Consider the following 576,716-nt stretch of genomic DNA (forward strand, 5'->3'; position numbering starts at 1 on the left):
TCGTGTTGTACAGTATATAGAGACGGCGGCGCCAGAACTGTATTTGACATAATGTGCGCGGTAGCGCGATACTACGATATTTCTTCAAAAGCAGATCGTGGAGACATTTTTATCGTCCACGATCAAAAATCGTCATATCGCACACCCCTACATTATAGTCCTTCACGTCCGCTGCATTCTCAAAACTGGCTGTTTGATAATACCTAGAATATTAAAATCGATTGCGGGCGGCAGATCCTTTTTCTATTTAGCACCCAAACTCTGGAACCCTGTTTATCATTATTTACAGGCCTCCAAAATATTCTCCAGCCTTTGTTGATGAGTTCACTGAACTGTTATCAATGATTTCCTTAGAGTTTGACTGTTTTGCTATTGCAGGGGATTTTAATATTCACATAGATAATGCAGAAATCAAAACTACAAAAGAAATTATAACCATTTTAAACACTTTTGACCTGAGTCAGCATGTGCACGGACCCACACACAATCGTGGACACACTCTAGATTTACTCATCAGTAGAGGTCTAAACATCTCATCCATTGTAATTAAGGATGTAGCACTATCTGATCACTTCTGTATTTTCTTTGATGTATTGATCTCAGTCACCACTGAATCTAGATCTCTATCAGTAAGAGATGCATTAACGAGAACACTAGTGCTCTATTTATGAAGGCAATATCATTAACACCAAGCATTTCTGCAGACCCTGTTGATCTTCTACTGGAGTCATTTAACTCAAAAGTTAAGAATGTTATTGATGATATTGCCCCGATAAAGGTCAGCAAGAAGATGGGCAAACAAAAATCAATTTGGAGAAAATCAACAGCAGTTCAGAGCATGAAAAGACAGAGCGGATGTGGCGGAAGACGAAACTCGAAATTCACTATAGCATCTATAAAGACAGCCTTCATGCTTTCAATGTGGAATTAGCCACAGCTAGACCGACTTTCTTTTCAAACCTTATAAACAGTAACCTAAACAACACTCGCACTCTTTTTGTGACTGTTGAGAGACTGACAAACCCCCCCAAGTCAGATTCCCAGTGACATGCTCTCCGACAGCAAATGCAATGAGTTTGCTTCCTCCTTTTCTGAGAAGATCAATAATATCAGAAAGGAGATTGGCACATCCTCAAGTTATGCAGAGGTCACACAGATTCAACCGCAATTTCAAAAAGAAGTGACTGTGTTTTAAAAAAAATTGATAACAAAATTTTGGAAGAAATAGTACAGCACCTTAAATCTTCAACCTGCTGTCTTGACACACTTCCCACATCCTTTTTCAAAAATGTGCTTAACTGTTTAGAAGCTGATCTCTTAGAAGTGGTGAACGCCTCACTTCTTTCTGGGACTTTTCCAAACTCCCTTAAAACTGCAGTTGTTAAGCCCTTTCTGAAAAAGCGCAATCTTGATAACACCATGTTGAGCAACTATAGACCCATATCAAATCTTCCTTTCATAGGTAAGATTATTGAAAAGGTAGTTTTTAATCAGCTGAACAACTACTTAAACTAAAATGGATACCTGGACAATTTTCAATCTGGTTTCCGAGCACATCACAGAGACAGCACTCATTAAGATCAGTGCTGGTACTACTAGATCTTAGTGCTGCGTTTGACACTGTCGATCATAACATACTTCTAGAGAGACTGGAAAACTGGGTCGGGCTTTCTGGGATGGCACTCAACTGGTTCAGATCATACTATGAAGAGAGAGGTTATTATGCGAGTATAGGAGAGCATAAGTCTAAGTGGACGGCCATGACATGTGGAGTCCCACAAGGCTCAATTCTTGCACCGCTCTTGTTTAGCCTGTTAATGCTCCCACTAAGTCAGATAATGAGGAAGAACCAAATTGCCTATGACAGCTATGCTGATGATACCCAGATTTACCTAGCCTTATCTCCAAATGACTACAGCCCCATTGACTCCCTCTGCCAATGCATTGATGAAATTAACAGTTGGATGTGCCAGAACTTTCTTCAGTTAAACAAGGAGAAAACTGAAGTCATTGCATTTGGAAACAAAGATGAAGTCCTCAAGGTGAATGCATACCTTGACTCTAGGGGTCAAACAACTAAAAATCAAGTCAGAAATCTTGGGGTGATTCTGGAGACAGATCTTAGTTTCAGTAGTCATGTCAAAGCAGTAACTAAATCCGCATACTATCACCTCAAAAACATTGCAAGAATTAGATGTTTTGTTTCCAGTCAAGACTTGGCGAAACTTGTTCATGCCTTTATCACCAGCAGGGTGGATTACTGTAATGGTCTCCTCACCGACCTTCCCAATAAGACCATTAGACAACTGCAGCTCATCCAGAATGCTGCTGCCAGGATTCTGACTAGAACCAGAAAATCTAAGCATATCACACCAGTCCTCAGGTCCTTACACTGGCTTCCAGTTACATTTAGGATTGACTTTAAAGTACGTTTACTTGTTTATAAGTCACTCAATGGCCCAGGACCTAAATATATTGCTGATATGCTCACTGAATATAAACCGAACAGACCACTCAGATCATTAGGATCGAGTCAGTTAGAAATACCAAGGGTTCACACAAAACAAGGGGAGTCTGCTTTTAGCTATTATGCGGCCCGCAGTTGGAACCAGCTTCCAGAAGAGATCAGATGTGCTAAAACATTAGCCACATTTAAATCAAGACTCAAAACTCATCTGTTTAACTGTGCATTTGTTGAATGAGCACTGTGCTATATGTCCGAACTGACTGCAATGAATTTTATGTATAATCGTTTTCTTTAAATTTATTTGAAATCAATTTCTATATCATTTTAATATTCCTTGTTTTTATTATTTTTATTCCCATGTTTTTGATTTTTAATGTCCATTTCATTTTTTTTTTATGTAAAGCACTTTGAATTACCACTGTGTATGAAACGTGCTAAATAAATAAACTTTGCCTTGCCTTGCCTTGCCTTGGAACAATCTACCTAACACTGTTTGGGAGGCAGACACACTCTGTCAGTTTAAATCTAGATTAAAGACACATTTATTTAACCTGGTTTACACAAAACACACTAATGTTTTGTGTAAACGGGGAAAAATCGGGGAAAGCCGATTTGTCACCAGAAGAGACGGACAAATCGGGGAAAGCCGATTTGTCACCAGAAGAGACGGACTACAGCTGCGTAAGTGTTTTGAATAACTTGGTTGCAGTTCTGTTGTTTAAATAGTTTACTTGCTACTAGGAAGGAATAGTTCGTTTCCTACCTATTTCTACTCTGCCTTTTCGCTGTTTTTTTCTGTTAATTGCACTTACTGGAAATTAGAATAATTTGCGCCTCAGGTGAGAACGAGCCTTTGTGTTTGTGCAAAGTGTTAGTTTCGTCTTGAGCTATTTAGCAGTCCTTTAACCTCATTGGCTGGGCTGATCAGAAGCCGGCAACAGCTGTTTTCACTCTAGTTTCTTAGACTGTATTTAGTTGATGTCAGAGCGCTGACGCGGAAGCATTCAGCCTCCTCGTGTGAAGACCAACGAGTGTAAAGACAGACGACTTTTTCCTGCGCGACTTTGACCGAGCAACGACACCGAGCACACACTTAAGTATCCTTTATATCTTCCCTCACGCTTTCCTATCCTCTATCATGTGTTTCCAAACCATTCCGGTTCTTTCTCTACCTCGCTCTAAAAATACATGCAGAAGGTCACGTAACCCTGCTAACCTGCGCACTATCTCTACATCTTCCACTGCACCTCTTTCTTTCTCTGTAGGTCTTTGGAATTGCCAGTCAGCTGTCAACAAAGCCGACTTCATTTCTGCATTTTCCTTACATTCCACACTCAGCATCCTGGGCTTGACTGAGACCTGGATCCGTCCAGAAGACACGGCAACCCCAGCTGCTCTCTCTCACAATTTCTCTTTCTCTCACACCCCTAGGCAAGTTGGCCGGGGTGGGGGCACTGGCTTGCTCATTTCTAACAATTGGAAATACTCTACCCACTCTCCCCTAGGCAATCTCAACTCATTTGAATCGCATGCTGTTACTGTGACAGCTCCTATAAGACTCCAGATTGTGGTAATCTATCGTCCGCCGGGCCAAATACCACCAACCTTCCTAGACGAGCTGGACGGACTGCTGTCGTCTTTCATGGAGGATGGCACTCCACTCTTAGTCTTCGGCGATTTCAACATTCACCTAGACAGGCCTTATGCTACAGACTTCCAGTCACTCCTAGCTTCATTTGATCTCAAACGCCTCACCACTACTAGCACGCACAAATCTGGTAACCAACTCGACTTAATTTATACACGCAATTGTTCTACAGATAACATTCTGGTACAACCACTCCATATATCTGACAATTTCTTCATTACATTTACGTTACATTTAGCAACTCAGGTGCCACCATCTCCCTTACCGGTTACTTTCAGACGCAACCTACGCTCCCTTTCCCCCTCCCTTCTTTCCTCTGTAGTATCCTCCTCTCTTCCCTCGCCTACCCATTTCTCTTCTCTGGATGTAAATGCAGCCACTGACACTTTATGCTCTACCTTAACCTCTTGTCTAGACGACATCTGTCCTCTCTCCTCTAGGCCAGCACGGGCTGCTCCTTCTAACCCCTGGTTATCCGATGTTCTTCGTGAGAATCGGACCAAACTCAGAGCGGCAGAGAGAAAATGACGCAAATCAAACAATCCGTCGGACCTGAGTAGGTATCAGTCTTTGCTTTCATCTTTCTCTACTGAAGTCCACACTGCCAAATCCTCACATTTCCACAACAAGATCACCAGCGCTCCAGACATGCGTAATCTCTTCAGAACATTTAATTCTCTTCTCTGTCCCCCTCCTCCACCTCCCACCACTTTGATAACCGCTGATGACTTTGCCTCTTTTTTCACAGACAAAACTAGAACAATCAGCAACCAGTTCTCAACTCCGCAGGACCTCCGATCAACCACGTCCACCGCTCCAGCTCCCATCTTCTCCTTCTGTCCCCTCACCGAGGCAGAAGTATCCAAACTTCTCCTCTCCAGCCATCCTACAACATGTCCTCTCGACCCGATCCCCTCACATCTTCTCCAAACAATCTCTCCCACACTCTTACCGGCACTCACACACATTATCAACACATCTCTCCTCACAGGCATCTTCCCCACAGCATTCAAGCAGGCTCGGGTAACCCCACTGATCAAAAAACCTACATTAAATGCTTCTCTTTTAGATAACTACAGACCTGTCTCTCTCCTTCCATTCATAGGGAAAACACTCGAACGAGCTGTCTTCAACCAGCTCTCGCGGTTTCCTTCACAGTACAACAAGCTGGATGCTAAACAGTCAGGTTTCAGGAGTGGCCATTCAACAGAGACTGCGCTACTCTCAGTCACTGAAGCCCTGCGAACTGCAAAGGCTGATTCCAAATCGTCAGTCCTCATTCTGCTGGATCTCTCTGCTGCTTTTGACACTGTCAATCATCAGATTCTCCTGTCTACACTCTCTTCACTGGGCATCACTGGAATTCCACTTCGCTGGTTTGAATCCTATCTCACCGGTAGATCCTTCAGGGTGACCTGGGGAGGGGAGGTATCCAAACCACATCATCTGATCACTGGAGTTCCTCAGGGATCGGTTCTTGGACCCCTCCTCTTCTCCACGTACACTACATCGCTGGGTCCCATCATACATGCACATGGCTTCTCCTATCACTGCTATGCCGATGACACGCAGCTCTATCTCTCTTTTCAACCAGATGACCCAACGGTAGCTGCACGGATCTCAGGCTGCCTGGCGGACATCTCGGCATGGATGAAAGAACATCACCTACAGCTCAACCTGGCAAAGACGGAACTTCTGGTCTTCCCTGCCACTCCGACTCTACGGCATGACTTCACGATTCAGTTCGGCTCATCAATGATTACCCCATCAACTTCGGTCAGAAATCTTGGTGTAATCTTTGATGACCAGCTGACCTTCAAAGAGCACATTGCAAAGACTGCTCGTTCCTGCAGGTTTGCACTACACAACATCAGAAAGATCAGACCCTTTCTGACAGAGCATGCTGCGCAACTTCTTGTCCAGGCCCTGGTTGTTTCTAGACTGGACTACTGCAATGCTCTTCTGGCTGGTCTGCCATCAAACGCAATCAAACCTCTACAAATGATTCAGAATGCAGCGGCACGACTGATCTTCAACGAGCCCAAAAGAGCGCATGTTACACCTTTCTTCATCTCTTTGCACTGGCTACCAGTGGCAGCTCGCATCCAGTTCAAGTCACTGATTCTTGCGTACAGATCTACCACAGGCTCTGCACCCTCCTACTTCCACTCACTATTACGAACCTACATCCCCTCCAGAAGTTTGAGATTTGCTAGTGAGCGACGCCTTGTGGTACCATCACAGAGAGGCTCAAAATCACTCTCCAGAACATTCTCGTTCACCATTCCTGGCTGGTGGAATAATCTTCCCACTCCTATCCGGAACGCCGGATCTCTGGCAACCTTCAAGCAACAACTGAAAACTCATCTCTTTCGGCAGTACTTGACTTCATCCTAAACTCAAAAAAAAAAAAAAACAACTTTCCCTCTATCTTTCTCTCCACCTACTAGTTTGTACTTATTTGAACAATGACTGAGACTTGGTGTTACGAGCACTTCCTCTGTCTGACTGCCTCTTCAAGATGAATCGCTTTTTGTATTCCCCAATTGTAAGTCGCTTTGGATAAAAGCGTCTGCCAAATGACTAAATGTAAATGTAAATATGCTTCTATTATTCAAATCCATTAAAGGATTGTTAGGCTGCATTAATTAGATCAACCGGAACCGGGAACACTCCCCACTCCCACACAATGTACCCGTTACATCGTAAGATGAATGGTGGTTTCTTTCTTATTCTGTTTCTCAGTCCATGTCCGGATCAGATGGAGGACTGGCACCGGGAGATGATGTCTCCCTGATCGTCAGTGGAGGCTGGGACATCTGGATGAGCCCCGGGGACATATCCCCAGTGAGAAGACCTCGACCTAAATACAATAAAAAGAAAAGAAAATAATTAAAAATATAATAAAATGCCTAACTACATAATATTATTGTTAGAAATTGCAACAATATAAAATAGAAATACATTTAAAATTTTAATTAAAACAATAAATAAACAATCTCCTGGCGAGAGGAAAACTGGCCCCCCATCTGAGCCTGGTTTCTCCCAAGGTTTTTTTTTTTTTATCCATTCTGTCACAGAGGGAGTTTTGGTTCCTTGCTGCTGTCGCCTCTGGCTTGCTCAGTTGGGAACACTTAATTTCTAGTGATTATCGTCAATTTGATTTCGCAGATACTATTTAAACTGAGATAGACAATGACATCTCTGAATTCAATAATGAAATGGCTTTAACTGAAAATTGAGTGTTTAATCTTATTTTTGTACATTACTAACACTCTATCCTCCAATTTGATACTGTTAAGTGCTTTGACACAATCTGTATTGTTAAAAGCCCTATTTAAAATAAAGGTGACTTGACTTGACCTGACTCAAATCAGCCATATATTAAATTTTAAAACAATTGTTAAGTTAAATAACAACCCACACTGTAAAAAATATTTTTGCAATTTAGTTATTTCAACTTAATTTTGTGTGTAGAGATAACTAGATTGTCCAGACAACAAGAAGTTTTAAGTTTTCTTGTCCTCAACTAGACTGAAAGTTGAATGAACAAGTAAAATTGTTATTTTAACTCAAAAATTTATTTTTAAACAACTGCACTAGATTTTCAGTTGAATTAACAAGTATAATTGTTATTTGAACTTATAAATGTAAGTTGAAACAACTGCACTCAATTTGCAGGGTTTACTTCAATTATAATCTAATGCTTTAATAGCACTAAACTAAACTTAATTTATCTATCTATCTTGCTGTCTGGTAGACTGCATGGTCTTAAACCCTAAACCGCTTTAAACAAAATCTTCAAACTTCAAGACATTACATCTATTTCAAACTTTCTGCTCAGGTTTTCTCAAGCCAACGTCAATGGTTGTCTTGTAGTTATCACTACTGTGGTATATATAAATTAATTACAGTGTATTTTATTTTAGTGTGTACATTAAAAACATCACTGTTATTTTCAATTATGAGCACAGGTTAATTAAATTACACCACAAATTTGTCTAGCTGTTTTATTCATGGTCAGATTTCAATCCATCATGGGCGGATTTGAGCGATTCATGAAAATGATTCGCTCTAGATGATTCGCTGAATCATTTTTTTTCTCTGAGAATTTTCGAGAGAAGCCTGCAGAAACTGGATGATTGTTGCTGGACCTTACACGTGTCTTCACTTCACCGAAGAGTGAGTAAGTGTGACAATTTATATTGTGAAAGTGGATTGTTGCTACTTTTTAGTTCGTAATAAGCGTTTTATAGTAGCCTATTGTGTTATCTAAAAATATATTAAAGACTTGTAAAGCACACAATTCAATTTTTGTTATAGTCACAGTCTAAATATTGTTAACAAATCCGTCATTTCTGACAATAAATCATACATTAAATGCATAAGTGCAAATGACCATTAGTAAAAGCAGTTTTCATAATTATATTATCCATTTCGAGTCAGGGTGTTTTGCACATAGATGATTCGCTGATTGTACTTCCTTCTGTTCACTTCAGTCAAGCTGATTGAAAGCGGCTCGTGCACCAACCGGACCAAACCGGATTTTTTTACTTCAGTCACTTCTCATTTGCAGAGCGCCAGATATAGGTGAGTTTTCACCACAATCTATGAATTAAAAAAGTAACTTAACTGTCAAATTGAATCGATATGGGTGATAGAAATAACAATTAATACGTCTGTGGTTTGAAATGTCACGGTTTTCATTACTATTCGGAGTTTGGATCTTGCCGTCCTCGCGCCATTTCATCGCGCTTTTGTTCATGTTAGTTTTAAGAAATCTTGATAATAAGGCGAATTACACATGATGTTGTCACGAATGTAAGATTATTGAGTGTATTTCTGCACAAAGAAGATTCACTCATTGTACTTTCTCGTGCTGACTCACAGGTTCCGTCAAGTTTTTTACCTCAGTCCGGATTTTTTACCTCAGTCACTAACGTTAACTGTTAGGTTAGCAGAGGACCAGATACAGGTGAGTTTCCGCAGCAATCTCTGGAAATTCTTAAATGACTATCAATTTGAATTGATGTGGGTAAAAGTAGCTTAAATATATCTGTAATTTTAAATGTTACTGTTTTTAGTAATACTAGAAATGATTGTGATTGACACACTGCTTGTTTTAGTGATGTATGTTTGAGTCATTTGTAATTTGAGAACACATTTAAACAATCTTTCTAAATTCATCAAGTGAATCGTTTAAAAAGGAAAGATATTTAGAAGAATATCAGTAACCAGACAGTTTCTGGTCCCATTGACTTCCATAGTATATATTTTTTTCCTACTATGGAAGTCAATGAGACCAGAAACTGTCTGGTTACTGATATTCTTCTAAATATCTTCCTTTCTACTCAGCAGAAGAAAGAAATTCATAAAGGATTGAAACAACATCCCTAATGGAGACTCTAATGTTTATTATTACAGGCATCAACAAATCAGTTATAATGTTTACATACTGTAGCTGAGACATACCACAAGTTCACGGATGGTCGATCCTGAGTGCTGCTGTCATGCAGAGTTTAGCTCCGACCCAACTCACTTTCCTTTGCGTAGCTGTAGTTATTCTTAAGACATTCAGGTGTGTTTGACTAGGGGTGGAGCTAAACCGTGCAGGACAGCTGTACTCCAATACCGATGTCATCTATCCCTGCACTGCTCCAGTGACAATAACAATGGCAGACTGCTAATTGGGCAGAGATTTTCACCAGTGGGCAGGGCTTTTCCTTAAGATGATGTTAACATAGGGAGAAATCTGGAATCGCTTGTTTTGAGAGACTGTTATGATTTATGGGGATTCTAAAAAAAAGGGGTGGGTGGATTTTTATCATTATAGTCTGGTTGTTTACACACTGTGGACACATCTGTGTTTAAATGCCTTATAAAAAGTGAATTTTGCATAATAGGTCCCTTTTAATGTTTAGTTTAAGTAAGTGGGATTTTTTATAAAGTATTTTTCTTTTTTTTGCTTGCAGGTTGCTCTTGAATTCTGTAGGCTTGTCTCCATTGATTTAAAAAGAGCATTCTTCGAAGGGCTTGACAAGCACCTACCCAGGCTCCTGCAATTATACACCAAGCGAAGCAATGAAGTTCCAGAACTTCTGAATATGTTGAAGTGTCTGGATGAACAGGCAAGTCCAATTTAATTTATACAGCAAAACTAATTTGTTATTAGCTTTCAAAGAAATTTGCATCAGAAAAATTATATTATTTGCTAGTGTTGCAAAAAATCCCGCTGGTAAAAACAATATGATTTCTCATTTTGTTAGTTGGGCCCTATGATTTCTGTTATGCGCAAAACACAGATGGAATCACAAAATATATTAATAAAAACAAAATTTACTGTATTGCATGGAATGTCACAGAATTTGTCAATATTTAGATGAATAAATCAAAAGTAGACCAGTCACTTAAATCAAAACCGCAAAAATACTCTTTAAATATACATCCTGCATGTTCTGTGTGAATAAATGTCGCAGACATGCAGTTGTGTTTACTGCACATACTGAAGTACGTGTGACACTTGCAGTGTTTTTTCAGCCTCTGCCGTCTCACATTAGGGGCTTTCGCACAGGAGGAACCTTTTCATAGTTCCTAGTAGAGCTGCACGATTAATCGTTAAAAGATCGCAATCTCGATTCAACACCTCACGTGATCTTAATCCTGCATTTTTACATTTCTGCCAATGATATTCAGGGGTGGAACAGATCGCATTAGATTCGGTTCGGCACGCATGTGATTCGCGGATTAACTGCTAAATTTAACCATCAGTGATTGAAAGTTTATCATTTGGATGTGTATTTTCTTGCCATATTGTCTTGCCAATTTACACATTCAAAAAATTTTATCGCGGAAGACGATCTGTAAAACGGGACTTGCGTGTTATCTGTGCGCACAGCCACACACGCTCGAAGCGCAGAGAGAGGCGCTGTCTGTGTCAGACAGCTCTCGAATACAGAATTGATTCCTCTTTCACGTTTCCTTGCCCTTGAACGGACACATAAACACAAAATTGTCAAAATACCTGTCTAAATGGCCATCTCGACAATTATTCTCTTGTTTATGTCATATGTGAACAGTTGAGAAAGAGACGGATGTTTGTCAGTTTTTTTCGGACCGTGCAGTCAGTCTTTAAGTGACAGCACACACTTAATATTTTATTTATATATATATATATATATATATATATATATATATATATATATATATATATATATATATATATATATATATATATATATATTAGGGGTGTAACGATATTCATATTGAACCGTTCGGTACGAGGCTTTCGGTTCGGTTTTCGGTGGTTATAACGTCGTTATTTCAAATGTAGGCGCGTTGCGCGTGGTAAGCGTGCTCATAATGTAAGAGACGCCGCGGCGTGACCACAACATTGCCCAACATCAAATGGCAAACGTAATGCAGCCGGAGCGAAACTGCTCGTTATTGTGTGGTTGAAGGACCGTTTATCAGTTTGGACCAGTGCAGCGCGAGCCGATCGTGATCATGCGACACTGTTACTACACAGTGCTAATAAGAGATCCAGTAAAGAAAGCATTTGAATTCGCCACAGAAGTAATAACATCGCTGCGAGATCTAGTGAGAAACATTCACATTTCTCCGTTATTAACGGATCAAACAGCGCGCGGAAACCAGGAAGAAACACTGTGCCATGAATGAACTATCCAGTGTCCACAGATCAGCAACATTCACCATGGATTTACTGTAGAAACACTAACTGCAACCATGGAAGTTTGGCAGGAATAGTAGGCATAATGCCTTCAAGTAACATTACGTCGGTTTTATTTTGACATTATGAATACAATTGCTGCCCTCAAATGTAAATCTGAACTAAAATAAACCTTTGTTTATAACTACTACAATATTACATTTCATTTTTTCCAAGGAGCTTTTTTGTTTTATATGCTCCTAAGAAGAGTCAATTATAGCTCTAGAATTGCTCAAAGTAAAAATATATCATACTTTACGATGTTAGTTTTAATAAAAAAAAATTTTTTTAAAAATTAAATCAAGGAAATTTATCTGGCATTTCTTTCTTTTTGCTGTATCAAAAACGTACCGGACCGTGACACAAGTGTATCGTACCGAACCGTGAATTTTGTGAACCGTTACACTCCATATATATATATATATATATATATATATATATATATATATATATATTATATATATATATAGTTTTTTGTCATTGATATTAATAAAACAACAAAATACAGCTTTAATATAGATGAAACTATATAAAAAATACTTAATTATTATTAATAACGTTTAAATTAATAAAAAAAAAATTAAATTCATTTAACAGCATTTTAAAAGGGTTTGTTTAATTTTCATTTGGTTTAAAAATAAATGTTTTATGCCTCCATTTGATTACCAGAAAAATTAAAATACACAGGAGTTTCAACAAAAAATAAAATAAAATCATAAGATCTTCTACATTTAAGCTGTTTTTATGAATTCAATTAATTAGACATAATTTTGATCATACAACTAAAATGGAATTTGAGCTGCTCAATCAACCCTACTTTGTCTAACTGTGTAAACACTAAATAATGCTGCATGTTTCAAGGTACTTCTGTGGCACTTTTAATTGTTTATTTAAATAACTTAGTTGTTCACAGTAAGTCACAGTTCTCATGCAATATGATAAAGAATGATTTTTCCGAAGATGAGTAGGGATGGGTATCCTTAAGGTTTTAACGTTATTACTATAATTATCGATCCAGTACTTTTAACAGTAGACTTCAGTTCTTTTTGTTCTATTAAAAAGAAGAAAAAAAACACTTATTTTGCAGAGTTCTAACCAGAAGAAGAGGGGAGCAGTTATTTTGGGCCTTCCATACTACATGAGGGAGAATCCAGAAAACTTCTTCAGAGTTTGTGAGGTAAAAACTTGAGTACTTTTTTCCTATTAACACTGGAATAAGGATGCACCAATATCACTTTAGTATGATAGTGATGCTTTTATTTAGTACTTTTTATATTTTGGTGATACCGATTATACAGTGTGTGCAGAATTATTAGGCACGTTGATTTTCTGATCATATTTTATTCCCAGGCACATTTTGCCAATTCCAAACCATATTAATCTTAATAACTACTATTAACTTTGTATTTAATCATTTATAAGTGATATGTAATTGTTCATGAATGCTGGAAATGAAAAAAGCCTTTAATTCAGGTGTGCAGAATTATTAGGCACGTTTTCTTTTACAGATAATAAAATAAGCCAAAAAAGAGATTTAACGAAGACTGAAAAGTCAAAAAATTATTAAATGCCCAGGAGAAGGATACAATACTAATGATATACTAGAGATTGCAGTTAAGGCATAACCATTGGACAGTGAAATGCTCATCAGGTCAGCAGGGTCAGGCAAAAACAGGTGGAGAAGAAAAGACTCATGTTAGAAGACACAAGGCTTTTTTCATTTCCAGCCTTCATGAACAATTATATATCACTTATAAATGATTAAATACAAAATTAATAGTAGTTATTAAGATTAATATGGTTTGGAACTGGCAAAATGTGCCTGGGAATAAAATATGATCAGAAAATCAATGTGCCTAATAATTCTGCACGTACTGTAGATGCCTGTATTTTCATTGAAGCCATAAGAATATGAATCATTATTTGGCTTATTTTTAGTTGTTTCCTTCAGTTATTTTATGCTTAATTATGCCTTTTAAAATGTATTGTATTGCTGCATCATATTTTCTTTCAACTTAGGGGTAGGCGATATAGCAAAAATATCACAGCACGATTATTTTCAGGACTATAACGATTCACGATTTTATCACAATTATTTTTCATGTTGGTTTTACTATTTTTCATGTGACTGATCAGTAGTGTTGCTTTCGTCAACGAAAATTATGACGAAATATAGTCGTCAATGAACCTTTATCACCTGACGAAAACGAGACGAGACGCAACGTAAATGCTGGTCATGTGACAATGACTAAAATAAATGTATAATGCAATATTGTTGACGAATAAAAACGAGACTAAATGTGGTTTACAACGTAAAAACTATGTTAAAATGTCTCTACATTTTTGTTGACCAAAACGAGACGAGACGAAATGTTATAACGTCACGACGAATGAGAGAGTTGTGCTTGAACCCAGCTTTATCGGCTTTAAATTCTGGTTTGCGATCTAGTCACCCGATTATCAGTGAATTTAACAATATTATTCCATTAGTTATTCCATTAAAATGTCTCATTGATATATTTGACATATTCATAATCATTACTTTTGCCGGTTTTATGTGACAGCTGTTATGTGCGTTATTGGCAGCGTCACCCTCTGGTTACATGAATGCGTCACCACCGCATCAACACTAGAACATGCAGATTTTATTTTAGAGAATAATCGCACAACTATTCCATATTCTATAATTAAATAAACTAATCGAATATTCAAAAATCGTGACTCATCCCTGCATGGAATCTCTTGTTTCTTTTCCCAAATCTTCACTCACATCTCACTCATTTTCTAAGGGGATTATAAACGTTTCTTCATGGGTTCACTTTTAATTGGGCCTATTATATTCATATTCTTTACTGTGGTAAAGTAGAAAAACGCTGTACAGATAGCCTACATTTGTACTTGCATGTCAAATTCTTTTTAACACAGTTTGTGCTTGTTATTAGACATGGTAAGGCGCGTCAAGTTTATTTGTAAAGCACGCTTCACACGTGCGGGTGATTTTTAGTTCCACTTTCTCTGGCAGCGCAATCTCAAACATAACATAGCCTAAATATCTTGCCCTTGTGGAAGATAAAATTCGCTCTTCAGACCAATTGACATCAAGTAGAAAATATGAAGATATCAGAAAAGAGATGTGTCCCACATCCCTCTCAAAGCGCTGAGTGGTAGGCTATATCACGCGTCTTTGTGTGGAAATATAAAAGATTTTTTATTTTTTTAAACAACCCCCCCAACCACCGCCGGTAGTTGGTCCATTACCACCGCGGTGGTAAAAAAAAAACTGCCACAGTCACAGCCCTAAATATAATAAAGTAACCTTGTTTGAAATACTGGGTTAAATAGAATTGCATTACTAAAAAGAGACTAAAATACAATTTTCATTGACTAAAACTAGACTAAAATGTCATCAGTTTTCGTCGACTAAAACTTGACTAGACTAAAAAGAGTATGAACGTGACAAACTAATAAAAACTAAAATGACAGCTTGACACAAAGACTAGACTAAAACTAAAATTAAAACAGGCCGCCAAAAACAACACTACTTATCAGTACATCTAAACTAATTTCCCTATATTAAAAATGCAGAATCGAATCATTAATTGTGAATCATCAATTTTAATTGTGAATTGTTGAATTGTTCTGAATTATTTCGCTGTTAAACAAGACCAAAAAAAAGTACCAAGCAAACTGTATCTCATTCGATAAGTATATGTACAAATTAATTTGTGTATGAAATCTGCATACCAACATTTTCACAAACAAATAATCATTTATCAATAACTTCTATTCTAAAACTTAAGGGCTGTTTACACAAAAACTGAAGTGAACAATGCTCACGTGTGCATATTTTTTCACAAGGTGTTTTTTGATGAAGTGACATCGCCAACTACTGTCGTTTTCGCAGATCCATGTGAACGGGGAACATTTTGACAACGTTGTTGTCTGTTTTTAGTACATCATTGTCATGTAAACATACCCTTATTTTGAATTTAAAAACACAGCTGATTGTGCATAGTGCACACCTCCTTTTGACATTTTTCTGTGATTTTTGTTTTATAAAAAGTACAAGACTTTTCATCAGATTACTTGAATAGCTCTATTTGGAAAATCATTCTAGAAAAATTAGATTGGCATAGACGAACATTTTATTGGCATAGACTGTAAAAAATACAACATTTACATTTTGGTAATGTATGTTTAATGTGGTAATGAAAGTTCTAGTCCACCGCTGAATCTTTAATCTCTCTCTCTCTCTCTCTTTTTTTTCAGCCGACTGACAATGATATTGATGTTGTACAGAGTGTTAAGGTGGGCATCTTGCCAGTGAGCGAGGACACCAGACAAGATTGTGCCTTCTCAGACGACGTTGTGAATATGGCTGTGATACTGGAGGGGGAGATTGTCATTGTGGATCTCCAAGACATTCCAAATGCCTTCATCACATTGTTTGGACTGCTTTACGCTTTAAATATCAACTATCCAAAAGAGCTGCGATACACCTTTGAGGTGATCCAGCGGATCTTCATGAAGATTGATGCGGAAAACTGCTCCGCAAAAGTTCATGGACTGAAAAACAAACTAATGCGGTGAAGTGCTTTCAACTTTTGGCTTTTTTTTTTTTTTTTTTTTTACAAGTAATGTTCAATTTAATTGATGAATTTGTTAAAGCATCTTCTTAGTTGAGATTAAAGTGTTATGAAACCAATTCATAGTTTTTTTAATGTGTTAATGCTTTTCAGAGTTTCTTTTTGAAAGAAATGTTGTGAACAGGATGTTTATATATTGTATGTTGCGGGAGAGTGACATTTTAGAGTGTTGAGGTCAATTGATGAATTTGTTGAAGCTTGAGAGCATGGATAATTGATAACTAAGGCATTCATTGCAATACATTTTGTATTGAAAATTGTATCAGTGATCATTAATTTGCCATCAATTTTTTGTTTAAATCAAATGTATTATACAAATAAATGTTCGAGTAGTAATTTATTATTTGGTACTGCTGCAGGTTTTAAAGTTTCAAAACACCACTTTAGTTGGCTGAACTTATTGGATGTAGTTTAGAAAACTTAACTTTAGTTGGCTGAACTTATTGGATGTAGTTTAGAAAACTTAACTTTAGTTGGCTGAACTTAAATTCGAAGTTTACTTAACTAAATAAAATCAGTTAATTGTACTTTATAACTTGTCAGGTAAACCTTTCCATATTTGTCAGGTATACTTTATCAAATAAGTTAGTTTAACTTAAAAAAACCCATGCAAAAAGATAACAAAAAATGAGTTAAGTCAACAAAAGATTTTTTTACAGTGCAGGGTCAAAACAAGTTTTGATCGATTTTATTGTTACTTACACCAATAATGAGTGCTGTATGGGTGGGAAATAGATGAATAAATAAATATTTTAATTGCACATGCTTAAAGATATAGCTCTGTATTACCACCTAATATGTATATCACATTATCCCTGGGAGACAGTTTAAAAACAGATCCATTGCAGAGATTCTGATGTGTGTTAACAAAGACTTGTGCATTGTGTTTAATGAGAACAATATTGAAATTAATTAAATGTAAATTGAAAGTTAAGAATCAAGTAGGGTTGAATTCAGATTTTTTTAATATCATGCTCTCTATATTCAAACTATTTCTGTTGTAGGGTACAACGGGGCTAAAGGTGCCCCGGGGTAAAAGGCGCCTTTGATATTATTTTCATCTAAACCACTAGATGGCACAAAAACATGGCTTAGCACAATGGTTCTCTAACTTTTTATGTCAAGTACCACCTCAGAAAATATTTGGCTTTCCAAGTACCATCATTATGACCAACATTAAAATGCAGTAGCACTATGCACAGTTTTTTTTTTTTTTAAGTTAGTTTTATTCCTAATAAGAATATTTATTATTGTCAGCCTCTTAAAACATTGTAAATACACAGTTTGAACATTAACACTGCACTGTGCTTACTTCCAGGTAAATAAAAAAACTTAATTATTAAATTAAAATATATTGTACCTAAAAGTGAAATAAAAACTGTACTGTACTTAAATGTTAAAAAACTGTACTTAAAAATTTAATTAAAATGTATCGTACTTAACATTTAAGTACAGTCACTTAGTTTTTATTTCACTTTTAAGTAGCTACAATACATTTTCATTTAATCATTATTTAAGTAAAGTACAGTTATTTCAGTTTTAAATAAAAAAGTGCTTGATTAAAAATAAATAAATAAAATGTGTATGTGTAGCTGCAAGTAACAACAATCAAGCCACGTGTCCACCAAAGCCAGCTGAAAACGCCCAGCCTCAGTAGAGATTAGTTTGGAGCCCGAGTCTGCGCAGCAGAGATTCGTTTGGAGCCCGAGACTGCGCAGTAGAGATTCGTTTGGAGCCTGAGTCTGCGCAACAGAGTTTCGTTTGGAGCCCAAGTCTGCACAGTAGAGATTCGTTTGGAGCCCGAGTCTGCGCAGCAGAGATTCGTTTGGAGCCCGAGTCTGCGCAGTAGAGATTCGTTTGGAGCCCGAGTCTGCGCAGTAGAGATTCGTTTGGAGCCTGAGTCTGCGCAGTAGAGATTCGTTTGGAGCCCGAGTCTGCGCAACAGAGATTAATTTGGAGCCCAAGTCTGCGCAGCAGAGATTCATTTGGAGCCTGAGTCTGCGCAGCAGAGATTCGTTTGGAGCCTGAGTCTGCGCAGTAGAGATTTGTTTGGAGCCCGAGTCTGCGCAGTAGAGATTTGTTTGGAGCCCAAGTCTGCGCAGTAGTGATTCGTTTGGAGCCCGAGTCTGCACAACAGAGATTCGTTTGGAGCCCGAGACTGCGCAGTAGAGATTCGTTTGGAGCCTGAGTCTGCGCAACAGAGATTCGTTTGGAGCCTGAGTCTGCGCAACAGAGATTCGTTTGGAGCCCGAGTCTGCGCAGTAGAGATTCGTTTGGAGCCCGAGTCTGCGCAGCAGAGATTAGTTTGGAGCCCGAGTCTGCGCAGTAGAGATTCGTTTGGAGCCCGAGTCTGCGCAGTAGAGATTCGTTTGGAGCCCGAGTCTGCGCAACAGAGATTCATTTGGAGCCCGAGTCTGCGCAGTAGAGATTCATTTGGAGCCTGTGTCTGCGCAGCAGAGATTCGTTTGGAGCCTGAGTCTGCGCAGTAGAGATTTGTTTGGAGCCCGAGTCTGCGCAGTAGAGATTAGTTTGGAGCCCGAGTCTGCGCAGCAGAGATTTGTTTGGAGCCCAAGTCTGCGCAGTAGAGATTCATTTGGAGCCCGAGTCTGCGCAGCAGAGATTCGTTTGGAGCCCGAGTCTGCGCAGTAGAGATTCGTTTGGAGCCCGAGTCTGCGCAAGCAGAGATTCATTTGGAGCCCGAGTCTTCCCAGTAGAGTCGTGAGGTGGAGCCGTGGAACCAAACTAAAATCAAACTTACCACAAAACGAACAATTGAACTTATATCAGCGTGATAACAACTACCTTAAATGACCAAAATCATATTTTGGAAAATTGTATTGGAAGTGTAATTAATTTTTTTGTTATGACTCAAGTCCCATTCATTTACATGGAGAGGGTGGGGTTTATGACCTGTACTGCAGCCAGCCACCAGGGAGCGATCAAAGAGCCTGCAGCTCTTTGAGGGAGACACACCCGGTTTGGACTAGATGTCTGCTTTCATTAGCCAAGGCCCGCCCATGAGGCCATTTGACCGACATGTCAAACAACCAATCATAGTTTGTTTCGTTTAGTGTCACGTTTCGGGGCGTGGAAATGTCGCCACAAAACCAGTGTGAAACTCTCGGATGTATTTTAAAGATTATATGCTGCGAACTTTAAATATTTCATATACTTTTGAAAATCCAGCGTTTAGTTGACCCTGATAAGCGTTTGTCTTCACATTTGTAAACACGACGGCTTTCTTCTTTCGTGAGGGGTTTGGCGCCACGGCATCTTTGTTTCCTGGCAGACCGGAAATAAACGCGACACTCGCGTGTCCCGGAAATCAACCAGTCAGACGACGACTTCGACATTCCTGAAGTGTTTCCAGAAAAGTGTGCCATATGCATCAGACATTTGGCCAATGGTCCGTGGGCGTGACGTCTGAGGCTGAGACTAACTAAAAAGTGACAGTGATGAGCGCTTAAGGTTTACCCAAAGTTGAACAGTCTTCAACTCTCGGCGCCTAGAGAAAAAAACACCGGAGTGCTCAGCATTAGGGGTGGGAATATTCAGGCACTTCCCAATCCGATTCCGATTCTGGGAGTAACCATCCGTTTCCAAAATGATACTTGATCTACATTTTTTCCCCAATTAATTCTTCTGCTGTGAAAATACATCTTTACAACTTTACATTTTAAGCAAAAGTGCTTTTTGTTTATAGTTGGAATCTCTGGTAGGCTACTGCCATCTTAAAAATAGGAGTGTGAATCTTCACTGGTTTCACGATTCAATTAAATTACGATTATCATTATCAACTCAATATCTAAATTAAATTTTGATAAAAATGAAATTACTAAAGTAGTCAAACATGTTCATTAGAAGGATGTGACCCAATACTTTTGGCAATATAATATAATATAATATAATAAAATATAAATGACTAATCAATTAATGAATCAATGAAATGAGTATATACGTAAATAGTTCAAATTATTATTATAAATGATTATATAATTAAATGGATTAAAATGATTAAATGATTAAAAATTAATGAATGAAGAAAAAAATAACATAAAAGAAAGTAAAATACAACAAATGTATGGTTGCTCTCTTGAAGCAAAACACACACAGTGTTCATTTGAGGATCCTTAGACCCTTCAGGATTGAAGTCTGAATTTATTAAAGCATGATCTCCATATTAAACCTTTTTCAGTATACAATGCTACTCCATACTGGTTAATTTACATGGAATATTAGTAGTATACCCAGCAAATTAAAGTAGTTTACTTCTGTTTTCCGCATTCTGAATATTTTTATTTTTTTTTTTTTTTCTGCAAAGAAGGACTTTATTAAAATAGAAAGTGGAACAGGTGTTGTCAACCAGATGGTTGAAAAAGGAAACTTAAACACATTGCAGGAAACTTGAACAGATTGCTCAGATACAAATGTGGTCAGAATTTGCAAATGTAATTCATGCAGTTTTCTGAGTCTTCTCTGAGTGAGAGTCTCCGCTCTTGTTTAACCCTCTGGTGTCGGAGGGGGTTTTGGGGCCCTGGAGAAGTTTGGACACGGCCTGACATTTTTTTTTCTTTTCAGTATCTTAAAAACATTAAAGTCTAAAGTCTGATAACACTGTATTCAGCACAAACTGGGCTACAATAATATGTGAGCAGCATGCATGTACATGTTTGTGTTTTTGAGAAAATGTTTATGCGTGGTTAGTGAAAAACTAAAAATTTTAAGTCACTGAAATAAGGCCATAAAAACATTCAGAAAATTTGTTCACAAGACTTTTGAGAACTGGATGTGGTAGATTAGAGTTTTTGCTACAAAATGTACTTTTTTTATTATATAAGCAGTCTACTTTTTAAAAAATTACTCATTAAAATAAGTGTTCTTCAAATATCCGAAAGTTTACAGAAAATAGTTATGGATTTTTCTTTTTTCCTCAGCATTATTGCTGTTTATTAGCCTACTGATGAGATCATAGACAGTGGCAGATTTAATAGGCTGCATTCAGACTAATGCACAGATCTATTTTGATATATCAGATGTTTTGTCCTGCTCTGAAAAAATAACTGACTATGTGTAGCAAACATCAAATTCCTATAAACGTATTCGAAAATGCAAGTGCATTTAACCGCAACCGCAATCGAGCTTCAGGACAAACAAGCACAAAGAGCATAGCGTGTGGAAGCACACACTGTCAAGCAATGCGCACGTGTCTCACAGCGCATTTAATTCAGAGATTCTTCTGTGTACCACTAGAGGTAGCTCGCGTACTTTGAGAACCACTGGCTTAGCACTTTGTAAAACATTCGCATTCAGTTTTGTTTAAGATAATTAAAGCAACAGTTTTTAAATAACGAAATAATATGTAAAAGTATGGTTTTGGGGGTAAAAAGCGCCCCTACTGTTGGGCTAAAGGCGCACAGTAATTATATGATAATTAATAGATCGCTGACTTTTCCTTTTGTTGACATGGCATAGATTCAGATGGTAAATATCATATATGTTGTTATAAATATCATATATATATTATGTATGTGTCCATATTAGAGATAATCACCATGAAACCATCATATTTAAAAACATGATATTATTATGGAAATACAATTTTAAATACATGAATTATGTTTCCATCTTTGTTGCCACAGTTTTGTTAGTGCCTTTTTCTGTTCTAAAGAAGGGGGTGTCCCAACACTTTTGTCCTTATAGTGTCTATACAAGTCGTTGGTGTTTGGTGATGAGTTTTTGGCTCAAGGTCTGCATTTAAAGTCACACCAGAGGTGTTCAGCTGGGACCAGGACTTGGCTTTCTGTAGACCAGTCAAGTTCTTCCACACTGACTCAATCAATCATGTCTTTTTGAACCGTGCCTTATACACAGAGGCACTGTCATGTTAGAATAGAAAAGGGTTCTGTCCAAACTGTTGCTATAAAATTAGAAGCACACAATTCCGTAGAATATCATTAGCCTATATGCTTTAACATTAAGATTTGTACTCATAAAAATTACTAAAGTAGTCAAACATGTTCATTAGAAGGGGGTGACCCAATACTTTTGGCAATATAATATAATAAAATATAATAAAATAAAATAAAATAAAATATAAATGACTAATCAATTAATTAATCAATTAAATGAGTATATAAAAAGTTTTTATTATTATTATTATATGATTAAATGGAATAAAATGATTAAAAATGAATGAATGAAGAAAAAAATAACATAAAAGAAAGTAAAATACAACAAATGTATGGTTGCTCTCTTGAAGCAAAACACACACAGTGTTCATTTGAGGATCCTTAGATCCTTCAGGATTGAAGTCTGAATTTATTAAAGCATGATCTCCATATTAAACCTTTTTCAGTATACAATGCTACTCCATACTGGTTAATTTACATGGAATATTAGTAGTATACCCAGCAAATTAAAGTAGTTTACTTCTGTTTTCCGCATTCTGCATAAAAAAAAATTGTCTTTTTCTGCAAAGAAGGGCTTTATTAAAATAGAACGTGGAACAGGTGTTGTCAACCAGATGGTTGAAAAAGGAAACTTAAACACGGAACAGATTGCTCAGATACAAATGTGGTCAGAATTTGCAAATGTAATTCATGCAGTTTTCTGAGTCTTCTCTGAGTGAGAGTCTCCGCTCTTGTTTAACCCTCTGGTGTCGGAGGGGGTTTTGGGGCCCTGGAGAAGTTTGGACACGGCCTGACATTTGTTTGTTTTTTTCAGTATCTTAAAAACATATTAAAGTCTAAAGTCTGATTACACTGTATTCAGCACAAACTGGGCTACAATAATATGTGAGCAGCATGCATGTACATGTTTGTGTTTTTGAGAAAACGTTTATGCATGGTTAGTGAAAAACTAAAATTTTTAAATCACTGAAATAAGGCCATAAAAAACATTCAGAAAATTTGTTCACAAGACTTTTGAGAACTGGATGTGGTAGATTAGAGTTTTTGCTACAAAATCATCCTGCTCACTCATTCGCAGAAAACAACTGATCTAACTTTATACTGATCTAACGTTTGTAAGACATGTTTGTGTTAGAAAGGCTGTATGCAAGGGAGTCACAGTAACCATGAATATTTAGGGAGTTATACCTGATAGACAAAGGGCCCTCCCCTAATTGGCCATCAGTGTGACTGTGACTGTGAGGTATGCAAGAAAGAATGTGAGAAGAGTAAAATAATGGGGTTTTTGATTATGTATTTTATTTACAACACAGTAGGCCTATAATCAAAATATACACAGTGACGGTCAAAGATGCATTTTTGAACATACTGATCTAAACACTATAGACTTGAACAGTCACACACCTTTGTGCCAAACATTCTTAGACTCTTAACATTTATAGTTTTACAGTGTAAACACTCATCTTACTTTTTATGTTGTATTGTTTTATATTTTATAGATACAATGAAATGACATATATTTCAAAATGTTTCATTTGATTTCGAAAATGTAATCAGGAATTATAGTTTGGAAAAAGTCTAACTAGAAAAATTTATACAAGTTACATCACAATAACAACAAATGCAAGTAAAAAAATTGCCAAATCGATCGAGCGCTTGGTCTTGTATTTAAAAGAGCCGCAAAGGAAACGGGCAGGTTGATCTTGTGTAGACTGACCACAAGTAGGGTTTAAGTTAACCTCATGAAATATTTTAATTGTGAAAGCATGAAATTGATGCATAGAAAGAACTTAATTATAGTTACATGTTTGCTAACGAAATAAACCAATCAAAGCCATTTGTGTGGTGTGTTTTTGTGTTCATGGTTAAGTGCTAAGTTAGTCTAATTTCAACATGCATTTTATAGGAGACGTTTACTAGCCTAGGTTTTTAATTAATATTAACATTAATTTGTGCTCAGCCTACATTCCAAACTGTCCTGGTAGAACTGTAGCCTAAATGCAATCGGTCAAATCGGTGTTGTTTTGAGGAAATAAATTGCATTTCCACTGAAAAACAAGCATTCTAGCTTGAAAATGCTTGGGAACTAATGTGGTCGGAACCAAAGTTTACAGGACTGCGTTCTCTGGAACCCCTCTCAAGCGGAGGATTTCTACATTCCGATTGGTTGCCGCTCAACCGCGTCATAGCTCATTACCATAAAGTTGACCTGACTTCAACTCTCCTCGACGCCTCACCATCCAAGACGCTCCGCGCCTCTCTCGCCGGAGCTTGCTGCTGGCTCACATTGAAAAGGAATGACTTCCGGCCACTTTGACGCTCTGGCCGGTGGCGGTGTGAACACACAGTTAGACCTTCAGAATTATATATAGTTTGTCAAGATTAACTTTGTTCTGTTTCATTTAATCTATTTGTAAACTATGACATGTGCAAACATAGAGCGTTCAGTGCACCAGCGTCCTGGTACTAGTTAACAGGCAGAACATAAGAAATTCCCGCACTACAGTCTGCACAGAATATATCTTATTGCATTTTGTTATGGACTTTTACCTGACAGTTATTTACAGTTTTTCGACTTGTAGGTGCTACGGAAGGAGACTCACACAGAGGATTAGAATGACACAGATGACTTTTATTGAAGGCAACACAGGCAATGGGAGAAATGACAGGCGAATAGGAAGTTCAATGGAGAAGTTCACAGTACTGATGAGGAATATAATGAAAGTTTTGTTCTTTGTTGTTTTGTGGACAGTCCAGCAGAGTGGTGGTGGAAGCATTGGAGGAGGTAGCTGGATTGGAGGTCCACTGGATGGGACTTGCGATGAGTTCTTTGGAGATGATGGGTTCCGGTTCCTCACTGATCTCCTCTGGGGTATGGAGTTGAGAAAGCGCATCAGCTTTCACTTTCTTGGGGCTTGGAGGATAGGAGATGGTAAAGTTGAAGCATGTGAAAAATAGTTCCCAACGTGCCTGGCGGGGGTTGAGTCTCTCGACATCTCTCAGGTATTGTAAATTCTTGTGATCAGTGAGGATGATGAAATGATGTTGTGCACCCTCCAACCAATGTCTCCATTCCTCAAGGGCCAGCTTGATAACGAGGGATTCCCTGTTGTTGTCATAATTTCTCTCTGCTGGGCTGAGTTTGTGGAAAAAGAACGCGTATGGGTGGCGTTTTGCTGGAGTCCCCTGCAGCTGACACAACACCGCTCCTACCCCGGTGGGAGAGGTGTCCACTTCCACGATGAAGGGTTTGTTGGGGTCTGGGTGGATGAGGAGCGGTGCACTGGTGAATGCCTCTTTGAGTAGTTGGAATGCTTCTGTGGCAACTGGTGACCAGGACAGAGACTTGGGCTTGTTCCTCAACAGACTGGTGAGTGGACAGGTGATGGAGCTGTAGTTGTGGATGAATCATCTATAGAAGTTTGAGAATCCCAAGAAGTGCTGAAGTTTCTTGATGGTGGTAGGAATGGACCAGTTCTTAATGGCTTCCACCTTCCCCTCATCCATCTGGATGGCACCACTGCTGATGTTGTATCCAAGGAACTGCACTGAGGACTGATGGAAGGAGCATTTCTCGGCTTTGAGGAAAAGATGGGATTCTCACAGGCATTTCAGGAACTCCGTGACGTGGTGGCGATGTTTGGCCATGCTCCGGGAGTAGATGAGAATATCATCAATATAGACGAGGACAAACCGATGGAGATACTCCCAGAGCACCAAGTGCATTAAGTCCTGGAATACAGAGGGTGTGTTGACTAGGCCATACGGCATCACCAGATATTCATAGTGGCCAGTAGGGGTCACGAAAGCTGTCTCCCATTTGTCCCCCTCACGTATCCGGATGAGGTTGTAGGCGCTGCGGAGGTCCAACTTGGTGAAAACGGTGGCTCCACGGAGATGTTCAAGTGCTGCTGGAATGAGGGGAAGTGGATAACGGAAATTCAACGTTATCTTGTTGAGCCTCCGTCCTTCTTGGCCACAAAGAAGAAACTTGAAGCAGCAGGGGACATTGAAGGGCAGATGTTGCCTTGTTGTAAATCCTCTTCAATATACTCCTCCATGGCCTTCTGCTCAGGGAGGGAGAGTGGATAAATTTTTCCATGGGGCGCTGGCTCACCCGGAATCAGATCAATGGCACAGTCCCATGGCTGATGTGGAGGCAGCTGTGAAGCTTTCTTCGGGCAAAAGATGTCGCTACAGGGGGCGTAACAGGATGGAATCTCAACTGACTGTTTCTCTACTGGACTTTCAATGGACGTGGAGTTGATGATGAGGCTCTCGGAATGGCATGTACTGGAATGGAAACATCGGAGGCAGTAAGCATAACTTTTTTTACAGTCTATGGTACTGTCCCGAACACGATACTTACAGAGTGTGGTTTTAGCCGATAGGAGGCTGCTCAGGTAGCAGTGGCAGTAGAATTTGTCTGGTTAAGAGTTGTCCTACCACTGCAATAATTTTAGAGACCTTATTTTAAGGACAAAAAAATACATAGTGTTGCTTTAAAATAAATTATAAGTGGTAACATGCATGCCAATCCTGAAAACACACTTCATGCTGAAGGCCAGGCACGTGCACACATAGACATAAAAGGGGGCTGGAGCACCTGCCCTTTTTCTTCCTCGAGAAAGTGCCCTTTTTTCTGGGGAGTTTTTTTATTTTTTATTATTTTTTAAATAAATGAATATAGGCCTATGTATATGTATGCGTGTGTGTTTCTGTTTGCGCACAGCTTTCCCTGTCAAACAAATAAAAAAATCAAAATATCAGGTCGGGTCGGAAAATGTTGAGACTGTCGAGTTTCGATGTCTTTCTCCCCTCCGCGTCTCGGCGCAGGCACATGCAGCACAGCAGTGTAGCACACATTGATCGGCACATGCACAGACAGGCAGAGAACCGCAGAAGTGAAGCCCTCCCTCCCTCTCCAGTTGTGTTTATCTTGGTGTGGCGGTGAGTGGTGATAAACAAAAGACTAGCTACCTGTGCCTCGAATTTACAGCTAATTATCCAAAAGACAAAAGGCAAATATAGTTAATTTGTCTTGCTAACATCAGCTACCATAGACCAGTGCGCGTTCTTTCACTGCATGATTCAGTTTATTAAAATGGATTTAGATTAAGAATGATCACAAAATTCAAGATATGGGGCATAAATGTATATATTTATATCATTTCATATAGTTAATCAGTATTACGTGACGACTGACGTTTTTTTTTTTTTTTTTTTTTTCACCAAAAAGAAACATGATTACAAATGGAGATATTGATTTTATAAAGCAGTTACATAAGAATTTAATATTAACACACTTATGTTTTAGACACAATATTGGCAGTTTTTGCTCTATTTCACCAACAAATATAATTTCAAGTTGCGTCTCTGAGCAGCTGTTTTGTTCCTGAATGAATCAACCGTTTAAATGATTCGGTTCAGTTGCAATGACTCACTTATTAACAGTGACTTGCTGCCACCTACTGGCAGTTTTTATTTCACATTTAAAGTATCTATTCATTTATTTTTTATCAGTATTCAATGTTTTATGTTTAAAATATCAAAACAGTATTAATGCATTTGTAACTGCAGGTTAAATGCATTCATGTCCTGCATTAAACAGTGTGTAAATGCATCTAAATGCCACTTCTAATGCAGCTTCTGTGTTTTCTCTGCATTGCAAAGAATAATTGATTTCATTTGCTTGGTAACAGCTTAAATGACTTATTCTAATTGACTGATTCAATTTAAGAATTTGACTAAAAATATGATGCACACTCATGCAGGGTAAAAAATCTATTTAAATTTATTGGAAAAGATTCATTTCTACCACCGCTGTGAACTGATCACCACAGAATATGCAGAATATGAAAAACTTTAGGAGTCAGCTTTCCACTGTAGTCCTTAAGATATCAGCACAATGACACACTCAGCAAAATATTGTCTAATTATCGTTATCGATAAAATCCCAGAAAATATTGCTATATTTTGTCAATATCGCACACCCTTAATATATTTAACGTTTTGTTTAGAAAATAATTAAATTAATATGACAAGTGGCCTTTTTTCCACTTAAGCCCCAGCCACTCAAAATGTCTGTGCACGTCCCTGCTGAAGGCATATATTATATATACACAATATATGTGTGTTTCTGCAAAGATGGGCACTTTTAAGTCCCAGCAGTGTAATTTTAGATTTATGTTAAAATTTGTCATATGATGCTTTTTAAATACATTCACAGTGCCATTACACACCTTGACAAAAAAAAATATAATGAATGATCAATGTAATTTAATATAAAAATGTGAAGCATTTATAGGTCCAAGCACCATTTTTGTTCATGTCCCACAACTCTGGTCACAATGTTGAGATACGTAAAATAAGCTAATTGAATTACAATTTGACATTATTTCAAATGGAATTGTTTAATATACATATTAATTTACAGCATCCTAAATTGTTTTGTATTACTTACAGATAATGTTTATGATTTCTTCAACGAAATGTGCCTGTCCCACACTTTTGAGTCCTTACTGCAACAATGAAAAAAGACTTTTATTATGACATTTTATCGAAGACAAACAAGTGTAGTTTCTATGGAAACAGAAATTAGCATGTGAGCACATTGCTGACAGACTGGGTCACCTCACTACTTCACTCATAAGATCCCAAACATATAAGGTCAATAAATATAATATTTTCTGTGTCAGTATTTATGGTGTGTGTCACGAACGGGACTAGAGACACGGAGGAGTTGGATCAGTACAAGGTTTATTGGAATTATAACAGGGTGAGATACTGTGTCAAGGAGCGGGGTTGGATCCAGGAGGGAAGGACGGTGGTGCAGGTAGGTGGGTCCTTGGAGCGGTGGAGAACAGGAGCGGCGGAGAACAGGAGCGGTGGAGATCGTCAGTGTAACTGCAGGTGAGTAAACACAAGGTTAGGGGTCTGGTTAAGGTTCGGTTGTGAACGGTAGACCGGACGAGGATGGAGTGCTGGCAGCGAGTAGATATAGTGCTGGTGATTAGGCGGTGACAGGTGCAGGGAATCAGAACTCAGGTGACTGTGATCTGGGTAATGAGGGTGCAGGTGCCTGTGATTCTCTGACATTACCCCCCCCCCCCCCCTCCAGGGGCGGCTCCTGACGCCCTACTGCGGCGACGAGGGCGGCCTCGGCCTCTGGGTGCGGGACGATTGGGATGGCTCTGATGGAATTCCTCCAGGAGTAAGGGGTCGAGGATATCGTCCCTGGCCACCCAGGATCTTTCCTCTGGGCTGTACCCCTCCCAGTCCACCAGGTACTCGAGCCGGGCGCCCCGTCGCCGTGAGTCCAGGATGTTGTGGACTCGGTAGACCTCTGCTCCGTCGATCATCTCTGGAGGAGGGGGTGCGTCCGGTCTCGTGGGTCCTGTGGCAGAGGGGGAAAAGGGTTTGAGAAGGGAGACATGGAATGTAGGGTGGACGCGGTACCTGGGGGGGAGCTGGAGCTCATAGGTGACGTCGTTCACCTGCCTCCAGACCGGGAAAGGACCAATGAAGCAGGGACTCAGCTTCTTGCAAGGCAGACGGAGGCGGAGGTCTCGGGTCGACAGCCAGACTCGATCCCCAGGTTGGTATTGGGGGGGATCAGACCTCCGGGCATCGGCGAAGCGTTTGTGCCTCCGAACTGCCCGCTGAAGATGGATATGAGCTGAGTCCCAGACCCTCTCCCTTTCTCTGAACCAGTAGTCCACAGCTGGAACCTCAGCTGGTTCTTCCGTCCATGGGAACAGAGGGGGTTGGAAGCCGAGCATGCACTGGAACGGAGTGAGGCCGGTGGTGGACTGACGGAGAGAGTTCTGTGCATACTCGGCCCACGGGAGGAAACGGCTCCAGCTGTGCTGGTCTGGGGAGCAGTATGACCGGAGGTAGCGTCCGAGTTCCTGGATCTTACGCTCAGTCTGGCCGTTGGTTTGGGGATGGTAACCCGAAGACAAACTGACGGTGACCCCAAGGAGGCGGAAGAAGGATCTCCAGACCCGGGACACGAACTGAGGGCCTCGGTCTGACACTATATCCTCTGGCAGGCCGTAGTTGCGAAACACATGGTGGAAGAGGCATTCGGCGGCCTCCAAAGCCGTGGGTAGGCCCTTGAGGGGGATGAGCTTGCTCGGTGAGGGTGGCGTCGCGGATGTGGTCAGTGAGTTCCCACTGGATGGGGCTTATGATAAGGGCTGGAGGGAGAATGGGGTCGGGGTCCATGGGTGATTCTGGGGCATGCAGGCGGGAAAGGGCATCCGCTTTGATGTTGCAGGCTCCTGATGACAAAGGAAAACCGGGTGAAGAATAGGGCCCAGTGTGCCTGACGGGGGTTTAAACGTTTGGCATCTCTGAGGTATTGCAGGTTCTTGTGGTCTGTGATGACGGTAAAGGGTAAGGCGGCTCCCTCCAGCCAGTGACGCCACTCCTCCAAGGCCAACTTAATGGCCAGCAGTTCCCGGTTGCCCACATCGTAGTTCACCTCCGCAGGGGACAGCTTACGAGAGAAGTAGGCGCAAGAGTGGAGGCGGGGAGGCTCACCTTGGTACTGGGACAGCACGGCCCCGACCCCTGTGGTGGAGGCGTCCACCTCCACGACGAAAGGGGTCTGGGGATCAGGGTGGCGGAGGATGGGGGCCGTGCTGAAAGCTTCCTTTAGCTGCTGGAATGCTTCGTGGGCGTCGGGGTTCCAGGACAGAGACTTGGGCTTACCACGGAGCATGGGCGTGAGGGATGATGACAGCCGGCTGTATAGATGGATAAACCGTCTGTAAAAGTTGGCGAACCCCAGAAAGCGTTGGAGCTCCTTAACCGTCTGGGGTAGGGCCCAGTCCCGGATCACCTTGACCTTCCCCTGGTCCATCTGGATTCCTTGGGCTCTGATGATGTATCCGAAGAACTGCACCGAGGGGCGATGGAACTCGCACTTCTCCAGTTTCAGGTAGAGCTGGTGTTTTCGTAGCCGCTGGAGGACCTGCGTAACGTGGTGGCGATGTTCGGCCAGGTTCCGGGAGTAAATCAGGATATCGTCGATATATACTATAACACACTGGTGGAGGAACTCCCGGAACACCTCGTTCATGAAGCCTTGAAAGACGGACGGTGAGTTGGAGAGGCCATACGGCATAACCCGGTATTCATAGTGGCCTGATGGTGTGATGAAGGCCGTCTTCCACTCATCGCCCGCCTTGATCCTCACCAGGTTGTACGCGCTACGCAGGTCCAACTTGCAGAAGATGCGGGCCCCACGCAGTTCCTCTAGAGCGGCCAGGACCAGGGGAAGCGGGTAAGGGAGCTTGACCGTCTGGTCATTCAGAGCGCGGTAATCTATGCAGGGCCGCAAGCCTCCGTCCTTCTTGCCCACGAAGAAGAAGCTTGAGGCCGCAGAGGATGTCGACTGTCGGATGAACCCCTGTTGGAGAGCCTCCTTGATGCATTCCTCCATTGCCTTGCGCTCCGGGATGGACAGGGGGTAAACCTTACCCTTCGGGGGTTTGGCTCCAGGCAGCAGCTCGATGGCGCGGTCCCATGGCCGGTGCGGTGGAAGGCGGGTGGCTGCCTGTTTACTGAACACATCCTGGAACGCCTGGTAGTCAGGTGGGATCGTGCTCTTCACCTCGGGCTCAGGACTTTCTATTCGGGTGGAGCAGACTGGAAGGAGTGTGGGGTTCCGTGGAATCCTTTGCACTGACCGCAGGCAGGAGTGGGAACAGGCTTCGCTAAAGCGAATGATCTCACAGGGATCCCATCTGACTACTGGAGAGTGTTGATGGAGCCAGGGACGTCCCAGGATGATATCCACCGTGGGCCCCTCCAGTACCAGAAAGCTGATGGACTCCTCATGCAAGCAACCAATCCTGAGTGTCAGTGGGGGAGCTCGGTACTTCACCTTGCCGCCTCCCAGCGGCTTTCCCTGGATGGTCTCGACTCGGAGCTCTCGGGGTTGCCGCTTCCGAGGGAGATTGAGGTGGTTTAGAAGGGCTTGGGAGATTAAATTCCCCGAGGAGCCCGAGTCGACCAGGGCGGAGACTGTAAAAGAGGAGTCTGGGGTGAGCAGTTGTACTGACATCAGCGATAATGAAGCAATATCGGGTTCTACTTGGAGGGTACTCACCGCTGGGCGTGGTGGTCTCACTGGGCATTCCCGGATGTAATGACCTGGCGAGGCGCAGTAGAGACACAAATTCGCCGCCAGGCGGCGCGCACGTTCCGTGCGGGATTGGCGGGCGGTGTCGACAAGCATGGGATCTGGTACTGGAGAGCCGGAGGCAGGTGAGACGGGCTGGGGGGGCTGTTTCCTTCTCGAGGCAGGTGGTAAGGCGCTGAGATATGCGGGATGCGCATTGCATGAAGTTCTCGAGGCCGACGCTGTCATCATAGATGGCCATCTGGGCGCGCAGGTGGGAATTCAGGCCAAGACGGTATGCATTCAACAGGGCCGCTTCATTCCAACCACTTGTGGCCGCTAGAGTGCGGAACTCTATGGTGTAGTCAGCCACGGAAGCCTCTCCTTGGCACAGCCGAAGCAGCTGATCTTGCATGGAGATGCGTCCCGCGGCAGTTCCGAACACTTCCTTGAAGTGGTTGGTAAATGCCTCATAGGAGTTAGCAATGACACTCTGCGCGTCCCAGATGGCTTTCGCCCAGAGCAGCGCCTTACCGGACAGGAGAGAGGTTAAGAAGGCCACCTTCGAGCTCTCCGTGGGAAAACCTTTGAGGTTGCATCTCAATGTGGAGAGAGACTTGCAGCAGGAATCCGCCACACCCAGCCGCCTCACCCGCGTACTTCGCTGGCATGGCCATGGGACTCTCGGAGGCAGGTGGTGGGGTTGGTGCCGGAAGAAGGGAGGCCCGGAGGGTGCTGACCAACTCCTCCAGCATGTCGATGGCCGAGGGCGGCCGGGTCTCCATGACACGCGGTGTTTGGGGTGGTCCGGTCTTCTGTCACGAACGGGACTAGAGACACGGAGGAGTTGGATCAGTACAAGGTTTATTGGAATTATAACAGGGTGAGATACTGTGTCAAGGAGCGGGGCTGGATCCAGGAGGGAAGGACGGTGGTGCAGGTAGGTGGGTCCTTGGAGCGGTGGAGAACAGGAGCGGCGGAGAACAGGAGCGGCGGAGATCGTCAGTGTAACTGCAGGTGAGTAAACACAAGGTTGGGGGTCTGGTTAAGGTTCGGTTGTGAACAGTAGACCGGACGAGGATGGAGTGCTGGCAGTGAGTAGATATAGTGCTGGTGATTAGGCGGTGACAGGTGCAGGGAATCAGAACTCAGGTGACTGTGATCTGGGTAATGAGGGTGCAGGTGCCTGTGATTCTCTGACAGTGTGTCCTTACCATACAGCTTAGTAATTCTGTACTTTGAACTACATTTTAAAAATGAATGTATATTACTGTTTAATTCATCAGAATCAGAATCAGAATCAGAATGAGCTTTATTGGCCAAGTATGTTTACACATACAAGGAATTTGTTATAGTGACAGAAGCTCCACAGTGCAACAGAAGGACAGTAACAGGACAGGACACAGGTAATGAAACAAAATAACAGGAAATAGCTAATAACCAATGTACAAAGCAGCAAAAAAAAAAAAAATACACAATATATAATATAGGCGACTATGTATGTACAGGTCAAGTATGTGCAAATTAGAAATGAGAAAAATAAAATAAAATAAGTGAGTGTGGTGAATGGATAATGTATTAGTTGTGTGTTCTACGTTTATTTATTGAGTGTTCATGAGATGGATTGACTGAGGGAAGAAACTGTTCCTGTGTCTGGTCGTTCTGGTGCTCAGAGCTCTGTAGCGTCGACCAGATGGTAAAAGTTCAAAGAGGTTGTGTGCTGGATGTGAGGCGTCCAGAGTGATTTTACCAGCCTTTTTGCTCACTCTGGATAAGTACAGTTCTTGGAGAGTGGGGAGGGTTGTACCAATGATTCGCTCAGCAGTCCGGACTACCCTCCGTAGTCTTCTGAGGTCAGATTTGGTAGCTGAGCTGAACCAGACAGTTATTGAGGTGCAGAGGATGGATTCAATGATGGCAGAGTAGAACTGTTTCAGTAAGTCCTGTGGCAGGTTGAACTTCCTCAGCTGGCGAAGAAAGTACAACCTCTGCTGGGCCTTCCTGACAATGGAGTCAATGTGAATATCCCACTTCAGGTCCTGAGAGATGGTGGTGCCCAGGAATCTGAATGACTCCACTGCAGTCACGGTGCTGTTCATGATGGTGAGTGGGGGGAGAGCAGGGGGGTTTCTCCTGAAGTCCACGATCATCTCCACAGTTTTGAGCGTGTTAAGCTCCAGGTTGTTGAGACTGCACCAGACAGCCAGCTCCTTAACCTCCTGTCTGTAAGCAGACTCGTCACCGTCCTGGATGAGGCCGATCAGTGTGGTGTCGTCTGCGAACTTCAGGAGCTTGACAGAGGGGTCTTTAGATGTGCAGTCGTTGGTGTAGAGGGAGAAGAGCAGTGGGGAGAGTACGCAGCCCTGAGGAGCTCCAGTGCTGATGGTTCGAGTGCTGGATGTGAATTTGCCAAGCTTTACTAACTATTGCCTGTCTGTCAGGAAGCTGTTGATCCACTGGCAGACGGAGGTGGGGACGGAGAGCTGAGTTAGTTTATTTTGAAGGGTTTCCGGGATAATGGTGTTAAAAGCAGAGCTGAAGTCCACAAACAGGATCCTCACATAAGTCCCTGGTCTGTCCAGATGCTGCAGGATGAAGTGCAGTCCCATGTTGACTGCATCATCCACAGACCTGTTTGCTCTGTAGGCAAACTGCAGGGGGTCCAGTAAGGGTCCAGTGATGTCCTTCAGATGAGCCAGAACCAGTCTTTCGAATGATTTCATGGCTACAGACGTTAGTGCCACAGGTCTGTAGTCATTAAGTCCAGTAATTTTGTGTTTCTTTGGGACGGGGATGATGGTGGAGCATTTGAAGCATGAGGGGACTTCACACAGCTCCAGTGATCTATTGAAGATCTGTGTGAAGATGGGGGCCAGCTGCTCAGCACAGATTTTTAGGCAGGCTGGTGACACACCATCTGGACCAGGTGCTTTCCTTCTTTTGTTCTTCCTGAAGACCTGGCACACATCGTCTTCGCTGATTTGAATTGTAGGTATGGGGGAGAGAGGGGTTGCTGGAGGTGTGAATGGTTGTGTGGAGGGGTGTTCTGGGCGGGTGTGGGGTGATCGTTCAAAACGACAAAAGAACTCGTTTAAGTCGTCTGCCAGGTGTTGATTCTCCAGAGTGCTGGGGGGTGGTGTTTTGTAGCTGGTGATGTCCTTTAATCCTAGCCACACTGAAGCCGGATCGCTGGAAGAGAATTTGTTCCTGAGCTTGTCAGAATAATTCCTCTTTGCCACTCTGATCTCCTTTTCCAGTGTGTATTTGGCCTGTTTGTACAAGACTTTATCCCCCTTTCTGTGAGCATCTTCTTTGGCCTGACGGAGCTGTCTGAGTTTGGCATTCATGTATATGAAGATGCTAAGAGTCGTATAAAAGTAGACCTTGCTAGCTACCAAATACCTGCAATATTAGCAAAAATGTCATTTCCGCAACGTCTTTACCGTAGCAAATTTAGGTGTTGCGGAAAAGACCTTGTGTTGCTTTAGAGACAAGTTCAAGGTTTACTGTATTAAATTACAAACATTCAGTCTATTGTAAATTATATTTAAACATGACATTTTGTACCTCTAGATGAGACCAAATTCATCAACAATAAGATCAAAGAAATGCATAGAGGGAATGAGAAAAGACCCAGAGAGGTATGCAGAGTATCTACATAAGAAAAACAAATGTTACAAAAAGAGAAAGTAAAATGTATGTTAAATAAAAGAAACCAGAGGGCAAAAAAGTACTACATGCCTCAAATCAGTTTGTTGCAACAGACATACCACCACTATCCCCATCTGATGATGACTAATGTAAAGACCTTGTGTTGCGGTAGAGAAGTTCAAGGTTTACTGTATATTAAATTACAAACATTCAGTCTATTGTATACATAACAAACATAAAATTCTGTCAGACCTTTGACCAGTAGTGTATTTGCTGCTTGATACTAACCAGTTGAAAACTGACAATTTTAACACTTCTAAAACCACATCTAATACGGAAATAATGCACCACATCCGTTATTGGTACAACACACGAGATCCATAAGTTAAAACATGAGTATTTATTGATTCTTACCTCATTTTACAATTTTTAATGAACAGCAGTATAAAGACAGTACAGTCAACCTTTTTGGTACTTTAAGAAGTATATAACAATAAGTTGCTCTTATGCTTAACATATACTTATATTTGTGTATGTGCAGCTTTCACAAAACAATTTTATTGAGGAAGTGGCTTGCACAAATGTCTCTTCAGGGCTTTTCTCACCAGCTCTGGGTGAATCTGCAACCTGGTTAAACAAAATGGTTCTTGGTTCCAGGGCTTGACATTAACTTTTTGCTCAGTAGCCACTGTGGCTAGTGTTTTTTCAAGCTACTAGCAACGCAGTATTTTCACAGGCCACAATTTTGTTGTTGCAAACGTTTTATATGAATAAAGCTGACAATGACGTGCTAATATTTACTTGAGCTACATTTACAAGATCACATGAAATGCTCCTTTTTATGAAAATATGCAGTCTATTAAGATGTAAAAAGAGTACAACATGATATGAATGCAGCTAGACACCTACCAGATCAAAGGCAGATATCACATGATTCACACTTATGTACTTTGTTGCTAATAAATTGAATGCAACTCAAATTCTGTTGCTTTTATGTGAAAAAGTAAAACAAACAGTATTGAAAGAGGCTACTTTAGAACACAGAGAACAAATGGCGCTGGATGAAGTGGATTCAATGCTAAATGCAGTAAAAAACACTTTGTAAATAGAAACATTTACTCTTTCTAGAGAGCAAACACGAATACACGCTGAATAGTTTGCCATATCTGTTTTGCCAATATGGTAGTATTACAGGTTCAACTGAGGGTGCTCTTGCTTTCTTTTGAGGGTGCTTAGCGCCTTTTAACTCCCCCTTAAACCAGGCCTGAAGGGGTTTATTATCTTTGCAGAATCTTTGGCATCACTGAAAAACCACTGATCAGTGTCTGTGAACAGCATGTTCTGTTTTTCTCTCACACAAGACATTAACTTGCAAGCAACTTTATCAATAAAATAGTTTCAGGAAGCCCTAATAAGTAATTCACATTTACACTCTCTCTCACTATATCTCTTCAATAACTCCATAGCAACGCCTACAAAATAATTTAAAGAAAAGGCTACATAATCAGAGGTAACTTTGAGAAAATTAAGCTGCGTAGAAAATAAGTGGCCATTCGCACTGACAGTATTTTAAGTTGTTGCTGTTGTTTCAGTTGAGAACATCCACTATATCAGCACTTTTTTGTTCACTGTAGCTGTTTTCTTCTGTGAGCATGACCCTAATTGGATGTATATTGAATTGAACTTTTAAGCATTGTTTTTGCAAAAAGAATATATATATATATATATATTTTTATGCAGCGCAATCTTTGCGAAAATCTGAATTGTGAATCATGTAATTTTACGGTTTAATATGTGATAGGCATTGTCCTACCCTGCTCATATGGAATTTATGGAAGCAAAGAAAAAGAAAAGACAGTTCAACGAAAAGTGGAAGTCAGGTTGAAAATGGCTGGTATATGATTCAGCAAAGAGAATCATGTACTGTGTCGACATACGGTGGTGAAAAGGTGAAAGACAAAATTAATTTGTTCTTCTCTGGTCTTTGTTTAGTTAGATATTTTTTTCTGCTCTGCTTTACAGTATTTACTGCTGTTGTTAATAAATATTTAAACAGTTTAAACCCCTGCACCACATTTATTATATTCAATAGGCTACTCTTTTTGTCTTAACAGACTGCTTGTTTTCATATCTTTGATAAAGTTCAGTGAAATGATCTGTAGTGTTATACATTTCATGTGGTCTTGATTTGGGTGTGTGGATTTTATGGTTTATATGAAATACCCGCAGTTCAAATGTGTTTTCTCTAGAGGTCATTTGTAAACCTGAATATCTCCCACCTCCTGCATATAGGACTGCATAAATACCAGATAGGGGTGGGGTTTTGGGAACTTCCTCTTCCTCATCTAAGAGGGTTTGAATGTTATCATATAAAGTGGCTGCATCCAATGTACCATTCTGAGTTTCTGCTAGGCAGATAGCAAAAGAAGATGGAGAAGAGTGATATTGTGAGCTCCTGAGCAAGAAGATAGTCAACAGCTGTTAAATATCCCAGAACTGTTCGAATATTACTCAAGGTAATTTATTTCCTTAATCATTTAGATCAAATTTTCCAAATCAGAGGTTTGCAGACCTCCAGGGGGGTTGTCAAAAAATGCCACCAACAAATGAAATTAAATAACAATGTATAATTATTGTTATCAAAATGTAAAAAAAAAAAAAAAAAAAAACGAATTAAGATAAAATACATACAAGTAAAACTTACTTTGTTCTTGTACTTTAAATTTGCATATAAATGAAAAGGCATCTTAAAATTACCTTGAAAAAAGATTGCAGAAACAGTTTTGTGAGAATCATCCTCAAACGTTATCCTGAACTTGGTGAAGGACTTATCTTTATTTAAGAAATGTTTCAAGCCTTTAAAATCTTAATATTTTTCCTTCTGTTAACTTTTTCTTAAACTTTTTCTTTTTCTTTAAAAAACCTTTTCTTTTTCAGCATGTGAAAAAGTTTTGTGTAATCATTATTAATGATTGTCTTGTAAATAATTTGGACACTAGATGTCAGCATTACTCTCGCTTTCTTAGTAATGAAGAGCCTTGTCTTAATTCTTCTGAAAAAACTGCATTGAAATAAAGTTCTGGTAAACACACACTCTTAAAAATAAAGGTGCTTCAAAAGGTTCTTCACAGCGATGCCAAAGAAGAATAATTTTTGCTTCCACAAAGAACCATTCAGTCAAAGGTTATTTAAAGAACCATATCTTTCTTTCCTTTTTATAAGCTGATGAACCTTTTTTTCACCACAAATAACGTTTTGTGAAACAGAAAGGTTCTTCAGATGTTAAAGGTTCTTTATGGAACCATTTAGAAAGCTATGAAGAAACTATGGCATCGTGAAGCACCTTTTATTTTTTAGAGTGGAAGTGGAAGCGATACATAGTTAAGTCAACATAAGTGATTTTCATCATAGATCTTAGTCATCTCATTTTGTGAGAACAAACATTTTCAATGAGAAGAAAAAATCATAGAAGATATGATTCATTTGTGTTGTCCCAGTCTGAATGTGAAATTTTGCTTTATAAATCAGCTTGATTTCTGAACTTGCTTGTTTTGTTTTCTTTGTATGAATGGGTTACTTGGGTTGTTACCGGCATCTGGTGAAAATTTCAAGTCAACAGCATCTTTAGAAATATATTTACTGAGAAAAATCGTGACGTGTTCAATACTTATTTTAGGGAAAAGGGGAAGTGGTGTGTGGCCAAATATGGTGACCCATACTCGGAATTTGTGCTCTGCATTTAACCCATCCAAGTGTACACACAGTAGTGAACATACACCTGGAGCAGTGGGCAGCCAATGCTGCGGCGTCCGGGGAGCAGTTGGGGGTTTGGTGCCTTGCTCAAGGTTCTCACCTCAGTCATGGTATTGAGCGGAGAGAGTGTTGGTTATTCACTCCCCCACCTACATCCCTGCCATGCCTGAGACTCGAACCCACGACCTTCAGTCCAACTCTCTATCCATTAGGCCACGACTGTCCATAAATAACGTTTTACCCACTGTGTGTGTGTGTGTGTGTGTGTGTGTGTGTGTGTGCATGTTTATGTGGTTTATGAGTATAATGACATGGGTATGACAGAGGTATTACAATATGAAGGTGGTTTATGAGAACACTGCCTATGTCCCCGTAATTCAAAAGGCTTAAAAAACATACTAAATGGTGTTTTTTTTGAAAATCTAAAAATGCACAAAGTTTCCTGTGAGGGCTAAGTTTAGGTGTAGGGCAATCGCACACACAGTTTATTCAGTATAAAAACCATTACGCCTATGGAGAGTCCCCATAAACCACAAAAACCAACATGCGTGTGTGTGTGTACCTACTTAACAAATTTGTACCCAAAAGTGAGGTAAACCTGACAAAATCTCCAAAAACCTCCCTTTGGGGACGTCCTCATTTGTAAAATGGGTTTAAAAATAAACTAAACAAAGTTATTTTGAAATTGTAAAAATGCAGTCTCCTGTGAGGGCTAAGTTTAGGTGTAGGGTTGGTGTAGGGCAATAGGACATACAGTTTGTTCAGTATAAAAACCATTACGCCTATGGAATGTCCCCATTTAGATAGCTAAGTAAACGTGTGTGTGTGACACACTACAGTAAAAGAGAAATAACTGACTTGAAAGCATTTTTTAGCTACTAGTTGTTATGAGGTTTATAGGTACCCCATAACCTCTATAGGAGGCTCAACACAAGGATCACACAGCACGTCCATTGAACCCACGGCTTTATATATCCCCCCTTAAACAAACAACAGCAAAGGGTTCCTACCTCAGTAGTTAACCTGATACTACATCCCCCTTTCTAGACAAAGGATAATCTTTGTGCAGATGCAGGAATAAACATTAAGAGCATTTCTGAACTGTAACAGGGGCTCTTCCGATTACTTCTTATACTGCAAAATATAACCCATTCCATCATTAAGATGCGATCAAGATCAGTAACAGTAACAACACACAATTATGGTTCTCAACTTTTGCTATACTGTTCAGCTATGAAGCTCTTTGAACATGTGCGTCTGTAAACACTTAATCAACAACATAAATTGGCATTCCTAAGAACAAACAAAGTCTTTCAAGTAAGATGGAGGATTCCTTACTCGGGCTGGGAAACGACTCTCACACGCAGGAGTCTGCTGACTGGCTACACACTGTGCTCCTGGTGTGACAGGAGTGTGTATGGCGTCAGGAACCGTGCTCTCTGGTGCTGGCTCAGTTGAGCTGGCAGGTTTTCCAGGAGCCACAGGGGTTGGCGAAAGATGGTATCTGTTTCTTCGCAGAGTGCCCCCGGGCGTCTCAATGATGTATGACCTTGGCGTGCCGGCAGCAGACACCACAGTGCCTCTTTCCACTGTATCTTTAACCCACACATGATCACCGGGGTGAAGGTATGGCATGTCGCGTGCTCTGTGTCTTCGGTCATAGTTCTGTCGCAGTTTTTGTTTGTACCTTTGTTCTGTCCTTCTCAGGTTGTCCATGTCTGCGCACCCTGGGTTGAGCTTGGATGGAATGACAGGAACTGGCGTTCTTATTTTCCTTCCCATCAGAAGCTCAGTGGAACTGTATCCATTCGCCAGGGGAGCAGCCCGGTAGGCCATCAGGGCGAGATAAGGGTCGCTGGATTTCTTGAGGAGACTTTTGATTGTCCTCACAGCACGCTCCGCCTCCCCATTGCTCTGAGGGAAATGGGGACTGGATGTCACATGACTAAAGCCCCAATCCTGTGCGAACTGTCTGAAGATCTCGGATGCAAACTGTGGGCCGTTGTCTGAGCGGACCACTTCAGGTATACCATGACGTGCAAAAATAGACTTGAAGTGATCAATCACAGCTCCAGATGTTGTGGATGTCAGTTTGGCTACTTCAAAATACCTGGAGAAATAGTCCACAATGACTAGGTATTGTTTGTTGTCTATCTGGAACACATCTGCTCCTACAGTGGACCATGGTCTTGGCGGGAACTCAGTAGGCATCATCGTTTCTTTGAGATTTACTCTCTCTCGGCTACACACATCACATTTCTCTATCATGTTTGTCAGCTCTCTGCTGAGCCCAGGCCACCCCACTGAATGCTTAGCTCGCTCTCTGCATTTTGTTATTCCCAGATGGCCCTCGTGCAGCTTGGACAGGATGTCTGCCCTGAGTGACGCTGGGATGACTATCCTGCTGCCATACAATAGTAGACCATCTTGGATAGTGAGCTCACCTGAAAATGGCAGATATGGCTGGAACACTCTGTTAATGGAAAATTTATCTGGCCATCCTTCGACACAGAATTTCTTCAAGTGCTGGAGTGTGGGGTCGTCGTCCTGGTGTCTCTGAATTTCCCTTAACCTCTTTTCTGTAGCTGGGAGATGCGCTACAACAGAGTCAACTTAGAGGTTGATTTCCTCCTCCTGCAATCCTTCTGCAGTGTGACTGACAGGAGCTCGGGACAGCACGTCCGCAGTTGCGATGTCTTTGCCAGCCACATGTGATATGGTGTAGGCAAACTGCATTAGTCTCATGCGCAGACGCTGTATGCGTGGAGGAAGTTCATCTAAGCTCTTTGAGCCTAGTAGAGGAATCAGGGGCGTGTGGTTGGTTTCGATGTGAAAACTCTTTCCAATGAGGAACTCTGCGAACCTCTCGCAGGCCCATGTTGATGCTAGCGCCTCCTTCTCGATCTGGGCGTATCGCTGCTCAGTGCTGCTGAGGGCTCTCGAGGCATATGCCACAGGTTTCCACTCTGTGTCTGTTTGCCGCTGGAGAAGAACGGCGCCCATCCCATAAGAGGAAGAGTCAGCGGAGACAAGTGTTTCAGCGTTAGGGTCATACAATGCAAGCCCTGGGGGCGTCGTCAGTTCTTCTTTGATGTTATCAAAGGCCTGCTGTTGTTGCGGCCCCCAGGCCCACATACTGGACTTTCTCAGCAGGTCTCTGAGTGGTCGCGTTCTCTCAGCCAAGTGAGGCAGGAACTTCCCCAGGTGGTTTGTCATCCACAGGAAGCGTCTCACCTCGCTGACGTTACCGGGTGCTGGCATGGCTTTTACAGCGCTCACTTTATCAGGATCAGCGCTGACGCCTGATGCCTCAATAACCTGCCCCAGGAACTTTATCCTGTTCTTAGAAAACTCACACTTGTCATTGAGCGTCACTCCCTCCTCTTGCAGTCGTGACAGTACTCTCCACAGTCTCTCATCGTGCTCCGTCTGTGTGGCTCCCCAAATGAGCACATCATCCATCTGACACAGAACACCCACCAGGCCCTCCAGGATGCGTGACATGCGTTTCTGGAAGTGTTCTGGTGCTGACGAGATCCCAAAGCACAGGCGATTGTAACAATACCGCCCGAACGGAGTTATGAAAGTGGTTAGCAGAGTTGACTCCTTGGACAGTGGAATCTGCCAAAAGCCTGCGTTGGCGTCTAGCTTTGAAAACACTTTTGCCCCAGCAAGCTGTCCTAAAGTGTGTTCAACTGAGGGGAGGGGGTGCTTCTCTCTCATATCTGATTTGTTCAGCTCTGTGAGATCGGTGCATATTCTCACCTTGCCCATGCGTTTCGGCACCACCACCATAGGCGCACACCATTCAGTGGGCCCCTCCACCTTTGAGATAACTCCCTGCTGCTCCATACGGTCCAGTTCCTCTCTAACCTTTGGCAGGAGTGGGAGGGAGATGCGCCTGGGAGTTGAGAGGGAGAAAGGCTGAGCGCCTGGTTTCAGTACTCGTACTGTTGTACTCGCCCTCCATTTTTCCTAATCCACAGAAAAGCTTTGGGAACTCCCTTTTTACTGTCTCTTTGGAGTCCAGGCTAATGTTATTTATTCTAGCGACCAACTGCAGTGCCACTGCAGCGAGCCCGCCTAGCAGTGGTGTGCACAGCCCCTCCACAACGTATATTTCCTCTTTAGTACTTTTACTGTTCTTACTGAGAGTGGCTGTGAACTTGCCCTTCACATTCAGACGAGTCCCTCCTGGCCCCAGCAGAACCCTCATTGGCCTCTCCAGCCTGCTGAACTGGCCCTGGTTATACAGCATTTCAGGTATAGCGGTGACGTCTGCGCCAGTGTCAATTTTAAAGCGTGCATTGAGATTCTCCACATGTATGTCTGTCATCCATGGGCTGCCATTTGCGTCCGTTGACAGTGAACCCAGAAATGCAACTTCTTCACCCGTGTCCTCAACCACTGTAGCTACATGCATTTTGCACACTCTGGCGTAATGTTCCTTTTTTTCTGCAGTTATTGTATATTACCTCCCTAGCTGGACATTGTTGTAGACTATGCCAACTTGAATCACCACATCTTCCACAATGTGCCTGTCTTTCCTTCTTTGTTTTATCTATTTGTTTGTTTTGCGGCTTGGGTTGCTTTGAACGTGCGCTATTGCGCTGCCGCGCGTGCATGCTGTCAAGTTCATTTTTAGCATTTCTTGTTGCTTCTTTATCTGCTCGCTTTGTCAAGCTCTGTTAATTGCTTTCTCTAGAGTCAGTTCAGGATCGAGTTGTAGCTGTTCTGACAAGTGTTTATCTCTCAGACCCACAACAAGTCTATCTCTCACCATTTCGTCATGCAGAGCCCCGTATCCGCAGTGCTCCGCTAGGCAGTGTAGCGCTGTGTGAAAGCTGTCAGCCGACTCGCCCGTTTCTTGCTGCCTCTGGTTAAACTTTGCCCTCTCGAAGATCACATTTCTGCGTGTTACAAAGTGAGCATCCAGCTTCCTCTTAACTGTGTCGTACTCACTCGCTTCCTCTGGGCTGAGGTGCAGGGAAACTAGTATATCCTCCGCCTCCTCCCCCATTATGTAAATCAGTGCATTCACTTGATTTTCGTCCGCCTGTGTCTCCAATCCCGATGCGATGCGGAATCTGTCGAAGCGTTTAATCCGTCCTGTGATATCTCCTATTTGTAGACGTCCGTTAAGATGACATTTTTGCTTCTGACACCATGTTATGAGGTTTATAGGTACCCCATAACCTCTATAGGAGGCTCAACACAAGGATCACACGTCCATTGAACCCACGGCTTTATATAACCCCCCTCAAACAAACAACAGCAAAGGGTTCCTACCTCAGTATTTAACCTGATACTACACTAGTGTTCTATTAATTTTGGCCACCTATATATATATATATGTCTGTGTGTGTGTGTGTGTGTGTGTGTGTGTGTGTGTGTTTGTGTATGTGTGTTTATATAGAGAGAAAATGACGTCATTTTTGTTGCTCCGATAAATAAATTAAATCCGATAACTAGATCCGATAAAGTATGCTTGCTGGTAAATCAATCAATCAGGGGTGCGTTTCCCAAAAGCAACTATGGTCGCAAGTTATGTCGTTACCAATAGAGTTCAATGGGAATTAACTCTTAGATTAATCTTGAGATTAATCTTCTTTCCGAGTGCAAGTGATTACAGCTTTAAACTGCAGTGTCTCTCAGCATGTGTTGTGCTCATTACGTCATCATTACGAACATGTCTTCGCCGGTCTGGAAGTTTTTCTCGGTGGCAGAGGAGGACAATGCCATTGCTATTTCCAGCGCGTGTTCAACAAGGATTCCGAAAGGAGGAAAAAAGGCAAAGTAGGGTTGTGACAGTGAGGAAATTTTCCCACTGGTTAATCGACGTGTGTCAACACCTTACCGGTATCACCTCGGTGGATGGGGGGGTGGACGTCGTTTGAGTCTTCTCTCTTTTCCTCGCTTTTCTTCGGTTTTAAATAGCTTGTAAAAGCACCGTGCGTATTTTATTTTCACTTTTAAATTAACGGCAATTCGGCATCAATTACAACATACAACATAGAACATAGCTAACGTTTATTAACAAAATAAAAATGCACCATGCTATATGCCTAATATAAAATAACAGATAACTTACAAATTTTAAATATGCATGGTAGGCCTATACAAAACTGAAAATCAGTAAAGACTAGGAACAAATAATTATAAAACGTACAACGTTTAACGAGATGGAAAGTTTTGAGGCACGGACTGCATACACCTTGATGTAAAATAATGGGAAAAATATCACAGTTTAAATAAAATAAAAATCAGCAACTACTGTGGAACGAAATAGGCTAAATGAGAAACGAATGTTTAAAAAATAAATAAATAAATAAATAGACCTTCCAATATCACCTTAGATAAATGGCAGGTCAACAGGTTTTTCAAAATCCAAAAATATTTTTAAAACAGGCGCTTTTACATTTCGTTTTGAAACTCTTCTGCCATCGTCTTGTCTTTTTCACCTCACTCTTGTCAGTCAGCTGGACTCACTCTCCTCAGGTGATAAATTAAATCTGATCTGTGATGCGCGACTGTCGATCGTTTGGTCTGCTGCATTGAGCAGCCGCATTCAGTTTTAATTGTAGTGTCTGTTCTCTAACTCAACTAAATGATTTTTATTACTATTAAAAAAATAAAAATGACAATGAGGGACGGTGATGCGGTGGGCGAGTGATAACCGGTGTTGCGACTTAACAGCCTTGGTATGAGGATGCACTTTATTTTTGTTGAGCATGCACTTTTGTTTTTAATTTTTTTCGAGGCTGACAAATGCCAATGCATTTTTTGTATAATGTATTTGTTTCATAGAAAGTTCCAGGGCGTTCCACTTATTAAGCAAAAAGGTATGATTAAAAATAAAACCTGTCAATTAGACAAGGGTTAACTGAAAAAAAAAAAAAACAACAAAAAAACAGGTATAACATTAGACATTCCGTCCCCCCCACTTTTGAAATGATGGCTACGCCCCTGAATGACAGGCATGACTCATGATTTCTCTCGAGTGTAATTATGAACCAATTACTCGATTATTCCTAAATCTACACACCTATAACAATCTCAAACAAGTAAGGAATAGTATAGAACTCACTTTTCTCCAATGGACGCACACAGTTCTTGATAATCACCACCCTCAGTGTATTGCGACCTCTGAAACTGTCCACTTGTGGAGCGACTACATATCACATGCGCATTCCACGTGCATGATCATTTTCGGTGCGTCCGTCAATGGCCACTAGAGGGAGCCTTTGCGCTACCTTTGTAATAGCCGCCCCCACATTTGCAAAGTAAAATGAGGAATTTAATCCTCATTAGGCAGGTCAGGCAGCTTGATTAACTTTACTACAGGTCTGGTGAATCTTTTCTCATGGACTTTAACCTCAGCTGCTCTCACATGTCCATCAGCACTTGGAAACACCCTTTCCACTTTGCCGACTAACCATCAAGCCCTTGGTAACTGGGCATCAACCATCATCACCACAGAACCCTCAGTATGGTCTGCAGTAGTCCCTTGCCATTTTTGCCTCAGCTGAAGACCAGGTAAGTAGTAACGTATGAACTTAGCCCAGAAATGATCCACTAAGATTTGACTCCGTCTCCACCGCCTGCGACTCAAGCTTTCCGAATCATGGTAGACAACTTGAGGCAATGAACAGGCCGCCCCATCAAAAGGTGATTGGGGGTTATGGGGTCTACATCTGAGATATTAGCTGACACATACCCCAATGGTTTGGAGTTCAAGATAGCCTCCACCTCAATCAGAACTGTTCGTAGTACCTCCTCCGGAACACTCTATGCCCCAATGGTAGTGCTGAGTGCTGCCTTCACAGAGCGAATCTCCCGTTCCCACACTCCTCCAAAATGTGGAGCTGCTGGAGGATTGAAATGGAAGTTGATCTGATGCTTTGCCAGCGACTCTTGCATCTCAGGACTCATTGTAGAGAAAGCTTCTCTCAACTCGTTTTCCCCCCCTCTGAAATTTGTCCCTTGATCAGAGTAAAGCTCAGCAGGGGTACCACGGCGTGCTGTGAACCTCCGTACAGCCAACAGGAAGGCATCTGAGTCAATAGAGGTTACCACTACGTTTCTGTACGCCTGCCGATTTTCACCTGAAAAGGCCCAAAGCAGTCTGGATCTGGATCTCATCCTCTGGCACTCTAGACAAGTACGCTGATGCCTCCGAACAGCTTCACGCCCTCTTTATATCCAGTATGACCGTTGGAGTCGAAGACACACTCTGGTGCAGGGTGGCATAACCTCTGATCAAAATCCTGGATTAACAGTTTGGTGATTCCATGGCTCGGATCCAGTGCAATCGGGTGTTTAAAGTTTGGATCTAAATCTTCTGCTCTGCGGAGACGCCCGCCTACCCGTATTACTTCATCCTTAGAGTCGAACTCAGGACACAGAACAAGAAGGCGACTACTGGAAGGGATCGGTTTGTTAGCTTTAAGGAGGTGGTATTCCTCTGGGAAACTTTTGAGTTGGGACTGTTTAATGAGAAGAGAGACTGCCTGCTGATAAGATCTTGCAGTAGGTTGATCAGCTTTATCTGCTTCTTCACGATGGAGTGTGCGTGTGGTGGCCTCTACTAATTCACTCCATGTAGCATAGTGGCTTACCTCAGGGACAGAGCTATCAGAAGAGGTTGAGATCAATTGACACAACAAAGAACGTCGTAGCTCTGAAGGGTCTTCTTCACCTGGACCTGCTTGAGCTTCCAGCCACTCATGCGGTGGTCGTAACAGAAAGGATGGGCCTTGACACCACCTATTTGGCCGTGCTAATTCTGCCAGATTTTTGCCCCTGGTCAGATCATCTGCTGGATTGAGGGTCGAGCTCACACACCTCCATGACTGCTGATCTGTGAGCTCTTGGATTTCAGCAACCCTAGTTCCCATAAAGACCTTAAAACGACACGAGTCTGACTTAAGCCAGGTCAGGACCGTGGTCGAGTCGGACCACAAGACCGTATTCCTGATGGGTAAGGTGAGCTCACTGACTACCAGCTTCACAATTTGAGCTCCAGTGACTGCCGCACAAAGCTCCAGCCTTGGGACGGACTGTTGTCTTTTTGGTGCGACTCGAGATCTGGCCAGCAGGAAAGCCAAGTGGACACTACCTTCAGCATCCTCAGAGCGTAGGTAGGCCACTGATCCATATGCTCTCTCGGATGCATCACAGAACACATGGACATCCCTCGTCACATCTGGCTGGTCCATAGTCGTGGGAACATAGCAGCGAGGTAAGGTAACGTGGGATAATTCCGGCAGTTCTGCTACCCATTCCTTCCAGGCGTGCAGCAGCTCCTCAGGTAATAATGGGTCATCCCACTCTCTGTGTTTATCCCAGAGTCACTGTACAATCACCTTAGCACGAGTTGTATATGGCAATATTAGCCCCAAAGGGTCATACTGTCTGGCGAATGTTCGGTACACTGTACGCATTGTTGTTGGGCCATAGTCTTCCAGTTGATGTTTATAGCCAATGGTATCTGTAGTGCCATTTTAGTCCTAAGGTAGACTCTTGTACATCCACAGAGCTCTGGGTGAGCCACAGTTCAGCATTGTCTGAGCACGCATCTTGAGGCAGATGGCTGAGGATGTCAGGGGCATTGCTGGCCCACTGGCGGATTTCAAAGCCACCTGATGCCAACAGCGACCGTAATTTGTCAAGTAAGTATTTGGCTTCATCTTTCGATGGTAAACTTTGTAGACAATTGTCTACGTAGAAGCACCTGTCGACTGACATCCTCACATCATCTCCTTCTCTGCTGTGATCATGGACGTGTTGCTGGAGTGCATATGTAGCGCAACATGGGGAACATGTGGTACCAAATGGCAGAACCTGCCATTCATAAACCACAGGAGGCACATCACGGCAGAGATTCCGGTGGCATCAGCTGGCAGCAAATTTTCCAATGACATCTTCAGCCTGGCGAATTCTGCAGGGTCTCGATGAATCAACATGGGGATCCGTGGTTTAGGGCCTAGATAGACTTTCTCCTGGACTGGCATCGGTGTAGGAAATGTCTCGTAAGAAGATGGTTGCGGCTGACTGTATGGCATCTCAGGGTATGTAAGCCACGGTTCAGTCCGTTGCGCTGATCGAGGAGCATACATGGATTGATGCTGTTGTTGTGGAAGAACAGCCAGCCAGTGTGCCGAGTGAGGTAAAGAATACGGAGCTTGGATTGGAGGGCGGGGGTGGTAAGGATGTAGTGGACTGAACTGACCCTGTCTATCTTGTAGCACGGGATTAGGCCTGATATCCCATCTGAGAGGCATGGATTCTGGACTGAATTCACAAGCGCCGGAGCTTCTTGTCCATAATAGGGCTGTGCTACAGATTTCTTTGCAGCTAGTTGCACTGGATTCGAACGACTGATGGAGGTAACATAGCTGATTGGGAATTTACGCTCTACCCTAGCTCTGTAAGGAATATCATGACATACAGGAGGTGGGATTACCTGCACTGTAGTTCGAATTCTCTGGGGTGTTAAGGGTGTAACTGAATGGGACTCGTCTGAGGACACATCTAAGACTTGGGATCGAAGTGGCGAGACCTGGGATGACGCAGAGGTGGAGGCCGGTGAGGATAGATGAGTAGGGTTGGAAAGTGGCTGCCTTGTTGCAGGTGAAGAGAATTGCAGGAATGGGCAAGTGTCGGCCTCCTCCAAAGCCCCACAGCATTTAGATAGGACATGCTGGCGCACTCTGTCACGTAAACTCCTTATGAGTTGCGTGTCTTGGCCAAGCTGAGCTTGAATGTCTTCTAATTCAGTATAAAAGGCTCCCCACTCATCTCTTGCAGCATACCGACTTTCAGACCTGACAGATGCTAAATCCACTGAAGGCCTCCTCGTAGCAGTTCCATCATTCTCGGTATTGCCCTCCCCTTTGGATCTAACTGTATTCTGTGCTGCCATATTTCCTACATGAGAGGAAGTCAGTTCTCTGTGGCCAGCTACATTCACTTGGTAGTCTGACAAATAGGTTGGCATTCGGATTTGCCATTTTGGCCGCACAGATTCTGAAAGGTCTTCACTCTTGTCTTTAGAAGTAGCCATCCTTAACCAGGGTAAGCCCTGAGTATCTGGCTCGAAGGACCAAATGTTTCATAGAAAGGACCGCAGGCTCTTAGTAGGCTGTAGTTCTCGCCCTGGAACGTCGGTCAGAACGTATGACAGGAGGCAGGAATCAATTTGAACCGTTTACTGAGTTTTCTTCAGGAGCACAGACATACATTAGACAGTATAGTAGTTGCAGCAGAGGGGGTTACACTCTTGGTATGTGATGTGTGGCTGCAAATATACAAACAATACCCAGCACCATTACTGATACAGTTTCATCAGTTGAACGATCTCTAGCACGATACAAAGCTTAAACAAGCTGATTATAAATTATAAATCACTAGGCTTTACATATGAATTAGTACAGAACAAATAACGAATTATCAGTCTCAATGATAAAGGAACAACACTCAAATCAACTACAAACGTTTGCTATAATGACAGGCATGACTCATGATTTCTCTTGAGTGTAATTATGAACCAATTACTCGATTATTCCTAAATCGACACACCTATAACAATCTCAAATAAGTAAGGAATAGTATAGAACTCACTTTTCTCCAATGGACGCACACAGTTCTTGATAATCACCACCCTCAGTGTATTGCGACCTCTGAAACTGTCCACTTGTGGAGCGCGACTACATATCACATGCGCATTCCACGTGCATGATAATTTTCGGTGCGTCCGTCAATGGCCACTAGAGGGAGCCTTTGCACTACCTTTGTAACAGTATTTGAAAACACGTGACTTAAAGACAGTGTTGTGCAAGTTACTTCCTAACTGTAGGCTAATACTGTCAGGGTGGTAAAGGAAGAGGAATCAGTTGCAGGGATAACAGATTTATTGAGAGTCAAACCCAAAACAGGAACTCAGGAACTAGCCACTGTACGAGAGGGCAACCAGGAGAGATTCCAGCCAGGTCCGTGGCAGAGATGAACAACTCAGCAGTAAGCGTCTAGGAAAGGGATTTCTGAGTGAAAGGCAGAGGGCAACAGTCCAAGAGCTACGGGGTAGACCAACTCCGTAATGAACTCCAGGACGCAGGGAATGGCAACAGTGAGAGAGAGAGGGAGACTGGTTCCAAGAAGATGAAGGCAGAAGCCAGGCTGACTTGACTGGGGTCTCCTGAGGCTGGTGAACGAGGCTGACAATGGCGGAGCAGTTAGATGGACAGAACCAGAGGGGCAAGGAAGCAGGCGGTGATGGGCAGCCAGGGATGGGAGGGAGGAGGGAGGCAGTAGGGCAGCTAGAGCCGATGGGGGAACTGGGGAGCAAAAGGAAAAAACAAAACCAAAAGGCAGGAGCTCAAAACAAGGAACTAGATAGCACTGAACTAAATCAAAAGAAAAACCCTAATCTCAAAAGGTATAAAATAAAGTCGAGGGAAACTGTGCTAGACTTAGGCTTGACAACAACAGGCGCAAGATAACCATCAGAGACAAGAGCCAGGTTAACTCAGCAAAGCAGAGATTCGATCTGGCACAGGACAGAAAACAAGAGGAGAATATAAAGGGTGACTAATTTTCTCAAACAGGTGTCAACCCTAACAAGATAATAAGGTAACAAGAGGGTAACAATAGACAATAGACCACATGTCAAACACAATTACCAACTGACAGCCATGTGTTCCAGACAGACCAGGACACAACATAAACAAACCCAGATCAGACCGGCGCCTTAACAAATACATTACAGATTACTTGTTACTGTTATTTAAAAGTAATTCCTTACCTTACAATATTACTGTCTCAGAATTGTAATGCGTTACATGACTTTTTTGTATTACTTTTGAGTTACTTTCACCAAAATATCTACAGAAGTAGAACTTAACATTCTAAAATGACAAAATGTACTAGAGCCCTGCTCTAATGGCAAAGTGTTTATATTCCGTTCCGGCTTTTTACTAAGTTCATTTAGAAAAAACATTTGGAGCATTTTTTGTTCATTAAATACATTTTTCTTTCTTAAAGTAACGACCAAGCGGCAGACCGGCAGGCTGATGTTTGATCAATTTAGCCTTCTCAAATCATCATGACTTGCCTAAAATAAAATCTATAGATATACTAAAACAGTTGAAGCATATAACAATGTTTAAACGTTAAACCTAGATAATCAGTAGTTTGTGCGGAGAGTGGAAGCTAAAGCGCAGGACATGGAGGCACCAGTGCAATCAATTAAAAAAAAATTTCAATGGAAACAACTTACGCCATAATTTTTGCTCATAAAGGTAAGAGTAATGCATCATTCGGAACTGTAAAGGGTCTACTTTTATTTGTGTGCACTCGCAATATCAACAAAACGTCCTTTTATCTTGAACAGGAGCACTTCACAAAAATGAACTGAAATACATGCCTCACAGACATGATAAATATACCTAAAGAAAGCTTTAAATTGCTACTTAACGAAATAAATAAAAACGAAAACAAAAACTATTTAATACAATCGTTATCCATGAAGATTCACTTCTCTCTAAAGGCGCGTCTAAGGAGGAGATGGCCAATCCTTACTATTTCCCCCGGACACATTCATGGTAATTACTTTTGCTGGGGCTTTTGCTTTATTGTGTGTATTTAAAGGCAGAACTCTTCAGCTGTGCTGACGGCTCGCTGCTGCTGTTGGACACTAAACACCGTCGAGTCCCTCTTGACTCATGTTGTTCTGCACGGACTCATGTTGTTTCCACAAGCGCGGCAATTTTTTTCATCAATAATTGATGGATGTCTAAAATATAAAGATAAGGAGAAGCCTAAAACAGGCCAGAGGCCCGGCCCGCGTCTGAACTATGACGTTAATATTGGCACGAAGCCCGAAGCCCGGCCCTAGGGACATAAAAAAGTAGGAGCCCCACTTTAAATTAAATTTTTAAAAATAATAATAATATTTGGGGGCTAAAAGTGTGTTGTAATGCAAGCGTTACTGAACATGTACCGAGTAAAATATTACTGAAAATTGATTAGTAATGCCTTACACTACTGTGTTACAGCAAAACGTAATACGTTACTGTAATGCATTACTTTTGTAACGCCTTACTCCCAACACTGCTTAAAGACTATATAACTTTCTCATCCTCGTGCACTAAAGAAGTTGAATAGATGCATTTCTTTATGCATGAAATATTTGAATATAAATTTGTTGTTAATGAGTTGTTAATTGCAGATAAACCATCCCACATGGAAAGAACCTATATGAGGATATATGCGCATATATGAAACCTATATGCAGTATATATGCACATATATGATAACATATATGCTGCATATTGGATTGGATTGGATTGGATTCAATTTATTGTCATTGCACATGTAGGTACAAGGCAACGAAATGCAATAGAGAAGAAGAAATACAGCATAACATGAGGAAAGAGAGGAGAAAAAAAAGTGTCCTCGCACTGCGTTCTTGGAAGAGAACGCAGCGCGAGAACAGACAAAAAACCTCAGCATAAAGCACAGTCAACACAGGAACATAACTTGCATAGTAATCCTAGTTCAGACGAAACAGCCATCCGGCCAGCCGCCATTACAGCGCAAACCCACGGACCCGTTAACGCCTGACAGGATGAAGCGACGAAGGCGTGGGATGGGGTTAGGGAGGTGTATGAGTGTGTGTATGTGTAAGTTCGTGTGAGTTCGTATGCCTTGAAATCCGTTTCGCCAGCACTCCAAACCAGTCGACTCAGTTCGCAGGTTGTGATGCGACATAGCAATTGCCATGGAAACGTCCTTGGACAGAGCACAAGCGCCCGACAATAACAAGGTGTTTTTGGGAGGAGGGAATGGAAGAAAGAGCGTCTCCCTGCAGTATTCACCGGAGAGTTGATACCAGAGCGGCCTTGCCAAGCCGTTCTGTTGTGGGAAGCCGGAAAGAGATAAGATTGTTTTGTCTTAGTGCGAACAGCTGTCTTCCAGTTTCACAGCTAATTCTCATTGTCCATTCTGATCTCCATGTCCGTCGATTTTTCTATCCAAAGCCGAGAGCTTAGCCGTGATTGAATCCATATTGCGGTTAATCGCCTCAGTCTCCGAGGCGACCGCTCTGCCTACAGCCTCAATCATGACGGGCAGCCGTGAGAGGTTTTGGACAGCCAGTCCCGTCTCCTTAATTTTCTGATAATTTAGGGCAACGCCTAATCCAAATAGCAGAAACCCAGTTATCATTGTTCCGAATAAGAAGATGTCTTCAATGTCCTCCACGGAGAGAGCCGCCAGACACACGATCCGCCATCTCTCCCATGCGTCCATCGTGTAGCCAGGCCCTATATGTACATGTAAATGTAAATTTAATAAAAATGTGGAGAAAAAAGGGAACTGCAAGTGATCCCAAGCATACAGCCTCATCTGTAAAGCATGGTGGAAGTGGTGTCATGGGATGGGCATGCATGGCTGTCTCTGGAACAGGCCCTCTCAATTTTGAGACCCTCCCAATGCCACCAGATTCATTGGCAAGTGCTTCATATTGCATCAGGACAATGACCCAAAACACCCTGCCATTTCAGTCAAGGAATTTGGCAAAGGCAAAGAAATGGAAAGTCTTAGATTGGCCAAGTCAATCTCCAGATTTAAATCTGATTGAACATTTCACCAGCTGAAGAGGAGAGTAAAGGCAGAAACTCCCCAAAACAAGCACCAATTGGAATTGACTGCATTATAGGCTGGGAAAAGCATTTCAAAGGAAGAGACCAAGAGTCTGGTGATGTCTATGGGTCACAGACTTACTGCTGTGATTGTGTGCAAGGGATCTGCAACTAAATAATAGCTTTTGATCTTTTATATCTGCCTTATGTTCAACTGTCCCAATACTTATGCTCACATCAATGAGTGGGATGAACTCTAAAACTGCTGTTCTTTTTATTTCGTAAATGTGACATTCTGTAGTTTTGCCATATTCATCTTTTAATCATTTGCAAATGTCTTCACTCCACAGCCAACAGAGCAATTTTGTCTTTACTGTTCCAATACTTATGGAGGGAACTGTTTGTAACTGTAAAATTTGTAACGGTTTTCTATCATTTATAGCATCCTTTCAGCTCTATATTTTGTCAGAGAAAAAAAAAAAGCTACAAAAGCTGTGTCAGTGACAGCTTTTATACCTTTTTGTCTGAGAGTGTATCAAACAAGCTACTATAAATTACTTTCCAACTGTCTTATCAGCGATGTGTCAGTGCTGAGAGAGACCCTGAATCACCTCAACAGGTTTTGATCCTCTTGCACAATGAGGCTCCATTGTTTCTGTCAACCTGCCTGAGCTTGCAAAACCTGTTTATAGATTGAAAACTGAATACACTTCCCACATGTTTCTGCCCAGTTCAAAAGTGCTCAGAAACCTCATGCATGCAGTCTCCACTGTCAATAATAACAAAAGCAGACTTGTTTTTGCTACAAGCTTCTCTACTAGCTGTACAATGTCATGGTGCACACACGAGGGAGGAACAGGAACACGCAGACGAGGACGTAAACTCAAATAATACTCTTTACTGACCATATCAAGGCAGGGCAAGACAAGGTTTACAGACAGGAAACACCGGGGGTAACGAGTAGACCAGACGAAGTCAAACTGAACAGACAGGACTATAAATACACAGGTAAATCATAGATAATGAGACGAACACAGCTGGATAAGAATTAACTAATGATTACATTTAACAAGGACAGGAAACAAACCAAATATGGACACAAGAGGCAGGAACACATGACACACACGACAGAGGACTGACATACAAACAGTACTTTTATAAAGTCATAATAGAAGTGAGCTACATGGGTAAATCCTCCTATGCAGAACTAAAACAATATTTATTCAGGAATGTTTTTCCCATTTCCTGGTAATATAGTGGGTGTAAATATATATAAGCCAGACCACAAATTAATATTTAGTTTTTTCCTTGGTTTTGTGTTACTACATCAAGTTTACATAAAAAATGACCCATCTATGCAAGCAAGAAAAAAACAAAAGGATTGTCCACTGATAAAGACATTTTATACACCTATATACTGATTATATATCGTCACTGTCAGACATAAACCTTGTATGTCCAAAACCATTACTTTTCAGGAACACTGACAGACATAAAGGGTGACCAATAGCACTGATTTATGACAAAAAATAAAAATGATAAATATGGATGAAATATGGAGATACAAGGTTTCTGCCTGACAGCACTGACATATACTTGTTATATGTTATTTTGGCTATTTTGTTGACCTAGCTAACATTAATTAGCTAAAATAGAATATGTTAACAATAAGCTAGTTAATAGTATTGGACATTTCAAGGTCAAGGCATACCAAGCTTAACAGTGAAACTAATAAATAAACAATGTGGAACAGAGGAGTCAATAGGGCATGTAATTTGTTTCTGCCAAAGGTATTTAAGAGGGATCTCAGAAAAATGGAAGTGAAAGAATTAAATCTTAAGAATTTAATATTTAACGCTTTAACATACTTGTTGTTGAAATGATTGAAGTACATTGGTAAGAATTTTAATATAATTGTTTTGTTATGAATAGGGCCTGAGTTTAAACTTACAGAAAAATATACTTCATGTTTAAATTGATCGTTTTTGTGTTTTTGCTATTTGTGGCGCACTTCTATGATACATCAATTTGCTCAGGGTACCATGGCTTGGCGTTTAAAGAAGTACATATTAGAACCTGGTGTAAGATTTAGCAAGTAACTTAAGATATAACTAATAACTTAACAGATAACTAATAATCATAGATTTGTTGCAGTTTGGCATTACTAGAGTTTCTGTGCTTCATAACATTCATTTAGAATTTGACCAATCAAATTACTTTACAAAAGTACATTTTTATAAAATTATTGTTTTTTTTCACTTGTTTCAAACAAAATGAGTTGTCAAATCGATGGGTAGATGTTTTATTGCAAGTTAATTTTAGACTCAACAGGGTAGTACATCTCTGCCTATCACCTGCCCCCAACATCACAAAGCAACAATAAGAGAACAAAGATCAGCCTCCTGCCGTCAACTGGCTATTTAGTGAGATTTCTTAAGATGCGTGTCTTTAATTTATACTTAAAAGGTTAGATCACCCAAAAATTTAAATTACTCACCCTCATGTCATTCCAAACCTGTAAGACTTGCTTTCATCTTCAGAGCACAGATATTTTTAATACAAAATGGGAGCTTCCTGTCCCTTCATTGACATTCCCTAACCTTGACTCATCTACCTTTCAAGCCCAAGAAAGGTAGCCTATAAAGACATCATTCAAGTAATCAATGTGACTCCAGTGGTTTAGCATCCGTGTTATTTAGCTACGCATGTTCTGTGTTTGCAAAAAATGATAATTTTATTTGCAAAATATTGATCATGCTAATGACCAATGTGTGATCAGAGAACATCACAATGCATGCATGTTGTGTTAATGCGAGAGCAGATGTTGTGTGAACATGCATTGAAAATTAGAATTTAGTAAATAAAGTCTTAAAAAAAATAATGTTTTTTCCGCAAATAAAGCACTCGTGTTGCTTCCTAGAATTGAGATTAAACCACTAGAGTCACATGGATTACTTTTATGATTTCATTTGTTCCTTTGATTCCTTTTTACTTCAAAATCAATCACTTCAAAAGTCTGAATCTAACCAAAATAGTTTATTGTTTGAGTCACAAAAGTCCATGTTGATTGAACCTTTTCCATCATAAACTTGCTGTATTTATAGAGCAGAAATAGCATTCACTTTCATTGCTCTGGTTTTGTGTTGTCTGTAGGAACCAGCATTTCAGTATTTTTGGAGGAAGTTGAATCTGCACAGCCTTTCCTACTCTATGAATAACTATGCACTGAACTTTACTGGTTGCAACTGTAACACAGCTGATCCACATATCTTTTCATCAGCTGAATGTTGTTGACTCAAGCACTACTGTGCTGTGTTGCAAAGTCATAAGTATTGACTCACAGTACTTACAGTCACTGACATGTACAGGAGTGTTATAGACCATCTGAGCAGCTTTCATATTATTTCTGATGACAGAAATGTGCATTCATCGTTTATTTTAAAAGTGAACCTTCCATGATGTAAAGCGGCTTCGACATTAATAAAGAACTATGTATGTTAAAACCTTTTGCCTTTTTTAACTTTGTATAATGAACAGAATTCTACTGTGATCCCAGAATAAAGTTGAATTAAACTTTATGGATTGTTTTGAATGATGTACTCTCAATATTGTTATTAATGTAACTCTGCAAGTTGTCACAATTTTTTCCCTCACTGTTACTGTTACACTGTTTACAGTGTAAATGTAACTCTGTCTTAGTGTTACGTAAATCAGTGACACTCTTAAAAATGTTACTTTGATTTTGAAACTTTTGAGACAATATGTTCACTCAGAGCTGATTTTAACTCTAAAAGAGTTGAATTAACACCATTCAATTTGCTGTGCAGAACAGGAATGACCCTGCTGGATCATTCATTTGCATTGTTCATGTTGGCCAGGCCATTAACTTAAGTTGACACAGCAAACCCACACTGTGTGTAACAAATGGAGAGATTTGGGGTGTGGTGGGATCACTCAGATAAACCTCAGTCTCTACCTTCAAGGAGCGGGTCCTCCCACCCTAATGACTGCTGCCTGTCTGAGCAGTAATGTGTCACCTATTTTATATCCCGCGGGACAAAGAAATTGGCAAGATGGTCTGTTTACTATGCTCTAGATAAATATGCTGTGTCACTTGGATGACAGTAAAAGTAACTACATTGCCCTACTGTATTTTAGTTCCTTTAATTTGTATTGTTTCTATTTTCATAAGTGTGATTAGAGCCACTGTTTTTCTATATGTCTTTAGAACTATATTTCTTTAACACACAGTCGTAATCAATTAATTAAAAAATAAATATATAAAATGTTGCTGTTATAAGTAATATGGGAGATTCAGCATTCTTGACGAAAATTAAGAAATAAATTTAATGATAAATAAAAGTTTCTCTTTTTTTAAAATCTTACATAAGCCAATCTTTTAGATGGTACTGTATTGTAGTTTCTACTAAAATATAATGCTGCAAAGACCATTTTTAACATTGACAATAATAAGAAATAATTATGTAAAGAATAAATTATGTCTGGAGTAATGGCTCTTGAAAATTCAGTTTGCCATCACATGAATAAATTACATTTTAAAATACAACCAAACAGAAAACAATGATTTTAAATTGTAATAATATTTTACAATAGTGTGTTTTTACTGTATTTTTAATCAAAGATATGTAGCCTTGATGAGTATATAAGGAAATACAAGAAAAATCTTAATTTAAGTAGTGTAGTGTATTGGCCATTGTGCAGTCTGGGTCATTTTACTACATTTATACAGATGTGTACGTGACAAACTTAAAACTACATACCGCAACAATATTATAAAAGGTGTTGCTGTGATCTTGAAACAGAAACTAATGACTTATCTAAATATCTTGATGTCATAAAGTCCCTCCCTGAGAACCGATAGCCAGCCCTATATCTTTGGTTTCTGCCTTGTGACATCACAACCATTTCCAGTAAGATTTAGTCAAGACCTGAACTCAAAGCTGAACGTCAGCTATACTTCCTTATTTGTTAATAGCACTGTCAGACCGTCTATGATTTTTCCGCTCCTGAGCAGACGAGTATTGACTCAGGGGGAGGGTGTTTAATCTGCTGAGGCATTAAGTCACAAGACAGCTACATGCCTCTGGCTATAAGGCTCAGTAGGAGATGGGAGGTCCTCTTATGCATTACTAAGTAACAAAAGGCCCGGCGCAACACAAAACCAGTCTTGTCCTATGGCTGCGAAACCAAGGTGCTATCAGACGCTTCGGCAATGCAGCTGCTTTCTCTTCCAAATCTGGGAAGATAAGTCATGATGCGCTATGAACACGACACCGCAAGCAAACATGATACCGAAAGTTGTACAAGCATAAACATTTCATGGAGCCTAAAAGCCCTTGTTAGATAATGATGGGCTTTTAAGGCTGATGGACATGAGAGGTCAATTATTGTGAAGGGGGAAGAGAACATTGGAGCTGGAGTATATGTTGACAAAGTTTATTAGAGTACTTACCCATAAGCAACATCTTGTACATTGTGCTGGTTAAAAGCTCTCATAATAGCATACAGTTGCATTCGTAATTATTCGCACAGGAAATAGTGATTTGAGTGAAAGTGTCATAGTATTGAAGCAGAGCACTTTGAAGTGGATGAGTGGCTTTGATAGTGTAATGCGGAACTGGTTTCTCCATAGCGAGATCTGCTACCATACCCAACAGTTTTTTTTTTACAGCGCCTCGCCTAGCTTTAAAAACTCACCAAACATCTCCAAACTTGTTTGTTAAAAGCACATAACACAACTCAGAGGACATTCAAAGGTTCCTCTTTAGACAGTTTTTCCGGACAATCCTACAAAACAGAGCTAAGAACAGTTGAAGTGATTGTACTTGCAAATGCCATTGATGTGTTTTAAAATATGAATTCTCTTTACACAGAAAGGCAGTGTTTTATTCCTAACAGAGCACAGCTGTAAATGATATGAAAGCAAAGAGCATTTCCACTGGCGGCTGGCAGACAGAGCACAGTGTCTTTTTGAACAAAAACAGTACTACGTAATCATAAACTTAGACCTCCACTGCTGACCTTGTAACCAGTGTAAATGATTTCACACTGAACGCTGTTAATGGACGTACATGAAACTAGTGGCATAGGCACGCAGTCAAAATAACTCTTCTTCAATCGCAACGATTCAGCTTAAAATACTATGTTCATGCACTTGTAAGAGTGCTTTTATTTTACATTGTTATGATTTGATACACTTTTTATTGAAATTCTATGATGTGCTATTATTCTATTATGTATAATTCTATTATTTCTTAATATCTTCATCTTGTGCTTGAAAGTACTCAAGGAAAGCTGACTTTTTGAAAGAATTACAAAGTCCACACTTGTGATGTATGTAATCTGATATTTCATTTTTAGAATACATTTATTATTATTTTTTTTTTTTCATGTTTAAATAGGATTTTAAGACTTTATAGGCAAGTGCACTGATTAGTAGCAACAAACATTTTTGTTAGTACAAAAAATCTGAACACAGTCAAAACCTAATGTCATGGCCTAAAATCTGAAATCAAGTTGGCAATGAGACACACATTTAAATCCAAGGCTACTCTTGCAGCAGCATTCATGATATATTAACCAAACTTAAATCCAATTAAAAACAGAAAGTGTGAAGACAAGGTAGAGATGTATTTTCAAGCAAAACAAAACAAAAAGGTTCCCATGCCGAAAACTATTTATCTCTCTTTCTAAAAGATACACTGCTCAGAACAGCCTTTGGCTCAGTCTGGGAACGGTATGCAGGCATTGGTCACATTCTACTCTGAGCATATCGTGTTTTCTCCTGCAATATTTGTCCTCTGGGGCTTATCTACAGCGAGAGATAAGCGGACTCCAAACAAATGATTAACAAAATATTCATTGTCGTCTTTCTTAGGTGCTCTGATAAATTTCAAGCCTTTCTCCAAATTCACATATGGTGCTCTGAGGAAATACACTGAAACTGTAGACTTTTTGTTTTAACAAACTTTAATTAGCAGTGCTGAATTTGCACTCGCTACCTAACTAAAATCTGTTATACTCTTAAAAATAAATGATGCCATAGAGGAACCATTTTTGGTTCCACAAAGAACCATCTTACTTTTTATAATCTGAAGAACCTTTTTCACCACAAAGAACCTTTTGTGAAACAGAAAGGTTCTTCAGATGTTAAAGGTTCTTTATGGAACCATTTAGACAAAAAGGTTCTTCTATGGCATCGTGAAGCACCTTTATTTTTAAGAGTGTATGTATGTGTGTATTCATATCTAAAACCCTCACTACTACAAATACTGCTTTTACTATTAGTTTAGGGTTGTCATCATGCTACAAAGTCAATGGGTCTCTACTACAAAGTACTACAAAGACAGATATTAGAGAAACACATTAAAGCCGACATTAATGCCAAGCAAGAATTGAGAGCAATTAGTATAACAGCTCTCAGTTACTTCAAGGATGAAGAATACAATGTGTTCCTTTGTAAGGATTTTTTTAAGGTCAGCTAAACTACATTCATATTTTTTATTTTTGTGAGAAGAACCAAACTCTCACATTTACAGTTCAGTTTAGTGACCTAGTATTGTAAAGAAAACCAGGCCATGAACATTCATTCTGCAAAACTTAATTTCTAAAATTAAAAATAAAATTAGGAGGCTGGTTTTGTGTTTAGCTAATGACCTCACCCTGACAAAAACAGGGTCTATATATATATATCTCCTGACAGATAATGATAATGGAGGAGCCATTAAATCTTGTTGTTTACAAAAAGAGAAAAAAGCACTAAGAAAAGTCAGAGTGGCTTAAGAAACTTTCTCCTGAAACTAGACCATTTTTTACCAAGATCTGTTGAAAGCAAAATGCTTATATTAAAGGTATTGTGATCACATTGGAAACTCATGATCAAACTCGGTTTATGAAACCCAGGCTATCTTGGGGGCCTGAGGCATCCCAAGCTGAACAGAAAGTAAGCAAGGGGCACTGACAGACATGCTCTGTTCTCTCACTCGCAATTAGTTATGGATATCCGAGTAATCCGTTAAATTAATTAATATATTAAGGTCAATAATAAAACAAAGCAAGCATTATAGGCCTTTTTAGGGAGGTTATTGTGACATTGTTGGGAGAAGAGGCATGATGACTCCCATGAAAGTCATGATCATTGCATCAACCTTGAAGTAAATCATCAGGGTCACAAGAAATCAGATCAAATGAGTAAACTACTATGGAAGATGTGCTATATGATTTACTGGAAGCTAAGCTAAAATTGTTCTTACATGAGTTCACATGACTATACGTGAATGGATCCATTGGGAACAGACACTATTTGTATAGCAGACTACACTGAGCCAATCACAAACACAAGGTAGCCTATTTATTTACTACATATTAACATCTTACTCCATTATGTGCATTTTTCATATTGTAGTCCTATCTTTAATTTGTAGTCTATAACAAAAAATCCCTTACCAAGCATACAATTTCATATTAACAGGAACAACATTTGATCTATTTGTTTTAGAAAACTAGTTTAAAATATAAAAATCCACCAGCAGATTAATAATTCCTAATCTATTTCAACATCAAAACAGCAGCCTGTGTCAGGGGGATTTTTCAGTGCTGAATTCATGAATGGAGTTTTTCACTTCAGCGACTTGAGTGAACAGCAATTCCACAAATAGTCTTTTAAAGCGTTTAGTGGGGTGTTATCTGGGTGTTTGAGAAGCGACTGGTCTCGTATACTTCAGCAGTTTCCATATTTCACATGTAGTTCACTAATCCGGGGATTTTCCAAGATTTAAATCTTACTTTTTTACCTGTGTTATAGGAGTGGCTAAAAGTCATACATACCCATATTTGGACATGGTTATTACCGGATGGGTGAGGTCACCTGGCTCCGTCATATCCGAAGCTACCTGCTGAAGACCATTTCCTCAATCTGCGGCTGTTGAGACGCTGGAAGGGACAGCTGTGTTATACTTTAAAGACTTCGAAGGATTACGACGCTGAAGGATTTTAGGAGGGTTTTAACGTGTCGAATGGCGTGTGAAGGGATTGTGCGATTGTTAGCTATCGGTTTTCTTTGTCAGGTAAGATTTATTTGTGATCGTCGAGTAACTTAACTTAAGTTAATGTTAATATACCGACAATGGACGCGCAGTTTCGGACATTGAAGTCTTTGGTGTGTTATACTTGTTTTATTTATTTATTGTCAGACATTGTGCGGATATGCGGAGGAGTCGACATGTACACCTGGATTTGAGTCGGAGTTATTGGTTTTTAATGTGCACAGAGATCACCTTCACAGGGGGAAAAGACTAGGAAGAGGTAAGTTAGGCTGTTTTCACAAAACTCATTAAAATGCTAAAGCAACCGGACGTTGTTTAAAAAAACTAAAAACGCTGTAGGCTATGTTTATGCTAACTCTTACGTTAAATATTGTATCACCTTAAGTTTAAGTTTTACTCGTTCTTCTATCTTGTCGAATGCAGGACATTATTGGACCTGTTAAAATTCATATTTCCTTTCGTAGAAAACGCTGTACGTTAACCCTTTGATAGCTACAGGTTCTTTAAGTTAGTATAGTTATCGAGTTATCAATTTATTCCCTGGTTTTTGTTGCAGGTAAATAAAATTTCGTCTTTTGTGGTGTTGCGTAGCACAGCAGTGATCGAGGTAATGTTACTGTTAAACAGTTGTTGTGTTTCGTCTTAACCGGTAAATTTTGAATTAAACCTCATTTTAGATCTCTCATGTCCGGATGTGAGGTCAGGAGTTTAATCAAAGTCTCTGAAAAATCATGTTTAAGTGTTTACTGAAGCAGGATCCAGACTTTGCAGGTGTTGTAAAATGACTAATTCGGATTATCTCAGCCAGTGAGTTTCTGTGGGTGTGGACCAGGAGATTAGGGTCAACGAATTTAGCATTTTCACTTTTTTTTCTGTTCAATCTTTGAAATATTATCTTAGTTATTTTAATCTTTGTAATGCCCTGTATTTTAGATTTCTAACACTATTTTATCATTGGTTTTGCATGTGGTGTCATGTCTGTTTTTTCCCCTCAGTCAGGTACTTTCCATAAAAAGTGATGCCAGTTAAAGGTTTTAGTTTAGATTTGTATCCTCTCGTTTCACAACATGGCTACATTTAGTCATTTAAAACATGTTAATGATTGGGAGGGTGGACTATCTGGATGTTAAAGGATGTTTTTCTTCCTCATCCACTATCTAAAATTATCTAACTATGTTGTATGGAATAGCTGCATGCTGCCATATACTGATTTATCCTTTCATACTAACTTTTTGATTTTTAAAAACCTTTAAAATCTTTTTTTTTTTAAACTAGTATTTTGTTTCTTATTGCAATTGATCAATAGTTTATCTCTGTACATCTTAGAGGGAGCATCCTTTGAGTGTCCCGCTAATGGTGGCTTATTCTTAAGGGCTGATTGGTTTCACCACTTCCTCTGACCACTAATGGATGGCAGCACTGCCATTACAAAACCTGTGTAGCAGGATCGGGTTTGTTTAAATGAATTATGCTGTGTAGTTTTGGTAAAAGGACTGACACAGTATGCATTATTCTGAAGCTGAGAAATGGTGGACATAAAGCATGCCTGTGAGCTATGCCACATGCGAAACATAGGACTTTATATTACAAATTGAAATTCTTTATGGCGGGATGCAGTGCTTTGTTGTCTTGGGTACCCTCAAAACCCCATCACTAGCTCTATTTCCATCCACTTTTTTTTAAAATGCAGGTTTTGGGATATTGCCTCAAAACTCAATGGAAATGCTTACACAAAATATTAAAACAAATCATATACGTTAAATTGGTAGTTGTAGTTTTTTTTTTTTTTTTATCTAATAAGATGTGCTAATAAACGACGTTGGAAACCCATTTACCGAATAAGTTTCTTGATATGCAAACTCACTGACTTTGCCTCAGCAGATCATATAATTGGATAACTGCACTAACCAGCTCACCAATCGCATTGCCCACCTTCTCAAATGATATTTTAATCATTTTGGAATGTCTGAGCCAAAGTCTGTCATCAAAATGATTTGGTATAATCACCTCCCGTAATTGCATTCACAAACATCAGAATGGATGAAAACATAGCTAGTGAGACTCAAAACCCCTTTCATCAGCTCTGAGGTTTTTTTTTTCAAACAAATACAGGGTGGAAACTTTATTATAAATTGCCTATTATTACAATGAGTCACTTAAACAATTATTATTGTGGGTGGAAAAACAAACTTGACAAGTAACTTCACCTTATGTTTAAAGCAACATCTGTTAGCTTATTGGTTTGAAACTTTTGATGGATTGACAGTGTTGTGAAGAAGTGAAGCTGTACCACTGTAAGCGTCATAAACTGACTATTTTCTTTAACTTTCAGTAACTTTCAATAACTGTGATGGAAGAACAAGAACGCTCTTTCAGTCCGTTGACAAGCGGTTTGATGTGAACACTGATGGGACTGTAACGCTGAAGAGACAAGTGACTCTTCATGAAGGCCACAAAGTGTTTTCTGTGCACGCTTGGGACTCCAATGGCCAGAAGCACACAGTATCTGTCAAAGTTGAGCATGTCCACCATCATAAGGGTCATCACATGGATCCAGTCATGAACATCTCCTCTCCAGAGGTACAAACATATTTCATGGATGCATTTCGCTATTCACTTGTGTACATGTTTGCAATTAATTATTGAAGACGTGTTAAATATTAATTGCATTTTCAATCCATACTGATAAATGTGATTTGTCACACCCTGTTGGTCTCATAAACAGATGTTTCATATGCAGTGCCGAATGCCTAAGATTTCCTAAACTTTAACACTGTTCTGTATTCTGCTCCATTTATTATACATTGTGGAATAATGTACATCCAGCTAGGAAACAGTTCTCAAATGACCCTAAATTGGTTAATTAAATGGCTGTCCAAAAATTTGAATCCCCATATATTTATACAGTTTTTACCAGAACAGTTTTAGTAGTCAGTGGCTGTAGTAAACATTTTGATATTCAAAAGTTTCAAGTTGACTTGGTCACGCAAGGATATCAGCAAATGCCAAAATGTTGTTTAAGTACTACAAAATGTGTGCTGTCTTTAATTGTAAATAAATATTGTTTGTTCAGTGTCTTTTACTAACCTGTTCAACTAATATTTTTAGATGGAATTGCCGTGTGATCAGGTTCTGACTTTTCCGAAGTCTTCAACGGGTCTAAAGAGAGCGAAGAGAGGTTGGGTTATCCCTCCGTTCCATGTACCTGAGAACAGCAGAGGTCCTTTCCCAATGAAGCTGGTCCAGGTGAGTGAAAGTCATGAATGGACTATTCAAAATGAGATGGATGAGAGAGAGATTTGTCTGTCATTGACTTTGTTCTCTTATTGCTTTCTGTATTTAGATAAAGTCAGACTTTGCCCTGGAAACTCAATTGGTATACAGTATCACAGGTGAAGGAGCAGATGTGGACCCAAAGGGGATTTTCACTGTTGAAAGATTATCAGGGACTCTCTTTGTAACTCAGCCACTCGACAGAGAAAAAAAAGCTGCGTACAGAGTAAGTTGATTTTTAGTATCTTTTAAAATCAACTATTAGCTCTTAGTGCATTTTAGCTTTGAACTTGTCTGATCATTATAATTAAATTTAATCGGATAAAAAAGACCTCATGAAGTGTCTTGAGACACTTGTGTTTGCGTAAGACCTTACATAAAGTTTGTGAACCTACAAAAGATTAAGTAATTTTTCTTTAGGTCTACTCGTGTATCGGTGACAAATCTAATGGACATGGACTTTAAAGAAGCTCATTCAGTGTTTAACATGTCCACACTTTTTTCTTGTTTCTTTAGCTTATAGCTCATGCTAAAGGGCTTGAAGTGCCATCTATAGCAGAAAAACCAATGGAAATTGTTATCAATGTGATCGACCAAAATGATAATAAGCCTGTCTTTACTCAAAATCCTTTTAATGGACAAGTTCCTGAAGCTGCTGTAAAAGGTAGGTGTATGTTGCAGTTGCTCAAGTAAAATAGCTGTCAGCCATTTTTTTTTTTTTTTTTTTCAAATGCCTCTGCAGCTTTTACCACCTAACCTGTCTTTATTCTCTCACCAAAGATTATGAGTTCATGGCAGTCACAGCCACTGATGCAGATGACCCGAATACGGATAATGGTATAATCAGATACTCAATTGTCAGCCAAGAGCCACAACTTCCAAAACCAAACATGTTTGATATCAACTCATCAACTGGAACCATTCGTGTGCGAGAACCGGGCCTGGACATAGAGGTGAGAAGTGGCATCTGATGAATCTCAAAGTGGCGATAAAATTACTTCATGTAACTCATCGTTTATCTTCCTTTTCAGCAATGGTCCAAATATACTTTGTTAATTGTGGCTGCTGACATGGAAGGACATGGTTTGTCAACCACTGGCACAGCTGTTATTACCATTACTGACAGCAATGATAACCCACCTCAGTTTGAGCAGACTTCGGTAATGTAATTTTATGTATTTACAATTGTATAACTATACCACTTATAGGTGTTTGAACTCGTTAATACTTATACACACAACATGCATATCTTTGTTTTAGTACATCACATCTGTCCCAGAGAATAAAGTAGGGCATGTAGTGGCCAAACTAACAGTTACTGATGAAGATGAAGTTGGGTCACCGGCCTGGTCAACCAAGTATCGGATTATTAGCGGTGACAAGGGTGGGTTTTTCAATGTCAGTACTGCACCCACCCAGCTAGAGGGCATCATCACCACTGTAAAGGTACTGTGTGTTGCTCATATTTTTGCCCAGACAATTGGTTGTGATGACACACTTCAGTAAAAGACACTTTCTTTTCCATTTAGCCCCTGGACTTTGAGAAGACCAAGCAGTACATTCTGTCTGTAATTGTTGAGAACGATGATCCATTTGTTGGTTCTTTGCCCACTTCCACTGCCACGGTCACAGTGAATGTAGAAGATGTGAATGAACCTCCTGAGTTTAATCCAAAGGAGAGGGCTATTTCCAAACCAGAAGATACACCAGTTGATACTGAATTGGTTACTTATACAGCCACTGATCCAGATATTGGAAAATCGCAGAAGATAATGTAAGATATGTAATATTTTAATTCCTTTTCTGACTACTTTTTCTAGAGGTTTCCATGTCTTATAGTGAACAAAAATAGTTAACAAAACTTAAAACTTACTCTTCATAAAGGACCCGATATACTTCAAACGAAGTTCGTTCTTCGTTTGTGGGCAAAAATAAGTTTGAAAAGACTGTTTTCGAACATTCCAACACCCCCGCGCTGCTGGAGGCGGGCTGTAGATTAATGTAAACATGTCGCGACGCTCGTGCATATGCCCTAACACAACAATGCAATGATGGTGTATCTAGGTTTTTTTATTAAACTGGATAAATTATTACACGTTTTTATAGTTTGTTGTCATAATTTGATAAAAACAGGTTTATTATTGTATGTTCTTTTGGCTTTTCATAATGTATACCTTTTTAAAGTCTCCCTGTGAGCAATTGTACAGGTGCGGATATATTTGTGGCATTTCAGTTGTTCGACACTGTGTATTTGTTGCTAGTGACTTGGAGATGTTGTTGTTCTCCTGCCTGACCTTTGTTGAATGAGAAACAAACCGGGGAGAAAACTCATGCGTCAAAGGCGGCAGAGTTCCCGAACCAACCCACCCACCAATTGCGTAATCGCCACAGACCAATGGTAGCTCAAAGGTGTTTAGAAGCCAAAACAAACTCCCCCAGAAAGTTTCGGCCTGATTTTGTTCGAAATGATGTCACATCAGTTCGTTCTTCGATTTCGTTTGACATATATCGGGGCCTTAAGTTCAGACTGTTTTGACACGCTCTAATTTTCAAACAGTTGTGAATGCATAGAAGACTGACCAACCTCACTTCACTTATATAACTGTTGAGAACCACCTTCCCACTGTCAAAACTCTTCTACCCAGCCGTCAAACCACAGCATATACTTTAAACTTCACATTTTTAAACCTCTATGCTAGACTAGTCAAACCAACATCATTAAAATTTAGTTCACTCAGAAATGAAAATTCTGTAGTTACTTAACCATGTCATTCCAAACCCCATAGGACCTTTAGTTCATCTTCAGAACACGAAGACATTTTTGAATTCCTAGAGCTTTTTGACCCTGCATCAGCGGCAATGGACCTCCCACGTTCAATGCCCAGAAACATTGTAAGGACATCGTTAAAATAGTCCATGTGACATCAGTGGTTCAACCATAATTTTATGAGGCTATTTCTGTGCACAAACAAAGAACTTCAAGCAGTTTCTTCTCTTCCGCATCAGACTTCGACGCATGCTCATGACAGTACCACAGCGCATACGTGTGCATTCCTCTGCTTGCAAACAAGCTGCAGCACATCCATATTCTATGCCAGAATGACGGTATCCGCGTCAGCAGCTCCACACGCACAAGTTGTGGTCCTCTTGTAAATGTGTGGCAGAGACTGACACGGAAGAGAAGAATTGTTGAATAAAGTTATTTGTTTTCTTTACGCAAGTGTTATCGTAGCTTCATAACATTGCGGTTGAACCACTGATGTCACATGGACTTTAATGATGTCCTTACTACATTTTTGAATCTTGAATGTAGTAGTTCTGTTGGTGTTGTATATGCTGGGTCAGAAAGCTCTCAGATTATCCAAAATATCCCAAATATTTGTACAAGTAATTAATGACAACTTTATTTTTTGGGTGAACGATCCCCTTAAGTTGTACTTAAAGAATATTTCTAGTTTTAACCCGTGTTTTTGTTCCTTCCAGGTATAAAATGGGCAATGATCCTGCTGGCTGGCTAAGTGTGTCTCCAGAGACTGGAGTGATTAAAGTCAGAACCCTTATGGATAGAGAATCTGCTTATGTCAAAAATGGAAAATACAAAGCTATCATTTTGGCTGTGGATGATGATGGTAATTTGTGCTTCTAGGTTTAAGGAATTATTGCAGCATAGCCTTTTTCTAATGTGTTTGTGCTTGTGTGCAGCAACATCTCCAGCAACTGGCACAGGAACCCTGGTAATTGAGTTGGATAATGTAAATGACAACGCTCCTGTTATTACTGAAAGTAAAATACAAATTTGCAGTAGTGGATCATCCCCAGTACTTCTCTCTATAACGGACAAAGATGGACCTCCTTTTGCTGGACCGTTTAGTGTTGAGCCCCAAGGAGAAACCAGAAAAAACTGGTCCACCTCGATGAATGAAACATGTGAGCAATTACTAATGTTTTAAGAAATTCAACTCATTCTTTCACATTAAACTGGCTGGCTGGTTGGTAGTGGCTACACATGTCTAACTATTATAATGTGCCCATTTCAGCAACTGGAGTTTTTCTGATACTCAAGACCGCATTGGAGCAGGGGGATTACAATGTTGTCCTGAGAGTGTCTGATCATCTTAATATGTATCAGGACAGCTACATTCAAGCATCTGTGTGTGACTGCACAGGAGATGAATTTCACTGTGCTGGCAAAGCTGCAGGGATGCCACTATCTGGAGTGCTTGGGATCCTGGGAGGAATCTTGGCTCTGTTGTGTATGTAGTTTCTCTTATGCATTTCTAGGTGTCCTAACTGCAGGCAGTCAAATCAAATGAGGCTAAATAAATTAATTGGAATTGTATTACTGCTGAGTTTTCTTGAGGATTGCTATTGTAAGTTGTGTTCTTTGTACCACAGTGCTCCTTCTTCTTCTGCTTTTGTTCCTGAGGAGGAAAAGCGGTACTAAAAAAGAACCCCTCCTCCCTGAAGATGATGTAAGAGACAACATCTACTATTATGATGAGGAAGGCGGTGGAGAAGATGATCAGGTTGGTATTAACTTTAAAAATTAAATTTAAGGGTTTTATCAGTTTTTGATAGCTGAATTCATAGTGTTTGGTTAAATTTGAAACAAAATATTGACATTCAAGGCATCGTGTTATTTGATGATCATTGATCCTTTTAATGCAATCAAATCTTGTCTGCAGTGCTCAAGCATCAACTGCTTATATATTTGCAGTAGCTTGCAATGACTTGTTGATTAGCTTGATGTTTGGGGAATAAAAAGTGGCTTGTGACTATATATTAACCTTCTGCATGCTGTGTAGTAGTTGGTTTCATCTTTGCAGTTTTTTCATATCAAACACCCTGTCTGCACAGGATTATGATTTGAGTGTGTTGCATCGTGGCTTGGACAACAGACCTGAAGTGTTCCGAAATGATGAGGCACCCACTTTCCTGTCAGCACCTCAGTATAGACCACGACCAGCTAACCCTGAGGACATTGGGGCATTCATTGATGATGTAAGTGATGTTACTGTCTTAAATTATGATGGACCGTTTTATAGCAAGGTGTATGTATGGAAATAACAATTCTTTGTACCACAGAATCTGAAGGCTGCGGATAACGACCCCACAGCACCCCCCTATGACTCCCTCCTGGTGTTTGACTATGAAGGAGGAGGCTCAGATGCAGGTTCAATCAGCTCCATCAACTCTTCCAGCTCAGGACATGACCAAGATTATGACTTCCTCAATGAGTGGGGCCCACGCTTTAAGAAGCTGGCAGATATGTTTGGAGGAGGAGAGGATTGAGGTTTTTTTGTTTGTTTGTTTTTTCTCCTCTTGCGCAAGAGGCACATTGGTTTATAAGTGCAAAAATTTGAGAATTTTATACTTCACTTCATGGTCTGATGATACTATGTTTAAAGTTGGAACTGGAAATAATAGCACTGTTCGTGCATCAGCATAAACAAAAAGATTCTTTGACTTGAAGTGTCTTCCTTTCATGGGAACATTCCCCACCGTCTGTTTTCTGTTGTTTTTCTTGTGCCTTCAAATGAAGCTCCTAATTGAAAAGACTTTCAATATTTGCTCTGATTGCTCAGTAGGTAAGAATCTATGATATGGCTTGAGATTCTTGTCCAAAGCTGTTTAACTGTATATTTTATGTAATGCTTTTTGTTACATTTTGTTAACTTTGGCATTAAAGATTAATCTATAGCATGAATGATACTGTAAACTTAGCATTTTTGAAAAGCACTGATTTTTCAAATACTGTTGTATGATATTTGTGTCTTATTTCTATTTTTTTCCCTTATCAGCTGCAAGGATGTTATTGACTTTTTAAACGTTTTTCTTTTATATAGTTATGATTTAGGCAATGTTTTACACTGCATATTTTATTAAACAAATTACTTTTACTTTGTTTCCAAGTGTTCAATCTACAGCACATCTCACTCTATACTGAAACATTGGATAATCTTAGTTTCAACCAATTTTATTTTGTCTAATTTCTTTGTCAAACTGTGGTAACACTTATGCAGAAGATAGCAACTAATCCTAGTAGTGGGTGTATGCTGTAAAATTACAATTACCCAGTAATTATTCTGCAAAAAGATAACAGATAAAGTAACTAAAATTCTTATCTACAAGAAAAACCGCAGTATTCCAATTTTGGTGGTTCTTGATTAGAAGCATTTTTGCATACTGGAATGGAGGCATCTGAATTAATTTTTTGCACCATAGCTTTGTAGAGCTAGTTATGACATTATTTTCAAAGATTATGAAGCGGTGTCACTTCAGTCTCATACCTGTATGCAGTTGTCAGAATCATTGCCAATTGCAAATATATGCAAAGAAGGCAGCGAACATTAATCTGCATTCAAAAATCCACCCTTTCATGGAAGTAAAACAACTGAAAGTGATGGAGAAATTAAATATTTTTAGCACACCAGTGACTAGGAACATCAAATTGTCAAATCTTCACAGGAGTACAAATATGAGGTAACAAAACAGGCCAAATTCCCTTAAACATCCATAAAAAATCATCAAAACCAAAGAATATAGTTTTGATGTGCAGCAAAATATTGTTGAGCTTTATAGAAAATAGCCAAAGAAACGTACCATGTCAACCATCAGGGCAATAATTAAAAAGTCCCTATCAACTAGAGATGTTACGAATCTTCCTGGAAGAAAACATGTCTATATTTTCTTAAAGCGAGGCAAGGAGAATAGTTGACCAAAGACTCTCCAAGGCTCAGCTGGAGAATTGTTTGGGAGAAAAAAATAAATCCTCTGCTTTCATCCAAAAACAAACTCAAGCAGTATTCACACTAAATGACCAGGTTCTACAGTCAGACGAACTTTTATGTATGGTGGCATGGATGGACATTGATACAAAACAAACATGAAAATCAGTCACTGAGCACAAAATGAAGGCTCTGCCATGGTCTTTCCAGGCCTCTGATCTAAACTCTATACAAACTCCAACCTCATCAGGCATTATAACCTCAAAGCAGGTATCTTAGCAAATGGAGTTTGCAAAAAGCATTGTAGCAAAATATTAAAATCATATTGGGGGGGGGGGGGGGGGGGGGGTTCAAGTGTAAAGGAACGCACAGAACTACTCGCCTACACTCTAGCCCTCTAGTACCCTCAGTTGAGTAGTGCAATATATAAACTGCTAATGTGTCATAAAAAGGGCAAACTTTATTTTGTGTGAAACTATGATGCCTTGTCCACCAGCTTGGTCAAAACTATAAACATGAAAATGCGGTGCTACATTTTGATGTACACAGGAAAATATATATATAGTTTCCTTTGAAACAATTTTCACTTTAAGGAATTTATTTTATAAAATAAATAAATACATTTTACAAATAATTGACTGGTATCAAATTGAATTAAATATGACAACTGTAGAACAACTGAAATATATATTGCAAATTTCTAATAAGCTTTTATTTAGCTTTTATTTTTTGTTTAGTTTTTTCAGTGTATTAAGATTGTTCTTCTAAGCTGTGGGGGTGGAAAGGACACATCAGGTTTGCGCTAGGGCCTATCTTTTTCTTCCAAGGACCTTTCATTGAAGAAAATCGTTTTGGTTCAGAACAACATGAGGATGTTGTTGCAGACAAAATGATGACAGTATTTTTATATTTGGGAAATAATTATCCGTTTAACAAGATTTAAAAAAAGCACTGTAATACCTAAAAAAAAGGAAGCATTTATCAATATAAAAAAATAGAAATGTATTTTTAAAAAATAGAGCGATCACACTTAATGCACATCCACTAACCACACACTAGATGGCGATGTCTAATACAGCTGTAGACTTTCCTGTTTAATCAAATTTCTATAATCTCTTCAGAGCATTCATTTGTAAAAGCATTTAATTTTGCTTTCAAAGGAACCCGTAGGCTATATTGGCAAACTAGCAAACGATTTTTGGTTCCTAAATAGTTTATGGTTCTTTCAAAAAAATAGAGCAACTATTAATCTAGTAGTGCAGTAGGCTATTTCAGTGTATTTCTGTCATGGTATCTAAGCATGTGTAAACTTCACTCCTCAGTCATAACATCATCAGTATTTGAGAACACAGATTCGACACGTGCAAGGCCCTTGATGTACTAAACTCTGGGACAGTGGTGTGGCTCTGCATTAACACGCCACTGGCCTCAACAATCCATTATTATATACATATTACAATAAGTCCTTTTCTACATTTCTGTCGAATTGAGATGTTGCAAAAGTCATGATGGCTATTCCAGTAGGCTAAGTGAATATATGTGCAGCTGATGTGGGAATTTTGAGAGAATAACCATGTCAGCACTGACTAATGAACAGAGAGCTGATTGAGAAATACAACACAAGTTAACAATTAGAAATGAGCCACAGCGTGAAATCACTATCACACATGAGCACCACCCTCCTTAAGTTGTGTCTTTTTAAAAATATAGAATAGGCCTAAGAGTAGGCCTATATAAAACAAAATATAGCCTAATGAATGGATGGACAGATAGATAACCCACTCAAAACTGTATATTTGTTTCCAGTTTTATTTGCAATTTTGAACTGAATTAAACTATTTGCTATACATTGTGTTAGCATTTCAAATTAAAATTAATTGGGATTAATTGTAGGATTTGGTGATAGAAAAGGGCATAGTAATAATTTTGAACAAATAAAAATTAAATAAATAAACCAATCATACACAAAATTCAAAACGCTCTTGTTTGCATAACCCCTTCAGAAGTTGAGTAGGTTGAACAATACTTTGTGCTGGACATGAACAGTTTCAGGGATGTTGCATTGGTTCATTTGTACAAATATGGGAAGGTTCTAAAAGTTTGAGACACAGCACAGAAAAAATAGAATTATAGATATTAATATAAATGTGTTAAAAGAACGTGGTTTCATCAAAAGTAATTTCTCTGTTTGCTGCGGTATGTCGGCACAAACATGGCTCCGCCCCCTTGCACTTGTTCTTGAATTCTGATTGGCTGAGTAAGATGTCTATTATAATTTCCGTCTAGCCTGCACCTGACTCTCTCTTCTCGACTCGAGAATGTGGCGCAAAGACAACCTCCAAGCATCAGCTATTTATTCAACACACCATCTCTCACTTAAAACTCTTGCTCGTGCAGACCTACCAGCGCTAGTCAGGTAGCAAAAGTAATTTCCTTTCAAACACCCAAGATACGATGCCAAGGTCTTTCTTGGTGAAGAAACACCTCACTAACAAGAAGCCTGACTATGGTGTGTTGGATTCCCAAAAACACGGTAAGTTCTTTTCAGACCTTCGACTCAAACTAAATATTACGTTTCTCGTTTAGTTTGTTAATGGTAGTGAAAGCTAATGGAACTACATGCCACAGATCTCTATTTGTTTCAATAGTTTGATTGGGCTATTTTATTTTATTATATCATATTGTATTTTGTTCCGATATTGGCATCGTAGTAATATTAAGACCATAGTTTGGAAAATTTAAATGCTGTTTTATTAGGCTATGAACACATTTAATAGGCTAATAATTTAATAAATGCTGTTTATATATTGCCTAGGCTGTATAACTTGTGAATGACTGAAGGGGAAAATTAAATGATTTGCATGTTTTGCATTATCAATTAACAACGTTCTGACTTAACAAATTAGTAGTAGCCTACATATCCGGAAATCGTACAGTTTGTACAAAATAGTTAACATGGGCATGACTTATAAAATGCTTATAAATGGTGCAGAATCCTTAAGATTATATTAATATTTCCCTAATTGAGACTTTTTAAAAAGTACAAATTTTACATGTTGTCTTTCCGTTACTAGGAGGTTTTCATGATCAATATACACAAATAAAAAATAGCCTGTCACTGCTTCAAATGCTTCTTCATTATATGCCTGTATGATTAGCCACAGGTGTTCTATAAAGTCATGATGAGTAGATAATGAGAAACGTATGAAGACTGAGAATAGATATCTCAAACATGCCTGGAGTTTAGCAGGTGCACAATCTCTCACAAAAGAGGGACTCTTTTGTGTTAGCCCTCACTTTGGGGTTTGAAGAGTCCTATTAGAAAAACTGAAGAGGGATATAGTGTTCCTTAAGGATGCTTTTACCCTGCAGTGCCTTAAAATCTATGATTATGTTCTCCACTATTGGCCCACTCATAATATCTTTACCAAAAGTATATCTTGGAGGAAAATCAAAAATAAGAATCTGTAATTAAGTAATTATGAGAGAGAGTTCTTGTTTTTCTCTTTCTCCCTCTCTCTCTTTCTCTTTGCTAATATTTATTGGTCAGTAAAATGTGCCCATAGGAATATATTTATTACCAATTCATAAACTTTCTCCTTCATATGTAGTAAATCATTTATGATTTGATTTTCCTTGAAAAGTAAACATGGTGCTATGAGAACATAGTTTGTAAGACAAGCCCAATACATTACACAATCTAATGATGTTCTTAATTACAGTAAGTTGATTTTATGTGTATTTATTAAATTAAATGCAGGGTTATCCAGCTGATTCTCAACAGTCAGCATGAAATAATCTTTGGGAATTATTAATAATAATTAGCTTTGTATTTAAATGTTGATATCCATTAATGCACTTTATAAGAATGTCACACCGTTTGACGTGATCATGTGCATTACATATCTCCACAGAGGTGATTCATATTGAATCTTCAAGCTCCAAACTCAAAATACTTCATCCCCATGAGACTCTGTTTCCTGCACCATTTCTTGGGAACTCAGCATTGAGCCCCACTCTGCGGATGAACCCCATCAGTTCAGGGATCAGTGCGCCTCCACCCAAGCCTGACCACCCAAGCCTGCCCATGGACAGCACATTTCTGGGTATCACTTACCCCCTACCTGTAACGTCCAGTCCCCTTCGAGACATGCAGCCTGCGCTCCCAATGCTGGAGTGTACTAAACCACGGTCATTTCAGCTTTCCCAGAGAGAACTACAAGACAATGTCCCAGTGTCGCCTTTAGGACTGAGCACCTCTGGCAACAGTCAGGAGCGCAGTGATGGATGCTTTGACTGCCAGAAAGCTTTCTTGACCTTATCTAGTCTGGCCAACCAGAGGCAAATTCACTGTCAGTGGCAATGCCAAAAGTATTTTAGCTGCAAGTATTGTGACAAGGAGTATGTGAGTCTAGGGGCACTGAAGATGCACATTCGGACACACACGCTGCCATGTGTCTGTAAACTGTGTGGAAAAGCCTTTTCTAGGCCCTGGCTACTTCAGGGACACATTCGCACACACACAGGTACGTTCACAGTCTATGTACACTTGTAGGGACAATTTTGTATTTATTGCATTGGAAAGCTGTAAAATGTATTCTTAAAGGAATGTCACTTAAAAAAAATGTAATTGTTTATTTTCCCTCATGTCATTTAATCATATTTTATACTTCTGTGTAACACAAAATAAGAACTTAGGCAGGATGTCAGTACTACTTTCCATATGAAAAAAATAGATAAAATATATATATATGAGTCTATACAACATGTGATATTACACGTCTTATGAAGTTATATGATGGCTTTATGCAATGAACCGACAAAAACTTAAAGGGATAGTCCACCCAAAAATGAAGATTGTCATCATTTACTCACCCTCATGTCATTCCAAATCTGTATGCATGTCTGTCTTCTGCTGAACACAAAATTAGATATTTTAAATAATGTTGATAACCAAACAGTTTTGGTTCCCATTAACTTTCTTGTCTTTTCTTTCTGTCTTTTTTTTTTCTCACAATACAATAAAAAAAGTCATTGGAATCCAAAAATATTTGGTTGCCAACTTTCTTCAAAGTAGTTTATTTTGTGTTCTGCATAAGAAAGGTTGTCAAGGTTTGGAATGACACGAGGGTGAGTAAATGATGACAGGATTTTCATTTTTGAAAATCAAATTTCCACCTCTGTTGAATTATAAAAGGCGCCTTTAAACATGTCGTGCTTTTTTGACATCACTGACATTAAAACGCCATCATGTGATGGCAAATTTCAAATATCTGACCGCAAATGAGATGGAGATTAACAGTTAAGGGGAATGTTATAAAGTTTAGTCTCTTCCTCACACAAAGCTGTTGTATGGCTTCACAAGACTTGGAATATAGCGCACAAGTTGTATGGACCATTTTATACTTTTATAGTGTTTTCTGTCCTTTTTGCAGCTTAAAGTAGTTTAAATCACCATACATGTTCCTTGTATGGAAAACAGAAGCAAGGATATTCTGTCTAAGATCACCTTTTGTGTTTCCTTCAATAAAGAATATAATACAGGGCTGGAATGACATGAGGGTCAGCGCACTGAAAAAAAGGTTGTAGGATTGTAGTTTCAAAGAAATGATTGGATTGCAAAGAAACTGCAAGTAATACACTGAATTGAGTATATATATATATATATATATATATATATATATATATACATAATAAATATACACAGTACACACACATACATTATGTAAATAAAAAACTTTTGTTTTGGATGCGATTAATCGCGATTAATCGTTTGACAGCTTTAATATACTCCAGGTATACTCCCAACTCAGAAAAATCATTTAAAAAGTAAATAACAATTTCATTTTGGGTGAACTACTGCTGAAAGAAGTTTGATAATGACACATTGTATTTTGAAAATGGATGTAAAATGTTAATAAGACCTAACTCGGATCATTTAATAATTTTAGGTGAAAAGCCATTCTCCTGCTCCCACTGCAGTCGTGCATTCGCTGACCGCTCAAACCTTCGGGCTCATTTACAAACCCACTCTGAGATCAAGAAATACCAGTGCAGATGCTGCTTTAAAACCTTCTCCAGAATATCACTCCTGACAAAGCATGAAGAGGCCGGGTGCTGCCCCATGTCCTAACATGTACATGGTTGTGGGTAATCAGGGTAAGTTATAGTGCCAAAGTTTGTCAAATCAAAGTGCCTCACAAACTCAAGAGTCTGGTATATTGACTGATATACTGTATGCTCTTTGAATTAAATGAACAAACTGTAATCACAATATGCTGTACATTGTGTGTGTCCTTGTTCTTGTGATGGTTTTTCAAGTTATGGTTTTGTAATGAAGAAATTTCAAAGCAAACAATAAAATATTTTTCTAATAACGTGTCCTGTATAGTATAATATGAACAGATGAAATAAGTTTGAAACGACTGCTGTGGGCTTCCATGCATGCTCATTATCGGTCATTGTTGAACTTTTGACTTCACATACCATTAAGTCCAATCCTACATCCCAGCTCACACATTATTAATTAATATGTCTATATTCAGGGCAGCTGTGGAGAGGAAAATTCTTTGAGGCTAAATAAATCCTACATTTGTAATTGTGCATGGAAAAAATCCTTAGGCCAGCTGCATGCCATAATGGTACCATGCCTAAACTCCATCAGTAAGGTTCTTAGTCTCCGTTTTCTTTCGTTTGAGAGAAATATTAAATAGGACGACTGCATTTGTCTAATCACTGATGACAAAATAGGACTACACCATTTAGAACGCAGAATATTTTACATATTTAAAAAAAAATCACACAAATTATTGTCAGTTGAGTCAGTTGCTAGTTATTACAAGAAACAAGCTGAATTATGATTGCTCAACCTATATGAACATCACACACAAACATGTTAACATACCATACATTATGTGTTGATAAGGGGGTGTCATATATTTACAGATAAATACAGCTGCAAGCAATAATGGAGCCACGCACCCCAGAAACAACATCTACACTTCTTAGCAATGAATCAAAAGAACCAAATTATAGCAGGGTCGAGTGTGCAAATGCACATGGAATCTCTGAGCATTAGATACAACCTCACTTCCTGTTTGGTGTCTGCAGTCATCTCACATTATGCAACATATTGTCATTCCCAAGGTATCCAATACTGATGCATGGTGTGAGAAGATTCACAATATAGTTAAAATTGAAAGGGAATACAGGGGACCTTAAAAATGGGGAGCAGTGTATTTCATATGGTGTAACTAATAGTGAAGCAAATGTATAATTTTATGCCAAGTTATTCTAAAGTTATATTATATAATCATTCTCTTTCCTGCTAGTTTGTTTTCCATGAAGTAACACTGTTTGGTTTAATTGTGTCAGTAATTCTCACTTTATTGTGCCATAGTAAACATTGAATTGAAAGTTGAACAGTTTAAAATGAACTGTTGCTTTCACATTTTTTTGATTGAATATTGTTTCACTCTGAAATGCATCATATTGCAGAACAAATGTGTTGGAAATGCCAACATTGCCCTTATTTTGCAGTGCTTTACAGAAGAACTATTTTGAAAAAAAAACTTTTTATTGATTACTGAGGACCTTGTGAACCAAGTTATGTGAAGATTAACTTCATGGGTTGTTCCTAGGACCTTTCAGACTATACCCATTTTCTTTTCGTGGTCCTGGGGTTTCCATAGAGCAAAAAATACACATGTCAAGGGCCTAATAATTCAGCACCAACAGGTTCTTGTCCCATATTAAGCTCTAAGACAGCTCTAGAGGGCAGAGGTTTGGCTCCATCTGCAAGTCTCTGTGGTATTTTACCATAGTCATGACACAGCAGACACAGACTGGAATTTGTTTGTTAATCCTGACTGGAGCCGGCATGACCAAACCTTCACCTCCAACACTAAATTTATATTTGTCTCATTCCTTAGCCAGTCCATCAATCCCACTGTCTGCTAAAGCAAGTCTTCTTCATATTAACCATGCAGGTGTTCCTGTCTGGTTGTAGCTGTTGACTAAATCTATTGTAGCTGCTGACTGAGAAAGAGCTGGATAAACTAAAGGCCTCAATGGCAGACGTGATCTTGACCCCCTGTCACTATGCTCCATGACGTTTTCGTCAGCTGACGCCGATGGTCCTAACTATAACCACTGTGACTCCACAAAAGAGGTGTCCCAACTCTAAAAATATGTTGTAGCCATGGTGAGGCAGGCATTGGCCCACCCAATACTACTTCAGATGGGTCAAAAATAGATCTTGAGGGACTATTTCTGACCAAGTAAAGAATAGGCCAAGCAGGAGGGCTTCCATTCCCACTTGCCTCTGGCAAGAAGGAGTGGAATTCAGAGAGTTTCCAATTGCTCTAATGAGTCAGCTCTCCCCATTTCCACAGAGAACACCTGTGTCTCCAAACTCTAGCAGCCAATGTACCCCCACAGCCCATATCTTCCACACTCCTTGTTCTGTCAATCACAGCTTGTCTCACAGAGAATCAACGTTTAATGGTGTCCTTACTACCTTTCTGGGCCTTGAACATGGTAGTTCTGTTGTTGTTTATGCAGTGTCAGAAAGCGCTCAGATTTAATAAAAAATATCTTAATTTGTGTTCCGAACATGAACAAAGGTCTTATAAGTTTGGAACGACATGAGGGTGAGTAATTAATGACATAATTTTCATTTCTGGGTGAACTATCCCTTTAAGTAGTGTCACCTCAGCCCACATGTTCCAGGCTTTTTAAAATAAGTTTATGCTAATTATTTTGGATGAGTATGCTATTTTATGCTAATTCTGCATTTATTCTATGAAAAATATGGTAAAATAGTAATATTATGAAATAATATTAAAAATAAATATATTTTATTTATTTAGTCATTTAGCAGACGTTTTTATCCAAAGCGACTTACAAATGAGGACATAAGAAGCAATCAAAACCAACAAAAGAGAGACAACGTGCAAGTGCTATTACAAGTCTCAATTAGCCTAACGCAGTACAGATAAATATTATTATTATTAATTTTTATTTATTTTTAATAAAAAGACTAATAAAATTAGAATAGAGAGTGCTAGAGTTAGAGGGTCAAGTAAAGATGGAACAGATGAGTTTTTAGCCGTTTCTTGAAGATGGGTAAGGATTTGGCTACTCGGATTGAATTGGGCAGGTTATTCCACCAGATGGGAACAGTTAATGAAAAAGTCTGTGAAAGTGTTTTTGTGTGTCTTTGGGATGGTACAATAATGCGTCGTTCACTCGAAGAACGCAAGCTTCTAGAGGGCATATAAGTCTGAATTAATGATTTTAGGTAAAGGGGTGCAGAGCCAGTGGTGGTTCTGTAGGCAAATATTAATGCCTTGAATTTAATGCGAGCAGCTATTGGTAGCCAGTGCAAATTGATGAACAGAGGCGTGACATGCATTCTTTTCGGCTCATTAAAGATTAATCTTGCAGCGGCATTTTGGATTAATTGTAGAGGTTTAATAGAATTGGCTGGAAGACCTGCCAAGAGAGCATTGCAATAGTCAAGTCTGGACAGAACAAGAGCCTGAACAAGGAGTTGTGTTGCATGTTCCGAGAGAAAAGGCCTGAAATGGTTTGAAATGTAATTTATTTCTGTGATGGCAAAGCAGAATTTTCAGCAACTAGTGTCACATGATCCCTTGGAAATCATTCTAATATGCTGATTTGGTGCTCATTTCTTAAGAATTTTTTTTTCTTATTATAAATGTTGAAAATGGGGAAGTCGTGGCCTAATGGTTAGAGAGTCAGACTCGTAATCCAAAGGTTGCTGGTTCGAGTCTCGGGCCGGCAGGGATTGTAGGTGGGGGGAGTGAATGTCCAGCGCTCTCTCCACCCTCAATACCACGACTGAGGTGCCCTTGAGCAAGGCACCGAACCCCCAACTGCTCCAACGGCGCCGCAGCATAAATGGCTGCCCACTGCTCCGGGTGTGTGTTCACTGCTGTGTGTGTGTGTGTTCACTGCTGTGTGTGTGCACGTTGGATGGGTTAAATGCAGAGCACGAATTCCGAGTATGGGTCACCATACTTGGCAGTATGTCACTTCACTAAACAGTTTGTGCTGCTTCATATTTCATATTTCTGATGACTGGGATATACCATTCAAAAGCTGAAATTAAAAAAGAAAATAAATGTGTGTGTGTGTGTGTGTGTACCTACTTAACCATATTTTGGGGACAAATTTGTACCCAAAAGTGAGGTAAACCTGACAAAATCTCCAAAAACCTCCCTTTGGGGACGTCCTCATTTGCAAAATGGGTTTAAAAATAAACTAAACAAAGTTATTTTAAAATTGCAAAAATGCAGAAAGTTTCAGAAAGTTTCCTGTGAGGGCTAAGTTTAGGTGTAGGGCAATAGCACATACAGTTTGTACAGTATAAAAACCATTACGCCTATGGAATGTCCCCATTTAGATAGCTAAGTAAACGTGTGTGTGTGTGTAGCTTTTACGTCTGTTTCCATCTAGTAGATAAATTTAGCTGTTTTCCATGCAAGCCAAATCTCTCAAAATGAATCTGTGAGAGTGGGGCATTTGTTAAGTGTGAATATATGAGCTTAATATAGGCTGCAAATGATAAAAAAAGTTTCTGAGATATCAAAGACAACTTCTGTGGTGTAAAAATAGGGGATTCTGTTTATAAAGTAAGCATGGAACTGCATTACATAGTGGCACACTATTATAATTCCAGCTGCTACTTTTAGCCACCTTTAAGACAAAGTTGGCCTATATTTAGCCTATTAAGCGGATGCTGTCCAGCTCGAGGCAGATATTTTTACAGGGGTTCTCGGAGCAGCCTTACAGCTGCTGAGATTTACAGAATATTTTCCACACTGAGTGCTGGGAGTATATAAATATCACACAGTGCATGACAGTAATGTATTGCACTTGTTACCCCAGCACCAGCACTGCGCTCTTCTGCTCCAGCAAGGAGGGGCCAAGAGCTGGTTATATCTGTCCACTTGTTGTGGAAAATAAGTTCCCCGGAACAGGTGCAGCACGGTAACATTTAGAGGCCTGTTCCTGTCAGCCAGCAACCCCACCCTATTTTCCACCCTCAATCTAGGCTTGTTTTCCGCCACAGGTTGATCACTGCATTTGCCCTTTAACCTCTGAGGTCAAGTTGTGGCACCGCTCCAAAGCACTGCATCTCTTTTGTGTTGGTGCTACGCTTCAAACACTTTCTCCTGACGCTTCAGCTAGACCATAAGTCTCACACATGCCCAAACTTCAATGACATGTTCCTGGTCATCTAACAGAAAGCTAATATTCTTACTTATTTAGTGTAAGCCATCCAACATCACTTGTATACTCACAGATGTTTATTCTTTATATATATAATTATGAATTAAACAAGAGTGTGGATTATCTAAGCCTATTAGCTTGTATTTTAAATGTATCATGTCTTTAAAGAAATATGAAAATTAAAATAAAAATTCTGTTATTTTTTCACACTCATGTTGGAAGAATCCACAAAGTTCCAAAATACAAGTCTTCCCTTGTGAAACATTAAATCTTAAACGTTTCTTTAAAAAAACTGTACTTGCAGAATATATAATATGAATGAAATTAAATGCAATTTAAGCATACTTAAAGAGAACACGTAATAATGTCAAATTAAATGTTTTACTTTAAAGTACATTTTAAATCATTGTTTTAATAATGTTTTGTTGTGCTTCACATATTATTTGATTTAATATGTTTAATGAACATCCCAAAGCCCATGTGAGTACTTTATTATAATTTTGCTTGTAACTGCACCTTCATCATTACAAATGCATAATTACAAAAACAGTGCCCTCCACTAATATTGGATAATAATATTGGTAAATATGAGCAAAGGCGGCTGTGAAAATAAATCTGCATCGTTTATCCTTTTGATCTTTCACTCAAAAAATTCACAAAATTCTAACCTATCATTGATGTAAAACAATTGAAAGTGGGGAGAAAATCTCATGATGAAATAAATGTTTTTCTCCAATGAATGTTGACCACAATTATTGGCACCCCTAGAAATTCTAGTATATACCCATTCATATTTACATTTTTTAGTACACCAGGGTGACTAGGAGCATGGAAATTGTCCAGCCATGACTTCCTGTTCCACTGGATTATAAATATGAGGAACACAAAGGCCAAGTTCCCTTAATCATCCATCACACGGAGTAAAATCTAAGAATATAGTTCTGATGTGCAGAACAAGATTGTTGAGCATCACAAAATATAAAGTGGCTCTAAGAAAAGAGTTAAAGCTTTGAAAATCCCCATTTCCACCATCAGGGTAATAATTAAGAGGTTCCAATCAACTAAAGATGTTATATATATATATATATATATATATATATATATATATATCAAACATCCACGATCAAACGATCACCACATGTTGTTCGGGAGGGTTTCAAGGAAAATTCTCCTCACTCATCCAAAAACAAACTCCAGCATATTCAGTTGTCAGACATAACTGGAACTTCAAATGGCACTGGCTTCTATGGTCAGATGAAACTGACAAAATAGCTTTTTGGCAGCAAACCCACCCAGATGAGTTTAGTACAAACAGGGATAAAAAGTACCCCATGTGCACGGTAAAATATACTGCTTGATCTTTAATGTTATGGGCCTGTTTTTCTGCCAGAGGTCCTGAACATCTTGTTCAGATGCATGGCATCATGGATTCTATCAAATACCAACAGATAAAAAATCTAAACCTGACTGCCTCTGTTAGAAATCGTATAATGGGCCGTGTTTGGATCTTCCACCAGAACAACAATCCTAAACAAACATCAAAATAAACACAAAAATGGGTCACTGAGCACAAAATTAATATTTTACCATGGCTGTCCCTGTCCTCTGACCTGAACCCTACAGAAAATGAGTGGGGTGAACTGAAGAGAAGAAGTACTAACATGGAGCTGTGGATCTGGAGAGATTCTGTATGAAGAAAATGGTCTCTGATCTCTTAGCATGTGTTCTCCAAACTCTTCAGGCATTATAGGAGAAAAGTCAGAACTGTTACCTTGGGAAAAGGACGTTGCAATAATTGGGTGCCAATAATTGTGGCCAACATGAACTAGAGAAAGCATTTATTTCACAATAAGGTTTTCCCCCCACTTTCAATTGTTTTACTTCAATGATAGGTTGGAATTTTGTGAATTTTTTGAATGAAAGATAAAAAGGATAAACAATGCAGATTTATTTTCACAGCTGCCTTTGCTCATATTTACCAAGGGTGCCAATATTAGTGGAGGGCACTGTATATTTAAATGCAAGACAAACATGTTTAATTACTTTAGAGTATATTTTAATCCACCCTTTGGCAGTACGCATAACCATATTTTAAAGACAATAGAATTATGAAATTACAATTAAAGATGTAAAAGATCTCTCAAGTTCAGATAATTGAATTTAATGTAAATTTTAACAATCATACATTTTCATTTAATTGTAAATAGCATGCAGTTAAGTGTTAAAAACTTTACATTCAGTAGCACTTAAGTGTTAGCATGCTAAGTACGCTAAAATGTATTCTAAAGCGTGCTTTTTCACAACAGTAAATAAAAAATTTAACAAATGAATAATTTATGTAGCTTTGAAATAATGTTATCATTGCCGTTTCTAACATAGAATCTGATATTTTTAAAAACTCAAGATGGAAATTTAAGACATAAACAGGTCATCATGGACACGAAGGAGACATTTGAGCACAAAGACCCAAATGCAGTTTGAGTAGAAAACTCCAATGAACAACCATATTGTGCCAACATGACCTGCTCTTGTTGGGGCACACAGCGTCAAAGCAGGTCACTCTCACACTTTACAACAAAAAGGTTAATAGAGACACTTAAGGGTCCGGGCTCACAAGGAAGCCAGAAGATCTGTGTCGTTAATGAGCTACCGAACATTACAACACCTGCTGCTAAACCCTACAGCTATATACGCATACACAAATTCTAACTGTTTCAACAACAGCTCTAGAAAAGCAATAAAAATCAGCTCTATAAACAATGTGCAGATACATGAAGTCATAGGTGCAAGTGACTCGTCTAGCAAGAATGCTACTAAAGATGTCAGCGACAATGATTTATAATAACGAAGAACCGCCTTCCACCTGCAGCTGTCAGACTGCCGAGGTCTGGCAAGCTTTCGGCAGGTGCTGATCTTGACTGCAGGCAGGTTGAGTGAGTCAGCATGCTTCCTAAGAGCCTACCATCACCCTGGATTCTCAGTGTTGTTGCAGACAGTCCTGCTGCCTTCCAAACTCTAGCACCTCTAAAGCCAGGCATTGCCCTGGCAACCAGCAATTGAATACAGGATTCTTGGGTCTACAGTGAAAAGAAGTGAGGGGTTAGCTGAATTAAATTAGTTATGATGAGTGATCCCATGTTGACTGCACTGGTGGTAGGACAATGTATGCCAACCATTGTGAAAATTGTTAAACATAAGTCCAAGTCACAAAATACCGAATTGATTCATGTGCATACATTAAAGCTATGCAAATAAATAAATAAATAAAAATAGTGTCAGTATGTCAAAATAACGGCCACACAGGGAGCTTTTGCTTGTTTACTCAAGAAAACTTGGCCAAAAAGTAAAACTACACCCTATTCAGAGAGCCATGGCGCCCTCTGTCTGAAGCAGTTTGTAACACAATGCTTCTTGCAGTAAGGACTTTTAAAAGACTGTTAAGTCAGTCTCTATAAATACACTTACATAGCATTTTATTTACTTTATATTATATTATCTGCCTGTTATGTTTGGAATGAGTATTTTATTTCTTCCCTTTTCCTTCTAATGTGTGTTTGAGACTGTATCTGTCTGTTTCTGGACATTAGAGTAACCGATGAATAAAAAATAAAAATAAAAATAAATAAATAAAAAGCTTTTAAGATTTACTTCACTAAAAGTGCAAAATCAATGCAATTAGGCCTACACATCTTTCTTTTTTTCAATGAACGTCATATGGGGTCTAATATTTGGAGCCCAGTGCTCTTCAAAATATTCTTTATTTGTGTGTGTGTGTGTGTGTGTGTGTGTGTGTGTGTGTGTGTGTGTGTGTAAATTAAAACCGAATGGAAAATTGGACATCAAAACAGCCGGATTTGAGGTACTCTGATTGGCTTGATTTAAATGATCTTTGCCAGCATATAGGACTGCAGCTCTCTTGGTAAGGACCCGACGGAGCGTAGCGGTTCTTAATAAGAATATAATAACAGACTCGCATATCTCTACTCTAGCGGTACTCAATACAGAAGTTGACACCTTGCTATCGACCAATAATGTAAGAGTTTCACTTCTTCATCTCAGAAAAAAACTAAATGCTCAGCACTGGATGGGCTTGAAACTACAGGGAAAATTAGCACTTCTCCGATCAGCTGACCATTCAGTATCCCACTCTGTTTTGACAATCTCAGAGGATATTCTAATTTTTATGATTAAAGCATGACTACAATGTCTTCTAACAATGTATAATCTGTCAATATGGTACCCCTCAAAATACAACTCCTGTCTGTTACATCAAAATCAACAGGAAAATGAAACTTGCTGACATATTAAAGAGATGCTGTTGTTACAAACGACTGTATGTGTCCAGACACGATCGCCTGGTTGATTTGATTGTAAAGGACTTGAAAACAATGCATAAAGACAGTAAGAATTACCAGAATATTGTTGAACTGAACTGGTTCTATCACAACACATTTGGCAGAGACTATTTTAAACACATTCCAAACACTCCTGACATTGTGATTGTAAACGAGGCTTTGAACTCTGGATTTGTTAATGAGGTTGGCTGTTGTTTTGACTTGTATTTGGATACCTGTTATCTTTCCAAATTGCTGAAATATCAGCCATTGGTTGAAGCCATCCATCAACTTGACTATCAGTGTATTACCCTAGTATTTGGAAGTTTTGTTCATGTGCACAAGAATCTGATTAGAGGGTTGCAGTTGGGTGGATTGCAAAAAAAGAAAGTGAAAAAAACTTGCTAAATTTTGTTCAGTTTCAGCCATTATAGGGAGTATGCAAATATGGAAATGAAGATGTTTGGTCTATCCTTGAGTGTTAAATATTATAAATATAAGGACTTGTGAATGTATGTTAGCCATGTGTACCTGTCATCTTGCAAACTGACTTCCCAAGGTATTTGGATTCCGTTTTTGTTGCTTGTCTTATGGATCCAAATAAAAGAAGAAAATGTTTCAAGTCAAGTCAGTATTATTTGTGTAGCGCTTTTAACGATGCAAATTGTGTCAAAGCAGCTTTACATCAGCTTGATATAAAGCTGGGTGGCTTTACATCAGCTTTACAGTATTTAGACGGGGAAATAGTGTGTCGAAATTGTGTCATTCTCCTCTGGCCAGACAAAATCAGCTGTTTAAATCTAGGCTGCAGCAGAGTCAGATTGTGCAAAGGACTCATCTGCTTCCTGTGGTCTTGTCCCGATGACCATCTTGGAGACAGGGTCTTCACTGGGGATCTGTCTTTGGGGCTCATCTAGTTATCCTGGTCTCCACTGACGTTCAGGGCTGTAGAGGTCATCTAGGTTCTGATCCACCATCTGATCTGGATACGGACTGGATCTGGGTGGCTGCGGTGACCTCGGAATAAGAAAGAAACAGACTAATATTAGCGTAGATGCCATTCTTCTAACGATGTAACAAGTACATCGGGTGTTATGGGAAGTGTTCCCTGTTCCGGTTGACCTAATTAATGCAGCCTAACAATCCTTTAACAGATTTGAATTATAGAAATGCAATAGTGTATTATGTGTAGGCCATGTTAAAGAGATGGGTCTTTAATCTAGATTTAAACTGACAGAGTGTGTCTGCCTCCCGGACAGCGTTAGGTTTAGGTTAGGTTTGTTCCAGTGTTTGGGCGCAAAATAGGAAAACGATCTCCCGCCCGCAGTTGATTTTGATATTATTATCAAATGACCCTAACCTTAATCCCTACCTCAGCTAAAAAATGCTAACAAGAATATACAGAAACATTATACTGAAACATTAAACCAGTCACCAATCAAAACACCTTACTGACCTTTAATGCTTAATGCATGTTGGGTGCTAGGATTGCACAGCTATATAATTTCGCACAGAATTATCAACTTGAAAAACTGCAAATAAGTAATGTTTAAGTACAGTATGTGTCTTGTGCAGCTAGGCCAGCTGAAGACTCACACACATCCCTCTTCTAACAAGGAAAATGTCAAGATTTGTAGTCATGAGGCCATTCATGAAACACAAGCAGATTGAATTTCTGTGTAAACTGCTTTTAGATCGATTCTTATGTAACTTGATGAACATTTGTTCTGCCTGTGTGCCCAGTGTCAGTAGTAAATGTCACAGACATGTTTTATTTTAGGAAAAATCACACCAGGTTTAAATCATGAGAGAAGGTAGTAATCAATCAATCAATCAATCAATCAAATAAATAGTGGAGAAAATCATAATTTGAAGAGATGCTCTTAACATGCCTACAGTACTTTCTATGGTGATGGTTTAATGGTTTTATTTAAAATCTGTTTAACCTGTATAACAATACAATGAATAATGCTCTACAGATCATTTGAATTATTAGTCAACTAGTGCTGAACAGGTTTTTATGTAAACTGTGGTATGCTGATATATTCTACCTCAGACTTTGAACTTGGGTAATCTTCTGTTCATTTGCATACATTGCGACTCCTTGACACAACAAAATGTTACTCCAGCAAGTATTGTGAGTCATCTTAAGGAGATGTGTACATGAATAGGGGACAGGTAGAAAATTAGTGATGGAGGCCGTAGAGAAAGAAATGATCTACTAAATTAAAAGTGATTATGTGTATAATGTTCAGTCAAAATAAGATGAAGAGAGGTCAAATACTAATCAAATTAAAACAATGTTCATTAAAGAAAACAAAAGAGCACAAACAATACTGGACAAAGAACAACAGGGACAAAAGTGCTTAAATATGCAAACTAATAAGAAAACTAAATGACATGTGTTAAGAATAAGCAATTAAACAGACAGAAACCAAGCTAAATAGCTTTCCCCCAGGAAGGTGCAGACTTGCACCGTAAAATGGCTATGGGAGAGGAACAAATGAGGAACAAAAACAAACAGTCCATGGAGGAGTGAAGGTTGGGAGGAGCTACGGAGGGACGTATAATGGAAGGAGCCATGGTGGAGGAAGTAGGGAGACGAGATCTCATAGCGAAGCAGGAGACAGCCAGGAGTGAGTAGTCAGTCATTTATTGACTTATTCCACAAGAAATAGTTTCACTGAATGTTACCAATAGTAGTGTTCAAATGGTCATGTGATCTGAACCTATATGACACAACTATTTACACACTTGGCAAAGAATGTTTTCACTGCTATATAGATATAAACTTTATTGTCAGACAAAGTCTGAAATTTTTCTTGCACACTTCATTACAAAATAATGAAGAAGGGTAAATTATCAAATGCTCAGATAATTTACCCTTAATACAAAGAGCATATTACTTTTATTCACACCTTGACATACAGGTCCTTTTCAAAAAATTAGCATATTGTGATAAAGTTCATTATTTTCTGTAATGTACTGATAAACATTAGACTTTCATACATTTTAGATTCATTACAACACAACTGAAGTAGTTCAAGCCTTTTATTGTTTTAATATTGATGATTTTGGCATACAGCTCATGAAAACCCAAAATTCCTATCTCAAAAAATTAGCATATCATGAAAAGGTTCTCTAAACGAGCTATTAACCTAATCATCTGAATCAACTAATTAACTCTAAACACCTGCAAAAGATTCCTGAGGCTTTTAAAAACTCCCAGCCTGGTTCATTACTTCTTACCGCAATCATGGGTAAGACTGCCGACCTGACTGCTGTCCAGAAGGCCATCATTGACACTCTCAAGCAAGAGGGTAAGACACAGAAAGAAATTTCTGAACGAATAGGCTGTTCCCAGAGTGCTGTATCAAGGCACCTCAGTGGGAAGTCTGTGGGAAGGAAAAAGTGTGGCAGAAAACGCAGCACAACGAGAAGAGGTGACCGGACCCTGAGGAAGATTGTGGAGAAGGACCGATTCCAGACCTTGGGGGACCTGCGGAAGCAGTGGACTGAGTCTGGAGTAGAAACATCCAGAGCCACCGTGTACAGGCGTGTGCAGGAAATGGGCTACAGGTGCCGCATTCCCCAGGTCAAGCCACTTTTGAACCAGAAACAGCGGCAGAAGCGCCTGACCTGGTGTAACGAGGGAGTCCACTGAAGGCGAGTGTAGTATGAACCCAAGTGCAGTTTATTTACAAAGTGGTTTCCATAGTCCAAACAGATACAGACTTGACTTGACAACAGGCTTGACGTGGCATGAGACAGACGTAGCATGAACAAACTAAACTCACCGACAGCAGGTTACAACGACAATACACGACCAGGCACAATTGCACTAACTAGCAAACTTATACAAAACTATGAGGGTCACATGACAAGAACAACCAATCAGAACATGACACATAGAACAAAGGAACCAATAGCAATGAAACATGAGGGCAAGGGAAGCATGACAAAACAGGAACCATGACCAAACTTCAAAATAAAAGACATGAAAACATGAACAAGAAACAAAACCCAAAACAGACCTTACATTTTCCCCCCTCTAAGGGCGGCTCCCGACGCCCAAACAAAAACAACCCCAAAATAGTCCAGGGGGGGGTGGTGAAGCAGAGGCAGAATAGGGGGAGGGATGGAGGGCCAGGCCCGTGAAGGGGAACAGGACTAGGAGCATGGGGCAATGGCGGGCCTGGGAGAGCAGGGAGCCATGGCGGAGCAGGCGAGGCCTGAGCAGGCAAGGCAGGGAGCCATGGCGGAGCAGGCAGGGCAGGGAGCCGTGGCGGAGACGATGGGGCTGGAGCCCACCAGGGCGGAGCAGACGGGACCGGAGCCCACCAGGGCGGAGCAGCCGAGACTAGAGACTCGGGATCTGAGGGGCGCTCTGGAGGAGCGGGTACTTGAGGGCGCTCTTGAAGCGCGGACACTATAGCCGTGACTGGGCAGGACAAGGATTCACATACGGCCTCCATAGCCATGACTGGGCAGGACAAGGATTCACACACGGCCTCCATAGCCGTGACAGAGCAGGACGAGGATTCAGGAGCACAGTGTGCAGCCCACACACACCCAATGGCAACCGCCATCACAGACAGTGCGGTATTTAATGGGAGGTCAGATACGCCAACCATGCATCCATTAGCTCCAGACCTAAGCTCCGCATTAGCAGGAGCTTCGGTACTATAGCCCCCCCCAAAAGACATTTTGGTGGCGGCCATCTTGGCCAGGGACTCAGGCGTGGCGTGAGCAGGCCCCGCAGACTCGGGCTGGGCAGGCATGACGTGAGCAGACTCGGGCTGGGCAGGCATGACGTGAGCAGACTCGGGCTGGGCAGGCATGACGTGAGCAGACTCGGGCTGGGCAGGCATGACGTGAGCAGACTCTGGCTGGGCAGACATGACGTGAGCAGACTTTAGAACTGCGTCCATTTTCCCAAGAGACTCCTGCGTGGCAGCTATCTTACGGTGGAGCTCTTGAATAGCAGCCATGTTATGGAGAATCTCCTGAGTAACCAGCATGACATGAGCGGGCCCTGGGGTAACAGACATGACATTAGCGAGCTGTGGCGTGGCAGGCATGACGTGAGCAGGCCTCGGTGTAGCAGACGTGATGTTGGCAGGTTCCGGGTTAGCAGGCTTTGGTGGAGGTACAGCACAATTGCGGGGCTCCTCATCCGCAATTCCCACAGTCAGAGGTGACCCAGCCAAAAGCAGAACAAAGTCAATATATCGTTCCAATGACCAACAAATTGTTCCCCCTGGCAGACTGGAACGAAGTGGTTCGTCGACACCCGAACGAAAAATGTCCTTTAGGGTCACGTCATTAAAATTCACCAAGTGAGAAAGTTCACAAAAATCGGCCACATACTCTTCTATAGCCCGGCCCTCCTGACGCAGGCAGAGGAGACGTCCAACTGCTGGGTTCATTGTAGGGGTCGTGTATTCTGTAACGAGGGAGTCCACTGAAGGCGAGTGTAGTATGAACCCAAGTGCAGTTTATTTACAAAGTGGTTTCCATAGTCCAAACATGATCCAAACAGATACAGACTTGACTTGACAACAGGCTTGACGTGGCATGAGACAGACGTAGCATGAACAAACTAAACTCACCGACAGCAGGTTACAACGACAATACACGACCAGGCACAATTGCACTAACTAGCAAACTTATACAAAACTATGAGGGTCACATGACAAGAACAACCAATCAGAACATGACACATAGAACAAAGGAACCAATAGCAATGAAACATGAGGGCAAGGGAAGCATGACAAAACAGGAACCATGACCAAACTTCAAAATAAAAGACATGAAAACATGAACAAGAAACAAAACCCAAAACAGACCTTACACCTGGGCTACAGAGAAGCAGCACTGGACTGTTGCTCAGTGGTCCAAAGTACTTTTTTCGGATGAAAGCAAATTTTGCATGTCATTCGGAAATCAAGGTGCCAGAGTCTGGAGGAAGACTGGGGAGAGGGAAATGCCAAAATGCCTGAAGTCCAGTGTCAAGTACCCACAGTCAGTGATGCTGGTGTTGGTCCACTGTGTTTTATCAAGGGCAGGGTCAATGCAGCTAGCTATCAGGAGATTTTGGAGCACTTCATGCTTCCATCTGCTGAAAAGCTTTATGGAGATGAAGATTTCATTTTTCAGCACGACCTGGCACCTGCTCACAGTGCCAAAACCACTGGTAAATGGTTTACTGACCATGGTATTACTGTGCTCAATTGGCCTGCCAACTCTCCTGACCTGAACCCCATAGAGAATCTGTGGGATATTGTGAAGAGAAAGTTGAGAGACGCAAGACCCAACACTCTGGATGAGCTTAAGGCCGCTATCGAAGCATCCTGGACCTCCATAACACCTCAGCAGTGCCACAGGCTGATTGCCTCCATGCCACGCCGCATTGAAGCAGTCATTTCTGCAAAAGGATTCCCGACCAAGTATTGAGTGCATAACTGAACATAATTATTTGAAGGTTGACTTTTTTTGTATTAAAAACACTTTTCTTTTATTGGTCGGATGAAATATGCTAATTTTTTGAGATAGGAATTTTGGGTTTTCATGAGCTGTATGTCAAAATCATCAATATTAAAACAATAAAAGGCTTGAACTACTTCAGTTGTGTTGTAATGAATCTAAAATATATGAAAGTCTAATGTTTATCAGTACATTACAGAAAATAATGAACTTTATCACAATATGCTAATTTTTTGAAAAGGACCTGTATATCACTATTTACACTTAGTGGAAATGTTATTTGGATATATTTTCACTCTGTGAAAACAATATCCACCACTATTTACACCAGAGGTTCTCAGCTCTGGCCATCAAGGTCCATTTCCCTGCAGTTTTGCTCCAGCTTTGAACAAACCTGTAACTTTCTAGTATCCTGAAGACCTTGATTAGCTTCTTCAGGTGTGTTTGATAAGGGTTGGAGCTAAACTCAAGGGCAAGAGGTCGCTCTGTTCTCCATATTTGTTCACTGCATGGTGGCCATCTTCGGCAATCAGTGCAGATGCTTGATGGTTTCAGAAGGAAGGTCTAAATTTCCAGATGTTGTAACCCATGGATCATGTGGGTATTAAAGCTCAGTCAGTTACGTTTCTTTCAACCAATTCGACTGATGGGCTGCCAGATATTCAAGTTTTTTTTATTCACTTTGGTACTATTTTCACAATTAAATGGTGATCAAAAATGCTGATAATTTAAATATATTTTCAACTACACAAAATTACTATTTCGCTACAACTATTTAATCATCTAGATCAGGGTTTTTAATTTCCTTCTGAAGGGCCAGTGTTTTTATAATGATGATCTAATACAAGCACACTAGTACGAATGCTTTTATTATTGTAGCTGGTGCAGTGATACACAATTTGATATTCTTTTAGACATTAAATCGGTACAATGCAAATCACTATTTCAATATTTTGTGCAAGCAGGCAGTTGCTGAGATAGCATATAGGAGTTCACTTCGTAGAAACAAGACCGGACATTTGAGTGCAGTGAGGTGTGTGGCTTTATGGTGCGAGGGGTGATGAGTTTCAGATTGTGTGCAGGTGTGCTTCGTTAGAATTCTGGAGATGGTGTTCGCTGTGATTGGCTAGTTTGGGAGCCTGGTCGATCTGTGACAATCACCTTGTTATTATGTAATTGAACACAAACAACAGACAACACATGTGGGTAACACTTTATTTTAATAGTCCCCTTCAGATATTCTGTTGATTATAAGGCAACTTTGCAACTACGTCAATTATCTCATATCAAAGTAATACTGCCTGTTTAAAATCTGCTGACATTTTAATTAGATGGCTCCCCAACAGACATTCTGCTGACTAGTAACTTTGCAAATATGTGACCCTGGAGCACAAAAGCAGTCTTAAGTTGCTGGGGTATATTTGTAACCAGTAGCCAACAATACATTGTCTGGGTAAAAATTATCGATTTTTCTTTTATGCCACAAATCATTAGGATATTAAGTAAAGATCATGTTCCATGAAGATATTTTGTAAATTTCCTACCGTAAATATATCAAAACTTAATTTTTGATTAGTAATATTCATTGCTAAGGACTTCATTTGGACAACTTTAAAGGCAATTTTCTCAATGTTTAGATTTTTTGCACCCTCAGATTCCAGATTTTCAAATAGTTGTATCTCAGCCAAATATTGTCCTATCATAACAAACCATACATCAATTGAAAGCTTATTTACTCAGCTTTCAGATAAAAAAGTCAAAAAATTGACCTTTATGACTGGTTTTGTGGTCTAGGATCACATATGTCAACTTATTCTACTAACCCTAACCTAACGGTCTACTAATACTGTACTTTACTAATAATCTAATGAGCGTTAGTTAACATGTAGTTGAAAAAAATAAAAATAAAAAATGTCACTAACAATCATTTGAGGTCAGATCTTTAATACACTCTGTTACTGTCATCTCTCTACAAGCCTAAGGGTTTCTGGCTGGGAAATGCCACACTAACATTTGGGACAGGAATCTGTTCACTTGCTAATGTAGCTAATCACAAAATCAACATATGTTGATATCAGCTCCTGATATATTCTAAAATATCCGCCATTCTGTATTTAAAAACATAATAATGTTGGGAGAGGGCATCCTTACTCCTTTTGTAGACTGCACTAGTTTTTTTGTTTAACTAGTTTTTACAGTGGTGTATGCTACTATAAAAATGACTAAACTGAATTCCAGAGCTTAGAGAAAGGAAATACTTAAACTGTTAACAGTTCAAGAAAGCAAAGTGTTTCTAAGACTGTAACATCCATGCTCTTGGTGTAAATGGAGGCTACTCTGAAAATGTATTGTAGCATATGTCCCATGTCCACATAATGCATCAAATTGAAAAGTGTATCTTCTCTTTAATATATATATATATATATATATGTACTTATTAAATCATATTATACAATCTCCATGTATAATTCGGCACTAGAACAGCAGCTATAAAACGGCTGAATCCAAATGGGCTGACAAGAATAACACCCTGGAACCGACCATGAAAGAGAGAGCTGTTTCCTTTCATTAAAAGCACCTGAAAATTCATTTAAAAACTTTAAAGCTGAATGCACCCGCCTCAAGACACAGAGCCAAAAGCTTGCATTTGATATTTTCTAATCAATAGTTACAAGATCAGTTCTTATAAAATGTTATAAAAGTGCATATGAACTATTACAGTAGCATATATTGAACAGAAAACTTAGACTTTCTCAAGTGCAGGCATGTTAACGTTTTCCAGTGAATACTCATATTTATGATAACGTTTTCTAGTGAATTTTGTTTTTTCACGCTACCACCATGAGACATGAGAAAGTGACAGTTGAACAAGCAGCAACACGAACAACAGCCAGCCTTAGGAAACATTTGCATCGAACTTCACCTTGTTTTGAGGAAATAGATTGTACAGAACAGAATCTATCTGCTGACTGAGATTGACGTTTGATTGTAAGAACAGCTGCATTTAGTTTAAAATAATAGCCTAGACAGTGGAATAATAGTCACATCATATTTTTCCCGCAGACATTTTGCACGTGTAATGGAGGTTGTAGGGGTTGTGTCGTGTTGCATTATTACTTTCCTTTGTCAGGTAAGATTTGATCTCCTTGCTCATAGGTTTCTTACAAACTAATTTTCTCTGTTGTTTATTATATTATTATTTTATTATAACAAAGACATAAAATGTCGTAAATGTGCAGCAATTATATCGAGGGAATGTTTTTTCGCAGGTGTTTTCGTGTACATTTGCAGAGGATCTTGCCCCTAAAGCGGACAGAAGAGCAGGTAGGCATTAGACATTGGATCTGTGTCTGTAATTATTTAAAACTAAATGTGGCTCAGTTTTACCTCATATGACAAGTCTGTCTGTAATAATGGGCCCCATTGCATTTATTAAAACAAGTACTAATGCTACTGCAATAAATATTACATATATAGCATTCAAAACATCCTTTTTTCGGCTCCAGAAAGATACCTTTGGATTCAATTTCTAGCACAGCTTCACTTTAATCTATCATTCTTTCATTTCAAATGAATTAAAAATAGCACTGACGTGTAGCAAGACTTCATGATGTTACGAAAGACTATTCTGAGGGGCAATATCAAGCAAATTCCAAAATATAAACCAAATCTTAAAAGAAATCTGCACACAAAATGTGAACTGTAACTAGAAAGATTTTCAGACTTTTTCTTTAGTTTGTTGTGCCTTTTTGTAGGGCTGCACAATTTGGCCAAAAATGTTTTTTTATATATATATCAATATGACTACTAATAATTCTCATTATTATTATTATTTAAAAACATTAAACAAAATAATTAAATAAGTATTGATTAGCAATATATTTTACAGAAAACTGCAAAACTGCAGTGTGACCTGTTAACATGGAGGTCTATAATGTTTAGAAAGGTATAAGGATTTATTATATAATAAATTATGATTAAAAATCCTTGAAAGTGATTTCTATATTTTTTTTGTCATAAATCTTATGCATGCACTGAGAGAGAAAAAAAACTTAGAGAGAAGTTATGAGAGAATTACTTTTCCTATTTTTACCCAAAAATAAGGTGTTGTGAGCAGGTCACGTTACAGCAGCAGAATATGTTTGTCAGTCCTGTATTTGAGTCCTTAATACGGTTACGTTCACTAGGGTGACCATACGTGCCATTTTTCCCGGACGCTTCCTGGCCAGGATTTCTATATTGCTTTGATTCAAAGTACCTCAAGAGCGTTTCGAAAACATAAAGAACCGATGTCATACACCGATCGGTCTGCACACGCAAACAAAGCCAAATCCTAGATATTTTAGCCAATATAGAAATCCTGGCCAGGATGCGTCCGGGAAAAATGGCACGTATGGTCACCCTACGTTCACACACAGTACGGTTATTTACGGGCGTGACAATCGCATTCTGTAACCGAACTCACACCTGTAGGCCACATTCACACAGCAGCAGAATACAGTTGTCAATCCTGTATTTGAGTCCTTAATACACTAGCGTAGCCAGAAATGTTTAAGTGGGTGGTCCTACATAAAACTTGGTGGGCCAGGTGTGTAGCATATGATAACTGCATGTCAAATTGCCAACAAAAGCACCAAGGTTTATTACACAGTACTTCTAAAGCATGCAAATATATTGCTAATGTTAGTTAATGCATTAACTAATGTTAACTGAAGGAAGTTTATTAAAAAGCATTACCTCAGTGTGAAACAATGGGGCTTCGCTGATGATTTCATAATAAACATCTGTCAGTTCACTCACATCGAGGACTGCAGAAATGTGCGTTGCTACAAATTATGCAGTTCGTTGTGGTGACCAGGATCTAGCACAATGAAATGTGTTTCTTTCCACAAACGACGCATCTGTTTAGAGGATCAAACACTGTACCTATGCTAATATCAGAAGTTTCCGATCGATAAATCCAGCACCCTCAGGTGGTCTGTCGGGTTTCATTTGTAGACAGTCCAGATTTATTGCTAAGACTTTTACTTTTTAAAGAATTGATCTGATTTATGTTTGCTTCACTGGGCTATTTTCACATTTAACTTCACAAATGTGTGCATTTTACTATTATATCCCTGCTGGTTTGAGTCTCGGGCCGGCAGGGATTGTAGGTGGGGGGAGTGAATGTCCAGCGCTCTCTCCACCCTCAATACCACGACTGATACTCTCCAGGACTCACAACTGCATTCTCGGAAAACACGTGCTGTGCGAACATAACAGGACTGTGAACAAGTTGTCTGTCACGTACAGCTTGAGAGAGCCGCTCTGCTGCACAAACGCACATTTTGAAAGACAAGACAGTTAACTTGTATTTTGAATGTCTGGTAGTCCTCAAATAACCACCCTCTCTCCACCCTCAATACCACGACTGAGGTGCCCTTGAGCAAGGCACCGAACCCCAAACTGCTCCCTGGGCGCCCCAGCATAAATGGCTGCCCACTGCTCCGGGTGTGTGTTCACGGTGTGTGTGTGTTCACTGCTGTGTGTGTGCACGTTGGATGGGTTAAATGCAGAGCACGAATTCCGAGTATGGGTCACCATACTTGGCAGTATGTCACTTCACTTCACTTCACTTATATCCTTATGTTGTAACCATAGGTCATAAAAATAACATTGTGGGTGGGACTAACAGAAATGGACGAATCATCATTTTGACAAGCGTATGATGATATGCACCTATAGGAAGAGGGAAAACTAAGAAACGACCTGTAATTGACCATGAAAACAAGCATTTAATATTTGTAATAAATAAAGTTACAGTGAAATAAGATTATTTCGTTTATTAATAAGATTATTAGTATCGTTTAATAAATTACATCCATCCATTACAAACTTCTCATTGGGTGGGCTACAGATGAAAGTAGGTGGGCCCAGGCCCACCCATGCCCACCCGTAGCTACGCGACTGCCTTAATATGGTTATGTTCACACACAGTTTGGTTATTTACGGGGGTGACATCTGCATTTTGTAACCGAAATCACACCTGTAAATTCTCAGGACTCACAACTGCATTCTTGGAAAACACGCGCTGTGTGAACATAACAGGACTGTGGACAAGTTGTCCGTCACGTACAGCTCGAGAGATCCGCTCTGCTGCACAAACGCACATTTTGAAAGACAAGACAGTTAACTTGTATTTTGAATGTCTGGTAGTCCTCAAATAACATTTTAGTCCCATCTCGTCTTGTTAACAAAGACGCACGGCATAAATATCCTCATAGTTTTTATCATCAAATATTAGTTTTAGCTCCTCAATGTCTCATCTTAGTCTCAGAAAAAAAGGTTCGTTGACGAATATTTTTCGTCGTTGTCTTCGTCGACGAAATTAACACTGCTTTGATTTTACTTTGGTCACTGTCGCTATGGTTTCTGGTAAGGAATACGGCTTAACTCCCGTTGCATATTCATACAGGCCACGTACACACTACAAGTTTCAGGAGTGACAACCGCATTTAAATGAGGGAGTGAGTCCCGTAAATTATCGTTCCATATGTGTATGGAACAGCAGTCACTCCCGCATTTGTAACCATACTGTAGCAATATTTTGTAGTCCGCTAGTCCTGTGTGCTAAGTTAAGACTTCTTTCACTGTTATTTTCTTGCATCTCACATACAGACGAAGACACATTTCTGATGCACATTAAAATACATAATTAACAACTAGTCGTTCAGTTCAGTTCAGTACACACTGCATAGAATTTCTGTAAATGCGGTTGTCACTACCTGTATTTTTTGGGAGTTTATGCGGTTGTAGAATGCGGTTGCCGTATTTCAGTGAATTATGTGTGTACAGAACGCGATTAAGGAGTAAAAGCTGAACTGACAGCCGAATTTAACTGCAGTGTATGCCACAGACAGTATTCCAAATGCAACTGTAAACTGCTGTGTGAACGGGTAATTTCGAGACTCACACCTGTAAAGAAAATGTGGTTGTCAATCCCAAAACCTGACAGTGTGAAGGATTTTGCAATTCTGCGATCGCTGAATTTATCGCAAAATCAAGCAAACTCCGCAATTTTTGCAAGAGCTCACAAATTTTTTAAATTGCCGCAATTTTACCGCAGATTTTGGGCTTAGACGCCTCCCTTGACGTCATCGCAATGCACATTTAGTCAAAGAAAGGTTGTTTCTCAGTTTGAAAAATTTTATTTTTGCTTGCGTTCTCATCATGCTTGATTTACAAGAGCTACAATGGACAAACGAACCGAAAGCGGAACGAATCCGCGCTACTCGTTTGGGCTACGCGGCGCAGACCGTTTATCTGCTCGGCCGGGCTGCTCTTGATCACGCGACACCATTATACACAGTGCTGGGAGATACAGTGAAGAAAGTAGTCGAATTTGCCGCAGAGTCAATAACATCTCTCTCAAATCTTGTGAGAAGCATTCAAATTCGGCGCAGAATTCTGTTAAAGATACAGATATCAGAACAAATGCCACTGATGTGTTAACCAGGAAAAACATTGTTCAATAAACACAAATCTCCACCATTCACAAAGGATTTAATGTAACTACAGGAACAACTTGTGGCAGAAATGGTCTAATGTTTTCGAGTGTTTTTAAATGCTTCACACAACTTTTCCCAGCACTTCAACGCTTTAAGTATTTTGAAAGGTATTTTTAATGTGATGACATTATTTGTTCATCCTTCATAGGTTGCCTCATTTATAAAACTAAAAGTTTCATAATGTAGGAAATCAAACACTTATTTAAAAATAAAAAGGACATTAAATTACCACTACATGGCTGCAGAGACTTATAGGCTTATTAGCTTGTAGGCTTATTAGCCATTTCCACTCGCTATATGTAACGCGTATATTATTTTGAAAGGAGCTTATTATGGAATACTTTTATTTTGGCGAGTGATCCGCTTTTTGCGAGTGCAGGGAGTGCAGCAGAGAGAGACGGAGAAGAGCGCGATGTATGAGTGTGTCACACACAGAAGTGAGTGCAGTGTCGTGATCGAAGTTCGTTCGATAAATTTGCTTCAACGGAAGATTATCGGGGCTTGAGTCGAATAAAGGGTGACAGCACTAAGTGAGAGTGTGGAAGGTGACCCATGTTTCATAATGAAGTTTTTTCCAGTTTTGCTCTCGTGGTATGGGTTGGCTGCTAGAATGACGCGTTAACCAAATCGTGAAGGCCACGGAAGCTGCGAATACGTTTAAAGTGCAAATCCCCTGATTTTTGTCATCAAGAGACTTGTCACATATCTTTTTGCTGTATTTTGCACTTCTCGTGTTTTGATTGAAGAGTATCGCCAAGAGTTAACAGTTCAGCGGGACTGTTCACGTGTAATTGAGTTTACTGCACGTGTCAGAGCATGTGAGACTGAGGTCGCTGTATAATGCAGTTCATGCAGAGACGTAACTTTTCCACCGATTTAAGTTGGAAGATTGTGTTACTTCCCTGCCATCCAAGTGACATCTCAGTTTTGATTCATCTTCAGTTTGTTTTTTTTTTGACGGTTTGTCTTCAGGACAATTTTTGCAAGGTTGAGTGAGTTTTTGAACTTGCACACTTAAACTACGTGATCTCCAGTTTATTTCAACACCCTACGTCCAGACAATGCACTCTAAATCATCGTTCTGCAAACTGTTTTTTTTCTAAAAAAAATTTTGTGACTGAACTAATGGACGTGGTAATCCAAGTGGACTAAAGAACTTGAGTAACTGTGAGTAAACATTTGAAGGGACGTTTCATATAAGTGCTCACTCTGAGGTGAGATTTAATTGTGTATGTTTTCGTTTTTTGTTTGTTGTTTTCAAATGTGATTGTTTGAAAATGATAATTTGAAAAGGTGAAAATTTGTGGGTTTACAAATTGACAAAAGTGCAAGTGATCTCATTGTGAAGTCTCTTAAGGGATTTGTTATACCACAAGTGAAAGAGTTTTTTTCAACTGTTGTGTTGAAAGTGTTGATGTGAATTCAAAAGACAACACAAAGACTAAATTCTTTTATTTTCTTTCATTTAATCCTTTACTCAAACAGAAGAAATAATCATAATAAAATAATAAACTCTGTTTAATTCCATTTTGCGCTTATTTGCAGTATACCTTTTTGTTGAGAGCTGCTAGGGAGTGGGGGAGTCTCACTTACTTTATTAGATCTGGGGAGGGAGGAGCATATTACACTGTGTTCTTGCATATGCAATTTCACTTCAGGACGACACCGTGAAAAATTACCATACCTGAAGCCTACCCTTGTCAATCAGTAGTGTTATAACACAATAAAGTAAGAAACCACATACACACATTAGTGTGTAACGAGACTAAAACGTTTGGGGAGCGGGGACCAAGATCCTTTCGTTGTCCAAACTTCCAGGGCAGCCGTAATCTATTTCCCCTACACGACGGGCTAAATACTCCCGTTACAAAAGTGGCGTCACGAACAGGATCGAATTAGGCATATTTAAGTAGTCACACGTCTCCAGGCCCACAGGTAGTTTATGTCAAGCAAGAAGATGTCTGAGCTCGAGGAATTAAAAAGAGAGATGGCAGAGATGCAGATGAGGTTTGCTGAGCAGGCAGGGGTACTTGATCAAGCTAGGGCAGAGCAGAGAGAGGCCCTATCCTTAGCAAAGGTGGTAATTGAGAGTCAGGCCTCTGCACACACGACCCCAGCTGCCATTTATATCCCTCGAGACAGGAAGCTCCCTGATTTCACTGGTTGCATGGCAAAACCAGGAGAGCTGAGTGTCGAAGAATGGGTAGCATCGATGAAGTCTGCATTTCAAGTCATGAGGGTGCCCACTGAGGATAGGGTAGAGCTGGTGAAACAGCACCTAAAAGATGAGGCCAAAGCCACAGTGAAGTTCATGATGGACGGAAAAGAGGAGTCTGTTGACAACATATTCACTGTTCTCCTTGACACCTATGGAGATAAAGTGCCCATTGGAACAAGGCTGAAAGACTTTTATGACCGTGCCCAGAATGCAGGAGAAACAATACGCTCCTATGCATATGACCTTCGGGAAAGACTTAATCGTGTTCAGCGCCGAGAGCCAGCTAGAGTGGCAGATGCTGAAAAGGTTCTGAAAGAGCAACTGGTGCTAGGCCTAAAAGATGACTTCTTGCGTCGGGAGATGAAGCGCAGAATTAAGGCTGAGCCAGAATTGAGTTTCGTGGAGTTGATGCAAGCGGCAATTACCTGGTCAGAAGAGGAGGAAGCACAGCCTTCTAGTAATGTCAGGCCCAGTACCCGTTTCAAAGGGGTGGTGAATGCTGCTGCAGTACAGGATGCTCCCTCCACTCTGTCTTTAGATAAATTGCATGAGGCGATCCAGAAAATAGCCGCCCATCAAGAGGAATTATATCAAGTTGTTCATGCAAAAGAGAGAAATAGATCACCGCAGAGCCATCCAAAGAGACAACCATTAAAAGACAGTGAAGGCCGTTATATTTGTTATTCGTGTGGTGAACCTGGACACACCAGTCGTTATTGTCCACAAGGTGGCAAGTCTGGGAGGGGACCAGCTTCCCCACAATGTACAGTGGAGTCAACTGAAGTTGTAGAGAAAGACTCAGGAGGTGCAGTGCAGAAAAGCCCAGGGCCCTCGTTGATTAGATGTCACACGGCAGAATGGCTGGCTGATGAGACTGCTGAAAAACTGAAGGATAGTGCTTTTGGGGATTGTCTCACTGTTGAGGTGAAGATAGCAGGTGTCAAGACCAAGTGCCTCTTAGATACAGGGTCAGAGGTGTCCACCATCTCTGAGTCACACTTCAGACAGCACTTTGGGGAACAAAAGCTGAAGTTGTCCTCTGCATGCTGGGTCAAACTGACAGCGGCCAATGGACTAGACATTCCTGTCTTAGGTTGCTTACAGGCCGATGTAGAATGTCTGGGAAAAGTGCTTTCTGGGAAGTGTATATTCGTTCTGACGGACACAAGCCCTGACGTCAAGGAAATGAAAGTAGTGTCTGGGATCATCGGTATGAATATACTCAATGAAGTTCAGTCTCTGTTCATCTCAGCGGAGGGGATGGAAAAGGTAGACAAGTATAGTCAGCGAGATGAAGCTCAAGTCCGGAGGGTACTTGCTAGAGTTGAGAAGGAAACAGGACATCTAGGGCCTGACGGAAGGATTGGGTATGTTAAGATTTCCGGAAGACAAGCTGTCACTATTCCTCCCCGCTGTGAGAAGGTACTTGAAGGCCACTGTGGAGTGTCACCTAGGGTGAAACGTAATGTGCTAGTTGAACCTGCAGCCAGAGCGAGTCTGCCGAAAGGACTTTTAGTGGCTCACGTTCTTGCTAAAACAGACTGTGGAAAGGTCCCTGTGCGTATGGTGAACTTGAGTGAAAAGGCCGTTAGAATTGCACCCCGATCTAGAGTGGCTTCTGTTTTTAGGCCAAAAGAGGTGGTCGCAAAGGATGTTCTTGAATTTGAGGAAGATGGCGGTGTGCTTCACGTCAAGGAATTAATGGCAGACAAGATTCAGGAAGACAATAACTTACACATACAGCCACCAGTTCTAGCTGAGTTAAACTGTGAAGGCCTCACGCCAGCACAATGTGAAAGGATCGTCAAGTTGTTATCAGAACACAGGGATGTCTTCTCCAGAGATGATCAGGATTATGGTTACACCACGGCAGTGGTGCATGATATCCCTACTGGCGAAGTACCGCCGATAAAGCAGCGTCATCGTAGAGTGCCACCGCAGATATTTCAGGAGGTCAAAAAGCATGTCCAAAACCTGGTATCACAGGGAATCCTCAAAGAGAGCAGTAGCCCCTGGGCATCACCCGCAGTTATCGTTATGAAGAAGGATAGCAGCGTGCGTTTCTGCTGCGATTATCGAAAGCTGAACCAAGTGACGTATAAAGATGCCTATCCACTTCCACGGATGGATGAGTCCTTGGACGCGTTGGGCAATGCCAAACTGTTCTCTACACTGAATTTGACTGCTGGGTATTTCCAGGTGGCTGTGAGTGAGAAGGACCGGGAGAAGACAGCCGTCACCACTCCATTTGGACTGTTTGAGTGGACCAGGATGCCGTTCAGGCTGTGCAATGCTCCGGCCACTTTTCAGCGCCTTATGGGCATGGTGCTTGGTGACTTGGTTTTTGACGTTCTTCTTTTCTATCTGGATGATGTCATTATCTTCTCCAAAGATTTTGAAAGCCACTGTGAGAGATTAGAACTTGTCTTTAACCGCTAAGCCAACATGGTCTGAAGTTAAAGCCAAGCAAGTGCTTTCTTCTAAGGCCTGAAGTAAACTTTTTAGGGCACCAGATCGCCGCAGAAGGTATAAAAGTGAGTGATGAGAAAGTTAAAGCCCTGGACACGTGGCCAGTTCCCAGAAATGTGAGAGAGGTCAGACAAGTGCTTGGTTTTATGAGCTATTACCAAATATTTGTCCCAAGGTTTGCTCAAATTGCCAGACCACTGCATGTACTGGTAAGTGGAGGAAAGAAAAGCAGGACCCCAGTAACGTTCACTTGGAGTCAAGAATGTCAGACCGCATTGGATGAGTTGAAAGGGTGTTTGATGTCACCACCAATTCTGGCATACCCCGACTTCAGTGAGCCCTTTATACTCACCACAGATGGAAGTCTTCATGGACTGGGAGCAGTCCTCAGCCAGAAGCAGGAGGGGATTGAACGTGTTGTGGTGCTCTCAATGTGAAAGATTTAATCGTACCATGCATGACTTGTTAAGAACCTTGCCTCCGGAGAAGAAGAGAGATTGGAAGACTTATCTTCCAGAGCTGGTAATGGCTTACAACAGTCATGTCCATTCGTCTACTGATACATGGGAAGACACGCCATACATAGTGTTAAAGCAAAACCACGCAGACATACCTGTGTTTACGATCAAACCAGAAAAGGGGGGTCCTACAAAGGTGGTACACCGAGATCAGCTTCGGCACTGTTCATTCCCCTCACCCACAACACCGCGCACATGCCGGCACAGTGTGAGAAACAAAACAGAAACAGACACAGACATGTCAGACTTTGTCTGCTTTCCCGAAACTCCGCCACACTCCAATTACCTTACACAAACAAGGGTGGGTCAAGGGGAGTCACAGGATGTGGAACAAGGTGATATTGGTGAGAATCAGAATGTAATAGCTGAATCAGAGTTGAGGGTACAAGATGACTCAGATGATGCTGATATCTCAGACGCTGAAAGAGAAAGTATTCCTGAGCTTAGACGCTCTCAGAGGCAAAACAAAGGTATCTTACCTGTGAAGTATAGAAGTGACTATGTTGTAAAATAAGAGTTCAGAGTCTTCTGTAACTTTAGGTAATAACATATGAAGTTATTAAATTTTAATGTCATGTTTTTCTCACATGTTGTTTTGTGTTTCAGAGATGAGTCTGCCAGAGATGTCAATGGAATGGCAGGGTTTAGCGGGGGGGAATGTAACGGGTATATTATTTTGAAAGGAGCTTATTATGGAATACTTTTATTTTGGCGAGTGATCCGCTTTTTGCGAGTGCAGGGAGTGCAGCAGAGAGAGACGGAGAAGAGCGCGATGTATGAGTGTGTCACACACAGAAGTGAGTGCAGTGTCGTGATCGAAGTTCGTTCGATAAATTTGCTTCAACGGAAGATTATCGGGGCTTGAGTCGAATAAAGGGCGACAGCACTAAGTGAGAGTGTGGAAGGTGACCCATGTTTCATAATGAAGAAGAGTTTTTTCCAGTTTTGCTCTCGTGGTATGGGTTGGCTGCTAGAATGACGCGTTAACCAAATCGTGAAGGCCACGGAAGCTGCGAATACGTTTAAAGTGCAAATCCCCTGATTTTTGTCATCAAGAGACTTGTCACATATCTTTTTGCTGTATTTTGCACTTCTCGTGTTTTGATTGAAAAGTATCGTCAAGAGTTAACAGTTCAGCGGGACTGTTCACGTGTAATTGAGTTTACTGCACGTGTCAGAGCATGTGAGACTGAGGTCGCTGTATAATGCAGTTCATGCAGAGACGTAAGTTTTCCGCCGATTTAAGTTGGAAGATTGTGTTACTTCCCTGCCATCCAAGTGACATCTCAGTTTTGATTCATCTTCAGTTTGGGTTTTTTTTTGACGGTTTGTCTTCAGGACAATTTTTGCAAGGTTGAGTGAGTTTTTGAACTTGCACACTTAAACTACGTGATCTCCAGTTTATTTCAACACCCTACGTCCAGACAATGCACTCTAAATCATCGTTCTACAAACTGTTTTTTTTTCTAATTTTTTTTTTGTGACTGAAGTAATGGACGTGGTAATCCAAGTGGACTAAAGAACTTGAGTAACTGTGAGTAAACATTTGAAGGGACGTTTCATATAAGTGCTCACTCTGAGGTGAGATTTAATTGTGTATGTTTTTGTTTGTTGTTTTCAAATGTGATTGTTTGAAAATGATAATTTGAAAAGATGAAAATTTGTGGGTTTACAAATTGACAAAAGTGCAAGTGATCTCATTGTGAAGTCTCTTAAGGGATTTGTTATACCACAAGTGAAAGAGTTTTTTTCAACTGTTGTGTTGAAAGTGTTGATGTGAATTCAAAAGACAACACAAAGACTAAATTCTTTTATTTTCTTTCATTTAATCCTTTACTCAAACAGAAGAAATAATCATAATAAAATAATAAACTCTGTGCCCCTATGACATGCAGTAATGTTTCAGCTCCATTAGAGGTCCTAGCCATGGATTATACGCAGCTTGAGCAGTCATCTGGAGGGTATGAAAATGTGCTCGTTCTTACCGATATGTTTACCAGATTCACAGTCGCTGTTCCTACCAGGAAGACAGCAAACACAACGGCCAAAGCCCTGCTCAAGCACTGGTTTGTTTACTACGGCTGTCCGGCACGCCTGCATTCGGACCAGGGCAGGTGTTTTGAGGCCAACGTGATCAAAGAGCTTTGTAAAATCTACGGTATAGGAAAAAGTCGTACAAGCCCCTACCATCCTCAGGGAAACTCTCAATGTGAGAGATTTAATCGTACCATGCATGACTTGTTAAGAACCTTGCCTCCGGAGAAGAAGAGAGATTGGAAGACTTATCTTCCAGAGCTGGTAATGGCTTAAAACAGTCATGTCCATTCGTCTACTGGTTATTCTCCGTTCTATTTAATGTTCGGAAGGGATGCACGTTTACCAATGGATGTTCTTGGGGAAAAGGATCTAGAAGAGGATGAGGCTGATAACCTGGACGACTGGGTGAAGGGTCATCATACAAGACTGAAGACGGCTGTGGAGGTTGCCAATGCAGCATCTCAAGAGGCTTCCAGAAAGAGAAAGAGGATTTATGACCGCAAGTCATTTGGAGCTCTTGTGAGGCCTGGAGATCGGGTGCTACTACGCAATCACAAAAACAGGGGTAGAAATAAAATTCAGGATACATGGGAAGACACGCCATACATAGTGTTAAAGCAAAACCACGCCGACATACCTGTGTTTACGATCAAACCAGAAAAGGGGGGTCCTACAAAGGTGGTACACCGAGATCAGCTTCGGCACTGTTCATTCCCCTCACCCACAACACCGCGCGCATGCCGGCACAGTGTGAGAAACAAAACAGAAACAGACACAGACATGTCAGACTTTGTCTGCTTTCCCGAAACTCCGCCACACTCCAATTACCTTGCACAAACAAGGGTGGGTCAAGGGGAGTCACAGGATGTGGAACAAGGTGATATTGGTGAGAATCAGAATGTAATAGCTGAATCAGAGTTGAGGGTACAAGATGACTCAGATGATGCTGATATCTCAGACGCTGAAAGAGAAAGTATTCCTGAGCTTAGACGCTCTCAGAGGCAAAACAAAGGTATCTTACCTGTGAAGTATAGAAGTGACTATGTTGTATAATAAGAGTTCAGAGTCTTCTGTAACTTTGGGTAATAACATATGAAGTTATTAAATTTTAATGTCATGTTTTTCTCACATGTTGTTTTGTGTTTCAGAGATGAGTCTGCCAGAGATGTCAATGGAATGGCAGGGTTTAGCGGGGGGGAATGTAACGGGTATATTATTTTGAAAGGAGCTTATTATGGAATACTTTTATTTTGGCGAGTGATCCGCTTTTTGCGAGTGCAGGGAGTGCAGCAGAGAGAGACGGAGAAGAGCGCGATGTATGAGTGTGTCACACACAGAAGTGAGTGCAGTGTTGTGATCGAAGTTCGTTCGATAAATTTGCTTCAACGGAAGATTATCGGGGCTTGAGTCGAATAAAGGGCGACAGCACTAAGTGAGAGTGTGGAAGGTGACCCATGTTTCATAATGAAGAAGAGTTTTTTCCAGTTTTGCTCTCGTGGTATGGGTTGGCTGCTAGAATGACGCGTTAACCAAATCGTGAAGGCCACGGAAGCTGCGAATACGTTTAAAGTGCAAATCCCCTGATTTTTGTCATCAAGAGACTTGTCACATATCTTTTTGCTGTATTTTGCACTTCTCGTGTTTTGATTGAAAAGTATCGCCAAGAGTTAACAGTTCAGCGGGACTGTTCACGTGTAATTGAGTTTACTGCACGTGTCAGAGCATGTGAGACTGAGGTCGCTGTATTATGCAGTTCATGCAGAGACGCAACTTTTCCGCCGATTTAAATTGGAAGATTGTGTTACTTCCCTGCCATCCAAGTGACATCTCAGTTTTGATTCATCTTCAGTTTGGTTTTTTTTTGACGGTTTGTCTTCAGGACAATTTTTGCAAGGTTGAGTGAGTTTTTGAACTTGCACACTTAAACTACGTGATCTCCAGTTTATTTCAACACCCTATGTCCAGACAATGCACTCTAAATCATCGTTCTGCAAACTGTTTTTTTTCTAAAAAAAATTTTGTGACTGAACTAATGGACGTGGTAATCCAAGTGGACTAAAGAACTTGAGTAACTGTGAGTAAACATTTGAAGGGACGTTTCATATAAGTGCTCACTCTGAGGTGAGATTTAATTGTGTATGTTTTCGTTTTTTGTTTGTTGTTTTCAAATGTGATTGTTTGAAAATGATAATTTGAAAAGGTGAAAATTTGTGGGTTTACAAATTGACAAAAGTGCAAGTGATCTCATTGTGAAGTCTCTTAAGGGATTTGTTATACCACAAGTGAAAGAGTTTTTTTCAACTGTTGTGTTGAAAGTGTTGATGTGAATTCAAAAGACAACACAAAGACTAAATTCTTTTATTTTCTTTCATTTAATCCTTTACTCAAACAGAAGAAATAATCATAATAAAATAATAAACTCTGTTTAATTCCATTTTGCGCTTATTTGCAGTATACCTTTTTGTTGAGAGCTGCTAGGGAGTGGGGGAGTCTCACTTACTTTATTAGATCTGGGGAGGGAGGAGCATATTACACTGTGTTCTCGCATATGCAATTTCACTTCAGGACGACACCGTGAAAAATTACCATACCTGAAGCCTACCCTTGTCAATCAGTAGTGTTATAACACAATAAAGTAAGAAACCACATACACACATTAGTGTGTAACGAGACTAAAACGTTTGGGGAGCGGGGACCAAGATCCTTTCGTTGTCCAAACTTCCAGGGCAGCCGTAATCTATTTCCCCTACACGACGGGCTAAATACTCCCGTTACATATATATATATTTTTTCTATTTATCAAATTATATTTAGACATTATGAATGACAGTAATAAAAGTAAATTTTATCTGCATCTCAACTACCCAGACAGCACAAGTAAATCTGTAAAATGTCTGCTAAAGATCTGGGAAATATCTGCCTTGTAATCTGATGAATGTATCAGAAGCATCAGTTTTACATGCATTCTAATAAATGTCTATTTGACATCTGACAGGAAACGTCTTTGAGACGTATTGCAGATGAGCAAACAAAAATATGTCTTGCGTATGTAAATACAGACATCAAATAGACATCTCTGAGATGTACATGTGCGATTAGGGTGAGTGCTTTAATGTCAGGTGCTGGTGCCACCTTCTGTAGAACTTAATGGCACTGGTGTCCTCAAATGTTAGTCTGGAGCCCTATGATGGTTCTCGAAGTCAGAAAAGATATAACAATGTTGTCCATGGTATGTTTTCATTGCAAAACAATAAGAAATTCCGCAAATATCACTGCAAATTTTGAGAAAAGCCGCAGCAAAATCAGTAATTTTAGGCCGCAAAAATCTGAAAAAAGTCCCACGAAATCCCAGAGGGACTGCTTAATACTTCTTATTAAATTGATTTCATTAAATTGATTTCAAATGGTGCAAAATACATGTTTGTTGATTCAATTGTGTGTTGGCCTTTGTAAAATACAGGACAAATCACGTCCCGTATTGATTTGATCTGGGACACATCATTTTCACTTTAAATACGGGACAATTCCATATTTTAAGGGATGGGTGGCAACCCTACAACTGATAGGCTAGCTATATTGCTTCAAGTCAGATGCTTATTGATTTGCTCAAATCGAACACAACTTTATGTGCTCTGCAGATGGTGTGCCCATGCTCCTCCAATTAATTATCCATTAACGGTTTAAATAAATAAGTTCATTAAGAAAACTGAAGGGGTACAAATTCTTTCTGAGGGGGCAATACCCCCTTTTGCCCCTCCCTTAGCACTGGGCCTGGTCCTAGGCGACCACCTGTCGGACGGGCCAGCACTGATCACATGCATCATTTTCTCAAAACATTGTGCACATTGAAACTCATGATAGTTCATACTCTAAAGGCCAAAGTATACTTTGGTTTTTAGGCTTACGCAACGGTCTGCATACAGTGCGCTTGACACAAATTTGTTTTGTAATTATCAGTTCCACAAGGTGGCAACATTTGCCTGGGCCATTGTTTCACCGTAGAAAACAAAACTAAAGAGATGGAACTACAACAGCAACAAATACTGGAGATAAATAGAAATGACACTAGACAAAGATGAAATTTTCTAGAGCACATGTTCCGACTGCTTGCGTTTGCGCACTCTATCAAATGGAGTATACTTTGAAAGGCTATGCGTTCAACCATATGCATACGTTAGCATGCACATACAAAAACATATACTTAATGGTTTCAGGAATAGCTACAGTAGATATTTTAATAATCCAGGCAAAATAACCAAAGAAAATACACAATCAACTTTGATGTAACTTTAACGAGACCAGACAATGGAGTAAAGTAAAACTCAGAGCATAAGTACATGAGGAATGTAATCAAGGAGAAATAGGTAACAGAAACAGGTGTGGGACTAATTAGTAGCCATAGAAACTACCTAGAGAACTCAGGCAGTCACAACAGGAACAGAGCACAGAGGAAACTAAACCAAAACAAATTATAACAGAACATTTGTGACATTTCGTCCCCTCCTGGAAAGCAGTGTCCTTGCACCAAAAATAATATAAGGTCCAAATGAGAAAAGAGGGCAAGGGCTCAGGAGGAGTGTGTGTATCAGGAGAAGGGCTGGAACAGAAGGTGATGTAGGAGAAACAATGGCAGTGAAGACTGTGATAGGAATCAGGAGCAGGAGGAGCCAGATTGTAACCCAGAACCCAGCCAGGATGGAGGTCCGTGGTGGAGTCGCAGGAGGGAGAAGCCATGGTGGAGGCCTGGTAGACGAGCTGATGGATATGGAGACCCAGACGGAGCCAAGGAGACACAGAGCCAGGGTGACAATGCAAGCCTAGAGGCCTTTGGTGGAACTGAAGGCTCATTGGACTGAGGTGGAGGTGTGGACCCAGAAGACCGTGGTGGAGCCGGAGTGACTGAGGACAATGGTTGAGCCTGAGGGAGGAGCCCGACGTAGTCAGAGGGATGGAGGGACAAGACAAAGCTGGAGGGACAAGTCAGTGGGATGATAGTCCATGGTGGAGATGAGGGAGCATACCAAGACGGAGCTGACTGAGGGTGAGCTGAGGGACTGACAGGAACCAGCAGAGGCAGAGCTGAGGAACTGAGTGATTTTAAGAGAGGAGTTGGGAGAGGGAGACTGGCAGGGATCTCTAGAGAACATATGAGATTTTGTACTGGACAGGTTTATCCCTTTCTCAAACCCTCTAGCTCTATTTTTTAATGCTTGATCATGCAGCCCACTTGGTGGCCTCTTCTATTCTGGAAGAAAGAGAGATCTCCTCAGATTGAAGAGATTCTTGCAAGCTATCACTCTTCTGACTTGGCATCCTCTTAAGGCTATTGCCTTCATTCTAAGCTTTTCCAAATATGTGCAAGTGAATCAAGACGATCATTTGAAGTACCTCAATCAAGGCAAGAGGGTGCCTTCAGTCCTGGAGCTCTGCTGCACCACAGACCTTACCATCCGTGCCGTTGTTCGATCTCTTGCTGCCATCGTTGCTAAAGAACAGCACTTGTAGTTGAAACTTTTGAGGATCAAGGAGAGGGAAAAATCTGTCCTCCTTGAAGCCCCTGTCTTGCTTTTCAGGCTTTTTGCTACTGTCTATTGAGATGCTGTTCAAGATATTTAGGGAGGCAAAGGCTCAAATTGTGGCATTTGAAAAGTACATCTGCTGCAGTCAGAGTCCTTCAGCCTCGTAATCTGACCCTGTAGCTGACCCCATCTGGAGACAGGGTCAGAAGGCTAGCGTGGCCACCCATGCATGCAGATGGCTTTTCAGCATGCCTGTAACATCATCAGACTGCCATAGCCAATCAGAAATTGGAATGTATGCATACGTGTTTCAGTCAATTCTTTGGCCAGAGAATTTAATTTACATCACAAAATATGCTTCATGGAAAAAAATTGTCTTGACTGTTAAATCCATCCTTACTCTCTCATCGCCCAATGACAGCAACTGTGGCATAATGACCAGTCACATCCTGCATTCCTCTCTCTTGTCCTTTTTTTTTTTTTTTTTTTTTTTTGAGACTGAAATCAGCTTCATCAACATACAGGTACTCATAATGAGCTGCCCAAGTGCAAAATCTTCAAGAGTAAAAAGAACAGAAGGTACAAGTTGTACTTTTTTCTTGTGTTTTTATGTTTGGATGAACTCTCTGGTCAGCTTCTCTCAAGAAGAGCCAACTTCTCATTACACCCACTCCACCACCTTTAATTCTTACAAATCTTCCTGTTCCCTTTTCATTCTTCTACTTATTCTTTGCTTTTTTCTTCCTCTTTTATATTTTGTATAACACTTTAGATTAGGGAACACCATTCACTATTAACTAGCTCTCTATTAGCAGTGATTGGTAGATTACTTACCAATTTTAGTCCGTTGCTGATTCCAAATTACATGAGAGAAATTATAGTTGGTAATATAATTGTATACATTACACAATTTAGGCAATTAGACAATTTACACAATTACAAAAACATTACACAATTTAGGCAATTAAATACATAAATACAAAAATATATATATTATTAGCAACATGAAGTACATTAAACAATATATTATGTCAAGGTTTCCCAAGCTGGGGTTGAATAACCCACTGAATAAAAATTAATGTGTTCAGTAAATGATGCAATGCTAAACTATTGAGAAAACGTCTGAAAGCTGAAATGTTTTTGTAAATACAGTGTTCTTATTATGTGTGGCCTCTCAATTTGTTGGTGTGAAATTATAGCCACCTGAACAGTCACCTTAAGGTGGGGGAAACTCATCCTGGGAGATCAGGAGGTCAACTAGAATATTTTAAACTCACATGTGAAAAAAATTAATAATAGATAATAGAATAATAGACCTAAAACACTATTTGTTTATGTAGTTTCTATGATTTTTAAACACCACACTGGAACTAAAATGCATAATTGTAAAATGTGAAAAAGGTCTGGGCATTCCCTCTATTCATAACACCATTTTATATACAGTATATGTACGTGGGAAATGTTGCACCACATCCTGTATGGGTACAACACAGTGATAGATAAGAGCCATCAGTTAAACATGAGTATTTTTTATTCTTATCTCATTTTCCAATTTTGAGTTTTACAGCAGCATAAAGACAGTGCAGTCAAACATTTTTGGTACTTTAAGCAACACAACTGATACTGCTGAAAATATCAGAAGAGTTGCTTATCTTATACTTAGGTTATACTTTACTTTATGTGTGTAACGTGGGGCTTTGGGGTTCTGTGTCTTGTTCTTGTTTTCATGTCTTTTATTTTGAAGTTTAGTTATGGTTACTGCTTGTGTCATGCTTCCCTTGCCCTCATGTCTCTGCTATTGGCTGTGTCCAAATTCAGGGTCTGCATCCTCCTTAGGATCCTTCCTACCCGGTTGAAGGAGGAAGGATCCTCCGACGTCCGCAAAACCCGGAAGTCGGTGTTTGTGAATTTGGACAGCCTACCCTTCTTTCAGTTCCCTCCCTTACCCGTTGCTCATATCCTGTCGCCTAGCAACCGTGACAGCGCCAAGCAAGAAGCGGGAAAATGGACAAACAAAGAGTTATTCTCCTCATTTTAATTCTTTTGGAAGAAATAAAGCAATTAAATAAATTAAATACTTTCTTTGCTCGTTGTCGGAGAGTTTTTTATATCAGACTACAAGACAGTCACATCCAGGTAAGCCATTATAGCCTATTTTTATTTGTTTTTAAGTATTCTACTAATTTCTCCTACAAATTCATTGAGCCGAAGCATAAGCTTGTTTTGTCAGAGAAACTCCTCTCCCACTCCGCTACCGCTCGCTTCGTCCGCCATTACGCTCTGCCGAAAAGAATTATGGGATAGGTAGGACGGGAAAGGATCCACCACACCCATCCTTCCAATTCGGGGAAAAGGAGGACGTATTTGTGGGCCGCATTTGAAGGATCCTACGAATTTGGACAGCCTTCGTCGCGGCGCTGTGACGTAACATCCTTCAAATGAGTACTCCGAAGGATGCAGACCCTGAATTTGGACACAGCCATTGGGTCCCTTGTTCAATGTGTCATGTTCTGATTGGTTGTACTAGTCATGTGTTTTGTTTCCCACTGGTTTGTTCAAACTGCACTTGGGTTCATCACTATGCTCGCCTTCAGTGGACTTGTTACAGTATACATGACCTGCACCATGAACCCAGCAGTTAGCCTCCTCTGCCTTCGTCAAGGCAACAGGGCCATAGAGGACTATGTGGCCAACTTCTGTGGACTGTGCCATTTGGTGGATTTTAATGATGTGGCTTTAAAGGGAATTTTTTGTAATGGACTTAAAGCCTGTTTATATGATCTGATGCCAGACAACACATATTCTGCCACACTAGAAGAATATATCGACCATGCTCTTTTTCTGGCTGGTTTACCTCTTACTGTGGGAATTGCAGATGAGGAGCCCTGCAACTGTTATGTACCCGGTACTCCCAAGCTCGCTCACGTCGTGTCTGCCATGCCAAGGCCTGCTAACATCATGTCTGCCACACCAGAGCCTGCTAATGTCATGTCTGCTTCTCCAAGGCCTACTCACGTCATGCCTGCTACTCCAGGACCTGCTCACATCGCAGTTAAGTCAAAGTTTACTCATGTCATATCTACCAATTCACAGCTTGATCACATCATGTCTGCCAATCCAGAGTCTGCTAACGTCATGCTGGCCACTCAAGAGATTCTTCACAACATGGCTGCCATTCAAGAGCTTCATTGCAAGATGGCCACCACTCAAGAGACTCTTTGGAAAATGGCAGCCGTTCTAGAGTCTCATCACATCCCAGCTGATCTTCCAGAGTCTCATCATAACATGACCACCATTCCAGAGTCTGCTCCTGTCTTGCCTGCCAAGCCAGAGTCTACGGGGCCTGCTCACATCACGCCTGAGTCCCCATCCAAGATGGCCGCCACACCTGAGCCTCATCGTAAGATGGCCACCACACCTGTTTCCCCGGCCAAGATGGCTGCCACGTCAGAGCCTTGTCACGCCACAGCTATCACCAAAATTTCCCCAAAGGATTTTTAGGGGGGGGCTATAATACCCCTGCGGATGTGGAGCTTGGGCCAAGATGGAAAAGACTGATAGCTAGCGTGATGGACTTACCACTGATGTCGGTGCGAGCGGCTGACATCCCAGTGGTCCCTAAGCTCTCAAGCCTGCCAGGCATCCCACTGTTTACCGCACTGCCCGTGATAGCGGTCGCCATATTGAGTGTTTGGGCTGCACACCACACTCCAGAGGCCTCTCCTGTCCACGAGTCTGCTCCTGAGGCCTCTTCTGTCCACGAGTCTGCTCCAGTGCCTCCAGAGGTGGCGGCTTCCGCTGCAGAACCACCAGAGATCACTAGTTTTTTTTTTTTTCAGGCTCATCAAGGCTGCATCTATTTGATAAAAAATACTGAATATTATTTCACAAAATAATATTGTGAAATATTATTGCAATTTAAAATTAAAATTTTCTATCTTAATATACTTTAAAATATAATTTATTCCTGTGAAGCAAAGCTGAATTTTCAGTGTTACATGATCCTTCAGAAATCATTGTAATATGCTAATTTATAATCAATGTTGGAAAAAGTTGTGCTGCTTAATATCTTTTGGGACCAGTGATATTTTTCAGGATTCTTTGAGAATTTTTTTTAAAAAAGAACAGTGTTTATTTAAAATAGAAATTCTGTGTTACAATATACACTACTATTCAAAAGACTGGGGTCAGTACATTTTTCTTTCTTATTTTTATTTATTTTTTTATTAATACTTTTATTTAGCAAGGATGTCTTAAATGGATAAAAAGTGATAGTAAAGACTTATATTGTTAGAAAATATTTAGATTTTAACAACTGCTGTTCTTTTTAATAAAAGAAATTAAGAAAAAAGGTTCCAAAAATAAGCAGCACAACAGTTTCAACACTGATAATAAATCAGCATATTAGAATGATTTCTGAAGGATCATGTGACACTGAAGACTGGAGTAATGATGCTGAAAATTCAGCTTTGCTTTACATGAATACACTATATTTTAAAATATATTGAAATAGAAAACCAATATTAGAAATTGCAATAGCCTAAGAGTTAACAATATTACAGTTTTTTTTTTCTTCTGTATTTTGATCAAATAAATACAGCTGTGATGAGCATAAGTGACTCATTTAAAAAAAAAAAATTATTAGGTTTATAATATAGGCCTAACATAGTATAATATAAAATAATATCAAAACATCTGTAGTATTTAAACTGAGATCTGTAAATTAAATATATAAAAAAATGTGAATGTGAATTCTTATAGCTATCTAAACATCCCTATGAAGTAGTTTGCACAATACACTTGTGTGTGACTAAATGTGTCAAGAGTTTTGTTACCGTTCTGTGCCCATCCTCCACTATTTCCAGCACTTAATCAAGCCACTCTTCTTTAATACATAAGGACGTTTTATTTCACATGTCATTGCGTTTGCGTTGGCTCTCGTGTTGAGCTATTTCGTCCGCAACCATTGAAGTATTCGGTTCCTTCAGCGACTCATTTGGTGCACATCATTCTCTTTCTATGAAACCTGTAAACCGGTGAGTCTAGTTTGTTTCATGCCACGTCTAGTCTGTTCATGCCATGTCTGTTTCATGTCATGTAACTTGTATTTTGGAAATCACCATTGTAAATAAACTGCACTTGGGTTCATCACTACGCTCGCCTTCATTGGATTTACAATGTGCAGCTTTCACAAAACAATTTTATTGATAAAGTGTCTTATGCTTAAATGTCTTGTTAGGGCTTTTCATAAAACTGTGTCATTCTGAATCTGAACTTTGGGTAAACAAAATGGCTCTTGTTTCCAGGGCTTGATGTGAACCTTTTTTTTCCTCACCAGCCACTGTGGCTAGTGGTTTTTCAAAGTTACTATCCACACAGTATTTTCACTGGAAATTATGTTTTATATGATTAAAGTTGACTATATTGTGCTAAACTTTACTGGGTTTTAAAATTTACAACCCTTTTAAATGTAAATAACCGCTGTACTCACCCAAATCAAGACCACATTAAATGCTACTTTTTATGAAAATATGCAGGCTATTTAAGTTTTCTTAATTGCTTAAACACATTTCTTGAAATTATGCCTGTTTTTCTCAAATATCTAAACTCAAATCCAAAACATGTCACCCAATTCCCCAAACTTCCTATTTTCAGGTCAAAATTACACTCTCCACTCCATTCAATCTTGCTAAAAAAACAAACTTTGCCCTCACACATCACATACAAGCCCTCAAACACACACACACACACACACACACACAATAACATAGTTTTACACACTGGTAAGAAATTCAAAATAATACTACTAATATCAGTAATTATTTGCTTGTGATTCTGCCCTCAAAAACCTTTTCACGTGATAACTTAATGTACTGCACAAAACAATACACCAAACAACAACAACAAAATTATTCTGCCCCAGCATCCCATCTTTGGTCTGGGACAGGCTGACTCTGTGTCATACAAAAACAGAAGGACTGATTAATGTAACTGTAACACATCTTTTTATGGAAAATGGAAAGTATACAGAAATAATATCTGTATGTTATTCAATTTTATGCATTTCTTTTTATAGTGTAACAGCTACAGTACATGTACAATGTGCTGTAACAGCACAGAATACAGCACTCCAAAAGTTGCATAAGAGAGCAGTCTGATGTACACCTACATGTTGTCTTACCTGAAGGTTCTTATTGAAGCTACCATGAAGCGACTCTTTGCCTAGCCTCCCTCATATCCATACATTCGACAAGGACATGGTCAACTGATGTGGCACACCTTTCATCCAAGACTGCTTGTCCCTTTGCCCTTCTTCTTCCTCCTCCTCGTCCTCCTCTGCCACTGTTTAAACCGTTAACTGTTGAAATATTTTAAACAAAGAACAATAGACAAATTAATTTTGTCTTTCACCTTTTCACTGCCGTCAGTGGATGCAGTACATGATTCTCTTTGCTGGATCATATTCCAGTCATTCTCAACCTGACTTCCACTTTTCATTGAACTGACTATTTTTTTTGTTTCCATTAGCAATAGATTACACCAACTTCAGTATAAGGCTTGTCACGAATCCTGTCCGTGGACTTCTGTCCGCTTGCCACCAGAGGTCACCCTCCCATTATATTGATTCTCACATTACACAGGCTGTTACATGTCATTCCGGACTACATTTCCCATGTTCCATTTCATTGATTATGTTTACACCTGCAGGCAATAACACACACTATAAAAATCAGTATCAAACAACCATTCAAAGCTGAGTATTGTCTGCGTTTATCACTCTCTGATTGCACTTTAGGCAGCCAGTTTCCTGTCTGAGTTTTGTCTAGTTCCTAGTTCTAGTCCAGTTTAGTAAAGTCTAGTTTTGCCTTGTTGTCTGTTTCCTGATTACCTGCCTGTCTTGGATTTCTCTCTCGTCTTGTCGTTTGGACTCCGTTTGTACCTCGCCTGGATTATTATCTGTCTGTGCATTAGTCGCTTGCCTCATCCTTTGGATTATGGTTGTCGTCGATTGACCTACGCCTGTTTATCGGAGTACTCTTCTGTCTTGCTCTCTGAATACTTGTTCGCCATTGTCCAACCCTTGCCTGTTTTGACCATGTTTGAGAATAAAGCTTGGCATATGGATCCTCATGCTTCCTTTGTTGACTTTGTTGACTAAAAGTCTATTAACTCGTAAACCTGTCTAAGCAAGTAGCAGATATGGGTGCCGTGTCATAAAATATTTTTAATATGACTTTGAATTTGTATTTAACGTGATCACAATTTAATAAAAACATTGTTACTACATTTTTTCAACAACTTTCGTGTTTATTGTGAATTTTTTATTGCCAATTAGTTATTTTCAACTGCCTACACACATTTTCAAAACTTTACAAACAAATCCAAGAATTGCACACACAAAATGTAAAATGCCTCACATCTCTTGCTAAATTAAGCACTGCATTCAAAATATCACAAACACATCTCAAAAGCAAAAATGTGTCTTATGTTGCAAACACCTTTGCCATAATAATATATTTTTGGATATATCATATACACACAGTTATTCAAAACCTAAAGCTCTTCTTTCATGAGCTCCTATGTACATTTCTGTACAAGAATGAAAGTGCAGTTGTTGTTTTTTCAACCGCTTACACACAAAATCTTTACTAGTCACACAATTTCTGTAACCTGACACTCAAACACTAATTCTCGGCCTTTGAGATCAGGGCCCGTATTCATGAAAAATCTTAGTGCTGAGAGTTGCTCCTAGTAACAAAATTCTAAGAAAATTCTTAGAAATGTGGGTGTTTCCTCTTAAAATTAAAGAAAAGATTATAATAAAGAAAAAAGTAATTCAGAAAACATCTTAACCCTTAAAAGAGGTCTTAAGGTCCAAAATTGTTAGGAGCACGGACGAGGACTTTTAAGGGGCTTAAGAGTTTCTTTAGCAGTGGAGAAAATGGACGAAACATGAAGAGGGAGAAGAAATGTGTTGCACACAATGCATGACAGTGAGTTAATAAGACACTACACATTAGATCGTGCAGGGATCATGTTTGTGACCGATCTTATTAGAGACATGCCAATATCTTTAGACACTGCGCTGAAATGCCATAGCTCCAGAAATGGATGTAATCATTACATTAACATATTTAGCAACTATGCAGCAGTGATGATTTGGGTCTGTACCTGACAGCACTTTCAGAACCTTCTTGTGTCGCTGTTCATTTCCTATAAAATTTGTTAAGTATGACAGCATGGTAAATAAAAAATAAAGAATATATATACATATAATATGTGTGTGTGTGTGTGTCTGTGTGAGAGAGAGCGAGTGTATTGGAAAACAGGAAAAATTACGCCTGTAATTTCAAAGTGAAGGCTTAAAATAAACCCTACTCTTAAAAGCGCTCTTATTTCCTTCATGGACAACCAACCAATCACAGTCTTCAAAAGAATGTGTCATAGCTAGCAACGGGGTCAGCCCCGCCTCCTCAGTAAGATAAAAGTTTTTGCCTTTTCCTGAGTTGCTCTCAGATTGGTCCTGAATCACTTTTAAGCTAAGACTCCTAGTTGGAAATTTTTAAGCTAAATTAGGAGCTCTCTAAAAGGATTCTTAGAATCTTTAGGAATACGGGCCCTGATTTCCTTTTTCAAACACAACCAGTCGAAATGCCACACTAATTCATCAGTGCCTCACACTAACTCCTCATATGTGCAAACACTCATTGCTTTACTTAACTCCAACCAATCATGGCTTTAGAATAGGCCTATAAACAGGCCAAAGTTCAAGTTATACAGTTTTTCTCAGTGGTTTTGATGCATTTCTCAGATCAGAAATGAAATTCTCAAAACAACTTGTTCAACCTCCACATCATCTAGTCACTTGTGCATCATAATAGCAGTTTCTCATTCTTTTGAACAATTTGTGATTGTTTTGGTACATTCATGCAACTGATTATGTACATTTGTCTGCATTATCAGTTGCTAATGTCATGTTGGTCAAAATGTATTATATAGTTCTCTGTGCAATGGTCTTATCCCTCAAAACATCTAGTCATTAGTTCATCATTAGTTCAAGTCATTAAATGCAAAATGGTTGATCTAGTTGTCATAAATTCTCATTTGATATATGGCATACAAATAACAATTAACTTTAACTCAAATCCGCCTGTGTAACTGAGACAGTCAATTTTAGTCCAGGTAACGTTTTGGTGTTTTCACAACTCTTCCACTGGAAGTCAGAACTGGTGGTTTAGTGTCCAGTAAAGGTGCAGCTGGGGGAACTGCATGAGTATTTAAATATTCAGTTCCAGTCTCAGGAAGAACTGGTTCTTTTCCTCCCTGAGGTGCAGCACAGGTTGTAGCATCGGGTTGCAAAGGTATTGCTTGCAAATGTTTCCTGTTTCTGCGCAGAACAGCTCCATTTTGAGTTTGCACCATGTACGATCTTGGTTCTGAAATTTTGTTCAGCACAACGGCTGGCGTTTTCCAGTGTCTCTCGTTGTCCAGCTTAAGAAGGACCTTCTCTCCAGGATGTAATTCAGGCAGTACACGAGCAGAGTGTCTCCGGTCATAGAAAAACTTGTAAGACCCCTTTGCGGTTTTATCCTTCCTCTCCACTGCTTTACAATCATGGGGTTGAGGTCGCTATTTTCCCTCAAGCATTGGTAGGTTGGTTCTAATCTATACAGGTGTTGCGCGATAGCACATCAACGCCAGATGAGGATCAAGTTGCCGTAGAATCCATTTAGCAGTTTGAACTGCTCTCTCCGCAGCTCCATTGGCTTGGGGAAAATAAGGACTTGAGGTTGTGTGGTGGAAATCATAGTCTGTACAGAACTGCCGGAATTCGACTGAGGCAAACTGTGGGCCACTGTCTGATACAAGCTCCCTGGGAATACCCCATCTCACAAACATGCACTTCAGTCTACTGATAACATGGAAGCTGGAGGGTGTCTGTAGGTGAGCTATTTCGATGTCACGCGAGTAGTAGTCTACAACTATTAAGTAGGTTTTACCATCCAACTCACATAAATCTGCTGCAATCTTACACCAGGGACCAGTAGGCAAGGGAGTAGTAATTAAGGGTTCTCTTCTTTGTGTGGGTTTATGGGCCCTACAAAACATGCACATTGAAACCCTCCTGTTAATGTCATTGCCTATTCCTGGCCACCAAACTGACATCTTTGCCCTCTGACGACACTTGGTGAGCCCCAGATGCCCTTCATGAATTCGGCTTAACACCTCCTCCCTCATTGACTCAGGAATGACTATTCTGTCCTCATACAAAAGCAGCCCATTGGCAAACGACAAGGAAGCCCTGGCGGTATGATAGCGGCTCAGCAGGAAGGGTATATGCTTTGGCCAACCCAAACTGAGAAAGCTTATCACTGCCTGGAGATCTGCATCTCCCTCTGTGGCCACCCTAATGGCATCTAGCTTGGATTGTGACACCTCTTTAGATGTGACCACTGCTTCAACATATGCCTTCACCTCATCTTCCACCTCTGGCTGGCAGTGCCCACTTTGGCAGTGCCCATTGAAGCGCATCAGGCACATTAGTAAACACTGACACCTTAACGGAGCACGATCAATATCATAGGAGTTAATGAGTGGCACTAATGGTTTATGATCTGTCTGCAGGCAAAATTCATCCAACCCTTGCAGGTAACGGGCAAACCGCTCGCAGGCCCACACTCCTGCCAGGCACTCCTTCTCAATTTGGGAGTATCTGCTCTCTGCTTCAGTCAAAGTTCTGGAACAGAATGCAACTGCACGAGTTACATCACCATGGACTTGAAGCAAGGCATCTCCTAACCCAAAACTGCTTGCATCAGCGCAAACCATTGTGGGTTTCTCAGAATCATAATAGGCAAGAGCTGTGGCCAACATGCCTTTTACTTTGTTCAGTTCCTGCTCATGGACCTCTGTCCAAAACCAGACTGCATCCTTTTTCAGCAGAGCTGTAACTGGTTGAAGCTCTGTTGAAAGCCCTGGCACAAATTTGTGAAACAAATTCACCACAAACAATATCACCACAAATAATTGATCATTCCTAGAATTTGCCTGAGCTCGGTCACATGAGTGGGAATAGGCATATCAGTTATTGCCATTACCTTTGTTGCATCAGGCTTGATGCCGTCCTGACTGATGGTGTGCCCAAAATACTGCAGCTCAGATTTGTTGAAGTGACATTTATCACGGTTCAATTTAAGACCTGACTCTCTGATGGTTTTCAGAACAGCCTCAAGATTTTCGTCATGCTCGTTTTGGTCCTTGCCATAGACAAGTATGTCATCCATGACAACTTCAGTGGCTTTGTGCCCAATTAGAAGTTTACTCATTTTCCTTTGAAAAATGTCAGGTGCTGAGGTAACCCCAAATGGTAATCTGTTAAAACAGAACCATCCTACAGGGGTTATGAATGTAGTCAACTTCACACAACTTGGGTACAAAGGGATTTGCCAAAACCCTGAGGATGCGTCTAGTGTAGAAAAGACACAGGCACCTGAAAGTTTGGGAGCAATGTCCTCTAATGTTGGGAGAATGTAGCGCTCGCGCTTTACAGCCTTATTCAGCCGCATCAGGTCTACACAAATCCTGACCGAACCATTCTTTTTCACAACAGGCACCATTGGGGCACACCATTCAGTCGGATCTGTGACTTCTGAAATTATCCCTAAGGACTGCATGCGTTTGAGCTCCTGTTCAACCTTAGGCAACAAAGGAAAGGAAATTCTACGAGGGGTGGACAATTAAGCAAGCCAATGTCTCCATAGACATCATCTTGGTCTGTAATTTCATCCACCCTCTGTACTAGGCCCAGCTTACAAGCAGTGCTACGGCTGAGCAAATTGTTGGAAAATGGCCCATCAACGACGAAAATCCAAAATTCAAAGCTTTCCCCTATTCTTTCAGTGTTTGCCAGAAATTTTCCCAGGCAACTTACTTTCCCCCCAGGACTCCGCACATTTATACTTGTTTTATACGAGGAGGGCGCTCTTGTAAGCTCTCAAACACTGAGCGTGACATGATGGGGATGTCGGCCCCAGTATCAATTTTGAATTTGACCGACCTGCCCTGAATAGGCAGAGTAACATTCATTACAGACCCTAGGAAAAATGCATCACTACTTTCACTATCACACACTACAAGCTCTTTGACATTCTTCGTTTTACATGCAATTGCAAAATGTCCCAGTTTATTGCATCTCCTACACCTTTTGTTTCGTGCAGGGCAATTATTCTCATTGTGTGTATGATTACAACGTGTGCAGTCCACGATTTGTTTTCTTCCACCACCCTTTTCCTTTGTTGCTGGACCCATAAAGCGCTTTGAGCTTCTGTAACGTCCGTGCTGTACAGCGCTCACTTCAGCGGCCGCTCCACCGCTCGCATTTTGCGTCTTGATGAGCTCCGACTGCCGGGCGATCTGGACTGCTTTGCCCAATGTTAACTCGGGTTCCATTTGTAACTTCTGGGAAACTTCACGATCTGCAATCCCAATAACAACTCTGTCCCGTATTTGTTCCTCTTTGCTTGCACCAAACTCGCAGTATTCGGCCAGTTCATAGAGGCATCTCACGAAAGCCTCGACAGTCTCTCCCGGTCTCTGTGTACACTGGTGAAAACAGGCTCTCTCGTGAATAACATTCCTTCTGGGCACGAAATGGTCATTAAATTTGACCACAGTCTCGTAATTATTTGCATGTGAAGCTTCAGCAAACGTAAACAATCCGAATATCGCTTCGGAATCCTTGCCCATTGCATACAACAAAGAATTTACTTGTACTTCCCCGCTTTCCTTATTCAGCTTCGTCGCAATGCGGAACCGGGAGAACCGCTGGATCCATGCAGGCCAGGTTGCAGGCAAAATCAAAGGCCTCTGGTGTGTTGAACTTGGACATTTTCACTTCCAAAACAGGGTGAACTTGGTCGTGGGTGTCGCGTACGATTCTGACACCATGTCATGAGAGGAAACCGTATAATAGTTCAACAGGTTGCATTTATTTAACAGATTGCATGAACTGCACTCTTGCGTGAACTGCATAAATCACTTCTGCTTTTCCCATCTCCGTAGGGGATGGAGTTCCCCGCCCATCGGGTACAATTTGATTGGCCAACATAATAAGCTGGTTCCCACACTCCTCAGCAATGTATTGTTTCTTAACACTCTAATTACTTAATCACTGAAAGTTAAATATTCAAAGGTGATATTTTAAGCTGATTACTCAAATAAATAAATAAACTGATTAACCGTTGTAGTCCTGAAACCAGTAACTCAAAAGTTTTCAGTTACTCACTTACACTTATACAAGTGACTGATTCTAGTTTAAAATCCATTGTATTAAGACCTGTTTCTTGTCCTGTTTTATTATGACTTCTGACAGCAATGTTCAGTACATATGATGAAAGCACAAGAGTTGAGCATGTCTACAGTCATGACGAGGACCGTTACCGGCATACTGCAGTGAATGCAGCTTCACAGGTATGTGCAACTTCATGCTGTGTAATACAGTACAAGCCTGACATCTGCTGGGTCTTTAACGTTTTTTACCTTTATTAATGCACACAAAATGAGGCAGCAAACTCATTTTTATTAAGTAGGGATGGTTAATTTCAAAAAGTAATCTTGATCCATCCAAAATAAGATAGAATTTCATAATATGAAAGACTGATACAATGCTCTGTGTAGTTTTACAAGCAGTATGTGTCTTTTTTTAAACATTTTCATTTTACAGTTGCAAATACCCCCTGGTCTTCTGGTTGTGGAGTTTCCAAGCTCTTCATCAGGTCAAAGGAGAAGAAAGAGAGAATGGGTTATTCCTCCTTATAGCATATCTGAGAACGAGAGGGGTATTTTCCCCAGAAAACTGTTCCAGGTGTGTAAAAATAATGAAATGACAGTTGTAAATTACATCAATATGTGAAGGTTTATTTGATCAATACAGGTCTATATATATTTTATTTCTACATTTAGTTAAAGGCAAAAATAGAAGGTGTACCTGATGCAGAGATACTCTACAGTATCACAGGTGAAGGCGCAAATCAACCACCTGTGGATATTTTTATTATTAACAAAAATACTGGGTATCTTTTGGTGACTCAGCCACTGGATAGAGAAAAAAAGGCATCATACGAGGTACGTGGATTTAATTGTCAAAACTGTTGTGCGTTGTCTGCTTGTTAGGTGACAACTTTTGTAAGTGTGCTGGAATACTGAGTTGATTTGTGATATGTAGGTAGTTTTAGTGCATTTTGAATGTGAAATTTACTGTTGGTAAGAGGTTTACTGTTGCACAACCAGCAACATGCTAAAAGAAGATGAAATTGTAAAAAATATAATAATCTGATAAGGTTCACACACCTTCTCCAACAAAGATATTTACTCCTGAAATATTTTTCTCAATACATCAGTGACACAATTTTGAACAATTTAATTTATGCATAAATACTGAAAATTAAGAACTTTTCTAGTGCCGCTGTAAATCAATAAAACGGTAAATTCCAAGTCAATAATTTTTTTTTTTCATTTAACATTTTGTATTTCAATATGTAAACTTTATTTATTACATGATTTAAAAAAAGTAAACAAAGTATTTCACTTGGGAAATTACTAGAATTTTGCATTTAATATTTATGTTGCATCCCATGTCTTCAGCTCAATGCTCGTGCCATTTCAGAAGATGGGAAAAAATTTGCATCACCCACAAACCTTACTATCATTGTAACTGACCAGAATGATAACAAGCCTGCATTTACTGAGAATCCTTTTAATGGACAAGTTTCTGAAGCTGAGTCAAAAGGTAGGCAAAATGGCCAGTCAGCCTTTAGAATAAATGTATTTTAATCATTAATTTGAATGAATCCTGGAAACAGTACATTTTGTATTTTTTTTAAGTGTCATCAATAGTACCTAATCAGTCTTTATTCCTCTGTCACTGAAGGTTATGAGTTCATGACAGTCACAGCCACTGATGCAGATGAGCCAGGTAATTTCAATTCCGAAATCAGATACAAAATTGTCAGCCTACTTCCACCATCACCAAATCCAAACATGTTTGAAGTCAACACTCTTACTGGAAGAATTTATGTTAATTCTTCAGGCTTGGACAAAGAGGTGAGAAATCCATTGAATGGATATCACAGTGGTGAAGAATGATTTCATGTAAACAATATCACCTGAAAACATCTTTTCTTTCAGCAATGGCCCAGATATACTTTGTTAATTGTGGCTGCTGACATGGAAGGAGATGGTTTATCAACCACTGGAACAGCTGTTATTACCATTACTGACAGCAATGATAACCCACCTCAGTTTGAGCAGACTTCGGTAATGTATATAAACACCTGATTGGTTTTGTTGAGTGTTCAGTGCTATACTACAGTATTACTGTTTATACTTTATACATACTTTATTTATACATACTTTATTCATTATACATTTCAGTACAGCATAAAATCATTCATTTTATGTTTTAGCACACCGTATCCGTCCCAGAGAATAAAGTAGGGCATGTAGTGGCCAAACTAACAGTTACTGATGGAGATGAAGTTGGGTCACCGGCCTGGTCAACCAAGTATCGGATTATTAGCGGTGACAAGGGTGGGTTTTTCAATGTCAGTACTGCACCCACCCAGCTGGAGGGCATCATCACCACTGTAAAGGTACTGTGTGTTGCTCATATTTTTGCCCAGACAATTGGTTGTGATGACACACTTCAGTAAAAGACACTCTTTTCCATTTAGCCCCTGGACTTTGAGAAGACCAAGCAGTACATTCTGTCTGTAATTGTTGAGAACGATGATCCATTTGTTGGTTCTTTGCCCACTTCCACTGCCACGGTCACAGTGAATGTAGAAGATGTGAATGAACCTCCTGAGTTTAATCCAAAGGAGAGGGCTATTTCCAGACATGAAAATTTAGCAGTCAATAGCGATTTGGTTGCTTATATAGCCACTGACCCAGACATTGGAAAATCACAGAAGATAACGTAAGAACTGTTGCACCACTTTATACTGTACATAAATAAAGATATATATACTACTGTTCAAAAGTTTGATATCAGTAAGATTGAAAGTTAAATTTCTGGCATTATGCTTTTATTATGAGAAGACAGTAGAACTGGTGAAGGGAAGGGATAAGACAGAGAGGAGAACAGGACTGGGGAAAAGATCACAAAACAGGACTCAAACTTGTGTCGCTGTTGCACTATATGCCAATGCATTGACCACAAGGCCATGGTGGTGATTTACTGTATATATATATATATATATATATATATATATATATATATATATATATATATATATACACACACATATATATATATATATATATATATAGAGAGAGAGAGAGAGAGAGAGAAGATTCTTCACAGAGGCAATCACAAAGAAATCATTCTAATGTACAGATTTGGTACTCAAGAAACCTTTATTATCACATTTGAAAATTGTTGTGTTGCTTAATGCTGAAGTGCATGGTAACTGCATTGACAGTGTCTTTTTACAGGATTTTGTCATGAACAGAAACTTTGGAAACCAGCATTTAACTGAAATACAAATCTTTTGTTATTAACATTATAAATGAAGGCTTTGCTGAATACAAATATCAGTTTCTTTCTTAAACATTTGAACAGTAGTGTATATGGTAATACTCTGTTGTGTTTATGTACAATAGTTACACGGTATATCATGTACTTACTGTAGTATATCTATCTATCTATCTATCTATCTATCTATCTATCTATCTATCTATCTATCTATCTATCTATCTATCTATCTATCTATCTATCTATCTATCTATCTATCTATCTATCACCTGTTATAAATATACACATTCTGGTATTACACATTTTGGTTCCTCCCAGGTATAAAATTGGCAAAGATCCTGCTGGCTGGTTAAATGTAAATCAAGACACTGGGATGATTAAGGTCAAGAGTATTATGGATAGAGAATCTGCCCTAGTCAAAGATGACAAATACAGAGCTATCATTTTGGCCCTGGATGATGATGGTAATTTGTGTTTTTTTTTTTTTTTTTTTAAATGAAAATTCTTGCTAGCATAGCCTTTTTCAATAAGTTTGTGCTTAAATACAGATGAAAATCCAGCAACGGGTACAGGAACCTTGGTAATTCAATTGGAGGATGTAAATGACAACCACCCAATTATTAACGAAGAAAGTATAGAGATTTGCAATCGTGAGGCCACAATGCTTCTCTCTATAACTGACAAAGATGGACCTCCTTATGCTGCTCCCTTTAGCGTTGAGTCCCAAGGACACACAAAGAAAAACTGGACTGCAAGGATGAACGAAACAAGTAAGGATAATGTATATTGGAAAAATGTGAACTATCTAATTCAAGTCTAGGTGTTTATACTAACCTATTTATATGCCTATTATAGAAACTGGGATTCTGTTGACGCCTAATTCTGTGTTGGAGCAGGGTAATTACAATGTTGTCCTAAGGGTTTATGATAACAATGGCATGTATCAAGACAACTCCATTCAAGCAACTGTGTGTGACTGCAAAGGAGATGAATTTCTATGCAAAACAATTATTGCCGGGACCCCACTATCACTATCTCTTGGAATCCTGGCAGCCATCTTGGCTCTGCTGCGTATGTAATTTAATTACTTCATTCATGCATTTAAAGTGAATAAAGGGGTAATTTCCTACACATTTGTAATATTAAAACTATTCAAGGTTTCTTCAAAACAGGTGTGACCTCTGACCTTTAGTATTAAACAATATGTTTTTAGGAGCCTTTAATGGAAAAAAACCAAAAACAAAACAGAAAAACATTATGGGTTGCTGCCATGCCCAATGTAGTTGACAGTTCCTCATGATCTTTGTTATTTAAAGTGAAGACACTCTTTACAACACAGTTCGATACTAAATATGTACAGGGAATGTTAGGTGACTTGGATACTTGTAAAGACACTCCAGCTGTAACTAACACTACCTAATTAGTGCACTATAAAGCATGAATTCTCACATAGATTTCCTGCTTCAAATTGATCAGAACATGTCTCGTATGCAGCGTTCCATTTACCTCAGAGTTCGATGTCGGAGCTGGAAATGACGTCTCAGCCAGTGGACCGTGTACCAGTAGAGAAATCAGAAAACCAAGATGGACACGTCCATTGTTAGCAATACCAGTTGATAAAAACACACAAAAAGCGGTATTTTGCACAAATAATGCCATATCCACAAAATAGAGGTGGTTGGATAATAATGTGCACCCCTGAATTTGAGACACAGACAAACATAAGTGCTAATAAACAATATATTACCACTGTTTCTCTTCTGTTGATGCGCTGAACAGCCATATTGGATCCTGAAGTTGGAGTTGCTGCGATTCCTACAAGATTCTGACTTGGAAGGGCATTCCAGTTAAAGGTTCCTACTGTTATTTCCAACACAGCATTATTGGCCTCGGTGTGGAGAGAGTCTTTTTAACAAGTGAACAAAAGTAAAATTATAAGCAAATGTTCTCTGTCGTATAACCATCATAGTTGGTTCAGGCTAAGCTCAGGAGACAGGCTTCAGAAACACAGATGGATTGTTTTAAGGTTTAAATGTATCCTAACCCTGTTGATCATTCCCTGTACATATGGAAAAATAGGAGTTGCACTTTCTTCTTTTTAAACATTGCAGATGATGTCAGGTGGCATCCATTAATGTCTGGGCTGGGGAAAAGTTTTGCATCCTTGATATGACCCCTTTAAACACATTCCGTGTATTCATTAACCATTATCACTATTTCATAATTTCTTTAATCCTATAATTTTGTGTCATTCTTTGTAAGCAAGTTAGTATGTGCTCTTTTTACCACAGTACTTCTTCTTGTACTTCTGCTGCTCATGAGGAGGAAACCAAGTAGTATAAAAAAGCCACTCCTTCCTGAAGATGATGACATAAGAGACAATGTCTGCTGTTATGATGAGGAAGGTGGTGGAGAAGATGATCAGGTTAGGTTTAGTATTTAAATTTAAATTAATTTTTAAATGACTTTAGGATGTTCTTCATTTTTTAAGGTCTGGCTTCTGTTTTATATCATGCACACTTTCTACACAGAACTATGATCTGAGTGTGTTACATCGAGGCCTGGACAACAGACCTGAAGTGTTAAGAAACGATGTGGCTCCTATTTTCTTGCCTGCACCTCAGTATAGACCTCGACCAGCCAACCCTGAGGAGATTGCCACATTCATTGGTTATGTAAGTCATATATAAGTTTTACAATGAACATCAGTTCCTTCAAATGTGGCAAGATGCTCAGAGCAGAACAAAACATTTTGTAGACAAAAAAGGCAGACTAGGCCAACCTGGCAATTTTACCCAGGGGATTATTTAACACAAAACTAGAAAATCATCAAGGTCACACAAGCTGATCTACAAAACCTAGAGGATCAGAAACAAATAAACAACAAATACAATGCATTTTATTTACATTTAATGCACACAAGCATTGCACCAAAAAAAAGAAAAAAAAATCACAATGGCAAAAGCAACCAACCACCTGGCCAAAATCATCTAAATATTATTTCCTTCTTAGAAAAGGTTCTATGCATGCCAGTAACACAATTCTTTGTACCAGAATCTGAAGACTGCAGATGAAGATCCTACAGCACCCCCATATGACTCCCTCCTGGTGTTTGACTATGAAGGAGGAGGCTCATGTGCAGGTTCACTCAGCTCCCTCAACTCTTCTAGCTCAGGACAGGATCAAGACTATGAATTCCTCAATGAGTGGGGCCCACGCTTTAAGAAGCTGTCTGACATGTATGGAGGAGGAGAGGATTAAAAGTTTTTCTGTGTTAAATACAATTTAATGCATTGACAATGTAAGTTGTTTTAAATTGTAGAGTGTGAGATAACAATTGTTCATAGCACTCTTTACTCATGCCCGACTTCAAAGTTTCATTATGTAATTCATGGTCTTCGTGCTTCTGCTTCTGCTACTAACGTCTGTCAGCCTAGGGCTTGCATAGAATATTTGGATAGATACTCCAGCATGCATTTACTATAGGACATGTAATCAATACCAGTTCCCTCTAGGCCTGGATCTACATGGGTGCTAAAACATGCTAAAATGAAATCAAGCACGCCCTCAGGTGAAGCTAAAATTTCCCAGTGGGCACCTTGATGTCAATTTAACACATAATATCAGTCAAGATTTAATCAAGATGCTGTAACATAATTTTAAATTCAGTTTGGATGGCAATTTCTTCCAGTGGTAGATGTGTGATAAGAAATTAATCCTACACTGAAATTTGTTTAATGTATATATGTAGGCCAATATGACATTTAGTTTATATCATATCAAAATCAGTTTGATTTGCATATTTGACCTGTCTTTTGACATCCATTTTTCAACATTAATTGGCCACCGGGTTAGAATATTGGCAAAAAAAATTCTGGCAAAAAATCCAGTGCGCATTTGTAAATAATACATTTTTTTTGTGTGTGTGTAGTGTAGAGAGCGTTGTCAATCTTTTTGAGATCACAATGAATTCAAAAGGCTTTTTAGCAATTATAAAGGGAGCATTCTGTGTGTACTTTTTAGGCTGATTCTTTCAGAATTTGGCCAAATCATATCTTGCTATCCTTACCACCAATATAAAGAGTGACGTATTTCTTTTCTTGGCTGCAACACTATCACAAGGCAATTAACATGACTGCCTGCCTCCTTGTTTTGCTGAAACCATGACCGCGAGTCCACAACCAAAGGCAGTATGTGTCAGGAGGATGATGGCAGTAAACAGACTGTGAATTTTGTGTTATTCTATTATAAAGTATTTCGAATCGGTTTAGTGAAGATCTAAGTGATGTGAGATCTGTTATTCAGGGGTGGGTTTACTATTTTGGGGGCACTAAGCAAAGTTAAGACCTGAGGCCCCACATGCCCTACCCTAACATTACCTTTGTAACTATTTTCTTCGAATTGCACATATTAAACACAATTAAGTGAAATTTAAAATCTGTATTTACTTCACTATGAAACATAAAAAGTAAAAAAAAGAAAAGAAGCTACAATGCGCTGTTTTTTTCCCTCACTCTTTTAAGTTCAGAGATATATTAAATAATTAAAAGCGAAATGCTTTTTTTTTTATCTTATGAATACGCAGCTGTGGACATTGAATGACTTTGAAGTAAATGCAATGTTGTGTGTTTACCAGCTGTTTAATTGTCTTTCCGTGGTCAATTGAACATTCACAAGGCATGATACATTTCAATTATTTGTACTGTCTTCCAATATAACTTCTGATTCACATTTATTTCATGCTATAACTAGTAATAAAGTGGAAAGCGCTACTGCTTAAGCTCAGGTGACTGAAAAGTATTAAGCTTTGGCAAACTTTTAGTATTGCATTTCTTTCTTATGTTTTCTTTCTTTTTTGAGCTCCGCATGGATATGTGCTCTTCATCGTTGTTCCTTTCTACTTTATCCGGACTGGTAATAAATGAGGTCAAAATTAGTTAATCATTTGTGGCAAGCAGGCCTGCAGGGTCCAATGCATTTGCATGGTGGTTAACACTACTGTTAGATGTTATTGCATGCTCATATATTTTCACTGTCAAAAACATTTATGTTAAAGTTACAATGTTATGTGTCAGTCTATAACATGCTACTTTGTGTGTGATAATACAAAATGAAATTATTTTAAGTCAACATGTGATATGCTTCAAATGTGTGTGTGCAAAGGTGTGCATTTGTTTTTGCTACTTTATTACTATCAATTTAATAAAAACTCAAAAAAATAAATAGTCTGTTAAACTGTAACATAAACCTGGAGTACTTGAGAAATTTCAGTACTGTTTTGACAAGTAACTAGCAGAAATTAGGAATCATCCAAACCCTACTGTCAGCCCATAAAAACATTTGGAGAAAAATTTGAAGATTTGGCCCAAAGATAGAGGACAAAGTAAACTGATACTATAACAAATTTGGTGTTTCTATGTCTCTAAAAGTCTCCCACTACGTAAGCTCACTTTTTGCAGTTGTTAATGCTAATAGATTTTGAACCATAAGGTCCAGAAATGAACTATTTTTGAGACAAAAATTTATACATTTTCTTAATACAGTAGGCAATATTTAGCAGCCAGCAGTTTCAACTGAGAATGCTCAATCATGATGCAGTTATGAACTTCAGTATATGTTCAGGGTGCTGTGGACACTATGAAATACTATCAAAGACTCTGATAGCACCACTGGACAACAATTCAAGAATATATTCATAGTTTTTTACCAACTGGCCTAAGGATGCTTTTGAATGAGTGTGGTTTTTTCGAATGATGTTTGGCTACTATTTAAACACTTAATGGCATCAAAAACTAATCAAAGCATGGATGGTGTAGTATTTTTTCTGTATGTTTTTCTTTTAATTATTATTATTATTTATATGCCGTGGAGTTTTATAACATTACAGTTTTATACTTACTACATTTTGATTTGTGCAGTTTGCTTTCAAAAATTGGAGTTACTGGCATAAAGGTTTAACTGTAAATTGAAACCTAAAGGAAATCTAACTTAAAAGGAAATCTATTTGATCTATTTAGGGAAGATTTAACCTCAGTGTTCAGACAATACTTTTGGATTACCATAAGAGAAAACCAATATAATTACAAAATTACGTAAATGTATTCTGAATATGTCATGCTACGGTGAATATTAAATGCACAAAGAAGAAGATCAAGTCAAATAATCTTTAATTAATCCTCAAGAGGGTAAATCCACAGTCAGTCAGGCAGGAGACACACATATGGATGTAGTAGACCGGACACAGACAAACTGAACAGACTAGAATTTAAGGAAAATAACGAGGGACATACAGGTGAGGATAAAACATTTACATTTACATTTATTCATTTAGCAGAAGCTTTTATCCAAAGCGACTTACAAATGAGGACATAAGAAGCAATCAAAACCAACAAAAGAGCAACAACATGCAAATGCTATGACGAGTCTTGGTTAGCCTAACGCAATACACGTAAGAAAGGTTTTTTTTTTCACAGAAAATGATTAGAATATAGAAAAAAGAAACCTAGTGGGTTTTTAAAAAAAAATAAGAAACAAGTAGGTAGAATAGAAAAACTAAAGCTAGTGTTAGTTTTACAAGAAAAGCTAGCAGTTACAGAATAAATATGCAATTGATAGAGGGTTAAATGTGTGTGATTTTTTTAAATAAAAGGAAGACAGATAGATAAAATAAAATTAGAATAAAGAGTGCTAGAATAAAGATGGAAGAGATGTGTTTTATCCGTTTCTTGAAGATGGGTAAGGATTCAGCTGCTCGGATTGAGTTGGGCAGGTCATTCCACCAGATGGGAACAGTTAATGAAAAAGTTTGTGAAAGTGATTTTGTGCCTCTTTGGGATGGCACAATAATGAGTCATTCGTTCACTTTCAGAACGCAAGCTTCTTGTCACGGTGCACACACGAGGACGATACAAGAACACGGAGACGAGGAGTAAACTCAAATGAACAGTCTTTAATGTAGACATCAGGGCAAGACAGGGCAGGGCAGGGCAATGCAAGGCTGACAGACAGACAGGAACACCAGGGAGTAACGAATAGACCAGACAACACAAAACTGAACAAGAAGGACTATAAATAAACAGGTTAATCGCACAAACACAGCTGAACAGAATAAACTAATAATCACATTAAACAAGGACAGGAAACAAACCAAATAAGGAAACATGAGGCAGGAACACATGACACACGACAGAGGACTGACACTTCTAGAGGGCACATAAGTCCGAAGTAATGAATTTAGGTAAAGGGGTGCAGAGCCAGTGGTGGTTCTGTAGGCAAACATTGAGAGTTCAGAGAGTTCAGAGTTTCTTTACTTCATCCCGTAGGCAAATTAGGTTTCAATTAATAAGTTCAGGCACTTTCTCACAGATATAATAAATAATACAATATAGAAACCCACACTATAAGACATCGTTACACAATAAAAACATAAATACCACCCCCTAGATCATCTTATTACTGTTTATATGATTAATCACTGCTGGAACAAAGCTATTCTTGTATCGTTTGCGGTACTCTCAGCCGTCGATTAGACGGAAGATACTGGAACTCATAATACAAAGGATGGTGCCTATCTCTTAAGATTGAAGCTCCCACTCGCTGTACCTGCCTGATATACAGTGAAGCAGGGTTAAGTAACGGCTCCCCAATCAACCTACTGGCCCATTTTGCAATTTGATCAATAGTGTTTCCGGCTTTTTAATGATAAATTCCCATACCAGGACACCAGGCAAAATTATAACACTGATTCAATGTACATGTGATAAAACATAATCAATAATGTTTTATCAAAGTGAAATTTACACAATTTCTTTAAAAGAACAATCGCTGATGCCCTTTTCTACACACAGCTTCACAGTTAGCTTCAAAACTAAACTTTGAATCAATTATTGTCCCCAGGTATTTATATGACTGCACTCTCTACAGTTTGACCCTTAATGTATGTGACTTTATGCATGGGAACGTTCTTTCTAAAATCAATTATCGTGTCTTTAGTCTTCAATACATTCAAGTGAAGGTGGGACTCCTCACACCACTCTACAAACAATTAATATCTTGAATTTTATGCAAGCAGCTATTGGTAGCCAGTGCAAATTGATGAACAGAGGTGTGACGCGTCCTTTTCGGGTCATTAAAGATTAATCTTGCAGTGGCATTTTGGATTAATTGTAGAGGTTTGATGGAATTGGCTGGAAGACCTGCCAAGAGAGTATTGCAATAGTCAAGTCTGGACAGAACAAGAGCCTGAACAAGGAATTGTGTTGCATGTTCCGAGAGAAAGGGCCTGATCTTCTTAATATTGTATAATGCAAATCTGCAACGAAATTCAGCTTATCATCAATCACATCTCCAAGGTTTCTAGCTGTTTTTGAAGGAGTTATGGTTGATGAGCCTAACTGGAAGGTGAAATTGTGATGAAGTGATGGGTTTGCTGAAACTACAAGCAGTTCTGTCTTAGCTAGGTTGAGTTGAAGATGATGGTCCTTCATCCAGCAAGAAATGTCTGTTAGACATGCTAAGATGCGAGCAGCTATCGTCGGATCATCAGGATGGAATGAGAGGTAGAGTTGAGTGTCATCAGCATAGCAGTGATATGAAAAGCCATGTTTCTGAATGACAGAACCTAGTGATGCCATGTAGACAGAAAAGAGAAGTGGTCCAAGAACTGAGCTGTGAGGCACCCCAGTAGCTAGATGTTGTGACTTGGAGGGCATTTCCATGATGGTGAATTCCAGGGTTGAGTGAAGATGAACTCCAGTGCTGGGGAGACTGCACACAGCTCTATATTGGGGCCTCAGGCGCTCCATGAGTCCAACCATACGGGCAGCAATCTGAAGATTTAGCAGGAGAGAGAGGACGGACCTGTGCGTGAGCCCTTTAAAGTCAGGGAAGAGTCACACCTCTCAGGATGGGCTTGACCAATGAGAAAGGCTGAATTTCCAAGCAGGAGACTGGAAATATAGGGGTGGAAGGGGGGTGGGGGGTTATGACCCTTTGTCTGAGAGCATAGTTCGAAAGGCTCTAGAAGTCTAAACTTTGATTAAATTACAAACACACATGACGTTCTACGAGGAGGTACCAAAGTGTGCGTCATCAAATAAGCATTAATTTGGTATGAGACACGATATAGGTGGGGTTACATTAACTAGTACTTCACTCATGAAGCATGCATAAAACAAAATACAATGCAAGAGACACTATACAAGATAGTTAAAATCGTACACACAATGTCCTGGAATGCATGTTTTTCCGTAGAAAGGTTTGTTTATGAGTGACAAGGAGGAAAGTTTGTTTGTATGGGCATTGTGTGGGTTTCAGAAGGGTCCGTTCTTACGGCACGTCACATCTCACATACTTTCGAGCAATAAGCAGTCTTATCAGATGGTTGCCCTGGTAACTGAGCCCTTTAGGTTGCTCTTTCGGGGGGAATGGTCCATAGACCCTCACAGATTGTTTGTTGAATGAGAGGGTTTGCTGGATTATTCATTAAATATAATGAATAAATGTGTGTCTGATTGGTCCAAACGCTATAGTCACCTCTCCAAGATACCTTGAAGGACCTATCTGAGAGGTAAGACTCAAACCACTGGAGTGCGGTTCCTGAGATGCCCTTTCTCAATAGAGCTGACAGGAGGATCTGGTAGTTGACCGTATCAAAAGCAGCGGACAGATCCAGTAAAATAAGTAATGAAGACTTGGAAGCCGCTCTTGCAAGTCTTAGGGCTTCAACAGCTGAGAGCAAGGCAGTTTCGTTCGAATGTCCACTTCTGAAGCCAGATTGGTTACTGTCCAGGAGGTTGTTCTGTGTGAGAAAGGCAGAGACTTGGTTGAACACAACCCATTCAAGTGTTTTTGCAATGAAAGGTAGAAGGGAAACTGGTCTATAGTTCCCCAAAATTGTTGGATTAAGAGTGGGTTTCTTCAGTAATGGTGTTATTCGAACCTGTTTAAATGCTGAGGGAAAAATTCCAGTGTGAAGGGATGTGTTAACGATGCGAGTCAGTGCAGGTACAACTGCAGGAGAAATGGCTTGAAGGAGATGAGATGAAATAGGATCAAGCGGACAAGTAGTAGGATGACTGGAAAGGATGAGTTTAGAGACTTCTGCCTCAGAGAGTGGAGAGACGGATGTGAACAAGTGTATGTTTGCTGGTAAGATGTGTTTGACAGATTGTGGTGTGGAAAATTCTGCAGTGAGGTTTGTAATTTTATTAATGAAGAATGTGGCAAAGTCGTCAGCTGTTAGAGTTGATGAAGGAGGGGGAGGAGGTGGATAAAGGAGGGAGGAAAATGTTTTAAAGAGCATGCGAGAGTTTGGCGAATTGTTAATTTTGTCATGATAGTATGTCCTTTTAGCAGTGGAGGCATTAGCAGAGAAGTTAGAGAGAAGTGATCAATATAAATTAAGGTCAGTAGGATTTTTTGATTTGCACCATACCCTTTCTGCAGCCCTGAGCTTAGAACGATGTTCGTGGAGAACGTCAGATAGCCAAGGGGCAGAAGGGGTGGTACGGGCTGGCCTGGAAGATAAGGGGCAGAAAGTATCTAAACAAGACGTCAGAGTGGAACAGAAAGTATCAGTAGCACTGTTAGCATCAAGAGATGATAACTGTTTAGGGGGAAGAGGCAAAGATGAAACCATAGCAGATAGCCGGGAGGGTGAGAATGAGCGTAAGTTACATCGAAAAGTGACATGTGGAGGGGTATGTGATGTGAATCATTTTGAGGTTAACAGTGAGGAGGAAGTGGTCCAAGGTGTGCAGTGGAGTAACCAGCACATGATCAGTGGAGCAGTGTTGTGTGTAAGACACAGGTGAACTAACTAAAATAATCAAAGCGAGACAGAAAATGGGTCAATGAACACATGCGATAAATGAAAACAAACTCAAAAGTGCATGAAAACTCAGGAACAGAACATAAGGCAGAAGGTGCAACCTTGCGCCGCAGGTACGGGATGGAGGGGGACTTAGAAGGAGGCCAAAGGAGTGGAAGTGGGATGGTGACAGGGGATGGCAAAGGGCTGGCAGGAATACTGGTGGAGGTTCAGGCGGAGGACGGATACCCGGGAGGAGGACAACGAACAGAGTCCAGGGTAGAGATGACGGAGGGAGAAGCCAGGATGGAGCCAAGGCGGTTGAAGTAGACCCACGGTGGAGCCGATGGAGGGAGGAGCCATGGTGGCGGAATGGCTGACGACTCCAGGGGGCCAACCGACGGTGGCGGAGCAGGTGGTGGTGGAGCCTGAGGCAGAGACGGAGAGCCGATAAGCCAGAGGAACGCAGATGATCCGGAGGGCCTAGGTGGAGCAGATGGCTCCGGCGACTGAGGCGGGGATCCAGAAGGCCGAGGTGGAGCCGGAATGACTGAAGACCAAGGTGATGCCAGAGGGAAGGAGGAGCAAAATTATCAATTTTTTAAGTTTTGACCCATTGTCACATACATTAAAGGTGCACTAAGCAATTTTTGAAAAACACTTTTGGCCACAGTGTCGGACCGAATCCCAAAACAAAGTAAGGGGCTTGTCTTGTAATGATAGAGAGAAGAGAGCACTCAATTTGAGTGCACAGGACGGATATTTGCAAATCAGCAGTAAGGAGCATGTCTTGTAATGATAGAGAAGAGGGTGCTCAATTTGAGTGCACAGGACGGATATTAGCAGATCGACTATAAATAGAGAGAAATGGAAGATAAAAAAGAGGAAAATATCGGAGGAACAAAACAGGTAGCACTTTATTTTACAGTATGTGTACTTCCCTGGTACATACATGGTAACTATCTTGTACCTACAGGCAAATGAGTGGTAACACAAGGGACTTACCTTGAGGTGTATGTATATGGTAACAAATAAGAAACACGGCTGTACTTAACATTCGTACATGCATGGTAATTAGTTTGTACATACAGACAAGTGTGGGTAAGAACAGTCACTTACACGTAGTGCCTGTACATGGTAACTAATTAGACACTTTACTGTACTTACTAATGTATATACATGGTAAATATGTAGTACTTACGGACAAGTGGGTACAAACAGGCACGTCCTTAGAGTATCAGTATATGGTAACTAATAAGACACATTACTGTACTTACTAATGTATGTACATGGTAAATATGTAGCACCTACGGAAAAATGTGGTAACAAACAAGACACATACTGTACTTGGTATACACATGGTAAATATATAGTACTTACAGACAAGTGATCCTTTTCCTATTTAGCACCCAAACTCTGGAACAATCTACCTAACACTGTTTGGGAGGCAGATACACTCTGTCAGTTTAAATCTAGATTAAAGTCACATTTCTTTAACCTGGTTTACACATAACACACTACTACATTTCTATTATTTGAATCCGTTAAAGGATTGTTAGGCTGCATTAATTAGATCAACCGGAACCGGGAACACTCCTCATAACAAACAATGTACTTATTACATCATAAGAAGAATGGCATCTACGGTAATATTTGTCTGTTTCTCTGTCCGTGTCCGGATGAGATGGTGGATCGGCGCCGGGAGATGATGTCTGCGGCCTTGATCGTCGGCGGAGGCCAGACACCTGGATGAGCCCCGGGGACATATCCCCAGTGAAGACCTCGACTAAAAATACAATAAAATACCTAACTACATAATACTATTATTGTTAGAAATTCCAACAATATAAAAATAGAAATATAATACATTTATATATTTAAAATTTTAATTAAATCAATAACTAAACAATAATATCCTGGCCAGAGGAGAACTGGCCCCCCGACGGAGCCTGGTTTCTCCCAAGGTTTTTTCTCCATTCTGTCACAGAGGGAGTTTTGGTTCCTTGCCACTGTCACCTCTGGCTTGCTCAGTTGGGGACACTTGATTTCTAGCGATTATCGTCAATTTGATTTCACAGATACTATTTAAACTAAACTGAGCTAGACAATGACATCACTGAATTCAATAATGAAATGCCTGAAAATTGAGTGTTTAATCTTATTATTATACATTACTGACACTCTATCCTCCAATTTGATACTGTTAAGTGCTTTGACACAATCTGCATTGTTAAAAGCGCTATATAAATAAAGGTGACTTGACTTGACAAGTGTGTGTTAATGTTAAATTGCTCTCCACAACGGTGGTTACAAAGTTTGAAGAATTGGTAATAATTGTGTAATGTTTATGCAATGGTGCACTTTATTTTACAGTCCTATTTCCATATACTTACTATGTAAGTACTGGTGTATGTACCTATTAGCTAATGTACAGAATAAGTTGGGGGTATAAACATGTACCAAGGTACTTATTGAGTAATTGATGCTAGATGAACATTGTAAGTGTATGGAAATAGGACTGTAAAGTAAAGTGCACCATTTTACATAAACATTACACAGAAATTCCCAGTTCTTCAAACTTTGTAAGCACTGTTGTGGAGAGCAATTTAACATTAACACACACTTGTTTGTAAGTACTACATATTTACCACGTGTTTGCCAATTACAGTATGTGCCTTGTTTGTTACCATATTTTTCCGTAGGTGCTACACATTTACCATGTACATATCATTAGTAAGTAGTAATGTGTCTTATTAGTTACCATATACGGATACTGTAAGGACCTGCCTGTTTGTACCCACTTGCCCGTAAGTACTACATATTTACCATGTATACACATTAGTAAGTACAGTAAATTATCTAATTAGTTACCATGTACAGGCACTACCTATAAGTGACTGTTATTTCCCACACTTGTCTGTATGTACAAACTAATTACCATGCATGGTAAATATCGGAGCAGCTTTCCAGCGGTGGAGAAAACTCAAGGAGCGGAAAGGCCTGGAATCGGACAACTGAGGTTGCCTTGCTTCTTCTTGATAGGTGAGTAACGTTGATTTTGCTTTGTTTCACACAGCTTATCTGTGTTTTGATTGAATATGCTTGTTTCCACGATCGTCGTTATGCTAGGGTTGTGCACGTTCGTATGGGGCGGAGATATCAAAATAGGGGCAAGGTCCTGTTGGGGTATGGCCGAGTTTGTTTTGGTGCTTTCAAATATCAACATTGTTTGGCAAAAATCACTTAGTGCACCTTTAATGTTCTATTTGATTGATCTTTGTTACGTTATAGTTTATTTCAGCATTGCTACAACACTATACAAACTTTTCTGGCATAAACATGGGGAAATCTTTTTTTTTATAATAAGCTCACAACAACTAATCTGCATAGTGGCACGCTATTACATTTCCAGGAGCTAATTTTACTCACGGTTAAGGCAGAGCTCACCTATATTTAGCTTATCAAACAGATTCCAGGGAGATATTTTTACAGGGGATCTCAGTGCAGCCTTACAGTCATTGAGATTTACAGAATGTTTTCCACACTGAGTGCTGGGAGTATATAAATATCAAGCTCCTACAACCCGTTGACACACAATGCATGACAGTAATGTGTTGCACTTGTTACCCCAGCACCAGCACTGCGTTCTTCTGCTCCGGCAAGGAGGGGCCAAGAGTTGATTATATCTGTCCACTTGTTGTGGAAAATAAATTCCCCAGAGCAGGTGCAGCACGGTAACATTTAGAGGCCTGTTCCAGTCTTTCAGCCATCTGGATTTGTTGCTGCTACACAGGTTGATTACTGTATTTGTGTTTCACTATGTGCCCTATAACCTCTGAGGTTAAGTAGTAGCACTGCTCCAAAGCACTCATTTATCTTATGCTGGTGCTGAAAATCAAGCACTTTCTCCTGACACTTTAGCTAGGCAATAAATCACACATATGCTCCAATCTGACTCAGAAAGCTTTTTTTCTTTCATAAGTTACTCATTATTTATTTTTTTACTATTATAAAATTAACCAGTAAAATTTTACACTAGGGTCCCACTCCTTCTTATAGTGACTAACATGAACTATCAAGAAGTAATCTCTTTGCTAATGTTAGATAATAAAAAATACAGTTGTTTATCATTCTCGTTCATAGTGTTGTTAACATTAAAATTAATTAATACTCTTCATTGTTATTTTAGTATGACTGAGATACTTCTAGAGTTTTGATTAATAGTTTGAATTAGTTTTTATTTGTTTTGTGATTTTTTTTTTTTTATACAATTTTAGTTCAGTTTTATTTTTTATTATTTTAGTATATCAAGTTTAACCAAATGAATGAGAAATGTTTCCTTGGGAACTAGCTGAAATAAAATAAGTTTGACATTTTTTAATAACTAATTTTTAGTATCATTGGGATACTATTATAATTTTTGTTAATAGTTTGAATTAGTTTTTACTTATGTTTTAATGTTTTCATTTCTGTTTTTATACATTTTTTTATTTCAGTTTTATTTTTTTGTTATTTTAATACATTAAGTTAAATTATCTGAAAATAATAATTTAAAAAAATTAAGATTTTTTAAAATCAATTAAGTTGATATGATTCTTTAGGGTCTTAATGAAAAGTCTATAACATACTTTGGTTAAAATTTCTCAATGGTAGTGTAAAACACCCTTTTTACCGTCAAAACCCGCTCTGCACACAGCAAGGCATTTTAGCGCATGTTTCTTTAAATGCTAATGAGCTCTACTCATCCCGCCCCTCTCTGTGAGGTGAGAGCAGTTCTCATGAGACTGTTTACTTTAGCTTTAGCCGCATTTAGCCAAAGAACTTGCTAACTAGCATGTTATTAGGAAAGGTGATTTGCAATGATTTATAAAAAGAACCTTATACTCACTTCTTCTATAGGTGAGGCAAAGGCTGTTTTCCAAAAAAAGCATGAGAATAATTCCCTGTAAGTAATATATTTGCTGGTTTAGACTGCTATTTGCCATTTTGTATTGAATAAGGCAGATGGGAAAAAGTGATCCTACCATCACCTAAAAAGTGAGTTTACTATAAAGTCAGTTCAAAGTATAAACACATTAATTTTAAACTTACAGTGAAAAGTTTGCCATAATACATATTAAATAACTATTAGCACTTTACAAGGCTGTAACTGCTGAAACTGGTTCTTTTGACTATTAATAGGGTGATAAAAGCTGTTTTGGAACATTGGGAAATGTGGCACAGCTTATAAACATATAATTCCATATTCAAGCTGGGTCCAAATATTTAAACTTTTTAAAAACTAAGGATCCCTTTCATTCCTGTTTGTGGAAAAACTGTGTTTAGACCAAAGGTTAATGCCATTAAAGATGGGTGCATCTGTGTTTTTATTAAGGAGAAAACTGCTACAAATACACTGTGTAAGTATCTTATTAAACCTCAGTCAGTATTACAGCTTCAAAAATGCACACCATCATTAACATCAGCAATGTTATTACTATTATCTCATTATTATGAATGCATAATCACACCGAGCAAACACACAAATGCTGGTCCTGCAGCCACCGGACCACTGGAGGCACCTGAGAGGCTGTGGCGCCCTCTGCCTATGGCAGAATAAAACACAGCTTCTCAGTAAAGTTTCCTGGACAGAAAGTTTCCGCTATGTGGGTGCATTCAATAACATCATTCTCGAGTACTGAGTCCATCACATGTCCATGAGTTCGCCACGTTTCATCCTCAAGCATCCAGTGTTTACTGGTCCAGTAATAAAAAGATGTTACTACAGTTCTGAGCCACTGTTCTCCAATGAGTCCTTGGCCATTCATTAAGTTTCATATACAGACAGACCGTGAGCCATCCATTGTTTGTATATGTTGTTCTGGTGGATAGCCGTCAACCAACATAAGAAATGCAGAAGTTCTCTATGCTTATCTGTGACAGTATGCATTGATGTTACAATACAAAAAGAGTGAAAAATATACATTTTAAGGTCATTCTCAAAGGTATCAGAACTGGAGAGCTGTGTTGTACAATATCAAAAGTTTCACTTTAAAAAAAAAAAACATACTATGCTACAGCTGTGCACATGAATATTGTTTGAGCACTATATTTAGACACTTAAAAAAACTACAACATTGAGTAAAAACATTAGGATACTGGGAAACTCGGTTGTGTTTTTCTACTTTCTCTACTCTTCAATTTCATCTTAAACTTTCAAAACAAGACCAAAAATACTGACATCATGTAAAACCCCAAAAGAAGCCAATGAAAAACACATTGCCATCAATTACAATGAACACATTTTCAGTAGGCAATTCTTGTTTGGAAACTATTGAAAAATTCTTTCTGCTTCGTTTTTACTACTGCGAGGACTTTTTTTGTCATCATTCTTTTGAAAATAATAATAAAATATTACCTATTTCTGAAAATGTTTGATGATTTTTTTTTTACCTGACTTACCCTTTTCATATAACAATGACATGACAAATTATCTGCCTCTTGTAAAATACATTTGGCAGTTAAATAACTGGAACAAAATTCCTACTCAATCATCAAAAGATATTTGAGTTAATTAAAGTGCAATGTTTTTAACATGCATCTTAGCAGAAAAGGTGATTGCACCTTAATCCAAATGTCAACATAAGCCACAAAAAAATGTGGCGGTCTTGCCATTTTATGTACAAACTAACCAAAAAATGAAAAAAGTGATCACTTATACTATGAATGTATAAGCCTCTTAACAGGCCTCTTAATAAATACCAACAAGGACATTCCAACCTTCCCCAGAGCGCCTTACACAATTATAAATGGCCCTGTATTCAGTACAAATGTACATCAAAAGACAAATGACATCCAACACGGTGTCCCAATGAGAGATGACATATTTCCAGAGATGGACTCTAATTTGTCTGTCCGTACTGAAAGTGAAAATGCAAAAACACAAAGCAAATCAGAACAAATTAGATGATTATTCACACTCTAACAGAATTACTAATGAGGCAAAATCTTGAAAATTCTTGTAACTTCAAATAAATCCAAGCTGCAAGGACAAAAACTCTGATTTGCATGGAAGATTTGGTCATGCCATTATGATACAGTGTTATTCTTAAATAAATCAATACAAACTCTACTATGGCTTTTAAGAAAACCATACAGGAAAGATCACTCTAAGTGATTACACATTAAACTTTCTAAATGATTAGAAACTGACAGCAAGATATTTATGGAAGCAAATGACTGTTCGCATCACACAAGTTCATAAAAGTTCCTATCTTCCAAGTCATGGAGAGTCACTCTCATGCTGCAGACCTTTACAGAAATCAAACCGATTTCATTCCTGGCCATTGAGTTTCAGATTAGACAATGAATGATTGTGACACGCTTAACCTTGCTAAAATAACAATAATTCACAAAATGGAGATCAACACAATAGGTCTATTGCGACAGATTAAACAAACACTCATATCAACACAGAAATGAATCAAGTTGAAACATCATCTTATTCTAAAAAACCGTTGGTATCTTTAAAAACAAATGTTTCAAAACAGCCCTAACGGTCTTCCACTCTTTTGCCAAGATCGGCTCTAAATATATCAAACCCACTACACCTGGCAAAGTTATCAAATCTATATCAAATGCGTAATAATGCACCAGCAACAAACAAATCTGCCAAACTAAGCGCAGCACAGAAACGCAGAAGCTTGGAGCACATCATTGTAGATCTGCAACATACACTATGCAGGTACATAAACGCAAATGATTCTCCAAAATGTGTCATAACATACATATCTATTCACAGCAATCCTGTAATGGCAATATAGCAGACATTAGCATAAACTGTTAGAGGCAGTTTTCTTTTGTGTCAGTTTGACAAGAATCTTGTCTGATAATAGTCAATCTGTTTATAGCTAGCTACTTAAAAACGCATCCAGTTTAATAGCACAGAAATTTGAAGGTGACTATCGCATTCTGAGTACTGTGGTTTGTTAACGCCACAGTTATTACACTGTAATAACACCAACATTCCTGAATACTTCCTAGGAAACATGTTTGGTTTTACATATCTTAATACATTGTTTGGTTGTAAATACTGTAAGAGAAATGAAAACAAAAAACATTGACTTTGCGCTATGCTTTGCCATTCACATTTGTGTACCTGTGTAGAGTATGTTTCTCTCATAACGGTCAACTCAAGGTGTATCTCAAAGACATGGTTAGGTTTGACTACAAAGCCTAGATTCCGATCCCTAATGCCCACCCTATCACACCAGTCTCCCCTAAACATCAGTGCTCCTTAACACTGTACATTGCCTTGGATTCAACACTTACAAAGCACAGAAAACCTACCAGTAGTAGTAAAAGACAAAAATTCGAAACGGCGCTCTGAATGACTTTGTGACCAAAGTGTACAACTACACACTCTTCCACTTCCTGTTAGGATGTTCTCAAGTTTCTCCATATTAATGCTGCTTTCAAGTCACATTGGAATAATTGTATTTAGTGGACATGCCTGTCAATACAAGAATCGTGGCGGAAGCTGGTATTGATTATAATACAATGCAGTTGTGAAAATGAATTCACATCGTAATTTTGAATGGAAAAGAGTGCTTTTAAAAAGCAGAGGATGTTAATTCAACTAGCGGGCTAACTAGACCACGCTATTAAACCAATCCTGGGCCAACCGGTGATATTTAAGTGTTCAAAAATTTCACATCATTTTCTGTGGCAGCATAAGAATGATAAAATGTGTGTTAAAAAGCTTCCAATCTTTTATCAGGAAATGATCGAGAGAGAAAGAAACTTTCCCAACGAATCCATTTTATTCCGACCAAATCGCATGAATTCACGTCACATCATAATTAAGATGACAGAACTCGTAAATAAAAATCTCCCAAAGGACTTGAAGTCAGCACTAGTGAGTGATACAGATGAACAGTACCAATGGATACATTAAAAGATAAAACGTTTCAGCACACCTCTAGAAGCTTGCCGTCTTATTATTAGTGCACCATTTAAAACTGAAACTTTTTCCAAAAATATAAATTTTTATCTTATCTGACGCTTCTTAGAAAATATTAGTGTAGCAAGTTAAGAGCAGAGTATGCAGTCCTGTCGGTCGATATTCTGTTATTGAACTATAAAAGAACAACGATACTAGAATTCAGACATGTAGAAAACTGTGACGAGTGCAAATATTCACATCAACTCTTGATTGAAAAGGGCAGATGGTTTTCTGCATTCCATAAATGATGAAATGAGTGATAATGAGGATCAATCTCTCATTCTCTATTCTCTATAGGTATTGCCTAAAGATGAGAGTTCATCACGAGGACAGCCAACCCCAACGTAGTTCACAGCTTCGCTTTAACATGACGCACTGTTCCCTCTGTACTGATTTACACTTCACTGCTGGGGTCTATGTCACATTTAAATAGAAAACAATAGGAAGAACAACAAGAACAAGCATGGGGATATTTATCTATTCCTTTGTCTGACTTTTTGCATACATCAATGTTTTGTTGGTTGATGTTTTGATGGTTACGATAATGATGATGATCGTGATGATAAGCAACCAGAAGTTCCTCCCCTTCAAATTCAGGAAGTGACAACCTTGCTCAAAAGTTATGCAAACTGACAAACAAGCTGTAGAGCTACTTTAAGATCTAGCTTGAGTGTAGCTCAGAAATACAGACCAGAAGAGAGGTAGAGTGAGAGGAAAACAGAGGAACAATGAAAATATTTAGCCTAAAACAAGACAGGTGAGAAGATCCTTCACATGGCTGTGTTTGTGGAACAGAATATATGTCAGACTCTCAGCTCTCAGACAGTGAGAGGGTCAGTGCTGCCTGCAGTGCTGCCTCCTCATCAATACTGTAGTCCTGCATAAGTAGACATAAATACAGAAAAAGAAACAATTAAAAGAAATGCAATTTAAAGAAAATTAAGAACATTTAAAACCATTACAAATATATATATATCTTATAGAAGATGGAGGGATTTGATGGAATGTATGGGTTTCAATCAAGACTTGCAGATATTCTTGTAGACAGGTAAGCTAAACTCAAGTGTTTGCCACATATGCCAGCTCTTGACTGTCAAGTTACAGATACTGTGATGTGCGAAAGGGTGAGAAGAGTGTAAGGGGCATTTGCAAAGTTGGATTGAAAATATGCTTCATTTTTTGTAATTCCACCAGGTGAAACTAGTAGCACGGAAACAGCAAATTTCACCTTGATACAGGTTCATCTATTGCATAAAGAAAACAAATCTCGTTTAGAACAATTACAAAGTTTTGCGCTGTAACATTAATTTAGTTATTAAGTCCATTTTCCTCCCAGATTCTTAATCCCGTAACACATCTGGATGTTTTTAATATGAGGTTCCATTACTGTTTGGATACTGCTTTAGAAGATGGCTGCTTATGTAGTTAGAAAAAAAGCAAGGCAGCTCACATGGTATCAGGAACAGAGCGTTAGAAAACAAAATGAAGAATATCTTTATCTAAAGCTTTTTGCCTTCTTACCACAAATGTATCATAGGAGAATTTGTGCCGGTGTAGAAGATGCTGCAGGAAGTTTGAGCTCTTATAGCTGGGGTCACCCCAAGGCATAGCTGAACATACTGGACATACCTACAAAGAAGAAAAAAACATAACAAAACAGTGTTTACCAGTAAGGACCATGATCAAATCTTGACTTGGTGCTTGATTTAAAACACTGAAATGGCATTTTTCTAAATATCTCCTTTCATGTTCCACAGAGGAACAAATATAACATGCGTTTCAGACTACTTTAGGGTGAATAAATGCTAGAATTTTCTTTTCAGATTATTGTTCCAATTAAGTGGTACTTGGCAACCCTGGAAACTTGAAACTGTAAGGTAACTCACACTCACCACTTTGCTGGGGTCATTGCGATGGTTCTCCATGCAGTGCTTCACTAGTTCCTGTTGGTCCAAGTTGCGAGCGCCACAGTACGGGCACACAAACGTGGAACGGTTTGGAATATTGCTGTTAAAAACAGAATTGTACTGTCTTAACCGTGTGGTCTGATAAACCAATATCAGATCTACACAATTACATAATAAGCAGTAGCTCTGGAGCAAAAGAGTACATAGGCAAATGAACAGAGTTGTGTAATAAACTGATTATCAGTGTTCACATGAATAATGCAAATGTGCAGCCAGAGGGTGTATAACATTGTGTGAATTACTTTCAAATCTATAAGAAATGAGCCAAGAACCTTCTGTTCACATTAGCCATTTGAGGCATTTCTGACCGCCCAGTTTTAACAGCTCCTTCCTTTTCTCTATACAGGGATTTCAAAAAGTTTGGCGATGTTATTTCTATTTAAGTCCAATAAACATTAATACGCCAATGAAATATTATTATTGGGTAACTTGCGTTTGAGGCAAAGTGTGTTCCATTATCCAGCAAACATGAATGCAGCCCACTAAAATTTGTGATTACAATTATTTTCTGCTGTTCTTATTTCAATAAACTAAAAGACCATTCACTTCCAAGAGAAAAGTCAGCAGAGATATTCACAAGACTTAACCAATCAAAATCAAGTTGTTTCAAGAGTGTGACACACTTTGAGTCATTTCCAGGGTTTTATGGGAGCCAGCACTGTTGACTTGTTGCTGTAATTCTTTATTGATGAATAGGTGAATTAGTTTTTTAGATTATGGGTATTGTAACACTTCACTGGGATTTCAGTTTAAATTCTATTTAATTCACTATTTACTTCCAGAAACCGCATTGTCATGCTTTATATTACCAAGAATTACACCTATTACATTAGAATTACATCAATCACATAAAAAATACAAATTAAAACTAATATTATATATTTATAAATAATGTGAAAGTGTCTGACCAGAGACAATTTCTTTCAGGGGAGCTAGATATCTGCCTTTTTAAGAATTCTGCCATGCAGCTCCAATACCCTGATGGTCTGGCAAAGATGTTGGCTTGCTCAGTGGGAGCCTTTTCATATTTGTCTTGCAAAGCCCTATCAGCAAACAGCATGGAAAAGACTTCAACAGACTGAGACATAACTGGATTAATAGATGAGGCTTGGGCAGACAGGCACAGAGGATCTTGAGGTCTCTACCGCTGTCATCATGCCCAGATACTGTTCTATATCTCCAGGTACCAAATAAGTATCACAGAAGACAAAGACTGTATAAATCTGTGCCCACAATCCAAATGCGACTTTATCAAACAGTATCCAGAGGGCAAGTCTGAATCGAACACTCATTCTGTCTACTGAGATGCCTCCAACTGGTCAATTTTTGAAGGAAGTGTATGATATCCCACAACCCTGCTGGTGAAAAAATAAAAATGGTGTCTGAGTATCTGACACAAGATGAAAGAAGTAAATATAATGGTGTAACTACTTTCAATTTAGGACTACAGAGATAAGGATGGTTTTCATTAAAGTTAACATGAAACTTTGAATTGACCTCATATATTTACTTCACAAAATTTGATCAAAAAATAATAACTTGCTCCACCTTAGAAACAACTTTCCTTTTCTGCTGTCAACAAGTCTTTTTTTTTTTTTTTATTCTTCCTTCCAACCCACCCGTGATAAACACTTTTCTCAATAAAAATTAATTTCCAAAACAAAATCTAGTCATGACAAGTCTAGGGGGTGTCTGATAATGACCAAAAAAACAACAACAACTCAATATTTCCTGGGTTTTTGTGTAATGAGAATCGATGATAATTGTGTTTTTGTGTTAGTACACTGTTACTGTCATGGAGAGCTGACTCCTAAAAGCTTTTAATTTTCTGCATGTTTCATAGCAGTGACAGAAGGTTTTCCACTAGGAGGCAATATTACCCCCCTTCAAATTATTTCCAGAGGATTTTTAATGGCAGAAATCTTACTTTTAATCTGTAAATTTAATAAGAGGACACTACAGGGCTGTTATCAATCAGATGATCCACAAAATCCATCTTTGCACTGAAGAAATGTCACAGAAGCTGCATCTGAAGTGGCATTTAGATCTATTTAAACAGACTGTTTAATGCAGCTCAGATATGGCTTGAATGCATTTACTATTGCACAAATAATGTGATGAGATGTGTTGCTCAAAACAGCACTCTTGCTTGTGTGATACTACTTAACTATATCATTTTTATGTAAACAAAGACAAAACCCTGTATATCTTGAATTTTGGTGGCATTCTTCTGGCATTAAAATAGGCTACACGCCACAGTAAAAGCGCACATTCTCGAGGCATGTTTGTGCTTGTGACATAATCGATCATGTCAGGTCGCACATTGCTAAAACAATAATTACGATGTTATCTTACACAGTATACCCACATTTTTTCTTTCTTGATTTGTTCATAAATTCATCGGATTGTGGAAGCAAAATGGGTCGGGAGTGTTGTTTAATACTGAATCTAAAGCCCTCTAAAGCTCACTTGAGTTTGTTCTAGATCATCAGACGTGACATTATGGTGTCTTGGAAAGAATCAAGCTGAACCAGTTTCCTCACCTCCATACAAAACTGCTGTCTGTTAAACCACCAACTCACTGGGCACTGAGACAGAAATGTGTCATAGTGTCACGGACACGCTATTGAACAAGGACTGTTTACAAAAGTAACGATGGTAGGGTGGCATAAAGGTCTGCATTTGTAACGTGGTTCTACAATATTTGTGTGATGCTACCACAAAAAGTACGATAAACAGCCGTGATGCAAGACTTTAGCAGACAGAGACACAGTGGGAATACATCAACATGCTCTGCTTTGAAGAGCGAATTAATTCTTATCCTCCTCTCGCTCTTCCTGTGCTTCAAAGGAAGAGTGAAGCACGACAGAAACGCACACACATAACTCATCCGAATGGACTTTTATCGGATTCCTGTCTGCAAAACTTTCTGTCTGTCTTTAACTGTCAGACATCAGTTTGACACCTCTAGATCTAAGTATACCTACACCGTTAGTGTGTGGGTCTAAAGAGTATCTGTAAAGAATGAAACATGTCCTGGATCCATATTTTAAAGCTTTTTGCTGCATTTTAACTGTTGTCCCAAAGAGCATTGAGTGCTTCAGAGAAGCATGAGTCATAAGGCAGCATTTGCCTAAGAGAGACTTGTGGGATCCTCTGTGTATAAGGCACGATTCAAAAAGACATGATTGATTGAGTCAGTGTGGAAGAACTTGACTGGTCTGCAGAAAGCCAAGTCCTGATCCCAGCTGAACACCTCTGGTGTGACTTTAAATGCAGACCTTGAGCCAAAAACTCGTCTCCAAACACCAATGACTTGTACATAAGGGTACTGTCATTTTAGACACGTCCAAAACTGTTGCAAACGATGGAAATACAATTTTTAAATACATGAATTATGTTTCCATCTTTGTTGCCACAGATTTGTTAGTGTCTTTTTCTGTTCTAAAAAAGGGGGTCCCAACACTTTTGTCCTTATAGTGTCTATACAAGTCGTTGGTGTTTGGTGATGAGTTTTTGGCTCAAGGTCTGCATTTAAAGTCACACCAGAGGAGTTCAGCTGGGATCAGGACTTGGCTTTCTGCAGACCAGTCAAGTTCTTCCACACTGACTCAATCAATCATGTCTTTTTGAACCGTGCCTTATACACAGAGACACTGTCATGTTAGAATAGAAAAGGGTCCTGTCCAAACTGTTGCTATGAGTGAATAATAAAAAATAAAAAAAATACTGTTTTTTTTAATCCAAAACAAATCAAAATAAAAAAGCACTAAAGAATAGAAACAAAATATGTTTGTATTGTGAAGCCTTATAGGACAAGATAATACAAAATTAAAGTAGTAGTATTTTAAGAATAGAAGTCTTTGGCTTCTGAATGGAAGTGACAGTCTTACAAAGTTAACACTAGCACAAATACATACAAAAATATGACGCCTCTTAAATACCATCCTCCTTACATAAAAGGTGTGAAAATTCCACAAAAAACTGCAAAACGTCTGTGGCGTTCAACCTTTCATTCATCACACGTATTTAGCATAACAATAATAAGAACTGTTCTAATAGTTAAAGTAGGCTCCTACTCTATTATCTGACTCATTTATAAGAACAATAAAGTAAATGTTGGTAAAGTGATAGCACCGTTTATTTTGTGTGTATCTAACTTTTACATTCATTCCAGCTTCCCCACTCCCACCTATAAAGAAGAGAGGCACCAAAGCCTAGTGGCCTACACAGCTAATAAGGCCAAAGGAGATGAACACCCTTAATCATTTTATTTTATTTTAGAACCCAAGGTGTCTAGATTTTTGTGAAACTCACATAGAAAAGGAACATTTCTTTTCAAACTTGCACATAGAAATCCCTCTTAAGAGTTAAGAGAAAAGCCATGGAGAAACGCCACCCGTGTTGCTGCATTCCACTGTGTCTGCATGGACTGCTTTTCTTTTGCGTATTTTATAGAAACTGTTCACAGGAGATGAGGCAAATGATAGCATTGCAAGTCAAGACTAAAGCAGATTCATCATTCATTACCTTTCTTTTCATATTGAATCCTGAATTTAGAAAAAAAACCTTGGGTGAATTGTGCAGGCAATAATTTAAAGTAATGATAAATAGCCTAAGTAAATAAATAAATGAAAATGAGCAGGGAAGTAGGCCAAATTAATCACCATGGCCAATACGGGTCTGCACAATTTAGTTGGCAATACCACTAAATATAATCCAAATATTATCATTTTAGTCTCATATTGCTATTATTCTCCTAATGCTATCTCTTTATTGACTTTATTCTAAAAATATTATCACTTTAATCATAACTTTATTGCCATGACCGTAGTTTTTGAACACTACAACTACATCATACTTTTTCATTTAATTTCATTCACTTAACTGATTTACAGACATTAACAGACAAACGCATTTGAAAACCTATGTCTTTCCAAAGTGTGGTCACACTGAGAAAATTGAGGCAATTGATGAAGAGAAAAACAAATTTCCATGATTATGTCAACATGACCTTAAATGATCTGTGGAGCGATGCTTACCTGGGAATGGGTTGTGAGGTGGGGACCACCGGCATGAACTTTGGGCAATTGGCCATCTGTTCCTGAACCTTTGTGCAAGATGAAATATGCGACCGCATTTTGACCAGGGTGACCTGGGATATTCAAAGGGACATAATAATGCAAAGTGAGTAACTTGCACTGTGATTAGAGTGCCCCTATTATGCTTTTTCGGATATTACCTTTCATGTAGTGAGTAATATAATTGTTTGTAAATGTAAAAGGTCTGCAATGATCAAAGTGTATGACAAATGGAGTTATTATTTCTCAAAAGAAAGAACCGATCCTGAACTGCCTGAAACGAGTAATCAGCAATTGAAGACTTCCTTCCATTGCCAACCTATGTAGTTTTGTAACAAATTCGCATAACGCCCAGCATGTGTACTTTGACCTGCCCCCAAACACTGTGGTTGTAGCTAAGGCCTGGAAGATTGTTGAGTTTGTGTTGTTGCAATATCTAGAAGACACTGTGTTCTGCACTGCCAAAGTAAAACCTAGATGCATGTTTTCCCAAAGAATGAGGATATAAAGAGACAGTGGTTGAAATTCATTTTAAAACACAGACACCACAGCAGTATAACTCCAAGCTTTTGCTGTGTTCTCATCATTTACTGATGATATTTAAACAATCTTGCACCTCTGGATCACAACCTATAAGTATGGTTAATAATGTATATATACCGTGTGTTCAAAATGTGTAGTTTTGCATTGTACACAGTTCCACACAGTGCACAGCTTTAGCCCTCTGCTAACCGACAAACTCACATTACTGTATTGAAATATTTCTGCTAATCTTCCCACTATTACCTAAATTTGTGTCAATGAATGCAGACCGTCTGTCATTCTTACTACCTTGAGTAAAAGCGTGGAGCAAGATTTTGGTTTACAAAATCACTAATTCACAACGTAGCGCTTGGCTGACGTATGTACCATTATTGTCTGGGTAAGTTTTTACTATTCAGCAGTCGTTATTGGAGGTGATGCTGCAATGTATATTATTCGATTTTTATTTTTTTTTACCCTGGATGCATGTAACCTATTTTAAAAGATCTCCAAAACATAACTAGAAAGCTTTAAAAAACCATAATAGGGATACTTTAGTACAAATGACACCTTGATTAGGGCATTTAACATTTAACTAAGCAATTATGTACTGTACTGTAAAGAGTGTAAATGTGACCCTTGCTGGTCATGTTCTTAAGTACAGCAGTCATGTTTTGCTGACTTGATAAAACTAAAATATCAAAAAAAAAAAAAAAAAATGCTGTGTCAAATCATGCAAACACAAAACAGTAAGCACAAACACAATAAAAGTGTCCAGTGGTCTTTCTAAACTCGCAATGGCAATCAGGGCATCTCAGTGTGTCAGATTGTATTTACCATTAAACTTTTCCTTTTATTTACCATTAAACTGTCATTGCAGTTTTGAAAGGCTCCTGCGGGAGAGACAGGATGTCGTGCTATAGTGTCCCTGAAGCAAGTTTTAGTGTAAATGCCTTACATAATGACAGCTGCACTGTTCAGAGGAACATGCCTTCTGGTACTATGCCCAGGTTTTTTTTTTTTTTTTTTAATTCATATTTGTTTGCGCAAGCACAAGGACTAACCTTTTTGCTGCACCCTCTACATGGTGCCTTATATGAAGAGAGCTGCTTCTCCACGCTGGAGGATTTGTCCACTTTCTTTGGGTCGAATGGCATGCGGCAGAGTGGACAGAGAGGCGATGTCACCTGCAGACACGGCTGTAGACAGTCCCCACAGAAACTGTGAACACACACAGACAAAAACATATTACAGATCTATTTTAAAGTTGATTTTTTTTCTTATAATTATCTGTTTACAATATTCATCACTATTATGTATTCGTTCTGAAAAGGGACCGATAATTTGCACCAAACAGGTATTTTTGTCAAAACAATTCAAAATATTTAATCCTATACACAGCATCTAAACGAGGAGAAAAAAAATGGCTCAGGTTCCTCATTTAATATAAGTAGGGTTCTTAAAGTGACAGCAGCCTACTGCTATCTGTGTGCGTTTGTCGACCCCAGAGGGTTAATATTCATCAAACAACAAAATAAAAAAAGGAAATAACTTACTGCGCTTGACAAATTAACTATTGTACCTTTAATAAGAATGCATTTATATTTAATTCATACAGTGAAGACTGTGCAGCTTTTTATGTTTACATTTGATGATTATTCAATTTCTGCAGTATTTCTTGCCACAAAAAAACTTATTATATTTAAGCTGTATCTTTTTGTATTGTATTTGTCCTATTGTTTGCTTCTTTGTTTTTATTTTTAATGAAAAAAATAACTATATTGTTTCTCATATTGTGAAATATCGCCCACCGCTATTTAGAATGATTTCTGAAAGATCATGTGACACTGAAGACTAAATGAATAGCTGCCAAAAATTCAGCTTTGCTAACATAGAAATAAATAACATTTTAAAATATATTAAAATAGAACACAGTTCCTTTAAATTGTAATAATATCACAATATTAATGTTTTTACTGTATTTTTCATCAATTAAATGCATCCTTGATGAGAATAAGTCTTCTTTTAAAAAAATATAAAAAAAAATGATTCCAAACTTTTGATATGCCTTTGCACGTAATGCAAAAACTCTCAATTTTCAACCTCTTTCCTTTATTCAGCTCATATAGTGAAAACATTGACCACTTTTCATGATCTAGTCAACTCTAAATGCATAATATCAAGTTATGCAGCCTGCCGTTTTCTTCATCAAATACCGTTTCATATAGAAATACATCCCATTACAGAAGTTAAAAAAATATTTTGCAAATGCTATTTCATGTTAACCGTAGAATTTCTATTAAAACATACAAATCCTCTAATGATTAGTTGTAATCCTTTATGCTATTTTTACGATCATGACAATAATCGTATAACATATGGATACCAGCCTTCTGCTAAAAGTAAGATAGCTGCTTTGATCACAACAAAAAGCAAATCATGAATTATCACCATTGTCCCTTTGAGTAAGGCACTTACTTTCATGTTTCTCCAGAAGGACTTGCTCCTGTAATACGTATACTATAAGTGGCACTTGATAAAAGCGTCCACTAAATGTTTAGTAACTGCACAAGCCTCTGAGGAGCACAACAATTTTGAACCACTGAACTCTGGCTGGCAGGCAACATGCCTGTGAATAGCTGAACAAATGCTGATGTATTAGACTATAAGGCATTTAGCCATCACCTTTCAAGCTGGCGTGACTCAGCACGGGGTCCAAATACATGGCAGCATCAGCAAAAAATGGCTGGTGAACTTGCGGTGGCAGCCTTGTCACTTTCTGACGGATGAGACAAGAGTTTATGGGACTGTAAAAGCAATGAATCATTTGGAGTTTTTTCCGCCAGGCTTATGGTACTGTTGAATCCAGGGCCAGGGCCAAACAAGAGCCACTCCATCACTGTCTACACTGAAATGCGGCACTGACTGACTCACGAGGGAACTGGAAGTGAAGGTCAGTTACTAAGTGTAGCGTTGCATCTGCAAATTTCTGAAAAATTCTAAGAGCCGTGTCGTGCTTTAATTAAATAACTGCTTTCTACCCTGTCGAGTTTTGGTCAAATAAACACTGGATGTGTTTTCATTTTTCTGGATTCTTTATGATTTAAATTACATTTATAATCAAAAATGGTGCTAATCAAATAAATGCATACAGATTTAACCATTTCATTAATCTTTTAAAATGTAATTAAATGAAATTTGAACAGTTTCTTGCAGTTTATGTCAAAGTACTCTACAACAGGTTTACAGCTTACATGGAAGAAAAATTGTGATATCCCTTAAAAATAATGTTTTAATAAACTGTTATTATTATTATTTTTAAAAGTATATTCCACTGTACAATACTAAAATATTGTCACAATTTCTTCAAGTTAAACCAAACTTAATTTTTTTCTCAGATCAGCCCTGAAGTTCATAATGAGATGGCAGTTGCTAAAAACACAACAAGCATCACACAAGCTACAGCATGTGTAGTGGGAGTAGACAAAACAGCACTGCTTATTCACACAGAGACACGCAAAACATGCAGATTTCTTTTAGTCTTTTTTGAGATTTAATATTCAAAGACAGCCCATATCATGATTGATTTCAGTGTATAGTCCTACTTGAGTTATTTATCCAAATGTTGCCAAATTCCATGTAATACAGCATTTTTTTATGACTGGATTGCAAAATTCCATCTGTTTTTTCCACATCGTAAATCATAGGCCCTTACACTTTTAATACAGCTTAATACAGTGGTGCCCAATCCTAGTTCCAGAGATCTACCAACCTGCAGAGTTCAGTTCCAAACCTGATCAAACACACCTTGCCTTTATTTAGATAGGACAGTGTAACGACAAGAAGTGAAGTCAGAGAAAGAGGGGGAGGGATCAGGAAAAGCCCACAAGCCAGGATTTGAACTCAGTAAATAAATAAATAAATATAAACAAATCTCAATAATTGGTATTATATTGAACACTGGCACGTCTGCTCTCGAGCTATTACTATTAGCATAGGACACTGAAAAATTCAAGTATTTATGATTTTTTTGTAATCCCATCAAATGTCATTCCCTTTGTGGGAGTTTCACTGAGAGACAGAATTGACCTTGTTTCTAGTTTGAGTGCTGCTGACTCGCTCCTGCTCCATTGTGCTGCTGTTGAGCATTGCAGACATAATGAGAGCAAATGAAAGCAGGTGCTGGTGGTGAGTTGGGCTTGAGGCTGCTTAGGCCTCTACCCATCTGCCGCCTCTTTCCCTACAATCCCTGTTTTTCACTGCTTAAAGCAGTGAAATGGCTGCCCTTCCTCCCTTAGGAGAACTGAGCTTTTTTCATAGCTTTGTAAACAAAGACCAGGAAATCTGATGGTCTGAAATAACAGACAGCTTTCTTTCACAAATGCCATCCTCAAGCTGGAAGAACAAAAGAGACTTCACACAGAGATGTAACCTTCCAATTTCTGTGCATAAAATGACCACATCAACTATGAATTTTCTCACTGACATAACCTACACACACACACACACACACACATATATATATATATATATATATTTATTTATTTATTTATTATTTTTTTTTTAAATCTGCAGCATGTACATACTGTGCAGTATGCAGCATAGATTTACATTTACATGTAGTAATTTGGCAGACGCTTTTATCCAAAGCGACTTACAAAAGCGATTCATCTTGAAGAGGCAATCAGACAGAGGAAGTGCTCGTAACCCAAAGTCTCAGTCATTGTTCAAATAAGTACAAGCTAGTAAGGGAGGGAGAGAAAGATAGAGGGAAAGAGTGAGGTTTTTTTTTTTTTTTTGAGTTTAGGATGAAGTCAAGTACTGCTGAAAGAGATGAGTTTTCAGTTGTTGCTTGAAGATTGACAGGGATCCAGCATTCCGGATAGGGGTGGGAAGATTATTCCACCAGCCAGGAATGGTGAACGAGAATGTTCTGGAGAGTGATTTTGAGCCTCTCTGTGATGGTACCAAAAGGCGTCGCTCACTAGCAGATCTCAGACTTCTGGAGGGGATGTAGGTTCGTAATAGTGAGTGGAAGTAGGAGGGTGCTGAGCCTGTGGTAGTTCTGTATGCAAGCATCAGTGTCTTGAACTTGATGCGAGCTGCCACTGGTAGCCAGTGCAAGGAGATGAAGAGAGGTGTAACATGCGCTCTTTTGGGCTCGTTGAAGATCAGTCATGCTGCTGCATTCTGAATCATTTGTAGAGGTTTGATTGTGTTTGATGGCAGACCAGCCAGAAGAGCATTGCAGTAGTCCAGTCTAAAAACGACAAGGGCCTGGACAAGAAGTTTTGCAGCATGCTTTGTCAGAAAGGGCCTGATCTTTCTGATGTTGTGTAGTGCAAACCTGCAGGATCGAGCAGTCTTTGCAATGTGCTCTTTGAAGGTCAGCTGGTCATCAAAGATTACACCAAGATTTCTGACCGAAGTTGATGGGGTAATCATTGATGAGCCTAACTGAATCGTGAAGTCATGCTGTAGAGTCAGAGTGGCAGGGAAGACAAGAAGTTCCGTCTTTGCCAGGTTGAGCTGTAGGTGATGTTCTTTCATCCATGCCGAGATGTCCGCCAGGCAGCCTGAGATCCGTGCAGCTACCGTTGGGTCATCTGGTTGAAAAGAGAGATAGAGCTGTGTGTCATCGGCGTAGCAGTGATAGGAGAAACCATGTGCATGTATGATGGGACCCAGTGATGTAGTGTATGTGGAGAAGAGGAGGGGTCCAAGAACCGATCCCTGAGGAACTCCAGTGACCAGTTGATGTGGTTTGGATACCTCCCCTCCCCAGGCCACCCTGAAAGATCTACCGGTGAGATAGGATTCAAACCAGCGAAGTGGAATCCCAGTGATGCCCAGTGACGAGAGGGTAGACAGGAGAATCTGATGATTGACAGTGTCAAAAGCAGCAGAAAGATCCAGCAGAATGAGGACTGATGATTTGGAATCGGCCTTTGCAATTCGCAGGGCTTCAGTGACTGAGAGTAGCGCAGTCTCTGTTGAATGGCCACTCCTGAAACCTGACTGTTTAGCATCCAGTTTGTTGTACTGTGAAAGAAACCGTGAGAGCTAGTTGAAGACAACTCGTTCGAGTGTTTTCCCTACGAATGGAAGGAGAGAGACAGGTCTGTAGTTTTCTAAAAGAGAAGTGTTTAATGTAGGTTTTGTGATCAGTGGGGTTACCCGAGCCTGCTTGAATGCTGTGGGGAAGATGCCTGTGAGGAGAGATGTGTTGATAATGTGTGTGAGTGCCGGTAAGAGTGTGGGAGAGATTGTTTGGAGAAGGTGTGAGTGGATTGGGTCCAGAGGACATGTTGTAGGATGGCTGGAGAGGAGAAGTTTTGATACTTCTGCCTCGGTGAGGGGACAGAAGAAGAAGATGGGAGTTAGAGCAGTGGCTGTGGTTGATTGGAGGTCCTGTGGAGTTGAGAACTGGTTACTGATTGATACTGCATTCGCTGCCAATGTGTCTGCTATCTTGGAATGGTCAACAGGACAATGTTCATCACTAACACTTTTTTTTTTTTTAAATGCCACAGCATTGTGCACCTTTGATTGTTATAACCACTGCTTCAAAACAAGTTATACATTGGGATAACCTCTCATAAATGAGAATGTGTTGGCTTGTGGTTTTTATGTAGCTATAACTCAATATGCAATATCAATATGCAGAATTATCTAACATCTTGTGTAACTCATCTGCTAAAGTGTCTTGCAGATATATATATATATATATATATATATATATATATATTTGTGAATAATTATGGTTGCAGACACACTGTCAACATGATATTGAGTGTTTACGATCCAGATTTGGCCATTCTAACATGACGGACGGCTTACATACAGCGGCCCACAGAAACAGCTGCTAATGAGGGATCTATTGTATACTATGCATATGTGTGTGTGTGTGTGTGTATACGCTATATGTAGTCCTCAAGTAATCCATTATGAACAAAGATGATTACTCTATAAGTCAACTATTACCCTCATGTAAGACATCAAAAGATCCATACATTAGATCAGACATTAAATTACTGTAATACTTACTATAAAACCTACTATAAAAATATATTTTAAGGGGTTATTGATGGGTTCTGACAGTTGAAGTGTGTAATTTCTGTCACAAAACAGAATTGGCAAAATAAAGCACGTTTCGGGAGAATCAACCTCGGCACAGTTGTCTCTGTAAGTAGAGGAGGATTGGAGATATTGTCATGTGATGTTGCAATCATGATACGCTGTCATGAAAGTTTACATTCTGCATTTAAATTTTATGTACACTATAATTGCTCACACATATGCAGCCTAACTTTAGGAAGAAATCTAGTGTCCTTGCATACTGTGCATAGTTTTTGTGCTCAAATGTTGATTTAGAATGTTACGAGATGTGGAGGAATTCGGGAGAAGAAAAGAAAGTCATGTTGATTCTCAGAACAAACAAAAAACCAACACAACAGAAAGACTGACAGGCTACATTCCCATTATAAAGTCCAAAAAAGGATTTACAGTACAATATACCACACATCCTCCTCCTGTTTAAGTAGAACAGATATGTTCACAATTTGATTTACAAGTTGTTGAACTACTGCAGAATACAGTGCCCTCCATAAGTATTGGAAAAGAAAAGACAAAAATGTTCTGTTGGCTGTGGAGTCAATACATTTGCAAATATGATTAAATGATGAATATGAGACAAAACTACAGAATGTCACATTTTATTATTAGCTGTTTCAACACATACATGATTTACCAAATAAAAAGAGCAGCACTTTTAGAGTTCATCCCACTCATTGATGTGAGCAGTATTGGGACAGTTGAACATAAGGCAGATATAAAAGATTAAAAGCTATTATTTAGTTGCAGATCCCTTGCACACAATCACAGCAGTGAGTCTGTGACCCATAGACATCACCAGACTCTTGGTCTCATCCTTTGAAATACTTTTTCCAGCCTTTAATGCAGCCAATTCCCATTGTTGCTTGTTTCGGGTAGTTTCTGCCTTTACTCTCTTCTTCAGCTGGTGAAATTCATGATCATTTGGATTTAAATCTGGAGATTGACATGGGCAATCTAAGACTTATAAATTCCTTGACTGAACTGGCAGCTTGTTTTGGGTCATTGTCCTGATGCAATATGAAGCACTTCCCAATGAATCTGGTGGCATTTTCTTGAATATTGGTAGGCAAGATGGTTTTGTACCCTTCCAAATTCATTCAGCTACTGTCATCATACATTAAGTCATCAGTAAAGTTGAGAGAGTCTGTTCCAGAGACAGCCATACATGCCCATGCCATGACACCACCTCCACCATGCTTTACAGATGAGGCTGTATGCTTGGGATCATTTGCAGTTCCCTTTTTTCTCCACATTTTTGCTTTCCCATCACTTAGATAAAGGTTCATCTTTGTCTTATCGGTGCTTTTTTGCAAACTCTAATCTTGCCTTTCTATTTTTGGTGCTGGTCAGAGGTTTGCATCTTGCTGTGTAGCATCTGTAATTCTGTGTCAAAGTCTCCTGAGGACAGTAGATTGTCAGAGCATCACCTCAGCTTTCTGGAAGTTGTTGGTGATTTTACAGACAACTTTTAGGGTTCATTTTCACAGCTTTTATGATTTATCTGTCATCAACTACTGTTGTTTTCTCAGCCGATCAGGTCGTTGTTGGTTGCTGGTGGTTTCCAAACTCTTGATTTCTCCATGCCCTTTGTTTTTGCTATAGCTCTGATTGACTTACTCTTTTCTTTTCGCATCCAAATTGCTTGCTTTTCTCTCAAAGTCAGCTCCCTCGTCTTCATCCTGGTTTGTGTGTGTCATCATCGAATGCAAGATTCAGAATACAAAAGTAATGGATATAACTGATACGACACATTCCCTGCTTTTAATATCTGAAGAATTAATGCAACAGGACACAGCTGATCACTTAGAAAGACCTGTGAGGCAACTGTTCCAATACTTATGCTCACATCAGATAGAGGGATGAAACTCTTAAAGTGCTGTTCTATTTGGCAAAACATCTGTGTTGAATCACCCAATAATAAAATGTGACATTCTGTAGTTTTGTCTCATATTAATATTTATTCATATTTGTATATGTCTTGACTCCACAGCCAACAGAGCAATTTTGTCTTTACTGTTCCAATACTTTTGGAGGGCACTGTATATAATTGTTTTGTTGTATTGATTGGTCCAGATAAGGTCATGTAAATATAAGTGGTGCAGACTCATTTCTGCTCCTATGACTCTCAATTACATTTTTCACCACATATTTACATGGGAAAAAATGAGACGAGCCTCTATCTCCCTAAGCATGATCATTACCACCTGCCAAAGCCTTGTGGTAAATCTGAATATATTCAACTCACTTTAGGACCTAAAAAAATCCAGAATCTTTGAAAAAAAATTTTTTGCAGAATGTTGAACACATTATGAACAATGTTTTCAAGTAGATGCACATTTTGGTGTTGCACTACATCTACTGCTCCTACAGACAAACCATGGCTTTATAAATGTAATACGGCAATCAAATAGGATACACTAAAAATACTGTTATTTCTCTAGATGAATAAAATAAGAACATCATTCACCTCAGGTAAAAATATAGTAGCAAATGTAATGACAATGACAATGACAATAAGTGGAGTGGTATTAGTTCTGGAAGCAGCTTCACAGTCTACCTCCTGCTGTTGTTGCCCTTGAAGACTACACTGGCCCATTGTTCTCTGTAATAACATACATTTCAATATTGTCAGCAGTGTTAATTTTTCTTTTGAAGAAAGCAGGGAACTATTGCTCCTGTTTTGCAGTCAAAAGATGTAATTTGGTGTACTATGTTATGGTCATTCACCTCTCTAAACTTAAGAATATGGAATAAATAATACACATAATACTGAGCACAGGCAACCAATTCTGCCGTGCCATATCATAGTAGCTATTAATTTAACATTTAAAGTGTTCCAAGATTCTTATTATTGTTTTGATATACTGTATTAGTGATACTGTGATAAAGACATTTTTGTTTTGGCGATTATATGCTAAATAAGTATTAATTAAATTGTTTTTGCTCATGTTTCTCACAGTGTGAGCTTAAAGGGGACATCGGATGCAACATTCACTTTTACATGGTGTTTGAACTTAAATGTGTCTTGGGAATGTGTGTACAACACAACCACCCTATAATGATAAAAAAAACACAAATCATAAGCACTTTCTCAGAAGAAGCCGTTCACAGATTCTGGGTAAAGTGACGTCACTTTGCATAGGCCCCTCCCATGGCTGTTGACAGACACTGTTGTTTTACCTTAGGCCTGCCCTGATTAAGCTGTAAACAGTCAATTGTTTCGACGCCAAAGCAGGTGTAGACAAGAATGACTCCTAAACGATTGAGTTGTTTTGATGTTAGAGGTAATAATGAACATAGCAGTCCTCATTTACTCCGGACATCTGAGCTGCTGAAGATGCAGTGGATTCATTTTGTTTTTGAATGCACCCCCGATCTACCTAAATGCGTTTATGTTTGCGCAAATCATTTTACACAAGACTGCTTTGTAAATGAGGGTTAGTACAAAGAAGGTTTCGCTAAAAAGTTGTTCCTGAAGGATGGAACGGCACTAACTCTTTGTGATCCAGCTTCACCTCCAGTACAAGTACAAGTAGATTTTTTTTTAATCTTTGCAAATCACCTTTCCTAATAATGTGCTAGTTACCAAGTTCCATGATGAATGGAACTAAAGTTAACAGAGAACATTATGTTGTCATTTCTATTTAGAGCCTTCTCAATATAATTCATAACCACACATTAATAATGAACAATGCATTAAGGTAACTGCCTTATTACATTAACTATACAGTACACTTCAACATTTGAAGAAGATCAAAACCAATAGAATACGTGTTCTTGTCTTAGGACAACATTGATGAAATTTTTTGATCTACTTCAAATGTTGAACACTGTACATTAAACTTGCCTGTGTCGAAGTTTTATAAAGGTGTTTGTTAATGTCTAATAAGTCATTTACAAATAGCTCATTATCATTTAAAACGACATGTACTGAAACGGGTCGCTGTGAACGGAGCTGGTTTTGACAAGATAAAATGGGTGCTGTTTTACACTACCGCTGAAAGTATTTTATAGACTTTTCTTTAAGACCCCAAAGAATCATACCAACTTGTGGAAAATGGGCATCCGATATCCCCTTTAAAGGGGATGTCTAATGTTATTTCATGCATTTTATTCACACTGTTAAAGAGTTGGTTCCTAATGTTAAATATGGCCAAAGTCTCAAAAAACAAGTTGGACATATGACAAAGTATTTCTGTGCCACAGTCCTTCAGGCGTCGTAAGTTTCTTTAGAGTATGACTCTGTATGACATCATAAAGTGTGGAATTCCTTGTATGGGCACTTCTATTGGGAAGAGCGTGTGCACACATCAACAAGGGGTGCTTTCCCAAAAGCAACAATGGTCGCAAGTTCTGTCGTTACCAACAGTGTTCAATGGAACTAACGACCATAGTTAGCCAGCAATGCTTTTGAGAAACACACCCAGAGCGAGAGCAACAGTACGCCCATCAATGTGCTTCATTCGGGTAACTGAACTTGGAAGTCATCATCAGCGCTGCACAGGACTTGCTCAAGAAGGATTTTACATTTTGTTTTGGACCACAAAAAAGAAGTGTGTTTTTGGTTAGGAGGTGAAGATAACCTTGTTTCCTTGCCAAGATTCCAGCTTCCTATAATGCCTGGTGAGGTTGGAGAACACCTGACAAGACATCATAGACCATTTGTCTTTACAGAATCTCCCCAGATCTTTCAAATTCTGAGGTCCATGTTCATTTTTTCTCATCTTAAGTTCACCCTACTAATTTTCTATATACGGTTCGGATCAGGGCACTGGGATGGCCATGACAGAACCTTAATTTTGTGCTCAGTGACCCATTTTGTGTTTTGGATTGTTGTCCTGATAAGAAGATCCAACCACTGCCCTTCATAAAATTCTAGCAGGGACAGTCAGGTTTAGATTTTTTTATCTGTCCCTATTTGATAGAATCTATGATGCCATCTATCTGGACCTCCGGTAGAAAGATAAGCTCACAACATTTAATATACAGCAGTACATTTCATTTTACACATGGGGTACTTTTTATCACTGTGTACACCAAAACCATCTTGAGTGTTTGCTGTCAAAAAAGCTCCATTTTAAATTTAATTTGACCATAGAGCCCAGTCCTGTTTGAAGTGTTTTTGCATGAGAGCATTTTCATCTCAATTTTTTTTCTTGAAACCCTCCCAAACAACATGAGATGATGTAGGTGCTGTTTGATTTTTTTTTTTATTTTGAGGCTTTTTGACCCTGAGACTCCACTATTTTCTGCAATTCTCCACCTGTGATCCTTGGAGAGCCTTTGGCCACTCAAACCATCCTCCTCGCCTTTAAGACAATATAGACACGTATCCTCTTCCGAGCATATTTGTAACATTTTGTTTTAATTGGAAATTTTTAATTATTGCCCTGATGGTGGAAATTGGAATTTTCAATGCTTTAGATATTTTATTACAGCCACTTTCTATTTTGTGAAGCTCAACAACCTTTTGCTGCACATCAGAACTATATTCTTTGGTTTTACTCATTGTGATGGATGATTAAGGGAATTTTGCCTTTGTTTTCCCTCATGTTTATATTCCTGCGAAACAGGAAATTTGCATGTTCATAGTGACCCTGGTGTGCAAAATAAATTTTACTCATAATTTCTTGGAGTGCCAATAATTGTGGCCAACAAGTATTTGAGAAAAAACATTTATTTCATAATGAGATTGTCCCTCACTCATTTTCTACCATTTTACTTCAACGAAAGGTTAGATTTTTGTGTTTTTTTTAATAAAAGATCATAAGGCAGATTTATTTTCACAGGCTTCTTTGTTCATATTTACCAAGGGTGTCAAAAATTCTGGCCACAACTGTATATAACATGTATATGAGCCTACACTCTTAAAACAAATGTGTTGAAAACAACACAACATGAGTTAAAAAACAACACGTTGAGTTAAATTCAACACACAAAACGTGTCATAGAATGTAACACATAAATGTGCAGCTTAAGTATTGATGTGCTTTTTTTTGTATGTATCTAACACAACTGTGTGTTACTAAGAAATTGTTTAATATATGTTAATATAAAATGTATTAAAAATGTTTTTATGTTTTAAAAAACAATTTGTGTACATTTATTATGAAATCTCACAGGAAACATTAGACACTGCTCACATACTGTTTATTTGTTTTCCTTTTTAACATGGAATTAATGCATTCAAATGTTTTTAATACAGTATACTGACTATAAACTTGTGAAATAAGCATTTCAACACATTATACATTATAAAAACCATTCATCAAATATTATAAAACTCATATCTGTTAAGCAGTCAAATAAAACAGCATAAAGTTTCCAGCATAAAGTACCACATTTTCTGAACTTATTCTCAAGTGTACCAACATGTTCTTTTTCATACAGAAAAAAAATACTTTTAATGTACCTGAAAACAATTACATTCAGAGAACTGCAGAATATATATACAGTTTTAAGCAGTCAAAAAGGAAATGTCCAACATAGGACAAAACAGTTATTTTCATCTCATTAGGTAAGATGATAGTCATTTCATTTTTTTCCAAACTTTGCTGGATTGCTGGTGGCCATGTGGAACTGCAATGGCAAAGTATTTTGAAAGAAGTCTCTTTGATGCTCAAAAAACATTTCTTATTATCAATGTCTGTACTCCTCCATCTTTTCCACAGCATGAGTAAACGTCATTATCAAAATAGCCTTTTAAAAGCCAACACAATGTTTTTGTCCACCTTTGGGAATAAATGAACTTCTCTGAAGACTGGATCCTGCTCAGAACTTTGCCAACATCAGAGTGTTCCCTGGTCTGTACGCGTGTCCACAAACACAAATGTACTCAGTCCTTCAGTGGAGATCCTGGGTTCCAACACTATATTAAGACAGAGAGAGAATTCATTTTTAACCTGCATTTTTAAACCTTTTTTACTCTAACATATATTTGAAAGTAACAGCTTGTCAATAACATATACAAACATGTCAGCTGAACTGTAAACTAAATTATGTCAGATTTAATTTTAATACTTACATATCCTAAATTCTGTCCAAAAATGCTGAGATCCATAGAGAGAAAGACTCCAATTGAGGATTTAGCCTTCAGCTTGTCTGCAGTGAAAGGAGTAGCTGTTTGAGACTAAAACACACTAAGACACATGCAAGCAATCACTATGTGAAGATCTTTCTCCTTCCTAAAGTAGTTAACCCACCTGTGCTCTGATATTAGGTGCCTTCCTGGTCATGTGGGACTGCAATGGCAGAGAGTCTTCTGCCTAACGAAAGATCAAAATATAAACTAAAGTTTATAAACTAAAGAATGCCTAATTTGGTATGAATGAATGATTTAATGTGAGTTTTACTGCAGTGCTTACCTGAATTGTGAACATAGAAAATGGTCCATCTTCTGATTGGCTCATTTGCTGTATAATAAACATAATGTTAGACATCACATATTTAATATAATGTTAGCACATTTAGATTGTAAGCTACTTGGTCTGCACCAGTGACTCCAAAGCACTTATAACATATTGCTAATCATTTCAGCAAACTTTTAAATACTTTAGACATAATAAATAAAGAGCATTGCCAGCACCATTTCTTTATTGACAAAAAAAAGAAAAGAAAGAAAAAGGGCGGTCATATTTACCACTTTTTTTTTACCACATAGCTACCACTCTTTACTCTTGGGAATTTCGAGTTAAAGTGGGAAAAGATTGTCCATCTGAAATCAGTTTTCACCACACTGACAAGCTGCTTGATGTAACTTTATGTTACAGTAAAGTTAAGATTGCATATGTGCTTCAGCTAACTAACGTTATTGACAATTACCGGGTTTTTGCCCACAACATTTCGCTGTGACCGCACGTTTAAAACAGTATTAAAACAATAAGCAGCAGGAAACATTGTTTTTGTTAATAAATGTAAGCAAAATATGATTTCAAGTACATCTTACCTCAGAAATCTTGCTAGCAGTCTCCGTCTCCTCCGCAGTAAAAAAGTGGTTTTGACGAGCAGTTTTGACGCGAGGGTTAGTCGATTAATGTAGTAAAGTGATTATGGTATAAATACGATACTTTACTTACAACAATACAGAAGTAAAACGAAATGGCATGTAGCATTACAGACTAAAATGACTATGGGCTGACTGGCTTCTGTTCAAAGACCCTAACATTAGTCCCTATTGGTTCACACACTAGCTCATTTAAATAACGGACGTCTTTAAAAACTACACAAAGTGTTAGCACATGGGTCCACACATATTGTGTTAAATGCTGTGTGTAAATACACAAGTTAATTTTTAAACTACACAAATGTGTAAAAGAGGTTATTCTTTTCTACACATTTTTATTTAATATTGACACAAAATGTGTAAATTAGAGTGTTACACAAAGTGTGTAATTTTTTTTACACATCTTTTCTAAGAGTGTAGTATTCAATTGCAATATTCTTGCATTTCTGTGTCTCCTTGGTGGTTATAGAGATATTTCATCTAGTGCAGAAAGCCAAGTCCTGATCCCAGCTGAACACCTCTGGTGTGACTTTAAATGCATCACCAAACACCAATAACTTGTACATAAGGGCACTGTCATTTTAGACACGTCCAAAACTGTTGCAAACGATGGAAATACAATTTTTAAATACATGAATTATGTTTCCATCTTTGTTGCCACAGATTTGTTAGTGTCTTTTTCTGTTCTAAAAAAGGGGGTCCCAACACTTTTGTCCTTATAGTGTCTATACAAGTCATTGGTGTTTGGTGATGAGTTTTTGGCTCAAGGTCTGCATTTAAAGTCACACCAGAGGTGTTCAGCTGGGATCAGGACTTGGCTTTCTGCAGACCAGTCAAGTTCTTCCACACTGACTGAATCAATCATGTCTTTTTGAACCGTGCCTTATACACAGAGACACTGTCATGTTAGAATAGAAAAGGGTTCTGTCCAAACTGTTGCTATAAAATTAGAAGCACACAATTCCGTACAATATCATTATATGCTTAAACATTAAGATTTGTACTCATAGAAATGACTAAAGTAGTCAAACATGTTCATTAGAAGGGGGTGACCCAATACTTTTGGCTATATAGTGTATATATATATATAGAGAGAGAGAGAGAGAGAGAGAGAGAGAGAGAGAGCGAGAGAGAGAGAGACAGAGACAGAGACATGATATGTTAGTTAGAGAGAATATGTTTTATCACAACCCTCTGAGCCACAGCAGGTGTGAATGAGTGAGTACGTTTGAGAGGGAATGTTTGTGAATCACCAATGAATATCTGAAAGATCACAGGGAAACTAACAAATCTTTTCAGATTTAAATGAAAGAAAGCAACATTAAAGGCAAAACAAGAAGGGCTTAAATCTTTAGGCATATGCCTCCTACTCTTGAGATGAGCCACAGCATTGCACATCCCATGAAAGTGTTATATGAGTGTGGGCAGTTCTGTACAAAACAAAAAACACCATCAGAACACAGCCCCCGTTATTTATGAGGGCGGTCAACTACAGTTTAATCAACGTGCTACAATCTCACCTGTATCTCTGGCAGGAACATATGGTGATGCTGGCATAGAGAGGATTAGGACCGTTTTTTTTACCTACTTTAAAACTATTTCATCTATATTCAGCAGGTAGAGCAGGGGATGCATTAGAAAATAAACATGTAGACAAGTGAAGCCTGTGTGCCTTTTATTGTTGTCAGGCTAGTGCAGGTGCTTCAGTGGCAACTTCCCTATTTAAATGCACAAAATTCATAAGAAGTCAAATTTCATAACACTAAAACCAGTAATGTTTGCTAAGGTGAACAAAACTATATTTCTAGGTTCCCATTTGTTAAATTCTTCAAACATAAATATTAAACTTTGTCACTTTTTGACTTTGATTTTGTTTTTGTTGAGCCATTCTGCATATTGTCATCATCATCATCATCATTTGTTTTGGTACACCTTGAATTTGTATTACACCTTCCTCAACATTAAAATCAAATAAATTGCACTTTTTATAGGTTCAAGAAAATGTTCCATTTCTGATTTTTCTGACTATTATTTCATATGTCAGGCTTTTCAGGGTTAAGCATCAATTATCATGAAAAAATATCCCTCAGGTTTACAGCAGCCATGTGAAGGTTACAGTGATTCCCTCATCAAAAATTCTTTTTTTTTCTTTTACTGAAAGGGCAGTAAAAGGGCAAGGGCGGTCCCTGGGTGTTTCGGCATGAAACAGGCAGTGATAACCAGTCTCCTCCCAGTAATAAAGCTACTCAGACCTCCAGGTGAAAAGCAATCTAAGCAACCAAGCTTCACTCTTCACAAAATACAGCACAGCAAAGCACCAAAACATATCAGTTATCAAAGACACAAACTGCAGTTTTTGACTTGTTCATTAACATCTACATAAAAATAAAATCCAAAAATGAGCTGCCTTTATTTGATTGGCTGTGAAGATTAAAAGTAAAGACTTTCGAAAAGTGCATAAATTAGCATATATTGACGATTGCAGTAGCTGAAATACCGACAGTTCAAATGTGTCTCTATTGTTATGGCGCACAATACTGCTCCATGGATCAAAGAGCGACCAATTCAGCCATCCAAAGCAAATGGGGGTTATTTTAGATACTGTATTATATCAATTCAGAACGCTTTTCTGAATTGTTTCCCTCTACGAAAATTTCTTCAATTCTTCCTTAATTATGTGTAGCAATCCTGCCAATGTCTCATTCTACAGTGTCATTTTCAGTCTTTTTTATAATGCATGTTCATAATACCTGTACTATAGCATTATAAAAAAGTAAAAATTACTTACAAAAGAATAAATAAAATTGTAAACATTACAAAGAATTTGCATAAAATCTAAATGATATGAAGAGATAATACATTAAGAAAAAATTAATTGTTATATTACAGAGCACTATTTTCATGCTGTAAGAGACTTTCAGAATTAAAGTAATAATAATATTGTGTACACTGATGTTTGACCTGTTTCAAAACTTAAAGTGAGTGACAGTATCTGCCAAGGCCACAGCTGAATTTCTGGGTATTAAGACCGTAAAGTTTACGCTTTTGAGTGAATCGGTTCTTTGGAACGTTGGTTTCACTGATTTGACTCAGGAACCGAATCAGCGATTCATTTCAGAATTCGGGTGATTGGTTTACTGTCGATCTTATTTCTGGTTCTTAAAAACATGAACGCTTTGTTTGAGGTATTCATGTTACCAACAAGTTTTGCATCAAAAGTGTCTCACTATAAATTGATTTTACAAACACAATAACAAAATATCAGTTACTACCATTTTAATCACAGTAAACCTAACTGTGCTCACAATCAACGGCGCAAATGAAAACGAACATAAAGCTTAGTCGATCACCAAAACTCGGTTCAGATTCGCGATTCGGTTCGAATGATTCTTTCCAAAGAACCGAAACAGACATCACCATGAAATATTGCTCGCAGCCTTCTCGCTTTGTTCTCTCCTGCACAGATGGGAAGTGAAACTCAACTGATGGATATAATGTTTCTATTTACATCGAAATGTTTTAGAAGTTCATAAAATAAACAGATTAAAAGATGCAGATGTCGAGCATCCTTTTTATGTCCCAAGGCTGACAAAGAAACATGATGTTGGAGTCGTGCAAACACAAAGGGATGCAAACAGCTTTTCCATCTTCAAAGACTGACATTACACAATGTATCTTCAATGTAATAATCACACTCATATTGAAAGCGTATGTGGCCAGGCAGGATTTAACTTAATCTACTATTCTAGTATAAAACTGATTTTTTTCCACATCATTAAATATTTTTGCAATTAACGCACATACTGTAGAAGTGTACGTTACATGCATGAACGCCAATGCCACAGTGGCCACTCGAAATTGATGTTTTGCCTCTACAACAAAGACACTAAATGGAAATTGAAGAAAAGCCACAGTCTATACTCACGTATGGGCGCAGCTTGCGATGCTGACAGGTTTGTGGTACACCTCCAGACAGATGGGACAGGAGAACTGGCTCTCCAGGCTTTCCCCAGGTGCGGCTGCTGCGGCTCCATTTTGCTGCTGATGCTGCCTGAGCTGAGCAGCAGACACAAAACTGCGGAACATCGCCATCATGAACACAGACCGCAGGATGAACCACTAATACTGCCGATGCAAATAGGATTCCGTTTTAAAGAATGTCTCGCAAGGAAAATGTGATTTACACGACATTAGACACCGCATCTGCGATCTCCAACAGTGTTAACCGAGGAGGACACGCCGTTGTTCCAAAGAAGTAAACATTACATGGTAGCTTTAACGGAACGGTCTCGATCCGATTAGACCAACAAAATGATGGGAGTTGTAGTTTTTACTGCGATTATTTACAGCGAGTGACTGTTCTATACAACTACATTTCCCAGATTCATAACAATTCCATGGAGCATAGATAGATGGCGTCAACATGAATGTAGCGAACGTGACAAACAGGTCTACGTTGTCAATAATAAAAAAAAGGAATGAATAGTATTTTATATGATAAAAAAGTAATATTAGAATATTTTGAACATTTCTGTTTGGCTGAAAACGCTAACTCTTTAATATACACATTAAAGTCAGACGATGCATACACTAACTTACGGCTAAAACATCATTAAACATACAAATAAATAATAACAGCAACACGTTTTTTAATATTTTATAGGAATTTCGTATAGGAATGATATAACAGTTTTGGTGTCAATAAACAAAATAAATCAATCATTGGTATTTACCAATAATTACACAGGAAAAAAAACATAACATATTAAGAAAACAGATAACATTAAAATATTAATGTCAGGTGATGTGAAAATGAAACGTAAAAATAGCGTTAATAACGCTGAAGTGATCAAACGACGCAAACATATGGGCGTGGTCACGGTACGTCATCAACAGGGGCCAGGAAAATACAGTACTGTACACACACGTGAAAACAAGCCTACGCCGATATGTGCCAGTTAAACGATCCCCTTGAATAAGTATTGAGAGAACTGCACACTTCTAAACGGGCGGAAGAAAAGCATCGTATGGTTGGACCCGTTTTGTCTCATAGTTTGAAGCGGTCATGTGTCAAGTTGAAGAAGACTATAATGGTCTGGAGTGTAACCAGGAGAAGATACCTGTGCCGACGTAAGTTGAATTGAAATAATTAAGAAACTAATTAAGAATGGTTTTACAATGTTTTGGACATCTATGGTAATGACTGGACCACTATGACTCCATAATTGTTCCAACTCCACAGTATTTTGTTGTAAACATAATGTGCATAGTGTACCATGGTGATGATACTGAATCGCAGTCATGTTCTTGCACATTAATGTGGTACTAAAAGAATACTATAGCACTACAGTGATTCATATTTTTTGTTGTTCTTATTGACAAATTGCTCAAACTCCTTTATATGTGACACATGTTTAGGCTTAACAGGAAGTGTGTGAAATGTAAGGAGGGAACTGCTGTGCTCATCATTCGGGTCAATGATGCTTTTTGCCGGTATGACATTCATTAATCTTCTCAATGTGTCACTTACACTTTATATATGATGCAGTCTTATCAAAAACTGTATCTATCTGTTTACTAGGTCCTGCTTTAAGGAGTATTTCATACACAAGTTTCGGGCCATGCTGGGAAAGAATCGTGTCATCTTTCCCCAGGAGAAGGTATATATATGATGATGATGATGAATGATGATGCATTTATATAGCGCATTTATTGTGTATTGCCATACACCCAAAGCGCTTTACAATCATGTGGGGGTCTCTCCTCAACCACCACCAGTGTGCAGCATCCACTTGGATGATGCGACGGCAGCCACAGTACAATGGCGCCAGTGCGCTCACCACACACCAGTTACAGGTGGAGAGGAGAGAGTGATAGAGCCAATCAAGTGGATGGGGATTACTAGGAGGCCATGATTGATAAGGGCCAGTGGAGGGAATTTGGCCAGGACACCGGGGTTACACCCCTACTCTTTTCGAGAAGCGCCATGGGATTTTTAGTGACCACAGAGAGTCAGGACCTCGGTTTAGCGTCTCATCTGAATATATATTTCTATATATAGAAAGACATCTATATATATATATATATATAAGAATAATATAAAGGCAATAGTCTCTTGACCTCCTTTGTTTGCAAACCAGTCAAATCAAGATGATTTTTAAAAATCCTAGTCCAGTAATGACTGAAAAGGACATGGACAAATCAGTGAGAATTCATTGGTCAAAGTGCGAGAAACCTGTAAATTCAATTATTTTTATTGACATTGTTATATTGTACCGAAAGTTTTAGATTGAGTCTCCATGCCAGGAATTTTTTTTTTTTTTTTCCCAAAACTGTAATTACTAAAAGTTTCTAATAAGCCTGGGAGGAGACAAAGTGATGATCATTAAGAATTAGCAAGGCTTATGGAATAATATTCGTCTGAAATCCATCTTTGCTTTATCTAGACTTTGTCCAAACTTTGTCTGAACTGGACTTCATCCTGTAATTTGTCTATCCTGCACAAATTTAAAAAGTGTTATTTTAACATAATAATAATAATAATTAAATTGATCAACCGTAGCAAACATTGCAAGAGCATGGAAATATGAAGTAATCTAAAATAATAAAATATGAGAAAAATGACATTAATGCTTAAATAATAAATGATATAAATGCTTGAATTAATAAAAAAAAGCATAAAGAACATAAAACACAACACACGTGCTTTCTCTCGATGCTTAGATCCTTCAACATCTACACTGACTGCTCATCTCCTCCGTTTCAGCTGAACTTAAATGATTGTTTGTTCACTGACCTTCACACTAATTGCTCTTCTTAGGTTCTTCTTGCTGTTTCTGGTGGTGCAGCTTCTTGCTCGATGCTCTCACAAGTTCAAGAGGTAAATACACCATGTCTAGGCATTTTTATCAAACAAAATGGGCCATAGTGTGTAAGGAACATGTTTGCTGATTATTCAAAGTGGTCTACCAGCTCTAACCAGCAATGTAAAACAAGTTAACATTTGAGGCTTCGTTCCACCAGTCTTTATTTTTCTACTTTATTTTAGTTAATTTGTAGATAATTTAAGCCAAAGGAGAACTGGACCCTTGACTCAGCTTTGTTTCTCCCAAGATTATTATTATTATTATTATTATTTTACACTACTATCATCACGATCATACACTAGTAGATGCACTACTATCATATTTTATCAATTCATATGCATTTGAAACACAGTTCAAATTTAATCTAGACAATTACACTAACTCTGTAAGGTCAGCATTGTTATTGAAATGAATTTAGCTAAATAATGACACTTTCCTTATAGCTTATAGTTGAATTTATTTCATAATTGATGAACAGTGCAACATTGACAACATTGATTATTGAACTGAACTGAATTAACACTGAATTTATTTGAGCTGAATAATGACCCTGTCGTCTTCTGTAGAGCTGCTTTGCAGCTGAAATTTAATTTGTTTCATAATTGATGAAATGAACACTGTTATTTTCCTGTTAATTACTGTGAAGCTGCTTTGATACAATCGGTGTGGTTTAAAGCACGGTATGAATAAATGTGACTTTCTGATTTCTTTTTTCAGGGGCTGAGTCGGGAGGCTTCCAAAAAGTTAAGATTTGTGCCTGGAATCATATATATTGACGGTAAATCTCTTTGAACTGGACAAATTGGACATTATTCCTGTTTCTGAAATTTATGCTGTAGCATTGATCGTTTGGTGACATTTGAAGTTGTGCATGGCATTTTTTAGACGGCGGAGCTTGTGGCCGGAGTGCAGAGGAGCGGCAGAGGTCTAATGCTCAGCTGAAGAGCATCTTCACAGAGACTGGCTTCTCTTACTTTATAGTTCCTCTAGAGCAGGTAAACTGACATGAATCACTTGAAACACAGCTGCAGTACTTTCAGGGCATCACTTCGACTGTTTGATGGGTTTGTTTGCAACTCCAGAGAGACTCTGACTGGTAGAATGCTTTGCTTTTGACTGTGTTTTAGGTTTTCAGTCTGCCTACCTCTGTACTGGTGCCTGGCACGTCTGATCCAGATCCATCCAATCCCAGCTATAAACAAGTTGTGGATCAGTATATCAAAGAGAAACAGACACTCACAGAAAAGAATGTAGCCAGTTCTGTGGCTCAGCTCAGTATAGAGGACTCTGTATATTCTCCCGAACACAAGCTGGCATTACAGAGGCTGTTCTCATCACTGAAGACACTCACAGCCAAAGAGGATATGTTACAGACCTTAAGGTGAGTTTCCAGGAAACATGTCTTTTTTCTTTTCTTTTCTTTCTTTTTTGAGCGAGGCAGTTATCTATCAAACTCTTTGTTAATCTGATTTATTTTAGCAAATTGTTTGTTCAGAAAGCTAATCTCACTGAATCTTTTCTCAAAACGTGAGCCCCTGTACAATTTTTGACTTCTTTATGTAGAAATAACTATTTTTATACAAAGTTACTTCACTTTGCATTTGGTTAATGGCCTTTACTAGTTGTATTAAGTGTAAGTAAATGTATTTGTTCAACTTGCTTTTACACTAATACAGATCCTTCTTGATTTTGAGCCATATAAATACAACTCTGAAGCTACGTTAAATTACGAGTAGCCTTGCCGTTTCAAAGTTGCGAGCCCAATGCTGCATCAGAAATGAAAATGCATTACAAAATGATGATGCACAGTTGCAATGCGATTAAAGTTCTAGCGATAAACAGTTTTCCACACCAGACACGTCACAGAGCCAATCAGAGACTGTGTTGGCAGGCAGTGTTATACTTGTTTATTTTCAAGATCTAAGAATAATTATCCATTGTCACTCTCATTATGGCTATTAATGTCATGCACAATGATGTTCCAACTCCCCATGCAACAATTTTTTTCTCTTACATGTCTGTTGTTTTACCCTGCACTCTTTTTCTTCTCATACTGGTAATATAAGAATTGAGTATAGGGACCAATTCTCACTATTAACTAGTTATAGCTTATTAGCATGCATGTTATTAATATTGGCTGTTTATTATTAGTACTTATAAAGCACATATTCTGCATGACCATATTCTACATCCCTTATCCTACCCAATACCTAAACTTAACAACCACCTTACTAACTATAAATACGCTGCAAATTAGTTTGAGCTAAAAGTCGAAGTTAAAGGTTTCATCATCATCATCATCAATAGTGAGAACTGGAGTTTAAAATAAAGTGTGACCAATAATTTCAAGTTGCGTCAATATTTTTCTGTCCATTGAGTTATTAATTTGGCAGGGAATCATTTACAGCCAGCTAGTCATTTTCACAAAATAAAACCAATTTGTGTTTTACATTTACATTTTGTGATAATGACTGGCTGACTGTACATTATCCCTTACTTAAGTGTAGCTAACTTCTCAATTTTTACTTGATTATAAATTAAATTATAAGTAAATTGACAGGCAACAACTTCTTTAAAAGTGTGTTTGAAGTGCCAAGCACAAGATGATTTATTGGCACTTTGTGTTTTACTTCTTTATTTTTTATATAATGACAATGGCTCAGCTGAGTCATTCCCTAAGCTTTTTGTGGTACTTTCCTGCTTTCATAGTCTTTCTTTGCGTCATTCACCCCTTCACCCCTCCTGTCTCTGATGACTTTTGTGTGACATTAGACTGAATCATCACTGAAGAACTGGATCTTTGAAGTCTGTTTGAGTGTTGAGTCAGTCTCTCTTTGAGCTTAAAGCTTCCCTGGATAGACCCTTGAGTGATGGAGTGATTAGAGACGTTTGCCTTCACAATGAATATCACTCAGTACATTCTCTGAAGCTTCTTATCGCCTATAACTAACAGTTAAGAACACAGTGGAGGGCATTGCTGTAATGCAGTAATGTGTCCTTTTAATATTACGCTCTTCAACTGAAGTGATCTAGAAGATATGTGTCTGGCTTATCCACTGTGTATTGGGTATTCATTCCCAATTATTTTAGTGGAAGTTAAGCAGCTTTTTAATAGTAATGATGTCTTTAGCCACTTTTTATTTAGGCAATTTAGTCTATTTGGGCCATGTCAGTTGGTTAGTTTCCCTATCCCTTTTTTTCTCTCTTTTTCTGTATGACAAGAGATTTTAGAGAGTTGTCTGGTTTAACCTTGTTAGAAAAACACAAAATCAATGTGTTTGCATCCTTAAATGTGTTAACAGAAGTCGCTATGTGGGATTTTACATTGTAGAACAAGGCTTTGCAAACTTCAGCCCAATCTTTGATCTAAAATATATATTTAAAATTACCCCCTGAGATTTTTTTGAATACTTTAGCAACACATTTTCACAAATCTGTAACGCTGGTTGTCGGTTAAGTTGAAGACATAAAGTGTTTAATCTTTAAGCTTTATTTTGATTGAATAAATTATTTTAAAATAAATACATTTTAATTTTAAATGTTGTTTTCATTCATTTTTACCCTTCTTATCAACTCACAAACCCCCTGTACTGTATTTCTTTCACAAAACCCCAGTCTGGGACACCTTGTCTCATAAAATACGGAAGAAAATGGTCAATTATATGGTTTGGAGCTCATCAGCGTTATTTTAGTATCTTTAATATACTGTTAATTATAATTTTATTAATATTATTTGTACATTTGTCTGTTTTAATTTTAATTTTAGTCAAAAGCTTTAGTCATTTTGATGTACTTGTCTTTTATATTAGTTTATTATTTAAACAATATCTATATTGATTCAATTTTTAGTTATACAGTTTTTTTATGATTTTGTCACTATGCTTTTAATCCAGTTAGCACTTTAATTTATTCTAAACAAAATGAGAAAATGTGCCTTGGCAACTAGCTAAAATGAGTTTGTTTTTTGATATCTTATATTTCAGTTAATGTTTATTAAGTAATAAAAATAGTTTTAGTTTAGATACTTTAACACATTGTTTTAGCTTTGGTTAACTATAATAACACTAAAGAAAATTGATGACTGCAGAATGCCATTATTGACCTCAAACGCATCTCTGAACCAATCATAATCAAGAATTAATTTCGTAAATATTGATTGGTACAGGCAGCACCTGATTCTGCACGTTGCCCGTGAGAACGGCTACTCGAAGGTCATGATGGGGGATAGCTGCTCACGATTGGCCGTCAAACTGCTCAGCAATATCGCTCTGGGTCGCGGAGCAGCACTGGCTTCAGATACAGTGAGTAAAGTTTGTTCTGTGCTGTCAAGCCCAAATGTTTCTTATATCAACATGAAGCTGTTTTGTAGGGTTTCTCCGATCCTCGTTATGGGGATGTGGTGATAGTGCGGCCCATGAGGGACTATTCATCCAAAGAGATCGCCTTCTACAGCAGGATGTTTAATGTGCCCTCAGTTTTTATCTCAGGACTGGATACCAAGGTGAGAGTCTGTCATCAGGAAAATAATAATGTCTCAGTTGTTCCTGCATCCTGCTGCTAACATCATTACCCCTGCAGTCATGTATATCTCTTATGCCATTTCAAATGCTGAAGCTTAGTTGAGGATACATGTGATGATTCATCATAGCCTGTGTTTCCTGTTGTTTTGGTTACCATGTCAAGTTGAGCTCAAAAACAGCTCATTCTCATGACAGTTATACAGTAATGAAAAACATCTTGACACAGTGAGAGTTTGAATAAGTGTTAAATAGTATTAGAGTAGTGATCAACTAAGCATTAAGTGAGTGACTAGTGAATAGTCTCTTTTTCTATTTATAAAATATATTTTCTTTTTCTTTTTTTTTCTTTTATTTCTGGTAATGGAAGGATTGGTTCACCTTCTGCTTCCTCAGAAAACATATTTGTGTATATGTAGGTTTATTTGTATTTTTTTTTTCTTTATTTATTTTTTGCCTATGGTACCACAGACCTCCTCCTCATTTCCCATGTGGCCCGTCCTACTTAACGTTCAAGCAAGTGTGCTAGAACGCTTTAGATGGGTTCACCCAGTTGGCTTTTAATGTCTTTTAAGTTGTGTCCTGTACTGACGTGAGCATAAACTGGAGTCAAATCTGAGTCACTGTGCAATTAGTTTTACAATTGCACATCAGTGTTTTTCAGTGATGGGTTGTCCAGAAAATTCTTGAAATGTCTTTCTGATCACAAATGAATCTGATAGCCATTTCAAGAAAGTGCTTGCAGCTTTTGTGCCATTCATATATCAGATGATATGCATCCAAGACCGAGACTAACTAAAAACCCACATAATTGATTAAATAATTCCAGTGACTGAATGCTCTCTGCACAAACTGCTGTATTTAGTTAGTGTGATAGCTGTCTTAGAATAACTGAATTTGCGATTGCTGTTATAATACCTAAGTAGACTTGAAACTTTGGTTACCTGAACCAACAGATCTGATTTGGGACTTGACTTTATCGGCGGTTTAACTGTAAACTCCCCTTTAATTTCAGACCCACGATAAAGCCAGCATCCAGCGACTGACAGAGAGTTTCGTCACCAACCTACAGGCTGACTTCCCCTCCACTGTTAGCACTATCTACAGGTAATTGACCTCTGAAAATTGCATTTAAATTGATGGCTAGACCGGCTTGTCTGACTTGTCTTAATGATTTTTCTCCAGAACTAGTGAGAAACTTCATACAGTAATGCCCTCTCAAAGTCAAACCGCTGAACCTGCCTCCAAGTGCCTTCTGTGTCTCTGTACTCTCGACACTAAAGTAGGTAGGTTATACACCTAAGGTCATGTTTATTTCACACGTCGACATGGTCCTCAATGATTTGCAGTTGAGACTGACCGATAATCCTTTTTACCATATTATTTTTTTCCCAATGTTTAAGCATGTTTCCGTAATCAGATATTGGTTTTGTTACATAGCATCCAAGGATAAATGGATTGCACAAACTTACAGAGCCACATAGTGGAAATCAAATCTGTCAAAGAAACCGCAATGAACCCATGGAGTCACATAGTGGCAGTCAATTCCATCAAAATCTCAAACACTTAACATTAATGAAATAAAAGTGCCTTGGATGAGTGCATGTTGGAAATAATTGAATTCTCTCTCTCTCTTGCCTATGCTCATTTGTCTCATAAAGCTCCAGTTTTACATCATTTTCTTACATGCAAGCTCTGTGGAAATAAATGCATCTAGTGCAGATTGCACTACAGAGTATGAGTTTTACGTAAGTGCATAAAAATTAATGAGGTAAAATACTCATTAATACACAATAGATGCATTTTAAAAACTTGTCAGGCAAAAGTAAGAGCATTGATGAGATGTGTCATTTGCTGCAGGCATGCTACCTACTGTAAAAGACTAAAAATAGTGCTGTCAGCAGTTATTTCATAATTTAAACCAACACAAGCATAACAATTCTACTAGCATTCCATTCAGAATGCACTTACTGTATTGTTACTTTACTGTCATTGTGTAATTATTCCAGTGAACCAGTTGTCTTTACCATTTTAAAGTCTAGTCTAAAACATTAATGCATTACATTAATGCAAAAAGCTACCATGTTCCAAAAATACCATGTTTTTTGCAGATAAAGCTTCTGCCTTCCATGCTACTTTGGTATCTGAGCAGCTGTCCCAGATCAAACTTCAGGACCCGTGTCTAGATGCACCAGCACAGTCTGCAGAGCAGTGCTGCACAGAGGGTCAGGGTTGTGGGCCTGGAGGCTGCTGTTCCTCAAACAGGTGAGGTTTGGCCTCCATTTGTGTTCTTAAACTTAAGCTGAGTCAGTAGTTGGGATGTATTTGACACTATAAGATTTGATTGATTTTCTGAATTGTATTTCAGGTTGCCTTCACATCAGGACTTGAAGACACTCTTGTGTTATAGCTGTAGACTCACTATCAAGGACATGGTGAGTTTGAGAAAAGCAGTCTTGGAATGTTTGTACTTCGCATAATAGGACTATTTACATGAACATTCTGAATCAACTTTATTTTAGGGAAATAATCGTCAACCGTCCTCTTATAAATATATGCATCAGTAATGTCAATAATACATGAGCTTACTCTCTCCTACAGGTAGCAACAGACGCTCTTCCACCTTACATCATAACCGAGGCAGAAAAACGACAGAAAAGGTGGGAAATGCTGCTCCATAACCTAAATAATTTATAAACAAATAAATGCCATTATTTACTCACCCTTTCCAAACCGGAATGATTTTCCTCCTCCAATGAAACAAAAGAGATGTTTAGCAGAATATCTGGATGCTCTTTTCCATACACCAAATGCAAATGAGTTTCAAATTTCAAAAAGAAGAAATAAAGCACCATAAAAGTGACTTTCGAAGCCGTATAACAATGTGAAAATCTTTCATATTGCGATCAGAGATTTTAGAGCTGCCTGCATTAGAGAAATAACACTATTGGATGAGAATATAAACACAAACTGAATTTAGCTAAATAATGATGGTCTTCTGTAGAGCTGCGAATTGAACTTTTCATAATTGATGAACTTTGCAACATTGACACTGTTGTTGAATTAAACTCAATGTTGAACTTAAGTGACACTTTTCTTCTTTAGAGTTGCTTTACAGCTGAAATTTAAGCTGTTTCATAATTGATTAACTGCGCATCATTGACACTACCAGTTGTTGTCCTGTTTATCACTGTGAAGCTATTTTGAAGCAGCCTGTATGAATTGCTATTTAAATAAATTTGACTCGAAAAAAGACTTCCTATAACTTCTAAATATCACTGGTGTTGTAGCTTTTGGTTAAGCTTGTACCTGTTCCGTATATATGAGACTTACCTGTTTCTTTCCACAGATCACGGATGAAGATGGAAATCAGCGAGTACCTTCTGGAGGATGATGAGGAAGATGGAGACTAGCAGATATTTGGTTTAGACGAAGTGATTAACCGCTTTCTCTATAGGACTGTTTCTAGGGTTAGCCTTGCTAATGCATGGTTTCACCCTATTCAAAACCAAATCATAAAAGTATTCCATAGTAATTATTTAATTTGCAAGTCAATAAAATGTCATTTGTGAATACACCTGCTGAAATTTTAATCAATATAACCTTGTCTACATTTAGTAATAATTCAGACATGACATACAATCATTAATACAGTCATTTATTTGTGCAGAAGGGCAACAATCTTGATTTCTTAATTTAGCAAGCTGCTACACAGCAAGGAATTTTTACAGGCTCACATTTGATTTCTGAAGAATAAAATAAAATGCCATGCACAACTTCCGTGCCCTTTGCACAACCATACAGTGGAAATGATTATTCCAGCCTTTACAGAGGAAATTTGGCACACTCATTACACAATGTGTGCACTTAAGATATATACAATTACACAATGTCCTAACAACCCTAATTGCTAAGCTCAGCATTCCAGCACTAAGCGAATGGTAGTGTGGCGCTTTCCATTCAAAACAACAATGTAGCTGTCAGATTCAAATTACTTGATTGTCTTTTTTTATGAGGAAAAATGACTTCAAGTGTTTGATCAGAAATTGTAAAACCAGAAACAAAATACTAAATGGCTCTCATCCTAAGATACTTTGGCTTGTAAACACTTTTGCTGTAGTAACAGAACAAATACAAAGTTAAAATGAGTGAAACTCTCAAAATAATGTCTGGGTTATATTTCACCCCGAAGTCACAAGAACTTACAAGCACTAGAAAGAAAATTTAAGTGATAGATACAATTATTTTTTGCCTGACATAATTTCCATGCCAATTAAGTACTCAATGTTTCAGTTGTGTAATATTTTACATTATATTACGATGAGTATTAGTTGGGCTCGACTTTTATCATTTCAGTATATTACTGTATTATAGTAATAAGAATCATTGAAAAAAATTATCCAGATATATTATGGAAATCAGTTAATTGTCTTAAACTCTGCAAAATTGCAATAGTGCCAAGACTTCCTATACAAACAATTAAAAAATAAAAATTGTCATGATTTACTCAGCCTTATGTTGTTCCAAACCTTGTTTTTTTCATCTACTGAACACAAAATGTTTTTGACGAATGCTGGTAACCAAACGGTTTCTGGTACCCATTGACAACTGAGTGTATTTTTTTTTTCCTCTCCATACCATGGAAGTCAGTGAGGGCCAGCAACCGTTTTGGAACGTCTTGAAGGTGAGTAAATGATGACAGAATTTCATTTTTGAGTGAATAGTCCTAAAATATAATTTCCTGTTAATTTGGGATGAAGTATAACCTAGACATGGTTTTGTGAGATTCACACTAATAGTGTTTGGATTTGCACTTTGAAGGTCCTATCATTCTGCACCCACTGGTCGCTAGGACACTGGGTTAGTGTCTTCAGGTCCTTACGGCTAGCGTCTGAATCGCTCATATTGACTCGCTCTGAGAGCGGCTGCTTTTCAAGCTTGCTGACAAAACTAAACACAGTTCAGGCAGAATAATGCAGAGGCTTAACCTGACCCCCGTTATCCAACCTCTGAGTACAAAGAAGCCAACAACGTCTGTAGCATTGGAGAAATGGCTATAGACTCATTGTTCATAAGACATTGTATCAACCAACTTATACAATGTCACAAGCTCACAAGAGCAGTAAAGCTCCACTGGTTCCAGCTGGCCTCGAGGCCGAAGTGGACATCATGATGCAGAACGTCCAACCATGTGATGCTGCACCAGCTACAAAGCAGTTTCAGTCTTCATTCTTTTCTCTAGTCCACTTGATCATGGTCTCTGGAGAGCGATAGAGGAAGATGAGTTTGGAGTAAAGCTCTTCCTCCAGCTCCAGTTCTCCGGTTTCCCGCACCAGGAAAATGTCCATGCATAGTTTAAGGATGCGGTCCACACATGGCAGTTCTTCAAACATGATGGAGTGAGAGATCTCGCTGAAAAAGCCTCGCACAAACTTGCCAATGACCAGGACCACCGACACGTAAAGACCCATGATCCTGGAGGAGGAGGAGAGACGTATTTAGAGGAATATTCTGGAACATATAACACTGACACAATCAAGAAATCAAACGTTTTCCAATCGAGTTGACTGCGAATGCGGTAAAAGCCTACATCTCATGAAAGGAATGAATGCTGTGTACCCATATCCTGCTAGAAAGCCCAAACTTGGAGGGCTAACTTTGTCGTTAAAGATGACCATAGGCAGGACGCCACAGGACCCACTGCAGTCTGCAATGCTGATGTCCCACCATTCTTGAGCTCCAGTGGTATTCACAGAGGCTTCTCTCATCAGTGACAAAGTCACATCTTGATATCCCTCCTCGTCACCTGCCAGGACAAAATAAGTTATATATATATATATACAGTATATAGCGAGATTACTGTAAATACTACAAAAAATATATTTTTAAAGAGATTTTCCATGTTGATTACACGCTGTTTTGCCACATTCTGCCATTAATCAATCTATCTATCCATCCACCATAAAATTTGAAAACATTTGAAGTTGGATGTAAATATGACGTTACACAACAGTATAAATTAATGTTCAGTATGTCTCAAACGGTGGAAATCCCTCACAAATCATTAGGGAAATTCACTGAGAACATATTGTGCCTGATTAAAACACTAAAAAGATGTTTGAATGCTTTTTACCTTCATACAGCTGGCTAACTGGTTTTGCTTCAGCTCCAGTAGGTGCTCTGATGTAGTTAGGAAACATGTGCGGCACACGTCTACAAGAGAATTACAGAAATGGCCACAATCATAGGGAGTCCAAAAACAAGGCTGTAAGCATGTCTTGAACACTGGGGGATTAAGAAATAGAATGGTGAACTATGCACTTTTATTTGTATGCCCAATATGTTGAAGATACAAAATGTCACTTGTCTTCTGACATTTGGTTAGAAATCACATCGATTTATCATAATTTCAATTTAAAATGTCCATAAAGTTAAGTAGTTTGCATCACTGCTGGTACTGCTGGTCATTTAACATTTCTATCATAAAACCGTTGTCAAATATTTTAGTTCATCCCAAAATTAAAATAGTCATTAATTACTCACCCTCATGACTTGCAGAATTTTTATAAGATTACAAGATTTGCTGAATAAATTATATTATTGTTTTCTTTGCTTACAAAAATGATTCTTGTAGCTTTGTAAAATTACGGTTGAACCCCTGATGTCACGTGGATTATTTTACCGTTGTTCTTGCTATGTTTCTGTGCATTGATCGTGGTAATATCGTTGCTGTCTATGGAGGGTCAGAGAGCTCTCAGATTCCATCAAAAATATCTTAATTTGTGTTCCGAAGATGAACGAAGGTCCCCCCCCCCCCCCCCCCCCTCGTGTCTATGGTGTTTATGGCACTGTGTAAAATAGACAATTGCTAAATAAGTGTAAGGGCCCATTCACACCAAAGACAATGACTTTAAAGTTTTAATAATCAATCTAATTGTATGAGATTCGGAAAGTAACTTCTTTACTATTAATAAGTAGCAAATTAAGAGTTTATTGAGGCAAAAGTTGTCATTAATTGTTAGTTAATAGTGAGAATTGGTCCCCAAACTAAAATGTAACCAGTTATTCTTATAGTTATCTTTTTATTTTTGGTGTGAATGGGCCTTAACAATTGGGTTTGGTGTTAGTGCCTATAATTGTATAATGAACTACAACCAAGAAAATGTAACAGAGTGAGAATGATCTATCGTCACTTGTGCACCTCACAATTTTTTTTCTGTAAGATCTATATCATATCTAGGATGACTGAGATTTTTTTTCCCCTATGTAGTCACAAAACTTACACAGGATCCTTCCGGTTGCCCAAAAGCAGCGAGGCCAGGTCCGCTCTGACAGGGTTCTTCGGTGATAAACTGATGGAGTGCTTGTCAAAAGTATGTTCCACTGTCCCACCTTTACCCAGGTCCCTTTCAGACACAAACGCATTATGAGCATGAGGTCCTGTACTCCCAACAGAAGCAAGTTTAATTCAAAACCACTGTCCTTCTCCATTAAACTGACCTTTGGAAGTTCCAATCCAGACGGAGAGTCATGTCACCTGTGCTGCCAAGCAGTTCCTTTATTAGCTTCTGTCTGCTCGGTGGGCTGATCCGCCACACTGACCCTGAGCTGCCCTCAATGTTGGCTGTGACTATGTCTTCATAGCCGTACATGGTAATAAACTGCATGGCCACCTGTGGACACATTTCAGTATTGGACACTAATGGAAAAGCCGACTGTTCTTTCTAGCAGAGGTTGGTACGGATGTTGTGGTCTCTGTGACCAGCAAAACTTAGTGATTCTTATGTTTTGCTCATCATGAAATTTTGTTGATGAATTCTGAAGCCTAAATAAAATCGTCAGAAGTAAAACACTTACTAGACTATAAACCAGTTGCATGACTTCAATGTAACCACCATTAAGCTTCTGACATCTCTTTCAGTCTGAAAGAGTTTCACTGAAAATTTTGGCTTACAAAAATACAATCACTGTAGCTCTATTTTTTAGTGAAATGAGTAAATCAGTGTAAAATAAAGTGTTTCATTTCAGCAAATAATTTGCTGTCACTATTAAATTGTATTGTGTACATAAACCGCATTATATCAGTTATCTTGTCATTAACAGTATCAACTGTTATTGAGTTATTGAATATCAATGTGAGAATGAGAGATATTATTGTTGATGTCCACTTACAGCATTTTTTCCAAACAGATTGGCACGATGATTGTAGTCTTGTTCAGTGAAAGGCTGGATGGACTGCTGCTGCACACTCATTGTGAATAAAGGCTGCAGGAGGACACACGAGTCAAATCTCTCCAATGATCAATGTGTTAAACACTCATTGAAATGTTACAATGGTATTTCATTTTACCTCATAACCACCCAGCCTGACTGTGACAGTAACATCAACGGGATGGTTAACCACACCCACTACGGATTTAATTAGTGAAATGAAGAGCAGTGGGAACCAAATGATGCAAATCAGGAACAGAATAATAATGCCGCCCATTCCATACTTGACAATCTTCTTTTTCTTTTGCCCTTTTGGTTGGGGATATTTCTACAGAGAAAAAGTTTAAGCCAAAAAGTAAGATTATGTACACATTAGAATCAAATGATGAAGATATAATTTCCATGAATAAAGTACAAAAGTCAAAAATAGTGATCAACCTCATGTAATCAAATAAAATGTATAAGCCATGAGATTTGCCATTTTTGAAACCCTGTTACCATGTCAGAATATGGTTTCAAACCCTGAACTGTGCAATTCTTAAAAAAAAAAAAGCATTTGCAAATTTCAATTAAAGGATCAGATATTTAATGCTAGGTTAGTTTTTTGTATTACTATAATTTATTAAACATATCAGTCAATAGTAATGTGACAGATTTATATTCTATGTCTAGAAAGTGCTACAAATATTCACTGTATATTTTGATCATATAATCATATATACACCTGAATGACAAACCAAAAACCAATCCAAAATTAAAGGTATAATCAAAAATGTTTTTGCACGCCAAAGAGGACTTGCTACCTTTTCTGTCTCTCGGCTGCACTTAATGATGAAGATATTAGCATAGATGTCCTCCACACACATCCAGTTAGAGAGAGACAGTGTCGTATCTGTCCAAACCCAGTCCATCACTGCTCGAAGCTCAACTAAAAACGGAACCAGGCGGAACCTGAGGAAACAAATGAACTACATTTAAGAATAATCAAAAAAATTGTGCCTATTATATCAACCTATTAGTAAATAATCTTTTGAAGAACAATTAAGAAAAGTGCCTACCCTTGGAAAAGGAAGAGGTTGAGGTGATTGAATTTCTTTGTCAGGAAGTTTCCAAGGATTCGTGTAGGGTAGCCACAACGGATCTGATACGCTGACAAGGTGAAGTAGATGCACTTGAAAAAATACCAGAGCTGGGCCACTGAGTTATGATTGAACACCCTGTGAAAATAAACAAAATGATATATCTCATTTGTCTTTGATCATCAAAGATCACCTGTGAACCTTCTCTGATACTCAAACAGCATCTGAACACAGCCTCCCTTACCTCTCAGTGACAGCAGGAAGGATGAAGAACATCCACAGGTGGATACCGAAAACCAGTATAACCTGGAAGATGAGCTTTCCCAAGATGCTCTTCCGCAAGTAAAGTGCACGGTCAATGATCATGGTGCTGAACTGAATGAGGAGCATAACTAGAAACGCCTCAGGGACCTGGTCCTCAGACAGAGAGGAGGCTATATCTGCTGCCGCCGAGTGTTTCTGAAACAGAGCAAACATTTCACATTGGTTCTGAACTGGTTTCAAGTCTATTTAATTTGATTTCCTAAATGTAGTACTATTATACATTTATCTTATTGGTATCTTATTATTTGCATTCAGAGTTGATGTTTTAACAGACTCAAACCAGCGGTTGAGAATTTTTAATTTAGGATTGCTTCCAAATCATCCCAAATTATGCTATTCCAATTATGGCATTCCTTTACAATTTTTATGACTGAGACTGTAAGGTTTCTTATACTCACTCCAAAAGCCCAGAAACCGAACACGATGATGATAAAATCCACCACATCAGTAAGAAACATAAGAGCGTAGACATCAGTAGCTGCCCGATATTCTGCATGAAGGATGTTCTGGAAGAATCCACAGGTTGGCTTATAGACATCATTCACTCTGCACAGATGAAAACACACCACAAGATAAAACGAACGGCAGTCAAACCCAAAATATCACATTAATTCACCTCAAAAATTCCACTACAAGATGAGCAGGAACCTGTGAATCAGCTGGTCATATGAATTTGTATAAATTTGTGGATTAAGATATGCTATATCAATATTATTAGTTATTCATTTATAGTATACATTTACTCATGTTTTTCTTCATCTGCACTGGACCTTGCACGATTATTTTCTTATCTTGTGTACAGTTTAGGTTTTGGTGGAATTAATAATGGTTACAATAAGATTCTATTAGTTACCTACATTAGCTAACATGAATTAACAATGCAAAATACTTCTAAAGCATTTAATAATCTGAGTTCATTTAACATTTACAAATATATTCAGCTCAGAAGATGTCTTTTTTGTTCATATTTAATTGACTCGAGCTAACATGAACAGTTAAATAACAAAGATAAATGCGATAACAAATGTATTGTTCATTATTAAAAGTAATGAGACCTTACTGTAAAGCATTGCCAAAATAACTGACTAATATACTTTTTTATATTAATGTGGGGAAAAACAAATAAAATATTGCAACTTTGCAAAACACAACAACAAAATTAGTTTAATTCCTTGCTAGCTGGTCCAATCTGATCATTTACGATCATTAGATCTAGACGATTTATCAGTGCTGGCACACCATCTACAAACCAACTGGACTTTGATCAGATGCAATGATCTAGTCATTCCTGCTGGCTTGAGACAAAAGCAACAAGAATCTTACATGGATAAGAAAAGTCCTTTGAGTTTTCCTCCAATAGCATTCAATAGTTTTTTACTGGTGTCCTTGCTGCATTTCTTTGACTTCTTCTTCTTGGGTTCCTTCTGTCCAGTGTCTGTGAGAGGAATCGTTTATACATATATCAAAACAACACTACACATTACAGGGTTCAGGTTACTCAGTACAATCTTACAGACATTATTTAGGTGTATTAAATATATAGTTATATACAGTAAATAATATTTTTTTTTTCCCATCAGACCTTTTTCTGATTGTTTTTTCTTGCGGAAGCGAAGGAAACGACTTTTCTTCTTTCCATCCTCTTTCACTGTATCAAGGGTTTCTGTGGTATTTGTTTCTGCGTTGGGCTCTGGGTCAGTCTCTATTTCAGCATCGGTCGGTGTTTCTGTCGATGGTGTCATTGACAGCACCTCCGTGTCGGGCTCTGGCTGTGGTCGGCTGTTCTCTTCATCTGAGAGTTGAAAGACTTTCTCGTCTCTTTCATTCTTGTTCTTCTCCACAGATGAAAGATTGCTCTTCTCTTCCAGAGGGCCCTCTTGGTCCCAGAGACCATAACGCTGAGAGAGGCAAAGCGAAAAAAGTATATCACGAACAAACCAGATGCCAAGTCATAATATAAGAAAATGGTGTTTGTAGATTGTAAGTCTTCACAGAAACGACGCCGTTATGGTAGCACAAGATTGATTATGAATTCCCTGATATGTCAACATTAGATTTTATTTTAAAATTAGGCATGCAAAGGTAACTTTCATACCAATGCAATTCTTTCGAATTGAAAGATTTTTGAACAGAAACAGTGAATGCTTTTAACTCTACCATTTTAAGATGGTAAGCATCTGAAACAGTTTAACTAGTCTAGGCTTGTTTTTGGAGCTAAATACCTGGAGAAGTGACCGGTGAAAGAAGAGGACCAACAGCTGGAGCAAATCATAACGGATATAGTTGTCAGTTTTCTCCAGCCCCAAGATGCGTGGAGGGAAGAACGGCTTGTCATGGTTTAGCTTCAGCACATACTCGCTATTCCACGGGAAAAAGCCAAACTGAAACAGGTATTTGACCACCACCATGACCTGTGGGACACACACCAGGCCAGAGACACACAATAAGTTATTTATAAATTTATAAAAGCCTTTTCTGCTGGAAAACAACAGGCCATACCAGCTTAACCCTATAAAGCCTACTGTACCATATTTGATACCTCTAAATTAAATTATCAACATGCTAAAAAAAAATTGTTGCACACATCTTCAGCATGTCTTCCGTCATCTGATTGATATTTTATACATTCTTCAGCAAGTAAAAACCATTTTAGTTGAATTCTAAAAACCTTCAACCCCTTTAGGTTGTGATGCACATCTTTTGGCAGTGAAATCATTTAGATTTTTATATAAGAATAACTTTCATATTATTAGTTCAAGATGAACACTCAAACACCTTAAATTTACTTGACTATCCATGCATTAAAAAAAGCTTCTTCTTTTTTTATATGTATTTTGTCTAAAGTTTCAATAAACCATTCCTTTTCTGGCTATTATTTCATATGTCAAGCTTCACATGGTTAATGCAGTCAAGCTGTTTTTGAAACATAGCAGTTGGTTTATTTATGGCCCAAGGTGGTCTACCAGAGTTAATCAACTTGACCAAAATAGTCCAACTAGTTTAACCTTGGTTCCACTAGCTGGTGGTCAGAATGGTCAACCACCTACACCAGCGTCAACCAGCTAGTTATTAAACCTAACACCCCCCACCACAAACATTAATAATTATTTTTATTATTATTATTATTTGAAACATATCTGAATCAAATAACAAAGTCAGTTGTAACAAAGGCATTGTCTATTCGTCCCCACCTCTGTATAGATGATGGCTGTCATCCAGAACCTCTTGGAAGGTCGTGGCACAGACAGCATTGCCCAGAGAAAGACGAGAATTGGCAGCACCAGTGAGATGACAGAAGCTGTCACCAGGTTATTGAGCACGATAATGAAATAACAGACCAGCTCAGAATGGGCTGCCAGAACATTATATAGTGCAAAGAGCAGCTTCAGCAGTCGGTTCTGAGACGAGTAGAACTCACGACTCTGTATCAACTCCTCAACACTGAATGGCCTAAAACAGAGAATACAGAGAAAATAACTGAACTGCACAAACTGCAAAACAAAACTATTCACTTTATGTCAATTAGATAAAAACACATTTCTAAAGCACTTAAAAAAAAAAAAAAAAAACCTTCAAAAGTGCTGCACTCTTTAATAATGGAAGAAGATCATACAGTCATGTCATATAAAGCAGCACCTTTCTGAAAGCAGTTCACTTGCAGTTCTGGAGCGTCGAGGGCGGTGGGTGTGTTGGTTGTAAAAAGGCTCTGTATCAAGCTCTAATGTGAGCTCAGAGGACAGAGTTGTGCTGCTGAAGTCCCGGGACTTTGGAAAACCACCCAGTGTCTCCAACTCAACCACACTGCAAAACAAATAGGACATTTGGTTGTGATACATAAAAAGACCCTCTGTTGGCCTCCTTCTGGATATCCCACACTATTAAACATCAAGTACTGTACTATACATTCTAATTAACCGTGATTGTCGTGTCGTGTTTTACTTTCATTACGGACATGTCAACACAGCATCAATCATAAACACTAAAAACATATCTAATCAAATATCTAAAAGACCATGTAAAGTCCTTGAACAAAAGGTCATTTGTTTGACATCTTTGACACGGTCGACAGATTCTTGGCTATGTATGTAGATACTGATGCAGGAAACTGGCTGCTGGGAAGGTCACACTCACTTGACATTACTGTTGAAACGAACATTGTCCGTGTCAGTTTCATCGAGACATGTCTCAACAGTGAGATTCTCACTGTCCTGTGATATCTGATCATCCATGGGTTCTCTGGAAGGTCTCTGTGAATGGAACAAAATTCATTAGAACAATGCCAACAACACATTGGATAAGGTTTTTTTTTTTTTGAGCGAGTTGCCCACCTGGCTGATGTGAATGAAGAGGTAGCGCTCCTCAGAGAGGACCATGGAGGTGTCTACATACTGCTTGGTGAGCAAATTAAGCCACATAGTGAATCCGTCCACCATTGCCAGGAAAAGCACCCACAGGAACTTCAGTATGTCCAGAATCCTCTGCACTATATCACTGCCAGTGGCTTGAGATGCTGTAAAATCAGAATGATGCACTGGGATGTCTTTTGAAATACACCTTCGAGCTCTTCTGTTTTTAGATGCGTACAATTAGGTGGTAATAAATCTCCATATTTAAAAGGGGATATAGTTATTTTCAAATGGCTGTGCCATTAGATATGTTATTATTAAGGTAGCTATACACAATATATGTTCATAACTAACTACAATTATTTTTACTACAATAATTTAGCTCAGCAAAACTCTCCTCAAACTGTTGCTCTGCTATCAGATCTAAAAGAGAAAACTGACAATAGAAAGACAGTTTATGCTAATGGTCACTACAGCAGCAACGTTGATTTTTTTTTTTTTTTTTCACGTTTATTCCTCAGCCATGACTTACTTACCCACATCATCTCCTTCCTCTTGAATCTCCCCCACTTCTTTCCCATCAAAAACTTCTTCACCCTCCCCAGTGTCATCTGATAGCCACAGAGAGAAATAGACAACTCTATATTCCACTGCAGTATGATAAAGTGTGCAGCTGAAAGCTTTGCTTCTTTTTGTATGTATTACTGTATATTTCATATGCTTATATTTCAATGTTTAACCTGTAGCCTGAGAGGTTTGTTGCTTCTTTGCTTCCACTCTCTGCTCTCTCTGCCTCTGCTGACGGTCTTTCAGAGCTTCTTTTGCACTGGTGACCCAAGCCTGGTATGCCAGCTGTGGAAAACAGTTAAGACACACAAATTTTACACATTTATCCCTATAAAAACCGCCTCACCAAACATAGAACAAAGTCAATACAAAGCATGTCACCTGAAAGGCAGTCTGTCGACGAGGTTTCTGTTCCTCCTGAAAGGATTCATCTTCCTCTCCGCTGTCAGACTCAAACATGTAGTATTCCCCAGAATGCAACACTGAAACAACAACATTAATCATACATACATTCTGAATCCTTTGCTCTCTTTCAAGAAAATAGGTTCAAACGCTGTACAGTGGATCATTATAATGAACTAAACATTATATGGATACCAGTTGCATGGTCCATCCAAGGATACTGCCACTGTTTGGACTTCGATAACTGTCTCTTCTTCTTCTGTTCCTTGGAGTCTGTGAAATGAAATACATATGTAAGTAATGTTATGACTGATGCACTCTCACTAGTAGCTCTGCACAGAATTTGAAAGCGATGTTTGAATTTTGGATCCCACTTTATATTAGGTGGCCTTAACTACTATGTACTTACATTAAAAAATAAGTACAATGTACTTATTGTGTTCATATTGTATTGCAAAACACTTTTGCTGTTATTGAGGTGGGATACGGGTAAGGTTAGGGACAGGTTAAGTGGTATGGGTAGGTTTAAGGGTTGGTTAAGGTGTAAGGGATTGGTCAACAGTGTAATTATAAATGTAATTACAGAAATGAATTACAGATGTAATTACATTTAAGTATGTTTAAATATAGAAGTACAATGTAAGAACATGCATGTACACAATAAGTGCATTGTATAAAATTATTAATTTAAAAGTAACTGGCAGCTTTCAGCTACCTACAAGAGTATAATCCTCTGTTTAATGCGCTTTACCGTATTAAAATCCATCAAACCACAGCTGATCAGTTATATTCGTTGAAATGGTAATGCATTTGTACCAGATGGCTGCTCCTCTGTTTCTGAAGTTTTGCGTCCTTCTTTATACTTCTGCTGTTTGTCACGTATGCGGTTCATCCTGAGGAAAAAATAAAGATATAGAGTGACTAGAGCTCAGGAAGGACATAATGAGTGTTTTTTTAATTGATTGTTTGATTTATTATGGTAAAAAAAGGACAATGTTAACGCACGATTCCTTTAGCTGCTGAAGTGACTTCTTCTCTGCCTGCTGATAGAAATGCATGTTCTTTGTCATGCTGGCTCGGAACAGCTCGAAACCCCTTAATGCAAACACACACATGAAAAACCAGGTCAGAAAATAAACTTCATATGTTAGAAATACCCTAACTTGTACATTAAATCACTGCTTTTGTTGTATTGCACTCAACTTTGAAAGTTGAAATCCACCCTGGCCTAGATACATTTATGATGCCAAAAAAAATGGCAGCCTCCAGGGAGAAGTATACAGTTAGTGCTAAACATTCAAGCTAAAAAATAATTGCATAACAACAATTAATAAATTATTTGCACAGATGGTAAAATTAACTTATGTTAACAATCATTCACTTAAAAATGCTAGCATAGCCATTTTGTTTCTTTATACATCATATTTAGAGAATAAGACAAGAGCAGTCTAGAGTCGTAAGTCAATTTCTCACACCTGACTGAATGGAAAGAATGAAATAACTGCCCCTTCTGAAGTGTCCCGCAGGGGGCGCACTTACCGAGAAGCCTGTCGCGCTGATGCTTGAAGATCTGCAGATACGTGCAAAAAGTAAAAACTGAAGAAGACTCTCCTCTGTAGCAGGAGGAAGAAGAAACAGATGCTGTCCCAGATAATGCCAGCCTCTTCCACAGGCAGAGAGCATTCTTTATCACACACTGAATTAGCTGAGGAAGAAACACATGCACATAAATAAGATTACATCTGACTTGCTGTGGTCTGTGATGTGGCATATTTTAAGATATTTAAAATGTTGTGCACATACCCTAGAAAACTATTTCAAATGGTGGGAAAAAAATGGATCTCATCTCATTCTTGTGCATTTTTAAAGACAAATTGTACAAGCATTGGCCTGCTGATTCTGTTCATTTAAGAACCAAGTTCATCTCATTACTATACACACTTGTCATCGACTATATTTGAGTATATTTTCACAATTAAAATGAGCTGAAATTTAATTTGCATACATTAGCTGACTGAACCTTAATCAGATTGATTTAAAAGTATTAAAATGTTTTTGAAAAAAAATGAGATGGAAGGGTGTGCAAGGAACAAAGTTCATGAACTACTGCTTACTGCTTAATAAAAAAAAAAAGTTACACTTTATTTTAAGGTGTCCTTGTTACAGTGTAATTATACATTTAAGTACTGAGCAATGTTAATTAACTAAATATGGTTAGAATTACGATTAGGGTTTGGCTTGGGGTTACTTATTATGCATAATTTATTGTTAATAGTAAGTAGTATAATAGTAAGTACACGTAACATGTATAACAAGGACACCATAAAAAAAAAGTGTGTACCAAAAAAACATTTTACAATGTGTTAAAAAAAAAAAAATTCATAATATAAATCTGAATATCTTGCACACTTTACTGTAGTAAATTTAACTCGTATTAAGGATATTACATGGCTTTTTGATTCTGAGTGGTCAATTATCACACTAAACAGGCAAACATCCACGTAATACTTGATATTTCAGTTTTGGCCATGGGAACAAAACAGCACCTACATGTCTTTCTAAATTCTCTACTCTGTGGCAATTAGCTATTCTACATTGTTTATATACAAAGAGAGCACAATGTTGTGAGTGCTTATTTAGATATTTTTACTCTAGACAAAAACAGTTTTTAAGTGAAATATTACAGTGTGTTTAACAATGATACAAAAGAAGTGCACCGTGGGAAAACTTTGGGAACTGCCACTCTAGTGCAACGCAGCAGAAGTGCAAAACTTACGGTCATAGTAGCCTTTGACTGTGCACACCAGACTGAAGAGCTGAATTACCCAGCAGAAGTTCTTCTGCATCTCCAACACAAACACACAGGCTAGGATCTAACACAAGAACAGGGCTGTTGTAAGAAAATTGTTCTCTTTGTTGCTGTTTGCAAGTTATATGGCTTAGTGAGTCAGCATAGTAGGACTGTTTACTCACAGACAGGATGTTCTTGGAAATGATCACAGCCACATTGTATATGATCAGACAATCCCACAGGACCAGACGTGTACGTGATGGCTTGACCAACAGACGTGTGCCGAAGAGCAGGAAGAAGAAGCAGGCCATAAGATACCCCAACCCGAAAACACTGATCCGAGTGGCACCGGTCACAAACACCACCGACAGCACAAACCAGAACATGTACCGGAACACCAGGACCTTTGCCATGTCCAGATAGGACCTTCAATGCATAGAGAGACACAGATATTATTTTTCAATACAAGACATTCATGAAGCAAATAGTTCCTAAAAATGATCAAATACAACAATTTAGTTTCTGTAGAGTAATTGTTACATTTAATTATGTAGAGAGCCATTTCTTATCATATTACTCTCATTATCGTTTATAAAAGCAATAAATCATATGAAAATGAAAATTGTCTAAATTTACACACCCTCAGGCCATCCAAGATATAGATGAACTGTTTCTTCATTGAAAAAGGTTTGGAGAAATTTAGCATTACATCACTTGCTCAACAATGGATCCTCTGCAGTGAATGGGTGCCGTCAGAATGAGAGTCCAAACAGCTTATAAAAACATCACAATTCGACTCCAGTACATCAATGAACATCTTGTGAAGTGAAAAGCTGTGTGTTTGTAATAAATCCATTAACATGTTTTTAACTTCAAAAAATAGCCTCTGGCTAAAATACATACTATCTATAACATTGCTTTTCTTAGTGAAAAAAAGTTGCCTTGTCTGAATCAGGAAAGAAATATGCACAGATCAAGCCCCCTTTACGAACAAAAACAGTAGTTGTGAGAGAAACAGGAGATGGAATTTGTCATTGAAGGAAGTGTTATTACGGATTTTAGCTAGAAGCAAAAGTTTTAAAGTTCAAACACCTTAATGATGGATTTCTTTCTTAAAAACACTCAGCTTTTCACTTCACAAGATGTTAATTGATGGACTGATGTTATGCTTTTATCAGCTTTTTGGACGTTCTTTCTGACGGCACCCATTCACTGCAGAGGATCCAATAGTGAGTAAGTGCTATACTGTACTGCTATATTTCTCCAGTCTGTTCTGATGATGAAACAAACCCAACTACATTTTGGATGGCCTGAGGGTGAGTACATTTTCCAAATTTGAGCTCCTTTTGCATTAGATCGGTACCAAGTAAAGCTGTTTTTATTTCTCATTCTTTACTAAAGTACACACAATGTGTTACCTGCAATTGATGAAGTTTGGGGCAGGGTTGAAGGGCATATCCTCCATGGGGTCAGGGTTGTCTTTGTTCTCGCCTCCCATGACCATCCACTCTTCCTTTTTCTCATTTTCAAACACAGTCCACTGCTGGGAGGCACACATCAGCAGAAAGAAGTCCGCTGCAACAGAACATTTTGTAAACATTAAGGTGGCTAGTGGCCCCTAGAAATACATTTACACTTACGCCTCACCTAAAATTTGAATTTAAGTCACTGTATTAGATAAGACTAATAGCCTAGATAGTTGACTCAAAAGTATTATTCTTAAAAAAAAATAAAAAAATTGTTTGCAAATGCTAGTCTGCTAGCCTAATGTAACGACAGTCTTTACGAGGCTTAATTGTCCATATATGTTTTGAGTCCACTATAGGTAGGATAACCAGTGAGTAATTATATTGCTGTTCAGTTGAAGGTGTAACTTACATATGAGGTTCCTAGAGTTGGGGATGGTGTAGAAGTCAGGTAAGTAGGTCCATTTAACCAGAGCTGAATTGATAGTTACAGAGGTTCTCCATCTCCAAGGGTAATCTATAGCCATGTGAGACAGGTCCCGTTACTAGAATCAGGTCACTTACCAAGAAAACTTGTACTAATACTGAGCAGCATAGACACACAGGATGTGTCCTTGTAATTAATCTGTGGCAACTGGCAGCCGAGCTGACTTATAATTTATTTATTTATTAATTTACTGGTAAAGCGCTTTTCACAACACATTGTTTCAAAGCTTTACAGAAATAAATCATGTTAATGTTTATAATATCTTTATGCCTTATTGTCACATTTAGCAGTGTGAAAATAGCCTTGTGGGCAGTGCGCCAACATATAGCGTTTTTGCATTTTGGGAGTCCCGAGTATGAGTCCTGGCTCGTTGACCTTTTACAGTCCAGTCATAATCTCTCTCTCCCACTTTGCCTCCTGACTACATACATACTGTCCTAACATAATAAAGGCAAAAACACCAAAAATAAATCTAAAAAAAAAAAAAGAATATATTATCCACGTCAGTATAACGTATGGTACATGCTTTGGGGGAAAAAATAATACATTTTATATTTTGCTACGATATAATAATCAAGCAGTTGAGATTTGCTATATAGTACATCACTTAACATGAATGTACTGTATGTATCAGAGTAAGGCTGAATAAACGTATAGTAGTTATGTAATTCGTTAGTAATTATTAATTATAAGAGGGGATTTGGACACTTGTTAAACAGCACAGGTTGAAAGACCAGCAGCCCAACAGCAACAGCTTGGCTTTTAAAAATGTGTCTCAAGAGTCTTGTGTTCTATTCCATTTCATTGCCAGATGTGTGAATGTCCAAAACAAAACAAGGCTGTGCAACCTCTATATTCCTTTAATTTTAGACAAAAACGATTGCTGTTAAAGTGATATATTAAGTGACTGTTGATTTGAATAGAGTGGTAGACTCACCTATACAGAGGGCAGGAGGGATGCCCACACACAGAACATACTGGTATATCATGAAGACAACCAGAAACAGGCAGTACTTTGACCAGATCTTGGCAATGGCTGCTCTGCGCCGCTGCACCATGATGGCCACCAACCAACAGCCGTGGAAAATAACCAGGAAGTTCATACGCTGGCCAATAACATTCACAGTCATGAGGAAGCAGATCTAGAGGTGAAAGTGATGCACAAGTTAACATTAGATTTAATATGTGTGCTTTGATAGCAACTAATATTGAGAAATGGTTTGCGATATCTATTCTGAAATATTCATAAAAATATCCAATAGCATGCGTTTATGATGTTTTTAGTTTGTTGGCCGTCATACTTCAAGGCCAAACTTGTAGAAGCTGTAGTTGAGCAGGTATTTGATGCAGTGGAGGAGACCCTTGTCCAGCGTGTCACGGGTGGCCTGGGGAAAGATTACTGGAATTGGGGGAGGTGAGCGCTGCTGTTGTCTGTAGTGATGAATTTGGTGCCGGTACACTGTTGCCTCAAACACCAGCAGCATCAGAACCAGCAGATGATCCTAATGGAACAGAACACAGACCTGGTGTGCAACTTGCTAAAACTGTAACCATATATGATTTAAAACAAATGACGATGTGTCATATTAACAAAGATGCAAAATAACCTATACTTCTTGTGAGCTTGTATAATATAATGCATCTCCAAGCTCACAGGATTTATTTAGTATGAAATACTACAAAGTACACAAAGTACTACAATCCAAATTCTGGAAATGTTGGGACATTTTTTATATTTGAATAAAATGAAACCTAAAAGACTTTTAAATCACATGAGCCAATATTTTATTCCCAATAGAACATAGAGAACATAACAAATGTTTAAACTAATAAATTGTAAATTTTTATCCACTAAATGAACATCTAGCAACATCTACTTTAAAAACAACATTCCTCAACATCAAATTGCAAAGGCTTTGCAAATCTCATCATCTACAGTGCATAACCTCATCAAAAGATTCAGAGAAACTGGAGCAATCTCTGTGCATAAGGGACATGGCCAAAGACCTTTGTTGGATGCCCGTGGCCTTCGGGCCCTCGGACGACACTACATCACTCATCGGCATGATTCTGTCATTGACATTACTAAATGGGCTCAGGAATACTTCCAGAAACCACTGTCGGTTAACACAATCCACCGTGCCATCTGCAAATGCCAAATAAAGCTCTATCATGCAAAAAGGAAGCCAATTGTGAACACGGTCCAGAAGCGCCGTGGTGTCCTGTGGGCCAAGGCTCATTTAAAATGAACTGTTTCAAAGTGTAAAAGTGCATATGGTATGGGCAGCTTGCATGTTTTGGAAGGCACTTTGAATGCTGAAAGGTATATAAAGGTTTTAGAGCAACATATGTTCCCCTCCAGACGACGTCTATTTCAGGGAAGGCCTTGTGTATTTCAGCAGGACAATGCAAAACCAGATACTGCAGCTATTACAACAGCATGGCTTCGTAGTAGAAGAGTCCGGGTGCTGAATTGGCCTGCCTGCAGTCCAGATCTTTTACCTATAGAGAACACTTGGCGCATCATTAAACGGAAAATACATCAAAGACGACCACGAACTCTTCAGCAGCTGGAAACCTACATCAGGCAAGAATGGGACCAAATTCCAACACCAAAACTCCAGAAACTCATAACCTTGATGCCCAGACAGCTTCAAACTGTTTTGAAAAGAAGAGGAGATGCTACACCATGTAAACATGTCCCCGTCCCAACTATTTTGAGACCTTTAGCAGGTATCAAATTGGAAATGAGCTCATTTTGTGCACAAAATTGTAAATTTCTCAGTTTAAACATTTGATATGTTATCTACGTTCCATTGGGAATAAAATATTGGCTCATGTGATTTTAATTTTTTTTAGTTTACATTTTATTCAAATTTAAAAAATGTCCCAACATTTCCGGAATTCGGGTTGTTAAATGACCTTGCATGTTAAATTTAGCGGTGTCCAGTTATCTTGAAAATTTAACAATTTTCCCCAAAAATTTGTGAAGAAAAAGTTTTTTTTTAAATAAAATAATCAACTTTTAAAAGTTAAGATCAACTTTTGACCAATTAATTTCCTTGACTTTTTCATTTTATTCTCAGTCATTTAGAGATAGACTTGAGCATAATTATAAAAATGTTTAGTGATTTAAAAAATAACACAAAAAATATGCCATATGTGGAGATATTTCCAGGTCAAATAGAGTAAGTATTTTTGCTTTTGTTTGTGTGAAAGGTAAAACAGAATCTCACCTTGGTGTAACCAAGGATCGTAGCATCTTTCCTAACACCAAACCAGTTGGCTGGGTCCACAGGTGCTTTATACAGGGTGGAATTCATCTTTTCATCCTGTTCTAGACTGGTTTCATTCACCATTGGCTACAATACAGAGAGAAAAGGAGTAAACAATGTGGCCTAAACCAGCAAGTTTCCAGTATTAAGTTATTTTTCTGTCCTCACTGAAAGTGAAAAGTACCAACATAATATCTTTTTGCTATGTCATGTTGAGGACACCTCACAATTACTGAATGGAAAGAAACAAACTGGCAAGAAACACAAGGAACATTTCAAGTCTGCTAGACATCTTTTAGGCTGTAAGGCAAAATCCTGACAGCAGAATAGAATAATTACTAAGAAGAGGAAGGTTTGGCCATTTATATGGCGATAAACACAAGCCTTTTCAACAGCAAGCCTGAGGAATAGCCGTAGCGTTTGTAAAACACATGAGAATAACAATTCACTTTTTTTCCCAAACACCAATAAAATGCAAGACTAAACACATCAACTTCATCCACGCTTGAGGGCATTTGTTTAATTAGTGCTAAGTTTATGAGACCAGCAGGGTGCCGAGACCCAAGTATCACACAAATCATGAGCGAGACGGTGTTGTTGTGATTAATCTTGGTACACGTATGGGAGGAAGTGTGTACTTGCTGCATGAATGTGTTTAAAAGTACTAAACTAGATTGAAACTATAAACTAGGTTTTTATATTTTATGAAGTAAATGGGAGTGCAAAATCATAATAATATGCTGTTCTAGGTAGTCCCATATATAGTCCTAAAATGTAGTCCTGCATGGCAATCAGTATGTCGAGGAGTGAGAACCAGAAGGGCGTAAGTGACTTTTTTGGTGAAATGGAGATATATATATCAAATGAAAGCTCTTAATGAGCTCTTTCTACTGGCAAAAGTACTGTCATCCATGAGCGTACAAATTTGTATTATAAACAATTGAAATCAGTACACAAAGTCAGTTTGTAAGCATGTGTGTTTAGGTGTCCTGTCTTACCGAAGTGCAGATGTTGGAGTACTCTGTGGGGTTGACGATACTGAGCTGGTACAGCATCTTGCAGACGATGATGACACAAACCCAGATGGTGGAGAGACAGGAGGCCATTGCCCTGAAACGGCCGTAAGGCATGGCAAAACTCCACAGTACCACCAGCACCAAGTTCATTGCAGATGGCTATGAATGAAGGGGGAACACAAGAAAGTAAATACAAGGCAAGTGAAGTGTGAAACACTGACATATTATCACCTCATAACCAGATAGGTGGAAGCAGATGGCTGTTTCTCTGGTGTGCCGAGAAACTACATAAATAACTGCAGGTTATGAAACCGACACAATGAAATGGCCTAAATATGAGTGTGCAGACCTCCAATAGTGCCACCCAGACGACAAAATAAGCCACAATTTTGACGATGTGCAGCTCCAATACTCTCCAAATGAAACTCTGGACATGGGTCAAGGTGTCAGAGAACTTCCTAGACAGAACCATTAGTCTGTCCATCACCAGTCCCCACTTGCTGGGTATCGCCTCTGAAAACGGAGTAAGAATGTACACTAAAATTAGGGGTGTATGTTGGCAACCATATCAGGGCCAATATTAAGTTTAAAATTCCTTTCATTGAGTTACACCAGCACAGAAGCATCATTTATTGCTCTCACCGTCAACCTCTGATGGATCATCACCCTGCTCCGTAATGAAATCTTCCTCCTCAAATCTTACTTCCTCTGTGGATTGAACCATATCTGGATTCTCTATACCTCTCTTCCTGTGGGGAGATCAACAACAGCACTGTCAGTGATAGTAATACAAAAAATACAAAATATAGCGCTTCTCTGGGCACTCAAAGCGCTTTACATAGAAGGGGGGAATCTCCTCAACCACCACCAGTGTGCAGCATCCACCTGGATGATGTGACGGCAGCCATATTGCGCCAGAACGCCCACCACGCACCAGCTTATTGGTGGAGAGGAGACAGAGCGATGAAGCCAATCAGTGCATGGGGATGATTAGGAGGACATGATGGTCAGAGGCCAATGGGCAAATTTGACCAGGAAACCGGGTTTACACGCCTACTCTTTTTCAAAGGACATGCTGGGATTTTTAATGACCACAGAGAGTCAGGAACTCGGTTTAACGTCTCATCCGAAGGACGGTGCTTTTTACAGTATAGTGTCCCCTTCACGATACTGGGGCATTAGGACCTACACAGACCACAGGGTGAGCACTGCTGGCCTCAGTAAAACCTCTTCCAGCAGCAACCTAGTTTGCCCAGGAGGTCTCCCATCCAGGTACTGAGCAGGCTCAACCCTGCTTAGCTTCAGTGAGCGACCAGTCTTGGGCTACAGGGTGATATGGCTGCTAATGTATAAAACGTGTGCAATAATGTGTTTTTTTTGTTATGTTGCTGTAGTTGAAAAACAGGTACATTTGCAGATAATAGTGGATATCCTTTTTTTTAAATCAGGTAATAATAGAGTTAATTAATATTACTCCGTGCTTAAATGTTTAATTACATTGTAACAAGGACACCTTGAAATAATGTGCAATCTAGGGATGTCAGTCTCAATATTAACACATTCAGTTTCTGTTTAAGGCAAGTGAATTTAATAATATGTGTAATTAACACAGTCAGAAAATGAGGACAACGCTCCAATAAATGTGTGTGTCTATATGAAAAAAGCACTGGACAAAAGTAGATTTATTTAAACATCTGACTTATAATACTGCAAATGTGTGCTCCATTACAGTACTGCATCTTTGATCTGCTTGTATTAGCTCTGAATGTTCAGTTTCTGATTTTTTTAGACATCTCCCAAAAGATAATGAAACGGTTATGATGAAAATGTATTAGAACAAATTATTCTAAATATTATTCAGAATGTATAGTGTTAAAAACTTAATTAACTTCATATGCTAACTTTTACAGTTCAAAATAATTCATGTCTTTTAAATTATTCTAAAATGCATTTTATTTTAGTAAATAAAAATTAGTTTAGAATATATTAATGCATTTGTTCAGAGGTAGTGCTCATGCCTGTGGATGTGTGTGACATTCTCCAGATCTGTGATCTTCATGAAGGGCTTATGGAAGTAGTGAAGCTGTAGAATACAGGCCAACAGGAAGAAGCCTGGGATCACAATACTGGTGAAGAGCTCAGATAGTTTAAACGTCTCCAGTCCCATGTCAGCCAACCTAAAGATGGAGAACCACATGCAATTATCACAAGAAATGTACCTAAAAATTAAAATTCCAACATCACATACCCATATAACTTTCCAAACCCATAAGACTTTCCATAGAACACAAAACAAGAGACTATGCAGAATTTGTATGTGTGATTACAGTCTTTTGAAGCTTTTTTCCAGCTCTTCTGAAGCTCAAAGGTCCCACACTCATTTACTTGAATTGTGTTGAAAAGAGCAGCAGGAACATTCAAATAAACTTCTCCTTTTGTGTTCCACAAAGACATAAATGAACATGGGTTTGGAATGACATTAAGGTCCTTCTTTTCATATATCCTCTGAAACACTAACAAATAGTAAACACTAAACCAGGGGACATACTGTTGTTCTGTGAATCCAGTGAAGTTTCCCCAATAGCCTGGAAAGTCCTCAAACTGAAAGGTGTATATAGCAATGAGCACCACCATGGTGTAGGCCACCACCATCCACCAGAAGGCCTTCAGCAACCTCCTCCATAGAGAATAGTACACCTAAGGACAGAGTTTTTATTTTATGACTAAATTTAGAGAAGAACATTATATCTCATACTGTATGTGGGCTGGTAAAAGTGTACCTGATACAGGCACAGGCAGAGCAGAAATAGCAGCATGTAGACGATCTTGTAGGCTACAAGCTTTCCTGCAAAGCTGACCATGATGAACATGCCTCCACACACATAGATCCAGTACTTAGCGTACAGACTCATCACCAGCCCACCAAACACCGTCAAAATCGACTCATTTCGACCTGTGCTCTCTGAAAGAGAAAGGGAGGCAAAAACACTCTCAAATTTCACTATCTGTGGTGAAATGAGAAACCCAGAAAATAAAATAAGACAAAATAAGAAGAGTTTAACCACTCATAGTTAAAGTTTTCATGACTTTGTATATAAACCCATAATTTTATAGTGCTTAAGTGGTGCTTTTTTGTTGTCATAACTGCTTAACTGTCTCAGTCTCTCTTTTTTTGGAAAAGAGCAGTGTAAACTATCTACAAATGTTCTCTTTTTGATTTCTATAGATTTTGATTTTCATACAGGTTTAGATTGACATAAGCATGAATACATGAGGACAGAATTTACATTTGTGTAAACTTGTCCTTTAAGCAACTGCCTTTGAAATTAACTTCAATTCACTGAAAAAAACAAACAAAAAACTATTTAAAAAAAAAAAAGTTGGATTTTAATTTTTTCACAATGAATTAAAATTTTGAATTAGAAAGACTAAAAAGTATTTTTTTCATGTACACTACCGCATGCTGTATTACATATCTACTAATGAATTACAGAAAGTTTAGCAAACAATTATCAGGTAAATATCAGGTAAACAGCTAAAGTCAACAGGCTTTTCAAAGTGAAAACAAAAAGAAAATTAAAACTAAATTGGTTGTTGGTAGCAGTGTGTGTGTTTGCCAAGAAAACCAAGAAACGGGAAGAATAGATGAATTACGAATGTTTTAATAATGATGACTAATAGACAGTGATTAATGACTTAATTTCCTGAACTTCCTGAATGAATCATAAATATTTTAATTTTCTTATACGTCCTGGCTTTGTGGTTAGCACTCTTGTTCCAGAAAAATGGCAGGGTGTTCATGTAGTAGATGATGTGAGTTTGACTTTGGTCCCTGAGCCCAACATTACTTCCTGTTGTCTCAACATTTGTTCTATCAATGGCACAAAAGCAAACAAAATTGTCTCTCCTGATGCTCTCGCTCACCTCCAGTGGTGACCTCCTTCAATGGTACAGTTATTCTCTTCTTCCTGCTGAACATGTCCTTTACAGACTGTCTCAGCAAAAGCCAAAATGTCAACGTGAACAGCAGCTGAGAATAAAGAAAAAGAGTGAAGCAATATTTACACTTTGCTCACAGTGTATTAAGAAACATCATGAGAATAATGACTGATCATGTGCTTTATGTGTGGTTGGATTGTGTAAAGATGTAGCAAGTGAGAACAAGTTTTCCCATCTACAACCCGAATTCCAGAAATGTTGGGATGTTTTTTAAATTTGTATAAAATGAAAACTAAAAGACTTTCAAATCACATGAGCTAATATTTTATTCACAATAGAACATAGAGAACATAAATGTTTAAATGAAGAAAATTTACACTTTTATCCACTAAATGAGCTTATTTAAAATTTGATGCCTGCTACAGGTCTCAAAAAAGTTGGCACGGGGGTCAACAAAGGGCTGAAAAAGCAAGAAATTCTGAAAAGATTCAGCTGGGAGAACATCTAGCAACTAATTAAGTTAATTGACATCAGGTTTGCAACATGATTAGCTATAAAAGGAATGTCTTCGAGAGGCAGAGTCTCTCAGAAGTAAAGCTGGGCAGAGGCTCTCCAATCTGTGAAAGAGTGCGCAAAAAGATTATGGAATACTTTAAAAACAACGCTCCTCAACATCAAATTGCAAAGGCTTTGCAAATCTCATCATCTACAGTACATGACATTATCAAAAGCTTCAGAGAAACTGGAGAAATCTCTGTGCTTAAGGGACAAGGCCGAAGACCTTTGTTGGATGCCCGTGGTCTTCGGGCCCTCAGACGACGCTGGCGATCATCAGCATGATTCTGTCATTGACATTACTAAATGGGCCCAGGAATACTTCCAGAAACCACTGTTGGTTAACACAATCCTCCGTGCAATCGGAAGATGCCAACTAAAGCTCTATCATGCCAAAAGGAAGCCATACTGTATGTGAACATGGTCCAGAAGCGCTGTGGTGTCCTGTGGGCCAAGGCTCATTTAAAATGCACTGTTTCAAAGTGGAAAAGTGTCAAAAGTGTCTGACGAGTCCAAATTTGACATTCTTGTTGGAAATGTCCTCCGGGCTAAAGAGGAGGGAGACCTTCTAGAGTGTTATCAGTGTTCAGTTCAAAAGGGGGGAGCATAAGTGCATACGGTGTGGGCAGCTTGCATGTTTTGGAAGGCACAATGAATGCTGAAAAGTATATATAAAGGTTTTAGAGCAACATATGCTCCCCTCCAGATGATGTCTATTTCAGGGAAGGCCTTGTGTTTTGCAACAGGACAATGCAGAACCACATACTGCAGCTATTGCAACAGCATGGCTTCGTAGTAGAAGAGTCCGGGTGCCTGCAGTCCAGATCTTTCACCTATAGAGAACATTTGGCGCATCATTAAACTAAAAATATGTCAAAGATGACCACGAACTCTTCAGCAGCTGGAAACCTATATCAGGCAAGAATGGGACCAAATTCCAACACCAAAACTCCAGAAACTCATAACCTCGATGCCCAGACATTTTCAAACTGTTTTGAAAAGAAGAGGAGATGCTACACCATGGTAAACATGCCCCCGACCCAACTATTTTGAGACCTGTAGCAGGCATCAAATTTGAAATAAGCTCATTATGTGGATACATTTTTTTAATTTCTCAGTTTAAACATTTGTTATGTTATGTATATTCTGTTGTGAATAAAATATTGGCTCATGTGACTTGAAATTCTTTTAGTTTTCATTTTATTAAAATTTTAAAAACGTCCCAATATTTCCGGAATTCGGGTTGTACATTTCTAACTAACTTCAAGGTTTATTACAGCCATATGTATCCCAATACATAAAGCCATTTAGAATTTGAATTTTATACAGAAACTTTGCACATTCTTAACTAAAAGCAGTGCTTCCCAACTCGTGTAGACATACCAACAATACATATTCTACCTTTTCTAACATATTCATTTCAGGACTTGAGAAGTCTCCACAAGCTAATGAGCTGAATCAGATGCGTTTGTGTAGGAAGATTTTTGAAAATGTGTACTGTTGGTGTGCCTCCAGGAACAGTGTTGGGAAACACTGAATTAAAGAACATTTTAGGTTTAATACAAGCCAACCTTGACAGCATTTGTGGCGTAATGTTGATTACCCATGCCAAAAAAAAAAATCCTACTTCTCCCTTGTTTTCTTAAATGAAAAGCATACCAAAATGTGTGAGGCACTTACAATGGAAAGGAACAGGGCCAGTTAATGGAGGATTTAAAATTTAAATGCAGAAATGTGAAGATTATGATTTTATAATATCACAACAATTCATCTGTTAAAAGTTGCATATAATTTGAGCTATAATGTTGTTCTCATCAGTTTTACAGTCATTTTAGGGTTTTAGGTATCATGTTGCCATGAAAACTGTAAAATTGTATACAACTTTACACATAAAAACTGAGCAATTTTTAAAACTCATCATGCTAAACACATTTGTTTATGTCTTGTGGCTATCCTACTGAACAGTGAGAATTTTATAGAATTTACATATTAGGCCTATTCACTTCCACTGTAAGTGTCTCACTGTAACCCTTCTTTAAAAATGATGATTAATAAACAGTAATGATTTAATTTCTTGAACTTTGAATGAATCTGAAGTGAACAGAATATGCTTAAATGCCATGGCTTTATGGCTGGTGCATGTGCCAGAGCATTAATGTGGTAGATGTGAGTTTGAGTTTCAGATATACTGTAATGTTGCCATTGACATGATTGTATACAACTTGTATTGTTCATGTCTTGTGGCTTTGCTACTGAAGCAGTGAGAATTTTGTTCACGTACAAGCCCCATTCACTTCCACTGTAAGTTCCTCCTTTTTTTCTATTTATTCAACGAAAAGGCCAAGTTAAAATAAATTTTCCTGGTAATCAACATTATACTGTAAATGCTTGATTAAGCTAACTTCTGTTGAACCCAGAATGTTTTCTTTTTAAATATCAACTTGATTATTGTCCAGTATCAACTAGTATTACACGATAATGGCAGTCATACAAAAAAATACATTTGCCAGAGCTTCACTGTCCTCACCATGGCTCCTAAACGCAAACATGGGTACTGAGCTCGGTCCAAACCCAGCTGGTGCAGGCTCATGGTGCCAATGCGCTGGGGTAGTTCCGTTTCTAGGTCCATGGCCCACACATACTGCAGGCAGCAAAGAGCTAAACCATACAATAAAATGAAAGGAGAGCAAAGAGTGGCAAAGCGCTGACGTGCCCGCAGCATCCAGATCAAACACGACCACAGCAGCAGCACAAACGTCAGCCAACTATGGTATGTTATACTCCACACCTGCAGGGGGCAAGAATATAAATACATTATTCAGGTGTAAATTATTCTTCAGACAATGAATCAGCACAAAGCTTTATATCTATAGACAGAAGAGAATATTTGTTTTACCATCATGGCAATGAGGGCACAAATGTAACTTTGTTGCAAGATCATTCGTCCCACCAGACGAAGAGGATTATCGGCTGCGGCCTCTCCACTGTGCCCTGCAAAAACAAACATCACAGGTTCAGAAACATACATACAGACTTCAAGGTGAACTGGCATCTTCTGTAAGTGTAAATGCACAATGTACATTGCCCTACCTATGTCATGTTGGCTTGAACCATTGATCACAGGTTCTTCAGACATTTGTGATTCAGACAGAGGTGACTCTCCCGTGGTGAGAAGTGTTTGCTAAACAAGACAAACCAAAGTACACAATGGTTTCACAAAAGGGCTGCATCTGACACTTATTTTCATAAGTACTTAATCTGATTTTTATTCCTTTAATTCATCAAATATTCATTCCACATAAATGTGCTATCAGGTAAAGGGTGGTTAGGTGAGAATATTCAGCAGGAACACACACATTCCCTTCTCCTAAAGGGATAGTCCAGCCAAGGCATAGTTCCAAACTTGTATGACTTTTTTCCTCTGTGAAACATAACAGAAGATATTTTGAATAATGCTGGCAACCAAAAAGTTTTGGTTCCCATTGTTTTCCACTGTATAGATAAACAATACATTAAATGGAACCAAAACTGTTTGGTTGCCAACATTGTTCAAAATATCTTCTATTATATTCCACAGAAGTAAGAATTCATTTTCATTTTCATTTTAACAGTCACACTCTGAAATCAATAGATTACTTTTCTGTAATGAAGCTATCTGTATGCGGTATAATTTTATTATAGCTACTGTTCATATAAAAATATAATTATCTGTATTCCAAATGTGCTTCATTTTAAATAACATGTAGATTGGTGTTAGGACATGTTTTGTATAATAAAAATATAAACTTTTTTACATTCATACAAATACATATTTTCTACTTCAAAAGATGATTTGATGATCATTAATACTGTTTTTTATGATTGACTTTTTGTCATTGCAGTGCTATTTCACACATTACATAAAAGCGGTGAAATTAGTTTGACATTAGTTGGACACAACTGAACCAATCTGCAAGCTTATGTTACATCTATGAAAGAGCACTGGAAAGCATTTTCCATTTTAAGCATTCCTGTACAAACATCTGCTAACATTTGACAGAGATTTACATGCATTCTGAACACTAAAAGTTGCCAAAGACATGGATGTACATGCTATTTTAGGATTTTATTATTGTTATATTTTTGTACTCAGAACTGTTGATTAACATACTCCCATTTGATTTAGAATAAAAATCTGAGTAAATATACTTGTTTTTAAAGGAACACTACACTTTTCTTGGAAATAGGCTCATTTTACATCTCTCCAAGAGTTAAATAGTTGAGTTTTACTGTTTTTGAATCAATTCAGCCGATCTCTGGGTCTAGCGGTAGCACTTTTAGCTTATCTTAGCATAGATCATTGAATCGGATTAGACCATTAGCATCTCGCTCAAAAATGGCTATAGAGTTTCGATAATTTTCCTATTTCGACTCTGCTGTAGTTACATCGTGTACTAAGAACGACGGAAAATAAAAAGTTGTGATTTTCTAGGCTGATATGGCTAGGAACTATACTCTCGTTCCGGCGTAATAATCAAGGAACTCAGCTATATCATAACTAGTTACCTAGCTGGGGACTACTTTCAGGTGCTGCGTCATATCATTGCGCCTGCTGCACCCATGGCACGGCAGCAAATTTCCTTGATTATTACGCCGGAACGAGAGTATAGCTCCTAGCCATATAGGCCTAGAAAATCGCAACTTTTAATTTTCCATCGGTCTTAGTGTACGATGTAACTACAGAAGAGTTGAGTTATAAATAGGAAAATTATCGAAACTCTTTAGTCATTTTTGATGACCAAATGCTAATGGTCTAATCCGATTCAATGATTTATGCTAAGATAAGGTTGAAAAGGTCTTCACAGACATTTTCAACCTGTCCCTCACCCAAGCAACTGTGCCAACATGCCTTAAGGCCACATCCATTGTGCCAGTGCCGAAACACTCCTCCCCGACGTGCCTGAATGACTACCGCCCCGTAGCACTCACACCCATTGTAATGAAGTGCTTTGAGCGACTGGTCCTGGCACACCTCAAGAACTGCCTCCCACCCACACTGGACCCACACCAATTTGCCTACCGTAGCAATAGGAGCACTGAGGATGCAGTATGCACAGTACTGCACTCGGTACTCACACACCTGGACAATAACAACACTTATGCACGGATGTTGTTTGTTGATTTCAGCTCAGCATTCAACACCGTCATTCCCTCCAAGCTGATCACTAAACTTGGAGACTTGGGTGTTAACACCTCTCTCTGTAGCTGGATTATGGACTTTCTGACCAACAGACCTCAGCATGTTAGGTCAGGCCACACCTGCTCCACCACCATCACACTCAACACCGGCGTACCACAGGGCTGTGTGCTGAGCCCATTCCTCTAATCCCTCTACACCCATGACTGCAGGCCTGTGCATGGATCCAACTCCATCATCAAGTTTGCTGACGACACCACAGTGATTGGCCTCATCAGAGACAACGATGAGACTGCCTACAGGGAGGAGGTACAGCACCTGGCTGCATGGTGCGCTGACAATAACCTGCTCCTCAACACCAGCAAGACAAAGGAACTTATTGTGGACTTCAGGAAGAAGAAAAGTGGAACGCATGACCCCATCCACATTAACGGGATGGTTGTTGAACGTGTCTCCAGCTTCAAGTTCCTGGGAACCCACATCTCGGAGGACCTGACCTGGACCACCAACACATCGAGCCTAGTCAAGAAGGCTCACCAACGCCTCTTCTTCCTTAGGACACTGAAGAAGAACCACCTGTCTCCAATCATCCAGCGGAACTTCTACCGGTGTGCAATTGAAAGCATCCTGACCAACTGCATCACAGTCTGGTATGGGAACTGCACAGTTGCTGACCGCAAGGCACTGCAGAGGGTGGTGAAAACCGCCCAACGCATCACAGGGACACCACTTCCTGCCATTGAGGAAGTCCAGAGAAAACGCTGTTTACGTCGAGCTCGCGGCATTCTTAAGGACTCCTCTCACCCTGACCATAGACTGTTTAAATTACTGCCTTCTGGGAGGCGCTTCAGGAGCCTCCGATCAAGGACAAGCAGACTCAGGAACAGCTTTTTCCCTACAGCTGTTTCCCTACTAAACTCTGCCCAATGATACCCCCCTCACACACCACCACAAACTCTTCACCCCTCCCCATCATTAAAATCGGTTAAAAAACAAAAACAAAAAAACATCCACACACTGAGTACTATGCACTGGAAATTTTTATTTCTATGCACTTTCAATGTTCATTGCACTAGTATTTATATATCTTAATGTATAGCTTATTCATATCCATTTGTAATTATATTCATAGTTTTTGCTCATAGTGTACATACATTTACTGTACAATCCATCTGTATAGTATGTTCATATCACCCATCTGTATATCATACTGATAGTATTTAAAAATTTGTAAATTATGTCCATAGTACTACTGCCTTATCTGTATATTTCTGTACATATGTAACTATTGTAGACACTGTATATCCTGTACCTCTGCTTATTGCACTTCTGGTTAGATGCTAACTGCATTTCATTGCCTTGTACCTTACATGTGCAATGACAATAAAGTTGAATCTAATCTAATCTAATCTAATAAACTAAAAGTGCTACCGCCAGAGACGGAGATCGGCTGAATGGATTCAAAAACGGTAAAACTCAACTGTTTATCTCTAGGGGAGTTGTAAAATTAGCCTTAAAAATGTGGAATGTTCCTTTAATACAATTGGGGGCTCGTCCAAGATAATTTGTAGGTAGAATAGGTAGGAAGAATCATAGGCAGAGTTTGTGAAGAACCATAGTGATTCAAGTCTTACCTTAGTGTCATCTTCATTACTATGTCTCCTTGCCTCCCTTGGCCTGAGCTCCACTTCCTCTCCAGCCTCACCCTGAACTGCTTTAACTGCTCCACCCTCATTGGTCTCCACAAACAGAAAGACATTACATCAGTTAATATATGAATCACAAACTAACCCAAAATCCATTACTGTACAAAAACAATGAGTCAAATGTTATTCAGTGGCTTACAAGGGCACAAATGTACTGTGTGGATAACTGAGATTATTGTACGTGACATCTTCTTCAAGGAGCTTTTAAAAGGATAGTTCAGCCAAAAAAAGTTATAAAATTTAGTCAACAGCTTTATATATATATATTGAAATTTAATGTCCTTAACAGGTAACAATGACAATTCTCATTTTTGGGTGAATTATCCCTTTAATTGAAAAAAGGAGTGTGTGAAAGCACCTTGTCTGTGTGGTCAAGACTGTAACTGTTGATTTTCAACACAATAGTCACAGAGATGTACAAGAGCAAAAGAATGCCAGGATTGACGTACACCGGCCAGTCATGTTGCGTGTTGAGGTTGATGTCAAAAGAAGAACAGTTTCCAGGCTTTATTATATCCTTCAGGCCAAACAGTCTGAAGCAAAAAAGAATTAAAAAAGCATGAGTGAAAAACATGCACACTTTGACTTTCTGTGATATTCTGGTCACTACACTTGGCACAATTCCCCTTCAAGGAAAGTTAGTTCACTCGATGGACACATTTACAATGCCTACTAACAACTATTTCAGGCATGCACAACCAATTCCTGTCTACTTGAATGGGGACATACCAGAATCTCGCATACTCCTTGTCAAACTCACATTTAAATAACATTTTAAATTAGGAACAAAATCTAAATTTAACTTTGCATAAATTTATTTATTATTTCTTAGTGTTAAAAAAAGCATACATTTCAAGTTGGTCCACCACCAATTGCTTACTAGCTCTTTTATTTAGAAGGTAGGACTTCATCCGTTATATTGTGTGTTACGCTTTCTCCCATTCTGAGTAATATAAGTGAATTGCCTTCGTATATAAACTATAGGTCACTATAGGCTTGGAATAATATTTTTTTTAAATGTTTTTGAAAGTCTTATGCTCACCAAAGCTGCATTAATTTGATCAAAAATGTGGTCAAAACTGTAATATTGTGAAATATGATAATTTAAATGAACTGTTTTCTATTTTAAAATATAATTTATTCCAGTAATGGGAAAGCTGAATTTTCTGCAGCCATTACTACAGTTGCTGTGTCACATGGTCCTTCTGAAATCATTCTGATATGCTGATTCGTTGCGAGAGACATTTCCTGTTATTATCCATGCTGAAATGAAAACCACGATACACTAGAATTCAAAAGTCTGGGGTGAAATCTAAAATAAATAAATAAAATTATTCAAAATGTAACGATGATAAAATGTAAAATAGTATGCTGCGGAGCAAGTAGACTTGCTTCAGCTAAATGCTCAGATCATAAAATGAAAGGAACATAGCAGGTGATGCTGGGGAGGTGGTGGGCTAATAGGAGGATATGCATTGCGCGCGGACATGGCATACAAAGCATACTGTATATGGCACATGGTAATGAGTATGTGAACCCAATTGGCTGAGGACATTCAGCAAATAGAGTTTCATAGCTGATCTAATCATTAAATTTATCAAATGTGACATCCATTTATAATGTTACATAATATTTCTATTTCAAAAATTAAAAAGGAAAACCTGTTTTCAACATTGATTATGATTAGAACCATTGAGCACCAATAATAATTGATAATAACCATGCAGCACACATGCTTATGTTTGTTCAAATTTATGTACAGTACAATAGTAACAGTGATGCTTGCCTTTGCACACAATAATAATCTTAATCTGACAGCAGTGTGCATGAGACATTTTGTATGTGACGTGTTTAGGACAATAATGTATAGCAGAATTTAGTTTTATCTCACTGTGACAGCTGTAACAGTTATCTGCAACAGCACAGAGGTCAGCAGTGATTTGTGTGTCAGGAAAAAAGCACAGAGCTGGCAACCTCACCAAGCCAGGTTTAACGGCCAGTTAGTGTGGGTGTCACTCTCCAGATATCTAAGGATTAAGTCTCAGTGTTGCTTTTCAGCGGGTTATGCAAGGCTGGCAGGATACACCACCTTCACCTCCCCAGCCTGAGGCTCTATTTTAGTCCAGCAATAACTCTCGCATTTACATCACACCCTGCCTTAACACAAGCCTCATGTAATGAACATACATCAACACAGAACCTAAACAGGCCAGTCTGCTCATTTAAAAATATGGACAAACCATAGTAGAGTAAGATGGGGTAAGAAACTCGAAATCCTATTTGGAATGCAAGTAATGATATTTTTATATGAACAGTAACTTTAATAAGATCACTGAGAAATAAAGATAAACATTAACTGAAATAAAACATTTCAAAACACTGATATTACAGTAACTATAATAGTAGCTCAATGATATGAAAATAACATTGGACAGATGTGCCTGCCCTTGGTGGCATGATGTCATTAGTGTTATTATTTTTAAAATGTAATAATTAACAATTCATGGGGTTATTATTCAATTCCAATTCCTTTTTTTAAAAAGAAAGTGTTTGTTTGAATAAACACTGTTATTTTAAACTTTTTATTCATCAAAGAATCCTGAAAAAATTGAAGGTTCTTTGAAAGAAATTAATACATTTATTTTTTATTTTTACAAAAGATTTATATTTTGAATAAATGCTGCTTGTTTAACATTTTTTCCTTGTTGACTAAAAGTATAAAAAACTTTTGAATTGTAGTGTATTTAATTGTCAACTGACTTCAACATTATAGTAAGAAATAAGATTGATAGAAATCATTCAATTTTCATTTATACTGTTATTATATTATGACGTGTTCAATTAAAATATGGTAAATTTCATATGTACATATTCATATGCCTGTTTAAAAGTCATAGAATAAGTTTACCTTTCAGATGAATCTCTTTTACTGGTATTATACTTTCTATCTTATTGGTTGTTCAACAAAATTGTCAAAGCACAGTTTTAATATATTTGATTTAACGTTGATGACACTTTAAGAAATGATATAAATCTAAGAATTAGATATATAATAATCCTTTATGTTATGTAAAAGTTTACCCAGAGGCGCTTTTTGCCAAAGATAAATTTTGCATTTTGTGCTATGATAACTAAATTAGAAAGATGTGTTTATTTATTTTCCGTCAATAGCATATTGGCTGATGCATCATAATTCTGTACATGCTAAACATGTATCTAAAAATGTTGAAAATTTTCAAGTAAATTTTCTTAAGGGGGAATCTTCTCTCATCTTTACAAATAGTTTGAAGCACATTGGAGATCAATGTAATTCCAATGCCATATGAATGTGGCCATTTTAGAGTATCATGGTACAAAATCAAAGTATTAATATATTAATAGTGAATGCCATCACTGTACCATAATACCGCCACAGTACTACCAATAATGGCCACTGTGATTTTTCCAAGCAGAACATGTTCCTGGATCAACATTCTTTTGTTGGTCCTGGAACAAGATCCCTGTCAAGAAAACAATGTCCTAACCTCAACCCTACCCATTAACTTGATGGTTCTAAACCCAGCCTTATGCTTAATCCTAACTCAAACCATACTGTTTGATAGCAATGTTGCCCTAGAATCAACAAAAGATGTTGATCCAGGTAATGGTGCCAATGTTGTCCTATTTCTAAAAATCAAGGTAACCAGCCTCATTGGTTTACAGGAATGTTGTTCCAGGACAAATAATGATGTTGAACTAGGTACACATACTACTTCAACAAATCAGAACAATTTTCCAATAACAGGACAGTGAAAATGATGCCACAGTGTTACAGACGTATTGAACATACAGTACAGTGAATATAAAGGTGGTTGAATAAAAATGGACAACAATACCTGGCCCACAGGCCCGCTGGGGAGAACATGTCTTGTGCAAATGAGCTCTGATACAGGTAAAGACACATCAGGTGTCCCCCAGTGAAGAAAGCCACCATCACGCACAATGTATTAAATCCCAGATGGCTGATGGGAAAGTGACAAGCCCACCATGTGCACACTCCAATAAAGAGAAGGAAGTAGAAGGCAGAGAACGCAGAGGGTAAAGTGATTCCTGGAAAGAGAAAGACATGAATTCAAATCTAATTCACATACACTTTAAAATTAGATCTGAAACATTCGCTACACAAGTGCTTCTATCTTCAAAAGCTTCACCTAACAAGGTGCTAAGAACATATTTCAGAATATCAAACTAGTTATTTTGCCAAAAGAGCTGCATTAGCACAATTTTATAAACATAACTTGTGTCCCAAATGACATGTTATAAAGAAAGCCACAATAGTTGAGTGCATAAAGTGTTGAAAGGGATCACATGATGCTTTTGTAAAGATCATTATTTTGTGTATTTGGTGTAACAGAATATGTTGACATGTTTTAATGTTCAAAAAACACATTATTTTTCAAATACTGTACATACTGTAGGGGGGAAGTCGTGGCCTAATGGTTAGAGAGTCGGACTCGTAATCGAAAGGTTGCGAGTTCGAGCCCCCGGCCGGCAGGAATTGTAGGTGGGGGGAGGGAATGTCCAGCGCTCTCTCCACCCTCAATACCACGACTGAGGTGCCCTTGAGCAAGGCACCGAACCCCCAACTGCTCCCCGGGCGCCGCAGCATGGCTGCCCACTGCTCCGGGTGTGTGTTCACGGTGTGTGTGTGTGTGTGTGCATTTGTTCACTACTCACTGCTGTGTGTGTGCACTTGGATGGGTTAAACGCAGAGCACCAATTTCGAGTATGGGTCACCATACTTGACAATACGTCACGACTTTACTTTACTTTACTTTATTATTGTAAGTCCTCTATGCCCCGCCTCTCTCAAACGCTTCCAACAAAGTCCCTCATTCAGACAAGTGCAGTCTGCTCTGATTGGCCAAATGGCACAGTGCATTGTGATTGGCCGAACACCACAAACTGACTAGGAAATATAACGCCCCTTTCCATAATCGCCAGCTTCAGCTTTCAAAATTAAAGACAGTAAATAATGTCCTTAGTTTTACCATCAATTCAAGGCCGAGAGGGGAATAGAGTCGCATGACAGACAGTGATGAAGCTCCTATGCAGGGAGGTTTCGCAAAATTTCTAAATCCCTGGTAGCCCTTCAGGCAGGTACTCTTCAGATTTTGGTAGCCCGAAAATTTATTTAAATAGCCCAAATAATATAAATATAAACATATATAAAATGATTTCTTTTACCATTTAACGTATTTAAAACTGTCTAAGGCCTTAAAACTCTTCAGTTTAGTTGTATCAAATTTAACGACCCGTGGGAGCAATGTTCCCTCTAATGTTTTTTCTTGCTGAGCAAAACTTTCGGTCACCTGAGCAAAAGCATTCTTTATACCAGACAAGTGTGTGACTTTTAACTTTAATGTGCTATTTATTTTTGATTTGACCCTTGATGTAACTAAATGATGTTCATTTAGTTTGTATCAAAGTTTTTTAAAAGAAGTTTCTTATGCTCATCAAGGCTGTATCTATTTGATAAAAAGTACTGAATATTATTTCACAAAATAATATTGTGAATTATTATTGCAATTTAAAATAAATGCTTTCTATTTTAATATACTTTAAAATTTAATAAATTCTTGTGAAGCAAAGCAGTATTTTCAGAGTCACATGATCCTTCAGAAATCATTCTAATATGCTGATTTTTAATCAATGTCGGAAACAGTTGTACTTTTTTTTATATATACTGTATTGTTTGGGACCTGTGATATTTTTAAAAAATAAAACGTTAAAAAGAACAGTGTTTAGTCAAAATAGAGATTTTGTTGCAATATAAACTATTCAAAATTTTGGGGTCAGAAATGTTTTTTTTTTTTTCTTTTTTAAAGATACTTTAAAAAAAGTTTAAAGAAAGTTAAACTTTATTCAGCAAGGATGTGTTAAATGGATCAAATTGATAGTAAAGACTTCTATTGTTAGAAAATATTTCTATTTTGAATAAATGCTGTTCTTTTAAACTTTTTATTAATCAAAGAATCAAAGAAAAAAATAACACAGGTTCCAAAAAAATATGAAGCAGCAGAACAGTTTCAACACTGATAATAAATCAGCATATTAGGATGATTTCTGAAGGATCATGTGACACTGAAGACTGGAGTAATGATGCTGAAAATACAGCTTTGATCACAGAAATAAATGCTATTTTAAAGTATAGGTATTAAAATAGGAAACCAATATTAGAAATTGCAATAATATTTCACTATCCCTGTTTTTTCTGTATTTTTTTAAATGAATACAGCCTTGATGAGCAAGAGACTCAGTCAAAAATCCTGTTAAATAATTGACCTTGTTTTTGAGTCTATAATATAGGCCTAACATAATATATTATCAATACAAACTATTTAAACTGATAGAATAGAATACACACTGAAGCCAAACTTAAGCTGAGACCTGTAAGTTAAATATATAAAAGTGAACATATGAATTCTTCTATAGCTGTCTAAACATCATTATGAAGTACAGTTTGTACAATACACTTGTGTGTGACTGTACATGTTTCAGAGTTTTGTTACCATTCTTTGCCCATCCTCCGCTATTTCCAGCACTTAATCAAGCCACTCTTCTTTAATACATGAGGACGTTTTATTTCACATGTCATTGTGTTTGCGTTGGCTCCCGTGTTGAGCGCACCACAACCATTGAAGTATTCAGTTTCTACAGCGACTCATTTGGTGCACATTGTTCTCTTTCTATGAAACCGGTTCTAACTCTGTCGTGACATCAGCTCTATAGCGGCTTGCCCAAGCATTGCTATTCTTTCCCTTTTACTGGTGGCATTCAATCAAATGGCTTCCCAACTCATTTTTGTGTGCGTGAGGCACATTATTTCTTCTGCGCGGCCGCGGTGGAAGAGCAGCACGGTCGCACACTCTCTCAGCTTAGAGGGAACAATGCGTGGGAGCCCTGTATTTAAGGTAGCCCGTCGGGCAGGACAGTGATTATGGTAACGTTAGCCCGACTGGAAAACGCAATAGCCCCGGGACGTCGGGCTAGCGATTTTTCGAGCCCTGCTATGTGTTTGCACACAAGCCTCGATTGTGTAACCGTGTCTCCCTCTCTCTCTCTCTCTTAAAGAGACTTTGATTATGCAAATATTTGCACATCTTGACATCAAGATGTGGGGGTGTGTTTGAACTAGCCGTTTTAGGGGGGCGTGGCAGAGTCTTAACTTTAAAAAAAGAATATCTCTTTGGTTTTGAGATTTTAGTCTTTGAAACTTCAGGGATCTTCTCTATGCACAATCAGCTTGTAACACTCCAAAGAGAAAGGAAAACTTGAAATCGCATCATATGACCCCTTTGAACAGTTCGCAATTCCTTCTGAAGTACACTTTTTGTTGAAATGTTTTGTGTAAACGCTGCTCAGACTATGAAATGGCATAGAATGATGAGTAAGCGGCTATGGGTAGTTTCCTCTTTTAGGTCAACTTGTGTAATGGTGAAGCAACAGTTGAGCATGTTAATCTGTCAGCGTGTTTATAGATAGGTAACTGAATAATAACACATCAAGTTTACTGGCACACACATTTGAACAGTGCAATGAGACTGCACTTGCAAAATGCTTTTGTTTACTTGCATATAGTGTTTCTGGCATAGAGTTTCAGGCCATCCCTCAAAAACAAAGTCTATGAGGAATCAGTTGCAGTCTGGAACCAGTTCCATGTTTGTGTCAACTGAGATAATAATGACTGCATCCCAAATCATTACTTCTACTACCCAATTAAATATTTGTTGTTGACATAAAAGTATGGAAAAAAGCTTATGCCAACATTGGGACATTTAAACACATAATCAAATTGCATCTAGAAACTTCGGAAACCTTGTGTCACATGCTATTTTCTATTTGCATGTAAGCATACTATGCATAGCTATATTTACTGTCTTACAATACATAATCATCTTTTTTAATAATTATTTAGAATGATTACTACTGTGGGAGCCTCGACCTTACATTCAACTCTATGCGAGATAACAAGGAACATATCCACTATTACTATTCAGCATGCTATTTTCAAGATATTTTGGGAAGTTCTGATGCATATCATTTATAAATCACACATACTATTTATAATAGATTGTATACAAAACGTCTCGGTTACTGATGTAACCCTCGTTCCCTGAAGGAGGGAACGGGAGACGTAACGTCGACGTGACGACGTAATTGGGATCACTTCAGAGAGCCCTATCAACTTCGAGTATCTACAGAACAAGCCAATGAACGTTGGCGTGCGTGAACGCGTCACGCGCCCCCGCCCCGCCGCGCGGGTATAAACAGGAAGCGGGCGCACGCACACATTGTTTTTCGCTGAGGAGCCGAGATTGTGACGGCCATGCAGCGATGGTCAGCAACAGTGGCGACGGGACGTTACGTCTCCCGTTCCCTCCTTCAGGGAACGAGGGTTACATCAGTAACCGAGACGTTCCCTTTCAGTCGCTCACGTTCGACGTAACGTCGACGTGACGACGTAATTGGGATCCCATGGAAAACGCCACGGTTGCTGCCACATCCAGCGCCCTACGCAGGACTCTCAGCCCCCCAACTGCTGGGGCGGAAGACCTGCGTAGAGGGAGTTCAACTGCTGTTCCATTACACCCCACACAGTGAACTCTTAATAACACTGGGAAAGCGTCCCTTCCCAGGGGAAAGGATGCTGCAGAGCCACATCCTGCCCGAAGGGAGGTAACATGTGGAGAATACACATATGGACTGGCCGAGGGGGCAGTGCAACATATGGAATGTCACTGGGGTGGCTCCATCCGAAGGGGGAGACACACCGGACAGTGACGGCAGAGCAGACTCTGCCAAGGGAAGACACAGGCTCACCGCAGGGAGCTGGTCGTGGAAGAATACACATATGGGATCGCCGCAGGGAACGCACATATGGAACCCAGCCTAGCACAAGTTACACAAGCATACGAGCACTAGGCCTGGCGTCGGACGCTCCGCAACGTCCGACTGCCGAGGGGGTGCGGAGGAACTCACAGGGTTCGCCAAGTGGGGAACTCGACTGGAGTAAAAAGCGCACGTATCCGTTCCTAGGAAGGGAGTGGCGCAGCAAGCCGACACTAAGCGGGAGCTTCGGTGTTACCGGCTAGAAGAAGCGAGCACACAGGAAGACCCGCTCAACACGTAAGCTATAAAACCTAGCGAACGTGTTAGGTGTCACCCAGCCCGCAGCTCTACAGATGTCTGTCAGCGAGGCGCCGTGTGCCAGCGCCCAGGAAGAAGCGACACCCCTAGTGGAGTGGGCTTTCAACCCAGGCGGGCAGGGCACGCCTTGGACTTCGTAAGCCAAGGCGATGGCATCCACTATCCAGTGGGCCATCCTCTGCTTGGAGACAGCCTTCCCCTTCTGCTGGCCTCCGCAACAGATGAAGAGCTGATCTGAGGTCCTGAGGCTTTGCGTTCTTTCCACGTACAGACGCAGAGAGCGAACGGGAAAGAGAAAAGCCAGGGCTGGGTCTGCCTCCTCCGAAGGCAGCGCTTGCAGGTTCACTACCTGGTCCCGGAAGGGAGTGGTGGGAACCTTGGGCACGTATCCGGGCCGGGGTCTCAGGATGACGTCAGAGTTATCCGGGCCGAATTCTAGGCACGATTCGTCGACCGAAAATGCATGCAGGTCCCCTACCCTCTTGATAGAGACCAATGCAACCAGGAGTACTGTCTTACAGGACAGAATTTTTAACTCAGCTGACTGCAGGGGCTCAAAGGGTGGTCTCTGAAGTGCCGAAAGGACCAGAGACAAATCCCAAGAGGGTATAGAGAGTGGGCGAGGAGGATTCAGTCTCCTCGCTCCCCTCAGGAACCTGACGATCAGGTCGTGCTTCCCAAAAGACTTACCATCAACCGCATCGTGACGTGCAGCAATAGCGGCAACATACACTTTAAGGGTGGAAGGAGACAGCCTTCGCTCCAGCCCATCTTGCAGGAAGGAAAGCACGGCTCTGATCGAGCAAGATCGGGGGTTCTCCTCGTGAGAGGAGCACCAGTCAACGAACAGGTTCCACTTCAACGCATGGAGGCGCCCCGTAGAGGGGGCTCTAGCGGAAGTGATGGTGTCAACTACCGCAGGGGGTAGGTCACCTAGAACCTCCGCGTCCCGTTCAGGGGCCAGACATGGAGTTTCCAGAGGTCTGGGCGCCGGTGCAGGGTGCCCCGTCTCTGAGAGAGCATCTCAGAGGAATGGGCCAGGGAGGGGCTGTCGCGAGGAGCACTAGTTCCGGGAACCAGGTCCGGTTGGGCCAATACGGCGCAACTAGCAAGACCTGCTCCTCGTCCTCCCTGACTTTGCACAAGGCCTGTGCAAGAAGGCTCACTGGGGGGAACGCATACTTGCGTAGGCCCCGGGGCCAGCTGTGTGCCAGAGCATCCGTGCCGAGGGTCCCCTCGGTCAGAGAATAGAACAACTGGCAATGAGACGTGTCCGGGGTGGCAAACAGATCTACCTGTGCGGTCCCGAAGCGCCTGAACATCAGCTGGACCACCTGGGGATGGAGTCGCCATTCTCCCGGTAGCACCTGCTGCCGTGAGAGCTCGTCGGCTGCACGTTTGAGCAGGCCCGGAATAAAAACGGCACGAAGCGACCTCAGATGCTTCTGACTCCAGAGGAGGAGATGGCGGGCGAGTTGTGACATGCGGCGGGAGCGTAGACCACCTTGGCGGTTGATGTACGCAACGGTCGCAGTGCTGTCCAAACGGACTAGTACGTGCTTGCCTAGTAGCAGCGGGTTGAAGCGGCTCAGCGCAAGACGTACTGCTAACAACTCGAGGCAGTTGATGTGCCAATGCAGTTGAGGTCCCGTCCACAGACCTGAAGCTGCATGCCCGTCGAACGTGGCCCCCCAGCCGGTGGCAGAGGCATCCGTGGAGACCACAGAGTGCCTGGACACTTGTTCCAGGGGAACCTACCCGCAGGAACGAAGGCTCTGACCACAAGCTGAGAGTTTGGCGACAGTGCGGAGTCACTTGAACCCGGCACGAGCCGCTCTGCCACGCCCACCACGGGACTCGATCGTGGAGCTAGTGTTGGAGCGGCCTCATATGAAGCAATCCGAGCAGCGTAACCGCGGCTACAGATGCCATATGCCCCAGGAGCCTCTGAAAGAGTTTCAGTGGTGCCGCTGTTCTGCGTCTGAGCGTGCTCACACAGCTCAACACTGACTGGACACGGGCCTCTGTGAGGCGCGCTGTCATGTTGACCGAGTCCAACTCCATACCGAGAAAAGAGATCCTCTGCCCGGGGGTGAGTTTGCTCTTTTCCCAGTTGACCCGAAGCCCTAGGTGGCTGAGGTGGCTGAGCACCATGTCCCTGTGTTCGCACAACTGCTCTCTCGACTGGGCTAGAATAAGCCAGTCGTCGAGGTAGTTGAGAATGCAAAACACCCCGCTCGCACATGGGAGCAATGGCCGCCTCCGCGACTTTCGTGAAGACGCGGGGCGACAGGGCCAGCCCGAAGGGGGTCGATCGCTGCAAACCAATCCTGGGGACGGATGCATTTGAAAATGCGTTTCTGCGTAAGCATCTTGAACGGTAGCCTGTGAAGGAACCGGTTCAGGACGCGCAGGTCCAAGATTGGCCGTAACCCACCACCTTTCTTGTGTACAATGAAGTACGGGCTGTAGAAGCCGGTCTTCATATCGGCTGGAGGGACCGGCTCGATCGCGTCCTTCGCCAGTAGGACTGCGATCTCTGCCCTGAGCACAGGGGCACTGTCTGCCAGAACACGGGTGAACAGAATGCCCCTGAAAGCAGGGGGGTGCCGGGCGAACTGAATCGCATAGCTGAGTCTGATGGTACGGATGAGCCAGCGAGACGGGCTGGGAAGCGCTAACCACGCTCCCAGAGACCGAGCAAGCGGGACCAAGGGCACCACAGACGTACCCGGGGTGGGGCAGCGCGGCGGAATGCAGGGACCCGACTCGGACGGCACAGCGGCCCGAAGTGGGGTCTGAGTGTGTGGTGCAGCACATACCTGTTTCCGTCGAAGGGCAGAGAGAGTGTGCGGAGGCGTCAGTGCATCCAGGACACAGCCACTGCTGCCCGCTGGCGATGGAAGAGGGGCTCGGGAGTGACAAGGCATGGTGGCGTCGTTGACTGCCAAGCGCGCCCTCTTGGGGCCCAGAGGTTTCAGAAATTGCTCTTTCTTTGAAAATGTGGGAACAAAAGGAAAAGGAAACAAAAGATTCTCCACCCGGCCCTCCACTGGGGGAAGGAGTGGCGCCTTCGCCATCTCCTGAAGAGCAACTTGATCCACCTCTGGGCCGCCCGTCTCAGGGTCGTTTGCACCGTCGCTTGCCTCCTGGTTTGGCAGCGGCCTGGACGGGCGGGGTCGGCTTCCTACGGCTTGCTCCGCGCTGAGGCCTGGATGGTTGCTGCTGCTGGGGCTTAGCGGGAGCGGAGGACGCCGCAGAAGGCCGACCTCGGCGACGAGTAGACGGAGGATCTGCGGCCGGCGGACGGGTGGAAGCAGCAGCGGTCCGCCGGGGCAGGATGTGCCGGATGGCCTCCGTCTGTTTCTGTGCGGCCGAGAACTGCTGGGCAAAGCTCTTGACCGCGTCGCCGAACAACCCCACCTGGGAAAGAGGGGCATCCAGGAACCGATATTTATCGGCGTCCCTCATATCCGCCAGGTTGAGCCAAAGGTGGCGCTCCTGGACCACCAAGGTGGACATCGCCTGACCGACTGAACGTGCAGTTTCCTTCGTCGCCCGGAGGGCGAGGTCGGTTGCCACACGGAGCTCCCGAAGGAGCTCTGGGTCAGGACCACCCTCGTTCATGTCCATGAGCACCTGGGCCTGGTGGACCTGCAAGAGCGCCATGGCATGGAGGGCGGAAGCAGCCTGTCCACAGGCCTTGTAAGCCCTCGCCGTTAGACCGGACGAGAACCTACAGGCCCTGGACGGGAGGCGCGGATTACCCCGCCAAGAGGAAGCGGACGCCGGACACAGTTGCATCGCGACGGCCCGCTCCACTGGAGGGATATCCACGTACCCCTCAGCTGCCCCGCCGTCGAGGGTGGCGAGGGGGGAGGAGCCACTAGAACGGCTTCGGGCACTATACGGTGCCTTCCACGTCCTAGAAAGCTCCTTATGCACCTCCGGAAAGAAAGGTACCGGGGCAGCGCACTGAGAACCAGCACGGCCCGCCCCGAGAAACCAATCGTCCAACCGAGAAGGTTCGGGACGTGGTGGAGGGTTCCACACAAGCCCAACCTTCTCGGCAGCCCGGGAAAGCATAGCCGCCCATTCTGGATCCGGCTCGGACGCCACACGCCCCGAGGGGGGTAACGCAGCCGAGTCATCATCTCCAGAGGACTGAAGCTCCCCCTCCGATGCTGCGATCGACATCTGGTCGTCAGGAGGAGCCCCAAAGGAAACGGCCGGTCGTTCTGGAGAAGGACCAAGACGCTCGCTAAGGGACTCCAACGGCAACAGCGCTTGTGAGGCATGAGGGGCCCGCGGAGGTTGACTCGACGGGGAAGCCCTCACGGTAATCCTCAGATCACCCTGGTCATGCACCGAAGTAGGTCTATACTGCGGGGCAGAATAAACACTAGATCGGGGCATAGGCGAGGGGACTGCACCTCCCTTGAGGTAAGCGAGTCTCGATCTAAGCGCTGAGATGCAATGGGAACACGCAATGGGAACACGAACTATCCACAAAAGCCGCCTCAGCGTGTTGAATTCCCAAGCACGAGAGGCAACTACTGTGGCCATCTGCTGGCGCCAGGGAACGACTGCATCCAGAAACGCACAAGCGGAATGACATCTTGAAAAAGACGCAGGGTCATGCTTGTGTTGCTCTTTTAGTGAAAACAAAAAACAGAAAAATAACTCTCTCAGTGCTGAGGCACCCAGGGGTAGCTGTGGTGTGAATGAACACACGGGGAACGCCCACCGAGCCGACACACACACACACAGACACAGAACAATAGTGCTGTGAAAACAGCAGTTGTGAGCTGCAATGCTCGCGGCCACCGCTGATCGCGCCGTCACACCAACACAGGAGAGTCCTCTTTTTGTTCTCAAGGCAATCTTGTAGAGTTCGGAAGTGAAAGCAAAAGCTCGGCTCCGAAGCGAAAGACAATGTGTGCGTGCGCCCGCTTCCTGTTTATACCCGCGCGGCGGGGCGGGGACACATGACGCGTTCACGCACGCCAACGTTCATTGGCTTGTTCTGTAGATACTCGAAGTTGATAGGGCTCTCTGAAGTGATCCCAATTACGTCGTCACGTCGACGTTCGTACCTTTGATTTTTACTCTTCTATTTAATCTATCATTATTTATTGTTTATAATGTCCAAATTTATGTTTAAACCCGCTGATTCTCTTACCAGCTAGCGCTAGTAGTGTGACAGCCAGGATGCGGCCCATGTTCCCGAGGAAGCGCTGTGCCGTGGCACGCAGGCGGGCAGCTAACTGTGCCGCCCTGCTGCTTGAGTAAGGACTCTCCTCATCTTCTGTCTCACTACATGACAACATTCCCTCATCTTCTCCTCCTACATCATCATCTTCCGTTTCATCCTCCTAAAAAGAAGAGAACAGAGACATGAGAAACACTTGATTGATGCTGGGATGAAAAAATAGGCCACATAAGAATTACGTTTTTAATCCAAAATCATATAAATGTTTTTCTATTTCTACCTGTGTTCATTAATCTTTGAAAATGACCTACGTTCTACTGAAAATACATGTGATACTGGTGAGCTTGTGTCTCAAACTTTAAAATCAAGACTGAGAATATCAGCCTTTGAAAGCACTGTAAAAGAGAAACTGAGAAACAGATACAGTAAGAGACAGAAACTGAGGGATGTGTTTAGAAAGTGATAAATGTGAACAAAACATCAAAAAGCTGAAGAAAGTTTTTGCAGGCATGCACTTGTATGCACATGTGAGAGTGTGTTACTCTTGGCTCCTCAGGGTCATAGCCATCATATCTGGTCAGGCCTGCGGAGCCAGACAAGTATGTTTGCATCATGAGGCGTTTTTGGGCAAAAGCTGAAACGCTGTTCAAACCAGTGACCTGGTGTAGTCAAAGAGGTCTATAATACCTGAAGAGACAAAGGATATTTTCAGAACTGAACACAAAAGAAGATATTTTGAAGAATGCTGGTAACCCAACAGTTTCTGCTAGCCATTAAGTGCTTTTTTTGGTGAACTATCCCTTTAAATCCCTGTTTTGAAACAAAGCAGATGATCTACAGTACAATGTCATGTGGTACAATGTTGTATTTTCGTTCTGGTTTGCTTTCACAAGCTTAACAAAATAGTATGATAGTCACATGTAAGTAAAACTGTCCTCTCATTGGTCAAAGCACACCTGTTTAGGTTCTGGGATTCTGCTCATAGAGTCAAGCATCAAGACAGATTTTTTCTGTCATTACACAGGCTTTAAAAAAAACATATATGAGCCTTCATTCTAGTGAAGTGAAGTGACATACTGCCAAGTATGGTGACCCATACTCGGAATTCGTGCTCTGCATTTAACCCATCCAACGTGCACAAACACAGCAGTGAACACGCACACCGTGAACACACACCCAGAGCAGTGGGCAGCCATTTATGCTGCGGCGCCCGGGGAGCAGTTGGGGGTTCGGTGCCTTGCTCAAGGGCACCTCAGTCGTGGTATTGAGGGTGGAGAGAGCGCTGTACATTCACTCCCCCCACCTACAGTCCCTGCTGGCCTGAGACTCGAACCCGCAACCTTTGGATTACGAGTCTAACTAATATATATATATATATATATATATATATATATATATATATATATATATATATATATATATATATATATATATATATATATATATATATATATATATATGGTCTAATGGTTAGAGAGTTAGACAATTTAGAGTTAGATAATTTTGCCTGTGTTAATGCTAACGGCATAAATTTTGGCTCAGGTGTGTATTTTTATTGGAATTTTAATATTCCACCCTCATTTCCTTTAATAAATCTATTTTACACTAGGTACAAAAAAGTTAAACTCTCAGCACCTTTTGGACAAAAATGTCCCCATTGAAACCCATTATAACCGCTATTTTTAATCACTGTGCCGTTAAACTGTAAAATGATGCAATTTTTGTTAATAGGCTTTCATTCTGTTGGCAAGGCTTCAAAATTTTATTTTTTACTATTTTTTTTTACCAGATGGTGCCATTTTTTCAGGTTTGGTCTATAAAGGGTCTATAAAGCAAATATTTGCTTTATTCCTGTTTTCTGTTTCTGCATATAGAGCCAATTGGATAAATAATGCAGCTATAATTGTGTGGGTGTGTTGGTATAGATGTCAGAGTATGGTTTGTATGTGTGTCATAAAACAATTGTGTGTGTGCATGTGTGTGTTCTTGTAAAAATTGAGAGAGAGAACCTCTACTGCAAATCACAAATCCAACCACTGTGTGCACTAGCAGAGTTTTGCTGGCATCTAATGGGGAAAATTTGGTACTGTGCCCAATTTCAGTAAAACAAAATTTTACTGAAAGCTCATTTTTTGAGATATCAACCTCAAATTTGGAACACAACTTGTTTAGATTTATGGCTTTGATTTTCTAGCAGGTTTAGAGTTCAACATGTTTCATAAAATAAAATATTAAATATTGTTCATAAATCATTTTCATAAACTTAAACCTGTATAACTTTTTTTTTTTTCTTTTCACTTTTTAAACTTTTTTTTACTTCAACAATAATCTGCCATGGGTCTGCTTTAAAATGAGGCCAAACGTAAGTCCGTGCTCCCAAGCTTCCAATTTTTATGACCATTTTTTTGACATGGACATTTTTGTCCACTATGGACCTAAGTGTAACTTTTTTTTATTGATGCACATGGGTTAAGAAGAGGGTAAGTAACAGTCAAGCACAGCTAATCAAATGCCTTTGATAACTCAGCAAGTGTGAGCACCTCCATAAAAGCAGAGGTTTTGGCAGTTTGGTGGTCTGGAGCCTTCAGGTGTGTGTTAACACAACGCCAAGAGATGCAATTGTTGCTGCCATCAATCTGGAAAGAGTACTACGGCCATTTGCATATTGTATTACCATTTTCTAAACTATAGCGAATAAACTGATAATATAAGAAATGTTGAAGGTGTCTGAATAAATTTTGGTTTGACTGTATATCTCCATGAATGTGCGTGAATATACACAGCATCTTTAATGCACCTGTTTTGGAGAAGGGCAATTAAAAGGCATTTCCCATTATGAATTAGGATACAGCTTGGTTCTTTGGGTCAAATAACTTCCTCTCCACATCCAAACCACTTCAGTGTTTGATTTCAATCAGACGAGGCCACCTCACTCAGGCAATCTCAGACCAATTATGCCGCTCTAAGCGCAATCACAGGGTTTATATATGCCCAAATTAACTCAACCACATTAACCAGTCAAACCTTGATCCCTCTGTTTGCATTCCTTTAGCTTAAAAAAAAAACAGCTTTCAAACCGGTGTTCTGATACAATATCAGTTCCTCATTGCATCATTGAAAACTTTGGATTCTTTCACATATGTGAGATAAATTTTTAAACATCCACCTGTTCTCGCTGGCACATACACCTCTGCTAGAATAAACTTCTGAAATAAACTTTGAATCTTACAACAAAGCAAAGAAAGTTACTTATGTGTAAAAAAAGAGTGTGTATTCAATCCATTACTGAACTGAAGGGATAAAACATGGTGCAACTGCAGTAGAACACACAAGGCTCACTATCACTGTTGTGGCATCAAAAAGACACAAAGCAGAGCTTTAAGGTCTGTTCACTCCCAGGATGAGAACTATAGCTATAAACTTTCATTAAACATTCTAATTCTAAGAGAATAGTGGAGTCCACACCAAAACTATAACGATAACACAAAAGGAAAGAGACTTTTGAGACTTTTGAAAACGCTGCAGACCCCGTTCTAGTTTGAAAACTCCGGGGATGCGTTTCAGTGTAAACAGACTAAAACGGAGACTTTTGGCGATGGCGTGGCTGCCCACATTCGCTCTGCGTATCCTTGATGACCGTGTAAACATAACATCATGGTCATTATGAATAGTCATGTGACAGGCGTTTTCAGTTGTGCAATGTGGACGGAGATCGTTTCTGAAACGCAGTCTAACTACAGTATACATTTTTACTTGTGACAATTGTATTTGAAAAGTTGTGTTCATTTTAAGTTTATCTTGCAAGAACAAAACATGCCAGAATCATAAACTGTTGTCAGTCACAGAGCTTATTTTCAGCAATAATATATACAGTTGGGCAAAAAAGTATTTAGCCACCAATTGTGCAAGTTCTCCCACTTAAAAAGATGAGAGAGGCCTGTAATTTTCATCATAGGTACACTTCAACTATGAGAGACAGAATGGGGGGAAAGAATCCAGGAAATCACATTGTAGGATTTTTGAAGAAATCAACTGTGGGAGCAATTATTAGAAAATGGAAGACATACAAGACCACTGATAATCTCCCTCGATCTGGGGCTCCACGCAAGATCTCACCCCGTGGGGTCAAAATGATCACAAGAACGGTGAGCAAAAATCCTAGAGAATGACCTGCAGAGAGCTGGGACCAAAGTAACAAAGGCTACCATCAGTAACACACTATGCCGCCAGGGACTCAAACCCTGCAGTGCCAGACGTGTCCCCCTGCTTAAGCCAGTACATGTCCGGGCCCGTCTGAAGTTTGCTAGAGAGCATTTGGATGATCCAGAAGAAGATTGGGAGAATGCCATATGGTCAGATGAAACCAAAATAGAACTTTTTGGTAAAATCTCAACTCGTCGTGTTTGGAGGAGAAAGAATGCTGAGTTGCATCCAAAGAACACCATACCTACTGTGAAGCATGGGGGTGGAAACATCATGCTTTGGGGCTGTTTTTCTGCAAAGGGACCAGGACCACTGATCCGTGTAAAGGAAAGAATGAATGGGGCCATGTATCGTGAGATTTTGAGTGAAAACCTCCTTCCATCAGCAAGGGCATTGAAGATGAAACGTGGCTGGGTCTTTCAGCATGACAATGATCCCAAACACACCGCCCGGGCAACGAAGGAGTGGCTTCGTAAGAAGCATTTCAAGGTCCTGGAGTGGCCTAGCCAGTCTCCAGATCTCAACCCCATAGAAAATCTTTGGAGGGAGTTGAAAGTCCGTGTTGCCCAGCGACAGCCCCAAAACATCACTGCTCTATAGAGGAGATCTGCATGGAGGAATGGGCCAAAATACCAGCAACAGTGTGTGAAAACCTTGTGAAGACTTACAGAAAACATTTGGCCTCTGTCATTGCCAACCAAGGGTATATAACAAAGTATTGATATGAACTTTTTTTATTGACCAAATACCTATTTTCCACCATAATTTGCAAATAAATTCTTTAAAAATCAGACAATGTGATTTCCTGGATTCTTTCCCCCCATTCTGTCTCTCATAGTTGAAGTGTACCTATGATGAAAATTACATTTACATTTATTCATTTAGCTGACGCTTTTATCCAAAGCGACTTACAATTGCTATATATGTCAGAGGTCGCACGCCTCTGGAGCAACTAGGGGGTTAAGTGTCTTGCTCAGGGACACATTGGTGTCTCACAGTGGATTCGAACCCGGGTCTCTCACACCAAAGGCATGTGTCTTATCCACTGCGCCATCACCACCCTGTAATGGCGCCATCTGCGCCATTACAGGCCTCTCTCATCTTTTTAAGTGGGAGAACTTGCACAATTGGTGGCTGACTAAATACTTTTTTGCCCAACTGTAAAAGTCGATGGAAAAATCCTATACACTAGGGTGATGTTAACTTCAGGATTGGCTAACAAAATTAAATGATCCCTTCAGCATTCTATAGTTAACGTTCTTGGTGTGAATGAGACTTTATAACTCTTGAGATGGTTTTTGATGGGGATAGTCCAGCTTACTTACATATTCAATAACTCTTGACTTTTACAGTGCATTTCCAGACTGTTGTAATGGATATTGAAGTGGCAAGAGTTTTGAGAAAGTTGTATGAAGTCAGCCAATCAGATTTGAGCTTGCCATATTGGTCAGACTTTCTGTGGGTGAGATTACAAGTCTGGCCACAAGTCTGGTGTTTATAATAATAAACACTGAGGACCAGACATTATGTCAAAAGTCTCACTGTGCAGGACTAACTTTGTTTTCCTTCTTAGTCCATTTGCTCCTTCTGCCGATCTTTTGACCCTGAATATAAACCGGTGTTAGACTCCTTCAAGGGCACAGGAAGGTTGGATTTTTCTAGTCTTTTCAGCTCAGCGCATTATCAGTGTTCAGCATTGTCCAGGTCCTCCCTCATTCCACAGCCTCATGTGACTCTATTAACACCCTCTCCAACACTAAACATAGAGCCGCAATAAGGTATCAGCTGCCATCTGGATGGAACCATGTAACGAATCTTCAGGCCAATCTAAACCTTAATTAGTGAACAGCCTATACACTCTCAGAAAGAAATGTGCAATACCAGATCAGCACCTGAACAACAGACTGAACAGAAGAATTTATTTTAAATCGACTGACAGTAATAATTACAAGCAAAAACTAAAAACCATGCCAGAAGACAAAAACAAAACAAAAAACAGCAGACCAACTAAATCAAGCAGTTCAATGCCATGATATACTTTGTCAGTGACTAGCTTGTCCTCTGGTGTACTCATTGTAGCAGCCTGGGACGCTGTAAACAAAACGGTTTCCTGATGGAAAAATGCCGGAAGTTGTGTGGTGTTTGACGTTATGAAAATGCCTGTTGTATTCTTAGTAGTTTTTTTCCTTCTGTTTATTTTCCCAGTTTCTTTTCAGAGCTTTCCACTCCATGCACGCATGGTGTACCAGAGTATTTAGAGTGTATTTAAGATCTTTCTTTATTTTTAAGTTTCATAACTGCCTTCATAAGCCAATTTACCACCTACCAATCACAGTGTTGCATAGCTTAATTCAAACCGTAATATGTGTGAATCAAAGCAAATGAATACATTGTATTCAACGTTGTGCTTTCACTGACAATTGATTGTCAATGTTTGCATTAAAAGCTACATAAAAACAACTATATTGCATTTATTGTAATATAGTCTGGAAACTGGTGTACTGACATTAGTCTTCTTTGTTGTAGCTTTCCTTTTTACTTCAGTAAAATAGTGAGTGCAGAGACATGTATAAACGCATTTCATCCGATCGAATTGGCATCAGACTCCAAGTGCCATGGCCACAACAAAGCCCATTCGCTCAGTCCCTCACTGCAAGCCAATGCTTTGGAATGTTTTGTAATTATGTTGTTCCTACACCAGTTTACAAGGCAGGTGGTTGCTAGTTGGTTATAATGCTACAGTGCACAAAGAGAACTTCTAGTGATGTTTGCCAAGGCCTGGCCAGTGGGTGAAATGATCCGAGTTAACAAACACCACACATTTTGTTCAGAAAAATCTAAACAATTGAATTTTTTTTGCTACTTTGGTTTGTAACTTGTAGAGTTTCACACCACTTTTTTTTAGAAAGGTAGCTTGACTATAGTTTAACTATATTACATTATAGATTGGCAGGTTATCTTTCAAAGTTAGCATTGACATAACTGGCATAGTCAAGCTTTAACAGTCCAGCTGCTGCATTTTACTCATTCTTTTGCATTTGAGGGTAGGAAAGTGTCAGATAGAGGCAGGCTTTGGAGGTATTTGGAAATAATATTTATATAAGCAATATAATGTTGAAATGGTTTCAATTGTTAGATTACAGTAAAGCAGACACGCATGGTTCAGCACTATGGGCCTCTATTGCTAATTGATCTTATAAAGATCCTATTTTTCAATGCTGACACATAGCGAGCTAGCCAGCCAGCAAGTTGTCAGACTCTAGACCTCTGTACAGTGCTGGAATGGTGCAAAGAGTCAAAAAAAAAAAAAAATGCTAGAGCAAAAATCTCATAAAACATCACAGGGGAGAGATCGAAGAGCAGTCAAAACTTTCAGTATATGAAAAATATTTAAAGAGGATCAAACATTTTATGACATGGGAAAATTGAATCAATTGTTAAAAATAAGTTTTATTATTACTATTTTCTACTTAAATATGTTTCAAGCATTGAAGTTCAAGCTTTCAGCTAAAAAGTTTTGAGTTTCTTCATGCTGGAAGGAGAAGTACTGTATCTGCTAATAGTTGTATTCTTTCTGAAACCAATAACTAAACATATTTTCTGTACATTCCTACAATATGTTGAAGCACTATTTACACTACTAGTCTTTTGGAAGCTGCATTCATATCAATTAGCAAATAAGATTAGCCTACAATACAAACTAGATTTCAAACAAGATTTTCTGAATAAAATGTACGTGGTGTTGCCTGTGCAAAACGTTAGGGTGTTGTGAGAGCTTACTGGGTTGGTTACTCAGTATCAGGTATTTACTTGCTGTGTGTGGATATTGCTATGTGGTTGCGAAGGTGTTTTGTGCTGCTTACCAGCCTAAATCAAAAGAGCCCATCTACAAGTTTGCCCTTATGTTTTCAAGTCATAGCTTGGGTCTATGGGATTTTTTTTTTCTTCATTTTATTATTTTATTATTTTCCACCAAAAAACAGTCCAAGAGTGCACATCAACTAGGCCAAAAAAGCTCAATGTGGGTGCTCTACCACACAAGAATATGGACGAAAACATCAAAGTAGGCACACCACAGCTCCTGAAATGTAGAAATATTTAATTATGTTCTCACCACAGGTGACGTTTCGAGCTTAAACGCTCTTCATTATTGTCCATCAAAAAATAAATACATAAATAAAATAAAAATATCCCTTTGCCAATCTCTTGACTCAAGTCTGATCACTTACAAATGTAATAGCTCAGATTCTGGTCAAATCAGTGAGACTACAAGAGCAATAGTCACAGTGATGCTGGGTAATATTTCTGCTTCCGTTTCACCTTGTTGCCATGTGTGTGAAAGTTGCTCAAATATTCATGTTCACCATCATAATACCAAAACAAAACTGCTTTGATTTTAGTTGCTGTTTTGATTACTGTGTATAAAACTATATATACTATCCCCTAACCCTATCCCTAAACAAATCCCTCAGGTCACACACACAAACACATACTGTACACATACACTTGCATTAAAAAGTATTTTCATTTTTATTCATTTTCAATCCGAAATAAAACTTCTTGGGCCATAAACTTTTGTGTAAAGTCAAAATAAGTGACCACATATATATCTAAGATATACCTATATGGCACTTAGGGCTTGTCAGCATTAATCTTGCAAGACATTTTTATGTAATGTCTGGAGGATATAACACTTAGACAGGAAGGTTCCATCTGACCGACTTATAAAATGAGCAACCACATTTGACCTAAATAGACAGATAGTTCTCAAATCGATGTTACCACAATAATATGGTAGCATGGTGCATGTACACTTTGTGGTCACAATTTACCTGCATCTAAAACGACTAAGTACAGATTATTTTATGGATGTAAGACTCAGCAATAAGGCAGAACATACAGTTGATCCTGAGCATCTCTCATTTGCTTGCCAAAGCTTCAGTAATTAAAAAAATAAATAATAAATTAAAAATATATATATTAATTAATTAAAAAAGGAAAAGAAAAGAAAAGCAGTAATATAAAAATAAAAAAATGGATGTATCATTGCCATTTGTGCAATAATAAGTCTGGTTTATGTGTACAAACATTTTTGGGACCACTGTATCATATGATTTTTTGTATGAAGATCACGAACCTTGTTATATTATAAACCTAAACTTTTCAAAAATTAGAAAAAAGTTTGGCCTCTAAAGCGCTCATTGTATCAATCAGGATGCATGCAAACAAATATTTGGCTCCCAGCAGAATGATCAAATCCCTGACTCACACAACTTATATAGCAGCCAGCCAGTGAAATAGCTGTCTGTGGATTACATCAGCACTAGCCACTGCAGCAGGCCATGGATGGGCTGTGTGAGGCTCAGACTAAACCAGCATTACTCACCAGTGTCTCATAATAAGCTGCTCAAACATAACAATAGATCAACAGTAGGCCTGGTCTATGCTCAGCTCACCTCCTGGAGAAGTGTAGACATGTGAGGTATGGGTACCTCCTCTCTCTTCTTCAGCAGACAGTTACACAGTATCAGGGTGATCAGAGAGATGATGAAGATCCCAAGGTCTGGCGTCAGGAGCCACACCATGCTCCAAGGATCGTCCAGCGGAAGCCTGCAGGAGCAACCACAAACTGAGCGGTTAAATGCTATATCTGAGCAATATGGTGTTATACAGATCAGAAAATGTAGCCTTTCAGCCTTTTCATGGAGAAGAGAAGAGAAGAGAAGAGAAGAGAAGAGAAGAGAAGAGAAGAGAAGAGAAGAGAAGAGAAGAGAAGAGAAGAGAAGAGAAGAGAAGAGAAGAGAAGAGAAGAGAAGAGGAGTTTTTTTATATAAAAAAATAAAATATCAAAATAAAATAAAAACATCAAACATAAAACAAGTTCATTAATATTTTACAGAATAGGGCTTGAAAATGTAGCCTTTCATTTTAAAATAAAATAAAAATAAGCTACCACATAGCATCTCAACTGCTTCATTTCTTATATTTTTGCAAAATGTTATCGCCCAGCACTAATCTGCTAAATCTGACTATAAGCCATGCTGACAGTAAAATATTAAAATAATTAAAATCATGTGTTTTCTGTAAAGCTGCTTTGAAAAAAAAAACATAAGTAAATACATTCATAAATTTTGGATATCACAAGTTATCACATTTTTTTAAGTTCAGGAATTTTTGCAATATGGTGAAAACCAGGCGATAACATGGCTGCATGAAAAAAATGTTTTATCATGTTAAATAAGTTTTTGGTAATAAGACAACTGCCTTAAATGGCATTAATGTGTCCTCGCTGTTTTGAACTTTGTGATCTAGCTCTGATTTCAAATCCGTTTAAATTTCAACATGATGCCTCATGTGTACATGCTCTCATTCTCTGCATTCTCTACATACCTGGACACTCCAACATGTCTTGATAGAGTCTCCCATGAGCTGCCTACAGAGAGAGCAAGAGAGATGTTTGTATACTGAGGATAAAATGAATCACAATACTGGACATTGTCAAGGGAAAGGGAAGTGGTGTGTGGCCAAGTATGGTGACCCATACTCGGAATTTGTGCTCTGCATTTAACCCATCCAAGTGTACATACAAGTAGTCAATATACACCCGGAGCAGTGGGCAGCCAATGCTGCGGCGCCTGGGGAGCAGTTGGGGGATTAGTGCCTTGCTCAAGGTTCTCACCTCAATCATGGTATTGAGTGGAGAGAGTGTTGGTTATTCACTCCCCCACCTACAATCCCTGCCGGACCTGAGACTCGAACCCACGACCTTCAGGTTACAAGACCCACTCTCTATCCATTAGGCCACGACTGCCCCGTAGGTCATAAAGACGAGCTAACCACAAGTGCCTTTGCAAAGCTACCGAAACATTTCCATGAGCCACTGAACTCTCCTTTGGCAAAGTCAGCCAAAGGCTAAAAGCCATTGAAGTCTTTGCAGTCAGCCTGGCGACTTCTTAAAGATGCGTGGGACTCAGGAATGATACATCGTGCATTGGTCTTTCTGGACAGTTTGGGAAGGCAAACACAACGTCCAAACCTCAAATAGATTGCAGTACTTAATCCTCTTCGTCCCGTGTGTGACATATGGCTTCTACATATCATGTAATTTGTGATTTTGGCAAGTTGAATGACGAATGACATTCCTAACAGATAAATTGAACTTGTAGATTTAAGTTTCCACAGATTATTCCCATTTGATTTTATAGGTACTTTATAGTTAATTATAGCAAAAAGGTTTACAGTTAGAGAAAACAACTCAGCTGACCAGACTGGTGTTTTTGGAATCACTGAAAGATTTAAATCCAGGAGCACGTCCTGCTCAACAAAAATTAAAGCTTTGGTGCCATATGGCTTTAAAGATTAAAACTTTGGTGCCATATGGCTTGAATGTGGATTTTGAATCGAGTTGTTTTTTTTTTATAAGAAATACATTTGGGTTTAAACCTGTAGGCCTATATGTAGATGTGAAGGATGTGTATGTATTGGTCGTATGACATCAACTGGCGTCAAAGCAAGAACTGGTGGGACAATTTTTGTCCTGCACCATTTCACAGGTGATAACTGGATGCATTTTCAAATGACGTGAGAATCCTTTATGACACTTATGATTCAACAACAACGGCTTATTAAGTATTTTTGAACCTACTTAATAAAGAAGAATGCACTCTATGATTGTACATGCACTTGAAACAAGTCAGACTTACAGTTGTGTCCCAGTGCATTATCGAGGCTGGGGATGGTATACAGGCAGATCTGGAAGCTGACATGTGCCAAGAGGAAAATCAGACTGGTGCTGAATAGAGCCTTGATGTAACGTCCAGTGTGTCCTGTAGAATGGAGTAGAGAAACACAAGAAAGTTGAAGATGCTGAAAGGTGGTTGATAATTATTTTATTTCAAGGATGACAACTGACATGACAGTCAATATTACAACAAACCTATACAATTTGCATTCACAAATTAGCCTAGTTTCACCTCAAAATAAACCAGTAATTACTCTTCATTTACCTTTTAACTTGTCATTTTAATAAAACTTTAAAAATCACAATAAAAAAAGTCCATAGACACAGTGTCATCTACCCATTGGTTGTCATAACAATAGCTTTACAGGCTTTGTAGAAACTCTCGTAAGATTTAATTGCAACATTTACATTGCAGCCACCCAAAGATGGGATTTCTAACAATGATTTTCCAACAACGCAGCAGTATAGGAGCAAAATGAGCACATGTGTGAGCGTTTAACTTTTGCGAGAATTAGGAAAATGCATTAGCAGGCCCAACTATTCATAATCAAATTACTCTTTTTTTTTTGTGGCTAAAAAAATAATTTCTGCTAAAGCATAAATGAGTAAAGAGCAAAGAGCAACTGGTCACTGTTAAAGCAGAGATTACATGCTTGTTTTAAACCGAGTTTTGACTTCGTAGCAATATTGGCAAGGACTGGTTTTCAAACTCATTTGGGCTGAACTCACACCTTCAACTGAGAATGCATATACAGTGTGGAGAATTATGGGAACATAAAGGACTTCTTTTACACAGAGCACAACACTTTAAAAACATAAATAGAAGAAATTAATCTATAAAGAAGCTTTATAGGGGATTATAATTAGGTTCAATTAGTGTTACTTGCTAAGGCGTCGCTATTTTTATTGCTCAAACTGTACTATTGTTCACCTCTAACTTTGGCATGTAACTCATTCCACAACTTTTGTGCCACTAGCATGAATGGAACCTCAAATTTTGTGGCTTATTTTTACTGGACAAACTTGTTATTCTTTCCATGCAAATATCTCACTGTAGATACTACTAAACATATGCTATGGCAGGTCTATTAGTTTGCAGATCTATCACTACAACACTTAGTCCTCACATCTACAGTATTTTGACAAATTTCAGAAATGATTCACAGAGCAATATTAGCATTCCCAGAACTTTTATTTAACTTGTGAATGAATTATATACAAAAAGCATGCAAAGACGCCCCCTTTTAGGTTCAATCACTTCAATTCAGCACAACTTAATTACCAAAACAATGTTCATCTGCAAGTAGCTTGTAGTTTCATGCTTCATACTGCTAAGCGACCAAAAGTTAAACTAAGCGAAAATGAGAACTGTAGCTTTATTAAAGTTTTAGTTAAAGCTGCAGTCCGTAAGTTTTGCCTCTTTGTCGCCATCTCTGTTTGAAAACCTGGAATTGAAGCTGCTTGCGGAATTATCTTGCTTGTGTGGGCTGTGCATGGCTCCAGCGTGGATGAATCTAATATTTTGAGGTGAATGTGTGGCAGTCAGTCATGCCCCGGTGTGGATGTTTACTGTACTTCACAATCACAGATTCTAGCCTACGTCTTGGAATATATGACCCAAAAAATAATAAATTTAAATAAAAAAAAAAATATATATATATATATATATAAAATTTCACCATATATTGCCATCTGAACAAGTCTGCCATGTTTGTTCTGACCAACTAAGGAAAAAAGTACCATAAATTGCACTACCAATGGTGATTTAATCTAAAAATTGGTTAGCTCATATAACATCAAACCGTGCAAGTATATTATTGTTATACTTTATTCTCAAATTATTATTGTTAACAATATCAGCATTGTGTGACTATGAGTATAGTGTGTATTAACCTGTAGATTTCAATTTCTGTACAGTCTAATCTAATTGTCATGCCATTCAGATTTCATATTAAGAAATTCTTTTAACCCAAAAAGCTAATTATGATTTTCTTTAAAATACAAATCTTGTGTAATCCCAGGCTATCTGTAATCAGAAGCACATTTAAAACATGGAATATAATTTAATTTCATTCACATGTGTTTCATAAACGCATAATCCTTTCTGGATTACAATCCGCTATCAAAATGATACATTTAATTATTCTAGCTGCTGTGAGAAAAGGCTAAACGATCCGCCACCTGCAGGATCCTCACATGCGATGGCATAGTAGCCGGGACAACTTCTTTATGTTTACAGACGTGACGTAATGACTCAGTGCCAAGACTGAATTTCCCGCAAAAACCTACCCGTACCACTAAAATTAGAAAAGAATATTATAAACTAACCATTGTGAATCGGCATAAAGTATGGCGATAGTTTTGAACACTGGCTGGTTATGTACTTGCTCAAATAGTGATTTCAGATCATTTTTATCCCAAAAAAGTTACGTACTGCAGCTTTAACTATAATAACCCTGCAATGGAGTTGTTATAGTTTTAGTGTGTTGCTATGAGGTTATTAGCGTGTTTAAATATTGATTTTGGATCATTTTTAAACAAAAAAATGTTACGGACTGCAGCTTTAACTATAATAACCCTGCAATGCAGTTGTTATAGTTTAGTGTGTTGCCATGAGGTTATTAGGGTTTTTTAGAGTTGTTAAAACTAACACCAACCAAATTCAGTTGTAGGCACGCTTGTTATTTATAGCTGCGAGATAGCAAATTGTTACTATGCTTATCCTATGTCTAGGGTAATTTTAGGGTAAGAGGAGTGACTTCCATATTCAGCACACACAAAGAGAGATATTTATCTGCATTCACTATTAAAATTCACTACAAACTTTTTTGTTGTCCACCATGCGAAAAAAGTTCTGATTGTTTAGAAAGGTACAAGCACAACTCTCCACTAGCCATATAATTTAATTCATATCCATACCACAAACGGCCACACTAAGGTTTAAGACTCAGGGTTAGGGGTTTTCACTAACCATAAGTATGAATCGCAATAGTGCCTTAGCAAGCACTCTTATAGGAAGAGAAAAAGAAAGCTGCAGAGTCAACAATTACAGCCTGAAATGAGTACCACCTGAGGTCTGTGGTTATACTTTACTGTAAAACATTGATGGAAATGCACCGCTGCATAATGTAACCTGTAAAATAAAGGTTTTACTGGACAGACAGCAGATGCGCCACCCCACTGCTTGGGGATTTCAAGTTGTTCTGCTTTATACAATTTGTACTTCAATTTCAAGTGTATGTGTGAAAACGGATAGAATCGCAGAAGTAGTATTCTGGCTGGATAAGGTGAATGAGGGCACCTGGGTAAGAATGAACACTCTGAACACACAGAGGCCTCTGCAAAGCTTTATTTGTCTTTCCAGTTTGTCTTGGCATTTTCTCTGGTTTGTTTCCAGAAAAATTCAATGAAAGGCCACTTCAGCGCTCGCCACAGATAGCAGCACCGCTATTTACCTCTAACCTGTTACGCACTATAGCGACAGTGTGAAATCTGTTGGGCCATTATGAGATTTTCTGCAAAACTAGATGACTGTGATGTGTTGTGTTTTGACACGTGTAGCAATGATTGTTTTAACAAGAATCATGGCTCTAGAGCACTTGACACAGCTCCATAGACCCCAAAATGGTGTAGAGTTCCTGAGCGACTATGGAAAGAATAACAGCCTGCCTTACCAAACCAAGCAAGAGATTTTACACATCAGCTGTGGGATTTTTTTTACCCAATTTTAAAGTTTAGCCTGTAGATTTACACACTTTACACACTTAATCACTACAATCTAATACACAATCTAAGCACAGGCAATTGGATTTTTAGTATTCTCAATGTTAAATAAAACATTTCAACCTGATCTGGCAATCTTAGGGCTTTTTCACACTTGGCTCATTTGAAGCGATTGTTTCAGAACCTGGCGTGTTTTCTACCTTAGTTCGGTTGAAAGAGATACCGGAGATGGTTTCAGGCCGATTACAAAAACTCTGGAGTGGATCAGTTGTGTTTAGAAAGCACTCCAATGAGCCAACAAACCAACCATTTATTAACTTTTTATTTTTTTAGATTTATTTTTGGCATTTTTTCTTTATTATCATAGGACAGTTATCAGACAAGAAGCAAAGTGGGAGAGAGGGGAGAAAGATCGGGAAAGGAGTTTTAAAATGCCTAATCTGGAGGCCTTCGCTGGCTTCATGTCACGTTTATTCTTGTTAAATCCTAGTATTCAAACAACCTCTAATCATAATTATTTGAAGTTTGAACATAACATGAATGCTATCTCAAATTGTGTTGCTTGTTGGGGGAGAAGTACGCAATAATTTTCTAAGCATTTAGACATACAATCTTCATACGGCAGACTGATAAAGCTCTAAGTGCACATTATGACCAAAATTACATGTACAAGTAAGAGAATGTTGATGTTTATCTAAAGCATCATCAATCACACATTGGTGTCATTTGTTGATAATCAGATTAAGCTTATATTTTATCAAATGTTATATACAAGTTAATGGACCCACATTATAAAAACAAATAATGCTTGACGATGATAAACTACTCTTCCCAAGAGTATCACAAGCTTCCTGTGGTTAAGGAAGTGAATGTAGGTACAAAGAGCGCAGCTTACGTAAGTCTCTGAAGTAACTAGTGAGACTAGAACCCGAGTTCTGACCCTGGCAGCAGGGGGCACGTGGCAGACACATCCCAGAGAGAGCTGCAGCTTTCCGGAACTTTCCTATCCCACAAACAGCGGTGGGAAAGCATGCGAAAACTCTCATCGCCCCCACATACCAGTGTGCATTTGTTTGGAAAATGTAGAACAGCAAGGCCATTATTAATTAAACCACTTTAAATAATATTCAATGAAAAATGATCAAGGACCAATACAATATATTTAAAGTGGGATAAAAACATATCTAGAGCAATAATTATAATATCCAACATGAAATTAGACTATACATTACACATAATGGCTAACAATAATTTAAGCGTGTCAATATGGTTTTGTTTAATGTTAAAAAAAAAAAAAAAAAACGATAATCAATATTATTCTATTTGCTTTAACACACATTCCTAGTGCAAGCCAATTCAAATAATTCCAAAAAAAAGGATTCCCAGGATGGACTCCAAACTTTCTTGCTCATTGATATCCTGTTTCACTCAGAAATACACATTACAAAAACAAAATGGGTTGGGATTCATGTTTCATGTTGACCTCAAACTGTTTATAACCTTTTACCAAGAAAGTAACCTTCTTAAGGAGTTCACACGCCTTTACACCTCATCATTTGTGTTAAGTCAACCATCATTTTGAACTTTTGAGTTTTGAGAACGATCTTACCAATTTTGCATGCAATATGCATTAGACCGCATCAAAGCAGTCCGTCGGTGTGCCATCTGAGACACAGTTGCTGGCCACTCTTTAACATCTGCAAAGACAGTTATTACTGTCTTTCTAGAAGAAGGTCAAAGGTAACCAGGTCAGCAAACATAAGCCAATCTGAACTTAAACGTTATATCCAAATAATTAAGGAAACTGTGACTATGAATATGAAATTGACCAGGGTTCCCAGGCTAACATTTTTGTAGTGGTGATGTACAGTTTCCTACAGCCTTCTTCTTCTCCTAAGCCTCTGATTGTTCACAACTGGCTTGGCCTTCCCCGGATTTCCCGGCCACAGAATGTGTAACTAATCCACAGTAGGAAAAAAAGCATGATGGTTTTCATTAAAACCATTAATACCGTTCAACGTCAGGTTTCGTTTTACAGTGGCTGGCAGTTGCAGGGATTTTCTGAGCGGGAATTCTCTCAGTGCCAGATTATCCCTTGTGAAAAAGCCTATAGATGACCGTCATTTGAGTCACATCTTCCCAGAGCTTGCTGCAAGACTCCCTTGAGTGCACTAATGTCCAGACAGCGGAAAGCAAACCTTGTAGCTGTAGGAATTCCACACCTCTCATGGAGGTAAAGTAAGGTGAAGCAATAGGCACATTTCCTACTTCTCTGTCAAAACAATAAAGCTAATCCTCAGACATAAGCCAGGTAACAGAAGGCCTTTGAAGAAAAAATAGAAAAGTGAGCTAAACAGTGTGTGTGAGAGAAAGATGTAGCAATAGACCTCCCCCCAGAAAAGAAAGAAAGAAAGAAAGAAAGAAAGAAAGAAAGAAAGAAAGAAAGAAAGAAAGAAAGAAAGAAAGAAAGAGCTTGAGTTGCTGTGGCATGACCTTAAACAGTCCATTCATGCTTGAAAACACTCCAATGTGGCTGAATTAAAACAATTCTGCAAAGCAGAGTAGGCCAAAATTCATCCACAGCGATGCGAGAGACTCATTGCCAGTTATCGCAAACGCTTGCTTGCAGTTGTTGCTGCAAAAGGGTGGCACAACCAGTTATTAGATTTAGGGGGCAATTACTTTTTCACATAGTGCCAGGCAGGTTTGGACAGCTTTTTCCCTTAATAAATGAAATCATTATTTCAAAACTGCATCTTGTATTTATCTGTGTGTAATATTAAAATTTGTTTGATGATCCGAGTCATTCACCTATTGCATTAACGATGGCAATTACAACGGGTGTGGTCGTTTATAGGGGTGTAAGAAAATATCGATACACGTGAGTATCGCGATATTTTGTTTGGCGATACTGTATCGATTCTCCAAAACGGAATATCGATATAAAAAAATCATACAAGATTCATGGCAGTTGTTTCATTTTGAGTTCATAGTCTTCATCTCTGAACTTAAACAGTGACAGGAAATACTAGCATCAGGGCACTCCACTAATGTTAGCGTTAATATAGTTCGCTGTCAGTAATGGAGGATGAAAGAATTGTTCCAGTTCTCGTTTCGATGTACAAAGCTGAAGTGTGGCGCCATTTGGGCTTTTGTGGTAATGTCTGCCCCGGGACCGTGGCGCGAGCTCAACCTCGGTTCTGCTGCTGGCCGCATCCCGTGTTGAAGAGCCTTTGCGCGGGGCCCGGCAGGCGGTAGAGTTGGCGCGCAGCTGCAGCTTTCTCTCGTGTTGGGGGCGTTTTTTGCAGTTGGGGCGATTCCACGCGGGACATAAATACAAACTGAAAAACCTGTGAAATCCAAGTTGAAAAGTTCTGAGAATGTTTAACATCTGTATTTATTTGATTGTTTTGTTTTCTTTAGGAATCCTGCAAGCACTTTATTTTTCATTGATATTAAGCAGATGTCATTGTTCAGATCAAATGTTACGACATTGCATGTCACAATTGTAAACTTAAACTGTGAACCTTTAAAGAGTCTATAAATATATATTTTTATCTTTTTATAAAATACATTTTATACATACATTTAACTAAAGAATCATGCAAGCACTTGAATATTTCCCGCTTTACTCGCACTGCACAAAAAGTGGTTCAATAATGTTGAATGTTATAGGGACTGATCATTGCAAATGCAGATCCCAGTCTGTTCTGCAGTGTGTTCTGGTTAAACTATTTTTAGTTATTTATTTTTTGCTAAGGTTTGCATATGGTGGTGTGTTCTTAATGACAGCTTTCCTAAAAAATATATATCCTATTCCTAAAATAAGAAATATCCCAATATATCGCCTTGCTTACAGTATCGCAATATATCGTATCGTAACGCCTGTATCGTGATACGTATCGTATTGCCAGATTCTTGCCAATACACAGCCCTAGTCGTTTAGTTTTACCAAACAACATTTTGGCATTCACCTGCACCAGCGAGTGACCTGCAACCTGCCGTCATCATGCACATACACACATACATACACACACCCAGGTCATATGGACCTATTCAGTACAGTTATGGTACTGTATTGTTATCTTTGTCAATTTTGAAGCTGACAAAAATATCCTTTTGTATTCTACACATCCACACACACAAACCTTTCAAGCAACATTGTTTTAAAATTGTATTAAAAGGCATCTGCTAAATAAATAAATTTATACTGAATGAAAATAAGTAATGTGACTTTGACACCAGAACTTCCGTGGCAAGTGGGCTTTTACTTTTTTACCAAGTATTGTGGTTTCTGGCTTTTTCTTTTAACTCTGCCCTCACAGTGTGAAAAAAGGCCTACAGACTAGAGTCCTGCACAGTTCCTGTTTGCTAAACCTGCACCCGCCCCACACCCGTAACACTTAACAGAACACCCAACCCGTTATCTGCCAGCAGCACTAATTTAATTCCGTACCTGACCAGACTTGAACCACACCAGCATCTCCGACATCAGGCCGGCAGAAATTATTTATTTTTGCATGTAAAGCACGCAATCAAACCAACATTAGGCATTCTAAGTTGATGCAGTGAAGAAAAATAGACAAAGCACAACATGATAATTAACAGAAAAAATTATGAAAATGTGCATCCATCACTTAAACAATACAAACTTTTGCATCATGTGAGCAATCTCTCCAGAAACTATGTAGTGTATGCATGCCCGCTGGTCCTCCTAGCAGCATGAATTTTTTTTTTTAACTTATATTGTAGCCTAAATAGATTATATACAGAAAGCGAGCAAGGAGGGCGATCCCTTTAGAATCAAGCTGTCATCCACTTCAGTTCCAGCACTAGTGGCTATGTAACAATGCTCAATGCTACAAATTGCATTGTAGTTAGAAACCTCTTTAAACTTCAGACTACAGAGCCTGAACATAAATAAGCATGGGCCAGTTTGAAAGTTAAGGAGAAGAACCTATAAATATAATAGAATAGAATAGAAATATTAATGGATAGATCTCTAGCACAACTACATGGTGCTAGAAAAGGCGCAAAACTGGATTTATAACAGTGGTGACGAGGAATGATTAGTCTGAGTACTGTTATTATGCCACTCCTCGTGGCCACATACTTCAGTTATGAGTGTGGAAGTCCTCACAGATAGTGGTTCTTTATACAGAGCATCAAACCATCATTCACTTTTCAGCACCTTGTTAATACATACTGCCAACACCATTGTTCCCTGCAGTCCTGCCTCTTAAACAGGAAGTGGCTATGATGATCACCTGCTATGAGCTTGAGAGCTCTGGACTAAAGCCCTAAGATCAATGGGCTGCCTTCCTGTCACTGATGTGCCTGCCAAAGCCACAAAGCTGAATCCAATCCCTGAACCCTATACGCATTACATAAGGTGCTTGGATGGGGAAAAAACATGCAAACCATTTTTGAAAGCCAAAGAATCTTTTGTTTATTCTATCATCGTTTAGGCCTTGTAGATCTCTGTGGTCCTGTGATGTCTTTTACTACAGGAACGAATGGGTCGTGGTTTATAATGGATTCCTCTACTATCAAGGTCAGTCAAGCTGTGGTTTGGCAAAACGACTGCTAGTCTTGAGTTCCAGACCCTACTAGACAGGGAGGGATAGTTTTAGATAGATAAATATTGTTTATTGTCTCATTACAGAAAATATGAATATAATAAAAATTAACAAACATGTATAGTTATAAATAAATATAGATATTTTTTTATTAAAAAAACTAAACATACAAAATATATTCCTACATTTATAACAAAATATTAAATATAAATATATTAATTATTATTATTGTTGTTGAAATTTTCTGGTTATTTTAATTTCATTATATATCTTTGTTTTCCGTTTCATTTATCAAATGTACAATATCCAGTGCTGCTTCACTCAGCAGTAAATTGTACCTATGGTCACTCTGGGCATTTATAATTCAGCAACATCGATTGGATCAAAGCAAACTGGAGAGAAAATTGAGACTTTCTTTAAGTCTCCAGCTCAATATGTTTCTCAATAGCAACAGGCCCTCATGTGTCGCTTTCTAATGTTTCAGAAGAGATCTTGACAATGTCTCAAACTATGCTCAGATTCACCAAGATACCAAAGTCTGGTCAAAGATCTCAATATAACCTCAAACATTTCTCAGATACTTCCAAAATGAGATTATCTCAGCTATTCTGACATTTTCATCTGGGAATTCAACACACCAGACCATAATCACAAACAATTGTTCATTTAGCAATCATTTTGTTTTGCATTCAGCTATTTTTCTGGTCAGGCAGAGTATTATGAAATTAGGAAACAGAGTGTGAGAAACTTACCTCGTAGTGTGTGTTTGTTGGGCCATTGAAACCACGGTAATAGCAGCAGGTACAGAAGGTAGACTAAAGAGAGAGCGTTGTAGCGAAATATGCAGGCTGTGGAGAATAAGAGAAACAAACGATAAGTTTGCACAGTCATATTAGACAGTCAACATTGCATTACACATCATATGTATATGTATATATTATATTATATGATGATCTAGATGGTGGTCACACTAGTCTTTTAGTACACAAAATCTTTATTTGGGCCCTGCAATCATCATGATATGACACGATGCTCTGAAAGTAGTCCTCAGCTAGGTAACTAGTTATGATACAGCTTTCAGGCACTGTGTAATATCACTACGCCTGCTCCTCCCATGGAACGGCAGCAAAGTCCCTTGATTATTACGCCGGAATGAGAGTTTAGTTCCTAGCCATATCGGCCTAGAAAATCGCAACTTTTCATTTTCCGTCAGTCTTAGTACATGATGTAACTACAGAAGAGTCAAGTTTTAAATAGGAAAAATATCAAAACTCTTTGGTCATTTTTGAGTGAGATGCTAACGGTCCAATCAAATTCAATGATCTATGCTAAGCTAAGCTAAAAGTGCTAACGCTAGACCCAGAGATCGGCTGAATGGATTCAAAAACGGTAAAACTCAACTGTTTAACTGGAAAATGAGCCTATTTTCAAAAAAAGTGGAGTGTTCCTTTAAAGTTTGTATTTTTTTAATTCAGGTAAGAGGTCAAGCCATGGCATGTCAATTCTTTATTGGTCACTCATCTTCATGTGATACAAATTCATACTGTAGGTCACAGTTCACTAAACTTACACTTTATATTAGCCTATGTTGGCCTTAACTACTTTGTACTTACATTTAATCATTTTATACGATGCACTTATTGTGTACATACATGTTTTTACATTGTACTTACATTTTTTAAAATACCTATATGTAATTTTATCTGTAATTAATTTCTGTAATTACATTTATAATTACACTGTTGACCCATCCCTTAACCCAACCCATACCACCAAACCTGTCCCCAACCTTACCCGTATCCCACCTCAATCGCAGCAGAAGTATTTTGCAATACAATATAAACACAATAAGTACATTGTACTTATTTTTTGATGCAAGTACATAGTAGTTAAGGCCACCTAATATAAAGTGGGACCACTTAAACTTTGGAAAACCGCAAAATGCAAAACGTCTTCGAATGAATTTGCATGCATATCAGTGGAAGTCAATGAAACGAAAAGTTAAGTGTGATACCTCTTAAGGCTGGTTTAAGCTGTGTGTGTTTTTTTAGTATGGTTATCAGCTGGACCACTGGGCAGTGGGGCTGAAGTTGATCTGTTAAAGGAATATTTTGCCCAAAAATGAAAATCCTGTCATCATTTACTCACCCTTAGAACCTTTCCTTTTTTTTATTCTGTTGAGTCTTTTGAAGAATGTTGCTAATGAAACAGCTGCCAGTAGCAACTGACTTCCATAGTATTTTTTCCATGCTATGGAAATGAATGTCTACCACATTATCCCTAAGATCTTGGTCAACCTGGTTAGTGCTTGTGGAGCACCTTGGCCAGGGTCAAACCAGCAATAAACCAGCTTGACTACCTTAAGCTGACATGACCCGTTTTTCCAGCTCTTTAATAACTTTTTTTTCCTACAAAGTTCAATGGAGACAGCAAACTGCTAAGAAAACAAGTTGTCCAAGATAAAAGACTGTAGAAAAAGGTCACCTGACAGATTAACATCTCATACTTTCTGTTGGTTTTTGCAGAGTACTCCAGTACCAGATTTTTACATTCTTTGAAGGTGACTATTCCCAAAAATTACTGGAAAAGGTGCTATTTTTTATTTGGTCTAAATTGGATGGTGTGAATATGTACCCTCGGTACTCAAGTCTTTGATAATGCTGATGATGCACTTTTGAACCTTTGTGATTGCTACAGTATAATCAAGCTGCTCTAATCAAGCTGAGAGGTCCATGTGCAAAGCATTCTGGGACTAGTTTCCAACCCTTTGAGGGTTTGCCAAGGCATACAGGAGTTCCCTGCCTCCTGCTGCGATTAGAAAAGGACACCATTCCCTGACTCGCATTTTCCAAGCCATCCCAACAACACCTTAGATTCTCCAAAACACATTTACTGTTCCTCAATCTCTGATTCACTCACATAACTGAAGGCTTTGTTTGAAAAGTCTGTCCCTGGCTGGTAGCCATAAAGTTTCACAGGCCCGAAGGCTACAGCGCTGAACTACCATTACGACCCAGGAACAAAGACATACAGTGTTCAGTATTCAGGGGCAGCTCATACTGCCTCATGACCTCACCAGAAAAAAACAGTCTATTAATGCAGGGAAACTAAGATGGAAATCCTAGGTGAACACACAATGATAGCCCTTGGTGATATCGGTGTTCATAAATGGGACAGATTTTGGGAAGGATCTAGTTTTGATAAAAGTTCACAGGAATGAGAAACTGCAGAGAGACGGTTCTGTGATCAAAGCATGATGGAGTCACCTGAGGCTCATCTGTGTTTTCACTGAACCAGCAGCAACTGTGATCTAAACACAGCAGGGGCTGGTAAAACACTAATGATAAGCAAGCACTAGAGGCTTATAGCTTATATTTCCAACTTCTCTGGTTCCACTAACCGCACATTGCAGCAGAAGTGTGTCGATAGAAAGATACAATGTCCTATTAGGAATCAGTTATCACAACTTCCGAAGTAAATGTATTTAGTACGACTTGAGTTCTGATACAGTAATACGTGTGGGTGATTTTCAAAGTTGCTTTTTTAGGTTAAACATGTTTTATTTTGAATAAATTGTTTCAGTGGTCATAAAAATTTTCTAAAAAAACAACAACAACAACAAAAAAAACATCCCATAGCTTCTCATGCAAGCACAATAATTATAATACAATTTGGATTTTTTTTTTTAAATAGTTCCAGATGTTATACCATTTCAATGTATCATTAAGCTGTTTTGACACACCGTTTCCAACCAATAAAAGACACACATTTGCTGCACACAAAGAATAACTTTTAACTTATTTTATGCTTATTAATGCTACTGCTGTCAAACGATTAATCACAATTAAATCGCATCCAAAATAAAAGTGTGCACTGTGTATATTTATTATGTACATATACATATATGTTTTGAAAATATTTATGTATTTACATGAATGTATTTATATTATATATAAAATATAATAAATAAACAACATTTTTCTTAAATATGTACGTACATGCATGTGTGTGTGTTTATATATACATAATGAATATACACAGTACACACACATTTATTATGCAAACAAAAACGTTTATTTTGGATGTGATTAATCACGATTAATCGTTTGACAACACTAATTAATGCTACAAATATATTTTAGTTATGTTGAGATGTCACAGCACAGGAATTTCTAAATGAACACAGTAGTAGTTCCACATTATAATTTGAATAGAATGACTTTTTCCCAAAAAAGCTTGAAAAAATTTTGCATTTACATTTGTGCCTTTTTACATTTTTGCAGCAATATGTACTTTTAAGATTAGTCTTTTTTGGCCCAATTAAATATATGTATTGCATTTCGAGTGGTACTTTTTTTATACATTTCTGTATTTCAAAACTGGTGAAACCCCATCCATAATTTTCTACTGCTTTTCTTTTGCATATTAGATGTGCAATCTCTCTCTGTTTGTATTTGGCTGCCACAACTTTCACCCGTTATTAGTTATTTTTACATACAGTTCTTAAAACATCTGAAATCTGTTCATTTTAAAAAAAAAACACACAACATGAGGGGTCTTTGAACATTGTCTTGGATAATGTGGGCCCATGGAGTCAAACTATGTAAACTGCAATAAGTCTCCTGAGTTATGAAAGAGAGAGCAATGTCTGAGCAATAAAATATTCCTCTAAGATGGTATATTCATATAAGAGGGTCGGGCTGTACTGGGACGCATGTGTTTACAGTTACACATCTGAGCGTCTCTGCTGTCCTGCACTGAACTGCTCCATGACATTGGATGGCTGCAGGAAATTATGGTAATTTGGGACCTGGAAAAACCAACAGCCACGCCACAGGACTGGGATCACGACATACCTGCTTTACAAAACACGAATACCACAGTTAAAAAAAGCCTCTAGACTTTATAGCAGACATACTCCCCTAGTGAGGCCCAGTGCACTCAACAACCATCTAACCCATAAACCTCCAGTTCATTATAAAGGTGCTAATTTTGCTCATACTGGAGGTTTTTTTTTTTTACTTAGTTCTGCACATATCTGCAGTTCAGCCATCATCCTGACAAGAGGTTTTTAAGTTATACTTTCACAAGCTACACATTCTTTGCTCTCCCAATTTGAACAGTTGCCTCTAAGGTGGTGCTTATATGTTGTCAGAGGTGTTACCAACCACTACAAATTTACATTTGTGCCACGGACTATCCACCAGTGTAACATAAAAATGTTATTTTATAAATATGTCTCTTTGACAGTGATGAACCAAGCCTAGAAAGAATCAATAATAAATGCTTTTGTATTTTGAAACTTTTTGAAACTCCCATATTCCATTTGGTTGGGATAAGGCTCAGAAATTCTGTGTTGTAGGTTTTAATTTTTCTAGATTCTCAAAACAAATTATTACATCATTATCAAAAAAATAGATTTTCATGATGAATGCATGAACTTTAACAATTGAATTACTCTTAAATCAGATTAAACTTCAATGTTTTGGCAAAGTGCTGCAAAACAAGTTGACAGTTTAAATTGAAACATGGAAGAAAAATTGTGTGAAATTCCTTAAAATTAATGTTTCAATAAACTGCATTATCATTATTGTTACTTACTATATTCTGCTGTGCAACACGGCATAAATATATTGTCTTTTTTTCTCCAAGTTAAACGGGCAGGTTTTTGTGGGTTGTAAATGCTTTGAGGTGAAACGCTTGTGAAGTGAACTCTCTGGAGATGATATTTGGGGATTGCCCTCATATAGTGAGACAACTGAAAAACTTCAGACATCATACTGAAAAAGCATTCTTATTGTGGTTTAATATTCACAGACACTAGTCCACATCAGATTTGATTAGGTACACAGCCACTTTTGATTTATTCATCCAAATTTTGGCAAATTCCGTGACATTCTGTGTAAATTCCAATTTTAGATTCCATGATTCGCTTCACATTTTCCACATCACAGAAATCATAGAGCTTTAGTTTTTTTTTTCCATGTATTATTTGATGTATTTTATTATTTAAAATTATTTCTAATTTGAATTGCCCATTGGTAACTTAAAGCATGTGAAGACATTTCGATTTTTTCTCCATTCAGAATTTTTTCTTAAAAAATAAAAGACAAGCAACAATAGAACTATAATGGTATGCATGCATTCCCTCCCCCAAACTTCCCAAACAAGGATATTCAGTCATCCATACCAATGACCTGATAAAACATGTGAGACCATGTTATCCACTCATGGCTGAACACATGGCCAGAACTGAAGACACATTAAGTCTCCTGACCCCCTAGGTCTTATCTCAGTCTGCACTGTTGACAGTATACAGGGATCTGAACTACTTAACTCTTTCACAGACAATCTTCAGTGCTGTCACCCTGAGGTCTTCCAATTGCTTCAAAGTGTTTATGGACCAGGTCCCCTAAATTTCACCTACTTGGTACCATGCAGTAAGATCCTATTTAGACTCTGCGTTAAGACTAAGAGTTTTACTGCCATGCCTATGAGAAACACCCCGTCTGCAAGTCAATTAAGCAACAGTGTTGAATAGTCTCTCTGGAGAGAAAATATAGTTTCTAACTGCACCATTCTTCTACAGCCTACATTATGATACGTCTACATTACGATAAGTTTACAAAACAAGCTGCACTGAAATCCATCTAACTGTTAAGATTAGAGTAGACTGAAATGACCAAAGACCTTGTCAAATATAAACTTAAGTTGCCTGTTTGTTACACTGGCATTATTCTGAAGGACATGCAGAGCTGTAGGTGCTACACATAGCAATATACTGGTGTTTCCTCCTTGTACTTCACAATGACTAGGCAGGCCACGTTTCTCATCCTCTAATACTCTAGTTATGTTTGACATGAAACATTAATGTCATGTGATGCCTTAATCTATGGCCTCGTCTACACTGTCAATTAAATGTGAGCCAATTCTGATTTTGTTTTTGTTTTTTTAAATCAGATATGGGCAACAAATCCGAATTGGGCATCAAGTCCTGCAATGAGGCCTATATGACTTCACAATATTCTTCACTTTTTCTCTCCGTGTCTTTGGTCAAATCACAAACCGTTAAAAAAACTAGAAAAGACTGGAACTGGCATGCATAAATAGGTAGCAATAAGAAGGAAAGATTTAAGCAAAACATTAGTAGGTGTGACCTCCCCTTAAGGGAACATTTGAGTTGGTTAAATATCAGACTCCTTCAATTCCCGGCTGTGAAACATATCAGAAGCTTTTGTTATTATGACAATCTCAGCAAATTATGTTTGTCCATTTACCACAAAGCCACAATCAACCTTTGTGGAAGCGTTGCTATTCGATAAACTGAGAAAAAGTGTGTCTCAGTGGTTTGAGGTTTAAGCACAGCTGTTTTGATAACTGTCCAGGCCTGGTGAATCCAAACAGATCCGCTTCAGCTGGGAATGAACCTTCAGCCAGAGTCCAATCATAGTCATTTCCCACCACAGATGAATCAAATACACATAAGCATCTTTCTAATGTCAATATTAAACAACCTGTTTTTTTCCCTTCCATCACACTATATTAGAGTTTGCATCACCTTCAAGAGGAGGTCATGTTCACACATGAATGGTTAATTAAAGAGTATTTGCTAGACTATGTGCGTAATGGGAAAATGGTATCAGATACACTAATGCATGCAGCATATGAAAAGGTCAAAATCTTTCTCTGTTTTTCACTGGACTCTTTATAAACCTTTTTTTTCCCTCCCTGAACACAAAGCTGTTTGAGCAGATCAGCCTTACACTACCAGCCAATTTCACAAACACAGCACACATGTGCTTCCTGCCCTTATGACAACCACATGAGAGGCTGTTACAAATGATGGGGGCCTTTTAGCCCACAAAATGGAAAAAAAGGAATAAGGAAAAATAGAGGACACAAAGCCAAGTGTACGATGCTCTGAATACAAGAAGTTTGAAAACGTGGATATGGGCGGTTCTTTATGGTAACTAGAGCTGCTACAGCTGGATGTACCTCTGACCTCACTCTGCCGGTATGTGTGCGCATGTGTGTGTGAAAGAGAAAGGAATACATGTATACACATCTTAATAATAAATAAATTACTTGTTTACAAATTTCATTTACTATTCATGAATATCATGACTTTTTTTGGGGAGGGTGGGGTTACATTTTACAACCTGAAGGTAAATAAATAAATAAATAGACAGACAGATGGATATTAGGAGACTAATGTTACACAGTGCAGAGTTTCTCTCTATGACTGACTGATTGATTGATTGATTGATTGATTGATTGATTGATTGATTGATTGATCGATTGCTTATTTATTTACTGTATCTAAGCAGAACGAACGAATGATAGAATGAAAGAAAGAAGAATAAAACAATCAATGGTTGCACCACATGACTTTGTTGGTCACCATACAACTCAAAGCCGTTTAATTGCATATTTCTTTGTATAAGAAATATTAAAACATTTTGCCAGACAACCTAATAAGCTTCTCTCTTATGTGTCATGCAATCACTAAACATGACACCAAATAAATAAAAATAAACTGCTTTTAAACAGTACATTATGTTATATTTAGGAATACAGTGTTCCTCAACCCATTCAATGTGCATAACTTGTTAATTAGCTAGAAAAAAAATATAATTCTGGAGAATGTTCGGTGTCTGTTTTCAGCTAGATGACAACTTTATTTCAGTTTCAGTGTTTGGTGAAAAATTAATTTCAATACATTACTTCATACACGGTTTCACAGTGTTATGTTCGTATATCATCCTAGAGGAAACTCAAGCCATCTTTGGCAATATATGCTGTAACAGCCCTTACAGACTCACAATCACACTTTCTCTCATGTAGCTAGCTGGCTGTCTGCCACCTCTACCTCTGTTCACCTGAGCAGAGACCACATTCATCACATTCTTCCAAGAGGTCCAAAATGTCCCTCTCAACATTCATCTCATGCACCTCACTAGGTATGTTTATGCATATATTTAGCACATACTCAAGTCTAATTCACTGACCAGTTTGTAAACATACCCTGATTATTTCAGGTCAACCCTTCCAATCTGATCAAAATTACATTTGGATGGATCTCAATCAGATCGACATGAAGGCTTCTCAGTCCGATTGAGGTTGCTAATGTATTATTTGGGTGCAAGAAAATGTAATGACTATAAGAACCAAAAAGTAAAGTGAGCAGAGTGTACATTTATCATATTTAGCGCTGACCTTCCACAGGAGGTCACATTGAGGGTTAAGGGTCTTGAAGTAATTATTCCCTGAAAAATACAAATTCTGCCATTATTCACACACCACCGTGTTGTTCCATACCCTTATGACTTTTTGAAAACAAAAACAGAACTTCAAAAAAAAAAAAAAAAAAATCCCACCTGCAATTACAAAGACATTTCAAGGGGGGAAAGAAACTGCATTTCCTGTTCAAGGGAGAAAAAAAAAACATAATATGTTCAGTGATAATTAGCAATTTCAGATCTTGCTTGACCAGTGGTAGTGTAGACAGTGAAGCTCAAATGATCCACTGCCTGATATAGTTGGACACAGCAGTCAGTTAGGAACACATACTAAAAATCAACACTACACTGACCTGGCGACCTCTCATAATTTAATGGCTGTCAGTATGAAGTATTTATAGGCCATTTAAATAAACAACCCTGGTATCTGTTAGCAGAGCTCTAGTCTCAGCTTCAGATGACATGCCCACGGGCTACCCACAAATCATCAGTAGCATACGGCACACAAAATTAGCAAGAGCTCTCTTAAAGCTGCAATCAGACTGGCTGGCTTTACACAACTGTAGGACACACAGCTTTATATCAGTCTGCCAGGATACAAAGATGTGTTCTCAAGTTCTCAAACTGCTACAATAAGCACTTTCAAGGAAGAACCAGTCACTGGATTTGCCAACATTTGCAGTGTTCGTGGCACTGAGCATCTGAAAGGTTTATACATGCAAGTAAGATGGACCTTTTCTGTCCAAGTGGGCCAAAACAAGCTGCAATGTCCAGAATTTAAAGTAAAATCTAAATTTCAATTTGGAAATTGAACATTGTTGACAGCTTTAGAGGAACCTATTCAAAACCTTTTTGAGAAAATGTAGCTCTTCAAGGATTAGTTAAGAGGAAGCATGTTACATGTGCCTTCTCCATCCAGGCAGCCTCCAAAACACTGAAAGTGACTAGTTAAAGCTTACTCCGTGAGTTTGGAGCAGCATGCATGTGTGAAGGAGAGTTTAAGTGTGATCTGCTTCCAGCAGTGCTCCATATCTGACATTACTACTAAGAGTTGTACTCTTTCTCTCTTTGATTCAGAAACATACTCTCAGAGCACCATCATGCATTTGGTAAAAACATTAGAGGAAAAGATTACTCATATGAAAGACAAAACTCCACACTGCACTAGCTGGGTCACTAGAGAACAATTCCCATTTCCTATCTATTCTAAGAAAACATTTAGCAGTGGAGGCTTTCTGTATCAGAGTGAACTGATATGAAATGGTACATCATAGGGCCTTATCCTGTCATAACAACGTCTCGGTTACGTACGTAACCCTCGTTCCCTGATGGAGGGAACGGAGACGTTATGTCGTGACGACATTAGGGGATTTACTTGGAAGCCCCGACTGCCTCTGATAAGAGAAAACGCCAATGAAATTTGGCTAGTGGATTTTGCATACCTGAGCCACTCCCCATGCATGCGGGTATAAAAGGGCGACAGGTGCATTTTCCGCTGAGGAGCCGAGAACGTGTCCCTGGCAACCAGCGATGGTTCGAGATTGTGGCATGGGGACATAACGTCTCCGTTCCCTCCATCAGGGAACGAGGGTTACGTACGTAACCGAGACGTTCCCTATCTGTCGGTCACTACGAGTTATGTCGTGATGACATTAGGGGTCTATGGAAAGCGCCACAACCTGAACCCCGTCACGACCTTGTGGCATGCAGATGTTGACAAGCTAGCGCGTGACAGACAAATGCGATGCGAAGGTCGCAACCTTCCCGTCGCCCCAGCGCAAATTCGCTAACCTTGGTGCCCGCAGGGACCACTGAGTACATTGCTGCTGGAGATAGCCAAGCCGCTGTTCCTTTCCCCAGAAATCGGAAGGGATTTCGACCTTCTATGAAAGACTGCTTCAAGTCTTTCCTGTTTGTTGTTACAGCCCGGCAGTAACGACGGGGAAGCGAGCCTTCCGGAGAAGGGCGCTACGGAGGCCACACCCTGCCCGAAGGGAGGTAACGTGTGGAGACACTGGTATGGACTGGCCCAAGCCTGGGGCAGTGCTACATACGCCTGGACCCTGGGGCAGATCCTACCTAGGAGAAGGGAGGAAGGCTGCCAGCAGGGCCTGACAGAGCTCTGTCAAAGGGAAGACACGGGTTTACCATGAGGGAAACCGTACCGTGGATGAATACACGTGTGGGATCACCCGAAGGGAATCAGGCCGCACGGGCACCTAGCCGAGTACAGGGGCTGACCGGAGACCCGGGCAAGCTAACACCGGTACTGGGCCTGGCGTCAGACTGCTCCACCCAGCCTGACTGCCGGGGGTGCTGGACGAACTCCGCCAGGGTTCGCCGTTCGGGGAACTAACTGGAGGAGAGAATAGGCGCTCGTATCCCCGGGTAAGGTGGAATGGCGCAGCAAGCGTGACACCGGCCAACTCTTCCCGCCACTTACCTGTTACCCAACACACGGGAAGAGACTGGCTCAACGCGGAGAATGTAAAATCTCGCGAAGGTGTTCGGTGTCGCCCAGCCCGCAGCTCTACAGATGTCTGCCAAAGAGGCGCCGTGCGCCAGCGCATAGGAGGAGGCAACACTTCGTGTGGAGTGAGCCCTCACCCCGAGGGGGCACGGCTCGCCTTGGGATTGGTACGTCAAGGCGATGGCATCCACTATCCAGTGGGCCAACCTCTGCTTGGAGACAGCCTTCCCTTTCTGCTGACCTCCGTGGCAGACAAAGAGCTGCTCAGAGCTTCTGAAGCTCCGGGTGCGGTCCACGTATATGCGCAGCGCTCTTACGGGACACAGCAACGCCAAGGCTGGGTCTGCCTCCTCCGAGGGCAGTGCTTGCAGGTTCACCACCTGATCGCGGAAGGGCGTGGTGGGAACCTTAGGCACGTATCCAGGCCGGGGTCTCAGGACAAGGAGAGAGTAGGCCGGCCCAAACACAAGGCACTCTTCGCTTACCGAAAATGCTTGGAGGTCCCCGACCCTCTTGATGGAAGTGAGCGCGGTCAGGAGCGCTGTCTTGGCCGACAGGAATTTCAGCTCGACTGAGTCCAGCGGCTCAAAGGGACCCCTCTGAAGTCCAGCCAGGACAATAGAGAGATCCCAGGAGGGCATCAGGGGTGGCCTAGGAGGATTTAACCTTCTGGCACCCCTCAGGAACCTCACGATGAGATCGTGCTTCCCCAGGGACCGGCCGTCCACTGCATCGTGATGGGCCGCAATAGCAGCCACGTACACTTTCAAGGTGGAGGGCGACAGCCTGCGCTCCAACCTCTCTTGCAGGAAAGAAAGCACCACTCCAATCGTGCATCTTCGGGGGTCCTCCCGACGAGAAGAACACCAGTCCGTGAACAGACTCTACTTCAGTGCATAGGCTTGCCTAGTTGAAGGGGCCCTAGCCTGAGTGATGGTGTCCACCACAGCCTGTGGCAGGCCACTCAAGTCTACCGCGTCCCATCCAGGAGCCACACATGGAGGTTCCACAGATCTGGACGCGGGTGCCATATGGTGCCGAGCCCCTGAGAAAGAAGGTCCTTCCTCAGAGGGATGCGCCAGGGAGGGGCTGTCGCGAGGAGGGTGAGTTCCGGAAACCAGGTCCGGGTGGGCCAATATGGCGCAACCAACAAGACCTGCTCCTCGTCCTCCCTGACCTTGCACAGTGTCTGTGCGATCAGGCTCACTGGGGGAAACGCATACTTGTGCAGAGCCCGAGGCCAGCTGTGTGCCAGTGCGTCCGTGCCGAGGGGGGCCTCGGCCACGGAGAAATACAGCTGGCAGTGGGAGGACTCGCGGGAAGCAAACAGGTCTACCTGAGCTTCCCCGAATCGACTCCAAATCAGCCGGATCGTCTCGGGATGGAGTCGCCATTCTCCGGGGAACGTGAGCTGTCGTGAGAGCGCGTCGGCTGCACGATTGAGCTCCCCCGGAATGTGGACGGCGCGCAGCGATTTGAGCTGTGACTGACTCCAGAGGAGGAGATGGCGGGCGAGCTGTGACATGCGGCGTGATCGTAGACCCCCCTGCCGGTTGATGTACGAAACAGCCGCAGTGTTGTCCGTGCGGACCAACACGTGCTGGCCTAGAAGCAGTGGCCGGAACTGCTTTAAGGCCAGATGCACTGCCAACAGCTCTAGGCAGTTGATGTGCCAAAGCAGTCGAGGCCCCGTCCAGAGCCCCGAGGCTGCCTGCCCGTTGCATGTAGCGCCCCAGCCCATGCTGGAGGCATCTGTTGTGACAACAACATGCCGGGACACTTGTCCTAAGGGCACCCCGGCCCGTAGGAAAGCAAGGTCTGACCAGGGGCTGAAAGAGCGGCGACACGACTGTGTGATGGTCACACGACGTGTCCCGCGGCGCCATGCCCATCTCGGGACCCGTGAGTGTAACCAGTGCTGAGGTGGTCTCATATGAAGCAACCCGAGCGGCGTGACTGCGGCTACGGATGCCATATGCCCCAGGAGCTGCTGAAACTGTTTCAGCGGAACCGCTGTCCTGCCTCTGAAGGAACTCAGGCAGTTCAGCACTGATTGGGCACGCTCGTCCGTGAGACGTGCCGTCATACTCACGGAGTCTAACTCCACACCGAGAAAAGAGATTCTCTGCACAGGGGAGAGCTTGCTCTTTTCCCAGTTGACCCGAAGCCCCAACTGGCTGAGGTGCCGGAGCACCAGGTCCCTGTGACCACACAACTGTTCTCGCGACCGGGCCAGAATGAGCCAATCGTCGAGATAGTTGAGGATCCTGACGCCCACTTCCCGTAACGGGGCAAGGGCGCCCTCCGCCACCTTCGTGAAGGCACGGGGAGACAGGGAGAGCCCGAAGGGGAGGACCCTGTACTGCCATGCCCGCCCCTCGAACGCAAACCGTAGGAACGGCCTGTGTCGAGGGAGAATCGAGACATGAAAGTAAGCGTCCTTCAGGTCGATCGCTGCAAACCAATCCGCGGACTGAACGCATTTGACGATGCGCTTCTGTGTCAACATCTTGAACGGGAGCTTGTGTAGGGCCCGATTCAAGACTCGCAGGTCCAGGATTGGCCGGAGGCCACCGCCTTTCTTGGGCACGATGAAGTAGGGGCTGTAAAACCCCTGCCTCATCTCGGCTGGAGGGACCGGCTCGATTGCACCCTTTGCCAGAAGGACAGCAATCTCCTCGCGCAGGACAGGTGCAACTCGGACTGCCACCGAAGTCTCGAGGATGCCACTGAACCTGGGAGGCCGCCTGGCGAACTGAATCGCATAGCCGAGTCGAACTGTGCGAATGAGCCAGCGAGACGGGCTGGGTAGCGCAAGCCACGCCCCCAGACACCGTGCAAGTGGCACCAAAGGCACAATCGACGTGCCCGCAGTGGTGCAGCGAGGGGGAGTAAGGTTGGATGGAACAGAAGGCGGTGCGTTCTGACTCATCCCCACAAAACTCCCTAAGTCCCCGGGGGGACTGGCTAGAGGTGCGCGGGGAGGCATCGCGTCCCCAGACCGCACTCTCTTGGCCACTGGCAATATGGGTCTCGGGTGAGAGTGAGGAGGCAGTGCGTCGCACACTGTCAGCCCGCAGACCTGGGAACCCGGAGGAAAGGGAAATTGCTCTTTCTTTGACAATGTGGGTACCACTGGCCCTTGAGCCAGTGGCGGAACAGAAAGAAAAGAAAACACAGGATTCTCCACCCGGCCCTCCTCCGGGGGAAGGAGCGACGCTAGCCTCGTCGTCTCCTGGGAAAGAGCAAATTCCTCCATCTCCGGGTTGTGCGCGTCAGGGCCGCTTTGTCGTCTTCCTGGAGGACTTGGCGGCCGGCTGAGGCGCAGGCGGCGCCGCACTCCTGCGAGAGGCTCGACGCACCGGCCTAGGTGACGACTCAGCACGGGGCGGAGCAGCTCTGGAGGACGCAGGAGGGCGCCCACGGCGACCAGCAGACTGGGGCCTGGCCCTTGGGCCAGCGGTGGCAGCTGGAGCATCCCGCCGTTTAGGGAGGATGTGCTGGATTGCCTCCGTCTGCTTTTGTACTGCCGAGAATTGCTGGGCAAAACCCTCGACAGTGTCGCCAAATAGCCCCGTCTGGGAGATGGAGGCATCGAGAAAGCGTACTTTGTCGACGTCCTTCATCTCGGCCAGATTGAGCCAGAGATGGCGCTCTTGGACCACTAACGTGGACATCGCCTTCCCGAGGGACCGCGCCGTGACTTTCGTCGCCCGGAGAGCGAAGTCAGTCGCCGTGCGCAGCTCCTGCATCAACCCCGGGTCGGGACTACCCTCGTGCATTTGTTTTAGTGCCTTGGCCTGGTGAACTTGCAGGATGACCATGGCATGCAGGGCAGAGGCGGCCTTGCCCTCAGCGCTGTAGGCCTTGGCGGCGAGTGCGGCCGTCAGCTTACAGGCTTTGGACGGGAGACGCGGACGATTCCTCCAGGTGGCGGCGTTTTGCGGGCACAGGTGCACCGCAACCGCTCTCTCCACTTGGGGAATATCCACGTACCCCCTGGCCGCCCCGCCATCGAGGGTAGTGAGGACGGAGGAGGGAGACGAGCGGCTTCTGGCCGAAAAAGGGGCCGTCCACGACTTCGTCAGCTCCTCATGCACCTCCGGGAAGAAAGGCACCGGGGCAAAGTGCGGCCGCTGGTCGCGTTTTGCGCCGATGAACCAAACATCCAGCCGCGAGGGCTCGGGACTGGGCGGTCTGTTGACCTCCAGCCCGATACTCACGGCTGCTCGGGCAAGCATGGCCGTCAGCTCTGGGTCCGGATCGGCAGTGGCGACAACACCCGAGGGGGGCAGCCCCGCCGATCGTTCATCCTCAGAGGACGAAAGCCCATCCCCCGATGCCGCGATCGACATCTGATCCTCGGGCGGCGCACCGAATGAAATGCTGGCGGCCCCGTGAGGCGAACCAGCGAAATCACTCGGGAACCGGACGGAACAAGCGCTGCGGGAGGAGTAAGAGGTCCGTGGGGACGTGCCCGGCGGAGAAGCTCTTACTGTCACCCTCAGATCTCCCAGAGCGCCAGCCGGCGGTCCTCTGCTCGAGCCAGAGAGACCGGGACGGGTGGCGGCAGAGGGTGCCAATCCTTTCAGAAAGGAAAGGCGAGAACGCAGCGTTGCCATGTTCATACGCCCACAACAGGCGCATGACTCATCCACAAACGCATCTTCAGCGTGCTGGATGCCCAGACACTGAAGACAACGCTCGTGACCGTCATCCGAGGACAGGAAGCGACCGCAACCAAGAGAACACGGACGGAACGGCATCTTTAAAAAGACGCGAACCGCCCAGTGTTTTAGAAATTTGCTCTTTCAGGTGAAGTGCCCAGGGGAATCGCTGCTGCAGGGACACCGCTGTCTGCACCGTGACGCCACCCAGGAACAAACTCTTTTTTGAGGCAGAAGGCTTTGTGGAGATCGCAAGACTTCTCATCCACTCGGCTCCGAAGAAAAATCTGATGAGTGGATGCACCTGTCGCCCTTTTATACCCGCATGCACGGGGAGTGGCTCAGGTATGCAAAATCCACTAGCCAAATTTCATTGGCGTTTTCTCTTATCAGAGGCAGTCGGGGCTTCCAAGTAAATCCCCTAATGTCGTCACGACATAACTCGTAGTGACCGACAGATAGGGAACTGAATTTACAGAATAATGCAGAATGTCATTGAATTTGGCAAACTTTGGATGAATAAATCAACAATAGGGGTTGTACACAATCAAATAACAACAGAGCATCTGTGAATATTAAACCTAGGACTGCTGTTTACATATGAGGTCTTTGCATTTCAAAAACTCATCTTCATATCATCTACACACAGAAACCCAAATATCTTCACTACAACTTGCTACAAAAAAAGGGTTTGGTTTAACTTGGAAAAAAAAAAGACTTAAAAACTTGACAAATATATGATTAGTAGAATATGATTAGAGTACTTCTCAAAGTAATAATAAATAAATAAACTAAGGAATATACTTGATTATAATTCATTAAAATTAACAGTAAACCCTTCTTTTAAATCACAACTCCAGAATAATTCAAATTTACATATACATAAAATCATGAGCTGTATTGTAAAAGTTTTAATAAATTGTAAAAAAAAAAATATGAATTCAATTAATAAGACCCGTTTTCAGATTATTAAAATTTTATAAAACCATTAAAATGGAATCCAGAAAAATGTAAACAAAACAAATAAACAGAAAACATAATAGAATTGGGGAAACAAATAGTTGGATTTCATTTCACATCATTTTTGTTAAACTTTCAATAATCGTTATTAGAGTGTATACATTTCATGATTTCAATTAATTAGACATGCCTTCTGATTACTTCAATTTAATTTAAACAGAAAGATTTTAAACCACCTAATCACAAAATATCCTAGCAACCAAATAGCAATGTCTCACAACATCTTGGCAAATCCATAAATGTGCTAGTAACCACCCAACACACACGCACACACACATATTAGGTGAAATATTATATTTAATATAATAAAGTTTCCAGATCTAACCAGAGGAGTGAATTATTGTCAGGCATCAGAGATGCTGTGTGAGATGTCTGAAACTGAAACGGCATTAAGCATCCCACCATCTGAAGGGAAACATGAAACAGCCTACAAATCATCTACTATCATGACCTCCGGACCAGTCATACTCTGAAACTCTAACTGTCTCCGGCAAGAGTGCCAGCCTTTCTGAAACTGTTGTTCAGTCTATAATTAGCATATTAGCGCTTTGTAGGCACAGACACACTTTGTGCATACCTCTCAAAACTTCCCTAGACTGAAGCAGGGCAACAAAGTGAAAGTAATTAGAATCATCAAATCTTAGATGCAGTCATTCTGGTTATGAAACATGCACACATTTACACTGTCAACCAATTCCAAATTAATAATACCTGCCACAGCGCAATTTTCATTAATGCTCTTGACAGATAGGTCTGATCTGAAATCTTCAAAAACACCGCTCAGGTAAGTTTTGCCAATCAATGAGAATTCCCTTGTGAGAATTATGGAGGGAGTATGTGTATGCGAGTTACAGACTCAGAGTTGCATGACCTAGTTGGAACTGTGACATACGAATTCCAACTTTTTTTCTCGGAATTGAGAGATGAGAGAACTCATAGATGCGTTCTAAAGTCCAAATCTGAGAAAAAAAGGCTGACAATTTTCTTACAATTGCGAGTTTACTGTATATCTCAAAATCCTGATTTGAATTGAGATATATATTCAAAATTATAAGAAAAATGTCAGAATTGCGAGACAGAAAATCACAATTTACCTTTTTTTACCGTTTTCATTCAGTGGCGGAAGCAACTAAGCAAGGTTCCATACAGTATCAGTTCATTAGAGCCATAAAAACTCAATCCTGCAACTCTTAGTTGAGGTTTGATGGCAAAACCATTGGTTTTCGGCTTATTTAAAATCAATCAAAAAATCCCTCTCAATAAGATTACTACTGGTTACAGTTCATCAATGTAACATCAGCTAGTTGACAAGCTTAATCATTAAAGTCACCAAAAAATAAAAGCTGGTCATTTTTTATGTATTGCACAATTTTCATGTGCCCTCATAATCTTTAATCACAATAACTTCCCCTCCCTGTTGCAACATCTCTTCTATGGTAACGCGTCTCGACACGGGGGCGGGACGACCTGTCACTGTCACAAAATCACAGAAATAATAAATACGAATGATTCAATCAATTCCCAACAGACCAAATTAAATTCGCCCTACATTTTTTCTCACTCAAGAAGCCGTTTCACTCAGATATACATCACATAGGGAAGAAAAGACTGGACATCAAGCCAACTTCAAGTAAACTGAGATTATAAAATATTTTCCCTTATTGGATAAAACATGATGTTTGTTAAGAATTAATAACATATAAAAAATATAATTATCATCAATGGACAATAAAAATGCATCGTAAATTGTAGAATGACCCTGCACCCAAGCCCATTTTTATGGAGAATGATCTGATAGCAAGTCATATATGGACTGTTTATCGTGTTTTTTGTTTTGGAGTTATTCTTATATACTTGACATACATCTAATTGTGTGTTCCACATAATAAATAGCAGGAGCATTGAAACACCTTGAGGGAAAACAAATAATGACAGAATTGTCCTAGAAAAAGCAATTTTGGCGCTGAACTGTTTTTTTTTTTTAATTATTATTATTTAAGCACAGTGGGGGATGTTATGTGTGAATGTGAGTCTTTTTTGACGCCACCCAGACATGGCAACATATCTAAGCAAGTCTTACCATGTGGAGTTTAGAGATAACACACCCGCACGATTACAACAGAGGAAATTGTCTCATTTTTACTTCTGTCTGCTGAACCCATGCTGATCTTTCTTGCTCACGTTCTTTGTTGCGTTCACGTACGCCCAATCTGACACACTACTAGTGCAGACAAACACTTAGCCAGCCGTGTCAAAGACCAGCTTTGTGGGGTGGATAAATGTACCATCAACCTAAAATCTCCGGCTCAGGAAGCACAATGAAGCAATTTTCCATGAAATGCTCTATAACAAAAGAAGAATTTGATCCTATTCCTCTCTTCCTTACTCTAATCAAATGCTGCTGTATGCAAGGTCAGGTCACTACACATAAACTGTGGGAGAGCAGTGAAAGCAATAAGCAAAGGGCTTGTTGATGCAAGTATGAGGAATTTTGAGAGAATTCAGCGGCATGCATTTAACATTGACTTAGTGAGAGATATGAAGAGGAGTAATTTTATTTCACTATAACAACACAGGTCAAGGTCTAATTACATTCAAAATAATTTCAAATGCTTGTAAATATTATGTAGAGTTTATTCTACTTTATTGGATAGATACACTTAAAGTGGGGCAGGGAAACTGGATCTGGGTATGTCACAAACATGCTTGAGCATCATGATAAAAAAAATTAAATAAAACTGGCCACATACACACTGTAAGGTTTCTGGAGTGACAATGAATTTAAATACAGGAGTCAATCTTGTAAATTATAATTTTGTGTGTGAATGAAATTGGACCCACTCCTGAAATTGCAATGACTGATACCGAGGTCTCGTATGATATTCACTATTTTGCCATGTTTTGTTTATATTTGGATGGCTGGTTTGCAGAGATCACTCTTGAAGTGTTACCATGTCCAATTATTATAAGCACTTTAGGGCCTGTTGTTTGAGCTCAGCTCATAAAGCGATCGAGATTATAGAGTTCATAATGTATGCAGGTGTGGGTTGCAATATTTTGGTTTTATATCCAATATAAAGCATTTGGAGTTATTTAGGTTTATTATGACTATTCTTGTTTGCTGTTTTTTCTAACAAGCGAGTCGATACATCTTTCCCTGTCTGATACGAGCTTAAATATGTCATTAACAACTAGCTGTTCAGTTTGCTTCTGTATACACTTCATACAATTTTTGGTAAATGTGGTAGTCACTTCTGGAAATTTTCGGGGGTTAATTTCGTCATAGGATGCAGTTATATATTGTTATTGTGAAATGATATTTTAGTCATATCACCCACTAAGGCCACATACACACTGCAGCAAAATTCAGTTGTCATTTCATCTTTTAGTTTTTAATCCAATTATACACACACACACACATACATATGCATACAGTATAAGTTTTCTAGAAATTACTAATGTGTCAGTCAATAATGCAATAAATCAAATTTACTGTTACTGCTCTTCATTGTAAATGATGTGAGACTGTAGATCCTCGTCTGCTTTAGGAGGTCAAAAAGTAAATTGGTGAGACCATAAAAGGTGCAGACCTCATAATTTGGCAGAGTCTGCCTCCAGTGCACCCATGCTCCTCTGGCACGGTCCACATTTATCTGTTTACCGGTCTGATGCTGCCCACAGCGGGAAGCTAAATTCCTCTTTAATGGCCACAACCCAGAAACAGGATAATGTTTTACTTCCACTTCAGCAATAAAACTTGAAGGTCAGCCTGAGCTACAGGATTTGTACTTACTGACTAAACATATATGTTTGATTTGGGACTTTACGGTATAAACCTCTGGCAGCAAAATTATACGAGGCCTGCTATCTCCATTCAATACAGACTTACTCATTTTTAATGCCATTTTTTAAGGAGGAAATGTTTGCAAAAGTAGTTTTAAATTGAGCAAATCAATCAATCAATTAACCAATAAATAAATTAATTTCCAAAAGGGTTTATTAATGCAATTGTATTTTTTAAATTCATTGATTCATTCATTTTTTAACAGGAGGGCTTTGCAAACAAGCCTTTTCTATAAGGAAAATAATGTGATTTTAGCCTTTTGATGACAGTACCATCAATCATCTCATTAATCATGATCGGTGTTACATGTTATCTTATCTTACAAGATCAGCCTTTAAGGTGAATGAAACACCTCTAAATTTCACGAGGGAATATGCACCAAACATTTTTATCATGATCAAATCTATCCACACATTCATGGGATATATAAAGTCTTTAAAAGGTGCTAGTTTCACTTGAGTGGGATGTGAGAACATATTTTACATTAAATTTTGGCAAAATTAAATACAGTGTCTGGCCATTTCAGACTCATAGACGTTTGGGCTGTGCTGGTTTCTCGTCATCCTAAATTAAATTTTTACAAAGCTGAGCAGACCAACTGTTTGCACTTCCAAAAACAGCACAAGTACCTTTTAAAGTCTCTGCCGTTAGGCTGAGAAATACCACCACAAGCTCTCAGACCTTAATTACAGGCAACGCAAAAGCTTGGGCTATATTTTCAGCCATGCTCCACTTGGTAGAATTTAGCTGAGAGGGGGAAAAAAAGATGCAACTGTCATGATTCTATTTATGAGAATAAAATATTAAAAGACAAAACAAAAAAAAGGTTCAATGTTTGCATATTGGACTTTATAGGGGTGTTGAAAGTGATGATAAGTGTTCTTGCGGGGAAGTCGTGGCCTAATGGTTAGAGAGTCGGACTCGTAATCGAAAGGTTGCGGGTTCGAGTCCCCGGCCGGCAGGGATTGTAGGTGGGGGGAGGGAATGTCCAGCGCTCTCTCCACCCTCAATACCACGACTGAGGTGCCCTTGAGCAAGGCACCGAACCCCCAATTGCTCCCCGGGCGCTGCAGCATGGCTGCCCACTGCTCCGGGTGTGTGTTCACGGTGTGTGTGTGTGTGTGTGCATTTGTTCACTACTCACTGCTGTGTGTGTGCACTTGGATGGGTTAAACGCAGAGCACCAATTTCGAGTATGGGTCACCATACTTGACAATACGTCACGACTTTCACTTTCACATAATATTCAGACACCCATCTATATACAATAGAGCACTGGTCTCAAACTCAATTCCTGGAGGGCCACAGCTCTGCACAGTTTAGCTCCAACCCTAATCAAACACACCTGTTCCAGCTAATCAAGCTCTTCCAAGCAGGTGTGATTTGGAGTTGGTTGGAGCTAAACTGTGCAGAGCTGCGGCCCTCCAGGAATTGAGTTTGAGACCAATGCAATAGAGCACAAATTGCCTTGGATACTGTATCTCACAAAGCAATGTGCCTGACATGTCTTTCCATTGTCAGTGTGACTGGAAGTAATATCAACTGTACTTTTTAATATCTCTTGATTTATTTTTACATAAAACTGGAACCATCATTATTATTGAGACACCAGCAAAAAAGCATGTGTGGTGGAACCGGCATCAGCTTTTTGTCATTCAGCAACCGTTACTCTTGTGTGTGTCTGTCGATCTGTGTTGTGAGTCTTATTTAATGTTGTCTGTCCTTACACAATCACTTGAAATAAGCTCCACAATGTCTAAAAGTGCAGAGAAAACTAAGCACTTGGGCGAGAGCAAATCGCATTACAGGCTGCGTGTTCCTCCCTGCAAACCATCACTGCTGGGGATACACACAGTCCGTGTGTGGTCTGCTTGAGACCAGAGCATGCAGAGTCAGACTGCCCGCTTTGTGAGCATTTGTCACTGCGTATACTTGCTCTCGGAAGGCTCTCTTTGAGGAGTGAGCTTTCACTAGCGTTCCTCGCGGTGCCGGTCCTCGCCACCCCTTCGGGGGTCCCTAGAGCAGCTAGTTTGGCTTTCTCCTGCCGGTGTGCCGTTCCAGGATACCGAGCTAGCCGCTCTGGTTACACCAGAGGCCAGTCTCCAGAGACTGGTTCCCTTAGTAGGTACCTGGCGGTGTGGAGTCCTGATGCTATGGTCCAGGACTCATGAGGGCAGGCCCCTCTGGGGAAGATCGGCGTACACCGCGGTACATGGTGCCCGTCTCTCCTAAGTGTCCTCGGGAGATCGGTCTGCCAACTCTGCCACGTACGGTGTTCCAGGGCGTATCGATCTCCAGCGAGCACACATCTCAGTAGCCGCTCTGGGTACACCAGAGGCCAGTCTCAAGAGACTGGTTCCCTTAGTAGATTATTTGGCTGCGTGGAAACTACTGCCAAATGTGTCTCCATGGGTCCTGCATACTGTAGAGAGAGGCTACAGAATCCAGTTTGGTTCTCCTCCGCCTCAATTCAATGGGGTGAATCCCACTCTAGTGGGCCCCGAGCAGGCTCTGGTAATGGAACAAGAAGTGGAGTACTCTCTTGAGGAAGGAGGCCATCGAGGTGGTCCCTCCTCATGAAAGAGAGTCCGGGTTGTACAGCCAATACCTCATAGTTCCTAAGAAGGATGGAGGGTTGCGTCCCATTTTAGATCTGCATCAGTTGAACCGCTCAGTCAGCAGACTGAAGTTCAAGATGCTCAAACAGGTCGTGTCGCAGATCAGGTTCGAAAAAAAGAAAGGACTGGTTTGTCACGATCGATCTAAAAGGATGCACACTTCTACGCCTCCATCCTTTTCACTCACAGGAAGTCCCTGAAGTTTGCTTTTGGGGGCAAAGCTTACCAATATCGGGTTCTTCCCTTTGACCCCGCACTTTTACATCAACGATTGGTTGATTCTACCTCAATTGGAGCAACTGGCGATTCGACATCGAGATGTCGTTCTCGCGCACATGAAAGAACTGGGGTTGAGACTGAACGCCAAGAAAAGTGTGCTTTCTCCAGTACAGAGAACCACTTATGTAGGCATGGTGTGGGGTTCGACCACGATGCAGGCACGCATGTCCCCTGCTCGGATCGAGTCAATGTAACGTGTAACGTAATAAAAGTGTAACGTAATAAAAGTAATATTAATATGTAATTTAAAGAAAGAGTTTAATTTAGCTCAAAGGGAATCATTTGTGATTTTATAGGGGTTTGAACAGAATCACTGTTACGGCGATTCACTGAACGAGCCGTATAACAAACTCTGCACTGGATATTAAAATCCAAAATATAGTGAAAACACTATTAAATAGCACAGTAACAAAATCGGCAGATTCAGACATTAACTTGTGAGCAGAAAACATAAGATACTTCTCTTTTCAATATGCATAAGATTTTATTTATATAAACCTAAGACAAACTAATCTAACACATGAACACAAGCATTCACACGTTGCAGAAAGAGAGAAAGTGAGGAAAGGATGAGTTTAAGAGAATGGAAATGTGATATCCCAAGTTTACAGCAATATGTTCAATTGCATCGACCTGAACAACCATCAATCACTTATTTAACCCTCGCTTTGAGTTTCTCAATGAGGCTAAAATTTATATTAAATGCACCTGATTCAGTTAGAACCTGGAGGTGTACTTGCTTGCTTTGCCTGTGTTAAGGGGTTTCCTTTGTGTCGTCGTTGCAGACAGGGGGTTCCCCGAAGTGTCTGATTGGTTGAGAGTTCAGTAGTCTTTGAAGTGAGGTCTAGGGCGTTGGCTGAGGATGCGGAGTTGGTCTGGTCGAAGTTTGAAACGAGTGCAGTCGGAACTGGACTTTGTAGCAAACTTACATTAGAACACAAAACTTCACGGAAAGAAAATAAACTAATCAGACCTGATTTCTCTCCTCGACGGCACTCAAAGGGAGATTCCCGTCAGGAGTAGGGATGCAACGATTATAGATTTTGCTGGTACGATTATTGTCTGATGAATAATCACGGTTTTACGATTATGACGATTATTAGGCATTTATTCATTTCCCAACATTAATAATGTATAAAATCACATGAACACTCTTTAGATGTTAAAGTGTTATTTATTGCTGATTTGAAACAGAAATAACACAGTAACCAACAATACAGCACAAAATAATAATAAACAAACAACAAACAAAAGTCCATCTCTCCCATTAGAATTAAAAACGGTGACATCCCTGACAGTATTTCTCTTTTGAAAATAAGAAATGGAAATAGATCACAAGAGTATTTAATGTTTTCAGTTTGTACATTCTTTACATTTCTTTTGGGTAGAGAATTTGGAAACATGGTGAAAAAAAAAAATCTTGTTGGCTTTTACTAATGAATAATACTACAACAGTGAAGTGAAGTGACATACGGCCAAGTATGGTGACCCATACTCGGAATTCGTGCTCTGCATTTAACCCATCCAACGTACACACACACACCAGTGAACACACACACACCGTGAACAGTTGGGGGTTTGGTGCCTTGCTCAAGGGCACCTCAGTCGTGGTATTGAGGGTGGAGAGAGCGCTGTACATTCACTCCCCCCACCTACAATCCCTGCCGGCCCGAGACTCGAACCCGCAACCTTTGGATTACGAGTCCGACTCTCTAACCATTAGGCCACAACTTCCCCAGGGATAATAAATAAATTTAATTAAGTATTATTAATATACAACTAATATTAACTTTATTTATCCCACAGGGGAAACTATTACTAATGATGGAAATAAAGTGAAATATTATTGTAATCAACTGTCATCCATACATATTCATTTTAATAATCTTTATAATAATTCATATGATTTTACATGTAGCCTGAGAAAATCATGTCTATTGTTTTGGTTTGTGAGATCGGAGATTCATTCAGGAGGACACAAACGTCTTGAGAACGCTGCTCCGTGACTTTTATTAATTAAATAAATGAAATAGCCTACTGGAGAGACACAGACACCGGTAGGCTAATTCACACAGGCAACTGTCACTTATCTCTCCTTCTCTCTCGAATAATTAATTCAAGTAGCTAAATATTATAATTAATTCAAATAAATGTGATCTTACCGCACTATTTAATCTCTTTCTGATCGGAAGCGGGCAGAATGCTGAGCTAACGAGCCGTAGCTTCGCGTCAGGTGGTTCTTGCCTTCATGTCGTGCATTAAAATCATTCAACGTACAGCTAGCCGTGCATTATCCCTTATGTATTCGCTCTTTAGCATTAGTTTTTTTACGGCAATATTTAAATGACACCCTGGTCATTCTTGGTGTACCCAAAATGGTCCCACACTACTAACGACAGGCATTTCTCTGGTGGAAATAAAGCTTCGCTGTTTAGTCCCTCTGTCACTAATCTAATTAGTGTAGTAGCCTCCTTTGTTTTCATTTTGCACAAGCTGCAACAGTTCAGTTCCGTGCAACAGAAACACTCGGTTTTGCGAAACCTTTACGATTAATTAACCGTAACGTTTTAAAGCGCGGTTAATCGCGGAACCGGTTAATCGCTGCATCCCTAGTCAGGAGAGATCTCCTCTCACAGGCGTGGGGCACTATCGTCCACCCTCGGCCGGAGCTGTGGAAGCTGTGGGTGTGGCCTCTGAGGAGGCACAGCTCATAGCTTCCGGCCTCTCAACCGAGGTTGCTGAGACCATCCTCCAATCCAGAGCTCCCTCTACGAGGAAACTGTATGCCCTGAAGTTGAAGTGGAAGCTCTTCACTTCATGGTGTGGAGGTTACCAGCTCGACCCAGCTAACTGCCCGATTGGTACAGTTCTGGAGTTCGTTCAGGCCTGTTCCTCCGCAGGGTTAACCCACTCCACTCTGAGGGTCTACGTGGCAGCTATCTGGCCCTTCTCGGTGGCCTCTCAATGGGTAGACACCCCTTAGTACATGTTTCCTCCAGAGGTTGAGGCCTCCGGCCAGAGAGCTTATGCTATGTGGTGGATCAGGATGCTATTCCATAGCATCGAGTCCTCTGCTCTCCCCCTCATAGGGATCAAGACTCACTCTCAGAAGTTGGCCTTTGGGACGCAGGCCCCGCACACTTTAGCCACTCGTGGCCCTTTTTCTCTCGCCCTCGCTGTGCTCCTGAGGGATACACACAGGGCAGGGACTTGGAAGTCTGGAGGCGTGGGCATCTCGTTCCCATAGCGCTTCAACGCTGCGTCTCGGGGCCATACTTCCGGCATCCCTGTGAGTGGTTGCTTCATTTCCTGAAGCTGACGCCAGTTCCACCGCATGTGCTTTTATGCTTCCTGGCCGATTAAGTCACCCGACCGTGACGTCTCGCCCATCCATTGGACAGATTACACATGTGATTCAGAGCGCGATCACGCTGAAGGGATTCCCATAGCGCTTCGACACAGCGTCTCGTTCCCTTCAGGGAACCATGGTTACATGCGTAACCTGAGACATTATTGTTGGTTTACTGCATATGGTTGCACACAGGCATAAGCAGTGCACTAGCAGCCTACTGCATTCCCAACATATCGAAACACACCCGATTCAGTGAACCCTCTACTAATGAGCTGATTCAGGAATGTTAGATAAGGGAGACATTCAGTTCTAAGGGGCGGCTCAGGTGCACAATTGAGAAACACTGTCCTAATGGAGAAATGCCAAATATTTAGGCTAAAGGCTGCATGAATACCTTATTCAGCACAAAAGACATGTCCTTACAAAAAAAATTATTATGCAATTGCATAGCCACAATGTCTGTAGCTAAAGAAGGTTGGGATTTTTGTAAAGTAACATAGGTATGGCTGCAATTCATAGGGGTGATTAGGTTTAATATTTGTTCCATATATTTGTACAACAGGAAATTGAAAAACCTGAAATTCAAAAACCTTTCCCTCAAGATTTCCCCATATTCGATCAGTATGAAAGAGTTCTCAGTACGATAAGGGATAAATGACAGTAGGTATGTTTACTTGGCACTAATTTCCATCAATTCTAATGAATCAAATCCAATTTCAGATTCTGAAAGAACAGTTTATATGAACCTTAATCTTTGCAGACTGATTTACATGTGCATTGCATGTACACTGAACAAAACTTTAGCACATGCGCTGTGCATGCTCATGCAAGTGTTGTACTTGACACTTTGCGCAAGGTCCCTGATTGAAATTTAATTTGGATCAAGCTCAACTGAATCGATTGAGGCGTTTACACCAAAGCTTTTCGGCCTAATTGAGCCATCAATGCAATTATTAATGTACTATTTAGTTGCTTATAAACACAGCTAGTGTGAAAAATTAGTATACAGGTTAGCATGTACAGACAAATTGGGGTTGCATGCAACCAGTGTGCGCAGAGCAGACATCTGCAGACACTCCTAATGATGAAAATTACATCATGAGTGCATGGACAGCCAAAGTATACTTTAGCTTTTATATACCTTAACTGCTATACTTTATGAGATACATTACTGCAAAAAGGTTTAACAGTTGTAACGGTGCTCCAGTATTACTTGTATTTTCATTACTGTGTGGGACGTCCTGTACACAGGTGAAGGAAACACAAACAATCATTTGTTTTCTGTTCGGGAGGTCTACAGACTACATTGATTAGCGTCGCATGCAGAAATGACTGCACACACTCACGCATTCACTTGTAACAATGGGCCTTAAAACAGATTGACCTTTCAATTGTTGGTGGAAGCCCTGAGCCACCGCACTCCATCAGCATGACGTGCATCCTGTTTTGATGGAAAATGGTCACTTTTCCACTCATCGGGGATAAACAGTCCAGTCAGGGGTGATCTATCAGATTTTTACAGGTATGCAGTGTTTCATTGTTCTGACAGGCAGTGCAAGGAAAGACAAAACTGCATTCCTGCATTCCTGGTCAAAGGTTTGGAATAATTCAGATTTTTTTTTTTGTTTTTGAATGTCTTTTATGCTCAAAAAGCATTTATTTGATCAAAAAAAAGAAAACTTTAATATTGTGAAATATTATTGCAAATTAAAAACAATACTGTTTTCTATTTTAATATATTTTCACGTGTAATTTTATCATTCTGATATGCTGATTTGGTGCTCAAGAAACATTTCTTATTATCATTACTGAAAACTTTTTATTTGTTTTTGCTGCTTAATATTTCTGTAATACTGTAATATGCTACCATTTGAAGGGCTGCGGTAGGAAAGATAAAAACAAAAAAAACTTTTATTTCAGGTAGTAGGACACATTAAATTAAACAAAAGTGACAGTCAAGACATTTATAATGTTACAAAAGAATTCTATATTAAATAAATGTTTCTTTTTTAACTTTCTCTTCAAAAAAATCCTGAAAAATGATCATGTTTCCATAAACACATTAAGCAGCAACAATGATAATAAGAACCATTATTAATAATTGAGCACTGATATTCATTTATTAAAACAGAGCACCAAATCAGCATAGAATTTTATGAAGGATCATGTGACTTGGCTAATGGCTTAGAAAAATTCAGCTTTGCGATCACAGGAATTATATTTACATTATATTTTAAAATATAGTAAAATAGAAAATAGTTATTTTAAATTGTAATAAAATTCCACAATATTACTGTTGTGACTGTATTTTTTTTAATCAAATAAATGCAGTCTTGGTGAGCACAGGAGACTTAAACCTTAAATAAACTTTATTATTTCAAACTTTTCACAGGTAGTGGACAAATAAGTAAATCAGACCCCAAACAGGTATTGATTTGTGGTCATTTAAAAGTAGAACACCAAAATTAAATAACAACTATGTACATTTTCTGTCTCCACTAAAAGCAAAAATAAAAAAAATTCCAAGCAAAAGTTTATTATTCAATTAAGTGGACTAGAATTTTCACCAAAAAGATTTCACTGTGGGCAAGGCTAAATAGAATGACCCGACAAACATAAAAAAACAACTGCATGTCTTTCTGCTTGACAAAGACAGTACATACAAAATGAGACCAAACTCTGGTAGAAAAATCAATGGGAGAAATTATAAATATTAATATGGTGGCCAGTGGCCATAGAACAAGAAGTCCTGCCTTTCATTTAAGGGCTTTCATCTTCATTTTAATTATGAAATTAAGAATGCAAAATACAAAAGTGGTCAATTAAATCTGGCACTTCCCTGAACATATTATTGTGGTCAGAACTTTCTATGTCACACTAATCAGCACAAACAAGGCAAATCATTAGCATATTTATCTCCTGCTATTTATCTCCACTAATTAGCAGCAATAAACACATACTTAATCTCTGCCTGGTGGAAACTTCAGAAGCGACCAAGAACGAGTCAATAATGATTTAATCACTGTTTGATCTCTTGATAAACACTTCTGCCTCACATGAACTTTCTAACTCATTAATCAGCCAGTTGATTGCATCTGCAACAAGAAGACATTAACGGAATATTACAATAATAACTCCAGACTCAATATAACTTGTAATGCAGCTGCTTCTTTTTACAAATGATCTGTGCACCCGACTGACTCTAACAAAGAAATGTCAGAATCATATATCACTACAAAACTAAAGTTTACAATTATAATAATGTATTATTATTAAAAATAATTATACAATGTAAAACGCTTAATTTTTGATCTATAACTATTTTTCACCTTAAATAATGTGTCTTGGATAATAATATGGTTCATTATATGATTTATTCTAATACAAACAAACAATAAATAAAATTATTTTTTATTTATTTAACTAACACCTGGACATGGTTGACAGGTTTCATGAGATTTTCCCATTAAGGCTAAATCACACTCCAAATAGTACATCGGACACTGTTCTTTTAGGGAATTGTTCATGTAAAACACACAAACACAATACATGTTATGACAAGAATATCTTGAATCACGTTGCACCAGGTATTTCCCTAGCTATATCGTGCAAGAGCATTTACAAATAGCACTTTTCTTGGAGACCAGAGAACTATTTAATGCCTTTCCCCGAAGCTATATGGATATTCTATGAATTGTTAAAGAAGAGGAACCACAAATCTGCAGAGCTCTGTAAGGTAGAAAGTTGATACACTGAGAGCGATGAATAGCTCTTAAATTGTTGATGTGGCTATGGTTTGAGAATGTTTCTGGGCAAAGTGTGCTGAATTAGCCGTCTCATTAAACATTTCACAGAAAATAAGAAAACAGCAGCATACTGGCTACAAGTGAAGTTTATTTATGGACTGGTTACTTCTGGTTAACTCTACTAAAACTCTACAGGGTTTAACATTTACAGCTGTAAGCCACAATATACACCTACTATTGCACTGTACAACCTACTGTTAATGACGAAGAGTGATTAAGCTTGCCCGAAAATATTACTCATTTAGATGAATTATGAGGCAACAGGCTTGCACAACAAGAGTACTTTTCCCTTGAGTGGGTATTCCCGTAAAACACACAAAGTATCAATTACACCTAATGTGCATCTTTTGTGCATTCATTCGTTGCAGAAGCGCTCAAAAGCTTCCTGTGTTTGTCACGAAGCGAAAAAGAGATAAATTAAATACGTTCATCTTATTCAGTTCAAAATAAATTCATATCACAACATGATTTGGATTTTTATCCAAAATCATTCATTTTTGGATTTATCATTTTTCCCAAGTAGGAACTTCCCAGGAGTACTTCAAGGCAGCATAAAAGTAGATGTAAAGCAGAACGAAAGGAACTGCCCAAAATGCAAATGGACTCTGCAGATTTGGAGGTGTACAATGTACAGCAGTGTGGTTGTCCATGACTCCTTTCTATGCACAGTGAATAAAGGCATCATATTTATGCACAATCAAAACATGCTTTATTTATCTGAAGGATATATGCAGTCAAATCTTTTTGTAAGCCCATAATGAAAAAAACAAAAACAAATCAAATTCCCCTAATTCAACCTAAAAACTTGAGTTCAGTTGATGCCTTTAAATTTAATTTAGTACAGTCAAACTTGTTATACAAGTACTATCAACTACTTTTTATAAACCCTGGCCTAGTTTAACCTTGTGTAACCAAAAAAAAAAAAAGAAATGAAACTGAAATTGTTTAAATTATTATGATGTGTTAAAGTAATAGAAAAACATGTTTCCTTGACTGACAGATAATATTATTTTTACACTGAGCCACTGTTATAAAGGTCATTGAAAAGTGAATTAAATATTAAATTAGAATTCAGCAGACTTTTAAACCACTGACATTACTAGATGCACCTCACGACTAGTTAACGGTTAATGTAGAGCAATTCATGACTTTTTGACAAGTTTCGCCTTGCTCCGATGTCAATCCATGCCAGTGAACATGTATGGAAGAACTTTAAGTATGAAGTATTTAATATTTTCCACAGGCCTAAAGTACCCTGGACTGAAACCGCACTATATGAATAAGGGTTTGAATTTCTGTCTTGTTGTCTTTCTCACTTTCAGATCAGGCAGTAAAACAGCACAGATCCCTTGAGCGGGTACAAAAGGTCCAAAGTGAGAGGCATGCTGGAAGGCCTGAGCCATCTCAGGACTCTTCAATTCTTTCAGTGATGCACACTTTCCAGCCTCAGGCCAACTTCAGGCAAGGCAGTTTCCTTAGGGGCGCACTGAGGCTTTGTATTGTGACAGCATACTGGTTAGCGTGGTGCTGCTAACACACCCTGGTTCTGTGGTTGCCCTACTTTAAAGTAGAAGAACGTGTAACAGATCCACTCAGAAGACAGAAATACACCAAAATCCATTCTAGCTACCTCCTATTAGGGTTAACATAAAAGATGACTGTTTACATGCAGGTGCGAAAAGTTAAACGGTTGCCACTGAAGACCACGTGGAGAGCTCAACAAATCTGGTTGACCGCATGCATGAGTCTGAGGAGAACCCGAGACATTCACTGCGTGTTGAGATTCTTCCTGTGTGCCACATGAGTCCCACATGACACGAGAAACCACATGTTCAAACAATATCCTTCAACAGACTGTGCCTCTGGCTAATCTTTACCTGCCTGGGATAGTTTTATATGTTCTGTTTATGAAACATGGCAGGATTTCAGCCTATAACTTTATCCTGCATTTTTTTTTTTTTACAGTCAAGGGAGAAATGTTAAATATAGAAACCTGTCTGGCCTGATGGCAAACAGAGGCTTTTCACACTATGCTAATGTTAATGTCAAGGTCTCATACTTTTAGCACAGATTTAACTGCAGTACTAACAACTAAATATGTTACTAAACAAACAGTGTGTTAAGATTTGTTTAGCGAACTGTTTAGCAAGACATCCAATTCTGAAGTAAATGATGCTTGCCTAATTAAATATCCTTGCATATGCCATTTAGTTTTAGCATATGAAGGAAACAGTCAGTAAAATAGTCATAAGACATTCACAACCCATTTTTCTTCCTTTAAGGTGCTTTTCCAAGCGAAGAATGGGATTTGATTTTTGAGTTGGGAATAGATCAGGGCAGCGTTTCCCTAAAGGCTGGAATAAACTACATGACTTTTGCCCAGATATTTGCCCCAAATTGCAGTCTGGATGAGCTGACGCTTGTTTCTGAAAGTCAGAGCCAGTCTGCAGCTTTTAAACTGTCAGAGTTGAACAGAAAATTGCATATTGTATGATAGGCACAGACTCAGATATTTTAGTTTCAAAATACAATTGCATCTTGTCAAAGGATTGATTTTAAAACACTTGTTTGTTACTTGTAAAGCCACATGCGTCTCCTAGCAAATCAACGCATGTTTCTGCATTTTCTTCTGTAACTATTTACAAATCATATGATGTCCGTTTTAAAATCTATTCAGATTTAAATAGTTCTGTAGTGCATTCCAGACAGTAGATTGTAGAGACCACCGGATTTACTAGTTTTCACAGATTGGTTGTCATGTTATATATATATATATATATATATATGTGTGTGTATTTATCATGTACTGGAGTGTCTGGTACGGGACAGCCCCACTCAGATGCTAAATGAGATTCATATGGGCTAATTCTGACAGGGATGGCATGAAAACCCTTTTTGGGTCCATACCGTGTCTACTGGTCCCACTATAAAGTTACAGGATTAATTAGCAACCCAGTAAGAACAATGACCTTGGGTTAACAATTTCACGTGTGAAGAGCCCATAATTAGACTCTTGATGGGAGGTGAAGCTTAAGCACCACAAGCATGAAAGCATTTGTGCTCGGTAGAATGCAAGCAAATTATGCAGAATAAGAACTGTGAGAGAAGACAGTAAAACATGTCTGAGAAAGAAAACAGATGTGAGTTGCAATCCAGGCAGCAGGAATGCATGATGCATCCCTAAATAAGCTTAGGCCCAGAGGAAATGAGCGGTTCGGGCGTGTCTGCTAAACAAACACCTGAATGAGGTGAGATCACTCACTGCAGTCAGTGGGACATATTCAAGCTATGAAGCTGACGTGCAAGAGTGAAACTGTCATGTGACTGGATGGTAAAATAGGTAGCTGACATGATGACACACACCCACCGATATCAAATATGTGCAGTTTTTATATCCTTTTTTTTTTTTTTTTTTTACTTAGAACTTATATTTTATGTTATATATAAGTGTAATGTGTATGGAATGGTTCAAAGGTTTCATGGTTACACCACGTGACATTTTTGGAGCCAGTGAATCAAGTTTCTTGTTTGTATAAAACGGTTTAAAATGTATGAAACCAACACGGACACAAAGAAACATCAAAACGCTTTTTAAAGTACTTGGCATTATAGTTTTAAAACAGATCTCTACTCTTTTTTTCATATTTTACTAAATTGCTAAGGCAAGGTAACTCAAAAAAAAAAAAAGGGGGGGAAAGAAAAATGTTAAGGATTTAATTTTAAACAATAAGCTACTTGTGTATAGGGTGCATCATGTTGAGGTCTTACCTGCCAGTAAAGAGATGGGCAGCAGGCAGCAGTAGAGCAGTCCGCAGACCACCTGAAGCTCCATGAGAGACACTTCCACTCACATTCCTCCCACGACACCAATCCACAACACAACCATCTCAGAATCAGGGGAAAAGCTACATGGCGAAAATATAGTATCTCGAGTTTGTTTAAAATGTATATACGTGAAAATGTTGCTTCTAATCAATTTAACGAATGAAACTGCAGATCATCGATTAAACGATTAAAAAAAAAATCACTATTATCTGCAAAGCGTTCTTAAATATTCCACTGAACGAATAATTTCTTAAGACGTCGCGTTTGATTGTTTCGTTACAAAACTCAAAAAGCGGCTTTATGAAAGTCGATTATTCATTGTATATCTTCATGGAAAATGTGATTCACCGCTTCGGCGTTTGTTAAACTTTCCTCAGCCTTTCTTCCGTTCTGGCACTAATCTGCTCGCTCCGACTTCACCAGAATATGTCCACAAACTGTTATACAATGTCACAAAACTCATAAAGAGAGTTTGCTCTGTTTGTGTGTGTAGTCCCAGCAGTTAGCTGAAAGTAACTCCCACTCTCTGACGATAGATAACTTCTGCCAAACGAGTCACGTCACTTTCAGCTGAGAAATACGACTCTATCTGAGCAGCTGAACCATGTGTTACCCACAGAATTATGGCCTTACACATGCCAGAGTTTAGGGAAACCAGTTATACAGACCTTTTGTGTTATTTCAGACATTTCAGTTCATGTTTAGCAGGTCCGTCTATATTAAATTAATTTGATAATGCTAGACAAGAACTGATTATTTTAAGAAACAGTATTTTTATGCTATAACTTGTGAAAAACAGCATAGAAACAACACCAAGTGTGTATATTGTGTGAATAAAACAATACACTTTGCTGTGTAAGTTTCTGAGCATGTGCAATAATAGCCTAGTGTAACGTGCATGTGCCTTATTTCTATAGACTTTTATTCTGAGTGTCAGTTCAATGCAGCGAAACTGAGGGTAGATGCTGATGTTCTCCAGTCGGATACCCAAACTAATTATTTCAATAATAATTTGGTATAGTTTATCCGTGGTGGGTGTCACTGACAGAAGTCGTCTAGCCTATATCTCGTTTATATTGGCTCTATCTAGTGGTGACTTCTGGTAACGTATCACAGGCAAAATCTCAAAAGGAATATGGTTTTCGTTTGTTTTTATTTTTTTATTTATTTTTTTTTACAGCTGATCCTCCACTGCCTTAATTAACTTACAACTAAATAATTATTAACAGCAGAGCGCCAAGGTTTGATTCCCACGGAATAGTTTCTATTCTATTCTGTTCTAATCTGGTAATAAAATAAATGCAATGCATGTCCTTCCTGCCAAATGAATATGCTGATATCTAAGAGTGTACTTAAAGTAATGTTCTAACCTTTCAGTAATTATGCACATTTTTATTTTGTATAATATGACAGTAAATGTTTTTTTTATGTTATATTTTATTGTTTTTAGGTTTTTTTAAATAAATAATAGGTTATATTTCTTTAATTTACTTTGGTATAGGCTTTTGGCATTTCTATCATAATCTCACCAAGTTACCATTTTACAATAACATAGGCCTAACTGGGAAATATAACAGTGTTAGCACTATAATCTGCCCTTACTTAATCGTATTACTTATTTCTAAACTTAAAAACTAGTACGGATCAACTTCTAAACCGCATACATTAATGTGCTGCTGCATAGCCTAAACCCTTTTCAATACATATGTATTTATTGGAGAACAAATTATTAAAATGTATTTTAATGACATTCAACGCATCGTGTTTTAAGCTTGCATTTACCTTTGTATGAGTTTGTTTTTTATTTATTTTTATTTTAGCGTATTTTATTGTATTTTTTGTAAAATAGCTTTTTAAATATTATCTTACTAAGACATATTGGGAGATATAGAGTGACAACTGATATTTATTTTATGTAAGAAGTCTGCTGTAGGCCTACTATTATAAAGATCTCATTGATTTACATTGCAAGCTATCAGAATGTCATCTTATTTTTGATCATATAAATCTCAGCAACTGCACCAAATTTCATCAAATATAAAATACGTAACAAAATATATATTTATCTAAAGGGTAAATAAACTGTTCCTTTTTTCAACACTTTTTTTTCTTAATGTCTATTATGTCAGGCTTTACAAGGTTAAAGCACCCCATTTAATCCACTCTTCTGAAATTGAGTGGATTAAGTTGTTCCATCTGAAAGTAAACAGTGAGTCTATACAGATGAATATGTGCAATAATAGTTTTTAATGTGTTTAAATAAAGGTTTTTAATGTGTTTGTATTTTTTTAATGTCAGAGTAATTTTAATGTTTTAACAAGCACTGCATAAATAAGCAACTTATTTGCTTTTATAGCAGCTGTAAACAACTGATACAATTGTGTGTCAGTCACTTTTGACCTCTAAGATGATTGATTTATCTTGAAAACTGCCCATTTTCAATACAATAGAAAGAACATTCCCATTCATTTCATGACCCAACCACATAAATGAAGGTTAAACGTGCTAAAATATAGCTAGATCAAAACAAATTGTTAAATATCAAAAAAGCAAGTATTTTATTATTAAATGTGAATGTAACACCGAACGTTATCATTTTTACTGACAGCCAATGTGAATCTAGTGTTTGATCAGTGGGTGAGGGGCGTGGTTAAAAGCATACATAAGTCACGTGGTCCGGTTTCGCGCGAAAGTTAGTATAAGAGGAAGACCCTCAGGTCACGTAGGATAACAACAACAATTAAAGTTACTGCACGCCATTGAGACCTTATTCAAACCGAAGAATGGCTCAAGGTCGGGTTACCGATTATTTTGCACAAAATAAGAAGGGTGGTGTCGCTCGGTCTTTACGGTCCAAGGGACAAAAAGTATCAGGAGACTCTGTGGAGTCAGCGGGGATCGCTAAACCAAAGACACCGTCCAGATCTACACGCTCTTCACCCGATGCCAGCTCGCCAGAGTCTCAAAAACACGTTCAACAGGAGTTCCTCAGAGTCATCGATGAGGCTTTATCGGCACAAACGGATACCGCGACTGACTTGCGAGATGTGAGTAACGAGGGCTTAACGGCGAGCCCCAGGACTCCTAAACGGACGGCGGAGTTTGATGTGTGCTCGGTGTTGTTCCCGTCCACAAGCGAGCAGCACAGCACCGCCAAGAAGCGAGCGAGGGTCAATGCGAGCCAGAACCGCAGAGCTTCACCAGAGGAGCGCACGGCTCACAAGACCGCGAGGAAGAAGCTCGATCTTCTCAGAAATGAACACAAACAACAGGTAAAGTTACGTATAGCGAGATTGTGAATTCACACGAGACGCTTTATTGCGTTTAACTAAAGTATTTCATGAGCTGTTTGCTTAAAACCCAAACGCAGAGACCTCCATAGGACGCATGTGTACGTATTTTATTTTTTTAAAGACACTAATCTAGTTCTATTGACACCATGACTTTAGAAAAATGCTTTAGTACTTAATATCACATTCTTCTGGATTATTCCAGATCTCTCATCCCCTGGTCAAAAAACACAATTTTCTTTGTTTCAACCATATTTTTCTTACATGTATTCTCTTTCCACCTGTCAGATTCTTCAGTAGAATATTAGATTATAATTTATCGTTTAAAGATTTAAGTGATTTTTCTCTTTCAGGTCTTTTTTTTTCTATAAATAAATGTGTATGTGTATAGATGTATGTATATATGTATATATGTGCATTTATATTTTTTTCTTCTATAGTCTTTCATGTGTTAAGTATTGAGTGTGTTTGTGAAGTAGGCTAACTTTTTGTGTACTGGGGCCAGTTGTATAAACAGTCACCATGATAAGATTTATAGTTAGGGTTATAATTATAGTGAGAATTATAGTAGTCAACATTTGAAGTGCATCAAAAAAGTTAATCAAAGTTGTCCTAAGGCAAGAATGGGTATTGTTTTGGTTGTAGGACAACTTTGATGAAAGGTTTTGATCCATTTCAAATGTTGACTACTGTACTTTGACAAACTAGCAGATAACCAAGTGGTAATCAGTTTTACTATTCAGACAAATGTACTTATAGAAAAAAGTATCAGTTTTGCAGATGCTTAACTTTTGAATAGTCTACACAGTTTATGTAACTGGCCACTGTCTTGTGAATGAATTGTATGCTTTTTGTTTCATGACTACTAACCCAGACTGTTCTATTTTAATGTAGAGCATTGAGCCTTTGGCCAACAGCACCCCTCAGGCACCTCAACAAACTGCCCGCAAAGAGTCTAAAAATACTGTTAATCATAATGCTAATAGCTCTCCTGTAAACAAAACAAATGGAGACGATAAGCCCAAGCGGACAACCAGGAGCAAGGTAACGCATGGGGGTCATCACACCTGTGCAGGAACCTCCTGGTGTTTGTGAGCTTGACATTAATCAAGTTTCTTTTGTTCATTCAGAAAACATTTACAAGAGAGGATGTGGCGGCATTGAAGTCCAAGCTGCAAAAACTGAAAGGACAGTCTGACACCACGACGCATCCCTCACCTGCCCCTGTGTCGGCGCTAGCGGAGCTGAAAGCCAGGCTCGATGCGGCCCGGGAGATCTCAGCCAAAGTTCAGCAAAGAAAGGCTGAGCGAGTTGCAGAGGATGCTAAAGCTACTGAGGCACAGGCTGAGCCTGAAGCAGAGGAAAGGTGAGGTTCACTGGCCAATGTGTCAATGTTTTCTGTTACCAAAAGTGACTTAAATTGGACTTCTCATCTCATGTGATTGTATGTACTAGTGTTGGATGATATGCTCAATTGGGGTGGTGTGCATTATTGATACATTGGTAATAAAAAAAAAAGATTCTTTCATTTAATTCAATGCTTCTTCTTGGGCCTCCCTGTTAGTAGACTTTACAGGTATCGGCACTATAACCTGTTCATTGCCTTTTCTTAAACACACTATTGGATTTTGCTGACATAATAATGTTGATCAGCTTCTAATTTGTGTGTGTTGCTATACTGGTATACAAATCAATGTTGATACATATGTACATATTGAATAAAACATGTCTTGATTATTTTAAACATGCAGTTATGTATGGACGTAATGTTCAGGTCTTTGATTTAAAAAAGCACTGCAGATACGCTGGACATGCTATGTGTTGTTAGTCTTCTATAGTTTAACCTCTCAATTTCCAACTCTTTGTTTCAGAGAGAAGCTCCCAGCTTATCAGCGCTACCACACTTTAGCTCAGGATGTGCCGCCTGGTCTTACCCTGCCCTACCAATACAAAGTTCTCGCTGAGATGTTCCGCAGCACGGACACCATAGTCGGGATACTGTTCAACCGCTCTGAGACGGTCACTTTTTCCAAAGTCAAGCAAGGGGTCCAAGATATGATGCGCAAGTAAGCGGCTGAATGAAACCATATGCTAAAATGTTTGTGCCAGTCAGGCTGCTGGTTAATAGTGTGGTCAGCCTTATCAAAGGTAACCATATTTTGCTTTCTTCTCAGGCGTTTTGAAGAGAGCCATCTGGGGCAGATAAAGGCCGTGTACCCTTCTGCCTATAGTTTTCGTCAGGAGAAAAACATTCCCTCTTTCAGTGCTACTGCAAAAAGGTCTAGCTATCAGCTTACAGTGGAGCCGGTCATTCAAGAAGGTGTGAACTTTGACAGTTTTCTCAGAAATGGTAAAATTGGGTAATAAGTGACTTTATTGCATTAGACTCTGCATTCGCTCCAAGTTTGAGTCGCTTCTAAAGTAAACTTGGGAGCACCATCTGCACCAACCATTTTACAGTACAATATTAATATCATTTTCATTTAACCATTAAGTTCATAAAATATAAAAAAAAAAAAAATGCTTCTGTCTCCAGAATTTAACGGTACTCGTCCAGTGTTGTCGTCCTCGCGTCTTTTGGAAAGAAGGCACATATTTAATCAAAATCTGGTTGAAATCGTGAAGGGACACCATAAGGTCAGTACAGGATATGGCTCATAAAATAGTTTTGCTTGCATTTTTGAAACTTAAATACATAAAAATCTGAATGTCTAAAACTCTAATCATGTCTTGTCTTGCATTGGATAAAGCTGTTCCTGGCTTCCCTAAACCCTCCTATTGTTGTTCCTGATGACAAACTGACCCGCTGGCATCCGAGATTCAATGTGGATGAGGTTCCCAACATCAAGCCTAGTGATTTGCCTCAACCCCCCCAAACTGAGAAACTGACCTCAGCACAGGAAGTGTTGGACAAAGCTCGTGCTGTCATGACACCAAAGGTGAGCATTTAAACGTTGTCTTTGTGCTCTGTAGGGCATTACTGGTTCCCTTTTGAATAGGGGTCAGTAACAAGCATGTCTAAGATGAAAAATCTCGTTTTAACGTCTTTCAGCATGCTTTTTTTCTTTATCTCTTTGAGATCCACAAATGAAGTTATAAAAATGAAATCAATCCACGATATTTAAACTACTTTTTTTTTTTTCTTTGTGTTATCACTTATCACACAAAATATATTTAAAGGGGTCATATGACGTTGCTAAAAAAGAACATTTATTTTGTGTATTTGGTGTAATGCAATGTTTACGTGGTTCGAAGTTCAAAAAAACACATTATTTTCTACATCCTGTACATTATTGTTGCTCCTCTATGCTCCGCCTTTCAGAAATACACCGATTTTTACAAAGCTCATCGATCTGAGAAGCAAGGCGTGCTCTGATTGGGCAGCTATCTAGTGCATTGTGATTGGCCGAATACCTCAAGTGTGTGACGGAAATGTTACGCCCTCACTGTATTGTGATGTCGTGTCCCGGCACGATGATACAAAAACAATAAAACCCATTATAAATGTGGCATTTGTTGCATCCAGTGGGGACATAATTACTGATTATAATGACTTATGTCTTTTTACGCGTCGTGCCACATAAACATTACCATGTCTGCATTTGTGATCGGAGAAAGGACAAACAACAAGCACTACTCTACACTGCTCAAAACTCGTGTTTGAATTGTCAGTAGCAGAAACGTACTTACAGGCTTGTGAGTCAGAAGCGCCAGACTGTCCTTGCAAAGCTGGAATTGCCCCACTTTATAAAAACAGCCTTTGTGCAAGCCAGCATTGTAGGCTACTCTTCCAGTTTCAGGAAATAGTCCTCCGTAAAATGCACTGCACACACTCTAATATTTGCTTTGTACTGTTCTGGAACAGTGTTGTAAATACAACTTAAACAATGATTTCTATTTGTGTCCTCTTTTGGAAGCCCAAACAAAGTACTTTCACTTTCATAACGAAACACACAGCGTCTCCACAACACGGCGCCCTCTTTCTTTGCGTATACATTTGGGTAAAAAAAAAAAACTATCTAAAAACAAATGTGCATTGCATAATTGACTTTTTCTTTTTCTTTTTTTTTTGTGGGTTGTCATAGATGGAGAAAGCCTTGGCTAACATGGCCTTGAAAACAGCATGTGCTAAGGAGCCAGAGACCTTGGCTAAATCTGTTGCCACACCAACAGAAACAACCAGTGCCCTTAAAGGAATTTCTCAATCACTGCTGGAGAGGGTGAGTCAAAACAGTTTCTTTTTTTTTTTTTAGTGCGTTTACAAGAATCTAACCAATATTTTCTCTGTGATTTCAGATTCGTGCCAAAGAGGCTCAGAAATTGCACGCTGCTATGACACGGAAGCCACAGCAGGAGGAGCGCCTGTCGATGATGTCACGACTGCCAGAATTGGCCAGGATTTTGCGAAATGTATTTGTAGCAGAGAAAAAGCCAGCCCTCATCATGGATCTCGCCTGCAACCGCATGATCGCTAGCTACAGATCTTCTCTCAGTTCTGGTTAGTACAGATGTTTTCCTGATACTATTGCTGTTCCAAAACCTAGTGAGCTGCCTTTTAAGAATACCTCATGACTTTATTTGAAAGCAACTTCACACCGCACACAGTCCTCCTCGTATTTAAAGGAACAGTTTGAATTTCATCTGAATTTTAGCGTTACGTCACTTGCTCACTAATGGATCATTTGCAGTGAATGGGTGCCGTCAGAATGAGTTAAAACGACTGGTTTAAAAACATCACAATCCACAAATAATCAACGTCTTGTGAAAAGCTGCCTGAACCCATTTACTGGATCCTTTGGAGAGCAAGTTATATAATGTAAAATTTCTCAAAACTATGTTCATTAGAACACATTTAAAAATCTCATTCTTCTAATTTAGATGAAATGGAGAAACATCTTCGCATGTTGGCTGAGTTAACACCAGCTTGGCTGACAGTACATCAAATCAGGAAGGATATGTACCTGAAGCTGAATAAGACCATGGATCTGAACATTGTGCTGGACAAACTGAACCAAAAGATGAAGGAAGAGGAACGCATTTGAGGAAATTCAAACGAGACTGCAGCCAAAATACCATGTGCAATATTTTATTATGGATTTTAACATTGCGATGACATTATTACTTTTTAATTTGCTCAGTCAGGTTTTCATTTTGCAAGACTTTCAAGTCTGGCGGTCACTATGTTTTTAACTGCTGTGTTTCTGTTGTGATTTCTGCTCTTTGCATCTTAACACAATTGTTCTTAAATGTAGACATGTAAGAAGTAATTTGTATAAGGGCAGTTCAGTGTAGTTCTACCTAAGTTTGGTAACTGAAACCTTAAGGTTCATCTAGTTAATATGCATAAATTCACTTAAAATAAACAAATTCATGCAAGCAACGGTGTTTCATATTCAAAAACTGGAAGCTAAGAGTCTGTACACAAGCTGCCTCTCTAGCTGTATCTGAAATCACAATCTTAATTCCACTTTGAGAAATAAGTAAATCAAAACATGATTGGAATTTCTTCATATTCCTGAACCGTAAACCATGATGTAATTAATTTCAGACGGCTAGGATAAAACAGACTCTGCCACATAAGCAGAAGTACTGTCAGTACTGTATTAGAGAGAACACAGGGGTTGACTGAAGCTTCTCCGATCCATTGAGAGACTTCAGTTCAATCACCACCAAACAGCCCAACACCTCTGCCTTCTGCTGTCTGATCAGCTCACACGCCGCATACATGGTTCCTAACGAGAAAAATAGAACTTGGGTTATTGCTGGTGGTACATTAAGCTGTGCTCTAGGCGTTATGAATCAACAACAACCTTGGTGTAAAAATATACTTCCATTCAAAAGTTTAGACATTTGAGTTTAATTACATTTCTGGGTAGATTTGTTATTAACTTTAGTCTGTTGCTGATTGCAAAATACATGAAAACTGCAGTTCATACTTGCAGATTACTTTTGACCTAACTCATTTATCACCTTGATTTGAATAGGACAGTCTTGTACCATTTTAATATTAAATAAACAGATTCCATTCTCTATCAACAACATGAAGTGCATTAAACATTATGCCAGGGTCTGCCAAACTGGGGGTTTTCCATGTAACTGCAGAGGGTTGGTAAGTTGATGAGAAGCTAATAATTAACTCTAGCGCTAAATCTCCATCACCTGTTTTTCAAATGGAGCGGCATTTAATACACAGAGCCGTAGTTCACGAACAAGCTATGATATATCGCCTTCGATAATGAAAGCGATATTGCCCAGCCCTATTCCAACAATATCGTTTCTCTGTGTCTTAATGGTTATGGCTGTGGTGTGGACTCTGCTGTTCTTTTGAGAACTATATCTTTATCGCTCTTGGTGTGAACGGGGCTTAACACATGATTAAATGGCTCACTCTATGATAAGTCAAATGTGTTTGTCAGGAGTTGATGCAAAGTTGAGAAAACAGTCTTTAAAAGTAAAACGATTTCCGTAAATCCAGTGGTCAAATGCTGTCTGGTCTCCACATTTTCCTTGTACTCTTAGTCACCTGACAACTAACTGCAGGTTCACTGAAAAAGTTTTTTTTTTTTCTGTAACATTTCAAAAAGTGAAACTTTCATATATTCTAGATTCATTAAAAGTAAAACACTTCAAAAGTTTTTTGGTTTTAATTTTGATGATTAGAGCTTACAGCTCATGAAAATCAAACAGTACAGTATGAACAGTATGAATTCTGGGTATCTCTTGTTCTTTGAAACCACAATAATGGGGAAGACTGCTGACTTGGCAATGAACCAGAAGACAATCATTGACACCTTTCAATCGTGGCCTAATGGATAGAGAGTAACCCGAAGGTCATGGGTTCAAGTCTCAGGTCCGGCAGGGATTGTAGGTGGGGGAGTGAATAACCATCACCCTCTCCACCCTCAATACCACGACTGAGGTGAGACCCTTGAGCAAGGCACCAAACCCCCAACTGCTCCCCAGGCGCTGCAGCATTGGCTGCCCACTGCTTCGGGTGTATGTTCACTACTGCGTGTACACTTGGATGGGTTAGATGCAGAGCACAAATTCCGAGAATGGGTCACCAACCATACTTGGTCACACACCACTTCCCTTTCCCCCTTCCACAAAGAGGGTAAGAAGTCACAGAGGGTCATTACTGAAAGACGGGTGGCTGCTGACAGACTGCTGAATCAAAGCATATTAAATGGAAGGAAGAAATTGGATAGGAAGCACAAGCAACGGGGATGACCACAAGCTTGAGAATACTGTCAAGCAAAGCTGATTCAAACACTTGGGAGAGATTCACAAGAAGTGGACTGAAGCTGGAGTCAGTGCATCAAGAGTCATCACGTTCAGACGTCTTCAGGAAAAGGACTTCTGAAACAGAAGCAACGTCAGAAGCATCTAACCTGGGCTAAGGAGAAAAAGAACTGGACTGTTGCTCAGTGGTCCAAAGTCCTCTTTTCAGATAAAAGTAAATTTTGCATTTCATTTGGGTCTGGAGTCTGGAAGAAGACTGGAGAGGCACAGAATCCAAGCTGCTTGAAGTCCAGTGTGAAGTTTCCGAAGTCAGAGATGATTTGGGGTGCCATGACATCTGCTGGTGTTGGTCCATTGTGTTTTATCAAGTCCACAGTCAATGCAGCCTTCTACCAGGAGATTTTAGAGCACTTTATGCTTCCATCTTCTGACGAGCTTTATGGAGATGCTGATTTCCCTTTCCAGCAGGACTTTAGCACCTGCCCAAAAACCACTTCCAAGTGCTTTGCTGACCATATTACTGTGCTTGATTGGCCAGCCAACATGCCTGACCTAAACCCCATATGGAATCTATGGGATATTTTCAAGAGAAAGATGAGAAACAGTCGATTCAACAATATAGATGAGCTGAAGGCTCAATAGTGCTTCAGCAGTGCCACAGGCTGATCGCTTCCATGCCACTCCTCACTGATGCTGGAGTTTGAACTAAAGGAGCCCCGGCCAAGTATTGAGTGCAGAAATCAACATACTTTAAAGAACTTGAAATTTTCTGTTTTGAGAATCATTTTTTTGATAAAGTTTTGGAAATATTCTAATATTTTGAGATACTGGATTTTTGACTTTCATGAGCTGTAAGCTCTAATCATCAAAATAAAAATAAAAAAGTTTGAAATGTTTTACTTTACATGTAATGAATCTAGAATATGAAAGTTTCACTTTTTGGAATAAAAGTAAAAAAAAAAAAAAAAAAAAAAAAAAAAAAAAACCTTTTTCACAATATTCTAATTTTTTGTTGCAATTCCACAAACCTAGGAGACTTCCATTACATAAGCATTAGTCTTTTTTGGAAGGAAAATTTAAAAGGTAAAAAAGAATCAGCGAGAATTAATCATTTATGAACAATTTGCTGCCATTGTGTGAATAATATGTAATCATACTAAAAAAAAAAAGTAACGCGAGGATCTTAAATAATATAATCCAAATAAACATACTTAATGTTTGGAATTAGATTGCCTCATCCAGACCAGATTACATGTAATCACTTACTACCCAGCACTGTATATATAGTAATTCAGCTGTGGTATAGATCAAGTCTCACTCACCTCCAGTAGCCAGTAAATCATCAATGATCAGGACCTTCTGTCCTGCAGAAACGGCATCTTCCTGCATCTCTGCCTCAGCCTGAAACAATACTGCTGAATTACATAATGAACAGAGGCTTGCATTCTAACTGCACATAGACTAGAAGTGATACTGGATAATTTATAAACTGATATTACCGTTGCATACTCAAGACTATAAGCTACTGATAACGTTGGGCCAGGGAACTTCCCTTTTTTTCTGACTGGAGCAAATCCTACACCTAATCTCTGAGCCAAAAGCGGCCCAAATAGAAATCCTCGAGCGTCAATTCCTAGGAGAGAATGAAGAAAACATCACTATAACAATAGCAGCTACTAGGGTGTTGCTATGCTGCAGTCATTAGTGTGTTCTGGGTGGCTGGTGTAGTTTGGTTGCTAGCTGTTTCCTAGGGTGTTCTTAATGGTTGCTAGGGTGTTGCTATGGTATTATGGTTGGTTGCTAGGGTGTTGCTGTGCAGCTGCATAATAATTCCCAAATAGGACCATTATGATCAACCACAGGATAAAATGTCCCTGTATATCATCCCAAGGAATTTAAAGCAAATCTATCAGGAATGTCCTGTACTCTAGGATCCTCCAGTGATATCCACCTTTTTCCTAACGAACCTAGAGTGTTTTAAATTAAGGGAGACACTGCGACAAATAATTTCTAATCATAAGATTGTGCTACAAATCATCCTTATCCATCATTTTGACTGAATGGGCTGTACATTTTCATTCATTTTCTATTTTCAGAAGTCAGGAGAATAACATTATGTTTGGTATATTAATGTGACGTGATATAACAACATCTATAGAATAGCTCTTTTTAGCCTGCTGCATTATTTTCATGTTTCCTTTGTATTCTGCTGTAAGTAAATGAAAAGAGACAACATATATATATATATATATATATATATATATATATATATATATATATATATATATATAGTACACGTTTAGTCTGCTCTCCCGAATAATTCCCTGGATTGCACTAAGATTTGAGAATGTAACCCATCATGAGTATTTGGGGAGAAACTAAATATCTTTCATTTTTCTGCCAAATCTTCACACGGATGCTGTAAAATATAATTGTTGCAAAATATAGACATATATTACTATAATGATATTTAACACGTCTGTAATATCGCTGCAGATAGGAGGAGGATCTTTAGGAGTTATTAATGGCATGTTGAAAGAAATGTTTTAATCCTTTTACCATTTCAAATTTCCTTTTAATGATGGATGGCTGAAATAATCTCACCTCATTGCACCCAGTTTTTGAAAATGCTTTTAAATGCTTATTATTAGTGAACCTTTTGCTGATTGTTTACGGTGTAAACGGAAGTTATCCCATAATTTGTACAAAGCGTCATGGGGCGTAGGAAAAAGGTGGATAACGGTTCTGTAATTCCAAACAAACAATATGCATTACACAATGGTCGCCGTGATTTTGCCAAGTAAGATTTGTTCCTGGATCAACATTACTGTCCAAAGATATAGACTTAACCCAATCCCTACCCCTAAACCTACCCATATTTATTCGTAAAATCAGTGGGAAATGATGGCTGATTAACAAGGGTGGGCAAACTCGGCCCTTCCAGGCCACTTACCTCCAGAGTTTAGCTCCAACCCTAATCAAACACACCTGAACCAGCTAATCATTGTCTTCAAGACTACTAGAGGGCTACAGGCAGGTGAGGTTTATCAGGGTTGGACGAAATCTCAGCAGGAAAGTGGCAAGTTTGCCCATCACTGGTGTAGACGCACCAAACCCTGATCATAAGCCTAAAACTGATATCTCCTTTCCTCAATTCTGATTGGTTGACTGTAATGCTGATCCAGGAGCATGTTGTATTTGGTGAAATCACGCTCGCAATCAAGCAATACCACATTCACATTGTCCAACAGAACTCTTAACAATCAAATAAAATTGTTTAATCAAACCTATTATGATTGGATCCGATAAAAAATCCCTCTTTTTCCTCCCACAAGGGCTATCAGGAGTTTTGCAACTTTGAACCTTGTAACGTACCACAGGATGCCCTTTCTTACCGACTAGAAGATCCACGTGAGGGTACGTGCGCCTCACGTGCTCCTCAAACAGATCCGTCACTGCAGCCAGAGCCTTCGGATCCTTCAAGATCGGACAAATATCCCTGCAAACAAACAAAAAAACTCCAACAAATCTGAAACCGCAACCGTTACCGCCAAACCCGTAACGTTACATCTCTTTCCCACTCGTCCGCACGGCACGCTCATATTAAAATGATATTGTATATGAGTACTCACCTGAATACAATCCCTTTCGTAGGGAAATCATAGAAAGTTCTAATGCACTTAGAGATGAGATCCAGTTTCTCTGCCATGACACGCGCTGGAAATAGTTTGGACTGAGACGGGAAGAAGGCCAACCAATAGCACGCGCTTCCTCACCACGTGACATTTGCGTCATCAAATGGCGCTGTTGCACCACGTGTTCCTGTTTTTTAATCAGCATATTTTGTCTTTTACTTTACTTTGAAAAGGAAATGTGGCTAATAAATTAGACGTGGTAAAGGATTATGAAGTAGGCGGACTAAATTGATTGTTTTTATTAATTTTATACTATGGATTGTGCTATGTAATTGTTTAATGGTTATGTATTCTAATCACATTTTTCTAGGATGACTTCTGTCCAGGGACTACGGATGAAAAATTACAATAACATTACAGAAATGTTTTATTAATGTGCAATGTCCCTGTTAACTAATCAAATAAAATAAATTCTTGATTTAGACTTGATGCAATTGTTTACAAAGTTTTTAAAATTGTATTATTATTAATACTACCACACTTATAAATATCATTAATGATACAAATAATGTACTATAGTTATACACAAGTATATCGGCAAAGGATCGTTCCATCTGTAATAAAGGAGGAGGGGAGCACTGACATGCAACCAAAGGACAAAATCCCAGTGGATTCTGTAGATCTTGTAGCTGGTGTGAAGAAAACAAACAGATCTATTCTACACAGGAGACCAAGCAATTACTTTGCTTAAAAAAAAAAATATATATATATATATATATATATATATATATTAATTTTTTTCTTTCTTTTTTCTGTCAAATGCACAGTCACACATGGGTTTTAAAAAATATTTTATTGCCCCTTGACAAAAAAAAACTAACCAAAAAAGCAATCAAGTAAGAGCTGATACTGATTTAAATGTCAAAACAAAATTAATTGTTTAACTTGATTAACAAATTCACAATCACGTATAGTCTAATTTATTTTTAGCTAACATAAATATGCATGATTATATTGTGTTTTGGTCATTTTGTTACTGTCTGTCCGTCAATAACTGAAGTCCATTGAGTACCAGTCGGCTGTCAGTAGGCTGTTTTTTTTTTTTTAAACAATACTTATAGACATAGAATATTCTAAAATTAGCACTGCACTAAATCACTGCTTCTCAATATCAAAATCTGATTTGGTTTCCCGTTTCTGTGCACAACAATACATTAAACACTTAAAATGCTAACAGTAACAATACAGAAAACACAAAAATCGTTTGAAAAGATCCTTCAGATTTAATCTGATTGTGAGAGATGTCTTAATAAATGTTCTTATGGAAAACTAAATTAATGTGGCCAGTCACACTTCCATGGATTTGACTCTGGGGGTTTAAGACATTTGCCCAACTGCTCACAGCCAGGAGGACTCCAGTTCTGAGGAGGATGAGAAACACACATGAACACGTGAGGGCACTGTTGCACCACGAGCTGTCTACTGTGTCCCTAAACAATCTTCCAGCGCATCAATGGCACAAAATACACACAATTTTGCAGTGACAGAAAAATCTACAAAGGCTGCTAATAAACAAAACACTGAATAAATAAAATACTTTTTGTATATACTCATTTATATTGATTTTATATTACTAAAAATTTAGAATCTAGAATGCTTTATTGTCACTGTACACATAATATAATGAAATTGTAGAGCTTCTGCTTAGTTACATAATAAACAGAAAAAATAATACAGAATAGACAGAGATGTAACAAAATAAAATATATTAAATTAAGATAAGAGAATAAGGAGAGTGAAATGGAAAGAATTGCTTGCATTTTTGCATAATTGCTTGCAAAATTAAGCATTAATTGAAAACTAAAGGAAATGAAAACAGTGTAAAGATGTTATAAAATATTCAGTTGTGTGCAAAAATGTATAACATAATTGCCTAGCAGTACAACACCAAAACATCAATCAATCATAAATAAATATGAAAAAAGGCTGCAGCTTGACAGGTTTGGGACTATTGTGCCATTTTATTTGATTTTAGAAATTTATTAATAGCAGGTTTGAAATCAAAAGATGCCTGCTAAAAAATAAACTGAGTGTTCATTTCATATGATGACGACCAATGGAAAAAGTAAGGTCAAAGGGTAAATTAGATCTGTTAAAACTGAAGCAAACACTCTCAAGTGACAGTATCAATCAAGCAATAATCATCTCACCATGACAGCCAGGTCACACATGTTGAGCTGCGGCATTCCAGGGATCAAATCCTTCTGATGCTGCTCCACGACTGCAGTCACCTGTCTATGAACATCCCGGTACTCCTTAGACTGGACACTTTAAGGCAAATGACAAAAGTATTTGTTTTTAGAGTTGGAAGATCTTTACAAGATACATTATTTTATTAAAGCAAAATGCAGAAAGTATATTTAGAATGTCCTTGATTTCATTTTGGGGTGAAACCAACCCTGATAGGTTTTTGACAGGTTTTATGAGATACACTTAATTACCATATATGTGTACCATGATGTTTACATGTTACTTCAAGATGACTCAGAGAAAGCCATTACACTAACACACGTCCAAAAAAACACATTTTACAGTTGATTTACATTCAGTTATGATTCAGCTTTAAAACTTATATTTGCTCTCGAGTAACTCCATTTACATCATCTTCTTCAATTACGAACTGTCTTCACAGCCTCATCTTAGCACTGAATATAAAATAGTTTTAATTAACTATTCGCCCATGCATGGTTATTACAACATAATGCATGGAAAAATATGTGACAGACGGGCAATCCCACCATAAAACACACACACGCACAGGTCTCTGAGGGTTGCCATTTCCACAGAAGCGGTCATGTGTCCTCTCATTATTTGTGTTGGACAGCATCCCACACCTCTGCGTAGTGCACAGGGACCCTGATGGTTTCAAAGGAACGCTGTTCTCAATAGGACCTGTAGGCTTAATGGGCTTCAGAGAATGTGTGTCTGTGTGAGAAACACACGCAGACAAATATCACCGCTGCAATTACGGCCGTAATACAAAGGCAGGCAGCACCTGTGTCAGGCCTGTCCCCTGCTCTCAAAGGCAGCCTTCTGATTGGCCCCCGGGGAGGGGGTGTGTACATGTGGGGTGAAGTGGCAATTAGTGTAATTACCCTAGGCGCTGTCCGACTCACACCTCCGGTCTCTACACTCCTGCCTTCCCCCGGGAGAATCGGGCATGAGCCGCACGCTAACATCTGCTCCCCTCTCGCTCAGCCTGGACCAAGGGTCTTCACCCCATTCCCCAAAACACATTATTTCACTTCCGAGAGACTTTTCATCAGCAGTTAAGAGGCTCTGTCAAGTGTTTGACCAACATCAATCACTGATCAATGACTGACTGGAAATATAACCACCATAGAGGCCAAAACCAGAAAATAAATTAGCATTTTAGCACTTTCATTTCCTGAAGTCGATGGGTTTTTGGTTAACAATAAGATGAAAATAAGGTCTGTGGTTAACACATCACTAATACCCCTTTGTGATTTTTGAAGCATTTACTTGTCTCGAAAAAATGTGAAAAAACAATTATCCCTTTAACCTTGTAGTGCAACATTTAGTTACAACTTACACATCTCTAAACATTTGACTGTTGCACCTTTAAACACAGTTGAAACAATGCTGCATCAACCAAATATTTACAGCAGCTACCAACCAGGAATAACGGTTGAAATAAACTTGCAGACCTACTGGATTCCATAACTGAGCTCAAGTTTTCCCTGACACACTTCAATCATTTAGACATAAATGATGATGCTGACATTTACACTCGTTTACTCAGTCATCTCTTTGACTAAATGACTCAGCAGCTCTCAAGCATGAAACAGATCTATACACATTCCCATTTGTGTGGTCGTATGTCACTTGTGCATGCTAGTTTTCAACACAAAAATGTAAATCAGTATTCGCTGTATTAGTGCTAATGACTAATTTTACATACAATTCCTGAGTATACTATTTCGTGTATAAAATACAATTCCTGGTTTTATGATTATGTATAATGTTGCAATTTAACTCTGAGACTTACTTATGGAAACAGGAGTTAAACTCACTGTAAAAATATAAACTGAAATGCCGAGTCCCCTACATTTTCGTAATTACAGTGGATAGCTGTACCTGCGCTTTTGTTGCCTGCCGTAAAGCTATCTGCACTCACAAACTCCCAGAACAGATGTTTAGAGGGAGTGTGGGAAAGAAACAGAAAACATTTTTCAATGTATTTCTACATTTCTGCATTAAAATTTTAATAACGACATTCTTGTTCAAATACTCTCCCACACCCTGGTAGTCATCACTGTAAAAAAAACCTGGAGACTGAGTGAGTGTGTTTGTGTGATAAAACCTTGAGCTTTTGATGGGAGTCTTGTGCGTGTCAAAAATAAAATACTTTAATTCCCATCTCCTCTTGGGTAGAATGCTGGATCAATTCAGAGGGCTTCAGATCACACACACAGGAAACATTTGTTCTTCTATTCATGATAGGCATGAAGACGCACCAAGGGGCAGGGCATTCGGCACTCGATCTGCTAAACGTATGCCGCCTTCACTGTATGTCCTGTGTATTATGCCCCCGGGTCCTTAATCAATAATTAACCATAGCATGTTTAGTTATGCCTAGAGTTCAGACAAACAATAGAAAATTCACAGTCAGCATGGCTCATTAGCATTTTTCTGAACCTTGGGTTCCTTTCTACAACTGTAGATGCATGATTAATAATAACAATGCATGCAAATACAGTCTTTTGATTTATAATGCATGACACCCAGGGGGCAGGGGTATTGCTCAGGTGTGTCACCAGACTGATTAGTGATTCACACACTCGCACCGACAAAACAGCATTCTCCAATGCTGCATGCAGAGAACACAATGAAGCAAGAGCGAATCGGTATTCACATGGTAAAAACACCAACAAGTATAACTGAATGAATGAATAAAATAAGTCACACACACAGAGTTGGAGCTAGACAAGGGAATTGAGCTGAAGAGGCAATCAAATACCTCTGCCTTTTCTCTCTGCCCCCCCCCCCCCCCATTCCCCCGGTGGAAATTGAGCAGTTCTACGAGCACTATTGATTGAGGGCTGAAGTGCTTGTCGGCAGCAGATGAGGCCCGAGTTGCCTGCTACATTAGCCCCAGGCAGGATGGGACTTAAGTGCTCTCGGCCGGGCTAAGGTAGGCAGGCAGGCAGAGCAGGGCAGGACGTGAGATGGGGGTCAGCATGGCAGGGGTTGTGTAGACCGAACGATTGGCCTGTTAGCTTGGTTAGTGTTTTCTTTCCAGGCAGGACAGCACTGCCACTAATAGCTAAACTTCCAAGGAATCCCTATTTGCTGATTGTGCAGGAAAATCTACAAAATTAATTTAAGATCAATGTGAAATCCAAATGAATTACATTCACATTCTGGGATGTTAATTTGCATGATTCATGGATGCATGTTATTCTAAACGTATGTCTTTATAATCTTTCATTTTTTAAATTAATGTGACTAAGGCCCTGTTTTTTCCAAAATCGACAGACCACAGGAGCATTAGGAACAGGTCTTTTACCTGACCTGAACAGAGCTTTTTTTTTTTTATCTATATATCAGCCATAACACTGAACAACCACACACAAAAAAGGAGTGCGACTACAAAACATCCAGAGTGTAAAAGATTCATACATAATTACACAGAGTGAAATAAATGGGGTTTATGACCATAAGCATTACAGCAAAAATTGCGCTTCAAAAAAAAAAAATAATAAAAAAGAAATATTCCAAACTTTGACAAATAATACTTGGATAATGTATACATATAAAAACTGACGATTCTAAGCATAAAATCGAGAATTCTTACAAAGCATGTAGCTGCATAGAATATTTTGGCCATCTACTGGTCATTACTGGCGTAATATTTGGGTTTATTTTGGGGTTTTTTGGACCAAACACATGATATATTCTCATATTTTTGTTGTTTCAACTTTCAGAAGTGTAGATTCTTTTAGCAAACAGTTTGCATATTTGCTTCTACAAATGATAATAGAGACATTTACATAAAAATAAGATCTAAATGGCCATAAAATTCCATGCTTTTATTGTTACTACTTTGTAGTTACTACTACAGGATGTGTCCCTTTTTCGAACTGAAAGTTACTCGTGGAGGAGCATAATTACTAATTAAGTGAGCTCAGTTCCTTTCTACAATGTCTGAACTGTTCAGACATTTGTTAAGTCCCAAGACGTCAATTCTCGATTAAGTCTGGACTCAGATTTAACCTACTCAGGCCTGGACTTGAATGAGCTTGACTACAATATTGCCTTTTAACACTGCATTGTTACCATCTCTGAAAAGCCACCCTGATGTTAATACAAGTATTATAGGCTTTGTCAATTTCCATTCTTGCATTTAAGCTGTTCTAAGAACAAGGTTTCTTTGCTTTAAGATTATATGATTCATCAGTTGGGACAAGGTGAAAAGTCTTGAACAGTTCATTTATTAACAACATCAACAAAAAAAGCTTTAGGTCAAGTAATGGGCTCATATTAACTTTTCATAATTTCCATATTCACTTTAAAGGTAAGAGAGAAAAAAACTGCTTTTCTAAGCTATACTGATATGTCTTCATTTGATGTGAGTGTACTATAAATTATTTAAAAATAAAAAAAGTTTTTCAAAAGCACTATTCATTTTTTGAACGTTAAACTTTTTTTGAGGTAGACAAAATAGGTTGTTTGCCTTTAAAAACAGTACAGTCTTTTGGTTTGTATCTAGCAAATTCCAAAAATAAATAAATAAGAAGAATCAAATGAGATAAAATACATTTAATTTGTAATGTATCTACTTTCTTTGACTATACCAAGTGCGTAGTGTACTATACTGAGAGGCTTGTTGGGGACAGTGGGCACGTGGGGCTGTGCTGTCAGTCTGCCGCTAGACTGGAGGTATGTGCATAGATAGGCTCTATATCATCTTAAGTGGCTCTTTAGGTGTAGACAGTGATTAATGAGCGCTGACCGCTCCAGCTGGGTGCACAGAAGAGCAGACGGTCAGCAGCCTGGCACGGATTCACAGGGGACGAGGAACGAGCGAAAGAATGGAAGAATGAGGGGGGGTTGGTGTTTGGATCTGGACCGTTCTGACCTATTCGAAAACATTCACTGTAAACCGGAAAGATAAGGAGGATGAAGATGGTCAAACTAACAGCTCTCTCCTCTCCAGCGCTCAACACAGCTATTGATTTTTTTTTGGATGAATCTTTCTTTTTTCACAGTTAGCGCTCGAGACCAGCAGAGCAGAGAAGAGGCTGAAGAAACAACATTAATGTTTAATTACTCTGTCTCTCTTCAAGAAAGTGGAGGGATATAAAAGAACACAACAACAGCGAGACAGAAGAGAAATAAAGATGAAAAAAACGGTGAAAGGGTTACTCTGTTCTTAGAAGGGATGAGTAATGATTATCAACTAATCTACTACTATTTAATGAGAAAGGGAATGAAAAAGAGGCATCATGAAAGACATATATATTTGAAAATATTTAATTTTGCAGTGCTTGTTGACATTCAATAAAGGAGTGTAATGTGTAAGTCACGTTTGGCAGGTGTGTAAAAATCTGGGTAAATTTGAAATCAAGAATAGTGAATTTGATTTCTGAAAACTGGACCCACCAGTCTGAAGCACCTCAAGTGCAATACAGCAAAAGTAAAAAATTCAGATTATTTTGTTGCATGTGAAGCATCACTTTCAGAAACTCTTGTGATTTTCCTCTGTGTGTCTTTCAATACAGCATCTCTGTTGAAAGCAAGGGATTCGCAGCTCTCTCTGATCTTTAGTGTAGTAGGCCCCCCCAAAAAACTCAGCGAATGACAAAGACAGAGACAGCGATACAGTGTGTGTGTGCACTGGACAGAGAGAAAAAGACAGAGATAGAGAGAAGGAAGGGGACAGATGAAGACAAAAAGATAAAGAACGAGAGGGAAAGATGGCTTGTGGGGACAAAGGCTAATCTTACTGAAAAAATAAACAGCAACAAATCAAAATAAAGGCAGGTCATGTCAGCGCAGAAAAAAACACATGCTGATGTTATAAATAAACTCTGTACTCAATACGGCACAATAAATAGCTTACAATATTGGAATTACAATAAATATCAGTAATTAATATTAATAATAGATATATTATTACTATTATTATTACAATTTGTCTGAATTACAGGGCTTGTTTTTAGGTTTTTGGGAGGTTTTTATAGGGTATTTTTTAGGTTTTGTAAGCTCACAATACATTATGCATATACAAATCATTTGTAAATTAATATACTTTTTTCACAAATAAAGTTTTAACAATTTTGAAACTGAATCTGATTCACAAAGTAAAAGTGGTCTGCTAACACATTTACAGTAAGAACGGATGGCATTTGTTTAATAAACTCAAAATTCAAAGGAAAATTTCACACAACGTCATGAATAATTACAAGCTGGCAGATTTCATAGGATAAAGCATAGTCTCATGAAAAAGATACCGCTGATGTCGACAAACACTACAGTTTAAGAATACACATTCCCTACAATAATGGGTTAAAAGCTCAGGAATAAAAGTTTCAAAAATATAAATAAATAAAAAACATGACAGATACAAAACAGACTCCATAGCAAGGTTATTATACTTCTGGGGTTTAATTTAGTTTATATTTATTTTCAGTTAATCCAAACATGTTTTTTTTTTGTCTATCAGTATATTTTAGTTTTTATTTGTATTTCTATTTTACTTAACACACAGTAAATTACTTGTCAGGGGCATCTTTAATGTTTCAACCAGGACAATGGACCCAATTCCTGAGCCAAGATATTTATGTTTCCATAAATGTCTCAATAACCCAAATCCTGAATCATTATGGTACACCTATAAGAAGTGTTTATATTCAGACTGTTTTAGACTGGTTCGGGTAGATACCGCTGCGGAGTAGCCCAGTACCTGCGAAATTTGTCATACAATGTTCAAGACGCACACAGTTCTGTTTATTAACCGCTAGAGTGCCAAAAGTTATGGACTGCAGCTTTAAGCAAATAAAGCAACACAAACAGAAAAAGTCTGTTGTCGACTGGCCGTTGGCTGGTTTAAATGAGTTCCTGCTGTATATGCACAATTCCCTGGAATGAAGGGAATTGCACATTCCCACTCCAAGATACCTTGGACGCGTCCACCAGAACACTTAGGTTTAATATAAATCAGACATAAAATAGTATTTCTCAAACAGTCACTGTTATCCCTGTTATTAACTGTTAAGTTGGCCAATGAAATTTTAGGAGTGGATCGGTCCACTCCATGCCACCCATCTGGACACGCCAGTAACTCTAGATCCAAGTATTAAAGAGAAAAAAAGCTTTTATTTAGTTTTTCTAGGTAATTGTTTGGAATTTGTTTTAGTTCTTTGTTTCAGTTTATGTAATTATAATAGCTTTGCCTTGGAAAGGCCACTGAACCAGTGCCAACCCACCAATCAGTTTGATCTTCCTCACATACATTTAAATCTGATCAGCCTGTGTTTTCCCTTGAGAGTTGATGTCTTTTGTGTTTCCATCATAACTATTCGAACTAGCCATTTTAAGTTCTAGCCAAAAGCCGATGAATACAGATAATCATCTTCAGATCACAAAGAAACGCATTTGATAAACCCTCTACGAACTGCTCAGTCAATCAGCAGCTGTGCCTCACTATCGACCCCAAATATCCAGAACCTCGTCCCTCCTTATGTACACAGAGCTGTGCAGAGCCGAGATGGACGAACATGTCACAGACCGTGGGCTCATTCTAGACTCGTGTCCATGTAGTTCCAGCGCTTCATTACAGTTTGGATGGCATGACTGGTTCAGTGGATTCAGTGGTTTCTTACTTGTTGTTCATAAAATCTGCCAGCAGTAAGGTTTATGGTGTGAGGATACGGCCCCTATCAATACACCTGTGCACTCCAACAGGATTAGAATAACAAAGTGGAAAGCTAATTTAGTTTCCTACAGAAAATCAAGTGCAGACCTGGGCTAGAAAGAACTTAACATCTCTAGGCAACTAAGAATTCCATTTGTTTTCAATTTAGGGAATAATGCAATAACTAAACGATTCTTGATGATTCACTGCCTCTCAGTTTTTCAATATTGGCATAAAGGCACAAATCTTTTGCACAAAACATGCGAAACGTGCCATTTTCAAAGGATGTGGAAGCTTGATATTTGCTCAAGGGTTCTTGGTTTGGAATTGACAGCAAGAAGAGGGCAACAATTTGCATGTTAGTCATGATACCAAAATATTTCAATGAAATTTAATCATTTTTGCCTAACACATGGCACTTACCTGTATCTGTAATGTTTTTATTGCAGTTTTTTTTTTCAAAATCATTTGAGAAAGAACCGTGATGCATTTCTTCACGTTGGTTTTTTGACATTAAAAAAAATTGTTTATGGCACTGAATTCATATTGAATAGTGTGGTTCTTGACATCTGGTGTCCAATCAATAACCCCTTACCTGATTGGGTATCTCTCCCCAGGGTCCTGTCCAAGGTGGAAGATGAGTGGTTCCATGGTGTGTTCATCTTGTGTGTGTGTGGTAACACCAGGAACCTCCTGACCAGGACAGAAGTTTATACCCTGTTTGGAAAACAAGGTGAGAAACACTTAGAGTCCATGTTTTGTAAATGAATGCTGTATGTTGTTATGTAAATTACTACTAATATGAGAATGGGTCAATGTTTGGCTGGTTAGCATGGTCTAGTTAGTCCCTGCTGGTACCCAAAAAACTTTCTCCTTTGACAACTATTCAAAGTAAATGTATTCTGATTAAATAGACTATTTGGAAGCAACATACAAATTGCATGAATTTCATTTAGGGGTCATTTAATGTCAACTCAACCAGAGGTCTGCAGCTAAAAATGTTGATTTTGATATTAAAAGCAATAGCTGTTTATTTACTAAGCAATCCATTATTTTATATAGAGAGTCAAAATTACATTTTTCACTTGAAATCTGAAGCCAAATAATGAAGGGAAAATTATTTTAGAAAGATGGTAGAATCACAATTGTTTTTTACACATAGATTGGTAGATCATTGCATTGTGTGGTCACGGTTCAATTGTTTCCCCTTGAAGTATGCATGCCTGTAATTCAAGAAGTATTAATATTCATTTAGATGTTAGTTCTCAAACTTTTCTTCAGGAATCTTTAAGGCCCTACATGGTTCTTTTCCAGAGAAATCCATGAGAAAACTGTTTTCAGTGGTCCAAAACTAAATACGGGTCACTTTTCATATGTTGACACATTTTAGAGTATTGTCTCAAGAACAAATAATTCTGACACTAGAATTATATCTTGTTTCCCTCTATTAAAACAATTGCATAGAACATAATGTACCTGAGTGCCAAAAATATTATTTGTCCTAAGTTTGTGTGACTGTAACACAAGAAGTGTTCAAGATATCTCTTTATCCTTTTAAAGTCTGGTTCTCAAAGAACTTTTCTTTTGTAATCTTTATTTTTAAAGCTCTATATGGTTCAATCCCAGAGATATGGAGATCTCAGTGAGACCAAATTGTTGAATTTTAGCCATTTTCAGTGGTCAAAAACCAAATCCCCACTTTAATTTGGCCTCACCCTCAATAAAATAGCGAATTCCTCAGTAAATAATCATTCATAATTTAATATTTTGGCTTTCATAAATATTTTTGTCCAGAAAGACATATCAACTGAGTTCGCAAGCACGTTTCTGAAATTTGGTTGATTTGACACAAAATTACCCTAAAGCATAATAGCTGTTTTACCAGTGCCTGATTTGCTCTTGAAAGGCTGCTGAAAGTGTGAAATGGACTTTCTGCCACCACATTTAGAGGTGGTCTGTGATGAATTCTGACCACATTTAATAAAGGTGTAAATGCAAATGCATTTTCATTATCTGCATTCATCTATTCAAGTAAAATGTAGTGAGGCTACACTAAAAATAACTGTATAGACTGATGTGCTGAGGAAAAAGACTTCAGATACTTGCTCTTGTGATTTGCTTACCTGCTTTAAATATATGATTATTTATCAATAGATTTGTGGCTGTCTTCATATAGAACAAGCAGAACTGAAGTCACATGATCCACAAGACGACACAGTCCCAAAGCATCAACTAGTGGTAGAACTGACTGATTAGTCCACTAGTTGCTATAACTCCTACAAACCATCATCAAATTCACCAAAGCCTTAACAAGCACAACAAATAAGATTACAGAAGAGTTGGGGTACGTGTGTGTGTGTGAGTGTGTATTTTCAGTAGCTAGAGGCTATTGTGAATCCTGTCTGCCAGAAAGACTGCAGGGCTTTATTTGTGTGTGTTGTGCCCTGGGGGAACTGGGAAGTAAGACAGGTTCCTTCCAAATGAGCACTGTTTTAATATTTTGGTGTTCTTCACAAGAGCATATGCTTGGGGGGTCATTTATAAGGTGATTGTGAATACATAAAAGACTGTGTTTTGTCACCCAGGGACTGTGTAGCAAGCTGTGGCACACACACGCTTCATGGCAGCACATGGTCCCCTATGATCTGGCCTGCAACTTGCTCTCTGTCTTTTGAAGCAGTCCGTGTGCACTGATCTTACAGGCATGAAACAGTCCAAATCCCACAAGGTTTGGAGAGAGTGCTTCAGCCTGCGCCCAAGGAGCAAAGGCAACAGCGCTTCTCTATTAATAATGCAGCGCGGGCAGCTCTGTGCCGCTGAAAAACGAGAGCAGGTTAGCATGCCGAAAGAAACAGCAAGGGGGGCAAGTGGATAACCCGTGAAAAATGTGCACGAACATCAAATAACTTGGATTTGTTGATGCTCAAAAAAGCTCTCTTAAAAATATTCTGGATTAAAGTCAGCATGAAATGGCATTCACAACCAATTTAACTTCCGTAATGTGAATTCCCAAGTGAAACCGGATATTCAATGAGAAAAAAAAAAGAAATGGAAATCATGGAAATGGATGAAATTGTTCTACTCACAAACTCTCTCTCACACAAAAAGTGATGCTTTGGCTTCTTTAGAATTAGTTTGTTTGGTGCTGGCAATCAACATTAACATCTTGTTTACTGAACTGTTATTAACAACATTTGTTCTACTACCAATTGTGCTGTCACACTTTTGATTGTGTGAGATCTCCTAAACATATTAGCCAAGTGTTTTTGTGAATTTTTTGGATTAGGATACTTGACTGGGCACTACAAAACAATACAATGTAATGTAATTTGACATTACATTTATGTAAGTCTTGAAAGGATGAAAGAAGTGCAGATTTTATGCAGTGCACTGCAATGCAATATTAAAAAAGGCTCATATGTGAGGTTAGTGAAACATAAATCAGAATTATAATGTGTACTTAAAAATACATATCCAGAAATGTAGTGTAATAAATGGCGTTTTAAAATTAAAAACAAAACAAATATTATCGTTCAGCACATTGTTAGGCACAAATTTGAGTTCTGGGGGTTGATTCTGTGTAAGAAACACTGCTATGTTGCTTTAAGGTTGTTGTTCAACACTTCAAGTGTTCAGTTGCTGGTCCCCATTGACTTGCATAGTATGGAAAAAACAAAAACACTATTCAAGTCAATGAGGAAGAACTGAAGGTGAACTATCCCTTTAAGCCTGGTTTCACCCAAGATTTATTTTCCCACTACTGTCAACGGATGAATTTTCAATTACTTTCCACTGTCACCTTTGGCTTGCACAGTTGGTTTTTAAAACACAATTAATATTCAATAATATTATCAATGTAACTGCACTGACACTATCGCATGAGAACAAAATCTGAAATGAATTGAGCTGGATAATAACACTAACTTTGATACGGTTATTGAACTGAATTCGATCAATATTGAACTGACTTGAGCTGAATAATGACACTATTGTCTTTTAGAGCTGCTTACAGCTGAACTGAACTTGTTTCATAATTGATTAACTTTGCAACATTGACACAGTTATTGAACTGAATTTACATTTATGCATTTAGCATATGCTTTTATCCAAAAGAAAAGCAATTTATCAAAGGTCCAACAATATTCATAGCACACTGCATGAAACAATGAATTCAATTGAGCTGAATAATGATACTATTGTCTTCTGAAAGAGCTGAAATTAAATTACTTTCATAATTGATGAATTTTTCAACTTTAATATTATTGTCCTGTTTATGTGCTTTGAAATAATCTGCATTGTATAAAGTACTATATAAATAAATGTGACTTCAAACCATGTAATACAATGACCCTTGACTGCCAAAAAACAACCGTTCCTCCCAAAGACCAGGCCATAAATCAAAGCTCAGATTTCTGATCGTTAAGTACAGTGAAACTGGTGAGATGTGTAATTTAAGAGAAGAATTCTCAGGTATCTTAAGTCTTATCTGAGGTATTGCACACTAAAATACTTCATATTGTTGCTCAAAAGTGTGGCGCAGAGGATCATCGGATGCAAAGCACTTACACTGTGAAATTTCTCATTTCACACATCGCTGATCCGCACAGGTTTCAAGAGGAATTCACCCAAGTGACCGATACTATTAAGCCATCATTTCAACCGAGTTTAACAGGAAACAAACCAAAGGGTGAAAAAGCCTTGTTTTCAGAGTAGTGCATTATGGATCACTGCCTAAATCGGTGCAAAAAGTTTATCGCTTAATCTCTGACGTCACCCACAATCATTCAAATCAATTTCAGTGCTGTGAGCGATGGGTAAATTGATGTGCCAAATGGTACTAGAGGTGAAAACGCATCTGAATTTGTGTGTAACTCTAAAGCAGCAGGTGAAACCTCCCGAAAACACATTAACCATCAGGACTAGACTACAGCTTCCAACCCTCTCCGTCCTCGGCGTGAGATGCGAGCTCAAACAATCGATTGGCAGCTCACAAGCAATCAGCCACCATTATTTGTGAAGTTACACTCCAGTTCACATGAGATGATAAAGGGGGCTGCTATTGATTCAGCGGCCATCCAGGAGAGAGCAATTTAAGCAACCGATGGGGCATAAAACAAACCCTGGCATTCGGAGAAGCAGCCCACGGCCCAAGCTGACGGCTGACGGCGGACAGGGGTTGCATGTATGTGTGTCGTGTGTTTTTAATGGGAAACGGAGCGTGTGTAGTGAGTATGAGAGACAGACAGACGTGTCCCTGAGGGCTTGACAGAACGCAACTCACAGCATGAGGGATGCTGCTGGAATAGCGTGCTAATAGATGAAGCGTGTTTGCAGAAGTGATCCCACTCCATTAGCTCCATTAATATTCATTACCGCCTGATCTTCAAGTCTATTTGATAAGGCATTGTTTTTCAGATAACATTAACGTGCTAATGTGCATTTTAGAATGCAATTACTGCATCAAGAGGCAAGAACGTGAGACAATATCTAGATTCTAACATTTTTTCGAAGAAAATGTGAATGGTTGTACAAATGTTGCCACCATGCTAAGGTGTTTGAGTGGTTGCTGGGGTGTTTTGGGTAGGTTTTAGGTGGTTGCAAGTCAAAAAGTATTTCATTGTAAATCAATGGGATATCTTTGCCCTCTTTCATCAAACAACTGAAAAGCCAGACAATTTATTTAAGGCTTCATTCACATATATAGTACAAACAGCGTCAGATGAAGTTTGAAAAATCCTTTATAGATATGTATGATATACCTGTACAATATCTGCTATTTGGGCAATATTAAAGATTTTATTGATGCATGATATATTAGATATCTAAAAGGATAGTCCACCCAAAAATGTAAATTCCATCATCATTTACACATCCTTATGTTGTTCCAAGCCTGTATGACTGACTTTCTTTTGTGAAATATATAAGCAGATATTTGGAAGAATGTTACCACTGACTTCCATTGTTTAAAGAAAAAAAAAAAAAAGTTTCACAGAAGAAAAAGTGTCACACAATCATACACAATATACAAGGCGAGTAATTCATGAACATTTTCACTTAGGTAAACTATCCCTTTTAACTGTGCATGGTTACTTCTGCTATATTTATATTAATTTTACAATGCTATAATGCTCATTGCCAATTCAGTTTTAAAAACACCAATAGTTTAATCATGCTGTTAAATGCAGTCTTCAGTAATTCCGAAAATATCCATTTTTCATATTGAACAATGTAATGTTGCGATGCCTACATTCACTTGTAGCACTTCAAGCTATTGAATTTAAGTGTTTTTATTCTTTGTGTTATAATTTATTTAGACAAATTTGAATAAAATTTAAATATACGCAATTTACTGGTTACTGGACATTACATTAAAATAATTATATTACTGGTATTAGCCAAAATTGGTGCATCCTTAAATATTTAACCCTAACTATGAGCAACAGCTTTTAGTTTTTTGGGGGGTTTTTCGGCTAGCTATTCATTCCCTGCCACTGTCAAGGCAAGGCTCAGGCTCACTGGGGAATTAAAGCATTATGTGACTCTTTAAACTACTTAGAGGTGGACAATATGACCAAACTCCTTATCACAAAAAAGTATTTTTCAACCACAGTAAGAAACAACATCACAATAGTTATTCGATCTGAAATCAGATTTGTTACTAACAGAAGTTAAACCATACCCTATGTTCCTCAAAACTGTCACTAAAATACCTGCTAATTAAATCTGTAAATATTCTACTCACATCAGACTCTCTGAAAACCAATCTTATCTTAATTGACGGTTTTTGAGAATTTTCAACTCGCTTATAACTAAACTGACCATTATCTAAAACCCTTAATTACCAATAATTAGATCAGGCATGTGCCCAAGCATCAGACTTTTCACCTGTGACAATTGATCAAATTTTCATTAATACTGCATGAGAATCGCTTACTTTCTCTTAATATCTAATATAGGTATATTTTCTAAACAACAAATACATTATAATGAGACACAAATCAGGAGGACCACATGCATTGTTATATATATATATATATATATATATATATATATATATATATATATATATATATATATATATATATATATATATATATATATATATATATATATATATATCGACATTTCCAGATTTCTACAACTTGCTCTTGGTAAAACATTATAGACATAACAGTGTGACATTCTGTAAAGCTGCTTTAAGGGATTTGCACTGTAAAAAGCACTATACAAATAAATTTGACTTGACCTCAAAAATAAGGGGGAAAGACAGAAACTGAAATAGAAACTGAAAATTTGCGATCACTCACCTTTTTGAATTCTTCCCATGAGTTGCTCCAAGTCCAATAATGCGCCTTGTATTGTCCGATCCGCACTGCCATCATCTGGTTGCCACGATAATAGAAGATGGGTCTGCTGCGTATGAAATGGGAATCTTGTGATAAGTCATTCCAGTTGCCAATACTGCCCACCGTGTCTCATCCCATTTTGACAATATGTGTTCAGTAAAACACCTTTTGCAAAAGGAAGGTCCCTTTCTCAAAGCCTCCAGGTAGTGGCTTTAACAGGAGACCTTAACTTCCCTCAAAATCAATCTTTTACCCAGAAGAACACCGACAGAGACTGTATGCTATAGCAGCAAAGTAATGATCACTCAAATCATCTTTGAAGCTGGACTGAGACAGTAATGGCCACATCATATTTGCAGGGTATGGCCATCTAACTGCGTAAACAGCAGAGGACATTCTGGTGAGAGATTTTTTTTAGGAATCGGTCTCAACTGACCAGCCACCTACAAAATAATCAAATGTGAATGAAAGTCACACTTGTTTTGAGGTGGTTACCTGTCGAGCAGTGAGTTGTTGAAGAGGACAGGACTTAAATCGAGACCATCAATGACACGATCATCAGGGGGAAGAACACCAGCCACAGAGAGACTCGTGCTGAAGAGATCCATCACACTGCCCAACTGATAACTCACCTGAGGAACAATCACACACAGAACACTTAGTTTTGGAGGAATACTAAATTATTATTGAATGACAACAAATGATTTGGTCAAGCTGGTAAATTTTCCACTTCCATATTATGCATGTCCCTTAACTATTTTAAGGCTTAATTTTGGCTTGAATTTAATGGAAAATCATGTGAGTTACAGCATTTTTTATTTTTTTTTCTTCCATAAACCCGGAGATCTGGGTGCAGTGAGGAAGAGTACATATTATTGTTCATTTATATACACTTCTGGCATGGTAACAATAAAAACTGGTTGAAAATGAACAAAGTTGTATCTTAACCCTGTATATATAATATGGAGTTCATTTAAAAAAAAAAAAATCAGAGGTGCATTTTGGTGCAGTTGCCGATATTTTTATGGCCAAAAGATATGATATATATATATCATATAAAAATCATAAAAAATTTAAAAAGACACGTGTACCACGACCTGAAGGGGGATGTTTTTTGAAGTCCCTTTACTGGCATAAAAAGTATAAACTATCAGTAAAAAAAAAAAGCATACAACAGGTTTGTCAGCAAAGTTTTGATTATGACAATATTAGAGGCCTTAGAAATTTACGTATCAAATATGATACAGTAGGCTTTATATAGTTACTTAGATAGGCAAGCACAATTATCCATCATAAATGATAATGAATAATCTTAATATTGGCTGATATGTGGGTCTATCACTAGTCTAGATTCTCAAGATTGTTTAAGCTGTGATACATCGACCTATGCTGCCTGCAACCCGCACTTACACACAAACACACACACATGCAAAATCATCTTCTTCATGCATGAACCTTGTCAAGACGGCACAGAAGAAGAACGTAAGCTCTGGCAGGGAGGCCAGTTTAGAAGAGCAGAAGCACGATGACGCGTTTCTTCAGTTCCAGCTCTAATCTGCGCTCGCAGGTTTATTATAAACCACACTAACATCTCTGTAAATGAAGAGAAAGGCAGAGAGAAAGGAGAGTTGGGACAGAGGCCGGAACTGCTGCTTTATCTGTCCTCCCCAGTCCTGCTGCAAAAAAAGCTTTATTTTATTTATAAACTTTGAACTATTTTCCGATAAAATGCCATTTTTTCGCTGTCATCCTTGATCTTCCATTCTATTCTCTCCTGAGCGGCCCTTTGAGGGAGACGGCACGCTCACAATCAGATAGCGCTATCAGCACGGAGCAGCTGGCTCTGCCGCGCACTCATACACACACACACACATCGCCTACTTCAGCCTCCCAGAATTCCCTTCACCACTGCCAGACAGCCAGTACATTCCATTATCTTCACTCTCAGGCTTCACACACACAGACGTACATACATGCATACTTATACACACAGGAAAAGGAGAAATCAAAGGGAACAATTAATAAAGGTAACTAGCCGCTACCACCAGCTGCTCTTATCCAGCACCACACACAAAAAACATGGGACAAGTAAAAAGGGAAATGAATATTTCTTTATCTACAATTAATTTCCTCCTTCTCTTCTTCTAGCTGTCTACGTCTCTGTGTCTTTGGCTGATGCTAGTTATCTGAGCAGACAGACCTGCAAACCCTGCCTAATGCACTCAGTTTATGTGTCTCTGAGCTGATAAACACAACAGGAGAGATTGGTATGGCCATGTTAGCTGTGACGCCCCCCCACCTCTTTATTTTTATATTCACGTCACTCCATAGGTGAAGTGAACCATAGGTGTGCCAAGCACCAGACATGCTCATAATCTCTGATGCAGAGTCCAGGTGAAATCAGTCTCAAATCACTTGTGTTAATATCCTCTTAACAATATGCTACAGGTTAGGCGATTCATTACTTTTTTTTTTTTTTTAAATGTGTTATTTTGTGATTTTCTTGACTATTAAGTCTATTCATGTACGAGAATGTTTTACTTGAATCAAAACAATTTAATATTTAAATGCCATTTACCTAAAATCAATAGGCGCTGACTACTTGTGAAACTCTGATGAATTTCATATTTATGAGTTAGGAAGTCATAATTAGAAAGTTAAGTGAGTTCAAATAACTTTGGTCTGAGCAAGATTTTCTGCATAAAATCCAAAAAGATCTTTTAATTTAATCTGCAAAATGATGAATATAATGAATATCCAATGAAAAAACATAAAATTTAATTCCTTTTAACAAATGTACCACCATTATAGATGCTGCATTTATTGCATCTGACATTTTTTCTCATTGAAAAAATGCCTAAAGAAAATTCATAATAACGACTTTGTCGTGATACATACATAATGTGGTTCCTACATGTTTTTTTAAGACATGTCAGGTTAAAAATAATCTCGAGAACCCGAGTTGTGCTTCATTCAGCTGTCTCTGGACGCAATGGATCCTCTTTAGGGTTAAGGATTTGCTGTTGGGTCTAAAATAGTGCACACAGTCCCATCCTTACTAACATAACAATAGTTACTGGGTGGTGTTGGTACTTAAGAGGGACTTACTATTTAAGAGGGAGTTCTACAAGTTAGAGCATGTTAATATAGTACAAAAAATATATTTTATATGCTTGTTAGGGTTATCCTGCTCGTATAACTAAACTTGCTTGTATTACTTAAGTTACTTGACCAAACAATAATCGTACATTTACATGACCATTTTGGAGAGAAAGTTTTGAGATCTGATTTTTTGTTTTCTATTATCTTTTCCTTTTTTTAAATCTGGATTTTAATTTCAACAATGGTTTTTATTATTATTATTATTATTTCAATATTCCCTTTCTTGCTAACATTAATTTCTTGAATTCTTTCCCATGCATTGGACAATTGTGCACATTTATATATGACCTTGGACCACAAAACCAGTCATAAGTGTCAATTTTTCAAAATTGAGATTCATACATCATCTGAAAGCTGAATAAATAATATTTCAATTGATGTATGGTTTGCTAGGATGAGACAATATTTGGTTGAGATACAACTATTTGAAAATCTGGAATCTGAGGGTGCAAAAAAATCTAAATACTGAGAAAACGGCCTTTAAAGTTGTCCAAATTAAGTTCTTAGCAATGCATATTACTAATCAAAAATTAAGTTTTAATATATTTATGGTAGGAAACTTACTAAATATTTTCATGGAACACGATCTTTACTTAATATCCTAATGAGTTTTGACATAAAAGAAAAATGGATAATTTTGACCCATACAATGTATTTTTGGCTATTGCTACAAATATACCCCAGCGACTTAAGACTGGTTTTGTGGTCCAGGGTCACATTTGTGGATTTATTTCTGAAAGCAAAACTGCAAAGAAATCCTCTAAAACACAAAACAGCTATATAAAAATGAAATTCATTTCTAGATGTATAAAAACAATTCATACATTTCTGAGAAACACTGAATATTCATTTGTAAATTTCATTTTCTTTATTTGTGAATACATTTTTGATTCGATTTATTTGTAAATCTGCAATAAATATAACCTCACATCATTTTGTAAAACAAAAAGGGGCATCATTACTTCCCAGGAGAGAAATGGACGAGAAGATACACATATCACAAAGAGCCACACTCGAGCGGAGCAGGACGGGCAAAATCCAGCCTGTCGCTGTAAGACAAACATTAACAGTGTGAAACACCTGCTTATCCCACTCTGCACTGCTCTGGCACTGCCCAGACACCTGGCACACCACACGTCTCCATCCCAGCCGCATACCCCAGCACTCCTCTCTGCTCTCCTCTCCCTTTCTGTTCTTTATCCGGCACGCCTGGCATATTCAGATACAGAAGCCCTCATTACAGCTCAATCCAACCTCAGCAAACACACAAACAGATTAGCCGCTTAAGACGTTCCCAATCCCCCTCTCCCTCGTCACTCCGCCGTGCTATCAGGGCCCCGCACACCCCTCAGATATGAGCCGGGGGCAGGCTTAGCGCAGCTCCCGCGCTCCCTCCTCCAAAAATCCCCCCACGCCACAGCCCCATGTCACAGCTGCCCCTAATACAATTAAAAGTCATTTGCGGAGCTCACAGCTTCAGCGGATCAGGAAAAGGAGGCTTCCTCTGCCACAAAAAAAAGGGAGGAAAGGAGACCAGGGCTGGGAATCATAAGGAATTTCAAGAATAAATTGAAGATATATGGTAAAGAATTTAATCATTGTCCTGATTAATCAAACCTTAAAATGGAATTGCATCATAACTGTTATTTGGTTCCAATATTTTAAATAAGGAACTGATTTTTATAAGACCCAGTTCCATTCCATTAAAAAATATTGGTAGCAAAGATCTGATCAACCTTGTTAAATTTATTATACAGTTCTCTGAAATGCTTGATTCTGATTGGTCAGTCAAGACATTCCAAGGTCTGTTATTCGTCATAATGTCCGTTTTCAATAGTAATGCTGATTAACGGACCACTCATCTGGATATCTGAGGCCAGCGCTTCTTTCATGTCTCTCGCATCACATTACTGATTTACTCTGTTTTGTTTCATACAAATGCACCTGGTATCATCTTGCATCTTATGGACTGTATTGAAAATTAAATCGGAATACTTCAGTCATACTATAATATTGTGACAGTGTTTGCCTTGTCAGAATGATTGCTGTTGTTTTATCGGGTGCATATAAGTGGTATATCTGTACCCTAAAATTTTTGTCTTGTTTTAAATTGTTTGTTGTCTTGGCTCAAAGCCACTTACTATGAACCGCAGCACTCTTCATGAAAGCTTTGAGTTGTTATAACAACCGGCTGGATGTGCATTATCTCTTACTTAAAGTTATATTTGTTTTATACACAAAGATGCAAGGTAAATGTTTTTGCCGTTCCATGGGTGCAGCAAGTAGTCCCCAGCTAGGTAACTAGTTATGATATAGCTGGGGTCTACTTTCAGGTGCTGCGTCATATCATTGCGCTTGCTGCACCCATGGTAGTGTTCTTTTAAGGGCCTTACACACTATAGAAGGCCCTAATGGAGTGTTTGAATGGATAGAAATATGTAAGGTGCATTTTGAGGGTGTGGAAAGATGGAATACAGTGAACTTGAAAGCACAACCGGGACTTCTACATTTAAAGTGAAACAGCTTGGGATCATTCTCACTGTGCCAGCAGGGATCCGTCCAGGCCACCAGGCAATGGCTGGTTCCCTCATCCCACCTTCAAACGTAGTCTCCTTCCCACAGAGGAACGGACCGTTGCTGCCGCCTGAGGATGAAAAATGACAGAAGAGAATATTAAACTCAAAGCCTCGTCTGTGGAGTACAGTGATGGCAATTCATCTCCAACAAATAATCTTTACAAAAGAGCCTCGTGACTCAAAGAAACTGAATAGGTGTATTGGGAGTGTAAATGAAAGATAAATTGAGAGAGCAGAAGATAGAACAGAATGCAATGGTCTTGAGATACGTTTTAAAAAACATTTAAACAGTATTCTAGACTTAACCATTTCAAAATTCACACCACCTTTCTTAAAATGACGCAATGTAATGTTAAAATATATCTGACTGGCGTATGTGTCCATAGACCAACAATGAAAATAAAACTAAGAAAACTAGCACAAAAATCTGAGCCTAGCAGTTATGGCACATAATTCAGATATGTTGAAAAGCTGCACTCGTGTGGGTGATGCAGCACTTAGTAGTGGTTCACTAAATGCCACAGAAGACCAACGAGCCTGAGCTTCTTCTAAATATTTATTAGGAATAAATTAAATAAATTAAAAAACAGTACTGGAGGGTAACGAACTAAAACTAATCACACATTTAAAGCGGCACTCTGTAACTTTTGGGTGTCTAGCTGTAAAAAAATAACATGGTTGTGCTTCAGCTCTGCTCATCTACATTGATAAATGTGATTTAAATCCATCCTGAAAGCTCTAAAAATAATTATGATAGGTTTATCCAAGTGTATTTGGCTAAAGACATGGTTTGGAGGATTTTTCTTGCATTCTCTCATTAATAACATTTTGCTATCAAAAATGTTACACATCATAGCTTTAACTTAATTTAATTTATCGGTAGCTGTTTTATTTTGCTGTTACAAACGTGCGATTTATGCAACAGACAGAGAGATAAAAATATATGAAGATCTATATTAATAAACATTAAAAGAAAAGTTCAAATTTAGCTCAAATTAATTATATTTAAAAAGTATAGTAACTTCAGCCTGCTCAATCTAACAAACCTACATCATCAGCAGAGGAATTGCAAGAAATTATTTGGATAAAAAAATCTAAATAATTTATTCCAAGTCCCCCAAAAACTGTGGAAGCCCCCTTTGGTGTGTTAATGTTTAAGGTGGAGAAGTGTAAATGGATTCCCACTTTGATGTGATCCAGACATCACTGCAGCCCCATTATCCGAAGTGAAGAACACCAATGTGTTGTTGTGGATTCCCAGACTGACCAGGTGAGCCAGAATCTGACCGATGCTGTCATCCAGTTCCATCACCGCATCGCCATAACTACAAGACAAATCACACAGTGTCTTCCCACCTTAATCACACCAATCAAAGCACTAAAAAATTACCCCAGATAACCTGTTCGATTGCACTAACCCACACAGCATAACAAATTCTGTCAAATTAGCCCACGTTTGAAACCTGTCCTGTGACAGATGGATGTGATATATGGAGGAAGATAGATGTCTCTGATAGATGTGCGCTGGTTATAAAACTTTAAGATGTGGCGTGTCAGGCTGAATCCCTCCACTGCCAGCACCTGGCTAATACCCCTCAGCCTTGATCCATTCCTCTGTCAACACAAACCTCATTTAGCATTCTGAAGAAACGTATGCTTACTGAAGCCCCAGCACTGGGCGGAATACTAAACAGTTGCAGACAAGACTACCAATGAAGCCTTCAGCCCTTATTCTCGCCTCAGAGCAGGAAAAATAACATCACATTAACCAATCTTTCATATAATACAAAACTGAAGAGCACAATGCAAAATATTTGACCAGAACGATAATTATGTTATGGCCGTTAAGTAACATAATGACTGTTTTTAATAAATACACGTTTTGTCTTTTTTTAAAAGCAAAAACAAGGTCATTTCATGCACTAGTCATTTTTTAGATTTTGGGCTTTTCATAATGTGTTTTTATCAGATTAGTGGAAAATAAACATGCAGAATACACTTTGCACTTTATCCGCTTCATCTGTAGATTTCCATTACTATACACAGTATATACATTTAAAGGTAATTTCCTAAAAATCATTCCATGAGACAAAAATCTCCACTTCAGTACACCAGTTTAATTCCTATCAATTTTCTAAAGGTTATTACAGAAGAGTTTGTTCATTTGCCTGATTCTTTTTATTCAACATTTTATTCCTAAAAACATGGTAAAATTTTCGGTCGACAGTATTTCTAAATTTATGAACCAATGATATCACATGCCGTCTGAAAGAATTTTGAATGAATCCTGGCTTTATCCAATGTCCATATTTCTGTTCTAAGAATGTATGCAAATTAGTGCTTATTTAATTAAATAATGCTAATAAAAATCAACTTAAGAAGTATGGTGATATCAGTTACATTTTCTACCCTATTCACCTGGAGTGGTTTGCCTTAAGGCATTCAAGCATCTAGATTTTTACACGTGAAATTACACAATAAAACATTTTTTAATGTATATTAGTTCCAATCCTCAAATTTGTATGGCTGAGGGCTGTTCCAAAAATGCTGAAATACAGAATTGTATTATATCACTCCCCTTGAATATGTTTGTGAGGTTGTCAGTCTGTGCATTAGTGGTGTGATTTGTAATATTTCCAATATTTGGAGCACTTATATATGGCATTAAGTAGAAAACATGGATTTCTGTTGTTCAGTACTTTTAAAAGCTGGTGTAGAAAGAATTAAATTAAAGAATTAAGAAAAGACACCAATATTTAAAACAACAATAATAATAATATTGGGAAATACCAACACAGTCAGTAACTGAGCATGACATTTATTAGATGTTGCTAAGTGCTAGATGCTTTAAAATATAAACATAAAAATTGATAGTGTTTTTATGATAAAAACCTGTTCTTTGGTTAACGTAATTTACTTTACTATTTATGGTGACAATTTGTAATAGATCTAATTGGACATATGTAATTTTATTACATACTATTAAACTACTATTTTACTACTTACTATTAAAAGTTCAGTTTTTTGGAAGTGAAAAAGAACAAATCATTTGAACAATTCACATTTGATGGTTTTTCATTGACATAGTACTGGTTCTTCTTCGTTTTTTGTTATCCGTTAGAGATTTATCTTACATCTTATGTTTAAAAATGTATATTTACAAGTTCTGGCAAACCCAGAATGGTTGTTCTGAGTGATTAGTGGCATACTGTGTATCAATACGTTTGTTGATGCTTTCTGGGTGGTTGTCAGGTGGATGGCTTAGTAGTCGGCTTACTAAAAACGTTACAGCACAACTTTTCTAAAAACAAGCATTATTTGATCTTTCATTCATACGGTTAGCACAAACATACTGGATGAGATACAATGGATGAGATACTTCACAATGTTCACATACCGCCCCCTCTGGCTCTTTCCCAGGAAGCGCTCTGAGGTGTAGACAGGCGCGTGGGTTGCATCTGGAGCCCAGTAGAGAAAGAAAGGCCGCTGGGCCATGGCTTGCTGAGAGATAAAGTCCAAGCCTACCTGGAGACAGATATGATCAAAAAAGACATCAGGCAGATCTATCCACATCAACAGCACCGATCCACACAAATAAACATTAATCAAGCCAATGAGCAGGAAAACTCACCTTCAAATAGATTTGGGTCAGGTTGGATTCGCCTGTTTTCACATTAATCTCAAACTCTTCATAATACCTGCAAAACACACAGATCATCTAAACTCTCTGCTTCCTGCAGATCTAATGAGACCACCCCTACAAACTCATTTCAACACCATATGAGTTCCTGTTCCAAATGACAAGCTTCCTAAACCGAGTGCTGCACCAGGGTGTGATCATGAAGTGAATTTGAAGAGGTAAATTGTGAGATTGTGTCTCAGAAGACACGTTGTGAGAAGGTGCTGAGGCGTGGAACGGTAGAGGCAACTCTTTTATGCTCCGGCTGTTCCAGGTGTCCTAACATATCGCAAATGCAACCTGCCATCTCTTGGGTGTGAGTGTGTGCGTGTTTATCTGGCCAGGCTCAAACACGCCATGCTGATTAAACCCACTGCTAAGCGCAAAACCAGCCCTATCGCCAAAGCCAATGACCCAGAATGAACATATGGCTGTTTTGGAATGAACAAATGGGCAGAAAATGAGATGGTACACTGCAGCTGGTATAAAAATAGGAAAAACGAAACGTCGCCAAAAGGACACGTTCATGTGAAGCACAACAAGATTTTTACATTTTCTGAAGAAAATTTGAGTGGAGCCTGCCCGTTCAAATCTGATGGCCACAATTTCACCGTGTTGCTATGTGGATTCAAAGGTGTTTTTAGCAAGCGCCACTTATGAATTATATTTGCACCTCACCTTCCCGTCATTTCAGAGTTGTTGTAAACAGGTATATTGGGACGAACGCTGTTATTGTAGGGGCCAAAATGGCAGTTGGGGGAACCAAACCATTCGTCAAAGCCATGCTTCAGAGGTAAATATTGAGTTCTGTGCCCAAGGTGCCTGAAGTAGGAGATAAAAATGATACGTTTCAAAAGGACATATGGTCTATGCAATATGCAGTATATATATATATATATATATATATATATATATATATATATATATATATATATATAGTGCTGCTTGAAAGTTTGTGAACCCTTTAGAACTTTCTATATTTCTGCATAAATATGACCCAAAACATCATCAGATTTTCATTTAAGTCCTGAAAGTAGACAAAGAGAACCGAATCAAACAAGTAAGAGAAAAATATTTTCTTTGTCATTTATTTATTGAGAAAAATTATCCAGTGTTACATATCTTTGTGTTGCAAAAGTATGTGAATCTTTGCTTTCAGTATTTGGTGTGACCCCCCCCCTTTTGCTGCAGTAACTGAAGGTAAAGTTTCTTGTAAATGCTGGTCAGTCCTGCACAATAACATGTAGGCGTTTTAGCCCATTCCTTAGTGCAGAACCACTTAAACTCTGTGATGTTGGTGGGCTTAGCAGGCTGTCCTGGCCAAGATGCAGCAAAACAGGCCCAAGCCATGATACTACCACCACCATGTTTCACAGATGGGATAAGATTCTTAAGCTGGAATGCAGTGTGTTCTTTTCTCCGAACATAACAGCTTCTCATTTAAACTAATAAGTTCTATTTTGGTTTCATCCATCCATTAAACCTTTCTCCAATAGTCCTCTAGCTTGTCTACATGATCTTTAGCAAGCAATTTTCTTTTTGGAGAACAGTGGCTTTCTTCTTGCAACTCTGCCATGCACACCATTGTTGCTCAGTGTTCTCCTGATGGTGGGCTCATGAACATTAACAATAGCCAATGTGAGAAAGGCCTTTAGTTGCTTAGAAGTTACCCTGGGAACTTTTGCAACCTCGCAGACTATTACCCGTTATACTTTGGAGTTATCTTTGTTGGTCGACCACTTCTCCGGAAGGTAACAGTGGTCTTGAATTTCCTCCATTTGTACACAATGTGTTTGATGGTTTTGTAACCTTTTCTAGCCTGATGAGCAACATCAACTCTCTTTCCGAGGTCCTCAGTAATCTCCTTTGTTCGTGACATGATTCACTTCCACAAACATGATCAGACTTTGATAGATGCCTGTTCTTTGAATAAAACAAGTCACATACTGACATTTGATAGTCATTGCACTGACTGAAAACACCTCTGCACAGATGGACTCTAATTTCACCTTTAAATGAACTGCTGATCCAAGAGATTCACATACTTTTGCCACTCACAGATATGCAATATTGGATCATTTTCCTGAATAAATAAAATGTTTTTGTCTCATTTGCTTGACTGGCTTCTCTTTATCTAATTTCAGGACTTCTGAAAATCTGATTATGTTTTGGGTCATATTTATGAAGAAATATAGAAAATTCTAAAGGGTTCACAAACTTATATATATGGCTACACAGCATTTGACCACTAGACTTGCAAAAATAATTTCAGGTTTAAGAAGTGTTTCAACATTGCATCAACTGCATCTGATCTGATGAACACATTATTTTTTACTAGAATTATCACTCTGTAGGTTATTTAACCATGTATTTCTATGTCTTTGGAAGGCTTTTTTTGGGAAACTTTATGTTGTTAATAACAATAAATTGAATATATTTTCTTACTCTTTATATTTTTATAAATATGGTACAAGTGCTCAGCTTGATCTTCCATTTTCAGTATAACCTATGAACTGGAAGCAATATCAACAGAAGCAATATTTTTATTGAGCCATTATTTGATCAGACTGCCAAAAGCCAAGATATTTTAAACAAAACTGGAATAAAAATACAAAATAATAATGATTATTGTTCTGTGACGCTATAAGTTTTTTTGTGGAATTAAAAATGCATTCTACAGTTGTTTCACTTTGCATTCTACTTCATATTCTATTACATCTCATATCATTATTCTGAGAAAGACATCTCTTGAGAGACGCCGCAGGGAATCTCACCACTTGCCGATGATCTTGCTGACATAGTCTTTCTTTTTCAGCAGTTCTGGAAGCAGGATCTCATCCTGAGATATTCCTCCCACTATCTCCTGAGGTGTGTATGCTGTAGGAGAGAGAATCCATTACAAGAGTGCACCATAAAGTAGTAAGAGTAGATAAACTGATAATAGTGAAGGAGGGCTGAGGAAAGATGGATATGGTTTACGACCATACCGTTCCTAGCATGAGCATTGGTGGTGTAGAATCCATTTCGCACAGGAAGTCTTCCAGTAAGCAAAGCGGCCCTGGCTGTAGAATACAGATAAATTAAGAAGTAAACATCAAAGATACAAAATATATAGTACCTACTCTTACACGGACTGTTTTAAAAGAGCAAACACCACCAACTGAAAAGTTGACAGATACAGGGGTTGGAAAAAAAATAATGTGAACACCCATTATTATAGAGGTTAATATCATTTGTGCAGGCAACAGTGAAAAAAACAAACACTGGTGCAGTATAAGTTTAGTTTAGCAGTGTTTAGTACAAGCCACGGGTGAAACGGATGTCTTGTCTCCAAAAAGGACAAATCACGGGAGCCCGTTTAGCAGGAGCATCGGTAACCTTAACAGCACAATTGTTTGATTAAGAAAGTCTTTATAATTATGTTTGAGTACTCAAAGTATGACAAGACTTCATCAATGAAGAAGAATAGTCAGCAAAAACTAAAAGTGAATGATGGGGACCATCAAGCACTAAGAAGGATTGTGTCCAAACAACTCTAAACTACAGCAGCAAAGTGACAGAAAACCTCAATATTCATCTTGAAGACACTGTTTCCACTAAAACTAACCACAGAGAACTTCACAAATTTGAAAGAGCTGCAACTGCTAAAACTTTGGTCACAGACACCATAGCTAAAATGTGAAAAATACGGTGTTATGATCATAAAACCTGAAAAATGATTAATCCAATGTGGACCGTTTGGAGAGAAGAATGAGAAACTGATCCACTCATCCATCATCTGGAACTGGAAGATGCGTTTATAGACAACATTCAACTGGGAACTATTCAAAGTTTTATGAATCTTAGAAGGATGAAAGTTGTATTCAAGGCAAATGGTGGTAAAACCTTAATAATTAAGTACTGCCTATGTTCCATGTGTTCACATTATTTTATCCAACCCCTATACAAAACCGCACTCTATTACTGCAAAGTCTAGCTCTTTAGAAATAAGTTTTACCAAAGTTCAAAATGCTCATCCACAACACTTATGCATTGGCTGAAATTTAAATCATGTGGTATTTAAGGCTTAATTTCAAAGGGAGAGAAAGGAAAGAGACGTTGGACATGAGAGAGCTCACCCTGGATATTATGATTAGGAAGTTCTCCACTATCTACTTTGTGATTAAAATTCTATTTAAGGTTGTGAAGCAAAGCTCTATAATAACGTCTCTCTATAACGGCAGGTATGAGTGCTCAAGGCACTTTCATCTCACACATTCGAGATTAACAATTGATTAAGCCTTATTTGCTTAAAAATTAATTAGAATTGAAAATAGGACTAATAGAAGATCTGCTTTGCATAGCAAGTCCATTCAAATTCCCAAATTATGCATAATTAGCATATTTCAGTACTGTTGGTGTATTATCCATATTAGCATAATAAGTTGTCCTCTCACTATCATGCAGCCACACACACGTCTTGTGTTCTCACGTTGGAATTAAACCAGCTGAAGCATTCGAAGATTTTTTTTTTTTCCAGTTTCCTCAGCAGGATGACAAATAAGAAAACATTTGCAATTGTACTGTGAATCAATATATTCAATAGAAGTCACACAAACAAAATATGTAGCTACATTTTTATTTCTTCGACAATATATATATATGCCACTGTAGAGAGGCAGCGTTATTATAGAGCTTTGCTTCACAACCTTCACTGTATAATTAATGTTTCATATATAATTTGATTACTTTTTTCTGTGTTTATGAATGTGGTGGGCATTCTCATTTAAAACAGATGTTTTAAACTTCTGGCACTTTCAACAATGTTTGCTGAAAATAAAATTCAGGCAAATTAAAGGTAAGTTAATTTGCATCCAGTGTCTAGACCAGCCCTATTCAACAAGAATCAAAGCTGAATAGCCCTCTCTAGACTCTGGTTAGGCACATTTAGAATAACATACTGCAACTCACACCATTTTAGGCAATATGCAAATTTCCTGTGTGCATGAAATACCCAGACGAGTTACTTCATTGGCAAAAATGTGTAGTGTGCTGTATAAGCAGAGCACATTGCTGTGAGTACTACAACACCTAAATGAAATAATTAACATATTTTTCTTTACTTTATTGTTTTCTTGGACCAGCAAAATAAATAACTACATTTACTAGATCTAAATTATTAAGCAATGCATCGTAGCCTACAGTACTATTGCTTAAAACATTTATACAGTAATGTGCAGTAAGCAGTATGCTAATATTCCGAACAAAGACAATGTGATAAAGGCAAGCCTAGAAGCAGTACATACAGGGGGAACACAGAGGGTTGGCAGTGTAGAAGTTTGGAAATAACATCCCCTGAGCAGCCATCAGATCCAAGTTTGGAGTTTCCTTGGAGGGCTCCCCAAATACTCCCAAATCACCCCAGCCCATCTGCAGACAGAAACAGAGAATATGGTATGAGCATGCTTCTAGTTTATGGTGTAAATATATTTTATACATTTTATAATATATATATATATCCATGTTATTTATTTGATTTCTTTATGGAAGTAAAATATAGCTTAACATACTGACAGACAGAGACAGAGAGAGATGCACTTTAGTTTATATGTATGAACAATTTATTAATAGCCCTTACTGGTATTGGTTTTGGCATTTGTGGCATTTATTAAGTGATCTTGGGAAATATTGGAAGAAGTCTAAATCAGACTGCACCTTCTGTAGACCAGAGGTTCTCAATTAGGAGGCCAGAACCCACTAGGGGGCCTCAGCGAACTTCCATGGGGCCCCAGTAAATGTTAAATTTATTAAAATGTAAAAAAAAAAATGTTTTTAAATAAACTGAAATGAGATTTAATTAAAATTAAATTAGACTTTATGGCCCGGTTTCACAGACAGGGCTTAGACTAAGCCAGGATTAGGCCATAGTTCAATCAGGACATTCAAGTAATTTTTATAAACATTCTTGGAAAAAAACATTACTGGGGTGCATATTGAGACAAAACAAAGGCACCGATATATTTTAAGATCAGTCAGTGCAAGTTTATTTCAGTTGAAACAACTCAGACTTACATTTTAGTCTAGGACTAGGCTTAAGCCCTGTCTGTGAAACCGGGAGTAAATGTAATAATTTTAAATAAATGCACAACATTAAAATTAAACTGATATAATTTATTTTATTTGTATTACAAAAGAAGTACCAGAGGTATATATATCTATCTATTTCTATATCTATCTATCAACAAAGATAAGTGGTCCTTTTTTGTCTTCAGTATTGGGGCCTTGGAGTTAAAGCGCTTGAGAACCACTGCACATAGGCTATTACCATTTTACTATGGCAGGTTTCAAAAGTACAAATAGTTAACAAAAAACATATTTTACATTAACACATTTGAGAGTCAATTTTATCCAAAACGTATACAATATACTACATTCGAAATATAAATTTAATCAGTTTGTACATTTCCTGGGAATTAAAGCATGCAAGCACCATGCTCTACTGTTTGAACACAGTAACATGTGGTATGCATCAGCATGGACCATACAATTCATCCCTTCTAATGCATTATAAATATTTAGATGTCTGATTGCACTTAAATATGTGACCATGCTTAGTGTGAATTGTATTTATGGTTTACAAACAGATAGAACAGATTAAATTCATAACATAATCCTTTGAGATATAGATGTCAGCACTGTATATTGCAACATACACTCTAAAAAAAATACAAAAAAGAGAGAATATGCCATTTATACACGATATACAATATAAACCATAACAAAATACACAATATATGTGTTGCACAGATATACATACTGCTATAAACACCAAAACGTGTAAAATCAAAAGAGTAGGTTTTAGTATCGTTCTGAAGTTAGTTGGTCAGTCAAGCCTCTAAGAAAAAGACCTCCAAAGGACTTACATCATCCATAAGCATGATGATGATGTTTGGAGCATGCTGGCTCTCTGCAGTCTGACCCACACATGCTGCCCATAACACACAGATCACAGTCTTAAGACTCATTGCAAATTTCAATTACATCTTTACACAACACATGCTAACTTTCAGGAAGTGCACTCTAAAGCGGAACTGTTAAGTCTAATAAACATTCAACACCGTAAAGTGTGTTTGTTCGCCTCACATAGTCACAAGCGCGATATGAATCATGTGACTTTGCGTGTCACGTGACCGCTGTTTGTAGCGTCATCATGGCGGTGTGTATAGCAATCATCGCGAAGGAGGTAAGTGAAAACATTTCATATTTTTTATGACACAGCTTATGATTTCTTGGTTATGGTCGAACGCATCTGAGATCCGACGTGCTGGATTCATCTGATTTGAAGGATTTATGCGAAGAGTTGCTAATATGTGTCGCGATCAAATATATTTACTTGCATAGGTTTTACAGTTTAATATAAATACATTGAAATAGCACAGCTACAGTATGGTATGACATGAAATATACCATGTTTTGAGCGATGTTAGTGTCATGGGACACCGGGGAGTGTTTGTTTTAGCATCTCAACCTTGATTCCCGTGTTTGCGTAACGTTAGTTTGTTTACAACTCTTGAGTGGGTCAACATGGACAATAAACTGAATCAGTTTTACTTAGGCCTATTCCAAATAATTGAGACACCCCCACATATAGGAGACTTTCACATCAATCAGAATCATAAATAGAAATACACATCTACTCAAAACATAACCGGCTTATTATTTAGTGAAGTTTTATTTTGTGCAATCTTTGAGTCCAGTCTCTGTGAGTTGATTTCTGATATTGTAGATGAGAAATCAAACTTTTGTGATGATGCCTAGCTGATGGTACCTCATCCTGATGATTACACAGCTATTTTAATAAATAAATACAGACAGCAATAATGGTAGAGTAGCCTATATTTTATTAGCTTTCTTGTATTGATTGCAGAATGATAGATCACAAGCACAGCTTGTGTTGATATGGACATAAGTCATTTTCAAAATCAGAAATAGGCCTAAGTATTTATGTATAAATTAAATGAACACCTGCTGATTCAGATTATATCTGTTCTGTCACTGAACATCCATTAAAATGAATACTTTCTTACCTTGTTGTCCTTTTTTTTGGTCCAGTAAATGCATTATATTTTACACACACTTGCAACTTATTACATCTTATGAATTCTTTAAAAATTAGACATTTTCTGTTAATAATTGAACATTGCCATTTGGAAAACCATGGTCTAAGGTAGCATTGACATGATTTATGCACTGATCAACTCTATTGCAAATGGACAGATCATTTTAGTCTGGTTCATGTTTAATTCTAAATTATTCATATTAAGTTGAAATTGTGTTTCTTGTAATAGCAAACTTGACTCTAACATTACGTTGATCTCTGCAGAACTATCCCCTGTACATTCGGAGCGTTCCTACACAGGGGGAACTCAAGTTCCACTACACGGTGCACACTTCTCTGGACGTGGTGGAGGAGAAGATCTCCGGTGTGGGCAAAGCCTTGGCCGACCAGAGAGAGCTTTATCTGGGACTCCTCTATCCAACGGAGGACTACAAAGTGTATCCTTAAAGTCTGCATTAAACAGAAGTTGTAAAACAGAAATTTCTCTCTTATTGTGATCCATTTCTCTATTTCCATGTGAGCCAAAGTATCACATTTCATTCATCGGAAAGTGATTGGATTGATGTCATTTGCTACATTTACAACATTAGAAATGTTGCTGCAAGGGCAAGTGGATGTTAATGTTTTTAATTAAATATTATGAGGGCATGAGTTTAAAAAAAAACAATTGCACTGATAAATCAATCATAAACACTGCAGTATTCCAAAATTGTCAATTTTGATTTCATGGTGACTTTAATAGCGAAGGACTGATATATCAGTTGATATTTGACCAACAATTGTCGTTTTCCTTCTACCGACAGCATTGTCTAATTTGCTATCATTAAATTACTTAACGTATTTCTAAAAATTATTAGCCATCCTGCCCTTCGGATATCAGTAACAGCTCCTGAGAAAGACTCGTATCAGTTGGCCACTAATCCTTAACCAAAACAGTATGACTGACTTTCTTCTGTGGAACATAAAAGAAGATTTGAGTTATGTCAGTGGTTTTTTCCATAGAATTGAAGTGAACTTTTAAAGTTCTGTTACTAACATTTAAAATGCCATCTTTTGTGTTCCACAGGAGAAAGAAATGCATATTGTAACAAAATGACATCTTTCATTTTTAAGTGAACTACCCTTTAAGATGGAATGCTTTCTAATGCATTTTCAATCATTATTAAAATGTCAACATCTTAACAAGAATTACAGATATGGCTACGTGACAAACTCTAAGGTGAAGTTTGTGATTGTTGTTGACTCCTCCAACACATCTCTGCGAGACAACGAAATTAGAAGTGTAAGTTCCATAGGTGTATCGTATCAAAAAAAAAGGTGAGATGTCAGTCGGATGGGTGTAATGGGTATTTTGTCTTTCCTCAGATGTTCAGAAAGTTGCACAACTCTTTTACTGATGTAATGTGTAACCCATTCTACAATCCTGGTGATACAATTCAATCAAAGTAAGTGCATTTAGTGAATACATACATTTGAGGCATTTGTTATGTGTATCGACTGATCTGCTAATACAGGGGTCACCAAACTTGGTCTTGGAGGGCCGGTGTCCTGCAGAGTTTAGCTCCAACTTGCCTCAACACACCTGCCTGGAAGGTTCTAATATGCCTAGTAAGAGTTTGATTAGCTGGTTCAGGTGTGTTCGATTAGGGTTGGAGCTAAACTCTGCAGGACCGAGTCTGGTGACCCCTGCGCTAGTATTATATATAATAATAATAAATTTTTTCTTCTCAGGGCTTTTGACAGTATAGTTTCAACTATGATGGTGCAGGCCTGCTGATGTCCTCTCCTCACAATTGTATAGACTTACATCAGTGTCTATTGTGTATTGTTCGTAAGGCGAAAATAAATATTTAATTTTTGTTTCATGAAGTGACGTGTGATAATGTTGATTTTATTTACATTGATTTGACTTCAATTTAAGCACTGAAATTCCAAAACAGACAAAGTACTGAAATTCACAAGACATCTCAGCCTCTCACAGGCATAGTACTTTAAAGAAATTGAATAAAATATAAATAAAATAGTAACCAATCAATACAAATCAAGTCTCCGTTTTTGTAGTGTCATTCAAGCTAAACACACACAGAAAAAATAACTGAGCTCCCGTCATGCAAATACTGAAACATCCATTAATCAGCACCAAGAAGTGCTTTGAAGATAACAGAAAAGTCAAAATTGAATATCAAAAAGAATCAACCCAAGGATCAGCTCCTCCATTTTCCCTAAAACAAAAATTACAGTTTGACATCTTAAATGATGGATTTACAAGTATGCATGTACAAATGTCACATTTGCAAGAAAGCATACATGTTAAGATACCTCTATGATAACTGAAATATTGCATTAATGTTAGTCTTCACAAATCAGAAAGCAACATTTTCTTTTCTGTTTTACTTCAGGTTTAAGGGTTTGTTTAGTTTAAGGTGTAAGTTTACCAGATCACCACGAAGGTTATTGAATCAGTATAGAAGAGTGCAAGTCACGAGCCGCTGCTCTAAAACAATTCAAGCTCCATATCATGTGAGGTACTGTTATGTATTGGCAGAACTGACCTAATGAACTGGCAGTCCCTGAATGGGTTGTAAAATCTCGAGGCACGGAAACCTCTTCCTCGGGACCAACCTCCACGCGAATATGTGCCTGTAGTCCTGAAACCTGGAATGTTTGTTCTTTTTGGCAATACCTAGTGCACAAAGAGCTTGATGTGAAATGGTCTTCTGTCAAAGATTTCAATTAAAAAATTATTTATGACAAACAAACTGACACAGGACCCTACATTCACACCACAAGCAAGTGCCCAATTCTGATTTTCAGCTCATGTTTTTGTACGTAACAATTAAAATGTGGGAGACACTAATCTGAAACATGCAGCCAACCACACTCCAAAAAAACCCTGTTGGAACCTTTGTTTTCATAATTATGCTGTATAAAAGGCCGTTCACACAAAGCACAATAACTATAAAGATATAGTTCTAAAAATCGTTCTCAATATTAAAGAATAGCATGGTCCACACCACAACTATAACGGTACAGGCACAGAGATGCAATATCGTTGGAATCACTTTCAGAATGATTTTTTCCAGCTGATGAATGATAAAAAACATTGACAGCCAATCAGAATCCATCCTGCTATGATGAACTTGGGAATTTAAAGCAGCAGATGAGCGTGCACTTAGAATAAACGGACGATATCGTCCACTGGTGAGGACGCCAATATCGTTATCTTGGTGTGAACGGGCCTTCAGAACCATTTTTAGTTCTTAAAAGAACCACTTTTGTCTTCGTGTGAAGAACATTTTAACAATCAGAAGAACCTTTTTCCATTGTAAAGAACCTTTGTGCAATGGAAAGTTCCCATTGATGTTAAAGGTTCTTTGTGAAACCATCAATACCAATAAAGAACCTTTATTTAAGAGGGAATGCATGTTCATCAGAAGAAAATAAATTAATAAAATAAATGCAGTGTTGGTAAAGCTAATGTTCAGTTGTGACTGGCATGATTACGATTTTTTGTTTTCCTTTTTTTTAATCCAAAACATTATCAACAGATGGTGTATTCCTTTATCTGATTTATTCCCACATATGAAGTGGCTCAGATCGGATTTGAAAATATCAGAATTAACATGATATCTTTCCGTTCTCTCTGTCAACCCCAAAACTGATTTGGACCACATCCAGCTCATTGCCGTGTAATGCATAACCATATCCCATTGCAGAACATTTCCATCTCACCTTAATGACACGTCCTCTGAATAGCGTTTCATCTAAAGTCATGGCAGTCCTCACAGACTCCCTCTCTGAGAACTCAATGTAGGCAAAACTACAAGGAAAATATACTCATAAACATGCTTGGTATACATTTTTTTGGTTGTTTGTTTTAGAGCTAAATTGGTACATACCCTTTTGGATGGCCTGTGAATCTATTATATGGGATTGTAACTCTGTTAACGTGGCCACAGCCATTGAAGTACATCTCCAGTTCATCTGCAGTTGCTCCATAATCCACCTGTAAATCAAACAATACTGCTTGTAGTCTTCCATAAACATACACTACAAATAATGGAATCCTGTAATACATGATTAAAATACAATACCAAGCAAAGTTCAAATCTGTTCTGCTTATTTCAGTAACTACTTGGCAAAGGAGATCTTAAGAACGTAAGCAGCTTACATTCCCCACATAGATAGATCTCCTATCAGAATCTATTTTCTCCTCGTGGTTCATACTGAAGAATAATCCTGAGGAAGGGAAGATCATAAAGTTAATTATAATCACATAAAATATTAACATTATATTTTAAATAATGAATGTCATTTAAGGTGATACATGATAGGGCGGTCCAGGGCTAGTGCTATATTTGGGCCATATAATTCAGTAACTTGAGTGAAAAACAATTGTACAAACATAGTAGCACTAGTGTAAAATAAACGCCTAAATTACAATATTTTGTGTTAATTAAATCATCCAAATACACCTAAACTGTGTTTTTTTGCAGTAATGTCATGGAAGAACTTTCATTAAACATTTCTTAGATTTTTTTTGGATAAAATTTTCAAGAATCAATTTAAAGAATCTTATTCCACTATAACCAATCTTTTGTGCAATGGAAAGGTTCGGTTCTTCATGGATAGAACCACAGATACCAATAAAGAACCATTACTTTTAAAAATGTAATTCTAATATTTTTGCAAAAGCTATTTGAGTAAATGAGTGTACCCAATAAAATCACACAAGCAGAGTCAACTTCAGGATTTAAAATAAGGTTAACAGTAAAGTCTTTCATCTATTTTAATTTCATGTAAATTTATTCAGTTTTGTTTGTCAAAACAATTGTTTGATATGTCTGTATGTTACACTGATTTTAAAAATAACTGAAAAATTGACTGTTTTACTATTGTCCTCTTTTTAGAGCTGCTTTACAGCAGAATTGAATTTTGTTTGCATCTTTGAAACATTTTCCTGTTTAGCACTGTAAAGCTGCTTTAACAAAATCTGTATTGCATAAAGGTGACTCGACTCTTTTTAGCATTTTCTTTACGTATTCTCACACCATTTACAAACACATTTTCATTGCGTTTTAAATTAACTATCTTTTTCCCTGATGATATTCATATTTTCAATCAAGACTTCATACTGAAATAGACAGAAAACCAACTTAACTGCTGTTGTTACAAAATTGAGAAAACTAGCCCCAGTCTGCCTATAATTCCATTTCATTAGTCAGCCAAGTCCATGTTTTGCGCCATTGGAGGATGGCATGATAACAGACAAATGACACTGTACATGTTATATATATAGTACACATGGACTTGTCAGAGTGTGTAGGAACTCTGTGTGTCTTTGGAGCACTGAAGGGTTCACAGTTGTCACAGAAGGCTGTAGCAGAGATGTCCTTAGATAAGACTACATGCCCGGCTGCAGGACAGCCCTTCTGGGGCATGCCTCATTGGGCAGTGAGAAGACACTGTGGCCCAGCAGATGGGCTCAGGTGTGGGCCAGCTGGCTGCTCACCTGCCTGAGGGCTGTAGGGAAACGGTCTCTCTACCTCATACTGCATGTCAGACTCGTCCATTTCCAGCACACGAGTTTGAATCGCATCCAGCTCCTGGAGGAACAAACACAAACAAAGCTCCTTATGTACAAAGAAAATGTGCATGGGTAGATGACATGACATCTTTTGCAGGATGGCATTTTAAACTGTTTTTCTAATTCTTTTTTGTTTCTGTGACCACATTAATTTTGACACTACACGTATGAGTTAAACATTACAGAACATTAATGACAAAAATTGTCATTATTTACTAGTTGTGTGCAATTATTTCCTTTATTATTTATTTTGAGGAACAAAAGAACAATGGCAAAAACTAAAATAATGTGGGGGTAATCCATCCCTTTGTGAACTGGGAGGGAGAGCTAATTAAAAGTTATTACATTACATTCTCCTATATGTTTAGGAACATAACCTTAATTATTTTAAACATTTAAAGTGATTGAAATGTTTAGTAATGTTTGGTTTAAGTGCAATAAAACATTTAACAACCCTTAAGGCCTCCATACCAAACTGCCAATGACTTCAAATTCCCCGATATGACTGACAGACTGCAGTAAGGTAAATTAGGCCCATATATGTGTTCGTCGCGATTTAACAGGATTTATTAATAGTGTAATTTAAATAACTTAATTCTCCTAAAAAAAAAAACAGCATAAATATTTTACGACGCGATGAAAAGGCGAACGATATTATCTTATAATCGACTTCTGGACTGTGATATTGACATTTGATCCGCCATGTTTATATATGAATCGTCCCTGATATGCGCCTAGTCGTGATATCTAACGATTTTGTCCACCACATAGCTATTATTGTTCACAGCGAAGTAAATAGACATAATAAAATGTATATTTTTTCTTCAGTTTGGCCAACTTTACCTGTGGGATCTACGCTGGTTTACAACATCAGCTCCAACAGCCTTCCTAGTTACAGCCCTTAACGAACACAACACACCTGACTCGACTAATCAAATACTGTTGAGTGTAATAGAAACAGGTGTGATTTTTTTACAGCTTTTTTTTCTATATATATATATTTATTGAGATTTGAGGTGATTTTTCCCCTATCCTGAATGAATATAGAATTGATATTCCAATCCTAATTCAATTAATTAATAATCCTCTAAAAATCCAGTAAAAACTGCTCAGTAAACTAAAACTAGACCCAGTAGATATTGTGTAATCTTTATCAAAACTAGGCCTACTTTTATTGGATCTGTATCGTTTTACAGAGGGAAAAAAAGAAAAACTAATGCACCTTGTTAAAAAGTGGACTGTAAAAATCTCTAAAGAATGAAGTTACCAAATAACCTGATCAAAATAGTCAAAAAAAATACCTGCCTTGTCAAATAACCTCTTGAAGGAATGTGTGTTTGTCATATTATATTTTAGCTACTTGTATTTTATTGGATAATGTATTTGATTCCTTGACCAGGAATTCTGGTCAGTGACTGATATGGTTGATAGATATCAGTATGTATATATTCCTTCTTATGATGGGTGAGATGTCATACTTTTAACTGATGTCTATAAACTCATAAACATGGCTTCAGTTGTACCTCATTGAGGACCGCCTTTGATATATGGACACAGGCGTATATCACATTCCAGATTTTACAAATGCTACTGTTGTGGAGAAAGGTTTTTATGTTAAAAAATGCACAAATTGAGAGACTAGTCATATTTCACTGTCTTTTTAATTACACAGATACGTATCTCAACACAGACAATAACCTGATTTAGAATGTTTACAGCGTCACATGTCCAACAAAGCGCACAGTAAGAGAGGGTGAGGGAATTGCAAAAGGGGGAAAAGAGCATGCAAGAAATAAATAAAATTCTCCTGGCACAGTTCACATCGTCTAGAGAATGATAACAGGACCTTGAAAGAGAAAAAACAAAACAAAATTCTTTAACACCAACTTTTCCTATTGAAACAATGCCTTTTCCTGTAATGATGTATTGCACAATACAGTATATCATGTTTGCCTAAATGTATCAAACCAAGCCTTTGTTAGTACAGAAATATGTATCTTGCTGTTATGGCATTTATCGTGTGCGTGTTCAATGCCCGTCCCACTCTGCTAGTCAGAGCAATGTTCAGTTCTACAGTAGTGTAAGGTTTCTACTACAGCCTTGTGTGTTCTGTGGTAAAAGGTTTCCATTTGTACAGTTTTACTGTTAACCTTAGTGAATGGTATAGGCCTAGTCAATAAAAATTAAGAAAATAAAAACATTAGTGATGCTGGACAACATTAGTGATATGCAGGGATATTTAATTAAAAATGACTTAAACCAGCCCAAAATGTTTTGCTGGTCATGCTGTTTTAAGCTGGTTTTGGTAATATCGCTAGTCTTCCAGAAACCAGCTTGGTGACCTTAGGCTGGTTTAAACTGTTTTGGAAATATCGCTAGTCTCCCAGCCAGAAACCAGCTTGGTGACCTTAGGCTGGTTTAAACTGTTTTGGAAATATCGCTAGTCTCCCAGCCAGAAACCAGCTTGGTGACCTTAGGCTGGTTTAAACTGTTTTGGAAATATCGCTAGTCTCCCAGCCAGAAACCAGCTTGGTGACCTTAGGCTGGTTTAAGCTGTTTTGTTTTTTCAGGAGGGCTTTTGAGATGCCAAGATAAACAGGTCATAACTAAAAAAAACTAGTTCACTAGGTATCCTTCAGCATCCGTTTTACTTCAAGAGTATGTTTGCTTAATGTGTAGAATGTAGTTTCTCTCTCTCTTTCCCAATGTCAATCTTTGAACGGAACAGCTGCCCAACTTGGGTTCACCGACAAGGCCAAATGCTGACCAAATCTAGGCATCCACAAATTTGCTTTGAGAACGACGACCCTTCGATATGCCAGATAACAGCGGAATTGCAGCACACAGTTAAAGATGCATTTGCATGGTGTTGTTTTTGGTTCGATTTTGGTTAGGAGCAGAATGGCCAAAAATATTGCAAATATATATTTGTACGAGTTCTGGACTAGCAGATATGCAAAGCTCAAAATGAGTTCATGGAAGTTCTCTACCATAACTTTGCTAATGGTGTTATTTTAAAGCTCTTGAGATTCAAGTAAGTTTCTTAGCAAAATCATTAGTAGAAAATATCTGTCACATTTTTGTTAATCTCTCACTCACACTCATGCATTCCCATAATGAAATCTTTGAGCAAGGTTGGTTTAAATGTTAGAAGCATTTGTAATCTTATCTGATGCTTTGGATGCCAAGAATAAGCACTTCCCTGACTGGGAATTATAGTATCGGTCTCTTCTCTTAGTGTGTTTACTGTCATCTTGTGCTTTCAACATGGTCATTTTGTACACTTTGGTTTATGGGTATAGTCGCTCACCCACATTCAGGCTGTTTTTTTTAGGCGATGCAATGTCCAAACGGCTTCTATGAATGTGCAGTTATGCTTTGGTCTGTGCTTTTATCATTTTGGATATTTATGAGATATGTTTATGTTCAGGGCTCAAAACATACTAAGCAAGTACAACAACGCAAGCTCAATTTCACTCATTGTTGCATTCTGAATGTGTCAGAACAGTTCATGACACAACAATTCTAAGACTTGCCATAGCGGGCATGAATGTAAACACTTTTTTTCTACAATCAGTACTCTTCTACAGACAGGTAAACTAAAGTCATAGCAGAGCAACAGTTTAAAGAGAATTTTGCTGTGCAAGTTAAAGTTGGTTTCAACATCCGGTTTAACGGCACAGACATTTGAAAGTAACTTTACTTCACACCCTTGAGAACTGAGTTTGGTTACTGCCGCAGTAACACAACAGTAACACAAGAGTGCATGCTTTTGCATCGCTACGAACTTCTGTAGAGTGTTTTTGGCTTAATTTGTTGTTTAACAGCCCATGAAAAAACAGGACTTGTGAAAATGTGGACAAAACATACCAATTTCTTGAGTTTCTATGTTGAAATGTCTTGTTTAGCTCGAGCAGGATGATAGATTTGCATGTCTGCTAGTGGTTTCATTCATTCAAACTGTCTTGGGTTTGTTTACAGGAGGTAGCTAGTAAGGAAAGAGGATGGTTCATGAAAAATCCTCCTCAAAATGGGTGAGAGAGAGAGACCTATTACATCAGACTGGTGTTCTAGTAATTCACTGTTTTTTAGATCATGTGTTGCTGATATTTCCTGGATAAGTTCATATATTAATTTAGAAATACGATAGGAAGATAGCACATGTCACATGGAAAATTAAACCATCAACCCACCTCACACCTAAAGCAACACCAAGAGAAAAACTGGCCTTTCAAGTTTGGTCCATATCAGAGGAACGCCACATAATCAGCAAAATTGGCTTTCAGTTAGACTGCAGAGAATTATATCTGACCAAAATAAAGGCTGTAAACAGGGTTGCAAGCGTAAGCTGGTGGCAAAATTCTAAGTATTTTTACTCTGAGGGGTAGTCTTGTCCGTTGTAACTGCCATCACGAACAACCCTTAAGGAACCTGAATGTTGGGATCAGCAGAGCTTGCTCAGTGCACACAGCAGTTTCTACAGATATTATCCAGACTACATTAAATATGGATTAGGTTTCGGTACTATGTTGGATCACAACGTGATGTCCAAAGCAAAATCTGGGAACTGTAGCAAAACCAGATGAGAACCAGATAGTGTTTGCTTGATTCTTGTGTTAGACACTTGGACTATGAATAATGGAGGGTTTGGTTTTGTGATTGTATGTGCATGCATGTGTGTTTGTGTGTGCAAATTACACATTGGACCACTGCAGTGACACTTTGGCCCAAAGGATGGCAATGTTTCACACATATTCTAGTCAGGGAACTTCTCAGCGGGCGAGCTAGGTCAGTCTATTGTGGTTTGGCGTGTCGTTAAAGTGATGCCATTTGCTTCGACACGCTTATGGCTACAAAAACATCTCGCCCAGCGTTTCCATAAGCAGAGTCCTCTGGCAGTAATCTACACAAGCAGTGATGTGAACACCTCTTCCTCCTTCACTGTTACAACAGACGTTGTAAAATGATCATTCAGACAGAAAAGATTAAATGGAGAGAAATTAAATTCTAGACATTATACTTTAAAGGTTTCTGTTATTTGGCAAACTCATTTTTGGACCTCTTTTTAAATACTATGTACATTCACATTAATTTACTGTGGTAATTTTAGATATATTTATATGTATATTTATATTATAAGATACCCTAAGGGCCGTTTCTGAGGTTCCATTCAGTAGCTGAATTCTCTTTTCATATTGCACCTCCGTTGTCTGTCTTACACTGTCTTACAATGCGAGCAATATAAAATATTCTACACAAGGATTCTCATCATCGATATCGATACAACAAATCGAACAATAGGTACAACACAGCTTCTCTCCCATTAGAGTGTCTTTTTCTGTCCAATGTTCGGCTGAAACCTAAAAGAAGACAAAGAAAGAACGCGTTCCTCGTTCTGAGTACGCACACAAGCAGATATTGAAGACAGAGACATCCAGAAACAGAAAGTAATATCTACAAGCAACGTTTGATCCCTTCATGGATATCTGCTTAGAGGTTCTGTCAGGAGACAAAAGGGATGAACATATAGAAGATGGGGGAGGTAGAAAGAGCGAAAGAAAAGAGAACCAAGTCTACGCCAGTCTCGTGAGACTCTACAGTCTTGTCATGCTTTGGAGAACGAGGGAGAATGAAATCGTACAACAAAATGAAATGTCTCGGCATTCAGAGAGCTTTAGGAAAACCAAACGAAAATGTTTCACAAAAGGCTCATTTTTAGTGTACAATCCAATGAGGTTTTTGGCAGTTCCGTTGCCGTTCGTCTTTCCTTTTGAGGCCAATCTGTCTCTTTTCATTTACTCATCCTCGCCTTCTCTTTTGTTTCATGTCATTTCTCTATGCAGCGGACTGGGTGACGTGCTTTAAACATCCCAGGTGCGACCCTCCGTTGTCATAGCCATGGATCCGGGCTAAAGTCTGCGTTCCTCGGGATCTGAGTGGGCAGCACAGTGGGCACAGTGAAGGTTTGAGTGTCTAGTCACCATGCCACCTCTCCACAGACTGTGGAACTCTGGGCTGGCTTTACTGCTGAGGAGGTGAAGTTGTTTGCGTTTGGTTACAAGATGAGTGCTTCTTAGTAACTTTGGCAGTGTAATAAAAAGGTTTGGATCATGTTCTTTTTTTCACTTAAAATTCATTTGGGTTCACGTCAGTACAGAGAGGTGAGTCTGGTGTAGATTTTCTTGGCTCGCTAGCAAGGTAGTTAACAGGTTTTATTCTTCTTATTAATCATCATTATTATTATTTCTTTTGGATTTTTGGACTTTTCTTTTGTTTTAATTAAAGCCAAAAAAAATGAAATGCAGTGTGTCATGTTGTGAGGAAGTAGCTCTGTGGTGGAACATTTTCAGAGTGCGTTATTGACATCCCGCAGTGGCGGCTGTCAGTCATTTTAGAGGAATCCATCCTACATACTGTGTATTTAGTCCTACCTGGGTCAAGATATGTTCAGAGTATGGTGCCACCCCAATTCACACAGAGCACACCTCACTTAAAGGGTGTAGGTAACTGAGGCAATGCCTAAAATTGTCTTATACATGAATAAAACATGTAATGTGTAACTACATGTGTCTTCCTGGCGTTCTCGGTGGCATCCAGTATAAAAGACCCTGCTCATGTTGCATTAAACACAGGAGATCCTTTTGTGAAGGAATCTGAGCCTTGATGGGTTTTTTGGAGATTAAGAAAACAAGATCTTAACATAGATGTGGAAGCCAGTTTGCCGTAGTTCATTTTGAGAAGATGTAAGTATGGAGGAGGTTCCTCAGCTTGTTTTGGATGAAGGATGCTGTAGCAGCAGTAGACGTGGCTGGGCATGGGTTAAGATTTGGGGTTCATCAGTCAGCGGGACGAGGAATCCATCAAGGCGGGTGTTGCTGGAGTGGTTGAGCGAGAAACGCTGCTGGAGCTCGCTTCCTTGGGACTGCCACTGCTGCTGGTTTGCCCTGCCAGGGACAGGGGGCCTGGAGGGGTGCTCTCAGAGTGTGTGGGGGGCACGCTGGACGAGGAGGAGATGGAGGTGGTAGATGGTGTCCCGAGTGGCACGCTGCTGTTCCCGGGCAGACCCTGGCCGCATACGTGATGGTGCTTCTCCCAGTCCTTGTGCTGACAAAAAGAGCCACAATAGCGCGCAGTGTTGCATCCGCTGCACGTCTCACTAGCCTTGCGACCACAGTTCCAGCAGCTCTGTTGGAGGGAGACGAACGAGGACTGTTGATTGCCATACAAACAATTATCAATATCCATCCCTTGATAAAAGAATGCACTTAAACACATAGCACAGTAACTTATGAGACTAATTGGGTTTAATGGTGCATGTTTATATGCGGGTATGTTTTCAAATGGGGCGTTTCCTCTGAGGAGGCAAGGGAGGCAGTGCCTCCTCAAAATATTGTATGAGAAAAATTTTGTAGTACAAAAATAATGCAAATCTAACATTAAAAATTGTTTTTTTAAAGAAACACTGTCCAACAGTGACAAGCAGGTAAAGTTACAGCTGCAGTCTGTGTCTCTCTTGCCTCCCCTGAGCCCATTGAGTTTTAACAGACCCCCTGTCTTGTCTGTGACCAACAGTAGTATGTACACTATACGTTATGTGTAAAATACCTAGATGGCCTGCTGCCTTTGCCAAAATGGGCAGTGAACAACCAGAGAACATTGTCTTCAGTGTGACGAATGAATTGAGGCAATATCCAAATAGTAGGCAGTATGCAGTATACTAGTCGTCTATTCTGAACACTGGCTACATGTGGTACTTACTTCACTGGAGTCCTCCTGCTGGTTAATAACAGTCAGTGCATCCTCAGAGGCCTGTCTCTTAGCCTCGGCCAGAGCCCTCTCCATCTTGGAACGCTCAGCAGAGATCATCTCGTGAGCTTTCCTCTCAGCATCCGATACCGCCTTCTGCAGCTCTGACATGGCCTGTCTCTTCACTTCATTTACTGCCTCCTCTGGAAATGAGGAAGGAATTTCAAGAGAAAAAAATAAGACATTATCCCCATAGACCACTGCTGTTCCTCTCAACATCGTTTATTGAGGCACTCAAAGCTTTCAGCTTGTTTCATCTCTCCAAACAGATGTACATCATCCAAGATTTAAAACATTCTGTCAGAAAAATAAGCTATTAATAATTGATCCGAACAACAGTGGTTACAATTATTTCTAGTGTTGATAGGCAGTAGACATCTTGAAAGGTTGTTCACAAGCTTGCCTATTTACCTAACAATACATGATTAAATATTTCATATTTTTTACTAAGTGTATAAATGGCGGAGCAAATGCACAGCTTCATTACTGAGGCTGGATCATTCCGTATAGGAGAAGGAAAACCCGGATGGCTTATGCCAAACTTTGTTCTACAAATGCCATTGTTTGAGAGTAAATGTTTGTGTGTGCGCAACTGCGCATGTTTTCAGGACACGCAGGTGGGTGTTTGTCTAAAATAGAAATCTAACACCTGACTCATTAGCACTCTGAACATTAGGGTTCCTTGTGCTCATTGTCTTTCCTTGGCCTTTTTAAATGTGAACATTTAACATAAGCTCTAAAACCTAGTGAGCTGACCTAAACCACATTTTAAGGCATCAGAGTAACATTTCCAATGTGAAGGCTGTCCCAAACAAGCAGAACAATTTATCTAAAATGGTAGGCATTTTAAGACTACAAATGATTATACATATACATTTGTATTGCATTCAGTATGGAAAATATTGTAAAATAAAATTTAAATCTATTTTACTCAATATTTTTGTGTGAATCTTTTTTTTGTGTGTGATTCTTTTAGTATCCCGCTGTTAGCTTAGCAACATGCTAATACCAAATTAACTGATTCTCATGTGCCTCACATAAGGACTTGCCTATGCGGAGTCTCTAAAAACAGTCACTTTTAAAGTACCATTTAAGTTAGAATGCTGTCTACTGTTTTGTGGGGTAATGGTTTAGACAGTATGTGGGTGATTTCAGAATCTGTCAGGCGGATATGATGTGCTTGGTGAAGGCATGTGTATTGCTGCAGGGGGTACACACACACACACTAACATTCCTATTGCAGATTTTTCATATGTATGGGCTCTATACTCTTTGCCCCATAGTGTGTTTACTCTAGAAAGCTGGTTGTGAGGAACCCGGTCATAAATATCTGTCATAACACACCCTCCATTCAATTCTCCATAGAGTTCTGCCTCAGGCTACTGACTGACTGAGTGTATGTGTGTGTTTTCATCTACATCACTACTGTCTCAGCTGGAAAGCTAGTTAGTATTCAGTTTGTTCTCTCCGCACCTCCCACACACATCTCCTCATTTTTTCATCCTGTCTCTGCCTTCATTCTTCACTTCTTTGCTTTTTTTCTTCATCTTTTTGGTTCTCGACAATTTTTCTGTATCTTTGAAAACACTAGACTGCTTAATCAGAATCGGAGCATGCACCACTAAAATTAGTTTGCAAATTTAATTAATTTTTATCAAGGAGACTTGGGAGCAGATGCTAGAGCAATTGGCACATAATGGAAAACATGGGGCGGCAATATTAACGTTTTAATCCCACAGGGATATGACAGTTTTTTTTTCCTTTTGCTATTCTCTTGAATTTTCAAAGACAGGCCTCACCAAAGGCAGAAGGACATGAAAATCTAGACACCCACAGGTAAGAAAATTCATGTTTGGCCCTCCGTTAATATCACAATTATTTCTCATAGACAGCAATGAATGGATTAAAAAACTTTTAATTTGACATGAATTAGCAGTTTATAAAAACATTTATCCTCCGAAAAAGTAGTCTCACTTGTAGTAATCTCAGTTTTCGGTTTACCTCTGGAAGTTTCAGAAGAGACCTGTCAATGCTTTAAACCAGGGATCACCAAGTTTGGTCCTGGAGGGCTGGTGTCCTGCAGAGTTTAGCTCCAACCCTAATCAAAGAAACCTGAAGCAGCTAATCAAGGTCTTACTAGGTATACTTCAAACTTCCAGGCAGGTGTGTTAAGGAAAGTTGGAGCTAAACTGCAGGACACCAGCCCTCCAGGATCAAGTTTGCTTTAAACTATGGTTTACACTCCACCAAAAAAAATCTCTATATGATTTCAAACATTTTTCATCAAATACTTAAAAGTCTGATTTGTTTGAGCTATGCTGTCCACATTAATTTAATAGTTCTGCACTCTTAATACATGTCAATATATGTCTCATTTGTTTGCATTAGGTATTTTAGGAGAAACCTGCAAATTTTTTTTAGCCATAACTAGAAATATTATACAAGGCCATCTATGCAATAAAAGGAAAAAAGAGCAGGTTGGTTTGTAATGTGGGTGCTGTTACTCACCCTGCTTGTTCTGAAGTTGCTTTAATGCTGGCGAGAGCGGGATACTTGTAGAACCTGGATGAAAAACAACTGCAGTTAAAAAGGCTTTTGTCACAGTGAAAATGCAGCTAAGTTTTGCAGACAACAGCAGCATCATTCCAGCATTTTAAATTAGTAATGGCATATAGATTTTACTCAGCTGTAATGTTACTGGTGTGGGTCACAGTTAATAAGTGCCCTTTGATCTCTGACCTTTGGGCGAGTGACACCACCTGTGCTCTGGCTGACCCCATCAGTATTGTGTGTGACCTACATGGCACAGAGGGCAAACAGGCGTATATACAGCCCCCTAAACCTTTTACTATATATCTTACTACAGTAATAAAACAGACTCTAGTGAACAAGAACAATCCAGTCATGCCTTTCTCTCACTTTTCTTTCTTTCTTTCTTTCTTTCTTTCTTTCTTTCTTTCTTTCTTTCTTTCTTTCTTTCTTTCTTTCTTTCTTTCTTTGGGCAGGGTCAGGTTTATTGGCCCTACTTGTGCTGCTCTGCTGTTGACTGCTGCAGGTTACTGCATTCTCACTGCAGTTTTAATTGCAGTTGTCTTTCAAGGTCGTGACAGATGGAGAGCTCTTAACAATAACGGCATTTAACGGCCTTTCCCGCTCCTGGCCTTGCATAACTACAGAAGTGTGCATATGTCTGTGTGCACGTGTGGATGTAGGTGACAGTAGACAATGCACTGTCCAAATGCACTTACCAGCCTTCCGCCAGATCTCCTCGGGTAGGTAGCCTGATGGGGGTCGGTGCAGGAAGTCTCTGTGGATTTCTGTAAAAGAACATAAAGCGACTTGAGTTCACCTGGATGAGAGAAAAGCTTTATACTCCCTCAGACGTGGAAAAAACAAAACAATATAGTGCAACTTTGAAATCATGACATTGGAACATCTTTACCAGATGTGACGCAAAAAATGGTTTAGTCCTAATTACCGCAATCATAAATATCGACAGTTTACTTGGCTGCTTGTTTTATTTTTCTGTTTCATCACACTGGGTAGCCCCTCCCACAGTGAAATTTAATTGGTACAAAATCCCTCTTAGCTGTACAATAAACATTGAATATGCTGTGTCTGGCAGTGTCATGCATTACTTTGGGCTTTCCTATAGCTCAAATGGTAGAGCATGGCGCTAGCAATGCCAAGATCATGGGTTTGATTCCCAGGGAAAGCAAGAGCTCATAAAATGTAAAACTGTAACTTGAATGCAGTGTAAGTTGCTTTGAATAAAAGCGTCTGCTAAATGCATAAATGTAAATGTATTTTTGCTTTCAATGACAACAAAAATTACTTGTTGTGCTTGGTTAGGACAGTGTTTCCCAACACTATTCCCAGGAACCTATAGTGCTGCACATTTTAGATGTCTGCCTTACATGACACCTAATTCAAATCATAGATCACTGTACTAATGACTTGTTGAATGGAATCAGATGTGCTAGCTTACAGAGACACCCAAATACAGTACTAGGAACAGGGTGGGTTAGGACATGGTGTGACAGACAAGAATTAGCTGCCCCATGCCTTGGCAGTGGCTATAGACTAGAAATGGTAGGGCAAAGATAAACTGTAAGGTAAAGTAAGTGGGCTAAATGTGGGATCACATGGTAACTATACATTGTCCATCATAACTGACCAGTGGAGTACATTTACTTTTGAGTATTGTATTTAAGTACACTTTTTGAGTATCTTTATTTTACTTGTTTTTTTTCTGGAAACTTGTGACTTTAACTTCACTACATTTGAAAGACAAATATTGTACTTTTCACTCCACTACATTTCTATCAATGTCCTCGAAGTAGAAAGTTGTTATGCAGCAGCTTTGAAAGTCAGTGAGTGATTTTTTTTTTCTTTTCGAAAATGTGATTTTTTGACAGCATATCAGTAATCACTCTTGTCGGGTTACGTAAAGTGATTTTCCCAGCATTTTTTTTAACATTGACCAGTTGCAAATGTGATATGATTTTGCAACAATTCAATATTAAGAACTTTATATTGTGGTATGTATTAGACAAAATATTGTCTGATTTTGCAAGATTGTGTAAACAAAAATATTACGTATAAAGGCAAAGAACAACTGTTGTGCATCTCCTAACAAAACACAATAGGTGTTTGACTTGAAGAAGCACTGCACAGATGTTCTATGTTCAAATAAATCTTGCTGTTTCGCTTTTTTGTTAAAAAATAAAACAGTGCATTGACATAAAAAAAGAAATTTACTTTTGGTACTTGAGTACTTTTAAATGCAAGTACTTATGTACTTTTACTTAAGTAAAAATCTGTCTTTACAACTTTCACTTGTAATGGAGTAATATTTGACCAGCAGTATCTGTACTTTCACTCAAGTAATGGAGTTGTGTACTTTGTCCACCTCTGTAACTGACATATTTATACATAGAATCGAAATTTGTACATTTGTAAGCTGCACACTTGTAACATCGTGACATTCATTTGAACAATTACCTTTTTTTCCTACACTTCTACGTCTGTATATAGTGCATTATTTAATTTTCTGTTTTTCTTATGTTAGTGTTACATTCCATTTCTACTGTGTTGTTCCTATGTATGTCTGCACTATCATGTATGTAGCACTATGTCTGTACTTTCTTCTGCACTGGAAGCTCCTGTCGTCAAGTTAAATTCCTTGTGTGTGTAAACATACTTGGCAATAAAGCTCTTTCTGACTTCTGACTGTCACCTAAAAAAAAATTGGTCGTATTTTTGTTAAATTTGGTTTTAAATCACATTCATCTGAATGGTGTGTTGGCTGATGGAAACCACTTAGACGAGGGTGGTGTCTGCAGTCACTAAGAATGTGTAAGACATGCTTTGTGCCGAGCATCTGCGCCTGCATCTGCAGCCGTGCATGTACCTAGCGGTTGTGTGTCGCTGCTGTTTGGAGTGTTGGAGGAGGAAGAGTTGTGGTGGGGAGGAAGAGGAGGAGGCCGCTGGGCGGAGCTCCCACCTTTTTTCATATCCTCCACGTCGCTATAGCGACGGATCCAGTGGTTCATCTCCTCACGGTCCGCTTCCTGGCAGCGTCGCAGCACGGTGAGGGAGCGCCGCGTCTTCTCCACCATATCCATGATACAGTTCAGCAACTATAGAGAAATAGAAAGGAATGGGACAAAGTAGAAGATGTTATGAACCAACATTAGACCAGTTATGTCCTAAAGTCCACAATAACACTTCCACATTGCACCTTCTTTGGCCATTACTAATAAAAAAAAGATACTATATTTTATTCGAAGGGCTGATGCATTAGTGAGCAGCACAAGCATGAGATATTTCGAACGCTTTTTGTGAGTGTGTGTGTGTGTGTGTGTGTGTGTGTGTGTGTGTGTAATACAGTGGTGCAGTGAGCGGTTGAGTGGTTAAGCAACAATAGCCCTGCAACAGCTGTGCTGCCAGTGGGAGAAGCCAAAACAATTCATTCTTCCCCCATGCTTCTACAGCCTTCTCTCACTCTCGTCCTCTTTCCTCCCATCTTCCCCAACCACCCACCCACCCCCCCTCAATAAGATCTCCCCTCATCCATGTGATGCCATTCTTCACTCTCTGAGTATGTTGTTGGCTGTATTTATTTCAGATTTGGATACAGTCCAGAATAAGCCTGATTTCACAGACTGCAAGCCTTGTCTCAGCTGCTCTCTCCAGTGGGAACGTCCTCCACTGGGTTCCTCACTCCATCTGTGGCCTTTTTATTCAATATGTGTTTGAGTGTAAGTCTGTATAGAGGCAATGGTGAGGTGAGCAAAAAGCATAACAAAGGCCTTGCTGTCATCCAGAAAAGGTCTGAACTAAGTCATCAACTATCAGGTGTCCATCGAATATTTGGCACAGCTTATGTCTGTCAACATCCACTCCACTATGGTGCTCTTCTGTCTTCCCTCCTGCACCACTTTCCTATGTCCATTAGTTGACCTTGTTTTTGACTTGGTCCACCATCTTGGTCAAGTTGGTTATGGTTGTTAGATCACCTTGGACCAGCAACCAAAACTCACTCTAACCACATTAATCTGATATAACTTGTTTTTCCCACATCAGAGTTAGCAACTATTATGCTCTCTGCTTTATGTATGAAAGATAATTAAAAAAAACAAAGCATCTGGTCACACATACGTTATCGAGGTGCTTCCATTCCTCAGCCCACTCGCGGTCTGTCAGCCGATGATCAATCACTTCCTCTTGACGTGTTCCATGCACGGCTGTAGCACAAGCACAGCACCACATTAGCATACGCACTATCACAATAGAGAAACCATGTCTATGTATGTGCAATTCTACAATGCTTTGCACTCCTGCCATTACTTCTGCAGTAGGAAATATTACTCAGATTCAAAAGTCTAAACCATAAACTCTGTTAGGATTAGCCATATTTGTTGTAAAACAGCATGTATATATGTACACCTGTGACTGTGTATAATTTGAATTCTTGTTTAAAGCAACACCACTTAACTTTGGTAAAGTCACTGTAAACATGGCCCCAAGGAGCTTTTTGGTTTGTTTTACTATAGACTACACCACTCTGACCTGTCTGCCGGTGACGATCCCGGATGTCCCTGTGCTCTGCATGTCTGTAAGCATCTCTGTAGTGGTGGGCGAGTGCCATGTCTTCCAAACGGTAGTGCTGTGGGGCAGGAGGGTTAGGATGTGGAAGGCCATTGGGTGGATGCGTCGGTAGGCCGTTGGGGGGAGGGTGAGCAGGTAAACCACTGCTTGGGCTGAAGCGCTGACTGGGGCTCACGGTGCATGGACGTTTGGCCAGGTGCTCTGGGTGCAAGCCGTCTCGATCCCCTGCAGTCTCTTTGGTCCTGTTATAAAGATTGTAGAAATGCTGTAGAAAGGACATTTTCAAGAGGAAAAAGGGCTACTGATAGTTTTGCATTCTTGCAGTCTAACCCATCCCAACTCCCTCTTTCTCTCTGCCCCTCCACTCGTGTCCAAATGTTGAGGCCAGCTGTGAGCCATATGTGGACTCTAGCCTTCATATACCAAGAAACGGAGTTAAATCCCAACCCCTTAATCTTTCCCGTTCTCACCCGTTTCTCTCTCTCTCCTGAGCTGCTGTACTGTGAGAGCTGCTCCCTTTGGCAGATGTTCAGTGACACTGGCGTTTTGGAGCCATCTGGCTGGCCTGTGCTGCAGTGTTGATAATAATCTGTTTAGCTGAGTGCAGCAGCCAGGCATTCAGGGCTAAAGCTCCTCTCCCTTCTGTGAGCATGAAATACATGTGTGTGCAAGGACTGTGCAAGCTTGTTTTCTTGCACTTGAGAGTAGAGTGCAGTTGGCTTGGACATCTGAATCTGGCTGCATGTACGACACCCCATCATGCCCGCCTCCACAACCAACCCAAAAACTTCCAGCCTTTTGCAGCATTTCTGCAGTTGTGGCCAGATATCCCACAAATCAAAGCAACACCCGGGGCTCCTGCCGTGATATGGTAAGCCTAGGCTTCAGAGATGGAGGTGTATGGATTACAGTAGGGGATTGCCCATTCCTCTACCCCCATCCCTCTCTTTTTCTCTGTCTCTCTCTCTCTCTATTCATCCCTCCCCCCGGATCAGTTCAAGCTGAGGTTCAGCAAGATCACCATCTGGACACATCTCTGACATATGGACAGCTACTGGGGAACTAACAGGAGACAGTGCGGATGAGAGAGTAGAAGAAAAACAAAAGGAGGAGACAAACAGAAATATTGGTGCTTTAAGTCCCAAAGTTAATTTTTGGATTGTCAAGAGTTCTAAATATCTTGCCAATGTATGGAGTCTGTTGGTATGCATATGCTTTTGTGTGATGTTAGAGCATCTCAGTCTGTTTCTGCTCCACAGGCAACTGGCAGCACCTGGCAGACACGCCACACACGCTTCTAGCTTCTCTTTCCCCTCCTCATAGTCTCCTTCTGTGTGGCCTAACCTTCCCACACCCTCCACTCATTACATTGAGTGTGTGTGCATTTCGAAGCTAGACAGGAAGAAGTATGCCCAGGGCAAGGTTGTGTTGACATTTACCGTAGCTGTCTACATTTTTTCCTTTTGCTTGACTTTGCAGATATTTATGACTTAAGGTATTTGTTATGAAAATGGTACACAGAAAGACAAGTTTGTGTGTGTGTTGAAGTGTGTATACCTGTCCGGGGTACGTCTCTTGCCATGCTCGTTGAGTTCCAGCATGATCTCGGAGGAGTCCAGGGGAGAGCTGGCATTGGCATCCAGCAGCAGCTGTTCGTGCTGGGCCAGATACTGGGCTGGGGTCTGCTTAGCCATCCGAGCACAGTGAAGCAGCTCCCTCTGCAGGAGGGGCAAGTTAGCCTATTGGACAGAAAGAGAAATAAAATGTGGGTGAAAAAGGAAAGCCTTTCTTTTCTTAAAGACAAACTCAAATCTCCAGGATCGGTAGTGCTGGTTTGGTGCCACTGAACCCAGGCCAGGTTCTTGAGCAATAGCCAATCACAGACATAACTGTTGATTCCTTGTACTCAACGGTCAATCAAAGGCATTTAAGAATCCACTCACCGCTCAAATCGCCAGAGTTTTTGCAAGTGTTGTGATCAGCACAAATCATCTAATTATAACAAAGTGTGGTAGGTGCAATGCAAATAATAGATTCATTGTGCAGCGTAGTGAACTCATTTATTATAATGTAACTGTGTGAGATTGCGATGAACTAAGATGAGTGACAGCTTTTTAGTGATAAACGGAGCACTCTTTGCGCAATAGCAATGGACGGCACTAAAACCTTAATATAGCCTATATATTAAAGCACCCTCAGCAATTTGATTCTGCAGCCGGACCTGACTGGAACAATACCAAAATCTGGTTAGTAAAGCTGGTTGACCAGTTCTTTCTGATCAAGTCTAGTTAAGCTAGTTAACAAGTCTTTTGGTGATACAGGCTGGGTTATGCTGTTTAGTCCTTGTTTGGTATTAGTCTAGCATATGGTTTGTGATTGACATTATTGATGAATGCTGACCAGAATGGCTTTCTGCATAAAGTTAATAAAGTTAAATAAACTTTCTGTTAATAAAGTAAGTCTTGATGGTTATGCAAGTTAATATTCCTAGTGGGGGCAATCATTGGATTATGCTAGTCAGTGCTGGCTAATTTAGCTGGTTAACCAAAGAAGTCTTTTCGTTTAGGTTAGTTAGTCTAGCCTAAGTTAGTACATCAGCATCCCAAGTTGGAGACTAGTATTTCAAACACAGCATATTATGATGGCCAGTTATGTTGGTCTTTTAACAGGGTTTGTGTTCAGAGAGAGAGAAAGAAAGAGTATGAGATAAAACAGACACTTGCTCTGGCCCACCATGTGCTTGTATCTTGCTGAGGTCTGTAGGGGAACTGTGCTGCCTCTCTCTCTCTCTCTCTCTCACCCTTGCTTTCTTGTTGTCTTTTTCTCTCTGGCTGTCAGTATAACACTACACAGCTGGCTGATGATACAGATGTGTAACATCAACACTCTGCAGGCCTTTGACAGCAGCCTGTGAGCAATGTGCTGGGTGCCATGTACCACAGTGCTCTGCTTTGAATAAAACACTCACACTAGGAGATATGACTTGTGTAGTCTATATCTCACTAACATGCGCACACGCATAGTGGAAGATAGGGGGTGGGGGGCCTCTAAGGCAACTTTCCACACCAAACATTTTCTTGTTCCGTTCTGTGGTCAATTGATACATTCTCTCTCTACAACCAGTTATGAGTGATATCTATATGTTGAAATTTGAATTTTACATTTGTGAATGTGTTTTTGAACTGTTGTCTCTAAGTGTCCCTATATTTTATGCTGGTCAGGAGGAGTGTGGTATCTGACTTGAGGCCCCTTCAGTACTAGAACAGTCTTTCAGCACCCAACTTGGGACTGACAGTTTAAATCTGTGTTATCACTATATGCATTGCAGTAGTAAATCATGTGAATGGGTCGTATGTTTAACAGACACAGAGATGACATGTATGTCTGTGTATTCACATGTGTGTTTGGTGAGGGGTGATTCGGGGAGTCATGATGCATCATATTTTTTGTCACTAAATCTTTTGCAATCAAGTATGCAATCAACAGTCATTTCCATGTGTTCTAATTTCACATTCTTAGTATGTATTTGTGTGCATCAATGCAGAATCATTTGAGAAAGAATTGCAATGCATTAGAGAATCTGTGTATGTGTCTGAGCCCTGGATCTATGTAATGTCTGAGGACAGAAAGGGATCAGCATAAAGACAACAGCGGCAGAGCAACGGAAAGCTGTGCTGCTTACAGCACCCACTGCAACATCTGCCAGGAAATCGTCTTTGGCCCACACCACTCCTCTCCACTCTGGGTAAACTCAAGTGTGCCAATTTTAATGAATCACAAATGATGGCCATATGGAGCACTAGATCAGCACAGTCCAGCCACAGCAGAGCAGGGGGGTTGGAAGAGGCTGAGGATGCTTTATCAAATGGACTTCACTCATCTACACATGTATCCGGGGTCAGGGAAATACAGAGTGAGTTTGTTCATGTGTGTGGCGATTTTGGCCACCGTCCATCTACCTTCTTTTTGTTTGTCACTTTGCCTGTCTGTCTCAAAGTCCCACTACCCTCCTCCTCCACCCCTTCCCATATGCACCATAAGGAAGAGCTCATCATACAGATAGAGAAAGACTTTTCAGAACTCTGGTGGAGTAGTCTCCACATCAGACATCACATCCGCAGACCATTCACCCATCGTCTGATGCATATTACATAAAAATGCCAAGAACTTTTTCGAAATACAAATTGATTGGCTGGTTTTACAAGGCAGGGTGCATGCGTATTTATCAGTCTGTAGAGAAACAAAATTCCCCGGCTCTTAGAATGAGCGTTTACAAAAACGAACTCCGGGTCACTGGACAAACTTTGCACGGTTCATGCTATCAAATTTTTGATTATATGCAAGAATTTTGTTTGTTATTAGAAAGTAAACAATATAACATTGAGCACACCTGTATATTCCACTTTGCTCTCAGAGCTGTACGCAATTTGCCTATACTAAAGTTAGGTTGGTCACTTTATAGTTAACCGGACAAACCCTTCCTTACTAAGTGAACAATTCTTGGCCAGAACACAATGCAATGCAAAGTCCGGCTATACATGATTACTGGCAGAAAAACTATGTCCGTATGAGATTATTGTTTTTATGGCTGTTCTTACCTTGAGAAATGGAATGACAAAGGGACGCAAGGGAAAGTTTGTGGCTTCCTGAAGTTTGGAGTGGAACTCTTCAATGGTTAGAGTTGAGTTCTGATAAGACCGAAAAAGAAATCCACTTAACTCCCAGTGAAGAAAAGAATTGTAGACAGCACGCACAACGATAAAGAGAGCCATTAGACACTCACCACTAGCCCCAGCACCAGACTGCGTACACGTTCTCCAATCTCTGGTGAGATGTCGTTGCCAAACTGCTGCAGTGTGGTGAGGAAACGCTTAAGCTTACAGAGTTGTCGGGCTCCGCAGGCAGGGGGAAGCTGCTGGGTGGGCAGAGAAGCGGTAGAGGAGGTGGCCGGTCCATTGCTGAAGCCGTTGGGGGTTGAGGGAGCTCCATTTAGTGCCGTGGGGGAGTGACTGCTCCCATTCAGCACTGAGGAAAGAGAGCCACTGTTTGTATTAGTATCATTTAAGTCACGCCAGACTCTTTTGCTTTCCTTTTTCTCCATCTCAGTCCTGGGAAGCGCCCTCCAGGAAGCTTCAAAGTAGCACGAAGAGGGCACATGCATTCCGAGAACGGTCAAAAAACAAACTGAAATTACAGATACACTATGACAGTAACGCAGCACGTTCCTCTGTACTCTTCACTTCATTCTCTACTTTGAACAAACACACCGCAAATGGAATCAGCAGCAACCTCTCACTATCTCTCTCCATGACATACACACATGCCACCCACCCGGTCTATTGCGCCCCACTGCTCACCCACTCACTCACTAAGACACAACTATAAGAGGAACGTGTTAAAGAGGTTCCAAAAATAGCCCCCTGGACTGGGTTACTTTTATTCCAACAGCAGGTGTGCATCTAAATCAGGCTGTGCACATGTCCACCAGCTGAGAGCAGATTTGTAGCTTTCCGAGTCCAGGCCGCCCCATCAACACTTCCACTCCATCCCCATTTTCTGCATCTCATCCCTGCACTCTTTCCACTTCCTTCTGATGGTTTAGTGCCTTCTACTTAAGAGTAGGCCTTATTTATTATGTTACCTGCACCTGAAGCCATGACCACAGATAAACAAACAATACGCTAGCAGTGGACACAGCATGAGGGCTTAGAGTTACAGACCATAATCCTCTGAGACATTGGGAAGCATATGATTGTACAAACACACCTCGGAAGCTAGCTTTGCTCCAGGTTTGGTGACATGTTCACACTGCTGGGTGAGAGTGTGCATGGCTTCATGTTGCAGAACACAGGGTCTTTCATTTCGCTTGTGCCCCGTTTTATCTTGCCATTCCAGGCTGGACACATGTGGGTTTACCATGTGACCCCCACACTTGTGTTCTGCTTTTAGAGTGGCAAGCAGGCTACGCTACGACCCATGGAACAGGTGAAACAACAAGGCCCGTCATTGCTATATAGGGTAGCGAGAACTGCCAAGCCCTATCGAGCCTGATGCTGCCTGTGAATCCCTCCGTATGCAGTAAACAAATCTCTTGCTGTGTATCCTAAGCACTCACACACCCAGTCAATGGCTCAACCTATCATACACAAACACTCTCAAACACTCTTGGTCATGTTACAAGGGCATTCTGTGCTATATGAATACTCTGAATGTGACAATAACTCTTGTTGTCTCATTTAAATTATTCTATGTTTTGACATTGTTTTAATAACATGTTTATGGACATGTTTATTAAGTGCACTGTCCCATTGTACATTTTTAAAGCGATAGTTCACCCAAAAATGAAAATTCTGTCATTAATTGCTTACTTAAGACCTTCATTCATCTCCGGAACACAAATTAAGATATTTTTGATGAAATCCGAGAGCTCTTTGATCCTCCACAGACAGCAAGGGTACTACCATGATCAAGTTCATGTGACTTCAGCGGTTCAACTGTAATTTTACAAAGCTACGAGGATAATTTTTGTCCACAAAGAAAACAAAATAACAACTTTATTCAACAATTCTTCTCCTCTGCATCACACCTAGCGCCATTTTGGAAAGTATCACTGCGCATGCTTTGATCTGCACGTATACAACGTATGCGTGTGGTGCTGCTGACCTAGAACATGCATGTACTGCACCGTGTTTACGTTCAGTGGAAAGCAAATGGCAAAATGGCGCTAGGGTGACGCGGAGAAGAATTGTTGACTAAAGTCAAGTTTTCTTCGCACACATAGTATAAACTATTTTCTCGATGTTCTTGATATCTATCTGGACCTTGAATGTGGTAGTACCCTTTCTGTCTATGAAGTGTCAGAAAGCTCTCGGATTTCATAAAAAATATCTTAATTTGTGTTCTGAAGATGAACAAAGGTCTTTCCGGTTTGATGGTGAGTAATTAATGACGGATTTTTTTTTTTTGGGTGAACTATCCCTTTAATGTGCATTCTTGCGTTACTGTGGTGGTAATAAACTGCAGTATTCAGGACGATGATAGACTTACCTCCAGTGTGCTATTATTAAGTTAGCTACCTATAAAATGTCTTCAATCACACATACACTCGGCACATCACAATACATTGTCGGTCGGTCAATTTAGTGAATTCAGCTAGTTCCAAAAACAAATGTAAGCATGTTTGTACTAAGACAACTTACTTGTTGTGGGTGTGAATGATGCGTTGCGATTGGCTGCCTGGCTGACAGCAGGGGGTGGAGGTGGCATTGTGGGCGGAGTTGACCTGGGCTGGGTTTTGACATCAGCAGGTGAATCTGGCATCGTTCCAGCCTTCTGTCCTGTGCTACCTATGGATGACAACAAAAGTAGCAAGATGATGAGAACAACAACATGTACATTAATGTGCCTGAAGTCTCCTAACTGCCAGGCCACAGCTCATATGTACTCCTACTCTGCTACATGGCACTTGTTCAAACTGTATCATGTTTGACACATATGCTTTGTCTTGTTCACGGTGCTAGATCATGCGTTTGGCATTCTTTTTTCAGCAGTACCCTTCTAGTGAGTCGTTCAGACAGACTTATAATATTTCATAGCAGTAAATCAGTGCAGTCTCCGCTGATAGAGATAAAGTGTGGCTTTGGGAGACTGTGGCAGAGGGTAAATGTCACTGCTGTTGGAAACATCCAGTCACACCTGTTCTCCTGCTCAGCTGCTGCTGACGGGACCCCTCTGCCCATCAAGCAACCCCCCCCCCCCCACCCCCCATTACCCTGACATCCACATCAATGTCCTACACCCCCCACCCACTCCCCTGCCTGTTGTCCGCTCTTGTACGCCGGATGGACAGGCTCTTGACAGCCAGTGACAAGTGCAGCTGGATCTGCTGCTGTCCATCACGGTGCTGAACACTTCAACGAGGCTGCGTTCACACTGGCCCTCATCTCTGCTTCGCTGAGGGACCAAACATGGCAAGTCTTCCTCACTCTTGTCCGCCTGGCCTGCATTGGTCATGTGACAATCCCTTTGTCTACCCAGCTCCCTAACAATAGTGTCACATGCTGATCTCCCAATTCTATATTCTCATGTATAGCGCACTCATCGCTGTCAGTTATGGGATGGAAATGTAGTTCATCAGGGTTCATGCCTTCACTCAAAACTGTCAAAGCATAACTGCCCCAACAAACACCAGCGAACACCAACAGTTGTAGGGTTTTGTTAGATCAGTGTTAAGATAAGATGTAATGTGTGTGTGTGTGTGGTCCAGGTATTCCCTACGTTGTGTCCTACCAAATGTCCCCACATGGATAATAAAACTGAAATTTCTGCTGTTATAGGAACAATTTTTTGATCCCCATGAGGAAAACCGTTTATAAAAATCCTACTAAATGACAAAATGCTATTATTTACTGTTTGTTTGTAATGTAATGTAAAAATCGAATGTTTCTGTAAGGGATAAGTTTAGAGGTTTGGGGTTAGATCATTAGTGTTTCAAAGCACAGATATTCCAAAAGATGTACCATCAGATGCTACTGAGATTAGCACACAACATCATTGGTGACAGCTCACATTTGCTACTCCTTAACATCGTCTGTCGCTAAGAAGGATGCTTCAGATGCCACAAACACTGAGGAAAAAACTTCAATGCTCATTTATTCTACAGTCCATAAGATTGTTTAAAGATCTCTTAAATTAAACTTGTATTTGGTATTTTTTTATTTTCTCATAAATTATAATTGCCAAATTAATATATTATGGTATTTAGTATATTATGGTACTTAAAAAAAAAAAAACAGTTGAAATTGTATTTCCAAGAAACACAGTATTAGAATTATGCATATCCCCCCAAAAAAACAATATTATGCCATGACAATTTTTTGCTAGTTTCCAAGAAACACAGTATTAGAATTATGCATATCCCCAAAAAAAAACAGTATTATGCCATAACAATTTTTTGCTAGTATACGTTAACCAAATGCACAAAAGTTAAGATTAAATGTGCACGTTTCACCTATATGTTTCGATGTGTGTGTGAGCCTGTACGGCAGCATGTGTTGAGCAGCAGGCTCTCTGACAGGCACCTCTTGTCTCAGTGCTGTCACTCACTGTGGATCAGTTGCCCTTACTTCTCTCCACTGTCACCTTCAGTCAGATAGACCTCCCGAAAAACAGCACAACACCCTGACCGTATGCTGAGGCAACCAGCCCAGGCCATGTTCGGAGAAAGCCCCTACTGCCTGGCCGAGATGTCATGTGCAAAAATAACTAAACATACAGGGTCACAGCCAAACTACTAACAGCCAGATAATTGGTGCTTGACCTTAGAGGGATGACAGCTGCAGGAGGGTGACAGGGTATGAGGCTGGTCTGTGGGTTAGGGGCCACCTCGGCTCAGGGGACATGCTGAGGGTCCTGAGGAGCTCAACATTTTGCTCATTTTGTGTTTTCTTGATCCTCAATCATATAGTGTGTTCTAAACAGGCATCATGCTACAGTTTTCCACCACCAGGTAACAGTCTGTCCTCACTAATAACAAAAATGCAATGCAAAGTAATTATAACATATTTGATGCTTACACTGCCTTCAAGTAAACACATCATACATCATTCAGAAATTGAATTTTGAGGACTTGAAAGCTGCATTAATATATCTAATACCTGTACAGAATGGCACTTTAGTCTATTGACATTTCATGATGGGCAGAGCTACTTAGTGCATTGTGACAGAAATGGAAATCGAGCCAACAAAATTTTGATTATTGCAGTTACAGCTGGTAAGGACAACAAATTTAATATAAAATGCACAGGATTTATCGTTCATTGTTTTACTCAGAAAACTTGCAATCTGTTTAGTGGTTTGAGAGCTCTGGTTTGGGGTTCTTTCTATCACCAACATTTGAGACACTAATAAAGAACGATACATGTAGAATATTACATTAACACTAATATAACAATAAAATAGCAATAACAATAAAATGTGCAAAGAGGGTATGTGAAAAGAGAAATTAGCTCTTAATTCTCATTTAAAGATTGACTGGTGCCCCAGAGCAATAAACATAACAAGGTATTAGGACTAATGCCATGCTGACTAAAATAGGCACAAGCTGGCCTGCCGTGCGGGGCTAACGGTGCACTGCTCTGTGCATCACTGTCCCTGTCATTGCCAAATGTAGACAGGTAGAGAGAGATCTTGCTAAGGCCACAAGCCCTGCCTGTCCATCTGTCACTCAGTCCAGCAGCTTGCAGCCTCAGAAGGGCCATTAAACAAAGAACAGGCCAGCAAGCATTCACACAGACACACATCAGTCACACATGACCTGAGGTAACGTTAATGTTAGCATTCAATAGGAGTCGATGTCAATATCTAGAGAGCAGTGTGGCCAATGACTGATACAATATATATTCTGAGAGGTTATAAGTAGGAAGTCATTTCTGTGTTTTGACATTATTTAAGCTTAAAGAGATGAATAAACTCCCTTCCCTCTCAGGGCTGCTGGTTTAAAACTTCCTGACAGAAAAACAGGCCATAATCACTCCTTTTAATTTGCTCTTAAGGGAGCAGCACATGGTAATTCTTGCATGCATTCTCGGGAGATTGTGGAAGTTGCCATGGCCTGGCTGCAGTGGCATGAACTCCCATAAGAGGACTGAGAAAGAGGGGCTGTCAAATATAAGTGAACACAAGGGGAGAGAGGCAAGTCTGCCCTGCTCTGCCTGTATCCACTGTGGGATTACAGATATCTGATTAATCTGACCAGCTAAAGGACACCGTAGGACACACACACACACACACACACACCGGGCACTGGATTTCACTTTTAATACATTAGAAAGTCCATGTATGAGCCCCTTCTGTGACCATCTGTGCTTCCATAATGCCCAAACAAAGGAATACTTTGATAAGATACAAAAAGAGACAATGCTAACTGAGAAGAAAATTCAAACTCATGACAGCTTCATCATCTGTAAAAGCACCACACTGAATTGCTTACAAATATGTATCCACCTATAACAAAGAAAAATCACTTTTTGTTATCTCAATTGTTTCTCCAAAACCATCTTGAGTCTTGGTGATAGTATGAGAGAAGAAGAGTGATTTCAGACAAATTTTATTAAGAGTTATTTAATGGCAAATTTCTTTTTACTTTGATATATATATATATATATATATATATATATATATGTATATATATATATATACTTCTCATTTTTCCATTAAATGCCTACTTAGCAATATTTTTTGGCATAAGGCACACTCTTTATTTCAATTTTAGAAATGTTTTTTTTTAGACATTGCAGACTTTCTTTTACAAGAAACACCTGAGATAAATTTATATTTAAATGAAACAACTGAGAACTCCATTAAGACCAATAAAGAGAACTTCTGAGGGGAAAAAATCTTGTCTTAAAAATAAAGCATACACACTCAGTCACTCACATATCTGTATGAGTAGGAAGAGCCATACTGAGAGATCAATAAGCCAAATAGATCTAGCTCACAGTGCAATACGCTTTTAATAGACCTCCTACAGATGTGTGATTTGTTCCTCAATGCTTTGATTCTGTAATGATGTTAAAGCAGTCTCTTTGGGCTGTTGCCTTTGCCATATGCTTGATGTCTGAAGGAAAACGCACACTTATAGGACAGCTAAAACTAACCTTGTCCATCTGCTTTTGTGTGCTATAATCAGATTGAAAAAGTGCACCACAAAAGTGCTCCAGTTTGTAATTCTGAAGCTTTTTTGGAGTCTTTTGAGATCAGCGGACATTTGCTTTCAGTAAAAGATCCAAACACACAAGAATCCATCATATAATGACAAGCCCCGAATTCCGGTTTCTGTGATTTGCTCTCTTTAGAGTTTGTGAGATGTGTGTATGTGGTGGGTTTTACTTAGCTATACTTAGCTAGAAGTTAGCTAAATCTGACAAAACTTCTCTTTGGGGACATCTAGGAAAGTCCTCAAATATAAAATAATTAATAAATAATGAAAGTAATGTTTTGTGTTTGCTTATAAGAGAAAGAGGCAAATGTATAAGTCTATAAGGCACAAAGATCTCTTTTAGGGACAGGATTACAGGCTATGTTCGTCTGTTGACATTATAGTCAGATTTATATAAAAATAACAGAAGTCTATCTTATGACTGCATTTAGATATCTAGGCACATGTGAGTGTGATGTGGTACTTTGCTCACACTGGCACTTGTTCGGACCATCAGTCCATACTAAGCTACCTTTCACTCAAACACAATGAAAAGCCCCTTGAGGTAACCCTCTCTCTCTTCACATGGCTTCTTTTCTCTGTCCCTGTATCTAACCCCCTCCACTCCACCCCTCTGTAATTCCCCCAGTCTCTAGGAATGCTCTTGTTTTTAATTTCTCCCAGCTGCTCTGGCTCTGTGCCCGACCGCCTGCCTTCCCACATCTGCTCCCCATCAGGCCGCTGCAGAGTCCACACAAACAGAGGCCTCTCATCAAAACAGCAGGATTACAGCCCTCGACCTCTGGCCAGCACTTCAAGACCTGTCCATCCGCTATCCCTCTCCCCAGCCATCCCACCATCTCTCCTCATCATCACCCAAAGCTCCTCAGTAGACCCCTGGACTGGAGCCCACGTTCTAAAATCTTTATGGTAAAGAAACAGACATTGCCACAAGGTTTGGATCTGACTGGACAATATCCCAAGACAGACGTGAGGCTGTCCCCTAAAGAGGCCTTTGTCGGAGACCGTGTGAAAGAGTATGGGGACTAGTATGGGAGGTGAGTAGCTAGCTCTACTGAGCTGACTACCTAGACCGCATCATACATTATGTGCACTTTAACGGCGAAGGCTATTTCAAAAGGTATACTGTATTCTATATCTTATTTTAGCCAAAAATCTAAAGTAGGCTTGCATGTGTCCTATGCAGCAATCTCAGAAAGTAATGTGATGAATGAAAAAGCTGTCAAATTTCATTCATTGCTGAAAAGAAATATCGCTAATCTAATCAAGAATGGATTCTTGCTAACATCAACCTCCACTAGAATCAACTGTCGAGTTGGAATCAGAGTTGGGTGGCATATGGAACCTTTCAAATCAGTCACTTATGGGGTTCCTAACTCAATTAGGATGCCCCTTTAGAATGTAGTTTTATGTAAATTTATTGTAGGTAGTAGACAGTAAGTCAGCTCATTAGGTTTTGAAACAGAGTTAGAAAGTCAGTTTGTCTACAGTATATCTGATTGGCCAGCATCATGTGGTCTCCACACTGTACAAGAGAGCTTATCTTTTACTTATTTACAACTCATCCACTCATAGTACAATAAAAACAGGGTGAGAGAGCACGGACACACAAACACACACTCTCTGTGAGCCTAAGCAGGCGTCTTCAGCTGAGCAAATATGTTTTGAGAAAACAAACATTCAGATGGCAATAAATGCGTATTTAGTCACAAGCTGAATAGACCCCTGGGCCCTGAGACTCTGTATATGCATGTGTGTGAGAGATGTCCAGCATGTACGTGTGTGTGTGGGAAAGAATGCTGGGGTCACCAAAAATGGTGCATGTATAACCGCAGTACGGTTGTGTTAAAGAGTGTAGAGACACATTCTCTTGTCGCAGTTCCAAAAAAGATCCGCATATCCTTCTGTTATGAGGAAGCAGACATTCACTAAACGCTGTTCTCTTGGGTTTCACCTCATCCAGAAAGTGGTAAGACGGGAATATTTCAACTCAGCTCGACTATAACACTTCATGAACATAATGAAAGGAAACCTGATATTGACAGATCATTTTCCACTCAAACACACTTTCAAGGGGGTTTATCCTGATTTAGCCAAGAAGGATGCATTCCTGGATCAACATCCTTGCAACATTACTGGGAGAAAGACATAGTCCTAACCCTAGCCTTAACTACAAACATTTTCCTGTTTCCTATCTTTTCCTCTCCCTGAAATTAAAGCAATAGCAATACCTGGAGAAACCTATCCATAACCATTCCCAGTGGCAGAATGGTTCATAATGGGCTAATTGATAAATCTGACCTGCCAAACCTCGAACCCACTGGCCAACAAGGATGTTGATTCAGGAACCTACTTGGCAAAGTCAGGTTCTACTTCAAAAGGTACTTTCCTCTTACCCTGTTGGTTCAGGCTGGTGTGGTGTGTGTACAATAGAGCTGATGGACCAGAATAACCATCTTGAATATTGCTGGTAAAACTCTACCAGCATTGTCTTTTTGGCAAGCTGATTTATTAATGAAGTCTTGCTGGTCAGGCAAACTATGAAACCTGGGATGCATGCATCCAAAACACAAGATAGGATGCTCGCTTGAATATTATTGTGAATATTGATAAAATTGTACTGAAGTCTCTGTGCCATCTGTTCTCCACAGGGAGGGCTTCATCAGTGGCCAGGGTTCTGGAAAGCACAGCACTACCCCAAAAGGCAAGAGAGAAAAAACTTCCTTTTCAGATTTCTCCCAATGGCTGCTAATAAAATCCAGATGTTGCTGAGCTGCTCTCTACCCTACTCCCTCCTATCCTCTCCTCTCCTCAGCCGCCCGGTCTTAGCCATTCCTAAATAAAGGAAAGTATTTGTGACATTCAGCCGAGCCGGGACGTGCCAAGAACAACTCCCCAGCTCGGCCCATCTGGAGTGTGTTAGGACAGCGCTGGGCACCAGTCGAGATGCAGAGATGAGTGTATGGCCACTTCATTAGGAATATTGAACATGCATGCACAAAAAGAGGTGCTTGTTGTTTAGGTACATCTAAGTCGTATGAGTTTTAGTGGGTGTTTTAAAGTGGAGAAATCTGTCTGTTTTCAAGGTCCAAGACAACATTCTAACTCTCGTGTCCCTCCACCCATCTGTGGACTTGTTGCGTTTGTAGTTGTTTCCTGTGCTGCCTGAAGTAACCATTGTGCTTGAGGTGGAGGCAATGTGTTCACAGTGTGTCGCTGTTCTGAGCTCACACACCTGAACATCACTAACTGTCACACACTCTCACAAGCACACACATAAGAGCGTCCTCAGCTCAGGCACCTGGGGACCAAGAGCACTGCAGGCATACAGCCATCGCCAACACATCTGTTAACTGATATTCAAAGAGAGAAAGTTCTTTAGCAAGAGGGGAAAGCTAAGACACCCAATAAAAAGGAAATGTGTAAAAGAAGTAGAAGAAAGTGAAAGACAATAGATGTGACATACAGCAACTTTTGACCGCCAAGTCATTTCTGTCTTCACTGACAGTAACAAAATCGCAGCCAATCAAACCATGTTTGACATTTAAGTGTAACAGAATATTGAGCCAGTAAGATTTTACTATGGGCAAATTGTTTTGTTGCACATTGCTTGTCGCAGTGGTTAAACAACATTCACTTTGACACCAGTTGACAGAAGGGACCACAACCAGCAATGAGGTCTGTGGACCAACAGTAGAATCTAACTGGCTTAAAATCCCTCTCTTCATAACCGTACACTAAACATCGAATATCTTCTGACTGTCTATTATTGTGCCAAATCGTGCAGCAGTTTTGTCGACGAACGGCTTGATATCGGAATCTAAGTTAGGAAACTACCTAAAGCTATACACAATATAATGAAACAATTTTGTTCTTCTAGGAGAGTCATAATTCTAATAACTGTTTTATTGGTGCTTGGACAAATAATAAGACATGCTTGTCTTTCAGCCCTACAAGAACAATCATTACAGAAAATTTTTAATTTTCCAATCAACGCTGATAAATAGTTATAATAGCTACACTTTCCCTAAACTCATGTATTACTTTAATAGTGGGGGGAAAAGAGACAAAATGATCTATGATAGGAATCTGTTTGCTCTCCGCACTTCCACAAACAAGCTCCCCAATCAAAACACCTGCAGCTTCACCCAACACCAATTAGCTCATCAAGCTTTTAATTACTCTGTTAATTGCATACAGGCAGCGTGAGGGGCGGCTGGGGAATTAGACACAGAAGCCCTCCAGAGGACCCGCCTTGACAATCCTAACAAACAAAGAGGACGCGTGCCAAGCAAAACACACAGGGCCTGTACACACATACACACCACAGATCCCCTGCTCACATGACTGGAAGAAAAACAAGAGTGGCTATAATGCCATGCCACCATGCTCACCATCTGTTACTGCGCTAGAAGTGATGTCACATCCTGTCACATGGATGACTATTACCTGGGAGAAGGATGAAAATGTAAATGAACGCATAGTGCTTGGGTGCGTTTTTGCTGGTCAGTCTTATCTACAGTGCAGCAATATACTCTGAATAGCATTGTACCATATAAATACAACAGCAATATATAGCATATACTACAGAGCTTGCAATGCGCTAGTATTTAATTCTAAAATATTTCTATTTCACAGTCCCGTGTAGGTCAGGTTCTAGCTCTAATGAGTGTATGCAGACAGCACACATTCTCTATTCCTCTTCCTTTTTTCATCCTAATTCCCTGACTAGGATGACTATCTCTTTTTTCCCCTCTCCCTCTCCCTTACATCCTCTGAGAAAACAGCAGAAGTGTTTGGCTGAGGAGGCGTATCCAGGAAATAGTGGCAGGCCCTGACTTCCTGTGTGACAGGTGCACGATGCGGGGCCTGACAGCTGCTGTCTCTCCGCAGTATTCACTCTCTCTCTCTCTCTTTCTCTTAGGCTATGGCCAGCTGTAGCCTAGTACTGCTCTTGTTTGCGTTGGCCCTTGCGTCATTACAGCTTGCTGATTTATGGAGCACAAAAGACTGAAACCTGCCCAACTCACACACATGCAAAAACACACAAAAATATATACATAATCTATATATTTATTAATTTTCTCTTTTTCTATGAAATTGCTGAAGTAGTACAGTAAAGTACAGTGATCCGTAAGGATGTTACATTGACATGCACAATGATATTGAATAATTAACGGTAATAATTAATAGTATTGAATAATTGAATTTGAACTCTTTCAGTGATTGCACATATATTATTACTTTTAGTTAAAATTTCTCTCTTTTTGTTCTTAGTTGTCATTGCCCTAAATAACTTTCTCTTTATCAAAAGCCTTCATAAAAGTTACATCTACTTTATACTGTCTCTTGATTTCAATTAATTCTTTTTTTTAATTCTTGTGAATTATTTAAAATAATATAACATAAAAATGGATTAAAACAAGTGAAAAATAGAAAATGATAGAATTCTATAAAATCAATCAAATAAACAAAACATTGCAGCATAAACAATGTGGCAATTTAAAACAAAAATAAGGCAGGAAATTAATTAAAGAAGTAACTTTTATTTCAGAAAAATAGTTAAGAAGGATAAACTGGGATAAAATAAAAAATAAATGAACATAAGTCTTTGATCCAAAACCTAGTGGGCTGCCTACATAGGCAACATTTTAGGCTCCCTGGCAACTATGCTCTAATAATAATGAAAGTTTATTCAATATCCTTGTCTTTCTCTGTCCAGAGTGGGATCGATGCAGCTTTCAGAATTCTTTTTCATCCCTCTTAATAGACACTTTCAATACTATAAAGTCTCTTGTATTCATTTCCATATAGGAACATCCTCTTAAAAGTATCCACCCCTCCTCCATCTGGAACATTCTGTTATCAACAAAAATGTTTCTTCCAATTCCATTCGCTTTGAAAATGTTTCTTTTTTGTATAGAAATTAAACTTCCTTCTGGCGGATCCCTGGTTGTGGAACAATAACTTATCAGAGGAGACCCCTGCGTTAGATTAAGGTCTTCGTAAGAGACTGGAGCCGCAGTGAAATTCAGCTCAAACCCATTTCAAGAATGACAGGATAGTCCGGCGCTCTGCTTCTGTTTCCATGAGATAACGGCCGCTTTAATTTGTGCAAATACGCTACATCGTATGTCTCCCAGCCCCAATCCAGCCCAGAGCCCCTTCTCAATACTTTAACATCATTGTGAGGAGAATTGTATGTGTGTGTGAGGGCTTAATAACTGAACTTCATCTGTAGTTACCACTCAGAACTGGCTGAGGGCGAGAGAGGAAGTGAGGAACTAGCTTTATCACAGACAGGAGCGGTGATATGAACTTCCACACTGTTTGATTAATAAACCCCTCTACCAGCAGGGATTACTCCAGCTGGTGCCCTGTCTCTTAGTCATACGTACGCTGACAATGTATCCTTACATCCTCAAATCTTTTTTCCACCTTCTTATTTAGTGAGAGTCTGCTTATCATCCAAACAAAACAAGCCAACTCATAGTGGGAGCCATTTCTCAATGAGGTTTTCAATGTTCTCTATTTGATCAGATCAGATCAGATCTGTTTTTCATTACAGAGAAATGAGGATCCAACAATCTAGCAAAATCAGCAGTCTCTTGTTTCTTTGAGAAGCTTTTATCACTTACACTGTCAGTATCTTTCTCAAAATGCAAGCTTTAACCTGATTGGCTATTTTCAGTCCATTTCTTGGCGATTTCTATCAGCCGGATGGGAGACAATGAACATGTCAAGATCGAATCGCTTGATTTGACAATGTTTATGAACTTCTTATCATTATTAAAGATATGCAAGGCAGTTTTGCTCTTAAAAATTCTGATTTACTCACTCTTCAACATGGTTATTCACATGTCAATCAGGCAGTCTCTTCCTGTCTAAGTGGGAGGGTCTTGGCCAGAATAAGTTGCAGTGTGAACCAGACTTAATGCTGATAGGTCTATGGCTCGTATACAGAATTCTCCATTTTACATGCATTTATCTTTCTAAATCTGACCTATTTTGTCATTAAGATAGGACAACTCATTTACTTGTGAGAACACGTGGGAAAAGGGAAGAACGTGTGGACTGAGTGTATTTGAGAGTGATGTGGTTTCTCTCTCTCAGAGTGAACTCCCAGCTCCTACAATGTGGTGTAAATGTGTTTTTTGTTACCCCAGATGTTTGGAAGCTGGCCGGCTTCCCTGCTCTCTGACATTCTCCTTCTCCCGAGAGAGGCCGCTATGTCACAGTAATGTCAAACACATGCGCTCACCACACCGTCGCCTTCTTTCCCACTGTTTGGAGGGATAAACAGGGCTGAAACCATGGCAAATGCCCCTTTGCCCATCCTTGCTGCTCCCTCTCACTGGCACTCCAGCTGGGAGCCTGGGGTTGCCACGGTAGGACAACCAGATGGACTGCTGGGACAATTTGCCATAACAGAGCCTTCACCCCTGAGTAAGTATTGAGACACACTGAAATACAAATGTTGTGATCATGCGAGTATATTTATCAGCACCCCACTTAACTAAAAGGCCAATCAAATATGACATTCATCTGATGCTAAATTTGGACTGATTGTGTCTCTTCTCTTAGGCTACATTCAGACTGCAGGGAAAAGTGGCCCAAATCATGTTTTGTTAGTTACATGTGATTCTGATCTGGGTTTTTTTTTCCATAACAGTGTGAGCATCACTAACCACTTGGAATCTGATCTTTTCAATTCTTATTTGGACCACTTACATATGTAGTCCTAAATCAGACACAGGTCCAGTTTGCAGTGCGACCTCAGTCTGAAGAGTCATCTCAGAACTCATGTGACTTTTACATCACTCTAGATCAGGGATCCTCAAATCTGGACCATTCCTGCAGAGTTTAGCTCTAACCCTAATCAAACACACCTGAGCATGCTAATCAGAGTCTTCAAGATCATTAGAAAATCACAGGTAGGTGAGTTTGATCAGGGTTGGAGCTAAACTCTACAGCAGATTGGACCTCCAGGGTAAGATTTGAGGAACCCTGGTCTAGATGGACGTTCATGACAATTCTGTGTTGATGGGAGTCACTACAAAGATTTTACATACCAGTAATTCTTTGGTCACTCTGTGAAAAAAAAAAAAGTACATGAAAAACCTTTGCTCTCTTACTCTTTATCCTTACTTATCACCTGCGCACAAATTCTCTGGCTTCTCTGGAACATCCGCTTATAAATTAATGCATAAAGGCTGGCTTTCATATTTACTTGCGTAAGGCAGCATGCTGATTGTTGTGTTTATTATTGTTCTTTTGGCATGCAGGTCAGTTCATGACTGTGACCAGTTCACTCTCGATTCTGATATTGGCCACATTTTGAATATAATGTGAACAGCCAAACAAACAAGATCTGAGCAATAAGAATCAGAATTGAGCATTAAGACTTGCAGTATGAAGTCAACATAACCTTAGTCCCTTCCTTTATCTGTGACACACACACATTGGTTTTGTGGTGCAGGTTTTTTTATTTTATGCAATTTTCCAGTGTGGATCTGGAAGGCATTCCTTTCAATACATGCAACTTTGAAAAGAAAGGAAAAAAGACCCAGATCTTTTACTCAGCCTGAGAATCATTTCCTCACACCAGGACATAAGTGACACATAAATGCTCTCTCTGGCAGCTAATGTAGATAATAGACCAGGATAATCTCTACTGAGCTCTTCTAAGGACATCAACAAATAAACAAAACGGGTTCAAAAACCTCAGTTCTAAAGCTTGCGGACGTCCCCACCTGCTCAGGACTCATGTGACTGCACAATTGCATTAATGCATTATAAGAATTAGGATTAGTGTGTGATCTGACAACTCTCTAGACACTGGGATGGGTAGATAGCAAATACACTTCAATTAAAATTACATTGTTGTCAATTAAATTTGAATTTATCAAAAACACAGTCCAATGTTGATTTTACATAATTAAGGTAATCCAATTTGGAGAAATCAAAAATAAATATTAATGGGCTTTTTGACTTTAATTTATACATTCTAAAAATATCTGCATAAAAGCGGAGCAAAATATATTGTTAATATGGAGGAATTATAGGTAAATATTTTTCACAGGTGTTTTACTCGTATTTTGAATTACGCATCACATTATGTTGTGCTTTACGGATAAAGGGAATGTCTGTAAACTTATGTAAAACTACCAGTACCTTTTCTGTTTTTTACCGATTTTTTGTTTACAGTGTAGCAAAGTAAAACAGGAAGGAAAATAGGTTTGATGTATGATGCAGGTCAGAATCAAACCTGCATCTGGCTCTTTGTGCTCTCCACGCAGATGTACTACCCACTATGTCACTAGGACATGTTGTAGGATTTAAAACTATGTACCTGTGAGCACAAAATCCCCTTTGTGTGTGCACATGCACTCCTCAACAGGATCAGGATATGTTGCATGCCAGACTCGACTCTGCATACCTACAGTATGAACACAAAAGCTCTTTTTATGTCACCAACAAATACACAAACCACTGCGCAACTACAAAAAAACTTATATTTATGGATTTGAGTAACTCTTCCCATTGTATAGCTTCGTGCCAAAGAGGTAAACTTGTATAAACTGGCATTTTAAGTGAGGTGCTGCCACGTGTCGCTGGGGTTAGTTGTGTGAGCAAGGTCTTTCCTGCAGGTGACAGTCAGGCTACCTGGCCAAACAGGAGCCAGTGCTTACTGATCAGTGCCTGACCCCACCCCCTAGTTCTCTCACTCTCTCTTCCTCCCTCCCCCTGCTGCTTTGCCGGCCGTCTGCCTGCACCCATCTCCCGCCCACCGCCATCTGCTCCTCTCGTTAATTACGAGACGGCAAACTTCACCTGCACCCGCACTCAAATTACAATAATTACCTCCAGTGCACACCATGTCCCTGCTCCCATTGCAGAGCACTGCCACAAGGACACACTCTCCCAACCTGAATGCGGGCATCCTATATACTAGTAAATTTAAGATATATACCACAACCATAAACACTGACACCTTCCACATGACTACATGATAGTAGCAGTGTGAGCCTTTATGAATTCTCAACAGATCAGTGCTGGGTGTTGCACTGACAGTTTGAAATACACTTCCATTTCTAAACTTGATTTACACTGAGTGCAAATCATAAAGTTTAAATTTATAATATCTAAAGCGACTTCGATTTACAATTTTTTTTTAAGGATTTCTAAACCGTGGTGAACTTTTTTCCATTACTCTTTTTCTCTAAAAAGTGTATGAATTTTCTACTCTAGTAGTTTGTTTTTAATTTTTAAGCACATGCATTTTAGGCTTTATTAACATTCTTAACAGGTTTGTTAAGTGTAGACAGGGAGCAGGTAAGACTCTCGTCAGAAGCTGTACTGACTTTTCTATATAAATCTATTAAAGATGGCATGAAAGCAAATTGAATAATCACTCCAGATGAATGAATGGCTTTCTCTTAGTAGAGGTGCTTTAGTGCATGCAGCAGGGACATTTGCCTGTAAAAGCTATAAGGGCTATTTGGTGGTAATGTTTAAGGATAGTCTGTGGCCACAGCGCGGTTTCACCTTTAGACATTTAGCTGTTGGGAGAACTATTACCGTCTGTTCATTCATAATTCAGCTGCTCTTTACTGGGGTCAATTAAAGAGTAAAGTGGTGGTTTGCAGTGCAACAGCAGTAACATCAACGGGTGCTGACTGGGCTGGACTGAAGGACAGTTAAGACAAGTGATGTTGCAACAGATGATATTGTGGTTTCATCCATCAGCACACTGGCAAGGTTGCAATGAACAATTCATCATAATGCACTAGATCACATCTTAATTTTTGTGCTCATATAGACTAATCATTTATTAGATGAACAGGTGCAGAGATTGCTAGGCTGATGAGTGCTATAAATGTATTTTTTATAAGATTGAAGCCATCTGATGTGCATAAATGTGCTGCAATTTCTGCTTGTTCGTTTATTATTGGCCAGGTTTTTATTAATACTCTGTTGTTTTAAAGTAAACAATCTAACCTCTTTCAGAAAATCTGGAACAATTAAAGGATGCAATGTAAGTAAATTTCTGGCAGATCAGACCTAAGTGAAAAAGATCACCAAAATTCAAATTCAGAGGTTGGGATTGTTTTGCCAATCTTTGTTCCATTTTCTGTGCTCTTTTCACAAACCGTAACTAAAAACAAATAATTAGCCTACAGAAAGTTTGAGGAATAAATTTGGCATTATTCAGTATAGTTTTTATTTAAAATAGGCTATATTAATTGTGCCAATAATTTTGATTGATAATAACAGACTTTCTGTTGACTCCCAATCCGTATCTTAAATAAGCATCTACTTTCATTTAAAATAACTCATTTGAAAGAAACAATGTATACATTTTAAATAAAATAATTTGATAATGTTTGTATTGCATATGTATTTTGTACTTGCGTAGCATAGCCTATAAAAAACAAAATGCAACAAAGCAGGTAGGCTATGTCGTTGCGTTGATAATTTAATATCTATATTTCTGGACTGTACCAACATTACAAGCATTTTATAAAATCTTCGAAATAGCCGGTAATATTGAACGAACTAATTATAGATACACCAGAAGCATTACTTACTTTTGAAGGTCGAAGTCAAACTGAGGTATTTGCAGCAAAAAATAATCCACGCGAAAAATAAAAACAGAAAGAAACGGAGATTATTACACCTCGATTATCACCGAAAAAGGTGTGAACTTTCCAAAATTGAATAAAAAGCGTATATATGTCTTTTTATCAAAGAGTGTCTTAGAGAGAGAGTTCTGAACTCCTTTGGATTGCACGCGATGTTTTTCGTTATAGTAATAAATAATGAGGTAATTCAATTTCAGGAAACCGAAAATATATCATACGAAGCTAGAGCACAGCTTTAGTATTAAAGTAGTGAGACTTTGGTATTGCGTTCCTTTAAAATGTCGAAATCTTGAAACGTGTTGAATTTCTTAGTAAAAATGCACAGGGCGAAAAAAAGTTTCTCAAATCACAAGAAAATCGCTTCAGATTCAGTTCAGATCTCGCGTTCTTGGTGGTTTTTATACTGTACTCCACAGTAGATGTCCGCGATCCCTCCTATGAGACAGAAGATGTTTTTAATGTTGCCACTGATGCTCCATGTTTCCAAGCAGAAGTGTAGTGAATATAGTCTCTTGTAAATCCTCAAAGTCCTCGTCTACAGAAATGATTCAGGACGGAGATCTTCCCGTTAATACTCCAACTGCTCGTCGCGAACTCCCTCCACACTGAACCCGAAAACACGGTCCATTAAAATCATCATTCGTGTCCTAGATTACTGATGGTACACATTCTGCGTTGTTTCGCTCTGCACCATCTCGCGTTCTGGTTTATTTTTGTTGTTGTCAGTGGTTGGAAGCTGGTGTGTTTTCTAATGACCCTTCTGTCTGCGTTTAAAACACCATCTGGAGAAGAGAAGCGTTCTCCTGCGCTCCTAACCTCTCTCTCTCTCTCTCTCTCTCTCTCTCCTCTCTCTCTCTCTCTCTCTCTGTGACAGCTCCTCAGACCCACAAGCTGACAGCCTGCCTCCCTTGTGCTGTATAACCCCCTCTGATATTGAGGATTCCTAATATAATTCATATCACATTTTTAATAGACTTGCTATTAACATAATTAGGATGTGCCCACAATTTTCTGCAATTCTTAAGGGATCATAAGCACTGTCCCTGTCTCTGATAAAAATGTCAGATTGATTCTCAGGAGAGCAGTATTGATGGTCCTCCTTTCACAACGCCGGGCGTTTTTGCCAGGTTTTTAAACGCGTTTTGACTGTGCGCCGCTAGGGGCCGCTGTTTCCCCATATCAGTTCCTCACCTCCAAACACTCGCATTCATCAGGCAATTGACAGCCAGGCAGCTGGTGCCCGAAGCCCCATCGAGGGCATTCAAATCAGATGGAAGATATGATGTTTTTCTAACATAGTTACAAACTGAGCATTTCATTTTTCAGGAGCATCATGTGCTTCGTTTAAATATTCAGTCTAAGTGTAGACTGTTGATGGATGGTCCTTTACTTTCAGTAAATTATATAGTCTAAGTGTCAGCTACTGTCAATGCGTTTTAACAATATGTGTAGTAGGCCTATACTAATACTAATTTCAGATATTAAAGCAAGTGACATCTGGAAACAAATTGTGTTACATTTTTTCGAATAGTTTCACTGGTCCCAGATTTTTAGGGGATAAATTCACCTCAAGCTCAACCATGAAGGTTCATCATAATAAAATGGACATGTTCCGCTAACATTCGACAACCTCAGAGTGTCCAAATACATTTTGTCTTCATTTTGAACTGTATAACCATCGGTTTATCATTTTAAATCGAACAAATGCTTTGTAAAATGTTTTGCATTAAAAATAAATGGCACGTGGTTTAATCTAATGCAGTGACATTCATATTTTGACATTCACATGTGTCCATATATCCATATATATTTGAGACTGCTTACCAGGTGCTTATAAAACTATAATTTTCATGAACTATTTATTCTGAGACCTTGACAAATAACGTTCATGCAGCTAAAGTCTATGGTGCACTTCAACTGAATAGCAGAGCAGTTACTTGTGTGATTCAAAGAGGCGCATACACCAACTATGAATATGGATAAGAGATGGCATTTCCACAGACATTTTCAGCTGTATTTGAATATGAATATGATTTATTCTTCTTGTGGTTTGGGCAGAATATTCAATGCAGAATGTATTCCTCCTCCTGAGGTATTGGCGGAAAAGCTCTAGTAAATACAGCTGCTGCTAAAAAATTGACCAACTTCTTCTCCAAATCCCCACCCCACCCCACCCCATCCATTTTGTTCAGTTGATTCCCCCATTTTTGACTGTTTAACCATCACCGCACCTGCTAGCCATTCACTGGCGTTGTGACTCAGTTTTAGGGGGAGGTATGGTGTCACCGCAGGTGAGCCGATGAGAAATGCACATCTGCCTTTCTTCCCTCACCAATCAGAAATGACAGGATGTAAAGACTTGTAAACAAACATAGTTAGCGCTGCTCTGCTGTTGGAGAAAGTGCCGGTGGTGTAAAGTACACAGAGACAGCTGCCCCATGCCTTCTTTAGTCCCACCATTCCACTTGCCTGATCAGCTTGAGAAGGCTCCAGTCAAAACACTCTGAGAAATTCACAACTCTAACATAAGTCTATAAAGCAGAAGTCATTTTATTACAGTGACCCCTTGGATAATGCTTTAAAGCATCATGAAATCAAACTTGGAAAAAGGATCCTAGTCACTTTAAGAAACATATCTGAGTTTATTTAAACAATTTATGTCCATATTATAAAAAATAAATAAATAAATGTTTGTCATTTTAGTTGTGATGTTAACCATAGTGTTCAATTCTGTTTTGTTTTTCAACCACTCCTATCTGACCATCTGGAGAGACCACCTTTTATGATGGATAAAATCATCGAATTTGACCTACTTTTTTTCTTATTGAATATGATGTTTTACCTGGGAATATGTTACATCACACAAGTAATATGAGTTATGAGCACTTCATTGACTTAAAGGGATAGTTCACACAAAAAAATGAAAATTCTGTCATTAATTACTCACCCTCGTGTCCTTTCAAAGACCTTTGTTCATCTTCAGAAAACAAATTAAGTTGTTATTTTTGTTTTCTTTGCGCACAAAAAGTATTCATTAAAGTATAAAATTACTATTGAACCATTGATGTCACATGGACTATTTTAAGGTTTCTGGGCCTGGGAACATTTCAGTTACATTGCTGTCTATGGAGGGTCAGAAAGCTCGGATTTCATCAAAAAATATCTTAATTTGTGTTCCAAAGATTAATGAAGGTTTTACGGGGTTGGAACTAGAGCCCTGCGCGGGACTATTTTCTTAAACCCGCACCCGCCCGCTCCCGCAACCTGCGTATTCCACTCCCGCCTGTGACCGCAATGTTTGTGTCCACTCCCACCCGCTCCCGCGGACTTTCTCTCAGAGCTTTTAAAAAATGTTGGCTACACAAATACTCAAATATTCATTCAACGTAACTTCCAGAATAGCAGGCTTTAAACATGATTGCGTTTAAATAAGATGAAGTAATGCTAAACCAAGCACCACACCTGTCAAAAACATTTGATTTTTTTTTTTTTATTAGCAACATTAACCGTTAAAACAAAAGCACAAATAGCCGCACCTCAGTTTTTAAACGTAATGTCACCGTTCCTTGCTGGTCACCCGCAAAAAATTTTGACCGCCCACTCCCGGCCGTAGCAAAGGTAAAAAAATAAACTATCCCTTTAAGGGAAGCGTGTGAAAAGAGCATGTGTGTGGGAGTTTACCAGTGGTTATTGTATGTGTGTGAAGTAAACTGATGTCAATGGAATTGAACACTACGCTAGATCAAAACTCTCAGCCTTGAGAAATCCTGTAAAAAGAGCAGCCCTCATTGCACTGGCTCCACATCTCCTTCTCTCATGACAGCTAATTCCCAGTTCACAGATATTAAATAAATCCTCTATGACTTGAGTCTCTACACCCATAATTCTTAATCCACCATACTGATATGTGGTCAGCTCTGGTGTGGACATGCAATATCTACCCAGATATTTGAGGATTTTTCTACAACTAAATGCAATTTGGCTACATTTATGGATGTGTCAGTCTATGCTGCTCTTGCAAGGGCAAATGTCTCAAATTTATCAAGTGTGAAGTGTTAGGATCTGTCTGCTGCGAATACACCCTGGCTGTGCCTGAAACTAAAGCAGTTGCCTTACTGCCTTGTTACCCAGTGTTTTGTGTATGATTGTTCCTCCTAAGAAATTTGGGTTTAGACTGGCTTGCAAGGCAGTGTAACATTATGTCTAACGATCTACAACACATTTTAATGCATTTTAAAGACAAGAAATTTTTAAATATGAAGTGCTTTATTCTGGGTAAAAAAAGAGTTATATACTGATAAAAAATGGAAAAAAAAATGGACATGAATAATTTTATGCATCTAAACACAAAAAAGGACAATTTTTTTGACTCGCCATCCACTGAAACACAAACTGGATTGTGGGATATCTGTGAAGAATGTATCTATATGTATATAAATACTAGGTTCAGATGTGTCTGCCATATGGGCTGCATTTTTAAGGTTTAGCTACTGAAACATGCTTTTTTTTTTAAAGATTGCTACAAGGGATTTTAAGTGAATCATCAAAGACAAAGATAATAAGACTCTGAAATCCTCTGTGATTCATTGATCCACTGTTGGAGCTGAAAACTAGATGCAACATGAGGGACCCTAGTTAAGTGATTATTTTATTGTTAGGTGATTTTTATGTTAAGGGTGGTAAGAAGTAAAGACAGCGAGAGACAGTGAGCATAATTATTTGTGTGACAGCACAAAACCCAAACATCTTACAGTCATTCTAGACTGTATGTAGAGGTGCTTCAGCCCCTTGTCCTTCATCTAAGCTATACGTTAAAATACCCTGAGAAAAACTCTGTCAACACGTGGCTGCATCATTTACTGAAAATCTTGGGACTGGGAAGAGCTTATTCATGGGCTCTCCATTCCTGTGAAATTTCTAAATTTGCAGCCAAATATGTCATCATAACTGATACAGTATTCCTCTGCTGACAAGTACATGCAGTTTTAATTGGTTTACAAAAAAATCATCAGTTAGGAAAGTATTCTGACCTTGCACTTAATCCACATGTTCTGCTTGAGATCTGAAAGACCCAAGACCCTTAATAACAAGCAGATAGCATTGAAGTATTAGCTTGATACTTCAAAAATATTCAAATGAATAAAAAAGATACATTACACTGGAGTCTCGTAGATGCCAGATCTAAAACATGGCAGCAATTATTTTTCAGATTTTCTGATTATTATTTTGTAGCAGTTCACTGCTGTCAGTTATTTACTTGAGTTGTTTAACTATATTTTTCTCCAATTTGTTTTTGTTGGTTTCAAACTGACCCAAAACATTAAATTTCTTGAAAACATCAACCTTTCTGAAAAGTAAATACCAACTTTGTGATAAAACAGAGCTTCAGTAATATCTGTTGACTGGAATTTGATTAGGTCAGGGGAACATATTAAAAGTATTTGAAGAGAAAACAACACATTTTTTTAAATATTATTATTTCTAATAATATTACAGCAGGGTTTTCTGTGTTTTCTTGTTGGTTGTTTGCTATTAAGGGACCGAGCGAGTCTCTGTGACAACTTTATGATGCCTAGATATCGTTATGGGGCTCTCTTTCACTGTAAATGTATAGGATTTTTTCTTTCCTCACTGATGGTGATGCTTGCCTTAGCAAAGACCACTAAATAGAAACTTTAAAAAAAGGTTTATGTCTTCTGCTTCTTGGATTTGTCTACTAAGAAAAGGATTCATGGAATTGTACATGTCTCCTCTGGAGTTTTATAAGAGATCTCAATGAATCGCTTTTTGTATTCCCCAATTGTAAGTCGCTTTGGATAAAAGTATGTAAATGTAAATGTCAACAAGATCACAACGATATCTGTGTTCAGATTGGCAAGATACCAGAGTCATTTTCTGTATGGTTCAAACTTTATCTAATTCTTTTATATTTTCTCTCACATGCATTATATTTATGCTGCTACCTCAATAGAGTACTATCAGCAACAGGATGAGTTCCTGGTTGTCTGGGAGACGGATCACTGGTTGCCTTGGGTCTTGATGTAGTGTTTATGGCCCTCTTCCCTGCTGGGGAGTTATGGCCCTGCCTGTCCTACCCTGTCAGGTCATTCTATGGCCGCACATGCTGCTTACACACTCCTGCTAAACCTTTTACTTTGAAGCTATGGCTGAATAGAAGGTGTTAAATAAAAGGGATGGGTGAAGCCAAAAAAAAAAAAAAAAAAAATTATACAGCCCAGTTTTATGCTCTATTGCATATGAACACTTCTATAGTAAGACTCCTGTTCTGGTCATAGTGGAGACACATTTAAAAAAAATCTCCAAAGTGCACAAAGGGTTATTTTTTGACCCAAATGCTGGTTTGAGACTGCTTGGTAGGGAAGCTGGGTTAATTTTGCCCAATTTGGGTTGATAATCAATAACCCAGTGGTGCTGGGTTGGGAAATGCAGATAGCAAATAGTAGGCTATGCATGTCACACAAGTTCAAATAAAACCGGTTATCTTACCACTACGCCTATTCGGGTTCATAAGACTTATAGGAATATGGACAATAGATAAAAATTGAGAACTACCTGCAACGAGGAGTGTGTTCTTTTCACACCCAAATCACTCGAGTGGTGACCAGTGACTGGTGAACAGGAACTGAACGAGCCAGAATAGCTCTTGAAAGGAGTGATTGAAATGCTTTAAACAGAGGGTAAAATTCTGTCAGTTCTCTATTAATACTTGCAGAATTTATTTATTTATTTATTTACAAAATCTGTCACTGGGGTGTTATGTTTTCAAAATGTACGCTTTTTTTTTGCCTTTTTTATTCCTAAAGGATGCATATTAGTACCAGAAAGGTACTGCACCAGTAACTTTATATCTGTGTTTCTTGAAAGCACTCAAAGCCTGATGCTTTGGCCACAGAAGAACTATTTTTGGCCAAGTAGTGCACAACACAATGGAAACAAGGCACAACAGAAACAAACCACACAACTAAATGATCACAACACAATAGAAATAAGCCACAACACAACGAAATTATCACAACACAATGAAAACAAGCCACAACACAACAAAATTATCACAACACAATGGAAACAAGCCACAACACAACAAAATTATCACAACACAATGGAAACAAGCCACAACATAACAGAAACAAGCCACACCACAACGAAATTAGCACAACACAACGGAAACAAGCCACAACACAATGAAATTTTCTGATGAAGAGAGTCTAAGATCGAAACGTCACCTGTGGTGAGAACATAAATATGTTTGTATTTCTGGAGCTATGGTGTGCCCACTTTGATTTTCTGGTTCATATTCTTGTGTGGTGGAGCACCCACATTGAGCTTTTTGCCTATTGGATGTGCGCTCTTGACTAGTAATAATAATAATAAAAAAAAAAAAACTTAGCATCTTGGGTCAAACATTTAACCCAACCCAGCTGGGTCAAACATCTCACATTGGGTTTATTTTTAACCAAGCATTTTTTAGAGCGTTACGCTACAGGAAGTACAACGGGGCTGCGAGATTTCAACATGCACATAGTTACATAGAGTTTGTTTCTGGCCTTAGAACAGTGGCTCTCAAAGTGTGGTACGAGTACCATTAGTGTTACTCAGGCTCACTCTAGTGGTACACAGAGGAATCACTAAATTAAATATAAATTAACGTTAAAACACAATGGCCCGGTTTAACAGATAGGGCTTAGACTAAACCAGGATTAGGCCATTGTTCAATTAGGAAATTTAAGTAATTTTTATTAACATGCCTTAGAAAAGAAAACATTACTGGTGTGCATCTTGAGACAAAACAAAGGCACTGATATATTTTAAGATCAGTCAGTGCAAGTTTCTTTCAGTTAAAACAGCTCAGACTTACACTTTAGTCTGTGACTAGGTTTAAGCCTTGTCTGTGAAACCGGGGGTAAACATATTAATTAAATCTTTATTTGAGGGTTTTTTTTTTTTTTTTTTACATTTAAGTACAGTACAGTTTTTATTCAAGTTTAAGGTAAACACGTTTTAATTTAATCATCTTTTAAGTTTTTTATTTACCTGTTTGTAAGCACTGTGCGGTGTTAATGTTCTAACTGTGTATTTGCAATGTTAAAGTGGCTGACAACAACAAATATTCGTATTAGGAATACAACTGCCTCGTTTTTGAACTGTGCAGAGCAGTAGCTGAATAGGTAGGCCTACTATGCTACTGTATTTTAATGTTGGTGATTATGGTGGTACTTGGAGAGCCAAATGTTTTCTGAGGTGGTACTCGGTATTAAAAGTTATAGAACCACTGCCTTAGAGTGTCAAGAACCCCTTGAGCAAAAGGTGCAGCATGGGGTTCTTATCGTCTTGACAGTGGTTTGATTGACAGTGCAACACTCTCATGGGGGTACGCTCGTAGACAGCCCGTCAATGTCAGTGCCTGACAGGTCCTCCTTCCTAGCTTCATTTAGGTCTTTGTTGATGTGACTACAGCACTGCTCTCTACACTCTTCCCAGTGATCACTTTGAGGACGTTTCAAACCTCTCCATTATGAGCCACTATCTCTATACCTACACCACCTATCATACATTGACCTTCATCTAGTGGCATTAAGAATGTCCTTGTCTGTCTTTCTTTCTCTCTGCATCTGATGGAGTGGCAGAGATGCTCACGTCTGATTGGGCTTATTGTGTCCGTATGGAAATGATGGTCTCTACGGAGGCAGAAATAGAGCAAAAAAGAAAGAGAAAGCACGGGTAAGGGTTTGCAAGATGGAGATTTTTTTTTTTTTCACTTGCACATTATAAATCCTTTCCTGTGGCTGCAGTCGCCATCCAGAGTGCTGGAAAGAGATAAGACGGGGTGCTGCCAGAGAAACACAGCTCTTTTGTCCTCTCCCTTTGTCCTCTCCCACTGAAGCTCCGGCATTCAGCAGCCCTGTTGAGTCACCCTTACAGACTGGAGTAAATGAAAGTTATTTTAAGCACAGCCGCTCAGAGAGGGACGTTATCTAATGAGAAGGTGGCCACAGGCAGTGCAACGAGGAATGGAGTCATCCACTTTTACACTGAGCAAGGCGCACTGCGGAAGCAGATGTGTCGCCAGCATCTTTCTTCATTGCTATCAATGTTCTGAATCGCAGAGATTAAAAGAAGATGCAATGATGAAATGTGTGTATGAGCATGTTTCTCAGCAGGGTGACGCTGATAAAGAGAGGATGTGAGACAGGACAGGAAGTAATGCAGAATCTGTTGCGTTATGCACTTGATGATGAAATGTTTTGTGCTGAACGTTCTCACCCTATCACCAGGTCAGCCATTTACTGTGAAAAATATGTAATGTTTAAAATAAAAAAAGAATAGATTTTTTAACTACAAAATAGAGAATTCATAGTGAAAAGGATAAAAGGATATTTCAAAGGATATTTAAAAGGATATTTCTTCAAAGAAGACACTTTGAAGGGGTTTGGGAACCAAACAACATTGGAGCCCATTGACTTCCATCGTATGATTAAAATGTACTGAGGCATTTCTCAAAATATACTCGTTTATGTTCCACAGAAGAAAATAGTATGTAGGAGCAACATAAAGATGAGTAAATGAGTATTTGCTCATTTTATTAGTATTTTGGAACAACATAAGGATGAGTATAATAACAGAATTCATTTTCGGGTGGAATATCCCTTAATAGGGAGGCAAGGATAAGTAACCATGACGCAAAATTTGGAGGGTGTAACATTGTAACATTTGTATTTAAAAACAGCAGTAACCGTGAATTTTTTTATTTTTTTTGGCCTGGTGATAGCACTATCATTTAGCAAAAGAACACTCACTACTGTACACTCTTTGGCTCACAGTTAACAGCTTAAAATGCCAGTTTGTATCTGTCCTTTTGGCAGTGTGTGACTTCCAGAAATGCAGATTAAGGTCAGTGCTCTTTCATGCACTGTAACTCATGTACAGACACTTAATAGAGCCTTTAGTTGAGTTCTCTCAGTCAACATAAAATCAAGTTTTACTGTGCACAATACATGATACATACAGTACAGATATAACCAGATATGAGGCAGTGAGAATAATGATAACCATTAAAATATCTATAGTATTTAGGCGCTGTTTTAGGCTACAGTCTTTCTAAAATCTTGCCAAAGAATGACAGAAATGTGATGCTTTTATATGTACATGTAGATCATTATCTGATTATTAGATAATAATGGCAATTTCTCTGTTGACTTTAAGTCATCTTTTAACTAATTTAACTTCAGTTAGTTAAACACTTATTTGCTGTTTTTAAAGTAATCTATGAGAAAATCCAAATTCTTATTAAAATCTCTGACTTATTCATTTATTTTTTATTTTACTCAAGAGAAAAATCAGAGAAGTAGGAAATGCAAAAGTCTCAATTTCCTCTTCACTCAATTACATTCCTGTTTAGGATAAACAATTGACATCCCATTCAGGCGGTGATCTCATTTGTGAATTTTCTTTCTTTCACGTCTCCACTGGTGTGATGTGAATTGTGGAAATTGTTGAGTTTTCATGTGCACATCTGTGCATGGATGTGCCCTCGCAGGTGCGCATGTTGATAGTTAAACCCTGACTTTGGGTTTGTGCGTTCAGGCAGTTTGCAGTGCTGGGACTAGAGATAGCAAGAAGAGAGGGTTGATGCACAGTATCAAGTTGTGAACATCTGTTCCTCATAGAGACCACAAAGCTGGTGCAGAGGAAATAGAAAGAATAACTGCTTTCTGCCTTTCTGTCTAACTCTTTCTCTTGCTTGTTTTGTCTCAATCTCTCCCCCTCTACCCCTGTCCTTTCCCATTTTGCATTCTCACACTCACACGTAGAGACATGCTGAGACCCATTACTAGAAATCACAGTGGTGGTATGCAGGAACAGTGATGGTGTCAAATGGTGAGGTACTTGCTTATGCACCACGAATAATTACCACATTTGGTTAAATTGTATTTAACCAAAGGACATGTCAATGCCATGTCCAAAAAAAGTGTTTTAGATTTTGGCCAAAACAAGGTCCTATAAGGCAGCATTACTATTCAGCCAACCTTTTGGAAGAGCCTTGAAATGGGATCAAATGATGCCAATTGCTGCATTCAAAATCACATTTAAAGACGTGGGAATACTCAAATTTAAATTCACTGAATTCTTGGAGTTCAAATCTCAACTGAAAACCTGTTATTCTTCTTAAGTGATGCATGTAGTCACTCTCAATTAGGTCTACTGTATTATTGAAATACTTTTTTGTCTATGCATTATCATCATTTTGTCCTTGCCTACCACTGTGCATTGTCTGGATCACCTGGATCACTGTTGGAAAGCATTATTAAGCTCTGGAAAGGTGCTATATAAATTAAATTATTATTATATAGTAGAGTGCTGCAGAGATTATGCATTTTTAGGCCAAAACCCAGAAACTAGTTAGCATTTTAGCACTTCCAGCTCCTTTGTCTAAAAGTCAATTAATTTTGAATGGGTTTTTGGTTAAATAATGATATTTATCTATGATACACACAAAAAATAAGGTCTATGATACACAAGCTTCATGTTTTATTTTCATGTTTTATTCTATGGCATAAACTACATCTCTAATAAGCCCTTGTGATTTTTTAAAGCTTTTCCATGTCTTGAAATGCCAGTTGCTAATAAGTGGCTAAATGGATTATATATATATATATATATATATATATACATACGCACACACACACACACACACACACACACATTATATATGTATATATATATATATATATATATATATATATATCTTTTACTTCTGCTGATTGTATTTGGGCTTTAGGCTCCAAAATTATAAATGTTGTGCTCATTTGTAAAGATTATTAAAATAGCAAAACATCATCAACTTTGGTGATCACAGAGCAACTAATCCAAAAGCTTTTCTAAAACTAATCCAAAAGCCAATAGAAAAATCTATTAGGTTTTTGTCAAGGGAACCATGTGATGCTACCTTCCAGGTTGGCTTACAAAATTAAGTCAGCACTGCAGCACTTAATGCACCTCAACGTTATGAGTCAGATGTATAAGTTATGTTTTAGTGGTTATTTTTAGTGAAGGAGGTGGTAGATTTACATATGACAGCTATGTTGTCTTAAAATATTGAGTTGAAGCCCAGTAAGTTTTGGAACAGCCATACTGAACCCTTCCATCTTCTACAGATCATCATCTCTTGTGAGCCACATGCACCTAAAATAACACCTCCATGAGTGTTTGACCAGCACTGCATTCCAGAATATCAGTGAAGTTGAACAAATTATTGATTTACACTTAATGCTGGAAAAACATTCAGGACATTCCTCTGTCCTCATTTCCCCTTCAAGCATGGTCAGCCCTTAACACACATACAGCACTGTTAGCTATGCTAAGATGCTAAAGCACTGGCCGACATATCATCCAAGCATACATATTCAAATAGCTCTGGATTAGTGCAGCTAAACTCTCTGCTGCCTGTGATAGGAAAGAACTAGACTTTGTTTTGATAATTTTTCCCTCTTTTTTTCCTTTAAGAATTTCAGAGTCTCGATTCGGCTCCCCCATCTTGTTATATGTGTGGTGGGTGGCTGTTCTGTTTTTTCATTGCAGACTGGTGTGTATGCAGTGTGTGTGTGTGATGATAAGGCACAGGGAGAGAAGCCAGCGCTCTGACATCTCTCCACCGCCGTGGTTATCGTTTCACCACAGCTGTTGCCCAAGTCGCACCACATCTGCCGCCTCACAAGAAGCTTCGTCGCTATCGCCCAACATCAAAAGCCCCTTCATTACCCAGTTGTTGACTACACCTCCCATCAGCCCCTTCTCATACGTGTACGCACACCTAGATAGGTAGCAGTACATGAGACAAAGCACCACTGTTTACAAGCTCCAGGTCCTTTCTTTGTAGCTGAGCAGCGGGCTGGTCTTAGGGACGTTTAGCTCGCTGCCTCAGCCATTTTATCACTGAATTACAGGGGATGTTTATGACTAAGCCTAATTATACCGCACTTATTAGAGAAACGTGTGCAGAGCTCATTATTGCCAAGAGCCGAGCACCGCCGCAGGTAATGTGCAATGCTGTATATTACCTTTCAACGCAACCTAAAACCATGTTTGCCTTTAGGCCATAAAGTGCAACTTTAGTTGCACTTTAGCTTAGAATTCTAATATTGGTCTCAAGTGGCTTTAGAGTTCTCTGATATCATGAACACTGTTTGGAGGCAGTTACATGATTTGTTGGGTACTAAAATGTTTTTGCTATTATCTAACTGGCAGACTGCACAAAGAAGTCAAAAAGTGTACAAACAAGTAAAAACAAGACTTTTTCCCAGAAGTACCAGATTCTTGTGCCCTGGCTGCATAGCTGGACTCCAGCATTGTGGATGTTGTTCGCCAGCATGGCATCCCACCAGACTTCTCAACTAGCATACTTAGAGTTTCTTGGTCAACCACCATCTTGATCGACCACTCTGACAACCTGCATTTTGTTTCTTTCACTCACCTGTGGACTGTCTCTTAGACATGTGAGCAGGCAGGGCCAATCGATGAAGGGCTCGTTTATCCAGGGTAACACTGTGACTGGTCAGCATGACTGTTGGCAGTCTGGGTGCAGTGAGAGCGGTGGAAGGCGCTCTCCTGGTCCCTGCCCTGTTAAGTCTCTTTGCATGGATCTCTCCAGCCATCTCATCCCAATGCATCAGCTTACAGAGTTCCACAAATAAACTCCTCAAGTGTTTCAGTGGCCCGCAGGATACTCACAATCAGCTAGCTAGTTCCCCCTGAACAGTCTGTCGTGTTGTCCAGTTCAGTAACCTACGCAAATGTCTTCAAGCATGGACAATCGCACAACTCAATGGGAAGACCAGACGCAAGACTCACGCCCCCATAGAACTGAAAAAAGTTTGCTGATCACAAACCTTTTCCTTTCCTCTCTTTAGCTTAGGTAGCAATGCCGGTGTCGTAGTCCAAAATTTATGGGCTTCTGGGCAAACAGTGATATTCTCTGTCACAGCAGGGAACGTGTAGTGAGCGCATGTTCCTCCCGCTAGCCTCTCTCTCTCTCTCTCTCTCTCGCTCTCTCTTTCTCTCTCTCTCTCTCTCTCTCTCTCTCTCTCTCTCTCTCTCTCTCTCTCTCTCTCACACACACACACACACACACACTCTTTATCTCTTTCACTCTCTTTGTAACAGCTCAAAAGGAAAGGGTGGTATGGGTGGCATAGAGATCAGCCTGACTGTGGGCTGAGACTGTACTTCAATTGAGCAATACACCTTACATTACTTACATATTTTCCCAGAACTGAGTTAAAGCTAATGAATGTCTCCTTTTGGGAACAACCAGGAATGCTCACAGTTGTATTTAAAAAAGTTGTTTATTCTAAAAGTTTCCTTTTAGAGTTAAGGTTAGTCTTTAATAATGTATAAATGAAATAACTTTATATAAAAAAAATAATTCTATATATGTCCTCAGCTAGACAAATGTCTGTGTCCTGTCCCCATGTGAGCAGGTGGTTCCCCAGGAGAAAGTAAACAGTGCTGAGCGGCTGTGATAGCTCACATCCAGGCTTCCTCTGGCAGGAACCAGCTGTGTCTGTGGGCAGATCATTCTTCCTGTTCCTACCGGACAGTAGGGCTCCTCCTGGTGCCCTTACTTCCTTTCTAACACCTCCTAGAAGTTTAAAGAGGTTCAAGGCCGAGAATCTCTGTAGCAATCTCATCTGAAGGCATGTTTCTTATGTCTGAAGGCATATTGCAACATGGACAGGGTTTTTTTGCTCATTTCATCATAGTGTTTAATATTCAGACTCACATGCTTTACATATTTATGTTATTACATTGTTATGCAGTTGGCATCTGCAGAGTTAAGAGTAAAAGTATTTTTCTTTTACATTTTGTGAAGAAAATGTGAGGTTAGGGCATTTTCGATAGTTACTTGGACATTGAAATGCAGTTTCTAAGGTGTTGTGGTTTTTAGCAGGTTGATATGTGTTTGCTAGAGGTTTAGGTTGGTTGATTCAAAGTAGTTCCTATGTTGCTTACTGGCATCAAACATCCCATGTCTCTAGTATAAACTGATCTCTAGAAAATGATCTGAAAATGTTAGAAAAGGAATAGCACGCCTCTCTTAAATAACCTACAAGATTTAAGGTGCCATTCCTGTCTGTTAAACAGTGAAGGTTATTACACTGCTTTCATATGCCTAATCCTAAGTATGAGCATTAGTAATACAGTTTGCCTTAGCTGACACCACTAAAATAACTTTTTTAGAAGAGATAATGGAGAGAGAGAAAATTAGAAATTTTAGAAAATTAACATATGTTCTTTTAAAGGCTTGAGAGTAGCAGCCCTGCGGCCCGCCTCAGTAATGCTGGTACTGAGAAATTAGCTTGTGTACAGCTGTGACCCACTGGCCTCCACAAACACACACACACTTACTCAGAGGACAGAAGTGAAAGGGGATGTGCACACAGATGCACCGGCTGTCACTGCCAAACTCACACAGATGGTGGCCAGCAGAGTGGATATGAGAGTAGTGTATATGCGTGAGTGTGAGAGTTTGGCCATGTGTTACAGGTGGAAGTTTTGTAACAGAGTGCTAAGTATAAAATATTTTTGTCCCCCATAACCACAAAATATTTTAGGGACTTTCCTTGTGTGTACACAGTGGAAAATGTTACGCTCAGAGGTTGCTCTTTCAATTGTATCTACATATCAATGTTGTCTCAGATATTTCAGATATTTAGTAACACCCAGAAATAAGCAGATACGAGAATCCAGGAAGAGCATAATCAGAGAACTAATGAATACTGTGTTACAGCTTAGTTTGCTGATGATAAAACATAGACTCACATTAAGACAAGATCTAAATAAGAACCGAAGAAAGAAGGCTGCATATACATATGGGAAAATTAGGAACTAAACAGGTGATAAACATGTGTTGACATGAAACCTTAATAAACAGGAAAATAATCCCAGGAAATGTAAATACAGACACAGAAACAAAATATGATAGCACTTTATTTTACAGTCCTGTTCCTCATGTGCATACTATGTACTTATTATAGTAATTATAATAACTAGGTACTAACCCTGAACCTACCCCTGGACTTAACCCTACCCGATGTAGTTACCTTATATTACCAGTACTTTCTTAGGCAATTAGTCGTATGTGGGGCAGTTGTGGCCTAATGGATAGAGATATGGACTTGTAACCCAAAGGTTGTGGGTTCGAGTCTCAGGTCTGACAGGGATTGTAGGTGTCAAGCTCTCTCTCCACCCTCAATACCACGACTGAAGTGAGACCCTTGAGCAAGGCACCGAACCCCCAACTGCTCCTTGGGCGCCGCAGTATAAATGCCTGCCTACTGCTCCGGGTGTGTGTTCACAGTGTGTGTGTGTGTGTTTGTTCACTACTGCTGTGTGTGCACTTGGATGGGTTAAATGCAGAGCACAAATTCCGAGTATGGATCACCATACTTGGCCACACATCATCCTTCCTTTTTAAGTACATGTAAGTACACGTACTGTAAAATAAAGTGCAACCCAAAATACAAACTAAAACTCCAGCACAATATTAAAATAAGAGTCAGATAAGAGTCTGAACATAATAAAACACTGATAATACATGACAATGTAGAGATTTCTGTAATTTGAGTGTGTGTCAAATCTGAGCCCAGTGTGATACATTTTAGAAATCCCTTAGAAAGTCTTCCAAGAGAAATTTAGATTTCACAAAAATGTACATTTGCTGTTATAATGCCACTGACATCTAGAAGAAACAACTGAGATCTCATCTGATTTTTTTTTTTTATGGATATGAAGGCTCATACATATGCTCAATATACAGTGACGCTCTCTTGAAACATTATGGCTTAAACATAAGAGTCATTTATATTCATCACAATAACACAGTTTATTGCTCTGCTGGAACCTGAATGGGCCAGATGTGTGTTTGCACCTGTGCTGTTGTATGTTTGTTTCTCTCACCTTATATATGCACAGACAACTGCAACTTTCTTCTGTACTGCTTGATGTCTTAAGCAGGAATCCCTGTACTCCTACTTGGAAAAGTACAAAAGTGCACTTAATGTTAGCTTCCAACTTGAAAACTCAAATTGAAAATCTCAATTAAGCATAGATGTGGATGTGTGTTTCTTCACATGAGCATGGTTGCACTTAGATAAATGGAAACATACAGTAGTTTTTCAGCAAATCATTCAACACAATTTTTAAAACTAAATAACAAATGTTTGCAGAAACAAGAGTATGAAATGTGGTATGATCGACACCTGCAAATCTAACAGTAGTGCATTTTGTTCCTTCATAGAGTTTATTATGAACAAACATATTGCTACATTTCCGGAAGTCAGCATTATCAAGTAGGAATATCCAGCAATAAAATTTCAGTGGAATGCATAAATACATTAGTGTGCATATACAGTAAATATGCCCAAGTGTGTGTCTATAAGTGTGAGTGTATCTCTTAGTCCTCAGATGTTGTCAGGTATTAAATGTGTTTTTGGAGAAAGGGAGATAATGATTTCTCTATAATCTCTGTGGCACTGTCTTCCTCTGCACTGGTGTGATGGTGGCTGTGGCGTGACCCAGACCTGCTTTGCTCCTGGTGATAAGGTCAGGATAGAGGGAAACGTTATGCACGCGGCTAGCATGCCCTTATCTCAGCTAGCGGCTGCTGCTCCCAGCCCTCTGCAGCACCAGACTAGACTAGCCATGTCAGAGAGATCTGCCTATCAGCGGCACACAGACTGTCCTCAGCAAATAGATACAGCAAGAGCACAGGGGAAAGCTTAATTAGGATTTTAACCAAGCAACTGAGCTCAATGACAAAATAACACAGTTTTCCATAAGCACACATGTTGAGCTAGCGGGAAGTGAGCATATTCTAAAAAGAGAAGGCGCCAAAAATTCCCTGATAGAAAGTTAAGGTAAATCCAGCTTCTGATGGTACACTAGCTGGTTTTACATGCATTCACTAGTCCAAGATGGTCTAAATGGCTGATCGGCTAGACTGCTAACTGGTAGACCTGATGTCGACCTGGTACTGTATAGACTCTCATAAGTAAAGCTGGTAGACCAGCAATGGATCACCCAACCGTCTTATAATTTTTTAGATGACTGATGTAGTTACTGAAACTTACTCAAAGCTGAAAGGATCTCTGGCACAGCTAGAGTTGTCTCTACCTCTGACATTGTGGTTCACCGATTGTCTAATGCAAACTGCACACAAAAAAAGGGAGCGTTCTCAAAACAAGAAAGCTCCAACCTGATTGGCTGGCTTCACACAGTTTCCATAAACACAGATGTGATCAGTTCAGGCTGGAAACAAAGGTCCAAGTTTGCTATAATTAAAACTTAGAAGGAAGATCTATTTATTGAATTTGTCAAATTTACAAAGATCATGACACAGAATCTTAAGCCCTATTGTTTCTCATGGGGACGATTACAGGAGCTAGTCAGTGATTGCAGTATTGCCGTCTGAGGCCAAGATGTGTATGTTTTCAACTCAACAAAACACCAAAGTTGAGTTGTAATTTAATTGCAGAGTTTACAAGAAGGGATCAATCCAAAAGACATTTTTTAAACCTTTTTGACAATTCCCAAGCATCGCACGGTTAACTGTTGTGCTTTGCATAATGTGCAGACATTTTAAATAAGAACACTTTTATTACTGAAATGTTGAAAACTGTTTTCAAAAATAATATTGTGTCACCACTTCACTACTGTAAGCAGTAGCTGTTAAGAAGGAAAAGAAAAAAGAGATCATGTAAACTTTTGAAATGAGCCACTACTATGGAATGTAATCATTTTTACATCATTTTACATAATCACTATTATGCTATGTAATCATTTATATAAATTAGGGCTTGTACAGCAAAAGAAAAAAAACAGTCAAACAAGTAACTGGGTCATATGTTTACATTGTGTAATTAAGAGTTTGCATTAACTTATTTCTAATAATTTCCACATTTTAAAAATGACATCTAACATCCAACAGCTATTTTTAAATGGGATATTTTAATAATCAAATAATAACTAGTATAATAAATAGTATTTTAATTTAAATAATAATATTTTCGTATTATTAATAAATTGGCATCTCTTGGCCATTATAACTGGTGACATGCACATTTATTTATTTTTACATTTATCATTTATCCTTATCATTACATTTATCATTAAAGAATACCAGCATTCTTGGCCTTGGAAGGCTCTCAAATGGAAAGTAGATTTTATGAATGAAAACCACCAGTGAAAAAAGCAGCTGAAGTTTTCTTTCTCTCTGGTATATTTGTGTGCACCTGCTTGGCGCAGACAAGCCAAGGGAAGCTCGGGATCTTAACCGAACTCTAGAAGTTAAACCGTCCCCATCTGTCAGCACCTCACACAGATGCATAGCCTCTCTATCTTTGTCGCTCTCCCTCTTTCTCTCGTGTTTTTTCACCGCCGGCTTGGCGCAAATTCAAGTCTGTCGAAGCACACCTGCTAAATTGAGTGCGTCGTCTGACATACACAAACTCCCAAACAGCCATTCACATAACACACACTTTCACTCAGTGTTGATAATATTCTTGGATGATGTCCATACGCTATTCTGCGAGTGTGTAGCAAAACATCTATCATCTCATCTGTCGATAGTCAAGCAGATGTCGAGATGTGCATTCCCTTACAAGGTACACCAGCCAAAATGCAGTTAACAGGTGTCATTCATATTTCTACGTAGCAGCGGGAGATTTTCATTGCAAATTCTGCTGGTGTCCCTTCCTAAGAGCGATTCCATTTAGACCAGGTGCAGGTGAGTAAAATTCCTTTAGCGGCACAAAATGACCATGACAAATTGTGAGAGTTGGAAAATTTGGAACAGGTGCATAATGCGGTTCCTTTCTGTTCTTCCATGCACTCACCCCCTATTTTCTCGGAGCATGCACAGCCGCTGTGCTGCTCTAGATAGGCACCACCCTGGGTAGAGGACAGATGGAGACGATGTGTCCCCGCTGAGAGGTTTCTCACAGCTGTGTGCCATCCATAGTGCCATGGAATGATGACAGCCCACCAAGAGAGAAAAAGACACTTATTGTAGGTACCATTTTTACAAACGGATTAAACCTTGGAAAGTTATATGCACCCAACTGGTATATATACAACAAAGTTATACATTTAGACACACTTGACTGAACTAATACTTTTTTCATGATCTTAAAAAAATCAGATTTACTAGCTTGCACCAACGTAAACCCTTTTGGCATTAAAAAACAACAACAAAACAAACAAGCAAAAAAAACTACTGTCAGGATTTAATAAAGAAACATAGTGAAAAATTGGCGATGAAAAGGCGTGGACATTGTTATTTTTGCAGCTAACTTCATTGCATATGCTTTTTTGGAGTTTCCTTTTCAGATGTAAAATTAATGGGAGGGGCTTAGTTTATGGGGTAAAGGCCCATTCCCACCAATGATGTTAACTATAACAATAATGAATTAGATATACTTTAAAAAAAAAATTTAATATAAAGGAGTAGGACACCACAACTAACAAGTGAACAATATCGTTGGAATCACTTTCAGAACGATTTTATTTTCCAGCTGTGGAATGAAAAAAGCCTTTAGAATCCATGCTTTAAAGAACTTGAGCATTTAAAGCAGCAGATGACATAAATGCAGTGCATTAAACAGAACAGTATCTTGTGTTGATGTGGGTGTGAATATACTTATCCCTCTAATTACCTTCACAGTTCTTGGAGTGAACAGGCTGTAAGGCTTATTATAAAAGTTATTCCAAGACCAACTACAAAAGTTGATTCAAGAGTGGATGTCCTGCTTGGCAACATCATAGTCAATGTCAACTGCTAGCATGTCTGTTTTGTTGTTTTTTATGTCTGTAGCATTTAAAGCCTTGGATTAAAACCTTATCTGAAAACGTTTGTAAGTGGGCATACAAGCAAAGCAACCATTCACTGACAGAGACAGAGAAAAAATGTAGAATACTTTTTATCATTTCACTGCACCTAGTCAGTCAGTCTGACATTAAGAACTTCAAAAAGTGGTGAGTCACTCTTTTAAGTCACCATACAAAGATGTGGAATGCTTTCCTTGACAGTACAGTATATGAGCAATTGAACTAAGATTCAATTAGCACTTTAATGTATCTCAAAGTACACTTGTTCCTAGAGCTTTTTCTTCGATTTTTCTTTCATTTAAATTAGTGCTGTCAAATAATTAATCGTGATTAATCGCATCCAAAATAAAAGTTTTTGTTTACATAATATATGTATGTGTACTGTGTTTATTTATTATGTATATATAAACACAAACACATTCAGTACATATTTTGAAAATATGTATATAGAATTATATATTTATATTATTATATTTTATATTATATATAAATATATTTAATATATAAAAATAACATATTATTCTTAAATATATGCATGCATGTGTTTGTATTTATATATACATAATAAATATACACAGTACACACTCATATAATGTAAACAGAAACTTTTATTTTGGATGTGATTAATCGTGATTAATCGTTTGACAGCACTAATTTAAATATCTTCTCATGTTTTGTTTTACTCATATTAAGTTATTTTCTTTTTGCATTTTCTTTATACTTTTATTTCCATTCAAGTGGATCTTTATGTATATTCATATATACTGTATATACTTCTGTAAATGACTTTTTTATTTATTTATTTTTATTTGAGTAATAAACAGAAAATTACAGAATAAATGATGCAAACTTCATTTAATATATGACAAATTCATATTCGGCTATGACGCAGCTCTACAAAGTCAGTCCAATGTTGATTCCAGTCAGTTTAGTAATAGTGTTGATGTTGAAAAATTAATCAGTTATGAAACAAAGTTGATTCAACTATAAAGCAGCTCTACAGAAGACAGAAGTGTCATCATCCAGCTCAAGTCAGTTCAGGTTTTGTTTGGCGTTAGCACAGTCAAATCAATAATGCAGTATTACTGAATATTAAACCCCAAATAGCATTACACAATATAATGCTAAGCACATTGAAATGGCATTATAAAACATTATTTCTGACTCTTACTAGGGTAGGGTTACTCCACCCCAAAATGAAGACGAATGATACAGGTTTGGAACAACATGTGGTTAAGTGATTAATGACAATTTTATTTTTGGGATGGATTAACCCTTTAAGTTCTGCTTAAGTTGCATTCAAAGCTCTTGTAAACTAAACCAGTACATCAAATTCTGCAGGATATTAATGGAGCAACATTGGTATCTTGAACAAGAACTAAAATGTTAAAACAGTACTGTAATAATTGTGAGATGTTATGTCTTATGATTAATTAATTGCCAGTTTTTTTTTAGCTCAGCAGCATGATGTGTATGGAGTGGGTGTATCCATGTTTTTATTGTTGCCTCATTAAAAGGTTTCTTCTGGGTCTCTTCTGGTTCGATCTTGTTTGCCTAAACTGGTTCCTTCCGGCCCATGGGTGAAATAAAATCAATTATATTTCCTTAATTAGCCTGACTTTGCATCCAGTCTCATAACTACACTCAATACTGAAATAGAAAATGAAGGCAAAAGTTATTTTATGAAAATGTATTTGTGAGTGAGCTCTCAATATTGCATTGTAGAAACATAAGTAGATGTCTGCATAAGTATCTTTCCCTATTGATGTTCAACACAGACTATCAACAGTGAGGTCATCTAACAAAGGTGAAATTCTGCAGAAGGCCCTCGGAGGAACAGTACAGGAGCAGAAACTAACCTTTATGATATTACAAAAAATAATTTATGACTGAATTAATGAATTATTCTTGTCATGGTGCCTGCTGGTGACAAAACATTCTGCAAGGTTCTCTAAATGACCAGGGACAAATTAATGAAAAACAGTGTTATTTGTGGTGCATTAATTTGTTTTATTTTTGTACTATTGAATATTTTCTTATCAAAACCTTTTGAGAAGGCACTGCCACCCTTGCCCTCTCTTAGAAAATTCTTATACAGAAAGGAGCATGCTTTGAGAGTGCTTAGAGAATTTTGCCATGTATCAAAGGCATAGACATGTCCTCTTAAGTCTCCGTGTTTCAGGGCTTACCACCGCCTTCCCTGTGGCCTTGTCTGCGAGGCAGAATGAGCGCCTGGCCTGTGGGGTCCACGACGGCCCCTCTTCTGGCTGTTTGGTTATCAGGCTCCTTCCAGCCACACTGCTCAGTGTTGCTAAGCACAGGCTGTGTTTGTTTCACTTATCCATGGGCTGTGTGCCCTGAGTCAAGCCTGGTGTGAAGAAGCCTGATAAAAACAACAGCCAGTCAGACCGCAGCCAAGCAGGCCCGGTGCCAGAGGAATCTGAGTACCCTTCACACTAACAGATAGGGCACAGCGCTCTCACACACACTCTGCTGACATGCCATCACTGTCTCAACACACTTGCAGCATGAATGTCGCTCAAGTCTTTGCACAATTTCTTCGATCTGAAGTCAGTTTAGTAAGCAAGAACTCATTACCTTGCTAAAACAGCCTCGACAAGGGATGGGCAGATCAATCTTGAAGTATCATCACCCTCAATATTGATGTTGTATCAAGAAGATCAATCTTCACTTAAAAATATCAATTCTAAGTGTTTCTTTTTTATTTTCTTTTTAATTTTATTATTTATTTAGCCTGACAATGAATGTGTATCATAAGCTTGATGGATGACAATGAAAATGAAACTGTAAGCAAATACATTTGTTGGATAAGAATTGAATTCCCCTGCTCTGCGCATAAATAGAAATGCTGGTGGTAATAATAATAATAACAACAACAACAACAGTATTAAAATAATAAAAAACATATTAAAAAATTATTGTTTATTAGTTTAGCTTTCATTGATATTACACTACCAGGCGAAAGTTTGGAAAACAGTTAAAGTTAATAATGCTGAAAAATATGATTACACCACATTATTTTTTACTGTTTTCTATATTGCTATATTTTAAAATGGGTTAGGGTTAAGGTTTAAAATTGGTTCCTTATTCCTCCAGTCTTCAATGTGACATAATTCAGAAACCATTCTAACCATTATAATTGGTGAGAAATTATTATCAGTTATTACTAGTGCTCAATTTGTAATAATTATTAAGTATTTTATGAATATGAAGTTTTTATTTGGAACAAAAATATTTTGTAGCATTATAAATGTCTTCCTCTTTTGGTCAATTAATTTTTTTTTTTGCTTAATATAAGTATTATTATTATTATTATTATTATTAAATATTACTCACCCCATAGTTTTGAATGGCAATGCATCAAGGTTTCCACAAAATATTATGCAGCACAACTGTTTTAAGAAATGTTTATTGAGCATCAAATGATTTCTAAAGAGCAAAGTAATAGCTGCTGAAAATTAAGCTTTGCCATCATAGGAATAAATTGCATTTAAAAATATATTAATATAGAAAACTTGTAATAATATTTTACAATATTACAGTTTTTACTGAAGCCTTGGTGAGCATATTGTAAGATATTTCTAAAAATCTTAATTATTCAAATTGACTGGCAGAATATAGCCTATATAGAATGCAACTGATATGCAGCCATGGCATGTGCATCATATATGTTATTTTCTAAAGAGTGATGCATAACCATTTTTATGTGATTTGCCACTGAAATATTTTATTTTGTATTGCTACATGATTCCTCTCCCCCATAACCTCTGCATGGTTCTTTGCTTTCTCTCTCTCTCTCTCTCTCTGTTTGTACAAAGGCCTGCAGAAATCTGTGATCCATGGCCACAGAGAGACTGTAAAAGCGGGGTTTGTGTTGCTGGTCCTGGGGCGGTATATGTCCTATTCAGTCTCCAGAGAGCTCAGATACACACATGAAAAAAAGCAAAGCCCTCCTGAGCACCTAAGACAACCAGAGTCACTGTTCCCCCTAAAAATGACACAAACCAGCCTTTAGATATTCTAGTGACACTCATATTCATGCATCTCCCTAAACATTTGACATGTTGTTGCCTCTGAATTAGGACTTTCACGACTGTTTATTTTACTAATCAACTAAATTAGCAGTTCTGGACATGTGGTTAGTTTTCCAGGCTATTAATTCTGACCAACTCAGCCCTTAGATACATGCAATGCAGTTTCATTATATTATGCTTTGTGAGAACAAAACACTTTAGTTTCAGTTCATTTCTAAATATTTCTTTTAAAACGGTATTTTACATTAAGAAAATTAAGCATGTTTTAAAACCATTAAGATTGAAGGATTGTGACATTATTTTCAAATAATATATAAATAATAATAAATCGACACACACACAAACTGAACCAAACTAGTAAACTGTTGGCATCCATTTACATTTTTTTAAACACACAAGATCATAATAGGGATTTTTTCTTTTCAATTGTTACTCACAGTCATGACTGGCCAAAAAAAAAAGATATTTGCCCCTGAATAAGAAGCATGCATTGAGGCCAAAAGACCACAGTGAAAAAAAAAAAAGTTAAACGAGTGCATCAGTTTTTCAAAGAGCATTTTTATATGGGTCTAATCGAAAATCATGGTTTCTGCTTTAAACTTGTTTTGTTTAGTTTGCCTAAAAGCAAATAACACTCCCCATTGTGTTGAAATATTAAATAAGAATTTTCCCTTTATACCAGATTGTTGATGTGCAGAAGACATACTTCTGACTGCAGAAATTATTGTAGGTTAATTTAATTTAATGTATTTTTCTGGTATTTTATTTATAATTTTTTGGTATACACTGTAACAGAAAATATGATGCATATTTTGAAAAGGCATCACAATAAACATCATGGTAGGTAAACTAAATAAAACATTGGTTAGCAAATTGTTTTCAGTCTTAAAAAAAATTTAATTGAGCTTTTCTTTATCAGTTGTAAAAAGCCAAACTATTGTCATATTAACCTATATTAAGTAATATTTTGGCTTATGTTTAAAGAAAATATATTCAATTATATGGTCTTTATAACACATAATCTTGTTACTTTGTGTGAATGCTTTCGAATATATATATATATATTTATTTATTTTTTTATCAATATTAAATCAAAATCTGTACATTTATAAATAAATATAATTGACTAAAGAAAAAAACATTTGGCTGTAATAAATCCTATAACAAATCCCCATCCATACTTACTTTTTTACTTACTTTTACTTTCTCTTTTTACACATTTTACATCGGCACTGATCACCTACAACATAGAAACGCTTTTGGACATTGGAAACCGCTACACCAACCTGTTTCAGGACACTTTATCCAGGAATCCTTCATGGCCTCTGGAGATTCTTCGTAACGCGGAGACGAACAATAACCCCCCAAGGCGATGGATCAAGAAACACCGCGGGAAACACGCTGGAATTCGAGAGAGACTCAGGAAAAGGGCTCACTGTCCTCCTCTCCTGAGCATTCTACTCGCAAATGTCCAATCCTTGGAGAATAAGATGGACGATCTTAGAGCCAGGATTAGTTTCCAACGGGACATAAGGGACTGCAACATCCTTTGTTTGTCAGAAACGTGGCTTTCGTCTTTGATCCCGGACACTGCTGTAATGCCCAGTGAGAACTTCTCTATTTTTCGGACGGACAGAACAGCAGAGGCCGGTAAATCCAGGGGTGGAGGAGTGTGTTTCATGATTAACAAGAAATGGTGTGATCCCAGGAATATCTCCATTCTGTCGTGTTCCTGCTCGCCTCATCTGGAACATCTTTCCATTACTTGCCACCCATTTTATCTGCCCCGGGAGTTTTCATCGATCGTTGTTACTGCTGTGTACATTCCACCACAGGCGGACACCGGCTTGGCTTTGTCTAAACTTCACGATGTGCTCAGCGGCTACATCAACAAACATCCTGACGCTGCCTTCATCATCGCGGGGGACTTTAACAAAGCCAACCTCAAGCAGGTCATGCCGAACTTTCATCAACATGTATCCTGTCCAACTTGAGGACCAAACACACTGGATCATTGCTACACTCAGTTCAAGGATGCCTACAAAGCCCGCTCACTACCGCCTTATGGCAAATCGGACCATGCCGCCATTTTTCTAACACCGGGATACAAACAAAGGCTCGTTCAGGAACCTCCGGTGCAGAGAGTAGTGACGCGCTGGTCCTCCCACTCAGAGGCTATGCCGCAGGCGGCTCTTGATGACGTCGATTGGGACATGTTCCGGGTGAGTTCTTCTGACGTCAGCGAGTTCACGGATGTAGCATTGAGCTTTGTAAACACGCTAACCGAGCAAGCTACAGAAACAATAACGATAAGGACATTCTCCAATCAGAAACCGTGGGGGGACAGATCAATCCGTGCTGCGGTTAACACACGCACTGCCGCTTACAATGAGGCTCTTCTGAGCGGGAATATGAGCGAGTATGTTTGCTCTCCGTGCTATGCACCCCGATGCGCAGTAAGAGCCGCTAAACACAGATACAGAGAGATAATTGAGTCTCATTTCCAGCTCAATGACTCTCGACGGATGTGGCAGGGACTGAGGACCATCTGTGCCTTTGGAAACAAATCCTCCGCGGAGGTGAGAGCAGATCCGTTGCTGGCCGACGAGTTATACACCTTCTTCGGCCGCCTCGATGGCAACGGTGGCGGCGCGTCTCTGCCGCCCAGCGCGTCAGGAAGCAGCAGGCAGAGCAGCGATGATCCTGTAATCACCGTGTCGGAGGATGAGGTTCGGAGGGCGCTAAAGAAAGTGAACGTCAGGAAAGCAGCCAGACCTGATGGGATAACCGGCCGTGTTCTGAGGTCCTGCGCCGATCAGCTCGCTGGTTTGTTCACTTCCATCTTTAATGAGTCTCTTGCTACTGCCGTGGTTACCACCGCATTTAAAAAATCCATCATTATCCCTGTGCCAAAGAACAATAAACCCTCCTGCCTGAATGACTATCGCCCTGTTGCCCTCACATCTATAGTCATGAAGGTTTTTGAGAGACTTGTAAAGAGCCACATCTGCTCCTCCATCCCTGATACTTTGGTCCCTCTTCAGTTTGCCTATCGCCCAAACAGATCTACGGACGATGCCATCTCTCACGTCCTCCACTCTTCCCTCACACACTTGGACAGCAACAATGGGAATTATGTAAGGCTGCTATTCATTGATTATAGCTCAGCTTTCAACACTATAGTCCCCATCAAGCTGGCTTCTAAACTCACAGACCTCGGCCTAAACTCCTCACTCTGTGACTGGATTCAAGACTTCCTCACCGGCAGACCTCAAGTGGTGAAAGTTGGCCAGTTCACCTCAAACTCCATCACCCTGAACGTAGGAGCCCCACAGGGCTGTGTCCTGAGTCCCCTGCTTTACTCTCTCTACACGCATGACTGCGTGTCCTCTCACAGCTCCACATCTATCGTCAAATTCGCTGATGATACTGTGGTTCTGGGCCTCATCTCCAACAACGATGAGACCGCATACTTGGACGAGGTAGAGAGACTCACATCATGGTGCCAGGACAACTGTCTCTCTCTGAATGTGAGCAAAACTAAAGAGCTGATCATGGACTTTAGGAAGAGACAGCAGCAGCCCTACACTCCTCTTATGATCAGTGGGACCCCTGTGGAGAGGGTGAGCAGCTTCAAGTACCTCGGTGTAAACATCTCCGAGAACCTGACTTGGACTACACACATCCAAACACAGGTTAAGAAAGCCAGGCAAAGACTGTACCATCTGCGACAGCTGAGGAAATTCAGGGTCTCACCAGCAATCCTGAAAACGTTCTATTCAGGGACCATAGAAAGTGTACTGACTCAGTGCATCTCAGTGTGGTATGGAAGCAGCTCCAATCAGGACTGCAAAGCACTACAGAGAGTTGTGCGCTTAGCTGAGCGCATCTCAGGGTCTGCTCTCCCCTCTCTGCAGGACATCTACCTCAAACGCTGCAAAAATAGAGCTGTTAAAATTATCAAGGACTCAAATCACCCTGGTAACCATCTATTCACTTTGCTTCCATCTGGAAAGCGCTTCCGTAGCCTGATGGCAAAAACTGAGAGACTTAGGAGGAGCTTCTTCCCCCAGGCCATCAGGCTCCTAAACTCTAACTCTGTGTCATAACATCACATGACTCCATGTATATACCACTATATCAATAGCTATTCATAATTTTTCTCTACCTCATATTGCTGCTATTTAAATACCCTGGACAACTTTTTGCCCATTCTTTTTGCACATTCCTCTTAGTACTATTTAAGTCAACAACATACTGACCTGTACTGACCTGCACATTTATATTTTTTTATCTCTTATTTTATTTTATTCCTCTTATTTTTTCTACTTTTCTTTTTCTTAATATTTGTATTCTATATAATTGCACTGTCCTTGGAGCGGACCTGACCTACATTTCACTGCTGGTTATACCCTGTATAATTGTGTATGTGACAAATAAAAATCTTGAATCTTGAATCTTTGTACTCCTCCAACTTCATTGCTTCCAGTCACATTGAGGACACCACACACCCTTTCATTTATGAAACAATACGTTCCATGAATAATTTATCCCTCCCTTTTTAACATTTCGTGTTCATTTTATTTAAAATAAATGTCTCTCTGAGGCCTGAAACCACACCCACCGTGTCTGTTTTCCCTCAGTCTGCCACAGTGGCCGGAGATTCCCTAAACTTGACAGTTTAATGAGTAACAACACTGTTGAACAATGAGAGACAATGTACATGTGTCAACTTTGGTTTGCTTGAATATTATTTAAAGGCTGACATGAAGCAATGTTCCTGAAGTCATAATGCCATGCATTCAGCCATCAAAAAGACAGACAGACAGACAGACAAGAAAGAATATGAAAGGCTGCACTGGGGTCCCTTCAGAGAGAGAGACGAAAACCAAACAAGCCACCCAGTGGTGTGTTAGGAGGCCGAAGGGGGAGAACAAGAAGAAGTGAGCGAGAAAGAAAAAAAGAAAGATGAAAAAGATGAGAGACTGCACACGACATAAAGGAAACGAGTAAATAGGAGCAGCTCTAATAGGAATATCAAGCCACTGAAAGGTAAACAGGCTTCTCCTGGCTGATACAAAGGGAATGTGGCGGTTTGGAGAGCGCCCGAGAGAGGTGGCGCTCCTGCGGAGGGGCGATAAGGCAGCTGTGTCCGCCTGCAGCGCAGAGATAAGGCTGAGCACTGGCATGTGTCGCCCCTGATCGCAATTTCACACTCAATATTCATCCAGCCTGACAAACAAGCACCATTTAAGATAAAAAATAAATATAGACTCCTTCTGCCATTACCTTCTGTTTATTAATCTCCCTGCACCCACCGCTGCTTTTAAAGAGCGGTAAACACCTCAGCCACACACACGCATACACATATGCAGACGCATAGAGGTGCATCCCACATAAGCATCCCATCTACATGCAAGGGCAGATGCACATACAAACAAAACACACACCAATAAGGCTGCCAAAGACAATACCGCGTACGTGTGTGTGTTTATGTGTGTGAGGATTTCAGCTCGCAAGCTGCAGCTGGTGTCCCGAAGCTTCCTTTCTGTGTAGACCCTCAAATGTTTTATGTGGCAAAGAATATATGGCTTAGAAATGACTATTGTGGGATCAATAAACGCACAGATACAACAAAGTCACGCATGTTCTGTGATGGTAACAGGCTGTGAATGCATAATGATCTGTAGGTGGCCTCTCGGAGCTGCGTGGGCTCTTGAGAATAAGTGGACTTATTTAAGCCTTCTTATGATGCATAATTATTTGTTTGCCTGTCCCATAGTGCAGGTTGTCTGAAAGCCACATGACTTAATGACTTAATTGTGGTATAATGTGCAATGTTGAGGGTGTCACTTTTGAAAGCAATGCGTTACATCAGGGGCTCCCAAAGTTTATTGTCAACTGTTTCCTTTAAATATTTACTTTAAAGGTGGGGTATGTATTTTTCCAAAAACGCTTCAGAAAACGGGCCCAGTCCCAAATCAAACTTAGGGGTGAAAACTTTTTGAATTTGAAGATCAGGGTAAATTGAACTTATTTTGTCTTCTGGGAAACATTTAAATGTCTCCTGTAGCTTCTGAAGGGCTTTACTAAATGAAGAAAAAATATGATACTTAGGCAAAGTAAGAAAAATTCTGTTCAAAAGCTCTTAATGCATTGTTTTTTTTTCTTCTGGAGCATCAGTGAGCATTTGAACTTTCTGTGATAGTTGCATATGAGTCCCTCAGTTGTCCTCAGTGTGAAAAGATGGATCTCAAAATCATACAGTCATTGTTGGAAAGGTTTCAAATACACAAAAATGCTTGAAAACCAAAGAATTTGTGGGACCTGAAGGATTTTTCTGAAGAACAGCAGGCAGTTTTACTGTACAAACAAGGGACTCATTAACAACTATCACTAAACAAAACAAAACAAACAAAATCACAGCTGTGGATCATTCAGGTAAGAACACAATATTAAGAATCAAGCATATGTAAACTTTTGAACAGGGTCATTCTTATAAATTCAACTATTATTTTCTCTTGTGGACTACATGTAAACATCTTTTATGTGAAATATCTTATTCAGGTCAGTACTAAATAAACAATATCATGCATTTTGTATGATCCCTCTTACTTGGTAAAATAATCAACATTTTGCAGATTCTGCAAGGTATATGTAAACTTTTGACTTCAACTGTATATGCATACAGTGTCAACAGCTTTGTTTGTTGTAACTGGAGGAATGGCATTTTGTCAAGTTGTAAGTACCGTGTTACTTTACTTTTCACTTCAACAATGTAACCCGATTCCATCACATATTTTAATTGTAACACATTACCCCAATGCTGCTAATATAAATGCTGACCGTCATGCTCTGCAGTAGCATGTTAAGATCTGTCTGGTCCAGCTGGAGGTTCCCCCTAGTAAATCTGGTCTGGGCTGAGCGGAGCGCTAGCTGACATCACTGTACACTTGCTGCACCACAGATGGGAGGAGAGACCTGCCAGCTGGCACAGGGACACCTACTATCCCATGCTGGCTCAGGGCCAGGAGGTCTGACTGCTGCCCCGATACCATTCACACTTCTCTCTCTCACACACACATGCTGCATATTCAAATGGAAAGTAATACAGCTCTGTGGTGGTTTGTAAGGAGAAGAGGCATGATGAGAGAGGAGTGTGCTTCACCCATTGTGGTTTAATACTAGCATACTTCATGGTATTTACTGTATGTTTCTACCTTTATATGACAGAGATAGTGAGAGTAGTATGTTAGTTTGCTGTTCTGAATTTAACCACAGTGTTTAATTATGTATGTTACAAAAAGTATAGTATGCTATATGTCACATGACCTCAATACATGCATGTTTAATTCATTGATTGCTATCAAAAAGAAATAAGTTTTTCTGCATTTTTAATTTTATGTAAAAAATTCTAAACTTTTCATAGTTCAATACATTTAAAAAGATGCATACTGTGCATAGTATGTATACTGCAGTGTAAAAACAGAAGGAGTATTGTGCTAGTTTGGTCTTCTGAACATATCCAATCATACATCCCTGCTTTTCCCGTTGCACACACACACACACACACACACACATACACACACATACACACACATACACACACACACACACACACACACATACAGAATCCCTCCAGAACAATTAGAGAATTTAATGTATATGCAGCAATATTGACTGGGGCTGCAACTCCCAATATGAAGAGGAATCAGGGGAAATAAAGCTGTAACTGAGGATACGCATTGCAGTTATTTAGACAGATCCGCACCCTATTCTACAGTAAACATGGCATGGCCACCCACATAATATTGCCGAAGGAGGTAGTAGTTTGTTTGTGCAGTAGATGCAGGCATGTGTGCACTGGAAAAGGATTTCATTTTCTGGGTTCACTTGGTCACTGCACACAACATTATCACAGACTCAACCTGTGGCAAATTACTGTGACCCTGTGCACTCTATCAGACGCACACATACTAATAGCTCAAAGAGGAGGGGGCACATGAATACAGATTTTGCCAACACAACTACCCCTTGTGAAAAAGAAGTGCACTTAATAGTATTACTTCAAATATTAAAAGTGTATTTTTTAAGAAACTGTACATATCATATAATATTAATGAAATGAAAGCCCACTTAAGAGTGTTTATGTATAAGTGCGGTGCACACGCACCTGCACATCGTTTGGACACTCATCATCTCAGCCATAAAAGCACACACCACACAACAACTCACTGTCCGGTCTCGTTTCTACGAAGTGGACTGCTCTTGATATCACAGCGACTTATCTGCTACTTACCTCCTTGTATACGTACCGCCTGTGTTCTCTCCAGCGACGTGTCTCCTGTGTTCCACAGTCTGTCTGCTCCAGAAGTCTGCTACTTAACCTGTGTGAGGTGTGTGTTCTCATCCTCGTTCCAAGTCATCCTGTCAAGACAAGGATCTCGTATTATATTCTCATCAACGTCAACTGGCCAACTGGATCTCATACACACCTTTTTCAGTCACCACTTCTCTGCTGCTCCTATAATAAATACCTGTACCTAACATCAAAGAACTCCAACACTTCCTGGGATTCTCGAATTTTTACCGCAGGTTTATCAATAACTACAGCACCATCACTAGCCCTCTCACAAACCTGTTGCGTAACAAACCCCAGACCCTTACCTGGAATCCAACCGCATCCGAAGCCTTTAAGAAACTCAAGCAGGCTTTTACCAAAGCTCCTGTCCTTGTCTACCCAGATCCCAGGAAACCGTTCGTCGTTGACGTTGATGCCTCCACCTCAGGAGTCGGTGCCGTAATGTCTCAGCAGCAGGGGACACCAGCCAAACTCATGCATGCGCCTTGTCATGTAAGCTCAGCCCGGCGGAGAAAAATTATGATATCGGTAACAGGGAACTCCTTACCATCAAGCTGGCACTCGAAGAGTGGAGGCATTGGTTGGAGGGTGCTCAGAACCAGTTCATGGTTCTCACAGACCACAAGAACTTGCTAAAAAAAGAAGATGCTAAAAGACTCAACCCCCGTCAGGCTAGGTGAGCACTCTTCTTCACACGCTTTAACTTTGTCATTTCCTATCGTTCAGGTCCCAAGAATGTTAAGGCAGATGCCTTGTCTAGTCTCCATGCCTCCGAGGAGGAGATCAACGAAGAGCCAGAGTCAATCCTCCCTGAGAAACTTACCGTAAGTCCCATCCAGAAGGGTTCCAGTCCATTCTCCTCCACCGACGCTTCCACAGCCGCTGCGTCGGGCTGTCCACACGGTTTACAGTATGTACCCAGGGCTTAACGAATTCCCATCATCCATTCCGCTCATTCATATCTGGGCACTGGCCACCCAGGGGCCAACGACACCCTCTCGCTGCTAAAAGATTGCTTCTGGTGGCCAAATATGGCTAGAGATGTAAGAAGGTTCGTCCAGGGTTGTACTAACTGCGCTATTTCCAAGAGTCCACCCCACTTACCATCTGACAAACTTCTTCCGTTACCCGTTCCCAATCGTCCCTGGTCACACCTAGGAGTGGATTTCATCCCCGATCTGCCTCCCTCAGATGGTAACACATGCATTCATGTAATCATTGATCGATTTTCCAAGTCATGTCATCTGCTCCCTCTCAAAGGTCTTCCCATGGCAATGGAGAGCGCAGAATTGATGTTTAACCACATCTTCCGATACTATGGTATTCCTGAGGATATTGTTTCAGATCGAGGACCACAATTCGTATCAAGGGTATGGAAATCCTTTTTCAAGCTCCTAGGTGTGACCATCAGCCTGTCATCGGGAGACCATCCCCAAACGAACGGGCAGACAGAAAGGAAGATTCAAGTAATTCTGCCATGGCCACCAGGACTCTTGGAACCAGACTGAGTATGCCCAGAATTCTCTGCGCCAGCCTTCCACCAGAATGACTCCGTTCCAGTGTGTACTCTGCTACCAGCCACCCCTGTTCGGAAGCCCCCCAGTATTAACCCGGACAGAAGGTCTGGTTGTCAACCAAGGACATCAGGATGCGCCTACCCTGCAAAAAGCTCAGTCCCAGATTCGTTGGCCCCTTCACCATCTCGAAACAAATCAAACCGGTTACCTAGAAGCTTCAGTTCCCGCCTCAGTATAAGATTCATCCCACGTTCCATGTTTCCCTCTCCTGTTTCTCCCTCCACAGAGCCTGGCCCGACAGAAGAACCCCCTCTCCCATTGATTCAGGAAGACGGTGCCATCTATGCGGTCAAGGAGATCTTGGACTCCCGGCGCCGTGGTGGTCAGCTGGAGTACCTCATCAACTGGGAGGGGTACGGCCCAGAAGAAAGATCCTGGGTTCCCAGAGACGACATCCTAGATCCCACACTCCTCGAGGATTTCCATTCAAGTCACCCGGATTGTCCAGCACCCAGGGGAAGAGGTAGACCACCACGACGTTGGGGTCCTCGGCCCTCTGGAGCGGGCCGTGAAGAGGGGTGTAATGTTACAGATCAGCCAGGCTCTGTCACCAGCCAATCACAGCGCACTCCCTCATCCGAGTTCTAATCGCACGCACCTGCACATCGTTTGGACACTCATCATCTCAGCCATAAAAGCACACACCTCACAACAACTCACTGTCCGGTCTCATTTCTACGAAGTGGACTGTTCTTGATATCACAGCGACTTATCTGCTACTTACCTCCTTGTGTACTTACCTCCTGTGTTCTCTCCAGCGTCGTGTCTCCTGTGTTCCACAATCTGTCTGCTCCAGTGATCTGTTCCAGAAGTCTGCTACTCAACCTGTGTGAGGTATGTGTTCTCATCCTCGTTCCAAGTCATCCTGTCAAGACAAGGATCTAGTATTATATTCTCATCAACGTCAACTGGCCAACTGGATCTCATACTCACCTTTTTCAGGCACCACTGCTCTGCTGCTCCTATAATAAATACCTGTTGTTATTCTGATTCTCTGTCTGAGTCTGCTTCTGTAACAATATATTATTTATATTATTTTATATATAAATGTATATTACATATATTTCTTAAATATTTACATATATGTGTGTCTATTCATATAAATATGCACATATACAGTATATATTGTAAACGCATACTTCTTGGATGGGATTAATCACGATTCACTATTTGACAGTTTAAACACATTTTAAATGTGTTTAAGTCTTTGTCATGTATTAAGGAAGTATGCTTATTTTGATGTCTACTGCATAACTTAAGTACTTGATTATAATTTAACTGTAGTGTATTATTAAAAACAGTAATATATTTTATTAAATGTATTTTAAAGTTAATAAACGCATGTAAAAGTTAATACATTTTAAATGTACAATACTAAATTGCAACTTGTATTTATTACATCATTACAAATGTGTAATCACAAAGATATTTAAATAATTTTAGTTTACCATATTTACCATCATTTAAATAAATTTTTACCATAAATGCCTGTCAGTGCATTCAGCAGCACACCTCAGAGGCAATAGAAGTAATTATGAAATGACATAAAGATCTAATTATATCTTAAGTGGATCAAAAAAGATTCTTATCATCTAAATTTATTTTAAATAAATGTAAACTATAATGCATTTTCATTTAATTGCAATTAACATGTAAATTATGTGTCTAAAACATTTAGTTTTGCTTAAGAATATTAATTTAAAGTATATTATTTTTTGTAATAATCTTATGCTAAAAGTATACATCCTTTTCACAGGGGACAGGATACTGTACAGTGACCAAGGGCTATTGAGAAAGAAATAAAGAAAGAACCATAAAAAGTTTTTCATACTTGTGTACTATATTTTATATTTTAAGTCTATTGAAGCTAGGCAATAATTCTTTCAATTTTTAAATCAAAGTTTTTTTTGTTGTTGTTGTTATTATTGTTATTTTAGGTAAACTATTACTTTCATACCTTGTATGTTAGTTTTCTCCACAGTATATACTTGGCATTGGCTAGTAGTGTGTATGTTTGTGTGAGTATGTATGGCTGTGCATTGATGAGAGTCAATCTTCCGTCTGAGTGCCTGAGATATGTGCAGCATATCCCGAGCTAGATAACATTCACCGCTGCATCAGTTTAACCAAGTACAAAGTGACACAATCATATCCCATATATGTTGTCATATCATTCCTTAAGCATATGCTACAGAATGTATAAAAGAATGCACAAACCATTTTGTAGAGGCTCTAAAAGCAGAAATCCCAGAGGAAAACTGCTGACAAAACTGAAAACACGTTGGACGTCCCTTTAAAAGCAGTGTGCCAGGAAAAAACAGCAAATACACACAATCATCTTTTAATACACTTGCTATTAAGTCTTCTGAGGCCAGTGATGTAATGTCTGGTGACCGCGGTCACGAATGGAGTCACACACATATACATACACACTCGCTAGTAGCATTGGATCTGTGCGATAGGACACTTTGTGGTGTGTTTATGAGGCTGAAACAGCAGTGTTGGGATATACGGTACAGTAGATGTGGTTTATGGCAGTGCCCACCCTCTGCTTTTACACCCACTGTGGGTTTGGCACTTAAGGGTCACCTACAGTCAGACACACACAAACAGAGACACTAGTGACACTGTGGGACAAAACAGAAGGCAAATCACTTATGACACTCATTTTATGCAATAGAGGATGGAACAAGACAAAGAATGTTTTTGACTGTTCAGTATGTTAATGCAAAGGGGTGGTCATACTTACAGCGATTTGCTGTGACAAAGTCACCAGAAGTCATTCGTTTTCAATGAGAGTTGGCAATTTCCAGTGACATGAGTGTCAGTGACAGTTGGAGATGGATATGGGCATGTTGATAAAAGTTTAACTATGTACAAATGAGCAGCGACTCAATGACGACCAATAGTATACTGAAGTTTAATTACTATGAGAGACTTTACACTCGATTGACTACAAAATTAAAGTTATTGTGAATAATTTAAGTGTTTATTGTCATTTTTCTATTGCTCACATGCAGGGCACTGACATACGGGACTCTCATGCAGGGGGCCCAGACCCTCTATGGGGCCCCCTCATAGCATTAAGAGTCACACATGGCTAAATTTGCTATTAGATTCATTTAATTAATATGCATAGGATATCTAATGTGTATAACATGATGAATAGCTTTGTGAAAAGGAAGTACACTTTAGTGTACTTATAAAACATAGAACTTATTATGGAAACAATACTTTAAAATAACTGATTGTGAACTAAATGTAACATTTAACAGACACTTAACTGTTAATTGCAATTAAATTAAAATTTTAAGTTTAAATTTATATTAAATGGAGTTAGTTGAACTTTAGAGTGCTATTTTTTAAGCCTTTAAATATAACTTAATTATATTGTTCTATGTAATAGTTGCTTCTGTTAGTATTAAAATATAAAATTTTAATTAGTAAATTAAATTAGTAATTATTAATAATGTATAAGTATTAAATTAAAGTGTACTGCTGAATTTACTAACAAACATTTACAATATAGTAAAGTAAAATATATGATTTTTTATTAAAACTTGAATGCCATTTATTTCTTAAATATATTTGTAATTACAAATTTGTAATGATGATGTTGTGATTTACTACATGTAAAATATATTAACAAACATAATACTGAACAACAAAATTAACCAAAGTTCAAATTAAAATCAAGTGCTTTACATGTGCTTTATCATCTTAGTGCACACTAAGTGTACTTATCTAAAGCATGACAAAAGATTATTCAAACATAATGGTTTAAAATGCACTTTAAAGTAAAACTTTTAATAATTAATGTGTAATTAAAGGGTTACTCCACCCCAAAATGAAAATGTTGTCATTCATCACTTACCCCCATGTCGTTCCGAACCCGTTAAAGCTTCATTTGTCTTCAGAACACAATTTAAGATATTTTGGATGAAAAAACACCGGTAGGCTTGTGACTGTCCCATTATCCGTGTGGTGCGGCTGACAGAGAACAGCGTAGGCAGTTTGTGTTCAGTGGATCCTCTCCAAAACGAATTGACGAATTGTTGCGTACAAAAAGCATGCGTTCAAACATTACGGTTGAACCACTGATGGCAGATAAACTACTCTGACGATGTTTTTTATATACTTTTCTGTGCCTTGACAGTGTTAATTGTTTGGCAGTCAATGGAACAGTCACAAGCCTACCGGTTTTCATCCAAAATATCCTAAATTGTGTTCCGAAGACGAACGAAGCTTTTAGGGGTTTGGAACGACATGGGGGTTAGTGATTAATGACACAATTTTCATTTTGGGGTGGAGTAACCCTTTAAGTGTGTTAAGAAATAGTCATAAAAGTGCACTTTCTTTAAATTCATCAGAGTGTTTTATTTCATTACTATTATACTATTTGCAAGTACAGTTTTTAAAGATATACTTTTAAGCTTTGAAGTACACTGCAAGTGCACATCCAATACATTTAGGTACACTTCATGAAATATGAAATATACTACAAATTTGATGTATGTAGATATGCACACAGGATCATTCTTCTTGAAATATTAATGACAAATGGGTTCAAAGGTGAAATAGCTTGATCCTTTAACAATGATTGACCTGTGCACTGGAGTATGGCATTATAAATGCCAAGGTCATGGATTGATTCCCAAAGAACACCAAACTGATGACACCTTCAATGCACTATAAGTTGCTTTGAATAAAAGTATGCACCAAATGTCAAATGTTTTCCTTTTATTGAAATTACAGGCCAATAGTCAGAGCTGAATCATTCAAAATATTAATTTACATCTATTCTATGTTTAAGATGCTTTCAGATACCTTATGCACTCTCTCTCTAAATGGTGGCAGTCATGGCATGGATCCAGATGGCAGCCACAAGGCAGGAGATGCTGCACAGCAAAGGGGAGGAGCACAACCACACACAAACACACACACACACACACACACACACACACACACACACACACACACACACACACACACACACACACACACACACACACTCATTTTAATGAACACTCATGCATTATTCATCACACACACACACACACACACTGGGTACAGACAACGCTTCTGCCAGGAACAGAAGGCATAGAAACTGTACTGAGTTTATTAGTATTAAATTGTAGGGGTTTATTTCCCAGATTTATTAAGTTTGCTGTACATCCCCACCATTCCATGAAAGAATTTCCATATCACACTTTCTTTCTGATGTATCCAAATCTAGACTAATGAGGAAAATCAGTATAAACTCTATACATTTCTAGCACTTTTGTGCTTGGTTCTCTAATAAAGGAATTGTCTAATGACTGAAGGTGTCACTTTTGCATAGCCTTTACACAGCTCCTCTCACGTCCAGCTCTGGAAAATCTTTTTCACAGGTACAGTTGTGCTAGAATATTTCAGTTCAGAGCCTGTATGTATTGTCTGCATGAGGTGGCTACCACTAATATGCCAGTCTTTTTATGTAGTTTTTTCCCCTCTGTATCTGAATTTTATTTTCATGCATTTTATTTTCATATTACATACTGCATTCCTTGTTGATGTTGTGTTTTCCACATAGTTTGTTTTTAGTAAAATGTCAGACTTATTCTATGTGGTTTCATACCCACTTGGGCATCCCACATTAGAGAATTTTGTGCTTGATTACTCTGATTTATTAATATTACTTCTTTTAATTTTAATTTAATTTACAAAAGACAAACTGAATGAATGAAAGCCCATTGGTTTTTGGATTGAGAATTTGCAACTGATTCAGAGGAAGACAAAAAGTGTATTAAAAAAACACTATATTTTGCTGATAGAGGAAAGAGGATGGGTATGTGTGATACCCTACCAATCAAGGCTGATGTGCTGGTGACGGCGTCCCCCCTGGTGTATATGTGTGTCTGTGATGGACAGATGGAGAAAAGGGGAGATGAGTGGACCGCTGGGGCAGTGGAAAAGGTCGCATTGCTCTTTAAACAGTGTTTAATGCAACTGCCCCTGTAAGACCCTGCAGGATCCACTGTGCGAGCGAGTGTGTATAACGTGGAGAGCTGCAGTGGGTTTAATTGCATGTAGGAATGCTGACACCCTGAGGATTAAATGACCCAGTTGGCTTATAAGATAATAATACAAGATACTTGCTGTATGAATGAGAGGACGAAAGAAACTAATAAATAGAGGCAGTTGTTTATTTTCTGTCTTTATCTCAGAAAGTATTTGGACATTTAAGCAAACAGGCCATGGTTTTGCTGGCTAGCATGAGCTTGTTAGTGGTCATATATCTGCTAAAAACAATCTTGGGACCAGTTGGGTAAAAGTCTTTGCAAAAATGGCTCTGAAAAGTAAAGTTTGTTCCCAGAAAAGCGCAAATACATATGATCATGTGCAACATTCAAACTGTTTTTGTTGAGCACATTCAGTATGATCAATCAAGCATCAGCAACAACAACAAACAAAACAATAATAATATTAATGTTATTTATTGTTGTTGTTATTTCATAATTATTAAAAAATTAAGATTAATTTAAAAAAATAAAACTTTTGATTTATCTACTGTACTATTATCTTGAGATGGGTTGAGTAAAAAAATGCCTCTGAAAATTAAAGATAGCTGTCAGAAAAGCTAAAATCATCATTCTTATTGAACCAATTCAATATGACTATACAACAACATCATCATCAACAACAACAACAACAATAATAGTAGTAGTAATAATAATAAATAAAATTGTAAAATATATTTATATTTTCATTAGGGCTGTCAAGTGAAAAATTGCAATCTGATTGATTACATTTTATATATCAATTAATTAATCGAATTAATCACAAAATAATTACACAACAGTTTTGATGTGTCACATCAAATTACAATTCGCCCCAGAAAGTCATTTAAAGTCATTATTATGTTAAATGAGAAAAGCATTGAATAGTCATTGCAAAAAGTAGCTTTAGAAAGAAATATTTATATTCAACATTGCATAAATGGTGATTAATGCATATTAAGTTTTTATAAATATCGAAATATGAAATTATTAAAAAAAACAAAAATGATACTGACCAGTGAAACTTTACAATTGCCAGTAGATGGTGTCTTAATGAGTGAATCATTCAACCGATTCGTTAAATGAAGAACAAAGCAAATTAAGTCTTCATGAATGAGTCACTGAATCATTGTCTCACTCAAGTTAATTAATTCAATAACTAAACAACTATAATATATCACATAAATCTAAGACAAAAACCAGAAACGGCATGCAATGTAAGATGACATACAGGTCACGTGTAAATGAACACAGTGCCACTTCAAGTACTAAAGCTAGGAGCTCTTTTGTTTTGCTTCTTTTGATAACCTAAAGAACATGGTTCTCATTTCATTGCCTGTAACGTCTCGGTTACGTATGTAACCCTCGTTCCCTGAAGAAGGGAACGGAGACGTCACGTCGGTGACCGACGAATTGGGATCTCGCTTAGAGAGACCAATCCCCTACGAGAGTATCTAAACAAGCCAATGGATATTGGCATGCGATTATTGCATCCAGCTGCCGCTAATCACAGCGTGAGTATAATTAGGCAGCGGGTGCAGCGCATATTCAGGTTTTCGCTGAGGAGCCGAGCCGGTGACCCGGCCGCTCAGCGGTGGTACAGCAGCCGTGGCGACGGGACGTGACGTCTCCGTTCCCTTCTTCAGGGAACGAGGGTTACATACGTAACCGAGACGTTCCCTATCAGTCGGTCACTCCGAGTCACGTCGGTGACCGACGAATTGGGATCCCTACCAAAAGGCCACGGGTACTGCCCCTTCCAGTGTCCTGTGGAAGCCTCCTGAGCCCCTATTTTTTGGCGCAGGTCAGGGCTACCGCAGAAGACCAGCTACTGCTGCCATGGCACTACCCACTCAGTAAGACTGGATAACACTGGGAAAACGTACCCGTTCTAGTTGGAACCGGACGCTACGGAAGCTCGCCCTTCCCGTAGGAGGTTCGGAGCAATTACGCATATGATCAACCTTAGGCGCATATGGAGAATTAGAGGAAATTGTACCTCATGGAGATTGGCAGAAGACCTGCCGGGGAAACACGGGCTCTCAGGCTATACCGTGGACTATACACATATGGGGTCCAAAAGGCCTTTCATATGGAACCCAGCCCTCTACCGGTTCTCATGGATTCAGCGAGTGAGGGCCTGGCGTCAGATGCTCCGCCACATCTGACTGCCGAGGGGACGGAGGAACTCGACAGGGTCTACAGTACGGACTCTCTGGAGCAGTTTTAGCAAGCCGACCCGAAAACGGAACCTCTCAGTGCTTCTACCCGTTTGAGGTGAGAACACAGGAGGAAACCGGTTCCACACGAAGGCTATAGAACCTAGCGAACGTGTTAGGGGTCGCCCAGCCCGCAGCTCTACAAATATCTGCCAGTGAGGCGCCACGAGCCAACGCCCAGGAGGATGCAACAGCTCTAGTAGAGTGAGCTCTCAACCTGAACGGGCAGGGCACACCCTGTACCTGATAAGCCAGGGTGATGGCGTCCACTATCCAGTGGGCCATCCTCTGCTTGGAGACGGCCTTCCCCTTCTGCCGGCCTCCGTGACAGACAAAGAGCTGGTCTGAGGTCCTGAAGCTTTGTGTCCTGTCAACGTAGCATCTTAGCGCTCGGATGGGACAAAGCAAAGCAAGGGCTGGGTCTGCCTCCTCCGAGGGCAGCGCCTGCAGGCTCACCACCTGGTCCCTGAAGGGAGTAGTGGGAACCTTGGGCACGTAGCCAGGCCGGGGCCTCAGGATTACCTGGGAGTCAGCCGGCCCGAACTCTAGGCACGAATCGTCGACCGAAAATGCGTGCAGGTCCCCTACCCTCTTGATGGAGGCCAATGCAAGCAGGAGCAGAGTCTTCATTGAAAGAAACTGCAGCTCAACTGACTGCAAAGGCTCAAATGGGGCCTGCTGTAGTGCTTTGAGCACCAGAGACAGGTCCCAAGAGGGTATAGAGGGGGGCCGTGGAGGATTTAACCTTCTCGCCCCCCTAAGGAACCTGATGACCAAGTCATGCTTACCCACCGACTTCCCTTCCACGGGGTCATGGTTGGCAGCAATCGCAGCCACATAGACTTTAAGGGTGGAGGGAGACAGCCTTCGCTCCAACCCCTGCTGCAAAAAGGAAAGCACGACTCTGATCGGGCAGTTTCGGGGGTCTTCTCGGTGAGAAGAACACCACTCGACGAACAGGTTCCATTTCAAGGCGTAGGCCTGTCTCGTGGACGGCGCTCTAGCCGAAGTGATGGTGTCAACTACCCCTTGGGGTAGGTCACCTAGAACCTCCGCGTCCCGTCCAGGGACCAGACATGTAGCTTCCAGAGGTCTGGACGCGGGTGCCATAAGGTGCCCCGTCTCTGAGTCAGTAGATCCTTCCTCAGAGGAATCTGCCAAGGAGGGGCTGTCACGAGGAGCATTAGTTCTGAGAACCAAGTCCGAGTGGGCCAGTACGGCGCCACGAGCAGGACCTGCTCCTCGTCCTCCCTGATCTTGCATATTGTTTGTGCGAGAAGGCTCACTGGGGGAAATGCATACTTGCGAAGGCCCCGCGGCCAGCTGTGTGCCAGTGCATCCGTGCCGAGTGTTCCCTCGGTCAGGGAGTAAAACATCTGGCAATGAGAGGTTTCTAGAGAAGCAAACAGGTCTACCTGAGCGGGTCCGAAACGTCTCCAAATCAGCTGGACCGTCTGGGGATGGAGTCTCCACTCTCCGGGGAGCGCAGCTCGTGACAGCTCGTCGGCTGCCCGGTTGAGCAAGCCCGGAATATGAATGGCACGAAGCGACCTCAGATGCTTCTGACTCCAGAGGAGGAGGTGGCGGGCGAGTTGCGACATGCGACGGGAGCGCAGACCACCTTGTCGGTTGATGTACGCAACGGTCGCAGTGTTGTCCGTGCGGACCAGTACGTGTTTGCCTCGTAAGCGCCTTCTGAGACGGATCAAGGCCAGACGTACCGCTAGCAACTCTAGGCAATTGATGTGCCAGTGCAGTTGGGGGCCCGTCCAAACCCCCGACACTGCAAGCCCGTCGAACGTGGCACCCCAGCCGGTGGTGGAGGCATCCGTGAAAACCACAGCATGCCTGGAGACCTGTTCCAGGGGCACTCCTGCCCGCAGAAACGAAAGGTCTGACCACGGGGTGAGGGTTTGGTGACAGGCCGGTGTGACTTGGACCCGGTGAGTGCCGCGTTGCCACGCCCACCTCGGGACTCGGCCATGGAGCCAGTGTTGAAGCGGCCTCATATGAAGCAGCCCCAGCGGCGTGACTGCCGCTGCAGCTGCCATATGCCCCAGGAGCCTCTGAAATTGTTTCAGTGGGGCCGCTGTCCTGCTCTTGAACGCATTCAAGCAGTTCAACACCGACTGAGCACGTTCCTGCGTGAGGCGTGCTGTCTGACTGACCGAATCCAACTCCATACCGAGAAAAGAGATCCTCTGCGTCGGGGAGAGTTTGCTCTTTTCCCAGTTGACCCGAAGGCCCAACTGGCTGAGGTGTGAGAGCACCAAATCCCTGTGTTCGCACAACTGGTCCTGAGACTGAGCCAGTATGAGCCAGTCGTCCAGGTAGTTGAGAATACGAACGCCCTGTTCTCTCATGGGAACTAGGGCTGCCTCCGCAACTTTCGTGAAGACACGGGGCGACAGGGACAGCCCGAAGGGCAGGACCTTGTACTGATATGCCCGTCCTTCGAACGCAAACCGCAGGAATGGCCTGTGGCGCGGAAGGATCGACACATGGAAGTACGCGTCCTTCAGGTCGATCGCTGCAAACCAATCTCGGGGACGGACGCACCCGAAGATGCGTTTCTGCGTGAGCATCTTGAACGGAAGCTTGTGAAGAGCCCGGTTCAAGAGACGCAGATCCAAGATCGGTCTCAACCCACCGCCTTTCTTGGGTACAATGAAGTAGGGGCTGTAAAACCCCGACCTCATATCGGCTGGAGGGACCGGCTCTATCGCATCCTTCGCCAGTAGGACTGCGATCTCGCGCGCAAGACAGGAGCATCTAACGCTTTCACTGACGTGAAGTGGACGCCCCTGAACTTGGGAGGACGCCGGGCGAACTGAATCGCATAGCCGAGTCTGATGGTCTGGCGGAGCCAACGAGACAGACTGGGAAGCCCTAACCAGGCCCCCAGAAACCGTACAAGTGGCACCAGCGGGACCACTGACGTACCCGCGGCGGGGCAGCGAGGAGAAACGCAGGGACCGTGCTCGGGCGTCTCTTTGCCGGTCCGAAGCAGGGTCAGCGTGTGTGGAACACCAACCTGCGTTTTGGCAGAGGGTGCGTGGGTAGTACGGTTGACCGCACTCCCGAACCGCCCACAGCTGCTCACTGGCGAGAGAGGCGGGATAGTGTGGATCAAGACTGACTCGTCCACAACTTCCCGTCCCCTCGGGGGACCCAGAGATAGAGGAAACTGCTCTTTTGTCGAGTTTTTGGGTGCCACTGACCGAGAGGTCAGTGGCGGGGAAAAAAGAAACAAAAGATTCTCCGCCCGGCCCTCCTCCGGGGGAGGGAGTGGTGCGTTCACCATCTCCCGAAGAGCATCCCCCCCCATCTCCGGGTCGCCCGTCTCAGGGCCGCTTGCTCTTACGCTTACCACCAGGTTTGGCGGGGGCCTGGACGGGCGGGGCGGCTGCCCTGCGGCCGGCTCCACGGCGCTGCTTTGCTGGAGGCTGCTGCGTTTGCAGCGCGGGAGCGGGGGCGGCGGCAGGCGGCCGCCCTCGGCGACGAGCAGGCTGAGGCGCTGCCACCGGCGGCCGGGTGGAGGCAGCAGCTGCACGCCGGGGCAGGATGTGCCTGATGGCCTCAGTCTGTCTCTGTGCAGCGGAGAACTGCTGGGCAAAGTTCTCCACTGTGTCGCCGAAAAGGCCGGCCTGGGACAGAGGGGCGTTCAAGAACTGTCTCTTTTCTGCCTCCCTCATGTCCGCCAGACACAGCCAGAGATGGCGCTCCTGGACCACCATAGTGGACATCGCACGGCCCAGAGACCGCGCCGTAACCTTCGTCGCCCGTAGCGCGAGGTCCGTGGCGGTACGAAGTTCTCTGAGAACTTCTGGGTCGTGACCACCCTCGTGCAGGTCTCTCAGTGCCTTAGCCTGATGGACCTGCAACAACGCCATAGCGTGTAAGGCGGAAGCAGCTTCGCCACAAGCCGTATACGCACTGCCGGTCAGGGCCGACGAGTGCCTACAGGCCTGGGAGGGGAGCAACGGAACCCCACGCCAAGTGGTAGCAGTAGTTGGACACAGTTGCATCGCAACTGACCGCTCCACCGGCGGGATGCCCGCATACCCCCGCGCTACCCCACCATCAAGGGTGGTGAGGGAGGACGAACCACCAGACCGGTTTCGGGCAGTAAAAGGTGCCTTCCATGATCTAGTGAGCTCATCATGCACCTCCGGGAAGAAAGGCACCGGGGTGGGGCCCTGAGAACCAGCGCGAGCCACCCCGAGAAACCAATCGTCCAACCTAGAGGGTTCGGGACGCGGTGGAGGATTCCACTCGAGCCCGACCCTTTCGGCGGCCCGGGCAAGCATAGCCACCATCTCTGGATCCGAATCCGGAACCGCTGACCACCCAGAGGGTGGCAGCGGTGCCGAATCATCATCTCCAGAGAGGGCAGACTCACCCTCCGATGCAGCGATTGACATCTGGTCACTGAGGGGAGCACCAAAGGATACAGCTGGTACTCCATGAGAGGGTCCAGCATGCCCCCTTGGCAGCTCCACAGGCTGCGAAGTGCCGGTGGCAGGAAGGACCCCCCCCTGAGGGGAATTCCTCACTGTCACCGTAAGACCAGTCCGGCCACTGTCAGAGGTAGTGGTCCCTCGGCTGCCGCCAGGGGGAGCCCTAGATCTAGGCAGGGGCACGGGCACTCCGCCCCTTTGCAGGAAACGGAGCCTGGTCCGCAACTCCGCGATGTTCATACTCCCGCAGTGAGAGCATGACTCATCCACGAAAGCTGCCTCAGCGTGATCAAAGCCCAGACACGAGAGGCAACGATCGTGACCATCACCCGGCGCCAGGTAACGACCGCATCCAGAAACGCACGGGTGGAAAGGCATCTTGAAAAAGACGCGTCTTTAAAAAGACGTTCCACCCGTGAATGCTCTTTCAGAGAAAAGCACTCTTTTAGTGTGCTGAAGCGCACAGGGGAGATGGCCGCTTGCAGCACGATCAGAGGGTAGTGCAATCCGATGTGTGCAACCCACTCGACAAAGGGAGACCACCACCGCTGACGCGCCGTCACACCAACACACTGACTTGCAGACACTTTGAAGATTTGGTCAGGAGCAGAACGAAGAACGCTCGGCTCCGAAGCGAAAAGCTGAATATGCGCTGCACCCGCTGCCTAATTATACTCACGCTGTGATTAGCGGCAGCTGGATGCAATAATCGCATGCCAATATCCATTGGCTTGTTTAGATACTCTCGTAGGGGATTGGTCTCTCTAAGCGAGATCCCAATTCGTCGGTCACCGACGTGACTCGGAGTGACCGACTGATAGGGAACTCTATTATTCTTCAACAGACGTCACCAGCTTTATTTGTAGTTTAACGTGACAAATCCTACCAGCATTCTTTGAGGTTAAAATACATACCTCATCATTTCCATTACAGTTCTGTGTAAATTACATAAGGAGAAATGCGTTCTGTACACCGTATAGTCAAACATAGCAGACAAACAGACAGAAATCAAAATGTAGCTACAGAAACAAAGCTAACATAGCCCATTTCAAAGCAACCTAATTTACAACAACCTTATTTGAATACTCAAAAATCGATATTAATTGTTTAATAACCTTCTAATGTTCTCTACAGTCTCACAGTCATTTTCACAAGTCTACTGCAGGCAGACAAGCTGGATTTGTCAATTGTTGATGGTATTTGTCCAGAGAGTCAGTCTGCAGGGTCTCATTGTTCTGGCCACATTCAGTGCGAGTGAATAAGAGAGATTGATGAAGTGTGTAGAGACTCAGTAGCTCAGTAAGTCTACAGTCGCAAGTCTCCTCATTAATACCTGGGTTGACGGTGAGAGGCAGAGAGGGTTGAAGATAGAGATCGTTCATCTCTCAGCATGCTAATCAATAGATCTTTTGTGTGACTGGAACGTGATTGAGCTGTCAAAGCGGAGTCGCACATCTCACACCCTTCCTCAGTGAACCACTCTCACCTTATCCAATGTGATCTCATGATTATTTGTGGGGTTTTTTTATGTAAATGGTCCAACCTCACATATTGTACATTTACAATGTTTTAAAAAACAATTAACATTCAGTGACATTATTGATTTAATTGCACTGACTATATCAGATGAGAACAAAGTTTGATTATAGAAGTACATTGAATCAACATTGAACTAACTTGAGCCGAATCATGACATTACTGTCTTCTGTAGAGCTGCTTATAGTTGTATTTACCTTGCATGTCTGAGAGCTGTTATTTTTGGGCAGTCAGATTTTTCTTGCATTATTTACACTGTTGTTTTCTGAGTTTTATGCAGAGGGGAGGGATGCCCTGCTGGAAAAAAGATTTACATGGTTTTTACCTCGTCCAAGCTTGTCTATATGGTTGATTTTAGACTACCAGCTGGTAGGGTCAAATATTTTAATGTACCATATTTCAAAAACCAGCTTGAGCTGGTTTTTGAAATAAGCCTTAAGCTGCAATGACTTGCTTATGACCTCTGACCCTCTGTGCAGTCTTTGAGCAGACCACTTTCCATCTTTCAAGAAACTGAATATATACTGTCAATTCATGCATCTTGAACAATCTGATCAATATCTGCATATTCTATTCACACTCATGCTGTCCCCATCATTTCCAGCATGCTATTGCAATCTGGCATAGTTTATTGGACTGTAAAACATCACTGCAGTGAATGGGTGCCATCAGAATGAGAGTTCAAACAACTGATAAAAGCATTGCAATAATCCACAAGTAATCCACATGACTCCAGTACATCACTTGTGAAGTGAAATGCTGCGTGCTTTCAAACCATTGCTTCTGGCTAAATATGAGTCCTATATCTATAATAGTGTGGATTACTTTGATTACTGTGATGTTTTTATCAGCTGTTTAGACTGTCATACTGAGAGCACCCTCTCACTCCAGAGGATCCATTTGTTCCGATGAAGAAAAAAAGTCATATACATATTGGGGGTGAGTACAATTTCAGCAAAGGCCTGTGTGTGTGTTATGACACACACACACACGCACACACGCGCACACACACTTGTGAATAAGACCCAGGTTTTTGCATAGTAGTACTGCACACGCTATTAAGAAAGATTTTCTTAGACAAGGTTCCTTTACTTTTCTCTTCCTTTACTGACAAATGGTGCACGAAATGAAGCACTTGTATTGTCAATTTAGGTAAATGTGTTATTTGCGTTATGTATGCGCTAAACATGGTGTCAAGTGTAAAATTTATTAAAAACATTAACTTCATAAAATGTATAAAAAGTTGTTTTCTCTCCCATTTATTTATTTACATGCACAGCATGTTTATGTTTTGAATTCTGTGTGTTATATATTATGTTCTCATGTCTCAGTATGACCTTAGGTTATGTGGCTAATACGCATTTATAAAATAACACAGCTTTATTATAGCCTACAGTGCGGGGTGACCCAGCAGCTGATCTGTTGTCCTGTAAGCATTGTCTGTTAGTTGTGTGTGTGTGTTAGTGTGTATGATGAATGGCCGTCCACAGCAGGGGAAATCAGGCTCATGGAGAGATGAGGCTGTCTGCCTGGTGGCTTTGTTGGAGCAGCGGGCAGGTGCCCTGTTTAAACACTTGTTAGGAGATGACATGGATATGAAGACAGATGAAGCTCCGCTGAACACAGAGCACCCAGTGGAGCAAGTGAATAACAGTCTGTGATTCTTTAGCCCAGACTATGTTATATGTGCTGTGCTCAGCAGAGGGACAGGTCAAACTGCTATAAATTTGGTCTTCAGTGGAACATCTGGTGGGTCATTATACCAAACGGATGATATTTGGTGTGTTTGAGTCCCTTAATAACACGTAAATAATGACTTAATGTAATAACTAACAACTGTAGAAATGTATACTATTTTGTTTACAGTATGGAAAACATCAATTGATGATACAATTTATTTTCAGTTTTTTTCTTTCATTTGTTGTGGCTTTTTCCAGCCTTGTGTTTCTAAATTGCCATTGCTGGATAAACAACAACAAAAATACTGTATATTATACTGTATATTAAAAGTGGTGTCGCCAGGTTTTCATCAACCCTGTTATCTTAAACGTATCATGAAAAAAATAAAAATAAAAACAAAAATAATTCTGTCAAAATTACATCGCCATCCTTATTTTTATCACTTTAACTTCTTGTTTTTTTTCAATGTCTGTCAGTAAGGCATGCTATTAAATTGTCAACCCTGTTACCATGTTTTTCTATAGTAAACAAATGATAACTTAATCGAACAACTTTTGTATTTGTATTTGATATGTATTTATTATGGATATTTGTAGAAACATTTGCATTACAATCTTGATCCAGTGGTATTTCAGTATCGATATGGTATTATAATTTTAAATTTGACCATATATATTATATATAGAAAGAAATGTTATTTTTAAATGTTCTGTTTTCATTTTCATTTTAGTTAAATTTTTGGTATAATTTTGTTGTGTTTTTGTAATTTATTAAGTTATTTTATTACTTCAGCTTACTTTATTTTATTTCAGTTAATGCTTACTTTATTTCAAGTAATGTTTTTAATGGTTTTAGTTGTTTCTTTTTCACTTTTAGTTAAAAATAATAACCCTGCTGTGAACTGTAAAAACAAGTCAACCTTGTTACCTTTCTGTAGGCATAGTTATATCAAACCATTCTTCTTATTGAGACAACAATAGTTTAAAATGCATCACACCATGACACTGATATTTCAAGCATGAATTGCTTGAATTAATGGTATGAAAGTCAAGGGGCATGTTTTAATTTTTTATCACATTTTTCTTGATACTATAAATTGCATCACACTATGCTGACAGCCATAATTAATATATCAGTTTAGCTTGAGATGGTAAAAAGCACACATTATAGAACGACCATGATCCTTTTATTTTTCATCATGAATAAAGGAGAAAGAATTTATATGAGTAATGTATTAATTTAAGATGCTCTGATGATAAAAGTGCAGTGTGAATTAGAGGCAGAAGACAGACAAACTGATCATGTCTTTTCTCCTCCAACAGTTCTTTGTGTTCTAGGAGGGGTAAACCCATCACGAACAAAGCCGTTTTCCCCCAAAGTTCAGAGGGAATTGGTGAAAAAAACACACACAGAGTTATTAAAATTCATGTGCGCAGCTCAGCTTCACAGCAGATGTCGGCATAATTAAAGAGAGAAAAAAGTATGAAATTAATTTCAGGTTTAATGTAAATTTCAGTGATTGGCAGAGCTGTGCTAATCACCACTCATGTACAAAGAAAATATGCACGCCCAAACGCCACACATGCAAACACAGACACACACATACACAAACAAACATATACACTGCACGCACACAGTAAGAGAATCTTGACCACCAAGTAAAACACTAGATGATGCATTTGCACAGGTGCATTAATGAAATTCTCTATAGATTTGATTCTAATGTGCATGCAGAAACACCTTGCTGTTTTTTTTTGGGTGTATGCATGTTAAATGTGTCTTTGTGTTCTCTCATATTCTTCTATTCTCATGTGTGGTGCATCCTCACACATGTCCCCGGTCCCCTCACAGATGGAGCCAAACACAGCCACCACACGCCAGCTGTCCAGGATGCAATTACGATGGGCTCACTGCCCGGGGAGAGGGACAAGGCCATTCATAATTCACCACTCATACTAAGGGGAAAAAAGCAGAGAAACCTTTAATGCACCTACCTGTCTCTTACGGAAGCTAATTTAAGCTGAGTTGGTCATTGTTTGATGTGGTCTTGTGTGTGTTAATACAGGGCAATGCAGGGACGCATAGTCTATTTTAAAAACCACACATATTTGGATCTTTCTTCTACTACACCAACAATGGGTTAAATGGGTGCTTATTTGATTCATTTAAAGTGCAATTTTATATTGATCTAGTTGAAAATCATATTTTTTCTGGTTTAAACATGTTTTGTTCAGTTAGTCAAAAAGCAAATAACAGTCTCCAAAGGAAAAATGAAAAGAAACAATTTGATTTTCACCAGTGTCAATGTGCAGAACACTATTTAGCTAGTTTTACTGATTAAAAAAAATATTGTTGGTTTTATTAATTTTATTAATTATAGAAAGTAAATTAAATTTAACATAACATGTTTCAGTTTTATATTAAGTGATAATTATAACTGATAATTGATCAAAATAAATGAATACATAAAATATACAAATATTATATAATACATTTATAATAAATATATAGATATTTTTACTTTCTATGAATGTTTTTTGTCTTTGAGCAAATAAATATTATTAATTAAAATTAGACAGTTTAGACAGTCTCACCAGTTTATTTGTTTTTTTCACCAGTAATTTGTCCAAGAATGGACATACTGTACATCACAGGAGAATACTGATGTACAATTTGATATATTTGATATACATATTTGATATAAATTTATTTGTCACATAATTTTTTTAATGCTAATTTCACTCAGGTTTTTGTTGGGCTATCACAGTCTCTAAAATGTGACAATGATAGATTTTCATATGTGAAAGTCTGGGTCTAGGAAAATGAAATACATCTAGGTTTTAAATAAAAAGTAGCAAGAGTTTTTTTTTTTTTTTTTTAGATAAATTCTTCATTTAATATATTATTCAATACCTTATGGACATCGTCTCTGTCAGAGAGTTGATTACCAGAGAACATAATTTCCAAGTAAAAAAAAAATACAGAAATTATATTGCGATTGTAGTCAACTAAAACAATAATCCTACTCCAAAAGTGACAATTTGGACAGCAAGCTTTAGCAAAAATATGAGTTTCGCCTTCCTTGACAGTAGTTTACTTCTTTAAACTGGCTCCAAACAAATATATTGCTATGATTGCTGTCTCTATGGCAATCTCTTTATTAATTCTGTGTACATTTACTACAGACAGTGAATCCTGAGCTTGCTTGTGAGAATGTATATGTGTTTTCTTGGTACTTTTCCCAAGATTAGCAGAACAGTCAGAAGAGCTGTAAAACTACCAACATGGTGGGAGTAAAGTTTTGTATGAATTTATGAAGTTAAAAATTATTACAAACTATTATAATCCTCTAATATCAGGGTTAGAAAGTTATTTACCATCATGCTGTTCACTCCTAAGAACCAAGGTATGGAAAATATGTTATTGCGCAAAATAAATTACCTTCAGTATAAACTTAACTTAAATAACATCTATAGTTTATGGAAAATGTCAAATCATTATATACACTTGATACATTGTTTAAATAACATGTCAGATCATTATTGCATCTATAGCAGTGTGTATTATGGTGTAATATACACATTGTGAAAATGAGGTCACTGTGATTTACTGGTGTGTTCTTCAGGTAAAATATTATTAACCAACTTACCATATTACCATGCTGGAAGCAGGGATGTTTGACAGACCGACGGAGCATTTGAGGTGGATTTCCAGCAAGATTGTTCAAGGAAATATTTGCAGTTAATGCTGCCACAAATTATAACCTGTTCTTTGCTCAAAGCTATCATATGGCTTCAGAGCACAATAGTATAGTATGGAATATAGTACACAAATTATATAAAGTACTTTTATGGTGCTTTTTGAGTTAGTTCCTTCATGGAACAGATTTGGGGGAAGTTTAGCATTACATCATTTGCTCATTAATGGATCCTTTGCAGTGAATGGGTGCCGTCAGAATGAGAGTCCAAACAGTCAATAAAAACATCACAACAATCCAGAAGTAATCGACTCCAGTGAAGCAAAAAAGTTGCATGTTTGTAATAAACAAATTCATGACATTTTGAACTTCAACCCTTTCTTTCTGGCTGAAAAAAATAAACCTTCAATATTGGTTTCTCAAGTGATAAAGTTGTGATGAAGTTCAAAACTATTCTAAACAAATATACAGGTGGATTTTAATGACAACAGTGGAAGGACTTTTTAATTGGAGGAAGCTTTATTACGATTATGGTGTTTTTAACAGAAGGTCAAATGGTTTAAAGTTAAAATGCCATAATGACAGATTTGCTTTTTACTAACACACAGCGTTTCACTTTATAAGATGTTAATTGATGGACTATAATCTAAACTGGAACTAACGATTGCACAATACTGCCTACTTTCTTGAGATATCTTCAACTTTTCCCCTCCTCCAGTTGGGCACAAACCTGATGCAGTGGCATAAACATATACATGCTAGATGTGTCATGTTGTTAGGACTGTAAGTATCCCAGATACTCCTGTCTATCTTAACAAAGAATGTTGAAATGATTAAAACAAAACCTTCCCATATGCCAAGGGTAGGTCCAATCTGTTCGCTTTTGGTGATCGACATTTATTTGTTTATTAGCAGCATCAGTTAGCATTCAACACAAATGAACCCGTTAGCACAGGTGTGCTTTCATATAGTCATAAAACCTATGAGAATTCCCTTCAGCATGAAAACAGGGCCACTGACTGCCAGATGAATATTGCACATAAAAATGGCAGGAGTTTGTCATTTCTTTATCTAAGTATGTCTGGAAAGTCAGTATTCAGTATATAGCACTCATGCATATGAACATACACTAATCAACCAGAGCATTAAAGACACTGACTGGTGAAGTCAAAGGCATCTGTCCAGGGGTGAGATATATTATATAGCAAGTGAACAGTCAATTCTTGAATTTCATGCATTGGAAGGAGGAAAAAATGGCTAAGTGAAAAAGATCTGAGTAACTTTAACAGTGGCCAAATGGTGCTGGCTGGACAACTTTGTCATAGCATCTCCAAAATGGCAAATTTTGTGGGCTGTTCCCAGTATGCAGTGGTTAGTACCATCCAAAAGTTGTGCAAGTAAGGACAACTGGTAAACCAGCATCAGGGTGATGCACTATAGGATAAAGGAAGGCTGGCAGAAGTAGTGTTATGCTCTGGGAAATGTTCTGCTGGAGAAACTTGGGTCCAATTACCACCTTCTTAAAGATTGTTGCAGACTATGTACACCTCTATAGCAATGGTGTTCCCTGTTGGCAGTGGCCTCTTTCAGCAGGAAAATTCACCCTGCCACAAAAAAGAAAAAAAAGAAAAAATCAGAAATTGTTTGAGGAACATGACAAAGATTTCAAGGTTTTGCATTGGCCTCCAAATTCCCCAGATTCCAATCCGACTGAGCATCTATAGGATGTGCTGGACCAACAAATCGAATCCATGGAGGTCCCACTTTGCAACTTGTAGGGATAATTCACCCAAAAATGAAAACCACCCCATGATTTACTCACCCTCAAGCCATCCTAGGTGTATATGACTTTTTTCTTGTCATGTGTCTTTCAAGGTTTATTATGGCAGTGAATAGTGGTCGAGATTTTGAAGCAAAATAAAGTGCATAAATCCATAGTAAAAAGTGCTCCACATGGCTCCAGGGGGTTAATAAAGGCCTTCTGAGTGGAACCGATGCATTTGTGTAAGAATAACATCCATATTTAAAACTTTATAAACCATAATCTCTAGCTTCCACTAACTGTCGTACATGTTGCACATCCAGGATTCTACAATGAGTCCTTAAAACGAAGAACAAATATAAAACAAATTTTGAAATATTGAACCAAACTAGCAAAATGAAACATAACTTTAATTTAAAGCATGCAAATAAATAAATAAATAAATAAGACAAAGATTGTGAACTTTAATTAGGAAATGTATTATTTATCAGCATTATAAAACATTAGATATTTTCAAATTAACTTTAAGAATATTTCATTTTATTTTATTTTTTCTTGTGTAAAAAAGCTGTTAAGGAGGGTAATATATCATTATACATATACCCCTTCATGAGGGTAGCTTTCAAATTCCTGTCCCATCGGCAACATCGACTTCTCTAATTGGTGGACCTGTCTTTGGCTATGTAAAAAAAAAATATTTGAAAATGAAGTTGAAAACACTTGTGGCTTCAGCAGAAGCATATATAATTGCTTACCAACACTGGAAATTGTGGGTCTGCCTTGAAATATTTATATGTTATCATTTAAAAGCTATTTCTCTATGAAGAAAATAAATAGTTTTTAGGAACCAGCACTCTGTGTGCACCAAGCTGCATAGGACTTTAGGGCTCTCAATATGGCCTTATATAAAATGTTTATAGCTTTATACCTAAATTAAAACAGGCATAGCTGAAAGCAAGAGATGAGCAGAAAAGTCAAGAGGAGAAATGAGAAGAGGAGCCTGAGAAGCTGGAGAATATTTTCCAATTCACCAGATGTGAGTCATTTCATCTTGTGATTCAAAAGAGGTTTGTGTTGTGTGAACAGATGTCCCTACCCCGCCTCCTTTATCAACATTAGCTGATTAGGTTTTAGCATGCAGCTCGCGCCAGTACTGCCTCTCAGGTACAACCGCCCTCATCTGGGCTTGTGCAGCTGTGTTGTGTGGGTGAGCGAATGAGTGAGTGCGAGGCTGTCTCCAAGCAGAAACAATAGACAGACCCTTCACCACGCCGTGCTGTGAACATATCAAGTGTTCTGCAAAATAACATCTTCCTCTTACACAAACACATAAACATGCGCACACAGTTTGAATGTGGATGTGTTTTTGGAAACTTTCACACCAGAGAAAGCTCTGACAGATAAAAGTGTGAAGGATGCATTTCAAGGGTATGGAAAGCAGGGTTTTATTTTATAGATATACATCGGTGGTCAAAAGTTTGGAATAATAACGTTTTTTTATGTTTTTGAAATAAGTCTCTTATGCTCACCAAGGCTGCAGTTATTTGATCAAAAATAAATAAAAAAAATAAATAAATATTGTGAAATATGTTTATAATTCAAAATAACTGTTTTCTATTTGAATATATTTGTCAGTGTAATTTTGTGAAGACGGAGATGAATTTTCAGCATCATTACTTCAGTATCACACGATTCTTCAAAACTCATTGTTAATAATAATAATAATAATAAGAGGTTTCTTGAGCAGAAAATCAGCATATTACAGAGGTAGTGTTACTGTATTTTTAATCAAATACAGCCTTGGTGAGCATTAGAGACTTTTTTCAAAAACATTTAAAAAATCTGAATTCTTCCATATTTTTGACTGCCCGGGTAGATATTATATTGTTACAAAAATAAAATAGTTTTTATTTTCATTTTATTTTATATTTTAACATTCAATCCAGTGTTATTTTAGTACCACCAAATGGAGGTTTTATTTTTATATTTTATGTTTTCATTTTATTTTAATTTAGTTTTTGACAATTTTGTTCTTCTTAATGTCTATAGATTTTATAAAATGTTCAGTTTTAGTTAAATGAAAATGAGTAATGTTGCTTTGGAATAGATGTTTTGACTAATTCGATTCTCATTCACAAGCTTGCGATTCGATTCGATTCGATTATCAATTTGATTGAATTCAATATCATTAACTTTGGATATATATATCAAGTACAGTACATGCCAAATTTTCTCAAGGACAAAATAATCTCTCAACTAATACTGTAAAATATACATGAGAGTCAGTTGATACTACTATTCTTTGCACACAAAAATCATTCTTGTAACTTCATAAAATTATGCTGTCTGACAAAATTCATAAATGTAAATGGATTCACTGCATTGAAAACAATCTACATAAGTGAAATTTCCAATAGGCCCTGCTCAGTCAGATTCTCTTTCCCTGGATCTGCGGACCATAGAGACCAATACTGAACACACCTGCAGCTGAGCTAGCAACACACACTCTGCTACTGCTATGTGTGTTAGTGTGTATTGCAGGGTCAGCTTCATGAGTATCCCTTCAAGAGAGCAACAAACAGTCTGCCAGTGCGTTTTAACATGTGTGTGTATTTGATCATGTGTGAGTGTGTGTACTCAATGACATTTTCAGGTGGATGACAATGGCAACTCAGGGCGGCAAGTGGATGGGCAAGAGTGCACATTTGTTTATGCAGCACAACAATGAAACCCATTCTCCGTGTGCACCTGTTCAGCCTGTGACATCAGCTCCTCTCGCTGCACAAAGGCCACCTCTGGCCCTGAGGTCACACTGAGAAGAGAGGCATGGCGGGAGGGAAAGTGATGGTGCAGTCTTTCTGAGCGTGGCGTCCCCTGACTCAATTCACCATCTTCCCCCCCTTCTTCTGGAGTTTATCGGATGCGCTCAGCTTTGGCACTCATTAAAAAGCACCCATTATCCCGACATTTGCACGCATCACATGCAAAACTAATTTACTTTTAAGAAATTAAAAGTTCATTTTAATTGAGCTCGTGCTGCAGTATGCAAATGAAGAGTATATAATGTACACTGATGCAGAGACAACATGCCGGAGCTGGATTAACTCTTTCTTTCCTGATGCTAAGAGAACCACAAAAATTATTTTACACAGGGCTTTGTGTATTTGTATCATTTGTTTGGCATTTGTACCCTAGTAAACTCACCAGACAGATTCAATACATGTTTGTATAAACTCAGCAAAACCTCTGATGCCATTCTTAAAGTGTTGTTCTAAGCATTCAAACTTACAGTTGCTTGACTATAAAATATGAGGTTAATAAACAGCTAAAAAAATCCCATAGCTCATTTGGGGATGAGAACAGAACACCCTAAATATAAATTCTATATAGAAATTGAGCAAATGAAATTCCCCGTCACTGAAGTGGTCAATTACTTCAGTTCAGCGCAAATTCAGCACACTCACAGAAACTCCTGTTATAATCACTGAAGCTGTTTACACTACAAAATAAATCTCTTACTTGCATCGTATCTGGACTTTGTTGTTTATGATGATAAAATCTGAGATTGTAGAGGTTTTACTGTGCCTATGACTAATCTAAATGCCTCTGACTGGCAAGTGTGTTCATATGTTCAACAGAAATGTGTGGGATTGTAATAGATTTAGTTTAATTGTGCATGCATGGGGCCTTTGATTTCTTTTCTTGAATTTGGGAGGCATTTTTGCCTCAAGACTCCATTAATTTGCAACCCTGATCTGCACTGACTTCATACATTTCATGGTCTCTATGCAATCCAATCCAATTGATGGAAATCTGCTGTTGAAACAACAAGAGATCTTTAATTGTGGAGGCAATAATGAAAACAGCTTTTCTATTTAAAATAAAATAAAAATGTCAAAAGGTTTCTGTAAGTGGTAGGGTTCAGAAAAATCTAGGGTTTGTGTATAGCAAATTAAATTAGCTTAATATAAAAACAATAGATATCGGTGTGAAGTCCCTACAGTGTGTGAATGTGTTTATGTGTATGTGTGCTAAGAAAAGACAGAAAGAAGCTTTATGGAATCAACTAGGGAGTTGTGAAGCCCGTCCCTGAGGACAGACAGGCCCATTTACTCTCTCTGCAGGCACTCAGTGTGCCCCGCGGGTCATAGTGAGAGGTCAGACCGCTGCTGTAAATAATGCACAGAATGATGTCAGTCTCCTCTCTGTAGAAAGGTCATCAAGCATGAGATGTGAGTCACCACCTCTGATTTGGACAGGTCAATAACATCTAAGTCACCTGGAGCCCACTGAAAAGAGAGAAAGGTTAACACTCATTTCCCATTCCCCTCTCTGTCTCTTCAGTTTCTTCAGTTTCTTCAGTTAAGACTGTTTGCAAAAATAAGAAATGGTAAATATATATATATATATATATATACATATTTATAACATTAGTAATCATAATTGGATATAAAAGGTATGAAGTAGGCCTATTTTAGTCCTGAATTAAAAGACAACAAGATTACAATGGAATACTAGCACACTGCATACTGTACTGTCTACTACATAACATTCATTAACATTCATACTGTTAAAAAAAATGTATGTAAACATAATGCGGTATGCAACAATAAACATTTAAAATCATAGTATGCTACACTGTCACACGATTAAAGGCAATTATGGGATAAATTATTTCTTACATTGTGATTTGTTCTATGTTGCATATTTAGAGGAACAGGTCGTCCAGAAAATTTGCATAATGTGTACTGTATTAACATAAATATTCTACATATAAATATTCTACATGTGGTAGAAATGCACTGTAAAAAGCAAAATTATGTGTCATTAATTTAAAATGCATTATTTTATTAGTCTAATCAAAAAGCATGGTTTTAGGTTGAATCCTTGAGTTTGAATAAAGAAAAACACTTAAAATATAAATAAATAAATCATAAAAACATACCAAAAACACTCCCCATAGGGGGGAAAAAAATGTGTAAATAATATTTTTGCTTGAAAACAGATTGTTGGTGTGCGGAACACATACTGGTTAACTTTGTTATATTATATAAATTATTATGGCTTTATGATTAATAACTTTTTATTCAATTATTATTATTATTATTATTATATTATTTACATAACATACAATGGATATTTTAAAAATACTTCACAATAAACGTTAAGGGGTTTTGAAGTTGTTTTTAATCATATTAAATTAAACATTGAATTGTTTGTTTATTGTTGTAAACTTAAAAAATATATATTATATATTGAATATATATAATATATATATATTATATTATATATTGAATATATATATATATATATATATATACACTCACCTAAAGGATTATTAGGAACACCTGTTCAATTTCTCATTAATGCAATTATCTAATCAACCAATCACATGGCAGTTGCTTCAATGCATTTAGGGGTGTGGTCCTGGTCAAGACAATCTCCTGAACTCCAAACTGAATGTCAGAATGGGAAAGAAAGGTGATTTAAGCAATTTTGAGCGTGGCATGGTTGTTGGTGCCAGACGGGCCGGTCTGAGTATTTCACAATCTGCTCAGTTACTGGGATTTTCACGCACAACCATTTCTAGGGTTTACAAAGAATGGTGTGAAAAGGGAAAAACATCCAGTATGCGGCAGTCCTGTGGGCGAAAATGCCTTGTTGATGCTAGAAGTCAGAGGAGAATGGGCCGACTGATTCAAGCTGATAGAAGAGCAACTTTGACTGAAATAACCACTCGTTACAACCGAGGTATGCAGCAAAGCATTTGTGAAGCCACAACACGCACAACCTTGAGGCGGATGGGCTACAACAGCAGAAGACCCCACCGGGTACCACTCATCTCCACTACAAATAGGAAAAAGACTACAATTTGCACGAGCTCACCAAAATTGGACGGTTGAAGACTGGAAAAATGTTGCCTGGTCTGATGAGTCTCGATTTCTGTTGAGACATTCAGATGGTAGAGTCAGAATTTGGCGTAAACAGAATGAGAACATGGATCCATCATGCCTTGTTACCACTGTGCAGGCTGGTGCCAATTGGGCATCGTTTAAATGCCACGGCCTACCTGAGCATTGTTTCTGACCATGTCCATCCCTTTATGACCACCATGTACCCATCCTCTGATGGCTACTTCCAGCAGGATAATGCACCATGTCACAAAGCTCGAATCATTTCAAATTGGTCTCTTGAACATGACAATGAGTTCACTGTACTAAAATGGCCCCCACAGTCACCAGATCTCAACCCAATAGAGCATCTTTGGGATGTGGTGGAACGGGAGCTTCGTGCCCTGGATGTGCATCCCACAAATCTCCATCAACTGCAAGATGCTATCCTATCAATATGGGCCAACATTTCTAAAGAATGCTTTCAGCACCTTGTTGAATCAATGCCACGTAGAATTAAGGCAGTTCTGAAGGCGAAAGGGGGTCAAACACAGTATTAGTATGGTGTTCCTAATAATCCTTTAGGTGAGTGTGTATATATATTCAATATATTCATTATATTATAATATATACATATATATAAGTTTGAACAAATTAAAGTATTTTTTAAGTCGGTCCAAAGTATGTTTTTCACTGTGGTGCTGTAGTGTGGTAGCAAGCTGTTTCTATAACATGTAAAACAGAACAGTTTAAGTTAAGTGTTTTAGCGCAGAAAGGCATTTTCAACCATAGTGATTGACAGCAGTTCTGTGTGAAGAGCAGTAATGAAGAGCCTCTGTGGCCTGACAGTGACTAATGGTATGACTCTGAGACTGGTACTGAATCTCCATGTCATCGCAAAATTCTCCCCACGGACGATCCGCCCTGTGATTGATTAGAGATAATCAATAAGAAGGATTTCACAGCGGCGATCGATAAACAGGGTAATGCCTGCCTGCCTGCTCTCTGCGGGACAGAAAGGAGGTGGGTGCTGCCAGGCTGTGTGTGTGGTTAGCTGGTGCGTGCTGGCTCTAATGAGGGGAGTGTTGATTTGGCATGGGCCCTAATAGGATCAAAGAGCCCATTTGGCTTCCAGTTGACTGACAACAGCACTGGGCTGGCAGGAGACCAGAGAGAGAGAGCGAGTGCGATACAGTTGCGAGATACTGTATAATACACAAACATCCACGTGTGTGCACCCTCTGAATGGTGATAGTGTTACATACGCACATATGGTGCCATGATACTACCACTCACACGTATGTCAACACAAATGCATGCCTGTGACACCAGCACATATGCACTGCAACAATATCACCATCCACACACCCACACTTTCACAGAGGTGTTGTGCCCAGACAGACAGGTGTGTGTGTATGTGTGTGTGTGCATCTCTCACACATACACACATGAGTAATATTCTATTAGGCAAAAAAGTGAAAGCTGCAATAAAGCAGCACTCTAGCACCTTCCAGGTGTGTGAGGACTACCTCAGGGCGTTTCAACATCCCAAAATGCCAGCTTTTTGCACAAGGCATTGCACACAGGTGTGATTTCTGCATGTACATTTGCATATTTCATGGTTTTCTGTCTCATGACCTTTGTTGGAACGAACCAGTGGGATGTTCATTGTACATATTTCGCAGTTTGCAGATGCATGTTGTGTGCATGCATCTTATTTGTAAGCATGACTGTTTTGTCAGCATGTATATGGATGGCCTGAGGGTTCTGTGCAACCGCATCACCATTAGCAAAAGAGAGAGGAACAAGGAAAATGAAACAAAGAGAACGAAAAAGAGGACCTAAAAACACTTGCAACCCTATTGCACTGTGGAAAAACATCCCCCTTTCCTAAATTGGCATGCAAATGTTTTCTTTTTTTCAGATTTCGCCGCCACACTTCCCCCGTTCTCTGTCTGTCCCCCACCCCCGATCCTTTGTCTCGAAATTAGTGAAGCAGAGTGCTCGGGCGGCTAATTACGTATTCAAATGAAAGAGGCTCGTTAATGTTGCACTGGGGAGAGAGGAGCTGATTGGGAGAGGATGATGGAATTGAAATTAGCGCTCGCTGCATCTGGAACCAGCCGAGCACGGCCCGGCAGATGTCACCTCCCGGGGGGTGTCGAGGGAGGGTGATGGGGGGTGCTCGGTCAGACACGAGGGGAGAACGCGAGGGTGGGGAGGTACTGCGGATAGAAATAAGAGGGCTTTGTTTCAGCAGAGGACAAAAAGAATGGCACGTTTCGCTCTCCTGAACGAAAGTGCCAAAATGGCCGCCCTTCCTGCTGTGAGGTTAGCTCGGAATGTGTAATCAATAGCACAAGGGTGTAGTATCGACCCCTGGTGATTTTAACGGGTGGTGGTTCAAATGTTTGAAAGGTAGTACTCCCCGTTAGCAATTATGTAGCTGAGAGCTCTACGCTTTGTTGTTTGCATGATTGTGTATGTGTTTAGGTACGCTTTAGGCACGCTTAGAGTGGCTGTTAGCAATTTTGCTGTTGAGTACTTTCTCTTGACAAATCTGTAGCACTTAGCTGTACGCTACACATCTCTGTTACAGCAGTCAAGAGCTTTGTGCATCATCATCTACTTGGTTTCATTCAGGAATCTGTTTGGTTACGGTTGTCGTTAAATGTTAGCTAAATGATAAATGTTTTAATGTTAATGTCAAACCCGTAATGTAATGTCGATTACTCACGTAAGCTCATGTAGGCTACTTTACGTAACCTCATGGGGCAAAAAATACGATTATTTTAAATCTAATACCAGTTACTGTTGAAATACTATGCCAGAGAGTCAGCTAATTCCAAAAATGTTTTGCATTTTACAGTTGTTTTGTTTATTAGTGATAAAAATGACTGTAATTAAATTCAAATTGCTATATAAGAACCACAGTGGTTGTCTGATTTGTCAAATTCGTATACTAGTTGTAGTTTTAAGCTATTAAGCTATTCAACTTGATAGTAGCGTACATTAGACTTATTTATTTATTGACAACAGAATTAGATGGATATACTGTAATAGATGACAGAAATACACAGATATGCTCTATATAGTGCTGTAGTTGTGTTATATAATTTCATTATTTTGAAAACCCTAAATTATCAAACTCCTGTTTGTTTTTTGTTAATTTATGAATGAATTCTTATGTTTTTCAGCTGTTTTACATATGTTAGTAAAGGGAAAATACTAAATGACTTCTATCCTTCACAAATATTTGTTAACACAGTTCATGTTTTCCACTCCAATGTCTATAATATGCAATCTTTTCCACGATGAAAAATAATAAAATGTCTAGCTTAAGGAAAAATGGTCTTATGGAAAATATCCATTTCAGAACTATCAGCATTTCAGGATCATTCTGCACATGCCTATACATTTGGGGTCTTTAGCTCAACTTTGGCTTAAACACAGAACCTGGCTTCAAGAGGAGACGTGTGATAAAATATATAAGACTACTGTGATGTATAGTTATGTCTGTTGCGTCTTCTCATAAAAGTATGCATCCTCTCCTCATTCACAACACACAAACCATTCAAAAACCTGCCGCTGACTTATCGTCTGGAAATAGAGACTAGCTCTTCAGCATAATGGGTTTGTTTTAATAGACTACCTTCCTCGTTAATTTTGACTACCGCATGATTCTCACATTGTTTCTTTTCTATTGTTCTGTAATGCGTATTACGCTGAGCATGCTATAGATACAGTTTGCCTCTCTGTCTCACTTTACCTGAAAAAAAATGTAATGGAACCCTGCTTAACGACAGCTCCCTCACACACACAAAACCGACCCACCATATGCTCATATGCGTCCTTCGGTCGACATTTTCCTCACCTTCACTTTTACACACATGTGCGTTCGCATACACAATACATCATAGAACACCACACACCCCTTAGCTAAGGTATGCTTTTTTGACAAACAGATAATACACAAAGACTTTCTCATTTGGATGTAAAACAGAAAAGTCCATTCAGCGCTGTATGTTCTGATCACACACACAGCAGTAACATACAAAGTCTTGTACCACAGAATGAGCAAACATACATAGCAATTCTCAGAATATATGGTGCGTGCATGTGCACACACAAACACACAAACTCATTGTGTATTCATGGCTGCAGAGCAGTGCAGTCCGTGCCCCCAGGCGTGTAACCCTGTGCCCTGCAGGTATCATTAGAAAGAGCCTGTAAAGTCATTATTGATCCAGTGGCTGCTAATGTTATTCAGGGCCATCTCCCGAGGGGTCGCACTCAGACTGGTGGCCCTACACCTCTGCACTCTGACTCCTCCATCACTGTGTCACTGCATCCCACCAGCCCACAATCACATGGTACATACAAATAAACACCTAATGCCAGCATACACACACCAACAACATGCACACATAAAAACTGGACATTTATCATTTTTAAAACATTTCAAAACAATGTTCCCACATTGTTTTTATAACCCAAATTTGTTACCTGTGATATTAGCATGTTGCTATGTGGTTGCAAAGATGATTTTGGTGGTTACCAAGGTGTTGTAATTTTTATCAAGTTGAAACAGTGTTCTGAATTGTTGGCAGGGCATTATGAAGGTGTTTTAGATCATTCTAACCATATTACAATGCTATTGCTAGGATATTATAAATGATTACATGCAGTGCAGTTGCTAAAGTGTGTGTGGTTGTCATGGTGTTGCTAAGTTGTTTTGAGTGTTTATACCATGTTGCCCCCAAGTCACCTATATTCTGGTATCTTGATATGTCCCAGGTCACACCATCAATGAAAGTGTGTCATTAAAATTGAATTATTAGGATTTGTTTAAATCTCTTCCCCTAATTATAAGCAACAGCACTAGAGATGCTTGCCTTAGCAAACCTCACTACTCAACACTTAAAATGCAGATTGGTATGTTGGGAATTCCTGAGCAGAGAAATATGTCCGATATAACACAGCAATGACTTGATTTGTACACAGTGACCCCATTATAGAGTTTGCTTTGTTGTTTTTCTTTAGCTCTACGTGTGGTAAGTGGTAAGCGTTCTTGTCACCCGCAGGATGTGCCAGAAATCCGTCTGTACGTCCACCCCCTCCCTTCACCCCCCTCTTTTTTTTTATTCTGACGGAGATGCATGGTGTTTCTAATTTGGCATGCAGACATTAATTCCAGCACAGCTGCTGCCTTCTCTCTCTCTCTGTCTCTGTATCTCTCCCTGCCATCATTTCACTCCCTCCTGTACTCCCCCTCCCCCGGAAGGCTAATGTACAACTTCAGAGATGCGCTGTAAATAAACAGCATTTGTTCTGCCGAGCATGGCTTCTTCTAAATACTACACATACGTATCACATTACAGAACAATAGTGGGGATGAAATACTCAGATTATGAGAAGACGTCAACTCATGCTCTTATGCAGAAAGGCTCTATAGTTTTCCTCATATTTCAAGCAGTTTTCAGTTAAATGGAGTGTGTATTCATGTTTGATCAAATTTGGAAGTACTGAAGCGAAATTTCAGGCATGTATATCCACTCATACACACACTCACACACATACACACAAGTGGCAACTCAATACATACTGATCTGAGCATAGGAAACATCCTGCTATTTCATCCATGACTACACAGTAGACACTTGAATTCTGAGGTCAATATGTTCATAAACTAGATTTTCATATTATTGCGTGTGGTGCATGCCTATGCAATACAAAACTCACCACTGTTTTCTAAGGCAGTTTTTGAGTGGTTGTTCATACATTACTATAGATTCCAGGCTATTTAGTGGTGTGTTTTTCACGAGCATTGTTAAGTCTGTGAAATACTAAGTCAACGGTCAGCCTTTGGCCAAAGTCGGGTCGTCGTTGAACTTCTGTCAGTTCATTTTTTGCGGCACATCATTCGTACCAGTCGGACCCCATCAGTGGTTTTTTGGCTGATTGAGCATGTTGAATTGGTATTGGGCAGTCAGTGAGAGAGATCACTTTGATAGGCTGTTTAAAACTAAAGTGTCAAAAGCAAAAAAACAGCAAAGTCAAGAGCACACACAGATGGCTTACCTGAGCATTCCTATACACCAATATTTTCATAACGACATGGCCATCTGGAATGAAGAGAGTGATCAACATATATATTCAAAATGCTTTGTTAACGGTTTGTATATCTACAGTCTTATTTTCGGTTTCCTCTTTTGAATGACAAATGTAGACTACTGCCACCTTCTGGTATTGTAGTTATTTCCTCTCACATAGTTGCAGAGCGTAAATTCTACTTGGCTGTAGTCTTTACCACATAGAAATGCAACTTTTTGGCCCAGATGTGAGGCGACAACACAGTCAGCTTTTATCACAGCTGGTTTATATAATTTGGGTTTGGTATATCACAGGCTTTAGCAAATTTTGGTTGCAAGTTTCGTCATTACCAACATAGATCAATAGTTCAGCGTTCCCCAAAACTGTTCCAACAAACATATGCAACAGCATCACAAACTTATGTATCTGGCATTACATCTAACATTAAGCAAGCTAACATGCTGTGCATTCCAACAATCTGCAAATGTAAAGGGAAACCCTGGAGTATGATGTAAGATGGAACCACTTACAACGAGGAACAAAAAAGGCATTCTAGGTGGTTGCTTACTGGTCCAAGTCAACACCCATTCCAAAAGTCTCTGCAATATTCTGGTCCCAAATTTCCTGTCTGTAATATCTCTCACCAGATGCAAATAAGTCACTTAGTAATAGCACACATTTTCTGAAAAAACAAAAACAAACAAAAAAAAAAACTACAAAGATGGTGATTTACATACCAGCTTAGAAGTGTGTCTAAGTGTCAGCAATAACAATAGTGATGCCTGCAAACAATACTAATTATTAAGGTCTTATTAATTCTCAGATTATTTGCATTCTAAAGGTTTTCTTGTGTGTACACCTTTCCAATGAAATGCTTGCACACGTATCCCACCTACCCACCAGAAGGAGTGGATGGACGGTGTGGTAGGGTGGGTGCCAGCATTAATAATGGGATGAGTAGGCCCTAGTATTCCCCCATGCATAGCAGGAGTAATGACTTATTAGCTGGTAATTAGGAGCTAATGCAGCGGGGAGGAGAGGAAGTCTGCAGCAGCGAAGATTGTGCGGACTAGAGAGCAGTCAGGTGCATCTCAGGTGAAATCCCTCTCACAGGTGGAGCTGGAAAGTGGGAGAGGGGTGGGCAAGGAAAGAGGTGATGCAAACGGAAGGAGGGAGAGAGAAACAGAGGGAGGGAAATCGCATTTGGAAAGCTGCCGCCACATCTGCTCGTACATGATGTCACTGATGCCGCTGTCAGCTGTCGGCTTGGACCGCAGTCAAGAACCTCATCGCCTCCCTCTCTGTGGACTTTCATTTCTGGGCTGTTTGTTTCTGCTTGCTTTTCCATGTTTTATCTTTGTTTCTCTCTTTTCTCCAGTGGGAAACTGTGCTTTGCTACAAAGGAAATGGTCACATGGTAAAAGTTCTGTTTTTCATGTGGCACTCTTTATGACACTATGACCCAAAAGCAACTTCAGGCTACATTCAAAGTCATCATGAAATAAAAAACCAGTTTGAAACTTGATTTTATCAATCAGTAATTGATTGGATCATGAAAAAAGTCTGTATATGTCAGGTGGTTGAAGGAGATAGGTTTAAAAATGACCCAGTGAAAAATAAGAGGTATCCATAGTCAAATGCAAAATATTGGGTTAGATAACTAGTTTATTTCATTGGATTTCTTTGTCTGGATACAGTGCCCTTTTCCAGACCTCTTCTCTTCATCTTCCTCTACCTTTCCCCCTCGAGTCCATCCTAGACTTCACCTCTCCTCCACCACCATGCAGGTTTGGGCATGTGGTCCTCAGGAGACATGGCCTTGCAGCCATACAGTGCTTGTTATATCTTTCACCACTGAGTTCAGACAGGGCCCAGGCCCCTGCGCTCTTTCTGGCCAGTGTTTGGACCGCAGCAGGAAAGGAGCTTGTCTGGCCATGTGGATGAGCACCAGTGGGAGAGTTAGAAATCAACCTGTCAGCCAATACCAAACTGCAGCCAGCCTCTTTGGGATCTGTGATGGAAAAACAAGGTGCAGGTTGCTCCACTAACCCTTCATAAACCAACAGGCCAATTTACAGTACCATAGAGACCTCGGATGAGAGAGATGGAATTGATGCATTCTCTTTAGATCATAGTTTGAAGGGAAAACTCAGCCTCATGTCATTAAAGCTCATTCTTTTTTTCTTCTTTCCATGGAACAGGCACTGTACATACATTAACTTGTGAGAAATGTCTTCATATCTGCAGCTGAAAGTGTAGAGCATTTGACACTATATAAGTATTACTACTGTACACATCAAAGTATTACTGACAGAGCATTTGACAAATAGGAATGCAGAAGATTCATTTTGAGGGGGTGGAAAATGTTAGTTTGAAATCAAGTGGACATACAGTGTTTCTTAGTTTTCCAAAAGAAGAATTGGACCAACATTAATTGTCAGTTTGACATTTGCATTGGTCGGTGTAAAATTGAATTTTCTCATGATTTGGTTACATGACTGAGTTCAATTTTAAAAAAGCTTAAAATTGTGAGAAAGTATCCCCACTGAATCAGTGGATTCACAGTGTTTGCTTATTTACAGTTCTAGTGTTAAATTCTAGTGTTTAGATGCCTTACAAAGGAGAAGAGGTAAGGTTATTTTACGTATCAAGAACATAGTTTTAGTATGCAAAACATTTATAGAAAATTTGTATCATGAACTTGTCAATGTCACAGATTGACCAGGCTCTCACTCCAGCCAATCACAGCGAGCACCATCACCCGAGTTCTAATGAGCACACCTGCACATAATCAGCACCTCATCAAGTCACTCCATATAACCACAAACCTCACAACAGTTCAACGTCCGGTCTCGTTCTTGTGAAGTGGACTCCTGAATATTATCTCAGCGACCTAGCCTCTTTTGGGATCTGTGGCAGAAGTGCAAGCCCTTCTTGACACCGGTTCCGCCGGCAACTTCATCTCCGGGAGCCTCTGCCGCCAACTCAAACTCCCGACCGTTGCAAACCAAACCACCTACCAGATCCACTCGATAACCGGGAAACCCATTGGACGAACCACCATTCGATATAGTGCTGGTCCGGTTCATATGGTTCATGTCCGGTTTGGACAGCTACATGAAGAAGACATCACCCTATTGGTTCTGGAGGGAGCGCACACGGACATCGTCCTCAGGCGCCCCTGGTTCGTGAGGCATGAACCCCATATCTATTGGCGCACCGGGGAGGTCCTGAAGTGGGGCACCCAATGTTTTCCTGATTGCTTCCCTAAAATCCTGCAACCACTCAACCAAGTTATTTCCAATATTCCTGTGAATTCCACCACCGTAGAAAGTCCAATCGAGAAACAGTCTGTTGACATCCCAGCCTGTTATGCCCCCTTCAGTGACGTTTTCAGCCTGAAGAAGGCCTCAAAACTACCTCCTCATCGGCCATGGGACTGTGCGATCAATCTTTTGCCAGGTGAGCCAGTGCCCAAGGGTAGAATTTACCCTCTCTCACTTCCGGAGCAGAAGGCCATGGAGGAGTATATCGACGAGGCTTTAAAGCAAGGTTACATCCGTCCGTCTACCTCCCCTGCTGCTTCGAGCTTTTTCTTCGTGGCCAAGAAGGACGGAGGCATGCGGCCTTGCATAGACTACCAGGCTCTAAACAAGATCACTGTGAAGTTTCGTTTATCCCCTTCCTCTCATCCCAGCAGCCCTGGAATATCTTTGAGGTGCCACCATTTTCACGAAGCTAGACCTCCGCAGTGTGTACAACCTCATCCGGATACGCGAGGGGAACGAGTGGAAGACAGCCTTCGTTACACCTACCGGTCACTACGAATACCTGGTAATGCCGTATGGCCTTGTCAATGCCCCCTCCGTATTCCAGGACTTCATGCACGAGGTGCTCCGGGAGTATCTCCACAGGTTCATCCTAGTCTACATCGATGATATCCTCATCTACTCCTGGAGCTTGGCTGAACATCGCCACCCCCGTTGCGGAGGTCTTACAGCAATTCAGGAAGTTTCATCTATTCCTCAAAGCCGAGAAATGCTCATTCCATCAACCCTCCGTGCACTTCCTGGGTTATATTATCGACAGTGGTGGCATCCAAATGGACGAGGGGAAGGTGGAGGCCATCCGAACCTGGTCGCTACCCTCCACTATAAAAGAGCTCCAGAGGTTTTTAGGCTTTGCCAATTTTTATTGAAGATGCATCCAGGATTACAGCAGCATTACCATTCCCCTCACCAACCTGCTCAGAAAAAGGCCCAAGTCTCTGTCCTGGACTCCAGCTGTCACGGAGGCCTTCGAGAGGTTAAAGGAAGCCTTTACCCACGCTCCTACCCTCGTGCATCCTGACCCCCAGAAACCCTTCATTGTGGAGGTCGACCCCTCCACTTCTGGAGTAGGAGCCGTACTGTCTCAGCAGCAGGGGACCCCGAACAAGCTCCATCCATGTGCCTTCTTTTCCAAAAAGTTCAGCCCGGCAGAAAAGAATTATGACATCGGCAATCGGGAACTCTTAGCTATCAAGCTAGCCCTTGAGGAATGGAGGCATTGGTTGGAGGGTGCTCAACATCCTTTTACTGTACTAACAGACCATAAGAACCTGCAATACCTGAGAGAGGCCAAACGACTCAACCCCCGTCAGGCAGAACTCCTCTTCTATCATGTGTTCAGGTATTTTGGCATTCCCGAAGACATTGTGTTGGATCGAGGTCCACAATTTGTTTCCAGAGTTTGGAAAGGCTTTTTAAAACAGCCATCAGGACTCCTGGAACCAGTTTATTGGCTGGACCCAGTACGCTCAGAACTCGTTGCGTCAAGCTGCTACTGGACTCACTCCCTTCCAGTGCGTGTTCGGCTACCAGCCACCACTAGTCCCTTGGTCAGGGGAACCTTCGGAAGTGCCTGCGGTGGACTACTGGTTCCGGGAGAGCGAGAGGGTCTGGGACGATGCTCACCATCAGCTCCTGCGAGCAGTTCGCAGGCGCAAGATGACAGCGGACCTTCGCAGGTCCAACCGGGACAGAAGGTCTGGCTGTCAACGAGGGACATCAAGCTGCGCCTGCCCTGCAAGAAGCTGAGTCCCAGATATGTTGGTCCCTTCACCATTGTGAAACAAGTCAACCCGGTCACCTTTCAGTTGCAGCTACCCTCACATTATCGTATTAATTCTACCTTTCACGTGTCACTCCTGAAACTTTACCACTCTCCTGTTTCTCCCTCCACAGAGCCTGGTCCGAGTGAGGAACCCCCTCTCCCATTAATACTGGAGGACAGAGCGATATACAAGGTGAAGGAGATCTTGGATTCCCGGCGCCATACTCTCATCCTGACCGTCCAGCTCCCAGAGGAAGGGGTAGGCCACCACGTCGGGGCTTTCGGCCCTCTGGAGTGGGCCGTGGAGAGGGGGGTAATGTCACCGATCGACCAGGCTCTCACTCCAGCCAATCACAGCGAGCACCATCACCTGAGTTTTAATGAGCACACCTGCACATCATCAGCACCTCATCAAGTCACACCATATAACCACACACCTCGCAACAGTTCAACGTCCGGTCTCGTTCTTGTGAAGTGGACTCCTGAATGTTATCTCAGCGACCTACCTGTTACTTACCTGCCTGTGAACTTACCTCTTGTGTTTCCTCCGAGTGTTGTGTCCATCTGTGTCCTGGATCCCTGTCTGTCCTCTCTGGAGCTTCATGACGAAGCGTTGAGGTGTGTGGTTCCCGATCATCCACGAGCTCCTGTCAGAAAACACCACGGTTCAATGAGATTCCCATCTCATCATTCTTCATCTCAGCATCTGTTACTCACCGCTACATTCTCCTGCCATTGCTAATCTGCCAAATAAACGTTATCTGTTTTGTATATCTCGAGTGTGACGTCTGCTCCTGCAACAGTCAATGTGCCAGCAAACAAAAATGGAAGAAAATATTTTCATTGGAAATTGACATTTTGTGTTTGTGCTCCACAGAAAAAGAAAGTTGCGCAGAAAGCTCAGGAAATGGCTGAATTTAGTTTTTTTTTTAGGTGCATCATACTTTTAGAATCAAGACAATGTTGAAGATAATGTTGAAAGTGGATTAACAAAATAGGTGAATTGTAAATTTAAAGGAACCATGTGGGTGGATTTATTCACAGTAACAACTGTTTAGAGGATGGTGTTGGGAGACCCACAAAAAAGAGGAAAGGAGAAGTAGAGAGGTGAGTGAGAAAGAGAGAGTAGAACAGGAGAGGGACGAGATGCTTTGTGCATGGCCTGCTGTTGTGCAGGATGATGAAATAAATAAATAAATAAATAAACGTCTGCCTGCTTGGCCATGAATATTACATTAGAGCAGTGAGTGGGGAAGTGCAGTGCCTGGAACATCTGGTCTCATCCACAGGGACCCTTGTGGCGAGAAAGCAGCAACTTCCAACAACAAAAAGCCAATAAAATGTAAAAAGAAGAAGAAAAAAGACTTATTGAGCAGATATCTGCATTATTTGGATGATTTGTTTTGCTAATTAGATTTGAAACACCAAAAGCCACAGACCCGTGCACAATTCCATTCTAAGGTGGATAGTGTGGCTCTTACAAAATGGTAGCTGGATTGCTGCTAGAGGGAGGTCTATCGAGTTGATCACCAGGACCACAATGCTGGTAGCACAGGTAATTAACCATCTAGACCACATAACAAAAAAATGAGAGGTTTGGTCCAGCTAGTAGCTATGTAAGTGGCAATGATTTTCCTACATTAGACACTGAAAAAAAAAATGATACTAAATGTTTTTAAGGTAAGTGGTTGCAAACCATTTATTTTACCTACATTTAAATAAAAGACCAGACCTACTTTTTAAATCAGCCATGGCTCCTAAGCTAGCTTTTACAGTGAACCCTCTGCACAATGCAATGTAGCACAATGTGTGCATGCATGTGTGTGTGTGTGTGCGCATTTTTATGACATATGAGGACACAAATTTGTATAATGACATGGGTAAGACATAGGTACTACAAGGTGAAGGTGACTTATGAGGACATTACCCCATGTCCCCATTTTTCAAAACGCTTATAAATCATACAGAGTGAGTTTTTTTGAGAAAGTAAAAATGCATAGTTTCCTGTAAGGGGTAGGTTTAGGTGTAGGGTTGGTGTAGGGCAATAGCACATACAGTTTGTATAGTATAAAAACCATTACGCCTATGGAATGTGCCAAAAATTCACAAAAACAAACAATATGTGTGTGTGTGTGTGTTTGTGTGGATCAGGTCCAAGATAGTCTGCCATCTCTAACCAGCTTGGCCAAGATGGTGTACTAGATTGACCTTTGACCACTGAATAAATGTAAATGATAAGTGTGCACTGGTGAGAAACCATGTAAAACCAGCTATGACCCTTAAGTTGGTTTTAAGAGGATTTTCCAGAAGAAGAAGCACATGATAAGCAATATGCGGTAGAATAGAACTTTGAACCAGCAGTATCAGACACTTAGTTCTGGCTGTACCGGCAGCTATAGACACATACTCAGTATTGAATGGTTTATTGAATACCGTTTGCTACCTTTATTTGTCTGTTTTCAATGAGTTTAATGAGTCCGGGGTAGTAATATGTGCCTGCGGCTGAAAGGTTATTGTCCACGTCCATTGAGGGCTATGAGGAAGTGAGAGGGAATGGGTGAATGGTAGAATAGTGCAGGGAGAAGTGGACAGCCTTGATTTAGTGCGAAGGCAGTGATAGAGAACGAGAGCGAGCAAGGGATTGTGATGAGCACAATGGAGGCCAGAGAAAACATCTTACAGGTGCACAGTACCAGCGGCCTTGTCCTTTCACTCTGCTAGAGATTGAGTCAGTACATTTACACTGACATACCCTTTCAGATGTATCTATTTGTTTTAGTCTGTCAGAGTGGAAGACTTTTTAACTGTGAAATGAGTTTAAAACATCAAACTGTCTAAATTAAAAGTAAACTCACTGCAGCTGCAAATGGCCAGGTCATGGCCAAATGCCTGCTTTCATTGAAACTATCCTCTAATCTGTAAATAAGATGAAAATGTGTGTCGATCTGTTTGTGTTTGCATTCTATGTTGCCTCATGAGTAAAATAAGTAATTAAAAAAGTCTAAAACTGAATTAATAAATACTTGCATCACCTGCAATGTGACAAATAGATCAAAGAATCAAACGGTGGCTGCTATCTATGGTTTTAAAGCAGTCATATCATGAGCAATTTCCTTAATATTTTGAGATAAAAGAGTATATTATGACAAGTCCTCCCTAGTTCAAAAATACTAATCATTAGAGCAGAAACCAAAATGTTACCGTAGGATTCCACATGTAAAATCAACCCTGTCGCTGATCAGAAACTTGGCTTACCCAATAACAGAGAAACAACAAAGATGAACAGATATTCTCAAACACCAATAGAGCTAATTTTAGAAAAAAGTGTAGAGAGCCAAAATCTTGTACAGTTCCCTGGATTTGTGTAGATTCTGCTCCCAGTTTTAGAAACAAGCTGAAGTTTATTGCTAATAAGGTCTGTGAAATTTCAGTCTGATTTTAGCAGTGTGTGGCACATTTCAGTTTTTACTGTATTGTTTTGTGATCTAATGCAGATTTTTGAAAGAGACTGTTATTGAAGGATGGAGCATCTACAAAATTATATTAAAGTAACAACAAATACTGTAGTTCCAACCCCAAAATACAGCTACTGGAGCCATGGCTTGAAGCCATCGTAAAATAGCCATCAATTCTATAGTATACATGAGGCTCGATTATTCTTATTATTAATTATTTATTAAATTTGGTGTTTTTCACCGTATTGCTGATGCCAACATTTTATAAAAGCAATAAACTGTAAGAGGCTGTGCATAATAGTGTTTTTACCAGGAGTACGGAGTGTTCTTCGCAAAAGTGCCTTGAATCCCATTAATTGTGATAAATTCCCTGTAAACACTCTCATTGCTTTTTATTTATCCGCTGCTTTCATCTTCTGTTACTTCAGGTAACTGAGAATATTGATTGTTGAACATTCACTAATATGATCTGTTAAACACAAGCATGAGTTTTCTGCAGGACACAAATTGAATGTCTAATAGATGATCTTCTCAGTTTTCAGCCTTCTTGTATTTAATTTAAGTTACATATCCCTGAAAAAATGTACTGAGACAGAAGACATGAAATTAAGAATAAACAAGAAGAAAAACGGCTAATTTGCACATATTGTTCTTTGATGAATCAATCGGGCTGTTGAGAGAGAAACAAGAGCTCTCATTGAGACCACATTGATTTCCTTTTGATTGAATCAATAAAGACTCTCCTCTCTCTATCTACACTAGTCGTAAAATTCCCTCCATAAACAGATTAGATTAAAATTCACTATCAAAAAGGGCTTCTTGAAGTCTTTCACAATCATATCTAAAGCATATGCAATCCAATCTTAACATCAGAATAGCATTGAAAGAGCAGCTTTGATCGTTTCTAGTGCTCTACACTGTCTGTAGCTGATTCCACTGTCTTCCTTCCGCCATACTCCTAATTTCTTTTCTCCTCCTTCCTTTGTGTTTTCCATGTCTTTCTTCGATATCACGTGCGTGTGTCTGTGTGCAGGCTTAGGTGTGTACATTTATTTGTGTGTGTGTGCGCTGATACACAGGTGCAGGCAGCGAGATAGTGTTCCACAGGCGTGAATGAGTTCCCTGGTCAGCTTTTAATCAGACTTCACAGTACGCGGTGGCCACCCTCTGTTTACCAGCAACTTGGAGAAGAGAACCGCACAGCTGCCTCTCTCTTCATCTCTCTATCTTTTCAAGCCCTCATCCCTTTTTCCTTCTGCTCAATTCTCTTGTTCTATCAACATTTCCAATTAACCTAGAATTCCTCTTTTTTTAGGCATAAATTGCTTGTACTCTGTGAAAGTCCTGCGGTTGGAGTAAAAAATATGTAGATAAAAGTCCTCTGTGCTTCTGTTTCTCGTAAGATGTCCTGACACAAATTGTGTTAGGAAATGCAAACACGGCTCCTATTTTTTAGAAGCTTAATCGTTTTCGGAAAATGTTTCTCACAGAATAAGTTGGTTTAAAATGTTACTAGCGGGCATGTTTAATTATTCAGACTAACTAGGTAAATCAGAAATTAGTTTTCTTTTTTATTTTGGAGGTTAGGAAAGTTATCAACAAATTTCATTGTCATTGTATTGCCCTTGTGATAAGCATATGTGTGCTTTTGTATATATATTTGTATAACATTTTTAACATTTTAATTTTGTTTTAAATAATTAATTTCAATATCCCTGCCTCATATTTTCATATTAATGAAAATTCATGTACAGTCTGCTTGTCAGTGTGACAGTCTCACAGTGTTTCTGTGTATAAAAGACAGTGATCGGCAGCGTCTGATAAAAGAAGTTGAGTAGAGAGTAAGTTTGAACGGGTCTGCTAATAATGTAGCTTACTGTGAAATGTGGTCTGTCCAAATAAAAGAGCTTCTATGAAACCAATAGTAATATGGTACGAGAGGCTGCACTACATTGTGAATATGATGAGACCTTTAACCGTGATTAAGTTCACCATACAGTGCGGCTTTCATAAACAGTTAAAACTTGTTATATTATTCATTCTTCATAAATAATATCAAGGAGACAATTTTTTTTAAACTAATATATTATTTAAGCAAATTCATTAAGTGCCATTCGTCCACTAACAGAAGCATGCTTGATAATGTCACTTAGCTTAGCCCCTCAGCTAGCCTACGTCATACTGTAAAGGCTGTGCAAATCTCATCATCTACAGTGTATAACATCATCAAAAGATTCAGGGAAACTGGAGAAATCTCTGTGCGTAAGGGACAAGGCCGAAGACCTTTGTTGGATGCCCGTGGTCTTCAGGCCCTCAGACGACACTGCATCACTCATCGGCATGATTCTGTCATTGACATCACTAAATGGGCCCAGGAATACTTCCAGAAACTACTGTCGGTAAACACAATCCGCCGTGCCATCTGCAGATGCCAACTAAAACTCTATCATGCAAAAAGGAAGCCATATGTGAACATGGTCCAGAAGCGCCATCATGTCCTGTGGGCCAAGGCTCATTTCAAATGTACTTTTTCAAAGTGGAAAAGTGTTCTATGGTCAGACGAGGAAATCACGGACCCGTGTCCTCTGGACTAAAGAGGAGGGACACCTTCCAGCCTGTTATCAGCGTTCAGTTCAAAAGCCAGCATCTCTGATGGTATGGGGGTGCATAAGTGCATACAGTATGGGCAGCTTGCATGTTTTGGAAGGCACTATGAATACTGAAAGGTATATAACATATGCTCCCCTCCAGACGATGTGTATTTCAGCAGGACAATGCAAAACAACATACTGCAGCTATTACAACTGCCTGGCTTCGTAGTAGAAGAGTCCGGGTGCTGAACTGGCCTGCCTGCAGTCCAGATCTTTCACCTATAGAGAACATTTGGTGCATCATTAAATGAAGAATACGACAAAGATGACCACAAACTCTTCACCAGCTGGAAACCTATATCAGGCAAGAATGGGAACAAATTTCAACACCAAAACTCCAGAAACTCATAACCTTCATGCCCAGACGTCTTCAAACTGTTTTGAAAAGAAGAGGAGATGCTACACCATGGTAAACATGCCCCCATCCTAACTATTTTGAGACCTGTAGCAGGCATCAAATTTGAACTGGAGCTCATTTTGTGCATAACATTTTTTACATTTCTCAGTTTAAACATTTGCTATGTTATCTATGTTCTATTGTAAATAAAATATTGGCTCATGTGATTTGAAAGTTTTTTAGTTTTCATTTTATTCAAATTTAAAATATGTCCCAACATTTCCAGAATTCAGGTTGTAGTTTTTAATTATTATTGTTGTAGTCAACAATTATACACATAATAAAAGTATACATGTAAAGTATAGGAAATTTGTACAATAGGAAATAAAGACAAGCAAATAATCTGGTCAAAGTACAAAGGCAACGATCTTGTTATGTTAAAATAAAAAATATAAAGTTATGGATGATTTTAGAGACCTAAGATTTTATTTTAAATTTATGAGACCAAAGATTGCTTGTTAGATTTACCCAAAACAAATTATATCTCATGTTAACCACTACAGAGGCATCAGAGCCAGCAGCAAATGTCAGAAGGATTTGCCAAGGTAAGGCTGTTCTCGGCAGGATACATGAAAGCTGACTATGTAATGATCGCCCAGATCTCACAACACACACACAAAGTGCAAATAGGCAGTTCAAACAACTACATTTTGCGACACAACAACAGTAGTATTTTGAAAAATATGTTGGTGTTCTCCTCTGCCATTGCAATTTGCTGTTTAGTATGAATTGCATTCTGGGATACTTGGTTGTCTCAAATCCACACAATTCATCTCGCAATGCATCCTCAATACAAGAGGCAGAGAAAGAACACATCTTGGAATTTAAACTGTACCTGATCTTTGAATTGGAATAGTACGTTGGGACTGATGACGTTCCACAAATCTAATGACAAAAACAAAACTATAGAGAAGAAAGCATATTTAGAAATGGCTAGAATGTCGTCATATGGTGTCCTTGTTACATTGTAATTATACATTTAAATATTGAGTAATATTATGTTACTACGTGTTCTTTTAGGGTTAGGATGACGGTTTGGTTTAGGGATAGTTGCATGTAATTATGCATAATTAATTGTTATTATAAATTACATAATTGTTATGTAAATACATATGTAACAAGGACACTGTAAAATAAATTGTTACCCAAAGTTTTGAGAATTAAGAGAACCATAAAATTTTTATTAATGTTTATAACAGCAGAATATGAGCACATTTTAGGCATATTTCATAAATATGAATACACTCTTGCATTTTAAGTTGACCAGGTTGGCATTAAGTTTTTGAGTGAAACACTAGCAAGTAACCGAGATGTCCACAAGCAGAACTGTATATTCAATTTTATCTCATTTATGTCTGTGAAATATTAATTTCCTGTCTAAGTTGGTGGCCAAAATAGGCTGCAATGTGGACCAGACTGCCTACATGAAACTGGTTTTAGTGTTGCATCATATAATATTTAGTGGGGGGGAGGGGTTCTGATGCAAACTACACCATGCACTAGTGATGCTAAAACAGTTTATTTTAAAGCCTCAGTTAAAACAACAAAATGTGTTTTACTTACTACATCATTATATGGGTTTTGACATTCTAGTGTTACATCCTGTCATATTACATGTACACGCTCTAAAACCTTCCAATAAAGTTGAATGCACAATTTGTAATTTTTTTATTTTTTTGACTAAATTAATAATTTCATGTGTCCCAATTTAGTTTTTGGCAGTCCTAATGTAGCTCATGAAAACAGAATCAAATTTAAATGTCATTTAAAAATATATATATATGAGCAGTCGTGGCCTAATGCATAGAGAGTCGGACTTGTAACCTGAAGGTCGTGGGTTCAAGTCTCAGGTCTGGCAGGGATTGTAGGTGAGGGGAGTGAATAACCAGCACTCTCTCCACCCTCAATACCATGACTGACGTGAGACCCTTGAGCAAGGCACCGAACCCCCAACTGCTCCCCGGGCGCCGCAGCATTGGCTGCCCACTGCTCCTGGCGTATGTCCACTACTGTGTGTATGCACTTGGATGGGTTAAATGCAGAGCACAAATTCCGAGTATGGGTTACCATACTTGGCCACACACCACTCCCCCCCCCCCCCCCCCCCCCCCCCCCATTACTGCAGTTCAGATGGTTCCCTGAAAAAATCAGACTCAAACTAGTCATTTGTTCACAAATAGGACATTGCTACTTTTCAGTTGTATTCAGTGTCCTTGTAGTTAGCCAATATAGATACGTCACAATACACTTGGATGTTATGGAGTCTTTACCGACTAATCTAACTGCCCACATTACATTATATTAGCCAACTCAACATGTCTCCCAAACACGGTTTCAAAATTGAGCCTAATTCGCCATCTGCACTACTGCTTTGAATGTCTTGCTCCTCTTCATTTGCCAAATAAATGATAAATGCCTGCTGGTGAGATAACTTAAATGACTAGTAAATTATTTCTGCCCAGATGTGGGGTTTTCAGCCAGGAGCTAGCTATTGCTAATGGACTGAAAAACTTAAGGGGAAAAAAAAGATATGGCTGCATCATAAATATCCTTAAGAGCAAAACTGTGTTGCTAATGTTTATTGTTACTGACAATCTGGAAGTATTACCATCTCAGCTCAGACAGGCGAGTAAGAGCAATAAAATACATATCATCGCTAGACTCATTGATGTATAAAAGTGGCAGCTGCTTGCATACAATTCTAACCATTTCAAATCCTGTCAGTTCAGTCAGGTAGAATAACAAGAAAGAAAATATTAACTATTTGTAATGTTAAATTCAAAACAAATATTTAAAAATAGCCTTAGCTTCGTACTTACAGCACAGTATTACTGGAGACTAAAGTTCTTCTTGACATTTTTTTTGACAGTTCTTCACAGCTGTGTACACAAAGCTTTTCTTTCTTTCTTTCTTTCTTTCTTTCTTTCTTTCTTTCTTTCTTTCTTTCTTTCTTTCCTTGTCATTTTAAAAGACATTGAAGACATTAAAAAAGTTATTGTTATAAAAGCAGCAATAGGTCTGCACTGTGATTAGTTCCTATTATTATTTCGAAATTATGAAGAAAAGGACAAGAGATTAGTTATTTTACACTATACACAATATTTACTTTAAATTAATTTACTTTAGTAAAACATACTTATATATATATATATATATATATATATATATATATATATATATATATTGTTTTTATTTCGCCCTTTTCTATAAACAATGTATTTGAAAAGCATAAACAAAGTATTTGATGAAAGTATTTGAAAAAGATGAAATATGGCACCAATTAGTAATATTTGTAATGTTGCCTTCATATAACAAAAAGATAAAAGTTAGTTATTGGTATTATTATTATTAAGAATTAAATAAATTTATATATTTATTATAATTATATAACAGCCACCACTCCCAGAGTAAAGGTGTAGTAATGTGGCTTTCGCTGCTGTCAGCATGCTGTAATATACAGTCAGAGTTAAGACTGATACCTGCAGAGTCCATTATTACACGTTTACACAACGCATTAAAGCAAGGTATGATTCAGCAGGTGTTTTATATTGGTCTCAGCATGACTTCACTTATAACCTCTGTACCTGTCAAAGTAATGAACATTAAACCCTGAATTCTTTTTCTACAGTTTTTAAGCAAAACAATCTAACAGACAACCCAGACTAGTTGGAAAATGGATTTCACAACTGCAAAACCTGAAATATCACGTGAGTGAAAATTCAGACATATGGAGCAGTGATGCAAACACCAAAATGTAGACATTTACAAATCATGAACTACTGGTAAATATGTTTAAGGTCAAAACATACTATTATTATGCAAGGTTATTTATTGGTTGTTTTTAAAAGGAATACAAGTTGTTGCTGTTTTACATAGTGTTAATTTCAGCTGGAATCGACTGTGAAATGTATAGGAGTCAAACATTTTGAATAATTAAGATTGTAATGTTTTTAAAGGCTGCATTTATTTGATCAAAAATGCAGCAAAAGCAGTAATATTGTGAAATATTATTACAAAAAAAAAAATTCTATTATAATATATTTTAAAATGTAATTTATTCTTGTGATGGCAATGCTAACTTTTCAGCAGCCATTACTTCAGTTTTCAGTGCCACATGATCCTTCATAAATCATTGTAATCTACTGAAAGACAGCTGCCAATGTTCAGAAACACAATAAACAACCATTGGTGAATCAACAAAATTGAGCGAAGCTAGTGTGGTGAGCTGTTAGACATTATCGATCATTATTACAGCTTTTTTTTTTTTTTGTGGTCTGATGAGGTAGCAACACCAGCTCACACAACTCAACAAGTCTGAACCACTCTGAACTCACTGACAAAAGAAAGTGATGGCAAAATTGTCTATAATTAACAATTTAGAGCATTTTCTCCACCATGCCTCTTGGATCACCTTTGTCATAATAAGCACCCTGGGGTCCTCGCTGTCTCCTTCTATTAGGCTACATATACTAAAACCAACTTAAAGCTTGGGATTCTGCCCAAGAACTGTCTATTTAAACAGGAAAGAGAAGATTTAAAAGTAAAAACTGGTTTATTGGATGTCTTGCAGAGTGTTATATCCCTTCTGTCTGTTTGGACTCATATTTGGATTATTTTTGCTTTGTTCCTGTTTCCTGTTCTTTTTGCAGTTTCTTTGTAGATTTTCACGCTTATTAGTTCCTTGATTATCTCCCAGGAATTCCTAGTTTTCTTGTTAGTCTCTTAGCTCCTTTGTATAGTGTTTTCCATGTTATTTGTCAGTCCTTCGAGGCTGTTATTGGTGCTAATATTGATTGTTGGATTCTGATATTGTAAGGATTATTGAAGGATTTTTATTTCCATACTATGTGTGTGTGTGTGTGTGTGTGTGGGTGAGTGGAGTGGAGTGCTGGTCTCCTCCACTGCTTCTGGCGCTCCTGATTAAATCAGCAATTCAGATAAAGACTTGGTCTGTTTTCACAGCAGACACAACGAGTAAATTAAAAGCAGAGCCTGACAGAGGACCATATGGTCCAAGTCTCTGAGAGGGGAAGGAACGGCAAGATTAATTGATAATAGCTGCCTCTTTCACCACCTCCAGCAGAGGTCTGGAGATGCTGCTGGAATTTCAGCGGCTTGTCCATAATCAAACTGCCAGGAGACATCAGCCACAAAACATGCCTCAACCTTTAAAGTATGATTTGTTAATTCTGTTAAAGCTGTGGTCTTGATGTTTGCACGTGTACCAGGCATGTTGAGCTGTGGCGCTCATGTGGGGAAACATGGGTACGATTCATATCATGCTCCCTATGGTTTCCTCTTTCGTCCATTGTTTCAGTCTTTAGGCAGGTATACACTGTGAATGATTTTCTATATTTTATGATTGTTACTTGTCAGATTGTTTAACACGACACTGATCAGATCTTGGTTAAAAATCAATGCAGACTGTGCATGCAATATCAGTAACATTTTATGTTAGACTTACAATGTACTAATGGCTGGGCATTTTACATCAGTGGTACTGCACAAACCCAAACAAAGTTTATGCTAATATGAGCAATTTTTGAAAGAAAGAAAGAAAGAAAGAAAGAAATAAAGAAAGAAAGAAGGAAATTATGTTGTTATATACAGTTGTGCTCATAAGTTTACATACCCCTTGCAGAATGTACAAAATTTTAATAACTGAACCAAAATAAGAGGGATCGTAAAAATTGCAAATCATTTTTTTTTAGTACTGTCCTGAATAAGCTATTTCACATAACAGATGTTTACATATACTCCACAAGACAAAATAATAACTGATTTTATAAATATGACCCCATTCCAAAGTTTACATACCCTTGAATCTTAATACTTTATGTCATTTCCTGGATGATCCATGCACGACTGTTTTTATATTTTGTGATAGTTGTTCATGAGTACCTTGTTGGTTCTGAGCAGTTCAACTGCCTGCTGTTCTTCAGAAAAATCCTTCAGCTCCTGCACATTCTTTGGTTTTCCAGCATCTTTGCATCTCTGCATATTTGAACCCTTTCCAAAAGTGACTGTATTATTTTGAGATCGATATTTTCACGCTGAGGAAAACTGAGGGACTCATATACAACTATTACAAAAGGTGAAAACATTTACCGATGATCAAGAAGGCAACACAATTCTTAAAAGAGCCAGGGGTGAAAACTTTTTGAATCATTTTGTTTAACAATCATAATTTTTCATTTAGTACTGGACTTCAGAAGCTACATAAATACTATGTTTCCCAGAAGACAAAATAAGAACAATTTACCCTGATCATCCAATTTCAAAAGTTTACCCCCCCCCCCCCCCCCCCCCCCCTTAATGCATTGTGTGGCCTTCATGATCATCAGTACATGTTTTCACCTTTTGTAATAGTTATGCATGAGTCCCTCAGAGTCCCCCATCCTCAGTGTTAAAAGATGGATTTCAAAATCATACAGTCAATGTTGGAAAGGGTTCAAAATATGCAGAACTGCTCAGGACCAACAAGGGACTCATGAACAACTATCACAAAATATAAAAACAGTCGTGCATGGATCATCCAGGAAATGACAGATAGTATTAAGATTCAAGGGTATGTAAACTTTTGAATGGGGTAATTTTTATACAGTCATGGCCAAAAATATTGGTAAATATGATCAAAGAATGCTGTGAAAATTAATCTGCATTGTTAATCCTTTAGATCTTTTATTTTAAAAATTCACAAAAATCTAACTTTTCATTGGATAATAAGAATTTAAAATGGGGGGAAATATCATTATCAAATAAATGTTTTTCTCTAATACTACACATTGGCCACAATTAACGGCACCCTCATATTTAATACTTTTTGAAACCTCCATTTGTCAGTTTAAAAGCTCTAAATTTTCTCCTATAATGGCTGATGAGGTTAGAGAACACCTGACAAGAGATCAGAGACCATTCCTTCATCCAAAATCTCTCCAGATTCTTCAGATTCACAGCTCTATGTTGGTGCTTCTTCTTTTCAGTTCACCTCACTCCTTTTCTACAGGGTTCATGTCAGAGGACTGGAATGGCCATAGCAGAATCTTGGTTTTGTGCTCAGTGATCCATTTTTGTGTTGTTTTTGAGGTTTGTGTTTGGATTATTGTCCGGTTGGAAGATCCAAACATGGCCCATTATAAGATTTCTAACAGAGTAAATCACTTATTGATTTTTTATCTGTTGGTATTTGATAGAATCCATGATGCCATGTATCTAAACAAGATGTCCAGGACCTCCAGCAGAAATATAGGCCCACAACATCAAAAATACAGCAGTATATTTCATTGTACACATGTACACGTTGTGTCTGATAACTGAATATGCTGGAGTTTGTTTTTGGATGAGCTAGGAGATTTTTTTCTTGAAACCCTCCCAAACAACATGTGGTGATGAAGGTGCTGTTTGACAATTTTTTTTAGGATTTCTGACCCCGTTACTCAACTATTTTCTGCAGTTCTCCAGAAATTGCAAAAATAATCTGTTGTGGTCGTTGGAGAGTCTTTAGCCACTCAAACTCTCCTTCTCACCGTGCATTAGGACGATATAGACACACGTCCTCTTCCAGGCAGTTTCGTAACATTTTATGTTGATTGGAAATTCTTAAATATTGCCCTGATAGTGGAAATGGGAATTTTCACTGCTCTAGCTGTTTTCTTAAAGCCACTTCACTAATTTGTTAAACTCAAATATCTTTTGTTGCAGATCAGAAATATACTCTTTGGTTTTTCTCATTGTGATGGATGATTAAGGGATTTTGGGCTTTGTTTTCCCTCCTATTTATATTTCTGTGAAACAGGAAGCCATGGCTGGATAATTTCATGTTCATAATCACCCTGGAGTGCTCAAAATTGTGACTATGAATGGGAACATACTTCAGAGATATTTTACACATTAGGGTACCAATAATTGTGTCCAACGTGTATTTGAGAAAAACATTTATTTCATAATGATATTTCCACGCATTTTAAAATCTTATTATCCAATGAAAGATACAATTTTTGTGAATATTTTCAATAAAAGATCAAAAGGTTTAACAATGCAGATTAATTTATTGATTTATAATAAAGTAAATTAATCAGCTGTCAATGAACATGTTATATGTAATCAAAGGATGCTCTTATAAATTGATGATTACAAATGTCCTAATTGTTACAGTAGTAGTCAGGACACAGAGGATTAGTGAACAATGCAGGATGTTTATTGGTTTAGCAGAGTAAATATGAAGGCGAGGTGAGACTTGAATCTTGATAGAGATGCAGAAAGGATATACTGAGAGATATGTTGTATCTTGCCAGGAACTTGTGGAAGCAGCACACACCCCAGGATGATGGTGGAGAAAAAGGATGATGATGGATGGAGGAAGACAGACGATGGAGACACAGGGGACCAATGATGGAGAGAAGTAGGAGGTAAGTAGTCTTTCAGGTAAGTCTTTGGTAAGAAGCGTCGAAGAGCTAGGAGAGTCTACTTCATGCAAGTGAGATCAAACAACTGACTGGAGTGGGGAGTGTGCTTAAGTAGTGCTGGAGTGATTAGGAGCTGATGAGGTGCAGGTGGCTTGAATTACTAATCAGGTGATTCCAGGTGAGGGCGTGCGTAGTGATTAGAGAGGGAGAAGGATAGACAGACTCGTAACAGGGGTGGGCGCCCTGGAGGCTGGTGCAGGGCAGGGACACTGGGGAAATCAGGGGATTCCAGGAACCACGGCGGGACTGGAGACTCTGGAGGTCATGGTGGATCAGGGGTCTCTGGAGGTCATGGCGGATCAGGGGTCTCTGGAGGTCATGGCGGATCAGGGGTCTCTGGAGACCATGGCGGATCCGGGGGCTCTAGAGACCATGGTGGATCAGGGGGCTCCAGTGGCCATATTTCTTCTGGCATGCTGGGCCAGGGAACCACAGTGGCCACTATGGTTGTCCAACCCGCAGGTATATGGCCCCCCCCAAAAAAAAAAGTTTTGGGGATGCTCCCCTCTGGAGGAGCAGACACTTGAGGACGCTCTGGAGGAGCGGGCACTAGGGGGCACTCTGGGGGGTGCTCTGGATGCGCGCACTCTTGGGGGCGCTCGGGCAGCGCGGAGCTGGACGGAACCAGCAGAAACATAGGAGGGCGCTCTGGAAGCGTGGACTCTTGGGGGCGCTCGGGCAGTGCGGAGCTGGACGGAACCAGCAAAGACATAGGAGGGCGCTCTGGAAGCGCGGACTCTTGGGGGCGCTCGGGCAGTGCGGAGCTGGACGGAACCAGCAGAAACATAGGAGGGCGCTCTGGAAGCGCGGACTCTTGTGGGCGCTCTGGAAGCACGGACTCTTGGGGGCGCTCTGGAAGCGCAGAACTGGACAGAACCAGCGAAGACATAGGAGGGCGCTCTGGAAGCACGGACTCTTGGGGACGCTCTGGAAGCGCGGAGCTGGACGGAACCAGCTGAGACATAGGAGGGTGCTCTGGAAGCGCAGACTCTTGGGGGCGCTCTGGAAGCGTGAAGCTTGACGGAACCAGCGGAGACGTAGGAGACGCAAGAGGTTGGACGGGACCAGCGGAGACGTAGGAGGGTTGGACGGGACCAGCGGAGACATAGGAGACGCAGGAGGGCTGGACGGGACCAGCGGAGACATAGTAGACGCAGGAGGGCTGGACGGCACCAGCAGAGACATAGTAGACGCAGGAGGGCTGGACGGGACCAGCGGATTCATAGGAGGGCTCAGGCGAGGAGCAGGCACTGGAGGGCGCTCGGGCAGCGCGGATTCCAGGAGGCGTTCTGTCAGCACTTTCATAGGTGGGACTGGCACTGGAGGGACTGGCCCTGGAGAAGCGGGCACTGGGGAATGCTGATGAGGAACGGGCACAGGAGGGCGCTGTCGAGGAGCGGCGGTTGCCGGCTGGTTGACAAGCATATCCACGGGGCCGTCGAGAATTTCCTCCACTATAAAGGATGAACCCGCTAGGATAAGCACATGGTTGATGTATTGCACCAGAGAGCAAGGGGTTGTAGCAGCTGGTGCGTGGAGATATAGAAAATTATTCAGGCCTCTCCAGAAGACTACCTTCAATGTTCCATCAATCCACTTAACTTTGTGAGAAAGCTATAGGAACTCCTCAACATAGTCCTCGATGGGGCGGTCATCCTGCATTACCGTGAGGAGTGCGTTTTCTGGGTGCGAGGTGGTGGTGTCCATGCTCTGTGTGTTCGGTTTGGTCGGATCTTCTGTTACGGTAGTAGTCGGGACACAGAGTGAACAATGCAGGATGTTTATTGGTTTAGCAGAGTAAATAAGATGAAGGTGAGTTGAGACTTGAATCTTGATAGAGATACAGAAAGGATATACTGAGAGATGTTGTATCTTGCCAGGAACTTGTGGAAGCAGCACACACCCCAGGATGATGGTGGAGACGAAGGATGAGGACGGATGGAGGAAGACAGATGATGGAGACAGAGGGGACCAACGATGGAGAGAAGTAGGAGGTAAGTAGTCTTTCAGGTAAGTATTTGGTAAGAAGCATCAAAGAGCTAGGAGAGTCTATTTCGTGTAAGTGAGATCCGACAACTGACTGGAGTGGGAAGTGTGCTTAAGTAGTGCTGGAGTGATTAGGAGCTGATGAGGTGCAGGTGGCTTGAATTACTAATCAGGTGATTCCAGGTGAGGGCGTGCGTAGTGATTAGAGAGGGAGAAGGACAGACAGACTCGTAACACTAATATGGCAAAATCATGGCCAAATCATGCAGCGTGCTCTTGGCTTTTGATAAAAAATAAAAAAATAAAAAAATAAAAATGAAGGTTAAATGAAATTAAATTAAATTAAAAAATAAATATATTACATACGTACATAAACAAATAATAATAAAAATAAAAATTGTATTTATTTATTTTTCCAGCATGCCATGTGCAGGGCTCTTGGGATGAAGTTTATTCCACAGTGTATTACAACTAAATTTCTGGAGATACCAGAATGCCATTGAAGAAATTGGATGATAAACTGGGCCCGTCAAAGTATTCATTTAGAACAGAACACTTTAGTCTGTGATCTATGGCAATGATAGATTGATAGATGGATATTTGAAGAAGAAAGAAGGGAGAGCGAGACAAAGGGAGAGATCCCACTCGGGGGAAATCAGTACATTCTACATATAAACAGATTCATCATTAACACTGATAAATAGTTTGCCGCATAAAGATCAGCTTATATGAGAGTGAGAAGATGGGGTGTATGAAAAAGAAAAAAATATAGAAGTCGAGAATCTGAAAAAAGAACTGGTTGTTTATGCTGGTAGCTGGTTTTACATGGATTTATAGTTAGCTAGTCTACATAGTTGATTATTTGGACGTACAATACAGACAGGTGAGGCTGACGTCAACTTTATTGACTATCTTGATAAAAATGGTTAAAGCTGGCAAACAAACCAGCTAAAAAAAAAAACTGCTTGTCCAAGTTGGTATTGCTAGAAGGATTTCTCTCTGGCCTTACTCTTGCTCTCTGTACTGCTCACTCTTCCCCTCTTGGTTTACTTCATTCTGAGATGATATACATCCTGTCTTCTGAATATTTTATCATAGAACCAACTTTGAGATTCATCCTCAGAGAATGAGAGGGAGAGTGCAGAGAACCAACAATGCAGAGAACAAGAAGGAGGAGGAAGAGGTGAGATGAAGAAGAATAGAAGCCATCAATATCTTGACCTCACCTCAAACGCACACATTCTCCCCCCAGATCAGAAAGAAAACATTGCCCCAGGATATGATGTATAAATTTCCAGTAGCTCTAGAGTAAAGCCTTTAGGGAGTTGAGAAACAATATAAAAACTTCAAACACTGAGCAGCTAAGACAGCATTAGTAAGTTTATAATCAGTTTATAAATCAGTAATAAAGCATTTATAACTTTTTAGTCTGGATCTAAGATGTCTGAAGGGTGTAAAAGTGTGTGTTTATTATAGATGATGGGGGCTGCATCATTAATCGAGCCCTTGCCCTGTATGAGCACCCTCTCTCTGTCTGTTAATGACAGTAAATGAGAGGTAATTATGGGCTGTCAGTTGGACCGTTCTGCACTTCCATTGCATTACAGGGGTCTGTACCATCTCCTACCGACTACACCACACCCCACAGCCTTCCATTACCCTACTACTGTCCAAACAAACACACACACACACACACACACACACAGACACACAATTTTAGAACTGACATGCATACAGAATATTTTGTTTCAATGAACAAGTCATTTTCATGCGACAAATGACAACGGGGTAATACATTCCACTTTCAATGGTTTTGTTGGACAATTCATTTTAAGTACACACAATGTGCATTTCTCCTCTTCCTCCCCTTTCCTCTTCTGGCCAAACTAAGTCAGAACAGATTCAATTAATTTTTTGTAACATGGTTTTTGCTGGTCCAGGTTGGTCTACCAGTTCTAACCAGTTTGACCAAGATGGTCTACTTGGTCAACCCCTGTCCTACCATCTGCTAGTCTATTAATCAATCATGTAGACCAGATGGAACCAGCCCTTAGATAACCAGCTTTGGTCAGTTATAAACTACTTCACTAGAGCCGATGCAAAAACTATCCTGATAGACACTCGGCAACGGGCGGCCGGTGGAATGATGTGTCCCAGCCTTAAGGTAAGATTACGCTAGCTACTCAATAGACTCCATCCAGCCTCAGTTTACCCCTCATACTGCTTTTTTTCACAACCTCTAGTCACGTACAGCTAACTCTCAAACTCCACAGACTCTCTTTGATCACCGTGTGTTTGTCTCCTAGTAAAATCCCCAGGAACCCCTGCATCCTGCTCCTGTCTCTATTTGTCTCTTATCAGACTGGGGTGCAGGTGCCCTACCCTCCCCCTTTTCACCTCTGAGAGGGTCCAGCATGGTCCCAGCTGGTCCTGCTAACACATTCCGCTGCAGCCTAATTACAGTGGGGACTAAGGGGCCGCTATGACCTCTGCCTTAACCCCCCTTCATGGCCCCCCAAGGGCCCAAGCAGAGAGGAGGGGCTGCACTGACACAGATCACGGAGGACACTCCAGGTGGTGGGACAGCACAGGGAATTGGAAGTCATGAATATATTAACAGAAGAGCATAATGAATTCAAATTAAATTATACGTGCCCAGCACTGTGTGACAGGGTCTTGCAGCTAGCGGGGATATTTTAGGGTGCAAATTATTATACCTTTCAGATGAATATGATGAGAGAGACAACGGCTGAAGTGCAAGCACACACATTTGTCAAATGGATATGAAGTTTGTATTATAAAGATAAAGTGAACATTGAGTCAGCGTTGAGTGAAATCATTGGTCATTTGCTTGGTCCAGTGGCAATGGGGACAACGGGATTTTGGGCTCAAGCTCAGAGAAGTCCGGAGGTCAGAAAGCTCGCAGCTGTCTCACTTCGCACGCTGACCCAATCTGAGGCCTGGACCCTTGGGGATGGGGGGTGATTCACAGACAGCAATGCCCAAGATGACCCTCTGGAGCAAAGGGGGGGATTTTGAAAGCTGGGGTGTCCCAGGACTTCCCAGTTGGATGGGGGAATAGGAAGGGTGTGTAGAAAGTGGGAGGCAATGTTACTCATTGCCTACGGCAACACAGAATAATTCTGTTTTTTGTTCGGCATATCCTGTAAACAACTCGAATACCTACCGCAAGTAATGATGCAACCGGTCACAATTTATTTTAAGGTTCAATTCTCACTATTAACAAACCATTAACTATTATTTTGCCTCAGTAAACTCTTAATTTGCTGCTTATTAATAGTTGTTAAGTTTAGGTATTGGGTAGGATTAGAGATGCATAATATGGGCATGTAGATTAAATGCTTTGTAAGTACTAATTAATTCATCTATAGTCGAGTGATAGAAAGTTAGTCAGTGATTTCAGCGACACGGGTTCAAATTCTGAATTGGGGTGTTGTGGGGCAGTCGTGGCCTAATGATTAGATAGTTGTACTTGTAACCCAAAGGTTGGCCACATCACTCAATCACTCACTAATTATCAACAACAAATATGTTAATAATAGGCATGCTAATAAGCAATTAGTTCATAGTGAGAATTGGTCCCTATACTAAAGTGTTACCATGCAATCCATCCAATGAACTGACCTCAGAGTAACCACAAAATTCAGAGAGATTTCCACACTGTATGTTACCATTTTCAGCACAACCTGACCAGTGCATGTTTTGTTTGCCAGCAACATCAAAAATCAATAAAATCTTTAGATTATCACTGGTTTCCTCTAGTAATTAGCCACATCACCTTAGCATAGAGCTCTGGAGCGTAAATCTCTCATAACACAGAAAAAGGTAGCAACACCGTGAGTGAGGGAGGACAAGGCTGCCACACTTTCATTTGCGGTTGCAAAGGCATAATGTGCAAATGACAAGAGCAATCGGAAATTAATGGAGGACAATACACAGGCAGCATGTTGAGGCATCGTCTTAATTATGAATGCTGAAAGCCAATTAATCCCGCTCTGCGGCACACTTCATTTTCAGATATTATTTAGTGAAACGGAAAGATGTGAGACTATGACAGCGTGGAGATACAGAGAAAGAGCAGGATAGAGAAAGCATGGAACTCAAACAGCCCACAGCCTCTTCCTCTGCTCACTGGATTTCTTTCTCCCAGTGGTCTACTTGTCTATGCCATGCCCCTCATCTCTCCTTTTTTTCCTTTTCTCGCCCTCCCCTGTGTCTTGCATGCATACTCCTTCTGTCATGTTTCCTGCCCCCCTTCTCTCATCTCCCCTTCCTTTTCTTTAGCTCTTTTTCTCTGTAATCATGTTGAACAGCCCGTACCCACTGCCTTCGACTCTGTGGAATTACAAGGATTAGGGTTCTTCTCTGCACACAAACACATGCATAGGGTGAGGGGTCGGCCCAGGTCAAACACAACCTGATTTACCCTGCTTGCCTGACATAGATAACGAAACTGGGGCTGTACAATTAGTCAAATTAAAACCACAATTGTGCAATGACCTTGTGATTACTAAATCACAAAAGGCTATGTGTTTAATGAATAAATAAATTTATTCTGTTAGTACTGCATATTTCAAAGTGAAGTTGCGGATGCCTTGTGTTGTCTGTAGTTAACACACAGATTCTACACAGTTCTTTTTACTGGAAGAATATGATTCAGTTTGGTTGTATTTTCCCAAACTGTGGTATGACATCCTACTCTGTTGTTCAAATGTTACATACCTTTTGATTCACATTAAAGCAGCAGAAAAATTAAATATTTTTTACCCTGATTTTAGAGTACTCCCTTTCATAGAAAAACATGTTAATTTGTATTTTAGCAGATTATCGAAATTAATTGAAAAAATACCAACTGAAAGTCAATGTAATGCTAAATAAGTATTTTCAGTTGTTTATGTGGAAAACATGACTTAGTTTGGAGATATACCTTTAGAGTTTTTGCTTGATAATGTAGTTTGCAGTTTTTCACAGATTCTACTGAACATGATAGTTGCCGTTTTTATGTGATTTTCCGCCTTTGATAATAAAAGAGCAGCAAAAAGATGTTTATTGGGTTGCAGTTGAGATTGCAAAATATCACAATTTTAAATAATAAAAAATATAAAAAGTATATAAAGACTATAAAAACAATTATTTTACCAATTGTAACAAGCACAGAAAACAAAATAAATGTATACAGCCTACACTGCATCATACAAAGTGCAAAACTCATTTGACATTTGTTAACAGCTGATCATAAACTCTTGGTAGCATTAATTAGAGGGCAGTATTTTTTTTGGGGGGGGGGGGGGTACATTATAGAACCAAGGATTTTATAAATATAATTAAAAATGTTATATTCTGTTCCCTCTTTCCCCCTTTCATTACTATATGCAGCTCCACAAAATATGCATAAAAACAATTATCACACACTACTATTTATTTTTTAATTATCTTGTACTGTGCTTAATTAATTTATGCTACATTAAAAAAAAAAAAAAATCCAGTAGGAGGTATAAAATATTAGATTTTAATAAGGGAAAGGAAGTCATGTGTGCTTACATTTCCTGTAAAAAATTTGTACTTTGAGTAATGAATGGATATACATAAATAGATATGCAATGCAAGCCATCTAGAATGATGCAGCACATTCTAGAATTCTAATTTTTGACGGTTTTTGGCAAAAAAAGTGTCTTAAAAGGTAGCATAATTTACTAATTACTTGTTTTGGAACAATGCACAAATGCTGCCTATTTAGGAAAAGAGCTATATATATTAAGAATGAGTAGTATATATATTTTTTCCTGATTATACAAATTTCGAACAAATATACAGGCAATGGCAATATACTTTAGACTACGTTATGTTTATCCTTAAGGCCTGGATATTTGCATATCCGGATTGTACACACCATCTTGAGTAACAAATCTGCTGTTGGGACATGTGTATATGTGTGTGTGCATGTGTGTCTTGGAGGGGGTGTGCAGGGCAAAGATTAGAAGGTGTGAGACAGCAGATGGGTATGTCTAAAAAAGCCCAGCAGTCATTGGGGGTATACATCTAATAGGGGGAGGGTGCAAAATGATATCAAACAGATGCAGTAACATTAATGACCATATAAACCATCTAACAACATTCATGCATATAGATCAATGAGCTTTAACACTTCACAAAAGGGTAGCGGCAGGCGTTTGGGGCAGCATCACACTGCATGGTGTACCTCTGTGGATAACGGCATAAATGCTCTTCAAATGATAATTTCTCTTATCTATCCCATGATCCTCTCTGCTTCAGAGATAGGAAAGAAATGGTTATAAATGGAGATGACAAGTGTGTCATCTTGAAGCCACCACCATATGTGGGTGTGCATTGTCTTCCATAACTTTGGCACAGATGGCGCCTACCGATGTCACAATACCACGGTGTCTATTGTGTTGCCATCACACTAATGATGAGGCGAAATGGCAAAAATAATAATGGTCAAAAAATGAATCAAGCTGTCCTCATTTGAACTGGTATCCAGAAGGGCCTTTTCCGAAGAGAAAGCAGCCAGTCCAATAATTAACTTATATGATAATGAATGACTAATTATGCTCGTCAGTGGCCATCAGGAGAGGCCCCCCATGACCCGCTTTCTTACAAACTGTCAGTCCATCCCATCACCAAAGGGCTTATCAAATCTTGACCCTGAAATAGATGAAAAATCTGTCCATGTTCCCCTGGAACATGTACACACACACACACACACACACACACACACACACACGACCGAAACAAAAAGAAAGACCAACAAAAGAAGTTTAACACAATGCAAAGGGAAGGTGTGTTTAGACATGGTGACCTTCACATAATCCCAAGTCCTCTCATTATCTTCATGAGGAAAAACACTTCTCATAGAGGTTTCCAGAATACAAGCAGATGTTTTTACGCATGTGCTTGTATCATGTGATGGACCTATCAATGCTCTGAGCTGTATGTGCTATATGTCCAAACACATTAGCCCACCTCTCAGTCCAAAGCTTCATTTGTTTACCAATATGAATAGACAAATGGTGTGATACAAATGCTTATAAAAGTCATAGCTGTACACTTAAAGAAATAAATAGTATGTTGACATATTTTTTTAAACTGATAAACTTAAGCATCCAGTCATTTTAGTCCCTTGTGAAAAGAAGCTTATTTGCACTTAATTGTACTGAATGTACACTTAGTACACAAATCTTAAAAGTATATAAAAAAAACGTTGTTGCAGATAATATAATATTAGTGAAATAAATACGCGTACATAGAGAGATTTACACCTTTATGACTGTTTCTTTTTTTTTGACAAGTGCACTTTGCCAAATTAAGAGTTTTACTTTACTTTAAAGTAAGTTTTACTTACTTTAAAGTATATATTAAATGAACTAGTAGTTATGAACTACCAAATCACGTTAAATGCTTACTCTAAACAATGGTGCTAAATAGCACTAAAAGTGGTTTATTGGCTCGTAATCATAAGGAAACCATTTGACCCTGGACCACAAAACCAGTCTTAAGTCACAGAGGTATATTTGTAGCAATAGCCAACAATACATCAAAATTATCGATTTTTCTTTTATGCCAAAAATCAATAGGATATTAAGTAAAGATCATGTTCCATGAAGATATTTTATAAATTTCCTACTGTAAATATATAAAAACTTAATTTTTATTTAGTAATATGCATTGCTAAGGACTTCATTTGGACAACTTTAAAGGCAATTTGTTCTCAATATTTAGATTTTTTTGCACCCTCAGATTACAGATTTTCAAATAGTTGTATATCTCAACCAAATATTGTCCTATAACAAACCCTACATCAATGGAAAGCTTATGTATGTATAAATCTAATAAAAAAATTAAAAAAATAACCTTATGGCTGCTTTTTTGGTCCAGGATCACATCTTTAAAGTTGCTATTTATGCACCTTTGTCAAATGGTGTAGAACATTAAGAGGAACCCCATTCCCCTCCATAGATGTTAGATATGTTACTCCACTTTGTTTGTTATGAATGGGAATTTATTACAATGACAAAAGCTGTTTTGAATCAATTTTATGCTTTTCTGAGGTAAAACAGTCTTGTGTGGGGACCCTGGAATATTTCCTTATAAGGGGGCTTTTGGGGGCAAAAAGGTTGAGAACCACATTATCTTCAGAAAATACGCTTACTGTTGTTTTTTAATCCTTTCCCCAACTAGAGTTAGAGAACCTTTAAAAAAACTATACAGGGGCTTAATGGGTTTTTTGTATGGCAGCGGTGCTATGGCACCTCAACCACCCCAAAGTTTGTGTGTATATTATTTATATATTAACTCCAGAGTCTTTTTCAATATTGCACTGAGAGTAATGTATATATTAAATTCCAACCTCATCATTACAAATGTGTAATTACAAATACATTTAAATACATTACATAAATACATTAAACACATCACATACAGTAAAAATGCATGACATTTACTTTTAGTTTACTATGAATTCTTGTCAGTATGTCAGCAGTGCACTTTAATGATTTTTCAAAGACAATATTAATCATGAAATTACACATAATATACTTAAGTTCTATTTAAAAATAACTCTTAAATTCAACTAATTGCATTTTTAAACTATAATATATTTGCATTTAATTGCAATTAACGTTTAAGTGTCCGAAAACATTCCATTTAATTTGCACTTAAGTATATTCGTAAGTATATTCCTTCTGTAATAAGTGCTCTTTTGAAAAGTATGCTAAAATAGGCTACTTCATTTTCACAATGAGTGGCCTAGAAAAAGATACAAAAATTCTAATCCACAAAAAGGTGGATTATGGATTATGGATTATGGTGGCAGCCATTTTATGATTATACAGTATGAGCAGCTGATATACTACTCCGTTTATCTCAGTAACCATCCTATTACCGAACATTTTTCGAACGGAGAATGAAGATGTGCACCTTAGTGCTCAGTCCTTAGTGCCCTGTTTGCTGAAGGACGTACTGCAGTTCTCTCTCAAACAGGTTATAGTTACATCAGACTAAAATCTTTTCTTCCTGTCTCTTTATCTCTCTTGCTCTCCATTTTTCTCAACACACCAACACCCACACATTCTAATTGTGCTCATTTCTTTCAGCTATGTATTATTCACCCATCTGTAGTGCTTTCTAATGTTTTTTGCCATCTCCGCAGGGAAGCACATCTGGAACAGAAGCATCGCACACCCACACCTCCGCTCTTCTGCAGGTGGAGGTGTGAGAAGATGTTGTGATTACAGTGGAGACTCCAGCTGCTCTCTCACGAGGTGTCATGACTGACTCGCTCTACATCTACAAAGAAATAACATGCCATGTTCTTTGAATAAGCATAATTAGACACAGAGAAAAAGTAACTGAAGGACAGACAGATGAATAGCCAAGATAGGCAGTTGAGGTCTTTGTAAAGGAGATAATGAAGTTTTGTTTATTATTTGTTTGTTTGTGTGTTTTTACTGTTATGGTTCTTAGTTTGGCATTTTAGGGAAGCTCCGATATAGGCACCTAATACTGATAACTGATTAGCAAGAATCACTCTTACAGTTTGCCTAACAGTCTTTAAAAAAATCTTCATTCTTTTGCACATCTCCAAAATGCAATAATTCACCCAAAACATTTAATTCATGCTTCAAAACCTAGTTATTGTATCAATATGTTGGCCAATGGCCCCAATTTCTCTTTTTTTTTTTGGACAAAATGTTTATTTAGATTTTTTTTTTCACCATGACAGTCAACCCTGGGATTGTTTGTTAGATTAGTTTAATTTAGTTTAGATTAGCTGCACAAATATAAAATATATACAATAAAAACAAAACAAACAAAAAAGGTACAATATACTGTGCAGGGAGAGGGGGAAAACCCAAAAGAGCTTATTTAAAGCCTCCACCTAAACAATACAAGGCAGCAATAAAATGATCCTTTATACATCTTTTATAACATATTAAAGATTTTTTTTGTTTGTTTGTTTTTGCTAAATGGGATAAATCATTCATAATTTAATCCTGAGTAAAAAAAAAATTTACTCAAGATGAAAAGAAAATTGATTAATTAAATGTCAGTGAACCTGCAAATTTACTTTAAAATACATCATTAATTGCTCTGGGCTGCATTGTTATCTAATGTAATGTTACCTTCATTTGTTCACGTCATCAGCTTGTCCCCTCCAACTCAAACTCTCATCAACAAAAAAAAAAACTCTCATCGCAAGAATTTTATAGTTGACACTTGAGCCACCTCAGTAGACTCAACTGTAATTTTTGATAAATCCTTAGGGTATAATTTCTCTTACCACTAAAAGTAATACATTTAAAGATAATTTATTTAAGTTAAACCAATTAGTATAAGCGATTAGACCATCATTTACATTCTGAATAAAAATTTGAGTGAGAAAGGACTAAGTCTGTGTTATCTAAGAATATTTGAAACATTTGTCAAATAATTTATAGAAGGAAGAAATAGTACGGGTCCAATTATAGACCCCTGAAGAACCCCACAGAGTAATCTTGCTAAAAAAAACATCAATTTAATTATGTCCTTTGATGTTATTAACTGGAAAGTTTGCTGGAAAATAGTCAATACTGTAGTACAAACAAACAAATAAATAAATGAAAATATTCCATGTTATATTTTTATGGAATTTACATGTATGTCTAACAGATGTTTGAGTGGATAGTTTTTTGCATATAATGGCTTGCAATGAAAGAATATTTAAAAGTTGTTAAGAGTATGACAAATTCACTGAGAATCAACTCAGTTTTGATCAGCAAACCTTGTGCAATACATTATTGTGCAAAATGTAGAAAATTGCACTTACTCTTTTCCACGTGTCATACTACATACTATTATTTTCATATACTGTTTTTGCCTACTATAGCAAAGTAGCAAAATTTTGCACAGTAGCAAAGTAGACAGACAGACACACAGACAGACAGAAATATTGATATGGTCACTGATATTTTCTGTACCCCTACTTTGCATGCAATTGTGAGGCCAGTCCGGACAGCACTGCCCTCAGCCTCCAGATGGCCAAGCTCCAACAGGTGCTGTCGGGTGGGGGAGGGTGAGAGGTCTGACATCTGTTGTCCATGCACTCCAGCCCTTCACACACACCTCATCGTTATATATGCATACATTTAAATATGTATCCATTCCTGATGTAGCACAGTGTTTCACTGCCATTAAAAACAGTAACGTGACATATGTTCAGCTACAACATTTTTATCTGGCTCATAAGTAACACCCCCACATCAGCACATCAGCTCACCTGTAAAAAGAAAAGAAAAGAAAAGAAAAGAAAAGAAAGGTTTCTTTTATAACTCAGATGGATATTTGCTAAAATAAAAATTCACACATCTTTTCTAAAGGGCTCAACCATATTTCAAACAGTGCTCATAGATAACCGTGCAAACATATCCATCTACAATCAAAAGTCATTTCAATAAGAGCTCAAATATTTCTCATCACATTCTTCCAGCATCAAATGAGTTATGGAGTTTAGGAGACAAATCTGAGAAAAAAAGTCTGAGAACTGTACTCCTGAGCTTTAAAAAGCAACCTCTCAATAAAATTGACCTTTTCACAAGGGTCATTTTGACATGTTTCTTGATATCCAAATATTTCTGTATCGTTTTGCATTTTATTCTATCTATTCCATAATACTTTTTCTAACTTTGTGGTATTGATTGTCCTGGGAAAAAGACAGCTTCACCTTCACTCCCTGTGAAAACTTGAAAGAGCTTTGTCTACAACTTTTATTTTTCAAGTTCAAAAGTAAAATAATACACTTTCACTGAAAATATATAGGCTATATGTCACTGTATTGTACTTTTGTATATTAATAATGTAATGACATGCATAGGAAAAACTTTCTATTTCAGTATCGGTGAGCTACAAAATGTGGTTTAACACTTGTAACAGAGATATTGCACTCCAATCAATTCATTGGCACTTCATTATGTGCATCCCTGTGTGTTAATGGCAGCTGAGCGCTTCTGTAAGTGTGTGAGGTTAGTACGTGAGCAGCCAGATGACAAGTGCCGCGCTGTGTCCTCGTTAGCACCAGGAGTCTTTGGCTAAATTGGGCAACATGCGCCTCAACTTCAACAAGCACCTGCTCTGAAGAACACAGCTGTCACTCAACGGTATCATCAGTGCCCAGAACCTCCCACCACGGGAGAACAATGGAGCTCTGAGTGAGCTTATGATCAGCACTGCATGCATCTCTTCTCACTCATCTCTCATTTTAACCCTATTTACATCTTCCCTCTGGCTAGATTCATTTTCTTTTGCCTTTACAAGAAAGTACTGTGGTAGTGCCATGGTACATGATATCAGATGCAATACTATGGTAATTTACTGCATACCATAATACTATGATTGTGACTGGCAGGGTGTTTACATTGAAGCAAGCATTTTCTGTAAATCTGCTTTGAAATGATATCTATCATGAAAAAGTGCTAAACTTGAATTGAATTACAATATACCCTAAGATACTTCAGAGAATATCATGGTTAGAGTTGGGGTACTCGAACTCGGACTCGAGTGCAATTATGAATGAACTCGGACTTGTGACGTACTTGGATGAATTTGCACTCGGACTTGTCATGGACTCTGACATTTTGGACTCGGGGAATTTTGCAGAGTACAGTCGAGTCAGTATTTTCATTCACTGTGCTCTGAATTGCACTGACTAGTTAGGTACAGAATTGTTAAAAAGCAAATACCTGTTTTACTTTTTTGTCTTCTATTTTAGTAGGAATAATAAAATGTTCCTTTTTGTCCCAGGATAAAAGAGTACAAAAGACAGCAGCAACCAGTAGATGTTGCACAACCCAGCATGACAGAATACACAAGACCAGATTCTGCAAAAAAAACTGTCCAACTTTATGATGCTAATACTCCCCGACAGCAAGAAATTCATGACGCCATCATTAAAGATCTGATCATTGACTCCACTTTACCACTGTCAATTGTCGAAAATCAGCATTTCAGGCATTTCCTGAAAGTAATGGACAACATATACACTCCCATTGGAAGGAAGACAATCACTGAGAAACACATTCCTCTGTTGGTTAATAAGGTTAAGAACTCAATTAAAAGAAAGCTCCAGGCCCTATCATTTGTGTCCATAACTGCTGACATATGGTCTGATCGAACCATGCAGTCTTTCTTCGGTGTCACAGCCCATGGATTTAACCAAGAAGAATCTCAGCTGGAGTCCTTTCTTTTAGACTGTAGGCGCTTCTGTGGCAAACACAGTGGAGAGAATATAGCCATGGCATTTGACGAGATTGTTGATGAATATAACATAGCAAGTAAAGTCGAGTACATCATCACTGATAACGCAGCAAATATGAAATGTGCGTTCAAAGTCAAGCTACGAGCAGCACAGTGATGACAGTGATGCAGAGGATGGAGACTTGGATGATGAGAGCCTTTGGGAAGATGTGACCTGGGAAGATGAGACTGTCTTGACAAGAAGGCGGCAAAGGCTGTCATGTTTTGCACATTCTCTGCAATTAGTTGTGCATGACGGTATGAAAGAAGCTAAGGCCATTTCTTCAGCACTTGCCAAAATGTCAAAATTCACCTCATTACTTCACACAACTCAGTTTAAAGAGCGATTTGAGGCTGCATTTGGGACTCAGAGATCCATTCCTGCAGCTACATCCACACGCTGGAATAGCACATTCAGGCAACTACAAGCCCTTACATCACTTAACCATAGGGCTCTCACCCGAATTTGCGGTACAGACTTTCAGCATGTTCTTTTTTCAGTTCGTGAATGGAATCAGCTGAAGGATTTAGGTGCCATTCTCTCCCCTTTTGCTGAAGCAACTGATCTCACAGAGGGTGAGAAGATGGTGACTATTTGTATGGTGGTCCCCACGGTACTGGATTTAGACACTCATCTGCTTCAAACAGTGGAGTTGAGAACTCATTGCCAGCAATTAGCCATAGCCCTTCGGCAGTCCCTTTTAAAGAGGTTCTCTGGGATTTTTGCAAGAACCAAAATGGTTGAGGAAAATGGGAACGAGGACCAGTTTGACCATGTTGTGTATTTCTTGGCTGCAATGCTTGACCCTCAATTTGGCCTTAACTGGGTTGATCTAGATGTAACCAACAACGAGAATGCAGTTTTGGTGAAGAAATTCAGAGAAGATCTGAAAAGATCTCTTATAGGTAATGCATTTCTTTGCTTAAATAACATTACAATGATTTGTCTGCATCATGTTATGAAGAAAACTGTTTTTGTGAGCATAAAATACACTGTGGGCATACAGCAGTGGTCCTTGGGTACCTAAATGCAGATAATACATTTTAATGTGTATGATATTTTCATGTTTCTTATTTTTCAGATACTTTGACTGCAGAAGTTGAGGCCACTGCAGGTGGAGACATGCTGAATTGTGACGTTAGCGGTGATGCAACCACAAACTCTTCTCCTGCCAAATGTCCGCGACTTCTAGCCCGCTATAGAGCCCATAAGCACCAGAGCTACTCAGCTAAGGATTCAAACATTCAAACTCAGATACATAAGTACTTTGATACCATTCAAGAAACAGACACAAATGTTGCACTTGAATTTTGGGCAACAAACAGGGACAAATTCCCCCTGCTCCATTCCCTGGCAGTGAAAGTGTTGTCTATACCAGCATCCTCTGCACCAGTAGAGCGTGTCTTTAGTAAAGGTGGCATCATCATAAGACCACATCGTGCCCGCTTGATCCACAAAATGGTCACAGAACTTGTATTTCTGAAAAGCAAAATTGCCCTGATTTAGTGCTCTGTCTGTGTAATACAGTACATTGTATTTTCAGTGTTCATTGCAGTTCACGTTAAAAAGTTGCCATAACAGAGAGCTGTTCTGAAAAATGTTTCTTGTCATTGATAGACAGATAAGTAAAAGTAATGAAGCATTAAGCTTGTTGTTATGACTACTAATTATTTTCTTTTTTCTGCATCCTCTGTAAATGTGGGACAGGGGCATCAAATAATTGAAGTGTCAGTTGTTGAACTGGAAGACACAATATAGATAGAATAATGAAACCGGTTCATTTGTACTTTTATAAACTTGTAATTAAAAGTTTTACATATACCTCTATATGATTTTTTTTTTTGCTTTAAAACAAGTTTTATTACACATGAAACAAAAGAAAAATATTAAATGGCAAAATGTAGTATTTTTGTTAAATTTATATTGCCATTGGTTTGTAAAAGTTCAAATATTAATTTAATGGCTAAGTTTTGAGATTAAATTCAATAATAATAAAAAGGTTGGTTGTATTTTCAATAATTTTTTCCAGTATAATTCAGTTTCTGGACTCGACCGGACTCGACTCAATAGGTTATGGACTTGGTCTCAACTCGGACTCGACAAAGGTGGACTCAAACCCAAGACTAATCATGATATTATTATGATAGTAATGTCTAAAAACATGGTATTACCATGGTATCAAACAACATGGTAATAAAACAGTTCTTCCCTATATATCAGTGTACAGTAAGATCATCATATTACTATATTATTATTATTTTAAACCAGTGTAGTACCATAATATTGTTGAAAGTAACTTGTAGTGCCATGTAAATACCATGGTACTAAAATGCATATACTATAGTACATCACTTACAAAAAAAGTATATTGTCCAAAAAAATATAGAAGTTTGCTATTCAAAAATCGTATCCATTGTATTTAAGGCCAAGGTACTTCAAAGAATACCAAGGTATTACAATTATGGCACTGCGCCAAAACATGTAATACCATGGCACATATTTATATAATATTTTATTATCACTATTTTCGACATACCCTGGTATTTACTTTCTATTCACTTTAATAAAAGATAATTTTATCCAAAGTAACTTACAAAAGAGGAATTAGGGTACACGCAAAACAATGGATGGTGCTATCTGTAACTGCTTCAGGCTTTATCCACCTTTATTTTCCAAGTGGAAGTAAGCTATTTTCTGTGAATGTGCAAGACCTCTGATTCATTAGCTGCTATAAGTAAACTAGAAGAATATCAAAGGTGTTATGAACGCAGCCAGACAACACGGGTAAGTAAAAACACTGTGACTTTTATTTATAGGTGCGGGTGCTGGAGATCGTGGAAAGAGGTGAGTGGCTTCCAAGTGGACAGTTTGGATGTGTCCGATAGTCGTTCTGACTTCGTCTTCCTGCTTTACAGATTCGAGGCTCGGGGCAGAGGATGAGGACCGGAATCCGAGGATGCCGTTCATAGGCGAGGCAGGTCTGGAGACAGAGGAGACAACGAGGCGGAGAACAGGAGGTAAGTCTAAGAGGTAAATGTATATAAAGTATACTCATCGATCCGTGGAATGCGGGAGTAGAGTCCACGTTGTATAAACGAGATCGGACAGTTTCTGTGACTGGGGTGAGTGCTTAAGTAGTGACCATGATGAGGGTGATGACGAGGTGCAGGTGCGCGTGATTAGTGACTGAGGGAGACTAGGTGAGGGCGTGCATCCTGATTGGAGAGAGGAAGGACAGGCAGACTCGTGACATTACCTCCCCCTCCCGGAAGGTGCGTCCCGCACCGTAACAGTGACATCGGGGAGGGGGGGCGGGCGCCCTGGAGGCCGGAATAGGGCCAGGACACCCAGGAGACTCGGGAAGCCTCCAGGGTGGATCAGGAGACTCAGGGAGCCATGGCGGGACTGGAGACTTGGAAGGCCATGGCGGGTCAGGAGACTCAGGGAGCCATGGCGGGACTGGAGACTTGGAAGGCCACGGCGGATCAGGGAGCTTGGACGGCCGCGGCGGATCAGGGAGCTTGGACGGCCGCGGCGGATCAGGAGACCCGGGAGGCCACGTCGGATCGGGGTCCTCGGGAGGCCATGATGGATCGGGGTCCTCGGGCGGCCTAGGCGTATCGGGGTCCTCGGGCGGCCTTGGCGGATCAGGGAGCTTGGACGGCCACGGCGGATCAGGGAGTTTGGACGGCCACGGCGGATCAGGGAGCTTGGACGGCCTTGGCGGATCAGGGAGCTTGGACGGCCACGGCGGATCAGGAGACCCGGGAGGCCACGTCGGATCGGGGTCCTCGGGCGGCCTAGGCGGATCGGGGTCCTCGGACGGCCATGGCGGATCAGGGAGCTTGGGCGGCCTTGGCGGATCGGGGTCCTTGGGCGGCCTTGGCGGATCGGGGTCCTTGGGCGGCCTTGGCGGATCGGGCGCATGAGGGCGCTCTGGAGGAGCGGGCGCCTGGGGGCGCTCTGGAGGAGCGGGCGCTTGGGGGCGCTCTGGAGGAGCGGGCGCTTGAGGGCGCTCTGGAGGAGCGGGCGTTTGAGGGCGCTCTGGAGGAGCGGGCGCTTGGAGGAGCGGGCGCTTGGGGGCGCTCTGGAGGAGCGGGCGTTTGAGGGCGCTCTGGAGGAGCGGGCGCTTGGGGGCGCTCTGGAGGAGCGGACTCTTGGGGGCGCTCTGGAGGAGCGGGCACTTGAGGGCGCACGGGAGGCGCGAAGCTGGATAGAACCAGCGGAGACGAAGGAGGGCTGGATGGGACCAGCGGAGACGCAGGAGGGTGCTCTGGCAGCACGGACACTTGGGGGCGCTCTTGCAGCGCGGATTCAAAGGGGCCCTCTTGTAGCGTGGACCTTAGAGGGCGCTCTTGCAGCGCGGACATTAGAGGGCGCGCTTGCAGCGCGGACATTAGAGGGCGCGCTTGCAGCGCGGACATTAGAGGGCGCGCTTGCCGCGCGGACATTAGAGGGCGCGCTTGCCGCGCGGACATTAGAGGGCGCACGGGAGGAGCTGGACGGGACCAGCGGGAAATCAGGTGGGCTGGACCATCATCGCCGTAAACGGCGCAACGTTCATCGCCTGTTGCGGCGGTTTCCACATCGCCGCGGGCGGAACATCCTTCGCCGTGGATAAGGCTCCGGCTCGGGGTCGGAGACTCTCCAGACACCGGATGATGGCTTCTCTCCAAGTGAGGTCGGAGGTGTCTGGGAGCTCTCGCTGCTGGTGGTGCGTGAGCCCGAGCCGGAGCAGCATCTTGAGGGTCCCATCTTCGAGTGAGCTGGTGAGGGCAAGAGGCGCAAAAGCCAACAAAAAACTCACTGGATCCTGGATGGCGTGGGCTAAATCAAAAAACTGTGCGAGTTCGCCCATCTTCTGTGTTGGTCCGATCTTCTGTTATGAACGCAGCCAGACAACACGGGTAAGTAAAAACACTGTGACTTTTATTTATAGGTGCGGGCTTCCAAGTGGACAGTTTGGATGTGTCCGATAGTCGTTCTGACTTCGTCTTCCTGCTTTACAGATTCGAGGCTCGGGGCAGAGGATGAGGACCGGAATCCGAGGATGCCGTTCATAGGCGAGGCAGGTCTGGAGACAGAGGAGACAACGAGGCGGAGAACAGGAGGTAAGTCTAAGAGGTAAATGTATATAAAGTATACTCATCGATCCGTGGGATGCGGGAGTAGAGTCTACGTTGTATAAACGAGATCGGACAGTTTCTGTGACTGGGGTGAGTGCTTAAGTAGTGACCATGATGAGGGTGATGACGAGGTGCAGGTGCGCGTGATTAGTGACTGAGGGAGACCAGGTGAGGGCGTGCATCCTGATTGGAGAGAGGAAGGACAGGCAGACTCGTGACAAAAGGGCTGTAAACAGTAATAATTTTGTGCTACAAACCAGTGATAATAAATTTAAAAAAATATGGCAACAAGTTTTCAATAATCAAGCAGCATTAATTGTTTTTGTAAGCTAAAATAACTGGAAGCCGATTACACAGCAAGCCTTGCACAAATGACCTGCTTTTACATTGAAAATAAGGTAGTTTCTTTCTCTCTCCAGCATGTAAAAAGTCTCAGTAAACTATGAGGAGTAGAATCAGGAGGGGCTTTTGACAGATGGCATATGGAGTGTTTGTATGTATATAGGGGGAGGAGACTTGTTTTAAAATAGACCGTAACCCTGACTGGCTAGTGGACAGGGATTACATTAAACAGATCAGTACTTCCATGGGAAAGCAGAGGACCCCACTGCCCTCTGCAGCTCATGAACACATGTGTGCACACGCTCTTCACAGAATTACAGTAATGATTCTTTAAAGTGTTTTCAATCATCAAGTTACATACAACAAGACATGATTCTGGGAGTAAGAATGGAATGCATAATACCATAATAAATGCTGTAAACTATTGTATACTCTTAATTTTCTAGTTAATTTTCTATATGTATTACATCTAATAGATAGCAGAAAAGTGAAGCATATTTACTCTCCCTCATGTCATTCCAAACCTGCATGACTTTGGAGCACAAAAGAATGGTAACCCAAACTGTTAGGTTACCACCATTCTTCAAAAAATCTTGTGTGTGTTTGTGTGTGTGTGTAACTACTTAACCATATTTTGGGGACAAATTTGTACCCAAAAGTGAGGTAAACCTGACAAAATCTCCAAAAACCTCCCTTTGGGGATGTCCTCATTTGTAAAAAAATTTTTTTAAAAATAAACTAAAAATTTTTGAAATTGTAAAAATGCAGAAAGTCTCCTGTGAGGGCTAAGTTTAGGTGTAGGGCAATAGCACACACAGTTTGTTCAGTATAAAAACCATTACGCCTATGGAGAGTCCCCATTTAGATAGCTAAGTAAACAGTGTGTGTGTGTGTGTGTGTGTGTGTTGTGTGTTCTGCATAAGAAAAAAAAGTACATTTGGAACAACATGAGGGTAAATGATGGCATGAATCAATAAAAGATCAAAAATCGTAAATGATGACATGCTTTTAAGCCCTTTTTAAAGAGCTTATAAGCTACAATTCTATGTTCAGCTTTACTACAATTGACCAAAACTATTTGTCTAAGTACCTGTTTGTTGTTTAAATATCTGAACTCATCCCTGTTTTTCACTATTTTTCATTTGCACTCTCTCTTCTGAACACATTCTGTCTAAAACAGCGTGACCTCCATTTCCCCGTCTGGCTCGCGGGGTTTGCACAGCCCTCTGCAATATTGCTTTTAAACGAGTTCCTATAAACAAACAATTACAAGAGAGGATGACTTATCTGCCTCAATGGCTTCACTGTGGGGAAACGTTTAATTTAAGATTTCACAGTCCCCTAGAAGAGAGGACAGGGGCCAAACGAAACATACATTCACTTTCCCAAGCCCTCTAGGAACACACACAGACTCAACAAGATATATATACAAACAGAAACGTCATGCCCATTCAAACTGAGAGGGAATGTGTAGTTTGTTCAGTTGCTAATAATATTAATAATAAAACACTATAGGCTATAGGCTAGAAAATTACATGAATACTTGACAACACAAACAGAGGAAGATGATAATACAAAATAATCTGTACTCTCTCCGAACCTCAGTCTTTTGTATTTATGACATTTAATAGCTCTTCTAAGCTGTAACTGCAGCGAGCATTAATCTTTGTCACACGATTTATAGCTTATGGTAGCATGACCACATAGTAAATTAAAATATAGGTCAATTTGTGGCCTCCTATAGCCATTAAGTTTGAATGGCCACAGCAATAATATTACATTAATGGATGAGCGTGCGGACGGGAATACGAGGCCTGACAAGTGGACCCGATCAATAGATTTCAGGGTGAGTGGTGAGGTGCGGTCAACCTGAAAGTGAGTCTGAATGCTCCAGCGCCGCTGTGCAGTAATCACACTGCTGGGGGCCCGGCGCTCCAATGGACTCCACTGGAATGGTCTTCATAAAGAGAGGATGGGTAGGTGGAAGGAATCTGTTTAAGTGCACTCAGAGCTCCAGGTGGAAGAACTGTGTAATGGGGATCGAGTAGGACTAGCAAAAATAAATTCGAAGTTCCCATCACATTTTGAATCAATGTTCAAAAAAATATGAATCTTTGAGTTATAAGTAATTCCTTTTATGGACAAAAATAGTAATCATTTACAAAATGCTTTTCTATCATTTTGAGGAGTGTTATGAACTGCCAAGATCTTGAGTTCAGTTCTCTGAGAATACATAAACTGATTCCGTACTACTGCTTAAAATGTTTGTTTAATATTGCATTCTGTTTCAATACACTATTTTAATTGTATATATTTACAGTATAACACTGTGTGCAGCAAACGGTGTGCTAATATTTCATTCTGAACAAAGTCAGAGAAACACAGAAGAAAGAGAAGAAAATATGAGGGTTACGGATCAAACATTTTCGAAAATAAAGAGAAGGTGCTTAAAACCTCCTATTGTCAGCTAATACTACTAGTACATATACTTCACGTTAGCTACTGTGTTAGTTACTGCATTAACTATTGTTAACATGCCTTGTTTGTAAAGAATCATGCTTAGTGAAAAACTTAAATGTATTACATCTGTAATGAAAAGAGGTAGGGGAACAACAGGTTGTTATTGTTGCTTTCAAGTAAATACCAGTGTATTAAAATCAATATAAGAAATTCTGATGAAGTACATACATTTTGTAAGTATGTAGTTTAAATACTTTCCCAGTTGTACTACGCCTTCAGTGTTGAACAGTTATACTGACAACAACCACAGAAAAATTAATTACAAGACTTGTATGTTCAAAATAAGCATAAAGATTCTACCTGTAGAATTTGAACAATTTTAATATCCTGGAACAGTCATTTATAATGTTTCTGCTTTTTGAATCAGATGGCTTCTATAGCGCCCTTGACCTCACAGGATTGCAAAGTCTCTGGCACAGTTAGTCATGTTAAGCATTTTAGACTTGCTTGATCAAAGCCAAAATGATTGCGCACATGCACAAAACAATTAAACAAATGACACAGCAGGATGACATCTAACATCAGTGGACATCTCATTGTTATATTACAACAGTGAAAACAAAGGATTCATATTGCTCAGATGGTTCAAAAAATTCTTTATGCATATGCACACACATATGCCTTCATATAGAGTAACACGTCTGCCCCTGGCCTGTCCTTTTGTCCTGCTATTTTATTGTCCCGGATCCCCCTTGCGTCTGGTTACCCCCGCAGCATCTGCCAAGGCTGAGCCCATTGTCCCTTACCGTGTCACACAAACAGAGCTCAATTAGGAAGCCGTACTTTCTACAGCAACACTATAATTTAAGCCTGTAGCCTGTCATAGCACCTGCCACACACATGTCCATCACTTTGAAAGCTCTGTAACCAAACTCCTCTTCAATTAAACTGCACTAAAAATAGCATCTGTGGGTTTTACTGTGCCTGTAATGTTAGAAAGCATGTGCCATTAATTGTTAAACACTGTATTTGTGAATGTGCACACCCCCTGAAGGCCGACGGCCACTTAAGACAGGGTTTTGATACTCAATGTGGTGAATGAATGAGTCAGTCATTGACTAAAAAAGTGTGTTTGACTAGTGGTGCATATTTTCTTGGGGCACCTAGACACTATGCATATGTCAGTCCTCTGTCGTGTGTGTCATGTGTTCCCGGCTCTTGTGTCCATATTTGGTTTGTTTCCTTTCCTTTTTTAGTGTGATTATTAGTTTATTCCATTCAGCTGTGTTTTAGTCATTAGCCTGTGTATTTAAGTTCCTGCCTGTTCAGTTTCCTGTCGTCTGGTCTACTCATTACTCCCTGGCGTTCCTGTCTGTGTCTGCCCTGCCCTGCCCTGCCCTGCCCTGCCTTGTTAGGAGTCATTAAAGACTGTGTTATTTGAGTTTACAGCCTCGTCTCGTGTTCCTCATTCAGACCAAAACTGTAAGCAGCGCCCGTTCACTTCGTTTTGTTTTTGAAAGTTTTTGTTTTGTTCCTGTGTGTTTGTCCCTCGGCTCACCCAGGCCCGCCGTTCGAGGGAGATCGCCGCCGCCAACTCCAGATCCCTAGTTCCGACCAGGAGTGCTGTTTTAAGTCTTGTTGTGCTCACAGGAACAGTCATTAACCCAATTATGAGATTTATTTAATGTTAAAAGTGTCTAAAGTGAGTTTGAATATCCTTTTGCCTCACCATACTTGAAGCATCAATTAATATTTCCCCTCTTTAGATCTTGAAAATAAACTAAAGAAAAAAAAGGTTCTTTTGTGAACTCAACATGAACAAACAAGCATATTTCATTACAAAGACTGATTCATTTACTCAGTACGTATTTGTAATAATGTTAAAATACAGGTAGTTTAATATTTATGAATGTTTATGAAGTAGATTATGTAGCTTATCCATTTCATTGCAAGTGCAGTGTGCTTACATAGAGACTTCTGGCTGTGATATTTGATTGATTTTGTCATGTCTCGTAGCCGTGTCATGTCTGATGTGGACAGAAAAATTACTTGTTGGATCTTACAGTGTTGTGTCTGGTTAGGACACAGTTTTAGAGTAGCTCTTACTGTGCTTAAAAAAAATGGAATTGGAAATTTTGTCTTTGCTTATATCCATCCTGACATCTCACCATGTTGTTGATTTCTAGAAGCGCCAGAAATCTAGAAACCACATATGAATTTGGTTTGCATTGGGTTTGATCAGACTACAAACAACTAAACAGATCTGATATTGCAAAGTATTTCCAATTCAGATTTTTGTTTGAAGTCTTGGATCTCAAACATGCATATTATTATTTATCAAATAAAAATGTGGACACCGCATATGAATGAATAATAAAATACGAACTCTGTCGTAAACAGAAGCATTCATGCACAAAAGCTTTTATAAAGAAAGAGAAAAGGAGATTGCATGCATTGTGCTGCCATTCATTCATCTTGTCATAATCTTGTCAAGGTGCATTTACATGCAAGGCCAAATTCTTGCAGTAAACCACAGTACATATAGGCCCTCAGTGTTAACCTCTGACCTCCAACTACTTCTATGTGTCAGGGAGCTATGAATAGTGTTGTTAATGGGTAAACGGGGTTGCCCTGAGTTTCAGTGAAACCACTGACCTCATTAACTGGCACCATCAAATATCTATTTAAGCTTGTTTCACTGGGCCTTTTCAAATGCAACATTAACAATGGGACATGGACGTTAGCAAAAGATGTGCTCCAGTATGTTATGGCAATTTCAGTGGGTGAGTGATTAGGTTGTAAAAGACCTGGAAAAGTGAAGTGACATACTGCCAAGTATGGTGACGCATACTCGGAATTCGTGCTCTGCATTTAACCCATCCAACGTGCACACACACAGCAGTGAACACACACACACCGTGAACACACACCCGGAGCAGTGGGCAGCCATTTATGCTTCGGCGCCCGGGGAGCAGTTGGGGGTTCGGTGCCTTGCTCAAGGGCACCTCAGTCGTGGAATTGAGGGTGGAGAGAGTGCTGGACATTCACTCCCCCCACCTACAATCCCTGCCGGCCCGAGACTCGAACCCGCAACCTTTGGATTACGAGTCCGACTCTCTAACCATTAGGCCACGACTTCCCCTTTGAAAGTGACATCAAAGAGCTGCAAGCATCCACATCAAAGAGTAAGAGACTTTAAAGCATCAAGGTCATGCACAATTATATCATATCTATATCACACTATTTAACATTTCAGCTCATAAAGTCTACATGAAAACAAAACACAAGATTGTGGTGAATTGTAGTAAATTAAATCAACTAAAACTTGGATGTCAGAACACATCTTAAAAATAGTTGATGGAAACATTATTTATAATGTTTTGGTATTATGCTATTTTTGTTTATAACCACGAACGCATGGAGTTTTGGATGCCAAAGTTGGCTAAATTAGCATTGAACAAATACAGTAGAGGCATAGATGTAGTTTTGCCAATGTCCAGAAAGTAAATTTTCTAGTTCAATGATAAACTGGCAATTAGCTTGAAAAAAATATGTTAAGGTTACCACTATGCAGAGAAACTGAAATCATCTATAACTCTAATCATTAATTTTCCAGAAAATGCTGCTACTTCCAAAGTCAGCAAAACTTCCACAAACCTCCACAAAAAAACAAACAAAAAAAAAAACAGTTTTTGAGTTCATGGTGAACCTGTTCCTCCGGAATGATGAAAGCACCGTTGCTAAGCACTATTCAAATCCTAACTAACTCACTAAATAAATAAATATTTATATATAATATATAGGCTATATTTTATTATTTTTATTTATTTGTTTATTTAATACCTGTGAATAATAATTCACAAATTCGTGTCAGCCAAGTAAACAGCATGGCTAAAAGAGTTCCGATGTAGACTGCAGTGTTATTGCATATTGTAACACATTATTAGAGTGATAAATCCATCTAACAGCTGAATCCACTGCTCTTTGGTGCTCAGTATAAGTTAAAAGCTGTGCATAATGCAAGACCAAAACCCAATATCCCTCATATTCAATGCAACCATCAGATTGTGATTTTAACCAGGTCATAAGCATAGACACTTATGAAATAGCAATTATCTTGTCACTGACAGCGCTACCCTTAATTGGCTCACAAACTTCTTGGCTTAAGAGCTGTAGCTAATAAACCACACACACAAAAACAAGAATGCATTTAAATATTGATTGTCACACACACATTCTGCTCAACCACCAAGCTCGAGTATGTGTGTGTGCGAGTATGATTATGAATATTTTAGGAGCACATTTAACACGGTGAAGCCACACAGCCTCGGAGAGGGATTTGAGCCCACTCATCAGCTAATGACCCTGGGCGCTTCCAGCAAACCTCTTCATATTTTAAAGAAAGTCGATAACACAAGCAGCCCAGTCAGCAGCATTAAGATTCATACAGACGCCACGGGACCTGAAAAAAATTAATAACACGCGTGCCTAACAATCCATCCTGTGATTTAGAGCAGGACTGAACCCCTCTGCTCAAGATGCAAAGTGGTAATGAAAACACATCCAAGATTAATTCTGAACACGCACGCATTCGGCGCTTTACCTTCACACATGGAGAAAAACAAACACTGTAGTCTCTTTTCTAAACTATGCTAGTCAGTTGCAAATAGCTCTTGATTTGATCTCTCTGTGATTTGTTTTAAGTTTAATAAATTAACTTTTTATAAAAAGTGTGTCGAGGGTTTGCTGGCTTGCTCACAATTTTTTTGTGCAAATACTTGTACTGATTTGTTTGCTTGTCCTGCAACGTCAGGTGATAAAAATAAGCTAAAAAAAAATCAGCATTCATTGGAAAAAGCACTCAAGCTATATCTACCACTCACATTTTATATTCATGAGGGCATCGCTAAATCTATTTAACAAATGAATAATAATCAGAAATATAGAGTCTGTTAAAGGGTCAGTTCACCCAAAAGTGAAAACTAGCCTTCCAAATCCAATCGACTGAAAAACACCAGCTTACGCCATTGAAAGGCCTGGAGGAGCCAGGACAAATTTTTATATAACTCTGATTGGATTCGTCTGAAAGAAGAAAGTCACATACACCTAGGATGCTTTGAGGGTGAGTAAAACGCAGGCTAGTTTTAATTTTGGGGTGAACTAACCCTTTAAAGTCTGTTTTTAGGAAATTTAAAAAAAAAAAAAAAAAAAAGTGCAAACCCTGATACAAAAACACACAACCCGAGGAGAATGAAAAAAGATGGAGCTCTCTTTCATTCTTTCTAGCTTATCTCCTATTCAAAGTTTGCCCTCAGCCACATGCAGTCGCAGCATCATCTCTACAGCAAAGCTGGGCCGCCCTCCCAGAGAGGCTAGACAACATATGGTGCTGTCTCTCAACACAGAGTGGTGTGACAGTCTCACACAAAGAGAGAGAGAGACAGAATAAGAGGAAAACAAAGACAGAAGTGCCTGGCTGTGAGAGGTTAGAGAAGAGGAAATAAGAACCTGCTATAAGAGGAAGTGTAGCTTTGGTGATTTATTCATTCAGCTCATGGCCACATCCCAGCACTCTACTTCATCCTGGTAGAAGTTAATGCATCTTTAGTCTCACAGAGCAAGACTTTTGACTATTGGCATAAAGTATGGTCCACACTGCATATTATTCTGGCAAAAAACAACAACAAAAAACAAAGAAGGGTAACGATATTGATCATGATAACTATAAAGCTTTAATAATAGCTCTAATTCTATGAGACCAGAGAAGTCCAAACTACAACTACAGTACATAACAACACAAAGGAACAATATAATCGGATGCACGTTCAAAATAAAACACCAAATCAACCAATCACAGTTTGCTCTTTTCCACAGTTCCACATTGAGTTTAGAGTGTGCATCAAACTGTTTTACAATTCCTGATTTTGTTGTGCACATTTCATAATATCATTGCACTGTATTCCAGAGGGAAAAAAGCCTTTGTAATCTTTTGTCTGTAATAACATTACCCCTATGAAGGGGTTGACAATACAAACAATCTTTCAACAAATAATTTAGAAAATTACTAAAAAGTCAATTATTAATCCATAAAATTGGTCAAGAACTCTGGAAACTCTGCAATAGTGAGAATTATGCTCTCATCCGCCACCTTCTTTAACCACATGCTATTTGATTGGTCATGATTAAAATCACCTCTGACTGATCACCGACACATGGTAGCCATGAAAAGATGGTAGCCAAATCTACAGTCTAGTGACTGTGCATGACAAATCATCATTGATTTGCATGCACAAGCTTGGTATGTGGTGCCAGGATCAGATCCACCTGTTTTCTGCCATCTCTCTCCAAATGCAAATGAAGAATGAACATCTGATTACTATGTGATGTGCAAAAACAGCCCCAAAACACTATCCTTACAACATTTCCAAACAAACCTCTGGCAGCTTTTGTTGCGGTGACCTACAGAACTAGTGCAGGTCTAAAGAGGACATGCTGCCTGGAAGTTGGATTGGGAAAGCCCTGATTGTCTCTCCTGTGCAGTCATTTCCGTTGCCTTGAAAGAAAGCAAAGAGAAAACAGAGTGGATCAATAACTCATTAGAGGGAGACTATCAGTAAACTGGAGTGCCATGTGGACGGTAATGGCCAGCAGAGACCGACTGTGAAATACCACTGCAGGGCAGAGCAAACAGCCCAATCTGTATTTCAAGTATCGGTCCTCGGCAAAACAGACAGTTGCGATGAATATGATTATTGGCTCCATATGAGGTTCCTTATACTTAGGTCAGATCCTTAAACTTCAGCACAAAACATAATTTTTCTCACACCATTTGTCATGCAGAAATTACTCCTCAAATTATGTGGTTTATTGAACAGAAATTTGCTGTAATATTCCTCAGTAATTAGACCACCATAGACTTTCAAACTAGAACTTTTGGTGCCATCCTATAAATATTTCAGGTGCAGTTTATGTGAACGCTGTTACTTATTACAGTTAATATTAACATAATCTGTTCTAAATCACAGAAGTGAACCACTGTTGATGACAAATAATTTGCATCTTTGCATGCTTCTGGTCATAGTAATATAGTAGCCTATTATTGTAATAGTTGCACATTTCCAAACAAATTGCCTTTGCATTTCTTGCAATAAATGGCAGACAAACAACATGAATAAAACAGTGATACTGACATTTCATCCTGAGGCATTAACTAGTTACAGTGGTAAACAGCTGCTAGAACTTACAGTGGTATTAACACTGATGATATGAATATACCAGAACTCAGAAGTACTCTGAGCAAAGAACCCAAGGGGACAGAGCAAGGAGGTTGGAATCAAACTTGTAATGAGACAAATTGTGAAAACAGCTAAGCTTAAGGAAAGACTTGGGGCTTGGAACACAATATTTTAGGGGTGGGCAAAGAAAGTCATTGCAACTGCACAGTAAGTTGTTAACAACCACTCAGCAACACCCTAGGATTGCAGCAGCCGTTTTGCACTGGCAGGCACCACTCATATTTTGGTTAGTAAATGTGTTTCAAAGTTCTGAAATTTCTGTTTTCAATCTGTATTGAAATCAAGTTTGAGCCTCAGTCAGATTGAGAACTGTTTCTGTAATTCTTGCTGCATCAGCTGAACACCAGCATGGGGCCCCATATGTGCAAATCACACTCTGCTCCCAGTGGGCACAAGCTTTGGGCACCGATACTGTCCACACATCTGCTTGGCTGCCAACAGTGCCAGCTTCCACTTCCATTGCCATGGTTATTGGGGAAGCCCTGCTCCTTCCTCTCCATATGGGCTGGCTAAAGCAGATAATGTTAGAGATCTGCTACACAACCTGAGCCAGTCAGGACGGACGCGACAAACTAGTTTGTGTCAGGCTGAAGTCAGTTTTCATGCATAAATTCAGGTTTGTGATTGATGAAAAAAAAAAAACATATAATTCTATATAATACACAAGTCAGATCACAGGGCCTTGTTTATGGTCTGGGTTTAATTTTAACTTTAAATCACACTCCTGACGAAATAAGAGTAAACAAGATTGATATATAATGTACATTGGTTTCTCTTTTATTCTCACACAGAGCCCTATAAACACAGTGAGACATGCTTCTAGTGCAATTAACAATTTATCTTTCCACACCAAATGCAAAACTGGTATGCAATGTGACTCAATTGCAGCAAATCAGAATATTTTGGACTAATGAGATTTCATTGAGGGACTACGCCATAAAATGCCATTAAAAAATTCATATTGCTGCTGATTTATTGTGTTATGGTTAGAATTGCTCCATCCCTCTCTCTTTCAAATTAACATTCACTTTTAATCCACAAATTACACAATTACTATCAATGCTCATACACCCCAAGAACCAAAATGTCAAACCATGCCAGCACAGTTTCACTGTTTTCAAAGCAGAATAACTCCAGTGTATGAGTCCTGAAGGCCAGCCCTGTTCCTGACATATGCTCTGGGAAGAGGGTAGACTAGAGTCAGGTCCAGTGTCATGTCTGCAGCGTGCATTTCCCTGTCCCGCGTGGTGAGGATCGCTTATCCCCCTGCAACTGCACATATGCTCAGGACATGGAACAGTTGGACGTGGCCGTGGGCTAAACTGGGTCAGGCTGGCACAGATGGAGCTAAACTCCCAGTGGGTCACCAGAAGCTGAACAAAAAAGAGAACTGCTGTCTTTGAATCTTGACAGATATAAGCTGTCTCCATTGGAAAAATACCTAAAAACAAAACCTGTAAAGAAAATTTAATCCAATCTAGGTTGTGTGGCTCTGTGGATGTCAGGGCTTAGAATATAACTGATGTCTACTTCACTTAAAAACAAAGCCTGACATGTTTTTGTCAAAAGTGCTGCTTGATGTTGCCTTAGCTGCTCCACTCTGATGTAAGTACACCCTCCCTGTCCCTCTTATATAGAGCAGAGTTCGTTGTTTTATTAAAAGGCTGTGATGTCTTAGATCCTCTGGAGGTTTTGCAACTTTTGCAAAATTTAAAGAACATGACAGTTACCCATGGAGATACCAAATGATGCTTTCCAAATGAGGAAAGCTTGCAGCTGCTTTAAAGCGCAGATATGTGCTGAACCACAGTCATGGGGACAATCCTAGCAAAACAGACATGGGAAGACCTCATGGCACATGTTTTAAGTATCAGTCCAGTGTAAACCACACATTTTGGCACAGATGGAAAGCAGCATTAGGGAAGCTCGACAGTGAATTCTGTATTTCACACTCAATTCAACAATGTTACAAATATTAAACATGGAACATAATAAGGCCCAGCGGAGAACCTTGGGGAACTCATATGGAATAATCCAGTAAAGGTGGGTCTTTCTTTCATATATTGTTGTCAACAAATTCCTTGAAGCTTTTAAAGTAATACAAGAAAAAGGTTTCTTCTCACTCTTTCATGGCATGTTGATAAAGAATTGCCAAAAACAGTTTCCTGTAGTTTCTTTTATAGAGTACAATAGAGTACAATGGTTTCCATATGATAATGTTGTGAACTTCCTCCAGAGACCAGATGCCCAGCATTGAATAAAGTAAGCCCAGATGCATACTTGTCCTCCTGTATACAAATTGTCCAAGTATGCAAAGCATTTGTTTGTGTGCCATGAGTCTAGCATGTGTTTACACAACTGTATCTCTTGGAAAGAAGTCAAGTTTGCAGCTGCAGCGCCAAATAATTCATCGCCCGCTCCGCGCCCAGGAGAAGCCACAGGTAGTTGATGAAGTGGCAGTGCCAAGCATCCCAACTGGCATAGACAAAGCGCAGCTGCTGAGAGTCAACGCAGCCAGATGCCGCCGTCAACGTGCCATGTGTTCTAAGAGGGGCAAGAGGGGGAGAGTGAGGCGCTTGCCAAGGCATTCTCATCTGGTGCCAACCTGACACATGTTTTTGGAACACCCCTTGATTTCTGTTCCCCACTCACTCTCCGAATCTTTCAAAAAGTGGGGGCGTCTCTCTTCTCCCACAGTTTTCAGCGAATCCTGGGCCAACCAAATGGGGAGCTGGCACCCACTGCCGGACGTGTTACCTGCTAACACGGTGACTGAGACGATACCGAGCTGGCGGACAGCCATTGCAGCTACACGTCAAATATATGCTCACCGGGTTGCCTTCTGCTCGCCGGTCATTCCTTCGGTCTTCTTTCCAAACCAGTCGGATTGTTGATGAGCGGATATGTTTGAAGAGCAGCTGGAATTTCAAAATTCATACCAAGAGCATGCTGGGATCCAAGCCTGGTCCCGTTAAAAAGAAAATCATTGAATTCCTCATGAAAGAAGAAGGACGGCTATCGAAACACCTACATCACGTGCAATACAAACGCCAATAATCAATGATCCATTGAAGGCATTTAAAGCCTTAAGAAGAGTGTTCTCGCTTCCAGCTCTTTCTGTGGTGGTGAATGGATCCTTCGTTGACGATACTACTTCTCAAACTGGAGGGGAGATTCTCAGACAAAGCTTTCAATTTGCAGGAACATGCCATCCCTATTTACCACAGAGGGGTTTAGGGAAGTGAGAACTTTTTGAATGAGTGCCATGTCTGAACAATTCTTATTTGAGGCCCGCGACTGCCAGCTGGTGGCTAAGTGTGCCCGTGCTGTGAGATGATGCCAAAACCAGTTGGCATGATGAAGCTTGGGTGAGAACAATGTGATGGCAAAATACACGCTTAGATGTCAATACTCACCAAACTTCAGTCCATCTGTTTGTCTGCCTCATCCTATTTTTCATAGTAGTTTTATGTATGTGTATGTGTAAGTGTTTGACATTTTCACAAAAATATATATATATTTTAATTTTGTTTTGTTTTGTTAATGCATTGTGTTGTTGTCATTTCAAATATATCTAAATGTTACATGAAAGCTAAGGCCAACATTTCTAATTAATGACATCCATATCAGTAAAACAAGATATTCTTCTTGTCTATTTTGAAACCCAAGATAATGTTTTGGTTAAAGTATTTTTCCCTTATTTATAATCGAACCTAAGTTAAATGCTAGAATAAAATCTGAAGATATTGTTGTGGCTTCCACAATACAAAGCTCTTTGATAACACAAAAATGTCCGAGTCAAGAGCGTGGTAAATTAAGGTTCCGCTTTGCCTGGGTTTCCACACGGATAGGTTTAAACGACGCACCGCATCCAGAATGACTTTCGGTAAGAAACGTATTGTTCTGCATGCATGTTTGAGGACGGTCTTATAGTTCTCTTGTGATTTGATGCATAGCGAGCTCAGAAAACGTTATAAAGTCTAACCTTTCGAGTTGTCCACAACAGGGAGTCTTCAGAAGTGTAAGAATGTTGTATGGAGTATGGAGTATGGAGAATGTTGTATGGAGACTACTTGAATTGAACTGTTGTTTTAAGATTGACTATTATTATGTTTGTGTCTCAGGTTGGGTTCCCCAGTGTTGAACGAATCCTCAAAATTAATGAATGAATAATAAAGGAAAATGTAATAAAAAATAATAATCTATATTTATTTGTGTAATAACATTTTCCCCCTAAAATTCTGTAATGTGTTCCTCTGCCTTTATCAAGTAATGTGACAAGGGGAAAATAAAACAATATACAAGGGGAAAATAAAACTAATATCTTTAATTCAGTTTTTAAAGAATCACAGGGAACTCTCAAATAAATATTTTGTTCTGTTAAAAGAGGCTTGGAAAATAAATTTTCATCAGTCTCAATGAATTACAAGAAATGTGTTTTTGTCTTATGAAAAGAGGCTTGGGCTCTCTGAGACCCCCATTTAAATATATATATATATATATATATATATATACTGTATATGTAGTGGCACTAATAGTGGCTGAATCTCTGCATTCTATTAATAAGTACATGCATATATTTGTGTGTGTGTGTATATGTATATATATACATACATGCATACAAACACACACACGTTTTGTGCTGAAATTTAAGGATTTGACCACCTAAGTATAAGGAACCTCATACAAACTTATTTTATCCAAACATAACATGAACATGCTCAAAATGTCTGACAGATTTGTGTTTTGCCACAACTTCCTGTATTTCTACATTTCCAGTGAAAAACTGAAAAAGGGATTTTTGAAAATTTGCAGAATGACTTATAGTTTGAAAGCGTAAATTAGGATTGGATAAAAGCAAAATAAATAAATTCAGTAATATTTCAGAAAAAAGCCTCTAATGTACTTATTTTTACACACTTTAATGAAGAAAACTAAGTATAAATTATTTTGTATTTTTTTTTTCTGACATAAATAGGTAAATAAAAAAGTAGCGATTTATTATAATTATGAAAGGTCCAGCGAAAATGCTGTCATGACAAGTAGAAATTTTTAATGTTGAGACTTGTGTCGTAAGTAATGCCTTTTAATTGTCTCATTGAAAAACTGGGTATTTTTAATCCTTGTTTTCATTTATATACACTGTATATCAATATTAATATTTATATTTGTTTCATTTTGTATTCCCAAGTTTAGACAGATGACAAAGATTGTGGGCAGCTCCTGTGCAATTCTACGCTATGCTGTCCTTACACACCGTCTCCATCTGGAGCTGCTCTTCAAGTTGGTCTCACTGTAGGGGAGGCAGAAAAGCCCTGAAGTGGCTGCTGGGAAATGTCAGGCAGAGCACATTCGCGTCATCCAACCTAAAAATCTCTCCAGCTGTAGGGAGAGCTGCTTCTGTTTTCTCCAGAGCTTCTGTGTATGGAGACAATGTGGCCATTACGGATCACAGCGGGAGCCACACCTACCGCTCCCTCTACAAAAACAGCAAAAGCCTGGCGGGGCTCATTACTAAAGCACTCACCTGTCAATCAGGAGACCTGCAGGGCAAGCGTATTTCATTCCTGTGTGCCAATGACGCATCCTACACTGTGGCGCAGTGGGCGGCCTGGATGTGTGGCGGCATAGCTGTGCCCCTCTACAGGAAGCATCCTCCAAGTGAGCTGGAATATGTCATCTTAGACTCCCAGAGCGAGCTGCTGATAGCCGGACAACCTTTCATGCATACCCTTGAGCCCTTGGCCCAGAAACTAGGGCTGCCCTGCCTACAGCTTCCCACCACGTCTAGCCTAGATACTCTACAGTCTGAGGACACACAGATGCTGCCTGAGGAGAACATCTCAGGCTGGGCAGAGAGGCCTGCCATGCTCATCTACACCAGCGGCACCACAGGTAGACCAAAAGGAGTGCTTCACACTCACAGCAGCCTGCAGGCCATGGTAAATGAGTATTTATTTTGTATATATACATGTATTCTCACAAATAAGACACATGAATATTGTTTAAACCTTAAATAGCGATGTTGACCGTGTCCTGTGATTTATTTATTTTTTATTTTTTTCCATGTATGCTTCTGTTTTGGCAGAAGAGCAAAGGTTTTAAAAAAGTTGGTCATTAAATTATTTTTAGATGTAAAATCAGATTAGATGAGCCACATTTGAAGCTGTTAGGAAATAAAATTTGCTAACAATTTTCACTTGCTAAAATAATAATAATAATAACTCTCATAGCTATGTCTAGGGAACAGAACATCAATAAAATAGCTTTATTAAGGCCAAAAAAGCTTTACTTTTACATGCCTGATGTGGCTCTATTTGTATTTTTTTTAAATTGGTTAAACTTCTGTAAACATTCAGTGTAACATAATTATTTATTCATTCATTCACTCGTCCATTCATGCCTGATGGATCGGTGCCTTGCTCAAGGGTATTGAAGGTGGAAGAGACCCAGACAGCAAGCAGTGTTGGCCCAGATCCGGCCCACATAATTTTTTTCTTTTTTTAAGATTTATTTATTTTTTGCCTTATATTAGGATAGAGAAGCAGTGTAGACCGGAAGCGAAGTGGGATGGGGGGGGGGGGGGGGGGGGGGGGTTTGTCGGGAAAGGTCTGCGAACCGGAACTCAAACTCAGGAGACCCAAAGCGTAACGGCACAACATGCCCACGAGGTTATTGGCGCCGACGCCGATATTTTTCTTATCAGCATTATTCAAAATATCTTCTTTTGTGTTCCGCAGAAGAAAGAAAGTCATACAGGTTTGGAATGACACCAAGCTGAGTAAATGATAATAAAAGTTTAATCTTAAGGATTAATTTGTGTTAACAGTAGTATAATGCAAAGCCTATAATGGCTTTTTGAATTTTTTCCAATAATATCATCTAAACCAAAATCATGCTGCACAACATTGGATATATTCATAATACATTCATGACACAATATAAGCGAATGAGAAGATCAGGAGTTTCACCTACTCCGATATTGGAATTGTTACATTGGTATTAGTTAGGCGATAACTCTTTTAGTGTGAGATGAATAATAGAAGCTGAATTAGGTTTGATGAGAGCTGTAGCTGTGGAATGAGAACCACTCCCTCCCCTGATGTCATTGCGTTCTTTTACTTTAGTTCCCCTTCGCCTCTCTGAATAATCATTCTGATTGTTTAATTTCATGGGCCACTCAAGGCAGTGGGTTTTTTTCCAGCAAAAATTGACCTGCATTTCCAATAGGGTGGAAAATGAGATCACTCTCAATTAAGGGGGAGTCTCTTCGGACAAGCTCAAGTGCCTGTGTTCCACAAAGACTGGACAGAGCTGCCACCGGTCAACTGTTTATCATTCTCACTACTCCCCACTATTAGACACAGTGGTGATTAGTCTACTTTTTAAACTCTTTAAGCTCAATTTTAATAGTTTTGTTTTTAATTTTATTAAATATAAATGTCAAGTCAAGCCAAGTAACCATTATTTATATAGCTCTTTTTACAATGCAGATTGTGTCAAACCAGCTTTACAGTATTAAACAGGGAAACAGTGTATCGAAATAGTCTTCCATTCTCCTCTAGCCAGACAAAACCAGCAGTTTAATTCTAGGCTGCAAATGTATATAATTAATAAATGTATTTTTCAAAACCATACATTTTAGCTAATTTAATTAAGAATTTATATAATAATTAGGTCTTCCCTGTCATAGAGTATGGGGTTTTCCTTAACATTTACAATGGACCCTTTTCACAAGACTGTGATAATGTCATTCTCTGTACTGACTGCCGTTATCAGTCAATTGTTTTCCTTTTTTTTTTTTAAAGTTGTGAAAACACTATTGTGGGGTTTTTCTTTTGCTATTTGAACAAATGGGAATGCAAAAAATATTTTTTGTGGTACTCTCCAATTCACTGCTCTCGAAGTTTTCCCAACTATGACAACTTCCGCTGCTGAGAAACCTGGAAATGTGAAAAAGGTCCATTGTGGTGAACTGCATTGTTTTATTTGTGTGCATGTGAGGAATTACTTTGTGGAGTATGTTTACCAATTGAAAGGTCTTTTTTTTCCATTTTAAAATAATAATTGTATTAATAATCAATGAAAATAATGGTTTAATTTGATATTAAATGAAGACAGTACTGTCCATAGATATCCGAGCAATTTGGAAAGAAAAGTAATCAATAGCTGTTGTTTTTTTGTGTGTGTGTGTGTGTGTGTGTGTGTGTGTGTGTGTGTGTGATCAATCAGTGACTGATCAAAGTGATGGTTTACTTGCAAAATATACTTAATATGTGACTTGCAAAATATGGAATGGCAGCTAAGATAAATTGTTCTTTAGTTCTGTGCAGTATCTTCATAAATAATAAAGAAACATCATCATTATTAGGGACTTTGTTTAGGCAAATATGCATTTCATGTCAGATTCTCTTTTGATGTACAACAATCATGCAAAACAAAATAAGAAATGAAATTCATCCTGTAAATATCTATAAATGTAATAGACAGGTGTATTTTAATCAAAGTTTGATTATAGGTTATGACACAAATTTAGGTAACCTGATGAATAACACCCAAAGCAATAGGGCATTGGGGTTGAGTGTACACGTTATGACCTAATTCAGGACTGCGTGATTGTGTGTGCATGCACCAGCCCAGCTGCACGTAAATAATCATGTTCATGCTACAGCACAATGAGAATGGAAGAGTTGCTTGTGAGCATCACTCAGTCCATTTTAACTCAAACAGTTAATATTAATTCACATTGCTGATTTAAAGGTTTTGAGCACAATGGCTTTGGCCTGTTTCTGTGTACCCAGTGTGGTTGTCCCATGCTTCAAACACGTGGACCATGAAAACACTCACAGTTACCTGTAGGTCAAAATCTCTTTTTCTTGTCTTGTAGGTTCAGGGTTTGGTCTCAGAGTGGGCTTGGAATAAAGATGATGTCATCCTGCACACACTGCCCCTTCACCATGTGCATGGCATCGTAAACAAACTGATGTGCCCACTCTGGGTGGGTGCTACCTGCGTCATGCTGCCAGAGTTCACTGCTCAGAAGGTACAGTTCTTCCACTAGCCACTTCATTATCACATCTCATCACAGTTCCTTCATATAACATATAGATCCTAAAACTGTTGACTTAAAAGTCACATTTAAAGTGACTGAAAATCATTGAATGAGAAATCAGAATCAGAAGTGCATTTTATATAAATAAATGTTTGTCACGCTTTATATGTACTCAACCATTTGATACAATATACTTGTATATGTTGATGCTTTTTAATTGCATTTAAAATATATTTAATTAACATTTGTAGTTACACTGTTAACTTTACCTTCAACTGTAACCCAACCCTTACCCCAAAACATAACTTTAATCCCTATAATCCAAAACCTAACCCTGCCCTAACTCTTAAACATAACCATAGCTCAAACTCTTTAGCAGTAAATGTGGGAATTATTCAGAACAACATGCATAACAACATGCATCCATAGATTTGTAGGTATTTAATGTTATGTTGTATTGTATGTTACATTATCTTTGGCTAAGTGTCGAGAAAAAGTGTTAGAAAAGACATTTCTGAGAAAGGTCATACATAGTTTATTTACAGATGCCATTTGGTTTGATATTCAGTTATCTAATGCAATAACGCTCATACTTTTATTTTTTTAACTTTTATATATACAAATACTTTTGTAGCTGCTGCATGCATAGCATCTTATTACTGTAGTACAGTCTGAAATATTACCGTTTTTACAGTTATATAACTTTAACTGTCATGACCAAAAATTATTGATAATGAACCCAGTAATGATAGTAAGTGTAAATAAATATTCTGGGTCATTTACTACTAGATTTATATGTGTCATATTTGTAACATACCTTCGATATGTACTCATCCCTTTGGACACTTTGGACAAAGAAATGCACTATAATAGTTTATAGTAATACAGTACACTTGAGGACTGGTAACATCTGAAATAGTTAACCCAGAAAATAGTTAACCCTTTGCTTAATCCGGGATTATCGTTGTTCTAAATCCTGGGTAAAGCTACATTTTACACTTTTAATTTAAAAGTGGGGTTAGCACTGCTTTTTACCTGGAGGTACAAAAACCCTACAGTGTGAAACAATGTGGTGTCAAAATGTTAGGGCTAGATGCTTAGCATCAGACAGCAAATCCTTTACATTTTCTATTGTGTTTTGGGAGGGGTTCTACTGTTTTTTTTTTTTTCTGCAGGGAAGATTATAATGGTATTACTACTTTTACAGAATTACTGAATTTCACAGGAAAGATTTGTTTATTTTTTATAAATAAAGAACTGTATTCATACCTGCAAACTTGTCGCTTTTCGGCGACAATCGCCGCTTTTATTGTCAATTGGGTCATTCACGTGAATCGTGTAGAACCGGAGAGTTTTTTTAGAGGAGGGGGGGGGGGGGGGTCTTGCGTTAATTGACATCTGGGCCGATCGGAATCTCTACTGAGCTCGCGCCTGTCAAGAGAGGGAGGTGGGGTGGGCTTGCGTGCCATGTAGGCCATTATTGGACAATTCTTATAAATGACATTTTTTCTGGACCAATCGGAATCTCAGCGCTTGGTTCAGGATCTTGAAACACACTGCCATCTGTGTTCGCGCCTGTCAAGAGACACCTGACCTAATGTGGAAACTCTGATGGAAATTGAATTCAAGGTAAATCAGTCTTTTTGGAGCTAAACAACAGATATTTGTTTGCTTAAGTCAAATAACATCAGCTAAGTTAGCGGTTTTTTTTTCATACAGTTAGCCTATGCTTCGAGCAAAATGCTTAATAGCAAGCAATACAAGCGGATCCAATGCTGCAATTTCCGTTAGCAAGATACAGGGCTCGACAGAGCGAGCATTTCACTCGCATTTGCGACTAAAAATAGATGTGTGCGAACTGGAAAATGTATTTAGGAGCACAAGTGCGAATACAAAACAAAATACAAAACAGCCTAACTTATACAGTAACCTATAACAAACGTATTAATTTATTCTGTTTATTTATGGAAAAATTGCGATGCAGCCTCATATGATTACTTTAGAACTTTAAAAAGGCAACGGTTTGATTTAAATGAGCACAGATGAGAAGAAAAGCGTAGCGAGTAAGTGAAGACGCGCTGAATGACGCACATTCGCCACTAGAGAGCGCTGCCGTTACCCCGGTAACCCAGTAAACAAATCAGCTGCGCTACTTTCCTAAAACTGTGTAAATAATGTTTCACACTCACAGTCATTTAGATATTTATATTCGCTTTAGTCTTCACAATAGCATCAAATAATTCTTACTTAAAGACTTAATGAGCTATTTATTTTCAAACATTTTTTCTAAGCTAAAACATGGCCACTGTCTATAATAGAGAACAGTGGGCCTATCTATACATCAACGACTGATTCGTTATTATTGTTCAGTAACACAAGTTCCATTAGTTAACATGAAAAAAACAATGACTGCATTTATTAATAATGCTATCTTAATTTCAACTTTTAATAATACATTATAAAATCAAAAGTTGTCTTAATATAATTCAATGGAGCTAACATTAACTAACATAGTTGTATTTTTTATTAATCATCATTAACAAAGAATATTAACTACTGCAACAATTAGCTATTGCACATTTTTAGTTAATGTTAACCTGCTTTAACTAATGTTAACAAATGGGACCTTACTTACCTATTGTTCTTTCGTTCATTTGAACAATCTTTTGCACTCTAATCTTGAAACACTTGTTTACTTTATATTTTTATGTATTTTTTATAAAAGTCTTTTAGTAAATTATCTTTAATAAAGTTATTTAACCTGTTAGGAGGACAACACTTTTTTTCACTTAGAAATTATATATTGTGATTTATAAACAAAAACATATACCGTGACAAAAGCTTCAATGATTATTGTGAAAATTTTATACCGACACAGTTTAATAGGATTATAACTAATTACATAATTAGCCTATTAAATAGTGTCTGAAGTAAAATTATTTAAGAACCTTGTGTACTTTCTGATAAATTAAATAATTGTGATTGTAAATGTCTCTTTGTATCCCCTTATTAAGCTAAAACACCTAATTTGAAAAATTTGCATTGCGCCCCTAAATTTTTTTTAATGCGCTCCTAAATTTTTTTGACTTAGGAGCACATGTGCTCCTTGGTGAAAAGGTAAGTGTCAAGCCCTGAGATAGCAAATTTTCTAGCCATCTAACATTGTTAGCTAGTTGTAATGTTAATTCCTGCATTGTCTGACCGTCTTGCTAACTAAAGTTAACCATTTAGCTTGCTACGTAAGTATATAGTATTTCAGATAGCCAACTTAGGTTGCAACCTTATCATTAGCCCCTAACTTAAGCCAGGTGCTCTGCCCTGAGTTCTGGCTACTACTCCAATTCTGAGCTACCCTGATTAACGACACGTTATGGAGGTTGTCGTGTGCGCAGCAGTCATTCAAGTCAGCTGGATGTAGCCCTACTTTTAAAGCGTTTTTGATGTGTTGATGTGGGTAGATGTGACTGTTTAGACAACAGCTGATGCGAGAGTAATACAGTGTAACAAAGCAATTTGACGTCTTGTTGCATTGGATGCGCCGCATTACTTGTAAACAATGTCTATTTAGATTCTGGCGAACGTGCAAGGCTAATGCGTTCACAGTGTCGGCGTCGCCCATTCTGCACCCCAACCCCCCCCCCGCCCCCCCTGGCCAACACTGTCACCTTTTTTTCTCTGATGAGTTTGCAGGTCTGGTATTTCTTTAGTCAATTACTAAAATATTACGTTACACGGGCTGATTCATTCATTTTTAAGTATTTGAGATTTTAAGAACAAGTGGGAAATGTGCTGAATGTTTAATTTCATCCAAGTGAAATTGGCAAGTAGTTATTTACATTCGTTTTAAACGCGGAGCCAGGCGCTAGTTGACACAGGTTGCGAGCGTGCGTCAGGCCTCGTCCATATTGCCAAATGCACTCGTGAGAGACTTGCGGAGCAGAACCGGGAGCGAGAACACGAGTATAAAAGAGCAATACGAGACAGAACCGATAAAGGAGCTCTTGCAAATTACCTTTTTTGTTTGTTCTCTGTCATTTCGAAGCTCAAGTTACATACATTTTTCTTTAGTTTTAATTTGCCTAGCTTTCGATCTGACCCTTTTATTAAATGGTGGGCGTTTACGCAGTTGGCTAGAGCAGTGCTGATCGGGGAGAACGGAGGTGCGCTCACTCTATTGGTTAATAAGACTGTCACTCAAGAGTAATATCGCGTCCACATCGCAGGCTTTGCAATTAGCAAATCGCAACGTCTCAAATCGCGATTGCGATTCGATTTCGATTAATCGCACAGCCCTAATTTGCACTCAATACGTTATTATTGAATACTGTTTAGAATGTACTACAATACTGAGGTGCAGATAATTGCCACTATTTGCAATAAGTAGTATAAATAGCAGAAAATCTTGCTATTTTAACCTAGTGTAAATAGAATCTATAGCCGCTGCCATTTTTAAATGTACTGCATGATACACACACACCAAACGATTAACTAAGCAAACTGTTTGTTAATAGTAAAACTGTAAATAAGCCAAAGCACAATATGACTTTACTTTACTTACTTTACTTTTGTCATTTAGCAGACGCTTTTGTCCAAAGCGACTTACAAATAAGAAAAAGTAACTAAAACTAAAAGTTACAACTCTATAAATACTATATACCCACATAATTAAGAAAATAAAGAAATTAAATAAAATTGACACATGCATATAACAACATTTCAATAATAAACATATAAATGAAAAAACGAAAATAAAAAGCGATGCTTCTATACCTTGCCGATGTCCCTGCCCGGTGGAGTCGCACGGTCTTTACACTCTTTACGTTTTACTTTTGTCATTTAGCAGAATATGAAATAACTTTAACTTATTAAATGAATAACACATAGAACTTAGAAAATAGGTATGTCGCTTCAGGGCAGAGGTGCCAGATTTATGTCCGTTGTAGGGCTGGGCGATATTGCCTGAAAAAAAGTCCCAGATTTTTTCACAAAAAATCCGATTTACGATTTAAATAGTTTTTTTCCCCCTACTTAAAATCAGTCTGCAAATGACAAAGAAATTGTTCAAAACAAGTTCTAACTTTACGGAGTGTCTATTTACACTGTGCAAATAGCCTGCCTTGTTGACAAAGTCTATTTACACTAACTCTGCCCACCAATATGTGATTGAGTTAGTCAACAAAAAGATGCCCATATAGCAACTTTTTTTCTCCCTTTTCAAATCTCATATCGCATCGGAAAGGTATTTATTTTCAATAAAAATGAAGGAAATAATCAAAAAGTTGAAAATCGGGTAGGGTTAGGGTAGGTGTAGGGGGGGCTTTATTGTCCCAATAAGGTGGCATCCATTTAATAATTTGAATTAAGTAAATAAATTTATTTATATAGCACCTTTCACAGACAAGGAGTCACAAAGTGCTTTACAACACTATCAGTAAAACAAATTTTCAGTATTCAGAAAGGCACAGGAAACAAACAACGATTGCTAACAGTTGCTTGTTACATTACCAGTGTTTCCCACAGACTTGGACTTTATTTGTGGCTGCATATATGCAAATTAATTATCTGCCAGCAGGAGGTGCTTCTAGAGCAGGAGAAATAGCGGTTTCCCCGGTAACGCTGTACACAAATTAGCACTCTGCTCACAAACGCTGCTTTATCAGACATTATACAAGATGAAATGAAAATGACATCCAAAATTTTCTGAAGACAGTCTGTTTCCTTCAGAAATGCAGTGATATAAAGACACCTGCACAGTGATTCGATTCTGAAACGTGCAGCGCTTGCTTATTCAACGAAGTCAAAGCTTTTTGAAAAAAATAAATAAATAAAAAAAATCTTATTTGCGGCAGACCGCCACAAATAAATCAATGTATGGGAAACACTGCATTACAGAACATAAAATTTCACTTAGCCTACCACATAGAGTAAGGAGAGATGACCGAGGAAGATGACGAATGATTTGCAGATCATGAGCACCATGACAAACATCTAATCTTGTAAAATGTGTGGTAAGTAGGCTACTGCCGCTCCATAGTACGTGCGATCGCCAATCTCAAAAGTGAAACTAAAAAGCCATTGTGCATTCAAAAGCAGTTTCAATGCCATGCATAATAGCGTCTCCCTGATGCCCGCAATTATGATTACCCAATGCTATAACTGCAAGAGGAAGTATTGATATTTATCTCCTATCTCGTATTTATTGGAGTTCTGTAGTACACGTTTTTTCTTTTTTTTCTTTTTTAGAAAAAACGATTTTCATTCAAACAAGTCGACATATACTACACATTCGAGTTAATCGATAAAAGCGATTTATCGCCCAGCCCTAGTCCGTTGTAAACAAACACTTTTGCACGTTTATCGCAACTTACTAAGTTTAACTCTTTTCCATTTTTTACAATTTTTCAGTAAGAATTAAGAATTGTTTCCAGATGTCTGACTTACCTTGCTTTGCTTTTGTCAAGTAAATAGCCACTTTAATTTTCTTCTCAATTCCATTTCTATTACATGCCAAATCCCACCATTCCCCGCCGGTCTCCAGTAAAATTTTCTTTCCGCCCACAGCGAAGGTAAAACTGCCTGCTCCTGTGAGATTTGCGTTGGGTCCCGCCGGAGCCCAAACCCAATGCAGCCCTCTACTTTGGACTTGACAGTGCCTTATATAAAAGTTATACCCTATCAGTCGGTCACTCCGAGTCACGTCGGTGACCGACGAATTGGGATCGGCTTAGAGAGAATTGGAATTGGCTTAGAGAGACCAATCCACTACGAGTGTATCTAAACGAGCCAATGCACATTGGCATGTGATTATTGCATCCAGCTGCCGCTGATCACAGCGTGAGTATAAGTAGGCAGCAGGTGCAGCGCATATTCAGCTTTTCGCTTCGGAGCCGAGCGGTTCATCGTTCTGCTCCTGACAAAGCCTTTCGACTACGGTGTCTGTGAGTCAAGCATGCTCTCCGGAGGTCTCTTGTGCTGGTGTCACGGTGCTTCAGCGGCGGTGGTTCCTTCCTTTTCAGTGGATTGCACACATCGGATTGCACTACCCCCTGATTGTGTTGCAAGCGGCCATCTCCCCTATGCGCTTCAGCACACTAAAAGAGTAATTTCTCTGAAAGAGCATTCACGGGTGGAACGTCTTTTTAAAGATGCCCTTCCATTCGTGCGTTTCTGGATGCGGTCGTTACCTGGTGCCGGGTGATGGTTACAATCGCTGCCTCTCGTGTCTGGGCGTTAATCATGCTGAGGCGGCTTTCGTGGATGAGTCATGCTCCCATTGCGGGAAAATGACCGTCGCGGAGTTGCGGACCAGACTCCGTTTCCTGCAAAGGGGCGGGGTGCCCGTGCCTCTGCCTAGATCTAGGGCTCCACCTGGCGGCAGTTGGGGGAGCGCTACTTCTGACAGTAGCCGGACTTGTCTTACGGTGACGGTGAGGAATTCCCCTCCGAGGAACCAACCGAGGGCTCCTCCTTCCACTTCGCAGCCTGTGGAACTGCCGAGGGAACAGGCTGGACCCTCTCATGGGGTACCAATTGTATCCTTTGGTGCTCCCCCCGGCGATCGGATGTCGATCGCTGCATTGGAGAGTGAGCCAGACCTTTCTGGAGATGATGATTCGGCACCGCTGCCACCTTCTGGGTGGCCAGTGATGCCGGATTCGGATCCGGAAATGGTGGCTATGGCTTGCCTGGGCCGCCGAGATGGTCGGGCTTGAGTGGAAACCTCCACCGCATCCCAAACCCTTAAGGTTGGACGATTGGTTTCTCGGGGTGGCTCGCGCTGGTTCTCAGGGCCCCACCCCAGTACCTTTCTTCCCGGAAGAGCATGATGAGCTCACTGGATCATGGACGCCACCTTTCACTGCCTGAAACCGATCCGGTGGCTCGTCCTCCCTCACCACCCTCGACGGTGGGGCAGCGCGGGGTTATACAGGGATCCCACCGGTGGAGCGGTCGGTTGCGATACAATTGTGTCCAAATACCGCTGCCACCTGGCGTGGAAATCCATTGCTCCCCTCCCGGGCCTGTAGGTACTCGTCGGCCCTGACTGGCAGTGCTAATGTGGCCTGTGCTGAAGCTGCTTCCGCCCTACACGCTATGGCATTGTTGCAGCTTCATCAGGCCAAGGCACTGAAGGACCTGCACGAGGGTGGGAACGACCCAGAAGTTCTCAGAGAGCTTTGTACCGCTACTGACCTCACGCTACGAGCGACGAAGGTCACTGCGCAGTCTCTGGGCCGTGCATCTCTGGCTGTGTCTGGCCGACATGAGGGAGTCTGACAAGATCCGGTTCTTGAATGTCCCTGTGTCCCAGACCGGCCTTTTCGGCAACGCAGTGGAGAACTTCGCCCAGCAGTTCTCCACTGCAAAGAAGCAGACTGAGGCCATCAGGCTCATCCTGCCAGGGCGTGCAGCTGCTGCCTCCACCCGGCCGCCGGGGGCAGCGCCTTAGTCTACTCGTCACCGAGGGCGGCCCTCTGCCGCAAATGCACCAGCCTCCAACAAAGCAGCGCCGTGGAGCCGGTCGCAGGGCAGCCAGAGGAGGAGGGCCGTGCAGAGAATCTTTTGTTTCTTTTTTTCCCGCCACTGGCTTCACGGTCAGTGGTACCCAAAATCTCGACAAAAGACCAGTTTCCTCTATCTCTGGGTCCCCAGAGGGGATGGGGAGTTGTGGACGAGCCAGTCTTGATTCACACTCACCCTCCTCTCTCGCCAGTGAGCTGCTGTGGGCGGTTCGAGAGTGCGGTCAATCGTACTACTCACGCACCCTCTGCCAGAACGCAGGTTGGTGTTGCACACACGCTGACCCCGCTTCGGACTGGCAAGGAGATGCCCGAGCAGGGTCCCTGCATTCCCCCTCGCTGCCCCACTGCGGGTAAGTCGGTGGTTCCACTGGTGCCACTTGTACGGTTTCTGGGAGCCTGGTTAGTGCTTCCCAATCCGTCTCGTTGGCTCCGTCAGACCATCAGACTCGGCTATGCGATTCAGTTCGCCCGGCATCTTCCCAAGTTCAGGGGCGTCCACTTCACTTCAGTGAAGGCGGTAGATGCTCCTGTCTTGCGTGCAGAGATTGCAGTCCTACTGGCGAAGGACGTGATAGAGCCGGTCCCTCCAGCCGATATGAGGACGGGGTTCTACAGCCCCTACTTCATTGTACCCAAGAAAGGCGGTGGGTTGAGACCAATCTTGGATCTGCGCGTCTTGAACCGGGCCGAAGCTTCCGTTCAAGATGCTCATGCAGAAACGCATCTTCGGGTGCATCTGTCCCCGAGATTGGTTTGCAGCGATCGACCTGAAGGACGCGTACTTCTATGTGTCGATCCTTCCGCGCCACAGGCCATTCCTGCGCTTTGCATTCGAAGGACGGCATATCAGTACAATGTCCTGCCCTTTGGGCTGTCCCTGTCGCCTCGTGACTTCACGAAAGTTGCGGAGGCAGCCCTTGTTCCCATGAGAGACGACTGGCTCATACTGGCTCAGTCTCAGGACCAGTTGTGCGAACACAGGGACTTGGTGCTCTCACACCTCAGCCAGTTGGGCCTTCGGGTCAACTGGGAAAAAAGCAAACTCTCCCCGACCCAGAGTATCTCTTTTTTCGGTATGGAGTTGTATTCGGTCAATCAGACAGCACGCCTCACGCAGGACCGAGCTCAGTCGGTGTTGAACTGCTTGAATACGTTCAAGAACAGGACAGTGGTCCCACTGAAACTATTTCCTAGAGTTGCTAGCAGTACGCCTGACCTTGATCCGTCTCAGGAGGCGCTTACGAGGCAAGCATGTACTGGTCCGCACGGACAACACTGCCACCGTTGCGTACATCAACCGACAAGGTGGTCTACACTCCCGTCGCAACTCGCCCGCCACCTCCTCCTCTGGAGTCAGAAGCATCTGAGGTCGCTTCATGCCATTCACATTCCGGGCTTGCTCAACCGGGCAGCCGACGAGCTGTCACGAGCTGCGCTCCCCGGAGAGTGGAGACTCCATCCCCAGACGGTCCAGCTGATTTGGAGACGTTTCGGACCCACTCAGGTAGACCTGTTTGCGTCTCTAGAGACCTCTCATTGCCAGTTGTTTTACTCCCTGACCGAGGGAACACTCGGCATGGATGCACTGGCACACAGCTGGCCGCGGGGCCTTCGCAAGTATGCGTTCCTCCCAGTGGGCCTTCTCGCACAGACACTGTGCAAGATCAGGGAGGACGAGGAGCAGGTACTGCTCGTGGCACCGTACTGGCCCACTCGGCTTGGTTCCCAGAACTGATGCTCCTCGTGACAGCCCCTCCTTGGCAGATTCCTCTGAGGAAGAATCTACTGACTCAGAGACGGGGCACCTTATGGCACCCACGTCCAGACCTCTGGAAACTTCATGTCTGGTCCCTGGATGGGACACGGAGGTTTTAGGTGACCTACCCCAAGAGGTAGTTGACACCATCACTTCGGCGAAATCGCCGTCTACGAGACATGCTTACGCCTTGAAGTGGAACCTGTTCGTCGAGTAGTGTTCTTCTCACCAAGAAGACCCCCGGAAGTGACGATCAGAGTCGTGCTGTCCTTTTTGCAGAAGGGGTTGGAGTGAAGGCTGTCTCCCTCCACCCTTAAAGTCTATGTGGCTGTGATTGCTTCCAACCACGATCCCGTGGAAGGGTAAGCATGACTTGGTCATCAGGTTCCTTAGGGGGGCAAGAAGGTTAAATCCTCCACGCCCCCCCCCCCCATACCCTCTTGGGACCTGTCTCTAGTGCTACAGCAGGGCCCATTTGAGCCTTTGCAGACAGTTGAGCTGAAGTTTCTTTCAATGAAGACTGCATTGGCCTCCATCGAAGAGGGTAGGGGACCTGCACGCATTTTCGGTCAACGATTCGTGCCTAGAGTTTGGGCCTGCTATCTCCCAGGTAATCCTGAGGCCCTGGCCTGGCTATGTGCCCAAGGTTCCCACTACTCCCTTCAGGGACCAGGTGGTGAGCCTGCAAGCGTTGCCCTCGGAGGAGGCAGATCCAGCCCTAGCTTTGCTTTGTCCCGTCCGAGTATTGAGATGCTACGTTGACAGGACGCAAAGCTTCAGGACCTCAGACCAGCTCTTTGTCTGTCACGGAGGCTTGCAGAAGGGGAATGCCGACTCCAAGCAGAGGATGGCCCACTGGATAGTGGACACCATCACCCTGGCTTATCAGGCACAGGGTGTGCCCTGCCCGTTCAGGTTGAGAGCCCACTCTACTAGAAGTGTTGCATCTTCCTGGGCGTTGGCTCGTGGTGCCTCACTGGCAGATATTTGTAGAACACGTTCACTAGGTTCTATAGCCTTCGTGTGGAACCGGTTTCCTCCTGTTTTCTGATGCCAGGCCCTCACTCGATGAATGCGTGAAAACCGGTAGAGGGCTGGGTTCCATATGTGAGACCTAACTGGATCCCATATGTGTGAAGTCCACTGTATGGCTTTAGAGCCCGTGTTTCCCCAGCAGATGTTCTGCCATTGTCCAAGAGGCTACAATCATGTCTAATCTTCCATATGCACCTAAACGGTTGTTCATATGTGTAAGTGCTTCTGAACCTCCTTCGGGAAGGGTGGAATTCCGCAGCATCCGGTTCCAAGTGGAACGGGTACGTTTCTCAGTGTTATCCTTAGTAGTAGTCTTACTGAGTGGGTAGTGCCAAAGCAACAGTAACTGGTCTTCTGTGATAAGCCCTGACCTACACCAAAAAATAGGGGTACAGGAGGCTTCCACTGGACACTGGAAGGGGCAGTATTCGTGGCCCTTTGGTAGGGATCCCAATTCGTCGGTCACCGACGTGACTCGGAGTGACTGATAGGCAACGTCTCAGTTACGTATGTAACCCTCGTTCCCAGCCACAGCTGCTGTACCACTGCTGAGCGGCTGCGTCACCGGCTCGGCTCCTCAGCGAAAACCTGAATATGCTCTGCACCTGCTGCCTACTTATACTCACGCTGTGATCAGCGGCAGCTGGATGTCGCATGCAATGTGCATTGGCTCGTTTAGATACACTCATAGTGGATTGGTCTCACTAAGCGAGATCCCAATTCGTCAGTCACCGGCGTGACGTCTCCGTTCGAGGGTTACATACGTAACCGAGACATTGCAGTGTTTGAGAGGAAAAATTTCAAATGCTGGAAAAAAAAAAAACAAGAACTGAAGAAGAGATTGTTTCATTCTTACATTTTTAGTCAGAAAACTCCATTCAAGAGTATGTAATATAATATAAAGATGCGCAATGCCAGAGTGTCATTAATTTGCTATATTTCCATCCAAAGTTGCGAATTTAACTTTTAAGCAAAACTGAAATATCGCATAAAACATTTGCAAATAAAGCACTGTTTCCATCTGCGAGACGAAGACGAAAAATTCATCACTTCCTGATAAACTGGTGCCAAATATAATTAAGAAAAAGGTAATTTGCAGCAATAGGAGAAACCACTATTCATATATAATAAATTATTTGTGCCTCAGAGCAAGCATACGAAGTATGTGGTCATGTTATTGTGCTTTCGTAAGACAGATGCCTGGTGTTTGGAAATGTCGTGAAAGATAGTTCTGGGAGGTAATTATATCGAGCCACTTTGATGACAGACTTTGACTCAAGCATTTCAGAATGACCAAAACAACATTTCAGATGCTGTGCAATAAGATCGGTCCACTGGTTAGTCTAGTTATGCTGCCCCATTACACAAAGTCACAAGACTTTGTGTTTCAATGGTAGTTCATGTGCTTATTTTCTTATCAGATAAAAAAATTGAGCCTTGGCAGTTTTGCTGTCACATAAGGCCTCCAATACATGACCAAAGTTCATCGACCAAGTAAAGCAATCCCACCTGAAAAGTGTTCTTTAACTTAATAACAAGCTTCACAATATTTTAAACCATTCAGCTTTCTTGCCTGGTAGGCTTCAATTACTGTACATTACTACAAATGTGTTTTCCATTTGTTTTTGAAAACTGGATTTAATCAAAAGTGTCTGTGGTGATGGCCAGCATGCCACAGATGCAATACATAGACATTAAGTTGTAAATAATTCCACAAAGATTATTCCACAATTTTATTTGTTTCATTATGCACTCACAGTGAAACATTCTTAGGGCAACATTGCAGAAGTCCTGCTGCAAGCATCAGTGAGTGGGAGCGTCTGCCCGGCTCCCCTGGGGAGGAACTCATGAGACCTGCACAATGAAGTTGTGTGTAGCAGGGTGGAGGAGGCTGCTGATCACCCTTATCGGGTACTTGTCAGAGGAATGCGCTAATTGTAGCCGTGTTGCTGCATGCCAGCGCTGCAGGCGTCAATACCAGGACTCAGGAACTGACAGGCTCTGGCTCAAACCTCTGTGTGTATGTGTGTGTGTAAAAGTCAGCCCGGACTGTCACAGCGAGCGCGGAGTTTGCGTGATGGATTGCCCAGTGTAGCTTTGTATCTGGCCACGCCAACTCTCGGTAAAGGCTTTAGAAGCAGATCAATGGATGGCGTGACATTGAGGAATGATCTGCGTTTTGTAAAGGGAGGGGGCTTACAGCAGCGAGCAAGCAAGCGGAAGGGCTTTAAGGTCCAGGAGAATTTAATGGGAGTCAAGGATCTGATTGACAAGAAAGGTCTGGAGAGGACACAACAGAGAAAAAAGACATTCGGGTACAACAAGAAAGTTACATTCTCTGTTTTCCACAGATATGACCTTGAACGCACATGTTAAAAAACAAACGCCTTCTTTGAGGGATCAAACGCTTTCTTCACCACAAGGGTTTTATTATTTACAACATGCGGTTCAGTAATTTTTAATGAAGCAGAAAAATCGATATTTGAGCCACCATTACTTTGGCTTGGAGTTGTTTGAGTGATGAGCGCTCATCTCGGTTCTGGTGGGAGCAAAACATGCGTGCAGATGAATTTATTGTGGTATGAATGCATTAGACAGCCTGCAGTCAGAGACTCTACTATTATTAATGATGGGATGTAAAAGGTTATCCATCATGTGATGGTGCAGGACGGGTGTTTTCTACATGTATGCTGCTCATTATTGGATTTCGGTGCGTGATAGTGTGAGATTGGGCATGTACAGTTTTGCAGATACATTTGCTTTGAAAGAAAAACCACATTAAAAGACCCTATGATATTAATATTGGAGTTTTGTAGCTTTCAGTGTTAGCTCCGAAACATCTCTGTGCTAGTGTACTTTTAAACATTGACAACAAAAACCTTTCAGCAGACACTTTTAGAAAAAGTGATCCAAAATTTCAGAAAATGAATTAAAAGTCTTATAAGAGCCTTAGTATGTTATTCACCCCAAGATAATGCTCTCTTGACTGTCACTTTCCATTCATTTAATTTGCCATTAAGCAAGTCTGTGATCATAGTTTTGCCAGGTTAATGTGTAAACTATAGACTATTGTCTATAATAAAAGGACATGTCCATTCATGCATGTCCTACCCCATCTTATTTCTCATTTAAAATTTCATAAACACTGGAAACCTTGTGTTTGTTTATTTATTTATTTAATTTATTTTATTTTAACTTTTGCTATATGTAGCGATCAACAAGGGAATTTGGAAAATTTGAAATACAGATGCACCAGTCGACTGTCCAGGGACAGGAATCGGTTGATTTTCCACATGATCGGCCCAGAGCCAAGAACACATTACACAACTGAATGAATCAGCTGTTTGAATGAATTGGTTGAATGAATGACTAAATGACTCGCTCATTAAAACAGTCATTTGCTGCCACCTACTGGTGGTTTGGTTTCATATTAATCTTATTATTTATGCATTTGCAGTTTTCTAGTGTAAATGTATATGACACTTTCAGATGCAACCTCTGTTTCCTCTGCAGTGGAAAGATGGAGTTTGTTGATGCTGATTTCATTTGAATGGGAACAACTGTACAGTTTCTTATTATTCTGATTCAATTGAAATTTGATGTGGAAGAAGACACATACATTTAATTAGGTTAGGGGAAAAAATGCCCATTTATAAACATGTGGGCAATGACATCTGTTTTGTTATATACAGCAGCTTATTTCTACCTCTTTCCAGTCACAGAGCACTTTATTTTGAGAGTTGTTTAAGTGAGAGAACATCTGTAATGTAGCACAGATTGGGGGAAATTGTAATGTTTAATTTATTTTATTATATAAATAATATTTTTTTTTTTTGTATTGAAAAAAGGTAGATTTTTGTTTGTAGATGCTTTCAATTATAGTTCTTAGAAAGAAAATCGGAATTGGCAAAAATTGGTATCGGTAGGTCACACTTACAAAAATAAAATTACATCGGAATCGGCTAAGAAAATTGCAATAGGAGCATCTGTAATTTGAAAAAAAAGCCTACTGCACCTGCCAAAATGTGCTGTTACACCATCTATGCAGTGTGCAATGAGCTTGACTTGACCTTCAGTCGCTCAATGCAAAGTACTTGACTTGACCTTTCATTTTCAGTGGGATGAATGAACAGCTAAAAGTTGAACTCTTTTTTTTTCTTTTTTCTTTTTTTGCTACTTGCAGCTTTATTTAATTAATTTGTTTCAAGTTTCAGAAACTTTGGGTATTTTGTTATGTTTTTTCTTCAGCTAACAAATTAATTGGCTGAAGTCTGCGAAACAATTTGACAAGTTAAATTTATTTTGATAGCTTATTGTCAGGAATGTCTCCAGACAAAATGTGCCAGATTTCATGTGAATTTGATAAGCAGCCTGTGCACAACAAGTTTACACACATACATAGTGTACTTTGAAATAAACAATATGGAAGCACAAACAAATTCATTCAATTCTTTGTTGGGGGGCTAATGAAATGAAAAAAAAGAAACTAGAGCAACATGGGTACCAGGGTAGAGAGGAGGAGGTGTAGTGATGAGAGATGGGTTTTTGATGATAAAATAAGTGTCACTCTGTGTGTGTGTGTGTGTGTGTGTGTGTTGGTGGGGGGGTTGATGGAGAGAGTGCGAGACAGCAGGAATGATAAGAGCATGGAGGTACTGAAGCAGGAAATAATGAAATGGAGAGAGAGAGAGGGCGGGGGGAGATGTGTGCCTCCCAGGGGGGACCGAGCCAAGGAGAATCTGTCGTTCACCTTCAATTAATTCACACGTTTCTCCCACTGTGTTCTAAAGGTGCAGCCAGGCGTGCCGCCCAACTGCGAGACTGTGTGTGTGCTTGTGCGAGATGAAAAAGATAGAATTGTTATATTGTAACTTTTATGTGTGAATCGTACACATTTATGTTTGATCATCCATTGTACCACCTTTCATTCTCATGTGTTTGTATGTCATACAATGAAAGTATGTCACTGAAATGAGAGAGTTAGTGAGTTAAGTTAGATGCTCTGTAATTGATTTGTGTGCCTGCATGAGAAGTGTGTTTATATCGGCAGTTATACTGCTTGTCTACTTGCATCTGTTTCCGTCTGACAGACTGGGATGAGTGTGGGTGTGTGTGGCGGGGATTGGGTCTGCCGTCCTTCACTATGCTTCACGCAACACATTCATCAAAAGCAGAGAAACGCTGTAAACGCCCAGTGTGTCCTGCACAGTGCACTCTTCACTCTGACCTCAATAGTAGCTCTACAGGGAATCTGTTTCTTTTCTGCTGTGAATCACACTGACCTTTACAAATCTATACTCGCTTTTTCATTTTTTAACAACATTCCTCCAGTCGACAACCTTTCCCCCCAAGCTTATACAGTCACCAAGACAAATAACACTAGGGATGCACAATTAGTGACTTAATCAGTATCTGTAGTGGGGGGGGGTCTCCCTGTAATTAAGCATAACAGTCTGATTAGGCCGATACTGGAAAGAAATAATATCATGGTTGTTGTTTTTTGTTTTTTTTAATCCAATTCAAACATTTTTCATTAAAGAAGTATATTTTTCTATTCTACATTTAAATGTTTTGATGTCTGATTTCAGCCTCTGTGATCTAAGAGGATCTGTAAAATCTGCAGAAAATATCTTTTAGTATTCACATTCATCTCAGTGGCAGCTGGCAACATCCTGCAATCTTTTCTCAGTTCTGAGAGTTTGACCTACTGGATATGTTTTATTGATATTTGTGTTTCACTCAGTTATAATAGTTATCATTTATTGTGAGAAATGGCTATCTTTTATAATAATAATAATAATTGTTGTAGCCTATTGAGTTAACTATTATTGTAACACATAAATAATGCAAAAAATGTGTATATCAGCTATTTAACACTTAATATTTATATATAATCTGTTTTAATAGCCTTCCAAAAAAGAGAGAGAGATGCTTTTTGCCACCAGATAGTGGAGTTTACAATGGTAGAACATTCAGTGTTAAAATAAAAATAATTATTGGTTAATGAATTGGCCAGCATTTAGATATCAGTACACACTTACAGTATTAAAACACTGAAATTATTATTTGCAAATAAGGCTAATTTATTTTCTGTTATATTTATATATAACTGTTTAGTTACACCTTTGGTTGATAATGCTTGAATGCTGATTTTTTTGTTTGTTTGGTTTTGCTGTGTTTCAGGTTTGGGAGCAGTTTATCGGTTCGAAGTCCCCCATGGTGAATGTATTTATGGCAGTTCCCACCATCTACTCTAAACTCATTGAATATTATGACCAACACTTTACTCAACCTCGAGTCCAAGACTTCATCAGAGCTGTGTGCAAAGAGAGAATAAGGTACCATCCTCTCTCTTTCTCTTTTAAAACACCACAGTAATTTAGCTAGAATCCTGACTCGCAGCTTCTGTCTTCAGATGCAACCAGCCAGAGCATCTCCCTCAAAATTCTCTTTTATTCTTCCGTAAACGTACATCAAAGAGCAGCCTTCAAACCTTTATTTGGCTCAATCGTGTAAGCTTCTGTGTACTTTACCTCAGGGTCAAATGAGAGTAAAATACTTTTTGAAGAAAACAGCCAATGCATAATTTCCAACTTAAAAAAAAAAGTGTGGAAAATTAAATAATGGCCAATTCTCCCTCTCTTTCTCTCAGGTTGATGGCGTCTGGTTCTGCTGCTCTTCCACAGCCTATCCTGGAGCGTTGGGCAGAGATCACAGGTCATGTGCTGCTGGAGCGCTACGGCATGACTGAGATTGGCATGGCACTGTCAAATCCACTTAAGGGGCCACGTGTACCTGGTACTGCATCACTCCATAAATGTGACTACCAACAACAATGACAGCAAATATGCATACACTTAACAAAAGTTAACAATGGTATACCATATTTTGTCACCAATACAGTACAGAAAGCTTGTTTGAAGAAGATCCCATATTTATATTTTATGGCTTTACAGTTAGCAATTTAAGAACTATGCAATATTTTTGCAAATACTTTTGGCCGTGTAGTGAAAATCTGATATTGAGACTGCTCTACTTCTAGAAATTACTTACTGAAAAGCCAGTATCTATACAAAAAATAATAAATAATGCTATCAAATTTATATTTAACTTTATTTTGTGTTTTGTCTTTTTTGGTCAATAAATCAAACTAAAAAAATGAGTGTAGGGAGGCAGAAAGACAAAGAGTGTCTCGTTTTAACATGATTTTGTGCAACAATAACAGCTACACAATGCATCTACTTTAACAGTAGATACTGTGACAGTCTGAGGAAGAACCATAGTATTTTGGTTATTAATTATGGTTACCATGTTAAATGTTTGCCGTATACAGTAAGTGAATTAAAATCTGACCAATCAACTGCCATTTAGATGAATGTGAATATGAGCGACGGATAGCTTTTTTTTGGTATTATATACCGCTTCCTTCTGCCAGATTCTGAAATAGAGCTAGTTTAAATCTTTAAAATCATCTTGGCTTTGTTACTTTTTCTTCTATTGATGTTTAGCCCTAATGCTTCATCTCTATAACAGTTTTTTTTTCTCAGACAGCTTAAGATGGCAGTTTACGAAGTTGTCACAGATCAACCTCCGTTCTGAAGTAGTTTGTTTGTCTTTCTTGTTGTTTACGTGTGATTATCTTCTGAGAAACCCTCCATGGGTCTTTCTGAGTGATGTAGCACTGATCAAACTGCTCCCGTCAACTTCCACGTCTTCTTTTAGTGTCAGTATCAAAGCACTTTCAGTGCTCTTCTTGCAATTTCTTGCATTGCTCTGGGTGTCTGAGGATTGTTTTGTTCGCCTTTCGACATGTGTTTGTGAGTGAAGGTGCTAACGTGGCTGTCAGAGGCAGCTTGTGTGCCGTGTTGTTTTATTAGTGAAGAGATCGGAGGAAAAATGTCTGAAGTTAATGCTCAGAGGTGATGATTAAGAGGATTTTGCCACCGTTAACATTTCCTGCTCGGCCCCACGAGACACCTACGTGAGGCTGTCTAATTCAAAAGTAGGTTGAAGTCAATCAATATCAGTCACAGGGTTGACTGTGATCACCAGAGGAGACACCCATGAATTATGATGAGTTTGATCTAATGTCATAGTTGAAAATCATAGTTGAATCTTTGTTGTAAGAGACCGTTGACGCTTTAAAGCTCCAAACTGAGATTAAAAAGTCTCTTGAAGAGATGGTTTGGATTTTCTTTTCAGTCAGTTCAGGAAATAATGCAATTCTTGATTTTACCATTTTTAAAAAGCACTCAGAAACACTTTCATTTTTCTAGTTGAATTAAATTCTAATATTTTAAGGCCTATATTGCAAATGTTAATTATAAAAATGCATAGTATCAGCTATGATATAAAACACGTTTATAAAGTCACTGTGCATATCACTGTGTCATTCAACTTAGTGAGGGTCTATATCTTCTAGCAGAAGATTGACACATCTTAATTAAATGTACTTAATAATTAATTCAATTTCTTGTTAATATCTTTGTGCAGTAATTGTATCATAAAGGCACAAAAGAATTATATAGCATGGTGTACAAATATACAAAACATAATTTTTCAGGTATCATTTTAAAACAAGCAAGCGAGCTAGTTTTTATGAATCGATTTTATTTATTGTTAACATTTTATTTTGATTTTTTCACGCATTTTCAAACCTTCATCTCTCTCTTGCTCTTTCATTTGATCAATTTCTCTTGTAATTGTTCCACACCAAATTCTCCACCTCTATTTTCTTACCATGACTCACTTTCTGCACTCTGCATATCTGTTTTCAATTGAATTTTGGTGTGGTTTATTGGTGTGACAGAAACTGCATTTGTATTGGCAAAGTTTACCATAGCTGGATGCAATGAGAAATGCCGCAATTTAAATAAAGACGTAAAGTCATTTAAAATAAAGAAATGTCTGTAGGGCAACATAAAATGAAATGCATAAATTGCCCACAATAAATAAACTATTTAACAAGTGATGATAAATTATGGAAGCTGAGCTACTACATTCTACTGTTATTTTTTCATACTTAGGATTAGGGCTGGGTATTGTGACCAATTCTGCGATTCGATTTGATTCTTATTTTTATGGTTTCGATTCGATTCCGATTTCGATTAGCTATCAATATTTCATTTAAAATGTTAGTTTTGCAGACATGGGATCCATATTTTGATATAAATGCTGGTAACTGAAACTCTCCTACTTAAGTTTATTACTGAAATACACATCTACATTAATAATAGGGTGCACACAGTTTGTTTTTTTTAGTGGAGCAATTCGAAAGATGGTGACACCTTCAGGACGAGAGGTGAATATTCATATCCTCTTACGTGAAGCACGCGCATTAAGAATCGATTCGGGGATTTCCCAAATCGATATCGTTGCGTTAAACTGAAGATCGATTAAAATCGAAGAATCAATATTTTTTACCCAGCCCTACTTAGGATATGATACAGGCATGAGGAATACATCAATGCCCTAGCAACCACTCAGAAACCCTATAGCTTTGAATTTAGGCAAACACTACTGACATTTTCAAGAAAATGTTGAAATCTAGATAAACAAGCCATTTATCCAAATAAATCTAATTGTGCCAATAGATGTAATACACAAGTTTTTTTTTTTCTCTCTCTGTGTTGTACTAGTGGGTGCTGCCACTCCCTATGGTGGCACAGTGTGGATTGCTGTGCGAAAGGCTTTGAATAAAACATGAGTGTGTGTGTGTGTGTGTGTGTCCTCTGTTTTAATGAGGGCTTGTGATGGGCAGAGGGACTGGAGGCTTGTTAATGGCTTCCTTAAGCAGTCTGGGAGCTGTTGTGTTCTTTTCTCATTTTGTGACAGGAATGCAGGGACAACCACATTCCAGTATATACTTACACGCAATCATATCCCAGTTGACACCGCACATAGACCTCAAATCAGCCCCCATCTCATTTATATTCACACTCAAGCCCCTAATGGTCAGATTCCACATATGTTTGTGTGTATAGGAGTAAGACATCTCTTCAGCTCTGTATATCTGTGCTACAACTTTACAGTGCAGACAGAGTATATTTTTTAGTCAGACTGAGACAATTTTACATTAGGCTAACATTTTTCCTCCAAACACTACTATTTTTGAGATTCTAGAACATTGATTTTTGAACTAATTGATTTTTAAACTAAAAAGTTTAAAATATAAGTGTTAACTATCAAATTTAAATACAATTTCTTAATTTCTCCCAGAATTAAATCCAAAATTAAATTAAAGTTGACCATTACTTTTCTTAGGAATTGCTATATAATTAATGCTTTACATCGCAATAAGAATATGGTAAACCAATAGTTTGACTGCATAAAAGCCACCAAAATAAAATAAAATATAAGACAACAAGTTGTATTTAATAAAATTGCCTGTGTGTGTTATTCCAGGTGCTGTTGGAGTGCCTCTGCCAGGAGTGGAAGTGCGTATCGTGATGACAAACTCCACCAACACTATCATCGCTGAGGGCAACAGCAAAGGAAGCAGGGTAATAGGAGGGCTCTGTTTTTTCCTATTGAAAATAAATATTCCTATCTGCCTTTTTCCTACACCGCATGACACGAATTATGGGTATAACTTCCATTATATTGTAAACAATGAGCGACTGACTATAAACTTGTTTAGTATTCACTCTGTGAATGGAGGAATAATCATTTAAAAAATAGTTTACAATGAGGATGTAATTCTCCTCACTCCTCAACTATCGAACATCAAAAGAAAAAGTTTTAACAAGTTACTATCACCAGAGCATAAATAACTCCAAAAGCTCTGATGAGCCTTTCAGCAGCAATATTGTGGATGTTAATATAAAAAGTCTATCCCCCGGTTTCACAGACAAGGCTTAAGTCTAGTCCTAGACTAAAATGTAAATCTGAGCCGTTTCAACTGAAAGAAACTTGCACTGACTGATCTTAAAACATGTCAGTGCCTTTGTTTTGTCTTAAGATGCACACCAGTAATGTTTTTTTCTAAGGCATGTTTATAAAAATTACTTAAATGTCCTGATTGAACATAGGCCTAATCCTGGTTTAGGCTAAGCCCTGTCTATGAAACCGGACCTAAATTATGTAACCTATGTGTATGTCATGTGAATCAAAAATGTTCTGTCATGGATATATTCCACCTTTGAAATATTCTAGTAAACATTGCTGATAGGCATTAGAAGTGAAAACAGGCAGAAAACAATGTTTTAGAGCACTGTGTGAAAAAATGGTAAAGAGTTATAAGTGATGATTTGGAGGGAAAAAACATGAGAACAGACTACAACTGTGCAGTTTCTGATGTCTTTTTCATAGTAATACAGCAGGTCCGAAAAAGAAAAAGGAAACAATCAGAAGAAACAGTACACAGCGAAGTTAGCTTTTATCACAGACATGTACCAATGTCACATTAATTCCAAGTGTTCCATTATTTCATAAAAAAAAATTAAAATAGAGTTGTACATCTCATGCAGTCAAACTGGATTATTTGTATTATTTGTAGCGCAAATAAGATTATTAGCCTATTATTTTAAGTTATTTGTTTCAGTCATTCAGCCATGTGTGGAAGTTCCCCAAACGGGAAGTACCCATAATTTAAAATGCAGTAAACTTTTACAGATGAAGGTAGATAGTCATTCACTAAGTGTATGTGCACACCTTCTTCTTGCAAACCTGTACAAATGTTTTCACAGAAAAAATATTTAATTAAAACTAAGCATTTAAGTTTATGAAAATATAAGATCAAATTTGTATTTACTGTATGTAAACAGTTATTAATGAAGAAGACCTACTGACATTGTACTCTCTAGATCTATGTGTGTGTTTTTTCCTCAGGTGAAGGCTGGTTTGGAGGGGAAGGAGGGCGAGCTGTTGGTTCGAGGTTCTTCTGTCTTTCAGAAGTACTGGAACAAACCTCAGGAGACAGCAGACACCTTCACTGAGGATGGGTGGTTCAAAACCGGTACTGCTCTCACACTTAATTTATGCTTGTCTGTTATGGTACTACATATACAATATAGGGGAGCATGTCTACACACATTTGTGCATAAGTGAGACTTTGTGTTCTGTGGGACTGTCTTGTTTTGACTGTCTGTCTGAATAAAGTGCCAGATAAATCAAAGAAACTAGCAAAAAGATAATAAGAGATAAAAGGAGAAGACATAATGGTCCATAATTGTTTGCTACCATAAAAGCAGGACACAAAATTAAAAGAATTGTTAGCCCAAGAATGAAAACTTTCTCATCATTTATTATTGATTTTTCTTTTATGCAACAGAAAATGAGATAAGAATATATATATATATATATATATATATATATATATATACACACACACAACCCGAATTCCGGAAATGTTGGGACGTTTTTTTAAATTGGAATAAAATTAAAACTAAAAGACTTTCAAATCACTTGAGCCAATATTTTATTCACAATAGAACATAGAGAACATAACAAATGTTTAATCGGAGAAATTTTACACTTTTATCCACTAAATGAGCTCATTTCAAATTTGATGGTCTCAAAAAAGTTGGTACGGGGGCAACAAAGGGCTGAAAAAGCAAGAAATTTTGAAAAGATTCAGGGAGAACATCTAGCAACCAATTAAGTTAATTGACATCAGGTCTGTAACACGATTAGCTATAAAAGGGATGTCTTAGAGAGGCAGTCTCTCAGAAGTAAAGATGGGCAGAGGCTCTCCAATCTGTGAAAGAGTGCGTAAAAAGATTGTGGAATATTTAAAAACAACGTTCCGCTTTGGCAAATCTCATCATCTACAGTGCATAACATCATCAAAAGATTCAGAGAAACTGGAGCAATCTCTGGGACAAGGCCGAATACCTTTGTTGGATGCCCGTGGTCTTCGGGCCCTCAGACGACACTGCATCACTCATCGGCATGATTCTGTCATTGACTTTACTAAATGGGCCCAGAAATACTTCCAGAAACCACTGTCGGTAAACACAATCCGCCTTGCCATCTGCAGATACCAACTAAAGCTCTATCATGCAAAAAGGAAGCCATATGAGACGAATCCAAATTTCACATTCTTGTTGGAAATCACGGACGCCGTGTCCTCCGGGCTAAAGATTCAAGATTCAAGATTTTTATTTGTCACATACACAATTATACAGGGTATAACCAGCAGTGAAATGTAGGTCAGGTCCGCTCCAAGGACAGTGCAATTATATAGAATACAAGAGGTGGGAGACCTTCCAGCGTGTTATCAGCGTTCAGTTCAAAAGCCAGCATCTCTGATGGGGGTGCATAAGTGAATACGGTATGGGCAGCTTGCATGTTTTGGAAGGCACTATGAATGCTGAAAGGTATTTTAAATTTTTTAGACCAACATATGCTCCCCTCCAGACGACTTATATTTCAGGGAAGGCCTTGTGTATTTCAGCAGGACAATGCAAAACCAGATACTGCAGCTATTACAACAGCATGGCTTCGTAGTAGAAGAGTCCGGGTGCTGAATTGGCCTGCCTGCAGTCCAGCTCTTTCACCAATAGAGAACGTTTTGCGCATTATTAAACGAAAAATACGTCAAAGATGACCACAAACTCTCCAGCAGATGGAAACCTATATCAGGCAAGAATGGGACCAAATTCCATCACCAACACTCCAGAAACTCATAACCTTCATGCCCAGACGTCTTCAAACTGTTTTGAAAAGGAGAGGAGATGCTACACCATGGTAAACATGCCCCGTCCCAACTATTTTGAGACCTGTAGCAGGCATCAAATTTGAAATGAGCTCATTTTGTGCATAAAATTTTAAAATTTCTCAGTTTAAACATTTGTTATGTTCTTAAATGTTCTATTGTGAATAAAATATTGGCTCATGTGATTTGAAATTCTTTTAGTTTTAATTTTATTCAAATGTAAAAAATGTCCCAACATTTCAGGAATTTGGGTTTTTTTTATATATATATATATATATATATATATATATATTCAAATGAATTTTAACGGCACTAATTTTATTAACGTGAGATTAACGCAGTGCACATTTTCTGTTTGACCCGTGGCCTAGTCCGTAGTTGGAGAAATGGATGGAGATGCTGACAGTGTTGCCAACTTAGCGACTTTTTAGACCCCTTTAGCAACTTTTTTTTTTCAAAAAGTGACCAGTGACCAGTGACCAATCTTTAAGGTTTGCCCAAACCTTATTTAGTTTCTGAGCCACGATGCTACTGCCGCACGAGTGCGAGGTCTCTCTTTCCCGCTGTGCACACACCTCTCTCTCTCTCTTTCTCTCTCTCCGTGTCAGCTCTGTTCAGCAAATTAAATTTGCTTCATTTTATGTTGCTTCTCTAATTTAACATGCAAGTATAGCCAAAATCACAGCACAGCTATTGTCTTTATCTTATGTGTAGCCTATTTGATTTCATCAGACGACGACTCGATTATAGGCTAAATCAGAATTTATGTGCAGATTTACATCTTGGAAGGGAGAGCTAATTCATATTCATTCTGTTGTCTGACAACAGAAACAGTAAAATATAACAATGAAAACAGTTTTATTGAGAATTTGGCCGGATCAAATTACAGTTGGCCTATGTGGGCACAGAGAGGCAAACAAATGTAATAATAAATGTACATTTTGCATGTTCATCAGAAGTGAGCTGCCCTGTCGTGTGAAAATGTAAACAGGCTTGTGTGAAAAGATTATTTTATTTGCTTACGTCAGAAACAGTGAATCTCTTTAAAACTGACTGTTGTTTTCACTACATTGCATTGTTATATTTCGTAAAAGCTTTACCCACCAACAGGCAACTACTCACCAACGCTCTTTCTGTTGCGCCTGTGTACATTCAAACTAATGTGCCAGGTTTTATTGTGAAATATGATTTGAGAGCTGTGACCAAAAAAAAAAATGTAGCTTGAAATTTACTGAAATAAAAAAACATACAATTATTTTATTTTTAGTTTATATGTAGTTGACAAGCACTTTATCACTTTCATTTATTTTAATTTGATGTACTAAAATATGAAAACTATATAGACAACTAAAAAAACACTTATAAAATGACAAAAATGCCACAAAATTACTAAAACTTTAAAATTAAAATTAAAACAGAAAATTAAAATTCCAAATAGTAATAAAAACGATGCTATTATTTCAATGCTACTAAAATAATGCTGCTGCAGCATAGAATTTTGTTCCTTACAGAGAGCTATCTTATGGCTTCAGAAAATTATAGAATATTAATATCATGGCACTTTTGTATCTTTACACCCCATGCTTCTTGCATTCTTTCATTAGATAGGAAAGACTCTTTAAAATATATTTGTGTTCTATATGAAAGAATGTTGACCATACATACCACCATGACCGTACTGTAAATGATGACAATTGTATAAATAACAGAACTATTCTTTTAATAGAAACAGAATAAAAAAGTGTAAATAAAAATGTAAAGGAAAAGAGAGCGGTTTGGCGAGAGAGAGAGTGCAGGAGGCAGCAAGGACAGAGTTGAAGTGTTCCACGCTTCTGTCACACTCCATTACACAGCACCATCCCATAATAAGAGAGAGAGCAATCAGCTCAAAACACACCAGTCTGCAGCCTGTGTGTGTGTGGTTTCATTGTGGTGGTATGTATTCATATGGACAAAACCATTTCTGAAACAGATATACTAGACTCTCACTAGTATAAATGCCAATACTAACAGTACTAATGATATAATGTTACCAAATTTAGTCTGTTGGCATAAAGTGCATAAAGAGCCCCCTACTGAGAAATAGATGATTAAGCATGATAAAAAAGATACAAAACAACAAATTGTAGTTTGTTTTGTTAATTTGATTTTTAAGGGCAGGTGTATCTGAAACCAGTGATAACACAATAATGAGCTGTCTAGGGTTTCTGGTTATTATTTTTATTCCACTTAATTCAGATAATAAGGAATATTCTGTTATCAGTTACTTACCCTCATGTCATTCTAAATCTTCTTTTCATCTTCAAAACACTAATTTTTAATGACACCTGATACATTTTTGTCCCTCAACTGAAGGTCGATTCAACCAAAATTTTCAAGCTCCAGAAAGATCATAAAGGCATCATAAAAGTAAACTACATAACTATCCACATGTATATTTTACTCGGTGTGCAAAAAAAAGTCACTTTTGCATATAGATCTCTGACACACATTCACAAAAGATCCATGACACATGTGCGTTGTGTCAAATTGGCATGAGACCGCCATCCTAGCATTAATGGGAGTTGAAAGTTTTGCAGATGATCTACTGACAATGATGTAACGTAAAACGTAATATTTAATGTAAAGGGAAACTCAAATTAATTAGCTCAAAGGGAATCATTTATGGTTTTATAGGGAATTTGAACAGACTCACTGTTCAGTAGCGATTCATTGACCAAGCCATATGACATCAACTCTGCACTGGATATTAAAATCCAAAATATAGTGAAATCACTATTTAATAGCACAGTAACAAGATCGGCAGATTAAGACATTAACTTGTAAGCACAAAACACAAGATACTTCTCTTTTCAATATAAATAAGATTTTATTTATATAAACCTAAGACATAAACTAATCTAACACATGAACACTCGCATTCACACATTCACACGTTGCAGAAAGAGAGAGAGTGGGGAAAGGATGAGTTTAAGAGAATGAAAATGTGAAATCCCAAGTTTACAGCAATAATATGCTATTGCATCGACCTGAACAACCATCAATCACTTATTTAACCCTCGCTTTGAGTTTCTCAATGAGGCTAAAATTTTTATTAAATGCACCAATTCAGTTAGAACCTGGAGGTTACTTGCTTGCTTTTCTAAGGGATTCCTTCGTCGTCATTTCAGGAAAGGGGGTTCCCCAGAGTTGCTGATTGGCTGAGAGTTCAGTAGTCGTGAAGTGACGTCTTGGGAAGCCAATGGTTGGGCGTTGGCTGAGGATGCGGAGTTGTGGCTGGTAGAAGTTTTGAGGCAGTCACAGACTCTAGTTGAACTCGGAGACGAGGCGTGGCGGCAAAACTTAATTGAGTACACGAAACTCGCAATGGAAAAGAAAATAAATTAAAGTAAAAGAATAAAGGGATTTAAAGAGACTAGGTGAGTTTTCTTCTCATTGTGGTAGCAGCTGGCACGTAGGCCAGAGCACGCTCAAAGAGCAGCGTCAAAACGCTGTGGCAAAAGTTGAAGCAAAAAAAAGGAGAGAGAAAAGGGAAAAGAAAGAGAGAGTTTGATGGTGTCCAGAGTTTTTAAACTCGGCTTCTGGACACATCCCATCTGGTGTCTTGACCAATTAGATAGGCTATTATATTAGCTAGGGGTGTTCCTTCCATCATAAATCAGCATATTATCAGTCACATGGTCCGAATTTTACACACTCTTGCAAAGTATACTTTTGGATGTGATTTCTATAACCAGAATATGATACATTTGACAAAGAATTAATTGGAAGAAACCTTTCAAGCATGAAAATCTAAACACACACATACTAAACATACCCTTTAGCTATTTAATAGTTATTAAAAAGACATACATAATATGTGCTTAAAACATGATGTCTAATGTGTGGGTTACATGCATAATATGGGGTTGTGCTTAGAAATGTCCTTTTAGGATGATTTTAGGTGCATATGAAAAAGAAAGTCTCTGTGTAGTTCTATGGAGAACAAAAAGGTCAAAAGGGGTTTGGAAGGAATTTCAGTCTGGTTCTTTGTCTTGGGTGGGGGAAGACCCACGCTCGTGATTTCTATCACAGATTTACATGTGCCGGCCATCTCTTTGACCATCAGTCTTGTCGACCTCACTAATCGTCTAGTCAGTTGATGAGCAATTAATCGACCATCCTGCCCATCCCTAATAAGAAACTTCCTTCTCATTTTCTTTTCACCTGGAACCTCAAAAAAAGGACTGCTCTTCTTGTTCTTCCCGAGTTTGCTGGATGTTGCAGTCCATCTGCTCACCCTCACACCCTCACATTTCATCATCACACTCTCAGAAAGAGAGAGAGAGCAGATCAATGCGGCCCGTGTCTGCCCGGCTGTGTCTCTAATAGTGTAAGTGTGGCTGCAGGCTGTGACTGGCACCTCTATAGATCATCTGTCACCCTTTCTACAGCGCTCACTTTCTGCCAATCCTATGCTTCGTTCTTCCCATTGATTTTCATGCATGCCTTTATGTTCCCTCTCTCTTCCTCTCCCTCCTCCTTCTCTTTCATATCTCTCTTGTTCTTTTGTTGTTGCTGTGAATCTCAGGCTGTTGGATACTCCATCAGCAGTCCACACACAGACCCTCGTTAACTCTGGTTGAAGGTCATTAGGATTTCGTAATAAATATCCGGGATCATTATCTGGCCCTGGCTTTTGCTTTACTCTCTCTGTAAGTGAAATATTAACTCTGTAGTGTGCTATTCATCTTTTTTGTCACCTGACTCACTAGTCTTGCCAGATGTTTTACAATCAGCTTAAAGTCTGGTCCACATGCAGGTTATTTTGCCCAAGAACTGTCAACTTAGGCAGGAAGAGAGTTCCTGACCAACATAATAACATATAGCAACATATAAATGGATCTGGTTTAAGCTTTTTATTTCAAACTATATTAAGGTGCTTGTCATATTTGTGTGCAATGTGTATCAGATGGTCTGTGAACTCTTTGTGGTCAACTGAAGTTCAGACTTGTCTGTCTCTGGTTATATGTTGTATAGTTTTTACCAGTGATACTATAGTAACATCTCACATGCTGTAAACAACCATTTTATTTTTTCTAACACACAAACAGTAAGAAAAGAAACCAGGGAAAAGTGAGAAAAATAGAAAAGAAATTAAGAAAGACAAGCAGGCTGAGGTGATGCCCTCTTCTCTAGCAGGACAGCTCTTTCCTGGAATGAATTACACTCTGGGAAACAATAAATAAAAATAAATAAATAAGACAAGGCTTTGCACAGAGAAGCATTAGCAATTTTCCAAATGCTGCGCACACATAGTTATGAATAATGGAGGCATGCTAAAAGTCGGGTGCGCTCGGGTAAGCACTGGTTAGGGAATGCACATTAGCCCAGCTGCTCGTAAATAACAGGAGCGAGGTGGTAACGGGGTTGACTCCCGAGCATCGGAGCGCTGGGCAGAATGTTAACTAGCTGTTTCACTCTCTCCACTATGGCTGTTCAGAGATCAGATTGTAGATATTTATTAATGATATATGGAAGAGTATGCGTGTTTTATTTGGTTTGTTTTGTGCATCAGTGTTTTCAGTCTGCTGGGCGGCCAATTCATCACCCAGCTCTGTTTTCAAGCGATCCCAGCCATCGCTTGATCACATGAAGCATTAAGTCATACCCCTCTCCATCTATTCCTCCTGACCCTTCTTTTGCTCATCCCTCTTTCTGACCTCCACCCTCAGGTCACACATCTCTCTTTCTCACTGACCTATCCAACACAATTCTCCAGTGGGAAGGTCACGAGTCCAATGAAGGCTCTGAAATGCACTACTGGATAAATGTTTGAAATAATCAAGAATATATATATATCATATGTATTGCTGTAAAATTTTGTATATATATATATATATATATACATACATTTTCTATGACAGCAAAAACATTTTAGTAGCCATTACAACATTACTTATTCTTAACATGAGGACATTGCAAATTGTGTTTGCGTTCCTGAGCCATGAGTACCTCTGCATGAAACTTGTGCTTGTAGATTTACGCAGAAACATTTTGCATTAGATTATGTTGCATTAGTGACACTGGATAAAGTGTTCATTGGATGAGTACTGAATTTCTTGTTAGAGTGTTTGAGAACATTAGTTTTTAATTAATAAAAATAATGTACATTGAAATAATCTCCATCGGTTTCAATATGTCTTTCTTTGAGATCCCTAAAACAAGATTTGTTAGACTTCTCAAAGTCTCAGAATGGTGTTCAGTCTCCCAAAAAAAAATCAATCATTGGCCTCAACAAATCAATACAGTATTGTGATGTAAAATGTGGCAATATTTGAAACCCCCTCATCCCTCCCTTTATCCTTTAACTTTCAAATATTTTATACAGTATATCTGAGATTTTTCAAATTAATTTAATCTTGTTCTCGTGGGCCATGAACTGCTAGGTAACCTGCTAAGAGGATTCTGTGAAGGTGACATACATTTGTCATCTGTTGAAATGGGCCACATATTGAGTACAGAGACAATCACTCTTTCTTCGTTTTGAAGAGTAAAAGAATATCTGTCCCCAGTGCCATCACCCTGTTTTTGAGAGCGAGCACACTTGTTGGCAGATAGAGCGGTGCTGATTGTACTTTGCTTGACATTATGTGTGAGGAGTGAAAGGCAGTGAGAGGGAGAAGTGACCTTATTGTTGCTGTCACAGACGCTAGACAGCCATGTGCTATTTGAGGACACTTTATCAGGCTCTATTTTATGAAGCTGCCCTGCAAATTTCACTGTCTGTGTAAATGGGTTTGCCTTGCTGTAAAATTAAGTCTTTTAAGGAAGACTTTTTACAAAGATAAACATTTATTTTTTCCTCAAAATAATGTGCACTGACCATTCATTCACAATAATGCAATGCTAAAATAAGTAACAATGTCTTAGAGCACAACAAACATTGGTTGTCCTATTCCTGTCTGTGTGTAGCCAACAGCTCTGCATGTCATTCTGACAAACATACAGACACACATGCCCAAAAGCTAATTTCTCAGTCTGCCTTGTGCTTGTAGCAGTGATCAGTTTGCAGTTTACTCTTGGTAAATGCGATTCTTGAGCATGAAATGTTGGCACTGCTCCTCAACAGCTCTGAGGTCTTCCTGGAGACATGTCCGCCCAGCTACCTACCCCGTCCCACTGAGGGGCTGCCCTCAACAGCTGCTTGACCTAGTCTGATTTTTACACTTGTCCTGTCCTTCTGAGCTAGAGAGACCTGCTTTCATGGATTTGATTCAGATAGCCATGGTTCTGTAACACTGGGATTTACAGGAGATGGACAGTACAATAAAATAATAAAATACTTAGGAAGCAAAGACATATTATCTTTAAGTGTTTTTTATTTTTTTATTACCCATCCATTTTGTTGTGCTAAAAGCAAGAAGAAAAAAAAAGCAATTTGCCAGTGGGGTAACAAATATCAACTCTGGAAAAGCTGGAATGAATCATTTCATTGTGTATTTGAATGCTATAGCTTTATATAGTTTAGATTCAAAACCTCCATGATATCCTAAATTTGAGCTGTTATCAGATGCAAGCTGCACAATCAGTTCCATTAACATAAAGCAATTCTGCCCCCACTCACTGAATTATATTAGACAAATAAGATCACTCACCCAAGTGCAAAGCACTCGCTCAGGTATTAATTACTAAAATAAGACTATGGCTGTGTCCCAGTTGGCATACATTCTTTTCAAAATAGTATGCAAGATTAGAATTTGTCCATTCCGAATCACAGTGTGTTAAAAATAAAATGTGTGGATGATATACTATTTCTGGTGGGCTTTCAAAGTCCATCCTTACAATTCTATTAGTGTTAATGTTTCTCACAGTCCCAACAACTGATGAAAAGTTGATGTGAATATTCTGATTCAATTTTATTAAACAGGAACGTTTTTAAGCGGACACCTGCGTTGGTGCTTATAATGCCAGTATTCAATTAATTGTATTATTTCAAATAAGTTAATGTTTTCATTTTGAAAGCCCTAATTATACTCAAATATTAATTTAAATTATGGTCATCATTATCAGTATTGCATTACAATAATATCCAAGTTGACTGTGTTTCAATGAACAATGAATTAACCAAGGCCCTTTTCACAGCGGGGACCAAAATGAGATCTGAAACCACTTTCGAGGCCAGTGTGAATGCAATTTTTGTCCACTTAAAGCGGTATGAGTTTGATTCTTTTAAAGGAAGCGTATAGTAGAATTATGCAAATTTGATTGTAATTTATGAGGAAAAAGAAGCTTAAGGACGATAAATGTCATTTGTGTTTTGTCAGCGCTTGTTTTGTTATTCATCCTCATTAGCCTTTCTGTAGAGCTGGAAGTGTTATAATGCTCTAAAATTCATGCATTAATATTCATGTAGTTGTGAGTGTTTACTGTATATCTGGTTACTTAACAGAGATTACTTTCCATCAGGCCCCACTCAATCTACAACTCTTTCTGAGTTCTGCTTATATTGGAGGAAGACAGCACTTTATGTGCTGACTGTCAATATTATCCTTCATTGATCTAGTCTTTGATATGTTTTTGTTCCTTTTTCATCTTAAAGGGCACTGCAGCACCGATTACAAGCAAATCTTTAATACACTAACATGCTTTTATGCTGAAACCCAAATTGTTTTTGTTATGTCTATTTGCATCTGTGTTAAAAACAAAATCATTTTAATCCATCTGGCAAAAAAAATATGCGATTTGGTGCTGTTGTTATTTAAAAAGTAAGATAAAAAAATACAAAATGTCTATCAAAAGCCTGTTGTATATTTGATACACAGGCCTACGTTTTAATATGAGTTCAAGAGTAAATAAATAAATAAAAGAGTGCTTTATATGGTTCTTTTTTCTTATTCTTCTTCTTTTTTCACTTTAGAATTGATATAAATATCCAAAAGAAGCCCAGTTCAAGTTTTACAAACCCAGAGAGCCTATGTTCCTCACCGCAGTTTTACTTCCATGGCTGTCAGGGAATATAGAGTCATTCACACATGTTCAGGAGGAGCAGTGGAGCTCACAGCTTGTCAGAGTGCTGTGTTTGTTCACTGATGTGTAAGTGTGCTGGACGTGAAACATGGCCTCTGCCACACTGCCCTTTCCAGAGCTGTCAACCCCCTTCAGCCTGTCAAGTGTGTATGATGTGCGTGTGCTGTATTGTTTTTGTTTACACCCTGAGCTTCCAGCAAAATAGACTATTTATGTTTGTTTAAGTGTTGGCATGTGCCAGGAGCTTTTACAGATGTGTTTGTTGGCATGTTCAGGCAAATCTTTTGTGTCTATGCAAAAATGACACATTTTGTCCTGTTAAATCAAAGAGTTAAAAATCTAAACCAGGCATATTGGTTTTCTTATGGTAAAGCATCACCAAACCTCAGCTCACCTGAGATGACACTATATATGGAAATAATGTGAAGAATGACTTTGCTTTAAATGCATGAGTTGTCTGTGGGATGCTTTCTCCTCATTGCATCATGTGCTCGTACTTGTTTAGCATGCAACATGGCTGTGTTCACTTAAACAGCTCAGCCAGACAGTGAGAAAAAAGAACTAGTGCAATAAAGCTTCTTATCATTTTAATTAGGAAAGCCGCTGGGCCGTAGCGCTTCTGCAGTGACTTCAGTAGACTGATGCCTTTGCTGCCACTGTGTTCATGGAGCGGTTCATATTAGCATTCGCACAATTACTCATTTTTACTAGTCGTCCAGAAAAGTTGTCACGTAGTTGACGGGTCATTGTTTACCTCATGTAAATGAGTCACGACATGGTGTGCAGAATCAGAGGTCTTTGCTGTTAAATGTATAGATGTTAGGTCTGTGGTTAGAGAGAATGTCTATGTAACTGTGCTTGTGTTCTCATAAACAATGTAAAATCAATCATTCAGTCTCATTTGCTTATAGTGTTTGTGAGCCTCTGGGAGACACTTGATTAGTTTCAAAGCAGTTTACATGAATTTTGGCTTGTGAGTCAATGGCGTGACAGCATTAATTTAATAATACCTTAAAAATGCATTTGACATATACAATGACTTGGATACACTTCTTTTTAGTATGTGCATTGTTGAAAGGAGGGGGAAGATCAGCTCAAATAATAATGATTAATAGGCCAACTGTACTCTATAAATTCTTCAGTAAATAAGTTTCATTCAGAAAATTCCAATATTATTATAGAACTACATGTTGTTTAGGTAGCCAGTGTCTATGGTAACATACTAAACTGTAAAATGACTGTAAAAGCCACAATTTAAATAACTTTACAGTTCAGATATAAATAGTTTTGACATAAAGTTTTAAAATGATAAACCTCAAGTTTGAAATACTCATATGTGCACAAATCACATGAATAGGCTACTTCAATGTCAGAATGGCAAACTTTGCAGAAATTTGCTGCAAAAAGTTAATACAATACATGTACATGTGTACACTTACTCATTCATGGTGCAAGTAAAAAGATGTTATCTTTTTACTTGATGATTACATCACATGGCATTTTTAGTCTTTTTTTGAAAGTGGCATATCATTTTTTTCCACCAATTTTTCTTCTAAAAAATATTTTTCTACAATTTACACGCCACAATTTCAAAGCAACAAACAATTTGTCTGTCCTCACTGAACATGAAGATGCTGACATATTCACAGTCAATCAAAAATTATTTTCATTAATTTATTTAATTACATTATGTACAGTTATATGGCCTGCCCAGGGCATTGCTGCAGGAATAGAAACCAAACCATCAACAAAATGTGACTCGTTGTTTGCCGGTTGGTTAGGACAAAAATGATTTTCGATGGAGGTGGTTATGACACGGTGTTATTCATATCCACATACTCAACATCAACCTTCTTTTGCTTTTAATCATAGAAGAAAACCCTGACATGAGGGTTTAATGCTTCCTGTGACCTTTGATCCCTCCCCAGGGACATTATGGATTCTTAAAGAGGATAAAAACCTCTGTAAATTCTCTCCTCTCACACACCAACAGCTTATCTGTCCCCATGTCAAACATGTTCCTGGTTCATTTCCATGAGAAGGAAGCTATGCCGCTATGACCAAATTATACTTTGCGTTTGTGGATAGGGTTATTTTAAAGAGGGACGAGGCGAGTGTAAATACACTCTTACTGCTGTTAACACCCAGCCACTTTTCCCCTCCGCCCCCATCCCTTGCTCTCTCTCTCTGTCTCCTTCCACCCACCCGCTTCTCCTTCACCTCACCCCAGCCTATCACTGTGGAGCAGTGGTCTGTGAAGAAATTCCCAATATCTAAATTTACACACTGTATCAATCTTGTTTAATAGACTGGAAAGCTTATTGCTCCGGTGCTGGGCGGCAAGAGAGGGCAGCGCTGATAAATTGTGCCGTCCCTGCGACAGCCGCCCGTGATGTATAATGAAATATTTATGATTTATCCCAGCTAATAAACTGAAATGAAGAGCCTGATGTATGGGAACAGATGGGCCCTCTATTGATGCTGTGCTCCTCGCTGGAGATGGGGAGAGAGAGGCAAAGAAGAAAAAAAGTGATGAAACACTGCATTGTAGAGCTTTATTGAAAATTTATTGGAAAACAAAAGGCAGTTGTTTTTCTATGCACACTTTGTGTACAAAAAATCTGACTGATATGGCAAGCATACTGGACTGACACTATCCACATCAGCCATGATTAATTTATTGAATTAGCAAAAGTGTCCAATAACAGCCGGTTTTCTAAGTTAAAATAATTACATTTAGTCATGTGACCTTAATATGTCTGCCCCATGAAGTGACCCACTCTATGTAAAGGCCCAGACACAGCAAATCAACATCAGATAATTAGCAGTAATGAAAGCCGCCTTACATCACCTGTTTCTGGGCCAAAAGGTTGCATTTTCAACGCCCCACATAACAGTCAACCGCCAAATAGCATGCACGTTCTGCACCTGCCTGAAAGGAAATAACTCTCCAAACCAACAGATGGCAGTAGTCCGTATATGTCATTCAAAAGAGGAAACCAGAAGAGCTAAGACTGCAGATGCTTTCACAACTCTCTCGCTCGAGTTTAGTTACTGATGAGTTCCGTCAGTACTGTTTTTCTCCTCATGCACTGCTTCGCTAAGCTGAACGGACAGTCACAGTGATCTCTCTCACAAACGGACTCCACCACTGATTCAACATGCTCAATTGGCCAAAAAGCCACTGACGGGGGTGCAAGTAGTGCTAACGGTACGGACCACGTGGCCTGACATTGCCAGACAGCTGACCATTGTGTCTCAACCTTTACATTTAAAGTGAGGTTTGAACTCTTACTGCCAGTACAGGCACTTCAGTTTAATGAGTTAAAGGAATTATGAATGAAACTAGACATTTTCTAAAACAAAAAGTGTATTTGCCTGTTCCAAAACTCCCCACTACAATGCTAAGGTATTAGGGTGTTGCAAAGGTTTTGCTATGTAGTTCTTAATAGTTCACCCAAATATGAAAATTACCCAATGATTTACTCACCCTCAAGCCATCCTAGGTGTATATGACTTTCTTCTTTCAGATGAATACAATCAGATTTTGTATTATTAAAAAATGTCCTGGCTCTTCCAAGCTTTATAATGGCAGTGAAAATAAGTGCTACGCCTACATCCGACGTCATCCGCTGGATCGCCACTCTCTTGTGAATGCACATGTGACAGTCAGCAGAAGCTAGAGATGGATAAATATGGATATTTTTCTTACGCAAACGCATCGCTTCTATTCAGAAGGCCTTTAATGAACCCCCCTCAGTACTTTGGAGTACTTTTTATGATGGGTCGGTGTATTTTTTTTGTGCTTCAAAATCTCAACCACAATTCAGTGCCATTATAAACCTTGAAAGAGCCAGGACATTTTTTAATCTAACTCCCATTGTATTCATCTGAAAGAAGAAAGTCATATACACCTAGGATAATTTGAGTGTGAGTAAATCATGCAGTAATTTTGATGGTTTTTAGGTGGTAGCTTACTGGAGCATGGTCAAAAGAGCCCACCCAGTAATACTGATAGGGATGTTTCCTTTAGAAAGGGAATGGAAGCATTGTGGCAATAAAGGATAGAAACGAATTAAAGTTTGTGGCAATGAGTTGTTAGATGCTGATGTATTGGAAAAGGAAGGAAAGGACGTGAGAATACTCGGAATTTGGGCTCTGCATTTAGTGAACACACACACACGTGGCCCGCCATTTATGCTGTGGCGCCCGGGAGCAGTTGGGGGTTCGGTGCCTTGCTCAAGGGTCTCACCTCAGTTGTGGTATTGAGGGTGGAAGAGAGCACTGGACATTCACTCCCCCCACTGACAGTTCCCTGCCGGACCTGAGACTCGAACCCGTGACCTTTGGGTTACAAGTCAGACTCTCTTTCCATTAGGCCACGACTGCCCCGAGGACTGATCATGGGGACATGATTCCCATCTCACTCATCAACTGGCTTTCATCTCCAACCAGTCACAGCCTATGTCTAGTTCCCCTTGCCCTGCCAACTTAACCACCTCCTCCCACACAAACTCATACACTATAACCCATGACATATCTTTCTTAACCTTCACACACCTCACACACATGCACTCTCGTTTCTCAACTCCCCTTCGCCACAGCTGGGGCTTAGCACTCAATAATGATCCACGCTGGACATCCAACACCTTTGCCCAATGTTCTTTCCTCCTTTTCTTTCACACTCAGTCACTCACCTGCTATGACCTATTTCCTGTCGGCTTCATGGTCCTGCCCCAGCTGAGCCCCAACACTCGATGAGTGGTATCTTTGTCTCTGCTCTGCTAAAGAGATTGAAAGACATTCTGGCTTGTGATGACTTGTACTTTTCAGACTCAGACTGAAAACTTTGGCCTTTCATCAAGGTGTGTGTTAAAGTGGAGGCTAACACCTTGTCCTAACCAGACATGTCATGATAAAGCAACAAGCTAATGGTTCCATTTTTTTTTTTTGTGAATCTGATATTGTCCTAAACTGTGATGACTGCGACAAGCCATGCAAACTGATATGTCTACTTCCTTTCTACATAGTATGCAAAAAGTAGCATGGCAGGTTAGTCCAAATATGCAGTATTCATAGAAAAATTGCAAAAACATTTGACACTTTGGAAACTTCTCTCATGGCTGTGAGAGAGGAGTTGTCATTTTTGTTAAATGGTGAGGTACAACATTCTCTGTATTACTACTTTTGGATGCAGCTTATGACAGTATCCATAAATTGTTGCATAGGGCACACTCCGGTCTCTAGGACTTCAGAGACACATGCAAGCAAAGGCCACAAAACCACATTAATTTCAGCATTTGAGCCAGATTTCGTTTCAGATCCATATAGCTGTATATCCAAGTTTTTATTGGCTTTGCATTTGTTACTTTGTAGCACTCTTTCAGTGAGGAAACTTGATGCTGGAAATCTGCACCTGTTTTGGATAGGGTATACCACACTGCTCCTGCTGCTGATGGCTGCATTGTGTTTGTGTGCTATGGGGTGGTAATTAAGCAGTCTCCAGCTGAGCAGCTCAGTGCAATTGTTTTTTAAGATTGCAAGCAGAAGATCTTGAGCCTGACTACAGGCTATTATTAGAGCTCAGCAGAGGACAACGTGCAGCAACCACACACACACACACAACCCATCATATTCTTATTGCTGCCCCCCTTCCACAGCTGTAGTAGGAGGATGTAGACTATACAGCTGTTTGCCTCACTGTTGAGCCCCATGTGGACTCTTCTGCGATTAATAGAGGCGCAGACCCCTATTAAACCGCATAGCGGTGTGGAGGCAGGTGTAACTCGAAGGGATCTCTGACCTGCTTTGGATACTCTTTTAGGTGACACTGCACTCTACAGAGATGGCGTGTACTGGATCATGGGCCGCACATCAGTGGACATCATCAAGAGCGGAGGATACAAGATCAGTGCGCTAGATGTGGAGAGACATCTGCTAGCCCACCCAGATATCACAGGTACACAAGCTCTCACACAAATACACATGTACATATGGACAAGGGAATAAATATGCACTGTTTCTTCTTTGCTTTAGATGTGGCTGTGATTGGTGCTCCAGACCCAACCTGGGGTCAGAAGGTCACTGCAGTTGTGCAGCTGAGGAAGGGGAAGACTTTGACTCTGTCACAGCTAAAGGCCTGGGCCAGGTAACTCATATCCTCACTGAAACAGACATTAGTTTAGAATAAGTGCGGTCCACACTGCAGTTTATTCAGCCCATTAAGGGGCTGTTCACACAGAACAAATTCTTGCATTTAAAAATATGAGACGTGCTGAGAAAGAGTAAAAAAGGCATCTTGAGATGTTTTTTTATGAGGCACGGACCATCGAAAACATTTGAAATAATAGAATAATAATGTAAAAAAACATATTTAAAGGTATTATCAAGATACAACCACTATTAATTGATGATATTTGATCTTTTTTTTTTTGCAATACTTTTCCCACTCCCCAGTCTTGCCTGATTGGTAAAAAGTTTTGAAATGAGGAGAGATGCATAAAACTTAACTTACCACATGTATATTAATAACGTGACAATCCCAGCAGTCCTGACTGATTTTCTCAAAGGCAAGATTTATGAAATAGGTGCTAGCTAGGGCTGGACGGTAAAACAACGATAATTATCACAATATATTTTTCCCTCGTTAGAGCGATAAAATGTTCTATTAATGTTTGATGTAATGTTTATGCACCAAAAGAGGAACAAAACAATGTTAAAACCAATTCCGACAAACACAAGAAATCTCCGACAAACACAAGAAATATTGTGCCATGATCAATCCCGTTAGGCTTTTCCATGGATTTACTGTAATAACATTGACTGCACCATGGTATTGTGGCAGAAATATGGAATATACATATATGGAATATATGGAATTTTATTATATTATTAATGTAGACGTATTAAAGGGGTCCTATTATGCTCTTTTATTAACAAAGTCTTGATTTTGTTTTGGGGGTGTACTAGAACATGCTCTCATGGATAGCGTAGTATTGCGCAGAACTTTTGCGTGCACGAATATTGCAAGACATAACTGCATTTACTATGTACAGATAAGTGCAACGGTAGTATGTATTATGTTTATTGCTCTTTAATTCTAACATTATAACATGAATTGCAGTGAAACTGTTATACAGTTGAAATTATTTATACCATAGTCCCACAGACTTACACTATTTGTGGTGGCATATATATGCAAATTGATTCTCTGCCAGCAGGAGGCGCTGTTGGAGTGATAGAGAGCGAGGTTTCCCTGGTAACGCTGTACACAAAGCAGCGCTCCGCTCACAAATGCTGCTTTATCAGACATTACATGCAAGATGAAATGAAAATTACATCCAAAATTTTCTGAAAAATTTTCCATCAGAAATACAGTGATATAAAAACACCCGCACCAGGTTTTGATTTTGAAACGTGCAGTGCTCAACCAAGCATTCTCCCCACCTGCCAACCATTCGAATTTCCGTAGGCGGGATTTATTTTTGTGATATCACAAATACAGGAAAACAACGCTGTAGTTCAAAAGAGCTGTTCGTTGTAGTTCTTGAAAAGGGATTTTTTTTCAAACGAAATATCTCCCTTTGGAGTGGACTTTGAGATTTGTAACTTTGTAGATCGTTTTATGCCCAAACATACACACTGACTAAAATTCAAAACGTTAAAAAGCATAATAGGACTCCTTTAAAGGAGTAATGGTTGTTACTCAGCCATAGCATTTGTGCATTTGTATTTATATTTCATGTATTTAGGCTACTGTTTTTCATGCAAATACCATAGAAACCATATAGTTACATTTTACAATAGCAGTGAGGTTTGTATGTGTGGTTTTATATTTGGTTATCATGATTGTGTGATACTATAGATGGCGAATGGTTAATTTGGTTACGGAGAGTCCTAACGCAAACATTCAGAATATTAAAATTTTACCCTATAAATATGAGGTTGTTACAGTGTTTACATCTTTTTGTTAATGAACATAAATTTACATAAACATCATGCCATGAGTAGTTTAAAACCTCGGGAGAAGAAATCTGCCTTTAAACTCGAAAGAAATAAATTTTGACATTTATCATGATAATTGGATATCGACTGACATGAAAAATATTACCAAGATAATTTTTTTTTGAATTACCATTTATCACCAGCGCATTCGTTGCTCTGTCAACACTACTTTTTTTGTAAAACTCATAGAACAGCTCACAAAAGCTGATACTAGTTTACATTGTACATCATTCTCCTTCTTCAGCTCCCCTAGAGGTCTGAATACGATATGACAAGACTAGAATTTTCTAGTGTCAATCAGCATCTAGCAAGACACACTTGAACTTACTCAAAAAAACAGGCAGGTGATGAAATGTTGCTGAAATGCACCGGCAGCCTTGTTGCAAGTAGTTTATTGTGGAGCACAGCGGTGTGTTTGGAAGTGTTTTTTGGGCTTGCGTCAGCGTACACGTAGCATGTTGAGTCAGACGTCGAGTTGGAATCCCTCAGGACATGCGTTAGACTCAAGAGGATTTTTAAAAGCCTCTGTATAAATAACAATAGACACATGTAGACACACTCATGGACAAGAACTCATTTAGGAGCATGCTGCAAGAACAGATATGTTTTTGATGGGAGAAGGGTCGGAGAAAGAAACCGATGATGGTGAGAAGAAAGAAACGGTGTCTAATGTGCTCTGTGCATGTTTATTTTATTCCTCATTCTCTCTCGCTTTTTTAAAATGTTTTGCCTGAACGCAAGTTCTGTCAGAAGACACATGTCCCTTTACAGGAAGTAGCTCAGGGCTTTTTCTTTCTTGATGTGTGTGAGCTCCATATGGTGTGGGGGTGTTGGAAGCAGAGCTGTGCCCTGCTGGTGCGTTGCTGCCTGTGTTTTTTGCGGCGGCCCTTCTGACCTGTCCTAGCCCCTCCAGCACCGCCCAGCAAAGAGCAACATGCGCAAGGAAAGATGCTCACTCCCCAGCGCCGTAACTCCAGCTGTCATCCTGCGTAATCGTCACTCTATATATGTCATAAGGCGTAGAAAGACAGGAGATGATGACCTGAAAGTTACAACAACACTGCACACAGACATGCATGCAAAGAGAATGCGGCTACAGTAAAAAGCAGAATATTCCAGAGTGAGAAGTGCGTTCAAAATCTTCAAACCACTGCAGGGAAGAGAGAAAAGAGAGGGAATGAAAAGAGGAGGCATTAACAGAGAGACACCTTGCTGGAAGGGACTTACATAGAAGAAAACAGAATAAAAAAATCTTTTCGCACACACAAAAAAACGTAAGATGATAAAGACGGCTCCAGGCCTATACTGTAGACAACTGCAAGAGTCGGGCATGAGCGCAAAACATTTAATTAGCTCAACGCTCCACTCTGCCTTTTAGTATTTGTCTTTATTTCACGCTGATTTCATTGTTTGTGGAATTAATCAGAGGACGGTGGCTGCGTTAAAAGATACGCAAGAGGTTTTTTTGTCATTTTATGTTTTTATGTGTGTATTTCACTTGTGACGTTTCACATCTGCACAAAGTCATTAGTGTCTTTGCTTTGCCTGAAGACATTTTCACCACATGTTCCATATAAAACAAGCATGCAGCATTAAATTATGACACATCTTTATTTCCTTCCACTCCCAGAGTTGAATTTTATGAAGTTAAAAATCTTTTTTTTTTTTTCATGATTTTGCCATCTGCAACAAGATTTTTCTTTGGTCCTGAAAAATAAGCATGGTCTACATACGTACATTTGTACAAATGCTTCTGTATGAGTTTTTGTCTTATATTTATATCATATGATAACAGATATTACACGAGCAGCGAGAGCAATCGCACGAGTGCTGTTTTTGTCTCTAATATAACGAGTTTAAATGTGATTTTATACAACAGTTTAGTTGAAGTTAATATTGTGTTATATTTTAAATATTACATATAAAGCCACAGAAGAATTGTTGTGTGCCTCCGAGCAACACAACAGAGTTTAGTTTCTGAATGAATCCGCGTTTTGAACGAATCTTGTGAATCAATGCTTCAAAGAGCCATTCATAAAGTGAGCCGTTTACTTCATTCCTGAATGATTAATCCTTATTAAATCTACTAAAGTGATTCAGTCAAGAGCAGTGAGTGATTTTCTTTTTTGTTGTTTGATTAACATTAAGGACACAGGCAGTAGCAGGTATATTAGGCTGCTGTTACTTTAAGACCGAATGCATGGATCCACTATACTAATACACGTTCAATATTTTTCTAACTGTTCATGTTCACTTAAGATTTAATAATACTCACCAAATCTGACATTTTGACATAATTTTGTTTGTTTTTGACATGTTTGTTTGTTATTCATAACTGGTTTTCATTTAGTTATAGGCTTGTTTTTGTGGAAAAAAAAAAACTGTTGCTGACAAAAAAAAAAAAAAACTATTATGAAAATTATGTGTCAGCTGAACTAACACTGTTAGCTAGGATGTATATCACCATCTGCTGTGAGCTTACCCAGGATCTCATTGGGGACCATCTAACAAACAACAATTGTGAAAGAAAAACAGAAATCCACGATTTCTTATTTTCTTAAGTTGATCTTCTCTTTTGGTTTCTTCTTTCAGAGAACACATGGCTCCATACACCATTCCCACAGGGCTGATCCTGGTGGAAGACATGCCCAGAAACCAGATGGGCAAGGTGAATAAGAAGGACCTCATTCGCCAGTTTTTCCCTACTCGTTCCGATTGAACCATGTCCAAGATCAGTATTCAGGGAGATTTCAGTTTTAACCACAGACTGAAGAACTGTGTCTGGATCTGGGCCCGGTTGCATGAAAACCCTTAAGATAAGAAAACCCTTAATTATAAGGTTAAGGGTACCCTTAGTGAAACATGGGTTGCAAGAAAAAAACCTAAGGGCTTACTTAAGGGAAGTTAAGGCTGTCACTTAAGTATTTCCCTTAATTGCTTAAGTGTTCCCTTAAGTTCTGTTATGTGTTGCTACAAAGTCCTTAGTAAGCGTTTCACCTTAAAAAATTAAGGGACCAAAATAGCTCCCTTAAGCCATCTTTTACTCTAGCACGATGGCTGATTTCATGTTCATAGAAGAGGAGCAAGTACCTAGGCGCATTTTTAATGATCGAAATAATCCATTGGAGACTATGAATGATGCGCAGTTATTGAGAGAATATAGGTTTGATCGTCAGTCAATCCTTCATCTCACCGCAACGCTTGAGCCACCAAACCCGACGAAGTCGTGCACTCCCAGCACTGCTTCAAGTTTTGATTGCTTTAAGGTTTTTCGCTTGCGGTACTTTTCAGTCTGTCATTGGCGACGTTTTCAGAGTACACAAATCCACTGTCTGCAGAGCTGTCCATCGAGTGGCCTTAGCCCTGTGTCGCCGAATTGACACATATGTCAAATTTCCTTCCAGAGATGAGCAGGGCGTATTAGCGGAGCGTTTTTTTGCAGTTGCTGGTTTCCCACGCGTTTGCGGAGTGATAGATGGAACACGTGCGAATTCAAGCCCCACACATATGAAGATCAATTTGTCAAAAAAATAATATTTTGTAAAAAAAATAACAAATATTTTATAGCTGTAGTTGTAAGGTTATTTTTGCGGTCCGTTATGTTTATAGTGCGATATGGAAGAGTAACTATGGCAACCGCAGCTCGCGTTGCCGTGCGCTGCCAGAAACTACAGTGAAACGCTTAATATAAACACTTAGGTAAGGGTGACGGTTAAGACGTTTGTTGCAACTCTCATAAGGAAATCCCTTGCCTCAGGGATCTTTTCCCCTTCAGGGATACTTACTTAAGGGTTTTCATGCAACCGGGCCCTGATCTTTAAAAGAATGGCGATTGTGATGTCTCTTCACTGAACAGTAGATGGCAGTATATGTGATTAGAAGTGTCCACAATCCAAAGCACCGCACTCTTTGAAATATACTTGATTTCTGTGATGAAATGTAAAAACAAATTAAAATGTAATCTGTTTTAAATGTAATCTATGTTTAAAATAAAACAACGGTAATAATCTGACTTGATTAAACTGAAGAAAATTTGACAATATACAAATTTTAAAACACTGAAGATGTTAAGGCAGCATCATGTCTATTTAAATGAATTACATTTTTGTAATGACATTTTTGAAATAAACTAATTTATTTTGATCAGTGATGTTCTCCTCATGTGATATCAAGTGTTTATGTGCATATGTGTGTGTGTGTGTGTGCAGCTGTGTGTACACAGGTGTGCGGTCAGGCCCAAAGGCAGTGTGGGCTTGTGATTACAGCACAGATGGGTCCTCTCTTCTCTCGTCCCCTCTATTTCACTGATAGTTTACAGATAAGCCCATTGTATTGGTCCGTGAGAGAACAAGTGTAGTGGTTTCTTGACGAATCTCTGTTAGGAATCCCTTACTGGTGAGTCTGTTAGGAATCTCAGGTGAGTCTGTAGGTACATTTCAGTGCCGTATACCATTGGTTGAACAAGAAGCTGGCATGTTGGATTGCTCAAATGCAATGTTTTCTTTTTTCTGGGAAATCTACATAATGGCTTACTTGCAGTTACTTACTTTAAATATTACCTTTCAAAGGACCCAGCTTTTCCAAAATTCAGTTTAATTTGTTCTAAATCAAAATGAGCTGTTATGGTTCCTTGGACATCCAGTTGGAAAGGGTTGCATATCTGTTCTGATCTGGCCCCATACAATATGCTGAATGAAACTCAACTAAGCATATCATCACAGATAATTAGGAAAGCAAAATAAACAGGGGTTTTCAGCTTCCCATATCTTTTGTTGCTGACATCAAAGGATCTGCATCCAAACAAACTCGACAGTATTTTAGTATTTATATTCATCTCTCACTTTGGTAGTATAGCTAACCAAATTAGGCAGATTCCAACACAGACAGTTCAATGAGATGCCCTCATCCTCAAAAACCTGAAACAACATTACATAATGTTTGTTTGTGCCAACCACAAGTGGCATGAAACCTTTGAAATTCAGAATATATCCCTTGTGAAAAAAAGGGCACTTTAGCATACTTATTATGGCAATGCATGATGTTAATATTTATATTTCAGTGTTTGAGTAAGGATATTTTGGTTTACTTTAGTGCAATTTCTGCACTATTGAACCACTACTATGACTCACTATGCAGCTTTCTTCTGTTTCAAACGCACCCAGAGTGTGTCTCCTTCCAAAGTGTTTGTGACTTTGGAAGTTATTGTCTATAAATTAACTTACAGTGCAGTAGTTGCCCTATAATAAATCACCACAATTACTCGGAGCGTCAGCAGCAGCACTGAGCCAGAGAGAAAGACACAACGCGGCTCGAACCATCCAGAGAGAAAGACTGACAGAGACACTGACGGACGGACTCCCCCTGGCTAGGCTCTGGAAATATAAGTCGGCCCCACCAGCACAGGGTGGGGATTTGAGAAGATACGGAGGTAAAATAGATGTTGAATGAACAGAGGCAACCAAGCGAGAAAAAAGAGAGAAGGAAAGAGCACCCGCTCCATCCCTCCTCCGCCTGCAGTCACCAGAGAGCTGATTAAGAGAGTAGCTCTATCGATCTCTGGCCTGGCTGAAAGGATGGATGTGCTGGGTGAGTTGCAGTGGCACTGGTGGATGGGCTGTGAGACATGCTGACAGGAGACTATAAAGGTGGCACAGCAAAGAGAAGAAAAGACGAACAATTGGATGTGGTGACAACACTGACGAGAGCAGGGTTGTGAAGATTGTTTTTGTGTATTTGCGTGTGGGGGGGTTGATCCCCAAGACTCTAGAATGATAAAATGTCTGCAGCTCCAGTCAGACATACTAGAGCGCACAAACACCCTGGCTTGCATGGATGTCCACTCAAGCGTGTTGTAGTGGGCTGTCTGCAGATGGATGCTTATTGGGCCCCTGGGTCCTATGGGGGCCACAAGAGACAAGTCAAGAGAAACATTCGACTGGACTCTACTTCGTTACTACTGCGGTTATTTTATCACCAGCTTTCACACACAACGAGCAAAGAAATAAACAGTCAAGTACCAAAACCAGGAGGTGAATAACAGGGAAGCTGGTGTGGAGTTTACTTTGAACTCAGAAATTGCTAGTAAATTTCACAAATAATTACAAAGAATTTCTTCTTTAGAAGAAAGACTATAAAATAGTCGTTTCATTTACTATTTCAATATTTTTATAGTGCATACTAAACAGTTTTAATACTGCATTAGGAACTATTTTTCTAGAGAGTTTTTTAACAATAGTATCAAAAGCTATTTTACAAATAAGCACATATTCAGGTATAGATGCACGTAAACTGAAGTCACGTTAAGGCTGAGAAAAAAACCACAGAATGTTAGATTGCTCAAGAGAGTCTTGTTTGGATCAGCATTGAATAAAAAAAAAACATTTACATATTTACTGTCATTATTTCTTACTTTATTATGGATTTATATATATATATATATATATATATATATATATATATATATATATACATATATTTTTCTTTCTTTTTTTAGATAGTTGACAAAATACTATTCAGATGATCGAGGCAGATGAAACTAACCTCAAAAGACTGTGCCTTAAAAATTATCTGTAGAAGTTCCTTTAAAACATTGACTTCCAGAGATATCCGGATGTTCTCAAATGATAAGGAACTGTTTGGTTTTTATGTTATCTTTTTTTATGCCGTGAAATCAAGGTGGGTCGAACTTGTATTTTTTATGTATTCTCTGTTTCTCTCAAATCTCTACTTCACACAACTCAAACCACTACTGTCTGCACTCCACATCAAATTTCATTCTGACAATTTGGTAGGTATGTACCTTACCAGGTAATGAAAAAAATGCAAGGGACAGAAATATAATCTGTTTAAAGGGTTGTGCTGGGTGCCTCATTCAGCAACATTCAACACATCACTGAAAATGAAAACACATATGGGAGATATTCATCTTTAAGACCTATACAAGCAATAGAAAAGACTCTGTCCTTCCCTTAAAGATTTGTTTTTATTTGCAAATAATTAAATATGGTGTTTACATTGAATACATTGCTGTTTACATTGAACTCCATGCCAAAACACTTTTTGAGACACACAAGTGGAAAGACTATGATAAAGACAGGAGGGCATGCTAAGATGATATACAACACTGACTCAGACTTTTCAATCATTTCAATTGTAAAATGTAAGAATACATACAAATAATTACATTGTTAAAGCTATAATTGTTAGGGAAGCACACTTCATACAAAGGATTAGTTCAATACAATGGGATTTATTGACAGCAGAGTATAAGCAGAAGATGAGATGGTGAGTATTACGTGCAGATATCAGTTTGTTGGAGAGATGAGTCGATGACTGGACTGAATTGTCTTGACAGGAACTTGTGGACGCTGAGGGAACCACACACCTCACTGTGAGACTTGGAGAGGCTGGCAGAAGATCGCTGGCAGAATCCAAATCCAGGAGACAGAGGGACACGACGCTGGAGAGAACACAGGAGGTAGGATGACAACAAGGTAAGTAACAGGTAAGTCGCTGAGATCGTTATAGGAGTCCACTTCGTAGAAACGAGACCGGACGTTTGAGTGCAGTGAGGTGTGTGGCTTTATAGTGCGGAGTGATGAGGTTCAGATGACGTGCAGGTGTGCTCCATTAGAACTCAGGTGATGAAGTGCGTTGTGATTGGCTGGCGTGAGAGCCTGACCGATCTGTAACATTACCCCCTTCTCCACGGCCCACTCCAGAGGACCGAGGACCCCGACGTCGTGGTGGTCTACCTCTTCCTCTGCGGGGCTGGTCGATCTGGGTAGGTAGAGTGGAATTCGTCGAGTAATGTTGGATCCAAGACGTAATTTCTGGGGACCCATGACCTTTCCTCCGGGCCATAGCCCTCCCAGTCAACAAGGTATTCCAGCTGACCACCACGGCGTCAGGAGTCCAGGATCTTCCTGACCTCGTAGATGGCACCATCCTCCAGTATCAGTGGGAGAGGGGGTTCTTCGTTCGGACCAGGCTCTGTGGAGGAAGAGACAGCAGAGTGGTAAGGTTTCAGGAGTGACACGTGGAAAGTGGAATTAATTCTATATTGTGGAGGAAGTTGAAGTTGGAAGGTAACTGGATTGATCTGTCTTGTGATGGTGAAGGGGCCAATGTATCTGTGACTAAGCTTTTTGCAGGGCAGGCGCATCCTGATGTCCCTAGTTGACAGCCAGACCTTCTGTCCCGGTTGCGTATTGCACATTGGAGCTGATGGTGAGCGTCGTCCCAGACCCTCTCGCTCTCTCGGAACCAGTAATCAACCGCTGGTACTTCTGACAGTTCCCCAGACCAGGGGAACAGGGGTGGCTGGTAGCCGAGTATGCACTGGAAGGGAGTGAGTCCAGTGGTAGGTTGATGCAGGGAATTCTGGGCGTACTCTGCCCAGCCAGTAAACTGGTTCCAAGAGTCCTGGTGGCTGTGGCAGAAGGTTCGTAGAAAGCGGCCGATTTCCTGGATTTTCCTCTCCGTCTGCCTGTTTGTCTGGGGATGGTATCCAGAGGATAGAATTACGGTCACACCCGGAGATTGAAGAAACCTTTCCATACCCTGGAGACGAATTGTGGGCCCCGATCCAATACAATGTCCTCAGGAATGCCATAATATCTGAAGACAAAATTAATTAATAATTTGGCCGTCTCCATGGCTGTGGGCAAGCCTCTGAGGGGAAGAAGTCGGCAGGATTTAGAGAATCGGTCCACAATTACTAATATGCAGGTGTTACCATCTGAAGCCGGCAAATCGGTGATGAAATCAACTTCCAGGTGTGACCATGGACAGTTGGGAACGGGCAGCGGAAGGAGTTTGCCTGCTGGTAAGTGGCATGGGCTCTTGGAAACGGCACAGTCTGTGCAGCCCTCAACGAACCTTCTCACATCCCTAACCACGTTGGGCCACCAGTAGCGGTCTTTCAGCAGCAAGAGGGTACCGTTGGCCCCGGGGTGGCCAGTGCCCAGCGAGGAGTGAACAGAGTGAATGAGGGGAGTGCGCTGTGTTCGGGAGACATACTGTAGACCTGGTGGGCCCCCCGGCGGAGTGGCCGTGGAGGCATTGGAGGAGGCGACTGGATCAGGGTTCCTTTGGATTGCACTGATGATGATCTTTTCTGGAATTATGGGTTCTGGCACTTCTTCGTTTTTTCTGGAGCATGGAGATGAGACAAGACAACTGCCTTTATTGTAACTACTCGCTGGTCATTAAACAGTCCACGCTTCCAAGATACTGATGTCCATGTGTTTTATTTTCCTGATATGGAACACCGTGAAAACTACATGCAAACAAACACAAAGAAATAGATTTACACACAACAATTCGAAGGACATCAACGCAAATAAAGAAATATACAACCATTAACTCTTTTACCGTGTTGGCCTGATAACCAGCAGTAGAATGGTAAGGAGCTCTAACATGTGTCTCTGAATTCACATCTCGCCATTCAGTTTGTGCCAATACTTCCAAATTAAATTAATCAGGAAGGGTCATGTGATATTCATTTTAGTCAAACTGAGAATACAACAAAATAATACAATACCAAAAAAATTATGAAATTAACACGCACACAAAAATACAAACTTAAATCGTGAAATCATAAAGATACAAACAATATAAACATTAATCCCTAAAATCGCAATACGTCCGTCATAACTCATAACTGACCTATCAGCGTCAGCTACACTCCCACCAAATTACCCTTGACTTATTTGAAAAACATGCAAAATGCAAACAATCAAATAATCAATGGAAATTTCCAGGCGTCAACACAATGCATGAAATTAACCAACATAATTCCAACCCCACAACATAATTCATACATGCTCTTTAAAATGAACAAATTGCTCATCATATTCCAATATTGAACAATATTCAACACGATACAAACTCAACATGTAACCAAGACACCAGCTAATACCTACATGATATCAGTGTGACAAATTCTAATAAAGAGTTAGGGTATTTTTAAATTTTCCACTTTTGGCTACAAAAACTACTAACTTTTGAATAGGGCGTTCAACAATAGAGGGTTTAGTGAGGCACCCCTTTTTCCCAACCCCCGATCCCCCATCTTTATTGTGGCCTTCTGCACCAGTCTAATGTAGGAGCACTAACCATAACCTTGACTGCTACCATTGAAAAAGTGATGCAATTCAGTTCTTAGGCACTTCCCGAAGTTTATAGGTGTGAAGCATCTTGGGATCTGTAGTCTACCTAGGTTGGGTAGATCATTCAGCCAACTCTCCAGCCTTGGCCTCAGCTCAGTGGGTACAGATTTATACCTACCCATGCCCTTAAGGCATATCTCTTGCAGCACCCTCTTGCCAAACGTGACAAATGGAGCCAAGAACCCCAATAAAACGTAAACTAAAGCCACAATGGAGAAAATTCCACATCGTGTGGGATGTTTCCCATTAAGCTTAACATTAAAGGCGGAGGAGATGCTCTGTACAATGTACTTGAGTGTTTAAAGAAACAGCAACGCACTCCAGTCAGCCTATTGGGAAGATCAGACCCAGTCAATAGATGGTCATTCAAGGCAGTACCTTCGAACTTAGCTGAGCAATCAAAGATTTGAAGATTCCTGTCCAATTTTCTTTTAAGGTGCTTTGGCCGTACAACTGCAAACTTCTTATTTGAAAGGAGGTGACGTGCTTTGAAAGGAAGGGGCATCTCAAGTTGGACAACTTCATTCACATGGATACCTTTTAAAACCCGCAAAAACTGAACATCATCCTGAGACATACTCTTCTCTCTTGCCTGAGTATCTGCAAAACCCAGCTCAAGTGCTCTAATATCAGCAGCAGGTGTCACGGGGAGAAGCTCCCTGACTAACATGCGATGACACAGACTAGTCACATCCTTGGAGCTCACATGCAGTGGAGTGCCTCCTATGATACTCCACCCGAGGTCGGTCTTAATGGCATAAGGCTCTTCATCACCGCCAGTGATGACCTGTCGAGGTGCCAGTGCTCTGGAAAAATCGTAACCAATCAAAAGACCCACTCCACAATCCATTCTTGTAGGCATTTCATCAGCAATTACTTCTAGATGTCTCCACCTTTTAGCTGTTTCACAGGTGGGAATGTGTGAGCGCTCAAAAGGAATAAAGTCCCTTGTATAAACAGGAGGCAAGCAAATAGGGCTGTCTGAAGAGAACCCTCTAACCTTAAGGCCACTGACTCTCTGACTCTCCACAATGGAATCTTTCCCCATCATAGTGGAAAGCTTTAGTTTTACCGGTTCCATTAATGCCTGCAAACCTTTCCACACTTCCTGAACAACAAATGTGTGACTACTCTGAGTGTCTAATAAGGCATATACAAGGGTTTCAGACTCTGAGTTAGATGAAGACAGCCATACAGGAACAATCATAGCTGTTATACCCCCTTCTCCTGTAATCACACAGCAAGATAAGGAGGACATACTCTCTTCAGCCTGCAAAACTATCTGTAACGGAGACTCGTCTCCTGGCTGACGATTTTCATGCAATGGTGTTGGGTGGCGCTTCTTGCATAAAGCACATACGGCCCTATTCCTGCAGTTCTTGGAGCAATGTCCCTTTCTCAAGCATGCAAAGCACAACTTATTCTCCAGGACAAACTTGCTCTTTTCCTCCACAGCTCTTTCCATTAGTTTCTGACACCTGAGAATGAGTGGAGAGAATGACCCTCTCCGCAGAACATACATTCAACTGTCTTGATGGCCTCCACCTTCCCCTCGTCCATCCGGATGCCACCACTATCGATGTTGTATCCCAGGAACTGCACTGACGGTTGATGGAATGAACACTTCTCAGCTTTGAGGAACAGATGGAATTCTCTCAGGCGTTGTAGGACCTCTGCAACGTGGTGGCGATGTTCGGCCAAGCTCCGAAAGTAGATGAGGATATCATCGATTTAGACCAGGACGAATCAATGTAGATACTCTCGGAGCACCTCATGCATGAAATCTTGGAATACGGAGGGGGTGTTGACAAGGCCATACGGCATAACCAGATATTCGTAGTGGCCAGTAGGTGTCACAAAGGCTGTCTTCCACTCGTCCCCCTCGCGTATCCGGATGAGGTTATACGCGCTGCGGAGGTCTAACTTGGTGAAAATGGTGGCACCCCGAAGATGTTCTAGGGCCGCTGGAACGAGAGGAAGGGAATAACGGAATTTAACCGTGATGTTGTTCAGTGCCCGGTAATCTATACAAGGCCGCAAATCTCCGTCCTTCTTGGCCACAAAGAAGAAACTCGAAGCAGCAGGGGACGTTGAAGGGCGGATGTAACCTTGCTTAAGTGCCTCATCGATATTCTCCTCCATGGCCTTCTGTTCGGGAAGTGACAGTGGATATATTTTCCCTTTGGGCACTGGCTCACCTGGTACGAGATCGATCGCGCAGTCCCATGGCCGATGAGGAGGTAATTGGGAGGCTCTCTTCGGGCAGAAAACGTCTCTGAAGGGGGCATAACAGCTAGGTATGTCGATGGATTGTTCTAGAGGGCTCTCGATGGAAGTGGAGTTCAGGGTGATAATCTTGGTTGAGGGAGATAGTTGAGGAACTCTGGGAAAACAGTCCGGGAAACATTGGTTGGAGGGATCGCCTGAGGATCAGCCAAAGACTTTGCGGAAGTGAGTAATAAAACTATTGAATGACTGCGTGACAGGACCATATTGAGACCAGATTGTTTCCGCCCATTGAAGCGCTTTGCCCGTCAGAAGGGATATAATGAAGGATATTTTTGACCTTTCGGTAGGATACTGATGTGGTTGCATCTCGAGGGCTAGTGAGCATTGCAGGAGAAACCCGTTGCACTCCTCCGCCACACCAGAGAAGGGCGCTGGTCTGGCCATGGGACTGGAGATCACGGGAACTGAGGAAGAAGTGGTACTGGTTACGGAGGTGCTAGGTGGTGCTGGCGGTGGTGCAGGAACAAGATCATCGGAGGGTGTCCACAAGTTCCTGAAAGGGATCAGGGTTACTCATGCTGTGTCTTCTGTGTTGGTCCGTTCCTCTGTTAGACTTCACACAAAGGATTAGTTCAATACAATGGGATTTATTGACAGCAGAGTATAATCAGAAAATGAGATGGTGAGTATTACGTACAGATAGACTTGGAGAGGAGATCGTTGGCAGAATCCGAATCCAGGAGACCTGGAGAGAACACAGGAGGTAGGATGACAACAAGGTAACAGGTAAGTCGCTGAGATTGCTATAGGACTTCGTAGAAACGAGACCGGAAGTTTGAGTGCAGTGAGGTGTGTGGCTTTATAGTGCAGAGTGATGAGGTTCAGATGACATGCAGGTGTGCTCCATTAGAACTCAGGTGATGAAGTGCATTGAGATTGGCTGGCGTGAGAGCCTGGCCAATCTGTAACAATAATTCCAATTTGAATATTTATTACATATAAATGATTATCAATTTTTACACAATTGTTCTACTAATAATGTTTCATCAAAAGTAAGTGCATCAAGGAGATAACAGTTTTAGTAAAATCTGAGATGTGATGCATGAGGAAAACTACACAACACTGTATTTCTTTTATTATGCATCTTTTCCAATAAAGCTGCAATTTTTTCAAATTATGCAAAATATTAGAAAAACAAAAGGGAATTAATTTTGAAAAACTGACAAATTTCCTTCATTAATAAACATGTTATACTACAGTTTATATGCTATATGGTACTATACTCAATAAGAGGCTTGGTGGCAGGCTTCATGTTATTTTTTAAATTGTGTTTTGGCCAAAAAGCATTTGTCCAATTCCACCCTGTCCCTCCCAGCATTTAATTAAAATGGTAATGAACACCAAAAAAAAAAAAAAAGGGTATAATGAACTTTTCTTCCCTTAAAAAGAGCTGCACCATGCTGGTGATGCACTCATAGTGTACTGGGCAACTTTTTTCTTACATTTATTTTATTACACAGTTATTGTAATTACTACAAGAAGTACATGTACATGCAGAATAGAATTGGGTTACAGTTTATTTTAAGGTGTCCTTGTTACAGTGTAATTCTGAGTTCTGAGTATTGTCTGCATGTACTTACTATATGCTTAGGTTTAGGATTAGCATTTGGCTTGGGGTTACTTGCATGTAATTATGCATACTTTATTGTTATTATAATAATAAGTGCATGTAACGTGTAACAAGGACACCATTAAAATTAAGTGTTACCCAGGATTGTAAAGTGCTACCACATTATGAGATCAAAACAAATTAAATAAAACATGCACAAATTAGAAAGTATATAAGGAGGAGAATATTAATTTCATGGTGATTTTAAAGAGACTACTGATTGGCATAACTCTGTCCTAAGCCTTTATGCAATAGCAATTGTTCATATGGTTTTATTACTGATCTGACACTCCAGCTCAACATTTTTGAAAACGGCAAGATGAACACTGAATTATCATGTTCCAGCTCTCATAATTTGGTGTGCTCAACAATAGATATGGACAAGGTCATGAGAGAATAAATAACAGGCAGACTGGCTAAAGATCTATCATCCTGGACAACTATGGGCACCGTGGAGCGCGCCAGCTGACAGGATCATTAATAAAAACCACTGGGATTGTGATCGATTGCTTTGATGGATGATCAGACTCACAGATACTATAAAACACCTGACCGTCACTCAAGGCAAGCTGCCAATCCACATGTCTCTTACTAAGAAACAATCAGAGATACTGTATTAACACAGAGCTGTAAATACCGACAGAAAAGAAGAAAACAACAGGTGTGATAAGCATGTTAATCCTGAGGAAAAAAAAAAAAACATCCCTGCTAAAGAAAAACTGATCCAATCTGTAACCTTTACCCTATCCATAACTAGATGATGGTTAAACCAAATCCTAAACCTAAATTCTATTTCACAACCAACAAGCAAGTTAATCTGAGAGCGTGACTTACTTGCCAAAATCACAGACGCTGGTCTTGCATCAATTTCGATGTAAATTTTATGGATGGTGTAGCATAGACACTATTACTCATGGCTGAAATGGTTCTGGTTCAAGCCTTGAGCCATCATTGACCCCTTTGAACAAGGTAACGCCAGGATACTTGGAAATGCTTTGTATACATCTGCATTTTGCATTAAATGTTAGTGAAGACTGTTGACTGTTGTGTGTGTGTGCGTTTGATTGTAAGATTATCAGATGCGCTGGAGATCTGGAGGTAGATGCTGGTGTCAGCAGAAGTCTCTTATTCCGCTCTGTAATGGGACACATTCATTATCGACCAGTTGCCCTGCCCTGCACTGGTAATATTTATCTCCTTCATCTCTCTTACACACTTTCTATCCTCCCTTACTCAGCATTTTATACCTGTTCTTCCTCTTTTGTGTCCATAAGTAGTAAGTGGTAGGAGGAGGGTGAAGGGGAGTCCCTGTCAGATGATGTGTTGTATTGATATCAGTACACTGTCCTCTGTTCCTTTCTGTCTAGATATGAATTGATTTTGTGTGGGGCTCTGTGACCTGAGTATCTGACTTCTCTTTGGTCTTACAGGAAAGGCCGAAATCAAATACCATTTCAAACAATGGGTCTGTTCCAAAAAACTTGTGAAAAGTTAAGTATTTTGTTCATGTCTGAATCAAAACTTAACTCATAAAAACTCTAATCCTCATTGAATGCAAATTCTGGAAAAAAACACCAACAATGTGGGGTGGGATTTTGGACGAATGAGATTTTACTATGGGTAAGGCTACTCAGCATGAGACAAAGTTTCAGTCAGATTTTTGGTGTTGGTTTAAGGTGTTAGCCTTAGGGCTGGGGTTAATATCTCCAACATTCATATCAATCTAGAATTTTTCCTTTGAGTTTAGACAGAGGATATGGTTTGAGTTAAGGATATGGCGCTGTTAATAATCCCAAAATGGGTCCTGCTTAGATCAAACACATCATAACAGTGAAGAACTAAAACTCAAGTTGAATTTGGTGATGTTTTGAGCAAAATTTTACAAATTAATTACCATTCAATCACACTCTCATAAATAAAGGTAAAAAAAAACTGTCACTGGGTCAGTACCTTTTTAAAAGGTGCTAATATGGACCATTTAGGTATTAATAAGTACACTTTAGGTACTAATATATACATTTAAGGTACTAAAGGCCTTTCGATGCGAAAAAGCGAGACGAATTGCCCGCAAATGTTGCTTTCACACCGAGCGCGAAACGAATGTTCGCCTTCTGCTAATTCACGCCTGCTAGGGGACGCCGACCAACAATGTATTTTTCCTCAAATATGTGTCTCTAGTATGTGGATTTAACATCTAAATTAAGATAAACAAAGTTTGGTTCTACACCAGAAACAAACTATCTATTACAAGAATAGGCTACATCCTAAAATATAATCAGTACAATTAGCATCTACACTTGAAAATGTACTTAATTATTCATGTATTTGCTTACCCACTTTAAACCATCATCGAGTGCTTGTAATAACTTCCGATTGTGATTTATAGTTGATTTCGATTCAATAATAAGCAGACATATGCACTCTTTGTATGTTTAATAACGCTACACTGCTAATATTTGTCATAAACATCCTTTATTGCTATAAAAAAAATGATCCTAGCTCAAATCTTATTGGAAGGCCCGTGTTTTCGCTTTGCGAACCTGAAAAGATTCGTTGGACTGGACGAAAAATAAAACATTCGCTTTTTTGGTGCGCGAATGTTCGCAGTCTGTGTCGTAGCATCCTTAGGAAGCTGTTGTTTTATTCCAGCGCGTGCGAAATTCGTTCAGCTTTTTCGCGCTCAGTGTGGAAAGGCCTTTTGGTGCCAAGATAAACCTTTTATACCATGTTTTGTAGAGTCCACAGGTCAAGAGTAAGAATAATTGGACAGATTAAAACATTACTTCAATGTCTAAGTGCTTTGTGCCAAGCAAAAAAAAAAACTTTTTCAACTCACTGGCTATGTTTACATGCAAACAAATAATTAATTTATAATCAGATTGATGGCTCAGTTGCACTGAAAAGTCTTAATGTAAACGCCTTGATTGCACTCGATCTGAAATGTTGATCTGATAAAAAGGGGTGTCGTAGACCTTAAATTATCAGATTAACAGGAAAATGACATTTTAGCCATGTATCTGGTGATCACATGTACTCTTTTTCACAGACATGTCCTAGCTGGGAATTCTAAATTGCCTAAAAGGTCTGGGTTTTGGCTTTGTTTTCCTATAGTTTTCAGTCATTACTGAAGGTAAGTTGACCAAAAGTGTGCAGGCATTGTACCTAATCAATGAATCATGCTATTTGAGAAGGTGGCAACTACAGAGAATGGTCAAAGTAATACAACTATTAGTGAAGTGACATTCAGCCAAGTATGGTGACCCATACTCGGAATTCGTGCTCTACATTTAACCCATCCAACGTGCACAAACACAGCAGTGAACACACACACACCGTGAACACACACCCGGAGCAGTGGGCAGCCATTTTATGCTGCAGCGCCCGGGGAGCAGTTGGGGGTTCGGTGCCTTGCTCAAGGGCACCTCAGTCGTGGTATTGAGGGTGGAGAGAGCGCTGGACATTCACTCCCCCCACCTACAATTCCTGCCGGCCGGAGCCGGGAGACTCGAACCCGCAACCTTTGGATTACAAGTCCAGCTCTCTAACCATTAGGCCACGACTTCCCCGTACATGCATAAGAATGTATGAGGACAATAATAGTCCAGGAAAAGAGGATGTAAGGTCACCCTAGCCATGTAAACGGGTTATAGAGCTGATCGTTGTTGTCATGTAGTTAAATTATTGTTTAAAAAGCAAAATAAATAAATAAATAATACATTATTGTTTGCCTCACAAATTGTCCTTAGACTACAAATTATATCTATCTGTACCGGTTTCGAAAAGTACAAAAAGCACCATTTACTAAACACCACTGTATTTTCATATTATCCTATAGTAACTCACTCATTATCACTGTCGTTATACTTCATTATGATATAGCATAAATTAATAAAGTGTAGTAAATACTATAATATACTACACTACAGTATTACTACAGTTTACTATTGTAAAAACGTTTACTACAGTTACGAACTCACTATAGTTAATACTGTAGTATGCTGTAGTATAAATTAACAAATTGTAGTAAATACTATAGTACACTACAGTGTACTACAATTTACTACAGTTTACTATAAGAAATACTACAGTTTACTACTATATTTACTACAGTTTATGAACTCACTATAGTCAATACTAGAGTATGCTGTAGTATAAATTAAAGTGTAGTTAATGCTATAATACAGCATACTATAATTTACTACAGTTTACTATAGTAAATACTAGTTTACTACAGTATTTTCTCATGTGGGAGCTGACTGGACACTGCGAATGCCATGAAATTTTGTACAGAATTGATGTAATCCACATGCAAATTGAATTGTAAAGATTATGGTATAACTTTCAGAATCTGGAATGGGATTGGATTCATTTGTATTGATTCATTTTAACATACTGTCGGGATTCATTGCACCACATTTTGTCATTTACACATTTACATAATGTTGAGCTCAACTTTGTTGCGTAGCTAGCAATTGCTGGAGATTTTTAATTGAACTTTCTTTGAAAATTAATTATCTTGCATTGTCTTGTCCCTGCAAAACACTGTCAGTATGAACGACCATTAAGCCTCACTTAAATCAGTCAGTCTACTTGTATAATTACACAACTGACAACAGCCACCAATCTGAGCCCATCAAGACCTGATCTGGCCTGAACACCGCCTGGCTCAGACATTGCTATCAAGTTAAAATCAAAAAAAGAGAAAGGGGTGGGCGGGGAAGGAAAAATCGATAAGAAGAAGCTAGCATTCTAATGCCTCGTTAATGGTCCGGAGTATTAATTATTCAGCTGAGGCCATTTTATCTGCTCGTTAAAGTGGCAGATGGGAGGAGAAATATGCAGCATTGTACAACATGTCTAGGGTCATTACCAATCCTCTCTTCTCCTGTCTCTCTCTTTCTCACATACACACACACACACACACACACACTCCAAGATGACCTTATCTACTGAACCTCTTTACCGAGAGAACATGCGAGTGAGAGTGTGAGGCGAATAAAAAATACCAATGCTATGCAGATGCAGATCAGCCTATCATTGCGCCTCTCCCATCCAATCCATCAAGCTCCAGTCCATATTGAAAGCACACAGGGGGAATTCAGATTCCTCCAGCTGGCCCACCGTGGCTCTGCGTCAGCGGCGTAAGCTCGGTGGAGGTGCGTGACACGATTCCTAATGACACTGCAGCAGGACTCTTGATCTCATTTGATTTATTTCTCCATCCATTACCACCACAACAACACACACACATCATCTTCCACCATCACTGTCATTATGACAACACAAAGTCAAATGTACATGCATTGGGCTTTGCTCCTGTAGGATGGCGGTGTCAGGGAACATCTGTCAGACGCTGCCTTTGCCACATGGTATTAAAGTCAGGCTGGCCGGCCTGTAGGCCCGTGCCTGCAGGGTACAATGGTATCTGCAGGTCCGCCTTCTTCTTTGTCTGGTTGGGCTGATGTGAAATCGGCTTGGAGCACTGGGGACGGTTGGGGGAGTTTTGGTGTTAAAGGCATCAAAGGGCTTGACAGAGTGTCAAGCCCTTTGAGGCTTGACATTCTGTCAGCTCCAGAGACCCATAATACCAGTTTTGTTTGACCTGTTTAATCTCGCACATTTAGACTGTTTAAACTGTTTCAGTTCAGTTGAGATGCTATCTTACCATACAGGACAGATATCAATCAGGATGCTTTTGTCAGTTTAGTCACAGATAGCCTCTTCTTTGTGTGTGTGAGTGTGTGTGCACCTGGTATACCAAACGTCCCCACAAGGATAGTAATACCAATAATTTTTAACTTAGTGAGGACGTTTTTTGGCCCCCATGAGGAAAACAGCTTATAAGTTTTTTTATGAGGGATAGGGTTAGGGTTAGGAGATAGAAATTAATGTTTGTAAAGTATAAAAACCATAGGGACACTTACTCTGTCCTTGTAAACCAAATGGCTTGAAAACATACTAAACAGTTTTTTTTTTTTTTTTTTTGCAACCTAAAAATGCAGAAAGCTTTGTGTGAGGGGTATAGGGCAAAGGTTAGGGTAAGGTGATAGAAAATGCAGTTTATACAGTATAAAAACTTTTACGCTTGAATGACCCCATAAAACATGGAAACCTCTGTGTGTGTGTGTGTGTGTGTGTGTGTGTGTGTGTGTGCGTGTGTGTGCATGTTTATGTGGTTTATGAGGACACAAATTTGTATAATGACATGGGTATGACAGAGGTATTACAATATGAAGGTGGTTTATGAGGACACTGCCTATGTCCCCGTAATTCAAAAGGCTTATGGTGGGTTTTTTTCAAATCTAAAAATGCACAAAGTCTCCTGTGAGGGCTAAGTTTAGGTGTAGGGTTGGTGTAGGGCAATAGCACACACAGTTTGTTCAGTATAAAA

General features: G+C 39.5%; 14 protein-coding genes and 1 long non-coding RNA gene across 29 annotated transcripts; 8 read left to right on the forward strand and 7 right to left on the reverse strand.

The window, feature by feature from the left end:
* Window positions 1-8,613: 8,613 nt before the first annotated feature.
* On the forward strand, window positions 8,614-17,098 carry LOC306882839 (uncharacterized protein). Its single transcript, XM_079437779.1, has 5 exons — window positions 8,614-8,705; window positions 9,006-9,090; window positions 10,088-10,243; window positions 12,929-13,018; window positions 16,111-17,098. Exons 3-5 carry the CDS (start codon window positions 10,220-10,222, stop codon window positions 16,429-16,431), a joined length of 435 nt encoding a protein of 144 aa, XP_079293905.1. The 5' UTR covers window positions 8,614-8,705; window positions 9,006-9,090; window positions 10,088-10,219; the 3' UTR covers window positions 16,432-17,098.
* A 21,445-nt stretch (window positions 17,099-38,543) lies between these two features.
* Window positions 38,544-73,810, forward strand: LOC306843420 (B-cadherin-like). The gene is made up of 17 exons (XM_079374915.1): window positions 38,544-38,695; window positions 64,398-64,659; window positions 64,786-64,897; window positions 66,971-67,218; window positions 67,747-67,884; window positions 67,982-68,137; window positions 68,428-68,575; window positions 68,692-68,864; window positions 68,943-69,071; window positions 69,172-69,357; window positions 69,441-69,685; window positions 71,395-71,540; window positions 71,614-71,838; window positions 71,949-72,164; window positions 72,307-72,437; window positions 72,769-72,912; window positions 72,997-73,810. Exons 2-17 carry the CDS (start codon window positions 64,609-64,611, stop codon window positions 73,201-73,203), a joined length of 2,655 nt encoding a protein of 884 aa, XP_079231041.1. The 5' UTR covers window positions 38,544-38,695; window positions 64,398-64,608; the 3' UTR covers window positions 73,204-73,810.
* Window positions 73,811-76,907: 3,097 nt separating this feature from the next.
* LOC306843510 (zinc finger protein SNAI2-like) lies at window positions 76,908-81,011 on the forward strand. The gene is made up of 3 exons (XM_079375033.1): window positions 76,908-77,172; window positions 78,554-79,165; window positions 80,591-81,011. The coding sequence occupies exons 1-3, from the start codon at window positions 77,094-77,096 to the stop codon at window positions 80,770-80,772; spliced, it is 873 nt and encodes a 290-aa protein (XP_079231159.1). The 5' UTR covers window positions 76,908-77,093; the 3' UTR covers window positions 80,773-81,011.
* Window positions 81,012-99,561: 18,550 nt separating this feature from the next.
* Window positions 99,562-139,033, forward strand: cdh31 (cadherin 31). 2 transcript variants are annotated; one of them, XM_079374926.1, is made up of 17 exons: window positions 99,562-99,706; window positions 99,782-99,848; window positions 99,988-100,042; window positions 130,399-130,496; window positions 130,750-130,890; window positions 130,989-131,150; window positions 131,670-131,814; window positions 131,956-132,128; window positions 132,213-132,341; window positions 132,491-132,676; window positions 132,758-133,002; window positions 133,879-134,024; window positions 134,109-134,330; window positions 134,416-134,631; window positions 135,852-135,985; window positions 136,092-136,235; window positions 136,615-139,033. In XM_079374926.1, exons 2-17 carry the CDS (start codon window positions 99,798-99,800, stop codon window positions 136,819-136,821), a joined length of 2,454 nt encoding a protein of 817 aa, XP_079231052.1. In that variant the 5' UTR covers window positions 99,562-99,706; window positions 99,782-99,797; the 3' UTR covers window positions 136,822-139,033. The 2 variants fall into 2 exon arrangements, with proteins under 2 accessions (XP_079231052.1, XP_079231053.1); XM_079374927.1 differs by having other exon boundaries at window positions 99,611-99,848.
* A 10,672-nt stretch (window positions 139,034-149,705) lies between these two features.
* Window positions 149,706-180,342, reverse strand: rnf166 (ring finger protein 166). Of its 2 annotated transcripts, none has more exons than XM_079431828.1 (6): window positions 179,967-180,342; window positions 161,988-162,144; window positions 160,363-160,475; window positions 155,246-155,360; window positions 154,875-154,982; window positions 149,706-154,230 (listed from the first exon to the last, which is right to left on the reverse strand). In XM_079431828.1, the coding sequence occupies exons 1-6, from the start codon at window positions 180,134-180,136 to the stop codon at window positions 154,165-154,167; spliced, it is 729 nt and encodes a 242-aa protein (XP_079287954.1). In that variant the 5' UTR covers window positions 180,137-180,342; the 3' UTR covers window positions 149,706-154,164. The 2 variants fall into 2 exon arrangements, with proteins under 2 accessions (XP_079287954.1, XP_079287953.1); XM_079431827.1 differs by having other exon boundaries at window positions 149,709-154,230; window positions 155,240-155,360; window positions 179,967-180,341.
* Window positions 174,171-175,517, reverse strand: LOC306879124. Its single transcript, XR_013784986.1, has 4 exons — window positions 175,404-175,517; window positions 175,242-175,304; window positions 175,064-175,140; window positions 174,171-174,907 (listed from the first exon to the last, which is right to left on the reverse strand). It is a non-coding gene; the product is annotated as an uncharacterized lncRNA (long non-coding RNA).
* Window positions 180,343-180,932: 590 nt separating the features above from the next.
* ctu2 (cytosolic thiouridylase subunit 2 homolog (S. pombe)) lies at window positions 180,933-191,234 on the forward strand. Of its 3 annotated transcripts, none has more exons than XR_013781848.1 (15): window positions 180,933-181,171; window positions 181,460-181,534; window positions 181,623-181,701; window positions 182,862-182,921; window positions 183,625-183,685; window positions 183,793-183,902; window positions 184,035-184,288; window positions 187,073-187,208; window positions 187,277-187,408; window positions 188,440-188,531; window positions 188,610-188,706; window positions 189,536-189,689; window positions 189,793-189,859; window positions 190,026-190,084; window positions 190,774-190,995. XR_013781848.1 is itself a non-coding variant. In XM_079375015.1 (15 exons), exons 1-15 carry the CDS (start codon window positions 181,107-181,109, stop codon window positions 190,835-190,837), a joined length of 1,509 nt encoding a protein of 502 aa, XP_079231141.1. In that variant the 5' UTR covers window positions 180,933-181,106; the 3' UTR covers window positions 190,838-191,234. The 3 variants fall into 3 exon arrangements, 2 of the variants coding, with proteins under 2 accessions (XP_079231141.1, XP_079231142.1); XM_079375015.1 differs by having other exon boundaries at window positions 188,610-188,710; window positions 190,774-191,234; XM_079375016.1 differs by lacking the exon at window positions 187,277-187,408 and having other exon boundaries at window positions 188,610-188,710; window positions 190,774-191,000.
* On the reverse strand, window positions 190,993-294,039 carry LOC306843413 (piezo-type mechanosensitive ion channel component 1-like). The gene is made up of 51 exons (XM_079374905.1): window positions 293,475-294,039; window positions 259,164-259,259; window positions 249,072-249,194; window positions 247,759-247,801; window positions 246,825-246,978; window positions 237,136-237,328; window positions 226,640-226,853; window positions 223,123-223,297; window positions 222,693-222,797; window positions 218,973-219,063; window positions 218,779-218,873; window positions 218,410-218,670; window positions 215,313-215,418; window positions 214,169-214,350; window positions 213,937-214,085; window positions 213,407-213,565; window positions 212,031-212,137; window positions 211,738-211,901; window positions 211,371-211,547; window positions 210,334-210,459; window positions 208,399-208,599; window positions 208,035-208,239; window positions 207,023-207,127; window positions 206,563-206,719; window positions 205,327-205,570; window positions 205,130-205,226; window positions 203,893-204,058; window positions 203,359-203,448; window positions 203,170-203,246; window positions 202,549-202,626; window positions 202,333-202,433; window positions 202,125-202,236; window positions 201,921-201,995; window positions 201,367-201,548; window positions 201,170-201,285; window positions 200,675-200,839; window positions 200,230-200,488; window positions 199,261-199,449; window positions 198,621-198,936; window positions 198,362-198,473; window positions 197,437-197,584; window positions 196,959-197,173; window positions 196,694-196,852; window positions 196,439-196,586; window positions 195,775-195,963; window positions 195,597-195,689; window positions 194,925-195,097; window positions 194,708-194,830; window positions 193,558-193,637; window positions 193,044-193,230; window positions 190,993-192,899 (listed from the first exon to the last, which is right to left on the reverse strand). The coding sequence occupies exons 1-51, from the start codon at window positions 293,536-293,538 to the stop codon at window positions 192,644-192,646; spliced, it is 7,602 nt and encodes a 2,533-aa protein (XP_079231031.1). The 5' UTR covers window positions 293,539-294,039; the 3' UTR covers window positions 190,993-192,643.
* A 2,150-nt stretch (window positions 294,040-296,189) lies between these two features.
* Window positions 296,190-302,196, forward strand: LOC306879851 (DNA replication factor Cdt1-like). 2 transcript variants are annotated; one of them, XM_079433066.1, is made up of 10 exons: window positions 296,190-296,803; window positions 297,716-297,865; window positions 297,952-298,187; window positions 298,693-298,887; window positions 298,996-299,141; window positions 299,358-299,458; window positions 299,572-299,760; window positions 300,907-301,041; window positions 301,118-301,319; window positions 301,700-302,196. In XM_079433066.1, exons 1-10 carry the CDS (start codon window positions 296,315-296,317, stop codon window positions 301,861-301,863), a joined length of 2,007 nt encoding a protein of 668 aa, XP_079289192.1. In that variant the 5' UTR covers window positions 296,190-296,314; the 3' UTR covers window positions 301,864-302,196. The 2 variants fall into 2 exon arrangements, with proteins under 2 accessions (XP_079289192.1, XP_079289193.1); XM_079433067.1 differs by lacking the exon at window positions 297,716-297,865 and having other exon boundaries at window positions 296,211-296,803; window positions 301,700-302,195.
* Window positions 301,887-307,847, reverse strand: aprt (adenine phosphoribosyltransferase). The gene is made up of 5 exons (XM_079433086.1): window positions 307,696-307,847; window positions 307,459-307,562; window positions 305,563-305,696; window positions 305,386-305,464; window positions 301,887-302,553 (listed from the first exon to the last, which is right to left on the reverse strand). The coding sequence occupies exons 1-5, from the start codon at window positions 307,770-307,772 to the stop codon at window positions 302,414-302,416; spliced, it is 534 nt and encodes a 177-aa protein (XP_079289212.1). The 5' UTR covers window positions 307,773-307,847; the 3' UTR covers window positions 301,887-302,413.
* A 686-nt stretch (window positions 307,848-308,533) lies between these two features.
* On the reverse strand, window positions 308,534-341,568 carry LOC306880448 (N-acetylgalactosamine-6-sulfatase-like). Its single transcript, XM_079433958.1, has 14 exons — window positions 341,304-341,568; window positions 339,687-339,810; window positions 337,389-337,463; window positions 337,176-337,278; window positions 335,080-335,223; window positions 334,354-334,420; window positions 334,120-334,247; window positions 331,908-332,047; window positions 330,687-330,790; window positions 325,480-325,616; window positions 324,946-325,051; window positions 318,234-318,355; window positions 309,909-310,026; window positions 308,534-309,119 (listed from the first exon to the last, which is right to left on the reverse strand). The coding sequence occupies exons 1-14, from the start codon at window positions 341,403-341,405 to the stop codon at window positions 309,033-309,035; spliced, it is 1,557 nt and encodes a 518-aa protein (XP_079290084.1). The 5' UTR covers window positions 341,406-341,568; the 3' UTR covers window positions 308,534-309,032.
* LOC306887030 (trafficking protein particle complex subunit 2-like protein) lies at window positions 341,560-345,251 on the forward strand. Its single transcript, XM_079444492.1, has 5 exons — window positions 341,560-341,623; window positions 342,764-342,936; window positions 343,694-343,781; window positions 343,865-343,944; window positions 344,231-345,251. The coding sequence occupies exons 1-5, from the start codon at window positions 341,591-341,593 to the stop codon at window positions 344,274-344,276; spliced, it is 420 nt and encodes a 139-aa protein (XP_079300618.1). The 5' UTR covers window positions 341,560-341,590; the 3' UTR covers window positions 344,277-345,251.
* LOC306887022 (polyadenylate-binding protein 2-B-like) lies at window positions 344,334-349,029 on the reverse strand. Its single transcript, XM_079444482.1, has 7 exons — window positions 348,930-349,029; window positions 348,012-348,105; window positions 346,671-346,738; window positions 346,399-346,505; window positions 346,232-346,319; window positions 345,052-345,182; window positions 344,334-344,721 (listed from the first exon to the last, which is right to left on the reverse strand). The coding sequence occupies exons 2-7, from the start codon at window positions 348,070-348,072 to the stop codon at window positions 344,682-344,684; spliced, it is 495 nt and encodes a 164-aa protein (XP_079300608.1). The 5' UTR covers window positions 348,073-348,105; window positions 348,930-349,029; the 3' UTR covers window positions 344,334-344,681.
* Window positions 349,030-353,073: 4,044 nt separating this feature from the next.
* On the reverse strand, window positions 353,074-400,537 carry cbfa2t3 (CBFA2/RUNX1 partner transcriptional co-repressor 3). 8 transcript variants are annotated; one of them, XM_079374955.1, is made up of 13 exons: window positions 399,859-400,421; window positions 379,119-379,173; window positions 370,205-370,351; window positions 367,789-368,030; window positions 367,604-367,693; window positions 364,563-364,744; window positions 362,967-363,247; window positions 362,556-362,641; window positions 361,306-361,534; window positions 359,141-359,209; window positions 358,401-358,454; window positions 355,845-356,035; window positions 353,089-355,271 (listed from the first exon to the last, which is right to left on the reverse strand). In XM_079374955.1, exons 3-13 carry the CDS (start codon window positions 370,323-370,325, stop codon window positions 354,927-354,929), a joined length of 1,890 nt encoding a protein of 629 aa, XP_079231081.1. In that variant the 5' UTR covers window positions 370,326-370,351; window positions 379,119-379,173; window positions 399,859-400,421; the 3' UTR covers window positions 353,089-354,926. The 8 variants fall into 8 exon arrangements, with proteins under 8 accessions (XP_079231075.1, XP_079231081.1, XP_079231077.1 ...); XM_079374953.1 differs by having other exon boundaries at window positions 353,095-355,295; window positions 399,859-399,946; XM_079374949.1 differs by lacking the exon at window positions 379,119-379,173 and having other exon boundaries at window positions 353,074-355,271; window positions 399,859-400,537.
* A 108,523-nt stretch (window positions 400,538-509,060) lies between these two features.
* Window positions 509,061-562,620, forward strand: acsf3 (acyl-CoA synthetase family member 3). 3 transcript variants are annotated; one of them, XM_079445855.1, is made up of 11 exons: window positions 509,061-509,106; window positions 510,412-511,162; window positions 514,108-514,263; window positions 531,769-531,923; window positions 532,238-532,383; window positions 535,990-536,087; window positions 537,415-537,541; window positions 554,076-554,210; window positions 554,288-554,399; window positions 558,848-558,923; window positions 560,464-562,620. In XM_079445855.1, exons 2-11 carry the CDS (start codon window positions 510,461-510,463, stop codon window positions 560,512-560,514), a joined length of 1,758 nt encoding a protein of 585 aa, XP_079301981.1. In that variant the 5' UTR covers window positions 509,061-509,106; window positions 510,412-510,460; the 3' UTR covers window positions 560,515-562,620. The 3 variants fall into 3 exon arrangements, with proteins under 3 accessions (XP_079301981.1, XP_079301979.1, XP_079301980.1); XM_079445853.1 differs by lacking the exon at window positions 560,464-562,620 and having other exon boundaries at window positions 532,238-532,404; window positions 558,848-560,404; XM_079445854.1 differs by lacking the exon at window positions 560,464-562,620 and having other exon boundaries at window positions 558,848-560,404.
* The last annotated feature ends 14,096 nt before the right edge of the window (window positions 562,621-576,716 follow it).

The sequence above is a fragment of the Barbus barbus genome (genome assembly GCF_936440315.1).
Source record: "Barbus barbus genome assembly, chromosome: 2".
In the NCBI taxonomy this organism is placed as follows: domain Eukaryota; kingdom Metazoa; phylum Chordata; class Actinopteri; order Cypriniformes; family Cyprinidae; genus Barbus; species Barbus barbus.

Excerpts from the sequence above, each read along its gene's own strand:
- LOC306882839 (XM_079437779.1), top strand. The coding sequence starts at position 10,220 with ATGTTGAAGTGTCTGGATGAACAG. Across the intron at positions 10,244-12,928 it reads TGAAGTGTCTGGATGAACAG|AGTTCTAACCAGAAGAAGAG; the intron begins GCAAGTCCAATT and ends CTTATTTTGCAG. Across the intron at positions 13,019-16,110 it reads ACTTCTTCAGAGTTTGTGAG|CCGACTGACAATGATATTGA; the intron begins GTAAAAACTTGA and ends CTTTTTTTTCAG.
- LOC306843420 (XM_079374915.1), top strand. The coding sequence starts at position 64,609 with ATGGCGTGTGAAGGGATTGTGCGATTGTTAGCTATCGGTTTTCTTTGT. Across the intron at positions 64,660-64,785 it reads CTATCGGTTTTCTTTGTCAG|ACATTGTGCGGATATGCGGA; the intron begins GTAAGATTTATT and ends ATTTATTGTCAG. Across the intron at positions 68,576-68,691 it reads TCCTGAAGCTGCTGTAAAAG|ATTATGAGTTCATGGCAGTC; the intron begins GTAGGTGTATGT and ends CTCTCACCAAAG.
- LOC306843510 (XM_079375033.1), top strand. The coding sequence starts at position 77,094 with ATGCCAAGGTCTTTCTTGGTGAAGAAACACCTCACTAACAAGAAGCCT. Across the intron at positions 77,173-78,553 it reads GTTGGATTCCCAAAAACACG|AGGTGATTCATATTGAATCT; the intron begins GTAAGTTCTTTT and ends ATATCTCCACAG. Across the intron at positions 79,166-80,590 it reads ACACATTCGCACACACACAG|GTGAAAAGCCATTCTCCTGC; the intron begins GTACGTTCACAG and ends TAATAATTTTAG.
- cdh31 (XM_079374926.1), top strand. The coding sequence starts at position 99,798 with ATGGAGGTTGTAGGGGTTGTGTCGTGTTGCATTATTACTTTCCTTTGT. Across the intron at positions 132,129-132,212 it reads CTTCAGGCTTGGACAAAGAG|CAATGGCCCAGATATACTTT; the intron begins GTGAGAAATCCA and ends CTTTTCTTTCAG. Across the intron at positions 133,003-133,878 it reads GGAAAATCACAGAAGATAAC|GTATAAAATTGGCAAAGATC; the intron begins GTAAGAACTGTT and ends GGTTCCTCCCAG.
- rnf166 (XM_079431827.1), bottom strand. The coding sequence starts at position 180,136 with ATGATGGCGATGTTCCGCAGTTTTGTGTCTGCTGCTCAGCTCAGGCAG. Across the intron at positions 160,476-161,987 it reads GTAGAGGGTGCAGCAAAAAG|GTCACCCTGGTCAAAATGCG; the intron begins GTTAGTCCTTGT and ends TGAATATCCCAG. Across the intron at positions 154,983-155,239 it reads ACCCCAGCAAAGTGGTGAGT|GTATGTCCAGTATGTTCAGC; the intron begins GTGAGTTACCTT and ends TCTTCTTTGTAG.
- ctu2 (XM_079375015.1), top strand. The coding sequence starts at position 181,107 with ATGTGTCAAGTTGAAGAAGACTATAATGGTCTGGAGTGTAACCAGGAG. Across the intron at positions 181,535-181,622 it reads GTCAATGATGCTTTTTGCCG|GTCCTGCTTTAAGGAGTATT; the intron begins GTATGACATTCA and ends TCTGTTTACTAG. Across the intron at positions 188,532-188,609 it reads ACTGTTAGCACTATCTACAG|AACTAGTGAGAAACTTCATA; the intron begins GTAATTGACCTC and ends ATTTTTCTCCAG.
- LOC306843413 (XM_079374905.1), bottom strand. The coding sequence starts at position 293,538 with ATGGAGCTTCAGGTGGTCTGCGGACTGCTCTACTGCTGCCTGCTGCCC. Across the intron at positions 213,566-213,936 it reads ACTGGATTCACAGAACAACA|GTTGGCTGACATGGGACTGG; the intron begins GTATGTCCCCTG and ends CTCCATCTTTAG. Across the intron at positions 197,174-197,436 it reads TCGGTTTCTGGGCTTTTGGA|AAACACTCGGCGGCAGCAGA; the intron begins GTGAGTATAAGA and ends GCTCTGTTTCAG.
- LOC306879851 (XM_079433066.1), top strand. The coding sequence starts at position 296,315 with ATGGCTCAAGGTCGGGTTACCGATTATTTTGCACAAAATAAGAAGGGT. Across the intron at positions 298,188-298,692 it reads GAGCCTGAAGCAGAGGAAAG|AGAGAAGCTCCCAGCTTATC; the intron begins GTGAGGTTCACT and ends TCTTTGTTTCAG. Across the intron at positions 299,459-299,571 it reads TCGTGAAGGGACACCATAAG|CTGTTCCTGGCTTCCCTAAA; the intron begins GTCAGTACAGGA and ends CATTGGATAAAG.
- aprt (XM_079433086.1), bottom strand. The coding sequence starts at position 307,772 with ATGGCAGAGAAACTGGATCTCATCTCTAAGTGCATTAGAACTTTCTAT. Across the intron at positions 305,465-305,562 it reads ATAGTCTTGAGTATGCAACG|GCTGAGGCAGAGATGCAGGA; the intron begins GTAATATCAGTT and ends GTATTGTTTCAG. Across the intron at positions 302,554-305,385 it reads TGATTTACTGGCTACTGGAG|GAACCATGTATGCGGCGTGT; the intron begins GTGAGTGAGACT and ends TTTTCTCGTTAG.
- LOC306880448 (XM_079433958.1), bottom strand. The coding sequence starts at position 341,405 with ATGAGTCTTAAGACTGTGATCTGTGTGTTATGGGCAGCATGTGTGGGT. Across the intron at positions 330,791-331,907 it reads GATGTCTGGATCACATCAAA|GCGGCAGCAACGGTCCGTTC; the intron begins GTGGGAATCCAT and ends TTTCATCCTCAG. Across the intron at positions 310,027-318,233 it reads GGGGAGAGATACCCAATCAG|TGTCCAGTCTAAGGAGTACC; the intron begins GTAAGGGGTTAT and ends TTTGCCTTAAAG.
- LOC306887030 (XM_079444492.1), top strand. The coding sequence starts at position 341,591 with ATGGCGGTGTGTATAGCAATCATCGCGAAGGAG. Across the intron at positions 342,937-343,693 it reads CCAACGGAGGACTACAAAGT|ATATGGCTACGTGACAAACT; the intron begins GTATCCTTAAAG and ends CAAGAATTACAG. Across the intron at positions 343,782-343,864 it reads GAGACAACGAAATTAGAAGT|ATGTTCAGAAAGTTGCACAA; the intron begins GTAAGTTCCATA and ends GTCTTTCCTCAG.
- LOC306887022 (XM_079444482.1), bottom strand. The coding sequence starts at position 348,072 with ATGGACGAGTCTGACATGCAGTATGAGGTAGAGAGACCGTTTCCCTAC. Across the intron at positions 346,506-346,670 it reads GATCTATCTATGTGGGGAAT|GTGGATTATGGAGCAACTGC; the intron begins GTAAGCTGCTTA and ends TTTGATTTACAG. Across the intron at positions 345,183-346,231 it reads TCAGAGGACGTGTCATTAAG|GTATTGCCAAAAAGAACAAA; the intron begins GTGAGATGGAAA and ends TTTGTGCACTAG.
- cbfa2t3 (XM_079374948.1), bottom strand. The coding sequence starts at position 400,054 with ATGCATTGGGATGAGATGGCTGGAGAGATCCATGCAAAGAGACTTAAC. Across the intron at positions 370,352-399,858 it reads GTCTAAGAGACAGTCCACAG|GTAGCACAGGACAGAAGGCT; the intron begins GTGAGTGAAAGA and ends TGTCATCCATAG. Across the intron at positions 358,455-359,140 it reads GGAGATCTGGCGGAAGGCTG|GTTCTACAAGTATCCCGCTC; the intron begins GTAAGTGCATTT and ends TTTTTCATCCAG.
- acsf3 (XM_079445853.1), top strand. The coding sequence starts at position 510,461 with ATGCTGTCCTTACACACCGTCTCCATCTGGAGCTGCTCTTCAAGTTGG. Across the intron at positions 514,264-531,768 it reads CAGAGTTCACTGCTCAGAAG|GTTTGGGAGCAGTTTATCGG; the intron begins GTACAGTTCTTC and ends GCTGTGTTTCAG. Across the intron at positions 537,542-554,075 it reads GGATGGGTGGTTCAAAACCG|GTGACACTGCACTCTACAGA; the intron begins GTACTGCTCTCA and ends ATACTCTTTTAG.